The sequence below is a fragment of the Sciurus carolinensis genome, chromosome 1 (genome assembly GCF_902686445.1).
Source record: "Sciurus carolinensis chromosome 1, mSciCar1.2, whole genome shotgun sequence".
Taxonomy (NCBI): domain Eukaryota; kingdom Metazoa; phylum Chordata; class Mammalia; order Rodentia; family Sciuridae; genus Sciurus; species Sciurus carolinensis.
In genome coordinates, this window is record NC_062213.1 from 194,293,147 (window position 1) to 194,834,343 (window position 541,197).

General features: G+C 43.4%; 5 protein-coding genes, 1 long non-coding RNA gene, 2 other non-coding genes and 1 pseudogene across 64 annotated transcripts; 7 read left to right on the forward strand and 2 right to left on the reverse strand.

Moving 5' to 3' along the window:
* The first annotated feature begins 5,320 nt into the window (after positions 1 to 5,320).
* On the forward strand, positions 5,321 to 99,635 carry Ece1 (endothelin converting enzyme 1). 4 transcript variants are annotated; one of them, XM_047545602.1, is made up of 19 exons: positions 5,321 to 5,378; positions 47,713 to 47,799; positions 56,610 to 56,751; positions 61,774 to 61,986; positions 70,346 to 70,467; positions 71,524 to 71,670; positions 72,647 to 72,712; positions 73,579 to 73,770; positions 79,279 to 79,421; positions 80,926 to 81,040; positions 86,294 to 86,404; positions 88,012 to 88,110; positions 88,691 to 88,768; positions 90,137 to 90,240; positions 93,173 to 93,283; positions 93,872 to 93,939; positions 94,606 to 94,796; positions 96,245 to 96,340; positions 97,249 to 99,635. In XM_047545602.1, the coding sequence occupies exons 1-19, from the start codon at positions 5,376 to 5,378 to the stop codon at positions 97,423 to 97,425; spliced, it is 2,265 nt and encodes a 754-aa protein (XP_047401558.1). In that variant the 5' UTR covers positions 5,321 to 5,375; the 3' UTR covers positions 97,426 to 99,635. The 4 variants fall into 4 exon arrangements, with proteins under 4 accessions (XP_047401558.1, XP_047401550.1, XP_047401539.1 ...); XM_047545594.1 differs by lacking the exon at positions 5,321 to 5,378 and adding an exon at positions 38,974 to 39,000; XM_047545583.1 differs by lacking the exon at positions 5,321 to 5,378 and adding an exon at positions 47,473 to 47,594.
* Positions 99,636 to 128,268: 28,633 nt separating this feature from the next.
* Eif4g3 (eukaryotic translation initiation factor 4 gamma 3) lies at positions 128,269 to 422,476 on the forward strand. Of its 30 annotated transcripts, none has more exons than XM_047526748.1 (37): positions 128,270 to 128,615; positions 204,922 to 204,997; positions 231,097 to 231,225; positions 269,481 to 269,576; positions 271,079 to 271,192; positions 274,690 to 274,722; positions 286,017 to 286,037; positions 287,010 to 287,189; positions 287,779 to 287,893; positions 295,985 to 296,082; positions 297,947 to 298,069; positions 311,252 to 311,411; positions 316,937 to 317,776; positions 343,354 to 343,442; positions 348,659 to 348,902; positions 351,473 to 351,606; positions 353,303 to 353,422; positions 353,762 to 353,872; positions 359,559 to 359,729; positions 365,965 to 366,162; positions 381,945 to 382,091; positions 382,510 to 382,746; positions 384,306 to 384,410; positions 386,214 to 386,346; positions 387,011 to 387,105; positions 389,204 to 389,297; positions 390,874 to 390,991; positions 393,107 to 393,327; positions 394,711 to 394,829; positions 398,667 to 398,839; positions 404,600 to 404,725; positions 405,989 to 406,070; positions 408,014 to 408,112; positions 411,248 to 411,394; positions 415,375 to 415,456; positions 418,659 to 418,805; positions 421,846 to 422,476. In XM_047526748.1, exons 1-37 carry the CDS (start codon positions 128,401 to 128,403, stop codon positions 422,025 to 422,027), a joined length of 5,574 nt encoding a protein of 1,857 aa, XP_047382704.1. In that variant the 5' UTR covers positions 128,270 to 128,400; the 3' UTR covers positions 422,028 to 422,476. The 30 variants fall into 30 exon arrangements, with proteins under 30 accessions (XP_047382834.1, XP_047382883.1, XP_047382884.1 ...); XM_047526753.1 differs by having other exon boundaries at positions 394,714 to 394,829; XM_047526786.1 differs by having other exon boundaries at positions 311,303 to 311,411; positions 394,714 to 394,829.
* LOC124965802 (uncharacterized) lies at positions 192,245 to 257,800 on the reverse strand. Its single transcript, XR_007105232.1, has 3 exons — positions 257,688 to 257,800; positions 203,147 to 203,263; positions 192,245 to 192,935 (listed from the first exon to the last, which is right to left on the reverse strand). It is a non-coding gene; the product is annotated as an uncharacterized LOC124965802 (long non-coding RNA).
* Positions 241,556 to 241,658, forward strand: LOC124968479 (U6 spliceosomal RNA). The gene has a single exon (XR_007105739.1). It is a non-coding gene; the product is annotated as a U6 spliceosomal RNA (small nuclear RNA).
* On the forward strand, positions 367,621 to 368,493 carry LOC124965794 (40S ribosomal protein SA-like; annotated as a pseudogene).
* On the reverse strand, positions 368,774 to 368,880 carry LOC124968102 (U6 spliceosomal RNA). Its single transcript, XR_007105634.1, has one exon. It is a non-coding gene; the product is annotated as a U6 spliceosomal RNA (small nuclear RNA).
* A 14,673-nt stretch (positions 422,477 to 437,149) lies between the features above and the next one.
* On the forward strand, positions 437,150 to 475,796 carry Hp1bp3 (heterochromatin protein 1 binding protein 3). Of its 8 annotated transcripts, none has more exons than XM_047557625.1 (13): positions 437,151 to 437,306; positions 442,973 to 443,168; positions 443,602 to 443,701; positions 448,308 to 448,461; positions 450,146 to 450,305; positions 452,741 to 452,884; positions 454,587 to 454,667; positions 455,616 to 455,770; positions 462,904 to 462,994; positions 469,725 to 469,884; positions 471,469 to 471,580; positions 473,102 to 473,215; positions 474,032 to 475,796. In XM_047557625.1, exons 2-13 carry the CDS (start codon positions 443,073 to 443,075, stop codon positions 474,324 to 474,326), a joined length of 1,662 nt encoding a protein of 553 aa, XP_047413581.1. In that variant the 5' UTR covers positions 437,151 to 437,306; positions 442,973 to 443,072; the 3' UTR covers positions 474,327 to 475,796. The 8 variants fall into 8 exon arrangements, with proteins under 8 accessions (XP_047413643.1, XP_047413581.1, XP_047413605.1 ...); XM_047557649.1 differs by having other exon boundaries at positions 443,605 to 443,701; XM_047557633.1 differs by lacking the exon at positions 437,151 to 437,306 and adding an exon at positions 437,704 to 437,852.
* Positions 475,797 to 485,483: 9,687 nt separating this feature from the next.
* On the forward strand, positions 485,484 to 496,598 carry Sh2d5 (SH2 domain containing 5). Of its 7 annotated transcripts, none has more exons than XM_047566452.1 (11): positions 485,484 to 485,562; positions 488,526 to 488,753; positions 488,843 to 488,970; positions 489,262 to 489,342; positions 489,774 to 489,860; positions 490,942 to 491,088; positions 492,223 to 492,474; positions 492,620 to 492,794; positions 493,126 to 493,234; positions 494,045 to 494,204; positions 494,845 to 496,598. In XM_047566452.1, the coding sequence occupies exons 3-11, from the start codon at positions 488,884 to 488,886 to the stop codon at positions 495,046 to 495,048; spliced, it is 1,302 nt and encodes a 433-aa protein (XP_047422408.1). In that variant the 5' UTR covers positions 485,484 to 485,562; positions 488,526 to 488,753; positions 488,843 to 488,883; the 3' UTR covers positions 495,049 to 496,598. The 7 variants fall into 7 exon arrangements, with proteins under 7 accessions (XP_047422408.1, XP_047422436.1, XP_047422445.1 ...); XM_047566480.1 differs by having other exon boundaries at positions 489,774 to 489,848; XM_047566460.1 differs by having other exon boundaries at positions 485,509 to 485,562; positions 488,693 to 488,753.
* A 1,247-nt stretch (positions 496,599 to 497,845) lies between these two features.
* Kif17 (kinesin family member 17) lies at positions 497,846 to 540,023 on the forward strand. Of its 12 annotated transcripts, none has more exons than XM_047526315.1 (15): positions 497,846 to 498,251; positions 503,956 to 504,102; positions 504,827 to 504,928; positions 508,915 to 509,104; positions 511,253 to 511,705; positions 514,089 to 514,195; positions 516,934 to 517,081; positions 518,673 to 519,178; positions 520,017 to 520,097; positions 520,865 to 521,073; positions 522,941 to 523,172; positions 534,272 to 534,530; positions 535,540 to 535,610; positions 538,255 to 538,375; positions 539,209 to 540,022. In XM_047526315.1, the coding sequence occupies exons 1-15, from the start codon at positions 498,021 to 498,023 to the stop codon at positions 539,634 to 539,636; spliced, it is 3,285 nt and encodes a 1,094-aa protein (XP_047382271.1). In that variant the 5' UTR covers positions 497,846 to 498,020; the 3' UTR covers positions 539,637 to 540,022. The 12 variants fall into 12 exon arrangements, with proteins under 12 accessions (XP_047382271.1, XP_047382287.1, XP_047382279.1 ...); XM_047526331.1 differs by having other exon boundaries at positions 538,258 to 538,375; XM_047526323.1 differs by having other exon boundaries at positions 535,543 to 535,610.
* Positions 540,024 to 541,197: the final 1,174 nt, after the last annotated feature.

A 541,197-nucleotide genomic window follows, 5' to 3' on the forward strand; every position in this document is an offset into this window, starting at 1 on the left:
CATTATGAAATGTGTGTCATAACATGTCTTCCATTCACAAAAACGCAATGGTGCCTGCTCGGGGTTAAAGCAAACATTTCAAAACATTTCTTTAAAGAGAGATTGAAAGAAATCTCTCTAGCACCCGGACTGAATTGGTTGCTGAGATTAAAGGGAATATTTATCTAAGAGCTTCCTAGCAGCCAAGGCAAAAGGGGAAATAGAGTGGGTTATAGTAGCCTGGTCCTGGGTGAGTTGGTTCCTTGAAATAACCTGGCATTCTCCTGTGCCCATCCCAGCTAGGTCTGGGCATTTCTTCTGCTTAGCTGCTCCAGTCTGGCCGACTTCCTCCACCGGTTCCCTGGCTCTGGTCTGTCTGCAAAAGCAGCAGGTCTCCCCTCAGTGGAGGGGTTCGGACCCGGGCCACTTGGCTCCTCTCGGGGAAACTGCAGAGGGGATTCATAAACCAAAGGAGGAACCAGAATAGGAAAGTTTCCACAGGTCAGGGTCCAGCCTCCTGGGTCTGTGTGTCCAGGGAACTGAATGTAACCCTGTGCCCCACCACAGCGACCACAGTGACTCAAGTCCTACTCGATTCTTCAGAAAAAACCGCCTCGGAGTTCGAATCCTGTGCTACTGACCCCGGCCCATGAGACTTCCACTTCAGCTTCTTCTTGGCATAGAGAACGGTGGAAATGCCCGACACGAGGAGGCAAGGTGGGCTCCCTACAAAGGTGCGGTGAATCACCTTACAAAGACCCAGTATTTTAAAACAAACGTTTTCCAGAAGGTTATAATAGTAGACAAGGTGGCTCATCCCAGCTCCCCATTTGCCAACTGTGTGACTTTGAACAAATTGCTTTACATCTCTGAACCTCAGTTTCCTCATCTATAAAATAGGATAATAGTGGTACCCCCACCTTTAGACTATTGTAGAAGTAAATTAATTAGTACACAATATATCGTAGTACCTTCTTATGATGATGTAATCTCATTTTTTGGTTTATGAAAAAGTAGTCTTCTGGATAAAGCTGAGCCACCTGGAGTCCAGTCCCAGCCCGGCTCCTCCCTGGGGGTGGGGGGGGTGTCATTGAAAAACAATTTAAATATTTACCCAATTCTTTTGAGAATGTTAAATTGGATTTCATCCATAATTTCAATAAGTTTCCTGCTGGTTTCTCGCCCTCTTTGGCCCTTTGCCCACCTCACTCTTTCACCGCATTGCACCCCGCCCCAGCAGACCCCCAAGTCTGGGTCCGGATTCCCTCTGACGCCTCCAAAGCTCCGCCCCCTACTCCACCCCCTTCTCCTGCAGCTCGCTCCGCCCCCTCCCTCCACCCATCAGCAGAGCCACAGGATGGGGCTGGGCTGCGACTGCCTGGACCACCAAGTTTCCTTCCTTGGGGGAGGCAGGGAGGAAGAGAGGCTGGCAACGGGTTATTGATGGTTTCCCTCCCAAAACGGACAGACATCTGTTAATGCAGCTAAATGCACAGTCGCAGGGAGACGTTTGCAAGGTTAATACCCGAGGAGCGGGGCTGTGGGGGCGTCTCTCCCGCCGCGTTCATCTCTGCCCTGTTCACTTTACAGAGTACGCGTCTTTCCTTTTGTGGTGCAAGGGATGGAAGACAGGGCCTCTCGGCACCTCTCGCAGCTGGGCAAGCGTTCGACAAACACCCGGGCTGCACCCCCCAGCTGCCTATTTTTTTCAAAGTTAAGTAAGGAAATCAGGGCAGAGGGAGGAAACGTCATAGAAAGTAAGTCAAGTGCAGGGATGGAATAGCCTAAATCTATTCCACTGCGTCTGTATTTAAATCTTGTGACGCTCCCAGGATGGGCTCAGGATAGACTTGATAAATAACAGCTGTTCTTGGACTTCAGGAATCTCCATTCCTCCCTGAAATTCAACTGGCTAACGGAATCAGAGAAGTTGATGACCCACGGAGAAGCTAGAGGGAGGTCAGAAGGGACATCCCCGTCCCCAGGTTCACACTAGGTCCCAGGCAAGGGAAGGGGAGAGCATGGCCACCTCTGTGCAGGGTTGGGTGAGTCAAGGAAATGGCCTAATCGGGTCTGAGACGCTCTTCCTGACTTCTCCGACCAGAGGCCAGTCAGGTCTGAGCTGGTGCCCTCCCCTGCCAGTCTCTTAACGGGCTCCTCCTCATGTCTTCATGACTATGTCCTCTTAACCAGCCTAAGCTAGTTCTTGAAGAGTCCAGTGATTTCCCCAGGAGCCCATGACTGTAGTTTCAGTTTAGTTATGAAAACAAAACCAAATTAAAAATTAAAAACTTCTGAGTCTCATTCTGTCTGCAGGCCTTGGACTGCCCAGTTTGGCCAGGATCTATCTGACTTGGCACATGGTATCAGTTAAAAAAAAAATCAGCCAACCAAAAAGGATTTCTTGAGGACCCACTGTGTGCTAGATATTACCGAGCATCTATTCTGTACAAGATGACAGAGGCAGATCAGAGTTAGAAGAAGCCAATAACAGTTATCACCATGTATTGGCCATCTGTGAATTGTAAGCCTCTTCGCAAATTCTAGGCTATTCCTTTTAGATCCTGGCGAGTCCTAAGGCTGGGGTGGCTAGAAACTGCACTTACCACCAGATGCTAGCTACCTCACCTCTGAGAGGCTCGCCCTGTGTGGTCTGGCCAATCAGAACCCTTGGCTCCAGTGATTGACCAAAGAATTGACATATGTCTCAATGGGAGTCAATGAGACTCAGTTTGGGGAATGTAGTTGGAACTATCAGGAAAAATGAATACCTGCTTCAGTTAGAGGTGCTGAAACAGTAGGATGTGAGCCTCCTACTGCTGGCAGCCACTTTGTCATCATGAGGTGAGAACCTGCCAAAAACAGACCAGGAGAAAAGGAAGCAGTCCTGAGAGATGGAGAGAAGGGTACTGAATCCTAGTGGCATCATCTGCGCTCCTCCTGGAACCAGGCCTAAAGTTAGCTTTCCCCTGTACTTTGTCATTACATAGGCAAAAGAGTTCTTTCTTTTTGATTGGTCAGATTAAGTTAGCAGTCCTGCCAATTTGATCCCTAATGCTCTGATTGAGCAATTACTGTGACCAGCGACTTGAGCAAGCACCCCTTGACATCCCATCCCATCTCTAGGAGTCTAATCGGTTCTCCCAACACACAATCACATGTTTCTGTTAGTGCATGAGTGTCAGCAGAAGCAGGAGGCCAGCAGACGAGAATCCCTTCCGACTAGCCGTGCCCCCTTGAGCAAATCACTTTCCCTCTCTGAACACTGATTTTCCCACCTGCAATATGGACGTGGGTGGGCATGGGATATTATGGGAATCATAACATCTGTAATATAGAATTGTCAGAATCACTAAGAAAATTCTGCAAAGCACCTACCAAATACTAAATGTCTGGCACATAATATATGCTCAAACTTACTACAGTTGGTGTTCCCAGGGAGCTTCTGGGGAGGTGACCCCCAAGGAGATAAGACCAGGGCTGCCTCTCCCAGGGCAGCCTGGTGGATGGGAAAGACTTGGCTCAGTGATGGGAGGCTCAGTTCCGGTTCTGCTGCCAGCCCAGTGAGTGACTTGGGCAGGCTCTGCTTTTCTCCTTGCTCCCCACCTGCTGCATCCAACATGCCTCCTGACCCTCCTCCCTGTGTCCGTCCCTCTACAGTGAAGAAACTAAGAGCTGCCAAACAAAGCGGGGCAGTGCAGAGAGTTATTTCCACAGAGCCCCTCTCTGCCCGCCAGGTTCGCACACCGGCTGCCCAGGACTCTGTGCCTGGACCTTCTCTCCTACATTTGCCCAGCCTCACTCTGGGCTAGTTCCTGGACCAGGGTTCCCACCAACTGCTTCCACCGTTCCCTCCCAGAGTAGGTTCTCTTTGCTCCTGGAACCCCCTGCCATCCCCAGCCAATTCAACCCTTCCTGCCCTGGTCTTTCCTTCTGACCTCACAAACTCTCAGTCATGCTTCCAACCCCAAATCCCAATTCCTCCAGGATGACATCGTGTTTCATTAACATACTCATTATGCCAGCTCCACATTAGTTTCTTTTTCTCAGCACAATACGAATATAGCAGATCATAAAACAGACACGCTTTCACCACACACATCATGTTTTTCTCCCTCTGTCTCCCAAATTGGGTCACAGCGTTGTGCCAAATCCTAACCATGTTCCTTTCCTGTGTGCACATACACAAAAAACCCACAGGAATTTGCTCTCTTCTTGATTGTCAAAGAGACACAGTCTGCCGAGTGCACTGGTGCACACCTGTAATCCCAGTGACTCAGGAGGCTGAGGCAGGAGGACCTTGAGTTCAAAGACAGCCTCAGCAACTCAGCAAGACCCTGTCTCTAAATAAAATACAAAAAAGGACTGGAGATGTGGCTGAGTGGTTAAGTGCCCCTGGGTTCAATCCCTGGTACAGAGAGAGAGAGAGAGAGAGAGAGAGAGAGAGAGAGAGAGACAAAGTCTCTTTCCACCATACCCACATACATACACAACATAATGCAAATGTACAAACAAATTACACATCATAAAAATATACAGACATGCAGGTTTTGTTTTCCCTGCTTCACTGGCACCTACACAGTATACATGTAGAGACAGTTTCTCTGCTGAACTTACAAATGCACATGACTGGAGAGCCTGCACTCCTCTCTGCTTCCCTTCCACATCCACTTGTGCCTCTCTCAAGCTCACACACACACACACACACACACACACACACACACACACACGTGCAGTAACAATCCCCAAATATAGTCCTCTCTTTCCTTCACACATAAACACACAGGCATGCGGAATCCATCCCTTCCCCCTTTTCTGTCTCCTCCTCCTCTACACACACACACACACACACACACACACACACACGCAGCTGCAGCGCCCCGGGTCATACTCCAGTGCAGGCACCAGGCAGGAGACAAAGGTCGCCGAGACTCCCCGCGCCCCGCAGCGGACACCCCCAAGCCTCTCCCCGGCTTTGCCTGCCCTCAGAGCCAGTCTCGGCGGGTCTGGACTCTGCACCCCAAGACTCGAGCCCGCGCCGGGGCTCCGAGGTCCCCAGGCAGCCCGGGCCTCTAGCTCCCGGCGCGCCAAGGGTTAAGGGGCTCGCGCGGGGGGGCGGGGGCGGTCCGGCCTCCGCGCGTGATTGGCTGCGACGCCCGGGCCCGGGCCCTCGCGCCCCGCCATTGGCCCGCGGCCGGCCCCGCCTTCCTGGGGGTCGGCGCTGAGCCGCGCGCTCGCCCGCGGGGAGCCGAGCGCGCCGCCGGGGCCAGCCAGCCGAGCCGTCCGAGCTGCGCAGCGCCGGGAGCCGGAGCCGGAGCCAGAGCCGCGAGCCGGAGCCGCGAGCCGCGAGCTGCGAGCCGCGAGCCGGAGCCGGGCCGGAGCCGAGCACGCGAGCTATGGTGAGTGCGGTTCCCAGCCCGCGCGCTGTTCCGGTCCAGCCTCGACGGTCCCCGGCAGCCGCGCCGCGGATGGCACCCGGGCCCGCCCGACTCGCGGGGGCTGGGCGCCCGCCGCAGTGCAGCCCCCGCTCGGCCCTCAGAAGCGTGGAGTCGAGAGGCGCCCGGGAGGGCTCGGCTCGCCCCGCCGCCCTGCGCGGGCTTCCTCGCGCGAGGCCGGTCGCGCGGAGCTTGGTTCTGGGCAGCTGGCCCGGACCGGGGGGAGGACTCGCGCTGGCCGGTTCGGCTTGGAGACTGTTGGTGTCGTCTGGTTTGGGGCATCCGGAAGTCCTTTCACCCTGCATGGCGTGGAGACCCTTGGCCGGGTCGGGTTTGAGGGTGGTGATGGTTCCGAGACGTCAGAATCCAGCTGGACCTGAGTGTCCGGGAAAGCTGGGGCGTTCTGGGGCTCCACTTGGGAAGTGGTGTGTGACTGCGCCGTGAGCACCTGCAGGGCTAGGCTGGGACACTCTGGGACTACTGATCCCTGTGGCATGAGGGTTAGAGGCTGTCATAGACCAGGGGCACTCGGAGGCTCTACATCCAGAGATCTGGCTCCCTGGCATCTCCCAGTAACGAGTCTTCAGAGGAGGGGCCAAGTGCTGGCGGCATGGGCAGAGGCACCAGAGAATAGGGGGACCACGGGCAGATTTCATGGCGATCTCTGAAGCCCCATAGGGAAATCCATTTGGGCCCGGCTGGGTCTTGAACGTGGTCCAGAGGGAGTTGTCTCCCACCCAGAACCAAGGCCTTGGGTCACCTCTCCAGGGCCCGGGAATTTCCTCTCCAGCTTGCTGTAGAGGCCACCTGCTTCTCTTTGACCCTTTTCCAGTGGACAAGCTCCTCTGATTCTCTCTCCTACCAGTCAGGTTCTGTGCCCTGTGCAGTGGGTACAAGGCAGCAGGTAGCACAAGGAGACAGGGATGCAGCCACCTCTATTCCTCTTGTGATGCGGCTGCCAAGACTGAGGGGCACACTGGGAACAGCTGAAGACCCTTCAGTGACAACCCAGGACCACTCCCTGTTCTATTCAGCTCTGGAGACTCCTTACAAATTCCCTTTCTCTTTCAGTCACTTCTAGAATCTTCTTCCTTATGCACCAACTGGAAGCTTCCTCCTGTGTACCACCACCTACCTCTTTAGAGAACTGTGGCTTGATTCCACTCACAAAGACACCCAGACACCATCTTAGACTCAGCCTGCCTCCGATTTAAGAATCCCCACTGGAATGCTCTGCTTGGTCAGTTTCACTGTTAGGGGGTGCATTACCTGTGGACCAGCACTTGACTAAAAAATCTTAAAATATGAGTAATAAAAGAGGATAAGATTTTGAGATCATATCATCCATTGTGCCTCTAAGCCCACTCTGACCTAAGTTACGTAGAAGGAAATCTTTTTTCCTCCTTAAAAACCACCATAAAGAAGGAAGAGGGAGAGGTCCCCACCTTGCTTGGTGATACTTTCCAGAGCCTTATATCTGAGAAGCCCCCAACCCATCAGGAAGATTCCAGATTATGGCTTGGGTATCGAACAGGCTTGGGTTCAAGTTCCAGCTCCTCCACTTCCCCACAGGGACTTTGGTCAAGTTGCACCATCATCCCTTGGCTGCACTTGACTCATCAATGACATGAGATGATAAGTCTTATCTCCTAGGGATGGTGTGGAGATGGGTTGAGATAACCCAAGTGAGAGTGTTTTGCTTGGATTTAGTTTAGTTTCCTTTCTTTTACAACCTTGAGCTCAGTTTGGGAAGTTCTACCTAATATCTGACCTATTTGCTATCTGGAAGAAGGATTAATGTTTTTCATGATGTGAGGAGAAGAGGGCAGTGGTATGTAGAGAATACTTTGTGTGTCATCCAGCAGAGGTTTTTTTGAACACTTACTATATGCCAGACCTTGTTCAGGGGAAGAAGAAACTCTGAAATACTGCGTTAAGAGAGCTTCTCCCAGTCCTTAAATGTCTACCCTGGTCCTCAGGCTCTGTTGTGTGTCCTTAGGAGAGGTGGCACTATCACAGGAGGAGAGAGCTGACTTCTGGCTGGAGGGATGAGAGAAGGCATCACTGAGCAGGTGGCATGTGAATTGGAAAATACATCCCAGATAGGGAACCTGAGTGACGTAGGAGCTGAGTGACATGGGACTCAGAAAGGTCAGAATGGAGCTGGCCTGGCAGCTGCATGTGAGGGAGCCAGGCAGCGGGAGAGAAAGCAGGCAGAGGGACCTGTGGGAGCCAGAGCAGGGCTGGGCAGGCAGAGCTGAGGCTCCAGGTGGCTCGTGGAGCACCACGTGTGGGTGGGGTGGGGGCTGACATCAGACTTCCTTGGGCCCAGTCATTTTGGATTCCCCCAAACAGGGTTCCCTGCGCCATGGTTCGTGAGCTGGGGCAGTTCAGGACAGCCAGAGTGTTTACCCCTGGATCTCCCGCTCTGTGGGGTCCTTCCCCCCAGTGTGGCCGAGTTTCCCTGGGCCCTCCTTTGCCGACTGCGTGGGCTGTTTCCTGTTGTCCTGCCTGTCGCCTGCTCCCACCCAGGTCTCCAACCCCTTGGCAGGGAGTCAGCGCTGCTCTTAAACCCCTTGGTGACCGGCCGGGTGGGGGCTCGGGGTGGAGCGCTCACGTAGCAAGATGAGGCACTGGGTTCCATCCTCGGCTCCACCTAAAAATAAACAAAGGTATAAAAAAACAATAACGTTATTGAAAAAAAAACGCTGAGCGGACCGGCCCCGTCCCCACGCAGGCTGTGGGACAGGGCGCTGGGAAGACTCTCGCACCTCCTCCTTCGCTGTCCTCAAACCACCACCAGGCGCAGAGCAGCAGGAGGCTGCGGGGTCACAGTGCCAGAGCAGGCGCAGGCTCCGGCACGTTTGCAAGGCCAGCCAGGCGGTCGGCTCCAGGGAAGGAGCCCTGCCCCGCGTCCCCGCTCTGTCCCTATGGTGCCCCCCCTGCCAGGCCGGGTCCGGGCCTGGGCCACAGCTAGGAGCCGTCCAGCGGCTGAATTGAGGACGGGGTCCAAGGCCCACGTTCGCCTCCTGCCAGACCACCAACTTGCTGTGTGACTGTGGGTCGGCCGCTCTCCCTGTCTGTGCCCCCTTTCCTGCCAGGTGGAGCAAGTGTGCTCTGCTTCTCAGGTGCCACTGTGGGGACACTGCAAGCACCATGAAGAAAAGAGAGGGCAGCGTTATCGTTTGAAGGTGGGAGGCTGGCCTCGCACCAGGCCACGCCCGCGCCTGCCAGCCCCCTGGGCCGGGTGCCTTGAGCGTGGAGGGTGCCGGTCCCTGAGCAGCCAGCACCTGCCTGGTGACGGGGTCACTAACGCTGGATAAGCAGGGATGTCTCCGCCTTCCGTTAGGAGTAAACACGCGATTCCCGGCCAGAATCCGAGGGTCCGAGGACTGGTCTCCGGAGTCGGCGTGGCAGAGTGCACTGGTCTGAGCTGAGGTCCACCCTCTGGAGGTTACAGGGAGGGGGACCTGCAGCCAGTGGTGACCACTTTGTGCTTCTGCTCCGTGTCTTTCGCCTCGGTTGGCCAGGTAGGTGTCTGTGCCATGGCCAAGGTGCTGCGTTCGTTTACTCACCAAAAACAGGTGTGCCTGCCTGGGGCATCCGTGGTCAGCATGGAGTCGGCGTGGAGGGCGCTGTGGACTCTGCCACAGTCCGGTGGACAGGCAGACGTGGGCCGGAAATGACATGCCGGTGCCAGGGGAGCAGGAGGGTACCTGACCTGGGGATCAGAAAAGGCTTCCTGGACAGGACATTCGAGCTGTAGCCGAACAAGTGAAGGAGTGGGACCAGGAAGGCCATCCAGCAGAGGAATGAGCTGGCCAGGCGGTAGAGGAGGCTCCAGGGGCGGTCAGGCAGGGTCATGCTAGGGATTTGGGGCTCGATCCTATGGGCAGTGGGGAGCCACTCAGGAGTTTAGAGTGAGGGCATGACACGGGAGAAGACCACAGCGACTGCTTGATGGAGAATGGCAGGGGCAGTTAGGCTGCTGGAGTGGCCCCAGGAGGGACACGGGTGGTCAGAGCACCGTGCACTGCCCTGCACCCCCACCCCACCCCACCATGCTGCCTGGAGTGGGCTGTGAAGACAGGAGGAGCTGGGGTCCCCGCGGCCCCTTCCTGCGGGCATGGGCCTTCCTCCCCTCCTTTCAGCCAGATACCCACCGGGAACTGCAGCCGAGGGCAGGAGGCAGGTTCCCAACGGCCCTGGAATGACCTGGGGCGCCGCTGCAGGCATCCTGGAGAGGGAGAGGGGCGGCTGCGGCAGTGCTCCTGGGCGCCCGGTCAGCACTTCATCCATCCACAGATAGGCGTGCGGAGGCGCCTCCTGTCCTGACAGCGCGACGTCTGGCAGGCAGCGGAGAACACCACGCTGACTGGGAGCGGGGCCTGGGCTTCTGCCCGGTCTCAGGGCCCTGAGGGCAGGGCGGCTGGGCTAACTGCAGGCCTGGGTGGCCGCCGACAGGCCGAGGAATGGCTCCCCTCCTCCCCACAGGGCTCCTGGGGGTGGGTATAAAGAGAGGGGCAGATGTCTGGAGAGCATTCAGGAGATCCGCCCAGGGAGGGCAATGACATCAGGGCCCCAGAGGGAGCTGCACACAGTGCTTCTGCTAAAGGGTGCGTGGGAACCATGGGGTGCTTGCAGGTGGCAAGACTGAGGGGTGAAGTGGGCCCCTACGACCTGCCTGCCTGGCACTTGAATGTACTGTCTTTGCCGGGCATGGGGGTGCACTCTATGATCCCAGAGACTTGGGAGGCTGAGGCAGGAGGATTGCAAATTTGAGACCAGCCTCAGCAACTTAGCAAGGCACTCTCTCAAAATAAAAACAAAAAAGAGCTGGGATATAGATCAGTGGTGAAGTGGCCCTAGGTTTGATTCCCAAAACCTCAAAACAAACAAGCAACAGCATCTCCCTGATCTTCACACCAACCCCAGGCAGCAGGGCGATCCCTATTTTTGAGTTGTGAAAGCTGAGGCCCAGGGGTCACATAGGGAGCCAGGGGATGGAGCTAGGCAGCAGCTCTGGCTTCAAGCCCCCAGGGACAGGGACGGGGCTGTTGGGAGCTAACAGGACTGGATGCTGGCCAGGCTGAACTGCTGATTATTTATCTGTCACCTTTGTGCTTGTGACAGAAAGCCCTTTCCTCTCCATTCACTGACTGTTCTTGGAACCCGGTGGCACAGCTAGGACTCAAACTCAAGCCTGTGACCCCCATCCCAGACCCTCATGTCCCTGACCCCAGTACAGCCCCTCCCTGCCTGGCACTGCCCAGGGACCACAGCTGTGGATGGCCCAGGCTTTCTGACCACATGCCCCTGTGGGCAGGAGGCGCAGCCCCAGGCCCAAGAGCCTCCTCTCCCCCAAACTCCCCCCGCTCCTTGGCTGGGAGAAAGGAGGCTGCGGCCAGGAGGAGTCCAGTTACCGTGTAAACACAGTCATGTCAATATTTACCTCTGGCTGGAACCTGAGCTTCCCACCTCCCTGCCGCCCCACGGCCATCCAGGTGCACGTGGACGGCTCCTGGCTCAGGTCTGGCCGCTGAGAGCAAGACCAAGGTGGACACCTGCCTCCCAGCTCCAGCTGAGCCACTAGCCCATTATGTGGCCCTGAGCAAAGCCCTCTCCCTCCTTGGGCCTCGGTCTTCCCCTCTGTAAAACGACGTGGCTGGGACGGACCAATCCAAGGGCCGTTTTCAGCAGTGACGTGTGGGGTGACGAGCCCACTGGCTTGGTTCAGAGCACAGCCTTGAAGCCATGCAGACCTGAGCTGGCCTTCGCGCCCGCCGCTTGCCCCCAGCCTCGGTCTCCTCATCTGTGAGTGGGATCCTAGGGGCACCTGCTTTGGAGCTTGTGGGCAACTTGCTGGGCCTGGCAGGCTCTTGGCACAGGAGGGGAGTGGGACAAATGGTGGTGGTGGTGGTGGTTGTTCCAAATAAACATTTTACGATTCTCTGAATCCAGACGCCGGGTTGCGTCACTCAGAAATTGGAGCCAAGGGTGGGGCCTCTAACCTCAAGCCCGCCCACTACTCTGGGGCCACAGGCTGGGCTGGGGGATCCCAGGGTTGAGCACTGCCCCCCGCCCCAGCTGCCCAGGCTTTGGAGTTTCTTCCTGGGCCGAGGTCCAGGGCTGAAATGACCTCAGAGATGTGCCCTGAGAGGAGCGAGGGCGGGCGGAGGGAGCGGAGGGAGGAAGGACGCGTTTCCTAAGCTGCCCTTTCGCACAAGCTCCTGTTCCCAGCCCTGCAGAGGAGGGACTGGCAGCCCCGAGTGTGGCAGGGCAGGACAGGGACAGGGGACTGCCTGGTGGCGGGAGCGGGCCTTGGAGACCAGCGGGCCCAGATTCAAACCTGGCTGCATCACTTTTTGCTGTGTCACTTGGGACAGCGTGTCCCCTCTCTGAGCTGTTTTCCTCGTGTCTCATAAGGAGCGGTTGGAGCCCGTTCTGTGCAGTGGTTGGGAGCGCTGCCTGGGCAGGGCTTCCGAGGAGCTCGGCCGTTCTGCACACGCAGGTGCTCCCAGGCCATCTGCTGCTGTGACTGGCGGGACCGCGAGGCGCTGACACCCGTGCCGGCCTGGGCAGTCCCCCAGGGCCGAGTGTGCCTTTCCGCACACTGAGGCGTGGAGCACCAAGCTGGGGGCTCGTCCTGACAGCTCGACGCCTCCAGGCAGACACACCTGCACACCACCTGGATCAAAGCACAGGACATGTCCACAGTCCCCACGGGGCCCTTGGTCAGCTCCCTGCGCTTCCTGGCCCCTCTGCTGGCCTGGTTTTGAGCGTCGGCCTGGTCTGCATGCGCTCACTTGTGCCTGGTTTCCTTCGGCTTCAGCAGCGCTGTGTCTGGGGTCCATCCCATGGGGTCTGCTCCAGCCTCTGGTCTCTTTAGGCTGCGTTGTGTTGGGGGGATGGACGTGTCAGCGTCCACGGAGGGTTGATCCCAATTTGGGGCTCTGTGACCTTCTCCTGCGGTCTCTGTAGACCCAACACTCCCGTCTCGTGATGCATACTCAGGAGTGGGTCTGCAGGTGGGGCTACGTCTGACCTTGGCAGGAGCCGCCCATTTCCGGAGCAGGTGGGTCTCCTCTTTCCTCCTGCCAAGGCTCAGCGGTGTTTCAGAAGCAGGAGGGAATCTGAGGGCCTTCCCCGCCCCAGAGGCTCAGCTCCACTCCAGCCTTGGCCTGTCCCCACCCCTGGCAGCCCTGGGCTGCATCCTGCCCTGCGCTGAGCCTCTGCTTCACCTGGTGTCCTTCTGGGGTCCTGGCACTGGAGACCCCAGCCACTGGCTCTCCTGCTGTTCGGCTCTGTGGCCTTAGGCTGTCCTTCCCCTGCCCCATCTCAGTTTCTCCCACCGGGAGGCCGAGGGCCCCTGAGCTCGCTGGTGTCTGGTGGTCTCCCTCCTTGGCGTGCTGTTTGCCCCTGCCGGCTGTGCTCCTCCGTTGCAGGTCTGTGCCCCGCGGCCTGGTCAACGGCTGCACCCCTCTCTGTGCGGCGTTCCGGCCTGAGGAGGTGGCGCCTGCCCACATCTCTTCAGAGGGACCCCTGGGATAGGGGGGAGGTGCTCGCTTCTGGGTCCCCTCCCTGAGAGCATCGTCCTCCATCAGTCCCCCACGGGCAGGAGCCCTGGGTGTGGGACACCGCCCTGGGAGGCTCTCCAGAGACCACCTGGCCCCAGGCCCACTTGGGTCCAAAGCCTGCCACCCTCTTGACTGTACTTGGAGCAGTCCACGCCTCTGCTCTGAGACACACCGTCCCCTTCTACTGGGTGGTAAGGACCAAATGAGGTCCCGGCTCATTGCTGAGAGAAGCGAATGGGCAGCCGGGTCCCTGCCTTTAAGGAGCTGCATTCCAGGGGAGGAAGCAGGAGACCAAACAGCAAAATCAGCCAGCCAGTGGGTCACATGGGAGAGGAGAGAGGACATAGATGGGATGCTGTGGTGGAGGCGGCTCTGAAGACAGGGGCTGCTCTCCACGGTGCCAGGGCAGGAGCCAGCACCTCGGCCGAGAGCCCAGGGTCACAGGGAGTTCCCAGCAGGAAAACAGCAGGTGCAAAAGGCCTGAGGCAGGCCAGGAACGTGGGGTGTTGCGGGCGGCAAGAAGGCCCACGTGATGGGGCAGAGGCAGCGAGGGGAAAGGAGTGGGAGGAGGTGGGCGTGCAGGGCCCCGGCATGGAGGGCTTGCCCGGAATCGGGGGGTTGGCATTTCCTTCTGTGTGACGGGAAGTCCCTGGAGGGTGCCAGGGGAGTGACTCAGTTTGGAAGTTTCCGAAGCCCTGGCTGCTGTGTGGAGTGTGGACTGCAGGGGGCAGGAGCGAGGCAGGGAGGCCGGCGGGCGAGGGTGAGCCTGGCCTCCCACATGCACCTGTCCCAGGATCTGGGATTTTATCTACTCCAGGGACAGGCGTGAGGGGACAGGGCTTCCTTCCCAGAGGCTTCCAGATGTTCCCAGCAGCAGGACACAGTGGGCAGATGTTACCTCCAGAGCCAGACACACCTGTTGAAAAACCTCCACTTGAACTCGGGATTCTCTCAGAGTGACCGCAAGCCCACGGCCCCCAGGGACCTGGAGGGCATGGGGCCCGACCTGCCTCCCCTGCTTCTGCACTCCCTGCCTGCTGAGAGGTGAGGGAGAGGAAGTCATGGCTGCATGGTGGCCTGTCCCCTCTGCCCTCTGGGCTGCTGCTCCCACGGTCAGGTGCAAGGCAGTCCTGTGGTTCTGTGGTTCCTGGTGTCCTGGCCTGGTTTGACCAGAAAGCAGTACTTCATCTCTCCTTGCCCCTGGGTGTCCAGGGTGGTGACTCGGCATCCTGCTGGGCTCCTGAGAGCAGTGGGCGGGCAAGGGTGGCAGTCGCTACGAGAGCCCTCGGATCTGAGTAGAAGTGAGACTTCGGCATCATCCACACGAGCTTCCTCTTGGGGAGCCTGAGACTCTGCCTGAGGCCGCACAGCAGGTTAGACAGCCAGACAGACACAGGTTCTGGTCTCAGCTCTGCCACTTAGTTCCAGCTGGCTGAAAGAGGTGACCATCTCTGACCCTCGGTTTCCTCCTCTGTGGACCGGGATGAGGCTAAAGCCCTCCTTGCGGTGGCGCTGGGCTGAGCCGTTAGTGGTTCGTGTGGCGCTGAGAGGCTCGCAGGCTGGTTGTGCTGCAGGTGCAGAGAATACTAGGGAGGCTCTGTCACTGGAGCCTGGGAAGAGCGGGAGGGTGGCCGCATGCTCGCTGTCCAGTCCCAAGGAGTGCGGAGGTGAGAGTCCTGTCGCGGGCCGTCCGCTGCACCTTATTCCTCTGCTTCCCCGTTATAGGTGGCAGGCCCCTGATCGCCTCTGTGACCCCCGAGCACGCACACATGCTCACATGAGCTGTAGCCGTGTCCTCTGCACAGCGCAGACAGGCACTAACTGCCGCCCGGATAGGGACTGCGTGGCTCTCCACCTGCTGCATTGGTCCCTCCACAGGACCCCAGTGCCCGTGTGTGCTCAGGTGGTTAAGAGCAGGACCGCGGAGCGACCTGAACTTCTGCCCCCGGTCCCCACTTACCTGTTGTGAAGGACCTGTCAGCAGCAGGTGACTTTTCCTCTCTGAGCCTCGTCCCCATCCGTGGAGTGCAGATAGCACCTTCCCTGTGATCGCAAATCTTAAGTGAGAAAATACACCCGGACAGGCCTGGTGCACGTGGACTCAAAGAGGAGGGTGGTACCTGTGACAAGATCGGCTTCTGTCCCGGCCTCCCCGCCCATTCTTCTTTCTGCAGCTGCTCTCCCGAGCTTTCCGGACCCCTGACCCTCGTCCTGCGCGCACCGCCTGGCCCATCTTCTCTCGGGCCTCACCTGCTCCTTCTCATTCTCCCTGTGTGGACAGAGCAGGAGCCGGGGCTCCGGCCCAGCCAGCCCCGGTTTGAAACCCCACATCTGCTGCTACCAGAGTAGCCGTCAGCGAGTTGCTTGAGTCTTAGCCTCTGTTGCTGCATGAGCAAAATGGGATCGTACCAAACTCGGAGTTTTTAAATAAGTGATTGCGTTCTCGTAAAGTGCTAAGATCGGTGCCTGCCATACAGCAAGTGCCTAATAAATGTTAAGTGTTTTGCCACTAGGCAGTTTCCTGCTGGACAGAGCCCTGTGCCTTTTCATCTCCAATCCCAGCACCTGGGAGGGGTAGAGTCGGGAGGAATTTGACTCTCTAGGGATCTATCTGTCCAGGACTTGTGTTGTCCTGAGGACACAGGGACTTCAGCCCTGGGGTGCCTATGGCAACCGTGAGGCCACAGGGAGACAGCGGAGCATTTCCTGGTTTGTTTTGTAACTGTTCCCTGCCCCCCACCTGCACCTGGAGTAGACTTTGCATATAGCACCTGCTCAGATTGCCCCACAAACCCGGCAGGTAGCGGTTGTTTGTTGTCGTTCAGAAAGGCGACCCAGGACTCAGGTGAGCCACCTGTCCTCCTCACACCGCTAAGCAAGTGGAGGGACTGGATTTGCCCCTCCGTCCGTCTCACTCTAGGCCATGTGTTTTAAGCTACTGGAAGGAACACTGGGTTGCAGCAGGCCAAGCACCTGCGTGGAAACCCTGGGGCATGACGTCAGGACGCCCAGGACTTGCAGGGCAGTGGCGGCCAGCATGGTGCCTGGACCGCAGGTGCTCCAGCTGGAGGCTGTGGGACCACAGGGCACTGCTGACAGGTGGCTCCGCCTTCTTCCCGAGACTCTGCCTCAGCCCCTTAGGAGTGGGGTCCAGGATCTGTGTTCCAGAAGACCCCCTGATTCCAACACTGGTAGGCCCAGAGCACACGTTAAGTCCTAATTTATCATGGGCCCAACACTGTCCTGCACATTTTATTTTGTTGTTTTAGTCATCAGATCACCTCCGGGAGGGGGAAACTGGTGTGAAGGGAGGCAGGAAGTCCTTCGAGCACTTCCGCCAGTCACCTTGGAGACGTTCTTAACTAGTGTGTCTGAGGCATCTGTTTCATCTTCAAGCCAATCGGATGAGGAAACAGGCTCAGAGAGGTTGAGCAATTTGCCAAAGTCACACAGCTGTCTATAGTGGCAGAGCTGAGATTAGAACCTGGGTCCTCAGCTCCTGAGGCCTGTGTTCTTCTGTCACCCCCCTTTTGCATACCCCCTCACAGAGGACAGACTCCAGCTCTGCCAATCACTGCTGCAGGTGAGTATAGGACCACTAATGGTGACGAGAACCACCTCCTATTGAGACACCCTGGGTGTGAGCAAAGAGACGTGGTCTCAGTTGCACAGATCCCTCTTTATGACCAGCTGGTGTCAGAGGAGCTGTTTCAGGCAGAGAGCAGGGACAGGCAGGAGATCCCTGAGGAAGAAACACTGAAGGAAAGATCTGATGTGCTAATCAGGTAAAGAGATGGAGAGAAAGAATTCTAGGCTAAGGGAACGTGAGCACATGCAAAGGCCCTGAGGTGGCCAACCTATGTAGCATGTTCCACGGAGCTGGAGTAGAAGGCAAGGGGGAAGTGACCCAGGGAGAGGCTGAGGATTGGCCAGGGCTGGGCTCTGCAGGGGCATATAGACCAGGTGAGAGATTTGGACTTTGTCCCTAGGGTGTGCGTGTGGTGTTTTCAAACTAAACTTTATTTTTTAATTACTTTATTTTTAAAAGGCTTTATTTTCTTTAATTTTTCCTATACCAAAATATCCCTTTTAAATCCTCAAAGGAAGAAAAAGCCAAAACATAGCCAGTGGGTTGGAGGTTCTACCCAAATCCAGCAGGGGTGGGAGCAGGGAGTTAGCAGGGTCCCCTTTGCCTTTTATTAACTCATGCCAGTGCCCAGTGAGACCGGCTTGGGGAGGGGCAGGGGTGGACGCAGGATGGTGCTGACCTGGGAGAAGGACCTAGGTGGGGGGGGTGTGGCTTTGACAGGTGAGAGCCCAGCACCCAGGGGGGTTGTGTGAGCTGCTGGCTTCACCCAGCAGGAGCAGCAGGGCCCAGGTGCCAAGCTGGAGCCTCCTGCCTGGAGCCCAGGTCCCTGGCAGCAGCTGCTTCTGCAGGCCCTGCCCGGGCCTCTGGTGGCTGCATCTGCCCCTGCCTCCCCGCAGAGTCCGGCGGCTTCAAGGGCTGGGATGCGGGGAGGACAGCCCTCTGTCTTTGAAGCCGCTGGCGGGGGAGGGGCAGCGGGCTGACCTCCACATTCTTTCCGAGTGACCTCTGCGACCCTGGAGAGACCAGGGCCCTCGGGACCCTGCCCTCCCGGTCTTCGTCAGAGTTCCGCAGAAGTGGGGGTCGGGGCTGAGCAGCCCTGCCTGGGCTGGAACGGGCCTCCAGAGCTCTGCGGAGATGCCCCTGCTCGGAGAGAAAGGGGGCTCAGGGGCCAAAGCCTGGCCCGGCTGCAGGGCTGGACTCCTGCCTGACGGGAGAAGTAGGGAGGCTTCCTCCTCCAGGCCTCAGACGGGCTGCCGGCTGCCGCGAACCCCGAGGTGTCATTGAGGGAACGGGGCCTGGGGCCTCCCTCCTGGCCTCCAAGACAGCCACAGCTCCCCAGCCACCTGATCCGAGCCCCCGTTTTCTCAGGGTTCCATCTCTGTGAGGCTGGGGCTCCCTTTTCCTCGCTGGGCCTAGAGCCCCCTCTCTCTCCCCTCAGCCCTTTCTCCGTGGGAGTTGCCTCCAGGCCCTCAACCTGGGGCTCACTCCTCTCGGTGACTGGTCCCCAGCTTGCCCGGAGCCTAGGACCCTCTCGCCCGCCCCCACAACCTCCCAGGGTCGTGTGTCCCCCCAGCCCGACACACAGTGGGCATTCAGGACTGCGCCTGCTCCTGCCACCCCCTCTCTCTGCGCCATTTTCGGGGCTCCTCCTGAGCCTCCAGCCTCCCCCTCACAGGTGTTTTGGGTCTTTGCCGAGGAGTGGTGTGCACACGTGGCAACCGCGCCTGGTGGCCAAGGACACGGTGGAGGAAGGCTGAGCCGAGGGAGAGGGAGAAAACGGAGCCTCCAGGCGTGACCCCTGGTCCCCGTGCCTGGAGGACCGAGGGGTGGCCTGTCTATGACAAGCCGAAGAACGTGCGCTCCACCGCAGGGAACTCAGCTGCGGGGCCGCTGTCCTGGGGGCGCGCTCGGTCTGGGAAGGAGGTGGGTGGAGAAAGCCTCTGGCGGGCTCATGGAGGGGCAGTGGCGCCCGAGCCTCACTGAGGTCACGTGGCACTGCTACACCTCCCGCCTTCACCGCCTCCCTGAGCCGGGAGCAGGAGCTGGAGCCCATGAGCCTTACCGCTGAACTGGACCCTGTGCTGGGCAACGAGCACCCAGACTAGTCTCCTACCCAGGTTAGCGCTAAAGAGATGCGTTTTATTGTGTCCCCAGTTTTTCTTAGATAGGGGTCTTGCTATGTTGCCCAGGCTGGTCTTGAACTCATCGGCTGATGCGCTCCTCCTGCCCCAGCCTCCTGATAGCCGGGCTGAGGTGTGGTCATCGCACTTCACAGATGAGGAGCCCGAGGCTTGGCGAGCCGTGGGAGTGGCGCCCAGGCCCACAGGAGAGAGGTGGTGGAGCCAGGCTGCTTGCTGATTCCAGAGCCTTCTTTGCAGGCCCTGGGGAGCATCTGCCTTCAGGACTGAGGGTGCTCTGCCTGTAGCTCAGAAGGGCCTCAGGCAGCCGAGGGAGGGAGTGAACCAAAGAGGGAAGAGGGAGAGAAGGTCCCGCTGGAGCCCCAGCAGGGGGCGCTCCAGAGGGAGACTCGGTGCCCTTGGGAGGGGGCAGGCCTCCGGGAGCAGGTTCCCAGCTGATGGAGGTGGCACTGTCCTGCCCTGGGGCACTCATGCCCTTGATTGTGACTGTCACTTCTCTCCCCTGGGCCGGGGATGTCCCTGAGAATGGGGACCCTGGCTTGTCTCCCACTTGCACTGGGACAGGTGCTCAGGCAGGGGTGTGTTGGGCGCAGGTGGCTAGTCCTGTCCCTCTGGCCCTTAGGGACTTCAGTGTCAGCCAACCAAGAAACAGAGCTCAATACACAGAATTGCACCTTTCCGTCCGTCGCTGCATCTGGGGTGTAATGTCCCCTTTAAAGTGGACGCCAGAGCAAAGCGCGGTGCTCCCGGCCATCTCCACTCCCTCCGCGGGAGAGCCTGCTGAAGGAGAGTCCTTTTCCTTCTTTGGTGATGTGTGAGTTTCGTGTTGTCCCCAGGTGGCCGTGAGTCAGCCCTGAAGCTCATTCAGGAAAGTCCTGAGGAATTTTTCTTCTCCATCAGGTTTTATTCGAGCAGGCCGGGTGACACCCAGTGACGCACTCGAGGTTGGGTAAGGCGGGGCGGGCACCTCCCGGCCGCTTGTCTCTGCACCTCTGCCTCTTTGTCCCCTGCCTTCCTGAGGCCCGGGGCCATCTCAGCCAGAGCGGGAGGTGGTTTAGTGACCAGAGGCTCCTCCAGCGGGGCTCAGCCCCGCCCAGGTCCTCTCTGGGGAAAATGAGTCACTTCTCCAACCCTAGGATGTTTGTCCCTGTGTGGGAAGAGGGAGCCAGAAGGGTGGGGTAGAAACAGCCTCCCTCTGCCCCCAGAAACGTCCTCAGCTCTGAGGAGCACTGTGGCCTCCGCTGGAGGGACGGGCAGCCCGACCTGGGTAAGAGTGACCCCAGCTCTGGTGGTCATCAGGGTCGCCCTGGGCCCAGTGGCAGAGGGGTCCCTCTCAGTCCCCCAGGGATGACCTCTGCCCACCTAGAGCCCTCGGGGGTGGGCAGCTCTGCCGCATCCCTCGCCCTCTGAAACGCGTGGGGTTAGGAAGGTGCCTGAGTGGAGGCAGCAGGGTGCTCCTCCTTCCTGTCCCCTCTCTTCTCCTGAGTCCCATGGTGTTTTCAGCCGCCCGCTCCTGGGAGCCTGTGCCACCCAGTTGAATGGTCACAGGGATCTTGAGGATTTGGAAATCTGGCTTTAGTGAGGGAGGGAGACGTCGCGATGGGTTCGCTCAGTTAGTGACATGTGCCAAGCAGGGGGCGCTGGGCAGGGATGCTCCTCACTGCCCTCCCTGGGGAGAGGCTGGCCGGGTCAGCCAAGTGCCCTCCTGGATCCCCCAGTCGTTTTCTAGGTGGCTTGAAGGAAATCCGTTTCCCTCCTTGGGAGTCACGTCTGTAAGACGGAGCGCCAATCACCACAGCTGTGAAAAACATGACAAAAGACACCTGGAAGCACCGTCTGAGTGTCTCGGCCTTCCCTGACCGCCTAGTGGCCATCGCCCCACCTCTCTGCTTCCCTTGGTACCCGCCACAACGGAACCTGCTCCAAGGTGGACTTTTCTGTTGTCCGCTACTGGCATACCAGTTCCCCAGAGGCAAGGTCAGCTCTGTCCCTCTTGTGCCCACCCAGAACAGTGCTGGTGCCTAGTGTCGCACAGATACCTGTAAAAAGCTTAAGTGGGAACATGAAGGCATGCCACCAGGCCGCGTCCGCCCCGCCTCTCCAGCTGCCCCTCTGGACGCTCGGCCTCCCCCCACCGACTGCTGTCCAGCTCTTGAGGCCTCGTGCTTGGTTTTTATACCTGGGCTTTTCATAGAGGCTACAAGTCTGCCCTGCGGAAACGATGAACACTTTCAATCAAAAAGTGCTATTTTGGAGTCGAATTGGCACCGGTTTTAAGATAAACAGAAACGAGCCTTCGCCTCAGACTTGAACTGTATCCTTAGACCTGCCGGGCCGGCTCAGTCTCCCACATTCCCTGCTGCTCCCCGGGTAGCCCTGTGATGCCGGACCGCTGCCTCTGTCCTGCTCAAATCTGAGACACGCTAGCACCTGTTCTATGTCACTGGCCTTTACACTGACGTCCTTTTCCGGTGCCCGCGTCCCAGCCAGAATGACCTCTGCCTGTCCTGCCGTTCTAGCCTCTGCCAGTCCATGACAGTTTCTCAGACTTGTTTCTCGGGACCCCGGCAGTGTTGGGGGTGCTTCAGCGTGGGCCAGTCCTGCATCCCGTCTGCGGCCTCTTCCTGTCTTTCTTGAGGACCCTGGTGGCACGGTCCTTGAGGCCATTACCTCCTCCTCTGCCCTCAGCTTTGCTTTTCCCCTTTTCACTGACGAAGGCCACCTCTGTCCCCTCCTCTCCTGTCCCCACCTGCTGGTGGTCTGCCCCTGCCCCCTCCGTCCATGGCACACGGGCACAGTTGCTGGATGGAATTGAAGGTGTCACTGTCCTCCACCCCATTCTCGATGAATTCTGTGGATTCCACCTCCCACTTTGCTCCTCTGGCTCTGGCTGGCCTTGGCCAGGCACCTGCTCTCCGACTGAGGTCGACCTCCGCCTGCCCTCTGCCTTCCTCCTCCCTGCGGCTCAGCCACGACTCAGAAACTCAGGCCGAGCAGCGCGGAGCCTGCTTCAGACCCTTCTGTGGCTCCCCGTTACCCTGGGAGCCGGGCAGACTTCTTAGGGATCCTAGGCTGCTTCCTGCTGACCCCCGCCTGATCCTCCGGCCTCCCTCCGCAGCCCACAGGCCTGCGCGCCCTCCATGGCTTCTCTGCCCTCCCAGCCCTGGCCGTGCCCTCTTCCTCTCCTGCCCTTGGAGGTGCAGTCCACGAGCTTGGAGACCTTCTCTGGCTCGCTCTCCCGCGTCCCCGCAGGACCTCGGACAGTGACTGGTGCGCGGTCAGTGCTCAGTACTGACCTGCTGATCCTCTGAGGGCACATGGAGACAGGACGCAGGAGTTGCAGCGGTGACCAGTGTGGGCAGCTGGGCCCCGTGCAGCCCGTGTCTGTCACAGGAACTCAGGGAGCGTGAGCTTGCAGAGCTGACCTTAGGGAGGCGACTTGCTATATGCGATGCGAGAGGCCATGTGAACTAGGCGGGAGGGGACGAGCATTCTGGGTAGGCAGAGCAGCGTGTGCAAAGGCCCTGTGATCTAAGGCACTGTGAAAGACTTAAAGAAAAGAGTCGCTAGGACCCAGGGTCGGGAGGGTGGGGCAGGCTGTGAAAGGAGGCAGAACAGGTGACAGGGCCAAGCCGAGACCCCGTGGGCCGCTGTTGGGTTTTCTCTGTATCCTCCGAGCAGTAGCAGGCTTAAAGAGTGGGGGGGCATCGGGGGCAGTCGGAGGAGGATAGGGAGAGAGATGACCAGGATCCTTTCCCAGCCGAGGGACTGGGGACACGCCACTTAGCCTCCCTGTCTGTAAAATGGGGATAGAACCAGCCACTGACCAGCCACCGAGCTGGGCTGCCCGTGAGCAGGGTGGGACAGAGATGCGAGACATGGCCCTGTGGCTGACACTTGCCTTCCTCCCTCCCTCTGGGACCACTCCCCAGCCACAGCTGCCGAGAGTCACAGAGTCACCCGCAAGCCCCTGCTCCCGCCAAGGCCGTGCCAAGCACCGTGCACACATGAGCTCATCTGCTCCTTGCCGTGACCCCAGGAGATAGGGCGCTTCACTGTCCCCGCCTTTTATAGGAGGGAACAGAGGCTCAGAGAGCTTGAGTCACTTGCATGGGGCAGCGCCTGCCCCCTGCTGCGCCTTAGGTCTGCACTGGCGGCTCCTGCAGGGCCCTGCCCCGCCCCGCCCCCTTCTGGGAGCTTCCTGAGCTGCCTGTCCCTCCTGCCCGGGAGTCCCCTGTGCCATTCCCACAAGACTTCCCAGGGGGGTGGCGAGACCTTCGCTGTGTCTGTCCCCAGCCCCTTATCTGGCTTTCCCCAAGGCCTTTCTGGTTTGTGTTAGGGTTGTTTGTGTCCCTGTCTCACCTCTCCCAGGAGAGACTCCGGGCAGACTGGTGAGCCCGAGACTGGGAAATCAGTCAGACTGACTGGGTTTCAGTCCCCAGCTCTGGCGCCTGGCTGTGAGACCTGGGAAATGACTGGACCCCTGGAACGTCAGTCTCCTTCTCTGTAAAACAGGGATGATAGCACCTCCAGCCCAGGGCGACCATGAAGAGGAGGTGGACAGTGGCCTGGCAGGGGGTGGATGGAGAGTCAAAAGTGACCGCTTCCCCTTCTTCCAGGCCAGGAGGCCCCGCAGCAGGGGCAGCAGGGGCAGGGAAGAGAGCCCACGTGCAGGGCCTGGTCGGGCAGAGAGCCCCTGGTGCCAGTCGACGTGATGACGCGTGGAGAGCTCTTGGCAGTTTGGCCAAGGGTGCTCTATTTATCCCCTGGCGCGTACTGCGGTTTCACTGACTTCTTAGCCAAACTTTTTTATCACTCCTCAAACTGTAATGAAGATCTTTGAAGCTCATCTCTCCAGCACCTTCTGTGAGCCAGGACCGTCGTGCGTGCCTTCCCCAGGTTACCCTGTTTCATGCTCACAGTCCTCTGCGGGCTCGGCCCTGCAGGGTCCCCACTTCATCAAGGAGGAAGCCAGCCTGCGTGCAGTAGGAGACCTGTCCCTGCCCAGCGCTGCTGACTGCAGAGCCCCCTCTCCCCGCGCCCCTCCTCTGCAGCGGGTGGGGGACGGGTAGCGCTCTCAGGTAGCAGCCGGCAAGCGAACCCCAGCCTGAAGCCCAAACAGGGGGCCTGGACAGGAGGCAGCGCCACGGAGTGAGGGCGCCTGGGAGGTGAGCGTGCCTGCGTGGGAAGCTGGCGGCGGGAGCCGTGGGACCGCGTGTGTTTATTCAGCCTGTCCCAGGCAGGCAGGGGCCCTGACCAGTCAGTATAAACATCCGGACTGCTTGTCAGCCCAGCGGGGGCCTGAGACAGGCCAGGGGAGCAGCGGCCAGCGCCTCCCTGCGCCTGGCTCCGTGCCAGCGGTGCCCTGTAGGTGGGGGCGGCATGAGCCAGACTTCACTGAGCATCTGGCCATTGCAGGCCACGTCTTGTCACACCTTCACGACGGCCTGCGAGGTCTGGGTGACTTTTTACCCAGCCAAGGAGGAAGTGAGCCCGAGGAATTGCACAAACCCAACTCCATTCAAAGCCCACTAAGCGTGGGTTGCTGGGGGTCGTCTCAGCTGTGTTCTGTCGCTGTGATGAAATGCTTGAGACCAGGCAACTTATAAAGAAGGGAGATTATTTGGCTCATGGTCCTAGAGGCTGGAAGGCCCAAGACCCTGGCGCCGGCATCTGGTGAGGGCTTCCTCCGGATGATAACAGGGCGGAGGGTGTCGCATTTGAGAGGACAGGGGTGTGGTGGCCAGGTCCCCCCTCCTCCCCAGGATTGGGGCTCAAACCCGGATTTGATCTGAGTCTGGGGAGGGGAGGAAACCACTTACACACAACAGCCTTGTGCTGTGGGCACCTGGAAGGTGCCAGCTGATGTGACGTCACCGCGTGCCTCTGCCCTGTGGTCTATCCAGGCTGCTGGAGAGGGGCAGTTACGATGTTCTTGCTCACTGTAGGGTTACCTGCCCTGGGGCTTCCTTGTCCCTGGCCCCTGGTGACCTGGAGTTTCCAGGGGGATGTTATTTGAGGAGTAGAATTGGGCAAGGGCCCCACATTTTAGGACTGAAATAACTGGCCAAAAAATATTGGTGGGTTCCTGTTCTGCAAGTGAGAACCGCCCCCGGACAGGAATGTTCCTGTTTTGTTCACTGTTGTGAGCAGTGCCAAGAAGAGGGTCTGGCACATAGTAGGTGCACAGTAAGTCTCTGAGCAGTGCCAAGAAGAGGGTCTGGCACATAGTAGGTGCACAGTAAGTCTCTGTTCACTAAGCGAGTGGATGTTTGCCAGGTTCTAGGTGAAATTTTCATAATCTTATTGAGTCCTTTGTCAGGAGGAGTCCTTCCCACTTCAGAGGAGGGCTACATCACGTCCCAAGCTCCTGAAGCCAACCCCCAAATCGGTCGACGCTTTCCTGAGGTCGCCGTGTAAACAGGGTAGAGCACAGGGAAACAGGACCAGCCTCTAGATCTGAGGACCAGCGCCTGGGTGTGCGCACTTGGGGCTCTCGTGCGTGGCCTCCAGTGAGGTGGAGCCGGCTGGCTGGTCACCTCTTGACCAGGGTGCCTCGGGGGCTGGGGGTGTGGCATCTTGTCTCTGGAGCTAATCCGTGGGAAACTGCACAGCTCGGGGCTTTGCCAGGCTCAGGATTTAGATGCAGTTAGATGAGGGAGACGCCAGGCCTAACCAAGGCGTCCCTTGCTTGGGGACAGGAGCAGATCTGCGTTCAAACCACAGGCCTGCTGTTTACTAGCTGTGTGACTTGAGGCGAGCGTGAGGGTGGCCTCTCTGAGCCTCATCAGCTCCGTCGTGCAGTCGGGATGTTGCCTCTTTGAGAGGTATCGGCAGCTTCAGAACAAATGCGGGTACAGTCTTGGCACGGTGCCCGGCTGGTGGCGATTAAGGGCAAGGGAAGGATGACCCACTAGGTTCACACCAGGCATTATAGGTGCACACAGGTGGGTCAGTTTAGGACACAGGAGGGCTTCATAGACTGGGTTCTGAAGGGTGAACAGGAGTTCTCCAAGCCAAGGAGGAGACGGGTCTAACAACTCCTGTGCGTTCTTACGGCGCCGTTGCTCACACACACAGGCACACGTGCATTGCGTACCGTGGAGAGACACGGTCCTGTGAGGGTGTGAGGCCGTGTGCCGGGATTAGACAGTCAGTGGTGCCGGGTCAGAGGACCGTGCGAAAGCCCGTCAGCAGCTTCCTGGAGGGGAGGCGGGTGTGGGCGAGGAGGAGAGACTCCCTGACCCTTCGTTTCCTGGCTGGCCTGGGTCAGGATAGGCTGCCTATCCCGGTAGAGGCCTGGGGACAGACGCCCTGGGTGCTGTCGGGAGCCCTGCTGTGGTTCTGGCCAATTCCTCTCCTGGAAGAGAAGAAAACTTGTTCCTAATTGTTAATTGTGCAATTGCAGATTGGCTCCCGAGCTGTGCAAGCGGAGCCAAGCCCCAGAGGGGAAGGAGGAGCCGGGCTGGACGGCTGCAGAGCCAAGATTGCGGGGGCCCAAGAGGGGGCTTGGGAATGTCGCCATGTGAGTGTCCCAAGCAGGGACACCCACCTGACCTAGCCAGGCGTCCCTGACCAGGACTTCCACTCCACTCTGCTGGACTCCACAGGGCCTAAGAGTTAGGTGGACCTGGATCCAAATGTTATCTCACCCTCTCATCAGCTGTGTGGCCTCGGGCTGGTTACTTAACTTCTCTGTGCCTCTACTTGCACATCTCTTATACGTGGAGTCGTGGGGATGATTAAATTAGAAACACACCGTGCTTAGCAAAGGCCCAGAAAGGAGTCACAGCTCCAGAGGCAGTTTCACTGCGACTGCTATGCCGTCGTCATTACTGTTTACCAGCAGCAGCTGCATCGTCATCACTGCCGCTGTGTCCACAACCCAGGCCACTCTGTTGCTCAGGTGGAACCCAGGGTCATTCCAGCTGCCCGTGAGCCAGGACATCTGCATCCAGCATCACAGCTGGTTCCTAGGCAGTGCATCTCTCGGCAGGCAGGACTTGAATTCCTCGAGTGCCTTTTCCTGATTTCCTCCGTAATTCCTTCCAGGCCTAATGAAGTAGGTGTAAGTGCTCCCATTTTATAAATGAGGATACATGCTCAGAGAGGGGAGGCAACTTGCCCAGAGACACACAGCAATGACTTACAGGATTCAACCCAAGTTCCAAAACTTTTGCTCGTCCTACTCCAAGATTGGGGAAGCAACTTATTCCAGTGGAATCTGAGTCTAGTGTCCATCCTTCCATCCCCACCATCACGTCCTCCTGTCCCTGGCTTCCCCCAAGCCCCTCAGGTCTGCTCTGTTCCCGGGACCTCTTTGAGTTAGGACCACACGTGGGCCCTCCCGTCCTCTGGAGCTAGTACCACATCACTCCCCACTGTTGGCAGTAGTCAGTCTCCCTGCCCACCAGGCAGGTCCTCCTGGGTCTCCTGCGTGACCCCGGGAGCCTCACCTGTGAGGTGGGGGTTGTGGGAACCCGACGGGAAGCTGAGTGGGACTTCCTAGGGCTCGGCAGCGTCTGGCTTGGCCGAGGGTCCCTCTGCGTGGTGGGACTGCGTGGAGAGTGGTTCCCATGGGGCCTGGGCACTGTGGCAGGTGGGGACAAGCACGTGATGCTCAGGCAGGATTTCAGAGTGCGGGAGGGAGCGTTGGGGCCGGGGGGCAGAGCGAAGTGACAAACAGGCCTGGCTCTGCCACCTCGGGCCACTGGGGCAAGTCAGCGTCTGGGTTGCAGGTCCATCCTCTGCAGCCCGGGGCGGGGCCGGTCCTTCGCTCGCAGCCGTGTCCGCCTGGCCCCGGGTTGAGCCTCGCGCATCAGGGCTCGGGGAGGTGGGGGGTCGTCCTGACTGATGAAGGGGAGGCACAGAGCCAGGCTCCCCAAGTCCCACGGCAGCAGGAGGCAGAGCTGGCACTGGGCCCCGGGTCTGCCTCGCTGTCCTGCCCCTTGGTGATGTTTGGTGACGTGGTGACAGTATACGGAAAGCGCTGTCCCAGCCGGGTGCTCTCTTCTCACCCCGGAGCCCATGTGTGGCTGAGCCTGGGACACACGGAGGAGGGACTGACTCAGGCCAGAGGCGGCACCGGGGTCGGGACCCAACCACTGTCCCCGAGCACAGCCAACTCCCCCGCACCCCCATGCGCCCGTCCCCTCCTTCCATCCTCCAGCCGCCCGGGGTGGCAGCGGGTCTGGGCGAAGTGAGTTTTGAATGTTCGTCCAGCTTGCTCCGGGGCAGTGGTCAGGGCCAGCTCCTGCTTCCCACGAGGTGGGCAACAGTGTCCTTGTCAGCATGACTTTCAGGAGGGCTCTGAGGACACGGGGCTGGAAGGGCCGAGTGCGGGGACCCGCCGCACCGGAGCCTGGTCCTGCAAACCCCATGGCCCAGCAAAGACAGCCACCCGAGCTCAAGTACCTGGGCTGGTCCTGAGCCCCGCGGGGTCGCGGAGGGCTGTGCAGAGCGAGGCGGAAACACAGGCGGGAGGCCGGGGGACGCAGGCTGGGAACTGTGCCCCGTGTGGCATTAGCTGGGCTGCCATCATGGTATCTGGCCCCACCTCTGCTCCATGCAAGAACCCGCACGTGAACGAGGCCTGGCCCGTGGCTTCTCCCCGGGGAGAGAGGTGTCTTTCCCGTGCTCTCAGGGGGTGACGGTGGCCAAGCTCAGGGAAGCCAGCAAGGCGAGGGGAGGCCGCTGGGTCAGGAGGGGAGGCCAGCAACAGCATCGCCCGAACCCCTGGTGCCCGATCTGCCTCCTTTCAGACGGTGCAGGCCGAGGTGTTTGCTCTGTCATAAAATCCGCGCGAGCTGGGTTTCTGTCACTTATGCCTCTGAGGGTCCCTGGAGGAAGCTTCCAGAGGGAAAGGCGTCGGAAGTGAGCCTCGAGGAGTCCTCAGTGCGGACATCGGTGGCGAGGTTGTGCCAGGCAGCGGGAGCTGCGGGGAAGGACAGGACCCGACTGCAGGAGGGGAGGCAGGTGGCAACACCGGGCAGATCCTGGCGGGCTCGCATCACCAAGCGGAGCTCAGACGGTGACTCATCCATTCGCTCGCCCTCCAGCCTCCCGCCGGCCCCGCTGCGTGCCCAGTGCGACTCCAAACACTTCCTGGAGAACGGATTCTGTCCCCTCAGCAGCCAGCACGGTGGGGCCACCGATTCACCCCTTCACGGGGAGAAAGCAGGCAGCGGGAGTGAGGTGACTTGCTCGGGTCACACTGCTGGCATGACAGAGCCAGGCCTGAGCACCCTGCCACCCCGCTGGCGGTGTCTCCTGGCCCAGTGGGGACGAGGCTGCAGTGCCCGTGCCTGGGAGGTGCCCGCTTGGTGGGGAAGGGGGGACAGAGGCCCCAAGCTTCCCTCCGAGGCTGCGGTTCCCGCCCAGGCTAGTGAGGGGCAGGCGCCGGGCTCCTGCCAGCCACCGGCCGCTCGGCGCGCTGTGATAACCTCTGGAAACCTGAGTGGCGGGCTCGGCCACCGCTCAGCCCGAGGCGGGAGGCTGGTGGCTTCGGGAAGCTCTGGCCCTTTACCCAGGCGCTGCGAGTTTTCAGCTGGCGCTGGCCAGGAGGCCCCGGCGGGCAGCAAGGGGAGCGCCCTCCAGGCTGTGGCACTGCCAGGGGCGCCCGAGGGCCTTCGGCATCGCGGGGCGTGGCACCGCTGCGCTCGGGAGTTTCACCTTCTGGCTCACAGGGGTTGGCATGCGGGCCTGTTTACAAGGGAGGGGGCTGAGGCTCAGCCAGGGCAAGCGACTCTCTTGCCGTCACACAGCTGGCGTGCTGGGCCCTACATCAGGGCTCCGGGCGGCCTGAGGCCCTGCGTCGACTTCGTCTGATCCGAAGGGTTTCTGGAACAGGGGCCAGAGCCCCCTCAGGCCCGCTCCTTTCCACCAAATGCCCGTTTTCTTCTTCACCCAATTCCAGAGAAGGGCGATTTCCCCGGGGAGGGTCTCTTCCCCTCCTGGGGAGGCCCAGCAGCCCTGGGAGTCCTACTCAGGGGCCCAGCGGCCCAGGCCTGGCAGGATGTTTGAGAGAAGAGCCCAGCGAGTCTTGAGAGCCTGCGCAAGCGTTTGTTCAACTAAAGCTCCAGGAAGGAGCCGCCTGCTGGGGAGAAAGGGAATTTTAGGCTGAGCCGCCAAAGTCAGCCCTTTTCTGAGAGAAGAGCTGGAGGTGAGGGTTCTAGTGGACAGAACAGCGCAGGGAGGACAACCCCTCGGGTCCCCTCTCGCCCTGCGGAGCTGTCGCTTTTCTTTTCACTTAAATAAATCCTACAAGCCAGGCGCAGTGGCACACGCCTGTCATCCCAGCAGCTCTGGAGGCTGAGGCAGGAGGATCGCGAGTTCAAAGCCAGCCTCAGCAACGGTGAGGCGCTGAGCAACTCAGCGAGACCTTGTCTCCACACAAAATACAAAACAGGGCTGGGGACGTGGCTCAATGGCTGAGTGCCTCTGAGTTCAGTCCCCAGTGCCAAAAAAGAAAAAAAGTTTTTAAAAATAAATCCTACTCCTTTACACTGAAAAAAGAAAGAGAAGAGAGAAAGGAAACAGCATAAGGGAAGCCTGGAGGTGGGGAACAGGAGCCCTCTCTAAGAGGAGGCCACCTGTCCCCAGGTGGTGGGAGGAGCCCCGTGGTGCCTCCATGCCAACAGCAGGGCAGGCAGTTTTCTAGAGGAGACCCTGTTCTAGACCTTCCGAGGGCGTCCAGAGACATGTGACCCACAGCCCGACGAGGGGGAAAGTGAGCCAGGCTCTCTGTCCTGCCCCGGGTCTCTACCCAGCAAGGATGCTCAGGGTGTGGCCCAATCCCCAGTGGACTGGGCCTGGTTCCCTAGCAGGCGGGGCCAGACTCCCCGGTGGGTGGGGCCAGAGGCCCTGGTGGGCGGGGCCTCTCCGGTGCCTGGATGCCTGCCTGCCACAGGTGTTTATCCATCCCTTCCCATTTCTCCGCCAGGACCCAAGGGCCCAGGGGTACGTCCTGGTGTCTGCTCTCTTGGCCATGGAGGTGGAGCTTCCACTTCCAGTCCTAGGTTATTTTCCTCAGCTCCAGTCCTGGTGGGGGTCCGGGACCAGAATGGCTTCTGGGGTGCAAGGCCTGATTCCCTGAGCACGCCTGTGCTGCTGGCAACCCCACATCAGTGACTGTGACAAGAGTGTTCAGAACCTGCCTTTGTGCTGGGTGTGGTGGCGCACACCCGTAATCCCAGCAACTCAGGAGGCTGAGGCCGGAGGACGGCAAGTTCAGAGCAACCTCAGCAATTTAGGGAGGCCTTGAGCAACTTAGAGCAACCCTGTCTCAAAATAAGAAGGGCTGCGATGTGGCTCAGTGGGTAAGTGCCCCTGGGTTCAACCCTCAGTACCAAACAAACAACAATGCTGCCTTTGTGAAACGCGGGGCCCCAGCCCCTGTGCTGGCACTTTCCGCTGTGACATCTGACCCTCAGGTCCCCTGCAGGGAATCCACTGCTACCCCTGTGTAGAGAGAGGAAACTGAGGCGAGGCAGGAGGGCTTGCTCCGTCCCCGGCTCCTGAACGGCTGAGCCGGATGTGTCTGACTTCAAAACCTTGCCGCCCAGCACGCGGCTGTCCACCCCGCCCCTCAGAGCAAGTGCAGAGGGCAGCGCCCACCGTGGAAATGTCCCCGCCTGGGCAGCACCACGCAGCCGGGCTGGAGTCGCGTGCGCAGGGTACTGAGCAGGGGCCGCCCAGGCCCTGAGACACACACACACAGGACTCAGCAGGAAGGTAGATTCTGGGCACGGGGAGACCAGGGACCCCTCAGCTGGCCTGACATCGTGAGCCCAGGAATTAGCTCAGTGCTGGCCCTTAGCATTGGTGGTGGCCCGGTGTGCAGGGTTTCGGAAGGAGCCTGAGCCGGGCATGAGGGGGCCTGGCTTCCTTGGGGATGGGAGATTTCTTCTCTCAAGGCCTCAGTTAGTTCATCTGTAGAATGGCCCGGGCCTGGAGGGTCAGGGTCACCCACTCCAACAACCAGATTGCCCTGCCTTTTTTTTTTTTTTTTTTTTTTTTTGCAGGTTTTGGGTGACCCAGGGCCTCACATGCTAGGCAAGAGCACTATCAGTGAGCTGCAACCCTAACCCCTTTTAAAAATCTCTGTTTGGAGACAGGGTCTTGCTCAGTTGCCCAGGCTGGCTTCGAACTTGCGATTCTCTTGCCTCGGCCTCCCGAGTTGCGGGGGTTACCGGGGCCCACCACCTGCTCCTTAAACACCCTCGCGCTCCTGCCCCTGGGACTTTGCTTTTGCCAAGGGCTGGAAGTGCACTTCTCATGATGAACGCCTGGACATTCCTGCCTCAGTTCCTATGTCACCAGCTCACAGAGACTTTCCCTGACTCCTCTCAACGCCAGCCTGCTGTCCTTTCTTCTCAACACTGCCCGCTCCTCTCCACGGTCAGGCCGTGCCCCTGCTGTTAGGGTCAGGGACTCAAATTTCTGGGTTCAGATCTCAAACTCCACCACTGAGATCGAGGTGGTCTTTCCTGGATGATATAGGTAACCTTCCCGCGCCTCAACTTCTTCACCTACAAAACCAGATCAGTAAATACATATTTTTTTTAAGGATTAAATAAAAATACATTAAAAAGCACTTAGTATTTGGCATACAGTAAGCACTCGATAAATGTTAGATGCAATTATTATTACTCTTAGCAACATTGTTTATTGTCTCTCTGCTGTTACATAGTTCATGCTTCTGAGGGCCAGGACTTTGGTTCGATGTTGAATTCCTGCAGAGAGCTCGTTTCCTGGCACGTGACAGGTACACAGTGAATATTCATTGCATGAACTAATGAATAGACAGGTGTTGACACCCCGCCCCGCCCCCACCCGCTTCTAAGACGCTCTGCAGAGCTGGATGAGGGAGGGTGGGTGCTGGGAAGCAAAGCCAGCTCCTTCCTGGGACTGTCTAAGCCTCTCCGTTCCCAGTAGCCTGTGGAGAGTCCCTACTTCAGCCAGCCCAGGTAGTGGGGGTCCCTGCTCTTCAGGGATCAAGGTAGCTCCCTGTGCTGCCACCACAACCGCAGCAGTATGTGTGGGTGTCCGGGGCTGTTTTCCGGCTCAGACTCCAGCCGCCAGGCAGGGGAACTAACGTAGGTCTCCCTGTGCTCAGGAGCCTCCCTCCAAGCCCTCGGTGAGCCAGCCTCTCTACCCTTCACCCTCCTGCCCATTTTCAAGGCTGCTGTCTAGCAGGGCAGGTGCACCGGCCCCTGACACATCAGTTCCCCTGGGGGCTTTTTCTTGGTCCCTGGTGCTCTGAGTGCCCCTGAGAACACTGTGGATGGGCCCTGTCCTGATGGGACTTGTCACCTGTACAGAGGGACAAGTCTGCTGGAGGCCACAATCCCAGGCCAGAGCTGGGGTTCAGGCCTTTCTGTCTGCGTCTCCCTCCCTCATCCGTTCACCGAGCCCTGCTCTGAGCTGTAGCGGTCCTGGGGCCTGCCCTGTCGGAGACCCAGGAGGGAGCCCAACTTTGGAGACCATGTTCACCAGTGTTGTCCAGTAGAACTTTCCGTAACAATCTACGTGTTCTGTGTCTCTGCTGTTCAGTAGCCATGTGTAACTTGTGCAAATGAGGAATTTGACTTTTCGTTTTACTCCATTTAAATTAATGTGAGTAGCTACATGCAGCTAACAGATTCTGGGTTAGACCTCTTGGGTCTGTACAGTTCTTTGAAGATAAACTATTCCTGGCCCTAAACTCCCAGTGAGCAGGCACTGCTCAGAGAGCCGGGCTGGCTTCCCAGAGGCATCTTTAGTTATGTGTCCATCACAGCTGTCAGCATATTAAGCCCGGGTGGCATTTTCTTCACACCCAAAGGAGTCCGTCCCTATTTTTCTTGAAATATGAGACCCTCCTGAGCCGTCTTTCTCTTTCCACTTTTTCTTTCTTATGGAACTGTAACTTACACAGAGCAAAGCACACCGGCCAGAAGCTTTGACAAATGTAGACAACATGTAACTGACACCGGAGAGGGGACCAGTTGGCTCAGTGACAGTGGAAAGGGAATTGAGTCAAGTGAACACAAATATGCAGGGAAGGCTTTAACGGGCTTCAGCCAAGGGAGCAGCACCGATCAGGGGCCAGGCTGCCCCTGGACAGGGGAGAGGCGAGCTGGGCAGAAGCCTGCTGACTTCCCATTGGCCGGGCAGGGTTCCAAGAGACCGTGCTGCCTGAGACCCAGGTGACCCCGGGGTCGTCTTCAGCTCTCTGAGGAATGGCTGCTGCCCTTGGCCAATGCCACCATCCTATGCCAACATCCTGGCCTCGAGACTCCATCCAGGTCCTGTGATGGGCTTCAGGGCTTCGGCTGCTCAGGCTGCTGGAGCCACTGGAGAAGCACATGGTTGGGACAGACACCAGCTCCAGGGGGTAGCCCCAGCTCCAGGGGGTAGCCGCAGCTCCAGGGGTAGCCCCAGCTCCAGGGGTAGCCCCAGCTCCAGGGGTAGCCCCAGCTCCAGGGGGTAGCCCCAGCTCCAGGGGGTAGCCCCAGCTCCAGGGGTAGCCCCAGCTCTAGGGGGTAGCCCCAGCTCCAGGGGTAGCCCCAGCTCCAGGGGGTAGCCCCAGCTCCAGGGGTAGCCCCAGCTCCAGGGGGTAGCCGTCACATCTGCATGCAGAGCCCAGCAGGATCTGACCCGAAGGTTAAAGCAGCAAAGGGAACAGAGCCCCCTTCCGGTCAGACAGCAGCCGGCCCAAGTGCAGTCTCTGCACTTGGAACAAAAACAGGCTTTGGGTCCCTGGAGTGTAACCTAGGCAACTGTTAGCGTCATCACCCACATGTCAGAAGTGTCATCTCCAGCAGAGCTAGTTTTGGGGAACTAATAACGTATCGCCCAGCTGTGTGACCTCCAAAATCAGTGATTTTGAAGTTGACTAAGAATAAGTGAAGCATGGCCAAGCATGGTGGCACGCATCTGTCATCCCAGTGGCTCTGGAGGCTGAGGCAGGAGGATTGCGAGTTCAAAGCCTGCCTCAACAACAATGAGGCGCTAAACAACTCAGTGAGACCCTGTCTCTAAATAGAATACAAAATAGGGCTGGGGATGTGACTCAGTGGTTGAGTGCCCCTTAGTTCAATCCCCAGTATCAAAAAAAAAGAAAGAAAGAAAGAGCAAAGCTGGAGAGTTTATTTATCCCATTTCCTGCAAACATCCTGTTTCTGAGGTTTTAATCAGGGTCGTAGTGACGGCTCCATTGAGCACAAGGGTGGAGAAGCAGTGTCCCTGCTTCAAAGGGTAGGCACTTACTGTGCCCAGGGCCTTATTTAATTTTCTCAGCCTTTGTCCCACCACCACGGTCCCCTACTGTCTCATGATTGCAGTAGAATCCCGGCGGACGACATTTCCAGAACATTCCCATCCCCCAGCAAGTTCCCTTGTGCTCCCTTCCAGCCTCAGAGGCACCACTGTCCTGACATCTGTCACCACGGATTAGTCTGACCCATTTTGAAGTGTCCCATAAATCATTTTCCCTCTTCTGACTGAGACAGGTCTCCGAGAAATGTGTGTCTTCTCTCTGCTGCAAGTAACAGCGCTGGTGTGGTAAAAAGCGGGGCTGCCCTGGCCACACTGAGGAGCCTGGGGACTCGGCCCACCCCCGGGGGACGGCTACCCCTCAGCTGCAGCTGGCAGTTCCCACGTGAGGATGTGGGCCCAGCACTGCCAGCCTTTTTTGACTTGTTACTGGGTGTTTTTCTCCCCTTTTTTAAAGGAAAGTTGGAAATACTGATTTTCATGTAGAATCTCCAAAATGTTGGCATTTCAAAAACTTTTATGCATGTGTGGGCCAGACCTGGGCAGGGGACAGCCGCTCCATGAGCGTGGTCTTGGGGCAGTGTCTGGCAGTCACGGCTGAGACCTGTCCAGGTCTGCCTTTGCTTCAGGTCCTGTTCTGAGGGATCCCTTATGAAGTCGTCGAATCCTCAGAGCAGCGTGCTTATAAATCCATTTTACAGACGGCTGTAAACTGAGCCCTGGGGGATGAAGGGATTAGCTCAAGGTCACAGGCCGAGTTTTGCAGGGCTGGGCTTTGAACCGGATTGTCTGGGTTCCGCCCACTGCACATCCTCTTGGGAGAGCCAGGGCGGTGGGCGAGGCTGCGGGGGGTGCGGCCTTGGCAGCCCCCGAGGGCGCTACGTCCCTGCACATGCCAGCAGAGAGCCCCTGGGTGCCGCCCCAGGACTGCCCTGGCACTGGTGGTCTCCGAGTCCCGGCAGCTTGGCTGGCAGCTGGCAGAACCCTGACCGTTTCTAGTGCCAGGAGAGAAGCTGGTGGTGGAGTCGGGGGGACAGGCCTGGCTGACGCTCCAGGAGCCGCCGGACGGTCGGCTGGGGAGAAGCAGCAGGAACCTGCAGGGGGAGCCCAGCCAGGGGGCAGGAGGGGAGAGGAGGGCAGAAGAACGGGTCCAGGTCCAGGACCGGCTGCTGCCCCAGGTGCCAGTGGCTGGGCGTGCCTCTCCCTGGGGACCCGACCAGACAAGCCTGCTACCTGGAGGAGCGGAGGGAAGATAGGGAGCACTGGGCAGAGCAGCCAACTTTCCGTCATCGCCTCCCACCCCGAAGGGGCGGCGCCTGCACCGTCCTGACTCCCACGCTTGTGCCCTTCAGGTGCCATCTGGCCACATCCCCAGATCCGGGAGTTGGAGGGAAGAGGGTCTGTGTTCTCTCTGGAACCTGAAGGGGACGGCAGGGTGGGGCCAGCAGAGCACCCCTCCACCCGCTCCGGTCCTTATCCTACAGGCGAGTCCCTGAGCTGGTTTGCAGTAAGTGCTAAATACGTTTTTGCCATTGTTCTGGGTTTTCCCAGTTTGCACTTCACCCCCACATTCCAGATCTGTGCTGTTAGCACCACCCATGAGAGAGCTGAGGATCAGAGAGGTTGCCCAGGACACACAGCCAGAGAGGCATTGGCAGGACGAGTAGACTGGTGTGGTGCATATGGTGCACAATGAGGGACTCAGGTGGCACCAGAGGAGGCGAGAGGGGCAGGACTGGTCAAAGAGGGCCTCCCCGGGGAGATGACTGAGCCTCTCAGGCGGCCAGTTCCCCTGGAGCCGGCTGTGCTCTGGGCGAGAACCCCCAGCAGCTTGGGCGGTTCCCCGGGGCCTTCACAGGCCTTCCAGCAGCCTCGCCCCGGGGAGCCCTCCAGCCCGGCTGCTGACCCTGTGCTCTGTGGAGGGGCAGCCTGGTCACAGCACTGCCTCCCCTGCAGGGTGTGGCGAGAGCCTGCGTGCGGTCAGAGCCTCTGCGAAGTGGCCGCTGTTGAACTGGCGGGAGCTCGCCCGCACATTAGCTCAGGAGCCCCACTTCTCAGGTCGGGAGGAGACAGCCTCGTCAGCAGCTCTGTCACTGCACAAGGGCACCAGGGAGCCACCTGTTGTCCCCCAAACCAGAGCACAGCAAACTCGCTGAGCACTTACTGCGTACCAGGCACCATGCTGAGCCCTCCTGGGCCCGGCGACGGGACCGGCAGGTGGGGGGTTGAAGCAGCTCCGGTCTGCTCTTAGGAGGGAGAGCAGCCTTCCGTGTGCATCTGGGGTGGCCATCCATGGTCAGAGCCTTTTCCCACACTTGTGTCCATCTGTCCTGGTGACCCCCAAAGGAGGATGCTGTCACCTCTTCTCACAGTTGAGGAAAGTGAGGCCCAGAGAGGGGACACACCTGCTCCAGGCCACGTGGCTGGGCTGGGATGCAGACCCCCGGCCAGACTCCAAGTCCAGTGCTCTCAGCCTGCTCAGCCACCTCCGCGGAGGACAGCTGTCCGGCTTGAACACAGCAGCCAGCAGGCCTCAGGGAACCCCACCATGAGTGTAGCCCACCTGTCCCATGACCTGTGTGTCCTCCCTGCAATGACGAGCCCGTCCCCACCCTGGCTGAGACTTTCTGTGCCCACCCTGCCTGCAGTCTTGGAGCTTTAGAGCCATTAGTTCTGAGAAAGAGATTTTCAGACTCCATTTCTTGGATCCCTTGAGAGAACCAGGGTCAGGGTCAGGGTCAGGGTCAGGGTCAGGGTCAGGGCAGCTCTGCTTGTACCAAGTTGTTCTTTGTTTTTTGTTTTGGTACCAGGGACCAAACCCGGGGCGCTTCGCCACCGAGCCACATCCCCAGCCCTTTCTATTTTTTATTCAGAGACAGGGTCTTGCTGAGTTGCTGAGGCTGACTTTGAACTTGTGATCCTCCTGCCTCAGCCTCCCAAACTCCTGGGATGACAGGTGTGCCCCACTGCGTCCCTCCCGTGTTGAGTTTTTTTTTTTTTTTTTTTTTTTAATAAATGGCTCCATGGGATTAAAAATCTGTGTGTTTGTAAACCACTGTCCTGATCCAGCCACAACCTCCCCATTTCACAGATGAGAAAGCCCACAGCAAAGCCCATTCTTTCCCCTCAGTGTGATGATACTCAGGCATCCTTCTAAGTCTTTTTTGCTCTTTAACTCTTCCTGGCCCTGTGAGGAGACCCTGGTGTGAGGACTCCAGGCTCAGGTGTCCGAGGATTAGACTCCGGGGAGCCCTGCTCCGAAGCCCCGCTCTCGCCCACCCCAGGTTTTCCTTATATTCTAAAGGGGGAAGTCACGTACTGACCCCCAGGGGAAGGTGGCACCAGAAATGCACCCAGTGTATGGGTCTCCCGCCTCCCAGCCTCTTCCCAGTCGCTCCTGCTGCCGGAGACGTTGCCTGGGCTGGACAGGGAGACAGGCAAGCCTGGGTGAACCCTGGCTGTCACTCGCTGACCCTGTGACCTTGGATAAGTGACCTCTCTGAGCTTGTTTGCTCACCCTAGAAAAGGGGTAGTAGCGCCCACATCAGGAAGCCATCGTGAGAGGCGACAGGATCGTTCACATGAGTTGGTTGGCTTGGGGTTGATCAGTCGGGGGAGTCCCCAGGGCTTCCTGTCCCAGGTACTTCTCTGCTCAGCTACCACCCTCCCCCTTGGGTAGCACAAATACTAATTATAACCATTTCCATGAGCTGTTTCCTGGCTGAGCCTAATTACCAGCAGGTCAGTCATCACCATTATAAGTATCATTAAATGAGACGGATTAACTTTGTCCTGAGTTTTACAGGTTAGATCAGCGAGTTGTCCGGGCACACTTGGCTCCCCAGCTTGGGCCTCACTCAGCCTGCTGGTGCTGCCCAGGAGGGTGCGGGAGCTTGAGAAGGTGCCCCGGCATCTGCGGTGCCGCAGGGTCAGGGCCAGCTGTGGCTTCCTGGTCTGCCTGGAACTTGGTGCTCAGAGGAGACAACTAAGCCCTTGAACCCAGCTGGGAGGTGATGCCGGAAACGGTGAGGATGGAGCAGTGGGTGGAGGGAGGTGGCAGCCACCGTCTTATTTGTTATCACAGCAGAACAGCAGCTCGGGGGACAAACACCTGGGTTCAAATCCAGGCTTCGCTCTTTACTGATAAGTGACTCCGGGCAGGTCACGAAGCCCCTGCAGCCCAGGCGGTTCACACGGTGTGGGGAGGCCTCGCGCGCCCACGGGTGCCGAGCCCCGGTTCATGCCGGCAGGCTGTGCTCTTCTCAGGTGCTGCCTTCCCCCTGCAGAACACTGCCACACGCACCGAGGTGTGCTGAGGGCCATCTCTCTGATGGGCACAGGGCCGAGGACCTCGTGTCTTGCGTAGTTTACTGTGTACAAAGACCCCACAGGCGAGGCACCCTTGGTGCCCGTTAGGTAGGTGAGAAAGCCAAAGCACAGACGAACAATGGTGTGACTTTGTCAGGTCCCACGGTCCCACATGGAGGCCAGTCACTCCCTTGGGATGAGATGCTAGAAGCAAGCTTCTGGGGGGCATGGGGAAGGGTCCCCGTGCAGTCCCCAAAGGCCGCCTGGAGGAAGATGCATCTGAAGGGTCAACCAGGACAGGAGGCAGAGGGGACAAAGGTACGCAAGGCCTGTGAGCCAGGAGCTTGGCAGTTAGGGGTGTGACCAGTCCCAGTGCCAGGGGAGCAGATCCTGGGGTGGAGGGCGCCGAGAGCTGCGGCACCGTGGCCTCTACGCCAGCCCCGGGGAGTCAGAGCGTGAGGCGGAGAGTGGCTGAGCCACGTCAGCGCGTTTAGAAAGTTCCACCTGGGCCCCTCGGCAGGTGAGCGACCAGAGGGAGCTGTAGTTGGAGATCCAGGGGCCTGGATGCTGACCACGGGGCAGAGGTGGCAGCCGAAGGCGTCAGGTGGTGAGAGGGGTGGCCCACTGAGAGGGATGAGGCGTTGCCACCAGGCGTGGGGCTTGGGCATGGATGGCCTCCTCCCCGGGCACCGAGGCAGCCCTGGGCAGGGTGCCCCCAGGCCTGGCGGGCGAGCGTTCCTGGCTCCTGCGTGTGCGGGCAAGTCTCCCGCCAGCCCTGGGACTGTGGTCCGGACCAGGGCGACCAACTCACAGGCTAGAGGGCCGCCGCTTCTCAAAGTAAAGGGTGGAGCATTGAGCTGCCACGTACACTCCGCACCCTTGGCCTTCCCGTGGCCCCCAAGGCACCCTGCTCAGGCCTCCAGCTCCCTTTGACCCCTTGGAGGCACAAAGCAGGATCTCCCTTCTCCAATCCCACTAGCTACATCCCTCCCTTTGTCCCACAGCCTACTGGGGTGACCTGTGGCCTCCACAGGGGGTTGTCCAGAGAGCTGGCTCCGGGCAGAAGGCCCAGGAACAGGGGAAGATCCAGGCTTGCCTCCCAGAGCCACTCACTAGCCAGCACTACCCCTCAGCCTGGAGCCTCAGCCTCTGCATCTGTGAAATGGGGATTCAGGACTTATTCCACAAGGCGATCCCAAGGTGTGATTAAGACGAGGTTGTGAAAGAGCTGGCGGAGTCACGGACTGCTTTCTGTTCCGGGGAATTTGTTTTGTTAAGTAACCCTTTTAATTTTAGAACAGTTTTAGATAGAACTATGGGGAAGACAGCGAGGACAGTTCCCTGGGACACCACTCTCACTTCCTGTCACGTTAGCATCCTAAGCCACACTTGCCACAATTCACGAGCCACTACCGAGACGCTGTGACTCTCCGAAGTCCGGCTTCACTCACATCTCTCCAGGCGTGCCCGATGCCTTCTTCTCTTCCCTCCAGCAGACCACGTTACGTTCAGTCTTTGTGTGTCTTTAGGCTCCTTTTGACCGCGACAGTTTCTCAGACTTCCCTGGTTTTGGATGGCCTTACAGTCTTCTTGTTGTTGTTGTTCTTTGGTACCAGGGATTGAACTCGGTGGCACTCAACCACTGAGCCACATCCCCAGCTCTTTTTTGTATTTTATGTAGCGATGGGCTTAGCGCCTCGCCTTTGCTGAGGCTGGCTTTGGACTACTGACCCTCCTGCCTCGGCCTCCCAAGCTGCTGGCATTACAGGCATGTGCCACCACGCCCTGCTGCCCTTTCAGTTCTGAGGGTTGGACCAGTCAGTGTTCTGCTGAATGTTCCCAAAGTGGATTTTGTCTGGTGGTTCACAGTGAGACTCAGGTAACGTGCTTTTGGGAGGAGGACCACAGAGGTAAAGCACTCAAGGGCACATGCTACCCACTGATGACCCAGGTTCCACCCACGGCTGTGGCATCAGCCTCTGTCACCTGGGTACAGCAACAGGGTTAGAATGATGCCAAATGTTGGCTGGACCAAGGCCAAGACCGGAAAGTGTACGTGCGAGCAGGAGCCAGTGAGCAGGGTGGCGAGGAAGATGGAGGGAAGCGGGCCTGAGGTGAGGTCACTGAGACCCCAGAGGGAAGCAACATGGCTAAGGTCACATCCTGGGGCGGGGCCAGGTCTGCCTCTACCGTCTCTGGGCCAGATTCTCCCACTGTTAAATAAATGCCTTGAGGCTGCCTTTCCAGGGTGGTGTGTTAGGAGAAGCACCTTCCTGATACAGGTTCTTTCTAACTCGCTTTATTCCACCGGATTCATGGTTGGTTACAACTAAACTACATTCAATAAAAATGATATACTCTAGAAATAGACAATCAGGAATTAGAAAAATAGAGTGGAAAATGTAAAATGAAAGCTGAACATAAAGGTCAAAAAAGTACCAATAAGTGAGTTTCAGATTGACTGTGAGCATCCTGGCAGCCAGGGAAAAAGGGATAAAGGCTGACTCATATTACAAAAAGTAAAAGCTGGGTGTGGTGCACATCAGCAATCCCAGCAGCTCGGGAGGCTGAGGCAGGAGGATTGTGAGTTCCAAGCCAGCCTCAGCAATTTAGTGAGACCCTAATCAACTTAGTGAGACCCTCAAAATAAAATATAAAATGGACTGAGGATGTGCCTCAGTGGTTGACTGCCCCTAGGTTCAATCCCTGGTACCAAAAAAAAGTAAAGAAGCCATTTACTCCTGCAAGAATTTTGTTGTAAAATTTTAAAGAAATGAATTAGGGGCTGCGGGTGTGACTTAGTGGTAGAGTGCGTGCCTGGCATGCCCAAGGCCCTGTATTCCATCCACAGCACTGCAAAAAAATAAGAAAAAAGAAAGAAATTGATCACATGATAATTTCTCATGTAAAAGACACTGAGCAAGGTAATGGATAATGCAACAGTAATGTCAAAAGGTGTCCCCCTTGAGAGCGATGGCCATATTTTTACCGTCTAGCCTCTTACCCAAAGTCCTCCTATTTGACTCTGAGTTGAGCTTCATCAGACAGCAAAGTCCGTGTCTTCATGATTGAAATCACAGATGCCTACGCTCTAGTGAAACCTGGGGTACAAACCACCCAGTTCCCCAGGTAGCAGACTCTGCGCTGGGCGCTGGGATGAAGGTAGCGAGGTGAAACATTCTTGCCTGCCCCCTGGGGTCCTCTTGGTCACTGATGGATGCCCAGAGGCCTAAATATGATGCAGGTGTTGTGCGGGGCTGGCCAGAGGGAGGGCTTGTGGAGGGGGAGGCGGCAGGTCGGGGCGGGGTAGTTAGAGTAAGGAGGCAGAGTCCTGGACGGGGAGATGACAGCCACAGACCCCCAGGTGGGACTGAGTCCTGCTCAGAGCTGCCCCTCTGCTGGCAGCCAGGGCCTGGCAAGTATCAGGGCTGGGCAAACGGGGTTGAATGAGGCAAGATGTGCCGGTGATGAATGGGGCGACTGGGGTAGGTCTCTGAGTGCCAGTCCAAGGAGCGGGGGTTTGTTCTTCAGACAGCGGGGATCAGTCGCAGCCCCTGGAACCTCGTGTTTTATAAGGTAACGACAGCACAAATAGTAACAGCTAACGCTCAGTGGGCACGTCATCTGCATCGATTATCACAGCCGTCCCATGAGGGAGGGACTGTTTTGTTTTATTTACATATTTATTTAGGTGCTGGGAATCTAACCCAGGAGTGCTTTGCCACTGAGCCACATCCCCAGTCCTTTTTATTTTGAGACAGGGACTCGTTAAGTTGCTGACACTAGCCTTGAACTTGCAATCTTCCTGCCTCAGTCTTTGAGTCCTTGAGATTACAGGCATGCACCACCATGCTGGCTTATTTTTATTTGTTTGTTTATTTATTTAGCAGTCCTGGGGACTGAACCCATGGACGCTCTACTTGAGCTATATTCCCAGTTCCTTTTATTTATTTTTGACAGGGTCTTGCTAAGTTTCTCAGGCTGACCTAGAACCTGATATCCTAGAGGGAGGTGCTATTTTAATCTTCCCCCGTTTTACAGATGAGACAATTGAGGCACAGAGAGACCGAGTCACTTGCCCAAGGTCACACAGCTGGGAACTGGAGAGTAAGGCTCCAAACTGAGGTTTGGAATCAGGCCTTTTACCCACTGTGCCTGTTGAAAATAAGCATTTGGCTCACATGCAACATGTGTGTGCACTGGATGACACGTGATGGATTAACAGACCAGCTGATTACTGGCACCAGGAGCAGTAACTGATGGGCCCTTGGCCACAAGGGCGGCCTCCCTAAAGAGCTGAGCTTGGGAGTAGAATGTGACAACACTTGGGGCGCGCCAGCTGAGTCCCTGGCCTCAGAACCTCACTCGCGGGGCTGCTCTTGCCTCTGACACGTTCCAGGACTCCCTAAGATCCCCTGCCTCCGGCACTCCAACCACAGAGGCGTGGGAGTGACTAACGCTGTCCAGACAAATGGGCTGTGCCTGGGTGGCATCAGGCCACAAGGCCTTTGTGGTCAGAAACACGTGACCCAGGCCTCAGTCCCCACAGGCCGGGCTTCCGAACGGCGCCACGCACCCCCATCTGGTTACCATCGCTTTCCCTGTGTGGCCGGGACGCTGGGCACCCGGCATTCCGCGGGACTGGGGTTCTCATCGCCCCACTCCCAGCCTTGGCAAAGCCTTCTCCCGGACGCCAGGCCCTGAGTCAGCCCAGACTCAGGCTCCAGGCAGCTCCAGGCAGACCAGGGCGGGCACTCCCCACAAAGCCAAGGGTGTGGCACCTGCGACCGCAAATGAGGCAGTTAGGGAGAAGGAGCGCTGGCCATTGTGCCGCCCAGCACCTTGATCTTCCCGGGCACCCTGGCTCCGTGAGGTCCCCACCTGAAGACGCAGCCCGCCTTCCACAAAATGCATGGACCAGAGTCCGGCCCCAGGCCCCTCCCCAGGCCTGCCCGCCACCTTCTAGCTGTTGCCTTGGGCTTTGGAGGCTGCTTAGCGAGGTCAGCACCAGCAGGATTGGGAGGCAGGCTCAGAAGACCCTGGTCCTTGCTCTCCAGCTTGGTGACGGAAGGGGACAAGTGCTGCCTGCTCTCTGACTCAGTCTTTAAGTGAAGTGGAGGTGAGGAGCGAGGGCAGATGGGATACTTCGTGTTCAGTGCACACAGTAGGTGTTCATGGCCCATGGTGGCGGTCTGGTCTGAGCAGCCCCTCTCCCCTCCCCTTGCTGTATAATGAAAGTGAATCCGCTGAGGCCAAGCCTGAGGGGCTGTGGGGACTCAAGATGGGGAGGGAGTCCCCCATCGGGGGTGGGGCTGCCATTGCTGGGATGTCACTCACCCGCCCCCCTGTCTTGCTTCCCACCTCTGCTCTAACATCTGGAGGCTGCAGCCCCAGGTGAGGCCCTGGAGGCAACACCCAGCTTCCCGGGCCTCCTGTCCAGTGGGCGGTGTGCTCCTGGAAGACAGCGACGGGGGGCTGTGCAGGGACACAGCAGGCAGCAGGCCTGGGAGGGTGGTCCAGAAAGGGAGGTCCCTGCCACGAGCGCAGGAGAGGAGAGGGAGCCCTGGCCCAAGCACACCGAGTCCCGGCCCAGCCGCAGTTTCATTTTCCGCCCAAGGGGCCAAACTACCTGCTTCTGGGGAAGGTGGGAGGGCGAGAGGAGGGAACCCACAGATGGCTCACACCCAGGGGTGCCCAAGGGGATGTCAGGTGATTTAGCTTTTTGATCAAGGGCCTCTTGCTCTGGCAGTTGACACTTTACTAGCAGCCAAGCTAGGGAGACTGCCTGGGCCGGGCTGGCCTGGGAGTGACCGCCCACCTGCCCGCAGCAGAAAGAGGCAAACGCTGGGAAAAGGAAGCCTAGTTTGATCAAACTGGGGAGAAGGAACTAGATTGCTTCTCTGCAGGTCCCACGGAAGTGGTTACGGTTTACAGAAAACAAGAGCCAGATGTAAACGTGTGTAGATTCAGCAGGAGAACGTGCTGACGGCGCGGGCCGGGGAGGTGCTGGTTTTGATTCTGGGCATGAGGAAGTTCAGGAGCTGTCTCACTCCTGTTGCCAACGTAACCCAGCATCCCGGGGTAGAAAAATCACAGCTATGATCCAGAACTGGATGAAGCAGCCCTGGAGTCCTGCTCTCCTTGAGGGGGATAATGGGATGGATCTGTTCTACCAAGGGGGAGTGAGGCAGAAAGTTCACAAATTCAGATTCTCGCCGCTTACCCAGGACCTGTGCTTTTGTAATGCCTTTTGTACTTCAGCATTACAGAGACAGAAATCTTGAGAACATAAAGGCACCACCCCAAGCTCGCTCCACCATTCATTTTAACCCTTGCACCCCCTCCCTGGTTTGTTCTACCATTCATTTTAAGTAGGTGCTGTTTGTTGAGCACCTACTATATGACAGAGGCAAGGGATTTTTTTTTTTTTTTTTTTTTTTTTTTTTTTTTTGGACAAGCCAGGTGAGGTCCCAGCCCTGGTAAACCTTGTGATTCTGGGAAGGAGGAAAAGAGACAATAAAAACAACAAAATATGAATAGACTACAATAAATTCTATAAAGGAAAGTAAACAGGCTATTGTAATAGAGAATGTGCAGAGCTACTGAGTGTGATGGGGATATTGCGGGAGGGGGCATTTAAGCTAAAACCTGAAGCAGAAGCTGGCTGCTTCAGGAGAGAAGAAAGTTCCAGAGGAGGCAGCAGCAACTACAGAGACCTTGGGGAATCTGAAGAACTGAGTGAATGCCTGAGTGGGTGAAGAGCAGCCTGTGATAAGGGACAGGATCAGCCAGGGCTTGGGTCCTGATAAAGGTCAGAATGTCATTCCAGGGGTGGCTGAGGGCTTTTAAGCAAGGGGTGGCCAGATGAGAATTTTCACTTTGCAGGCTGGCTCTGCCTGCTCCAGGAGGCCATGAGGCAGCAGGGGTGGCAGCCAGGGCACTCTCGGGACCCACCCTGCTTGCTATCCCTGAGACCCGGGCCTTCATCTTCCCACTCCGATCCTGTGCATTCGAGCATCTGTGCGATTGTGAGACTCAACCAGGAATGAACAAAAATGCATTCTCCAAAACTGAAAAATGCTCAAGTTCAGGCATTCCACAGTTTGCTAGAAGTGGAGTGTCCTTTGGGACTCTGCTGGATTCAGCCTTTTTTGGATTCAGAGTGGAAGGGACAGTGCTGGAGCCCAGAGCTCCCAGCTGAACACCTGGCACCTGGGACAGTCCACTCTTCCAGTCTAGGGCACAGGAAAGGTGAGAGAAGGGTTCTGAGGGGATACCTGTGTGGAGCTCTGGGGTAGGACCCAAGAGTCACTTTCCTGGTTGGTTGGTTGGTTGGTTTGACAACTGATACACAGGAACTTGGTTTTGACCTGGTCTAAAGCAATGATGTTTTTGTTCATTTTGGGGGTGCTGGGGATGGAACTCAGGGGTGCTGCATGCTTTGGAGAACTGCCCACCCCTGAGCTACATCCCAGCACAGGGAGGGCAGCGACCTGAGAGAGTGGCAAGCACCGGATCACCCACATTTTAGCCACCCAAATGCACGTGGCTTTCTTCATTCTGTGTCAGGGCAGTTCCCTGGAATTTTCTGAAATTCATTCATGAACTCTGGCATTAAAATCCCTGAGCTAGCCAGGTGTGGTGGCAGAGCCTGTAAACCCCGCGACTGGGGAGGCTGTGGCAGGAGAATCGCGAGTTCAAAACCAGCCTCAGCAATTTAGCGAGTCCCTGAGCGACTCAGTGAGACCCTGTCTCTAAGTGAGACATAAAAAGGGCTGGGGATGTGACTTAGGGGTAAAGTGCCCAGTACTAGAAAAAGGGGAGAGGAAAAACCCCTCTGAGCTAGAGGAAAGGCAAGACCTGAGCGGGGGCGGGGGCGCCTGTCGTTTTCATCCCCCTCCCCTCCTCGCCCAGCCCCTGCCGAGTGCTTCTGGCTTGATGGGGACCCCGGACCCTCCCAGGGCCGGCAGCGGGGGAGCCTTTCTCCCTGCCAGGCCCCATACCGACTCTCGGCGCCTGGCACGGGCCTCACCACTGCGAGGCCTTCCTGCCCGCGGGGGTCTTGGGTCCCACGCTGGGCGGGCGGGGTCCCCGGCTCCTCCGGGCCCCAGGCCTGCTGCGCCCCGCGGACCAGACGGCGAGGAGCCGCGCCGCCCAGGCTCCGCCCGCGAAGGCGGTGCGTCGCCCGCCCTCCCCCATCCCGCGGCGGTGGCAGCGGCGGCGACAGCGGCGGGGACCCGGCACCGCGGGGCGCAGCATGCGGAGCGCATGGCCGCCGCGCCCGGTGGCCGCCGTGCTGTCGGCGCTGGGGGTGAGGCGGCGGGCGGCGGGCGGCTCGGGTGTCCGGCCGGGGCGGGGCGCGGCCGCTTCCCCATTCGGCGCGAGCCATGGAGGCGCTGAGGGAGTCCGTGCTGCATTTGGCCTTGCAGATGTCCACCTACAAGCGCGCCACGCTGGACGAGGAGGACCTGGTGGATTCGCTGTCCGAGGGCGACACGTACCCCAACGGCCTGCAGGTAGGAGCCGCCGGCCGGCTTGCGCGCCTGCGCCCGCTCTCCGCCCGCCAGGTCCCCTGCTGGCCGCGCTGCGCCTGGCCTGCCCGCCCGGATCCTCCCGCACACCTGCTCCGGCTATGCCCAGGTGGCAGAGTTGAGCACCCCTAGACCCCAGATGGCCCAGTTACCGTGCCACCGAAGAGGCAGCTGGCGGAGGCTAAAACTGCCCCGCAAGTCCCTGCATCCCACACTCGGTCCTGGGCAACCCACCCTATCTGGGAGACATTTCCCTTTCTTCCTGTCCCTCCCTGCCCCGGACCTGAATTTCCTGGGGGCAGAACTGGTTTTCTGTCCCTCTCTCCCTGCCCCTTTTCAGCCTCCGGGGAAGCTGGATTCCTCCCCTCCAGGGTCTGCCCTGTGGGAATCCGACCCTGGACTAGCCACCTCCAGTGAGCCAGACCGCTTTTTGCTGTCCTTGCCCTGTGCACCTGCCCTGGGACAGTTCTTGCCAGGTGGTCAGCCCTGGTAGGGTTTGTACCTGGGCAGGTGGGTGGGAACGAATTGGAAATATGAGGAGACCCAGGGTTGCCCTGTGATCTGGATCCTGAGAAACAGCCCAGAGAGGGCAAGAGTGGGACACCTCAGTCCAGGAGGACTTCTGGTAGGTAGATCAGGAGAGGGATCCAGGAGAGTCTTGGGGCTGCGTGGGGAGCGGACACCCAATCAGAACTCCTCCCAAGGGCAGGCTTGGGAAGAGTGGAAACAGGCAGCTGTAGCCAGACACACCCCTGAGAAGCTGGAGTTCAGATTGCAGTAAAGGGGAGCAGCATTGATCAAGTTCCTTCTCCAGGCAGCTTTGTTTTGTTTTTGTGGTGCTGGGAATTGAACCCAGGCCTTGGTACATGCTAGGCAAGTGCTGTGCCACTGAGCTACACCCAAGTCCTCCAGACTAGGTAAGTGGCCCAGGGATATCCAAACTCATATCCCAAGTGCTCTACCCGCTATGCTAAGGTAGCCCTAGGTACAGGCTCCTACCTTCAGGACCACCACCAGGAGCTATAGAGTCACTTCCCCCAACTCACAGGGAAACTGAGGCTGGGAGAGGCGATGAACCCCTCTTAGCTCAGTCACAGACCTAGAAGTCTGAGAGTGACAAATCAAACCCAACCTGTCTAGATCCTCTTCCCTGTGAACCTTAGGAGGCTGAATCCAGCCGGAAGTTATTTTTCTGTAGCAGTCATTTTCCCTTCACAAATCAAAACAGAATCTAATCAGCAATCTTTTTCCATCTCATCGTCCCCAGAAGGTTCTAAATATATCAGCGCAAAAGCGCCAGAATTCACAACAAAATAGCATGCTGTGTTGTTGTTCTGACGGCGGCCCGCTGGGTTGACAGCCTTCTTCAGATCAGCAGGTCCTTCGTCCAGGGGCACCCCTGGCAGAGCACAGGGAGCCCACTCTGAAGCCAGGGGCCCTCGTTTGAATTCTGACCACTGGTGAGCGTGGGTGGGGCTCAGCCTCCGCAGTCCCGTTCCCTCATCTGTAAGACAGGAGTAGAGAGCGTGGATGTCATGCATGCCACAGGGTTTGCTGGGAGTCTTGTTGTTTTTGTGACCTGTGAAGTCAGGGCCAGGGTGGCCATGGTACAGATGTCAAAGCTGAGCCCCAGAGACAAGTTGGGGACTTCCTGTGGCTACATTGCTGTCATGTGGGTCGGAGGTCAGTTTTGGTATCCCCATGCCGCACTGCCCAACTGGGTATATTTTCCACTTGCCATGCAGGGAAAAGCAAAAGGGTTAGCCCCAGCTGGGACATTTCTGTGGGTACCCCACTTGGCTTGCGTGGTGCCCAGGGCAAAAGTGAATTCTCCAGTGCCTGCATTTCTGAGTCAAGACCTGTCTACCTCAACTCACAAGGCAGAGTTGGGTTTCTGTTGTTCTCATTGTTTTTGTTTTTTGCAGTACTAGGGATTGAACCCAGGAACACTCTGCCATTGAGCAACACCCCCAGCCTCCACCCTTATTTTTTGGAGATAGGGTCTTGCCAAGTTGCTGAGGCTGGCCTCAAATTTTCTATCCTCCTGCCTCAGCCTTCCACGTCACTGGGATTACAGATAGGCACCAAATGCCCAGCTCAAGGCACACTTTTTTCTTATTAATTTAATGTTTTTAATCATTTGAAGGTCTTTCTCCTAAAAATCTTTTTTTCTTTTTTTTCTTTTTTTTTGGTGCTGGGGATTGAACCCAGGGCCTTGTGCTTGCAAGGCAAGCAGTCTACCAACTGAGCTATCTCCCCAGCCACTTCTCCTAAAAATCTTTACATGCTCATTTGTGGTAAAAAATAGAAATATAAAAAAAGATTTTAAAAGAAACATTGATCACACTGCTCACAGATAATGGATTCTAGTTTTTTTCCACGCACACCTGTGTGTTTAGTGCTAGGGATTGAACCTAGGACCTTGTGCATAATGCCAGACAGGTGCTCTTCCACTAAGCCTCAGGCTTGGCCCCATGTGTGTGTTTAAACATAATTGAGCTCACTCTAAATGTACAATGTTATATCCTGAATTTTGCATTCAGTGCCACTTCATAAGCATTTTCTATGTCAAAAGCTTCCAAAACATGCCACCATTAAAGATCATAGTACTCATGCATATTCTTTGTTCCATCTAATATAGCTGGACAATTAGGACAGTCACCATCACACTGTGGGTGACCCTTCTTTTAGCCTTTCAGATTATTGCATGGTCTGGTTACTTGAAATACAACTGCTTCCTCAATGTTAGCCATTTAAAGAAGGACCCTGACCCCCAAATCTTCCTCTCCTAATTGGCAACTATAAAAGTGAGCTCTTTGGCAGTTATGGTGGTACACATCTATCTTCCTAGCTACTCAGGAAGCTGAGGCAGGAGGAGGGCAAGTTCAAGGCCAGCCTCAGCAACTTAGAGACCTCAAAATAAAACATAAAATAAAAAATAAAAAGGGCTGCTGATAGCTCAGGGGTAGAGTGCCCCTGAGTTAAATCCCCAGTACCAAAAAACAACAATGAAGCCATTAACTCTAAGTCCAAAGTTATCAACATCAGTAGCTAATAAATGAAAATTTAAATTTTCATCTCTCAGCTACACTTGCCACTTTTATTGCTGGATGTGTTAACAAAGGGTTGAATTTAGCTGGAGGAAAGTTCTACGTATACCTCATTTGAAAGCAGTTTTCCTTTATCTCATTTTAGGCAAATTACTTACAATTCGCTAAAATTAGTTGTTGTGGACTTAGTCTGGATTTCTTTTTTTGTTTTCCTTTCTTTCTTTTTTTCTTTTTCTTTTGGGTCTTTTCTTTCTTGACGCTGGGGATCAAACCCAGGGATTTGTGCACGCAAGGCCAGTGCTTTACCACTGAGCTACATTTCAGCCTTTAAGTCACCTAGTGGTGACTTGGAGCCCTCGCTGTGTCTGTCCTGGCTGTGAGAACTGAAAGCAACTCACTCACGCAGCTTTATAAAATGGGTTAATAATAATCACACACCTGTAATCCCAGCGGCTCGGGAGGCCGAGACAGGAGGATCGTGAGTTCAAAGCCAGCCTCAGCAACAGCGAGGCTCTGAGCAGCTCAGTGAGACCCTGTCTCTAAATTTAAAAAATAAATAAATAAATAAGGCTGGGAATGTGGTTTGGTGTTTGAGTGCCCCTGAGTTCAATCTCCGGTACCCTCCCCCTAAAATGGGTTAATAATATTGCTAACTCACCTCCTAGAATATTCAGATGAGGCCACAGAGGTGACGACATCCTCTCCAGGGCTCAGAGTACAGAGCTGGCCACCAACAGAATTCTGGGGGAAACTCACCACTCATGCCCTCTCAGCCCTTATATAGCAGCTTTCCCCTCCAGGCCTCCGTCCTGCTAAAGCTGGCACCCGGTCTCCTTGTGCCTGTAGGCACAGCACTTTGGTGGCTTGAAGGAAAGTAGCCACAGTGACACCTACAGCCGCCTGGGAAGCAGCCAACCACAACTGTCTACCGAAACCTTTGAGCCTCATCCAGTGATTTCTCAGTCTTTTGTTTTTATTCTTTAGCAATACTGAGATATTTAAATTGATGGGGCAGTGATGTGGAGGGTGATTTTGGAGACAGACCCCTTCAGGACTTGAAAAAAACCTTCTCTGCTTACCAGGGGGTCCTTTTAACTCTCTCCACCAGTTACAGGATTAGACGCTTGACCTGAAGGTTCTAGAATCTGAGATAGTCCCACTTGGGACTTCATCCCAGCTTCCTCACTTTAGAGAGAGGAGACTGAGGCCCAGAGGCTGTCCAGGTGCTTGTGATGGACTGGTGATAAATATTGGGTCACAGAACTGAGTGCGAGGCTCACCTCGCCTCCCAGAGCCGCCATGAATATTCAGATGAGGCCACAGAGGTGCAGGCGCTCTCTGCGCAGACCTGGCCACTAACAGAATTCTGGGGGAAACTCAGCCTTTGACTTCTCGGGTTTTCAGTCTTTCTTCCCTGTGCCACAGAGATCTGGGCGTTCATTCTGGGAATCAGACAGCTAGGAAGCATTTCTCTAAACAACCAGACCGTGCAGTGTCCCCTCCCCTATCATGGGAAAATTTAAGCCATTGCTCAAGAAGATCAGGCTTGGGGACAGGGTGGTGGGGAGGGCTCAGGCAGATAGTGGAGGACAAGACATCATCGGTTTGCTCTGGGCTAACCCCAGTGGCCTCAGCAGGAAGTCCACCTCATGGAACTTTAACGAAAGAAACTTCCCCAAACTGACACCCTTGTGGAGGCCGGCCTCCCCCCTGCTAGGTCACGCTCTGTCTGTTCTGAAAGGCTGACTCTGGGCAGCCTGGTCCACTGCCAACCCTCATAGCAGCAGGGCTTCTGGGACCAGGAGGTGGGCTCCCCACCAGACCTTTGAAAATGGCTTTCTGTCTGCTCCATGTGGCTGTCAGGGGGACCTGGCAGTGGCTGGGGAAGAACCTCCCTTCCCTTGCCACCCCGCGAGGCTTAGCCAGGCTCCCCGCCCCTGCTGCTGCTGGCGAGTCTCCTGGCCCCAGGCGGTACCCCGTCCTCACCTGCAGAACTTGTTCTTGCTGTAAGCCGAGGTGGCTCGCACTTGGTCCTGTAACCCAATATTTATCCCCGGTTAGGGCTTTGTTTCTTGGCTGTGCAAACCCTGGGAACTCCTGGGCTGGGGCGGCTCGTTTCTCTCCCCCGCCCCACTCTGCTTCTCTGAATCTAGAGCGCCCTCCTTGGTCTTCCCCTCCCTCTTCACCGCTGTCTTTGGGGGGACACTCTTCTCTCTCCTCTTCCTTCTCTCTGTGCCTCACATGAGGATGAGTGGAGATGGGCCTGCCAGCCGGGTAGCGCCCGTGACTCCCCACTCCATCTTCCAGTCTTTGGCTCTGGACCTTGGCCGGTGTCTCCTTCCCAGCCACCTTTCCCAAGATGGAGTGGGCTGCCTGCCACTAATCCTCTGCCCTCCAAGTAGCCGCAGCCCGTCTCCCATGATTGATAGGCCCTCTTTCTAAAAGGAAAGTGAGAAACCGCTCGCTTCTCCCCTTCCCTGACCTCATCTCATGGGACGGTCCCCAGGGTCCTATGAAGCGGGCAGGGCAGGTATAGTGGGGGCTCAGAGAAAAGGGATGAGACTGAGCAGGTGGCCCTAGGGAGCAGAGTGGCTCCCTGACGCAGCCTCTGCCCCATCCATTGCACCCAGAAATCGGCCAGCCCCTCCTGGAGAGGCCGTCCATCCAAACCCAGTGCCACCAGATGACTCCCTGGCCCAGGGAGCTGCCTCTGGATTCTGCCCTCTGCGGTGAGCTGAGCAGAACCAGGAGACCGTGGCCTGGCAGCGGAGCCAAACCATGACACGGGTTGAAGATCTCTTTTCAGATCCCATTTGCGGTTCTTGCTTAGAACTATGAGTTTTTAATTCAATTCTGGCTTAATCATAATTTAATTTACAGCGGACACCATCTGTTTAGGTTCAACACTTAGCTTGACGTTGAACGATGACACTCAGCTTGACGCGGCTTCTCTGGCATGTAGCATGGCCGCCTTGGGATGGGGCACCAGTCGCGGAGAGAGGGGGTGCCTCATTGTCCTCGCTCCTCACTCTTCCCCTGCAGCCCCCGCTTCCTGGAGCTGGTGCTAGTACCTGCTCTTAGGAACGAGGCAGAGGCAAACCCTCTAGGACAGAACAGGGCGCAGGCTGCCCGGGACGGGTGCTTCCCGGATCCCTCGGTGCCCGTTCCCCCGTCTCCTGCCTTCCGCCTCCTCCCTCCTTCTCTCCCCTCCTCGGTACCTCTGCTCTGGCTGTCTCGCGTTCCCCTCACACAGCATTTCTGCATGTCCTGACATGGCCAGGGGGTCCTGCTTCTCCCCACACCTCAGGGCGTGTCCTCGAGCTTCCTAGAACTGGCTGCAGGCAGAGGGGAGCCTCCTAAACCCAGGTCTCCCTGCCTCTTGGCACCCTGTGAGCTGAGCCACAGTGTGGGGACAGGAGAGGCCACAAGGAGGAGGAGGAAGGCCACCACAAGTCCAGGGGCAAAAGGAGGGCCAGATAGGAAAGTGAGAAACCGCTCACTTCTCCCCTTCCCTGACCTCATCGCGAGCACAGGGCCCTGAGTTCGATCCCCAGTACCACAAAAAAAAAACCAGGGTTGCCTTACCACTGAACTACCCTTTTAGCCCTTTGTATTTTATTTTGAAACGGGGTCTCGCTAAGTTGCCCAGGCTGGCCTTGAACTTGCTATCCTCCTGCCTCAGCCTCCCACTTGCTGGGATTAGAGGGGTGACCACCATGCCCAGCTTAATGTAAAGTTTTAACTAATCAAAGTGGCTTGGTCAGAAATCTTGGCTCTCCCTACCCCTTTTTTTTTCTTTCTTTCTTTTTTTATTGGCCGGCGGTGCTGGAGATGGAACCCAGGGTCTCACGCCTGCTAGGCAAGCGCTCTGCCCACTGAACTCCTTTTTGTTATTATTTTTTTATAAATTTTTATAACTTTATTTATTTATTTGTTTATTTAATGTGTTGCTGAGCCTTGAACCCAGGGCCTCACATGTGCTAGGCAAGTGCTCTACCACTGAACCACAGCCCCAACCTGAGCCCTTTTTATTATTTTGAGACAGGATTTTACTAATGTGCCAGACTGACCTTGAACTTGGGCTCCTCCTGCCTCAGCCTCCCACCTAGCAGGGATTACAGGCTGCCACCACACCCAGCTTGCGTCTCCCTAAGGGATTCCAGCAGGCGGCCTGCTGCCTCCCTGTGCTGACCACAGTGCGAGCTTCCTGGGTGTTGGTGAGGGTCTATCAGTTCTCCAGTTCCTCTTCTCAGTTTCAGAGCACAGTTTTTCTTCCGCAGACAGTTCTGGGGTTCCCCTTTCTCTGGCGCAGCAGTTCGGACTCTCCTACCTGGACAATACCCAAGGTTGGCCACCGTGCCCTTCCCTCCAGTGCCCACCAGATCCCTCCCTCAGGGTCCTCGCCTGGCTCTAGGGACAGCCCCTCCTCAACAGTGTGGGGCCTTTGCCGTTGGAGTCTGGGTCTCCCTGAACCCCCTGGCCAGCTGCCATGGCCTCCTTAATGTCTCCCCGCTTCCCTTCCCCTCCCTGCCAAGCCTCACTCTTTCTCCCTTTGCCTCATGGTGTCTCTTCAGCCTCTGTGGAAGTCCGTGTCCTTTAGTTCACAGCGCCCCGTGAGATCTAGGCCTTGCCCCCCTCGCCAACTCCTGCTCACTCTCCAAGACCCAGCTCAGACATCACCCGCTCCAGGAAGCCTCCCCTGACTGCACCCCTGCCCGCCCCATCTTTTCTTGATCTGCCTGCCTGCTGGGCCAGAGCAGTGGAAAGCAGAACAGGCCACCTTCCCTTTGGCATTTCCACTGGGACCCAGAGTGGGCGCCCAGCTGGTTGTACCGGGAGGCCATGTCACCGCACCAGGCCCCACCTTCGGGAGACCCTTCCTGTCCTGTGGCCCCTGCTTTTGCAGGAAGTGCCTCTGAGAACAGCGGGGACCCAGAGCCGGCGTTGGGTGGGGGGCCTGGGCCGAGAGCTGCTGACGGTCTGTCGCCCGGAGCTGGAGGGCCGCCACGCCCTCTGCTTCCCTTCATTGTGCCTCCTTTCCTGTGAGCTGGGCCTGGGGCCGGGGACATTTCCCCCGCTTTGAGGACCTGCCTGAATGGAGCTTGTGTCTCCCCCAGCATCTCTGAAGACCCCCTTCTGGCCCCCTAGCGGACTCTGAAGTCTGCAGACTCGGGCTCAAATCCCAGCTCCCCTGTTGGCCTGGGCAATGGGAGGCGCAGGTCGCTCCAGCTGCACCCCAGCGTCCCCATTGGTAAAAAGAGGGCTAATAATGAGCTAAGGGTGTCCCTGCTTCTGGGAAGCACGAACCTCGGTCAGCCTTGTCCCCAGCTCTGTGGACAAGGGGGCTCTGAGGAGAGCCCAGCTGGACGCCCGCTGGATGCCTGCGAGTCCAAACATCCTGTTCTTTCTTGAACTCCTACTGGAGAAACAGGGAAAAGCTGTCCGGTTTTTTTTTTGTTTTTTTTTGTTTTTTTCCCGTGTGCTCATATCGAGTGACACGGAACACAAGCCAGGCTGGGTTGAGCTGCTGGCTCTCTGATGTTTGGGAGCAAATCCAAGCTCCTGACCAGGGTGGCGGTTCCTTTCCTGGATTAGGCTGATTCTGTGGGAACGGGACCACCCCTGAGTTAGGAGGGCAGCCTGATGCCTCCCCGGGGCCTGGGCCTGCCGTGGAGCCCCTTCCTCCTGGGCAAGGGGAGCCCTGGGCACACGTCCTCCCCACCCCTCCTGCCTCCTTCCCTGCAGGTGAACTTCCGCAGCCCCCGCAGCGGCCAGAGGTGCTGGGCAGCACGGACCTCGGTGGAGAAGCGGCTGGTGGTGCTGGTGGTACTTCTGGTGGCAGGACTGGTGGCCTCCCTGGCAGCACTGGGCATCCAGTACCGGACAAGTAGGTGCCTCTGGTTCATGGTGGGCGTGGCTCACTCCTGCCCTCGGCCCTGTCCACCTGTGCAAGGGCGGCTTCCTGCTCAAGCTGGGACTGGCTTCCAAGGCTGAGGAGGGGGCTGGGCCCGGTGGGCTCAGGGTGCTGAGGACAGACCGAGCCCAGGGAGGTGGGTGTGGGTGGTATGAAAGTCCTGGAGCCAGGACAGGAACTCACATCCTGGCCCAGCAACTTCTCAACCGTGTGACCCGGACAAGTCACCTAATTTCCCAGAGCCTTGGTCTCCTCTACTCTTAGCGGGTGAGCAGTGCGCAGTTTGGAGATGGCTCTGAGGATGCTTTCAGCTTAGTCTGGGCACTGTCGTTGTTAGGACGGGGGTGGTTAGACAGGCTGCCACTGCCTGCTGTCCTCAGTCCCAACAGAATAACAACAAAGGCTTCTGTTTACTGAACACCACCCATGTGCCAAACGCCTGCCATTTATAGCTGTCGTCGCCTGTCCTCCTCACGGCACCCCTGCGAGGTGTGGTGGCTTTGGTCCTTTTCCATGTGAGGAAATGGGCACTGAGGCCAGGTGACTTGCCCAAGCCTACATGGCCTGTGGGGGGTGGAGTGGCAGTTTGAGTGGAGAAGCTGGAACTTGCCCCCAGCTACTGGGCTCCTGAGGGCTCAAGCGCAGGCCGTGCCCACCTGCTTGGCACTCCAGAGCAATCAGTGCCCCAGTGCCTTTGCACAGCTCTGTAAGTACATCTGTCTGTCCCACCTCATGCTAAGGCCACGGGACCTCTCCATCCTATTGCCAGGAGTCCAAGGCTGGATCTCGTGTCTAGCTGTGTAGATCCAGCTGGTGCCTCTTTACTTAACCCTTATGCAGCCGAACGGGGCAGATCCAGGTTACAACCAAGGCCAGGGACCCACTGTCCTGCACCCTAACATCCACCTTTCTGTTGTTCCACCTGGCTGAGCCGCCACAGGGGGGTTTTCTCGGGGTTCCATCCACCAGCTTGGTTACTCACCCCCCTCAGAGAAATCATGGCTCTGCTGAGCCTTTGCTACTGTGAAGTTGCTGGCCTGTGCGGGTGGCCGTGCGGGACGGGATGGGGAAGGGCCTTGGGGGCCTGGGGAGAGGCAGGGACTTCACTGAGTCACCTCGCGTCCCTCGTGTGCGGGACACGTAGTCACTCGTTCATTCACAGACACGCAGTGGGTACTCACTCTGCCAGGCGCTGAACTGAGGACCTACACGGTGCTGAAGAAATAGTCACTTGATTATTTAACTGTTTAATGGTTTGTGGGCTTTTTACCAAATGCTCCTGGCTGAGCAGCTGCTTAGTGCACATTTGATTCATTAATTGCTGATCTCCAGACTTTTAACCATCTGTGCCTGGCACAGTGCCTGCATGCCTTCACTGTGCAGACAGCGAAGTGAAGGAATGAAAGTTTGAGAGACCCCACGCGTGCCTACTAGAAGCAAAAGTAGGCCCAAATCTCCACCATGTTGGCTTAGGAACCAAAGGTTGGAGTGAACCAGCGAGAGTAGGAGGATTAACCTGGGAACGGCCTTTCTCTGCCGAGTGTGTGTGTACCTGGCTGTGCAGGTGTGTGTGCGAGTGTGTGCGTGGACCTGCTCTGTCCACGGGGCACAAGATCATCCTCACCCTGCAGCTGCCTCCTTACCTCGTCCTACCAAAGTCAGTCCAGAACATCTGGCCAGTCAGTGTGGCGCCTGGCCAAACCCATCTGCTCTGCTCGTGGCCCAGGGCATGGGCAGTGGGGCAGATTCCTGCAGCCAGTGTTGCCTGAGACCACCCCTAGGAGTTCCCAAGAAGTCTCTTCACCCGGAACCGGAAGGGAACCCCCAGGGGACAGTGCCTCGCAGTCAGACCCAGAACACTTCTGCCAAGTGGGGCCCATAGGGGAGAATCCTGCTTCTGCCTCTGTCCCAGTCTCTCAGGACCTCAGATTTTCCCTGGCTTGGACCTGGGAGAGGAATGAGCCAGGCTGAGGATAAGTGACCCTGGGCCACCTGAGAAAGCAGTGGCCACCTCGGATGTTGACAGTAACCTTGTTACACAGCAGTAGGTGCTGACATTGGCCACGAATGAGCAAACATCAGGCCAGTCAAAGCAGATCCTGTGAGTGATGTCTGGCCAGTGAAGAACATTTCCATCTACCTTCCTGCTATGCCCTGCTTCCCAGAAACTTGCAGGTGCTTTGCAAACAGCAGCCGCAAAACAACAAATTCTCCCAGGAAATATTTCAAAGTGTCTCGGATGGCACTGTCCAGATGAGTGCATTAGACCTGGGCTGGTTCCTGCTCCTCAACTGATCACGCCTCCCGAAGGGAAGAAGTATGTGCCGTGCTGCAGGTGGTGACCAGGCGCTGGACAAGCCACTTCCATTTCGTCACTTGTTCATTCCACAGATGTGTATTGAACAGCTGCCAGATGCCAAGCAGGGTGACAGGAAGAGGACATGGAAGAGCAAAGGAGATCTCAGCTCGACCCTCAAGATGGCCATGACACAGCATAGTCCATGCTAAGGTGGCAGATACCCAGACGGCCAAGAGACCCAGAGAGGGGTCTGGAAAGGTTTCCCTAAGGAATAGAAGCCTTAGCTGAGCATGCCTGGAAACCATTAATTAACTAATCAAATATGCATTAAGCACCTGCTCGGCCAGGAGCATTTGTCTAAAGATCTTCAAATCAGTCAAGAGTTAGATAACCAAGCCCCAGCCTGAGCCCCAGCCTGAGCCCCAGCCTGCACCTAGCAGAGCCAGTGCCAGCTCAGGATGGCGGCCCACAAGACTGACATCTGGGTGCTGGTTTCTGCTTTCGTTTTAAAATCCTGAGCCCCTGAGAGTCTGTCTTCTGAGTATTTCCACCAGCCAAGATTTTGTCAAGCTTTACTTCCTGTGGTTGTGTGTATAAAAACAATAGGTATTCTTTTCCTTCCCCAAATATGAAGTTTTATCATAATAGTGAATAGGCCTTTTCAAACCACACAGTTCTCTTCCGCCTTCCCCTGTAAAGATTCCGGTCATCACCGTGGCTGGGGACACGGGCGTGCCACTCGGATCAAGACAGCTGATCTGGAAATGTCGACAATGGCAGCCTCAGCTCCTCTGCGTTCGTGCACACCGGCTCAGTCATTTTTAATTATTACGTCATTATCTCAAAGTAAAGCCACCCTGATTTTCTTGCTGTTGTGCGACTCCTCCGAGCCCTTCGTCCACCAGAAGGACTGGTGTTTGTGCACTGAGGTGGGTAAGCCCACGAGGGACCTGCTGGAGACCGTCAGCCCTGCCGTCCCCAAGTGAGCTGGAGCCTGCGTTCTTTCCTGTTCTCTGAAGATTAGCCGGGAACCTCAGACCCTACTAAGACCTGAGGGTGCTGAGCCCTGTGCACCCTGTGCAATGGAGTAGTCACGTGAGATCTTTCTGTCATCACTGTGGAATGGATCCTAGAGAGAAACCAAGGCTCCGAGTTTTTGTTTTTGTTTTTGTGTTTCGTCGACAGTGCTGGGGATTGAGCCCAGGGCCTTGATTGGCAGAGTGCGTACCACGGAGCCAGCCCCCAGCGCAGACTCAGAGGGGAGGTCTCTGCTCCGGACCCCACAGGTAGAAGCAGAAAGTTGAGATTTGAACCCAGGTCTACCAGTCTCCAAAGCTACCTGGCCTCGCTGCCTCCCCATGTGCTGTAGGAAATAATCTTGCCAGTTGGGCCATACCAGCCCTGCTGTGGCCACCAAGGAGGAGACAGGCAGCAGGAAAACGCAGCCTTGGAGCTGCTGGACCAGCACAGCCTGGGCTCAGCTCTGAGCTCTCCCATGCAGCAGGTGACCTCGATCCTGTCACTCTGTCAGCCTCAGTTTCCTCGGGGACCTCACACCTGCAGCTGATGCCAGAGTGCGGGTCAAAAGACACAGCGAGCACCTGCGAGGGCCTGTTCGGAACCTGTTCAGGACGCAATGCCTGCTGCGGCCCGGGTGGCCACTTCATCAGTCCTGCTGCCTCAGGGAGCCCCTGGGGACCTGCCACCTGGTCCCCTTGCAAGAGCTCTCCTGCCAACCGTGAGGCAGATCTGACCCCTGCTCATGCCTTTGGCAAACCAGTCTCTCAGGTTTTGTTTGTTTATTTTTTGTTTTAGGGTTTGGGTCCCCCTCCCCAAACTGGGACAGTTATTCCCCCAGGAATCCATGTTGTTCCCCCAGGAATGGCTTTTCCTGGCTCCTTTCCCGTCCCTGTGTCCTGGCACCCTATGTCCACATCACCCAGTTGGCTCCCAGTCAACGTTCAGTTTAGTTTTATAAATAAATGGCAGTTTCTCCTGGTGCGTTTGGGCTTTTCTTGTGTAATTGTGTATCCCCAGTGAAATGGTGGGCTCTCGAAGGGAGGGACCGTGCCTGCCCCCGTCCCCTCCCACTCCCCGTCACACACACACTCTCCTCAGCAAAGGGCCTCAGCATTTATTTTGTGGAGTAAGTGAGTGTGTGAATGAGGGAGTAAATTTGTCGAGCATCAGGGAATAAGAAGTCCGGGAATCTTCATGGAGGGAGGGGTTGACTAAGAGAAAAGCACCGCTGGAGCGCTGGCACATGCCTGTCATCCCAGGTACTTGGGAGGCTGAGGTAGGAGGATCGAACATTTGAGGGCAGCCTCTGCAACTTGGAAAAACTCTGTCTCAAAATAAAATAAAAAGGGCCGGAGATGTAGCTCAGTCATGACTCACCCCTGGGTTCAATCCCTCATGCTAAAAGAGAGAGAGAAGGAGAGAGGAGCACCTTGGTTCCAGGCACTTTTAGGCCACAGAAGGGGTTTTAGGCAATAGGCAGAGGTCTTCTTTTACAAGCCAGGAGATGATAAAGCTACTGAAACCCCTTCTCGTCTGGGGTCTAGTGACCTTCCAGTTTCAAGTCTGTTTGGTCAGGGCACAGGGGAGCTTGTGCTGGGACCCTAGGCCACCTATGCTGCCCTCCAGCTCCTTCTCCCTGCCTGCCCGTCACTGTCCCCTTTCCCGTACCCCTGCAGGAACGCCCCCCGTGTGCCTGAGCGAGGCCTGCGTCTCGGTGACCAGCTCCATCTTGAACTCCATGGACCCCACGGTGGACCCCTGCCAGGACTTCTTCAGCTATGCCTGCGGGGGCTGGATCAAAGCCAACCCCGTGCCTGACGGCCACTCCCGCTGGGGGACCTTCAGCAACCTCTGGGAACACAACCAAGCCATCATCAAGCACCTGCTGGGTAAGCACGAGGGGGAGACTAAGGGATGGGCCGCAGGGGGCCACCACTGCACCTGCCAGCCAGGCCTGGTCAGAGGGGCATGGAGCAGACAGGGCCGGCACCTCTGCCCTGCCACTCACTGTGGGCCTGCTGTGTAAGTTACTCATGTCTGGCCTCAGTTTCTTCATCTGTGTAATGGCATTAATAACATCCAAACTGTAGAGTTGTTCGGTTTTGTTTTGTTTGAGGTGCTGGGACTCAAACCCAGGGCCTTGCATCTGCTCGGCAGGTGCCACTGAGCTACACCCCCAGCCCTGAATTATTGTTTTCAAAACTTTGAAACAGGGTCTTGCTAAATGGGCCAGACTGGCTTCAAATTTGCAATCCTCCTGCCTCAGCTTCCAAAGTAGCTGAGATTACAGACACACACCACTGCGCTCAGCCCAGGCTGCAGGGCTTTGAGCACTACAGAACACACCTGTGACACATCAGCACCTGTGTGGCACACAGCTGGTAGCTCTGGTCATTTTATTTTGGGTCTTCAGAATGCAACATGGTCCTTGACTAGCACTGACTGAGTTTTGAAAGCCGTGACAAACAGAATCCAGGGCAGACTTTAAGCTGTCACAGCGAATCATCTGGGGCCTCACGGACTCTCCAAAGTACTTTTGACATTGGTGTTGATAGTTTTACCCTTGGATTAGAATCCCACCCCTGCCTTGTTTGCAGCTGTATTCCTGGTTACTGTTTGTGGGATTCCCAACTGCCCCGTGCAAGCTGCACTGTAGAGTCCTGACTTGAACCCTGGGGCAGTAGGGACCCTTTCCTGCTGCCCCCTGCCCTGTCCTGGGACCCTAATGCTGGGAGGAGCCAGATGATGAAAAAAAAAAAAAAACAACAACAACCAATTCAGCCCCCCAGACAGACCTTGATCTGGCAAATACTCACAAGTTCTTAAAAACCACTCAAGATACCCAGTAGCAGGTAAAATGGAAGAAGCCACCTGAAAGGGGACAAGTCTTAAAGGGACAGTAATCCTCTTATGAGACAGGAAGTGATTCTGACTTGACAATTATGAGTTCCAGGCAGCTGGCACTTTTCGTGAAGGTGGGCACGTGTAAGCAGGTGAAGGAGACCTTGCCTTCCTTTCCCGCCCCGAGCCTGGGGCGCGGCTGCCACTAGGTAAAACCCACCCGTCCTTTCTCCTTGACCCCAGCCGTTCCTGGGCAGGATGCCCTGCAGCACCCAGCACAGTGACAGCCTCCTGCTTGTCTCCCTGGAGATGGGATCAGGGTGGAACGAGGAGGTGGGGCTGAAGGAACTCACAGGCGGACACGGCAAAGCCCCAGCCTGAGGTGGCTCCCCCTGCCAGCGCCACCAGAGGCATCTTCCAGATCCGGGAGCTTCATCGGCAAGTGTGTCTGAGGTTTCAAGGCTACAGCTCAGGACTGTCCCTTCCCTAGCGCCTAAGGACACAGCCAGGGGCTTGGCAGGACCACCAGTGAGGCAGGGGATCATCCAGACCTGTGGCGAGACGGGCGAGCCGCTCTGCGACAGTCACAGGCCCTGGGTTCCAGTGCCACCTCCCACTGACCCTGAGGTCTGGGCAGTCACAGAGGCCTCTGGGATGGCAGCGTGCTCCTCCAAGCTGTGAACACTTACTGGGAGGATGTGTTTAAAGAGCTCTTCCTCAGTCTGGCGTGTTGTGGTGGCTGCTCTGTGTGGTGGCAGTACTGTTGTTATTCACCATGAACCTCTGCACAGTACTTCACAGAACTCTGCGATTCGTCATCCCATTTTATTCTGTAGGGTGGGAGCTGGGAAGGTGTTGTTCATCTCATTTGGTAGCTGAAGAAACTGAGGTTCAGAGAGTCTTCAAGACAGGCTAACAGTTGGCCTGATTAGCCTGGACTTGCCTGATTCCTGGTCATGTGCACTTTCCCCTGTCCCATGCCCTCTCCTCGGGTGTGAGGCACAGACATAGCTCCCCTCTCGCCGTGCTGGAGAGGGTCTGCAGGCAGCGCAGGACACTGAGGGCCTGAAGGAAAGTGGGAAGGGTCCTGGCCTTTGCTGAGTGTCTACTGTTTTGGGTTCTTTATAGCTACAGCCTCTTTAGTGCTCATTACAATGCCGGGACTTAGGAATTATCATTCCCATTTGATAGATAAGGAAACTGAGGCTCAGAAATCTTAGGTAATTTGGCAAGAACACACCTTCATTCCAGAATGGAGAGGGGCTCATGCTCTGGGGAGCAGATAGCACCGAGGGGTTGAGGAAGACAGACAGTTGGGCCCAGAACCACCCTTCCTGCTCTGTGCTCGAGGGTGCTGATCCCACTGGCCCTGGAGCTGATTCTTATTGGGAGGACCTTAGATCTGTGCCAAGATTGGATCCATCCTGTCCTGTCCCTTAAGGTGGCAGGGCTTATCAGGAGTGGCCGCCAGGCCTGGGCTGTGGCCTTATGTTCACCCTGTCCCTGAGGGTCCCGTGGTAGGTGGGAAGCATCATTGAGCTGGGCACAGAACAGCCAGCACCAGGCGATCGCGCCCTCGACCCAGGGCCCTGGTCTGATGGTGTCAGGAAGCGAACTAGAGAGGGGTGAAGTCTGGCGGCCCTGGCATGGAGCTCGGCTGCTGCCGGGTGACCTGGTCCTCCCCAGTGTTGTCCAGTCTCTGTGGCATGGAGAGGCCAGTGAGTACCAGGAGCAGTGAGGTCGCCTGATGCTGAAGGGCATGTGACAGTTCAGATGCTGCGCAGAACCTGGCGCCTCCTAAGCGCTCGGCAAGGCATGGGTGCCCGTCTTGGCAGCAGTGGGTTCCAACCGGACTTCACCCTGACGGGCTGTGTGACTGCAGAGGCCACCCGGCCTCAGGGCCTCAGCTCTTTACCCGTAAGGTGGACTCTGACTCACATCGTTACTGAGGATGCTCTAAGGAGGAGCAGAATCACTGCTTACCACATTGCTCACGGAAGCACCCATGTGGACCTAGTTACCGAGAAGGCGGTACAGGCGCATCTGTGACCCGAGTCTCTTGTGTTCTTTCCTTTTATTTTCATGGTACATTCAGGTAGGCACCAGTGTATTCCCATTTTACAGATGAGACAAAAGAAATGTGTTTCCCAGGAAAAGGTGGAGCTGGGATTCAGACACAGCTGTGGGGCCTCAAAACTTCTGTTCTTTGTCTCCTGGCTCCTCTTAAATCAGACTCACCGTGGACAGACCCCGAGTGACGCTGCTCAGGAGATTGGCTGAGAAACGGCTCCTGGCCTCCCAGCCTCCTAGCTTCCCGGGTCCCTTCTGCAGGGGCTGCTTGGCTGAGCTTTGCAGGCCGGGCAAGCCCTGGCCTAGGCCCAACTTAGTAGCTGGGGTCACCTTCATGTCATACTGACCAGGGACTTGGAAGGCACATCCTGGGGTCCCCTCCCCCTTCAGGTTAATCCTGGGAACTAGTCTAGAACAGCCCCCTCACCTGTGGGCCTGATACCTGGGGCTTTGAAACCTGGATGGACACTGGAACCAGAGAGAGTGCTCAGGGTCCTCTGAGGTTACCTGGATCACACTTCTTTCTTGATGGACAGAGGAAAAGGGACATTTTCAGTGCCAGTGAGGGCTACGTCCACTGGCCCAGTAGGACAGCTATCCATTTGCCAAGTGACCTTGAGCAAGCCGTGCATTTATTTGATGGGTGAATTCACCCCAGCCCCCTCAGGAAATCCAGAGACCTGAACGAGGCCAGGTGCCCCTGTGGTGTGTCCTTGCAGCCTGCTGGCTGGAGGCTGCGACCTCAGCTGTGCAGAGCACAGCTGCCTCACTGCGCGCTGCCATCCCCAGCTTGGGCTGGCCTGGTGGACTAGGGAGACGAGAGCAGGGCCTCACCAGGTGCAGTGGCACACGCCTGGAATCCCAGCCACCTGGGAAGCCAGAGCAGGAGGATCACAAGTTTGAGACCAGCCTCAGCAGCTTAGCAAGGCCCTAATCAAGTTAGTGAGACCTTGTCTCAAAATGAAAAGGGCGGGGAATGTGGCTCAGTGGTTAAGCGACCCTGGGTTCAGGCCCACGTCCTAAGAAAAAGAAAAGGTGTGGCCTCACATCATCAGGGGGAGACAGACGGCTGAGTCTGGCCCTTGCCCGAGGCTTTCCCGCTGTACTTGAATCCAGTTACTCTAGCATCCAGAGTCCCCCGCCCCAGCCCTAAACCTGCTTCCTCTGCTGTCTTCCAAGGGCTCTTGGGCCTGAGCTACACTTGCACTGTGGTGCCAGCAGGTTTACTTAACAATATCTGATACTATATATATATTTTTTTGCATAACAAAAAAAAAAAATTAATGCAAACTTGTAACAGATCAAGCAATCCCCGTACCATAAGGAAGTTAGCAGTCTCCGTTCTTTCTCCCCCAACACCAGTCTCCTGAAAAACACGCATATTCCAGCAGCACTGCCCACGTCAGTGATCTGGCAGTGTGGTTGGTTTGTACGTTTCCCGCGTTTGCCGCCTGCTCCACCCGTGGACAGGCTCTGCCTCTGACATGCTTGCTCTCTGGGAGGCACCTTCTGGAGATGGGGCCACTCTGGGGCCCCAAGGGGATGGAAATTGTTTGGCAACCTGCGACCAGACCACAGGGTTTCCAAGTGCCTGGACACTTCCTTCTTGGGGCCCCGCATTCCAGAAACTGCCCCAGTCACTTCCCCAAAGTTCTAGAGAGGAAAGACAGCATCCCATGTAATCGGCCGCTTCTTCCTCTGGGAGTTTTGATTGGAACACCTCCCACATCGCTCAGGAGCCAACAGGAGCCCCAGCAGGCAGAGCCCTGACCCAGGCGGGCCACGGGGCCAGGGGGCTGGGAATTCCATGGTCTCCCGGACTGCCTGACCAGGGGCATGCGGGGCCCCCACTCCACCATCAGGGCAGGACCTGTGTTTGTTTTAGATAAAAACCACAGACTCGGTTCCAACAGTCACGGGCCTTGGGAGCCCCATCCTGCTGGGGAAAGGGGGAGCAGATAAAGAAGGCGCCTTGTTTTGCAGGGGAAAAAATGGTAACCGGTGTCATTGCCATTCCTGATGCCTGCTGCAGGCCAGGCCCTGCACCGAAATCTCAGGGACATCCTGACAGGAATTGGGGCATTATCCTTGCGTTTCAGAGAAAGGGAGGAGATCTGGCCCGGGAGGGGAGGAGCCTGCCTGGGAGGGCGGAGCCAGCCAGCCACTTGCTGGAATTTGACCCCAGGTGTACTTAAGCCTCCTGGGAGCCAGCCACCCCTCTGTGTGGGTGTGGCCGTGTGTGCATCTTGCCCTAACAGTTCCCACAGTGGCTCTTACTAGTCTCACACCCAATTTATAGGGTGCGAGAGGTTGGGTAGCTTACTGGAGGTCGCAGGAGACAGTGGCTGAGGCCCAGGGCAGAGTTCCACCTGGATGTCTGGTAGAGACCCCCCAGGGCCTGAACCCGAACTTCAGACTGAACTTCACTTGCACTGCTTCCTCACCTCTCACTCGTTCCCCAGGCTCTATATCCTGCCTAGAGCAGCTCCCTGCCCAGGCGAGGCAGCTTGGCACCCTTCCTGACACTCACGTTCCAGGCGCTTCCTTCACCCTCTGCTGGCCCTCGCTCAAGCCCCCTTCTTCGCCCACCTGATCTGTTCCAGTGGCCTCCACCTGGCCTTGTCCCCTGAAGCCTGCTAGGTTGTAGCTGCCCTTGAGTGAGGAAGGAGAAGAGGTGGGAGAGTCCCGGGGGCTCCGGGAAGCAGAGGCAGGAAGAGGAACTTGAACTTCTACCAGGGCTCCTGCCCCAGCTGGAGTTGGCGAGGGACACCTGAAGGAGGCGTGAGCGCTGCACGCTTCCTGCAAATCTTGGTGGCACCGCCCCCTCCCCGCTTCTCCCCATGGGAGAACATGGCCACTGAGCTCCACTCTTAGGGCACTTGTTGCTGAAGGCCTGCTTTGTGACTGTTCGGGTTCTGGGGACACGGGATGACTAAGGCACGGTGTGGGGCGAGGCAGCCCATGCAGCCTCCTCCCGCTCCAGCAGGGCTTCCTCTGGCCGGCCGCCCAGGCCTCTCCCACCTCTTCTCTCAGGGCTTCCGGGACCTTCTCTTCACATACCCCCCGTGTGGCGTTAAACGCGCTGTGGCTTCAGTTGCTGCCAGCCTCGTGTGGACAGGTCTGTGCATCTCCACACCAGCCTGGCAGCCGTGGGAAGGCCAATGAGCATGACCCCAGGAAGGACAGAGGAGGCCGAGCCTGAAGGAGGGGCCCTTGACCTCCAGGTGCTGGGGAAAGAAGGGCCCGGCAGCCTCAAACTGGAACTTGGAACGCGCTGTGATCAGCACAGCCAGGCTGTTCCTAGTGAGCCTTCTTTGGGCCTCTTATCTGGGTGGCCTTGGGCTCTGGAGGAGGAGATACCAGGCCCTCTGAGCCAGTGCCGGGGCACTCCCCTAAGGATGGCCCTGGCACTTCAGGGTCATGGCTGGAGCCAGATGTGGGTGGTGAGACGCAGCTTCCGGGCCTGGCAAATGATGGCAGTCCTGCCTGCCCTTCCAAGCTAGCTTCTGGGAAGCTGGGAAGCCAAGCGTTGCCATAGAGACAAGCTGGGGGCCCTCCTTTGCCGCCCCCTTCCCCTTTCTCTCCAGGAGGTCTCACCGGGGCGTTTCCAGAGCCCAGCGGCAGCCTCTGATGGCCCTCCATAGCCCCTGCTCGATCAAGCCCCGAAACCTCTCTCACTCAGGGACTTCTCCTGCCTCCCGATCTGCCTTCCAACCCGTCCCCTTTCCTGGGCTGTCCCAGCTAGACTGGGACCTGATGCCCTCTGACCAGTGATAACCATGGTGCTATTTATAGCAAGAATTGAGGGGCAAGGAGCCCCTTGGGGTGAGGCCTGGAAAAGCTGATTAAAGACTGGTCAGGAAATGACTTGTGCCCCTGGCACCAAGTGGCCGCGACACACGCTTTCCTTTCCTTCCAACAGCATGCCCGTTCCTGCTTCCTTCCCTGGCCCCACGCTGTCCCCGCTCCACCCGGTGCCCTTTCCCCTCATTTCTGCCTGGCAAACGCCTCTCGTCTTTGAGACCCAGCTGCAACGGAGCATCCTCTGGAGCCCCCGCCCCTCCCGCCCTCCACACACAGCCGTGCTTTTCTGGATTCCAAAGCGTTTGCAGTGTTCAGAGCACTTTTGTGCCCTGTGACCTCTCCTTTGCATACCTGTGTCCCTGTTGGGCCGTAAGCTCCTTGGGGGCCGAGAGCAGGTCTTATTTTTGTCTGTGCCCAGACTGCTGAGAGCCTTCTGGAAGGAGCATCATGGGAGAGACTTTGGTGGGGGTGGGAAATAGACTGGGAAGGGCGGGAAGTTGAGTAGGGTTTTAACAGGGTCCCTGCTGAAGCCTCCTGGATTGAGGGTGTTGTCCAGAGCACCCACAGTGGCTGGCACAGAGCAAGCGTCTACCCTGCATCCTGCGGATGAATGGATGGGGTTCCACCAGAAAGGTGCTTGTGAGGAGGTGGGCTCAGGGAGATCTTTGAGAAAGCGAAGGGAGAGGTTTCAAGGTCAGAGCAGCTGATCTGAAAGGACAAGTGGCCAGCCCAGGGAGGGAGCAAGCCAGACAGATGGACACAGGGGCCTGGGAACCAGGTGTGGTCCAGAGTGGGACACTGAGACAGGCTCAAGCACAGAAGCCTCAGCACATAGTAGGTCCTGGGGACCCAAGGAGTCAACTTCACCAGGGATAGGTGGAGACCTACCATGCTGTGCACATGCAGGAGGGTGGCCTTCAGCAGGTGGCTCCGGACCAGGCACTGAGGGAGGAGGGGAGGGAGTCCCCTGGGTGTGTGGCGGGGGAGGCCTGAGAACCAAAGAGGATGAGGGGCTGCAGGCCTGGGCGAGGCAGGGACATGGAAAACAGCCCTTGGCGTCGCCTGCGAGTCTGGACTGCGCCCGGCCCCTGGGGAGGAAGCAGAAAGTCAGTTCGTGATGAATGCAGCCTTTCAGGCTTGGTCCAGCTCCCGTCTCTCTCACGAGCAAGGTCAGCTGGGATCTGAAAGCCGAGGCATGGCTCTGTCCCAGCACCAGGCAGGGGAGCTCACGCCACGTGTGGACTGGCAGGGGTACAGGCCGTCCTGCTGGGTGGGCCCTGGCTGCCACACCAGGGGCAGGTCCTCAGGCTCATCAGCACTCAGCACTTCTGTTCTCAGCCAGGATTGAGGGCACCTCCATGTGCCAGCTCTGCCACGGGCAGAGTACCTGCTGGGCTGGTTTCTCCCCACCTGACCGCAGCCGCCCTGACCGCATCGCAGTAGGCAACACTGAGGCTCCAAGAGGATCTCGCCTGGGGATCCCCAGCAGGCAAATGGGCGCTACTCAGTCTCTGCTCTCTCTTGTCCTTCCAGAAAATTCCACAGCCAGTGTGAGCGAGGCAGAGAGGAAGGCCCAAGTATACTACCGTGCGTGTATGAACGAAACCAGGATCGAGGAGCTCCGGGCCAAGCCCCTGATGGAGCTGATTGAGAGGGTGAGTCCCTGGGCATCCTCGAAGCCTCCTCCCGCCATGCCACCTGCCAACCGTGCCACCTGCAGCTCTCAGGCCCACTCGTGCCCAGCCACCCCTCCAGCCTCCGCACCCAGCTGGAGCACGCAGCTGTCTGTCTGCCACCGCGTGTTGGGGCTTCCTGAGCATGTGCACGCCGTCTCTGCCTGGGGGGGCCCGTCTGTGGTATTTTGCGGGGTTGTGTGTCAGCCTCCGTTGTGGACGTCTGTCTGTCTCTCAGTGCATCTGCGTGGGGCCTGGGGACCATATTCACAGGGAGTCTCTTCCTCCGCATGGCTGCTACCTTTTCCTCAGGAGTGGGTGTGAGTGTGTGGAGAGGTGTGTGTTGTTCCAGAAGGACCAGCGGGGAGCCTTTGGCCAGAAACAGCCCTCCCTGCTGGCTGGAGGCCTCACCTCGCCCCTGAGCCCAGGAGGAGTCTTCCTTCCTGGCCGGGCTGCCTCGCACAGACAGACGAGGCTATGGCTATTTTCTGGTCGCCCCTTACTTCCTTGAGGGCTCTCCATCCTAGCTTAGCCTGGGGAGGTATCACTGCAGGCAGGGGGACTGTCCTCCTCTTGGGCACAGGCCCTGTGTGCCAAGCCGGGGAGGACCAAAGAGATTTTTTTAAGTCCCACCTTGGAGAGAGTCTGAGGTAGACCATAGCTGATCTGCCGTTTCCAAAATATGGAGCCTTTTCCCCACAGTCACAATCAGATTCATGTCTTAATAGTAATTAGGTCCATGTGATTCGTTGTCCAAGAAATAAACTGCACGGGGCAAAGTCTCTTCCCATCCCCATGCCAGCAGCCTGGGAGAAGCTGCCATGGGATTCGTGGCTCACTCGTCAGGGATGAGTCTCTGCTCCCTCCGTGGGTCTCCAGGTCACAGGTCAGAAGCCCCCCCAGGAAGACCGTCCCTTTCGTTTGTCCTGGAGGCTCCCAGAGGTCAGGTGACTACTGGGGTCACAGAGCCAGTCAGCAGCAGAACCAGAAGTCGCACGCAGGTGTCCTTACCACCCTGTCTGCTCTGCCTCCCCCCAGCTCGGAGGCTGGAATATCACAAGTCCCTGGGCCAAGGACAACTTCCAGGACACCCTGCAGGTGGTCACTGCCCACTACCGCACCTCGCCCTTCTTCTCCGTCTACGTCAGTGCCGACTCCAAGAACTCCAACAGCAACGTGATCCAGGCGAGCAGCCCGAGCCCGGGCAGGGAGAGGGTGTGCCCTCCTCCTGCCCCGAGTCTAGCCAGTGCCGGTGGGGAGACCTGCCCTGGGGGGCGGCGGCTTCTGGTCCCAGGCAGCCCCCAGCAGGCTGCCCTGCTTGCTTGGTGGGCAACTCATTGTGGGCCACAGGAGTGATGTGTGACATCAACTCCTGGGCACAGTAGAAGCCTCCTCTTTCTCCCCTGCCTCAGCCTCTGGCCTTTGTGGTGCTGCTTGGAATGCTTTTAAATCCATCTCTCCTCCCAGAGCCTGCCCAAGGCTGAGGGTCAGCCCACCAGGGGAGCCCCCCAATTAGGGGTCATAAAGGCTTAGTTCCCAGCCCAGCCGTGCCACTCACTTACTGTGTGACCTTAGCAAGTGGCTCAACCTCTCTGGGCTGCATTTTCCTTTTTACCCTAATGAACTGTAATAACAGCTACCTGAGGTGTGTCGAGGTATGGCCAGAAGGTTCCAATGGTAGCTCTCAGGAACTGACCCCCTCTGCCTGCCCGGCACTCAGGAAGCCCTGTACCGACCCTCATTCCAGCTCTGATGGGTAGATGTTGTCTCCCTAACGTTCCAGGCAAGGAACCTGAGGATCAGAAAGGTCAAGTGACTTGACCAGCGTTACCCACCTGTGGTGGCCCCTAGCCACTTGGGAAGGGCTTAGTGAGGTGCAGCGTACTGCTGAGGCCAGGGGCTGTTTAAAGAGGGCGGAGGCTCTGCCCAGCCCTCCAGGAGGGCCCGGGTCCCTGCAGCTGCCCCCACGGGTGGGCAGGAATGTGTGTGTCTCATCGTTGAGCGAGCCCGTCTGTGACTTCAGCCAGCAGCTTGTGCTCCTGCTGGGACCTGAGCTGATCCTTGGTGCCAGGCGTGAGCCGTCCCAGGGCAGGCAGAGCCTGGGCAGGGGGCACACACACCTGCAGCGGGGATTCCTGCTCACACCTGCCTCCCTCTGCAGGTGGACCAGTCTGGCCTGGGCTTGCCCTCCAGAGACTACTACCTGAACAAGACGGAAAACGAGAAGGTGAGCCACCTCTGCGGACACTGCCCCCCCGTACCCCACAGCAGACCTGGGCAGATCTTAGAAGCTGGGGGAGCAACAGGCAGTCCCAGGCAGGGAGGGATGCCCCCGGCTGGCTAGGTCATATTCAGGCACTGTGGGCACAAGAGTAGCGGGTAGATGTCCTTCGTCCCCATTCTAGAGAGAGGCAGCAGTAGTGGGTCCCAGCATTTGTGGGTGTTGGACCTTTTATATACATCACCCCAGTTACTCGGCTTCTCTGAACATCATTTGCTTTGTGTGTCACATGGGTATTACTTTTACCTTGCCCTTTACGGAGAAGGAAATAAGGCTCAGAGACACCAAGTGACCTGTTCAAAGTCACTCAGCCTGTAAGTGGGGAGACCAAGATCCATAACCAGATCCACCTCCTCCAAAGCTCACAGCCTTCTCCTCCCCTGCCCGACCCTCCTGAGGCTCACTCGCCTGTCCACGGGGTCGGGTCCAGTAGGGGAGGCAGACATTACTTAACTGACCACCCAACTAGATGCCAACTGTACATTGTGATAAGGGAAGGAGGACCCGAGAAAGCACTCCAAACAGCTCCGGGGACATGGTGGCAGAGGGTGGTTCAGAAAAGGTGCATTCCCAGAACAGAAAGATGGCCGAGGAGGAGCCCTAAAGGACAGGGCCAGAGCAACAGGGACTAGCCCCGTGGGGACCTGTGTGTACAGGGGTCCTGTGAACGGAGACAGCCCCAAAGTCTTTCCCAAAGCCATTTTCCAGCGTGTTTCCTGGGTCCCATGCACAGGGCTGCGGCTGGGCCTGTCCCCCAGCCCACTGGGCAGCAGGGGGCAGCTGCTAACAATTTGGGGGTGCTGGGTCCCCAGGTGCTGACCGGATACCTGAACTACATGGTCCAGCTGGGGAAGCTGCTGGGCGGTGGGGACGAGGAGGCCATCCGACCCCAGATGCAGCAGATCCTGGACTTTGAGACGGCGCTGGCCAATATCACCATCCCCCAGGAGAAGCGCCGGGACGAGGAGCTCATTTACCACAAAGTGACGGCCGCCGAGCTGCAGGTACCGTGGGCGCCGGCTGCTGCGGAGGCAGGGCCAGCCACTGGCCTCAGCAGGGCTCTTCGCTGGGGGCTTGTACCCACTTCATCACATCCTTAAAGCCACCCTAGGAAGGAGGTTTTGATGCCCAGTTTACAGATAGAGAAACTGAGGCTCAGAGAAGCAAGATTACCTGCCGCGGCCACAGAGTGGAAAGTGACTCCAAAGCCTGGCTCGTGCCCTCCCTGGGCTGCCCTACTGTGCCAGCGTTTCCCCGGCAGCCCCCTGGCTGTGACTGTAAGAGCCCACGTGCGCGGAGCACTCCCAGGCCGCCTGGCGCCCAGCCCCTCGGGCCTGGTTCCGTAAGCACGCAGTCGGCGGAGGTGTGGATTCTGTCACTGCATCTCCCCTTTCTGAGCCAGGAGCTGAAGAGGCATGGTCAGGGCCTGGAGGCTCCTGAGGGCAGGGGTGCTGGCCTGGCTTACTGGAGCTCGCTGCTGGCTGTGGCCCTTGGCCATAACTGGGAGTCTAACTGGTGTGACTCACCAGAGCCTGCTGTCCTGCTGTCCCCTCGTAGGTCGACCTTGCCAAAGGCTGCCCCCTGGTGGCAGCTCTGGCCTGCAGGTTCCTTCCTTCTGGTCCATGTGCCGTTGCTGACCGGCTGGTCCTGGACCCCAGCAGTCTGGGAGGAATGAGCAGAGTGGCCCCCGCTGATCTCCCTGTTTCTTGCCCTCGGGCAGGAATGCCTGCCTGGGCCTCGCTGTTCTGGGGTGGACCCTGCTCCACCCTGGGTCCCGCTGACCGGTCTTCTCCCTGCTTCTCTCCCGTCCATTCCTCCTTCCCTTCAGGGAGAGCACCAGTTCCTGCCCTTTTTCCCTCCTCCGTCTGACAGGTGTATGGGGGGCCACCTTGGGCCTTGCTTTCCCAGACTTCTGGCTAGTGGGGGACACCCCCTGAGACACAGTCCCCGTCTCCTGCCTAGTACTGTGGGCAAAAGAAGCAGGGCCCTGAGGCCAGGTGGGAGGAGCTAGAGAAGCTGAGTCTGAGGAGGCAGCGTACCGCGCCCTGTGGGGACCTTTGTGTGCAGAGGCTTTGGGCTTTATTCCCGAAGTCACACTCCCATCGGGTTTCCTGGGTGAAGTGTGCAGCCAGCCCGCTGGCCCCAGGCACGGGGTGACAGTCGCCCAGCCCCACCTGGTCTAGTGGGCAGTGGTTGGGAGTGTCGCGTCCCCAGGTGCTGACCGGACACCTGAACTATGTGGTCCAGCTGCAGAGCTACTGGGCAGGGGGATGAGGGCACATCCAGGCGCAGATGCCGCGGATCCTAGACTCTGCGGCAGCACCTCGTCCTGAGGGCTGCGGGTGACGGAGTCTCCCAGGCGCAGTGTAACCCACACAGTGACCTGGGCTGAGGCAGGAGAGCCCAGCCTCCCGGTGGCACCAGCTGCCCCTCTCATCCCGGGAGGTTGGCGCCAGGGTGAGAGGTGCGAGTGGGTTGTCATGGAGATCAGCTGCCTGTGTCGGACGCCATCTGGCGCTGTTTTCCGCTCTGAGGCCGGAGGTGGAGGGAGGTGCTGTTTGACGTGCGAGGTGTCTTGCTGCAGATGCCGGGGCTCGGCCTGCCCCAGCGGTGGGCATCAGCCTGGCGTGGCCATCGGGCTCTGCCCTGGCAGCCTCTCCCGTTGCTTCTGCTCTCTTCCTACGTGGAAGAAGGGAAAGGTCATGCTTCAGCAGAGGCAGGCCACACGGTGCCTGCCCGAGCTTGGAGGACTACACCCGGAGCCGCGTGACTTGGCCAGGCAGGAAGCCACCCTGGAGCTTGGTTACCTTCCTGGTGAAAGGGCCTTTGCTCGTTTGCTCACACCTGCTCTGTGTCAGAACAGAGACAGATGGGACACAGGGACAGTGGCTCTTAACTGCAGGTCATGGAGTCTTTTGAGAATAGCTCAAAACCATGGAATGTCACCCAGGAGAAATGGGCTTGTGCGCATGAAAAAAGCATACCCGTCTCACATTTACAGAAGCCCCTGACTCCCCCGAGGCCTGGTGTAGGATCTACCTGGCCCACCCACCCTTCTAAGGAGATAAGATGAAGCAAAGGACGAGACTTTGTTTTGTAAACTGACATGCGCTGCAGAAAGGTAGCAGGTCACAGAAACCATTCTCAGTAACACGGTGCTTTGGTGATCAGTGACATTTCTCAGGTCCCCAGCACTAAATTAACTTGAATCATTCCACCCCAGACAGAGTATCTTTTTCTTTGGTAGCTAGAGATTTGGTTTCTTCTCATACTCTGGATCAATTCAGAGGCTTAACATGTGGTTCTAGGCTAGACCTGCTGGAGTACAGAATGGAGATCCAGGCTAGCCCCGAGTGGGGTGTGAGCTCAGAGCCCTGAGTCCGACTGCCTTCTGCTGCTCTTAGGGCGCCTTCACATTTTTTCCTAGGACCTCCCTCCTCAAAGGCTGTTTTGGCCAAAGTCCCATCTTTCACCATTTCTCCCACTAAAATAAAGCCCGAAAGCATCCTTCTCTTCTCTCCCACCCTTTAGGCCTGTTTGAGTTGGTTGGTTGGTGCCCAGCAGCGCTCCTTGGCTGTGGGCATGGAAAACAGAGCTCACTGGCTTGCCCCAGGGGATTTGAGTCAGGAGCAGAATGTCCTTGTCCATTAAAACTGCCACATCCATGGAGATGGATCTGGCCACTTGCGTTTAAGTTAGGAGTTCGCTAAGGCAACAGAGACTGAAGATGTGGAAGTCCTGTTAACACGCTCCTCTTTACCTCCAAGTCGTGAAAGTTGCCCTGCTCAGGACCCCTGCCGTCCCGAAGGAGCAGGTCTGTGATGAGCGTGTGGGGTGTCCCTTCCTGATGCCTCATCCTGCCCCAGAGATCCAGCCACCTGCAGCTCATGGAGCGCACGGGCCCTGTAAGCGCTGACCCTGGGCCCGCTGGCCCGCTCTCCCAGGGTCTTTGCCACCATGCCGTGACTCTAATTGTTGGACTCAATTTGAAGTCTCATAAGCACACCTCTGAATTCTGTGGCCACAGAAATGTAAAGGTTAGCCTGAGGGTCTGTCTCCTACCAGGGAGAGAGGAGGCTCAGGGCAACAGGGGAGGCCAGGCCGAGAGGCCACTCAGTCAGCTCTGGTCGGGGAGGATTGCTGACCCCATTTTAGAGGAAAGATAGCAAAGGCCCAGAGCTGATTCCTGCCAGGGACTCTGATCCAGGTCTGCTCACTCAGCTGGATGGCGGGGCTGTGCTGGCACCTGCTGGCACACTTCTCTTCCGAACCCTGGGGGTGGTTTGCAGCCAGTCTTGATAAGACTGTTCACCCAGGGATGACACGAATCAGCCCCCCTGAGAACAAGCCATTCACGCTGCTGCCTTTGGGAGCTGTCACCGCCCCAACCCCATCCCCAGCCTCACTTGTCCTTTGAGATCTTTGCTCCCTAATAGCTAAGATGCCCATTTAAACCCAGAGACACTGGCCTTGAGTGGACCCCAGTGGTAGAGCCTGCACAGGACCCTGAGTTTGATCCCCTAAAAAATATACCCAGAGACGAGTGCCCTCGGTTTTATTTAACTCACACGGTTACCCATGTAACCTCAGGAAAGTCACTTCCCTTATCAGCAAACTCAGCCTCTGTGAAGTGGGGGACTTGTGACTGCCTGTCCCAGCAGGCTGGGGTAGATCTTCTGTCACAGATTGATTCGCTTTATGGATGGATTTCCTGTGTGAAGGGAATGCATTTCTCACTTCCTTCATTTGTCTTATATTTTGCCCTTTCAAGAGGATAGAGAAGGGAGTTTGAAATCTACCCGAGCCAGGGCCACTTTTGGAAGATCTTGAGCAATGATCCTAATTGCTTGGATGGCCTGCTAAGTGCAGATGCCCATCCAAGTGATTGACAGGTACAGGCGTCTTTGCTAAAATACAAGATATGGAGCCTAAAGCCTCGTGTTCTATAAAACTGCACACTAAAAATAACTGGCCGCGTGGGGAATGCTGGCCAGAGCAGACTCCACATTGCGAGGGGCATGCGCCAGCACTGCAGCCCAAATCCTGTGTGTTCGCACTTAAGTGGGGCTGCTCGGGCAGGCGTCAGACTCAAGAGACAGAAGCAGAGCAGCGTGGTGGCTTTGTGGGGCCTGTGGGAGTTGGGAAGTTGACAGCACAGAGTTCCAGTCTTGCAAAATGCAGTCTGGATGAGCCACATCCCCAGCCCTTTTTATTTTGCATTTTGAGACAGGGTTATGGGGTTGCTTAAGCCGTCCTTGAATTTGTGATCCTCCTGCCTCAGCCTCCTGAGTTTCTGGGATTACAAATGTGCAATTTTGCCACAATTTATTTTTAAAAAGTTGTCGAGCCTTGTAATAAAAAGAAAAACAATATCTGGAACCTCGAGAGGGCTAGCTCCATGGCTGGAGGCTGCCACAGGGGTTGCTGGCTGTGGATGCGAAAGCATTGCTGGGAGACAGCTCTGAGCAGCAGGGTACCTTGCGGTAGGCCAAAGGCAAAGTGAGATCTGTTGGGAGCTGACAGTTATGAAAAGCTGAGGGTCTCTCTTTGGAAAGCCCTGGGTACAAGGGCTCATTTTCAGTCACCTTAAAACAAAGCCACTGTTAGGCATGGTGGCACATGCCATAATCCCAGAAGCTTGGGAGGCTGAGGCAGGAGGATTACAAATTTGAGGCCAGCCTCAGCAACTTAGCAAGGCCCTGTCTCAAAATAAAAAGTGCCGGGCATGTGACTCAGTAGTAAACTGCCCCTGAGTTCAGTCTCCCATGTCCCCCCGAAAACAAACAATCAAAAACAGAGCCACCAGCCTGGCACGTGTGTAGGCTGCATGCGGGCTTCTCCCTCCTTGCTGCAGGTCATCACTGACTTTGCTTCCGGCTCCACACCTAGGCAGCCTCACCTGTGGACCACACTGTTTACACCTGCAATGTTGACCTTCCTGAATGTCCGATCCTCTGGAGCAGACAGCTGCTACCGACACCCATGTTGTGTAGGACAGCACTGGCTCATGTGTGTGGCTTTCCCAGTTAGCAGATACACAGGTCCCATTGTCCTGATGACCCCTGTTTCACACATGAGGTGGGAAGGCATAGAAAGGCACATTAACTTATTAAAGGTTGCACAGCTTGTAAGCAAGGGAGCTAGAATAGGAGCCCAGTCCGGCTCCAGATTCTTAACTGTTAGAGGCCTGAGGTCCGGTGTCTTCCTCTAGAAATGGGGATAATTGTTGCCAATTGGGATAACACATGCGAATCCTTTACAGTGGCACGTGTCACGTTGGAAGGGCATGGCAGATGGTGGCGGCTGCTGTCACTGCTGCTGCAGCCTCCCTTACTCCGTCCCCATTCCGCTTCGGATGGGGTTGTGCTGTTGGGCTCCTGAGGACACCGCCCACAGCAGCGCCCACCGTCTGCCTCTGCCTGGCCCTCGCCTCGGTCACAGGGTGGAGGGCACCGGAGATGAGGCTGAGGGGATGCCGCCCTCCAGCGTCACGTTGTCCCCTTCCCTCGTAGACCTTGGCACCCGCCATCAACTGGCTGCCCTTCCTCAATGCCATCTTCCACCCTGTGGAGATCAACGAGACCGAGCCCGTCGTGGTCTACGACAAGGAGTACCTGCAGCAGGTCTCCGCGCTCATCAATGGCACTGACAGATGGTGAGGGGCGGGGTAGGGCGGGGCCAGGTGGGGCGGGGCGGGGCCAGGCCAGGTGGGGCGGGGCTTGGGCAGGGCAGGCCGGGGCCGGGGCCGGGGCGGGTCAGCCCGCGGGCAGAGATGCCAACCTGGCCCCGGTGGGCTTCCCGGAGGCAGTGCTATGTGCTGGCCCAAGGGCAGGTGCAAGTCCTGGCCGCCCGCAGACCAGCTCTGCAGCTGTGGGCCATCCCTTGTCCTCTTGGGGGTCTTATTGTCATCCATAAGATGAAGATGCAGATGGCACCTACCACACAGGGGTTCACGAGAGTCACACGAAATAATTCACATTGTAATTCAGCGCCTGGCACGTAACGGGACTCAGCAATGTCACTGTTACTTTTGGTTAATACTTGCCTTTTTTAAAATTTAAAGGCTTATAGAAATGTTAAAATATACAGAAAAATAGGGGAAAATGTAAAAGTATTCAAAATACTTCTCTTGATCACATGGGGCGGTGTTCATGTGTGTGCACATCAGGGACGGATGGAGTGAGGGGGGACGGAAGGAGTGAGGGAGGGAGGGTTCCTGCCCAGGGTTCTTTTTCCCATTATTTAGACTAGATGTGTAATTTACTTTTCCCTTGACTTTTTATTTTAGCAGCAGCAGTAGTAGTAGTGGTGGTGGTACTGAGGATTGAACCCAGGGGCACTTAACCACTGAGCCACTTCCCCAGACCTGTTTGTGTTTAACTCCAGACAGGTTCTCACTGAGTTGCTTAGGGTCTCATGAAGTTGCTGAGGCTGGCTTTGGACTTGAGATCCTCCCACCTCAGCCTACTGAGCCACTGCGATGACAGCCATGCGCCACCACGCCTGGCCCTCCCTTGACCTTTATCAGGAATGCTTTCCCATGCCATCCCAAGCCCTCTGTGAGGGTCATTTTCATAGTTGCATAGTACTCCATCAACTATACATCCAGTATCTGCCACCCCCACCCCTCTTGTCAAACAGGTAGGGTCATTCCAGTTGAGGAACATCTTTGTACTAAGGTAACATCTTTGAAACATGACTCAGCCACAGATAGTTTCCCTGTGCCCTGTGGGTGGGACAGTGGGAGCTGTCATTCATGGAAACCTGGCTGGCCAGAGCTTCCTTTCCTGCCTTTCCTTTTCTTAGGCCCCCACTTCCTGTCTGACCTTCCAGCATGGAAGGGCAGCCTCCTCCCCATTCTAGCCCTGTAGCATACACCATCAGGGCGAGTCTCTATGCAGCAGCTTCACAGCTTCCAGACACAAAGCAGCTAAGCAACAGCATTTATTGAGCACTGCTGGTATGCAAGGGATTACACTAGACACTGGGCGGGGGTTGGTTCTGTGGTGGGACACCCAGGCTTTACCTCAAAGAGCTTGTTCCACGTGCTTAGAAGGCAGTAACCTGGCACACTGGGTGGGCCAGGAAAGAGCCTGGGGTGAGGCTGCGATCTGGAGCCCCAGAGCATTTCTGAGCCCAGCGGGTCCCTCTCCCCCCAGCCTGCTGAACAACTACATGATCTGGAACCTGGTGCGGAAGACAAGTTCCTTCCTCGATCAGCGCTTTCAGGACGCCGATGAGAAGTTCATGGAAGTCATGTACGGGACCAAGAAGGTAAGCCTGTGACAGTGCATCCCGTGTTCTTGCTGAGCACCTACTGTGTGCTCTGCCCTGGGCTAGGGGCTGGTGAGACCACTGCACCCTCAGGGCTGTGGTATTAGGAGGGTGGAGTCTAGGAAGAGAATGAAGAGGTCCCAGGAGGGGTCCATCTAGAGTCATGGAAACACTGGAGGGGACTTAAAATCCACAGCTGTGGGCAGAAGCTTCTGGAAGAAGGTGGTTATGCCATGCCAAAGCAAAAGAGGAATCAACAACTAAGCTAGTTTACAGAGAAGGTAGTTTCTGTTCTCTCCTAACAGCTGCTTCTGGGTGGTGACGCGAGCGCTCCCCTTACCTAACTGTGACTCAGGCGGTTCTCACCACCCCTGTAGGCGGGGACTGTTTCTGCTTCTTCCCCAGAAGCATGAACACCTAGAACAGTGCTGGCTCACAAGTTTCCCTGTTTGCAGTCTGGGGACCCCAGTTCCGATCCAGGCCCCTGAGTTCTCTCAGGGAGCAGGAGTCCTGGACCCCAGACCCAGGAGGCTCCACCCACCTTAAGTGCCCCATAACCTTTGAGGGGCCTTCTTTAAGAGGCTTCCAGGCCCTTCCCTCCCCGCCCCCAAAGCTTGCTTCCGGTAGGAATTCTGATGCCAAGAATGCGGCTGTCACCCTCCCTATGCATCCAACAAATGGTTACTCACTGAACTGTCACGTGTGCCAGGCCCTGAGGCCAGTGTGGGAATACCAAGATTGTGGGATGGGTCTGTGCCCAAGGGCCCTGCCTGCTGGGAGATGCCCGGGATACAGAGCAGAGGAGGTCAGGGTTTCAAACCCAGCCATCCCCTGCCCCACCCAAGACAGTTAGCAGCCCCTGAGGGCCAGCAGGGCCCACCCCATGGATCTCCTCCCTTGCAACCTCCCAGAATCCAGCAGGATGGAGGGCGGGGGCCAGGTGGTGGGCGGGGCCAGACAAGGGTGGGCGGGGTGGGGCAGGAGGCGGGCTCTGCCTCCAGCCTACTGTTCATCCTGGGAACGACTCCTTTTCTCTCCCACCCTCTCTGGCAGGAAGGAGCCCAGGGAGGGGGCGGGGGCAGCAAGCCCTGCTTCTGCCCAGGGGACCTTCAAAGGGCACCACTGGACCTTGGCCCTGAGGGCCACCTGCCCTTGAGGGCCACCTGCCCTTGAGGGAAGGCCAGGGGAAGCGCTGGCTTGGCCTCCCTCCACCCACCCGCTCACCTGCTCCTATCTGGCACTGGTTCTGAGTCACAGATTTCCAAAACTGAATTCTGTCCCCAGCAGCCCTTGGCCTCCCAGGGACTTTACACAAGAAGGTCTGACCAGGTCCCACGATGGTGGTCCCAGAGGCACTGTGCATGGAGCACTCTCTGGCTACAGCTCATACCCTCCTGGGTCACAGATGAGAAAATTGAGGCACAGGGAGGTAAAGGAACTCTCTCAAGTCCCCCACCAAGGAAGCAGCCCAGCTTCCAGGGCCCCTAGCCACACCTTCTAGTACTTTCAGCTCCTTGCTGCTGCTGCTGCTGATAATAATAACCAAACACAGCCTGCATGGAGAGTTACGCTGGGTGGGTCTACCCCTGAGCTTCATCCCCAGCCCTTTTTATTTTATTTGAGACAGGATCTCCCTAAATTGCCCAAGCTGGCCTCGAAGTTCAATCCTCCTGCCTCAGCCTCCAGAGCACGGATATTTTCTTTTTATAGACATTATCCCACCAGCAACCTGCAACAGCTCTGCCTGTTAGCAACTGCTCTCATTTTTCAGATGAGCAAACCAAGGGGAAGGGACCTGTTGCAAGTTGCTCCTGAGTGAAGGAGCAGCGTGGCGCCTCTGAATCCACAGCCACACCCCTAGCTCTGCCGCCCTCGCAGCCTCAGCTCTGCAGGACAGGACTGAAGACATAATTTCCCCAGATGGCCAAGGGCTGGGTGAGGGTGGGAGGAACTGTTGTCATGTGAGAACGTTTCAGATTTACAAAGCGAAAGGTTCTGGAAATCGGATGCACGACAGTGCGAATGTACTCAATGCTGCTGAACCGCACACCTACAGGTGGTAAGACAGTAACTTTCACATTGTGTATATTTTACCACCATTAAAATTAGTTAATAGCTTGAGCTTCCCTCGGCCAGGTTCAAAGTGTTTTGTAGCTGGGCTCCTCTCAGCCACCTTCTGGCCCTTGTCTCTCTATTTGCCTTTGTCACACAAGGATGCAAATGGCTCCTGTGGCCAAAGTCCTGTGGTAGCCTGACTTGCCTCAGGGCAAGTAGGGTGCAGGGAGGCCTTGGCAGGACAGAGGCTCATGCGGGATGCCGCTGCTCATTTCTTAACGACTAGCCTCCTCACTCTTCCACAGTGGCTGCTTCTGGGCACAGACCAAGTCTGGTTTGCTGTGCAACCTTGGAGAATTTTTGTACCTCACTGAGCCTGCAGGGTAGGATAGCTCCTGTCCTTGTCTCACAGGTCCCTTGTGAATGGCCTCCCTCTGGGAAAACTCTTCTACTGTGTAAAGCAGCACAGTGACTGGGCCTTGCAGGGGTGGAGCTTGGCATAAGGAGACTGCATGGAAGTGTGGGTCAGATTTGAGTGTGAGGTGCTCTTCTTACCGCACAGCCCTGGGCGAGCCACCTACCTGGGGTAGGGACTCAGTGGAAGTGGGTAACTGATCCCTGCTCCCCTTACCCTCAGGCTGTGAAATGGGTTCCAAAGGCAACGCCTCTGCTGGCTGGGTGTCCTGTGTTCCCTGCTTACAACTCACCAGTTCTGGGGGGCACCAGGCAGCCGCGGCCCCTCCCCCGCTCCTTGCTGAGTGCTCCCCCTATTACAGTGAAGAGGCTAAAAGTCATACAGCCTGTCCAGGGGGCTGGTGGCCTCTCCTCCTCTGCCCAGAGGCGGCTCCCAGTCAGATGCACACTTCCCGACGCGTCAGGTGGGCCTGACCGTCTCCTTTCAGAGGTTTTTCTCATCATCCCAGAACATTTCAGGGCTTGTGACCTGTAGGCAGGCAGCGTGGCCTTCTTGAGGGAAGTCACTGGAGCCAGACTTTCTGGGTTCAGTCCCGCCTGGGCCACTTACTCCCTGAGTGATCCCTGTGGACAAGCAACCTAACCTCTCTGGGCCTCCGCCCTTTCTGTCCGTCTGCGGTTTCTGGGAGCATCCTGGGGTGGGGCCGGCACACCGCGGGCTGAGGCCATTACTGTGCATCTGTCTCTCCTGCGGGATGTCCTGGGCACTTCCGTAGAGTCCTCAAGGGCAGGCCCTCGGTTGATGCAGCTGCAGGTTCCTGAGACCTGGTGCAGCCCCAGAGCAGTGGAGCTGCTGGTGTGAGCACCTGGGCCCATCCAGAGCCACCGGAGACAAGAGGAGAGAATCTGCCACGGCCAGCCGCCACAGCCTCTGCCGAGCCTCCGTTAGCTGTGGGCTGCACAGTGACTGGCCGAGGGCAGGCAAGGGGGAGAGGGGAGCAGAAAGCAGCCATCAAAATGGACACACAGTGGGGACAGCTAAGTAGAACCCAGGGCTACACTTAGACCAGAGTGGCCCTCGCTTCTTTTTTACCTAGAAGAAAAATATTAAGTCATAATTTACATACAATGTACCTGGCCATGGTGGCTCTCTCCTGTAATTCCAGCAACTCAGAAGGCTGAAGTAGGTTCTCAAGGTCAATGCCAGCCTGGATGACTTAACAAGACCCTGTCTCAAAAGAAAAATTTGAGATATAGTTCAGTGATAGAATGCCTGCCTACCATGTGTGAAGCCCCGAGTTTAATCCCCGGCACTGAAAAACAAACTATTCACACACATATACACAGAGTATGGATTAAGGGTGCAGTTCGTTGGGGCTGGGGCTGGGGCTTGGTGGCAGAGTGCTCGCCTAGCGTGATCCTCAGCACCCCATAAAAATAAATAAAAATAAAAGGGGCTGGGGAGATAGCTCAGTCGGTAGAGTGCTTGCCTTGCAAGCACGAGGCCCTGGGTTTGGATCTCCAGCACCCAAAAATAAATAAATAAATAAAATAAAGTTGTCTACCTACAACTAAAAAAAAAAATTTTTTTTTAAAAGGATACAGTTCACTGATTTCTGACAAATGAAGTCTGCGTGTGGCCCCCACCCCAGTCAGGAGAGAGACCATGTCCATGACCCACTTGCCCAGCATCCTCCAGGCAGAAAGTTCCCTTGGCCCCCTTCCCTGTGCCTCCCCAGGCGTGCAGATGGACGTAGACAGACGCCTGCTGGCTCAGCTTGCGTCTGTGGAATTCTTCCACGTGTGGCATCTGGAGAGCTGGCTCCTCTGTGTTGCTGTATGACAACACCACATTTTGTTTATCCGTCTGTCTGCCGACAGGCATTTGGGTTGTTTGCAGTAGGGCTGGCGTGAATCAGGCAGGGTCAAGGACCCTGCAGCAGGACGGGTTTGCCTAGGCAGGGTCGGCACGCCTGGCCGGACACACTGTCCACAGAGGGATGGCCGGGCAGGGGGCCAGTGAGGCTGCAGCCCAAGGACCACTTCTGGTTCACACCGAGGTGTCCTGTGGGCTAGTGGTGCTTGTGGATGAGACTAAGCTAGAACCAACCCAAGCCCCGCACAGTGACACACACCTGTGATCCCAGCTGCTTGGGAGGCTGAGGCAGGAGAATCGCAAGTTCAAGGCCAGCCTGGGCAATGGGCGTTGGGAGACCCTGTCTCAAAATCAAATATAAGAAAAGAGGAGCTGGGGGCTGGGCCTGTAGCTCAGTGGTGAGGTGCCTGCCCAGCACACGCAAGGCCCTGAAGCCAACACTGAAATCCCGTGTCGCTGTGGCCATTCTCTTTCTAGGAGGCTGTGAGTGGGGTTGGCGCCCTGGCCTCCTGGGAAGGTTTCCCGAGGTTCTTTGCCTCCAGGGTTCCTGTGTCCTCCAGGAGGCAGGACAAGGTGGACGTCGGCAGGAGTACTGGATGGAGGGCCAGGCGTGTCCAAGTTCCCATCCCGGTGGCACCCCCTGCCTGTTGTCACCTGCTGGGGACCCTGGACCAGCGACCGCCCATGCTGAGTCTCTGCTTCCTCATTTGTGCAGTGGCCCCACCCCTGCCTGCTGGGAGCGTTCAGTGGCTCAGGAAACGTAGGGGTGACCACAGGGGGTGTCTGGCCTCTCTGTCCAGTGCCCTGGAGTTCTGGAGGGAAGCACAGGCCCCCAACCGTGCCACCTCCCAGGCAGGCTTTGGGAGGAGGGAGGCTGGGCCTGGTGACCTTCCACTTGTGTTTTCCAGACCTGCCTTCCTCGCTGGAAGTTCTGCGTGAGTGACACAGAGAACAACCTGGGCTTTGCCCTGGGCCCCATGTTTGTCAAAGCCACCTTCGCTGAGGACAGCAAGAGCATAGTAAGTACCTGGCCTGGGGGACAGAGAACTGGCATGGCGTCGGCTGGACCCTCCTGAGCCTGACAGCCCACCCTCTGCTCTGCTCTGGGCCTTTCCTGCCCAGACCGGAGGATCCTGGGTCTGTTTTAACTCAGGCCCGTTGTCTGTGTTGTCTGATTTGACCTTCCCAGTGACCCTACAAGGTGACTACAGCCTTCTGCGCCTCCTAGGGCTGGGAGGGACCCTCCAGATCATTTTTTTTTTTTATTTTTGTTGTTGATGGACTTTTATTTTATTAATTTATTTACATGTGGTGCTGAGAATCAAACCCAGTGCCTCACACATGCTAGGCAAGTGCTTTACCACTGAGCCACAGCCCAGCTCCTCCAGATAATGTTGACCTGGAAGTGACATTCTTCTTTCTCTGTGAGTGACAGCCAGAGGGCCATCCTGGCCAAGCCCTAGGGAGACAGCCAGCCGCCAGCTGAGATGCTGACTCCGTCACTGCTTGGCTGGGTGACTTGGGCAGTGTTCTCCCCTCACCTGGGACATGGAGCTGGGCTGTCCCTCCTGCGGGGCGTGTTAAGGGAGATGCTCCACGTGAAGAACACCTGGTGCGGGCTGGGGAGAAGCTCAGTTGGTAGACGCTTGTAAGCACGAGGCCCTGGGTTCAATCCCCAGCACCGGAAAAAAAGAACACCTGATGCAAAATAAGCTACAGTACATGGCAGCGATCGTGTTCCTGCCCCGGCGTGCGGTGGTGGTTGTTCCCGGCCTGGTGTGTGACAGCGGTGGGGTTCCTCCCATGGTGTGTGTCACTAGTTGTCACTTTCATACTTAGCATCTGCACTCGAGGGTCAACACCACCTCAACTCCGCCAGGTGGAATCTGCGTCCAGGTCCGCTGCCCTCGGCCCCACGGCTCTTGCCGTCGTGAAGCTCCGCCTGCTCCTTCCCTAGAATCTTCCATCTTCCGTCTTCGGCCTCCAGGTCTGCCCATTCATCGTCCCCCTCGCCAGCGGCCAGTCCTCCCCAGAGTGGTCGAGGCGTTTCTGACCCTGCTCCTCAGAATCAAGTTCTCCAGATTTTAACGCTGGAGTCCATCACAAGGAATCCTGCGATCCGCCGGGTCTGGGAGAGGCTCTGCATCCCAGCCTGCTCCCGAGGAAGCGCGGAGCACTGCGCCACGCTAAGGGCTCTGAAGAGGGCTGGGCTCTGGCTCAGTGGTGGAGCGCTTGCCTGGCATCTGTGAGGCCCAGGGTTCGATCGACCCTCAGCACCACATTAAAATAAAGAAAGAAAGAAAATAAAGGTCCATTGACAATTTAAAAAAAAAAACAGTCTTTTTAAATGCTCTGAAAGTCCAGCAGCGGCCTTCTCCAGCCTCCCCAAAGCATGGCCTAGCTTATTTAACCGCAGAGCCCCGTTTACGGAACACCAGTCTCATGCGACGTCTGTGTTAGGAACGTGGCCTGGGAGCTCGGCCGTGGCTGCCCTCAGCCCAGCTCTGCAGAACCTGAGCCTTGAGCCAAACCTAAGTTTGACCCCTGGCCCGGTGTCCTGCCTGGGGCACTGGTCGCATCCAGGGGCCAGTGCCCCACCTGATGGTACAGCATCTTGTCTCCGCAGGCCAGCGAGATAATCCTGGAGATCAAGAAGGCGTTTGAGGAGGGCCTGAGCACGCTGAGGTGGATGGACGAAGACACGCGGAGGTCAGCCAAGGAGAAGGTGAGGCGGCCCAGGAACTCGGTCGCCCAGGCTTCCTGCTGGGGCGAGAGCGCAGATAGAGGAGAGCGGGGTAGGAGAGACCAACCCGTCCCCTGGGCACGCAGGGATGCTGTCCTGCCTTGTGACCCGTCTAGCAGGCTGGGGGCGTCAGCCTGAGGCCCACAGTCACACGTCCCTAGGCAGAAGGTGCCGGCAGGAGAGCACACAGGAGAGAGGTAGACCCAGCCACGGTGGTGCCCACTGCCTCCCTTCGTAGCTAACCCAGTCCATGTGGTGGGCGGGGCCTCGGAACCTCACCTCCTGAGGGTCCCCCCAGTGCTGTTGTCCTGGGGCTCCAGTTTTCAATACTTGAACTTTGGGGACAGGTTCAGACTTCCCTTGGGAAGTAACATTTAATCAGAGACCCAAAAGATAAGAAGTTAGACAAGAGGGAATCTTTCCAAAAAAAGATGTGAAAGCCCTAAGCCAGGAGGAGCCTGGTCCCCACTTCCCTTGACCTGACCCTGAGCTCAGAGCCCACAGGGCTGGGGCCAGCTGGCCAGCATCACAGGTGCTCAGTTCCTGTGTCCCTCCTCTCCAGGCGGACGCCATCTACAACATGATAGGCTACCCCAACTTCATTATGGACCCCAAGGAGCTGGACAAAGTGTTCAACGACGTGAGTGGCTTCCACCCTGAGATCCCAGATGCCCTCTTGGGGAGGGGCCGAGGCGAGGCTGGGGGCCAATGGGTGCTGGAGGCAGCGTGGCTGTCATGGCATCTCTGGTGACGAGGTGGGGTTTAGGGGGCACAAAGGAGCCGTTCCCTGCTCTTCCATCTCCTGGGTCACTGGAACTATCATCGGACAGTGTCCAGCGGTCATTACCAGAACACATGCTGTGTATCGCACCGGAAATGGTTAGCTCCATGGGATGAGCAGAGTAATGGGGGAGTAGCTCAGCAGGAAAGCCCGAGCCTAGCATCACGATTCCAACCGGGTTCAATCCCAAGCAGTGCAAAAAGGAGTGGGGGAAAGGATCCTAGAAGGTGCAGGGAGAATGGGTGACCCTAAAATGTCACAGGTGGAATAAAGAGTGAGGCCCCTCACACCCGCTATTCCCACCACCAGGATCACCACCTGTCTCTGGGGTCCTTTTCCCACCTCCTCAGAGGAAACTTGGACCTCTGATTTTGACCTTGAAATGCTGGTGGGAAAGAGAAAGCATGGATGGATCCCAAATGCAGGTTTAAGCTTTGAGCACATCACTTCTTTAAGTGGATTGTGATTTTGCCTCAAATGATAATGTTTTATATCTTCTCATGAGTGAAGTTTGTGAAATTCAGGCATTTTTGAAATTACAATAACCTCTCATCATGGTTACATTTAAAACCTAAGAAAATTAAAATTACTTCTGAGAATATGAGACTCATTCTGCAGCCTTGTTCCTTGAAAATAATTTAAGATGGCCCAGGGTCATCATTATGCAAGATAGTCTCCTGGAGGTGGCTCAGGTAGGGCCCGCAGGATCAGGGCCTTGCCCCTGAGGGCCCCGTGTTTCACCAAAGCCCTTTGGCACAGCCATAAAGACCTGGAGTGGATCTGAAGAGAACTTTGCACCTGTCAGGAGCTTAGCGGGGGCCCAGTGGCGGGGGTATGCATGGTGAGGCCTGTCCCCTGATGTTTCAGAGACAGGTTTCAGCTCAGTCCATGAATCTGGGCTGTCCAGTATGGAAACCACTAGCCATGGGGCTATTTAGTTAATTAAAATGTAGCTACACTAGCACACCTGAGATGCTCAGGAGCCACCTGTCTCCAGAGTCCACCACATTGACCAGGGAGGTGTGAACACAGCATTGTCACAGTTCTGTTGCACAGTGATGGAGATACTTCTAGCCTAAGGCCCAGGAACCTCTGCAGGGACATCCTGCAGCACGGTGACACTGTCAGGCACCTGGAGCAGAGAGGGGATGTGGGCCCCAGCAGGTGAGAGGCCTGGTCTGAGCTTCCTCGGGGCGGGCTCCAATCCTGTCTCTGCTTTTTCTTTAGTACACTGCAGTTCCAGACCTCTACTTTGAGAACGCTGTGCGATTTTTCAACTTCTCGTGGAGGGTCACCGCTGACCAGCTCAGGAAAGCCCCCAACAGAGATCAGTGAGTCCCCCAGGCCCTGCCCGGAAGGCGCTGGCTCCCCCACCCCACCCCACCCCCCGGGATGCCCCCGCTGAGCTTGCCTTCCTCGCCCACTACCAGGTGCCACAGGCAGTTGTCTTGAAAGCCCTGAGGAGAGGATGTGGTTGTTCCTCAAATTAAGAAACCAAAAGCCAGAGTGGGGCCCCCCAAGGGGCCAGGGTGGGCCGAAGTCTGCGCACCGCAGTGCCCAGCCGGTTGGCAGAGTGAAGCTGGTCTCTGAGGCTGCGCGGGCCTGGCACTCCGTCCCCTCCTCATGGCTTCAGCATTCAGAGCCTTTGTTTCATTATCTGCAAAATGGGATAGAAGGGAACATGGCCATCCAGTGTAAGAACTTCCACGGAGGCCAGACCCCGAGAGGAGGCCCTCAGCAAGGGCTAGTGTCCCATGATTCCTCACAAACAGGAGCAGTGGTGTCTCAGGGTGCAGGGCTCCCAGAGTGAGGTCTGGGGAAGGTTCTAGAGGCTCCCTGAGGGAAGCACATCCGTCCACTGCAAATCCCACTGTGCATCAGTGTCTCCTAGGATGAGGGTGTAGCTCAGTGGTAGAGTACTTGCCTATGTGAGAGGCCCTGGGTTCTCTCTTCAGCACTGCCAAAAATGTGTGTGTGTATTGCCTCCTGAAATTTTTTTTGGAGGGGTTACTGGGGATTGAACCCAGGAGTATTTTTCCACTGAGCTACATTCCCACATTCCCTGTCCTTTTTATTTTTTATTTTGAGAAAAGGTTTGACTAAGTTGCTTACAGCCTCACTAGGTTGCTGAGGCTGTCGTTGAACATATGATCCTCCTGCCTCAGCCTCCCAAATTGGTGGGATTATAGCTGTGAACCATGGTACCTGGCTATAGTCTAACTTCTACCCCGGATCTTAAATCAGAATAATCTGGAGCAAAACCTATGTGTTTAAAATGGTCCTCCCAGGAAAGTCAGATGTAGTCAGCCCAGTACTAGCCCTCAGACTAAGCTCCTTCCATTCCTAAAACATTTTTCAGGTTAATCTTACCAAAAGGTGAGAGCAACTCCTCTTTGCCTCTGGCACCCTCTTGTGGTCAATGGAGGTGCAAACATCCGTCTCCTCCAAGTTTCCCGTCGTCAGTCAGGGTCCCCCTAAATACTCAGGAAGGTAGGTGGGCCTTCGCCTTCAGAATATGGCACAGACACCACTGCCAATTTACCTGAATTTTTAAATTTTAAATTAAAAATCTTCACTCTGGGAGGGCTGGGAGAGAGCTCAGTTGGTAGAGTGCTTGCCTCACAAGTACAAGGCCCTGGGTTCGATCCCCAGCACTGCACCAAAAAAAAAAAAAAAAAAAAAAAAAAACTTCACTCTGTCTTCTAGTCAGGCAGAGTGGTATGCATCTGCATCTGCAATCCAAGCTACTCAGGAAGCTAAGGCAGGAGGATCCCAAGTTTGAGGCCAGCCTGGGCAACTTAGTAAAGTAAAGAGAAGAGCTGGGAATGAAGCTCAGTGGTAGAGTACTCCTGGGTAGGAAGGAAGGAAAGATTAATACAGTGTGGAAAATCCGAAAACTTATTCATGAATTGTTCATACCCTGTACACTAAAATCATTGATCTGTCTTGCACTTTGGATCTTTTACACAAGCATGACTCCAACATCATGCATTAGTCTTTTGAAAATAGTGGTTTGCCAGGCGCCTGTAATCTCAGTGACTGGGGAGGCTGAGGCAAGAGGATCACAAATTCAAAGCCAGCCTCAGCAACTTGGCCAGGCCCTAAACAACTTAGCAAGACCTGTTGCTAAATAAAATTTTAAAAAGGGCTGGGGATGTGGCTCTGTGGTTACAGTACCAAAAAAGAAAGAAAGAAAGAAAAAGAAACAAAGGAAGAAAATAGTGGTTCACTAAGGTTTACAGATGTTCCACTCTCATGTACTACAGGGGGAAAAAAATCTACATTTGTTAATATCATAGCTAACCTCCCAAGAAGTCTTAAAGTACTGGGAAGCTGTTAAATTCAAGATAGTCAATACAAGTTTTCCAAAATTTTAATTTTTCTTTGAAACCTCAGTTCTTTTTGAAACCTCAGATTTTTGTCATTTGTCCCAAATGGGAGTGAATTATTTCCCCTGAGGTGCTAAGCTTCCTTTTTCATTTTTAAGAAAATGTCTGCCCAGTTAACTCAAGTCCAGAATTCCATGACTGGTCTGTCATCCTAAGAGAATGAACGATATTCCATAAAGAGATCTGAAGCACTATGTGGGTGCTTCCCAGTTGGTCACATGGGATATTAAAAACATTTGGGGTCTGGATTTAATGGAATTAATAATTAAGCTGCTTTTTCACGGGTGTTGTAAATGAAAATGACTTGCTGGCTTGTTTTTGCTGGAGTACCCGCGGGGGAAGAAGCGGGTGACCACTGGCTTCCTACTCGGGCTGCGGCACTGTTACCCACGGTTGCTTGGGTACCATCATGCAGGCACCAACACGTGGCTGAGGCAAAAAATGTCTTTTTTTTGGGGGGGGGGCGGTGCTGGGGATTGAACCCAGGGCCTTGTGCTTACAAGGCAAACACTCTACCAACCGAGCTATCTCCCCAGCCCCCATAATGTCTTAATGTTATAATGAAAATAGTTTTGGTGGGGACTGACCCCTACCTGTCCACAGACCACACTTCAGAACTGCAGCTGGACACACTTGAGCCTGAGTTAATACCGGCTCAGCATCCGGTGCTCCCTCTCGCTGTCTGTTAGACCCGGGTTGCACCCTGTGATGTGACCTCCCTGATTTATAGACATTCAGGCGTTTTCTAGTCCCTCCTCAAAACAGTGCCACCGTGTCCCGTGCTTGCCAGCACTTGGGCCTGGGGGCAGGAGAAGCTGCGTCTTCCAGCCCGCTGCCCCCTCGGTGCCTGGACTCTCATGCACCGTCATTGCAGGTGGAGCATGACCCCGCCCATGGTGAACGCTTACTACTCGCCCACCAAGAACGAGATTGTGTTTCCGGCTGGGATCCTGCAGGCGCCCTTCTACACCCGCTCCTCGCCCAAGTAGGCTCCTTCCGGTGCTGCCGCCCCTCTCTCCCTTGCCCCTCCGCCCGGCCAGTCTCCTGAGCCGTCTGGGCCCCAGTGGCGCTGACAGTCCAGGATGGCAACAGCGGTGCAGAGGGACGCCGCCCCTGCCCTCCTTCCCTCCAGGGGTCTCTTGGGCTGTCGTGGGGTCTGGAGCCCTCTGTGGGGAGACAGTGCTGCCAGCAGTGCTTTAGAGCAGCCGGGGGTGGGTGGGAGTCGGCGGGGCTGAGCGCGCGGTCCTAGAAGTGGGATCCGCAGCGTCCTGGGTTTGAATCCCAGGATGACTTGGGAAAGGTCATGGCCCGTTCCCAGGCTCGGTTTGCTCTAAGCCTAACCCTGAGACCACTGAAGAGGACAGCGTGGTTCTGTAGAGCCACCAGCGTGGTGCACAGCACCAGAGGGCACAGCTGGCTCCCATAGACTGCCGGCCTCCCACTGTCCCCAGGCCTGTGTCCCCACAGAGCCCTGAGAAACGGCTGCGTCTCGGGCCCAGGAAGTGAGGCCACAAAACGGGCCAGAGTCCGAGGCCCTGGGGAGGCCTTGCTCTCACTCCGTGTCTCCCTCCAGGGCCTTAAACTTTGGTGGCATTGGTGTCGTCGTGGGCCACGAGCTGACTCATGCTTTTGATGATCAAGGTACAGGTTCCTTGGGGTCCCCTTCAGACAGAGCCCATCAGCCTCCTAGCCCCACTGCCTCCGCTTCCTGGTCCTGCCGCTTCTGGGGGTTCTAGCTTTGGAGAGAAGGACCAGGGTTCAAATCCTGCCACCTGCCACCAAATGCGCTCACCTCGGCAAGTCACGCCATTCTCAAGGCTCCCTCTCCTTATCTGTAAAATGGGCACGACAGTTCCAGGTGGGGGCGGGGAGGACCGTGGGCAGCTGCGGGCAGCGCTGCGGCAGGCTGTTCGGTGCTCAGTGGGTTAAGCGTCAGAGGCCTTGAAGTCGCACCCTCCTCAAGACAGCCAGGGCCAGGTCTTCCTCACTGCCATCTGCTCGGGGCCCTCACAGCCGAAGGAAGTGGCGGAGACCCTGGAGGCTGGCCTGCCGTGTGATCCTGATCTGCCAGCTCCACTGGCCCCTTGCGGGCGTCCATTCCTCGGGCTCCGAGGCCCTGGCCGATGTTGGAAGTCAGCCCAGCTCAGCGCTTGCCCGGCCGCTTTCCTCCATCCTGTCCACTCGGTCTGGCCCGTCCTCTGGTCCTCCGTGGAGGCTGGAGGGTGGGGATGAGGCAGAGCAACCCACTTCTCGCTGGGAGGGGAAGGAGCGCAGGCCCCACCCTGCCACTTCGCCCTCCGGCCACAGGACGGGAGTATGACAAGGACGGGAACCTCCGGCCGTGGTGGAAGAACGCCTCGGTGGAGGCCTTCAGGCAGCGCGCCGAGTGCATGGTGGAGCAGTACGGCCGCTACAGCGTGAACGGGGAGCCCGTGAACGGCCGCCACACCCTCGGGGAGAACATCGCGGACAACGGGGGCCTCAAGGCGGCCTATCGGGTGCGTCTGCTCCCCATGCCCCTGCCTGTCTGGAGGCCTCATCAGCAGAGCAGTGCAGAGATGGATGGGGTGGGGAGGACGCCGAGGGCTGACCGTGAACACAGCACCTGGAGCCGGATGCCCAGGCTTTCTGCTCGGAGCCCGACCGCCTGGGAGACCCGGGAGAGGGCCAGGTGGGGCCCACCTGCAGAGCAGGCCCCTTCTTACCTTTGCAGGGGAAGCCTCTGCCACATGGGTATGGAGCCGGTTCTGGGTTCAGGTCCTGGTCTGGAGTAAGTTGCTAGCCTCCCAAGCCTGTTGGCTTAGCCGTAAGCACCTGACACCTGCACTGTCGGTGGCCAGGAAGGTGAAATCAAGTGACACAGGGCCTGGCCTGAGAAGTCCCCAGAAATGTCATCTGAGTTGGATGACATCAGAGGATCAGAGGATCAGAGGACAGAGGCAATGAGAGCAGAGAGGTCTGTCCATGATCAGTACAGAGGGGACACGGCCTGGCACATTCCCCAACAGGGAAGAGGGTGGGGGCAAGGGTCTCTGTCACTGAGAAAGGAGCCCGGTTCTATTCTGGGGACGTGGGAGCCACCACAGGGTCTCAAACAGGAGACGTGATCTGATTTGTTCTTTAAAGCAGGTCAGCACGCCTGTGGCCCACAGTCCCAATCCAGCTCCCAGTCCACCTTCACAGGTTTGGGGGGACGGGGCCACACCATGTCCTCAGGCTGCCTGTGGCTCCTTTTGCACTCTAAGAGCAGAGGATCGTCCCAACAGGGTCCAGCCGTAGCCCCAAAGCTGAGTTGGAAACATCTACTTGACCCTCACAGAGGAAGTCTGCCAATGCCTGCCCTGGAAGGCTCACTTAGGTCACTACTTGAGGAGGGGACTGAGGTTGTGTCCCTGGGTTCCTCTGAGTCAGGGAGACTCATTGGCAGCTGTCGCGAGGTTACCCAGGCGAGAGGCCGTATGGAACGAGGGAAGAGGAGGAGTGTCAGATTTGGGGTGTTGGCTTGCTGGAAGAGTCGGAGAGGAGCTCTGGGTTCGAGCCTGCATAACTAGAGGGTGGTGGTGCGTTTGGTGGGGGTACATGTGCGTGTGGGGGGGACATATTCCACTGGGCTGTGTTGAGTTGGAGGTGACCTTGGATGTTCAGTTAGCGCAGTTGAATATTCAAATCAGGGAAGAGACTGACGCCAAAGTGTACATGTGAGAGCCGTGAGCATTGAGGTGGCGCCAAAGTGTACATGTGAGGGCTGTGGGCATTGAGGTGGCACCAAAGTATACATTTGAGGGCCATGGGCATTGAGGTGGCATTGTGGGCCTTGGGGTCGAATGCACTCCCCTTCGGGTGAGAGCAAGGAAAGAAGAGAGCGGAGCTGAGGCCCTGACCCCCGAAACCAGCCTGCTCGCCCTGTGTCTCGGCCGCACTTGAGCCCTGCTTCCTCTCCTTGCAGGCCTACCAGAACTGGGTGAAGAAGAACGGCGCGGAGCAGACGCTGCCCACCCTGGGCCTCACCAATGACCAGCTCTTCTTCCTGGGGTTCGCACAGGTGAGTTCGTTAGGGGGAATTATGCCTGACAGAGGTACAGATCCCCGCAAATCAACAACTTCCGAACTCCTCAGACCCTCTTCAGGACATCATCCTGTGAGGAGGCGAGCTTCCTATCATTAGAGAAATCCAAGGAAGGGCCATAAATACTAGTAAAAGTATCCTATCTGGTGGAAGAGGTCCCTCCTGGTTCTGGGGTTCTAGAAACTTCTTAATCTCAAGATAGCCAGACCCAGTAATGCACGCCTAATAATTCCAGCTCCTCAGGAAGCTGAGGCAGGAGGATCACAAGTTCAAGACCAGCCTCAGCAACTTAGCAAGACCCTGTCTCAAAATCAAAAATAAAAAAGGGCTGGGGATGTAGCTCAGTGGTAGAGCACCTCTGGGTTCAATCCCAGAACTGGGGGAGAAAAAAAAATTAAGGTGTGCCAGGTTGGCACTTGATTTTTTTTTTTTTTTTTTTTTTTCTTTTCTTTTGCAGTCCTGGGGATTGATCCCAGGGCCTTGTGCTTTTAAGGCAAGCACTCTACCAACTGAGCTATCTCCCCAGCCCAAGGTTGGCACTTGAGTTGCCAGAGCTGCCAGGCCTTTAGACAGAGTGTCCTGCCCAGGAAATAAGAGATCTGGACTAAATCCAAGATTTGTAGAGTTTGGGCAAAACCCTCGTCCAGGTGAACCCTGGGTCATAGCATCAGAGACTGCTGTGGCTGAAGAGACACAGCTTGGTGACACCTGCATAGGAAGCGCAGGCACAGGGGGCACGGCAGCCCCATCCCATGGGCCTTCCTGACTCTTTGGGATCCGAGTGCCAGGCGAGAGCTCGTTCCACTAGTGTTGTGATAGGGTCCATCTGGCGTGACCTCAGGGCCCCGCAGTGACCCCAGCTTCTCCCCCTCGTTCCCTCAAAGGTCTGGTGCTCTGTCCGTACGCCCGAGAGCTCCCACGAAGGCCTCATCACCGACCCCCACAGCCCGTCCCGCTTCAGGGTCATCGGCTCCCTCTCCAATTCCAAAGAGTTCTCGGAACACTTCCACTGCCCACTTGGGTCACCCATGAACCCTCGTCACAAGTGTGAAGTCTGGTAAGGGGCGAAGCACAAAGAGCCAAGACAGAGGAGAGGAAGGGGCCGAGGACGGGCCCCCGGGAGGCTGCCAAGTCCACCCCTCCTTCCAGCCCTTGGCCACCCAGGGCCTCCTTCCCTGACCCGAGGGCTTGCCGGCGGCACTGAGCTGTGACAGAGGGCCTCTGCATACCCTAGAGTTCTCCCCTGTGCAGACCTGTCGTCCCGTGCACGATGCACCACCTCCAGCGGGCATTCGGGTATCGGGCTGGTGGCTCGCCAGGCCTGGGCCCCACACTGACTAGGGTGGAGGGACTCAGCCCTCACCCACACCCAGCACCAGATAGACCACGATGACCACTGTGTCAAATGCTTTAAAGATATATTTTTGGGGAAACTATTTTTTAAACATTGTGGAATACACTGGAATTCTTCAGGGAAAAATGCATTTAAAACACTTTCCCCCTCCCCCCCAGGAAAGGATTAGTATATTTATTATGTTGTTTTTCTAAATAACCTGTGGACAAAAGAAGCCCCACTGATCTTCCCCCTCAAGGCTGGGCTGAGGCAGGGACCCCTGCCAGGCCACTCAGCAAATCTCCCAAGTCCAGAGCTGCCTCGGCCCTTGGGGTGTATGACTGCCACCCCGGGTACTGCTGCCACAGTCACCTGCAGACGGGAACTGTGGGGGCCAGGCAGAGGGAGGAGCTGGCCAGAGGACCCAGCTCATGGCTGGCACCTCTCAGCTTGCCTGCCCCAGGCCCCAGAGTCCAAGCACGGAAACCCCAGCAAGGGAGATCCGATCCCCACTGTCACAGCAGGGGACGGTGGCCATGGCACAGTGAAGCCAGGTCCCAGCCCTCCAGCAGTCTGAGGGCACCCAAGCGCCTGGACCTGGGACACAGGAGCCCTCCAGCGCCAGATGCCCTCGGCTGCCCGGGGACGTTCTCTTCCGCTCCTCCTCTCTTGGTCACCCCATGGGACCTGTTGCCTTTCTGGAGCAATCCCCCCACTCAGCCATGTTGGGCTCTGCCTCGCTGGGTCCCTCTTCCCCAGGGGAAGGAGAAAAGAGAAACTGCTCTTGCCTCCTGCAGGGTCCAGATCCTCCCTCCGAGCTCCGTCCTCTGCCCCAGCCTGGTCTGGTTCCAGACCGGTTCTCTAGTGCCTTATTGGAGGCTGCGGCCCCGAGCCCCACTGGGGAGACAGCCCTGCCCCAGAGGCCCTTGGCCTCCTCAGTGGAGCCCCCAAGTGTCCTGACTGGAACCCAAGGCCATACCCCTGCTCCTGGTGCCCCCAGGAGCTCTGGCCTGCAGAGGAGTGGCTCTGGACAGAAGTCGGACACCGCTGCGCCCGCCCTAGGCTCCAGCCATGGCAGCCCCTGGTTGGGATCAGGATGGCACCTGCAGCTGGCCAGGCTCCTCTCCTTCTGGGTGCTGTTAGACAGGAGGCTAAGGGAAAGGTTCCCCAGCCCACTGGCTTGTGGAGTCAAGGGACCAAGAAGGTCGTCCCCTCCTGAGGCCATGCTTCCCCAACAGTGGATGCTCCAGCTGCACCTGATAGAGCTCCCTGCAGCCGCTGGGCAGCCCCTGTGACTAAGGCGGGCAGCCAGCCACCAGCCAGGCCTTGCCCCACAGCGAGCGCCCCTCAGGCAGGAAGCCAGACTCCTCCCTGTCCGAGAGGCACAGACAGCTCAGCCCTGCCTGTGCGCTCAGGTCAGCAGGAGGCTTGCAGGTGGGCTCCAGACGATGCCCCTTATTCCTCACAAACCAGTTCAAGGCCTGGTAGCTCTTTGGGAGAAAGAAAAGAAGGAACCAGGGAAGAAGCTAGAGCCAGCCAGCTGGGAGGTGGGCCTTTCCCATCCCCAGCTCCTGTCTGCGCCTCCTCTCCTCCACCACGCCTTCCCCGTGGAGGGCGCCGTCCTGGAGAGAGTCAGCACCACCAACCAGAAGCAGGTGTCTTCGGGCTGGCGTCTAGCCAGAGCGAATGTAGATGGCGCCCACTGTCAGGATGTGCTGGGGCAGGGGAGAAGCCCCACCCCCACTGCCCCTCCAGAGTGTCAAGGCCAAGGTGAGATGCGCAGCTGCACTCCAAGACCAAGGGAGCCGTCAGGCTTGCTTCTCTGTGGGTACCTGGGTGTGGGTTTGGAGCTGGGAATCTATTTTTTATATTATGTTTCGTGCTACTGTAGTTTTGGTGTGGCACTATTGTAATTAAAATAAAGTACTTGTATCGAGAGTCAAGTGTCTGAGTGTCCTTCCAGGGTGGTGTGCATCCTTTGGAGCCACGAGAAAGCCCCAACCAGCTCAGAGCTGCCCACCCTGGCCTCACCAGGAAGAGGCATTGGACCCTGAGGAATGGCCAGAGCTTACTCCTGCCTGTGCCCGCCTAGCCAGCGTTGGCTCTTGGCAGGCTGTGTGCACACCCCCTACTGGTGAAAATGATGCACGTCACCGCCCAATGGCCAATGTCGTATTTCCATTATCTTAGAGCAAAAGAGTTTCCAGATCTCAGATGCTTCTCAGGGCAGGCAGGAAATTCAGAGAGGTTCAGAAAAAGCCTGACTTTTATGTATGTTCTTCCCTCTGCCTGGAATGTTCTCTGACTTCTCTTGCTGGTAAACTCCTACCCATCCTCCAGTGCCCCACTCAGCATCACCTCTAGGAAACCCTTCCTAACCTCCAAGTCTGCATCAGGGGGCCCCTTGGCCTTCCCTCTCATCCCAGAGTGTATAGTTTGCTGGGGCTGTTGTAACGAAGTACCACAAACACGACAGATCAAGGCATCGTGGGGCTGGTTCCTCCTGAGGGCCGCAGGGGAGAACTTGCTGCATCCTCTCTCCTAGCTGCTGGTGGTCTCTGGCGATCTTTGGTGCTTCTGGGCTTGTAGAAGAATCACTCTATCTCTGCTCACTTTCAGATGGCCTTGTCCTTGCGTCTGTTTCCACATCTTCCTTTTTTATAAGGATATCAGTTATACTGGATCGGAACTCACCTTAATGGTCTCAACCAATTACATCTACAGTGACCTTATTTCCAAATAATGTCATGTCATGAGGTGCTGCAGGTTAGGACTTTGACACATGAATTTGAGGGTAGAGAGACACAATTCAACTCATAACACAGAGACCCGGATTCTCTAGGTAATGGAGGTACCCACAGCATTTCCACTGCCTGAAGCAGGGCCAGGCACATAGCAGGGCACAGTGACTGCTGGCTGGCTGGGAGGAAGACCACTGGATGGACAGGTGGCCATAAGTAATAGATGTTTGAGGACCATCCCAAATGCACCAACACTGGAGAGAACCAACTTGGTGGGCTGCAATGACCAAAGACTTCCTGGAGCAGAAAAATTCCAGAATTGCTTTAACTGAATGGGAGGGACTGGGATTCACATCCCTCATTGAACATAGTAATGGCTGGTGCAAACTCTCCCTTGGGACAAAATCCCTCCTCTTGACTCTGCCTGGCTTATTCTTAGAGTACCTGGAATCGAACCCAGGGGTTCTTTACCACTGAACTACATCCCCAGCTCTTTTTATTTTTTTATATTTTTATGACAGGGTCTCACTGTATTGCTGAGGGCCTCACTAAATTGCTGAGGTCAGCCTCAAACTGTCAATCCTCCTGCTTCAACCTCCCTAGTCACTAGGATTACAGACGTGGGCCACCAAGTCTGGCTTGATTCTACCTGGCTTTAAAAGGAATAGGTCATTTCTCTTGAACTCAGTTTCTCTAGCTATAAGATGGACAATTTACTCTCTCCTCTGTCCTGAGTAACCCTCAAATATGGGGAGACTGTGAGATGACAGAGCCAGTGATGTGCTTTCAGTGATGTGCTCTGAGCGCCGATTGTTCACACTAGGTGTGAACAGGCCTGCGAGGCCCATAGGCCCCAGCATCTCTCCCCTGTGCAGGGGGAGAGCCCCTCCCCTCCAACGTCGTCCTCAGGAGAGCATCCTGTTTGAAGACAGGGTCCCTCCCTGTCACTGGCCCCCCCCACACACACACTCGCCCCCTGGGACTTGTACCCCGCCCCCTTGGTCTCTGTTCTGTTCTGTTGGAGCGGTGCTGGGGATCTAACCCAGGCTTCGCTCCCAAGCCTCCACCACTGAGCCACATCCCGGGCCTCCAGCTTCTTTCTGGAACCCAAACAAGCCTAGCCCTTTCCGGCTCAGGCTCTTGGTCCCGTGGGTCCTTCAGGCTGGAAAGTTCTCTGCCCACGCACTACCCCTTGCCAAAGAGGATAAATGCGTGGATTCTGTTTGGCCCCTCTGCGAACCACGTGCTTCTTCGAGTCCAGTCATGAGCCGCGAGTTCGCCGCGGCCTCTCCTTGAACTCGCAGCAAGTTTGTGGGAATTTCTCAGGCCTGCTGCTCAGTGTTGGAGTCACGCGGGGACACTGGGTTACAGGGCAGGAAGTGGCTGAGCTGGATTCAGAACCCAGGCCACTCACAGGGAGCCGCATGGGAAAACGTGAGAAGCTGCTAGAAATAGAGAAGACCCCAGGAATGCCGCGTGTGCACGTGTGTGTGCATGGACGCGCGGGCTGGAGGGGCTGGCTGCTGCCCACCCTCCTCCCAAGAAGGGAGACCTAGTTTCTACCCACCCTACCCGCAGCCCTGGCCTGCAGATGCCCTCTCCCAGTGACCAAGGGCGGCTCCTTCCCCGGCCCCGCCCCTCGCCCCGCCCCTCCTCCTAGACCCTCGCCCAATCACGTTCCCATCCCAATCAGGGCTTGAAACCCCAACCTGGCCCTGCGGACTTCACCCAGCACACGAGCAAACACATGCAGGATGTAACTTGGGAACAGCTGGAAAATGTAAGCAATCTGTAATAATCGTGTCAGCAAAAGGGCCCCGCAGAGGCGCTCTGAACGAGGGGATTTAGCAAAAGTTTAAACTTTTAAAGAATCTGGCCCACTAATGAGCCCAGCCGGAATTGGGGAAGACCTCAGTAGAGAAACCCAAGAAACTTTAGCAAAGACCATCAGAGAAGCCCTGAGCGAATGCACCTGAACACCCCGCCCATGGAGGCAGGAAAGTCCAGTGTAATCATCGCTGCCAGCTCTCCCGAAAGTAATCTATAACTTCAGCGTACTCACAAAGTCCCAAGATAATTTTGCATAGAATTTGATAAGCTGATTCACATGAAAGAGAAAATGCACAATCGAGGCAATTTTGAAAAAAAAAAATGAAACAATGAAGGAGCTATATTCCATATGTAAATATTTATAAAGTAGTGGTTAATGAGAGCATGGTGCAGGTGTAGGAACAGATAGCAAACAACCCGAATAGATCAGAAGCCAGAAACAATCCTGCCAATATGCAGGAATTAGTATAAGATAAAGGAAGCACTTCAAATGGCTGGAGAAATGGACCATGTAATAAATGGTGTTGGGGGATCCATTTAAGAAAAAGTGAGTTTAGGTGGAATTCCCTCCTGCTATGTACATCGGTAAGTTCTCTATGCATTAGAGACCTAAACAGACAAAAATTATAAATGTATTAGATAATATACAACAATGTGTTTATAAATGTTGAATTGGCAAAGCCATCTTTCAAAAGACACAAAAAGTAAAACATAAAAGAAAAGACTAACACATTTGGCAATATCAAATTTAATTCTTTTGTAAAATGAGATACAATAGGGCAGGTGATGTAGCTCAGCAGTACAGCGCCTGCCTAGCAGACAGAAGGTGCTGGGTTCAATCCCCAGAATCACCAAAAAAGAAAGGAAAGGAGAAATTCAGAAATAAATGAGAAATAAGAAAAAACCCACCCTCTGACCATCATTTGCAAAGGAAGCCTCAAGATCGCAGCAGAGGGTGACTTGAACTGGGAATTCTACTCAAAGAAACGAGGCTAGGAGAGGGCAGATCACACCACCACAACACCACTGCAAATGGGGAGGTGGACAGGTAGAGTACTTGCCCACCATGCTGGAGAAATGCTCACAACCATGACAGTCCTCACTTTGGCAGCTGCTCCTGTGACCAGAGCTGGTCTGTTTTTTTTTTTTTTTTTTTTTTTTGGTGCTGGGGATTGAACCCAGGGCCTTGTGCTTACAAGGCAAGCACCCTACCAACTGAGCTATCTCCCCAGCCCCCAGAGCTGGTCTTTTTTGTTGCTGCTGCGCTGGGAATTGAACTCAGGGACACTCTACCACTAAGATACAACCCCAGGTCTTTTGCCCATTTTTATTATTTATTTTGAGACAGGATCTTTCCAAGTTGCAGAGGCTGACCTTGAACTTGCAATCCTCCCGAGTCTGGGATTATAGGTGTGGCCACCACAACCGGAAAGAGCTGGTCTTCGTAACTCCCTTCCTCCATTTCCCCATTTCGTATTTCCTTTGCGGTCACCAAAGGCTTTATCTGGTGTAACTCTCTGCCTCGTGGGATGACCCAAACCTTCATCCCTGGAAGTTCTGGGCCATTACAGGCCTGCCTGAATTGGGCTATATTGGTTTTCCATTGACTTTAGTCACAGGACCTGGGAATAAAAGATGCTGTAGCTGGATGCAGTGGCACACACCTGTAATCCCAGTGACTTGGGAGGTGGAGGCAGGAGGATCACAAGTTCAAGGCCAGTCTCAGCAATGTAGCAAGACTCCGTCTCAAAATAAAAATATAAAAAGGGCTGAGGATGTAGTTCAGTGGTAAGGTGTCCCGGGTTAAATCCCCAGTACCAAAAAACAAAAGAGATCGAGAGAGATGGAGAGAGAAAGAGAGAGAGAGAGACTAAGGAAACCTCTGTATTCTAGAAGTACTCTTCTCACCTCCACCGTGCGGTAAAAATACAGTTTCAACTTGGTCATCATAACCATAACCCAGCCAGCCCAGTACCCTCCTTTGCCTGTTAAGTGGGAGGCAATTAGAACCTAAAGTGGTGAGTGGTGGGTGGTGGGTGGCGGCCTCAGTTTCCAGTAGGATCATTGCTTTGGTGGCCTGGAGTTACGCTTCTGGCCAGCCCCAGCTGAGGACCCAGAACTGGAAACAGTTTTGCTAATGGATTGGAAGGCTGAGGTCACTCCTGTTTCTACCTGTGAAATATGGAGTATTTCCACCTGTCTTCTAGTCCCGTGAATTCTTGTAGGTCATGAGGTAAACAGGCCATAATGGACACTGGCATAGAGGACACTGCCCCAGCCCTGCAAGCTATTGCCACCAAGGTGGCACTGCCATTGAGTTTTAAATGCCATTCATTTGCTACTCCAGCAAGCCAGCTGCATCGGGGCAAGGGGAACTCCCGGTACACAGCCAGCATGGGCCAGGGAAAGTGTTCCTGTCGGAGGAAGGGACTGGCTGCAAATTAATTGCTAAGAAAGTTATTTGGGCGTGATGGGTTGAGCCATGCTAAGATCCGGCTCTAACAAAGATGGAAGAGCCCACCTGTCCTTTGTTTATAGCTGTACAGGTAAAAGGGGAACCAGGAGGAGCTCGCTTCTTCCGTGAGAAGAAAAAGGATGGGGTGGAGTTAAGGAAGCCATTTCACTCTGGTGGGTCACGTGGCACATCTAGGACATGCAAGTTCCTGTGGTGGGCCACTCTGCACAGGAACCATGTACTTCAGGCTATCTGAAACAAGCTCTCATGACCGTCAGTTCCTGAGAGCCAGATTTCCACGTTAATGGCTCACCAAGCCCGGTTTTATGTGCTGCTCATGGACAGCGCCCCACGGGGAACTTGGGGAGGCCAGTGAACTGCATGAGTACAGGCCATTGCCACGTCTCATTTGCTGTGTGGTGAGTTGCTTGACCAGCAATAACTCTATTAAGTCCATCAATGTTGTATCGATCAACTTTTCATCACTATAACAAAACACCTGATATGGCTACTTAGGAAGAAGAGGCTTGTTTAGTTCACAGTTTCGAGGGCATGGCGTTGGCATCAACTGGGTTCTGGTGAGGGCCCTCTCTGCTGTGTCACATCATGGCAGAGGACGAGTTAATTGCAGAGTTTATATCACAAAACAGGAAATCAGAGAGAGAGAGACTAGGGTCTCTTCCAAGGGCATGCCCACAGTGACCCAGGGACCTCCCTCTAGAAAGGTTCCACAGTACTTTCCAAGACTGTCACCCTGGGGACGAAGACTTTCATCACAGCAGACCCTTGGAGGACACTTAAACCACATCCAAACCATAGCAGATGCTCGAGTTTTGTCCACATCCTGCATGGGTGAGGGAAAGGGTTCCTGTCGGAGGGATGGACTGGCTATAAATTAATCACTAAGAAACTTATTTAATAGAAAAAAACACAGGAGACAATTATCTCTTCTGAATCAGGAGGCATGACAGATTGAGCCATGCTAATCTGGTTCTAATAATATGGAAGAGCCCACCTGTCCTTTATTTATAGTTGTACAAGTAAAAGGGGGACCAGGAGGAGCTGCTTCTGTGAGAAACCGGATGGGGTGGAGTTAAGGAAGCCATTTGCTTCAGTGGGTCACGTGACACATCCAGGACACACAAATTCCGGCAGTGAGCCACTCAACACAGGAACCGTATACTTCAGGCCATCTGAAACAATTTCTCATGATTGCCAGTTCCTGAAAGCCAGATTTCCACAGCTGATGGCTGGACCAAGCCTGATTTTGCTAGTCATAGACGGCTTCCCACAGCAGATGGTAATTTTGATCAAAATGTTATGTGCAGAAATGGCATGTTCCATGACAGATTCACAGCAAGTGTCTATTCCAGTAAAAACAATCTACTGCCCCTTCCACGATGGAAGAGACCAATGTAATCAACCTGCCTCCAGATAGCTCACTGATCTCTCCAGGGGACGGTGTCACATAGGAGACTGTGTTGGTCTCTACTGCTAGTGGGCTGGGCCCTCGGGTGCTGGCCTCCAGGTAGACCTTCTGAGTGAACGTCCACATTGCTGAGCCCAGGCTCCGTGGACACTGTTCATGAGCCCACTGGGCAATGACCTGAGGGGCTAGGGCAAGAGGCTGCCTGGAGCCCACATGAATATGAAGATCCTCCTCTGTTGAGGTCATCCTCTGGCCAGCTTTCACGTGGGATGCAAATACCTTCACACTCTGGCCCATTCACAGAGGGCTTAGAACCTCTTCTCTAGATCTCCTTGTCACCACTTTTGCAATCATGTGTTCTCTGAGTCCTTTACCTTCCAGCCAACCATTGGGCAGCTCATGAATCCATATAGACTGCTACCTCTGGTCATTTCACCTTCAGAGCAAAATGGACCATCAAGTGCACTGCTTCAGATCCACTGGGAGGGCGTCCCTTCACCACTGTCCTTCAGGGATGTCCCAGAAAGGGACTACAGTGTAATAGATGTCCACTTGTACGGAGCCAGCTATAAACCAGACCTGAGTCTTACCTTCCTTGGTCAAATGGTCCCAGGGAACTCGGGAGACCCTAAGTGGGGTGTGGAGAGAGAAGGTGATGAAGTAGGAGTGAGGGCTGTGGGTACGTGAGCTACTTTCTCATGCAGTCTACTGTGCCTTCAGGGCTTCCTCAGGTCCCGCCTTGACTATGCCACTTCCATTTGAAGAGTGCTCTTGGCTTGGTAGAGTTCAAGTCACATGGTAACTTGATGACCCATGGTCAAGCACCCAGTGGTAAAACGAAAGCTGCTTCTTGAAAGGACAGTAGTCGCTGGGCACAGTGGGACACACCTGTAAGCCCAGCAGCTCAGGAAACTGAGCAGGAGGACACAACTTCAAGACCAGCCTCAGAAACTTAAGGAGGCCCTGAGCAACTTAGCTTAATTTTTATCTTAAACTATAAAAAGGGGCTGAGGATGTAGCTCAGTGGTTAAACTCCCCTGGGTTGAATCCCCAGTACCAAAAAAAAAAAAAAAAAAACAAGGAGAGTAGTTACCCACAGAGGATGGTGGACTTTGCTCCCAGACCCTAAGGGTCTGTCTGTGATTCACCTGGAGGAGCTTACCTCTATCTGCCAGTGCTACTCCAAGTGGGTTGCTGGATCATCGGGTCCAAGTGGCCAGGCAGTGTGCAGTGCCTGGACCTGCTTCAGAGCCCTGTCTTGCTTTAGGCCGTACTCAGAACGAGCAGGGCCTGGTGATCCCAGTGACTCAGGAGGCTGAGGCAGGAAGATCACAAGTTCAGGGCCAGACTCAGCGATTTAGCAAGACCCTGTCTCAATATAAGAAATAAAAAGGGCTGGGGAAGTGGCTTGGTGGTAGACTGCCCCTGGGTTCCATCCCTGCCACCAAAATCACAAAACAAAAACAAAAAACAAAAGCCTAGCAGTTGTTCGGATCACCCAGTAAGTGGGCCAGAGCACGACAGCCCAATGAGGAATATGTTATCTTTCAAATCCAAGGGACCCACTGGGCCCTGTGCTGCTCTCCTGGATGTAAAGGGTGCCACAACTTATCCTGCACTTTAGAAAGGTACCTCAGCATGCCCCGCACGGCTGCACCCTTAGAAATTCCGCTGAGGCAGAAGGCTCTGAATTCTAGCTGGGTTTATTTTCTGCCCTCTGACATGCACATGGATCACCAAGTCAGCTAGTCGCTTCTACAGCATAATGGCATCCATGTGATGGCCCAAAGGGGTGTCTTGTGGAAGAGGAAGGTCATCAAGACCTCTGTGAACTAAAGTGGGACATGGGGCTACAGAGTTGATATGCTCCTGAGGCAGGACAGTGCAGGTGCTTTGCTGACCTTTCCAGATCTAAGAACACCACGTGTGTCCATCGGCCATGATGGACAGGGAAGGGGAGGAAAGGCCAGATCCAGATCAGTAGGGATTAAGGGTTGGAGTGTGTCACCTCATTGTGTGGAACGGAGGTCGAATGGTGGCTTAGGATGGGTGTGAGTGTGTCACAGCATGGTTTGGGACCATGGTACCAGGTACTGGAGGAAGTGCCAATTTGCTCGAGTAATGAGACGGTATCTAACGTTGATAATCCACTGCCATCCCTCGGGATCCAACTGCCTTCTGCACAGACCAAATAGTCAGATAGAATGGGATGTGGTGGGAATCCCCACTCCTGTGTCTTCCAAGTCCCTGGTGTGGCACTAATCCCTGAAATCCCTCTGGACATGCAGAGTACTTTTGGTTTACGAACTTTTTTTTGGCGAGAGTGCTGAGGATGAACCCAGGGCCTGTGCCTGACAGGCAAGCTCTCTAGGACCTGAGCTGTATCCCCAGCCCTGCTTTGTGCATGTTTAAGATAGAGGCGTTCTAGTGGCCTCCACTGGGCCTTTCCCACCAAATGGAAGGGAGTGGCCTTTCTACATCACAAGTCAGAAAACCGTGGCAGGGATTGTGTCAGTGGCTGAGCACATCCCTTCCGCCATGCATTCCAGGACTGGGGAAATCACCACAGGAGGATTTGAGCACCCACTGGGTTGCCACGAGTGAACGGAGCCCCGACTCCATCGTCACCTGACCTCCAGGAGCCCTTCCTTGGATGGTAGAGCACCATGACAGGATCTCCTGTCAGTCAGAGCTAGTTTCCAGCGATCCCTGGCAAGTCTGATCATTTCCTGCCCCCCCAGTCATAGGTCCCTTGGGGGAAACTGAAAGAAAGATGAACAGTATAAATGCCGGGCCACGTAGCAGAGTCCTTCCCCAGGGGGACCTACCCTCTCCTTCATGCAGGGGCTGCTGGGTCTCTGAGTCTGTAAACTGACTCGACTGGGAACTGACTCAGAGGCCATGGCTCTCTGTTTTGGTGGTTCAAGTTAGACCTCTGTTCACTGGGTCTAGAACTCTCCCGCATATAGATCAAGTAAGAATTTAGCCAGCTGCCCTCTGATTTTGAGGGAGGCTGCAGTCAGCTGGCCAATGCCGGGTCTCTGATGTCAAACCATTCTGATCTCTGCTGTCCGCTACAGTAACTGTGTGTCCCTTGTCTTTGGAAAGTCAAGTGCTACTACCTGACTTAGGCTAGCCCATGATTCCACAATCGTATCGGACTTAGGGATCTCAGCGCAGTGGGAAATACGGGAATTGCCACTGTAAGTTCTGAACTAAGGAGAAGAGCACAGAGCTCCTGGACAAGGCTGGTGGTCCTCCCAAAAATGTGTTCACCCCAGGGCTGGAAGATGTGTCCTCCGACCCTCCCGGTGGGTAAGCCAGGCTTCTATGACCAAGCCACTCTGCTCTTCCAACACTCAGCCTTTGGGTCCCTTCCTCTGCTGTATTCCCAGCACCAGACAAAAAGTTTGTTTTTGTTTTGAGTTGGGCGTGGTTGGAACACACCTGTCATCCCAGCTACTCAGGAGGCTGAGGAAGAAGGATCACAAGTTCAAGATCAGTTTAGGCAACTTAGGGAGACCCTGTCTCAAAATAAAATTTAAAAGAAAAAAAGGGCTAGGGATATAGCTCAGCGTAGAATGATTGCCTAGTATGTGCAAGGCTGTGGTTCAATAATAATGAATTTAAACTTGCCTTTTTTGTTTGTGTTATTTTAGCCATTTCTAGAAATCATTGTTTTGTTAGCTTCAAGAGCCTGTTGGCTATCATTCTTTCACCCAAGGAACTTCCTTTATGATTTCATATAGGGGGCTGGGGTTGTGGCTCAGTGGGAGAGCGCTTGTCTGGCACGTGTGAGGCCCTGGGTTCGATCCTCAGCACCACATAAAGATAAATAAATAAAACAAAGGTATTGTGTCCATCTGGAGTGGGTAACAGACCCAGGCCTGGATATAAAGTAAACTAAGCACGCTGTCTGTGAGTACCCAAGGGCTGGGGATGCAGCTTAGTTGGTAGAGTGTTTGCCTTGCAAGCACAAGGACCTGGGTTCGATCCCCAGCACCGCAAAAAAAAAAAAAAAAAAAAATTACAAATCCCCTTTTCCCAACAGCTGGTTTGGGGGAACCTAATTAGCTCCATTCACTCCAATCCTTTGGATTGTAAAGGACCTTCCCTAGGATCTAACCACGTTCCTTTGAAGTGTAAACGCCCCTGTGAAGGCTGGGGCCCAAGTTTAAATTCATTATCACTGAACCGCACACAGCCTTGGGCATACTAGGCAATCATTCTACGCTGAGTTATATCCCTAGACCTTTTTTTCCTTTAAATTTTATTTTGAGACAGAGTCTCCCTAAGTTGCCTAAACTGATCTTGAACTTGTTTGTTATATCTGCAATCCCACAGTGCTGGAGACTCGAACCCCGGCCTTGTGCCTGCGAGGCAGGGTCTCTACATGATGCACTATATCGTCAGCATGATCTTGAACTTGTGATCCTTCTTCCTCAGCCTCCTGAGTAGCTGGGGATTTATTTACCCAAGGCCGCGCGGGAGGAACCGGCTCCCTTACTGCACTCTGTGGACACACTTCCCGCTTGAAAACGCTTACACGCAGGTGTATAGGTTTGTTTTTTTTTTTTTAAACTTGTGCACAATTATGTATCGTTTTAGACTAGAAAATATGTGACACTAGGTAGCCTAGAAATGTTGTGAAAAACTGGTCAGGGACGCTCAGAATCTGGAGTGCTGATCCCTGGGTCTGCCTGCGTTAAATACAGTTTGGTCTCTCCCGCTCTTGAGTGCTGTTTGCAGCTCTTGCCTGATTCCCATAACACATCTACAACGAAAACAAAATTTTGAAAAAGATTTCATATAGCACAGGTTCGCTAGTAATGAATTCTCTCAGGTTTTGTTAATCTGAAGAAGTCTTTATTTGGTCACATTTTTAAAAATTTACTATGGTAAAATGGACTTTTTTTTTTTTTTTTTCTTTGGTACTGGGGATTGAACTCAGGGTCACTCAACCACTGAGCCACATCCCCAGCCCTGTTTTGTATTTTATTTAGCAACAGGGTCTCACTGAGTTACTTAGCACCTCACTTTTGCTGAGGCTGGCTTTGAACTCTGGATCCTCCTGCCTCAGCCTCCCACGCGCCTGGAATTAAAGTGCAAGGCGCCCACAAAATTTACTTTTTTGTATGTACAGTTTAATGAGTTTTGAGACACATATAGAATCACATAACAACAATCAGGATACAGAAAAATTGTGCTTTCATTTTTTAAAAGTCTTATTTTAAAATAACTATATTGTGCACGTACAAATGTGTAACAATGAATTCCTCTATTATGTATAATTATAACACACCAATAAACAAAATTTAAAAAATAAAATAATTATAGACTCACAGGAAGTTGCAAAAAATAGCATAAAGACTCCTATGTATACTTCGTCTGACATAAATATAGTGTGTCAAAACCCGATATCATCGCTGTCTGAAGCAGTAGACAGACATTATTCAGATGTCACTAGTTTTCATGTGCATTCTTTTTTAATAGCCTTGTAGTAAGGTTTTTGCAAAGTACCAGGGATTGAACCCAGGAGCACTTAACCCTGAGCCAACCCCCATCTCTTTTTTTATTTTTTATTTTGAGACAGGTTCTTACTAAGTTGCTTAGGGCCTCACTAAGTTGCTGAGGCTGACTTTGAACTTGTGATCCTCCTGCCTCAGCCTCCCTTGCCACTGGTATTACAGGCATTTGCCACAATGTCTGGCATCATAGGCGTTAGTTTTTTTTTTGTTTTGTTTTGTTTTGTTTTTTGTTTTTGTACCAGAGATTGGATTGAATCCAGGGGCAATTAGCCACTGAGTCACATCATCAGCCCTTTTTTGTATTTTTTTGTATTTTATTTAGAGACAGGGTCTCATTGATTTGCACAGGGCCTCGCTAAGTTGCCGAGGCTGGTTTTGAACTCACGATTCTCCCGTCTGAGCCTCCTGAACTGCTGGGATTGCAGTGTGCCTGGTTGTGGGTTCGTTTTTGTGTGAATGTGTGTGTGTGTATGTGGAGGTCTGTGCAATATTAAACCATGAATAGATTCATGTTACCAGTATCACTTTTGAAGATACTTTTGCTGCATATAGAATTCTGTGGTTGACAGGTTTTCTTAATTTTCTTCCTTTCCTTTCTTTTTTTTTTTTTTTTTTTTTTTTTTTTTTTTTTGCGGGGCTGGGGATCGAACCCAGGGCCTTGTGCTTGCGAGGCGAGCACTCCACCAACTGAGCTATCTCCCCAGCCCCTCCTTTTTATCATTATTTTTATTTTAGATACTGGAGATGATGAACCCAGATGTACTCTACCACTGACCTGCATCCCCAAACTTATGAATTTTTTTATTTTTATTTTTTAAAATATTTTTAGTTGTAGATGGACACGGTACCTTTATTTTGTTTATTCATTTGTATGTGGTGCTGAGAATTGAACCCAGTGCCTCACACGTGCCAGGCAAGCACTCTGCCACTGAGCTACATCCCCAGCTCCAGCATTTTTTTTATTTTGAGACAGAGCCTGGCTAAGTTGCTGAGGCTGGCCTTGAACTTGTGATCCTCCTGCCTCAACCTCCTGAGTCTCTGGGATTACCGGTGTGAATCATCACACCCAGCTAGGGTTGTCAGTTTCTTTGGCACTTTAAAGATGTCCATTCATTGTCTTCTACTTACCTAGAGTCTTTTAAGAAGTCAGGTATAAGTCCTGTCTTTGTTGTTCTGTATTTAATAATGTGCCTTTTTCCCCTTTAGCTGTTGTGATGGTTGATTTTATGTATCCACCTGATTGGGCCATGGCATGCTGATATTTGGTTAAACATTATTCTGTATGTATCCGTGAGGGTGTTTTTGGATGAGGTAAATGTTTAAGTGAGCAGACTGAGTAAAGCAAATGGCCTGCCTTAATGTGGGTGGGCCTCATCTAATCAGTTGAAGACCTAACAGAAATAGCACAGAAGGACTGACCGTTCCCTGAGACAGGGAGAATTCTTCCTACCTGACTGCCTTCAAAATGGGACATCAGGTTTATTTTGTTTTTGTCACTGGGATTGAACCCAGGAACATTTAACCACTGAGCCACATCCCCAACCCTTTTTATGTTTTTTTTTTTTTTTTTTTTTTTTTTTTTTTGCGGCATTGGGGATCGAACTCAGGGCCTTGTGCTTGCAAGGCAAGCACCCTACCAGCTGAGCTATCTCCCCAGCCCTTTATGTTTTATTTTGAGACAGGGTCTCACTAGGTTGCTTAGGGCCTCAATAAATTGCCAAGGCTGGCATTGAACTTGCAATCCTCTGGCCTCAACTTCCTAAATTGCCGTGATTACAGCCGTGGATCACAGTGCCCAGCCAGGCTGTTCTTAGCATCCTCCTGACTCAATCCCCCAAGTGCCTGGAACTACAGGCACGTGTCACCAAGCCCCACTCATTTAAATTTCTGCACCTGTAAGATGAAGTTCATAATGGCTATGTCAGGGCTGGGGAGATAGCTCAGTTGGTAGAGTGCTTACCTGGCAAGCACAAGGCCATGGGTTTGATCCCCAGCACTGCAAAAAAGAAAAAAAAAAAATAATGGCTATGTCATAGCTCACCTGAGGTACAGGTTATAAAGGGTTTTTTGTTGGGCATGGTGGCTCAGGCCTGTAATCCCAGTAACTCGGGAGGCTGAGGCAGAAGGATCACATGTTCAAGGCCAGCCTGAGCAATTTATAGAGACCCTGACTCAAAATAAAAAAGAGGGGGGTGCTGGGGATATAGGTCAGTGGTAGAGCACCCCTGGACTCATTCCCCAGTTACACACACACAAATAATTAAGAGTACTTTGTGGCATATAGTGCACAATAAATATTAGCTTTTTCCTTTGCTTTATTAATCCATTCATTCATTCAACAAATATTGAGACGCTCCCTGTCTAGGAATTGTGCTTGGTGCTGGGGATACAGCATTGGGTGAGATAGGGTTCTTGTCAGCTATCAATGAAGGCAGTCACTACACAACTAATTGCTTTCCAAGAGGACTCTGAAGCCAGCATTGCAGAGAAATATAAAAGTGCTTTCTTTGTTTTTTTTTTGTTTTTGGGTGCTGGGGATCGAACCCAGGGCCTTGTGCTTACAAGGCAAGCACTCTACCATCTGAGCTATCTCCCCAGCCCCCTAAAAGTGCTTTCTTGAGCTGGGGCTGTAGCTGGGGGCAGAGCACCTGCCTAGCAAGGGTCAGGCCCCAGGTTCAACATGGTGCATCTCTGAGCAGTCATTTTTTGATACCAGGGATTGAACTCAGGGCACCGGACCACATCCCCAGCCCTATTTTGTGTTTTATTTAGAGACAGGGTCTCACCGAGTTGCTTAGGGCCTCGCCGTTGCTGAGGCTGGCTTTGAACCCTGCCTCAGCCTCCGGAGCCACTGGGATGACAGGCCTGCGCCACGGCTCCCAGCTTGAGGCAGGCATCTTCCAGCTGAGTCTTTTCAGCTGACATGTAACAAGTGGGACTTTGCCAGGCCCAGGGCAGGAGATTTGTTGGGCGTAGGGAACAGTACGTGTAAAAGCTGACTGGGGACGTGGCTCGGACAGACGCCAGCAACTGGGAGAACATGAGGCTGGAAATCAGGGGGAGACAAAGGATGGAGGCAGGGAGAGAGAGGTGGTGACCGTCAGCTGTGTCCTTCGGTCATCAGGAGGATGGACTTCATCCTCAGAACTATGGCCCCCTGGGAGAGACAAGGAGGGAGGGGAGCAAATAACACAGTCCATTTGGGGATTTTTAAAGCTGGCTGGCTACGTAGAGAACAGACGGGCGGAGGGCTGGAGTGGAGGCAGGGAGGCCAGTCAGGAAGCCGAGGAAAAAGGGGAGCATGGCACCTCCAGGACAGCAAGGGGCCTACACCTGGATCTACGCACCATTTCTATTTCCTTCCAGAGAACCAGAGTAAACACCTGGTTCCAAAGAGGGCACCTAGTTCTGATGCAGTTTTAAGATCTTGCCACTAGGAGGCGCAAAACCCCAAAGAGACGCTTGGAATCCGCCCTGAGTCCTCCTTGTGGGGACTGAGGCTGGGGAGGCAAGGACAGCCAGAGAGGGTTCCCTTCCCTCTCTCTCCCAGTTAGTTGGCTGACCCCAGAAAGCAGGGAGGAAACTGGAAGGAATCCTGGACTTTGTGTCTGAAAATGTGAGTTCAAGCCCTTCGTCCACAGCTTCCTCTCTTGGGCAAATTATTTTACCTCTCTGGGCCCCCAACATCTGCAAGAATGCAGCTAACTATCCCTGGCCCAGACCCCCGTGGCACTCGATTTAAGGAGAAGTCCTGAACAGAGACGCTCAGGACTTGGTGTTTGAGGGTCCTCAGTTTAATGTCCCCCTTCAACCCTATACTGACTCTATAACAGATCAAATGAGATCACCTCTTAATAAGCAGTTTCCATCTCTGGTAGATGGGATTTTTTTTTTTTTTTTTTTTTTTTTTTTTGGTACCAGGGATTGAACCCAGGGGTGCTTTACCACTGAACTACATCCCCAGTTCTTTTTTTGTATTTTATTTAGAGACAGTGCCTCCCTAAGTTGCTGAGGCTGGTTTTGAACTCCTGATCCTCCTGCCTCAGTCTCCAGAGCTGCTGGGATTACAGGCGTGCACCCCTGCCCCTGGGTTAAGTGAGAATTTTAACATATCCCTTGCACGGGTGCAAATTTTAAATGAGATACTGTCTGCACATACTTAATGCAGGTGCTGGTACATAATAATTGTTCCATACATGTGTATTTTTATAGAAATTTAACTCACATTCATTAAGTACTTAAAGAATTTCTAGGACTTGGCCTCTGAGTAATTCTGTTGGGACTTGCAAGAAGAGTCCTTCTTTTCTGAGCCTCAGTTTCTCCAACAGAGATGGAATTGGACACTCAGTAGGAGCCTATCCTGCCCTATGTTCCAGGCTGCTGCTTCTCCCTCCTTCCTTCTTTTGCTTTTTTTTCCCCATTTCTCCATCATTTATTCATTCCTTCAACAATTATTTATTGACAATCTACTATACTCCAGGTGCAGGAACCAAAACAGACCCACATTAAACCTGGTGGACATCGTTGGCAGCCAGTCCACTGGAAGAACGTTTGTTCAAAAACCTTTGTTCTCTCCTCCAGCAATCAATCCTCGCAAGTTATTTCGTGTTTAGAATAGGAGAAAAATTGTGCCAAGAGTTTATTTCCGTGCATCTCTGTGTGGCTATGTACACACACAGGAGCGCACAGACTCATTTATATATAACATTTGCAGCGACGTTGTCATGGGAACCATTTTTTTTTTTGGTGTCTCTGGGCACGAGGGCTGCCTGCGAGTAGAGAAGCTTTTCTGGAACACCCCCTGCATGCACTTTTGTGTGGTGTGAGATCCTGCTGGGAGAGTGGCCTCTGGAGCCAGTGTGGGCCCCTTTGATCATCAGTGCCTGTCATCCTCATTGATCTTGTCCATATGAGTGAATCTGACCAGGGACCTGAATGTCTACCTCAGGGACTAGCGGTCAAGGTCCTCCGGGACATTTGCCGTGCATAGGTCAGAGTTTGAGTTTTTTTGTGTGTTTTGAAACCCCCGATTTGAGAATGTTGAAGGATTTGGGAAAGACTTGGATGGAAAGACAAAAAGCAGCCAGGGAGTGTATTTTCAGAAACGACAGCTGCAGCAGCCACTTTTGAACTCGGTGGGCAGTGCCAGAGTGGTGAAGGGGCACAGCGCCAGCCAGAAGGCGGGCAGGAACCACTCTCCCCTGAGCCTCCGCCCCAGGGTCTGGCTTCTTTGGGGGGCTCTGCACGTGTTATCCCCTGTAATCCTCAAGTCGACCCTGTGAGATGATATTGTCATTCTTAGTGGGAAGCTGGCATCTGGAGGAGCCAGAAAGTGGCCAAACAGACTCAGCCCAGGTTGGGTCTGGCTCCACAGTCCACTGTCCTGGGCCATTTTCTGTTGCAATAACTGAATGTCGCAGACTGGGTAATTTATAAGGAAAATAAATTTATTTCTTATAGATCCAGAGGTTGGGAAGTCCAAGAGCCTGGCACCAACTGGCATCTGGTGAGGCTTCCTGCTGCATGACAACATGGCGGAAGGTGTCCCACCGTGAGACAGCCAGCATGCTAGCTCCGGTCTCTTGTCCTCTTTTTATAAAGCCACCTCTGCCGTCATTGGAGCCTCACCCTCATGACCTCATCTAACCCTAATTACTTACAAGGTCCCCACCTCTAAATGACATTATCAGGATTTCTGGAGATCAAGTTTCCAGAACAATGGGGACTTATTTATACCATGGTACCCAGTACCCAGTACCCTGGGCCACTTTCTGCAACAGGGTTTCCCCTCACCTCCAGGCCAGAAGTGGGAGTGAGGGCCAGCATGGAATGGCAGTCCAGAGATTCGAGTCCTTGCAGACCTCAAGTCATTGTGGCAGGTCCAGTCACGGGACAGCGACGAGGCTGACCACACCAGGTCTAGGCAAGAGACTTGTCCAATAAAAGAGCTGGCTCGAGTTTTCCTTTCACAAGTGCTTACTACCTACCAGGCGCTCTTATGTATTTGGGTGCTGGGGATGGAATTCAGGGCCTCGTGGAGTCTGAGCACACCCCCCACTGACCTTCACCCCCAGCCGGTGCTTTTGCTTTATAAAGTCTTAGGAGGCCAAGGCTAGCACCGTCATTACCACGCTGCAGATGGAGACTCAAGTGCAGATCACCCAGCTGGGAGGCCGAGATGGGAACCCACGTAACCCGGCTCCAGGACCTGGGCTCTTCACCGCTACGCCCTTCTGACCCATGAGTGGAATTCCCGCAACGGGCCACAGAGCCTGTGGCCTTTCCCTCCCCAAAGAGCCTCACTGGATCAGAGATAACAAAGAGCTGAAGGGAGAGGGGGGATCCCCACTGATCGACAGTCTCCTACGTGTCCACACTGTGCTGGATCCTTCCACCTCGAAACTCTGTAGGAAGATTGGAACTATTTTCATGCCCTACGTACAGAGCAGCGGAATCGAAGCCCAGAGGGTGAAGCAATTCAATTAAGGTCTCAGAACTGGGATTTGAGCCAAGATCTATTGTTTTCCCAACCCCACGCCCCAAGCCACAGAAGTAGGACAGCACTGAGTCCTCCACCCACGTCTCTCAGCTACAGTGTCAGGGAGAAGGGCCCAGTTCCCCAAGAGCAGGAAAGGCCACTCAGAAACTCCTAGGTGGACAGGCATGGTGGTGCAGGCCTGTAATCCCAGCAGCTCAGGAGGCTGAGGCAGGAGGATGGGGAAGTCAAAGCCAGCCTCAGCAATCTTGGGGCGGGGGGGTCTAAGAAATTTAGCAAGACCTTGTCTCTAAATAAAAAATAAAAAGGGCTGTGGATGTGACACTCCAGGGTTTAATCCCTGGACCAAAACAAACAAAAAGAAACTCGGTGGCAGCGGGCTCCAACCTCCCCGACACATGGTGTCTCCTAATCTGCCAGAGTAGGGTTACATTCAAAGACTCGATCAACAGCCATTCCTTAACGGTTTATGGAGCATCTCCCGTGGGCCAGGCTCTGTGCTGGGCATACAGCAATGAAGGTGAAAGTCACAGTCCCTTCCTGTCCTTGAGAGAAGGACACAAAAGCCTCCTGAAATGGCCATGAAAATGAGAGAGTTTTTTTTTTTTTTTATATGTTCAAAAAGCAAGCTGTGACATTATCCCCAAGCAATTTAAAATCTAGCTTCACAGAAGAGATAAATATATTTTGTTTGATTTTGTGGGACTGGGTATTGAACCCAGGGCCTCACACACGCGAGGCAAGCATCCTGAACTGTCCCTCCTGCCCAGCATCCTGAACTGTCCCTCCTGCCCAAGATACATAAGCCTTGAATACTTACTATGTGCTAGATACTAGGCTACACAGGCTCCTTAAGATAGTGTGATTAAATCACAAGAGAATAATGTCCTACTGCAGGGGACAGGACCATGAATTCTGTCTAGCGGAGGAGGAAGGGAACCAAAGAAAGTGTCTCATAGCTGATACCTGAGCTGGGTTTTGAAGGACAGATGGAGCTTCCAGGCAACCCAGGAGCAGGAGATACCGCGGGTGTGTGCGGACCACTGTGTGGAGCGCCCTGGAGACGAGAAGGTGTGGGTGTTCAGGGGGAAGCGTGGGAACTGAGGTGCACGAGCACCAGATGTGATGGGCCGCAGGCGCCCAGCTGAGGAGCCTGGACTCTATCCAGTGCCCAGTCACCCTGCATGAAGGTGAGAACCCAGCTGCTTCTTCCACACCTCTATTCCAGGGCAAGAAAAGGCATATGACAAGGGTGGAGGGGAAAAAAGAGCTAATTGCCAAGTTTGGGAAAACAAAAAACGCTCATCTGCAGAATTCATCCTAAACCACGGCTATTTTCATTCTCACGCTGGTGGGAAAAGGCAGAGCCCAGCCACGCCGCGGTCTTCTTCCAGGTGTCTGCAGTGCTGGCTCCCACGGAGATCACAGGAGCCAGCCTGGGGCCTGGCGCCAGCTGTGGGCATCTGGAAATTCAGCTTCCTCCTCTAGTCACCAGATATGGGGTAAATCAGCGTCCAGGATTTTCCCAAGGCAGCGAGCTTGGCAGGATATTTAAATGGCCTCAGACTCAACAAGAGCCAGGGGAAGGTGACCACCCAGGGTAGAAGGATGTGGTTTCCAGACTCCAGGAGAGATGCGTGGGTGATTGAGGGAAGTCCCTTGGCTTGCGCAGGGCTAGAGGCACTAGCAGGTAGTAGAGGCCTTTCAATGGGAGGGTCCAATGGAGGTGCAGGCTGGTTTCAGTAATGGGGCAACTCAGTGGTTTGGGTGTGTTTGAGGGTCCTGTGAAATAAGCCTGGTTGCCTTGTCCCCAGGACCCAGTCAAGGGAGGAAGGTCTCTACTCTGGTTCATCTCTGACACAAAGGCACTATAAATACTCAAGAGCCCAGTTAAATGAATTAGCGCGGGCTGGGGAGATAGCTCAGTTGGTAGAGTGCTCACCTTGCAAGCACAAGGCCCTGGGTTCAATCCCCAGCACCACAAAAAAAAAAAAAAAAAAAAAAAAGAATTAATGCATGTCAAGAACTTTGTGTCATGCGGGCGGCATAGTGAGGCTCTGTAAGTGTTAGTCAGCACCCGGATGGTTGGTTTCTGCTTACGAGCTTATGTAATCCCAACAGCTCTAGAAGTAGAAATCAATCTTTTAAAAAATTGCTTTTTAGTTGAGGAAACTGAGGTACCTGGATCAAGAACACACAGAGCTGGCAGAGCTGGAAAGAATTTCTACAACTCAACACTCACAACAAAACAAAGAACCCAGCCGGGCAGGGGAGACTGAGGCAGAGGAATCGCGAGTTCAAAGCCAGCCTCAGCAATTTAGTGAGGCCTTAAGCAACTCAGCATCAAGACCCTGTCTCTAAATAAAATCCAAAAAAGGTTGGGGATGTGACTCAGTGGGTAAGCACCCCCTGGGTGGTTCCATTCCTGGTTAAAAAAAAAAAAATAAGGGAAATGCAAATCAAAATCAAAACCACAACAAGAAAGGATTTTATACCAATTAAGGAGAATGCCACAAAAATAAAAAAGAAAAGAAAAAAGAACCAGGGTTGAGAAGGCTGTGGAAGAACCGGAGTCCTTGTTCCTCGCTGATAGAGTGGACATAAGACAGGCAACCCGTGTGGAAAAATGTGCTCCTCAAATGGTGAACAGAGAATCGTGATGTGACCCAGCAGTTCCACCTCCAGGTACACATCCCAGAGATCTAGAAGCAGGAACCCAAACAGATGCCTTCAGACAGGTGCCTCTCTATTAGGAGCTGCATTACTTACAGAAGCCAAAGGTGGACACTCTGCAAACATCCAGGGAGGTATGAATGGACAAAGCAAATGTAAGCCAGCCCCGCCGTGGGACAGTTCTGTCCTAAAAAGTAATGAAATTCTGACCCAGGCCACAGGATGGATGCATCTTGAAATCATGGAGTCACCGAAGGCATGGAGTACCTTAAACAGTCAAGTGCACAGAAACAGAAAATAGCACAGCGGTCGAGAGGTACTGAGGGGAGGCCGAGGTGGTGGGCTGTTATTGAATGGGTACAGAGCTCCAGTTTGGGATGACAGAACATTCCGGAGATGGATAATGGTGACTGTTACAGAGCCATGTGAATGTGCTTAATGCCACCAAACTGTACAGTGTACAAAGTGGTAAATTTTATGTTCTGTATACTTTGTAACCATCACCACCACAACAAAGCGACAGAACTGAGGTCAAGACCTAGGTCCGGCCGTCCCCAGAGCCTCCGGGATGGTTCCCTAGATTCACTTTCCCTTTCCCAGGAAAAGAAAACTCAGTGGTAGAGCAGGCAACAGAAGCCTCGCAGGGAGGTGTCACAGGACTTTGCCTGGTGTCAATTATAATGGGAACGTTCCTTAACGTGTTCTGCAGAAGAATTACCCAGCGACCTCTTTCTCTTCCCCACCAGATGTGGCTTCCTGGGCTCCCGAGGGACCCACGCAGTGTCCAGCACACAGTTGTCTTGCAACAATGCTTCTCTGATGAATTCTGGAATTTGCTCCAGAGGCATGGAGGGGAGCGGCCGCCAGTGCTTCGAGTGGCAAAAGCCCTGTGGGGTGGCAGGCTACCATCAGATGGTGAGAGACACGTTGGCCTGGGAGCCAAGAGGGGTCTGAGTTTGTATCCTGGCTCTGCTGCTCACTTGCTATATAACCTTGAGGAAATGCTTTCCCATCTGCACCATCCCCAAACCAGGAGCTTGGGAAAGGTGCCCTGGAGAACATCTCAGCCCTGAAGAGACTCTATGGTAATAACTTCTTAAAACCTGTAGTAAAATAAACATAAAATCGACCGCCTTGGCCATTCCACAGTCTTACTTTTCCTGCGTCTTGCACCCTGAGGAAACTGAACTATTTGCAGCCGTAGAGGCTGGCAAGGGCTGCCGTCACCTCCGGGAGTAGCTGAGTACTGGAAGCCATTACACAGACTGTGGGCACAGTATGGGACAGTCAGCCTCAGGAGGGCTGAGAGTGACAGCAAATCAGAGAAGCTGCAACTGCCCAGAGGGAAGGAGCTAAGGTCTGTGGAGGTGCTTCCTGTAGCCTGGCTTTTGTTGATGGTCTCTGCAGACAAGCTCCTTTTATCATTAGAGACAGACCTCTTCCTCCTTCTTTGTTTATTTTTTGTACTAGGAATGGAACCCAGGCATACTTTACCACTGAGCTATATCCAAGCCCTTTTAATTTTTCCTTTGAGACAGGATCTCCCTAAGGCTGGTCTCCAATTTGTGATCCTCCTGCCTCAGGATCCTGAGTCCCTGGGATTACAGGCGTGCACCACCACACTGGGCAAGAGGCAGAACTCATGTCTTCATTTGGCAAATGACCCAGAGAAGTTAGGAAAATTGCTTCCCGTGGACCCACCAGTCTGTGAGGTTAGAGTTCAGATCTGTCTTAAAGTTTGTGACCACTGGGGCCTGGGTGGAGCTCAGTGATAAAGTGTGTGCTTCACAGGGCTTTGGGTCCAATCCCCAGCATGCACAGAAGGGAACCGCCACCTTCACATTCTACCCTGCTGCAGCCTCAGACACCTGGCGTAACTCTTTACTGGGACATTTGTGGTTCTCATGGGTATGCGCGCAGCATAGGAGGGGCAAATGTTTCCTTCCCCACTGGGGCTTCTTTCCTTCCATCCACATCCCTGAAGGTGGGAACCCTGACACTTTCCCCTTCGTTTGGCCTCCCATCTCTATGCCTTACTCTCAAGGTCTTAGATCTTGGGCTGCCAATGACTGTAAGGACTGTAAAGTGGAACACCTAATGATACACAAACCCTCTGTGACTAATAGAGATGACTTCTTTGAGAGTCTCCTCGGCTTAAGATGCAAACAGGTATGAATGAGATGTTCCCTGAGGGCACTGTGCCCAGGGACCTGGGTGAGGCAGGAGGCAGAACTAGACTCTTGATAGATATGGTAGGGGGTGAAAAGGCAGTCCATGTGCACTTTTTAAATGAGTCAGGTGCAGTGGCACACACCTGTAATTCCAGCAACTCAGGAGCCTGAGGCAGGAGGATTGCAAGTTTTTTTTTTTTTTTTTTTTTTTTTTTTTCGGTACTGGGGATCGAACTCAGGGACGTGTACTTGCGAGGCAAGCACTCTACCAGCTGAGCTATCTCCCCAGCCGCAGGATTGCAAGTTTGAGGCCAGCCTCAACAAGTTAGTGAGGCCCTGTCTCAAAATAAAAAATAAAAAGGGCTGGGGAATGCAGCTCAGTGGTTAAGCACTCCTGGGTTCAATCCCTGGTACCAAAAAATAAATAAATAAATAAATAAAAAAGGACTATGAAGATCTCTTTGATGATGATGATATCCAGCAAGACCTGTCCAGCTGCACCCATGGCTATCCATGGTGCCCCAATCTGTGCAGAGGACAGTGTCAGGTGGTTTCAGAGACTTGATGGAATCTAGAGGTTAGGACCTGGTCAATCGAGGGGAAAGCGAGGAGGGTGTCTGTACCACCTGATGGTGCTGCAGCCTGAAAACTCCAACCCATCAAAATAATTTGGAAAGTTTTTTTTTTTTTTTTTTCCCCCTTCATTTTTAAGTGAACTTTAAGGACTGAAATTACTAGGTCCACTGGTTCATAAAAATTACATTACTAAGATGAGTCTCATGGACTTCAGTGAAGACATTAGGACCAGGCACAGTGATATAGGCCTGTAATCTTAGGGGCTCAGGAAGCTGAGTTAGGAGAATCACAGGCCTTAGCAACTTAGTGAGGTCCTGTCTCAAAATAAAATATAAAGGAGCAGGTGTGGCAGCATATGCCCATAATCCCAGCAGCTTGGGAGGCTGAGACAGGAGGATTGTGAATTCAAAGCCAGTCTTGGCAATTTAGCAAGGCCCTAAGCAACTCAGTGAGACCCTGGCTCTAAACAAAATACAAAAAAGGGCTGGGGATGTGGCTCAGTGCTTGAGTGCCCCTGGGTTCAGAGAACCCAGTACAGAGAAAAAAAAAAAAAAAGACATTAGATATCTGGATGTGGTGGTGCATGCTTGTACTCTCAGCTATCTGAGCCCAACCTGGGCAAAATAGTTAAGATCCTGTCTCAAAAAAGGAAGAGGAGGAGGAGAAGGAGGAAAGGAAGCAGGAAGGAGAGGAGGAAAAGAAAAAGAAATTAAGGCTCTTCCCCACCTTAAGCCTGATCCCCAGTTCACTCAGAGAAACAGAGCAATGACCCCACATACTAACAAGTCACTGGGCCATGAGAAGATGTATAAGTTACCTTCATCTGTCTTGGGCTCTGGGACCAGCAGGTAGCTGGTCGCTCTAAGACCCAATACTCCTTTCCTTCTTTCTCGCTTTGCAGTGAGGCCTGCCCGGGCCCTGTTGCCTAGGACTTCCGCAGGATAACACCAAATCATCTGGCAATTCACTCAGCAAATTTCATATCCTATTTATTGAGTGCTAGATGTGAGGGATACTTTAAATGACTAAAAAATGACCCTGCATAAATGAATAATAGCTAAAATATGTAAAAATATGACTATGAGCCAGGGAATGGGCTTTGTTTCACTTCTCATGATAACTCCAGAAGATAGAATCTATTTCACAGATGAGAAAACCGAGGCTTGGAGAGGTTAAGAGTTTTCTCTAAGGTCACACAGCTAATAATTGGCAGGGCGGAGAATTACACTCAGAAGATTTGGTTCCAGTGGGATTGCCTGAGGGGTGAAAGCTTCCACTGCCCAGGGGGCCCTGGGAGCCCTGGGAGCCCTGGGAGCCCTGGGAGCCCCGACTGGCTCAGCCTGGGAGTAAGTAAAAGGCTGCCCGAAGCAAGTGATGCTTGAGCCAAGCTTCGCAGCAGCAACTAGCCAATTGGCTACGGGGACAGGGGATAGTTTGGAGGTACAGGTAATAGAAACAGTTAGCATTCAGGCCCCAGGGCAAGGATGACGGCATTGCGGCAAAAGATCAAGGTGGCTGCAGCTCTGGATTCCAGGGAGAAGGTAGCAGGCAGAAAGCAGGACCCAGATCCTCAAGGACCCTGCATTTAGACATAACCTGAAGTCAATGGGGAAGCCACACAGGGCTCTTAACAGGGGAGTTAACAAAATCAGCTTTTCTTTCTTTTTTGTGGTACAGGGGATCAAACCCAGGGCCTCACATATGCAAGGTGAGTTCTCTAAGTCCCCGGCCCTTTTTATTTTTAATTTTTTTTTTAGTTGTAGATGGACACAATACCTTTTTATTTTTATGTGGTGCTGGATTCTAACCCAGTGCCTCACATGCACTAGGCAAGCACTCTACCACTGAGTCACATCCCCAGTCCCATATTTTTCATTTTGAATTAGGGTCTTGCTCAGTTGCTCAGGTTGGCCTTCAACGTGAAATCCTCCTGCTTTGGTTTCCTGAATAGCTGGGACTACAGGCATGCACCATCTTGCCCAGCCAAAAGCAACTTTTCTTTTTGCCAGTGACTCTGGCTGTAGTGAAGAGATTGCTATATTGAAGGCAGTGTAGCAAAGCAGACCTGGAGTTGGTGCCTTGGGTTTGAACCTCAGCATTTCCACTTAAAAGTTACACATGTTGCCTTTTCACATCTTTGAATCTCAGTTTCTTTAATCAAAAATGAGAGGGGCTGGGGGTATAGCTCAGTTGGTAGAGTGCCTGCCTCGCAAGCACAAGGCCCTGGGTTCAATCCCCAGCACTGCAAAAAAAAAAAAAAAAAAAAAAGAGATATTCATCTTACAGGTTGTTAGGCGACTGCATTAACATAAGGAAAATGAGTGGGGATTGAACCCAGGGCCTTGTGTTTGTGAGGCAGGCACTCTACCAACTGAGCCATAACCCCAGCCCCAGAGTTGTACTTTGGCACATAGTAGGTACTCAATAAATATTAGCTGCTCTGTGGTAGTGGGGAAGTGTCCAGCCAGGGCCATGCTTTTGGCTGAGGGAGCTCCATCATTTTGACTTTGCTCCCTACAAGCTTCCCCCTTTGGTAGCCTGAGGCCAGAATCTTATCAGGGACTTTGACATTATTTTGCCCAAGGTCTATCTGTTTCAAAAGTGATAAATGTTCATGAAGTGCTTAGCAAAGACCAGGCACACACTAATTGCCTGATGCTTGTAGCTATTAAGTTAGGAAATGAAACTAGCTCAGAAAAGAATTAACAATTAAGCAATTATCAGTTTGTTGTCATCCTCGGGTAAATGAGAAGTCAAATCTTCTGCTGGGAACAGGTTTTGGTTGGGATAAAGAAGCCTGAGATCTCAGAACATGAAATGAGAATCTGGGGAACTTAAGGACCACTTGGGAATTTTTCAAGGCAAGCCTGGAGAGGTTGCAGAAATCTAATCCTAGATAACAAGGTGTTACAACTCCAAATGGTTGAGGAGTCCAGAGCAGGAAGTAGCTGCTACCTTCCGGTGTGAGGACGGGGAGGAGGTTTTCTTTTCTTGAGGGAACAGTGGAGCCCCAACCAACAGAGGTGGTGGGGGTTGTGGTATCTTGCTTTTCCAGATGTGCTTTTATCCCAGAGGGTGCATCTGGGGATCCCAGGGGTTGTCGTAAATTAAGCATCCATTACATGTAAAGCTCTCTCTCTATATAGAGTCAGGCAGTAGGGTTGCAGGATTCAGAATTGGGCTCTAACTTGACTGTCAACTACTGTCCACACGACCCTGCCAAGTCTCTTGTCATTTTGAGCCTCAGTATCCTCAGCTCTTTTGCTGTGATGGGATCGAGCCTCAGTTTCTCCACCTGCGTTTCACAGGACTGCATGAACTTAGTGAAGGCTCAGTGCCATGCCTGATGGCCACTGGACTACCCCGCCATCCTGAGGCTCCTTTTCACTCAATGCTACCGAATGCTCCAGATGAGGACCCTGCAAGGGGCAAGGTGTGCTGGGTGAGGGTGGAAGTGATCCTGATAGAGCCAGCTGGGGATTAAAAGATCTTATCAACAAGTGTTGTCCCAGCGTTGGACAGACTTGGGGAGCTGACCACGGGCTGCCGGCCAAGGGGCGCCGCAGTCCTGGGGTAGGCTTTCAGGAGGGTCCATCCAGAGCCCTGGGTGAAGGGTGCTGACTAGATAAGGAGGGTCAGATCAGTCCCCAGCCAACTTGGGAGGAGGCAAGGTTCATCCCCATCAAAGTGGAATTCCGATCCAGGCTTGACTGTCTCTGTCCCTTCCCGGCTGAGTGACCTTGGACCGGTCACTTTTCCTTCCCCGGCCTCCTCATTCCATTTCCCCCCCAGTGTGTGCCGACTGCGTGTCGACATAATGGATGTGAAATGCGTCGTCAAGGCCGCCGATTGGTATTTGTTATGCTAATAAGTGCCCGCGGCGGGCGGGTTCCTATCCTCCCGCTTTCGCTCTGGTTCAGCGGTTCTTCCCGCAGGAACCGGGGTTTATCGCCTCGCCGCCCCTGCGGGCAGGGCTCTGCGGACCGCAGGCTCCGAGGCCGTTACCATTGTTCTTCGAGGCTGGGCCGCAGGGGAGGGCTCTCGCAGGCCAGACCTCGCCTTTGGTCTCTCCCTCCGCCCCGCACTCGCGCGGCGGCGAGCCTGTGAAGCCCCCTCGCCGATCTTTCCCGAGGAAGGTAGTCAGCCCTAGACCGCTTCCGAACGGAGACCGAAGGCGCGCCCGAACGCTTCCGAAGAATCCCGACTGCTCTCTGTCTCCGGAAAGAGCCGAAGGTGCTTCCCATCCTCGGCCTACCGAGTCATTCCGAAAATACCCGAAGTTTTCCGAGCGGCCGTCCTGCCGGACTGCTGGAGGCGGCCGCAGCGCCATGTTGGATGCTCTGCTCGTTGAGTGAAGAAAATCCGCCGGCATCGCCTGAGCCCCGCTACCGAGAAGGGCGCCGCTTCCCCCGGGGAGGGGGATAAAGACCCCCCGCCGCCGGCCCATGAGGATATTGCCGTGAAAGGTCCGGTCTCTCCGCCTCCTGCCCCCGCCGGGTCCGGCCCCCCCCCTGGGGTCGCGTTGTCACGGAGACCGGCAGCCGGTGGTGCTGGCCCGCGGGGCGGCTGCTGCTGCCGGCGGCGGCGGCGGCGGCGGCGGCGGCGGCGGCGGCGGCGGCGGCGGCGGCGGAGGGCGTGTGTGACCGGCCCCGGCCCCCTCCTCCTCCTCCTCCCAGCCTCCCCCCGGCCCCCCGCTCCCGCCGCCTCCCCGGGTCAGCCCCCAACCCGCCCCCCCGCTGCCCCCGGCCCCTGCACCCCGGCGCGCCCGGTCCCGCTCTGGGGGGGTTGGTGGCTTCGCTTTGCCATGAGTTTACCGCAGAAACCGGCTCTGAAATCAGGCTCAGCGGCTGCAGCAGGAACCGGACCCGGCACCGGAGCGGCGGCGGCGGCGGCGGCAGCAGCGGTACCGCCTCCTCACCCGGCGGCGGCAGCAGCAGCGGCGGCGGCGGCGGCGGCGGCAGCAGCAGCGGCCCCTCCTCACCCGAACATCAGGGCCCTCCAGACCCAGGCGCCCCAACAGTATCCTTTTCACCTTCCTGCCGCCCCTTCGGCCCTCGTTGCCGCAGCCCGGGGGGACCCCGCAGTCCGGGGGGACCTTCCTGCCGGCCGCCACCCTCCAGCTAGGAAAGGGGCTGCCGCTGAAGCCCAGGCACCGGGCTTGGCCGGAGCTCTTGGGGTTCCCCGGCAGCAGCACTGCGGGGCGCACTGGGACCCTCCGCAGTACGGTGAAACTAGCTCCGCTCGGCCGTGCCTCTGCAGCCTTCCCTGGTGGAGCTGGGGAACCTCCTCTCCCGTCGCTTCCTCCTCTTCCTCCTGCAGCCCCCCTCCCCTGTATTGGGTAGAATTTGCCAGTGCCTGCGATCAACCCTGCAGGCAAGGATTTTCTGATTGTTGTGAGGATACACACCCTCCTACTCCTCCTCTCCCTTCAGCTCCCCCTGCAGCGGGCCTTGATGGGCTCCCCGAATCACTATTAATACATAATAAACTTTATTGGTAAATTTCCCGTTTGAAGCTGATCAGCTCGTTCCCGAGGTAAGTTGGGTTTTCAGTCTATAGTGAAACGTACAAAAAGCACTCCCTCTGGCTCATGTTTTTTAACGACTGGGGGAGTTGTGATGTGGTTTGTGGTAGAGCGCGATCTAAGGAGGAAATGTTACACCGGACGCTTCCCTGTCTTTGACCTTTTTAAAGGAAGAGGAAGTTAACTGACATTACCCATCACCCCCAAAAGTCTCACTTCTTGGAAGGCTGTGTTAGGACGGATATGTTTAAAGGGCTTTAATTTGCTTTTCCTAGGCCCGATGTCTGCAGGGTACCCGGGCTCCCGGAGGAAAGTCCAGTATTGAGACCCTCATGTTATTTGCTCCATTGTGGAATTTTGGACACCTTTGATTTGGAAAGACTTGGTGATAAGGTGTTCTAGTCAAAAACTAGCTGGTGAAGGTAGAATATTAAATTCATGAATTCCATGGAGGAATAGAAAGGTGTTACCTACGGAGAATAACATTTCATCATGCATCCCCCCTCTCATCCCTTGTATTCCTGTTAATCAATAATAATTGGATGTGTTTTGGGGTTTGTATTATGGTGAATTTGATTTTTAGAGATAGTAGGATGTTTGAGTAAATAACTGCCCCGAGCGCCACAGATTATTTCACAATCTAGTTTGATTCTTGTCTGTATCAATTACTTTGGGAAGGGAAAGGCATTTCCCAAAGTCATTTCAGGTCATTGGTTTTTGTCAAATGTCATTTTCTCTGTTCTTTAAATATTATTAGTCCACATTTTTCAATGCAGGCATTGTGGCGCAGAGGAAAGATAAGTTCCATTCCAGTGTGATGTGTGTACTGATTTCACAATGTTTTTATCCTGCATGATTCTGTTCAATTAAGAATTGTTCACCCATGAGAATGTTGAGTGTTGCTTCTGGAAAACCTGGTTAGTTTTGATCAGTATCCCTAATTATTTTACTGTAAGAGAGAAGGTTGATTGGCTTGCTTACTTCAAGGTGGAGGTCAGTGCTGGATTTCGTAGACATTTCTATCTTCCATTAATACTTTGTGAGTTTAAATTCCTTTCTAATTTCAGTTTTTTTTTTTTTTCTTTCCCCCTTGCTTGTCCATACCCTGGGGTAAGACTGGATGTTTCTGTATTGTCACCAAGTACTTTATTCATTACCTGCATCTTTGAGATGTTTTGGCAGTTAAACAGAAGGCAGGCCAGAGGATGTGTTATTGATGTACAAAGTAATAAGTTGGGACCGCATTGCTGAATATGACAGTGCTGGTGAGTTGGATAACCTCCTGGACACAGCTGTGATTTGAGTGTTTTAAGTGTGCTTTTTCTCAGTGCTTTTCAGGAAGAGAGGACTTCTGAAGCTCCAAGTTGGTTGTAACAGAAGTAGTTACTAGTTCTGCAACTTAATTTTCTTTTGAATAAAAGAAACAGTTGTTAAAGATAAATTTAAGTTGATATTTCCAGTGGAGATCATTTTTAAACTTATCTGTAGTATATTAGATACTTAGTTTTATGTAATTCAAGCTTTTATTTTGTCTCATTTCATTGAATCTAAAATTAATTTTAGACGTATTAATTTTTGATGTATTCTGCAACTCGTTACTGTCCCTTTGGTTTATGCACTGAAAGGTTACAATTGCTAAAATATAAACACATTATATAAATAGTAAATGAGTTAGAGGTTACAGATTTCATCAGAACACACCAGTGGAGAAATGGTATCAGCTGGTAAAGGGGAACTGGTTAAAAATGGATTGAAACAGAGGAATTCTGATTTTCTAACCTGAGGGAATGTGGGAATTTGTACTTAACACTGTGGTCATCATGTGATAAGTTGATAACATTGAAGCATCCAGGCTGGAGTGCAGAACTAGAGTTCTCTTTCCATAGCTTGAATAGATCCAGTTCCTCAAAATATATGGGTAGTTGTTCGCATCAAATTAATAAGTTCAGTTTTATTTTGAATACGTATATAAAAGATTCATATGGCAAGGTGTCCTTCATTTGTACTTAGTATTCAGGTAACAAATCAGAAATGAAGGGAAATGTTAGTAATAACAAATTTGATTGTAAACTGAAACCTGCTTAAGTAGGCATCAGTTTTGCATGACAGGACCCATAAAACTGTTTCAAGTAGAAATGACCTCTTTGACTGCAGAAGCAGAAGATGGGGCTTGGTAGGTGGTAGGGACTGGAAGAAGAAAAACCCTTTTAAGAAAAATGCTAAGAGCAAGGGAGAAATATGCTTAGAATTTTCATAACATAAACTGACATGGAATTTAGAGTTTTTATTAAATTGTCACTTCAAAATATTCACATTGAAGTCAGGTACAGTGGTACATGCCGTAATACCCGCTACTTAGAAGGCTGAGGCAAGATTGCAAGTTCAGGGCCAGCCTGGGCAATTTAGGGAGACTCTGTCTCAAAATTAAAAGGGTCAGGGATATACCTTAGTGGTAGAGTGCCTGCCTAGCATTTGTGAGACCTTGGGGATAAAACTGATAAAACCCTACCCTTAGGGTTTTATCCCTAGTACTGGGGGGGAAATTGTCTTGAGATCTGCTTACCCCAGCTTCCCATTAAGAGAGGTTGGGAGAGCTATGTTGAATGACTTAACCTTTTTTGGGGGGCAATTTAACAACTTCAACTTTTTTTTTTTGGGGGGGGGGGATGGAAGGCAACAGCCTAGCATGTGCTAGGCAAGTGCTCTACCTATGATCTACACCCCTGCCCTTTAAATTTTTTTTTTTTTTTTTTTTTTTTCATACTGGGGATTGAACTCAGGGGCACTTGACCACTGAGCCACATCCCTAGTCCTTTTTTTGTATTTTATTTAGAGGCAGGGTCTCACTGAGTTTCTTAGGCCCTCGTTAAACTTCTTGGTAAGTTGCTGAGGCTGGCTTTGAACTCACCATCCTCCTGCCTCAGCCTTCCAAGCCTCTGCACGCACCCAGCTTAATTTTGTTTTGAGGCAGTGTCTCCTAAGTTACCCAGACTGACCTCAAACTTGGGATCAATTTTGGAATTGAATTTGGCATCCTTCTGTTTCAGCCTCTGGAGTAGCTGGGATTATAGGTATGTACCATCACCCTTGGCTTCACTTTTACATTTTAATGAAAGCTGCTATGACCCTTTCCACAGAAAATTGTCCATATACAGAAAATCTGGCTTAGATTTTTTCAGGGCATTCTTGGGCCCCTATTAAAAGCCTAGTTCTTTAGATTGAAACTGGTCACCCTTCAGATAATCAAGATAAATGAGTTTGAATTCAGGTGTCCAAATAGTTCTTACTTAAACAGAACAATTTTATAGTCTGTTATGAATACAAAGTGTTCTATTTATATGAAAAGACTTCAGAGTGTAATTTCTCTCAGGGCTGTAGACATTTCTGGGGAGTCTAGTTACTGCTTTGGGGCTGCCGTATTGATTAAGAAAATCAGGCAGTGGGTTCTTTGCAGGAACTAAGTTTGGTAGAGATCTGTGTCAACCAGAAAATGACTTGTGTCCTCAGCTGTTTTGTGATAGATATATTATTATTATTTTGTACTGGGAATAGAACCCGTGGGCACTATATCACAAAGCTACATCCCAGTCCTTTTTATTTTGAAACAGGGTCTTGCTAAGTTGCTTAGGGTCTCACTGAGTTGCCAAAGCTGACCACAAACTTCTGATCCTCCTGCCTCAACCTCCTCAGTCACTGGGATTATAAGTGTGTGCCACCATGTCTGGCTGATAAGTATTGTTAAAAGCCAACATTCTGTTGTTTTTTGGTGTTATAGTTTTCCTTTTTTTCTCCTCCTCTGTTGATCTTAAAGACTGAAGCCAGTAATGTTTGCTGTCTTCTCTTTTTTGCCTCTTTGCCAAAGCTAGATCTAAATAATAAAAGCAGCAACAATAATAATATCCACTTGAGTGCCTGCTGTCTGGGAACCATACATGCATGATTTTATTTATTTCTCCAAGAATTCTAATAAGGTAGATACTGTTGCTGTTTAACAGATAAAGAAACTGAAGTGCAGGGTAGTTAGTAATGTTGCCAGGGTTATCTGCCTAGTAAAGGGTGGTCTGTGATTTGCACTGCCATGACTGACTCCAAACCCATAGTTGCCCTTTTTACTATGCTGTGCTATTTCTTATGCAACCCACGTGTGAGAATGAGAGGAAGAATACTCTCCTATATTTGAGAGCCAGGGGAAAGTCTATATACAGAAAAGAAGCTCTGTGGCGTAATCTAGAACATAGTGATACTGTACCATATTTAATTAGTTCATAGCCACATACTGTTAGACAAGTAGGTTATCTTCATTTCAGTGATCCTTTAAGCATAGGTTCTCTACATTTGATTCAATGCATGTTTCTCCCTGTTCAGAAGTCAAGAAGGCCTCCAGCAAAATAGAATTATAACTAGCAACCAGGCCCTTGAGCTTGCTGGGAGGCAGGTGCCCAACTACTGAGTCGCATCCATACCCCGCAAAAGGTCTGTCTTTTTTTTTTTATTTTGGGTGGTGGGGATCTAACTCAGGGCCTTGTGCTTTCAAAGCAAGCACTCTACCGACTGAGCTATTTCCCCAGCTCCAAAAGGTCTGTCTTCAAAAAAATGTTTGAAAATAATACTAAAACTCTGTCCATTTATCATTGTCAAATTAAGAGGACTGCCATTCGGATCATTTGTATTGGAGCTTTGGCATAAGTGGTAAAGTTTGCGAATTCATTTGTTTATTTATTAAGAGTACTTACTGTGTGCCAGACTAGGTTTGAGGTTGAGGACTCAAGAACTTGGTTACTCAGACAGGTAAACACACAGAATATCATGAGACAAGTACAGTGCTAACTGCTATGCATCTAGTCTGGGGAAGGAGGAATTAGGGCTTCCCAGAGGGAGTTGACATCTGAACTAAATTGGAAGGATGAGTGTTACCCGAGGCTTACCTAGCTTCTCTTCTGCCAGCCTACTTTACTAATTCCATTGCTGTTGCTGATGTAAGGAATTTTAATAAAATGCATTTCGGTCATGTTTCAGGTTTTTTTTTTTTTTTTCTTCTTTTTTATTTATTTGTTTGCTGAAGCCAAGAAGCTAAGGAAGGTGCCATAGAAAACAGTAGTAAAAACACAGTTATAGATTCAGAGCATCTTCTGCATGATTACCTGAGAAATTAATGTAGGAAGAGATACGTAACTGATCTTGGTTTTTCCTACTGTATTACATAATAACCCTGCCCTTTTGATATTAAATATTGGCTTAGAAATGGTACCTGCTAGCCGTAAATTAAAGATTTAGCTTGGTATATTCAGCAGTGCCCCTGATGTGGAGTAGAAAAATTTGCGTTTGAGTTTTTCTCTTCTATTTTAATAAACGTGTTGTACTGGAGTAGTTAAATTAACTGCTTATGGTGCCAAGTTTTCCCTTCTCTAAAATATAGGGGCAGAAGAATTGCAAGGTTGAGACCAACTTGGGCAACTTGTGAGGCCCTGTCTCAAAATTAAAAACTAAAAATAAAAAAAGTACTGGGAGCTGGGCATGGTGGCACATACTTGGAATCCCAGCAATTTAGAGACTGAGGCAGGAGGATTGATTGCAATTTGGAGGCCAGCCTCAGCAGTTTCTAGAGACCCTGTCTCAAAAATAAAAAGGTCTGGGGGGTTGGGGTTGTAACTTGGTGGTAGAGTGCTTGCCTAGCATGGGAGTCTCTGGTTTTGATCCTCGGCACCACATTAAAAAAAATAAATAAATAAAATAACGGTGTCCTGTCCATTTGCAACTAAAAGGAAAAAAAAAAAAAGTGGTCTGGGGAATGTAGCTCAGTTGTAAAGTACCTCTGGGTTCAGTCCCAAGATCCCCAGACCCTCCCCCCCCAAAATAAAAAAAAAAAAAGTAGACTCATTTATCCAGTGACCTCCTTAATTTATAATGGTTTGTGATTCTGAAGATTGTTTTGAGCATGATTTTGTTCTTCCAAGTTTAGGGGAAGGATTTATAGGTACCAATTAATGATATTTATCTGATGGACAGTGACATTTTTTCTAGGGCAGCTTATTGATATTTAAAGCATGCTAATATGGATCAGAGGTGAGACAACTTGCTCGTATAAGAAGCCTCTAGTTTTTGGCTTATTATTGGGTTTAACCTGAGATTAAAGTGCTCCTACCATGTTAGCCTTTAAGATTGTTTAGTCAGGGGCTGGGGTTGTAGCTCAGTGGTAGAATGCCTGCCTAGTGCGTGTGAGGCACTGGGTTCCATCCTCAGCACCATGTTAAATAAATGAACAAACAAACAAACAAACAAATAAATAAATAAAGGTATTGTGTACATCTACAACCAAAAAAATTAAAAATAAAGATTGTGTAGTCTGTTGTGGGATGGTTTGAGACTAAAGTTTCTCATTTAGTGTCTGGCTTACTCACTGTGATGATGCAATTGATTCATTATGAAGTATGAGGGAAAGTAAGTTCTGGAATAAACTCCTGTGATAAGACATAACCTATTTTTACTTTAAGAATAATACATTGAGGGGCTGGGGATATATCTCAGTTGGTAGAGTGCTTGCCTAGCATGCACAAGGCCCTGGGTTCAATTCCCAGCACCACAAAAAAACAAACAAACAAAAAAAAAAAACAAAAAAACATTGAGCTAAAATAATAGGAAACTATTTCCTGAATTTTAGCCAGGCATATGACTTCAAGTAGTGAATAAACTGCAGCTGAGATTTACATGGATGAAATATTGGGATCTCAAGCTACTTCTGAATTCTCAAAAGGCTTCTAGTTCCTTGGCTTGCTGCCAACCAGAAGGCGTTTTTCAGTCTCCTGTAGCTTCAGCTGAAATTCGAGATAGTTTAAGCTATTTTAAGTACATTTGAAATCTGTCAGGTTTATGACCTATTAGCTAGTAGTTGTTTTATCCCAGTGTATGCTGACTGACTCTTGTCAATAGAATGTAAACTCCATGAAAGCAGATTTTTGTCTCTTCTGTTCACTGTGGACTTGTCAGTACCTAGAATAGTGCTTGGCAGACAGTAGGCAATTGGTAAATATTTTTCACACGAAATGGTAAGTAAGTTTGGAGTCTGGGGATCAATTTCAGAAAAGTTTTAGGGCAAATATAGATGGCATCACAACTCAATTTTAGCATTCAAGAATGCCCTAAAATTGTTTTGCCCTGATATGTAATTGAATTGAAAATAGTTCTGTAATTTCCTTTGAGATAGGATATCATTGACCCAGTTTATAAAACTAAAATGACTGACTTATATTTGAAGCATTTTACTGAGGATTAGGGTTGGTATAAAGGCCAAAGAGGAGCATCTATAGTCAGATATTAGTATTAAAAAACTTGTGATTACATGAAACAGGAAATTTAAAAAATAGAGAAAAACTGGAAGTAAGAATCACCTATAATCTTTTTTTTTAATATTTTGTTTTAGTTGTAGGTGGACACATAACTTTTTTTTTTTTTTTTTTTTTTTTTTTTTTTTTGCGGTGCTGGGGATTGAACCCAGGGCCTTGTGCTTTCGTGGCAGGCACTCTACCAACTGAGCTAATTCCCCAGCCCAATACCTTTATTTTTTTAATTTTTATGTGGTGATGAGGATCAAACCTAGGACTTCACCCATGCTAGGTGAGCGCATTACCACTGAGCCACGACCTGAGCTGCAAATCACCTATAATCTAACAGTGGTGATCCTTCCCTCTTCTTTTTTTGTATGGATTTTATTTATTTTTGCTGGGTACTGAACCCAGGACCTTCTGCATACTGAACACATGCTCAGTTACTGAACTACACTTTTGCCTTTTGTGGATTTTAGTTCATTGAACTTAAATTTTGTCCTTTTTTGTAATGTAACTTAAGGTCAAATTCTGTATAGTTTGCATCTTTCTAAAGTTTCTCCCCCTCTCTCTCTTGTGGCGCTGGGGATTAAACTTGGGGCCTTGCATGTGCCAGGGAAGTTCTCTACCACTGAGCTACACCCAGCCTTTGCATCTTTCTTATTTTGTTACTTGACTCTCCATCAAAAAGTACTTAAGATTTTTTTTTAATTTGTGTATTATAATTATTCATTCATATGTGTGGGATTGATTGGAAATAGTCACAAAAAGTACTTCTTTAAAAATATTTTTTAGTTGTAGATGGACACAATATCTTTATTTTTTTATTTTTATGTGGTGCTGAGGATTGAACTCAGTGCTCACACATGCTAGGCAAGCACTCTACCACTGAGCTACAACCCCAGATCCCAGAAAGTACTTTTGAATAGTCAGTTTGGAATATTCTTGGGGAAATTCTTTTTTACCTTTGGTGTGTAGCTCAGAGGTTATGACTGCTCATTATAGAGAGGAGAGCTCAAATCTTTATCAGTAAGTGTAACATTTTTCAGTTATTGTGTCTAATAATTTATAATGCTAAAACTAATATGTAACATCACATTTCTGATTATTTACATTTCTTTATTCTTTTGTATCTTTTTTTTTTTTTTTGCGATGCTGGGAATTGAACCCAGGCCTTGTGCTTGACCGGCAAGCACTCTACAAACTGAGCTCTATCCCCAACCCCTTGAATACATTTTAATCCATATATGCAAACTATATTTTTATTTTTTAAAAAAGCTAGTGGCCAGAGTGGAATTTGTTAGGATTTGTATACATATGCAGTCTTCCCTCCCTTCTTCTTTCTCTCTCTTTCTTTGGTGGTACAGGAGTTTGGACCCAGGGGTGCTGTACCATTGAGCAGTGTCCCCAGCTCTTTTTATTTTTTGTTTTTGAGACAGGATCTCCCTCAGTTGCCCAGGCTGGCCTTGAACTTGCTATCCCCTGTCTCAGTCTCCTGACTTTTTTGGGGGTTACAGGCATCACCACCATGCCCAGTTTATTTCCTTGATTTTTTTACTTGGTTTTCAGGAGTCATTAGTATTATCTCAGAAGTGATTGAAAGAAGGAGGAAAAGACCATAAGGGATTTAGGTGGAGTTACGAAAACAGGATTGAAGTGGGGGAACAAACAGAATTTTGGAATGGCAAGAGAAGAAAAGTAAGAAGAAATGAAGAGTGAGTACAACCAGTTTTGAATCAGAATATAATATTTTTCATGGAGAATGGAGAGGGTTGAACCTTGAAGGTAGAAAAAAGGAATGTAAGAAAGGATAAATTGGATGACTCCTGACATTTTTTTTTTTTTTTTTTTTGCGGTGCTGGGGATCAAACCCAGGGCCTTGTGCTTGTGAGGCAAGCACTCTACCAACTGAACTATATCCCCAGCCCCCTGACTTTTTTTTTTAACTAGGCCCCAGGAAATAGTACATAACTATATAAGTTGTCCCCAGTTCTCCCTGCCCTAGGCAAGTACTAATCTACTTTCTGTCTCTTACATATAATAGTGTATAAGTATATAAACCTGAAACCCTAGGTTCAATATTTGGTGCTGCAACAAAAAATTTTTAAAACAAAACAAAAGAGAACTTGAATGGAGAAATCAATTTAAAAAAAAAAAAAAAAAAAAAAGGAGTTTAAGACCATAGGCAGGGTTTGGATGGGAAGTGGATGTGCATTATGAGCGGGTGACCAGTATGACAAAAATTTGTGCTTGAAACAAGCATGGTGTATGCCGTGTTCTCAGGTGCCTGATATTGGGCTTGGAGTAGAGGATTCTGGTGGTAGAATACACAAGATAATCTAGATTTTAGGGGTTTTGGGATGAATTTTAAGAAGTTACTTTTTATCTGTATGAATCTCCCCCCCGCATTTTTGGCATTAGGGAGTGAATCCAGGGTCTTGGGAATACAATATTTATGTTTGTATTGTTGAGTTATAAGACTTACTTCTGTATTCTGGGTATAGACCCTTTATCAGAATCAGGATTTTCAAGTGCTTTCCAAGAGTGGGTCTTTTCATTTTCTTGATGATGTCTCTTGAAGTGCAGGTTTTGTTTTTTGTTTTTGTTTTTGTTTGTGGTACTGTGGATTGAACTCAGGGCCTTGTACCTGCTATATCCCTAACCCTTGAAGTGCAAGTTTTTAATTATTTGTGTGTGTGTGTGTGTGTGTGTGTGTGTGTTACTGGGGATTGAACCCAGGGGTATTTTGCCACTGAGATTTGCCCTCCAGCCCTTTTTAAAATTTTGAGACAGTGAGACGGTATCTTGTTAAGTTGCCCAGGCTGGTCTTGAACTTTAACCACCCTCCTGCTTCAGTCTTTTGAGTAACTGGGATTGTGGCTTATACCAAAATTTTCAAAGATTTATTCCTATATTTTTTTCCTAAGAGTTTTATAATTTTAGGTATTTGACTCATTTAGGGTCTTCGACCCATTTCAAGTTATTTTTTGTGTATAATGTGAAGTGGAGGTCCAACTTTTGCATGCAGATATCCAGTTGTCTCAGTACTATTTCTTGAAAAGACAGTTCTTTTTCTAGTGAGTTTTCTTGGTAACTTGTTAAAAATCATTTGTATTTCTTTTCTCTATTCTTTTTTGGTACTGGGGATTGAACCCAGGACCTCGCACATGCTAGGCAAGCTCTGTACCTCTGAGCTACATCTCTAGCCCTGTATTTCTATTTTGTTGAGAAACGGACATGTTAAAACAGTATTTTTGAAACTTTGTTTTTGTGCAAGTTGAAATCAGGAGTGGGAAAGATTAGAAGAGTAGAGATGGCATCATAACTACATGTTAGAATTTTTTTTTTTTTTGTTTTTGTTTTTGTTTTTGTTTATTTGTTACTGGGTATTATTTCTGGGTTGCTTAACCATTAAGCCACATCCCAAGCTCTTTTTATTTTGTGACAGGGTCTTGCCGAGTTGCTTAGAGCCTCACTTGATCCTCCTGTCTCAGCCTTCTGAGCTGCTGGGATTACAGACATGTGCCACTGCTCCTGGCATATGTAAGGTTTTATAATCTGTTACACATTTAAAATTTACTGAGCTGTGCTGTTTATAAAATATGGCCTATTGAATAAATGAACTTTTACCATTTCTAACTCTCTTATAAGGCCTGAAAACAGAACAACTCAAAAGATTCTGACTTCTTTTATTCTTAAAGTAAATTCCTACTAGGCAAGGATAGACTTGTAAAAATATAGGCAATTGACTGTTTTACTCTTCTGGGGAGAATTTGGAATTGTGTGTGAAGTTATAGATTCTTGGGTTATTATATTTCTGTTAGTTCTGTCTTAAAGCATTTAAGTAATTTTAAATTTGATTTTTGATTCATAAGGTTATATCCTCAGGCTATTCTAATATTTACATTATTTCAAAGAAACAACAATGGGAAATAGTGTTAGCCTCTGCTGAACAGGATTCTTTTTTTAAAATTTTTTTAGTTGTTGATGGACCTTTATTTAATTCACTTATTTATATGTAGTGCTGAGAATCGAACCCAGAACTTTACACATTAGGCAAGCGCTCTACCACTGAGCCACAACCCCAGACCTGAACAGGATTCTTTGTGCTATTTAGAAAAAAAACTACATGAAAGGAGAGACATTTTATAACTTTTCAGGTCTAATAAAAACCACAGTTACTGGTTTTGGACAGACTTTTCCACTAGAAAAATAGAGGGACTTAAAATTGAAGTATTATAGTGAGGGAATGGATTACTGATTTGTAAGTTATACCTACTTTTTAAGTTCTGTAAATTATTGTGTGTGTCTCTAGGTTAGCTTTTACTAATAAATATTCAAAACTGGGTCATGGTGGTGAGTGCCTTTAATCTCAGTAACTTTTGGGAGGCTGAGGCAGTAGGATCCTGAGTTCAAAGCTAACTTCAGCAATTGAGCAAGGCTGAAAGTAACTTGGTGAGACTGTTTCAAAGTAAAATATAAAGGACTGGGGATGTGGCTCTGTATGTTCAATCCCTGCTACCAAAAAAAAAAAAAAGGGGGGGGGAATCAGAAGTAGGAAAGATTAGGAGAGTAGAGATGACATCACACCCACATTATATAGAATTTTAATGACCACTGATTAATATTGTTGAATCTTTGAGGCTAATATAGTCAGCTGATACTTGGAATATTACATTGTCAATCTTTTTCAGAAATACTAGAATTTGAAACCAGTCTATCTTCCTGAGGTAACTGCATTTCCAAAAGCAGATGGTAGAGTTCTTGACCTTAACATATACCTTTGCGTGTTGTGGTGACTGGGTGTGTGTACTTGAATTTTAGGCAAGGCAGTGAAAGCTAAATGCCTCTTTAGAAAGTCAGTGACTTACAGGGCTGGGGAGATAGCTCAGCTGGTAGAGTGCTTGCCTTGCAAGCATAATGCCCTTAGTTCGATCCCCAGCCCCGCAAAAAAAAAAAAAAAAAAAGAAGTCAGTGACTTCATTCCTGCCCTTCTTTTAAAAAATTATAATTAGGGATCCCAACATAAAAGTATGCATTAACTTATTTTCCCTTTGTGCGTAGTAGATACTTTTAGGACGTTAAAAAATGTGTTTGAAGAATGTTATCATGAATCAGGGGAGTTTCAGGATCCTCTGGTTCAACTTTCTGCCCCTTCATGCCTTTGCTCCAGAGGCTGAGGGAGGTAAGAGTGTTGTTTCTAAGCAAAACGTTTATGCCAACTCAGAGTGATTTGAGATCTTTAGTGACATTGACCACTGATCTAATAGGGTGACCATAGGTCTCTTTTTTCCCTGTGATGGCCCTGATTTGAATGGTAAATTATATGATTACCCCATCTAGTAAATATATCAGAGCTCAGAAAATTAGGAGTCTATGTGCTATTTCTAGATGTGTTACTGAAAATTTTGAGACAGCATTTTACATCTCTTTGTCTAACAATTTGTGTTTAATCCTTTCTAAGTTGTAAAGCTCTTGAACATTAGCATGTGACTCTAAATAGGAGCAAATTATTGTCAGCACCCTTTTAAAAAAGGAAAACTGTATTTTGAACTAATTTTTGACTTATAGAAATGTAGCCAAAGTGTAGTAGTGGTTTCTTTTTTTCCCTTTTCTACTCTCCCTACTGTTAATATCTTCCATACCATAGTACAGTTATCAAGAATAGGAGATAGCTGGGATTGGTGGCTCAGGCCTGGAATTCCAGTGGCTCAGGAAGCTGAGACAGGAGAATTTTGAATTCAAAGCTAGCCACAGCAGCGGTGAGGCGCTAAGCAACTCAGTGAGACCCTGTCTTTAAATAAAATGCAAAATAGGGCTGGGAACACGTGGCTAAATGATCCAGTGCCTCTGAGTTCAATACCCGGTAACCACCCTCTGCTCCCTTGCTCCCCCTCCCAAAAAAAGATCAGGACATTAACACTGGTACAATATTTATTTATTTTTTTAGATGTCCATGGACCTTTATTTTATTTATTTATTTTTATGTGGTACTGAGGATAGAACCCTAGGACCTCACACATGCCAGGCAAGCATTCTACCACTGAGCCACAACCCCAGCCCTAATACTGGTACAATCTTATTAACTAAACTGCATACCTTATTCAACTTTTACCAATTTTTCCACTATAACCTTTTTCTGTTTCAGAATCCTAATAGCATTTTAGTGTGCCCCCTCCCCCTTTCTCTCTTTCTCTTTTGTGGTCTTGGTGATTGAAACCAGTGCCTTTCATGTTGGGCAAGTGTACTCCCACTGAACTGTAGTCCCTGCCTGTTATTTCTCTTTAGTCTCTTCTAGTTTATAAATGTTCCTCAGTCTTATCTTTCATGATCTTGACACATTGTGTGTGTGTGTTAGTTACTGAGGTTGAACCCAGGATTTGGCACATGTTAAGCACGTTCTACCTCTGAGCTGCATCCCCAGTCCTGATCTTGATATTTACTTTTTTTTTTTTTTAAACATCTCCCCACCCCCATTCTCTATTCTGATCTTGATATTTGAAAAGATTACTGATCAGATATTTTATAGGATAGCCCTCAGTTTGAATTTGTTCGTTTTCTTATGAAAGGAATGAATGAGGTTATGTGTTCTTTTTTTTTTGCGGTGCTGGGGATCGAACTCAGGGCCTTATGCTTGCAAGGCAAGCACTCTACCAGCTGAGCTATCTCCCCAGCCCCTTATGTTCTTTCAAGAGGGTCGTAATATCAGTATGTGATGATTGGTTTATTAAGCTGGTGTCTGCTGGTCTTTATCCTGTAGATTTACTTTTTTTCCCTTCATAGTTCATAAGTAGCTTGTGGGAGATACTTCAAGACTACAAATAATGTTTCTTCTCCTGGTGGATCTTGCCTGCAGCATTTACATTTGGAATTGCCTAATTGTGACTTTCTCTTTTTCTTTCTGCATTTATTGATTGTAAATCTATGAGGAAGAACTTTTTCTTCTTTATTATTTATTTGTATCATCATGTACTCTTAGACATATATTTTATTCTATGACTTAGTCCAGAATTATCACTTTGTTTTGTTTTTCAAATTGTTCTGGCTTTGGCCTTCAGGGGTTTCTTCAGCTTAACTCCTGTGTTCTTTGAATAAGTCACCAACTTTTAAAAAAAATAATTTCTTTGCTTTCTGGTACACAGATAGTTCAACGTGACTTTGTATTTTCCCTGCCCCTGTCCAGGGATCAACCAGTTCTGTAAGTTACTCCCTCCCCCCAGGGTATTTTGTCACTGAGCTACATCCCTAGCCCTTTTTATTTTGCTTGTTTTTGTTTTTTTTTGTGGCCCCAGGGACTTAAACGTGTGAGGCAAGCACTCTACCAACTGAGCTATATCCCCAGCCCTTTTTATTTTGAGACAGGTTTTCATTAAGTTACTGAAGTGGCCCTCGAATTTGGGATCCTCCTTCCTCAGTTTCCCAAGTAGTTGGGTTTATAGGTGTGTACACTGGAGAAGGTGTCCTGGGTCACCTTCAATAATATGTATCATTATTACTGAGATGGCATGGCTTCTAGTCCCTCTTAGCAGACAGAGCTGGAAAATATGTACATGATACTAACTCATGTACATACGTTTTGTATTTCAGTATATCTATATATTGAAAAGCATGAATTTATACTGATGGTTTTCAATTCTGTAATGCCTCTTTGACTTTTTTTAACTTTCCCTTTTATCCATATTTGTTAACTTCTTTCTCCAACATTAAGAAACCTATTATTTAAATTCTAGTATACACATAAAATAGTTCCAGGATTTTTAACCCTATTCCTTGACTTTGGCTTTTGTTTATCTTATGTAAAACATTACTTCGGTTCTTAGAGTCAGAGTTATACAAAGAAAATATACTCAGCATTGTTACTCTATCCTATCCCTCCATTTCTACTTTCTTTCCCATCTGCTCTAGGTAACCAATCTCTTTAAAATTTTTGTTTTGTCCTTCCCTATATATATTTTTTCTTCATAAATGGGTAGATGCTTATGCATTTTCTTATATCTTATTTCTTACATGAAGATAGCATATTGCAGATAAGTTGAGGGCTTCCCCCCGCCCCCCTCCCAATTATATCCTGGGGGACTAGAGGGTATAACTCAGTGATAAAGCATGTGCAAGGTCCTGGGTTTGATGCCTAGCACCACAGGGAAAAAAGTACATACTAGAAATCAGTGTTTCAGTTCATAGAGACCTTCCCATTCTGTTTTATAGCTGCAGAGTATCACATTGTGTGGGTGTACCATAGTCTATTCAACCACCCATATTTGGCATTTAGGTTGTTTCAAATATTTTGCAGTTACAGGGATGTTGCAATGAGTAATCTTATGTTTAAGTGTTTTGTATTATTGGAGATTTCTCTTCAGATTAGGTCCCAAATATTATTTACAACTATCTCTTTCTGATACATTAAATAACTTTTTTCATTTTTAATTATTGAGTGTACCGTTTTTGCCTTGTTTGGGATGGGGGGTTTGATCCAACCCAGGACCTTGCATATGCTAGGCAAACTACAGCCCCAGTTGGTCTTGTTAACACATCATAGTTTACTCAGTAGTGTCCTGGTTACTGGATATTTGAATTGCTTTATTTTTTCATTACTTCACTGTAAGTATGTTGCTAAGCTTTGAGCATTAGATGGGAACTTGTATTAATTGAATTCTTATCCTGAAAATTCTGAGAGAATATAAAATAGCTTGTTTTGTTCTTTAAAGTGTTTTCCTTGGTTTGCATTCTCAAAATGAATTTAAAAACATGATATTGTTACAGCTCTTTTTATTTTTTTTGCATTAGGCAGCAAACACTCTACCACTGAGGATTTGGGTGGACTTGAAGTTAAGGGGAAGGACATCTATAGTTGAGGGAAGTGGTGTGAGCAAAGTCTTGGTCAGTAGTTCAGAAATGGTGCATGGTGTGTTTGTGCTAGTTAAAAGACCCATTTGGCAAAAATGAAAGCAGTGAATGTGTTTTGTGTGGGACAGTCATGGAGAACCTTCGGGTATCTCGCTGTATGATCTGTGCTTTCATCCCACAGCAAGGGGAGGTTTTTGAAGACCTTGTTATTAGAGGAAGGTGAAAAATTATGCTGGATGGATTGAGATAGGAAGTATGGATACTATAAGGTAGCCCTGAAGGTTTTCCGAGGTTGTGCTGATGTGCATCCAGACTAGAGGAAAATGAAATGGAAAGAATGATCATATCTTGAAGCTGTCATGAAGAAAGTAAGTTTAGGGACTTGAATATCCTTGATGAAGGGAAAGCATTAAAACTTACTCCAGGGTTTATTTTGTTTAGTTTTGAATGGGGATCAAACTCAGGGTCTTACTACATGCTAGAGGACATGGACTTGTGTCCCCACCTCTTTTTACAAGCTTTTTTTTTTTTTTTTTTTTTTTTGGTGGTGCTGGGACTTGGCAAGCACCCTACCAACTGAGCTATATCCTCAACCCCTTTAAAAACATTTTGAGAACAGGGTTTTTTGCTAATTGCTCAGGCTGATCTTGAACTCTTGGGTTCTTCCTGCCTCCTGAGTTGCTGGCTTTATAGGCAACTCTAATATTTTGAGACCGAAAAATGATGCTATCATTGATGGAGTAAGAAAGATATAGGATTTAATTTTGTACATCATTTTGAGAGTGGGCAAAAAAGTTCAGTTTAGGACAAGTTGGGTTTGAAATGAATGGAACACTGCATTTAACAAATGAAGATAACCGAAGATGTTTAAAATGGGGAGATGGAAGTCAGATGAGCAGAAAGAATTGGCAAAAATGTCTGTGATAATATAAGCAAAATGGATAGTGAAGAGAAAAGCAAAGGTTTTTAGTAATCTGCAGTGTCTGCTTATTTGAGGAAGCTACAGAAAGAGGAAGAAGGTGCTGAGAGGAAGTAGAGAACCAAGGAAACACAATCATTAAGCTTTCCAGAGTAGGTTCCTGCTGAGCTTTGTTTATGTAGTTGGAGAAGTGACATTTAATGCTTTTTTAAAAAAAATAATTTTTTAGTTGTAGATGGACACAGTACCTTTATTTTATTTTTATGTGATGCTGAGGGCCTCATGCATGCTAGGTGAGGGCTCTACCACTGAGCCACAACCCCAATCCTGACATTTATTACTTAAAAAGTATTTAAAACTCTTGAATTCTAAGTAAGTCATTGTTTTTATATTTAAGGAAGATTAAGGACTAAAGAGAATATTTTGCTGTTTCCTTACAAGTCTCAGTTTGGTCCTTAAAGCACTTGTTTCAATAGTTCATACTTTTTGCTTATTTTCTTCTATCATGTAGTTTATAATTAAAAACTTTGAAATTAATACTTTATACTTACTTATAGACTGCTATTGGGGTTCTGGACAGTAGCATGATAGTGTTACACTCTTAACATCCACCCCCTACTAACACTATGCTGTACTCCCAACACCATTAATTGATAAATTTTAAATAGAAGAAACTATTTTAGTTAACTGATCTTTGCCTCTTTTTTATGGATTGATGTATAATTTCTTAGACTTTTTTCCTTTTTCTTTTTGAGATAGTGGTCTTGCTTATGTTATCCAGGCTGGCTTGGAACTCCTGGATTCAAGTGATCTTTTTGCCTTAGCCTCCTGAGTAGCAGGGGCTATAGGTGTGTACCACTGTGCACATCTTAGGCTTTTTGAAATAGTGAAAATAACTTGTGAATGGTGAATTTGTGGGCCTAAGGTGTCTAGCTCAGACATTGGAAACTGATTTGTTAGTCATTTATTTGCACCAACGAGGAGGTGGTGGTTTGGCAGTCTGTTTTGTATGAAGTATAGGACAAAGCAGAGTTGGGATACTTTCTCCAAAGGTTCTAAAGAAAAATCTGCTTTCTTGCTTGTATATTCTCACTGAATCATTGAGTACATATTTACTGAGCACTAGAAGTACATCCTGGACTAAGCACGGAGGATGTAGAAATAGTGTATAGTCTCTACTTTCGAGAAACTCATAGTTCAGGAGGCAGGTAAGAAGGAAAACAGGAGTCCTTAAGCACAGGGCCTGTGGGAGCTCTGAGAAGCAGAGGTGAATGGGACAGGATTAGGAATGACAGGGTTCAGAAGCTTCTGGAGAAGGGAAGACCTGAATTGAATCTGGAAGGACGAATGAACCATAGGAAGAATAGCAGAGGGACAGAGTATTCTGGCCAGTAATCAGCATGTACAATCAGGATATTGAAAAATGACATTAATTATTGCTAGAGCTAGGGTTCGTAGGGGAGAAGTGGACAGAGGCCACAGGAAGGGCTTATAAGCCGTGCTAAAGAGTTTGTAATTTAACCAGATGTAAGTAGGGAGCCATTAGAACTATAAGGCAGAATGATAAGGGCAACTTGTGTTATAAGATCCCTTCTGAAGCTGACAAGGTGGTGCTCACCTATAATCTCAGCTCCAAGGGAGGCTGAGGCAGGAGGATCACAAATTTGAGACCAGCCTGGGCACCTTAGTGAGACCCTATCTCAAAATAAAAATGGTTGAGGATGTAGTTGAGAGGCAGAAAGCTCCTGGGTTCAATCCCAGTACTATAAAAATAAAAATAAATAAATAGGTTGAAAAACAAGAAGTTAGGCGCCGTGGTGCATGCCTGTAATCCTAGCAGCTCTGGAGACTGAGGCAGGAGGATTGTGAGTTCAAAACCAGCCTTAGCAATTTAGCAACTCAGCGAGACCCTGGCTCTAAATAAAATACAAAAAAGGGCTGGGATGTGGCTCAGTGGTAATGTGCCCTGTGGTTCAGTCCCTGGTACCAAAAAATACTCCAACAAAAACAAGAAGGAGGAGGTGGCTAAGAGGAGGAGGGGGTACCAGGGATACACAGAGGCATATGGCACTGGTGTATCATAGCTCCTTGTTAGTTCAGCTAGGAATTTGAAATATTAGGTTGATTTGACTGCTTTTTTCCTCTTAAGTTAGCATGTTGTTATATTGTCCAGGCTGGTCTTAAACTCTTGGTCTCAACTGATCCTTCTGCTTCTGTCCCAAGTAGCTGGGACTACCTGAGCATTCCACTGATTCTGGGTACCTTTGAAATAGACCAGGAAGTTGGTTGTGTTCGGGATGTAATGCCTAGATAAACCATTGGATATGAATGAGACCGGTAAGCAGTTAGGAGGAATATTTCAGTCCAGTCCTTTATTGATAAGGAATCAAAGCTTTGAAAAAAGCTGGGCATAACCCTAGTTTCTGGGAAGTCTGAGGCAGGAGGATCACAAGTTTGAGACCGTTTGGGAAACAGCTAGACCCTGTCTCAAAAAGGGCTGGGAATCTGGCTCAGTGGTATAGCACTTTGTGGTCCACGTGGGAGGCCCTTGGTTTGTTCCCCAGCACTGAAACCAAACCAAAACAACCCTCCAAAACTTTGAAAAAAATATTTGGAGAGAGGGGATCCTTCTTATGACATAAGAATTCTTAAAGATGAAACTTTCTGACTCTGAGAAATGAAACTGAGTTGAAAGTAACTCAAAACCACGACTAGAGATGTTTCCATCTGGTGTTTCAGGTTTTTGTGCTTTTATGGCTCTTAAGAAAAGATTGGCAGTTTATGTTTTGTCACTTTCTTCCCCACTCCCCCCAGTTCTTTGCTGTGCTTTAAGTAGCATTGTGTGATCTAAAAAAATTGCCTTTGACTTATTATTTTTATTATTTTGGTTATTGGTAGCACTTTTTTGTATGTGTCTGAGCCATGTATAACATTAGTAGTTATGTAGAGACCTAGGGTATTCCAATCAGGCACATTCCAAGTTATAAGAATAATTTTTGAGTGGTCCCTTATCTGCTTCCTGGTTCAGACATCTTCAGAAATGAACTAAATGCCATTTAACCAGTAACCCTGATTTTGCGGATAAAGACTTACATTAGTTCTGCTTTGAGAAACAAAGTTGTTCATTGTGCTTTAGGGGCTGCTAGATGAGTCTGATGCTTCTTAACCCTTAACTAAGAAAAATGCAGTTTGCTGACAATAGGTGGTTTTACAGGCCTGTGAAACTCAACAGCATGTTCAGCAGTGTAAACAATGGCAGCTGTCTTTTGCTGGCTTCTCTGTTGTTCAAAGTGTAATGAAACTGCTTCTCACAAATGGCTTCACCTGCTGACTCATCTTCCAGCCCCTAAACAACTGTAGTGCCCAGCATTATTTAATGCTAGGATTGAGAATAAAATGAACTAGAGTCTTAGAACATGAGGGTTGGTGGCTCTGGAACATTTTCTAACTCGGCCCTTGTTAGGTGGCTTCTACTATCAAAAAGAAACATTACTGTGGCAGATGCCACAGTTGATACTTAAAATAATTAGTGATACTGCTTTTTAGAGTGCCATTACAATCCTCTGAATAAGTGAAGACCATTTCTTTTCCTTTTTCTTTTGTGGGGCGTTGAACTCGGGGCTTCACACATGCTAGGCAAATGCACCACTGAGCTGCATTCCAGCCTTTCTCATGCATCGTGTGTGTGTGTGTGTGTGTGTGTGTGTGTGTGTGTGTGTGTATAAAATTTATTTATTTATTTAGTTGTATGTGGACACAGTACCTTTATTTTATTTTTGTGTGGTGCTGAGGATCTACCACTGAGCCACAACCCCAGCCCTGTTCCAGCCTTTTTTATTTTGAGACAGGGTCTCATTAAATTTCCCACACTGGCTTCAAACTTGTGATCCTCCTGCCTCAGTCTCCCAAGTATCTGGATTATAGGTGTGTGCCACCATATTCAAGGGAGGACTTTTTCCTCTCTAGGAATCCTTAGAGATGTAGAATTTTTTAGGCTTCCTTCAAAAATAATATGTTATTCAGAAAGTGGCTAAAACAAGTTGGTAAAGGAGAAGCACACATTTAATGTCTGCTGTATACTTTAGGAGGACTGGGGATTGATGTAAAAAGAGCAGCTTTTGTGCTTGAAAGTTTTTAATGTAATTAGTAAATGGGTTTGAGACAGGCATGTGGTGGCACATGCCTGTAATGACAGTGACTTAGGAGACTGAGGCAAGAAGATTGCAAGTTTGAGGCCAGACTCAGCAACTAAGCAGGACCCTGTCTCAAAAATAAAAAGGGCTGGGGATGTGGCTCAGTGGTCAGTGGTAAAATGTTGCTGGGTCCAATCCCCAGTACCACCAAAAAAAAAAAATTGAGAAAGAAGTGGGGAACATTGGAACATTTAGGAACTGGCTTACTAAAAAGTGTATAAACTGACCCACTGAGCTCTCAGACCAGTGATTTAGACTTTTTTTTTCCTGGTGGTTCTGGGGATTAAATCTAGGACCTTGCACATGCCAGACACCTTTCTACCCCAGCCCACAGTTTTGATTTTTTGGATGCAAAAATACAGATCATTTGCAGAAACGATATAGGGTCCAGGAATCTGCATTTTTAAATTAATAAACATCCCAGGAAGTAAATGTTCCATAGACAATACAGTGAAACCATTGACTTAAATTAGTGGTTCCCAATTTCTATTTTTTTTTTAAATTAATCTCAAGACTCCTTTACACTATTGAATATTGTTGAGGATCTCAGAGAGCTTTTTTTATGTGGAATATATGTGTCAGTATTTATTTACAGCATTAGATATTAAAACAATTGAAAATATTTACTTAATTTAAAAATAACAATGGTAGACCCATTAGATGTTAACAAACACCTTTTGTGAAAATGAAATAACTTTCATTTTCACAATAACTTTCTCAAATAGTGAAAAGAGTGACTTTGTTTTATATTTTTGCAAACCTTCTAGCTTAATAGAAGATAGATTGTCATCTATTTCTGCATTTATTTTATATATATTACACACATTTTTTTCCCCCCAGTACTGAGGTTTGAACCCAGGGGTCTTCTACCACTGAGCTATATCCCCAACCCTTTTTTTTTTCTAATTTTTTTTTGTTTTTGTTTTAGTTGTAGGTGGACACAGTGCCTTTATTTTATTTATATGTGGTACTGAGGATCGAACCCAGGGCCTCATGCATGCTAGGCGGGCGCTCTACCACTGAGCCACAACCCCAACCTCTCCCCATCCCTTTTTAATTTTTAGTTTTAGACAGGGTCTTACTGAGTTGCCTAGGCTGGCCTTGAACTTTTAATCCACCCACTTCAACCTCTTGAGTTTCTGAGATTACAGACCACACATGGCCTGCTATGTATTTTTGCTTGAAGAAACTCTGGTCTCATACAGATACATAACTGGAGGAGGAAAGAATATTTTACTATCCTCGGATAATTGTGGATATTCATTATACTACACCGAAACTTGACAAGTGGTAGTTATTAGTTTTGATTTGAAACCGTATCCATGAACTTTTCACATACTTAAATCTGTTTTGCATTTTGAATGGATCTTTTACCCATGCATTGTTTTTTAACATTAGACATAAGTTATTTGGAAGATGTTGGCTAAGTTATGCAACATTTCCAAATGTTGACATAGTTCATCATATAGTATTATCAAATTACATTAGTTAATATCAGTGGGGTCTCATAAGAAAAGTGTTTAGGAATCTGTGTAGGTCTTGGTGATAGATCCTGGCTCACTGTGACTTGATGAGTTTTGACCAGTAACTGAAGTTGTGTTAGGAACCATTCTGTTGATTGGAGGGAAATTTATTTCACTTTATAAAAGTAGAAAAGAAAGTAAAAAAATAAAAGATAGAAGCTTCATGTTGAAAACCCTGAAAATGGGGTATTTTATTATTCTGCTTCCTTTTCCCGGTGTTAGCAATTTTGATTAATTCTACCTAAGTAGTACAGAATCAGAAATAGTTGGCTTTTTCAAATACTTTTTTTAACATAAGTATCTATGATGGAATATGTAGGGGACTTTTGAGCTTGACTGATTTTTTTTTTTTTTTTTTTTTTTTTTTGTGGTGCTGGGGATTGAACTCAGGGCCTTGTGAATGGGAGGCAAGCATTCTACCAATTGAGCTAGATCCCCAGCCCCTTGAATGAATTTTCTATGTGCTTGATTTTCTTTTTTTTTTCCCCCAGAGGTAGCTAATGTTTTTAATTTTGCATATCTGTTTGGTGCTGGGAATGGAATCAAGAGCCTCAAGCATGCTAGGCAAGTGCTGTACCAGTGAGCTACGTCCTCAGTCCCTAGACTTTTTTTTAATATATATATATATTTATTCTTATTAGTTGTACATGACAGTGGAATGCATTTTGACACATCATACATAAATGGAGTATAACTTCTCATTCTTCTGGTTGTACATGATGTAGAGTTACACAGGTCATGAAATCATTTATATGCACATAGGGTAATACTGTTGGGTTCATTCTATCATCATTCCTACCCCCATACCAACCTCCCCTCCCCTCACTCCCCTCTGTCTAGTCCAAAATTAGATGCTTGATTTTCTGTCAGTTGTAGATCTGGGTGTTTATAGAACCTCTTCTGAGCTTAAAATTTCTCTGTCCTCTAGTCTGAAGGTGGAGCTCAGACTTAGTTGGATTCCTGGGTCAGTTTTACCTCTTGGAATTGCTTTCAGTTTCCCCTTAGCTACTGTCTTCTTTTGTCTGAATTTGGTCTGTTTTACTAAGCCAGTATCTAGACTGAGAGAGCATTTCTTTTCCTAAGTGGTGTAGGTGAGAAACTGATGTAGGATTGTTGCTTCGTTTACCTCTAGATAATTTAATAGAACTTGGACTGCTACATTAAAATTGTATTTTTATGTATTTATTTTGTGGTACTAGGGATGGAATCCAGGGCCTCATGCATGCCCTTTACCACGGCCAGCCTCAAATTTTGCTAATGTTCTAAGGGATTATTTTAACATATATTCAAGGATTACTTTGAAATCAGTTCTGTTTTTTTAAATACCATCTGACTTTACAGAATTGTACTTGAAAAAGATGTTCCAGTAAAATTCTGATTTATGTCACCTTTACAAGTAGCAAACTTTTAAAAGGGCTAGTAATAGTGCTTTGGGCAAATTATGAACTATTTTGCATCAAAACATATATAGAATATATAATCATTAGAAATATTTCAGAAACATTTACATGAAGAAAGGCCATGTTTGTAAGAGTCAGTTAAAAGTAGCATGTATGGCCAGGCTTGGTGGCACATACCTATAATAATTCCAGCACCTCGGGAGACTGAGGCAGAAGGATTGCAAGTTCAAGGCAGTCCTGGGCAATTTAGTGAGGCCCTAAGCAAAATATAAAGGACTGGAGATGTCGCTCAGTGGTAAAACACTCCTGGGCTCAATCACCAATACAAAAACAAAACAAAACATGTATGAGCAAATTTATTTAAAAAATACATAGAAAGGGGGCTGGGAGTATAGCTAAGTGGTAGAGCGCTTGCCTAACACAGGTGAGGCACTGGGTTTGATCCTTAGCACCACATAAAAATAAATAAATACAAAAGGTATTGTGTCATCTACAACTAAAAAATAAAAAATAAAAAAAAATATAGTAAGCCTGGTGCAGTGGTGCACACCTGTAGTCCCAGTCACTGGTGAGGTTGAGGCAGGAAGATCTCAAGTTCAAGGCCAGCACCAGCAATTCAGTGAGAGCTTGTCTCAAAATAAAGGGGAAAAAAAGTCTGGAAATGTGGCTCAGTGGTTAAGCACCCCTGGGTTCAATCTTCAGTACCTTCCCTCCCAAACATATATATTATATGTATATAAATAAAGTGTTTGATGATAACAGTTTGTATGATTATCAATTATCTGGTGGTTACTGATAAGATTAGGTAATTTTTATTTTCTTTTTGTAGTGCTATTTTGTTTAGGCATTACTTTTATAATCAGAACAATAAAGATACTTGGGTTTTTAAAAATATTGTTTCGTTGTAGATGGACACAATACCTTTATTTTATTTATTTATTTATTAATTATTGTTATGTGGTGCTGAGGATCAAACCCAGTGTCTCACATGTGCTAGGCAAGTGCTCTACCACTGAGCTATAGACCCAGGTACTTGGATTTTTAAAAATGAAGGTAGCTAAAATTTGCCTATCTGCAGGGACCTCATTTGCCAAACAGAATGAATTACATACATTGTTTTCAGAGAGCGAAGGAGATTTAAAAGGCGGATTTTTTTTCATCAGGGAAATAAGTGAGAAAAAGGTCTGTTTTTGTTTTTGTTAACTTAAGTAGAAACATAACTAGTTAAGTATTGTGTTCCTTAAGTATTATGATTAAGTTAATCTTTGTTTTACCATAATAACCAATAGTAGTGGTGATCTCATGTTGTCATGAACTGGATTTCCACAAATTTGCTTTCATGATATCATGACAGATAGTTTAAAGTGGTACTTTTAATATAGGCATCATTAAAAAAGACCTTATTTTTAATGATGTGGCAGATTAGTGCAGCATTTTTCATGATGCCGAATCCTTTATTTACTATGGAGTTTTGCTTTAAGGTCCTTTGCCATCTTGTCCTTGGTGTCCTGGCTCTCAGCTGGGGCTGCAGGAGGGCTGAGCCAAAAATGGCTGCTACTGCAGCAGGGGCGGGCGTAGTATAGTGCTTGGCCACTGTGGTTCCTGTGACGAAGCAGGAGTAGCCTGGGGAGAGCACCCTGGGTCAGGATTCTCTTACCCGATGTTGCCACAAGAATTGGGCTTTTCTTGTAGAAGAGTTTCTGTATTGCAGATGCTGCTGTTGGGAGGGATGCCACTCAGTATTGGGATTTACAGTCTCAGCAGGGGAACCACCCTTTCTCTGCAGCAGTAAGAAATCTTAGCAGATGCTGTCATTCCCTGAGCAGGATTGACCATTTTCAGAAAGCAGCGGGCTTACCTGTGTTTCTCAGTCGATGAAAGAGGATTGTCCAGAATGTTGCTGATTTCTGGCTTAGTGAGTGAATTTACTGAAATGCAAGTTATCATTGAGAGTTGGAGTGGGAGAATTAGAAGGGTCTTCCCCCAGGTGCAGCTTGGGTAAAGAATACTGTGCCACATAAAAAGTAAATAAGGTGAGAGAGATGTGGTTCGAGTGGAAAATTGAAGTTGCTGTGTGTGCTCTTCTGTCCACTTCTAGAGTGAATACACTGCCATTTGATGGGGTGTCTTTGTGCCTGAGTTCCTGTCCTTTTTGTCTGTGACTAGATGATAGACATAATGTAAGAAGACCAAGATCTGCTGCTTAGAAACCAGTAAGATATGATATATCTGGATGGGCAGTAACATACTACTTCATTTCTTTTTCAGTATGATGAAAAGACTTTACTGCTTCAAAACCAAAACCAAAACCAAAAAGGACCCCTTTCCCAGAAAAGCCATATGTAATGTGATCGTGGTAGAAAACACAGAAAAAAAAAAAATCCTTATTCATAACTCCACAACTCAATGATAACTATAAACATTTTGATAATTTTCTCCAAGAAATTATTTATACACGTGTTGGCATTTAGGTGTTTATGTTTATGTACAATATTTGAATAACTGAAAATAATTTTATAAATGTAACTATGTTTTTTCTGTTTTGATATGTTGATATATTTCAGTAAACATTAATTTTTTTTTTTTTTTTTTTTTTTTTGTAGTTGTAGATGGGCAGGATACCTTGCTTTGTTTATTTTTATGTGGTGCTAAGGATCAAACCCAGTGACTCACACATGCTAGGCAAGTGCTCTGCCACTGAGCTATAGCCCCAGCCCTCAGTAAACATTTCAAAGGCTTTTTTTTTGGTAGTGTGTATTGAACCCAGGGTCACTCTTCCACTGAACTACATCCCCAGCCTTCATTTTTCCTTTTTGAGACAGGGTGTTGTTACGATTCTGAGACTGATCTTAATCTTGAGATCCTTTTTCCTTAGCCTCTTGAGTAGCTGGGATTACAGGCATGTACCACCTAACCCAGCTGAGGGCTTCTTTTAATGACTTTATAATATTTAAGTGTATGAATGTACCGTAATATATTTAAAACATCCTTTATTGCTAGATTTTTAACAGTTTTGCTCTTAGGAATTCTGAGACTAACATCTTTGTTCATAATGGTTTTCCATATTTCAGATATTACATTAGTAAAAGTAAAAACTACTGGGTCAGCAGGTGTGAACATTTAGGAAAACTGACCCATATTGACAGATCTTTATTTTTTCCCTCCCCTCCCTGGTTCACTGGGATTGGAACCCAGGGCCTCACACTTGACAGGCAAGTTCTTGATCACTGTCTCACACCAGCAGCATGCAGACATGTATTTTTGCTTTATTGGTTTGTATCCTATGCCTGCTGTACTTTTACCAGCATTAACTTTTGTAGTTTTTCCTTTTTTTTTGGTGTTGTGAATCAAATCCAGGACCCCATACATGCCAGGCAAGCACTGCCATCACAGAGCTAGAGCTCTAATTAAGTTTTTGTTAATTTGATAGGTGAAAGTGATAACACTTTTAATTTCTATTTCTTTTCCTTTTTTTTTTTTGCTGTGCTAGGGATTTTGAACCCAGGACCTTGTCCATCCAGAGTACTTACTTTGCCACTGACCTACCCATCCCAGCCCTTGTATTTTTCTCCTCTTTCTCCTCCCCACCTCCTTTTTCTTTGTCATTTAAGGACTCATTTATTTTATTTTATTTTAAATATTTTTAGTTATAGATGGACACAATACCTTTATTTGTTTATTTTTTATGTGCTGAGGATCGAATCAGTGCCTCACACATGCTAGGCAAGCGCTCTACCACTGAGCCACAGCTCCAGCCGCAGGACTCATTTATTATAATCTGTTTTCTCATCAAAATTTGCCGTGTCCCTTTCTACAGTTAGGCCAAATTGAGTCTCAATTTCATTGTTGAACCTTTCTGTTACATAGCTACACCAAGGTGCTTTTATATCTTTAGTCTTGTTCTATTTCATATAAAAATGATTGAAGCAGGACTGGGGAGATTGCTCAGTTGGTAGAGTGCTTGCCTTGTAAGCACAAGGTCCTGGGTTCGATCCCCAGCACCAAAAAAAAAAAAAAAAAAAAAAAAGATTGAAGCAGATACTCTTAATTGTTATGGCAGAGGTGTTATCTCTAAAAGGTTACTTGTGGATTTTGGGGGTTAATTTTTGGAGCTCTATCTCAAATTAAGAATCATCTCTTTCTTCGTTTTGGGCAATAATGTGAATTGAACCCAGAGTCTCACCCATGTTAGGTAGGCACTTTAACACTGAACTATACCCCTGTTCTCTTTTAAATTTAATTTGGAGACAGGGTCTCCTTAAATCTCCCAGTCTGACCTTGAACTTGCAATCTGCCTGCCTCAACCTCTCAGGTAGGTAGGATTATAGGTGTGTGCCACTGTGCCCCACTCAGAATCATCTCTTAAAACATGAAATTGCTTTATTTTATTGTGTGTTTGCTATCTTAAAATATCTTGTATATTTAGTAAATGTTTGTTATAATAAATTTCATTTATATTGTGCTAAAAAAAGATGTATTTTATTGTACATTACAGAAATGCATTGGTAAGTGGAATTCCCTGTAGTTTTATTCTTTCTCAGTTAATGCTCTTTCTTCAGAATATTTTCTGTACCTATTTAACATTTCTAAATTTTAGCTAAAATTGAATTATCCACTTCAAAGTGTTTTTTCTTAAGGTGGTTTCACCTTATCTGTGGTTTTGTATTTTATGATTTCAGGTGCCTGTGGTATATAGTAGTTCAAAAATAGTAAATGGGGAAATTCCAGAAATACAAAATTCTTAAGTTTTAAATATTATTATAGTATGTTGTTACACTTGTTCAGTTTTATTAGTTATTATTAATATTTTATATGTTCAAAAAACATGTAGAGGGTTTGGTATACTATATGAAGTTTCAGGCATGCACTGGGTGTAGTGGAATCTATACCCTGAGGATAAGGGAATGCTACTATATAATTTTCTTAATGACCCTCTATGTTTATAGATTGTGTAATGTAGATTTTGTAACATAGTTTCCAATAGTAATATAGATCTATCCCCATTTTGGGGAAATGACTAGCATGCCTTAGTATTGATGCTCTTTATTTTTAATCAAGTCCTTGTATAATCCGGTTGGGTTTTCTGTTTTCTTCTGTTACAAATCATGTTTTTTTTGTTTTTTTTTTTGGTATTGGGGATTGAACCCTCGGGTGCCTTAGTCACTGAACCACATTCTCAGTCCTTTTTTTAAATTTTGAGACAGGGTCTTGCTAAAGTTGCTGAGGCTGGCCTTGAACTTCCTGCTGCAGTCTCCGGTATCACTGGGATTATAGGTGTGCACCACTGCACTCGTCCCCTAAGCACTTTCATGTGCATCCTTTTTGTACTTGAATAGATACTTCTGGGTATTAATTATAGAACTAGATCAAAAGATGTGAAGAAATAATATGTATGAAGTAGGCCACAGATTGTGAACATTAAATGTTATCTATTATGACTTTTCAGAGATTTGGTTACTGGTTCTATTTAGATTTTTGTTGTTTTCCTACTTACTTTTACTTTTTATTATTTTGCTTTATGTAATATGTTCTAACTAGCCTTTTTACATCTTTTTTTTCCTAACAAAATGGAGAAATATGATCTTAAAGTTTTCCATGGTGCTAATTAGAAATTTTAACTTCATTTTGTGTTTTATAGTGCTGGGGATTGAACCCAGGGCTTTGTGCATGCAGACAAGTGCTCTACCATTGAGCTATATCCATAGCCCTATAATTAGAAATGGAAAAAAACCCAAAAAAACAAAACTTTTTTTCTGTTCCTGTAGCATCTCTTTTCTCCAGGGTTGATTTCTCTTTTTCAGTCTTGATTTCTTTATTTGAAATAGAAAGTGTACTCTGTGGCATCTTTTTTTTGTTTGTTTTTTGCTACTGGGGATTCAATCCAAGGAGGATCTAAAGTGTGGTAGGAAACGGTACCAGTGAGCTATATCCGCAGCCCTCTGTAATATCTTAGTCATCGAATCACCATAATCTTTTTTTTTTTTTTTTTTGGTGCTGGGGATTGAACCCAGGGCCTTGTGCATGCAAGGCAAGCACTCTACCAACTGAGCTATCTCCCCAGCCCCGTCACCATAATCTAAATCATCTTTTTTTTTTCTTCTTGATAGGAAAATACAAACTTTTTTTAAATCTTTTTCCATACTCTTTTTAGTATGTAGAAATACACAAACACACACACATATGTTCAGACTATTTAAACACACACTCTTCCACTTGCCTTTTTATTCAGTGTGATGCACCCTATTCTATAGTATGGCTCACGGAGAGAAATGCCTAAGTGGTAAGAGCCCCCAGCCTTGAATCCCAGCACTCTACTTACATAATGGAAAGATTACTTTGCCAGTGTACGTGTGTGTGTGCACACATGAACACGTATACACACACACACACACACACACCCGTACTGGGGATTTAACCCAACTGAACCCAGTGATGCTGTATTGGAGAGTTACAGGGGTCTACTAAGTCATTGAGCCTCAGCCTCGCAAGTAGCTGGGGTTATAGGTGTGTGTCATGCTTTTGCACCCACCTGGGTTTTTTTTTTTTTTTTTGCGGTACTGGGGATCGAACTCTGGGCCTTGTGCTTGTGAGGCAAGCACTCTACCAGCTGAGCTATCTCCCCAGCCCCCACCTGGGTTTTTGTATTTTGAAAAATGTACATAATTTTTCCTAGGATTATTGTCTAAAAATATTTTTTGTAGTTGTAGGTGAATAGCGTGCCTTTATTTTATTTTATTTTATTTTTGTGCAGTGCTAATGATCAAACCCAGTTCCTCACCGTGTGCTAGGCAAGTGCTCTGCCACTGAGCTACAGCCCTAGCCCCTCCCTAGGATTACTTGAAGGTCAATATTAACTATGAAGTACTTGGCACAGTGACACACAGTATTCAGTTTAATAAATGTAAGCTATAATGATAAAATATAGCTATTCCTCCCATTTTGTGCTTTTTTTTTTTTTTTTTGTGCTGGTGATTGAACTTAGCGCCTTGCACATGCTGGGCAGGTACTGCCATCACTGAACCTTCACTCCCAATCCCATTTCTCATTTAAAAACGTACACATTCTATATATGGATTTCCCACATTTATTAACCATTCTCATGTGATGGGCAAGTAACTGTGCTTTAATAAAGCATCTTATTTTTCCCTTGGATACTTTTGCAATGATGGTTTTTATTTTAGTAATTTTAACAGCTTGTTTTTGGTCTTAGTTTTTTAGCTGAAGAACTTAATTGAAACATCAGTTTTTATAAAGTAGGGAAATAACTAACCACTTTCCATCCTAATCCTGGATATGTCTGCTTTGCTTTTCTCATATCCACTTTTATATAGTAGCATACAGTCACATTTTCATGTGGTAGTCTTTATGTCATCCATTGCTGAAAGCTGCTTGCTTCTATTTTTATCTTTTTATAGCTTGCTACATAAATAATTATGCCAGACTAGTAGCATCTCGAATTTTAGTGAAAGGAAGAAGGTTTTATTATTATTACACTGTCTTTAAAAAAAGTTTATTGCTATCTTTAGTTGGAAAATCAGTTTGATAATCATTTTGACTTTGTGTTAGTTATCCACAAATGTCTTGAAGATTCTATTTTCCTGAGAAAGGCACTTCTTGAGACAAGCTAGCATCCAACAAATTGGGAGAATGCTGTTAAGAATGTGATAAACCAAAGCAACCTGGAATCCTAATAAAAAGATATTGCCCCCTCCCCAAAAAAGAATGTAACACATATTTGCTCATTATTTTAGTCATTGAGTGAAGTCAGTTAACATATTCATTAGATTTGAGTGATCCAAATAAGTAATCTTTTCACTTTTATTTTTCGCAGTTGAAGAAAATGCTACCTTAGGATAATTTTAAGACTATTGTAAGGCTGAGGTAGGATTACTTAATTTCAAAAGCTTCTTGGAATCAGTTTTGCAGTTTAAAAACATCTTGAAAAATTATATACCTGAATCAGATTTTGGGTTTCACATTTACTAGAGTTAAGACATAGTCTAGAATATTACAGTGGTTACTTGGGAGTTAATTTAGACCATGCATGTTATATAAGAGATATTAAACTGGTATTTGCTTAGTTATTGGGACAGTACCTTTTCTGAGAGCTTCGAGTACCAGCATGATGTCTGTTGTTGGATTTAAAGTCTATTCCATATTAAGATTCTTGTCTTATAATGATCTAGAAATAAATTGGCTATTTCTCAGTGAATGTGTCCTTTAAGTTCCATTTCAAATCAGTTGATTTTGGGACCTGATAAAGTACAAACCAGGCATTTTGGTCTTGACTTCCTCTTAGAACTTGTAATTTTTTATTGCTGGTATCTAATTAGATTAACAAACTAGTGTGCACTGACAGCCTTTATCTGTTTTCTTTCCCATTATGAAGTCAACTCCTCTGCCCCCTTATTCCCTCTTTTATTGCTGAACTGGGGATCAAACCCAGGGCCTTTTACATGCCAGTAAACACTCTATTGCCGAGTTAATCCCCAGTCTGAAGTGAATTTAAAAAAAAATTTTTTTTTTTTAGTTGTAGATGGATACAATACCTTTATTTATTTTTGTGTGGTGCTGAGGATCAAACCCAGTGCCTTGCAGGTGCCAGGCAAGCACTCTACCATTGAGCTACAGCCCCATCCCTGAAGTGTGAACTTTTTAAATTCAGCAGTTTCTTGTGTATAGGGCTGTGTGTTCATAAGTAAAGCATAGTCCTGTCTCCTGTTATTGAGAATGGTTAGAAATACTGTAAGCCTACCTAGTATTTAAAAAAAAATTATGTGTGCTGCAGATGTCAATGTATTAGCCAGGTGTGGTGGCACAGGGGGTAATCCTACTTATTTGGGAGACAGAGGCAGGAGGTTCACAAATTGCAGGCAAGCCTCAGCAGCTTCATGAGACCCTGTCTCAAAATAAAAAACACAAAAGGACTGGGGTGTCAAGTAGCTCAGTAGTAAAGTGCTAGCACTTAAAAGTCCCTGGGTTCAGTCCCCAGTACTCGGGGAAGAAATAAAAAGGATTAACACATTCCTTAGTGTATAATGAAGATACTTCCTTATTTTAATCTGGATTCTTCCACTAGTTAGCATATTACCAAATCCTGAGCCATTTTAGCACTCAGAGGTGTCAGGGGTCCTAGCTTTGTTTTTTGAGCATGCCCTCTGTTTGCCAGGATTGTTTCAGGCCTAGATAATAAGTTCGCATTCCAGTTAGTGGGAACAGGGAGGATGAAAAGATACCCTCTGTTTTAGCGAGAACCTGCCAGAAAGGATTCATATGCTACTTACACTTTTTATCAAGAAAAGTTGGAGGGCAACTAGCAGGGTCTAGAATATAGGATTTTTATGAGGATACACCCAGTGGAATGTTTAACCCATAATAGGTGCTTAGTCAGTAGTAATTTATGTTTTACGAACGAGTTCTTTGTGTGTGTGTGTCTTCGCCTAGTTCTTTGCTTGACTATAGTTACTATGGAGCTTTAAGGAAAATTAGTGACAAATTTTTCTGTTTATTTATTTGGTACCAGGAATTGAACCCAGGGTCACTTAACAAATGAGCCACTCCCCTTCTTAATTTTTAATCCTCCCCTTTTAATTTTTAATTTTGAGAGAGGTCTTGATAAGTTGCTCAGGGCCTTGCTAAATTGCTGAGGCTGACTTTGAACTTGCTATCTTTCTGCCTCAGCTTCCAAAGCCGCTGAGTTTACAGGCGTGTGCTACCACACCCAGCTCAAATATATCTGTTTAGATGAACAGCTTTACTCTTGGGTAGATAAGAAACTCATATGAAACAGCAAAACACTAATTCATTAAACTAAAAGAAGTCTGTTGTATATTTGCTGCATGTTGAAAAGGGAAGATTGTGAATGAAGTAGGTTTCTTGAGATGCTGTCTGGGCTAAATGCTTCTTATACCAACCCACACACCCACATGGAAAAGAATTTTAAACAGTGTAATTGAGTCATAACCCAAATAATAGAATTATGTTTTAATAGTATCTTTATTCAACTTTATGGTACTCAGTAATTCACCAATAAAGTCTTTGTTAAATGTGTCAAAGAATATTGAAATCTCTAGTAATGAACTTAGACAGTGAAAGCATGTAGCATAAACTTTCTCAGGAGATTTTTTCAGCTACTTGCTTTCCCTACCCCCAAGTTCAGTAATGTAAAGTTATTATTTTACTAATGATCTGAATTTTTAAAAATGTAGAGTTTTTGAAATATGCTTTTCCAGTATTTAAAACATCTCTAGATATGCATATTGAAACGAATTATAGAAATGAACATGAAATGAGGTTTGGGAGGTAGGTTATTGGTAGACAACCTACTTAGCATGCTGGAGGCTCTGGGTTTGATTCCCATTACCACCAGAAAAACAGGTATAAAAGGTCTTGCTGAACCTATAGCATGTACTTCTAGTTTCAGCTGCTTTGCAGGGACTGAGACAGAAGAATCAAATGAGACCAGCCTGGGTGACATAGCCAGATCCTGTTTGTTAAAAAGAGAGAGAGAAATTAACATGATGCAAAATAAAACAGTACTGGCCACTGGTTCTCTTTTATACTGTCTTAAAAATTCTTATTTCATTTGGCATATTTCATTGAAAGAAGATTGAGCTCTAGGTTTGGTACGTTCTTTTGTGTGGATCAGATTTTAAAGCTTTCCTAAGCTTCAGATATAAGAAATAAGATATATAAAATTCTACAAAGGAGACATTTTGTGCTCTTTTAAAGACAAAATATAGCATTTACTTAAGAAATTGGTGCTCCAGGGCACCTGAAGCTGCATGCACACCATGTCAAGACAATACCTATTTATCAGTCTTTTCTCTGTTTAAAAATATCTTACGGTGACTGGGTTGCATGCCTGTAATCCCAGCGACTCTGGAGGCTGAGACAGGAGGGTCGCAAGTTGAAGACCAGCCTCGGCAATTTAGCGAGACCCTGTCTCAAAATGAAAAATAAAAAGGGTTGGGGATGTGACTCAGTAGTTAGCACTTCTAGGGTCAATTCACAGTACCCTTCTTCCCCCAAAAAAGTCATACTCCTACATTAGTGTGTATTCAAATAGTGAGTGACAGCAGTGATTTCATTCTTAGCAAAATGTTTCTCTCTCTTTAGTTCTACTTCCAGAGTTTATGTTCTAACCTTGCCATTGAAATTTTCCTTCTATTGTTAATAGTAAATATTTGTGTTTGCAGTTTTAGTCATGTATTTTGGGGACCTGAGAGCTATTCTGACTAATGGGATTAAATAGACTTTGACTAGTGGTGATAGATACATGATTATGTTATGGAAAGAGAAAATAAATTGCCAAACCAGCGCTTAAATAATAGGATTTGTGAGGCAAACTTGGCCTTTTGCTGATGTACATTATTCCCTTCTAAATGTAGGCTTTTTTTGTTATTTTTGGTAAGATTCCATAATCCTGTGGAAAAACACTAAACTTTTCCTGGCTTTCCTTGCACTCTGCCTTTCCCTTTACCTGCCTGATCTTGCTAACATCTGTTATTTTCTTTGGGATAATTTTACTTCCTTGTGCTTAGACTTTTCCTCTGTAAATTGATTAAACAGACTACATGAACTCCAAGGTTCTTTTTGACCTTATATTTTTAGTTTTTATTTTATTTGTTTTTTGTGGTACTGGGGATTGAACTTAGGAGTGTTCCACCACGATCTGTATCCCCCACTCTTTTTAATTTTTATTTTGAGACAGGGTCTCACTAAGTTACTGAGGCTGGCCTCAAATTTGTGATCCTCCTATCCCAGCCTCCTGAGTAATCATAGGTATGTGCCCCTGTGCCTGGCTGACTTTTATGTTTTTATTAGCTCATGATTAGGGCAGAAATACCCTGCCTCCCTTTCCCCATTGTTTAGGAATAAACATTGTTCCTTTTTGGTACTAACGATTTTGTCTAGGCACAATAGGAAAATATGTGGGTGGAAGGGAGTTAGTAACCAAACAGTTCTTAGCGATAACAAATTGTCAGAAAAAATTTAATGTCAGAAATTGTCTTTCAGATGAAACTTTTTAGTTAATTAAATTGCTTATTATTGGGAATTGAGCATATTTTAAGTATTTTTTTTTCCACTTTTTCTCTTAGAACAATCCTGTTAGAGAAAAATTATGAACTAGTTGGTCATTCAGCTACCTCCAGATCGGGAGGTAGTCCAGACCAGCACTGTCCAATGTAACTGTCTGTGAAGAAAAAAGCATTCTATAACTACACACTGTCCTATGTAGCAGCCACCTATCATTTGTGGTGGTAATCATTTTTGGTAAGTGTGATTAAGAAACTAGATGAAAATTTTTATTTTATTTTAGATATGGAGTCTCACTGTGTTGTCAAGACTGGGGTTGAACTCCCTGAGCTCAGGTGATCCTCTTGCCTTATCCTCCCAAGTAGTTGAGATTTAGTACAGACTGATAACACTGAACCCAGTTATAAATTTTATTTAATTAATTTAAATAACTACATGTAACTGATGGCTGCCATATTGGACAACATAGCTCTTTTATCCTGTTCAATTAGCAAATATTTCTTGAGCACTCAGCAGTATATCTAATCTTAGATGCCAGAGATAATTGGAGTTGTCAGTATGGTGAGGGAGATGGATGATTAAAGAGATACTTGCAATATAGTATGATAGTTAATGAAAGAAAAGCATAGGGCTCTATAGGAACATAGGTAGGGATTTGTACCTTATCCAAAACTGAGGGTAAGTCACATGGGCTGGATGGTTAGTCGGGGGTGGGGGGACTCTAAGTCAAAAGAAGCTTGGTATCAAAATACCCCCTTGTATTATATACACCTTGAGTCTTCATGTTTCCCTGTCACTAAAGGGTCTTACTCTGGTGCCCAGGCTGGCCTTCAGTTCCTGCTTAAGCAGTGCTTCTGCCTCAGCCTCCTGAGAAGCTGAGTGATGGTATTTTTCTGCTGTTTTTCTAAGGCCATATCTAACCTTCAAGTAGCATTTTGTTTTGTCAAGTAGTGGGTAAGGAGACTGACTGCGTTGCTTCTGTGACTTAGGGATACAGACTGCAGAGATCCTTGAGGTCCAATTGCCAGGGCTTTGGGATTTTACATATATAAGACTATTGAGTTGAAGAATAACATTTCTCCATAGCATCTTTAGGACTGACCTCTCTGTGGGTTCTGGAGATGAGGGAATGCTGAGTCAGATTCATTTATATAGTCCCTTTGGTTTCAATCTTTTCAGAACCTTTCAGCGATGTAAACCACTTTGATTTGGGAAGGAGCACGTAGGAGTTCTCTCTTTTTTACTTGGAGAGAATTTGTGCAGTTTTTGCTTTTGCTCTTGGTTCTTATTTTCCTTCCAGTAACTCTTAAGGTAGTTAGGTCATTGTGATTGCATGTACCTAATGAATTAATTTTCATAACTTCTCTCTTATCATCTAAGAGCAAGAGCTTTGACTTCTAGCTCCAGGGGGCAGATGTTACACCTATCCATCTGTAGATAATTTTAAATGGATTACATTAATCAGGAAGAATCTTGTTTTGGGTCGTTGTTGAGTTTATGTCTTTATATTTCTTGTACGAAGGGCTTGGGTTTTGAAGTGTGGTCTGATTTGGCGAATTGTGGTGCACTGGGCTGTTTGTAGTTTAATTCAGTGAAAAAGGAAAGGGAACCATTGTACTGCATTTTAATATAGAAAGTAGAGTTTTGTGGTTTTAATTTGTTAGGTTAATAAATGTCATTGTGATCCCATAAATATCTGCCCTAGGTAATTAGAATTCTGACAACATAAGTCTTTTTTTAAAAATATATTTTTAGATGTTGATAGACCTTTATTTTAATCATTTATTTATATGTGGTGCTGAGAATTGAACCCAGTGTTTCATGCATGCTAGGCAAGTGCTCTACCACTGAGCCACAATCCCAGTTCCAACGTAGGTCTTTTTTTAATGTTCAGTTTTTATTTTTTATTTATTTTTTTATTTTTATTTTTTGTGCGGTGCTGGGGATCGAACTCAGGGACTTGTGCTTGCAACGCAAGCACTCTACCGACTGAGCTATCTCCCCAACCCCATGTTCAGTTTTTAAAATGATTAAACTTGGATTTAGTTAGATTAATTTAATATTTAGTTTTGAAGTTTGAATCTAAGATTCACATTTAGCTAATAATACCTTTTGAATACTGAGATATATTATGAACAGTTTTAATTTTTTGTAGATAATGATGTTCATTAGAAATAGAGTGTGAACCACCCATACAATTTTAGATTTTCTTTTTCCTTATAATTATTATTATTATTTTGTTTGCAGTACTGGAATTGAACCCAGGAACCATCTATTACTGAGCTATATCCCCATCCTTTTTTATTTTGAGACAGGGTCTTACTAAATTGCCCAGGCTGACCTTGAACTTGTCATCTTACTGCCTCAGCCTCCTGAGTCACTGGGATTACAGGCATTTGCCACAACTCCTGGCTGAATTTTAGATTTTCTGGAAGCCACATTAAAAAGTAAAAAGAAAGCTGAGCATGTGGTACAGGCCTTAATCCCAGCAACTCAGGAAGCAGGAGGATCACAGGTTGGAAGCCAGTCTCAGCAATTTAGCAAGACTGTGACCAAACTAGCGAGACCCTGTCTCAAAATAAAAAAATAAAACAAAGGGCTGGGGATGTGGCTCAGTGGTTAAGCACCCTTGGGTTCTATCCTTTGTATCAAAAGTAATAATAAAAAGAAAGAAGGGAATTCAGTTTTACTTTTATTTAATTTTATATACCCAAAATGGATATCATCTTATCATTTCAAGATGTGATCATTATGAAACTCTTAGATGAGATTAGTGTATTTTAACATTCTTTGTAGTAGGTCTTCGCATTCCAATATAATTTGCATTTAGAGTACTTCTCACTGTGTATTGACTGAATGTCAGATATCAGCAGCCCCATGGTGGCTAGAGTCTTCCTGTTCAATGACATAGTTTTGTAGTATATTCAAGTAAATACTGCTTTCCTGTCTGCTTTCAGGGAGGACTGGAGCCAGCAGAATGGGGTAAGGGAAAGGATTTAAGAGAAGGAGCTACCTGGTGGGGAGTGCCTGTCAGTATGGTGGGTGACACTTGTTACTTCTTCGCACCTGAGTTGATTGTTCTGCTGTGGTTAACTTATTCAGGCACTGGGCACTGTATTGTGATTTTATATTTTATCTATTTTTTTTTCCATAAAATCAACTACTTAAGGCAGGAACTATGTTGTTTTTTTTCTGAGGACAAAGTAGACACTAATAAATAAATAAATGCCTATTAGAAGTATTTATCCTGTGAACAGGGAGTTTCACTGTTTATGAAGATTTTTGGTATGATTTATTACATTTCTGGGAACTGCATATGTTATGTCACCTATATTAGTGTTATATATGTATTCATTCCCAAGCTTATTCCACAACTTAGGAGCGGGGGACAGAGTCCATTTGTGAAGACTCTAGAGTGAGTAAATACTGACACAGTGTTGTATTTTTGCACTTTTATACTTTAGCTATTGCCAGGAATTACTAAAAATAGATGAAAATAATACTCTGTGCACTTTTTTTTTTTTTTTTTTGGGGTCTCATTTACCTTTAACAATGACGACTCGAATAGGCAGGTACTATAGACCTCATTGTGTAGATGATGAAAATGGGTTATAATCGCCACTGTTAAAAAGGCATTTGCATGTCATGAATGGAGTTAGTGCTTAGGTTTGGTTTATTTGTCCTTCTAGAATCTATGATTGATAGCATGATGACGATTAGCATGAAATTTCAAATTGTGTTTAGGGAGATGCAGAATTGATGGAAATTTTTTTTTTTTTTGGTACTGGGGATTGAATTCAGGGGCACTTGACCACTGAGCCCCATCCCCAGCCCTATTTTGTGTATTTTATTTAGAGACAGGGTCTCAGGTTGCTTAGCGCCTTGCTGTAGCTGAGACTGGCTTTGAACTCATGATTCTCCTGCCTCAGCCTCCTGGGCTGCTGGGATTACAGGTGTGCGCCACTGCAACTGGCTCATTTTCTTTTAATTGCTTCAGTGCTATAATATTTGAAGCTATAGATTGGATAAGAAGAATCAGAATTAACAGGAAGGTTTTTAGAAGGGTTTTGAATATTAAGGAAAATGTTTGGACTGCTCGGTATTTTAACCTTATTTCCAAGATAAAAACACTTTTTACTGTGTTTATTGAGTTAGTTTTGAAGAGAACTATTAATATTCAGTTTGGCATGGAGAACATTTAATGTTAGTGATTCTTATGTTGCCTTCCTTTTTCCTGCACATAAAATTCTAGGTTGACAGCTTTTTTTCTTTATTTTGAAGCAGTGGAAAAGGGGATTGTCTTATGGCTTGCTTAGTGTCTGACAATTCTTATCTTTGTACTTGGTATATGTAATACTTTCCCCTGGCTGCTTTGACTTTGATGTGTCAAGTCATGTTTGTTGGTTGGTTTTACATTTATCCTGCTTGGAATTTCTCTAAGCTTCTAGGATCCATGATTTGTTATCTTTCATTATTTCTGTTAAACTCCAGGCCACTATCTTTCCAGTATTTTTGTCCTAGCCTTTTTTTCCCTCCTCCTGGCAGCTCCAATTACATGCAGTTAGACCATTTGTTACTTTGCACTGCAAGTGGACTCCTTCTCTCTTCTTTTTTCTCTGTTTTCAGTTTGGATAATTTCTATTCATTTATTTTCGTGTATCTTTAGTTTCATTGATTCTTTCATTAACTGAGCTATTTACATTGTTTTTTTTTTATTATTTCTAGCCTTGGATTTAACTTTTACAAATATTTTCCATTTCCTTGATGAAATTACCCATCTGTTCATACATGTCGTTCACCATTTTCATGAAGTGCACGCCTGTAATGCCAGTGACTTCTGGAGGCTGAGGCAGGAGAATCGCAAGTTCAAGGCCTGTCTCAGCAATTTAATAAGACCCTGTCTCAAAAAAAAAAAAAAAAAGGGCTAGAAATGTAGCTCAGTGGTAAAGGATCCCTGGGTTCAATTCCCAGTACCCAAAAAAAGAAAAGAAAAAAAATTAAAATCCCTGTCTTTGTAAGTTCTAGCATATGGGTTATCCAGAGTCTAGTTGTATTGATTTTTTTTTTTTTTTTTTCCCTTTCAACTCAGGTTGTTCTCTTTTTGTCTTTTCTAAGTTTAGATTAAGTATTGAACATTGCATAGAAGAAATATAAACAGTATTGTGGGCTTAGATAAGGGCACAGTTCTTTTGGGTCTTTGGGGTATTAAGTCATGAGGTAGGCTAGTTTTGTGTTTTGTTATCATTACCTTTAGTATACCACAAGCTCTGGAATCTTACTGGTGGCTGCTTTACTCCAGTGATAGAATATTATTCGCTACTTTGTGCAAGGATCTTGGAGGAGGCAGTTTTCCTGATCCAGCCTCCATCTTCTTTCAGAAGTAGAGGCCTCAGAAACGTGGTTTTGTCAGTGTTCCCACTTTTCCTCCCTGTTGCAGCCAGTGGTTATCTTGTATTTGTGATTGTTCTTTGTTGGAAGTTTCCTACCCCTTTCCCAGTATAGGAGACTGTGTTTGTGGTATCAGTGCAGTTTCCTGCCTTAACAGGGGCAGAAGCGTTTATCTCCTTATCCTGGCAACAGAATTTTGCTGATGTCTTAGGGGAGAAAAGATTTGCTGCCTGTGGCCTGAAGGCTGTTACTTCATAGAAGAAAAGGAGCTGGGGAGCTAAAGGGGCCCTTGTGCCTTTTCCCAGCTATGGTGGATCACCCCTGCTCTCCTGTTCCATCCAGTGGGACTCTCTTCATTCTTCTGCTGTGAACCGCCTCCCCCCCCCCTCCAAAGGCCCTATTAAAGACCTCGCAAGTGAAGATTGATTCCTGATGTGTCTGGAGCACCTGTTGGTGGGAAACTGATAGCTCACACTTAGCTTTTAGGTATTTATTAAACTTGAAGCATATATTCTTATTTTGCTGTACTACCACTCTCTCTTTCTCATGATCTCTCATGTATGTTCTGTCTTATTGGGAGACCTTGTCCTCTTTGGAATTCAGTTCATTTGGTTTCCCTGCAACTTCAGCTCTCTGATGGACTGAAGAAAAGTTAGAATGTTTTAGGTTATGTGGCCTTTTCACCTTTTAAAGTAGGTTCTGATGTTCTTTGCAACTTTGTGTATCTTAAGCAGAAACAAATCTAGTAATAACCTTTAGAATTAATTAAATTGATCTCTGTCAAACTTTATTCCCAGGAGGACTCAAAAAGTTACAATAATTTCAAGAAGGATTGCAAAAATATTTGACATACTAGGTTAAAAAAATAAACTAGATTAGGAAATCAAGAGAAAAGGAAAGTAAGCATAGGGATTAAAACACAACCAGACAGCTTTTGGCACTCAGAGGACAGATAGATAGGGCCCTTGTGAGAGGTCTAGATTTCATGGATCTTTTCGTTTCTCCTTCATCTCCTTCCCCAAGACCCTCAATAAAATGGTTTCACCTCAAGTAAAAGAGAAACAACAATAAAAACCCAACCAGGTAGATCATGAGTATTCTATAGAAATGAATTCCAAAGACCTGAGATGGTTTCTTCATGTGGATTGAAGTTTTGGATCTGAACTTTTTTTTTTTTTTTTTTCAGTTCTTTTATTTTTATTTATTTATTTGTTTATTTATTTTAATTGTTCTTTTTATTCTTTTTTTATGTGGTGCTGGGATCTTTTTTTCTGTGGTGCCAGTACCTCACATGCCTTAGGCAAGCTCTCTACCACTGAGACACAGTCTTAGCCCAGGATCTGAATACTGTAATGATCAAAGCAAAGACAGTGTTCAGACTTTTAATATTAATAAATTCATTTTCATGAGTTCCACTTTTACTTTATTTTTTGGTGTCAGGGGTCTTATGCATATCAAGCATTCAACACTCTTAGCACCACCAACCCCCAAGAGTACATTTTAAATACAAAGGAAAGAATTTTTTTCACTTTAACTGTGGAAGATCTTGTGGAGTGCATTACGTGATGTGTAAGACATCTATCTTGAACATTGATACAAACATATGGTGTCTTTTTTCCAACAGCATGTGTTCTCTGTACCTATGTCATATTTTGGTCATTCTTTTAATATTTCATACTTTTTCATTGTTTTATCTGCTTGGTGATCTGTGGTAAGTGATCTTTGTTGTTATTGTAATTGTTTTGGGGTGTCACAAACTACCCGTATAAATGGTGAACTTAATTGGTAAGTGTGTGTGTTCTGACTGCTCCGTTGACCTGCTGTTCCCCATTCTCTCTCCCTCTTCAGCCCTCAGTTTTCCTTGAGACGCACGAATGTTGAAATTAGGCCAATTTATAATCCTGTGGTGACTTCTAAGTGTTGAGAAGAAGAACCCTTGATGTCTCAGGTTAAATCAAAAGCTAGAAGTAAGAAGCTCAGTGAGGAAGGCATGTTGTGTCTGGTGGTAGTGCAGTGGAAGACTGGCTGTAGTAGGGCAGATTGTTTTTGAAATAGTTGCTGTTTTGAAAATCCCATAGTCGCTCAAAACAGCCCCATTAACTTAATATTGCTAGGAGTCCAGGAGGCTTTATGCATAGGTAGGGTTAAAGAATTTATTCATTTGTTCATTTATTCAACACATGTTCATTGCATGCATGCTGTGTACCTGGTACTGCTTTTTTTTTTTTTTTTTTTAAGGTACTGGGGATTAAACCCAGAGGTGCTTTATCACTGGGCCCCATTTCCCAGCCCTTTTTAAATTTTTTGTTTTGAGACAGAGTCTCACTAAATTACTTAGGGTAAGTTTCCTTGGTAAGTTTCTGAACCTGATCTCGAACTTGTGATGCTCCTGCTTCAAACCTCCTGAGATGCTGGGATTACAGACGTATGCCACCATGCCTGGTCTGCGTGTTGTATTAAGAGCTAAGTATGTAAAATGATATACAAATGAACCCTTTTTTTACAAAACTCGTATTGGACTAGAAAGATAGTACCCAAACATACAGTGTCAGATGGGGTTAAGTGCTATGTGGAAAAATAATGCAGAGTGAGGCCACAGAGAATGATTGGAAGTTGGAGGGATTTGTTACTTTATGTAGTGTGATGAAGGAAGGCCAACCCCCACCCCCATCTCCATCCCAGTACTTGGGATTGACCCCAGGGGCACTTTACCATTGAGCTACATCCCCACATTCATTTATGCACAGTACTGGGGAATGAACCTGGGGCATTCCACCACTGTGCTAGATTCCCAGCCTTTTAAAATTTTTATTTTGAGACAGGTTCTCCTTAAGTTGCCCAGGCTGGCCTGGAACTTGCGATCCTGGTATCTCAGCCTCCCAAGTAGCTGGAATTACAGGTGTACCACTCTGCCCAGCATGAAGACTATTTAAAATTTTTTTTTTGTTTTTTTGTAGTTGTATATGGACAGCATGCCTTCAGTTAGTTTATTTTTATGTGATGCTAAGGATCGAACCCAGTGCCTCACACATGCTAGGCAAGTGCTCTACCACTGAGCTACAACTCCAGGCCTGAGGGCAATTTTTTAAAGAGGAAATTTCAGTGAGAAATGAAGGTGGTTGAGATTTGAGGGGATATGTAATTATCTGGTGTAGAATGTCTGAGTCAAAGGAAAGAGAAAATGAGTCTCTGAGGCTGTCCTGTGTACACAATATTTGATGCTGTGTAAGAAGGCCAGTTTAGGTCAGGATAAGGTCATGAAAGTAGTTGGGTAAGTTCATTTAGGTCCCTGTAGAAAATGATAAACCATTTTGGGTTTTATTCTGAGGTAGAAAATCATTGGAAGGTTTAGAGTGCAGAAATGATATTTATTTTATAAGGATACTCTGATTTCATGTATGCCTACTACTTAGATTCTGTGATATTTTATTAAACTGTTTTATCATGTATTGTTCTGTAAGTACTAGAAGACCCCATTTTCTTCCAAAATATTTGTTCATTTTTTTAAGATAACATTTAAAATTGTTCTTTTAGAACATTTTTCTTTGGTCGAGCATGGTGGCATACACTTAGAATCCCAACCATTTGGGAGGCTGAGTTAGGAGGATTACAAGTTTGAGACCAGCCTCAGCAATTTAGTGAGGCCCTAAGCCACTTGGAGAGACCTTGTCTTAAATAAAATTAAAAAAAAAAAAAAAAAAAAAAAAAAAAAAAGGCTGGTAATGTTGCTCAGTGTTTAATCACTCCTGGGTTCAATTAATACTCTGTACCACAAAAAAAAAAAAAAAAAAAAAAGTCCAAACTATTCCTTTTCATTTATTAGGCTATATTGATTGTGATTAAGTCTTTCGTCATTTTTAGTGGCGCTAAAAGCACCCATGACTGAGAAGGAAAGAGAGGGGAGCCCCACCCAGTGAGGCACAGTAGACTGAAATATAGAAGTGAGATTTCCAAGGGCAGACTCAGCTATATCATCAGTTGACCTCCAGCTGTCTCTCAATATTTTTGATACCTGGTGCCCTGTTTCTCTTTTCTTGACATGTTTGCTTATTTAAGTCTCTTAAGGTTCAGAATCAGTACTTTATATAAGTGCAGTAAAATATTGTGGTTGAATATGGACTCTGGAGTCAGAGTACCTAGTTTTAAATAACAGCCCTGGGATTTTTTGACTTTTCTTTTTTAGTTTTTTTGCCTTTTCTGGGCCTGTTTTTTCATTCTGAAATGGGGCTAAATCATAGAACTTTCTCTTGAGTTTGTTGTGAATGAATTGATGTGCATAGAACAGAAACAGGTATAGTAAGTATTGAGTAATGTTAGTTATTGTATTATATGGAATACATAACCATAGAACTCTGGTAAGGGCTTTTGTCATTGAAAAAGTGAGGTCATTGTTTCAACCGTGTTTTAAACACTGTTTCTAGGCTTTCCCTGTTTTTTGTTTCACAGTAACTTTGTCAGCAGTTGAATGATTTTGATGGAATGTGCTAACTCCTGGAAGGTCATCAGGATATGTGTAGTTCATTTTGTAAAAGTTTAAGTGTTAATATCACTCCGAAATTTGTCTCATACTGGATACAGAGGTAACTTGGACTTGGGTAACTAATGCACTTATATTTCTCTAAATATAAAGGATTATCTTAACTAAAAATACTGATTTAGTTTTCTCATATTAATCTGACCTCTGAAAATTGCTTAAATATGTTAGTATACTCTGATATACTAATATATTAACTTTAGAGCCTTTTTTCTTTTTTTTCCCCCTGTGCTGGGGATTGAACCCAGGGCTTAGTGCTTGCAAGGCAAGCACTCTAGCAGCTGAGCTATATCCCCAACCCTACTTTAGAGTTTTGATACCATTAAATAAACTTGCTAGTTAAATCTGTAATTATGGAAGTATTTATTTACTAAGAGCTAAGTTCTCTAGGGGTGAAGAACTGCCATGTCATGTTTTATTGTAAGGTGAAGGTGACTGTATTCTCTAGATGTTTTCTCTTTGGAAAGGCTCTTCCTATTATCCACATATACTCCATGTTTAAAACCCAGATTTGATCTTTTTGTATATTAGCATTGTAATAGTTACACAGTTATTGAGAATCAATGGCTCTTAGTGGATATATAGTTAAAATAATGTTTTGCCTCCCAGTTCATTTCATTGTAGTAGCTGATATTGTCTGTTCACGGTTTTTTGTTTGTTTGTTTGTTTGTTTGTTTTTTGTAATTTGGGGGCAGAGTCAGTTTGGGTGAGGATTTGTGAAATTTATTTCTTGAAACTTGGTGTTAAAGAAGGGTAATCAGAAAATATGATTGAAATGTTAAACTTATTTTCTTGATTAATAGTTGAGATAAGGAACATATTCTTTAGCATTTGTTTTTGCAAAAATGAAGACCTTTATTTGGCCAGTTTAAAATGGTTAGTTTTAATCTTACTCAGAAAATTATGCTATTTAAGTACTTAGAAATGTATTTCGTTCACAGGCCAAAAGAAATGCCCATTTATTTGTATGTTTCCTTTAAGAAAGATTGTATAGAAAAAATTTAAAACTAGCACCGGGTGGAATAATCTGAAAAGTTTTAAAATTTCTGAAGAATTCTGACTTATGCAAGTTTCTCCCAGCCCCCAGAAGGCTGCTGACTACTCCAGACAATCTGGCCTCTCTGCCTTTGTTCTTGCCTTGGGGAGTTGGCATTCTATAGGAGCAATTTGAAGCTTAGCCTTTAAATTTACATAATAAGAGTATCTGGTTCACAAGCTCTCCACCGAATAGTATTTCTGTGTTTTTCATGGGATCTATGTTACAGAATTTTGCAAGATTATAATCTGTGAGAACTTTTTCTGCAGATGTTTGTTTTCTGCTATTTAAAATGTTTCCTGGGACAATTTTAAGCATTTTTCTTCCTCTACCTTTTCATCATAGTACCAGCAAATTTTAAGCCAAGTTGTTGGCCTGAATGCTCTGATTTACTTCAGTATAGGTACTAAAGGCATTTCACTGTGTTGGCCAAGTTGACTTCAAACTCCTGATCCTCCTGCCTTTGATTACCAAGTAGCTGGAATGGTAGTTGTGTGCCACTGTACCCTACAGTTCCTTTCTTCTTGATTGTATCCCCTCCACCAGCATTTCTCAGTATTTAATCTTGTGTTATTTAAGCATATCCCTGTATCAGATAGATGTCTTAATAACCATTAAATACTTTGATAATTTGCCAGTAAGAGAATATGGAGAAGATAATAAAACATTTTCTAAGAGGAAAAGCAGGCTCCTTACACGAAACAGCGTTTTCCAGAGGGTTATTTATTTGTTTGTTTGTTTTTAGTACTGGGGATTGACTTCAGGGGCACTTTTTTTTTTTTTTTTTTCCACTGAACAACGTCCCCAGCCCTTTTAAAAAAAATATTTTTTATTTTTTTATTTTGATACTTGGTCTTGCTAAGTTTCTAAGGCTGCCCTTGAGCTTGCCACTGTGCCCTGCGAGTTTTCTTTTTAAATTGGAATTGGATTATGTTATTCATGTGGTACTCCTGTGTGACTTCCGTGTTTCCCACTGTGCAGTTTACCTTGATAACGTGATTTTGGCTTGCAAGTGTTCAGGCTCTGCAGTCTTCATGGTTCCAGTCTTGCCTGAGCCTGGACCTGTAACTGTGTGAAACAGCATTGCTCCTAGTCCAAGCACTTGCACATCATTCACATGTGTTATACAAACTGGCAGACTAAGCCCCCAACTGATGTGTTAAATGCACTGGAAAGAAGTTTTCACACATTTAAATTGTGTTATTTTCTTACTTGAGAGTACTCAATATTGTTGGCCTGGACTATAGTAATTGAATTACAGCTGAATCTGAATTAGCCCAAACTGAAAAAAATCTATTGTTTGATCTAGTAGGAAATTTGTTTTTCATTTGTGCTAACTGCTGAAAGTATAAAATATTAAGATGTGTGAAAGCATATTAAAAACGGAGACGTTTATTTAAAAAGCATTAGGTTTAAATTTATAACTAATTTTCTAATTAGTTCGTAATATGTTAAAAAAAAAAAAAAAGGTCATTCTTTTCTGTTCTCTAGTATGAATTAGTTGTTTAATATTTTGGTTTTCCAGTATATGAGAGGATAGAAATTATTAGACATCTTGTTTTTGTTTAGTAATATAATTTACTTTTTTTTTTTTTAAATGAAGGAGTTTTCCTATCTTGAAAAACGTTCATCTGAGGGTTAGTATGATAGGATTATACTGCAGTGGAAGTACATTATTAGGAAGGAGCTCATCTAAACTTTTGTCCTTTCAAATTGAAATACAGCAATGTTTAAGTTTTTTTTTTTTTTTCCATCTGCAAATTTATTGTTCACATATACGTGAATACACTCCAGGAGGGAAAATAGTGGATGGTGGCTTCATTGGAAGTGGAACTTAGATGACCTGAGTTTTTTCAATTTGAGCTCTGATTTTCATTAGCTGTGTGTCCTTGGGAGAGTTATCTAACCTTTATGTTCCTTAGCTTCCTAAAAGTGTGAAATGGGTTTAATAATAGAACCTACCTTACAGGTTTTTTTTTTTTTTTTTTGCTACAGGGATTGAACCCAGGAATGATTAAGTGCTGGGCTATATTCCTGTCCTTTTAATTTTGATATAGGGTCTTGTTAAGTTGCTTAGGGCCTTGCTAAATTGCTGATTCTGACCTCGAACTTGTGCTACCACCCTTGGCTACAAATTGCTTGAGTCTTTAAGTGACAGATGCATGCGCATGCTTTGCATGGAGCCCACCTTATGGGGAGTGATCAGTGAAGGTTTGCTATTGTTGCAGTGTTTGCTTTTAACCCCGGCCACCTTTCTAATGCTGTGCTAGATTGAGAGGCTCTTCTCCAAAGCAGCATTCTCTCCCTGTTTCTTCCATCATCCCCTTTTTCAGTGGAGCAGATTAAGGTAGAACAATTAGCCTTTGGTTTTTTATTTTTTATTTTTTTTGGTATAGGTATTGAACCCAGGGGCACTGAACCAGTGAGCCACATCCCCAGCCCTTTTTTATTTTGAGACAGGGTCTTGTTAAGTTACTTAGGGCCTTGCTAAGTTGCTAAGGCTGGTTTTGAACTTCAATTCTCCTACCTCATCCTCGCAAGCCACTGGGACTACAGGTTTGTGCCACCTTGCCTGGCTAGCCTTTGGTTTTTGTAGTATAGGTACATGTTCTTATTGGACTTCGAGGTTTAGTTTTCTTTTATTTATTTATATTTTTGGTACCAGGGGTTGAACCCAGAGGCGCTTTGCCACTGAACCACATCCCCAGCCTTTTTTATTTTTTATTTTGAGATGGGATCTTGCTAAGTTGCTTTAGGGCCTCATTAAGTTACTGAGGCTGGCCTCAAACTTGAGATCGTCCTGGGTTGCTGGTATTTCAAGCATGTACTGCCACACCTGGCTAGACTTCCAAAGCTTTAGAATGTGAAACCTTCAGGTTCTTTTACGGTGGATCTTAGCTACCACATATGTGTACATTAGCCATTCTCGACCACTATGAAAGAACCTGAGGGTTTCCCCTCCCATCTTTGAGGTTGTGGTAGGGAAGTGGAAAGGGAAAGTTTGCTAGGTGGTATTTTACTTTAGATCATGTGTTAGGCCTAATGCTGAGTTCATGTTTCTTAAGATTTAGCACATCACCAAAGTGTTAACAGGATGATGTGGTCTAATATTCTGTCTACAAAGATAATTTTTTGCAATTTTTTTTTTTCCCCCAGTGCTGGGGATTGAACCCAGGACCTTGTGCTTGTGAGGCGGGCACTCTACCAACTGAGCTGTCTCCCCAGCCCATGCATTTGTTTTCACATAGTGCAGCCATTTTAAATATACATACTAGGGAAATGATGCTGTCATTTTGACAAATTGTTTAATCTTTTAATCTTCACAATATTTCTCAATTTAGTCCATCTTCATTTCACCCATTTCCTTTTAGTTATATCTTATTAAGTTTGTTTTAGTCCAGTGATTGGATTGCTTCTTATAAGTAAACTTAGGTCTAATTATAAACTAACAATAGCACTCCAGGTCCCAATGAAAAAAATCAACAAATAAAAGTGTAAAACATTATGCATAGTCTTCAGTAAATATGTCCCAGAGATTTGAATCCAAGATACCAGTTTTTGTTTGTTTTTAAGAGCCAGGGCTCTCACTGTATTGCCCAGGCTGGCACCAAACGCGTGGGCTCAAGTGATCCTCCTTAAGTAAAAATGGAAATGCTGATTTGCTTTATATATATAGCATATAAATATGTGTGTGTGTGTTGTCTGTGGGGAATGAGGCAGGGGAGATAAGTCGTCATTACTGGAAATTTTTTTGAGTAAAAAGTAGATGTGTTAATTTGCTTTGTATATGAAACACACATGTGTGGAGTGGGAGTGGGGAGGGAGAATGGTCAGAGGAGCTGGGACTTCAGGCACACACACTGCCGCTGTTGAAGATGCCAGTTTTAAATGTGTACATGCACTGAAGAGAGGTAAAAAGACTATGGTACTGAACATGAACCTCAACAACTTGTATAACCCAACCTGAATTTCTGTACAAAAGCGAGAATGTGAACTTTAAAATCAGACTTGAGCTAGAATCCAAGGTCCACCACCAAGCTTTGTTTCCTAATCTGTAAAATTATATTCTTAAGCAGACTGGGCCAGGTGTGGGTCGCACACCTGTAATCCCAGCAGCTTGGGAGGCTGAGGCAGGAGGATTGTGAGTTTAAAGCCAGCCCCAGCAATTTGGCAAGGCCCTAAGCAACTCAGCAAGACCCTGTCTCAAAAAAAAAAAAAAAAAAAGAAGAAGTAGTGGCTTAGTGGTTAAGTGCCCCTGGTTCATTCCCTGGTACCAAAAAAAAAAACAACAACCCACTTTAGTGCATTTATTTTCTATTTTATAATAACTTTTATCTAGCAGTATTCATTATGTTTTTATAATTGTGAATAATCCATATTTCAGAAATTTCTTTCTCCTTTCTTAAACCTATAGTGATCTGACCTTTTAGATAATTTTAGGAAAGTCATGATCGCTAATTTTAGAAACAGTTTTTCAAAGTTGTTAAAAATGATACCATATGTATATGTGTAGAAAATTTCTGGAAACATGTGTAAGAAACTGGATAGTGATTACTTTCATGAGAATAAGATTGAATGATGGAAAGTACTTTCTACCTCACATCCTTCTCAACTGGTCCTTTCTACTTTATATCCTCTGTATTAAGTGGAGTTTTTCTTTAGTAGTAATCAATTGGTACTTAGGGTGTGGATGTAATTTTGTTTCTCCTATTTTCAAAGTATATAATAGTTATTTTTTATTTACCAAATAAAGATAGTTGACATTCTGTAATATATTACTTTATTCTCATTGCAGTAGTTTTATTTCACAAGTAGTATGGTTTCTAGAAGTCATTCCTTTGGGGTGAGTAGGAAATTTATCCATTTGTGAATCATGACCTAGTAAAAAAGTGAAGTTACAAACTGTACATAAAATTGACTTTTTATTCCTGTCATGAGAAAGGAAATTTAGCTTTGTGAACTTTGGCAAATTACTTAATTTGAGTCTTTTTAACCCTGTTCAGTTAATCAAACATTCATTTTATATGATTATCTTCCAGGACCTCTTCCAAATCTCTCATGTATAATTTCATTCCCATTTAGTAATTCTTAAGTGTTGTAGTAAAATTTGTAATTAACAAAAATCTTGCTAACCTTCTGAATAAGCATCAGTTAATAAAATGTATTTGCAATCTGATTTTTCTCATAAATGAATTTAAATATAGCTGTAAAAAAGTCAGCCATACACATACATAAAATTTTAGTCATAGAGTTAGAATTTGAAAAGAAAATTTCCAGTAATGACAGCATATTCTCTCTACATACACCCATGTGTATGTATGCACACTCATTTTACATGTGTTTTATATGTATAAAGCAAGTCACCATTTGTATTTTTACTCAATAACGGAGAAATGAACCTTGTTTTGTTTACAACTGCAAAGGAGATGATGCCTAATGCTTGCTAATTGTAGCTTCATATTTAATTGCACAATGACTTATCCATCAGATTTTGTTAAGCTATCTCAGCTCCTTCACTAACTTATTTTACTTGGTGAAGGTAAGACAATGAGGGAAATGTGATCCACACCCTGAAGGTTAACTGTGTTCACAGTATACCTACTGAGATGGGAGTTCTCAATAAAATGCTTAATAAAACATTGAACTGTAGATTTGTTAGAGAATCTTATTTGGTTTTGTGGCCTTTTGAAAAACACCTGAACAGAGAAATGAAATGGTTTTTTTAATTTTAATCTTTTCTGATGTCTTCTCAAACAAAATAGAGGGATTATCATTCCTGGAGTCTAAATTGGAAGACAAAAGACTACTTTGTAGATTTCTAAATGCACTAGATTGCAGGGATCAATGTGAAGTAGAAATGAATTCCTGGAATTTTGTTTAATAGTGAATATAATGTAGTGTAAGCAGGTACATGAGTCCTCCTTGCTGGTCTGTGTTAATAGACAAAGGCCCAGCAGTGGCATACTTGGAAAGCTTTTCTGTGTCTATGTGACCTTCATCCTTATTGTAGTCAGATAGCTGAGGAGATATCCCCCAAAGAAGCAGAACTCCCCATCCTCCCACTTCTTTTGCTTTTAAAAAAAAAAAAAAAAAATTATATACAGGGACACTGAAAGGCCTTGCATTGACCAGAAGGACAAAGAATGCTTTCATTGTCAGGGTTTAGCCCGAGCCGGTGTGCAGCCTGTTAGGCCTGCACTAACCCTTTTTCTCACCACCCCCAGTTTCATTGTTCATACTTGGTGCAGCAGCAACTGTATCATTTTGAGTGATTTCTTTCCTTATTTGAAAATAAACAGTAGGAAAAGAAAAATCCAATTTCTTGCAAAGAAAAATGGAATGCAAAGCTTTTTCTGTTATTAATTTGGATAAAGTAAATACCCTGTTAGATTAAGTGCTGCAGTGTAAGACTTGGTCTTGGTAAAATTTTCCTCAGTTGTTTTAAAATATATAATCAAAATAAACAGAGCTTGGGGTGTACCTCGGTGGCACAGTGCTTGCCTAGCACAAGGCCAGGCACTGGGTTCAAACCCCAACACCACGTTTGTGCGCACACACCCAAAGAAAAAAATTCTTTTTATATGATTGTATTTCATTCAACTTTTTGTTGTGCTTGATACTCATCTAATAAATATAAGAATCTTTCACCACATTATTTATTTGTTTCTAGTGCTGGGGATTGAACTTGGGGCGCTTTACCACTGAGTTACATCCCCAGTTCTTTTTATTTATTTATTTTTTTATTTTGAGACAGGGTCTCGCTAAGTTGCTCAGGGTCTTGCTAAGTTGGTGAGGCTGGCTTTGAACTTGGAATCCTCCAGCCTTAGCCTCCCGAACTGTTGGGATAATAGTCCGTGGTACCCAACTGTTGCCCTTGTCTTACACTTTTCTTATATAGAAGTAAACCATCAAGATGAAATATAAGAGAGAATATAGGAATTGCTCTTAGAGGTCTTTATATTAGCATTGGTTTATTGTGTGCCTACTGTATGCCAGATACTGAATTAAATGCTTTAAGTAAGTTATAAGTTTCATTTAAATTATACATCTGCTCATTTATTTATTATTTTTTTTTTTTGGGGGGGGGGTACCTGAGATTTAACCCAGGCACAGTTTACTACTGAACTGCATCCCCAGCCCTTTTAAAAAATATTTTATTTTGAGACAGGGTCTCACAAAGTTACTTAGGACCTTGCTAAATTGGTGAGGTTGGCTTTGAACTTGCAATTCTGTCTCAAGCCTCCTGAGCAGCTGAGATTACAGGCGTGTGCCTCTGCGCTTAGCTGTACATCAACTCTTTGAAGTAGATGGTGTTATTGTCCTGATTTCTAGTTTAAGAGGCACATGCTTATAGATGTTAAAAATAACCCTTCCTGGCAGTGGAAGAACTGGAGTGCTGAGATCAAATTTGTACTCTAGATAAGTGGTTGGAATAAACTACCTCCTGAGGTCAGTGTTACTAGAAGTGTTGTAGTAAACCTCTTTGGTACAGTATGAAATTGATTTGTTTCAGTTAAGTTCTGGGTTTCAAGTTGAAGTATATTCAAGTTCTTTGAAACTTACGTGTTGGCTGGGATTGTTAGTTCTAAACGGCTCGTGTGGAATGTGAGTGCTTGAACCCTGAGTTCTCAGACTTACTCCTGGCTTGGTCTAATTACTTCCGGCACCTGGTTGATACAGACTTCTCATAATGAGGAGTGTGGTGGGTTCTTAGCTACTGTAACCTACTGCTAGAGAAAAGGAAAAGAGGACTGGGAGAGAGGAAGGATAGGGGGTCTTCACTTTCCCAGTGATTTGAACTACTCTGATGAGTGAGAGGAGGGATGGGAAGGATCTGTAGTGTAAGATCCCAAGAATAAGGTGGAGAAGGAGAATTATGACCATGGGCAAAGGCCTGCATGGAATGACTGCAGAGAAAATTACTATTGTTTCTCTGCTGAGGTATAGCCACAATTGTTTATGTACATATATATTTTTTTAACTTTTTTTTTTTTTTCATTTTAATTTTGAGACAGGGTCACTAAGTTGCTAAGGCTGGCCTCAAACTTGGAATCCTCCTGCTTCAGCCTCTGTGAGATGCTGGGATCACTGGTGTGTGCCACTGCACCCTGCTGCCATTGCTACATTTATTTTAGAATTTTACTAAACATGAGCTAGTGAAATGTATTCCCGCATACATTTCAGTTAATTCTTTTTTTTTTTTTTTTCAGAAAGAACATTAATGAGTAATCATATTTAATTTGTTATATACACAGTGTTTCTCTGTCAGTGTGAATGAAAAGCCTTTTGGATTTTTCATGACCTCATTTAATGACCATTTCTGAGTTAATGTGGCATTGCTAGATTGATGGGGTGCCCTTACTTGCTTGGTGAAGTGTGCGTCTGGCCTCCCTACCTTGATTTACTGTACTTATAGGTACTTTATTTTACGTATTAAAGGAGTGTTGAAAATTTTGCTGCTGGCATCAGAGTCTTTTTTTCTTTTAATTTTTTTTTATAGTTGTAGATGGATAGCATGCCTTTGTTTATTTGTTTATGTGGTCCTAAGAATTGAACCCAGTGCCTCACACGTGCTAGGCAAGCGTTCTGCCACTGAGCTATAGCCCCACCCCCTGGCATCAGAGTCTTTACAAGAGTTTATGGATTTCTTAGGGCATCATGTCTGCATTGTTGAGAGAGTCAGAACTATTTTAGTAACTAAAGTGAGATGTTTGTTTTTCCATTTTCATTTTGTCGATATTTTCAGTATCAGTGTTGGGTAAAACTGCTGGCATCTTAGCTTAAATCCAGGTAGTACCAAGGTGGGCTAATAATGCTAATAATGATAGTGTTGTGTTCTCCATGAATGTGCATTCTCCAAAAAAAAAAGAAAAAAGCCAGTTTTTAGCTTTCACATCATGTTTGTGATGAAATAGCATGAACTATTCATTTAATTAAATCTTGAGCCTTGAGTACATATAATTTTCAGATATTCTGTGTGATAAAATGGGAAGAATGCACAAAGCACTTCTGTAACATAGTTGTCTGATGACAAAAACCACTTGTGTAAGTTAGTTGTATACTCAGCTATGGTCTTTTAAAATGTATCATTTTTTGCTTGAAAGAATGACTGTGGTTATTCATACTTGGATATTTTACAGATACAATATTGAAAATAGACGAATGTCCCTATCTCTTCAAGAACTATTGCCAATACTAAAATTATAACTTTCAAGCAAAAATTATAATATTGGGACAAAAATTTAGAATATTGGAAATTGATATCCACCTCCATGACCTCGAGAACTTCCCAGTATCTAACAGTCTTTTCTGATGAGAACAGTGGTGATATTAGCAGGTAGGACTTTTGAGATCAGAGATATCAGGAAAAGTCTGCATAACTTCAAGTACTGATTTTTACCGGATGATTAGTGTGATGCTACTAAATCTTGCATAGGTGAAAGATTCATTTAAAATGCAACATAGATGAATTGATTTCCGTGTAACAGTGTATGAAAAGTTTGTCAGTATGGTTTGGAACTAAATTGCTTTTAACCTTTAAAACCTACCACTTGTTGGCCTGGGATGTAGCTCAACTGTAGAGCACTTGTCTAACATGTGTGAGGCCTTGAGTTTGATCCCTAGCACTGCAAAAAACCAAAAACCAAATAAAAAGAATAAAATCACTTGCTGAGTTTTGGTGTAATATTGAAACAATGCATGATAATCAGGAAAGACTATTAAAGTGCTGCTCTCTTCTCCAGCTTACACATCTTTGTGAGATGAGATTTTTTTCATAGACTTAAAATATTGCAGTGTATTGAATGCAGAAACACATGAGAAGTCAGGTGATGGGCTGGGGTAGTGACTCAGTGGTAGAGCCTTGCTTGGCATGTGTGCCTCACAAACTGGGTTTGATTCTTAGCTCCACATATAAATTAATGAATTAAGTAAAGTTCCATTGATAACTACAAATAAAAATTAAAAGCAAAAAGAAAAACGGTTCCTTAAAAAAAAAAGGGAAGTCAGCTGACTTATAATCTTCCTTTCTCGACATTAAAGAAATTTACAAAAGTGTAAAATAGTGCCAAATCCCCTCCCCCACTTGACTCTTTTTCAAAATAATAATTGTTATTTGGGTTAAAATGTTTGTTTATTATTATAGGATAGGTTAATAGATACATAAGATTCTTCTTATTTTTAACTTCTAATGTAAATATGTACGCAAGTAACCCATTGAAGCAAAGGCTGTTTATGTCTCTCAATAATTTTAGTTGTGAAGGAGTTCTGAGACGACGCAGGTTAGAAACATTGAATTAGTCTATCTCATCAAGTGAAGCTGGTTCTCTCATCTTTCCCTAATGATGTTAGTATCATGCTTTGGTCACCTGGAACATATTAGTGATTTGAGTTATGCAGACCTTCCTTAACACATTTCTTAATTCTTGTTATTTTATAATGAGATATTTAAAAATTGTTTTCTTGTAACATATTAATACTTTAGTTGCTGTAATGATTTGTTAGGGAGTGTATCAAGCAATGACCTATGTTGTTTAATTTTCACTATAACCACAAGAGGTGTAAGAACTGTTGTTCTTTTTAAGTAGACAAGAAATTGAGGTACTGCAAATGACTTGCCCATGATTATTCCACTAGTAAGTGGTAGAGCTAGGATTTTAATCATCTTGATATCAGAGTTTACATTTTAAAAAATTTTTGTTTTATTTATTTTTTTGTTTTTGACTGTCCTGAGGATTGAACATAGCCTGAACTACATCTCCAACTCTTTATTTTACATTATTTTGTCTTTTTTAAGATGTTAATAGACCTTTATTTTATTCATTTATTTATATTTATATGTGGTGCTGAGAATTGAACCCACCTCCATGACCTTGAGAACTTCCCAGTACCTAACAGTCTTTTCTGATGAGAACAGTGGTGATATTAGCAGGTAGGACTTGCCAGGCAAGCATTCTACCACTGAGCCAAAACCTCAGCCCCTATTTTCTCTTGCCTTAATTTTGAAGCAAAGTCTTACCAGGTTCCCCGGACTGGTCTCAAACTTGTGATCCCCCTGCCTCAACCTCCAGAGTGGCAGGAATTACAGGTGTGCACCACCAGGCCACATTGTTAATCAGTCACACAAAATGTTTGTCTGCATGGCCTGTTATTTCTTAGGTTAATCATTTTTTTCCCCTTCCTTCCCTTTTTTTCCCTACCTCTTTTGGTGGTGGTTCTGTGGATGGAACACAGGGCCTCAGGCATGTGAGGCACATGCTTCACAACTGAGCTACATTCCCAACCTCTCTTCTTAGATTTAATAACAGTTGTACCTAAAGTAGCATTTACTTATAATATCTTTTATGTTCTGTCATCTCTTTTTCTTTGCATGCAAGGGTTCTTCCCTATGTTTTCCTTTTCTGAGTATAGCTTGGAGGTTAACAAAGGGGACAGGAAAAAGATCAGGTGAGCTGGGCACATACCTGTAATACCAGCTATTTGGGAGGTGGAGGCAGCAGGATCATAAATTTAAGGCCAACCGTGGCAACTTAGTGTGAGACTCTGTCTCAAAATAAAAAGTGCTAGGGATGTAGCTCAGTGAAGTATTTGCCTAGCATGCAAAAGGCCCTGTTCAATCCTCAACACTGCTTGTCCCGTCTCACCTCCAAAAAGTATTTCCCGAAAAATGACCCAGATGGATTCAGTATGTTTAAAAAAAAAAGTTTTAAAAATTGTAAGTTATATTCTTTGGAATTTTTCAGATCTGTTGCATGTAGACACTGGTTAACTGATTAGTTAAAGAAAGACAATTTAAAAATTAACTCTCTCATTGACTGTTTTGGCTCAGGCCTATAATCCCAGCAGCTTGGGAGACTGAGGCAGGAGGATCTCAAGTTCAAAGCCAGCCTCAGCAACTTAGCAGTCCCTAAGCAACTTAGTGAGATCCTGTCTTAAAATCAAAAATGAAAATGGACTGGGGATATGGCTCAGTGGTTAAATGTCCCTGATTAAATCCCTGGTAACCCCCTCCCCTGCAAAACAAACAAACAAACAAAAAAAACGAACAGAACAAAACAAAAAACCTCTCCGTCTGGGCTTGGTGGCATATAGCTCAGGAGACTGAGGCAGCAGAATTGAATGCTCAAGTTCAGTCTGAGCAACTCGGCAAACTCCTGTCTTAAAAATTAAAAAATATAAAAGACTGGGGATGTAGGGCAGTGGTAGAGTACCTGTGTTCAATTGCCAGTACCAAAATATATACACAAAATAAAAGATCCAGGTGAGTGTCTACCATATTCCAAGGAAGTATGCATCCTACCTAATCTTCATGATAATTCTGTGAGACAAATTATTTCCATTTTATGAAGAAACAGGTTTGGTGAAAGGTGAAGTGACCGCCAATTTAGGAAGTAAAGAGATCAAAATTAAAAGTTAGATCTTATTTTTCCCAAAAGCAAATACTTTCCATTCGTCTGTTATTTTCCAAGCAACATAGAGTCAGCAGTTCTTTTTCTGTCTAATTTGTTTTCCTTTTTTTTTTTCCCCTGTGTACTTTGAGGTTCCTTCCTTAACCTAGATCCTCTGAGTTGTCATGTCTTTTTTTTGCCTGATCTGTGGTGACTTCAGCTGGTGAGGCTGCCTAGGCAGGATTTTCACGGAGGATTTAGATGTTTGAGACAATGTCTGCACTCTGCTGGGAGATATTGGTCTGGCTTTGGTGCCACATCCTTTTTTTCCAGTTTTCACATGAGAGAGTGGTCCTTTGGGTCATTCAGACAATACTTATTTTGGCAGAGTAATACTTACCCTAAAAGCCTTTAGCAACATAAAAAGAGAAGCTGCTTTAGAAATAATGATGAAACAGTGCCTAAATAGTGTTCTCTCATCTAAGATACTATTTATTGAACACCTACTATGTACATACTATGTAAGTACCTTCTAGCTTCTGTATAATCATTTAATCTTTCCAATAATTCTTGGAGTCATTAATTTCTGTCTTTTATAATTAATAAATATAATAACTGAGACTAAGTGAAAAGGAAAATGTAATCTCTTGTTACAAACTAGGACAACCAGAAATCCAATCCAGGTAGTAGTTTGGAGTTGAAGGAATTAAAACTAGAAGAAGGGAAGATATTTCAGGTATTGGGAGTTGGAAGAGTAAACAAATAGGAAAGTTGCTGATATTTTTTTTATTTAGGAGATTTTTTACTTTTGGGAGTTCAGAAAGTGGGATCTCAAGTAGTCATGACAGTCGAATCACAGGGTTTGAATTTGGAGGTAATTTGCGGAGGAATTGTTCATTGATGACCACAGTGTTGTTCAGGAAGATTGGTCTAAGAATGTACAGTGTGAATTGAAGATGAAAAGATATCAATTGGGAAAATCCAGGCAACTATTACAAATAGAGGCCACAAGACAAGAAATGAAGATCTGAAAAGGAGTGGGAAAGGGAAGGTGAGGATGGCTTCTAGAAAAGTTGTAAAAGTGGTATAAGGAGGACATTGAATGAATTTTGGGGTTAAAAATTGTACACCAAGCAATTAGCTTGCGCATTATTTAGTAATTTGGTAGTTGCTGAAGTACACTGGAGGTGATGTAAGTGTACACACACACACACACACACACACACACACACACACTGTGTGTGTGTGTGTATATATATGTATTATGTACTTGACAATATATTCATACCTGTAATCTTGAGAACCAAAGAAATTAGTTTGTTTGAATCTCAAGACTCTTTCTGTCTCTAGCTTATGTTCTTGTACAATACTGTTCACCTATCCCTATATCTGTCTCTTGGCATGGCTGAATTTGTGTGAGTTAAATGCAGTAATGATGTGACTCTGTATGACCCACATGTATACATTGCACTTTGTATATACATAATCAGAAACTAGACAACCCTACTAATTTCCAGGTTATTAATTCTAAAAGGAAGGATTCTTTATTTATGTAAATGGGATTTACTTAACATTTGCATTAAAAATAATTTGTCACTTTTGCATAGTCTTTCTTGAGCCCGTTTTGTCTTCCTTCTAGTTTAGTCAAATAGTAACTACTCTAATGAACAGGTGTATTTGGGGCAGTTTCTACATCTTAAAGTAGCCACTTTATATTTCAGTAAGTGAAAATTAATATTTCTGTTAACTTTCTTTTCTTTCTTTTTAGGGGGGCATTATCAGGGATTGAACTCAGAGGAACTCAACCACTGAGCCACATCCCCAGCCCTGTTTTGTATTTATTTAGAGACAGGGTCTCTCTGAGTTGCTTAGTGCCTCACCATTGCTGAGGCTGGCTTTGAGCTTGAAATCCTCCTGCCTCAGCTTCCTGAGGCGCTGGGGTTACAGGTGTTTGCCACCACACCTGGCTGTTAACTTTTATCTTCAGTAGGCCTATGATAAACATCATTTAACTTAGCAACTTGTAATTATATGATAAAAAATTCATACTGTACAAGAGTGTATACAGTGAAAAGTGAATCTTAGTTCATTAGTTATCTTTCTCAGAGATAGTCATTGTTGTCAGTTTTTTACCTATTCTTTTTGAGATCTTATTGTAACATAAAACTTTATAAACATTTGAAATATACAAAACCGCCACGTTTATTGTAAATTTCTAGGTATAAAGCAGCTGTAGAAATTGTTCCTAGTTCTTCATAGCATACAGTGGTAAATTTTAATGGGCATTATAGATTTTAACCCTGGTTTTATGATTTCTATGCTGTTGTAACCTAGGTAAGCTGAGTTTCAACTTCTGCCTCTTTCTTTTTCTTTTTTCTTTCTTGGTACTGGGAATTGAACCCAGGAACTCACTCATGCTAGGAAAGGAAGCACTCTACCACTGAGTTATATCCCTAACCCTTTTTATTTTATTTTGAGATAGTTTGTTACTAGGTTGTACTATCTGACCTTGAATTTGTGATACTCCAGCCTTAACTTCCCAGGTAGCTGGGATTACAGAAATGTGCCATCATAACCTGGCTAGCTTTTGCCTTTTAACATTTTTTAAGACTTATCATGTATTCAGAATTTTAAGCAACTTTTTCTCTTTTAAAATAGGCAGAGAAACTGTATAAAACCTAATTAAACAGGCATAGGTAATAAATATTGTGCATCTACATTGCCTACATAAAATTTCTTTGAGTCAGAAGGATTGCAAGTTCATGGCTAGCCTTGACAACTTAGCTAATCCCTATATAAAAGTAAATTAAAAGGGCTGATTCTGTAGCTCAGTGATGGAGAATTTGCCTGTCATTTGCAAGGCCTTTGGTTCAGTCCCCAGGACTAAAAAACAAACAAAGGAAGGAAGGAAAGAGCAAGAGATATTTGATGTTTGATACTAGAATAAGAAAGTATCTTGAATGCTTACTTGCTTCAGTCATCAAGTTTGGTGAGAGGCCAGCTCTTCCTTTGCCTGAGTTTTACTGGAACCTTCATGTTAAAAGCAAAGGATACTGAGAGAGAGTCTGCAGAATCGAAGCAGCTTTCATGATTATGTGTTCATGACCCTATGGCATTGTTTGATTTGAAGCATTACAAACTTTAGGAAACATTTAGAATCTTCTTCTGGGATCAGTACTGGCGATTGAACTTTACTATGAGCTCCATCCTAGCCCTTTCATTTTTTATTTTGAGATAAGGTCTCAATAAGTTGCTTGAGGGCCTTGGTAAATTTTTGAGGGCCTTGAACTTGGGATCCTCCTGCCTCAGCCTCCTGAGCAGCCGGGATTACAGGTGTGTCACTGTGCCTGTAGAACTTTTATATGCCCCTCTGTGCTTGAATATTATATAACAAAATACATTAGAACTGAGGTTTTTTTTTTTTTTTTTTTTTTTTTTTTTTTAATGAAAATGTCTGATGTTTTTTGCTAAGGTGTGGTATTGTATTTGTGAGGATGAAGAAAAGTTAGATCATTTAAGTACCTGGATCATTATGTAGATACCCTTGAATTTATGTTTAGGATGCCTTCCTTAAAAGTGACATTTGGTTGTTTTAGCATTTTTAGATTCTTAAATTTGAACATATGACATTGATTATATTGTTCTCGAATTTATAGAAGAAAGTCATCTTGACTATATTCATTCTACATAAGAACATGATAATGCTGAAGCACTTTCTGTTCAGTGCTGTTTTTATTACGACATGCCTCCCTTTCAGAGTTTTTTGTTCAAAAGAAATGCAGCTGACTATTGTAAGAAAGAAAACATCTTTCTGGGAATTGGGTGTGTCTACAAAGAGAAAGAAAAACATGGGTTTCCCATATCTCAAAATTGCCAAATAAAATAACATTGACTTCATATGGACCTGTTTCCTAAGAAATTGTTTAAAGTTTCATTTGTGGGATTTTTTTTCCCCCTCAGTATGGACATTTTAATGGAAGATAGGCAGTAAACTATAAATGATGTAAAGTTTATATTCTCCTTGTTGATCCTATTTTAATCAAAAGGTAAAGTAGCCCAGTTTTTGGCTTGTGATTGGAATCGACTTCTGTTGTCATGTTTGTTCATTGTGCAGTGGAGGGCCTGCTGGGAGATGTACTTGCAGAATGCCTTTCAGCTGCTGTGGTCTGTGCGTTTACAAGTAGATGGAGCAATCTAAAATGTTTGGGTTCTTCTTTGATCTCATTAAGGATTGCTGTGGAAAGAAGAAAGAGGATTATGTTTTCCGAGTGGTCTTGGTTAGTATTTTGTATTGTTATTTCTGTTTATCAGATCATTGGTTTAAGGATGAAAAATTAGATTGAATCAAAAATTTTTTACTTGGGGTAGGAATCTTCAGAGAAAATTTTGCTAAGGAAAGGAATGTTGACTTTCCCATAATAATCCTTGCTAGCTAACCTGGTGGGAACAAGTATCTTCAATAAATAGATCTTTTGGCATAAGACAATTATGTGAATTATTTTGACTAATGACACTAGTTATTCAGATACACATAAGAAAAGCAGTTTTGTTCATCTGATGCCCCTCCCAGGTAAACTTCCAAGAGTTGAGCTCTGTTGCTGTTATTCTGCATCTCCTAAGCTGCTCACCTTGGGAAGAGCTGTTAAATCAGAATGGACACATTTCATACCAGAAGGAAATTCTTTCAAGAATTGAATATCTCTTTTAAGTTCACCATCCCATGGGTCAAAGATCAGTCTGTGTTTTTCATAATTTTGTCAATTCTGGAACAGACAGCACTTTTTTTTTTTTTTTTTTTTGCTTTTGTGTTTGTATGTTATGGTATGTGTCAGATACTTCCAAAGACTTACTTTGCTTACCACACCTTTCATTCAAGCTTTTCTAAGGTCTCAATTAGGAGAGCTCTTGGTGCTTTTAGGGAATTACTTAGCATCTAGGAGAGTTGTCTTAAAGGCCTTGCCCCCTGGATAGTCCAGAGAAAGGAAAAAAATCACGATCTTTTTGGAAGTGCTTTATATAATTAACATTATCACAAGCCTTATTTTGTTAAGTGATTCTGCATTCTCATAAACTGTTGTTGAGGAAACCAGTTTGAAGAGGTTAGTTACTTTCCCGGAATAATCTAGCTAGTAAATGATGGATCTGGTGTTCAGGTTTTGGGCTTTCCTAACTTTGAAGTTCATACCCTTCCTAGAGTGCCCTTGTTTGACAGTAGTTAGGAATGAACAACATAGTCTCCAAGTAAATCAAATAGTTCATTTTGTCCTAAAATATGTCTTATGTTTATATTCAGCGACATATCAAGGATTTTATTGCTTATGGTATTAAATTTTCATTGCCTGTTTAATAGGAGCCTGAAATTTCTTGTCCTGAACCCTTTTTCCTGGAAGATCACACTCTTAAGATTGACTCAAAAGTTAACTTGTATTGGCATGTTATATGAAAAAGCGTAATTTGAGAGAAAAAGTCCACTGTTTAGGTGTAGATTGTTTGCCAGTAGTAAGGAAGAAACAGAAATATGCACCAAACATAGTAGTAAATGATATTTTGAAAAAATTCTCTTAAATTTGCTGTATACAACTGCCGTAGGGCACACACCTAATTCTAGCTACTCAGAGAACTGAAGCAGGAGGATCACAAGTTTGAAGCCAATCTGGGCACCTTATTGAGATTCTGTCTGAAAATAAAATAAACTTTTTAGGACTTGGATGTAGCTCATTTCTTGCCCAACATGTGCAAAGCTCTGGGTTCATCAGGTGCACACCTGTAATCCCATCCTCTGGGGAATCTGAGGCAAGAGGTTTTTCAAGTTCAAAGCCAGCCTCAGCAATAGTGAGGCGCTAAGCAACTCAGCCAGACCCTGTCACTAAGTAAAATACAAAAAAGTTGTGGATCTGTGGCTCAGTGGTTAAGTGCCCCTAGGTTCAATACCCAGTGCCAAAAACAAAACAAAAAAACCCAAACAAAACAAAAAGCTCTGGGTTCAATACCTAGTACTCTAAGAAAAAAGTCTATTGAATTATTTCATTTGAAATAACTTGAAATAAGAACTCACTTCAGAGAATTGAGTAGATTTGAATATGAATTGATTTGCTTCATCAGCAAATATTCATTTTAAGAAATGAAAATAACATGGGTTATTATGGCTTTTGGTAACTTTACATTTTAAAAGTTTTACTTTAATATTTGTTATACTGTGTTAAAACGGGCCACACAATTTTTGTTTCAATGAGGTATTAATCCTTAAGGTTACAGTATTATGGGAACTGATACATACATATGCATGCTCTGCTCCTCACATCAAGTACTAGGAACTATGTAAATATTTCTCTTTTCACTCTGGTTATCGGGAAGCTCAGAGCCAAATTGATATTCAGTGTTTGCAATATCATGGAATTTTGTAGCCTACTGGTTATTTTTCTGTTTACTTATTTACTTTTATTGCAGTATTCTCTTATGTATGTCCTTTCTAAGTCACCTTAAATCTATTGTGGAAAAAAACCAAAGCATCAATAAAATAAAATAATGGAAAAATACTGCCCCCTTGAAAGAAACAAACAAAAAAGACAATAAAACCTTGTAGTTTTTTTAAAAAAAGATTAAAATTTTGTTTCTTTAACATACTGATGTGTTGTAGTTTAGGCTTCATTTTCAGAAATTAATAATAGAATGAAATATTCACCTTACTAGACTTTACAGTGTCCTACCTTGGAAAATTTTAATGAAATAATAAAATGACAGCCTCTTTTATCTGCCTTTTTTCCCACTCCACTCTAACAGTGACCAGCGAAATAGTATTTATTTGTGTTTACATATGTTAAGAGAAGTTTCTTGGTGTCTCTGTTTTATGTTTGAGTCAGGATCTTGCTAAGTTGCTTAGAGCCTTGCTAAATCGCTGAGACTGGCTTTGAACTCGTGATCCTCCTGCTTCAGCCTCTCTTGCTGCTGGGAATACAGGCATGTGCCACCGTGCCTGGCAAAAGTTTGTTGAATAACAGGTGGTTATGTTTTATTTAGGAGTGCATCTCCTTTACATGGTGCTTTATGTGATTAAATAATGAGAAGATCTTAGCCATGTTTTTATACTTACAGGGAAGAGTAGACATTTTCATATTTTGAGGTTTTTTTTTTTTTTTAAGATAGAAATGTCATGCTTTTGGTATTTGGTGTTTGGCCATGGTAGTGGTTTTGTTTTGGTTTGTTTTTTGCGTCATTCATTTGCCCTTTTTACCCAGCTTTAAGGATTGTGTTAGCTTCTTTACTCATATGCCTGCCTACTTTAGTAGTGACAGTGAACATTGATGCTTAACCTTAAACCTGAGAAACAAGTTACTTACTGAAGCTGTATATATCTGATTAAAATTGAGCATTAATTATTGTTATCTAATCTTTCTGTGACTGTATAGGAAAATAGGGATTAGTCTCCTTCTTTGAAAAAAAAGTTACAACTTATATGATGGCCATGACAATGCTTATGGTATCACTTGTTTCACTAACAAAAGTGTACATTTGATAAACCTATTAGCTATGTGACTGTGTTGTGAAGTGCTGTGCTCCGGAGGCCTAGAACTCATATCCAGCAAAACTTATCTGATAAAACTTCTAAGTGTAAATGCTAGGCCACTTTAAAAATTAATGTTTTAAAAATAACCATAATAGCTAACTTTTTTTTTTTTAACTGAACCCAGGAATTCTCTATCACTAAGCTACATCCATAGTCCTCTATATTTGTATTTTGAGACAGAGCCTCGTTAAGTCATTTTTCTATTTTCTTATTTGCTGGCCTGGAACTTGTGATGCCTCTGCCTCTGATTCTGAGTCAATGGGAATATAGGTGTGTGCCTCCACATCCAGCTGGTAGCTAACCTTTACTGAGGTTTATTATATACCAGGCACTGTTATATGCCTTAATATAGTGTTTTCATATTTTTTTAAATGCTGAGGATTTTTTTTAAACCAAGTCTGTTAGGGTATCATAGCTCGTATGGTCTGAAAATTTGTTCTCTTGTTTTCTGGAGGACCGACAGGTTAATTAGCCTTGTCTGGGTGTATCAGCTGTAGTATGAAGGGGGAGTGGTAAGGCCACAAGGCTGACTTCTCTGAATAGTGATGTGGTCCTTGGACACCCATCAACCAGTGTCTGGTGGTATTCCTCCTCCCTCAGTGGCCATTGCTGTGCAGAGTTCTTTGCTTTGCTGAGACTCCTTTGTCTCACTGTGGGGTCCTTTGCTTTCTTCCTTTCTAATGTGTGGGTTTTTTTTTTTTTTTTTAATTCTTTGTTAGCAGGGATTGAACCCAGGAGTATGCAACCACTGAGCCATAATCCCAGCATTTTTTTTTAAATATTTTTTTTAGATGTTGATAGGCCTTTATTTTATTCATTTATTTGTATGTGGTGCTGAGAGTTGAACCCAGTGCCTTGCAAGTACTGTACTATTGAGCCATAACCCTAGTCCCCCAGCATTAAAAAAAAAAATATTTTATTTGAGACAATGTCTCACTGAGTTACTTAGGGCCTGGCTAAATATTGCTGAGACTAGCTTCCAACCTGTGATCCTCCTGCATCATCCTCTGGAACTGCTGGTTTTATAGGTGTGTACCACGGCACATTTTAGGCATTTCAGTTGCTTTTCTGTTACTCAGTTTGTTGACTGGGGCCTACACTCAAGGCAAAGCCTATAGAAAAAAGGAGGACAAAAACAGATAAACGCCCCCTACCCCCCCAAAAAAAAAAAAATACACCGTCATTCCCCCTTGTGAGACATTGACCAACTTTGTTCCACAATCTGCCTTTTTGGTGTACTTTTCAGAGTCCCCATGCGTGTTATTCTGTATGTCTGGAGTTTTCAGTTGTGAGAAAAAGAAACTGTACTGGGCTTATTCAATATTAGCTAGGTCAAAAGCCTCCATTCTTTTTATTTATTTATTTATTTTTTTCTTTTGTAGTTGTACATGGAGAGCATGCCTTCATTTTATTTGCTTAGTTTTATGTGATGCTGAGGATTGAACCAGTGCCTCACACGTGAGAGTCAAGCACTCTGCCACTGAGTTACAGCCCCAACCCCAAAAGCGTTCATTCTTAAAATTTTCCTTTTGTTGTTTTTGGGCAGCTTAACCATATACAACTGGTGGCATTCTTTAGTTGCATTTTAGGCCTTAAAATTCAGTTATCACTTTAACTGGGCTTCATTTTCTATTATCTCAATTTTCTCAAGATTATTCTATTCCTTTATTTGTAATTTATGGCTTTATTTTCAAGTTTCAACCAAGTATTAATGATACCTTTTGGGTCAATGTAATAAATCATATTAGGTGAAATTTGCAACTTATTAGTTGGCTATACTCAAAGTGTGGTTTGTTTTATAGATTTCAAATGGGAGAGACTATTGGGAAACTTAGATTGGAAAATTAAGCATAGGATCAGATTCAAAATGAAATGTATCAAAATCAGCATGATGAAATTAAATAAGCACAGAATTGATCCCAGTGGTGTGGGAGGCTGAGGCAGAAGAATCACAAGTTAAAGCCAGCTTTAGCAATTTAGCAAGACTTCCCCCCTCAAAAAAGAAAATTTGAAGCATTTTTATAGCTGATGAATTAATTGTGATTCTTCATTTTGTAATTGTATATATTTATTGGGTACATTTAAAAAATTTTAGTATATGTACATGAGTAATGAATGATCAAATCAGAATTATTAGCAGTTTCGTAAGCATTTGTCATTTCTCTGTGTTGGGAACCTTTGAGCTTTTCTCTGCTCGTTCTTTTTTTTTTTTTTTTTTCCTGAACTGGGGATTGAACCCCTGGGGAACTTAACTACTGTGCCACATCCTCAGCCCTTTTTATTTTTTATTTTGAGACAGGATCTCCCTAAATTGTATAGGGCCTTGCTAAATTGCTGAGGCTGGCCTTGAACTTGTGATCCTTTTGCCTCAGCCTCCTGAGTCACAAGGATTACAGGCACATTGCACTGTGCCTGACCCTCTGCTCATTTTTTATGAAATGCTTAATAAACAGTTGTGAACTATAGTCACCCTTCTGTGCTGTAGAATATTAGAATTTATTCCTCCCATGTATTTTTGTACTTGTAAGCAGATACATGATTTGCAAGTATTTTTTCTTATGTGGGTTGTCTTTTCACTTTCTTGGTGTGATGTCTTTTGAAATACAAAGGTTTTTAATTTTGGTGAAGTACAGTTTCTCTATTTTTATTTTTTTGGTTGCTATTACTTTTTGTGTCATACCTAATTGGCAAATCCCAGGTAATGCAGATTTAGCCCTATGTTTACTTCAAGGAATGTATTGTTTTAGCCTCTTCATTTAGGTTTTAATCTATTTTAAGTTAATTTTTATACATTTTGTGAGTAGGTATCCAACAGCTTACTTTTTTTTTTTTTTTTTTTTTTTCTTTTTGGTACCAGGGATTGAACCCAGGGGCATTTAACCTCTCAACCGCAACCGCAGCCCTTTTTTATATTTTATTTAGAGATATTGTCTCACTGAGTTGCTAAGTGCCTTGCTAAGTTGTAAGGCTGGCTGCGAATTCAGGATCCTCCTGCCTGAGCCTCCAGAGCTGCTGGGATTACAGGTGTGTGCCACCCCACCTGCCTATTCTTCTCCAATCTCCCATCCTTTGTGATACTGAAGATTGAACCCAGGGGTGCTCTGCCATAAGGTACATCCTCAGGCCTTTGTATTTTTGAGACAGGGTTTTGCTAAATTGCCCAGGGTGACCTTGAGCAGTTGATCTCCTGCCTCAACCTCCAGAGTAGCTAGAACATGGGGCATGTGTTACCTTGTGTGGTTGGAGAAGGTAATTTTTAAATTGTCTTTCTATAACTAGTCAGTTAAGTTTCTGTGTCCAGCGGATGTGAAAAATTCCAAAGGGTGTGATTTAGGACCTCTTTTAAAAAATAACTTTATTTAATTTATTTATTTATTTTTCATTTGGTGCTGAGGATTGAACTCAGTGCCTCACACTTGTTAGGCAAGTGCTCTACCACTGAGCTACAACCCCAGTCCAATTTGGGACCTTTTAAAATATTTTTTAAACATCCTGAATTCGTCTGGATCCTTTTCTGTAAACAGAACTTTTTTTTTTGGAAGGTTCGGATTGAACCCATGGCCTTTTGCATGGTAGGCAGGCCTTTTGCATGGTAGGCAGGCCTTTTGCATGGTAGGCAAGCCTTTTACCTCTGAGCTACATTCCCAGCCCTTTGCGTTTTTTATATTGATCCAGGACCTTGCTAAATTGCCCGGGCTGGCCTTAAATTTGTAATCCCTTGCCTTAGCTTCCTTTCTAAGTAACTGAAATTGTAGGCAAGTTTTACTGTGCCTGGCTTAAACGCAGAATTCTCACAGACTTAAAAACATATGTACTTACGTTTTCAGTTTTGACTAGTACATTTCCTTTTTAAAGCTCAGTTAAAATTTCTTTGGTAGGGATAATTTTCAGAATATTCTGGTTTGTTGAAATTTTTCAAAGAGCTATCCCATTGGGTCAGTGCTAATATTAAAGGGCCTCTAGTGATTTCCAAAACTGTATTTTAAAAAGTGCTTCTTTTGACAAATCATGTGTGGTATCTCTGTGAAATAGGGTATAGTCTAAAAATTCTTCCATTATTCTCATGTATTATTTAAGTTACCTTCTTTGTTCATTGTCAAAACTGTGTAGAAACCAGGAGAAAGTAGAGAAGGCATGAGTTGCCTGATGTTACCATATTGGTCTAAAGCCCGAGTAAGAAATAGTACAGAAAAAGGCCTTCCCATTATTTGTTTTCATCTGCTGATGTCATGTCCTGTTTTCGTCTGTGAAGCAGTATTTGTGTGATAGCATTTATATTCTTGCTCTCTCCATGTGGAAATGATAACTTTTGACACTCTTACTTTAAGAATATTGCCTGTGCTGAGCACTGGGATAGTAGCTTTTCTTTTAGGGTAGTGGGGCAAGGTTTAGAAACATTCATTTGGGCATTGTAAATGGAACATTAATGTTTCAGCAAATGGAGGAAAGATTTCTGTTGACTTTTACTTGTTTCTAATTTGTGAAAATCTGCATCTTTTTCTTTTTCCACATTTTTAACAATTCATGCATTATAGTCGTAAATAATGTTGGTATTTGTTGTTACATATTCATACATGCACACAATATGACAATATAATTTGGTCACTGTCACTCCCCAGAAAAATCTGCCTTTTAAAGCGGTTCTAGTAGATAAGCCCAGTGCCAGTTGTGACTTCCACAGATCAGGAAGGTTCATCCTGAAGTTATCATTCATGAAGTTTCAGTAAACACCTGTGCTTAAAAGTTATTCACCTCTTCCTTCCTTCACGGTGTGAATAAAAAACATTCATATCATTGTGTGATCTCATGAATTGTTGGATTTCTCTGATTAAATATTCTCTCTCTTAGTTTTTCATTTGCTTGGTTAGCATTTAATTTAGAGTATATTTAGTGAGTACTTTAAAAATCATTTCATTTTACTTATTTTTGAAATTTGCCTTTTTTATTAGAGTTAAGAATTTGAAATAATTTACATTATTTTTTCTTAGTCTTTCTTCACTTAATTCATACCATCTGCACAATCTTGCTAATGATTTTGATTGAATTGTCTAATTACATTACATAAGTCAACAATTTGAGGTGTGCACTACTGCATTTTATTTTTTTTGTTGCTGGGGATCAAAGCCAGGGCTTCATGCATGCCAGGCTTTACCACTGAGCCACATCCCCTAGGACCCTACTGTATTTTGGTCATAGATCTTAAAAAATTCAGTGTGTTCTGGAGCGTTGTACATGCATGTTGCACTATTCTTAGGTCAAATCAGAATTTTAAGTAGTAATATGAAAAGCCGTTTGCTTGTTACCCTAAGTTCCAAGGGAAATAAGCTGCTGCCAGTGATTTATGCAGGAGATTCAGAGCTTGACAAGAATTGATAATATGCTCAATGGCAGGAGGAGTTAAGAGGAAGTCTGCTGTAGTGTAAGAGTTTGCCATGTGTTGTTTCTTTTTCCTTTCCTTCTCCCTCCATCCCTCTCATCCTTCCCCCCTTCCTTTTTTTTTTTTCTGTTTATTTTTATTTTTTTAATGGTGTGGGGGGATTGAACTCAGGGTGCTTTAGCACTGAGCTACCTCCCTAGCCCTTTTTATTTCAGGGTCTTGCTAAGTTGCTAAGGGTCTCACTACATTGCTGAGGCTGGCCTCAAATTTGTGATCCTCCCAGCCTCCTAAATTTATGGGATTATAGGCCTGCACTACCATGCCTGGCTCTTGTGTTTCTTTCAGGAGAAAAAATTTAGTAGTGTTGATCTCATACTGATTTATGTAGCCTTTTAAGTAGGGTAGTGGACCAAACAGCCTTCTAAATTGATAAAATCTCAAGTTAGGTTTTTTTTGTTGTTGTTGTTGAGATAATTTATATTCCATGTAATTTATACTTTTAAGAGTTTGATGTTTTTTACCATGTTTACAAAGTTGTACAACCATCACCATTGTAATTAAAGGACAAAATTGCTTCTATAAATTAAGTTCCTTTGGTTAAATTCATTATCTGTGTTGTAGTAATAACTGTTCCCCATTGGGCAGATGATTGAGCTTGAGGTAAGAATTCAGAACTTTTCAGAAGTTTTAGTGATGCTCCTTTGACACTTATAGGGTAGACTAATAATTTAGTTAATCTTTTTAAAAATTTTTTGTTTTGTTTTGTTTGGTACCTGGGATTGAACCCAGGGGCGCTTAGCCACTGAGCCACATCCCCAGTCTTTTTTTGTATTTTATTTTGAGACAGGATCTCACTAAGTTGCTGAGGCTGGCTTTGAAATCACAATCGTCCTGCCTCAGCCTCCTGAGCCACTGGGATTGTAGGTGTGTGCCACCAAGCCCGACTTTAGTTCATCTTTAGATGGGGCAAACGTATTTTGAAAAGGTTGTGATATTTTTCTATCTGGCTAAGAAGTTTTGTACCCTAGGATTGGTTGATGTAATAGGAAGAGCATACTTTATGGACTATGGGGAGCCATGCCTGGATATGTAATTTAGCCTTTTGAATTTGACAAGTTACTTCAGGGCATAATACTCAGTGGTTCAGTGCAGACAGTGTAGTTGGTTAGTCATACAGCTAGGCTTGAAACTCTGATCTCTTGATTTTTCTTTTTGTTATTTTTATTTAAATTAATTAATTTTTGGTACAAAAGATCTTTTAAGACAACTAATTTATCAGTCCACTATTTTCTCTGTTAATTTACAGGCAACAAAATAAATGAAGTCAAGGGGGAAGATTATTTGTTACTACATTGTTGGCCAAATAAAAGACTGTCACAGAAATCTTGTAATTATAGTAATCTCTTTAGCTGACAAAGCAACTAATAGGAATTGGGAGTCCTAACCTTTCCTTTGTACAGTTAAGGGAACTGGCTCAGCCTCTTGGGCATAGAAGATAACTTACTTGAGAACTTATTCTCCATTGTGAGAACTAGTCCTCACTGGAAAAAGCAACAGCGTTTGGTACTGCAGAAGGAAGAATGACCTTATTTTCCACCAGTCATGTGACGACACTGCAGAACTGTAATGCAAAGAAAATTTAATTTTAGCATAGGAGTAATCTTCATTCTGGAAGAACTAACCAACAAACGAATAAATACTAAGGACTTTTGTCCTAAAACTTCTTAGGTTTGTGCTTTGAACATTTTGTGTGTGTGTGGGGGGGGGGGGGTACGGTTTGAACGAGGTTGTTCCTGTAAGACATGTTTTAGCTTCGTCACTTCTCAGTGCAGCATTTTAAACCAGTTCTTTGTAGGGGGTGGTGACAAAGTGTTTAACTATTGTCTGAGGCTGGTAGTCTAAAACACTGTCTACAGAATGGTGCTGCCTCTTTGATAATTAAAACATAGGGTTTTTGTTGTTGTTGTTTAGTTCCCCTCTTTAACCTCAGTAAACTGTTGTGCTACTTGGATATAAAGAATTTTACTTCTATTAATTCTTTAAAAAAGAGAAAATTACTATTTGCAGCTTTTACTTTTTCTTCCAAGCCATCTCATTGAATAAGAAAGGGACATGCTGTAAGGAGCACTATTTTTTAAGATGAAGGAAAGAATCTTATTTTGGATTTACGACATTAAGAGTCATATTTTTGTGATTAAAAATCATTGAGAATTATCCACACTTTTGTTGGCACCATTGGATTTATTGTCATTTAAAAAAAAAATAAGTGTAAATCAACTCAAATAATTTGTATCCATTGTAGAAAAAAGAAATATAAGCCCAGAGGTAATTGTTATTGTTCTTTTTTTTTTTTTTTTTCTTCTTTTTTTTTTAGTACTGGAGATTGAACCTGGGGGCATTCAGCCACTGAACTACCATCTTTTGAGGTTTTATTTTGAGACAGGGTCTCATTAAATTGCTGTGGATGGCCTTGAACTTGTGATCCTCTTGCCTCAGCCTGCTGAGTCACGGGGATTTCAGGTGTGGGCCTTTGTGCCCCTGCAGCATTGGTTGTCATCCTTAAATGCTTTCTTCCGGGGCTGGGGATATAGCTCAGTTGGTAGAGTGCCTGCCTCGCAAGCACAAGGCCCTGGGTTCAATCCTCAGCACCACCAAAAAAAAAAAAAAAAAAAAAAATGCTTTCTTCCATTCCAAAATATTACCATACCAGGCAGAAGAGTACCTGCATCTTTTAATTTTGAAGTTGAGTACAATGATAATCTTTTGTCTTTAAACAGAATGGTCTGTTGATGTGCTAAAATGGGGAGTTGGTGGAGTCTGTGGGCAAAGTTGCAACTCAAATTAATAAGAGCAAAAACACAAGGAAACAATTGTATTTTCTTTCCAGTGTCCTTAGCAGAAAAGACTGGGCCTTCCTCAGCAATTTTCACTTGATTTAGTCTTATCTACCTGAATACATTCTGGTTATACTTCCTTCTTCTTTTTCCATAGAAAGTATAGGTGGTATCATGGACCTAAAGTTTGGAAAGTTTTATGATTGTATTTGTTTTGAGTTTCCATGGGATGTTTATCATAGGAACCACTTTTGAAGAGACAGATAATCACATTAGGAAATTTGAATTACTTTATTTTCCAGTTTCTGTGGAGGGAAAAAGTATATGACTCTACTGATTGGGTAAAAAAAAGCTTGGTTTTTGGCAGAATTTTATGGTGGTAATTTTTTCTTACTGACAAAGCACTTTATTTTTGAGTTCTCTTATCCTTAACTCACCCTTCTAGAATTCCTAGAGGACCTGTGCAACAGCCTCTTGAGGACCGAATCTTCACTCCTACTGTCTCAGCAGTCTACAGCACGGTGAGTGTAATATTGTGTGTCTGTGTTTGCACTTGAACCTTTGGTATTATAGAAAATGTTTGGTTGTTTGATATATGAGAGGTGTTGGGTGAAAGTTCAGTAACCTCTGATTAGAACTAGATGTACGTAATACAATAAGGTTTTTAGACCCTTTATTCATCTTAATCCAAGAAGTAGAGGTATAAAACAATCATATTAAGACAGATTGTCTTGTACACCTGCCCTTTTCTTTTTCCTTTCCATAAATATTAACTTTTGGCTTTGTATTAATCTTTTTTTTCTTTTTTTTAGAACTGGGAATTGGACCCAGGGTCACTTAACCACTGAGCCACACCCCCAGCCCGCTTTTGTATTTTATTAGAGACAGGGCCTCGCCAAATTGCTGAGGCTGGCTTTGAACTCCAATCTTTCTGCCTTAGCCTCCCGAGCTGCTGGAATTATAGGCGTGCACCACTGCACCTGGCTACTTTTGCTCTTTTTTTTTTTTTTTTTTTGCGGTGCTGGGGATCGAACCCAGGGCTTTGTGCTTGCAAGGCAAGCACTCTACCAACTGAGCTATCTCCCCAGCACTACTTTTGCTCTTTTTAACTTTATTTTTTTTTCTTGTACTTTTCCCCTCCTTGGTTACATATAAAATATGCAGGAAGATTAGAAAAGTGAACAATGGAGGAAATTTAAATTTTTTATATTAAATGATTTATTCAGATTAATAGATGAGGGAAATTTAAAGTTAGAGAATGAAGGTAATAAAATTAGAAGCACATTTTAAGTGTCTTATAGTGAACCTAAGGAAATTGAGGGAACTAGGAGAGTTAAACCTATCATTTTTAATATTTCAATTCTAGCTGAGTGTGATGGTGCACCCACATAAACCCAGGTACTGGGGAGCCTGAGGCAGGAGAATCATAAGTTTAAGACCAGTTTCTGCCATTTAGTGAGACCCTGTCTCATAATTAAAAAAAAAAAAAAAAAAAGGCTGAGAATATAACTAGGTGGTAAACAAACTCAGTCTGGTAAGGGTGATGAGTCCATAAATAATTGTAATCTCAAGGGACAAAATAGAGCAGTGATTGTTATATGTTTTAACTATGGATTACTTTTAGAATCTGAAAACAGGGCTGGGGACATAGCTCAGTTGGTGGAGTGCTTGCCTTACAAGCACAGGGCCCTGGGTTCAATCCCCAGTACTGCCCCCCCCAAAAAAAAAAAAAAATCTGAAAATAGTTGCAGTCTTTTCCCTTTAAGGTACTGGGACCAGGGCAACATCATGTTTGTCAGACATTCCTCCTAAAATATAATTATTTTTAAATTAAAAAAAGTACACCTTCATCATTGAAGTATTTTTAAGATTGGAATAAGTTAAAGAAAGAAAATAAAAAATTCTTGTACTCTTGAATGATTTCTAGAGACAACCACTATGACCATTTTGTTTTGGTATAGTTTCATTTGTCTTTTTTTCTGTGTGGTAAACTCAGTGTAAGATGTCTTATCCTAACTGGCCACTTCATTTTAGTTTTTCCTGTGTTGTTTCTTGGTTGTATATTATTTTATTGTAAGAATTTAATCCTGCTCTTTTGCGCAGGTTTCTAGAGCTTTTATTCTGTGTACCTGAGCCATGCTGGAGCCTACATTTTTGTGAGACAGACGGTAGTAAACAGACAACCTTTCTCCAACACTCTGTCGATCTGTGTGAGCTGCCTTCGTAAAAATGAGGCAGGATAGAGGGGTAGAAAATGTCTGAATAAGGGCTCTCCCAGCAAGGTCTATTTGAAAGGGCAGGAGTTGGGTATGGTGGTTCACACATCTAATCCTGTCTTCCCAAAGAAAAGTCTGGGGATGTACTCAATGGTAGGGCAGTCCCCAATACTGTCCACACTCAAATAAACAAAACAAATTATTTAAGGGCAGAGGTGTAGCTCAGTGGTAGAGTGCTTCTCTGGCATGGATGAGGTCCTGGGTTCAATCCCTGACCCCCCCGCCTCCCCCAAACAAACAAAGAAACAAACGCATTTAAGCAGAAACCTTAGAAGACTTATAGATAAAGCATTTATAATAGAATGACCAGCAAAGTACAGGCCCAGACATGGCAGTGGGCCTACTCTAATTTTGGAAACGCCAAGGGCGCCAGTGTGCTGGATGGAGAGAAGATAGAGTTGGGTCATGTGGGTACTGTAGGCCATGATGCAGGTTTTAGGTTTTAGTTCAGATGTAATGGAAAGTCAGTGGAGAATTAAGAGCAGTAGATCCGAGTTAGCTTTCAAACGGTCACTAACTACTACATAGAGAGTGACTATACTGAGGGCAGGTGGTAGTGGTGGAAGAAAGGGGTTTAGAGCAATAGATTGTTTCCAGTATTTGCTGTTGTGGAATAACTTTGTATCTAAAGCTTTTCTGTGTTTTGGGTGATTTTTGTAAAACAGCTTTTAGAAATATGATTATTGACTTAAAGAATAGGTATGTTATTAAGGTGCCTCATAAAGATGTATATAATACTGAAAATTCACTGCTTTGGTGAAGAGAGTATTAAAATTCTGTGAGTGACAGGACAATGCTTGCTGCATAGTTTATATGAAATATTTGAATCTTAAGTTTTCAAATTAGTTAATTTAGTGGTACTGGAGATTGAGGAGCGGGGGATTGCACATGGTGGACCAATGCTCTACCACTGAGTTACAGCCTCACTGCTTTTTAAATTTTTAGGCAGAATCTTACTAAGTTGCCAAGGCTGACCTCAAGTTTGGTGATCCTTATGCTTCAGCCTTCCAAGTAGTTGGGATTTCAGGCATGTATGTGACACCATGCCCTGCTTGAATTTAGTTTTTCAGTTAAGTCAAATTTGACTTTGGCTATTTATAGTGACTATAATATATGCAATAAAAATTAAGTTTCTTTTTCACTTTTGCAGTGTTGTACACATTATTATGAATAGATAAGAAAATATGTGCCTGGGTGCTTTGAAGTTCTTTGTGTTCCTTGTCTCAGCCCCAGAATTATGTATTGGTCATTATTCCTCTAGTATCTAGGTTCATTAGCATCACTGCTGTGTCACACATTAAAGACTAACCCTCAGTTCACCTTTTATTGCTATGGTGTATAGCACCCACATCTCACTTTCACTGACTTGGTTAAATTCCTTGAAAGGCAATAACACTCCTGGCCAGTCTTTAAAAAGTATATAAAGATTTTGCTTTTTTTGTTTGTTTTTATATGTCTATTTTTCTGTTATGTAGACTTCACATTTGGTATTAGTCATTTTAGATAGCTTTTCTGCTGTTAATCAGATAAATATCAAAAGTTTGAACTCACCTTTGGAATGCCTTCACGTTATATGCCTGGTTATTTTGCACTTACTTATTTTAACTTGGTATATACACATTTACCCTTGAGACATTTATCAGGAATGAGACGGAAGATTATTTTATTATATTTGAGTGATCATGTGAAGAAGAAAGGAATCAAGGAAAATATTTTTTAAAAACCTATTAAAAGCAGCATCCGTTACGGTATAGGAGAATTGAAAAAACTGGAGAGGCATGAACTAATTTTAAATATAGTAACTGTTAACTTTATCTTATTGTCATGCTTTTGTATTTGAACTATATAATTTTACCATGTTGTATAATTTTATCTTAATATATTTTATTTAGAGAATTAGATTTTATGACTATTAAGCTAGTATTAATATAAATTGTGGAGGTGAAACTTAATAAAATAATGATGTTTACATAGGAATTGGGAATCTGTATTCTGGGAGATTGGAAGTGTTGTCTTATTAACTTACTATGAAAAATCCTTATAAAATTTTGTTTAAGTTACTTCTCAATAAACAAATTGGTCTTTCATGCAGTAAAATTTCATGATCCTTAAGCCAGTTTATATTTTACATAAAGTGCTCTGGTTCTGTCATCCTGTAGCTGTTTGTAACCTGTTTAGAAAATCATGTTTTTAGGTCTTTTTCTAAGTCACTGGTGAGTATTGAGTAGGCCAATATGTGTTGTCAGTGGAGATCCCTCCACAGAGACAGAATTAAGCCTGAGTTGATCAATACTCTTTAGGCAGTGGTGTCCAGGGAGATATAAATCCACATAAGCATCCTGTCACCAGCACAGAATAACAATTTTTTTTTTAACACTGGTAAATATAGTAGTTGAATTGATGTTTTGCTTATTTATACTTTAAAAAAGACTTTCTAAAGGTATACTTGGTGTAAGCTGTACATATTTTGAATGCATGGTTTAGTAAGTTTTAATGTGTAAATACCTATGGAAATTATCAGTCAAGAAAATCTTTATAATCCTTCCTTCTCCCATTGATCTGCTATTTGTCATTATGAATTCAGGGATATTTAAAATTTTTTTTTTTTATAAATTGAATCATACAATATAGACCTCCCCCTGAGCATAATTTCAAGATTTATCTATGTTGTTTTGTGTTATCAGTAGTTTATTTTTGGAATAAAATGTAAAATAACCCTTAAGGTTGTTGTAATTGCATTTTCCCTATATATTTTTTTCTCTAACAATAGGGTTTTCACTAAGCATAGTTTAAATAATAATGATCGTACCATTTGGTAGTTTTTCCTTTTTAATATAATGTTGAGTTACAAATGATTTTCTAATCTATTCACCGTTTATGATCATAATTTGAACAGGTTAAGGAGGTATAGCATAATTTACATCACTGATAAATTGAAAAAGTATTTGGCTTAAAGACTTCCTCTTTATTTTCTGTTTTAAATAACATATGCATACATGTTCATACATGTACCTAATAGATACTTATGTATGTATGTGTTTGTAGTTTCTTTCTTCTTACTTAGGATTATTTCCATAAGTAATATTAATGCATTAAAATAGATACATTTTTAAATACTTCCTATTTCTGACATTGTGCAATTATGGTAACTTATTTTCTGCAAACAGTTTAGAAATGTATCCTTTACTATATCTTATCAACTTCAGATCTTCCCACTTTGAAACATCATTGATAATTTGGTAAAGGTCAAAAATGATACTGTACAATTCACAAAAGAGGAAATTACTAAGTAAATTGCAGGAGAATGTTTAACATTGATAAAACAATGATATTATACTTTGTTTATAAAATTAGTAAAGGTTTAATTAAGTACCCATTTGTCAATTCTGTAAGAATATAATAATTAGGAATATTTAAGGGACTATTCCCTTAATCTCTTAAAAAAATCCTTTTTCCTTTTAATATCTTTGAATTACTGGGTATGGAACGGGAATAAAATTTTCTTGCTCCCTGTGGCAAAAAAAGATTTTATTGTAAGAAAATTGTATGTATATAAATTGTTATTTTTGGCATTGTTTTCTAGTAGCATTTATGAATGATACTCGACAATATTTAGGAATTCAAATTTTTGTATTAAAATTCAGACAAAATGCAACAAAACTACATTTTGACATTTTCTTAATGTTAGACATTGCTATAATGTTTGACTTAGGATGCAGAGGAGTTCTATTTTAGTCAGCGTTTTTGTTTCTGTGACTAAAAGATCTGACCAGTACAGTTGTAGAGGAGGGAAAGTTTGAGGATTCAGGATTTCAGAGGTCTTAGTCCATAGAAGGTAGGCTGCATTCCTCAGGGCTCAAGGTGAGGCAGAATGTTATGGTGGGAGAGGGTGGCAAAGGGAAGCATCTCACATCATGGTGACAAGGAAGCAAAGAAAGAGACTCCACTCACCAGATACAAATATATACCTCCAAGCCAGGCCCTAAGTCCCACCTCTTCCAGCCACACCCTACTTCAGTTACCGCTCAGTTAATCCCATCAGGGGTTAATTCACTGATTGGGTTAAGACTCTTACAACCCCATTATTTCTCCTCTGAACCTTGCTGCATTCTCTCAGATATGAGTTTTCATGACATTTTCTCAGCAGCCCCAAATGTCAGTAAGCTACTGCTGAGAAACACAAATCTAGATTTTCCTTGTTAGGCAAAATGATTTAAGATTCATTGATACTAGTAATCATTATCCATTCAGTAGTTGTTGTATCCCCTCTCTGGTATTGTACTAGGTGCTATAGAACAACATTTATATGAAAGTGAGAAAGAACAAAAATTTTAGTTAAGTATTTATGATGGCAAAGAATTGTTAATTTTTTTTTTTAAAGCACTGGGAACAAAACCCAGGACCTTGGACGTGCTAGTCAAGTGCTCTACCACTAAATTACATCCACAGCTCTTTTTAAAATTTTTATTTTGAGACAGGGTTAGATTAAGTTGCTTATAGATTCTCCTGCCTCAGCATCCAGAGTAGCAGGGATTATAGATGAGCACCACTAAGCCTGCCTGTGGAACGTCTATTTTGACATGAGTGAAAAGGCAGAGAAGGTGGCATCTTAATTGATACTGAACTAAGAGCTGATGAGTCGAGGAAGAGCATAAAGTTTCCAAGTAAATATCTCAGAGGTCCCAAGACTTTCCAGTGGGAAGAGATCTGGTGCTTGGAGCTTAGTGCTCTTGAGACAAGTGGGGAACTGTGCTGTCCAGTAAGATACGTGTCTAGTGAGCGCAGGAGTACGACTAGTGTGGAGAAGTTGAATTTAAAATTTTGAATTTTATATAATATTCATTATTTTAAATGTAAATAGTTGGATATGGCTGCCACTTTGAAAATACAATTCTAGAAGCTGACAAAGTCTAGGTCACGACAGGTTCTCAGAAGGCATTTGGTTATCTGTGTCTGTGTGTTGGTATTTTAACCCAGGGCCTCATGCATGCTAGGTCCATGATCTGCCATTGGGCTCTATCCTGTGTTCCAGCCTTTGGATTTTATTTGATACCCAGAAGGAGCCATTGAAGGGTATCTAGTGTGGAAATGATATAAGATTTAAAATATGGATATATTCTGATATTCTATTAGCAGATGAACTGTAGTTTATAGTGTACATAAGGATCAGAATGTTAAGAATGACTAACTCACTCTGTAATCAGACCAGATGGATTCATATCCTGCTGCGTGTATTGTGGGACAAGTCACTTAACCTTTTGGCACCTCAGTTTTTTCCCCCATTAGTAGAATGGAGATGATAACATTTGTCTCCAAAGGTCATCATGAAGGCTAAGTGAGATAATTTTATTTAAAACTTCTAGAATCTGGCATGAAATTAACACCTAGATATTTAACAGCAGCTGCTGCCACAATCACTGTGCATACTTACAATATATAAGATTATCCAACTTCATTAAATTGAAACAGTAAACTCTTTCCTTTATGGGACTAATGAATGTATATTACAGAATATTGAAAAGATCAGGTGAGGGAGGACTTGCAGTATCATTAAATACTGTTAACACTTTTTCTTTTTGTTTTGGTACTGGAAATTTAATCCAAGGGTATTCTGTTAATGAGTTACACCCCTTTGTTATTTTTATTTTGAGACAGGGTCTAAGTTGCTTAGGCTGACCTTGAACTTGCCATACTCCTGCCTGTTGAGTTGCTGGGATTACGCATGTGTGTTACCACACCTGGCTTATATTTCTTTTTACTTAACCATTGCTTTGTTGCTAGACAGATTGCTTTATTGTTAACTATTCCATGATTTTTTAAAAGAAATAATTTTAATGTTATCTAGGTCTTATTACAGTTGTAGTTTATTGTGACATAATTTTCAGAAATTATTTCCCTCTCTTTGTCTTTGATTTACAGGGGGAAATAACATTTGAGAAATGGCTCCAGGTGCTTTTCAAATACCAAGTTTTATAGATGGTAGTAGAGGATGCAGTGGATATTTATGGAACCTTTGATGGAGTATCAGGACTCTGTTGGATTAAAGGGGTTAGCATGTTTCTTACATTAGATAATTTATTTATTTTGGCTATTAAATAAACCTATGATGAATTTTCAATTTTTTATATCATGAATTTCATTAGTATTAAAAATCCTCCAGTTAAACTTAAGAACCTAGTATGTGCAAGGTATGATGAGGTGATAGTGATTGCCAAATTATGCTGAGTCTCAAGAAATATAATGAAATGGAGTAAAATGAATTGATTAAACTCATCTCTCTCTCTTTTGTAGTACTGGGGATTGAACCCAGGGTCTCATGAATCCTAGGCAAACCAAGCTGCATCCTTACCTTTCCACCCCATTTTAATTTTGTTTCTAAAGTGCTGGGGATAGAACCCAGGTCGTCATGCATGCTAGGCAAGTACTTTTTCACTGATCCCCAGCCCCAGTCCCAGCCCCAGCCCCAGATCCAACCCCAACACTTTTGAAATTTTATTTTGAGACAGGCTAAGTTGCAAAGGCTGGCCTCAAACTTGTGATGCTCCTGGCTCAGCCTCCCACCTTGGTGGATTATAGGTGTGCCACCACAAATGGTTATGATTTTCTTCTGACACTTACAATAAAGGTTCAGTTCATTATCTGTCACTAGTATGAATTGTTGTGTCTTTATTGAATGTCAGTTTACCTTTGATATTTGAGCATTGCCCTCTCTTCAGTTTTTTGAGATGTTGGAATTTCTGTTGACATTTCTGAAATTTAGTAAAAAGGAATTTGTGTTTGTTTTTTATTTTATGGTTGTGAATATGTTTGATTTTCAACAGTAGTAGGAAATATAGTACTTTTTGTTTAAGAGTTAGCCTTTAAAAATTAATGGTTAAGCCAGATGTAGTGTTGCATACCTACAGTCCCAGTGGCTTGAGAGACTGAAGCAGGAGGATCACCAAGTTGAAAGCTAGCCTCAGCAATTTAGTGAGGCCCTACGCAACTTAGTGAGACCCTGTCTCAAAATTAAAAAATAAAAAGGACTGGGGATGTAGCTCAATGGTTAAGCGCCCCTGAGTTCAGGTTCAATCCCCTGTACCCAAAAATAGTTTAAAAAGAGTGCAGTTATATGGGATTGGGGTTGTGGCTCAGTGGTAGAGCGCTTACCCAGCACGCGTAAGGCAGTGAGTTCAATCCTTACACCACATAAAAATAAATAAATAAAATAAAGGCATTGTGTCCATCTGTAACTAAAAAAATTTAAAAAAAGAAAAAATACAGTTATATAGTTATATCATATTGAATGAAAAGAATGAAGTAGGTATGTGTGTGACTTGGAATGATCTCTGGTATGTTCATAAGTGATTGTCATAGAGTATTATTGTATCTTTGCATTTATTTATGAGTAAACATTTGTAAATATAAAAATGATTTGAAAGAATGTATATCATAATTTTTTGGGGGGGTATTGTACCCAGGGGCACTTTACCACTGAGCTACATCCCTAGTTCTTTTAATTTTGAGATAGGACCTCAGTCAGTTGCTGAGACTGACCTAGAATTTAGGATTTTCCCACTTTAGTCTTAAGTCACTCGTTTTATAGGTGTGCATCACAGTGCTCAGCAAATCAAACTATTTTCCTTGTTTTTTGTTTTGTTTTGTTTTGTACTGGGAATTGAACCCAGGGGTACTTTACCATTGGAGCTACATCCCTAGCCCCCTTTTAAAAAAATATTTTTAGTTATTGATGAACACAATACATTTATTTATTTATTTATTTATTTATTTATTTATTTATTTATTTATTTATTTATTTATAGCAGTGCCTCACATGTACTGGCAAACATTCTACCACTGAGCCATAGCCCTATCCCCCATCCCTACCCCTTCTTATTTTTTATTTTGAGGTAGGGTCTTGCTAAGTTGCCTAAACTGATCTTGCTCCTTCAACCCTCCTTCCTGCCTTGTACTCCAGAGTCGGAGTCCATGGGATTACAGGCATGTACCAGGTTACCCACATTCAGATTATTAATAGTACTATGCCATCAATAATAGAATGGAATGGAATTTCTACTTTCATTCCCTTTTTAAAAAGAAGAAACGTGTTTATATATTATTTTAGCAATTAAAAATCAAAAGTAATCTTTAAAGTCATTTTTCCTCCTCCTCTTAGTCTTAATGATCCAATGCGCAGATCAGTAGTAATTCTATCCTGATTGAATCAGTAGATTCACAGTGGCCTTAAATATTCCCCGAATCCCCCAAATAATATTGTATAAGCAGTAATAAATTGTGACTTCAGTTTTCCCATTGTGTTCCTGTATTATTTTTATCAAACTTTCAGTATGTTAGTCACGTAAAGTCTAAGCCTTGTATTAAATTCATCTTGGATTGAATTTTACAAAAGTTCCTAATGTATCCAAGATGGAGTATATTAATATCATTTCCTTATTCTTTCTGGTTATGCTTTTTACCTCTTCAGAAATTAAAAAAAAAAAAAAAAAAGGCTCATACCCTGTGTAGTGGTTCATACCTATAATCCCAGTGATTTAGGAGGCTGAGGCGGGAAGAGGATTTGCAAGATCAAGGCCAGCCTCAGTAGTTTAGCAAGTCCCTAAGGAACTTTGTGAGACCCTTTCTCAAAATAAAAAATTAAAAAGGGCTGAGAATGTAGCTCAGTGGTAAAGCACCCCTGGGTTCAATCCCCGGTACCAAAAATGAATGAAATATAATAAAAAAATAAAATAAATCTTATTCTTACCCTCTTCAGACAAATCTTCTAGTCTACACTCTCAAAATTCTTTTAGTATTTTTTTTTGACTCAGATGGACACAACACCTTTGTTTATTTTTATGTGGTGCTGAGGATGGAACCCAGTGCCTCACACATACTAGGCAGGTGCTTCACTGAGCTACAGCTCCAGTCCCCACTCAAATATTTATGGAGTTCAGATGCTGTTGCTTACTGCTATTTTTTTTTCCCTTAGCAAAAATATCTTGTTAATTAGACCCAATCTTTATTCTAGCATGTTTTTCTTTATTATTGGAGAACAGGTTTGCCTATCTGTTAAGGTAATTTGAAAAGTATTTGAAGTTACTTTTCTATATCCTTGTAAATACAGAACAACCGAAAATGTCTTTGGCATCATGGATGTTGCAGTAAATAATTCAGTAAAACGGTTATTGAATGATAGGTGTTTGCAGAATTTTGTGCCAGACTATACTAGAAAACAAGGGTGAAAACTATGGTTATTGTCTCTAAGAGTTCTCACTTTACCAGACAAGATGGGGCACATTGTTTTAATTAAGTACCTGTGGGAAAGAAAAGAGGTGACATTGATGATTATATAAATTTAAACCAGTATCTGTAAATAAGTAGTAAGGAACATTTATTTTTAGAGTTACCATGAATTCTCACTGGGCACCACCAGTACTTGGAGGAGGCTTGGTGATTTGACTCAGTGGTAGAGTGCTTGCCTAGAATGTGCAAGGCCCTAGGTTTAATCCCTAGCACAATTTATCCCCCCAATTCTTTTGTTTTAACCTGTCTTTCCATCTTGAAGTAACTTTTTAATTTAATTATTTTATTATTTGAGGATTGAGCCCAAGGCCATGCACATGGTAGGTAAACGCTCTACCACTGAGCCTTACTCTCAGTCCCTTGAAGTAGCTGTTTGAAAAGCATTTATATATGTGCAATTCAGTTATATCACGGTTATTCAAATTTCTGAATCTCTGTTTCTGTTCTTCTGTTATGCTGATTAATGACATTTATGAAAGTTAGAATTCCTTGTTAATATTTAAGGTGGACTTGCTCCTTTTACATGTTAAGTCAGGTATCTAATTAAAATGTTATTTGATATGTATTTACTTGATGTTTTTTTCTTCAAAAGAAGTGTTAACCTTGAAGATAAAAGGAAATATTCTGTTGTGAAATGTCAGTTATTAATGACTTTTGAATTTTTCAGATGAAAACAGTAGAAATAATAATCATGTTCCTTTTTGGAGAACTTTGAAAGCATATTTCTTTATATTATGGAATATTACCTTCAGTAATTTGATAAAATATTATGTGTATCATTGTTATAAACAAAACTGATACTGGAGCAATTTAAGCCAAAATTTAAGTTAAAGAATATTGGACTGTTATAACTAATTTTGTGATTATTCAAGTTGTAATTATTTTAGGAAAAAAATAATGACCATTTTTATCTCAAGGCATGCATTTATTGTGTGAAGTTGGTGATATGAATAGAGAGGTCATTTCTAACTAACACACCAGCATTTTTAGCTTTTGCTTTACACAATCCCTTTTACTGTTTCAAAGCACATCTGGTTAACTGCCAGTGACTCCTGTAGGCAAGTGATTGTGAAGGGTTACTGATTTGTCCATTGTACATTTTAACTGTGGTTCCATGGTGGTTTCTTTGCCCTACATCATGTGTAATGTTCATTAGTTCAGTAGAAAGGTATTTAATTTCTTTAGCTTCACAAACTCCAAACATCCTTTGAGTTTTCTGTGTTTTTTTTTTTTAGATTTATAAAATCAGTGGTATGATTTTTTGCTTTGTTCAATAAACATTTGTTCAGTAACTTTTTTTTTTTTTTTTTTGCAGTGCTGGGGATCGAACCCAGGGCTCTGTGCTTGCAAGGCAAGCACTTTACCAACTGAGCTATCTCCCCAGCCCGTTTAGTAACTTTTTTAAAAAAATTGGACAAATTAATTAGAAACATTTGTAAAGTATTTATCTCAAACTTGTTCAAAGGAAGAGACTTTGAAAGACCCAAGTTTTTTTTTTTTTTGGTCTTTGATTGAGGTATTTATAATGTGCATGTTTGACTACGAACAATGAATCCTGGCAATATATACAACTGTAATGCACCAGTAAAAAAATGTGTGTAAGGACTGGGGTTGTTGCTCAGTGGTAGAGTACTTGCCTGGCATATGTGAGCACTGGGTTCGATTCTCAGTACTGCATATAAATAAATAAATAAATAAATAAATAAATAAATATCCATTGACAACTAAAAAAGAAGTATGTAAAGTAAAAAGATATTTATAGAAAAGAAAAACAAAGAGGCTTAATGTTGAAATGTTTAACTGCATATGCCTAGATTCTGATAGCTATTTTATGTATGACTGTGCTTTGTGGAAGAAAAGTCATTACAGTCTGTCTGAAAATTGGTCATGCATTTTTATCAGACGTGCTAATTATTTTCTAGAGGAAGCTAGTAAATTATATCACACACGCACAAAAATGTGACCCAGATTGGAATTCGGACAGATTTCTTTCCTTTTGTTTATTATATGTTGGGTCAACTTCTATGAAAGAAAAAGTAGTAAAAAAGAGTGTTCTCTTACTTTGTATGCCAACACTGTAACAGGAAACATGAAATGTAGTTAGAAAAATTAGAAACTAGCTAAAAGAATGGGAGGATAGAAATTATTTAATCCTCTACTGGAAGTAAAAAAAAGCCAGAATAGTAACACTAAAGGCAAACTCTAATTTAGACAAAAGCAGGTACTGTTTATATCAGTGAACCAGAGTTCATGTGCTTTCCTTTAAGTCCCCCCAACCCCATTTTTGGAGTATGTACTCCCAAGACATTGTACAGGGGCAAAGGATAAAATGTGTCGTGTCCTCAGGTTGCTTATAACCAGTGGGAAAGTGGAAAGGGGATCAGTAGTTTTAAATATGGTGCGGTAAACACTGGCAGAGCTGGGCAGTGAATGTCTTGCAGTTCTTGTCCATGTGAAGCAGCAGTGTGAAACCCAGGAGACAGGCAGGAGACAGGGTGTTGAGAGATATATCTCATGAGGAGTGAGATTTGGTTGAGTTTCTAAGGATAAGGAGAAGTGTGCAGGTGAAAAAGGTACATTTTGTGAAGCTGGAGAACTAAGAAAAAAACAGAATGTTGGTTGTTGAGTTTTGAAGCCCACCAAGATTATTAGGAAGACTGAATTACAGGGATTAAATAAATAACAGCTTCAAATGGGCATGTTGGTAGTGACTGGAAGTCATACCTAGGTGCATTATAGCAAATGTGAATGCAGAAAAGCGTACAGATTTAAGAGCTTTATTGACACTTCATAAACCTTAAATATATTTTCCCATAAATGTTCATAATGCTCAGTTTGTGTGACCATGAAAATCTTTAGATTACATTCAGTGTACAGTGCTAAAGATGTTCATTCAAAATAATTATACAAGGAAAATAACTGTTTATGTAACAAGATTAAATTTCCAAGGATTTCAAAGTTTTGCTCTAACCCTAGTATAAAATATTCAGTAAGTGTGATTGGAATGTAGGGTGATTTTTTTTTTTTTTTTTGTACTGGGACTTGAACCCAGGGTACTTAGGTTGAGCTACATCTCCAGCCTCCCCTGCTAACCTTTTATTTTGAGACAGAAACTTGCTGCATTTTCTGGGCTGACCTTGAATTTGTGATCCTTCTGCCTCAGCCTCCTGAGTCTCAGGATTACATGCCCTACTGCATCTGGCTAAGAAAGTGATTTCTACTAAGAAGACAGAATCACATTTTAGAGATGAAAATGTTTATAAATGACATTGTCTCTTTGTACTGTCTCATGTAGTAATAATATAGCATAACAGTATGTATGTTCAGTAGTCTGGCTTCTGCTATTTTGTGTTGTTAACTCAGTGGACCACAGAAAGCAGACACAACATGCAGGTGCTGTGAATGCTACTGAAAATCTGTCACTGGTAGTGTTAATGTCAGTGTTCATTAAACCTTAGTTGTCAGCATTATCGAGTACATTTATTAAACTGTGTACAAATTGCTGGAACCTCACACACAGTAGGTTTAGGGGAGGAGTGCGGATTTTTATTTTCCACATGTTCCCAGGTGATGGTGATGCCTCTGGTCTCAGATCCCATCCTTTGAACCACTACTTTAGGGTTATTGGAGACTTTGCTCTCTCCTATACGGTCTGCGTAAATGAAAATTAGAGAAGGAATTATTTCAGTCCAAAGCTGTGCTTCATTTATATGCTTAATATTAGAATTTTAAAACAACAGTATAAATATTTGTAAAAACTAAATACAATAGCTACCATTTTTTGACTTTTTATATACCAGGCACTATGAACTATACTTTGACGTGTTAAGTAAGTTTGCATGATAGTCTTTTAGTTTTCTCTTTTACAGAAGAAATTAAATTCAAATAATTTGCTTATATACTTTCTGTATGCCAGAGCCAGAATTCAAACCTAGGTCTCTGACTCTGTGTATGTTCCTTATTTTATGTTTTTGTTTGGAAAGTGATGATCTGTGACTGAATCTCAGATTGGAAACGGTCATCACATGTCTTCTGTGAGTTGGGCTATTAAATATAGTGTGATTTTGATAATAATTTATGCTTTTTTATATTTGAATACTAGGCTTGTAGTTCTGAAATCTTGAAATTAAAAACAATTTATTTACTTTGGATAAGTTACATAACTGGTTCATTAGTAACTGAATGAAGAGCAGCAGAAAAATAAGTAAACCCTAAGTTTAAAAGAAATTAAGTTGTAAGATGTAAAATGAGTAATACCATTGCAGTCATCAAATATATACCAACAATCTGCCAACTCTCACTTTTGAACATGTAAAAGAGAAAGTGCTATCTCTGTTAAAAAGCCATCACCCATTAGAAAGCTCTCAAATGTTCCTCTTCTGTCCACAAGGACAGCATATAGACTACAAAATAGTCCTTAAAAAGTAGCATATTAATTTCTTATGGTCACAGAGTATTATTGTTTGTTATGGGTAATTTTACTGAGTGGTTTGGGCTTAGTAATTGATAATCTTATGACTCTCCAGTTTTTTCTTTAAAGTAGTTATCCCTAATTGATCAAGACTTAGTTGTTGAACTAGGAAAAGGCCTTTAGAATTGTAATTCAGTTCTCTGGGCTACTATTGACAATGAAAAAAATAAACTTCTGCTTGCTATCTTGTCTTCCTCTCAGTATTATAAGGCAGACCTGGCTGCCTGAGGTGTTTATGAAAGTCTTATACCTACATAGTCATATCATAGTGTGATTTTGTTGAATTAATAACAGTATGATATTTATACTTATATGTGTGAGTGGCCACTTGGCTGCAAGTACTGTAATAAGTATTCGTTAACTCCTATTCTTGTCCTTAAGGACTGCAAGGAGATAAATCATGAGACGCAGTGCTGCTTGCTTTGTGAGGTTTCTGAAGTGCCAGAGGATAGCACAACCTTGTCTTCCCCAGCTCCATCATTGACTTAAGTAGGATTTTATAAGTTAATCTGGAAATCTCATCAGCAGGTTCCAAATAGCAGTTTGTTCACTATAAAATTAACACGCGCCTGTTAGAAAATAGAAACCCAGAGGAGTATGACTGGAAAAACTGGCTCATTATCTTGCTAATGAAAGACTCATGCCATCCATTTTAACATGTTCTTTGCAGTTGTTTTGCTGTGCACTTTGAAAAAAAAGCTGTTTATATCAGAGTATTACAAATTCTCAACCTGCTTGCTTTACTTAAAATTATGCCATAAGTAACTTCTCATTCTAAAAAGTGTTTTCCTAAAATATTTATTTTTAGGATGTAGTTATTCCCTAATGGGTTATGTTTTTCTTACTGTTACAAATATAATATTCAAATGGCTGACTCATTGCTTTAACGTTTTTTGATTGAATAATATAGAGTAACAAAAATAATTCCAGAAATTAAATTGTAAAATAATGAAAGTCACCCTTTATCTTATTTTTCAGAGAAACGTGTATACTTTAGATTGAATTCTTCCATGTTTTATATTTTTGTAGACATATAAAATGTACACATGTGTAGCTTAACAAAGTCATGCTTAAAATACTGATTACATGTTGCATTTTATCTTAGCACATCATGTTTATATTGTTCTATGTCAGTGTGGAATTGTACATCATTTTAGTGGACCATGACTGTCATTAAGTGGAGAATTACATCATTAGATGATTCTTGGTTATATTGGGAAGAAAGCACTTTCAGGGTAGAAATGTTTATAACTAACTGTTCCTTTTATACTATGATTTATATAACTAGTCATCTGTTGGTGGATTTTATTTGTATCTTCTTGCTTTTATAGATAATGCTGTGATGAACATCCTTGCCTATAGATCTTTATTATCTAGATAATTTCTTTGTGATGCTCTTTAAATAGCTTTAGCATTTGCCCATCTATTCAATGAAAATGTTCCAAACATGGCATGCATGTGGTATTTAAGAAGCAAACAATATAAAAGGATTTCTAATGAAAAGAAACAACAGCCTCCCAAGTTTCTAGGATTATAGACATGTACCACCATACCCAGCCACCTTTTTATTCTTTTTCTTTTATTTTTTTATTTTTTCTTGTACTGGGGATTGAACTCGGGCACTCAACCACTGTGCTACTTATCCACATTCCCAGCCCTATTTTGTATATTATTTAGACAGGGTCTCACTGAGTTGCTTAGTGTTTTACCATTGCTGAGGCTGGCTTTGAACTCGTGATCCTCCTGCCTCAGCCCTCCCAAGCCACAGGATTTATAGGCCTGCACCACTGCACCTGGCTTACCTATTTATTCTTTCCCCTGCTGCTTTGGTGGTGCTAGGGGGTTGAACCCAGGGCCTTGTGCATGCGAGGCAAGCACTCTACCAACTGAGCTATATCCCCAACCCCCCTATTTATTCTCAATTCACACATGTGTATTCTAGAAATAGTCATTGATTATTACACATACAATATAAATTCATGTATCCCTTGCTTTCCAGTGCACATTAAACTATGCATTTAAGTATAATTAGCATGTTCTTATAAAAGTCTTAACATAATCTTTAATTGTGGGTGGATATATTAGTAGCTAATAGTTTTGTGTATCAAGCACTATATTGGGTACTCTCCAGAATTTATCTCTAATCTATCTTACATCCTTGTAAGATTTTTTTCTAAGGTAGGAAAGTAAAACTTCACATTACAGCTGGTAAATGATAGAGCTGAAATGTACTCTACTACTGAGCTATACCCCCCAGTCCTTTTTTATATATATATTTTTTATTTTATTTTATTTTATTGAGCTGAAATTAGGTCTTCCAGTTTTCACTGTAACATTTATGGGTAAATATCACCATATTTTCTCCTGTGGCATTTTCAGTACCTCACTTTCAACATATGGAATAAGAACAGGAAAAAGAAACAAAAAAGGAAATATTAACTAGAAACACTGCCTGTATTGTTTGCTGTTGTGTTAACAATGCAAGTGACCTGTATAGTCTGTATAGCTAGTTAGGTTAGGTTAAGTTAGTTGAGCAGAATGAAAGATGTCTAGGTTGTGTGTCTTTGCCTGAAGTCATGTATGACACTTCACAGGACTCCTGTCATTGTCTTTAGTATAATGCATTTGCAGGTAGAAATCATGCATCTTCTCTGATGTTCTTGATTAAAGTCATTGGTGTTTTTGAAATTGGTCTTTTTAAATTCATATAACCTCCTTGCTGCCCAGCTTGCTTTTCCAACTCTAGCTTCTGTATGTAGCTGTCTCATGTTTTGTTACGATATAACTAAAATATCTTCTAGAGTGCAGTGGCACACCACCTGTAATCCCAGTGACTCTGGAGGCTGAGGCAGTAGGATGGCAAGTTTGAGGCCAGCCTCAGCAACTTAGTGAGGCCCCAACTCAAAATAAAAAAAAATAATAATAATAAAAAGGGCTGGGGATATAGTTCAGTGCTAAGGTGCCCTTGGGTTAGTCTCCGTTACCACACAAAACAAAAACATACAGTTTACTCATTTAAATAAGTGTACAGTTCAGCAGATTTTAGTATATTCAGAGTTGTATAGCCAGTCAACAGCACAGTCAATTTTAGGACATTTCATTACCCTAAAAGAAATCTTGCATTCCTTGGTTCATCATTTTTCTACTCACAGTGGACAACCAGTTGGTCTGCTTGCTTTTTGTTTTTTTTTCCTTCAACTGACTTACCAAGCAATATATGGTCCAAGTCTGTCTACAGTCTCTTGAACCAGTCTTATTTCTTTCCACTTCATTCTCTCCTCAACCATTACTGTTTAGGATTCTGTCCCTAATTCTTGGTCTGAACTGAATGTTTTACTTCTTGCTGTGTATCTCAGATGCCACCATACCTTTCCAGATTTTCAGACTTACTTCCTTCTGGTTTGTTGCTATTCTTTAAATATACATCCTGTATCATTTATTACATAGTTTACTTCTTTATTCACCTGTGACTTCCTTTCTATTGAGAGCTCCTTAAGGACAAACACTTTAAAATCTTTGTTGCTGTAGGCCTTAATATAGTGTCCAGTAGAGCATTGGTGCTCACTAAATGTTGACTGACGCTGGACATGTGGAATGAATGTCCCTTCTAGCCTTTATATTCTGTCCTGACATCAGTAGAGTCATTAGCATGAATTTTTTGTTTTGTTTTGTTTCTCTACGATATGAAGTCTACATTGATCTTGGCACTGCTGAATTTGGGTTGATAATCATTTAGTCATCTCTTGTCCATCTTTTGGAATTCTGAGATTTTGATTTAATTTTAGTTTGGGCCATTACTGATTTATTCTCTGGCAGTCTTTTTTTCCAGAATTGTAAGCTAAGAAAGAAATCATGTTGATAAGGCATATGAGCGTAGCCTTGAGTGTGCCACAGTTATCACAGACCAAAGGAATTTCACTGTTGGTGTTTGCATTTTCTCTCTTATTTATAATTTTCAAACTTTTTCATGTTTTCATTTGCTAGTGGTGGTACTTAGGTCACATGCTGTCTAGAACTTTGATGAAGAACCTACCTTCTGAATTGATTTTTCTAGCCTTGACCTCTGAAGCTTAAATTCATAAATTCAACACCTACTTATTGCTTCCATTTGGATGTCTAATGGGCATTTAAACCTTTTCTCTTGATTACCTGCCTCTTAAATCTCTTCTGTCATCTCTATCTCACAATAATACTTCATCTAAAATATAGTATTTCAAGCTATGAACTTAAAAAACCATCCTGATTTTCATAGAGCTATCACTTTCAAATATACTACATGATATATTTAGTTTTTCTGTTGTGATTTTCTTCAGCTAGAATGCCAACTACATGAAGGCAGGGGTATCCCTTTAATTCACTGTTATATTCCACGAACCTCAATACCTGGCATAAAGTTGTTCTCAGTAAATATAGGCGAAATGAATGAACCAGTCAGTCCTGTTCCTTTCTCTTCTGCCCCTCCAGTCAAATCTGCAGCAACTACTTTTTGCTTTACCTCTACGTTGTAATCAAAATGAGTGCACTTATTTTCATCTTCATTATTACTACTGTGTTCTCAGCCACCATCAGTTATAGCTAACGTTATCTCTGTGACTTTTTAACTCCTCTCTCTGCTTCCATTCTTGCATTGTTCAGCTAACCAGCATAATCTTTGGAAAACATCAGATCTGGTTATGCTAACTGCTTAAAACTTCCATTTGGTTCTTATTCCACTTGGGGAAAAAAAAACCCAAAGTCTTTGCTTTCTTTAGGAAGCTCTTAAATAATACAGGCTCTGCTGCCATCTCTGTTTAGTCTCCTGAAGTACAGACTTCCCCTTTTACTGTAATGCTTGAGCACATGGATTTCCATTCTTTGACTTTATAAAGCCATCAGGTGTGGTCTGACTGTGTAGCTCAGTGGTAGAACACTTGTTTAGCATATGCGAGGCCCTGGGTTTCATCCCCAGTGCCCTCAAGTCTTTTACCTGTAAAATTTTCTCCCACTGGTATATTAATTTTCTATTTCCATCTAATAAATCATCATTAACTTAATCCTTTAAAACAATACCCATGTATTAGCTCACTATTTCTGTGGGGTCTGGGCACCACTTAGCAGAATTTTCTGCTCAGAAACTTACTAGGCTGAAATTAAGATTTGGCAAGGGCTGTAATCTCATTTTAGGCTTTGGGTTCACTTTCATAGTCATTAAGGTTGATTGAAGAATTCATTTCCTTGTGGTTGTACTACTTAGGTCCCCTACTGTCTTGCTGGCTCCGGTGGAAGTTGTCCTCAGCTTCTAAAGGCTTGCCCCTCTTAGGTCCTTGCTGTGTGACCCTTTTACAATATAGCAGTCTGCTTAGTCTTGGAGGCCTAGAGGAGAGCATTCTCTATATGATAGTCCAGTGTGTCTTTTAAGGAGCTCATCTGATAAATTGAGACCCACCCAGGATAATATCTCTTAATTACTTCAAAGAGAAATGATTAGTTCCCTAGGCACTGGAGTGATATCACATCAGTTTCTCTATTCTTCAGGGTAATTAATTATACCAGGTGTGTTTCTAGGGTGAGGAATATTGAGAACCATCTTAGAATTTTGTTTGCAACAGTTCATTCTCTCAGCCAAGGATTCATATATGGTGTACTCTTTGTTACTTTTTTTTAAGCTGGACAGGTTTGAAGGGCAGGTGTGTTTTCATACTTCTGCATTGTTAATGAATAAGGGACTTACATTAACAAAACTTACATTAACAAAAGAAAAAACAACTAATCTATTTCTTGTTTTTATTGACTAGTTTACTAAATATGAAAAGAAAAGCAGGCCTTATATTTGAATCTGGTACTGAGTCCATAATAGAACTTATATGGCATCTGTTTGCTTGAATATTATTATTCGAATCATATGCATTTTCCTTTTTTTGGGGGGGGCGGGCAGGTCGTGGGTACCAGGGATTGAACTCAGGGGAACTCGACCACTGAGCCACATCTCCAGCCCTGTTTTGTATTTTATTTAGAGACAGGGTCTCACTGAGGCTGATTTTGAACTTGTGATCCTTCTGCCTCAGTCTCCTGAGTTGCTGGGATTATAGGCATGCACCACTGTGTACAGCTTCCTTTTTTTGTTTAGATCAAAAAATACTTGACTATCTGGAATTTTCATGAAATTGAATCTAATAAGCATAACTAAGAGTAGAAAAAGGAGGGAGGTATTTTCTTTCTTTTCTTCTTTTCTTGGTGGCAAGTTAGGATTGGTGGTAATAATGTTGGAGATAATTTGAAAAGTGTAATAATACTAAATACACTTTCCTAGTAGCTACGGTAGTGGTCCTTTCAGTTGAGTAAACCAGATTTTATTTTTCAGTATTTATAGATTTTGAGAAATAATTTATCTCAAGGAAGAATTAGGACGTTATGAAAATCTAATGAGAGGGAAGACCCACCCTGCTGCTTGATGAGCAGAGTGTGGTGTTACAGGTACTGGGGTACTGAAAGGGACCACAGGCTGCTGAGGAGCAGCTGGGTGCCAGGAGGTCAGCAGCCCTCCTGTGTTTATTACTAGCAAGAACAGTGCCCCTTGCATGACAGGAGCAGCTCAGGTTTACAGTATTCGCAGTTGGCTAATTTTAAAATTGGAGCAGGCCTCAGGAAGGGCTGTAGTTAAATGGCTGCACTTAAGGCTAAATACCATATTCTGAAAATGGACCACTGAACTTTCTGTTTCTCACAGTTGAAATTAACCAAGTAAAATCTTTGGGATCTTTCCAGTCTTACCCAAATGAACAGTTGCAGCTGTTGGACTGTGTTTAGATGACCTTACTAAATAAACTTCATCTTGAGGGAAAAAAAGTAAGGGATGACTTCCCATGTGCCCTTTACCTTTACATGAATCATTTATTGTTTAAAAAAAAATAATAATTTTATTTGATAGGATTTTGGAGTTTTCTTTATCATTTTAGTAAAGATTTAATTACTATTTTTTTTTTAAGTACATTTTTTTTGGGGGGTGGGGATACCAGGGATTGAACCCAGGGGTGCTTAACCACTGAGTCACATTTTGAGACAGGGTCTTGCTAATTTGCTATAGGGCCTCTCTAAATTGCTGAGGCTGCTGGGATTACAGTTGCACACTACTGCCCCTGACTTTACATACCATTTTGTTGTTGTTAGATATATAATTAATACGTAATAAAACACTGTGACAGGTACGGTGATACATACCTATAATCCCTGCAACACTGGAGGTTGAGGCAGGAGGATGGCAAGTGAAGGTCAGCCTCAGTAACTTAACAAGAATGTAAACAATTTAGAGATAGCTGTCTCAAAAAATTTAAAAAGATCTGGGGATGTAGTTCAATGGTAAAGCACCCCTGGGTTCAATCCCTAGTCCCAAAGAAATAAACAATTTAAAATAAAAAAGTGAAACAGTGCTTTGTGTATAATATTTAACAATACATCTATGTTCAATCAATGCATATTTGTCTACAATCCAGTCACAAGTCTATACAAGAATACTTGCAGAAAATTTACAAGTGGCACCTGCCTGTAGTCCCAGTGACTTGGGTGGCTGAAGCAGGAAAATTGCAAATTGGAGACCAGCCTCAACAATTTAGCAAGGCCCTAAGAAATTTAGCCAGACCCTGTCTCAAAATAAAATATAAAACGGCTGGGAATATGGCTTAGTGTTTAAGTGCCCCTGGGTTCAGTCTCCCTGTATCAAGGAAAAGAAAAAATAAAAAGGACAAAAAACTTAGGCAAAAATCCTTTGAGTTGTTTTTTCTGGAAAATTTGGAAGATCGTGTCACTGTTTATCTGGAATCACTGCATGGCAGCATTCTGTTACAGCTGAGGACCTGCAAGTCTGCTGCTCGCTGGGGAAGGGGAATGGGTAGCCATTCTTTCTAGTTCTCCATGGGTCCTAATTCCTGTTTGTTTACACCTGACCAGTTTCCTCCATGTTTCCTGCATGGTATTTATTTCTATGACTCTGTAGTCAAGAAAGAATGATCATGTTCAGGGAACTTGTATTTTTTTCCTATATTGTAATTATTATTTGAAAATTGTAGTATATGTTTGATAATTCTTAATGGACCAGAATATTTGATGAACTTAGAAATGAGTTGGTGCTAGATAAATACACCTAACAACTAACCTTAGGTTGCACGATCTTTATGATTTTTACCTTAAGTAATTCAAAGGACCTTTAATTTATATCGGTCAACAACAACCAAATATCATTGATTTCATGGGAGATTGTTTTTAAGCCAATCCCAAAAACCCTAAGGCCAATTGTTCTCTCTGATATGTGGATGCTGACTCATAATGGGGGCAGGGAGGGAGGGAGAAGGGGCGGTTCACTGGATTGGACAGGGGGAGTGGAAGGAAAGGGGGAGGGTAGGAATGCAAAGACAGTAGAATGAATTGACTTTTCTATGTTCATATATGAATAACACTACCAGTGTAACTCCACATCATGTACAGCCACAAAAATGGGAAGTTATACTCTTTGTATATATGATATAATACATTGTACTGTCTTGTATAACTAAAAAATAATTTATAATTAAAAAAGAAATGTCTTAATCTATGGTCACAGGTTAGCCATTAGTTATGGCTCTTGACCTCGAAGTTTTAGATTCTAGCTTTCTAGTTCATTTCAGCTTCGAAGTTAGGTACCTGAACCTTAAAGTGTGTGTTTCTAGGATTTGATTACCAAGAACTGAGGAAATTCTGGGAAAATCTAATGTCATTTGGAGACTGCTTTCTTTTCTTCCTGAATAGAGGTTTGAATTTTTGGATAGAATTTAGAAGATCTAAGAACTGAGATGAAATTCTTTGAATTTTGAATGTAGACAACAGTTACAATAATGCATGAATAAAAATACATATTACTATAGTATGAATTTGTTTAATATTTTTGTATCACTGCAGTTGCTCCCTGATTTATGATGGGATTATATTCCCCAAAACCATCACAGGTTTGTAAATATTTAAGATGAAAGTGCATTAAGTAATCTAACGCACTGAACATCATAGCTTAGCATAACCTACCTTAAATGTACTTAGAATATTTACATTAGCCTGCAATTCTGCAAAACCATGTAAAAAAACTAACTTATAGTTGTATGTTGAATATCTCATTTTACTTATTGACTGTACTGAAAGTGATAACCATAGTTATTCAGGCATACTTTGGAACTCTTATAAAGTAAAAATTTGAAAGTCGAACCATTGCAAATTGAGGATTGTCTATGATTAGTTTTTGTTATAATCTCATACTTTTTTACTTTGCACATGTAGAAACATGACTATATTTTTTATTTTATACATTTAACAACATGATTGTAAAAAAAAATGTATTTTCTGCTAGATTGCCAAAAAGTTCATGGCCCTTCCTATTTAAGAACCATACTGTAGCTGGTGTGTCTTGGCACATGCCTATAATCCTCTCTACTCCAGAGGCAGAGGCAGGAGGATCACAAGTCTGAGGCCAACCTTGGCAATTTTGTGAGACTGTGCCTCAAAATTAAATTAAATGGGCTGCAATGTAGCTCAGTGGTAGAGAGTTTGCCTGGCATGTATGAGGCCCAGGTTCAATCCCCAGCACTGGGCAAGAAAAAAATGCTCCAAGGAGAAAGATTTTTTTCATATTAGAAGAGTACAAAGTTGCTTGGTATACATGGAGGTTTGCCAAAATGTCATTGTTAATCTAGGTTGCTGTGAGGGGGACAAGCCTTCTAAAATTGATTGCTGGTCTCTGGAAGTGCCCCTAGGGAAGTAGTTTCATATTGATCATCTCATGCCAGCAAGAAATGGAGGCAATTGTAATTTGGTTACATAAAAACATATGCTAATTTGTTTTTGTTGTATAACTTCATGACCATTGCATTATACTAGAAAATATATATGTGAAAAGAAATACTTGTAATGCATTAAGGTTTTTATATTATCTCCTTATAGAGCTTTTAAATATCATATAATATGTGTGTATGTATATCTGTGAGCACACATGTAAGCAGACATGCATATCTCTACATGTGTGCATGTATATGTATTTTTAGGTGTACGCTTTTAAAGCAAAAATAAAATGATACTTTGCAATAACTTGCCCCTTTTTCAGTTCAGTTTTATTGAAGTATTATTCATATAAAGTAAAATTTACCCTTTGGAGTTTTTTTTTTCCTGTGAATTTTAAGGAGCACATAATCATGTAGTTCTTATTAGTCAAGAAACAGAAAAAATTTTGTCACTTCTAAAAATCTCTTTGTGCTCTTTTTGTAACCCTCCCCTTCCTGGTAGTCATTTCTTTCTTAATGTTCCTTTTACAAAACGGCTACATGCATTCTTTTACTTAGTGTATTTTTCCTTAAACTTTTGGTTTTGAGATCATACTTTAGGAATCTTCTATCAAATTGATGGAAATATTCATGTGTATTTTTTTCTTAGAATTTTGATTTTTTCATTTTTGAAAATAAAAGACTATTCAGTTTTGTACTTGTTTTAGTGTAACTTGTGAACTGAAAAATCTAGTCGTTAAAAGATGAGTTAACTATTTTGCCTGTATTTATTAGGATTGGGTTACTAATATAATGTTATACTAAATTTTGACTTACAGGTAACACAAGTAGCAAGACAGCCGGGACCCCCTGCCCCTTCCCCTTACTCAGCACATGAAATAAACAAGGGGCATCCAAATCTTGCAGCAACGCCCCCGGGACATGCAGCGTCCCCTGGACTCTCTCAAGTAAGAAAAACAGTTTAAAAAAAAAAAAAAAAAAAAAAAAAAAAAAAAAAGGAATTTCCAGGTAAAACCAGCATTTCTGTTTTTTTTAAAGCAGACCTTAAAATGGACTTTAAAGTAGTATCAAAAAACATTATTCGAAGAGTAATTTCTCTTGGGTCTGTAGCCTCTTTAGACGCACCTCCCATAGTGTTGACTATTAAGTTTCATACATTTTAGTTTGTAGTGATTGAAAACTGCCAATCAATATTTAGTTTTCCTTTTTATTGTTTAAGAAATTAAGAATGTGATTCTAAAGTCCATTAAAAATATCGTTACAGACTGTAACATGGGTTTGCTTTTTAGTATTTAATTTGCTGTAGTCTTCCTACCTCGGTTTTTTTTTTTTTTTTTCTTCTTTTATCCTTAGTAATTAGTGGGAGTTTTTGTTTGTTGGTTTGGTTTTTGATTTTGCAGGTCGATAATTAGAATTTGTTAGGCTTAAGTTTTTGTTCATACATCCAGCAACTGGTTTAAGAAGCTGTTTCCCTGAATTCCTTTCATTTTAAGTTTTTCTGAAGATACTTTTTTGCTTGCACCACCCCTCCATCATATGCCTGTTTAGGTTTCCTTGCGATTAAGAATCACTTGTTATAAAGTCTCTTATTGGAATGTGAAGAGAGACAAACCAATAACCTTGACTTGTAGTGCTTGAGATTTGTCAGTATTTACATGTAAGAGCTGCTGTTTTTAATAATGAAAATTATTTTTGTGTCATTTTCAATTTTTGCTTTGATATTTTAGGCCTTTTAGAACTTTGGAATAGTAGGAGAGAATTGAAATTACTTAAAATAATTATAAAACTTGATGATTTTTAAGTTAGGGGCTTAAAGTAATGAAGGTTTAGATTATAGAATGTTTAGAAAGGAATTCTAACTTGCCAGACCATGATTGTTCTAGATCTCTTAAGTAATATATGAATGAATTTTCATGGACTTAGTGGTAGGCTTAAATTCAGCCTAAATCATTTCTGTGTAATTGTGAGTTTTAAATATTGAATGTATGACCAAAGGAATTCTTGGTTGTAAATGAGGTTCTCGTGTTGGTTTTTATATCACTGAATGTTAGCACCCAACCTGTAATTAAATTGTATTAGGCCTTAGTCTCATCAGGAAAGATAAACCTCATTTAAACAATTATATTTAATTTAAGTTGAATGTGAAAAGTTCAATATAAGAATTAGTTAACTAAAAATTGGAGTTTGGAGTAATGATGGATTGACTGAAAGGAAAGAACTCTCAAGAATAAAAGAATAAAGGATGTGTGGAGCACCTGCTTCTCTTAGGGCTAAGGTAGAATCTTCTTTTCTAATGCTGATACCAAAGCTGTTGGTCCTTCCTTTGGAAACTCCTAGGAATTTGCCCTATGGAAGGTTTGGAAAACTTCCTTGTTCACCACTAATAATCTGTAGCAAAGAGCTACTACAGTGTACACTGGATCAAGGCTTTTACAGCCTCTCTGTTCACCAGAGATAATTCAAGTAACTTGATTTGCTGGATCAAGAGTCCCAGTTGGCAAAACTGTGTTGCAACCTAGACTTGGTGCCTAAGTTTATTTTGTCCTCTTCCTTACTCAAAACTGGAAGTTGGTCAAGATAACAATGGCAAATATAGTGTACATTGTCTCCAAGATCCCCAGAGACTAAACCTTGTGCCTTTTTTTCCTTTTATGTTAGTTAATGTTAGGGTAAAGACTGTTCCTCTGACTCTAGACTAAGATCTGGACTCTTGGTAAGGGGCATGGTGTGTCTTGCTAAGTAGCATTGGTGCCATATCAGTGACATTTACTGGAAATCTAACCTCTGGAACTCACAAGAATTCTTCCCTCTATAGTGCTGAGGAAAAACTGTTTGCAGGGAGGTTTCTTAGAAGAGACTGTTTGCTTCAGACCTGCCAGAGAATACCAGGAATGGCTGTTGGCTGCTGAATACCACTGCCTGCTGTGCACTGCAACAGAAACCTGGCACTGAAGGGAAGCTGGTCATGGCAGAAGCTAAATTTTGGAGAAGCTATCTGGGCTGCAGGAATCCTTACTAAGTCCATGGGACCCAAGAAGCAAAACCCTTTCTTCCTGCAATATTGCTACAATGCCCTCTACTGACAAAAGTTTAACATTGTACCAGCTGGAATGTTGAAATATTTATAGAGCACAGATCCATTTTCACATCTCAGGCAAACAGGGTGAATTTTGAGCTGAGAGGCAAGCGACTGATAGTTGGCATATAAAGGAAAAGAGTTTTTCATTCTGAAATTCTTAACTATTTCAAGTTGTGATTTGACCTCAAACTCTCAGTTTTCTGGATGCCAGAAAACTTATACATGCAGTTTACATTAAAGAAAGGATGTTCTCTCAGAGGTCTCCATTGTTGAACCCACAAATACCATTCTGTATGCCATTTTATCAGCTACCTTTAGAAGCCAGAGCCCATGAGTATCAGAGAAAAGGCTACCAAATATTATTTTGTGTTCCTTTGTAGTCTTTTTCCTGCCAATTGCTTGATTTTATGAATGAACCTAATAATCACACATGGCTCACTGCCCTTTTATCCTGTTTCCTTTTAGCCAGAGGGAGGCTTATGTAAATCTGTCTGCCTCCTTAAAACAGTTTCTTAACATAATCGATAGGGTAAGGAAAGCTTCTTTTTTTTTTTTTTTTTTTTTTCCCTTCCCTTAAATTGGCTTCCTTGGAAAAATGGAAGCTTTTGTGGAAAACTCAGTGTCTTTAAGTTTAACAGTTGAAACAGCTGATAGATCATAATGAAAAACAGGACTTTCAAAACAGAGAAGACAGGATTCCAGGCTTGGAGTCAGACACTCTTTTTTTGGTTTTATGGTGTTGAATAAATTACATAGGGGAGAATTAGAATTCTACTGTTCTTTAAAAGGGTTGTTAGCATTGATTTCTATACAATTCTACCTCAGAAGAGAATACACTAAATGCAATAAGTGGCATTTTTTATTTTCATGACTGTTAGACTTGGTTCTCTTTAAGAAGTATATATGTGTGCAAATACTTTTTGTAGCCTTGTTTGCTAAGTCTTCTATTTCTTTATAGGATTAGTGTGAAACTTGGAAGCTGTCCCCAAGAGTTGGACCTGTCTTTGAAGTCTTTGCCTATTCCTGATATTAGGATAAAAGTAGGGGCAAGACTTGGTCATTTTCTGTTGGTAATAATGTGTTTTGTTATTGTGAACTAAACTGTTAGATACAAATCAACTGAGGAGAAAATCACAGAAACTAATTTTTAGCCACATGCTCTTCTTTGAAATGACATTCTCCTCTCTCTGTGAATTAAATCCTTCTATACAGAATAGCTACCTGAGGGCTGGAAACATAGCTTAGTGGTAGAGCTCTTGTCTATCATTCAGGAAACCCTAGAACTGTGAAAAACAAAACAAGCCAAACATCCCAGTAAAATGGCTACCTTGGTCTAATAGTCAATGGTTGACACTAAATTATTCTATTAGGGTCTAAGTGAAGGAGGCTAAGATAAGGAAAAGTGAATTACATAACTTCGAAACATAAAAGATGAAAATGTAGAAAATTATTCCCAACTTCCTTTTTACATCTTGGTGACAATCTGATACCTGCTTATTCCCCTCAAAATAGAATTTTACACATATACATGCATGCCACATGAAAGCACCTGCCAAGTTTTAAGGCTTTATGTGTGTTTTTCTTTGTTATTTGACGTGTCATTCATTCTAGCCCCATGCCCCTTAGAGATTTTATTTAATCAGAGTCAAACACATTAAATTTTTACAGGATAAAAATAGTTATAATGACATTTTTGAACCTGTAAAATGGTGAGACAATAGCATCTTTTTAGGTGTGGGTTCTTTTCAGAATCCCGAAAGAGCCGCACTTCAGCAGTCTAAATCCAGAATGTCCTTACTTTAGGATGGTAAAGAAATTAGCTGGTTACAGTGACACAAACCTGTAATTCCAGGGGCTTGCAGGAGGATTGTGAGTTCAGAGCCAACCTCAGCCACTTAGTGTGGCCCTAAGCAACTTCGTGAGAACCTGTGTCTAAATAAAATATAAGAGGGCTGGGAATGAGGGTCAGTGGTTAAGCACCCCTGGGATCAATCTCTGGTTATCCCCCCCACAAAAAAAAGGAATTTAAACTATTTTCGAGTGTAGATCTCAGGGGGTACCTTCTTGGAGAAGTACACTTTGCTGGGAGTAAGGAGTCCCAATCCTCCGAACATTATTTCAGACTTCAGCTTTGTGGAAGTTCCTATCAAGGCCCTGATTTCTTCTTTGTAAATAAGAGGTTTGTGCTAGATGTGTTAGGTGGAATTTGAATTCCCCTTAAGATTTCCAAGGATTTTGGAAACCGACTTCATTGTAATGAGTTGTTAGTGTGGAATTTTAAATTTGAGATTTAAAATTAACTGCACTGTGCATTGTTATGTTTCCTTTTTTTAAAATTTTTTTCTAGCTGTCGATAGAACCTTTATTTTATTCATTTATTTTTATGTGGTGCTGAGAATCAAATTCAGTGCCTCACATGTATTAGGCAAGTACTCTACCACTGAGCCACAACACCAGCCCTGTTATGTATCTTTAAAAAAATATCTATCAGAAGTTTATTCAAATTATTTAAATTACTCAGGTAGTTAAAGAGAAAGTTGAATCTACTTATTGTTTAATTGGTGATGCACATTTACTCTTACTTAGTTAATTTTCATAAGATTAACAGTTTCAAAACAGACTAAACTGTAACTGATTATCTGCTGATTCAACATCTAGTTTTTATTTTCTTTCTCTTGATATTCCAGACATTTGAGCTTTAGGAGTTAGGCTTGCAGGAATCAATGAGAACATGCTGAGAATAATGCCAGATAAGCTAGGCGCACACCCCCACCCTGTATTCTGAAAATTTCATTTGGTTTCTTTTTTTTTTTTTCCCTTGGAGATGAATTTAGTCATGTTATGTAGAGAACTGAGATGGTGAACATTGTATGATCCAATGATTAGAGTCAGCATTTTCTATGGAAGTGCTCAGCAAAGGATGTTTTCACCCAGGTATAGTCATGATATTTATTTATTTATTTTTTGCAGTGCTGAGGATTGAACCCAGGGCCTTGTACTTACAAGGCAAGCAAGCACTCTACTACCTGAGCTATATCCCCAGTCCCTATGATATTTATTTTAACACTATAGTTTTCATCATTAGTGGAGGATGAGTTTCAGACTTATGGTCCCTACAAAATCTTTCGCTTTTTCTAACTTTTTAGACTTCATTTTCATTTCAGGGTTCTTGTACTAAGAAAAAAGTCTCTGTGCAATTGGTCATTGACTATTTCAGCCTTGCAAACTTGCATTTTCTTTAATATTAAGGTGAAGTTTTATTTTACTTCATGTAAGTTTTTGTACTTTTTTTGTGATCTTATGTGACCTTTCCTTTCCTTTATTTTCTTGAAGAAAACTTTGCCTTTAGCAAACAACCTTGCTAACCAGTATATATAAGAGAAAACTTTGTTTTTATTTTTAACCACACTTTTGTTATGGAAGTAGATGAGTTTTGAATTTACTTCAAAAAAGAAAACAATGCAGAATTCATAGTTTTAATGTTCCTTTTTCCCATGTTGAAATGTATTATGGCCATCTAAGCCTTTGAGTTGAATGGTGTTTGGAAGCCATATTCAGAGCAGAATGGGATTTGGTGTGGACTTGGGCATCTGCACTACTGGCTGCATTGAGAGCTCTGTTAGTGCCTAATGCTGTTTGGTTGTTTTCAATTGATGATACATAAGTAGTGTTCTTAAAAATTTACTTCTTGTTGAGAATTTCTTCAACAAATATTATCAAAACACTTTATAAGTAAGCTTTGGACATGTCATTAATACAAAGTCAATTAGTTGTGAAGATGCATAAAATATCCAAATCATTTATTCTTGTGATATGCTAAAGAATTGTGGTAAACATTTCTAAGTGTTGAGGTTTATTTTAAAGTGGCAGCATTGGATCAGAGAATTTCAGTCCTCTTGTCATTTTTTGTTTTTATTAACAAAAACAGTTGCAAATGTATTTATAAAGTAGAACTTCATCAAATATTTTCCTGTTAGGTGTTTCATCTTTTATGCAGTCTTATGGCTTTCTTGAAATGTGCTTAGAGCAGTTTTTGTGTGCTATTTGATTATGTGTTTCTTTGTATTGCATGAAGCCTGAAAACAATTTCAGTGATTAAAATTTTTTTTCTTTGTTTTGTTTGAGTTAATGTAAGAATGATTAAGTACAATTATTATTCCAGTCACCTTAAACCACAAATTTGAGGTTCTGTTTGCTAAATCTACAAAGGTAGAATCTATATTTTAAAACATTTAAGTATTAATTCAACATTGTTTTTTAGAATGCTAAAGGACTTTATAAGAATAAAATTGTGATTTCATAAGTATTTTTTTGTAATTTGATGTAAGCCCAGTTTTTTATTGATGATTTTCATTTTCATCTAAATTCTGTCAGGGAGGATTTTGTCTGTCTCTTTTACATTTAAAGAACTTTCTTTGTGTATAATTAGAGATTCCTTTTGATTTCTCTTTCTATCATTATACTGTGAAAAACATCTCCCAGTATTCCCTTGCAAATTTACCTCTCTGGAAATTCACACTTACTGCTCCTAAATTGGAGGGGAAATTCACTGTAGTGCTGCCAGTTCCTTTTTTAAAATCTAGTTGTGGCATACAGCGTTGTTTGTTATGTTTTGAAAATGCTTTTTCAAATAGGCTAGAGAAATTAGCACATGCCAGTAAATTCTGGGATGGTAAATAGAGCAGGTCTTTTGTGTAGTGTTTGTCTGTTTTTTTGTGGTACTGGGAAACAAACCCTTGGCCTCACATATGCTAAGCAAATGCTTTACCACAGAAGCATACCCTCAGCCCCAGTACAGCTAAGTTTTTACATATAATTAGGAAATTGGGTAGTTAGACTATTCAGTTAAAAGTGCTTCTGACATTTCTCACAAATACGTATTTGTGTATGTATGTGATTTGAAGAACTATGGGGTTAGACCAGGACTCTGGGGGGACAGGTCAGTAGAAGGTGTAAGTAATATAAACATGTAGAATGGTGTCCTTAGTTTAAACAGGCAGATGGATATATATGCTTATCCAGATTATTGGGAGAAGGATAGTACGCAGTTTTTCAGAGACGTAGGAGATGGGAGAGGATAAGCTTCATACAAAATTATTTGTTTTATAAGAGATCAAATGAGAAAATTGTACACTACCTTCCTTACTACAGATATGGCATGTAAAAACTAGCTGTCTATAGAACTAAGAATTATGAATTTCAGTGAATCAGCATTAAATGAAAAGCAGAAAGCACACATCATCTTGGAGATGCATGGTAATTTTAAATTCTATCAACAACTAGTAGAGAGGGTTTAATTACATGTAAAGCAAGTAGAATCAATTAACTCTAAAAAACGAATACTGGAAGGGCTGGGGAGATAGCTCAGTTGGTAGAGTGCTTGCCTTGTAAGCATAAGGCCCTGGGTTCGATCCCCAGCACCCCCCCCAAAAAAAAAAAAAAAAAAAGAATACTGGAGACATAGGTGACGATTATGAGACTTTTATAATTTACCTTACAAACTAATACTTTTGTCCAAATGCATAGATTTCTTTCTTTCTTTTTTTTTTTTTCTTAGCTTTTTTTCCCTAGGCTGATAATTAGAAACAGGTAGGTTATATCTCTTTTTCCAAACTTTTTATCAGTTGTGATGGATAACCTTTTTTTCCCCTTCCTCTGTGAAGAATGATAACTCTAGGACTATCTGAATTCTGTCTCTCTTGTGTTTTCTTTTCTGTCTGCCTAGTAGTAGATTGTTGCATAGATTACCAATAGGTAGGTTAAAAGTTGAAGAAATGGCACCAACATTTTGTTGTATTTCATAGGTTAATAACCCCCTTTTTTATTCACTGCCAGTGATTATTTAGTGCTAGGGGTACTAGGGGTTGAACCCAGTTGCACTTAACCACCGAGCCATATCCTCCTGTTTTTAATTTTAAATTTCTGGTTGTTGTTTTTTTTTTTTTTTTTTTGGTAGGGAGAAGCTGGTCTCAAAGTTATGATCCTTCTGCCTCAGCTTCCTGAGCTGCTAGGATTATTGGCGTGCACTACTGCGCCCAGCCACTGCCAGTGATAATTTTTTTTCTCTCTTTTTGGATTCAACCCAGGGCCACTTAGCCACCAAGCCACAGTCTTAGCCCTTTTGTGTATTTTATTAGAGACAGAGTCTCACTAGTTGCTTAGGACCTCGTTAAGTTGCTGAGGCCGGCTTGAATTTGGGATTATCCTGCCTCAGCCTCCTGAGTGCCACCAGGCCTGGCCTACTGATTCTTAATTTTAGCAATATACAATATTACCTAAGACTTTATTAATCCAATCTTGTTATTCTTTATCACCTATAAAATTGCCTTTTGTGGGGCTGGCTCAGTTGGTAGAGTGCTTGCCTCGCATGCATAAGGCCCTGGGTTCAATCCCCAGCACCCCCAAAACCAAACCAAAACAAAACAAAATTAAAAACAACTAAATTTCCCATTGTCTTTTACAGTTCATTTTCAAATTTTGATCAGTTTATTAACGTTAACAATGTGACAGTCCAGTTAGTTGAGCAGGCAGTTATGGCAAGCAGTTGTCAAAAGTCTTGTTAGAAAAAAGTAAATTACGCTATTTCAAATTGAGAGGGTTTGATACATGCATTTTTAATATAAGCTGAATGATTGTATATAGGGATGCTGAAGTAATCTAGAAATTAATACCCATAGGAAGCAGGTGACGTTCATAGAGGTGAGGTAATGAAAAAGAAACTGGTGTTGCCATAACCTAGGAGTTTGGAGGGTGGACACTTTAGGACTCTTATTCTGCCCTCTTTTTTTTTTTTTTTTTTTTGGTTGGTGCTGGGGATTAGAACTCAGGACCTTATGCATGCACGGCAAGCACTCCACCCACTGAGCTATAGCTCCAGCCCAGGACTCTTATTTCTGACCTCTGTAAATGGAGTCACTGTAGGTTGATCCCTGAACATCAGAAACTCAGTAGACAAGAGAAAAAGATAAGGCTGATACTTTGTCTGCTGCTGCCATTTCTCAGTGGGTGTGAGGGGCTTGGACTGTGGGGTCTGAGTGGAACTTGTGTGTGTCACCATACTGACACTATAGGTGGGGTAGAGCTAAGAGTAGTGAAGTAACTGGGGCAAATTATAGTAAAAGGATATATAACTTTAGTTAATAGGAACCAGTAAAATCCCAGGGAATTTTTTTGTAAGTCAAGAAGGAGAAATACGTAGAAAATGTGATAGCAGAACTGTGAAACATGTTGGTGCAGGCAGTGGTAATAACAAAGTTAAATTCCTCAGGCAAATAGTTACTCAGATTGGTCCTAAACTAAAACCTAGGCATGTGCACTTAAACGTGACACAGAAAGATGGAAAACAAAAGTATGGAAACAACATCAACAGTACCGGTGCTAATAAAGTGAAAGTAGGTATAAGCCACCTACTAGGTCAAAGCAGAAACAAGGCCAAAAGCAGTATATGATAGAGAGTCCTTAGGCTAAAAAATGTAATTTCTGGAGATGTAAGCACCACAGACTTTTAATTACTTCACGATTGGTTTAGAAATATATGAAGCACAATACAAAGATATTACAATTGACAAATCCGTACTTTAAATGGGGGATAACATATCTGAGAATTGGACAGCTCAATAAATAAGCCTAGAGCAGAGACTGGCAAGTTATGTCCAAGTCTGTTCCTTTCTGTTTTTTTTTTTTTTGTAAATGAAGTTTTACCAGGATGCAGCTGTGCTCATTTGTTTGTGAATTCTACTTTTATGCTATGGTGACATAGGGGGAATAATTGCTAGAGATGTGTGGCTTGCAAAGCTTAAAATATTTAACGTTGTAACTACAGAAAAAATTTCCCAACCTCTGGCATATCAGTAAACCTTTTCTCTGTAAAGGGCCAGATATCAAATATTTTGGGTTTTGTAGTCTTCTTTAATTATGCAAACACCTTTCTTAGCTAGCTTTACAAAAATTTTGCAAAGGACAGTTTGCTGTCCTCTAATATAAATGATACAAATAGTAAACTCATTTCTCTCTCTCTCTCTCTCTCTCTCTCTCTCTGTGTGTGTATATATATATACATATATATATATATATTTGCATGAGGGGATCATATATATGAGAAATAGAAATTTTATGCACATTCAACTAAGATAAAAATAATTGTAGAAAATCAATCATTTGAACATCAAGATTAACACACTTTTAGAATGCAACGTTGTTTGCTTCTATAGCACACATACTAAAATTAGTAAAGCACAGAGAAAATTGGCATGACCACTGTGCAAGAATTTCACACAAATTTATGAAGTGTTCCATATTTTCTAAGTGAACCTCACTGTCTTGTTTAACTATAATGCACTAATAGAGACATGAACAATTATATGAAGAACTTTAAAAAAATTGAGGAGATTTGAGCATCATGATTAGCAAAGTTTTAATATTATTTGAGGAATTTTTTAAAATAAAATATAAAAGACTAGATAATTTAAGTGACACAATATATTGTTTTCAGTGACAGTACTCATTCAACTAATACAGTTGCTATTTTCTCCCAGTACTCATGGATATTTGCAAAATTTTAATCATTTGTTAGACTACAGAGACAAATGTTTAAATTCTGATCATATTTATATTTTTTCTGAATATACTTCTAACAGAATTAGAACAACAAAACAACAAAAGAATGCAATTTTATTTAGAAAATTAAATTAAATGAAGATAGGTGATCTTTACAAATGAATGGCAGACAATTTTTTTTTGCCTTTCTATTTTTGCAGTACTGTGCAGCAAACACAGGGCCTCACAAATGCTAGACAGTATTTTAACATGAAATTGTGTGATGCTAATAATGTGTTACTAAGACAAAAAAGTGTGTGTAGCCTTATAGGTGTCTTCAAAGATAAGAAAATTTTAAATGACTAAGCCAGTGATTTGAGTGGAGAACTATTTCACTGTAATGTAAGGATTGCAAATTTTTTCTAAGGTATACTCATGCTCGCCTTCTTATTCTGAGAGTTATTGATTGAAAATACTAACTATAAATGCCACAGTGATGTTTTAATATAAGGAATCAAGATTTTTGTAAATTTGGCAACTACCCTTAAAATATCTGCAACTTTGAACTGACCACGTAATGCTCTCTGTCATTTAGATTACAGCTAATTTGTTGGTGGTGTCAAAAATTTTATGTGCTTGTGAGAGGGAGAGATAAGAGAGTGTGGAGGGGTGTGGAGAGAGAAGTAGGGATATCACAAATGATTACTGATCTTGAGCATCTTTTCAGATGCTATTGATCATTGTTTTTGGACAAATGTTTATTCAGAGTCCTTTTCTGCCTGTTGCTGTGGCACAGGCCTGTGATCCCAGAGAATCCTGAGGCTGAGGCAGGAGGACTGTATGTTTGAAGCCAGCCTAGCAGTTTTAAGAAAAAAAAAAAATTTAAATTTAAATATTTTTTTAGATGTTGATGGACCTTTATTTTATTCATTTGTTTATATGCTGTGCTGAGGATTGAACCCAGTGCCTCACACATGCTAGACAAGCACTCTTACCACTGAGTTACAACCCCAGCCTCAGAAGTTTATACTTTGGGCTCTTATTTTTAGGTCTGTGATTCATTTTTACTGATATATTATTATTGTTTTTATTTGTTCTTTTAGATATACATTTTGTAATCCATTTTTGAGTTAAATTTTATATTTGGTGTAAAGTGAGAACCCAATCTTGTTTTTCCTGAATGTGAACACACACCCAGCCTTCCAGAACTATTTGTTAAAGGCTGTCTCCCTTCCCTATTAAGTAGTCTTGTTGAAAATTCTTTGACCATATCTGCAAAGGTTTATTTCTGGGTCCTCTGTTCTTTTCTAGTAGTCTATATATCTGTATTAATGCCAGTGCTGCCCTGATTTGATTGCCACAGTTTTGTACTGGTTGAGTATCCTTTACCTGAAATGTTTGGAACCAAACTTGTTTCAGATTTTGGAGTTTTTTCATGGAACATGGTATAGATTACTGAGTTTTTGGATTTTGGAACATTTTGTAGTATTACTGGTTGAGAATGTCTCATCTGAAAATCTGAACTCTGAAATGCTCTGAAGTCCACATTTTGAATTTTGGATCTATATAGAAAAAACAAATAGACTTGACTTCTTCCACTGTATTCTAGCAGCAAAGATCACTCCTGCCACCGCACGGGTGTTCTCCCACATCCACTAAGCACGCAGTCATTTCTGTGGCAGACACCACCCGGGTGTCCTGCACTTCTGGTCAGTTCTGTCATTTATCTGTGTGGAGAGAGCCTCAGCTATCACAGGTTGAGGGCACCGTCGCTGGACTGCTCCCACTGCAGTTCGAGTCTCAAGCTTGTGAACCCTGAAACTGGCAACAAATTGGGGTTCCTTGAATCCTCTCTTAAGGTTTGATAATTTGATACAGAGATTCAGACAGGACTCAGCGAGACATTATATTTAGATTTACCAGTTTTATTGTAAAGAATATTTTAAAGGATGCAAACAAGTAACCAGATGAAGAGAATACCATAAGGCAAGGTGTGGGTGGATCCCCAGTACAGAGGAGTCTATCTCCATGAGGTTTAGGTGAACCACCCTTTGGTTCACCTTCCTGTAAGCCTCCACATGTCTGACTGTCTAGAAATTCTCTGAACCATGTTGTTTTGTGTTTTATGGAAACTTCATTGTATAGGCTTGACTGAATCTGTGTTGAGATGGATTGGACGGAAAGGATATGCCTGTAATCCCAAACTACTCAGGAGGCTGCAACAAGAGGATTATGTGTGTGGGCTAGCTTGAGTGACTTGGTAAAACCCTGTCCTGAAAGGTAGGTCAGTGGTACATGTGAGGTGTCCTCAACACTACCAAAAAAAAAAATGATAATCTAATGCTAATAGACTGGATGGAGAAACCCAGAGCGAGGCCTGTCCAGTTCTTCTGTAGTCCTTCCTCCTTAGGGGGCAGAACCCTTTTCTATTATGAGGGTCTTAAATTCTATGAGACAAGGTAGGTCAGTCAGTAGCTGCAAGTAAGATGGGGCAAAAGAGAAGGGACTTGAGTTTCCCTCATCTGCCTTGGGGGAGAGAAACTCTAGTTTCTGTAGTTCGTCTTGGGAAGAAAAGGGTGGACAGAAGAAAAGACTCCTTGCTTTCTTAGCCTCACAGTGCCCAAACATTATTCTGGTCACATAGGAAATAATAAAGGCTGTGCAAGTAATGATTCCAGGAACCACAAATTGAACACCCCCCACCATATGTATATGTGTCACATTTATATACACACCCCCCACCATATGTATATATGTCAGGAGTATTTTGAACTTCAGATTTTTGGATTAGAGATACTCAACTGATAAGAAAATTTGAAATCAAAGATAGACCTTTAACATTGTCCTGCATTTTTAAGGTTATTTTAGCTCTTTGGGCTCCCTTGCGATTCCAAATGAATATTTGGATGAGTTTTTCTATTTCTGCAAAATTTCTTCTTCAAATTTTGATAGGAATCTACATGTATTTTAAGATGTATGTATCAGGAAGGGCACAGCGTTTTTTTCCCCCCTAATTAGATGGAGGAATCATTTGCTTAAAGGTAGAATTTTAAAATTTGACATAGGTACCTGTGAAAACCAGGAATGTTCTAGTTAATAACTCATTCAATAAATAGGTACTTATAACAATTTCCTTTGAAGTACTAGAACTAAGAACACATGAACACATCTTTTTTGTTCTTTGGTTTTCATTGGTTTTTGGAAACAGCACCTTTAAAATGTATTCTCCTTTGAGGTTTGATGAGTTTGCCCTAAAATGCATTTCAATTAAAAAGGATCTTGTACTACAAGATTAGAAGTGAAGTTCAGTGTCAGTGTGTGAAAGCTCCTAAGTGCTCTATATGGGAAATAAGTTTCCTTTCATTTGATCAAAGGAAATTGTGATTTGCATTGGGTAGAATTCTAGGTCCTTCTTCAGTTTGAAATGTCTACTTTGTTATCTTTATTATTTTCTCTGATCTTCTGTTAAATCTCAGATGCCCACTAGTTTGGTTTGTGGCATGCCATGTTCCTAGCCTTGGATACACATTTGCAGAGCACTGGGTTCCGATTTTCGGGTAAGGGGGGCATAGTGATTGTCCAAAGCAATTCAATTAGTTCTTTGCATGGAACATGGTGTATATTACTGATTTCAGTTTTTATATTTTTACATTTTATGCATATGGAGTTTTTATTCTTTTAGAAAACCAGTAGTAGGTTTAGAGAAAAATATTTGGGGTTACCAAGAGCATGGGTGATAGAAATCAATATGTGAGCAAGAGCTGCCATTTTGAGAAAGTCAGCGAAAAGTTCTAAGGTCTGCTAGAGGTTCATAAAGGGTGTGAAGTTCACACAGGGGGTTAGGTAAGTTGGACACAGAGGACTGACTTAGAAACCAGCTGGCTCATTTACAGTTATTAGTATATCAATTTAAATCAGTTTACTTTTCAAAATGGCCTTATTCTAGAATTCTGTTTTAATGATATTTTTTAGAGCTTGGTGATAGAGTGGTATGCCAAATGCAGCTGTCGAAGTGGGTGATGAATGATTTTAGAGTGCACCTCAATTTGTATAGTCATGCTCATTAAATATGTTTTTGAGGTAACAGTAAATAATTGAATGACCTTACTGTGAAATAAAGCACATACTGTGACTTAATGAGTGGTTGAGTTGCCTAAAACATTCATTAAAAAAATTTGCAAAGGCCACAATTAAGTAAGAGTAGTATTTGTGGTAGACAGCATTTTCAACATGGCCCTTCCTTTTAATTTTCTAGTAGTGATGTCCCTGATGCTGAACTGAGATTCCATTTAGAAATGAATAACCTCTCCACTGGAGCACTTTGAAGAGACCTGGAGTACTGCTCGGCAGTTAAACTGCGATAAAGTCCCCAGAAGATTTTCTTTCTATTGTCCAACTAAAAAGAATTGATCATATAGTCTTTCCATCTTCTCTTTGAGGTTGGGAACTCCACCCTCCCATCAAACTATAGATTCTACAAAGGAATTCTCAGTTTGCTGCAGTGTATTAAAGGCTGCATTACAGAATGAGAAGCTTCATTTTAAAAATAGAGACTGGGGCATGAATCCCAGTTCTACCATTTGATAATTGTGATCTAGGGTAAGTTGTCATTTGTTAAATAGAATAATATGTACCTCCAAGACTGATGTGAAAATGAAACCAGACATCAGATGCAAAGGCCCTGACAGATGCTGCAAACTCAATAAATGTTCGTGGCATTTCCATTGTTACAGTACGTTTTGTGTATTTATTTTATTTATTTTTTAAGTTTGGAATTGACTGGGGGTGTAGTTCAGTGGTAGAGCACTTGCAGAGCATGCCTGAGGCCCTGGAGTGGGGCAGTGGGGTTGGGGAGAAGAAAGCTTGGAATAATTTTATGGAATAGCTTCTTTTTCTGCTATGACATTGTTTAAATGTCTTGATTCTAGGACTTTTTCTGGGCTCTTAAATTTTATCAGTTAATGATACTTTCACCAGGCCTGATTAGTAGGCATTAGTATCATTAAATATATTGTTAAAAGCTTTTATTCCACATGTAACAAAATGAAATTAAATCCTTATCTCTCACCCTACACGACACTCAACTCAACGTGCATTAAAGACTTAGGCACTAGAACAGAGACCCTGTTCCTAATGGAAGAAAAAATAGGTCCAAATCTTCACCATGTTGGCATAGGATCTGACTTCCTTAACAAAACTGTGAAAGTGCAAGAAGTAAAATCAAGAATCAGTAAATGGGATGGATTCAAACTAAAAGCCTTCTTCTGAGCAAAGGAAACAATAACATGAAGAGTGAGCCTCAACAATAGGAGAAAATCTCTACCATATGCACCTCAGACAGAACATTGATCTCCAGGATATATAAAGAACTCAATAAACTTAACACCAAAAAAATCAAATAACCCAATCAATAAATGGACTGAGGAAATGAACAGACACATCATAGAAAAAGAAATAAAATGGATCAACAAATATATGAAAAAATGTACATCTTTAGCAATTAGAGAAATGCAAATCAAAACTATTCTTAAGATTTCATCTCACCCCAGTCAAAATGGCAATTATCAAGAATACACGCAATAGTAAATGTTGGTGTGGATGGGGGAAAAGGGGGAAAAGATACACTCATACATTGCTGGTGGGAATGCACATTGGTGCAACCATTATGGAAAATGGTATGGAGATTCCTCAGAAAAGTAGAAATGGAATGACCATTTGACCCACTCCTCAGTTTATACTACCAAGGACTTAAAATCAGCATATTACAGTGATGCAGCCACATCAATGTTTATAGCAGCTCAATTCACAATAGCTAAATTATGGAACCAACCTAGGTGCCCTTCACCAGATGAATGGATTAAAAAAATGTGATATATATACGGTGGAATATTACTCAGCCTTAAAAAATAATGAAATTGTGGCATTTACCTGTAAATGGATGGAGCTGGAGAATATCATGCTATGTGAAATAAGTAATCCCAAAAAACCAAAGGCCGAATGTTTTCTTTGATATGTGGATGCTAATTCACAATAAGGTGGGAGCAGTTGCTAGGGAAGAGTAGAGTTACTTTAGATTAGTTAGAGGGGAGTAAAGGGAAGGGGCCTGGGGGTAGAAGGGATAGTAGAATGAATCGATTATTACCCTATATACATATATAACTGCAGAACTGGAGGAATTCTACATCATGTACAACCAGAAGAATGAGAAATTATATTCCATTAATATGGGTTTGAACCAGTATCTCACACATGCTAGGCAGGCGCTGTACCACTGAGCCACAACCCCAGCCCCTAGGCTTTGATTTATAATGTAGGTATTTTTTAATTTATTAGATGAGCCATGTCATCAGGCATGAGCAGTTCTGCCAAAGATTAACTAGTAATAAGAAATGAGAATTTGTCTAAAGGAGAGTCACTATTTTTGATCTTTTCTGACTATAATTTTATTAGATATTTATTTATGATAATTTATAAGAATTTGGCACTTCAGGGAAACATTATATTCATAATGTTATTGATTATAGTAGAAAAGTTGAAAGTGACAAATAAGAAACTTATATAGATGTATTATGGTAAATAGGATTCATGTATTTTGGTATCTATTAAAACCTATTTTAAGCCCAGCACAGTGGCACTTGCCTATAATCCCGGTGACTTGGGAGACTGAGACAGGAGGATCATGAGTTCAAAGCTAGCCTTAGCAACTTAGCGAGGCCCTAAGCAACTCAATGAGTTCCTGTCTCTAAATAAAATACAAAAAAGGACTGGGGATGTGGTTCAGTTGGTTAAGTGCTCCCGAGTTCAATCCCCATTATCAACAAACAAACAAACACCCCACCTGTTTTAACCTGTTTTATTAGAATGTTTCCTTCCTCCTTATCAGGTTTTACTATTAAGACAAAATAACAAGATTCTTTTAGAAACCCAATCCTTCCACAGTTACTTGGGTGTTGAGTAACTCGTAGGGTGCATACTGTGTGGTAGGTACCAATGGGTTTATGTGGAAAAGGCTGCCCCACAAATTTTAAACAACACATTTATTTTCCTTATAAATACCAAATGTGTATTTAAATCTTTTATTTCTCTGAGAATTTTAAATATGCCTAAGTTTATGTGATGCTGTGTTCTAAGCTTGAGAACAAACAGTACTAGAATTAGGAAACTTGGTTCTGCATTTGCTTATGGAATCTCTCTGCTAATATCCTGTGACTGGGTTTTCTGGGAAGCCCACTTTTTCCTTAAATTGTGTCTCCTTTCCTCTGTCTTCTTACTCTTGGAAATTTCAATAACACTATTTTCCTTAAAATTCTTCCAAGTGGACATTCTTAGTTTTCTTTGACATTCTTTGTATCCTGGGAAGCAGGCTCACTGACCTTCCTCTCCAAGTCCTTGCCCCGTGTTCCTTCTGCAGCAAGAGCATACATATATTGCCTACTCCTTATTGCCATCATCTCTGAATTTCCTGGAAAGATTTCCCCTGTACATTCTGTGAGAATTTTGGTGTCTGGCTTACTTTTTTTTTTTGTACCGGGGATTGAACTCACAATTTTGTGCAATACTAAGAATGTACTTTGCCACTGAGCTACATCTTCAGTCCCTGGCTCACAATTTACATCTGCATTTTACTTTTCCTCCATCTGTCAGGAGGACTGCTAGCATTCATTGTTGTCCCATCCAGCCATTGCACGAGGGTTCCTGCATCCATCCTCCTTTCTCCCTCTTTACCTCTTCAGAGCATCCGCATATCTAGCAACCCATAGGGACACAGTTCAGTTCTGCACTGTTCAATGTGGTAGCCACAAGAGCCACCCAAAACTTTTTTGTACTTGAAACATAGCTAGCGTGAATTGAGACATGCTACATGTGTAAAATATACCAGTTGTCAAAGCATTGGTATGAGGAAAAAAGAATACAGAATCTCTCTTTTATATTAACTTCATGTTGAAAATTTGGATTTATGGAGTTAAACAATGTAACTGTTTAGTAAACAGTCACTAAAATTAGTCACATCTGTTTTTTTCCTTTTCTAATATGGTTGCCAGAAAACCTTAAATTACTTATGTGGCATATATTATATTTTTTACATTTCTGTTGTTGAGTACTGGCCTTGACTGGTTTCTATCTGATAATGTTCTGCTTTTGAGTTCTTGGAACCTGAAACTTCTCTGACCACAGCCTCCTATTCTGTCTCCCACATTCAGTCACACTGTTCTGGTTTTAGCTTATGCTTCCTTTACTTCTTTCAGAGCCTTTCTAGTCACAGTGTGGCTAGCCTTCACTTTCTGCCTTCACTTGGTTGGTTATTTCCCCTCCAGTAACCTCCCCCCCATTGATTGTGGTGCTATATGATTTTATCTTATTTTTTTTTACATTTTTTATTTATTTTATTTTTTATGTGTTCTCTACACATGACAGTAGAGTCTATTTTGACATATTTGTACAAATAGGGAGGGAGTCTGTCTTACTCTGATTAGTCGCAGTCTTGTGTATGTATACAATGTTGAGATTCACTGTGGTGTACTTGTTTCCCCTTGATGCTATCACCAGTCATTACCAAAGCTCCTCTTGCCTCAGTTTCTGTATCTTACCTATTCCCATCTCTGAATCAGTCCAACCTTATAGGTAGTTTCCGTTTATTCTAGCTCCCAGAAATTTAAATACCTGTACTGATGAAGTCTATTACAAATGTATGACTTATTAATGCGGCTGGACTTAGCTCTGCTAAGTTGTAGCTTAGGCATTTGTTAGCCGTTTGGCAGCCCTTTTAATAATTATGATTTGACTGAGTCATGCTGCTCTGCTTGCATCACCACTAGGCTGTGTACTGCATAGCTCCTGAAGTCTTCGTCTTGGGCAGCGTGCTTCATCTGTTCTAGTCTTCGCTCCCCTTGCCTCTCTTTCTCTCTTTTTTTCTTTTAAACTGTGAATTAAACCCAGTACCAGTACCACTGAGCTACATCCTTAACCCTTTTCATTTTTTAATTTGAGAACAAGGTCTTACTATGTTGCTTATGGCCTCGCTAAGTTACCGAAGGCTGGCTTTGAACTTGCCATCCTCTTGCCTTGGACTCCTGAATCACTGGGATTGTAGGCTTGTGCCACCATGCCCAGCTCCTTACTCTTTTATAAAAGATCACTTATTGTGGGCTGGGATGACTCAATAGTAGGGGACTTACCTAGCATGTATGAGGCACTGGGTTTGATTCTCAGCACCACATTTTAAAAAAAAGTTATTATGTCCATGTACAACTAAAAGAAATTACTTATTGCCTTGAAATTTATTACAAACACTTAAATTTTTAAAATGTATTATCAGGCTGGTGTTGTAGCTCAGTGATTGAGTGCTTGCCTAGCACATGTGAGGTCCTTGGTTTGATCCTCAGCACCACATAAAAATAAATAAAAAAATAAATAAAATAAAATTGTTATGTCCATCTACAACTAAAAATATGTATATATTTTTAAAAAGTATATAATTGCATAGTCAGTTTGAAAGAATAATAAATCAGCTGTTCACGTGGCCTTAGTAAAGAGGTTACCAGTATCTTTGAAGTCACTTTGTGTTCCTCCTTTATACCAATCCCCTTCTTTCTCCATAGAGATGATATTCTGAATTTTATGTGAATTAATATTTTGTCTTAGTCTTCCACCATTTTGTGTTGCTTCCCTATACCTTTATTGGTATCAGCATTATAGAGTTTTACATTTAGGATTAGCCATTATATGTGTGATGCTGGGAAAGTTATTGTGCCATCTCTGATCCTTTTTTCTGAATTTTTCCCCTCAAAATTTTTTATTGTGTTAAGGTACAAATACCATAAAGTTTGCCATCTTAACCGTACAGTAGAGGGGTACTAAATGCATTCATAACATTCACTGATCACCCCACCCATCACCAAAGCTCCTTTCAACTTTCAGAACTGAACTCTGTACCCATTAAAGCTGTGCTCACCTTCCCTCTCCCACCAGCCCCTGGTGACCACTACCCTATTGTTTCTGTGATTTTTGACTATTCTGAAGTATGTCATAGCAGTGGGATCATGGTACTTGTAATTTTGTGACTTTTTCAGTCAGTAGCATATCTTCAAGGTTCACCCATATTGTAGTTTATGTCAATTTCTTTCCTTTTTAAAATGAAATAATAGTCCATTGTGTGTATATTTTATTTATGCATTCATCTGTTGATGGACATTTGGGCTGCTCCCACATTTTAGCTGTTGTGAATAATGCTGATACAGACGTTGGATATGCAAATATCTCTTGATTTTAGGGTATATATACACAGAAGTGGAATTGCTGGATAGTATTTTAAAGCTTTTGAAGAAATACCATACTGTCTTTCACAGTATCATTTTACTTTACCAGAAACACTGCACAAACTCTACTTTGTCTACATACCCACCAGCACTTCTTTTTAAAGTTTTTTTCTTTTTTCAAATAGTATTCTTGTTGGGTGTATGTCAGTAGTATTGATTTGTAGCTCCTTTTTATTGATGTTGATCATCTTTTTATGTGCTTATTAGCTATTTGTGTATCTTCTTTAGAAAAGTGCCTGTTCTAGCTCTTTACCCTTCTTTCAAGTTTTGGCATTCTCTGCATTTTTATGATATTAACCTCCTTATCCGACATATGATTTTTAAATATTTTCTCTCCTTCTTTGGGTTGCCTTTTTGCTCCATGAATAATTTTTTTTTTTTTTTTTTGGTACTGGGGGTTGTACCCAGGGATGCTATACACTGAGCCACATCCCCAGGCCTTTACATTTTTCATTTTGAGACAGGGTCTCACTAAGTTGCTGAGGCTGGCCTTGAACTTGCGTTCTGCCTGCCCCCGCCTCCCCATTTGCTGGGATTACAGGTGTGCACCACTTGGCCTAGGTAATAATTTCTTTTGATGCACAATTTTTTAAAAAATTTCAAGATGTTCAGTTTGTCCATGTTTTTCTTGTTTGTTGCCTGTACCTTTGATGTTGTGTTTCAGAATTGCCAAATGCAATCTTGTGAAGCTTTTGCCTTCTGCTCATTTCTTTTTTTAAATTTAAATACTTTTGTCTCCTATGTTTTGGTCTTGGATCCATTTTGAGTTAATTTTCATGTGCCTTATCAGGTAAAGGTTCAATTTCATTCTTCTTGGGGGGCTTAGTGGTGGGAATTGAACCCAGGGCCTTCACATTCTAAGCACAAGCTGTACCACTGATCTAGTCTCAACCCCCAACTTTGTTCTTTTTATTGTGCATGTCTAGTTTCTCCCAGGACTATTTGTTGAAAATATTGTTCTTTCCCCTTTGAATAGTCTTAGGTACCATTTTGAAAGCCATTTGACCTTTATTTGAAGGTCGTTTCTGGGCAGTTCATTGTGGGTTTTGTTTTTTTTTTTTTTTTTTTTTTTTTTGGTCTGTTTGTCTTTATTCTAGTACCTCTCTGTTGTGATTTTCACAGATTTGTAATAAATTTCTAAATGGGCAATTATGAGGTATCCAACACTTTTGAGGTCCAATATCAATATTTGGATGGGTTTTTCTACTTATGGAAAATACAACATTGGGATTTTAATAGGGATTGCATTGGATGTATAGATTACTTTGGGTACTATTATATGTGTTTTTTTTTTTTTTCATAAGTATTTTAATAGGTTTCACTGTACAAGTCTTTTACTATTTAGTAATTTCCTAAATGTTTTATTTTTTGTTGCTGTTGTTAATATGAATGCTTTTGTATTTTTGTTTCCAGATAGTTGCAATTCTACATTGATTTTTATGCGTTGACTTTGTATCTTGTCCGTTTTCTTTTCTTTTTGAGATGGGTTCTTGCTTGTTTCCCAGATTGATCTTTTTTTTTATGGACCCAGGATTTAACCCAGAGGGTCTTAACCACTGAGTCACACATCCCCAGCCCTTTTTATTTTTTTGTTTTGAGACAGGGCCTTTGTAAGTTGCTATAGCCGACCTTGAATTTGTGATCGTCCTATCTCAGCCTCCCCAGTTGCTGGGATTACAGGCATGTGCCACCATGCCTGGCTCAATTTGGTTTTGAACTACTGGTCTCAAGCATTCCTTCTGCCTCAGCCATCCAAGTACAAGGACTATAGGGTGTGTCGCCTTGCCTGACTTGAATCCTGCTATTTTGCTGATGTCATAAAGTCTAACTCTGTGTGTGTGTATGTGTGAAATCCATAGTTTTTTTTGCCTGTTTGTTTGGTACCAAGGATTGAACCCAGGGTATTTCAACCACTGAACCATATCCCAAGCCCTTTTTTGTATTTTTTTTAGATACAGGATCTCACTAAGTTGCTGAGGCTGGCTTTGAATTTGTGATCCTCCTGCCTCAGCCTCCAAAGCTGCTGGGATTACAGGCATGTGCCATAGTGTCTGGCCTTAGGATTTTCTACATAGTGTGAAATCCACGAAGTTTTCTTCATGTAAAAATCGTCAGTAGTGCTGGGGCTGTAGCTCAGTGGTAGAGTGCTTGCCTCACATATGCGAGGCACTGGATTTGATACTCAGCACCACATAAAAGTAAATAAATAAAAAATAAAAAAAAATCACTCAGCCATCTTAAAAAAATATACCAGTAAAGAGAGATAATTTTTGGAAACCTTTCATTTTGATTTCTTTCCTATCTGCTCTGGCTAGAAATTTCCGTTGTTAATGTTGAATTAGAAGTGGTGAAAGGGGGCTTCCTTTTCTTGTTTCTACTCTTAAGGAAAAGCATTCAGTCTTTGTCTTTTGAGTAAGAAGTTTATAGTGGGCTTGTTATATGTGACTTTTATTATGTTGAGGTAGTTTCTTTCTACTTCTAGTTCATTGAGCATTTTATTTTTAATCATGAAAATGTCAAGTTTTGTCATACCTTTTCTATAGCACATTAAAATCATTTATACCATTATCCAAGTGGGATTTCTATCTGGAGTGCAAAAATGGTTCAACATTGAAAGTGATTCATGTAACCCATCATATTAACAGAACAAATGACAACATGGTGGTCATCTCAGTGGACACAAAACCATTTTACAAAGTCCTACATCCTTTGTGGTTAAAAACTCATTAGACTAGACATAGAAGGAAGCTACAACAATATAATAAAGCACAGTAAATATTATACTTGGTGAAAAACTGAAAGCTCTCCCTCTGAGATCAGGAACAAGATAACGGATATCTTCTTTTATCATTTGTTTCCTCATTTTTAAAATGGTTTAACTTACACAGGTTTTGTGTAATTAAAAAATTGATATGTTCCTGGCATGAATCAGACTCTCAATAAAGTGGATTTATCCTATCTTTTGAAACTCTCTTTCTTTCTGCTTTAAAGATTAATTTTTATTCTGGCTATCTCAAGAATTTTTTTTCAAATAATTTTGTTATTTGATCTTATCTAAGGTGATCTCTTCCACTTTCTTGGAAAAGGATTATTGGTTATGTGCCACTGATTCCTAAATCATTTCCTGTGGTTGACTGCTCCCAACATGTCTAATTTCTCTGAGAGTTAAAATTTGACACACTGTTAGTAAGATTATCACTTTTCTTTAAACCCAGAGCAGAGAAAGCAACTATTGTGAAGACCTTAAGAGAAAAGTAACTGGTATGTTTGAGGAGATAGTTAGACCAATGTAGCTGAATAGTAATAGAATCTTAAGTGTGGTTGAAAGGGACTTGAGATCTAGTTATTTTGCCTCAGCGTCCTTAGTCACCTAGTCCTCACAAGTTGGAACATCAACTTTCTACCCCTTCTAATTGCTATTCCAGTTTGACTATCTCCCAAATCCGCCCTCCTTATCCAGGTTCACTACAGTATGGGCTCTTGTTATCACGTCCCTGTACTTTGTTGTAGCTCTCTATCTTCTATTTGAACACCAATCTCTTCCCTAGGACTCCCTATTGTAATAGGTCTCTGTAGTAAACAAATCTGATATGATCATATTCATCATATCCTAAGATACCTTCATGGTAAAGTTCTTACTTAGTTGGCACATCATTTTCATCTGATTCCCCTTCTCTCACTCTGCCACATCCTCTTCTTTCCTCTGGTATTACTGACCTGTTAATGTTTCCAGCACACATGCCCTTTTTCTCAGGTCTTTGTGCTTCTGTTTATAATCTTTGTTTAGCTATGTGTGATGCCCTTTCCTTTCATGAATGACTGCAAGCCCACCATTCATTACTAGGTGTAAACTGTCATCTATGGGAGGTTTAGAGAAAATCTTCTCCCAGGAAGAAAAAATTAGTTTGTCCCCTAGTCCCCTATGCATCCTTTTTTTTTTTTTTTTTTTGCCCTGAGGATTGAACCCAGGGTTGTTTAACCACTGAGCCATATCACCTACCCTTTATATTTTTTATTTTGTAGCAGGGTCTCGATACATTGCTCAAACTGGCCTCAGAACTTGCCATCCTCCTTCCTCAGCCTCCTGATTGCTGGGATTATAGGTGTGCACCACCATGCCTGGCTCCCCTGTATATCTTGACATGTTATTCATATTCCTTTAACACTTTGGATGTTGTCTTACAGTTGTTTGGTGGATCGTAAATTCCTTATTTTCAGGAATCCTGTCTTTTTCAAGTATATTTCTGTGACTTCCTGTTGAGGCTGTAACCAAAGAAAACAAAAAACTAAAACCCCACAAACTGATTGCTTAAATCCTATGTAGTTCGAGGGTCTATATCATTCCAATTTGAGTGAAAAGGTTTTGTGTGCCTGATGTTTTTCAGTGATGCTATTACTATTTAGCGTCTTCTAAGGTAAAAAAATGTAAAGCAGTTTTGCTTTGAGACCTTATTAGTTGTCTTAAAAGTCTAGAACATTTACCATACTGTTCGGAGAGGTTTTAGAATGAAAACCTAAGGGATATATTGGCCGTGTCCAGAACAGACAAGCTATGTAGATAGTGGAGTGACACTGCATTCACCTCCAGCTCAGCTGAAGTGACTGTTTTCTTTGAAGTAGATGTGGCGTAATTGAAGATGAGATTTGCCAACCCTAATTCACCTCTTGTTTTTGCTTGTCTTTGTTTTTGTATTGTCAGGAACTTGGTGTGTTGTTGGTCAGGGTGGAGGGAGGTGGGGGGTAGAGTCATTGGATACCTAAACTAAGCTTTATTATAAACTGGTTGGTATTACTCAGGGCAAGTTTTCAGGAAACTGTAACTTATTGGTGGGAATGGCCAAGTGTTTTGAGACAGAAATTTCCACTGAGTTACCGGGAATAGGAAGTGAAGAGCCTGCTATGGGTAGGTGACTCAGCTGTTTTCTGAACCTGTCTCATGTGATTGAGTTTGTATGATCTCTGTTTATTCTTGGCAGAATAAGTATGATGGAGTTATGTTACACAGCAGGCAAAAGTTTATTTAACCAGCTCAGTGATGATCTAAATATAACTTGTGGGTATTTTGTTTGTTTTCCTTACTACATTTAGCATCACAATATAGAAAAAATCATAATGGAGACCTATCATTAAGTGCTTTCTCTTAAAAATAACTTTTGCTATATAGTCAGCCAGTACTATTTTACTGCTTTTAATGTAAAGGTGAAACATTTGATATTTAACTACAAACTAGGAAAAAGCAAGAAGATAGCCTTCTAATTATCCAGAAAAATAATTAAGCACCATTTCATTTTAGATTGTGTTTTAGGCACAGGGGTATTTTTAGGGCCATAATTGTGGTATTTATGTGCTGAAATTTTTATATAGGAACTCTTATTTTTGTGATGTTATAGTAAACTTTTTAAAAATGGAAATATTAGTGTTATAGTCATTTAAATTTATGTTAATATTAAATTATATAGTAATATTTTTATTTACTCACCTTGTACTGAAGGTCTGTGTCACCATGTCCTTTGAGTCTTCAGTATGTCGAAATGTGGTTATTATTATGCTGTGTACTTCTTTATATGCTTGACTTAGAAGGAGAGAACACTTGGAAGATTGAGCACACAAAATAAGCTGTTCACGTGGGAAGCAAAGTTAATGATTTATTATTTTTGGCATTTACGTGTTCTCACTCTTTGAGGTTCAATATATATACTGTATATACCCAAGTCTCAGATTTTTTTCTAAGGATAAAGGGAAACTGAATTCATTTCAAAGAAAAGAGCATTAGCATTCGGTTTACAGTAATGCCTAATGGAGTGGGAATATTGAATCAATGTAGTAGGTTACTGAGTTACATTGTGTGTGGTTCTTCATATTATATCTAAAGTGATTTTATGGTTGGCTGGGATTGTAGCTCAGTGGTATAGCGCTTGCCTAGCGTTTGATCCTTAGCACCACATAAAAATAAATAAATAAATAAATAAATAAATCAAATAAAGGTCCACTGACAACTAAAATTATTTAAAAAAAACCTTGTGTCACAGACTTGCACTGTATGTATTAATTTGTTCTATTCCATCTTTCATAAAAATGCTAATCAACCATGAATATTTTTCAGTATTACATTGTTAGAATATTCAATGAGATTTTTACAGTCACTAGGAATTTTGTAGTACCCCAGAATGTAATATCGGTATGCATGTCCTCTGATGTACTTTACCTAAGTGAGACTGAACTTGTCCATCCTGTGAAAGGCATTCCCAAAATTGTGCCGGTTTTATGTGGTCCTCTATCTGCCTTTTCCTTGTGGATCGACAGCAGATTGGTCATTGCTGTTAAGATTAAATGGTCCTAAAAACATTTCTGAAGAAAAATAAAAAAATGGTTTCAAATGAACTCTGTTAATCCACAAGGGTAAATTCTGATTTGGGACTAGAGGAAGTAGTTCCTCAATTCCTGTCTTACCGACAGTTGCAACAGTAGACATCTCACTGAACCTCCTTGTTGTCAATCAAAGACAGTGTTTTCCTCTTTGATGGAAGAATTACCTCGTTTCCTTTAATTATTCGTAGTGTTTCTTGATGATTATGTTTTTGTTTTTAAATAATACCTCTTAATTTGTGAGATGGGAAAATATGTGTTTTGCTTTGGTCTTTTTGACTTGGCAATAAAAGATAAAACCTTTTTTTCCTCTTTCACTGAAATATGCAGACTACTAAGTGGGTGGGTTTTTTTGTAACTGCTTACCAGTTTTGAGATCTTTGTGTTATATTGTTGCTTATCAAGTTGTCAGGGTTTAGCCAGCTCTTCTTTTATAGAGTATTGCTTAAAATTCAAGAAGGTAGGAGCAAGTATACATATGTATATAAGTATGTATAATTCTGACAGCCAGTTAGTTAAATTGAACAACTGCTGTTTTACTTTAAGATATGTTTTTAATTTTTAAATACATATAACATAAAATTTACCAAAATAAGCTTATTTTTTTTCCTTTTTCCTTTTTTTTTTTGAGGTGCTGGGGATCGAACCCAGGGCCTTGTGCTTGCAAGGCAAGCACTCTACCGACTGAGCTATCTCCCCAGCCCTTATTTTTTTTTTCTTTTGGTACTGCGGATCCAAGGGCATTCCATATGCTAACATGCACTCTCCCTCTGTACTACATCCCTGGCCCCTAAACCATTTCTGAGTGTATAGTTCAGTATTAAGTAAATGGAATCAAGTAGTATTCGTTTTTATGTAACTGACTTATTTCACTCTGCATAATGTCCTCAATGTTCATACATGTGCTGTAGTGCAGTGTCAGAATTTCCTTCCTTTTTAAGACTGAATAGTGTTCTTTTACACACAGACACACACATAGACACCCACTTTTGTTTACCTATTATTTGTCAGCAGACCCTTAGGTTACCTTTTGACTTGTGTGCATAATGTTGATATGGAATGAATGTAAATCATCTGCGAGGCTCTGCTTCATTTCTCTCTTATTGCCTTCCTTTGTGTTGAGTTGTTGTAGTGACGGACTTTAATTCCCTTTTCATTTCCTTTTATGTATATTCTATAGATTTTTTGTGTGATTACCATGGGAATTACATATAAAATCCCAGTGTTAAAACAGTATAAGATGATAACTTAAATTGCTTGCCAAAAGTCTTCTCCTTTATACTTTAGTCCCCTTTTCTTTATGCTTTTGGTATTACAAACTACATCTTCCTGTGTGTGTGTGTGTGTTTGTGTGTGTGTGTGTGAGATTGCGTGTGTGTGTCCATTAATATTAGATTAACACAGATATAATTATATATGTTTTCATTAACATTAATGTATGTATATATATTGGTACCAGGGATTGAACCCAGGGCTCTTAACCACTGAGCTGCATCCCCAGCCCTTTCTATTTTTTATTTGGAGACAGTCTTGCTAAGTTGCTGAGACTAGTCTCAAACTTGTAATCTTCCTACCTCAGCTCTCTGTCTGTGGGGTTATAAGCAGTGCTACTGTTCCTGGCAGATGTATACATTTTAATGCTTTTATCTTTTAAATCCTTCGGTTGATGAAACTGCTGGAATTTATTGATGATTCCTTGTATACCATTAGTCACTTACATTGCTACTTTCAAGATTCTTTGTCTTACTTTTCAGTTATAATGTACCTTTTAGTCTCTTTTTTTCACTTGCAAGTCATTGAACTTATTGCTTTTATATAGGCTTGTCTTTAGTCAAATCTGGAAAGTTTTAAGCCACTATTTTTTGAATTTAGTGTCTGACCCCTTTCTCTTTCTTCTTCTGTAATGTGAATATTTACTTGAAGGTCCACCATAAGTCCCATACGACTGTGTTCTCTTCTCTTAATTTTTTTTTTTTCAGACTTGATTATTTTAAGTAATTTCTTTTTAAGGGTGCTGATATTTTCTTCTGTTTACTTGACCAGCATTTGAACCTCTCTAATGATTTTTTTTTTTTCAATTCAGTTACTGTATTTTTCAGTTTTAGAATTTTTTTCTCTTTCCTCATAGTTTCTTTCCTGATAGTGAGATAGGGATTGAAGATAAGGAGAGAGAAATAGGGAATCTTAAGGGAAACACTTTCAAGCCATTGAAATACAGAATCAGGCCACTGAGATGCTGAAAACACAGTTGCAAACCTTGGCCCAAGCCCTTGTTTGGCCTGTGCCCTTGTAAAATGAGGGAAATATACAAGTGCAGGAAAACTGGTGGGAAATTGTGCAGTCCATCCTGGATCCACCTCTAGTCCAGCCCATGATACAGCTCTTCTATAAATATTGGACCCCTGGCCCTAGTCTGGACTGCTTCTCGTCTTAAGAAAGCCTCCTGCATTCTCCCTTGAATGAGTATCTACTTCCTAAATAAACCTCTGTCTCTGCCTCTGTCTGGCTTCTGCTGAAATTCTTTTCCACCACTTATGCCAAGAATCCCAAGGGTCCTGAGTTGAGTTGTCTCCTCTGAGAACCACTCAGACCCTTTTCCGGAGATGTCTCTTCTCCTGTGACAGTAGTTCTCATTTTGTATATATTTTTCCTGATTTCACTTAGTTTTTTGTCTGTGTCTTTTATTTGGCTTATTGAACATGTTTATTTACCTTGATATTTAAGACAGTTGTTTCAAAATCTTTGTGAAGTAATTCAAAAGTCTGTTTCTTTAGGGTTTTTGGAGATTTATTTTGTTCCTTTGGATGGGCCATGTTGCCCTGTTAGTTTTTAGACCTTATGATCTTTTGATAAAAATTACATACTTGAAGAGAGAGCCATCTCCTCCAGTCTTTACATGTCCATCTCTGTGCTGAGGCAGATTGGCTGTCATCAGCCTGGGGTTAAGGCTTAAGGTTGTAGATGTTTTCTGTGCATGCCTGTGAGTATAATTCCCCCCACTTCCATCTGTATTAAATGTCATGATTACCCTGTGAGTCTTCTTTTAGGCATTCTGTTGTATTCTTCTGCACTTTAATCTCTTGCTACAATGTAGGCACATGCCAGGTTTCTTCCACCCTTCCTGTTGCTTTCCAGTGTCTTGGAGCCTATTTACCTTTCAGTTAACCTCCAGCCTGATATCAAAACTATGCCTGTGTTCCCATCAGCACTCCAAATCAGTTCTGGTGTCAGCCCCTAGACAGACTGAATGTTGCTAAGAGGTCTGCTTCTTTCCTTTCATCATAGGGGAGGAGCTGGGAATTGAGTGGATTCCTCCTGACTTGTCTTTATAATTTAGTTATGTAGAGCTCAGGTGAACTGCTTTTAGGAAGTTACAGCGTAGATGGAAAATTATTACTGGGATCACAATACACTAATGTGTATACCTATGGAAATTTGGGAGAGTGAAAACAAACTGTCTTGCAGTCATCAGAAATGAGAAAATATCCACTTATGCCCTTTCTCTCTGACCTCTTTCTAACAATTTAAGGGTAGGTTTACAGAGTAAACCTTTCATATTTTAATAGCAAGAGGCAAAGGGAGGAACACTTTTAGTTCTAGTATTATTATAAGCTAGTATTCTTAAACTGTATGCTTTGAGGGTCCTTCCGTACTTTTAAAAGAAAAATTCTTTGGGGACTGAGTGGGAGAGTGCATGCCTAGTGTGCATCAGTCTCTTGGTTCAGTTCCTAACAGTGCAAAACCAAACCAAACCAAAAAACTCTTTGGAGTTCTCAGTATTTTTATGTGTTTTATATCTATTAATATTTACTACAGAAGTTAAAATTGAAGAAATTTTGCATACTTATTTAGTTCAAAATAAAAATAATCACCATAGTAGGTTAATTTAAATAACATTTTTATGGAAATATCTATCCAAACCAAATAAAATGATAAGAAGAATGGTATTGTTTACAATAATGCAGATTTTAAAAATATCTGGCTTAATAAAAATTATTTGGAATCTCATATCTTTTATTCTGCCTGATACACAGTGTGTTCTTTCTGTTGAAGTATATGGAGAAAATGCAGCCTAACATTCGTGTATTTTTGAGAAAAGCAGAAATGTTTAAGAAGGCTTTCTGAACTTTTGGCTGTTTGCTTTGATACTATACACTCAACAAGTCATCGATTCATAAAGATTAGTTGTAGTGTGGAAACTGAAACCTCATCAGTGAATTTTTGCTCCTTGTTACATTATAATCCATTGGTCTGTCTTGCACTTAAATGGATTATTGATCATGTATGATTTTGTAACATTATGTGTTGGTCATTTGGAAATATGGTTCACTGAATTAGGCATATCTTCCCTTATAAACCATTTTTTATTATATAGTATAAAATAACCACATTTTAATGCAATATAAAAATAATTGCATTATCATTTAAAAAGTCTTTATAGGAAAGATGGTCAGTCTCATGGTGGCAGACACATTTCCAAAAGTTAATTTTCACTTGAAAGTTTGAATTTTATCATTGGTAGTTACTTTCAATTTTCCTTGAAATAACAGGTTGCTTTATTCATTTATAAGAAAATAACTGCCACATATCAAAGTCTCCATGTGCAGGTAAAGTGATGTTTGAAAAAGCAGTTAGTTTGCCTTGTAACTCAAATGTTAGTACAAGCGCTTTTTCTTGGTGAAACTCTTCTTACCTCTGTGCTGCAGAATTGTTTTATGTCTTCTCATTTTTTCACTCAGTATACCAAAAAGACATGTACACAGCTTGCATGGCAGATGATTCTATTTATGTGTCTTTTTGTGCATGTGTGTGGTGCTGGGGATTGAACCCAGGGCCTGTGCTTGCAAGGCAAGCACTCTACCAACTGAGCTATATCCCCAGCCCTATTTGTATCATTTTTTAAATGAGCAAATTGTAGAGACCGAAAGCCAATTGATTGTCTGTGGGTATGGCATTGGCTTTAACAGGACAGAGTAGTATCATGGATCCTGTGAAGGAACTTCTCTGTATTTTGACTGTAATAATGATTACATGAATCTATACATGTGCTGAAATTGCGTAGAACTAAATACACTCTCAAATGTTGATAACTATAAACATCTAAAGTTGATGGATTGTATCAATGTCATTTTTTGGGCTGTCATCGCATACTAATATACGATATTGCTGTTAGTACAACTAGAAAAAGTATATGGATTCTCAGTTTTTTCTCAAGGTCCATATCTATAATTATCAAAATAAAAACTAGTAAGTTACTGTTGTGACATTCTTAAATACTGCATTTTTTTAATTTCTTCCTTTTTTAAAAAAATAAGAATGTAAAGTGATGGTGTTAGAGGTAAAGAATACAAAGAGTACCTTTGCCTTGATTTTTAACTAAGGTACCATCACCTTAACTTATTTTTCTGTGATTTGTGCAGATGTCACCAGAGGCAGATAACATCTTGGTATTAATATTATAAAAGTATTCTAACTCTCAGATCCTCTAAGAGGGTGACGTTTATGCCCAGGACTGCGGTGTGCACTTTTTTCCTTTTAATTTTTTACAAACTGCATTTTGATTCATTGTATAGAAATGGGGTACAACTTTTGAAAATCAGTGGCTTAAAGTTTCATTTGTATCTGGTTGGGGAAAAGAAGACTCATGCTTACATTTTTTTAAGAAGTTCACTGATAAGTATGTGTTTCTCTCTCCAATGTTTTATATTGTATTCCTGTTTGTTTGATATTACTGCATTTCTGTAAATGTGGAGTTGCCAAAGTTTGTAATGATAAATTGTAGACATCAGAAGAGTGAAACTTTTGTAAGTAACAGATTTTTATACCTGGCCAATATGTTTGCCACTGGTCATATGTGACTGTTTAAACTTTAAATGATTAAAGTATATTTAAATAAAATTTAAATTGAATGGTTATCAAATGTAATCAGAGTTTCTGTTTTGCAAGATGAAAAAGTTCTTGAGGTCTGCTTTGTAGCATGTATATAGTTAACACTACTGTACACTCAGTGGTTGATTATAAATTATATGTTGTGCTTTCTACCAACTAAACATTTTTATTTGAATAAAAATTTTTTAAATAAATTAATTTTGTCTATTGCATTGGTCATATTTCAAGTGGCTAACTGTGATGTACAGCTATCATTTTAGACAGTGTAGATATAGAACATTTGTAATCATTTTAGAAATTTCTTTCTGTATTGATTGGATAGAAGATGGCACTCAAAAGGGTGAAGGTGACTGTAAGCATGTGAATATCAGCACAAAGAATTGGTCCAGATGTTAATATGCTATCATTGTTTCTCTGTTTACATTTGTGTGTGCAACATGTGTTACTATTAAGAATGAATTAACTTGTATATGTGTGCATTTATATACATATTTAAACTTGTAAAGAAAAATTTTAAAGTTGAGGACTTATATAAAATAATAGTGTATTTTTAAAAAATTATTGGTGTGACTGTAGTCTTTTTTTTTTTTTTAAATTTAAAAACCATTCCCAGCTTGAGGATGATAGAAACAGATTTGCATGTAGTATCTTACATGCTTTCAAATTTTACATTCTAACACTCTAATCAATCTGGATTTTTTTTTTAATGATGAGTCAAGTTGGTTATCCACCTTTTCCTAAATGATGATCTAATTTTCCCAATATATTTTATTAATTTTCTTATATTCTTCCTGACTTGAAATGCCTGTTATATATTCTCTGCAATATGTAGGTTTGTTTTAACATTATCTCAGTATCATTCATTCCATACCATTAAATTAAAAAAAAAAATTTTGGTTGTAGATAGATGGACATAATGTCTTTATTTTATTTATTTATTTTTATGTGGTGCTGAGGATTGAACCCAGTGCCTCACACATGCTAGGCAAACGCTCTACCACTGAACTCTAACCCCAGCCCACCATTAAATTATTTTTGTTTCTTTTTTAATGACTGCAAGGACTACCTTCTCTCACTGGGTAAATACTTCTTATATCTATATCCATCTCTTTATTGATAACCTTCTCAGAAAAGTAAAAAACTGAAACAATCATATCTCAGGCCTCCCTTATGTTCAAAACCCACAGTATAGTGTGTTCTTTATGTTAGATTTCAGTAAATACTGTTTATTTCATTGTGATTTATGAGATGACTTTTTCGTTGTATTAAAAAATCATGTAGAACTTAGCAAAACACCAGATCTCCTAGTTTTGGGGTTTTCTTTGCATTGTAGTAATATGTGAAGGACAAGGATAATCTTCATTATAAAAATGATCACTTCTTTTGATTCTTAGGAAAGGAGAAACACATAATACAAAAGTACATAGAACAAAACTTACAAGTTGTATCCTATATCCCACTATGAACCTTCCATTCTTCTCAGGTAGCCATGCAGTTCGTTAAAAGTTTGTCACAGATTTTCCTTAGACATTATATCTTTAAATGTTTTTGTGTGTGTTATAAGTACATTTTTTTTTTTTAAAGAAACACATGGTCCTTTTTTATTTAAGGATTATACAATTTGCTTTTGTCAATGTAATAATATAATAGACATCTTCTCATGCTAATATGAATGGATTTACTTTGTTCTCTTAAGATTGCACTGTATTCTCTCATCATTTGGGCAAAGCCTAATTTCACCTGTCCTGTATATGGCAATTTAGAATGTTTCTGCTTTTTTAGGAGGGCACATTGTGAAGTTTCCATAGAATGAGTTCCTAGAAAAAGGAATTCCTAGAAAAAGGAATTAAAATTGAGTAACTGTTACATAATGGTTCTTTGAAAAGCTGGCAGCTTAATTTTTCAGTCAGATTTGGGCATATTCACACACATGTCCACTATTGAATTTAGTCTTTATGGCAGGATTTATTTAAAGAAAGAGTCTTAAAGCAAGCTGGATGCAGTTGCACACACCTGTAATTCCAGCAGCTTGTGAGGTTGAGGCAGGAGGAGCACAAGTTCAAGGCCAGCCTTGGCAATTGAGTGAGACCCTCAGCAACAATCAGTCCTAAAAAGGGTCTAGAGATGTATCTAAGCGGTAGTGTACCTTCCTAGTATGTGTGAGGCCCTGGGTTCCATCCCAAACAAAAAAAGAGCCTTAAAATGAAGAGAAATGATGTTTCATTTTTAAATTATATTTAAAGAACTTTGAAAAGTGCCTGAGTCATAGTAAGCTATGTTTTCTATTCCATTGATTTTTTATAGGTTTTAATCTATTGTCTTATACTGTGAAAATCGAATGTTTGTTTTTTTACTTATCTATATTTTGAACTCTTTATAATTAATATGTAGTGCTGTTTGCTCATTCTTACAGTGGAATTCTCCCTCAAATTTCTTGTTTTGGTTAACTTGTCCAAAGGAATGTTTTTTAAAAAGCTATTATAAACTTTAAGGTCATTAAGTTCTTACCTTGCATGAGAACTGTTTCATAAGGACTGTTGTGATTTGCTTGTCTTCCCTGGTATTTTTTTTTTTTTAATAATTTGTCAGTTTATATGCTGGCTAGTTCTTGTTTTTACTGTTGTATCCCCTCCGTGTACTGGGAATTGAACTCCAAGGTGCTCTACCACTGATCTGCATCCCTGCCCTTTCTGTTTTTTATTTTGATACATGTCTTACTAAGTTCCCCAGGCTGGCCTCAAACTTAGGATTCTCCTCCTTCCCTCAGTCACCTGCATTGCTGGGATTATAGATGTGCGTCACTGTGTCTGGCTTTTACGTTATTTTTCAACAAGGCATACTAATAAATTAAGGAAATTATTCTAGAATAAGTTTATCAGTGACCTTGATTAATCATGTCATTAAATACAAAGGAGAGTTAAAAGATATAGAGGCATCTTTTACCAATTGCACTGTTTGTAGCAACAATAGATACAGATCATAAACAGTCCTAAGAAATTTCTAAAGGCAGCCATAAGAATGGACAACTGACACAAATGGTATGCCTTTACGCCATGTACAAATAGAGAAACAACATGTAACCTATTTGTTTACAATAAAAAAAAAAAAAAAAAGGACAACTGGTCAGAGGGAGAACTGAGTAAGCTGTAGGCAAAATTTGTTTATGAGATGCCAGTGTTAAACACCCCAATATTGTCAATGACTTTTTTATGTATGGCTGTATTAGACATGATACTTTATATTTAGATGCAATTGTGTGCAGAGTTTAAGCCAGACCTTGGCATATATGCAATGGGAATATAACATAAGATGTATTTGGGGTTTTAGGATTTTTTTTTTTAATGTCTTTTTAGAATAGAATGCCCAAGCTACAGTAAAATACAATACTTTGCATTAGTAATAATCATTTGGGGAGCAGTGATGCAGTCTAAAGAAGGCACATTGGGAACAATCTTGACAGGGCACCAGCCACATGGTCAAGAAGAGTGTTGTTACTGAAAAAAGGAAGTTTGTATCTGGATGTTAATTCATGTACTCCTTTTTCCAGTTGGTTCTCTGTTGCATTTTTTTGTTCCAGTGTTGAAGATACTACTCAAATTTTAATGAGGTCAAATATGATCATCATGCATGTCTTCAGCATGTTCTATGAAAAACATTGGGTTACTTTTCTTTTGGTCTCTATGAGAGAGCAAAGTGTTCATTTTACTTTTGAAGTATAGAAAGAAATAGCATTTCTATTTTCATAAGTTGTATATTTCAGCATTATTGTATCTTGATAGCTAGAAGCTTATACTTCAAATAGCAATTAAATCTTAAGAAAGTATCTAGATATCCTAAGATCTAGGGGACTCATCACAAAGAAATGAGTTTCTGGACATTTGATGATTTCCTTTAATTTAGTGAAGAATGAAATTAATGTATTTTAAAATTATATCCAAATGCTGTTGTAGAATTTGAAGAAATACTTTTGTGATCTAAATCTGGCCAGAATTGATTTTTAAAAAATCTTTCATATACCACATTTCCCCCTAAGATGAATAGTCAAGATTTTCAGCATTTGACCATGACACATACTAAAAAACAATCTTTGGTGAGAAACGAAACTTAATAATCTTTTGATTCATATTTGATCCAATTAGGAAGTATTTAATACACAAGATACTGCCATGTTTTCCAGTTTGTGAACAGATTTAATATTAGCAACTACTTTAGTGAGTTCAGGTGGTGTTTCTTTTTGCATTCATAGGGAAAAACTTCATACCAGTCAGTGTTAAGTAGCCGTAAGTATGATCTGAATTGAAGTCTTCTGATTCTGTGTTCCATGAGCTTGGTAGCATTTTACTTTAAACTTGTTACAAGTTTTTTTTTTTTTTTTTTAATTCATTCTCAGTTTTCAGCCTGTAACATTTAGCATGGATTCATAACCAAAGCTTATATTCTTGTTTTCAGAAAAACCTATATAAATTAATGTGGGTATTAGCACTTAATCTAGCCTCTTATAAAGTTCTTACCCTTTGGTTTTTATGGGATCATGTAGAAGGATTAAGGTATAAGCCTTTGCAAGAGAACAGCAATTACAAAACAGTCAACTGTGTGAGCTGCTAGTTGTGGTTATGAGATGTCTTCCATGAGGGATACCTTTGTTTATAGATAATTTGGAAAGCATACCACAATGGTAACAAGTTACCACAGTTGACTTGGATTTTTGTCTGTGGCTTGGGCTTTCCATTTCAGAAACTGATGAACTTACGGTGGGTTTTCTTTCCACTCAGAGTTTCAAATAATTGTGCCTAGTCTTTGGGTTGCTGTAGATTTCTTATCAGGAGATTTATAGTAATTTGTAAAAAATGCCGCACTGATCCTTAGTTGTTCCATATTGTATAAAGATAAGATTTAAAATATAAAATTGTAAACCACATTAATAACCATTTTCATTAACTTTTTTTACAATCTTGAATTTGAGATTCTGTACCGTATGTTTTCAAAATATGATATTGTTCTTGCTGTTCTTTGACAGACCCCTTATCCCTCTGGACAGAATGCAGGTCCAACCACGTTGGTATACCCTCAAGCCCCTCAGACAATGAATTCACAGCCTCAAACCCGTTCTCCGGTAAGTAAACAAAAGCTTGTGCTGCATAATATTTTCCACCTCAATTTGTATGTGTAGTAGCTTGGGTTCTTTTGGCAAATATTTTTACCAGATTTTGGACATTGTTCCATTGATGATTTATTATTATTATGATGATGATGATGATGATGATTAGTGTTATTGGTTAGTATTGCATTTTCAGACCTTATGTATAGGAATAATTTGAATTTATTGACAAAAGAAGAGGTGGAGCTTTTTTACCTTTTTATTGCTTGTTTGTGATGATTCTTTAAAGTCTGGTTGCATTCAAGTTTACTTCATTTCAGCTGTTAATGTGTGAGTTGTACTGTTCAAAATTCAGAAGAGTAAATGTAAAATAATGTTTAAAGGTAAACTGAATTTTACTAAGTACACTTAAATTTTAGTGGTTTGGGAAATACAACTTCTGACTCATTGTCACTGGATCAGTTCTAATCATTTTACAGTGTGGACATGTGCATGACATATACCAGGGGTGTATTCATTTCTTCAAATAGTAAATAAATTGTCATACAGATGCAAATGCTATCATCCTCTTTGTTCATCCTTCACCTGAATTGCAACAAGTATTGCAAAGATTGAGAATTTACTCAAGGTTCATCCTTCTGTCTCACAAAAGTATACAGTGGCTTCAGCTGTCCATTCCTTAGAACATGGTTTCCTGCCCTGCATGATGAGCTTTGGCTAGAAGGTGTTTCTGTAACAGCTCTCATTGTATCTCACATCCCTCTTTGTACCTCAGCTCTGTGTATTCTTCTGAATACAGGAATCTTCTTTTTGTTCCCCACCTCTGCTTTTTTTGCCTGGAATACAGGAATACTTCATTGCATTAGCTCCTGTTCATTTGGTTTTATGCATGAATTTCAAATTGTTGAAATGTACCAAAGACTTAGTCAAAGAACTAGGATAGCATAGACTGCACCAAAATGTAATCTCTTTCTTAACCCTCTTCCTGTCTTTTCCCTGTGGCCCTCTTTTCCAATACCTATTCTTAGATTCTGGTTCTCCCCACTGGGTGGAGGAACCATTCTAAAGAGGTGGGACTTTTGTCCTTGTTGCCTGTTTGCTCGTCTCTCCCTCTCTCTCTCTCTCTCTCCTCTCTCTCTCTCTCTCTCTCTCTCTCTCCCCCTCCCTCCCCTCTCTCTCTCCTCTCTCTCTCTTTTTTTTTTCTTTTTTTCTTTTTTTGCTGAAACGGTCAACATGATGTCTGGTGCAAGTTTTGTTCTGAGAGTGGTTTGGGGATGTGGACACTTTTGACTGTTTGGAGTGGGCCTGAGGTCTCATCAAATCAATTTAGATAGGCCCTGGTTTTAATCATTAAGCATGGAACATTATGGTAAGCTCTGATTACAAAGAGTTCTATGGACCTCTTACCCTTCCCCCTTTTTCTAATTATTGGAAAATAAAAGAATTAAATTTACATGGTTAGAATTGGCGCAAAACCTGACTGAAGAGCTGCATCTCTAAACCAGTTTTTTTGACAGCCCAGCAGAACAGTGCCAATACATTGCACAGACAACTGGAAGAGGAGGAAGGTTTTGGAACAGACTCCCGTTTACAGGTCCTTGGCTGGAAGAGGCTGGATAAAATACTGCATTGTAAGCAATATAACAAACTGTACTTCTTGCAGGCAGTGGTGCCTCTGGCACTCATAATTTTTGACCACATCCACTTACTGGCTGATGAACACAAATGCATTGATTGCTTCCTCTCTGAAAGTCTAACCTAGCATGGCAGTTTTTGCCAGGCATAGTGGGGAAAAGAATAACAAATTGGGTGGGTCTTCTCTATTGGGAATTAGCTAGGAATAATTTGGGGTTTAGAGTTTTCTTTATTTTGAACTTGAAGTGGGACATTCCTTTCAGATAAATTTGAATTTAAAAGATAAATTTCAAGGCTTCTTTTCCCCTCCGTTCCATTTGATAATTGAATATCAAGGGGGAAATTACCTATAGTTGTCAGCCATTTTTCTGTGGTCATAAACTTCAGAGACTATCCTTTATGCAGTTTTTTGCCATCTGCTCTGCTAGTGACCATTACCACCCCATTACTAAAAACCACACATATAACATTCCATTACCTACCCCAAAACAAGTGCAAGACTAGCAGGACCTGAACTATTCTTGCTTATTGTTTTGGGTTTGATATTCTTTATTTTGTTTATGTTGGTGCTGGGAGGGTGAAGTTGGGGTATGAAATTTGGCAGTACTGCATTTTCTGTTTTACATCCCAAGTTGCCATAGTCTAGTCTCATTCATCTCACAGCTGTCCCAACTGGTAAGGAGAGAGGAGAGGTAAGGTGTTGCACTAAGGAAGGGTACTTCCCGTGGCTTTGTGAGCAGCTGAGGCTTACTCCATTCTATTTCTGCATTAATAGGCCATTGGCAATTACAGTTTAGGCTTTTCTGTTCTTCTCTGGACAGCTGCCTTTCCAATCCAGCTGGCTTCAAATGGCCTCACTTTCTCTGTCAGGTTATCTTCGTTTCTGTACTTCTATTTGATACTTAGTATCTTAGTTAAGTTCATAATGTGGGACATCTTATTAAAAATAACAAAAATACTAATAAGCTACCTATCTGTTCCATTTTCTTGTTGTTCTGGAACTCTTAAAGCAGTTTGTTTTTAAACAGCTTGTTAAAAATAGTGAAGCTATTGATATCTTAATTGGGAGAGAGGGAACAGTTTGGCTTTTGCAATAACCTGTAACCATTGGTTATTTTTATATCTTGTGTTGCCAAGCACCAAAGTTACATCAATGTTACATTGGGTAAACCAACTGTGCTCAGAAGGGTGAGTGAGTGGATGGGTGGGTGGCATTAACATTGATTCCAAGTTCACATAAGGCTGCTTTCCTTTATATCTACTGTCCTCACCATCTTAAAGACCCCTCTTTAAAAAAGAAAAGGAAAAAAAAAAAAAAAAGAAATGTTCTCTTTTTAATAAGAGCCAGCAGCGACTACAGTTTGTTCTGTTGCTTACAGCTACCCTCAGCATTGAGACTATTGTCATTTCAAATAAAAAACTCAATAGCCAATGGTGACTAGTGCAAAATAGACTAGGGTACTTTCCCAGGGTACGTTCCCACTACCTTAAGTTGTGGTTTTCTTTCTTTCTTTTTTTTTTTTTAAATATATATATGTGTGTGTGTGTGTGTGTGTGTGTGTGTGTGTAATTTTATAAGGTAGTTCTCTGCATAGAAAGTTCTCTATTGACTGGAACATTCCAAATATATAAAGTTTCAACTTTTATATTAGAGCTTTGGAAATGGGACCTTTCTGTGGAACAGTGAAAAGACAGGTACTGCTGTACTCAGGTTACTTTTTTAACATGACCCTTCTCTCCCATTTTCTTCAAAACACTCTGGTGAAGAAACATCTTGCTTCCACCCCCTCCTTTTATATCACATGGGTATTGCTTAGTCTTGAAATTTAATGTCCATAGTAGAGATATGATCTGTTTTCTTCTCATAATTGGAAAACTAAAAGTAAAAGGCATCAATTTCTTTGAAGAGGGCATTTTCCCCAGTAACCATAACTGCTGCTGATCATTATTCTGAAAAACTGTAATACAGTGATTAGCCAATTTTTATGACCCACCTGATACACCCCCTAAGCCATAAGTCATTTAAGAAACCTTTTATTACTTAAAAAAAAATAGTTGATACTTTAGCTTTTAAGGCAAATTCTTGACAGAATTGTCTTCAGCATCATCTGACATTTTGGCAATGTGGTCCAGTGCAATTTGTTGACCTTTTTTTGTGTGACACAGTGGTAGTTGGGAAAACAATTCTGAATCTTTTGCAAGATTCTGTTGCACATAATTTCAATTCTGAGCATGAAGGATTATTTCTTAATCTTCAGTCCGATTCATCTATAATAACAAATTCATGGAATGTTCTTTATAGGAAGTAAAACAACTGAAGAGATATATTTTAGCTCCTTAAATATATTAAATAAAAACCCTGTGTAGTTTATGCTCAAAACTGCTTTCTTAATACCTTCGTTATTAAAGAAGGGATTTAACATCACCATACCTAATGTGTTAGTACTATGTATAGTATACAACTGTACATGCCCCAGTGTTTTTCCTGTCCTTTTTAGTTAAAACAATAGAAACCAAATTTTGCTCTGATGAATTGTTTGATCTTAGAGTTTTGGCAATAGAAATTTTCATGAATGAGAAAGCTTTTCTTCCATTCTCAGTTAAAGGAAACTTTGGAATATATATTATGCACTTGAAGCACTGTATGATTTAGCTGAGGAGTTAGGTTTCCTTTTCCTTTTATTCTCATAGCAAATAGCAGCAGGTACATATATATAGTGTTTGCTGTTGACAACAGATAAGAGTGAAAGATTTGACTTTTTTAATTCTTTTTTTTTTTTTCCTTTCTCAAGCCTCTAAATAGTATCATTTTGATTAGTCATGTAAGAGACTGATGTGCTTTGACATGCCTGGTATTAACCTTTACTAGTTAATTACATTTTAAAAAATGTATTTTTTTCATAAAACTTTATGCTTTAACTTCAAGAAATAAAAGGAAAATATAGAAACTTCAAATTCATGTATAAGATTTCTTATTTACCTTAAGAAAATTTGCTAGCAGTCCTGTTACAGTCTTTATTTCCCGCCAGGCATTATAATGATCTCCTGGCTATTTCTTGTAATATAAAAGCATTTCTCATGTCATCTGGCTGTATCAGTTACATACAGCATACTGAGTTTCATGTTTGTCTTAATATAATCACTTAGTGTCTCAAACTTTCATCTGCCTGATTTTAGGCTTTATTTGTTTGCTTATTTGAAGTATTTCTATCAGAAAGCACTCTAGGTACCTAACAGCTTAGCTGTTTTTCTCCCAGCTGATAAATGACAAACTATCTTGGTAGTATTGTTAACCTGTTGAATCTTAGTACCTGTCTGTCACTGTCCTGCAGCAAAGCTTTGACTGTTCTGTGTTGTTGTTTTTTTTTTTTTTTTTTTTTTTTCCTTGTGGGTTTTTTTCTTTTGGCATATTGTGTGACATTTTGGTTTTTGTTGTGGTGTTTCTGACTCTTTGTGCCTTTCCTTTTGTGTTTGTTTTCCCTCCTTTTCTCAGTTTGCAGCGGGGCCTCGACCTGCCCATCATCAGGTACTGTACCCTCGCCCCTTCACTATCACCCTTAACTAATAGGCGGGAGCTTCAGTAGCTGCTGACTCTTAGAATGCTGCCACCCATGGAGCCCCCCCCAAATTACTCTTTTCAGGAGTAGTTTCTATCTGATACAGTTCACTTCTTATTGTCCTTTACTAATTCCACTGCATTTTGTTATTAACACACCCTTTTGCTTCTGTTCAACAGCAAATTTTTAAAATACTCTAATCTTTTTTTCTTTCCAAAAAAGATTGATTTGAATTTAGACAACCTTGAAAAATTTAGATATATTAAGACTTCACAAACTTTGTTGATCTCTATATTATTTAAATTTAACTGAATGGAGCAGGCAACATTCTAAGGGTTTTCTGTTAACATTCTGATGTAACTTGTTTTGATGTGTATTAAATAGCATTAGTATTTCTAAAACCACTATTAATATAATTACTAACTTAGATTTAATGACATTGATTAACAACAACATACATTCATTTGCTGTGTGAAATTATCTTTATTCTTAGTGTATATAGAAAATACATACTTTATTTTAATATTTTTAGCCTGCTGGTCTTTTTAAGTGAATTTATTATAGGAATTAAAATTTCAAAAATGTGCATGCCAATACTATGTTTTTTATCAGGAATTGAGTAAAAGTTGGCAGTATGGGAGAAACAAATACTCTCATGCATACCTTCCTCCTCCTCTATGGAGTGTTCTGAAACTTCTTTTCCTGGTGTCCTGGAAGAAGCCTAGGTTTAGACTCTGATAGATCTGGGTTTGTATTACCAGCTCTACTGTGTAACCAGTGTTTAAGCAAGTTTTTTTCTGAGCCTTAGTTTCCTCATCTGTAAAATATGAAAAAAAACAGGAATAATTCCTCTGTTAGAGATTATGTATGTAAAGTATCTTATACAAAGTAAGCAGTCAATAAGTGATAACTGGTTTTAGTAATTGTTTTTATGCAACATAGTACTGTCAGAAAAATATAAGGGAGATATTACCAGTATTTACTAGTGGTATCATATTTAGAACTTCTATTACTGACTAAATGGATATTATTTAATTGAAGACTTTCAGTACAAGGATATATTTCTTAAAATGTAGTCCTTCCAGTTTGGATAACACAATGACCTTCCACATTCTGAGGTGTTAAAAGTTCTTTACAGGAAAACTAACTTGTGACCTTCCACATTCTGAGGTGTTAAAAGTTCTTTACAGGAAAAACTAACTTAAAATGAAATGGATGGCTATTTGGATTTCATAAAGAAATGAAACAGGTAGTTTTTAGCCTTAAAAGATTATATCATGGGCTGAGGTTGTAGCTCATTGGTAGAGTACTTGTTTAAGCACGTGTGAGGCACTGGGTTCAATCCTCAGCACCACATAAAAATAAATAAAGATATTATGTCCATCTATAACTAAAAATATATTTTTTTTAAAAAAAAAGATAGTATTGTAAAGTGCTTTAAGAGTTTGATTTTGATCCAGGCATGGTGGTTTTCACCTGTAATCCCAGCAACTCAGAAAGTTGAGGCAAGAGGGTATTAAATTCAAAGCCAGCCTCAGAAATGTAGGAAGGCCCTAAGCAACTTAGCAAGACTCTGTCTCAAATTTTTTAAAAAAGGGCTGGAGATGTGACTCAGTGGTACCATGGATTGATCTCAGGGGTGCAGCCTTATCCCCATCTCTTCTTTATTTTTATTTTGAGACAGGGTCTCACTATGTTGCTAAGTTGGCCTTGAACTTGAGATCCTCTTACCTCAGCTTCCTGATGACTCCTCATTATTATCTGAGTGTTCCCACATAAGTTATTTACTGTGCACAGCTTCAGTTTTGTCATTGGTAAAATGGAGATAGTAAAACCATCTCAAGATTTATATAAAGAATCACTGAGATAATCCAAGTAAAATGATTAGGGGAGGGAGACTCCAGGACATACGATTACTACTACTACTACTGCTATTACTACTACTACTGAAAAAGATAGTCCCTTAGATAAAAAGCTGGAATTATAATTTTTAATGAAATTTAGGCCAGGCTATAGAGGCAAGGTTGAAATTTAATCCCTTCTCAAGCCAAATTCTCCTAAAAGAGAAACCAGGGAGATGTGCATTCAAGAACCAGAGTGAAAGAAACATTTAATTTGTGCATTAAGTGGCAAGAAGGAATTAGAAAAATTTTCCAAGCTTCTTGATGTAAGGCACTGTTTAGTGTCTTTGTTTCTGTGTTTGCTTTTTGTACTTTAGTTTCTCTCAAAAATAATTTCAGACATCTTAAGGCAAAGCATGAGTAGAAGGAATCAACATTACCCTTGGCCCCATTTCTTTCTGTGGATTTTCTGCAGTAGATTGTTGGAATGCTGGGTAGATTTTGAAACCAGAATCATATTACAAAATAACCTGGGCCCGTCTTCTTATAAGAGTAGTCAGTTTCTTAAAGATTGTTTATCAGTTTTTAAGTTCTTATTGAATGTGTAGAAACTTAGAGGCCTACTGTTTCTCTATTTGTGTTCAGTAGCAGTGGTCCTTAAATCAGGATGTTGTAAGCATTTATAAATAGTTGACTCTGAGAAATTCTGTTTTCTAAACTTTCTTCTGAGTATTAAAGGCATGTGATAACAGTTTCTCTTTCCTTTATTCCAACAATCCAGGAGAACTTTCGGAAATCTTTGTGGGGAAAAGATTTTTCACGTGTAATATGACTCAGGAAAGTGTTGGCAGGTTGGTCTTTAGTTATAGGATGATGCTTAGGAAATTACAGTTTGTTTTGATTATTAAAAATAGAAGTATATATGCATATTGTATTTATTATTTATTCATTAGCAGAAAAAATAATTACTTTCTGACAGTTTTTGGGGGTGAGATCCTGAGATGTGGCATAAATCCAGAGCATTATTTTTGAATATGAAAAATTTAGGTAGCTGGCAGCTTTTTCTCTGGCATTGTCCTTTTCTAAATACCAATTTAAATTTTTTCATTATACCACAGAGTAAGGAAGTCTGTACCCTTGGCTTTAACAGTAGTTATCTTGAAGAACTAGGGAAGAGAGAAAGGGGATGAAGTGACACACTGCCTCCCAGGAGGTATCTGAACTACTGTTGTATGTAGTACAGAGTAAGCTGTTAGGAAGAGTTTATTGTCCTGAGTGCATTGAAAGTGTGGTCCAGTTTGGTTTATGATGAAATAAGTATAGATTGACATTTTGGGTGGGATAACCAGTCATGCTCTGTACATTGCAGTTCAGTAGCAACCTTTGATTTCTAAATGCCAGTCAATTCTCCATTGACAAAGAAAGCCTCCATCTATTTGCATGTCCCCTTCATGGAGGTGATACCATTTTCCATTTTAGAATCACTGACTGAATCCATATGTCAGGGGATCTTTTCCTCTCATCTGAAGTCAGGTGGAGATCTAAGCCTTGAGAGTTCACCTGGAAAGAGGTGCTTGTAATACAAAGCAGGACACACAGACTTGCATAATGAAAACTATGCAGTAAGAAGCACACTTTTAAAAGTACAACATCTATATCCTGGGGTACTTTGGGTTTATTATAATTTAAAACTTCAAGAAGAATTGCAGTCATAAATGGTTTTTCCGCTAATGTCTTTTTGCTTTGACCTGATAGAATTAAATCAAGAATTGGAATTATCATTTAAAGTATTGAATAGATTTCTCATTTCTTTTTTATCAGTGGCTACCTTGTGATCACTTACATCTTTTTATATTTTGATCTTATTTTTTAAGAAAAAGAACTTGATTTTGGATGATTTTCTTATGATTGTTATTTGTAAAGTCCAAAGGCAAAGATAATAAAACTTTTTGTAGATGCTTAGTAATAATTTATTCTATAATCATTGCAAAGAAAAAATATTAACTTATTCAGGTTGACTATTTAAAAGTAATTGATTTGAAAGCACACCATTTCTAGTAATCTAGAACCTTTATGTGTTTTTTCTATGTAATATGAAGTCACCTGAAGTGAAACAAATTATAAGATTTTAAATGATCACACTTTTCTTAATAGAGCCAAGAAACTACTATACAATGTTTCTTTTTTTATCCCCCCCCACCAGGAATTGAACCTAGGAACACTCAACCAATGAGCCACATTCCTAACCCTTTTTATTTTTCATTTTGAGATAGGGTCACACAGAGTTGCTGAGGCGAACTTGAACTTGTGATCCTTCTGCCTCAGCCTCCTGAGTTGCTGGGATTATAGGTGTGCACCACCACACCCAGTCTGTAGTTCTTTTTGCTTCCCTGCAAATCAGGAATATCATACTCTATTTAGTATTATGTCCATCATTTTTTCCTGATACCATCAGTTTTGGACTTTTGCAGAGATACTTTAAATTATTAAATATTTTCTGGGTTTTTTTTTTTGTTGTTGTCGTTTGCATTTTATTTCCCGAAGAACTTTTGGAATTGTAGTTTTCTTCAAAGAAAAAAAAAAAGTGTTGAGTCATTTAATCTGTAAAGCACTCTTAACTTTTAAAAGTATGTTTACTTTTTTACACTGATATTTGAAAATCACAAGGTAGTTAGAGACTGAAAGAACTGAAAATTCATTCAGAATTAAAACATGCCACTGGTATGATTTAGATTCTGACTTGTGTTATTTATTTCGAGTGTTTGGTCATTGAAATTTGTGTGGTTGTGGTTTTAAAGTTACTACGTTCTTATCCTTATTTTACTTTTAGGTTTCACAATAGAGATCTGGTGTTGGTTATATACCACGACTAAGTCCTGTTTTCATTATGAGAAAGACCAGGGAATTGGTAATGTTCATGGAATCAAATAATTTTGCACCTTGCAGTGTTCAGAAATGCTGAATAATATGCCATAGTCCTAGCAGTTAAATTTTAGCATAAACAAACAACAAAATTCATAAATCTTGATAGGATGTGCCAGCAAGAAATACATTACTTGGTGACAAGTATTGAAACTGCGTTTTCTTCCTGTTGTAGTTTGTTTTGAGAAACAGAAACCTCCCCCCTCCCCAAGAATAACTTATGATTATATTTTTTCATTACAATCCCTAAAGATTTCTGTACTGAAAATGGTACTATTATATTCCTAGGTTGAGATAAATTTGTATTGCTTTAGGTAGTCTCATTGATTTTTGAAAGTGAAATAATTGAAGGCTTGTGACTTGCCTCTGGGGACCAGACCTGGCATTTCAGAGTTTAGTAGATGTGAATAGGACGACAGATCACATACCTAAACCGTCTTGTGACCAGAACTCGGAGCTTTATGAAGGATGGTGGTAAACACTTGTATCTGGGGTCTTGTTCACATGGAGTTGTAGAGTGGGGAGCATGAAGAGTGGAGAACCGTGCCTGTTGGGAGTCAGCAAAACAGTTAACCTCATGCGTCAATGCTGTTGAATTGCAAAATGGGTACAATATGCTCTTAAGTGATATAAATGATGTAATATAAAATGAAACAGCCCCTATTTTTTGTTGGTGTTTGGGGATTGAAGTGCATGGTCTGGCACATAGCAGAGCTAGGTCTGTTTCCTTTAGTAGTGAGTCAACTTTCCTTTTCCTTTCCCCAAACATGTTTTACCTAGGAATGACATGCGCTCCACTAGGATGCTCGCTTCCCAAACTCTTTCTTAAGATCTGATTGAATACCCCTTCTTCCTCATCAAATTCTTAGGAGGTTTTTTTTGTTTTTCTTTTTCCATCTGACAGAATCCTCCAGGGCAGCACTGCGTAATAGAGCTTTCTTTGATGATGGAATGTTCTGAATCTGCACTGTTTACTACTATAGCTATTGACCACATGTGCTTATTGAGTCACTCGAAGTGTGGGTAATGCAGATAAAGGACTGAATGTTTCATTTTAGTTTATCAAACATGGATAGTGACTACTGTATTGGAGAGCTCTACTATCAGCCTTCCATCTTCTGATTCTTGATGAAACCTAAATATAATATTGACCACATATAGACAGGGAAATACAGAAAAACTTTAGGCTGAATTTTTATCATAAATTGTGAATCAGGTTAATACCTGAGTGATATCCCATTATGTGGACTTTTTACTGCTTGTCCCTTTATAATTTGTCAGAGAATCTTAGCATGTCATTCAACAACATTTTAGCCTTTGAAAATAAATTCACCAAAAAAAAAATCATAATTGAAGATCCTACTGCTTGTCCTTCCAATACCTGGACTTGTATTCTGCATAAAGATAAGGATTTCAGGAAGCATAGTTTTGGTATTTTTATTGCTTTGCAAATTAATAAGTACTCAGAATCCCCCCTCCCCATGTGGAAAGAACTATTGTGATTGGGATTTTTCTAGTTGCTGAAAATGAGTAGGATTTTCAAAGAATTTCTGACTATATAATTAGAAATGTGTTTGTCTTTTGATTCTTTCAGTGAGCAGTCATGAAAAATGATGCATCATAATTACTAGCAACTTCTAAAAGCATTTATACCATTGTTATTGGTCAGGAAGCTTTGGATAGTGGGGTATATTATTGCATCTCTAGAAGAATTGTCTAAGAGGAAACATTTCTCTCTGGCTTTTGGAATGTTTCTGGGAAAGTAAGCAATTATGAGTACTCCACCTTTGGCCTCTGTTTTAAGTGTGTCCTAGCTCTTTGGATCTGCCCCCAGTAGTATATCAAATTAGTATTGTTGTTCTCCTTTGCCATTCTCCTGGCATAATGGTAAAGCATTAAAAGACAAGGAACTTAAGCACTTGAACTGAAGTTTAGGAGATGATTCTTTTCTTGCGCATGGTTCTCTGTTCTGATGGTCCTGTAGTTTGATATTGCATGATACAGTTATCTAAAAAAATCTGTATAGTATGAACTGATGGGTTAAATTTGCCAAATAAATGCTTCAAAGGAACAAATAGCAAGAAACTCTGTATGAGCTTCAAAACAAAACTAAGAGTAGAATGTGAAGAGCGTAGCTTATTGCCAAGTTATATATAAATATATATATTATATATATTATTCTAACTCAGTACTAGTCAGTAGCAAAATGTAATTGACAAAAGAGTTGCTGTGATTCTTGGTTTCTTTAATGAATTGTGTGGTAGTACTATGAGAAATACATAGCCCTTTGGTTCAGCAACAGATATTTTCCCTTCCCCGCCCCTAGCCCATTCCCGCCTAGCCATTCCTCTTGCCCTTTTTGGTGTTAGGGATTGAACTCAGAGTCTCTGGTATGCTAGAAAAGTCCTTTACTACTGAGCTTCAGCTCCAGTCTAGCAAATACTTTTTGAGTGAGTGCCAGGTGTGTTCTGGGCAGACCTCATCTGAGTATTATGTTTGTTGTCTATTTAGTGAGACTTTGATGAATGGATCTAAATTAAGAGAATAGAGCAAACTGGTCAGGGAACTCAAATTCCTTCTTGGCAGAGGAGGTATTACGTGAAAAGAAGGTGATCGACTTAGGAAGAAAATAGCGGCATGAAAGTCTACAGCAGTGACAGTCTTCAGCTGGCTTGGAGATGTGTCCCCTGTGGAGAAAAACTTAACTTCATTGTAATTTTAGGGTTAGACGTCAAGTGAGTGGGTGGATGATACAGACAGAAAAATCTGGAGCCAGTTGAAAGAAAGACCTTGGCAGCGTCTGTATTGCATTTAAGTATGAAATGGAGCTGTGATTCAAGTGACTTGAGTTTTATGATATGACCCCATTGCTGTTGTAAAGGACTTGGTAGCTTTAGGTAGATGATTAGACTAAATGGCCTTTGCCTTCCAGGAGTGTTTTTAAAAATATTTTTTTAGTTGTTGATGGATCTCTGTTTTATTTATTTATTTATATGTGGTACTGAGAATCAAACCCAGTGCCTCACACATGCTAGGCAAGTGTTCTGCCACTGAACCACAACCCCAGCCCCAGGAGTGTTTGACTCTTAAAATGATTCTTCATTCCATCAAAAAGAAAAAGAATTCAGAAGAATTGTAAGCAGTTGGAAAAACCCATCTGTATGTTCCTTTTAATGACCTGTGGTTTACTGCCATGCCCATCCATCTGAGAATCTGAATTTCTTGTCCCACTACTAAAGGTAGTCTTTATTTGCTGTTGAATATTTAGGAAGAGGTACAGAAATAAGAATCCAGTTCTTTTTATTTCTTTGAATTTCCTGCTGATACAGCTTTTCTAGACCTTTACATATTAAGATCTCTGCTGATATGTGTGTTTTCAACTTCACTTTTAGGAGAAAATAGCAAGCTCCAGATAAACCTAATCTTGTGGAAATGGGATGTAGTGAAGCTGAGCAAAAATAGACATGTGTGGGAAGGGAGGGTGAAAGTGTCGGGAAGTAATATTGGCCAAATTATATTGTATATAATTTGTATATAATTTATATTATGTATTAGGTGCATGTGCAAATATGTAACAAATCCCATCAGTATGTGCAACTGTAATGCACCAATAAAAAACGTGGAATAAATAGTTAAAAGAAAAAGATGTGAGCTGGTGATATAGCTCAATTGGCAGAGTGCTTGCCTTGCAAGCACAAGGCTCTGGGTTCAATCCGCAGCACCACAAAAAAAAAGAAAAAGATGTGTAAAAATGGTATACCAAGGATATAGAAATGTAAGAACAAGTTTCAATTACTTTAAAAGATATAGAGACTTTGACTCATCTAGATAGGAGAAAATTACTTTTCATGAATAGTAAACATGAGTTTTGTGAAGAAATGATTGTATCAGGTGTCAGTTATGATTGAGGGATGTGCCATCTCTTTAGTATAATTGGGTGAAGGTCCCATCCCTTTGTCATTGGTAGAGAAAAGATTTCTTTAGATTGACCACGCTCGTTTAAAATATGTTGGCATTCAAGTTCATGAGAAAGGTAGCTTTGTGTAATAGTTAAAACTACAGACCTTGGGCTGGGGTTGCAGTTCAGTGGTAGAGCGTTTGCCTAGCATGTGTGAGGCATGGGGTTCCATCCTCAGCACCATGTATAAATAAATAAATTAAATAAAGGTACATTGACAACTTAAAAAAATGTATTTAAAAAAAAAAAAAAAGGTACAGACCCAGAGGCTTGGGGTGTAGCTTGCTGCCAGAGCACTTCCCCTGCATGCACCAGTCCCTGGGTTCTATTCCCAGCTTCTAGAAAGTGTGTGTGTGGCGGGGTAACAGTACATACCTGGAACCTGACTGTTTTAAGTTGTAGATGGACAATAATTTAATATCTGTATCCCTCAATTTTCACATACATCTGATAGGTGTTAATAATACTACTTGCCTGTTAGATTTGCTGTGAGGATGTTAATATTTATGTAAAATGCTTGGGATGGTGCCTGGTAGATAGTAAGTACCATATGAAGTGTCACTGTTGTAACTTAAAGTGCCTATGTACATATCTACTTAGCTTCAAAGCTGAAATATTAGTGTATAAACATTATTTTATGTAAATATAACTACAAATTTTGTGTTTTATTGGCTTACCTGTATGTTAATATTAGGGGTATCATTAGAAATACTTTTTGTTTCAAAATCCCTGAAAAAATAGTTTTATACTTCTCTGAAACCCCCATGAATAAGATGTAACCTAGGTTGTTCAGTTTAAGAATTTCATTAGAAATTCTTTGCGAATAGTGGCAAGAAAAGTCCTCCCTAAATGTTAAAATTATGGGAAAATTTTGCCCATATCTATCTATCTTACTCTATTTGAGTGAATGTGTAAGTTTCTTCCTCTCCCTTGCCATCCCATAGCACCATGTCTCTTCAGGCAGTTATATGAGTGCCTTAACATAATTTGGTGGTAATACAACCAAAGTAGATTATCACCTTTCTGATATTCTTCTTGTTTTAACTGCCCCCTAGATTTGATGGAAAAGCATCTCATAGTATAAATCTTTTTAATCCACTGTCCATGATGTCTATAATAGTCAATAAGTTGAGCAGATGAAAGACTTTCCTCTGAGCCACATCCCCAGCCCTGTTTTGTGTTTTATTTAGAGACAGGGTCTCACTGAGTTGCTTAGCATCTCACTATTGCTGAGGCTGGCATTGAACTCCTGTCTCAGCCTCCCGAGCCGCTGGATTACAGGTGTGTGCCACTGCATCCCAGCTGAGGCCTGTAACATTTTTGTGGCACCTGATACATTACCCATGTTATCACAATGCTTAAGGTCACTCAGGAAAAGTATCAACAACTCACATACATGTATATATAATAGATTGCTTTGCTGTGTAATTTTTAAAGGCGTAGTCCAGCAGTGGGAGTCTTATTCCTTCAGTGTTCTGGTTTGAAGCCAACAGAAATTACTGTGCCTGTTACTGCAACTGTGTCAGTGGAGATAACTAGGGGTTGGTTCTGTAGTGTGGGCCTGTCCCAGGTTCCTGGGACATGAACTTGGTCTCTTGTGCTTTCTTTGCATCTCCATCAGCTGCTCCTTATGGCCTCCCCCATTTTCCCCATTCACTCCATTCTCCTGTTATATCTATTGCTTTTCTGACTTAACCTCTTTGGGGCTTTCTTTGCCTGGGGGTATGAAGGTTGAATGGGGATGAGCCTTGGGTACTAGATCACAGTTTTCCAACCTCAGCACAAGATGAACAGTTGTTTGTACTTTTGGGGTATCTTGATACTTAAGAGTAGGACAGAATAAGTTCTGAGTGGGCCCAGATGTCAAAGTTTGGCTTTATTTGGACCAGTTACAACACTCATGTGTGGAATTATGATGAAACAATTCAGGAGCTCTTGGATCTAGACAGCATTTAGCGATTATTATAGCTCTCCATTTTAGATATACAACTGGCCTAGTACATGTCTGATTGATAGTTGAAAAGAGCAAATTTATTTCATGCAGTCTGATATAAATTAAAATTTTTAGCTATTTAGTACATTTACAGACTCCTAAATAACAAATGGCACTTTTATTATTAAGTCTTACCTATATTCAAGATGGAGAGTAGATCATAGAAAAGCTTAATAATGCCAAATCATATAATGGATATCTATGAGCCTAAAATAGGGATCAGTAGTTCCAACTGTTCTTGTGTCACCAAGCAGACAGTTTTTTTTTTAAGATGATGAAACTTGTGACCACTTTTGGAGCTTTTTGTTGTTGTTACTGGATTTACTTACTTTCAATTAAATGTGTTGAAGCTTTCATTCCACATGTGCTTGAATTCTCAATTGGAGAATTGTCATTTCGATTTTTCTAGTCTTCTTTCTTCTCCTATGATTACTAAATAGAAAGATTTTTGTTGAGTTGCATGCAGTGTCTTACCCTTCCTACTGATCTGTAAGCTTTTCCATTGGCTTTCTTTCTGTTTCCTGCTGCTTTCTTGCTTCATAATTGAAGGGAGGATTCAGACCCATTCAGGTAACAAACTACTGGTTCTGCATGGCCTCTTAATTATTACTCTGTCCTCTTATTATTACAATGAGATTGGTTGTTTGCTGATGAATAAATACATTCATGTTGAAAATGTGCTATTGGTCTATAGTTTCACAGCTTTTAAGCTTGCAGTGGGAACCAGGTAGTGGTTTGAGTGCTGTTTGAGAGATTGGAGTTCTGCTCATTCTAGACCATTCCCAAGCCTGTCTAGATTTTCCACTTTGATTGCAAACTCTTCTAGAAAGCAAAATTGGGTTCAGGTTAGAATGGCAGTGTGCCACCTTTTTCAAAAGGAAGGCTTAATTCAGCATGTGACAACCTGTAGATCATTTTAATTTTCCTAGAGTGAACTGGGATGAAAATTTTTTAGAAATATAACTCTGAGGTAGAGCATTTGCCTACCTTGTATGAGGGCTTAAATTTGATTACAAGCACAATGGGGGGAGATAACTTGTGAAAAATTTTATCTTCAGAGAGATTTCTTATTGTTCTAAACATTTTATAAAAACTTGGGTGGTAGTTTTTTAGGGACTACTTTTAATTTTTAATGAGTTGATTATGAGACATCTATTATGAAAGAGTCAATGATTTTATACTACAGAAAACTTTTAGAGAAACATCAGCTACCCCTTTGGATATATTTATTTTAAAATTCATTATGTTTTTATATTGTATTTAAAAATTAATAATTATGGTGCAGGACATTCATTTTTAAACAGCTGAGGCTTAAAAGTTGAGACTACCCCATTGTTTTCAAATGCGTGAAGACATTGATCAGAACTTAATATGTGAAGTATGTTTTGTGAATTCATTCATTAGGCAGTTTATTCTCTTTTCATGTATATTATATTTCTAATTCAAGTCCATCAGATTATTATTAGTGGAAAAAAAGGAGAAAACTCAAGATAGTAAAATATATATTCCCCTTTGTTTAAAAATTTTTCCTCCCCTTCCCAGTTTTTCCAGAGGCCTCAAATTCAGCCTCCTCGAGCCACCATCCCAAACAGCAGTCCTTCCATTCGTCCTGGTGCACAGACGCCCACTGCAGTGTACCAGACCAATCAGCACATCATGATGGTTAACCATCTGCCTATGCCATACCCAGTACCCCAGGGTCCTCAGTACTGCATACCACAGGTAAAGTATCTCTCAGGCCCAGGAAGGCCATCAATAAAGTGGGAATTAACTCAGATTCTCATCAGAGGCTAGCAGGGAAGATGGGTGATATCACTGATTTTTGATAATGTGTGAATTTTCTTATTGGTTATAAAGGTCTAGCCATTTGGTCATTTTCCATAAAATTATAAAATATTTGAATATCTTTTTACCAGAACAAAACAAAATAAAATGGTGTGAATATGTGTGTTCTAAGATGATGGAGAAATATAGTGCCTAGCTTTCCTATTTCCCACCACCAGACTATTCTACTGTGGACTCAGTAATTGTGCTATTCCTTTGATGTCATTTATTATCACTGAAAGCTAACAACCAGAAATCATTTTATAGTGAGCTGATGGTTGCCTGTGTTGATTTGCTGTATAGTTTTACCTAAGACACACCTCCTCCTCCATCCTGGTTGCATCTGGATGGCAAGCATTTTGAATGTGTTAACCACCCACACCTTCACTTCATTTAAATGATCTCTCTCACACACAAAGAGTACTTTGTTTTTCCATAGTAAGCTGCCTTCATATTATGTATAAATGTCTTTATTTTTCTCTTCTAGTACCGTCATAGTGGCCCTCCTTATGTTGGGCCTCCACAACAATACCCAGTTCAGCCACCAGGGCCGGGTCCTTTTTATCCTGGACCAGGACCTGGGGACTTCCCTAATGCTTATGGTAAGTAGGAAAAAAATCAAGCAACTTCTGCTATTTGTTGTATTCATTTGTTACTTGGCAGGTAAATTTAGGTATTGAATGTTTTTTAATAAAATCTTGCTAAGTTCAGTCTTAAAAACTACTTTTTTAGAGAGTGGCTTACAGGGGAAGAGTATTATAGGAGTATATTTAGCTCATGACACCTTCTGAAGGAGCTGGTAATTCTGGTGGAATGAGCCCATGTGTCAGAGTCCTGACATGTTACCAACTCACTGTTACTAGATTTACTGATAGCATAAATCTCTTCTTTGATTTACTTTTCTCCAGGTATTTATACCCGCCTTATACATAGAGACTTTGATAATATCTCTCTTTCCCACTGGGATGTAATATCCACAAAGGCAGGGATTTGAGTTTGTTTTGTTCACTGTTATATCCCCAGCTCCTGCTACTGTGATTAGTAGGCACTTGGAGAGCGTACATGGAGGACTGAGTATAACTGAGTGAACTTGTGATTCTTTACCTGCAAAATTGTGATATGATCTATGTTATAGGGAAGGTTTGAGGATTAGTTCAAATGAAAATGCTTTGAAAAAATGTGTTTTTAATATAGAGAAATGCCAAACTTATGTATGGCATTTAAGCCAATACTGAACCAAGAAGTATTGAAAAGTACTTATATTTCTAACAGATTTTTACTGTATTTAATGCTTAATTTAATTCCACAGTATTGTAAGGAATACAATCAGTGGATACTAGAAAAATTAAGCTTGAACATTAATGAGCATTGATCCCCCCCCCCCAAATACAGCAAAGCAGACTTTACATTTTTAAGTAGCTTAAGATGGTAGTCTATCCATTACCCAATTTCCTTACATTGGGATTTAATGGCTTAGTTAAGAACCTTTATAGTAAAATTGATTTGTATTAGAACAGCCCAGGAAAGTTTTTCTTCAGTTTTGAGGTGAAATCAGCAAAGCAACCAAATATTACCTAACTTTGCTTCTTTTAGTTTTCCCTTGTTCAATATTGTCTTTTGAAACTGCCATTTCAAAATATGTATAACCTCATTAAATGCCTCAAATATTTGCTTATTTGAGATTTTCAGAACAATGTGTGTTTCATATATGTGAGGTTGGTTATTTTGTTTCTGTTTTTGTTTTGCTGGGGATCAAACCCAGAGCCTTGCATATGCTAAAAGTAAGTGCTCTTCCTCTGAGATACATTTCCAGCCCCATATACATAAATTTTAAAGTAAAATATTATGTGTCCAGTACTCAGTTTTTGAGATAAAATATTGTTGACTGTTGAAGTATTCCTTATGTATCCCTTGCACTGAGCTGTAAGAGATGTTTTCATGCAGTGTTTTGACCCTACAATGTATTGATTCTTATTCTGAAAATTTAAATTCAAGTAAAATTATTTGTAAGTATAATATCAGCTATCGTTTTCTAGTATTTTTAAATAGAAAAACCATAAAATGAGATTCTCAGAATGAACATGCTAACACTAAACAGTATTTCTCTTTTAGTAACATGTTACAAAGGGAGTGCAGTCTTCTAATTATAAAATTATTTTTAAAGATTTCTCAATAATTCTAATATGTTGTTTACTCACAGATTATGTAAATCACCTGTGGACTCAGAAAATCAAATTATTACTGCAAGTCTCTGCCTGTCTTCTTTATTGCATTTTATACAATGACTACAGTGTATAAACTATGGATGAGTTTACTAGTCATGAAATCATTTACAGATTTGATTACACAATATTTTACCATGTTTTTGCTTGTTTTATTTGTGTTAGATATGGATCGTTTTAATGAAAAAGCACTATGTTGAGATGCAGTTGTAGCTCAGGCATTACTGATGTCTGTTGCATTTGATATGAATTCTCTTTTCCCCAGTAAATTCTTATTCAGGTCCAACAACCATCTAATGTGTAATATAGCCTCTAGATTGAAATACTCTTGTCCTAGTTTTCTTAATGTTAGAAAGATGATCTTATACTAGTTTGTTTCAACCAAGTATGTTGGCCCCCACCTGTAATCCCAGTGACTCAGGAGTCAGAGGCAAGAGGATCACAAGGTTGAGACTAGCCTGGACAACTTAGTGAGAACCCTCCCTGTTTGAAAAAACTAAAAACTGCTCCTGGTTTCAACCCCCAGTACCTTTAAGGAAAAAAAAAAGAAAAGAAAGAAAGAAGAGGACTGGGATTGAGCTCAGTGGTAGAGTGTTTGCCTTGCACGTGTGAAGCACTGAGTTTGATCCTCAGCACCACATAAAAATAAATAAAATAAAGGTGTTGTACCCATGTACAACTAAAAACAATTCAGAAAAAAGAAAAGTTTATTTTACTATGAAAGTAACTAAGTTAATGATAAAAATTGAAATTATAGAGAATACATAAAGTAATAGCCAGTTTCTTTTCATTCCCATTTCCTGAAGAAGTAACATTTAACAGTTTGGTTTATGTTTTTCCATTTATCTCAAATAAATGGAAATATTAGATAGAACTATTTGTAATATTCTAAAACTTCCTCGAGGTTTACACATCCCTCCAGCTCAAAATATTCACAAACATTTCATTACCTAAAGGATTCTGTTTTTGGAATGAACCATAGTTTATTTGATTCTTTACTGATAAAAGTGTGAGTTATTTTCACCATTTGGTCAGATGTTTCAGCTTTTAAGTTAGGCAGTAGTTAAAATTCTTTTGCCATAATGAGAGGTTTTGGTGCAGTTGTTCCCATCAGTTATAGGTCCTTCAGCTGTAACATCTTAGGGCAGCTGTTCTGGTCTAACAGTTAGGAAGTCATGAATATTCCACTTCCTTTTCCCTCTTTTTGGAATCTCTTCTCTTGCTTTCTACTCCCAGCTCTTTGCTTTCATGGGTCACCCCTCCTGTCCTAATTTTTGGTGTAAATTAAAAGTGGATGTGGGAATGGGATCATAGTTGTGTGTTCTGATGTAGGACACCATCCTCTGGCAAAACCTATAAGGAACAAATCCTGAGACTTGTTTCTTTTTTCTGTGCTGCTGGAGTTTATGAATCAAATGGTCTTCTTTCCAGAGTTCTTTGGCTCTCATTTTTAGCTTCATATTACACTCTAGCGTAGTACCATTTTGTTCCCATATCTAGTTGAACTCTTGAATAATGATTCTCAGAGTATTTTTGCCTTCATTAATCTCTCTAGTCATGAGCTAGGTATGTTAAAATTCTTGCAGTATTTGTATAGTTTTAAAGAAAATGAACTAATGATAGTATTTGCTCAATGTAAACTTCTCAGATTTTCTCCTGTTGGTGTTTCTTAAACATTGTGACGCCTCTTATAGCATAAAAATACCTAATGGAGATTGAAATTATTTTTAGGCCTATACTAGGCAATTTTGGCCTAGCATTTAGATTTGTGGGCAAAAGGGGGATGGAATGGTTAATGGGTGGTAGTTACACTAATGTTGGCAAAGGGGGAACCAAAAAAAAGACAGAAAAATCAAGAATTTAGTATAGTTACAGTTCCTGTTCACTCTTGCTTCAGACCAGTATATCTCACTTTCTTCTGGTTTTACATGATTTCCCCCTCTCTGCCAACTTTTCCCTCTTTTCCTGAACGCTGGTGGGGTTTTGGTGTCTCATTACATTTCAAGAGTTCAGGAATTCATTGTTGCCACTGTGGTATTTGTAAGTGGGAAGCTTAGGCATCTCAAACTGAATTGATTTTAGTACTCCTGGAGAGGTAATTTCATATTGGGCAATGTGGTTATATACTGACTTGTTTTTCTGCATATATTGTGGGATAAGTTATTTTTCTGTGTCAACCTGGACATTGAACCACTATGTTTATCTTTGTTTCTATAGAAAAATTCAAAGTTCCAGATGTTTTTTAGAAGACCTGTAATGTGTAAAACATTGTGTTAGGTGTTTTGTGAAATACAAATAAGATATTTCCCTGTCTTTCTAGATCTTACCATACATTCGTTTGATATTTATGCTTGCGTTTTACCAATGAGAAGAAATCTAAACATTGGCTACACCAGTAGTTCCAGACCTTTTAATACTATAGGCAAGTAAAATGAATAAAAAATAAAATAAATGAGAAGACACAAGGACTTTTACATTTTTATTTTTGTCAATAAGATCTGTAAAGAAAATTGCCATTTACTGTCAGTATTACTTTATATAAGAGAGCTATTTTAACCACAAAAGAGTAGTACTGAAAATTTTTTTTCTTCTCTTCGTGGTGCCGGGATTGAACCTCAGGCCTCATGCATACTAGGCAAGCAGCTCTACCACAGAAATAAATACTCGGTCACTTTTTCATTTTTCATTTTGAGACAAGATCTGGCTTAGTTGTCTGGGCTGAGCTTCAACTTGTATTCTCCCCAGATTAGTGTCAACAACTGATCTTAGCTGATCCATGCTTCTGACCTGTGTGGCATTTTGGGGCCTTCAGTAATACTTTTTGTGGAAGCATTGAATAATTGGGATTACAGGTATGTGCCTCCAGGCCTGGTGGACTAAAATAATTAAAAAATAGGAATAGTTCTTTATAAAATTTGAAGTTGGGAAACCTATAAGAACATTTATGTGTATTTCATGGTTGTTATATAAATTTTGCCACATATCATTTATACCTTTTAGATAATCTGGGGCTCATGAGCCTCTGATGAAGAACTGAATCAGCAGTTTTTCTGAAAAGGACCCAATAGTAAATATCTCAGGCTTTGCAGGCAGTATGGTACCTGTTGTAACTATTCAAACTCTTTCCTTGTAATGTAAAAGCAACCTTAGAAGCCAGGTGTAGTGGTGGCACTTGCCTATAATCCCAGCTGTTTGGGAGACTGAAACATAAGGATTGCAAGATCAAGACAAGGGGCTACTTAGTGAGGTCCTGTCTCAAAGTAAAATAAAAAGGGCTGGGGAAGTAGCTTAGTGTGAGAGCACTTACGTAGCATGCATAAGGCCCTGGGTTTGATGCCTAGTGCCATGCAAAGTAAAGAAGAAGAAGAAGAAGAAGAAGAAGAAGAAGAAGAAGCCGTAGAAGGTGAATGGGAATGTCTACTCTATGGGAATGTCTTCCAGTACATGTTTGTTTGGTACCAGGGATTGAACCCAGGGGCACTTGACCACTGAGCCACATCCCCAGCCCTTTTTTGTATTTTATTTATAGACAGGTTCTTAGTGAGTTGCTTAGGGCCTTGCTGAGTTGCTGAGGCTGCCTTTGAACTCACAATCTTCCTGACTCACTGAAATCACAGGCAAGTTCCCCCATGCCCAGCCTCAGTACATCTTTATTTACAAAATAAATGATGTTAGAATGGTTTTGACCCTCAGACTATAGTTGACAGACCCCTGACCTAACCAAACCTTCTTCATCCCATGCATAGGGAACATGAGGTCCAGAGACATTAAATAAGTTTCTTCTCTGATAAATGGTATGCAAAAATCATTCACTCTGTGTGTGTGTGTGTGTGTGTGTGTGTTTTAGTGTTACTGGGGATGAAACCCAGGCCTTGCACGTGTCACATTTTTAGTAGAACAAAAAATATATTTAAATGTTCCTGACTATAGGAGAACATTTATAAAAGAAAATTGTTGTTTGGTGGGGTAGATTTCTTTTGCTGGTGCCCACATTTGAGAAAAAGACTTCAGCATCTTTTACTGATTGAGTTTAACCACATTGTATTGAGAATACCCTTTTCTATCAGATGTATTCTGCAGTTGTTCATTAGGTGTATGTGATATAACAGCCTACTTGCCAATTGTGTTCACTCAAAAATGCTTCATTAGAAGAATGTTATTATTATTTTTAAGAGGTAGTTTACCTTTGGGATCTTATTTCACTTAGCTTGAAAAATATGAGAAGGTGAACAGATTATGTTGCTTGTCTAGTTTCATTTGAAACCAATTTTAGGGGTTTTCTGTGTTTACTAGCTAATGATGTAATAGGGGACTATAAAATTATTAATTAAAGCTCTACTGTGAGTATAGTTTACTTACTGGTAGAAGATATCTGTTTTGAGTTTTTTTACTTTTTTATTTTTATTTGTTAGTTTACATTGAAATCCTAGTCTTGCCCTATGCCTACCTCTTTTCTAAATCTCATTCTCTAAACCTGATTCATATCTTTAGGGTCCTGGTACTACATATCTTATTGCTTCCAAGAAATTTTCACTCGAAGATTATTAGATAGTGATGAGGATGTTGATGATATAAATGATAGTGATAATAAGGTCAACATTATTGTTAGTAACACAGTTTCCCTGTACCTTCATACACATTTTTTCTTTTTGATATACATGCTCCTACAGTAGGCCAATCCTTTATGTGCATGTTAGGTCCCATCCTATACCCACCTAAAGCTGTCATTGTACCATTTCTCTTTTCCTCACAAATGGTATGTTTTTCATTCTAATATTTAAAAATTTTTTTTCTTTTGGATGCTTTATTCTTCTTTAGCGATGGCTCTTTTTCTCCATTTACCGTCCACAAGAAAACTTTCAAGAAGAACAGTTATCTGTCCTCACTGGCCTTGTTTTTGTTTTGTTTTGTTTTGTTTTGTTTTAATCACTTTGACTATTAACTGTACCCACATCAGACTGCACCCTGTCACCACTCTACCAGACTCCTTTTGTGGGGCTCATCTGTGATTTCTGCTTTTAACAAGTCTGGGCTGCACCATCGGGACTATTTGACACCATCGAACCCTCCCTCATTCTTGTTCAGTTTTCTTCACCTCAAACACTGTCTTGGTTTTCCCTTCCATTTCCTTTGCTGGTTTTCCTCCTTGTTTTCACCTCTAACAAAGATTTCATCTTTGGCTGCTACTGCTACTTTTAAAAAAAAAATCTATACTCATTTCCTAAACTATCCAGTGTCATGGTTTGAGTTATCTGATTCTGCCAGTTATAAAATGGTTAACTCCTAGCTCGTACCTGTCCTGAAGCTGTAGATTTGTGTCTCTTTCTGTTTACTTGGTATCTCCATTTGAAAGTTTAATAAACACCTGAAACTTGTCCAAAATTGAACTCCCTATTATTTTTTCTCCCTATTTTTTCTCATTTCCATAAAATAGTATCTCTGTTCTTTCACTTGCTCGGGCGCAAAAAACTTTAATCGTTGTTCCTGTGTCTTCATTCTCTCGCACCAGCATCCAGCTCTTCATCATATCTTTATACTCTATTTTTAAAATATGCAGTTTCTCCCCACTTCTAAGCACTCTTGTTTGATAGTAATTACAATGATCATGTATGTTTCGAATGTGAGGGAGTTCATGGGGAGTACAAAGGTGGGGGAAAGAAGATATTTTCAGGCAGATGGGCAGCATAGTCAGCATGAACAAAGTGAAGGAGATCGACTTTTTTCAGTTTGATTGAGATTGGTGTACTCAAAGGATGGAGTAGAAGTACGTTAGCATGAGGGCAGCAGGGTTCTGTAGTGGAGAACTTGTAGTTTGGAACTGACTAGCATGTGGACTCTGTCTTTTGGCTGTTTGTTCATTCCCCTCCCCATAAGCTTGAGGACATTTACCAGGTCGTAATCATGGCTCCATCAGTAAGAACCTCACCATCGCCTTCTCCCTCGGATGATTAAGATATTCCCCTTTTGCCCCTAACCAAACTCCCACACAGACTCACTTAAGCCCTTGTTTAGGAGTCACTCTTGCAGGTAGTGGACCAGCAGAAAATGGTGTTTCAAAAGTAGCATTATAAGCACAGTTTATGTTTTAGAATATATAAACTTTAGGAGGAGTTGTGTGTATAGTTTTCATATTATGTGTTTGTGAATGTTTCAAGATGTCTCTTTTGGGGGTAATTTCTTGACTACTGAAGTAGTGCTTGAGGGAAGAGATCATTAAGAAGAATGCTTAGTGGATGATGTTCATTTACTTTTTAAAAGGGATTGTGGGGACTGGGGAGATAGCTCAGTTGGTAGAGTGCTTGCCTTGCAAGCACAAGGCCCTGTGTTCGATCCCCAGCACCGCAAAAAAAAAAAAAAAAAAAAAAAAATTAAAGGGATTGTTTAGTGACACAGTGTCATTGATGGTCTTATAAAGTGTTTCACAAAATAACTGAATGCTTCTTTTTATTTTTTATTTTTTTATTTCTTTAGGAACGCCTTTTTACCCAAGTCAGCCAGTTTATCAGTCAGCACCTATCATAGTGCCTACACAGCAACAGCCCCCTCCAGCCAAAAGAGAGAAAAAGACTGTAAGATACCTTTATTTTTCTTATTTAAAATGGAAAATCTATTCACTTATCAAATAGTTTTACTAAATTCTTATCTCAGTTTACAAGAGTATGCCTTTTTTTTTGTTTTTTCCCTTCCCTCAAATCCCCACCATTCAACTCTACCTGGAGGATTATTTTTATCGACAGATAGTGAGAAGTTGTACCTAGTGTTTGCTTGATATCAGCTTTCACCATTCACCGGGCAAGGTGGGGTACATGAGAGCATAGACTCCAGCCACAGAACTGTGAGGGTTAGTGTGCTGAGGTGTCACTCAGTGGGAGGAATATCAGCTCACTTCTAGGATGCTGACCCTCCTTTACTATCAGCCCTAATCGGCTCCCCCTAACAGAAGGGAAAAGAAAAAACGAGCCAAAATATTAAAAACAACAACTTTTTAAAAAACATCTCTTTTGTGGAATAGACTTAAAAGCATAAATCAGTGTTTAGATGTTTTCTGACTTTTAAAAATAAGCGACTGGGGCTTTGTCTTTGTCTAATAAGGTGTGCCCAAGAGATTTAGAGTATAGTAACATAAAATGCAAATTGCAGAACATTTTGTCAGAGTGGCTTGTGATCTTTTTTAAAATGAATGACATTTATAATCAAGGGGAACTCTGACATTCATTCATTTATAATCAAGGGGGACTCGACGTTGATAAAATAGGTGGGAATGATGTTACAGCAATACTTGTGCACATGTCATAATAAATAGGATACACCAGTGTAGTGTGACGCTACAGTCAAGAAACTATGCTTTGGAATTGTGGAGTCAGCATGGTACAATTTGGGCTTGAACAATAATCTCATGATGCAGAAAAATGAATAATCGTGATAATGAAAATGGAAAGCAGTAATAATAAGATGTTATTGGAAAAGAAAGTAGTTTTAACTACTTCAAACTACAGTAGAAACAAGTTTTAATACCTGAAAAAGTAGCTGATGTAGAAATTTTACTTGAAGAATCACTCCCCTGTAAGTTCCACATCCAGATGATTCTGTTAGTGAATTCTGAGACATCTCCGAGAAGTTACCTAAATTAAACTATGCAGGTCATGAACAGCAGAGGGGGCCTTTGTACCAGCATGGATTGCCTCGACCCGGTATTCTGTCTTCATTATAGCACCTTCTCTACTGACATCTATAAGCATAGGCAGCCTTAAAAAATTAAAATGAGACCACACACTATTCTGCCTCTAGCGTTTTTTCACATAAACAGTGCATCGTTGTGATCATTCCATATCAGTATGGTAGGTTCTTTTTACTGATATTTCATTGTAAAGATGTAGGATAATTTTTTATCTATTCTGTTCTTGATTTGCCTTTTTGATGTTTCTGTGTCTTCTTTGGAAAAAATAATACTAAAGTGAGCCTACTTACAAAGTATGTAAAGTTATTTACTGGGTAAGTTCTATTCCTATATTGCAGGATGTGTACATTTTTCATTTTGTTAGAGAAACATTTGGGTATTTAAAACTTTATTTTACATAGTTATTTCTAAATATTAAAACTGTTTAATGGACTTTGTCTTACCATTAAGCATTGTAAATAAAATTAATTTGACAGTTTTGTTAAATGAGTAAATATTTTGCATTTTTGACCTAGAAAGTCAGCCAACTATGTTCCATTATGACTTATTATTTTAATTAGTTCTTCTCAGAGCTAATGATTTGAATTTTTTTGAACGGCCTTATTGGTTCTGTGATTGAAGTAACTTCAGATGTGATGATTATGAAATTTGATAGTTGACAGGTTTCTCTTTTTACACCTTTAACTCATTATATGCCTGTAAATCTGCTACATAGATACCCATCTGTTCACTTGCCATTTTATTTACTCTTGTAGATAAGAATTCGAGATCCAAACCAGGGAGGTAAAGACATAACAGAGGAGATTATGTCTGGAGGTGGAAGCAGAAATCCCACTCCACCTATAGGGAGACCCACATCCACACCCACTCCTCCTCAGGTAAGGCAGAGTGAGCCCTGATGGTAGGTGGTGTTTATTTGTTCACCAAATGCTATTGAACTCTTCTTTTATCTATAGCTACATTTTGTGCTTCCCATTTCCATCAGTTGTCTCATAGCCTCGAATATCTAAATGGTATTTAAGCAGACATATTGATTCTCTTTGCAAGTTGTTACAACTCCAGATTTTTGTTGGTAATATTTCTATGTATTATTGTCTTCACATTCAGAGCACAGCTGCTGCCACTCTTCCTAATGAACTATTGCATGATACCAAAAGGAGCTGCATTCCTATGGAAACCTCATCATTAAATGAGTATTTTATGTTTTCACTATGGAACCCGAGGAATTAAATGCTGCATACTATGTTAATGCAAACATTAAGGTTGAGAATTTAAACATTTTTACCAAACAGTGTTGTTGCTTAAGATGATTGCCTGTGTCATTCAGAGCTTAATAGGTTGTATAACAGATGTACTTCTCACCTTTGAAGAATACATAAATCAGCTTCTTGAATGGAAAGTGTTGCCTATAATTATTTATAAGGGTTATTTGTAAATTCTCTCAGGCACCATCCTGGTGATTGTGGTTATCGTGGTCTCCTAAGGATTCACTTTCTTATTTTTAGAAATCAAGACATTGTAGGAGGAGCTGGAATTTAGTAATTGCAAATTTGTAATAGAGAATGTCATTCCCCAAATCTGAGAAGGTTTTTAATTTCATTAGTGGGTCACTTTAAATTTTGATAAACTATTCAGAATTCATGATTTTCAAATCTTTAGAATTATCTAAAGTTTGAGCCCAGCATATAAAAACAGATAAAAGCAAAGTTATTAAGGCGTTATTAGGGAGCAACCTGCTTTTCCCTTTTATGGCTGATGAGAGTCCATAGAGTCTGGTTTATAGACAAGTGATACAGATTCTCTAATATAAGACATTTTAGAATAACAAACTGTTGTCTTGATTTTAGTAGTATAAGTTTAAAAATGTTCTTAAATATTGAGATCACAGATGTCAAAGTTTTTAAATCCCTTGAAAATGTGTGAATTTGAGTTGTCCTATAATTAGGTCCTTTGTTAATGATGTGTTTTTACTTGGAAATATTGATAGTTTCTGACTGATGATTATCTGTCTTCCATTATCCAGACGAGTATAATAGTGTCTGTCTAGATATGTGATATAAATATATATGTGATATAGTTATATAAATATATGTGATATAGTCATATAAATGACTGTTCTGGAATTCTATACCATCCCCCATTTTTCCCTCAGCAGTACTTCAAATCTGATTGACTAAGAAAGTTTGGAAGTAAGCATGAGACAGAATTTCCAAATTGAAATTATTTACTTAGGTGCTCTTAGGTGGCAGTATTCTATGGCAAAAATTTGTAATCAGGGCAGTCACAGTTTAGTCTGTATTTTCAAACATTAATTAAAATATACTGTCAAGAAGTATAGTTGACACCCTGTGTTGATAGTATTTAAATTCTCAACTTGAACATGCATTTATCTTTTTGCATTTAAATTCCTTATGAAGTACGGGTTTGTTTGTTTTCCTTTTATTCTTCCAAGCTTGATCCTATCCTCTTCTGATTATTCCTCTGTCCTTAGCTACAGAAATGCTTTACTTTCTCCAGGGACTGTGGGCCTAAACATGAGCATATGTGTATCAGTAATCATAAAGTACATTGAATGTTTACTTTTGACTTGAGAAAGGTCCTAGTCAATAATAGTGATATAGATAATTCTCTTTGAGAATTGTAGTATCTTCTATGAAACATAAGTTTAGTAGATGATTTGCATTTAAATCCACACTTTGTAAATCCATCATCTTTTCAAGTGCATGAAATTCATGTAAGTCAGGAATAGCTTTTTAACAGATATGTATTAGAAATATATTTTTTTCCTCTTAACAGCATAAGCACTATGATAACTGATAATGACCTCATTTTCTGGAAAATCATAGAAAGGGATACACATGGTGAGAGAGGGCAAACCTGGTTAAGGAAAATGGTCATTCCTTCCTGATTGTTATATTTTATAAAATTGTTGACCCATTGTTTCAAAAGAAACTAGAAATCCTTTGATATGTTTAACAAAAACATTGTATTGGCAACTAATTCCATTAACAAATAGCACAGTGACAGCCAAAGGAAACCAAATAGATTTAGCCTAAGGGGACTAATTTCAGCACAATGCCATAGCTCCTGAACCACATCACTGCTGAAAGGACAGCCCTCTGCATCAAAACTTAGTACTGAAAAGTACTTATAGTTTGCTTTCCTATCACAGGGTTAATCCCAGTCTCTTCAAGGGAGAAAGAGAACCTGTTACTACTACCTGACTGGTCTTCCTGTGCTTTCTGTACAGAGTTATGAAAACACAGAATAGACCAAGAGAGGCAGAATTACAGCACACACTCAAAAGTGTCCTATCACAGAGAGATCCATTAATGGTGTTACAGGTGGAATAGTGCAGAGGGTGGAGGGGAGAGAGGAGACACAGAGGCAGCTCTTTAAGCTCCCTTGCCTGGGTTTAGAGCATACTGACATAAAGGGGGGTGCACAGGGGGATGTTTGTTGAAGGGCATGGTGAGTTTGATTTCAGCAAGCTCCCAAGCTGTTGTGATATTATTAAGTTTGGGTGGAGCAGACACAAAGGAAAGTTTTAAGTAGGCAAAGCTGAAAGGGTGTGACTGGTTTCACATAACTTAGGTCTGACCTAAAGGTGGAAGCTGAGGCAGGAACTAAACACTTTCATGGTACAAGCTACGAGTTCGTTGGCAAACTGTGTTGGGTTTATGAGGAGAAAGGAAAGGACAAACACATTTTTTGCTGCTGCTGTTTTTGCCCTAAGAAGCAGCAGATGGAATTTGAAACTGTCCCTTCATAAATTTTAAATTTCTCCATGGGATAACTCTTAGAGATTTTTATATCTCAGCTGTGTATAAAATATGCTTATGTGTATACATGGACCCTTACAGATGATCCTAATGCATTGACATAGGTGTTATCAGGGAAAGGGAGAATACTTGGTGCTGGTCTCCACTCTGTCACTTATATTTATGACCTTTGATGAGAAGAGTAAACCCTTAAGCCCTAATTTTTTTCACATGTAAAATGAAAGATTTTGCTAAATAAGCTCATAGTTTCCTTTTATCTCTGGATAAAAGGGGAAAAATTGTTACTTTTTTTTTTTTTTTTTCAGCAACAAATCCCTCAGCTGTTGCTGAGGTCAACAAGGTACTAGGAGTATTCCTGTAGGAAGAAAAGTGCCAGCTTGCTGATAGTCTTTGGACTGTTAGGAATCAGTGGTATAGCAAAGTCATTAAATGTTTTTTTAATTAAGTTGACACTTTCTTTTTCCTATCTTCCTTTTTTCTTTTTCTTTCTCATCCTTCTTTTTTCTTTTTCATTTTATTATTTATTTATTTATTTATTTGTTTTCAGAATTTTCCTTGTAGTAAAATACAGTGATAACTTGGGGAGGGATCCTGTGCAGAGAAGAGGTTGAAAACTATTGATTGCTTTCATATCTTAGGAAATACAGCCTCTCCTGTCAGCACGTATTTGTAGTCTTCTGAAGAGCTGCTTTTACACTTGATCTCTGGAAATCTTAACCTCTGTGACCATTTGTTAATTAGTTCATTTCATGGTTCAGCAATATTAGTTTCTTAAAGATAGGTTGAAAGCATAGGTAAATAGTACTCATGTTATAAGTACATGTGTGCAGTAAGGAGGTGAGTTTCTGCATATAGAAGTTGAAGGTGATACAATATATAACAAGTCCAGTCTTAATTTTTAACATGCCATTCTGTCATCTCAGTCCTAAGCACTGGTGAATTAATACCATTCTCTTCCCTGAAACATATAGGTATGGTTTGTAGCATTGACTGCAATAGGATAATGGTTATTTTATTAAATCACGCTTTTCTTCATCTTTAGTAATTGAGCATTAATAACCTTCCTTGATTTAAAAATGGTACTTTTCATTAAAATGAAAACCTTATAAAGTTTATAGAATCAAAGCTGGGGTGAATTCTCTCAGTGTTTTACCTGTGATATCATGGTGAATACAGACCTTTGCTTGTTAAACTGGTTTGTAGTTTAAATGGAATTGTATGGTCAGTCAGTGTTTCCTACTTAGAGTTGTGGAACAGGGTCGTATATTTCATCAGGTTTGTTTCCCATAGGGTTTTTTTAAAAATGGTCCAGTTTTTTATTAAGATTCTCCAGTGGGAATTTGCTAAAGGAATTGGGAAATCAGAATTTGACTTAAGGTCACTTTTGAGATTCCTTATATTATTCTTTTGTTAGAGGTGCAAGTACATTTTTAAGTTTTTTTGGGCATCACAATAAAAATTCACTGCGAGACCATTAATCATACTGAAATTTATGTCTTCCCTCTTAAATGAACCATGTTTTCTCATAGTTGCTTAAAGTATTTGATAGTCTTTGCTTTTATTGTGATCTGACTTCACTTTGACGCTCTGTGTTGGAATCATTGTTGTCTGTGTAACAGTTCCTATTTATACTGCCCACTTTCAGCCACACATTAACCAGTGATTTGGAGACTCTCATCCTCCAGCAACTATGGTATTCACAGTTGTCAGGGATTATGAAAAGTCTTGTAAGGAATCCTAGGAATCTATCTGGTTCAGTCTTTCATCATTTAAAATATATTCTCAAGATAAAAACTTAATTTTTTAAATGTGTACAAATGATATTTTCATTGAAAAGAATAGTAAAGCTCTAAAGCAAATAGTAAAGAAGGAATTTGTCACCCTATATCCTATTACTGAGCATTAAGCTTTGTTAATTTGGGGGTACATTTCCTTCCAGGCATCTTTCAGTGCATATTATTTATTGGAGTTCATACAAGCCATTTTATAAGTAGCATTTTTCCAGTGATCATTCATAAATGCTCATATTTGATTATAGGTGTATGATAATTTTGTTTTTCCAGACCCGTATGTATAAGAAATTGTTAAAAATTTTAATAACTATCTGCCATTACTTTGTTTGGATGTACCATTGTTTAATTGATAGGGCTTCATATTGCTTCTTGTTTGTCACTAATATTAACAATACTGTGATAAACAATGTGTTCCTAGTTTTTGGTTGTTGTATTTCTTACCCTGTAGACATTTATTGGTTTATCTTTTAACAGTAGTGCAAAAGAATACTTCTTTGTCTAGTTTTGCTTCTCATGACAGATTAAAAATAATCCCAATTCATTTTTATTGATTTATGAAGATAAGTTTTTGATGTTTACTGGTTATTTGTGTGTGTATATGAAGGTATCTATTTCTTTGGTACACATTTCTTTTAGGTAATTTTTGTCTATCCAATTTGTAAGTATTCTATATGTTAAAGAAATTCCTTTGACATATGTGTATGATTTTTTTTTTTTTTGTGCCACTATAACAGAATATCATAGACTGGATAATTAATGAACAATAGAAGTTTGTTTCACTCATGGTTCTGGAGGTTGGGATGTCCAAGAACATGGCATTAGCCTTTGAATAGGGCCTTCCTGCTATGTCATGCCATGGCAGAAGGCAAGAGGGTGAGAAAGCAGAACAAGAAAGGGCGCGACTCACTCTTCCAGTGAGTCTGTTCTTGGGATAACCCACTCCTGCAGTGTCAAAAAATGCATTCCTGAGAGCAGAGCCCTCATGCTGCAGGCGCCTCTTGTTAGGCCCCGCCTCTGAACACTATTGCATTGGGAATTAAGTCTGCAACAGTGAACTTCACAGTGCACATTAAAAACTTAGCAATATGTTAACATTTTACTTGTTTAATAATTGTGTTTTAACTTTTGTTAATAGTACCTCAGTCACAGAAGTTTTTAAAGTGTTTGCATTCACAAATTTCCATATTCAGTTACTTATGTTTGGGGGCTTATAGTTTGAAAGACTTTCCCACCCTAGATGAAAAGTTTTGGTTATTTTACATTCACCTTATTTTTGATTAATACAGTTAATTTTGATATATACAATGAAGTATGGATTGTACAATGGCTTTTTTCTTATTTCAGTATTTATTGAATAGTTTGTCATTGCTCTTTATTTTGAGATGTTATTTTAATCATTTACTGAATTAATCATACATATCTGTTTATGGACTTTTCTTTTAATCTGTTTTAATTTAATTTCTGTACTGTCTTAAATACTGTATTATTCTGTTTTCTGCTACCAATAACACAGACAGGGTGAACCTGAAGAGAGGTTTATTTTGGCTCATGATTCTGGAGGTCCCAAGGTCGAGGGCTGCATCTGGTCTTGCGGGCAGAGACCTGAGGTGTGGTAAAAGGCATCACAAGGCAAGAGACAGGGAATGTGTGTGTGTGTCTGTGTCTCTTCTGGTCTCTCTCCCTTTCTTATATGGCCACCAGGATTCAGTCATGGAAACTTCATGCTAATGATCTTATTTCATCCTAATTGCCTCCCAGAGAACCCCTCCTGTACTTACCCTAATTGGAAAACATTTCCATCCTCTTCTAATACCTCACAGTGGGGTTTAAATTTCAACACATGAAACCCTGGGAAACACTCAAACCATAGCAAATCTATAGTTTATAACACATTTAAATGTATAGAGATTTAGAATTCCATGCATATTATTCTTGCTTCTATAGTTTTGATTGCTTGTTTGTTTCATTTCTCCCTTCCCCTTAGGTACCTTAAAATAATATTCTTACATATTTCTAGTTAACTCAAAACTTTTTAATCTTTCTGATACCATGGCACCTTTTTCTTGTCAAAAAGGACTATATATTGTTTTGTCAGGTCAGTGTTTAAAGGAAAACATTTCATCAATCCTTTTAGCCTGAGCAAACATTCTCTAGTTTGTTATATTGTCCTGTTATTATATGATTACCTTTTGCTTCACACAGTTAGGTCATCTGTTACTGTATAAAGGAATTTGAGTTTGTGACCCCTATGTTACAAACTACAGGTGTTTGGTATACTTACCTTGCTTTCCTGTTTTTGGTAAATTGTACTATAGCTACCCTAGTTGCTAGCAGTCTTCTTCTTGGGGGGAGGAGGTAGTAGAGGGGGTGATACTTGGGGAATGGACTTAGGGGAGCTCACTGAGCTATGTGCCCAGCCATTTTTCTTTTGAGTCAGGGTCTCGTTCAGTTGTTGAGGAACTCTTAAAAGAAAAACTTAAAAAAACTCTTAAAAGGAAAACTTAAAAGTTGCTGAATGTGACCTTGAACTTGACAGTCCTCCTGCCTTAGCCTCTGAGTTGCTTGAATTACAGGCAAGCACCATTGCGCCAGCCCTAGGAGTCAACTTTAAATCATCTTTCTCTCACACCCCACAACCATTGTTTCAGCAAGTTCTATCCACTTATTCTTACCCCGCTGCCACTGTTGTTGTCTGAACCACTTTGACCTCTCCCCTGTACCACAGGAACTTCCTTATCATCTCCTCTGTCTTGCCTCTTTTTGTCCATTCTTTCCACAACAGCCAGAGTGAGTGATCTTTTTAAAACACAGATCAGATCCCATTCCTTCCTATTTGAAAATTATCCAGCATCTCTCCACTGCTGATTCAAACATACAAAAGTTCATACCTGTACAGTTTTAGAGATCTGTACAAGATCATGTACCACATTGGCTACATCTCTATATGCTCTCACCTGTCTTCTCCACACTGCATCGCTGTTGAACTCACTGCCTGTCCACCTTCCCCAGCTTACTTCTGCCACAGGGCTTTTGCTCTTACTATTCTTCCATCTGGAATACAAACCTGCCTCTTTTCGGTGACTGTTCTTCAAGAAGGCTGTCTTTGACCGCCGTATAATGACATCCCCATACTCTTAATTTTATTCATAACATTAGCCTCTGCCCAACACATTATGTGCTTATTTTCTCATTTGTCTCCTGTCTCCATCATTAGAATGTTTGCTCCCCAGATACAAGAAGCACTTTATCTTTTTTAGCATAACTCTAGGCACTGAGCTTATGGTACTTATTAGCATCGATTTAAAATGTGTGAAACACTTTTCTATAGAGAGGACAAGATTTTCATTTCATACCTAACAATTAAGATCAATAGGTGAAAACACTTAAACAAACTTAAAATATTTAAAATTTTCTAAATGTGACATGAACTCCACCACTGGATATAGTGAGTTCATGTCACTCAAGATTTTCTAATAGAACTGGTAGTTTCCTTGGAAAAAGTGTAGAAATAAAAAACTAATCTTTGTGGTTGATGCCTATTCCAATTCTTACATTCTGTGACCCTGGCATGGTATTTATTGTGTCACTCACGATTACTATTACATTACTGCTGTGGTCATTGTTCAGCATGCATTATTACCCATTTGTTAATGTATTCATCATGTATCCGTATATTGCTAGGTATGATAACACTTTGGATCTTCAAGTTATATACCCAGTTTTCAACCTGATCTCTACACTCAGGTGGCTTCACAAGCATTTCATACACAAAGCTTGAATTCATGGTCTTCCTTACCCCTATCCCTTGACCCCATGTGTCACCTCCAGTGTTCCCTGTCTCAGTGACTAATACACTAGGTTTCTCAGAAACTAGAAACCTAATGTCTTTCTTTTTACTCCTCTGCTCATCATTGATTCCCCTCCATTCCATATCAATCACATAATTAGTTATGAACTCTTAACATTTTACCTCCTGTATTTCAATAAAAATTTTCACATTTACCTATCACCACCAAATTTTTTCCCCTTGGGCTGCTTCAGTAACCTTATAAATTGTATCCTTGGAACTATTCTACCTTCCCTCCAGTTCATCCCACATGAGTAGTCAGAATTAACTTTTAAAAACATAATTCTTATGTCACACTGCCACCTTAAAATCTGTGCCCAGGCCATGCACAGTGGTGCACACCTGTAATCCCAGAGGCTCAGAAGGCTGTGCCAGAAGGTTTGCAAGTTCAGAGCCAGCCTCAGCACCTTAGTGAAGCCCTAAGCAACTCAACAGAACCCTGTCTCTAAATAAAATATCAAGTAGGGACTGGGAATGTGACTCAGTGATTGGTCATCCCTGGGTTCAATGCCTGGAAATAAATAAATAAATAAATAACCTGTGCCTGGCTTAGAGTTGCTATGGAGATGAAAGACGGAAAACCTTGGTGTGACCTGTAAGACCCTATCTCTTCTGACTCCTGCTATCTTGTTTTATACCATGCTCACTAATCCCTCTGGTATTCTTCTTGCCTTCTCACTCAACTTTGTTGATCACATAATACTCTTCCTTTTAGAGACTTTGTATTGGCCTTTCCCTCTGCCTGAAATGCATCTTCCTACACTTCTTGCCACATGCCTCCCCTATGCCTGAATCCACATTGACTATTTAAAACTCATCCTAAATGCTGCAGACAGGTGCATTGGTGCACACCTGTAATCCCAGCTGCTAGGGAGGCTGAGGGAAACAGTTCAAAGCCAGCCTAGGCAACTTAGTGAGACCCTGCCCCAAAATACAAATTAAAAATAGCTGGGGCTATAGCTCAGTGGCAAGGTGCTGTGTACCACATTCAAGGCCCAGGATTTAATCCCACATAGCCCCCCCACACACACACACACAAATCCTTATACATATACAAAGTCAGGACTCAGGTTATGTGTTAGCTCTGTGTTCTTGCAGTGTTACTACTATTATAATTAAATGATTAATTTTGTGGTTTTCCCTTTAATATCTGTTCCCTTTGGTCCATGAAGCTAAAAATTTTGTCTGAGTCACGAGTAGATCCTCAGTGTATTCTTGTATGTGATATAGATTACCACGTGTTCTTACACATGGGAAGTACCAGGAGGAAACACCCATACTACACGCACCCCTGCGCAATGATTGAATGTGGGTGATTCTCTGCCACTTAGGAGAGAAGCATGTTTTGGTCCTTTTTTCTGTTGTCTCTAAGTATGTTGTTATTTTTCTTTTTGATCTTCAGCGGATGCTGTACTTGTTTTCTGCTTGTGTGTACTTTATACTTGTTTATCCTCTGGATTTATAGACATTAAATACATGAGGTATTTTATACAAGGATTATATTAAAGTTACTGAATGGTACTTTGTAAAAAAGTTATACCTTTAATTATAAAATATGAAACACTGAAGTAGCCTCTTAGATTAGCAATAAATTACATTAGCTTTTTTTATTTTGTAGCAATTTGTGGTCTCTGACTTTCTCTCATTGTATGTAAGTCAGCACATGTTTTCTGTAATATACCAGATAGTAAATATTTTAAGCATTGTAACCATATTGTCTCTTTCAGCACTACACTTCTGTGGCATTACAGCACAAAAGTAGCCATTCATAATATCTAAATGAATGAGCAAGTGTATTTTAACAAAATATTTATGAACACTGACTTTATATAATTTTCAAGTGTCAAGACATTGTTTTCCTCTTGCTTCCCCCTCACAATCCCAATGTTAAAAAATGTAGAAACTGCTTATCTTGTGGATAGTACAAAAACAGACATGTCACCTCCATAATTGCTGACTGTGTACTTGAATATCCTATCATCTACATAGTTAAAATAGAAAGCAATGGAAAGTGACCCTTTTCTGCAGAAACGGTGTGGGCTGCTATATAAAGAAGAATTAATTTAAAATTGTACAAAGAAGTATTTTAAGTAATAGTTGCAAATTTTGTTCATATTTTACCTAGTAGCTAAATATTGTGTTTTTAAAAAAGGAATGAATTCTTCCAGTATCTGGGCCCCAGCCTATCCATTGCCCTTGAGACCAGTGCTTTAATATATAAATCTTCATTAGAGTTGGTTCTCAGCTAGAATTTATAAAGGAAGTTCATTTCTTAGATACTGTTAGGAGTTGAATGATTTTGTTTTGTTACCGATTGCCCTTTAGGCATTAAAATTTTAGAAATTTTAATTCCCAGCAGTAATGAATGTGACTGAAATACAGTGGTTTTGGAATCCCTTGAATATATTCTCAACAGTGTAGCTTAATTTCTTTATGTCAATCAAGGTACTTATACCATAGTATGTGATATTTTCAGTTACAGTATTAAGGTGTTTCCTGATTTTTATGACTTATTAATTAGATAAAATAGTTGACTATATGTGGTTTGTAAATATAAGGACCGTTTATAGTTGAGTAACTTCATTAAGAGAGAATAGGTGAGATTTGAGGCTTAGCTAATATTTGAGATTTTCCTAAATTAAAATTAATCCAGAATAAGATTGTTTAATTATATGTTAACATGTTATCAGTTTCTAGGTAATGTCAGAGGTATAGAGAATGTTAAAGTTGGAAAAAGTTGAAGAAACTCTAGGATCTTTAATTTCTTTTCATTTTATAATTCAGGACACTTGAGTTAGTACTTCCCCAGAATGTTGCTGGATTTGGAGCTATTACTTAATGAACACATTTTCTCAGTCCTTTCTTATCACTCTTTATTATACATAAATCCTTCCAAGGACTTTGTTAATGTAAGAAAGTCTGGTAGTTATATCTTTTATATGATTCAAGCTATTTTATATTGAAAAGTTTCAGATCTATACAAATTTATAGGTATAAGTAGCATTTTATGGTTATGAACATTCATTTGATCTAAGGATGTCATTTTGTTGACTTACATTTTGGTTATTAATTTCCCAGGCAATTGGAGTAGTTAATATTTTCTTCTTTTTTTAGGTCATTGATGCAGTTTGCAAATCTTTCTTTCCTGGATAACTTTATTAACTGCTAAGTTCATGAACTGTTTCCCTTTTTTCCAGATCTGTTTTTAGCCATTAAAATTATATTTTCATTTTTAACTGTGAAACCTTCCTAATTTTTCATTGAAAATAAGGGTTCAGGGTATAGTGATCATCACAGTGCTATATTTATTCATTTCTCCAGGATTCAAAATAAAAGTGTAGTAACTATTCATTTCTTTACGGACGGAATACTCTTAGTAGTCTTCATTTAGAAGTAATTATGGAGTGTGAGCACTTTCTGGTCTAATGAATAGGCAAAACGATAGCATTTTTCTCTTTATTCGTAATTTATACAGTTCACATTCATAGTCAAATATGAATTACATGTTATACATTCTGAAAAAACATTGTTACTTAAATGGTATCTATCATGTGTACATTTCATTTATATTCCATTTGAAGAACTTTTAAGTGAGACTACAGACTTAAAAATGTATTTTTTTTAACTAATCTTCATTTTTTAAGTGGCCCCGTCTAACCAGATTCCCCACATCTTCATCTCCCTACCTCATTCTGTCCCCGCAAAAATCAATACAGAATTGGGCAGGGAGCTCTGCTCTGATAGCACCAGTAGAATTCAATGTAGATTGAACTACCAAAAATACTGACCTTAGATGTCCGAGGAGAGACACTGCTTCCTTTTGTGGCTTTGTGTAACCCTCAGATCCAGAAATACCTGACTGGAATGTGATGGAGAATGAATGTCCTTGTCCCTTCTTGTGTAATTCTGTTCCCTCTAAGTTGCACAATAGCTGTAATATTCTCAACCTACTTGCTTGGATTTTGATAGGCATCTTTCATTCCAGTACAATGGCCAAGTGATAATGAGTTTCCTCATAGTTCTGAAAAGCCACATATTTTAATTGGATTTCTGATTCTGAAGAGATACCATCCTTGACCCAGAACCTAAAAACATTTAAAGGAGAAAGTGCTTGTAGAAAGTTTTCCAATTTGCATTTCATCTTTATGATCACAAGGACATTAACAGAAATCTCTACTCTTCCATCAATAACTGGTTTTTAAACCCTTAATATTTTCATTTGTCCTACTTTAGGAAGATTAACTACTAGGTAGTGAAATTGACCAAATCCTTTTGGTCTTTGGGAGGATGGTAAATGATATTAGATGTTAGGTTGAAAAGTCAGCTTGTCCTTAGAAGGAACACTGGAGAATGAAATGTACTAATAATTGTTGTGCTGTCTTCTCTTGGTGTGGTTAATAGTAATCATCTTTTTTCCTTCCCCTTTCCCACTGCCTCTTTCCTTCTTCTCCCTGTCTTCTCATGTACTTTTCAAATTTATTAAATTGACCTATATATATTTTTTCCTTGCTTCCTTTGTTTTGTTTTGTTTTGTTTCTTTTTCTTTCCTTTTTTTTTTTTTTTTTTTTTTTTTTTTTTTTTTTAATTTTGTGATCTCCTGCTCTGTCTTCCCCACTTGCTTGGGTCCCATGTTGCTAGTTTTTATGTTCGCATGCTCATTATCACCCTTTTTTGTACTTCAAATCCCAGCAGCTGCCCAGCCAAGTCCCTGAGCACAGCCCTGTGGTTTATGGGACTGTGGACAACGCTCATCTTGCTGCCAGCACCCCTGTCACTGCAGCTAGCGACCAGAAGCAAGGTTTGTGTATGACTGTATTTCTCCCTCTTACCTAATAATCTCTTTTTTCTTAAGTACATTGCCCTTAGCATTCAAAAGTAAAACATTTGAGAACTGTTTCATCACTCACTTTTAAACAAAGCTTTGAGATGGAAAATGTTCTACTTTTGGGAAACTAAAGTAGGGATGATTAGTAAAAATTTTTTTCTACATTAATGCCTCACTGTCATGTATACATAAACACTAAAATGCCTCACACTTTAAAAAAAAAAAAGGTACAAGGGTGGGAGAATAAATCAAAGCATATATTATTTTATAAGAACAACACATATTTAATTGTACATTCAGCGTGTCCTTGTGTAACTTACTATTTCTACAAAAGATTTCTTGCAAGATTGGGCTATTAACTCTCACCCACATTAGAGAAAGCATTGTTCAAATCCTGGCTCCATTGGGCACTAGCTAATTGATCTTGATTGACATTACTTAACTTATGTATCTCAGTTTCTTATAGAATAGGTTGAAGGCATACCTCACAGAGTTTTTGAGGATATGCCTAGCATGAAAAGTGCTTAGTAAATTAACATGATTATTACTGATGTAGGAACCATAGAAAGGTCTTTCCCTCATTGACCTTGAACATGAAGTAGCATATGTTTAAGGAAAATCTCATGCCCAAAACTGAATATCAGAGTCTTTCTGCTTACTTGGATTTTAACCCTAACGTAGCTAAAATTGGGAACTGATTCTCAGAATGCAAAGGGAGAAGAAAGTAACTTTGGGCATGCTTTCTGACTTCATTCTGAGAATGGATGGAAATAATATATGTGTTACCTGCTTTCTTGGATTATAAATTCCTCTAAACCTTGATATGCTGTTGCTGGTTGTTATTAAATATACTTTCTAAAAATTACTCTTTAAAAACAATTCGAAATGGCCCATAAAATGGAGGCATTTAATATTAAAGGTTTTGGGCTAGACTGCAATTTATCATAGCTATAAACCTTCTGAAAGATGATGTTATAATACATAATTTCAGTGTTTTTTTACATTATGGAAATGTAATATGGTATTTTAAAATAAAGAAGGTTTTTTTCCCTCCTGAGTATAGAGAAGCTTAATATTTTTTATAAAAAGAGGTGAACATAGGCAAGTCCTACATTGTGTTTGTTGTTATAAAATAGTTTTAAATCAAAAGATAGGACATGAACCTTAATCTGTCATGCTTTTAAAATTTGCATTGACAAATACTTCTATAAGCTTTGTTCAGAGTTTAAAGGTAAATTTTTTTTAATATTAATGTCATCAGTCTTGTAGAAGTATAAATTTTAGGTATTGAGGAAGATCACTCTCTATCCCCCAATGATAAGGTGGTTTTAAGTCAAAATATGTAATGATTTCAAACTCTGTAAAGAATTTTTGTTTCAAAATTTTACTTCATTATACTTTTACAAAATTGTAATTATTTTGTTAGTAAGAATAACATACTGAATATTTCCTATGCAATGAGACTTTAAGATGTCTTCGCATACTTTATATATAGCTTTGCTAAGAAATGATGATGATACTGCTGATCTGCCTGAGGCAGTACCCTTTCTTTTACAGTTACTTTGTGGAAAACAATGCTAAGATTTTTAGATTATGGCATCCTTAGTTTTATCATATGTAGATCTAGATTTCCAGACAGGAAAATATAGAGTTCATGGATTTGTTCAGAATTGGGGGTGGGGTTGAAAATTTGAATAACAAAATCAGCATTTCAGGGTGACATTGTGTAGATGAGGGCAAATTAGAGAAAATGTTTCAGATTACCTCGAAATGAAAAACTTGTGTATTAAGTATGTTTGAAGGAACCTGTAGATAACCCTTTGCAACTACTTGTCATCTTCCTCATAGTACTAACTGTTCACCAGAAAACTCAGTAACTATTTCATAATTCTAGTCATAACCTGCTTCATAGTAGATTTTCACTTTTTATTTAATTTACTAATTTGTTATTTTTCTTATTTGGCAATGCTGGGGATCAAATCCAGGGTCTCACACATGCTAGGCAAGTGCTGTACCACTAAGTTACAGACCCAACTTTCACAGTTTTTAAACTATGTGTATAATTTTGATACTAATAGAAAGATTGTTTTTTAGAAAAATAAGCTTTTTTCTTTATACTTACATTTTAAACTTTTTCCTTGTTTAAGTGTATATTCCTTTTGAAATTAAATGAGTACAAGGATTGTTTTCAAAGCTTATTATTACCTCCCGCAAAACTTCTCTGTTCTACAGTTAGCAACAAAAGTCTCATTGAGTAAAGGGTTTGAACTAGTGAGCAGAATTTCATGTTAGCTCCCAAGACTCTTTCCTGCTTGATTTACCTAAATAATTAGATTTTCGTAAACTTTTTCCCCCAGATTAGAAGAACATGAGCTTTGAAGTTATTCTCAGGTTTGAGCGTTTGCTGGTTATGTGACCTTCACTTTCTTCATCTGTAAAATAAGAACATAATAGTTTCCCCACTGATGGTGTGGGATTTATAGAGAATAGTATATGTAATAGTATATGTAGGCAATTAATCTAGTTCCAGTCACATAGAAGTGCTTCATATATGTTAGGTGCCATTATTAATCTTCTGGTTTCTCAGTTTTTGACATGAACAGCTGGAATGGTTATAAAAAGACAAAGGTTCCTGAGAAATACATTGTTTCCCATTTGTTTACTATATTATGATGTCAAGGAAATGCCTCATATTGATATGTAGAGAAACCATTGAAAGAATTAAAATCTTTACCTGGTTGTTGATGGTGTACAAACACAGCTGAAATGATTGCTGTTTCCTAAGTGAGAAAATATCTTAAGTCTAATGTTTTGAGAGTATGGCATGGATAATTAATATAAAAAAGTGTTAGAGAGGGCCTGTAGTCTTAGTCTTAGTGCTTGTTGGAAGCACCTCCTGTATGATATTCCGTGAGTAGTATTCTGCTGTCATTCAACCACTCCCAGAAGTGTTGCTCAGCCTGGGCTCTGTTGGCCATTAGGACTCCTTATTCTTAGTCAAATGGGACTGTCCCTCAAATTGCAGGATGCTTAGCATTACTTTCTCTTTACTACTAAATGACATACGCACTGTTGGTTCCACCACCATGTAAGAATTAAAGGGAGCAGTTTTGTCTGTCTTAAAAATATCTTGCATTCATTATCTAAACTATGGTTAAATTAAATGAAAAAATCCCTACTCATTACCCAAAGACTAGTAATAAGTATTTTTTAAGTTACCAAATTGGGTTTTACTTCTACTTGCAGTTTTTTTGTCCTGTTTTTAAAACTTTTTTCAATTAAAAATAAGTATATAAACTTTCTATACAACGATTCTTTTCAAGCCCTGTTTTTTTAACTATTGAATAGTATGCCATTATATGCCTAGGCCATCATTTATTTAATAAATTGTTCATTGTTTGACATTTGGCTTATTCCCTCCACCCCTATTATGTGCTGCCTTAAATATTCTATAATCTAGGCTCACTCTTACATAATTGTTTCCTTAGGAAAAGACCTTAAAGATGGAATCCCTACCAATTCCTAAAGATGGCCAAACTCTTAATAGTAAAAGTTTTTACACATGCTTAAATTAAATATTTGTCATTTACATCTTCTGTGTTGTACTTTTCAGTTTTCTGTTTTTAAAGCTTCCGTTTTCGGTATTTAAAGAACGAGTTAAAGGAGTTGTATGTCAGAGAAGCTCTTGAAATAAACTTTGCTTCTTATTTTCTTAATACTAGATTTTTTTCTAGTATTACAGTTACAGTTACAGTTCTTTCAGTCCTAGATCTACTTTTGTTTTATTTATTTTTACTAGAAATTTTGTTTCCTAAAATTGAGCTTTGAATTGACATTCTTATTAGATTGTTAATGTGAGAAGTACTGTTTTCTTCTTTTCTTTTTAAATTTATTATATCTTGGTTTTTCAGCTATCATGAAGGGTGTTTTTCTAATATTTGTTTTGATTGTTGTTTCTTTGTGTGAGTGTGGTCATACCGGCCATAGAACCCAAGGCCTCATACATGCTAGGCAAGCGCTTCACCACTGAGCTAAACCCCCAGCTTCTGATCTGCTTTCATAGTAGTATCATATAATATCCGTGATCTGTGAGGCAATTACTGCAGTGAATTGGAAGTTATTTCCATCAGAGCTATTTCAACAAAGTTATGTTAGTCATGTGTATGGAACATATTTATATATACATTAAAAACATTATTTCTGAAATATTTTTTGTCTCTTTGCCTGGTAGCTTATGCAGAAGTATTTGACTGTGAGAGTCTATTGATCTTATTTCACCACTACAATAAAGTCCAATTTTAGAAGCCAATTTCTATCTCTATAAATTAAAGAGAATTCTGAGATATTAAGTAGTAGAAGTGAATGAATTAACCTTTAATAGCTTACTGATAATATTTAGTATCTATTTATCTGATTAACAGCATATTCTTTTTCACAGACTTAACTACAGTTTATTATAAAGACTCTGATGCATTAAGCATTGTAGAGGAAAAAAAAAAGAATCATAGAGGAGAAAATCTCTTCCAGTTTAGATTATCTTTCAGTAGTGCGTTAAACTTTTGTTGGCATTTGATAAACATATTCATTGAGTATCTTCTATTTTCAGTGGAGCCTCTTATAGTGCTAAGGAAGCACAAGACTGAAAACAATCTAAATCTTATTTGTTTTCATCCTCTCAGGAATGAATCACATATCATTTCACCTGGAATTTTGTTAAATTAGCATTTCTTTTATTTTTCAGTACCCTTACAGTTTCTCTTTTTTCCTTGATCTTATTCTCTCTTGGTCTATACACAGATGTATATTTTATATATTATTCCAAAATATTTCAGACATTGGAAAAGTATTTTTTTATTTATCCAAGCATTAACTTTGTTTTCTCCCTAAAGATTTATTTTACACATAAAGACACAAGGTACATTTCCACTTTTATACATTTATTTCTGGTTAGTTTGGGAGAAATAAAAGTTAATTTCTAAACTTTTTATGTTCATACTTAATTTCACTGGTAATAATACTATGATGCTTTGTCTTAAAACATAGTTTATTATCCAAGTCATATATTTTTTTAAAAATTCCCCCAAATGTTGAAATATATGGAAACATCAGTCTCTATAATAATTTCTGATTATTTGTCTTGTACTGTATGTCCACAGTAGTGTAAGCTTTGTGGAAAAGTTTTCCACAGGGAGCAAGATATGATAGAGATGCAGGTCTGCCTACCTTAAAGTATGGTTTAGCTTCATTCTTGGTGAACTTTTCCATTGTACTCTTGACACAATCTTATTTGGTGAGTTGATTCCTTCTCTTACTTCAAAATGAACTTTATATGTATTGGAGATCATGTAATAGTGGGTATAACTAGAAAAAAAAATGACAGTGTTTTTGAGGTGCCAGATGATTTGCTAAGACATGAAAAAAATTGACCTAAGATAATACAGTATAGTCTTTGGTTCAAAAATTGTTCTTAAAACTTTTTTATTTTTTTTCTTCTCCAGAAGAGAAGCCAAAACCAGAGCCAGTGTTAAAGTCTCCTTCCCCCATCCTTAGGCTAGTCCTTAGTGGGGAGAAGAAGGAACAAGCAGGCCAGACAGCAGAGACTACCACCATAGAATCCATACCAGAGCATCCTCTGCCTCCATCACCTACCACCGTTTCTTCAGTTGCTCGAAGTACAGTTGCTTCCCCCACTTCTGCTGTTCTTAGTAGCCAACCAATATTCACCACTGCTTTAGATGACAGATGTGAACTCCCTTCCTCAAAAGAAGATACAGTTCTCACTCCCAGCCCTGCATCTTGCACAGAAACATCAGACCCATCACCAACAGATGAAATTGACAGTAATATATGCAAGAAACCCTGTAGTGTAGTATCTAATGATATTCCACTGATTTCTAGTGCTAACCTAATTAATGAAATGAATGGAATTAGTGAAAAGTTACCAGCCACAGAGAGCATTGTGGAAATAGTAAAACAAGAAGTATTGCCATTGACTCTTGAATTGGAGATTCTGGAAAATCCCCCAGAAGAAATGAAAGTGGAGTGTATTCCAGCTCCCATCACCCCTTCCACAGTTCCTTCATTTTCTCCTGCTTCTCCAGCTCCTCCAGCTTCTCCCCCGCCCCCTCCTGTCATTGTTCCTGCTGCTGCCTCTGCTGTGACTACTCCGAGTGCTCCCACTGCAGGCCAGAGAGTCTTAGAAGAGGAAGAAGGTGTAAGAACTTGCCTTAGTGAAGATTCAAAAGAAATTCCAAACAAAGTAGAGGTAGAAGCAGATGGACAAACAGAAGAAATTACAGATTCTCAGAACTTAAATTCAAGAAAGAGTCCTACCCCAGGTAAGCTGTTCTACCATTAACAATCTTGTGCTTGCTGAACATGAAGAAGAGGCAGTGTTTGAGTTATTTTTTAATTGGCTGCTTTCCTTGACTTCCAGAAACATCGAATGAATGCTGAAATTCCTAGTCTGGTTTCTTCAGTGGTGTGTTTGTGTTTTAGTACAGCCTGCAAAAGAGTTACTTCCATTGTCTAAAAATGCAAATGAGAATTTCCAAATATACTAAATGCCTCCAAGGTATATGTCTCTATACACATTGGGTCATTTTTGTTTTTTATTTATTATACTTGGTTAATATGAATCATTTCTTCAGTGATTAATTTTGTTATTTGAGTGCTGGAAATCATTAAAAACCAGCACTGATAGTTCCTAATGCTTTTTAGAATTTAAATCTCAACCAATAAACCCCTAAGTTAAAGGAACTCCTCTATGCATGACCTCTTTTTTTTTTTTTTTTTTTTTTTTTTTTTTTTTTTTTATTTAACTCTTTTTTAGTGGTAGATGAACACATCTCTATTTTACGTACTTATTTTCGTGTGGTACTGAGGATCAAAACCAGTGCCTCACACAAGCTATGCAAGCATTCTGTCACTGAGCTACAACCCCAACCCCATACATGATCTCTTAAAATCTTAGGTTTAGGAAAACAGCTTTACCTTTGGAAAATGAAAGTGCACTATCTGATTAAATTGCAGATAAATGTAATGTTCTCCCACTTTTTCTTTTTTTAAAGTTTTATTTTTTATGTAATTAACATTTTCAGTTTTGTATTCTTCCCAATTCCACTTGTTTTTTAATGTAGCATCACCTAGAATCTTAGGAACTGTCCACTAAATTTAGATTCTTATCAATTTGTAAATCAAAAGTTTTAATAATATTAATCAAAAGTTAATCTGAGGCTCATAAGCTGGTAAGAAAGTCTTCCTCCCACCCCCTGGTATATTGGAGATTTAACTTTAAACAAGTCAACAAACCCATCTTCTTCAACATTATCATATGCTATATAATTTGCTCTCTGTATGCATAGTACTCTAATTACTTTGCTTAAGCAGATGGGGGCACATTGACAAATGAGTTCACTTCCTAGGTTGATATTAGATATGCATTGGATTTGATCACTAATGTTCTCAATATTTGTTTTTAATTGTGGAGTAGGTAGGCAAACTAGACAAACAAAAAGTCTGATCCCTACTTTTAAGATGTGACTTTCCTACCCAGCCTAGTTCTTTAGGCAGTTTGCTTGTCAGTGTCCATGGGAGGTGTCAGTCCCTTGGGACTGTAGAACGTCTAGTTCAATATAGTGAACTCCATGTGAACCAAGGCCCTGCACCTAAATTGTCTTTCTGCACATCTCTCACCTTCAGTTTCCTTTAAGAAGTTGATCACTTGGGTGGCCTGATACTAGAATACAATGCCCAGGGATAGGTGGACATGAGAACAATTTTAAGTCAAGTACTTGCCATCTCTCCATGCCATTACACATTTGTTTGAAAATGTAAATATTCTTGGAATTAGTAAGTGAAGAATAAATTTCCTCTTATGTTTAAATGTCTGTAGAACCAACTGTAAATCAGTCTCAAGAACCCAGGCAACTGTAGCTTTTTTTTTCCCCCTTATTCGTATTAGAGATTGAACCTGGGCTGCTTTACCACTGACCTACATCCCCATCCCTTTTTATTTTTTATTTCGAGACAGGATTTTGCTGCGTTGCCTAAGGCCTTACTGAATTGCTGAGGCTGTTCTCAAACTTGCAGTTCTCCTGCCTCAGCCTCCCAAATTGCTGGGATAACTGGTGTGCACCCCTGTGCCCATCTCAGTTTTAGGATTTTTGAAATTGTAAAGCCATGTAAACATTCCTGACCTGATCTTTTTTCTACAGAGTTTCATCATTTTGTGACAGAAGATAACCTCGCAAATTAAAATTACCTTCCATCTTTAAATATATCCACCTGAAGTGATTATATGCTAAATAACTACAATCTTGTTTGCACTTATTTATTGTAGCTTGTTTGAGAAATTTATAAATGATAACCACAGTTTGGTTTGGACATCAGGCGTTTTTGTGTGTGTGTGGTTTTTGGTTTTTGTTTGAGATAGCTTCTTGTTTGTTGCCCAGGGTGGGTCTTGAACTCCTGGACTCAAGTGATCATCGTGCCGTAGCCTCCCAAGTAGCTTAGGACTACAGGTGTGTGCCATTGCACCAGGTCTAGATATCACATTTGGGGTGCTGACTTTTCAGACTAGTCTCTGTCTAAAGATGAAGTGCTTCAAAGGTGGCTTGAGAAATCACTTGCTTTTAACAAGTATTATACATAAATAACTTGTATACAGATAAATTGTATAACTATTGATTCAGTACTATGTAGTATGTCTATACTAACTTCTGTGTATGTGTGTTATGTCAGACATATGTGGTCCTTTCTCTTACTTTTGCTGGAAAACATTTTCTTGCAATTATTGTGTATCATATTCCTGAGTGGATCAAAGTGCAGTGATTCTGGATGCTTAGGGATTGAAGAATGAGTCTGCATGAAATGAGAATTGTGTATATGTGCGTGTGTTCACTGTACTTGAGGCAAGCCTCAGAGGTTGGCTGAACTTTAGACTACGTATAATATTCAGTCATTTTAAGAATGCAGTGTGTTGTTGGGGTGTGGCTCAGTGGTAGAGCGCTTGCCTAGCATGTGTGAGGCAATGAGTTTGATCCTCAGCACTGCATAAAAATAAATAAATAAAATAAAGGTATTGTGTCCATCTAGAACTAAAAGTATTGGAATGTTTTTATGGTAAAACAGTTTTCATTTATCATCTCCAGGAATTCATTTTGGAGAATTTCAGGCATTTTTCTGTTTTTTAATATAGGACTTTTAAAATTCTTTTTATCTGTTATAAAACCAGTATTTTAAATTCTTTAGGCAAAGGGAGTTTTCTAATTTTTTGCTTTTATCTTGTTTTTTGGATCCTGTTCATAGTGCATTCTTTCTTCATATATTTTATAATTTGTTTTATGAGCATCAGGTAAATGTTCCTTGAATAGAGATTAAGGGCACGTTCTTCCGAAGTAGTTTTGTATTTATTTTATCTGCCACAAGTCTTTGGGTAGTATTAGTTGGAATTCAGTCTGGATTTACTATCCTAATTTATACCCCACACACAGTGTGACACAGGTGCTGATGTTTCAGGGTTAGGGTAGTCCTCTAGCTAGCTGAAACAACACTTTTTTTCTCCCTATATGGGTGTTTTTACCCCCTCTGGGTGTTGGAATATAACTCCTTGGCACGCTGCCCCACATCCCCAGACGTTTAGCCCAGCAGTAGCAACTGACCTGCTCCATGTGGTTGACTTCCAGGAGTTCACCTTACATTCTCACAAGCTCACCTAAGAGTGGAGGAGGGTTTCCAGATTCTGTAGGTCACAGGACAAGAGATTTATTTCTCAAATGAAGATATGCTTGTATGTTTTGGGAGTTGTTAATAAAGTACCAGTTCACATAGCCAATCAAGTTATTGTGCTCTCTTTTGAGTTCTTAAGTATAAAGGGAACATACTTTAATTCAGGGGAAAAAACTTAATATTACTTGTGTTATTCACAACTATGAGAGTGTTAAAAGTACTTTTAAAGAAAGAAAACACAGTAAGCATAAAACCAGAGAAAAAGTCCATCGATATGAAAAAAAATCTTATTTTAAAAATCTTGACCTGAAGATCAACAGCAGGAACGGGGAACTTTGAAATGTATTCTTACCTTTCCTCAACTTAATGTAACATTCTAAGCAGTATTTGAAATATCTCTGGGAAATTTAGTTGCTGGGTCCAAAAGGCGGCCACCAGTGGTTTGAGTGTCCTCCAGTGATCTTGACATACCTGTGCATCCTTACCCCTTGCCTTCCCTTGTTCCTCTACAGACATGTATCCTGGAACCTGAGTAACAGGACTTCTTATACATGACTGGTTCCCTGTCACCTGCTAAAACCAGCAGAGCAATCCTTAAAGCGAGGGCTCTTAACTCCCTTTTACATAGACTTGAGTCTGAGTGATCCTTTGAGACAAGATTTTCCCCACCTAATTTGAAAACTGATTCCTTCAGAGCTGCCTGTAAAGCACACTTCAGCAATACCATCCTTATTTTCTTGTTCTTCTTCATAGCAAAATCATAGATATTTCCTGGAAAACACTGTTGATGGGTCAGATTCTGTCCTTCAGGTACTGTAAACGGAGGCCCTGGCCATCACTTGCAGTTTCCCTTTGCCTCTTCATTTGGGATCCATCTCTTGACTCTTTACAGTAGTAGTATATGTGTTTGTAGCAGAAACTTCAAAGTTTGGTTCACTGGATATTAAGTAACATGTCCTTGAATAGACATAGTTTGTATAGAATTTAGGTCCCTTTCTCCCAGGCTTAGTATAACCTTTCTTCACTACAAAGAACCACCATACTTGTTTGCTTCCAGATAGGGTAAGCCAGACAGTCCAGAAGTGCTCCTGGAAAACCCTAGTCTTGCTAAAAACTTTTCCCTTCTTTCCTGTCCTTACACACACAAGCCTTGAAGATTGTTGCCTCAACCTTTACAAAGCAGTTCTCCTGATGTCCAGGTGCATTTTCTTTAATGTCTTTTCTCCATTTTATATTGTTCTATTAAGTACTTGGTAATTTAGTTGTTGTCACAATGAAGTCTTCTTATTTGTTGATATTTACAGAATCTTTCAGTATCTCAAGCATTATTCTTGTGAATTAATCAACTGTTCCTAGAATATAATTATTTTTGTTAAACTGATGATAAAATTAAGGCAAGGATTGACAAATCACTTTTCTCAGGTCACAGGAGAATCATAACCCTTTATCTCACTTTTCTATTTTTTCAGATGTGATTTCTACATTGATTCAAAGTTCCTTTATTTTTTATTTAGGATTTGGCAACTATACATTTGTGTATCTGTTGACCAAGAGTTAGAGGAAGATGTGAAAACCCACCTGTTTCAACCACAAGTGGTGACTGAGGGTCTGCTATATGTTTGTTTTGTTGAGCACCTCAATAGGTGAGGTTTGAGCAGAGCTACCCGTTTTATAAAATCTCTCATTTTTCTGTTCTTTTTGCCTTTGGAGAAACCTGTTTAGCAAAACTTCCACTGAATCAGTGCTGTACCTCCACCTCTATTTTTAATCTCCAGTAGGCAGAACACTTATGTTAAGTAGTATACTGCTAAGTAGGCTTTAAGTGGTATAAGCCACTAAAAATTCACACTTTGTCCCCAGCCATTTCTCTTATGGACTTCATGTTGTAAATCTTGTTCTCTGCCCACCCTTCCTCCCCTGCAGCACATGACCATGTCTCCTTAGTGCAGAACGTTGAGGACGCTGGGTTTGCCTTTTTCAACCTTCCGCCCTCAGTTACAAATCTATCTGTATCTGCATTTTTTTTTTTTAATGGTGATTTAACCCAAAGGCACTTTCCCACTGAGCCCATATCCCCAGTACTTTTTATGTTTTTTATTTTGTGACAGAGTCTCACTAAGTTGCCTAGGGCCCTTTGTTAAGTTGCTGAGACTGGCTTTGAATTTTCCATCCTCCTGCCTCAATCTCCCGAGTTGTTGGGAGTGGCTGGGATTCCAGGCATGCGCCACTGCTCCCGTCTACATCCAGATTTTTTTCAAGCTCTGCTAGTTGCCCCTTGCAGTCTTACCTATATTCAGTACTCCTCCATGGACTTTTTATTCTCTGTAAACACATGGAAGTATCTTTCATGCCAAAAACACTCCCTTATCCCATATACCCCTTAGCTACCATGTAAACTTAATTTTCCTCCTTTCATTCAGACTTCTTAAAAATAGTCTACCATTTCTTCTACAATAGACTACTTAACTGTTTGGCTAATAAAATCTGATTTATACTCCCATTATGCCACTGGAACTTCCCTCAGCAGGATTACCACTGGACATAGTTTGTCCTTTTTATCATTTAACATTATTGCTTCTCCTTTTTTTCAATTTAGGTTCATTGGCATAATTTATATGCAGTAAAATTCACCCTCATTATCATTTCTTTATGTGAGTTTTCACAGACACATGAAATCATATAATCACACGGTTCCATTGTCCACCCCAAAATCCTCTTATATTTGAATCATGTTTTTTTGTTTTTCTGCATATTTTTTAGATGATTTCATTACTCTCAGGCTAAATGACTTCCCCTAGTAAATGCTGAAGACTTCCAAAGTTTGATCTCCACCCTGACTTTTCCTTTTTCCAATTGTCTGCCAAATATCTCCACTTGGAAATCCGAGACTCATCAGTTCAACACATCCAGTACTAATCAGTGGTTCCCTTAAACATCTTCTTTTGTCTCAGTTTGTGGCACTGGATTAAATTAAACATGGCTGGTGGACCTCTCTCTTGAGTCCCTTTTGCTTCACCTTTTGAGTTTCCATTTGCTTCTTTCCCAAGGTCCCCTGATTTTATTTCATATGTCTGTAGACTTTGTTCCTCCTGTTTCACTGCCTAGACTTGCACTTCTCCCTGGGTGACTCTCATTTACCTAGCCCCAGCCTTGCCCACATTCAAATTCATTCTCCAGCAACCAACCAGAATGAGCTATTTAGAATACAGATCTGGGGACCATTCATTATTTGTTAATACTGCCTTCCACAGATTTCTTCGGATTTCCATATTCCATACATGTCATCTATGTGGTTTCTTAGTACCTAATACATTGTTTAAAAAGTAAAAATAGGGCTGGGGATATAACTCAGTTGGTAGAGTGCTTGCCTCACAAGCCCAAGGCCCTGGGTTGAATCCCCAGCACCGCAAAAAAAAAAAAAAAAGTAAAAATAGAGGAAATAGACTTGTAGCTCACTGATACAGTGATCCTGTGTATGAACTCTGGATTCAATCCCCAGCACAAAAATAACACCCCAAAGTTAACAACAGAAGTCATTACTTAACATGGTAACATTCAGCATTTGGTGAAATACTCAATGCTATATAAAAACTGTTAAGGCTTTTGTAACTTAAGCTAACATTAATAGTTGTCTTTTATTGATTAGTTATGTATTTGTTTAGAGCTGCTATAGTTTAATTATTTTTGTTATTCTCGTGTGTGTGTGTGTGTGTGTGTGTGTGTGTGTGTGTGGTGCTGGGGATTGAACCCAGGGCCTTGTGTATGCTACGCAAGCACTCTACCAACTGAGCTATATCCCCAACCCTTCATTATTATTTTTAACTTGTTACTCAAACAGAATTTGATTGGCATTTGAAATATATGAATCAGTTTATCTGGTTATAGAGGGAGAAACTGTATAAATTGTCAAATATTAAAGTGTACCTACCCGTCTGTTTTGAATGATTCCTAATATTCTTTAAGATTTTCAGTACTTTGTTTTTACATCATTTATTATTCTTCAGTGATACGATGTAGGAAGAATGGAAGTATTGCTCCAAAATAAATACTTTGTGTAATTTCTTGATACCATTTGTTCAGGTCCATTTTTCATAAAAGAAAAGTTAAAGTCTACTTGGTTGGATTTATAATTGATTACTTTCCCATTCAAAAAATATTTGAGCAACTACAGTTGGAATAAATAGATACAAACATTTACTTACTTGGATTTCAATAATAGACTCTAGGACTTGTTGAAAATTATACGTGTGGATGGATATATATGTTTAGGTACTAGGGATCGAACCTGCAACACTGCATGTGCTGATAATCATGTGCTCCACCACTGACCTTTACCTCCAATCCCTTTATTTATTTTTAAATGAATAATTACTCAGAATATTTTTTTTTGATTGCCTACTCTAATCCATATTTTGGGAACACATTAGGGAAGAATATCCAAATTAGGAACTATCGTAGAAAACCAAGAAATAGGGACAGCCTAACCATTGGATTTTATAATGTACTAAGAAAGTGTAATAAATCCTTGCTTAACAATTTTATTAGAAAATCTGGAACTAAGTTGCTTAATTGATTTCATTTGTTCTGGCAATGTTAATTTTACCCACTATGTGACATACCGTCGTCTTCTGACCTCTGGACGACAGACATAATTGAAGGAAAGTCTCCACCAGAAAGTCAGTGATTTTACATAGAGACATGTGTAAATATTATGGGTAAGATGAAGAGATGAGGGAGTGCTTCATTCATCAGAGCATGCTTTATTATTTGTAGTGATTCCCTTTATTTAAGGTTATGGAAAACGCTGCCCTTTGAGTACCACTGGCAGTGGAGGCTCACTGATGTTCACATGGGAGATTGGGGTTTTTTTGGTTTTTATTTTGTTTCCCCAACCAGGTTTACATACTCAAGGTAATGTGCTGTGGCCTTTATTCAGAGATGAAAAGCATTGAGAGACAGGTAGCTACTTGTATTGTAGTCTGTTCTCTAATTATAAATGTGTGCGATAGTGATTGACATTTCTGTCCCAAACTAGTTTTACCTTGAATTAAATTTCAATCTATTTTGACGATTGTGAAAGTGGCAACAAAGAGTTTGCAAAAATGTAGAAATGCCTAAGAGGCTGCAGAAAGAGCAGTAAAGTACACTGCAGAGGCCTAGAGTACATGCTGTCAGTCCTACTGGAGTCGTCTCAGGACTCACTGAGAATCGCATAACGGACTATTCTCTGCTAAGCTTTTTGGAACAAACACCTACTCAAAGTCACTTTTTCCCATTTCATCCTCCTAATGACTTCGACATACTGTGTCATAGGGGTAACAGGCAAACTGCGTTCTTCATGCACATCCTCAAGATTAAAACAAAAGACAACCAATACAGAAAAGAAGCCGAGATTCAGAGGAAAAAGTGCAGGAACAAGGTCAGGAAAAACAGGTATTGTGTTGGAAATACAAGGGTTTTGAAGTTACATTGTTATTTTAATTCCAACTCCATCCTTTACTCTCTCTGGAATGGGACAACTGAGTTAATCTCTCTGTGGTAAAGATCTCTAAAATCAGGATAATGTGTAACCTACCTAACAAAGAAATTTAACCAGTGTTATAGAGAAACATTACCCCTGGATTTAATCAGGTTTTCAGTGAGCATCTACTATGGACCAGACACAGTATCAGATGCTGTATTTATCGAGACCACCAATAAGATACAACCTTTATTCTCAAAGGGCTAAAACTCAAATAACATATATATTAATTTTTTTTAATTTCTTTTTTTTTTTTTTTTTTTTTTTAAATTGGTACTGGGGATTGAACCCAGGGGCTCTCAACCACTGAGCCACATCTCCAACCCTTTTTATTTTTTGAGACAGGGTCTCATTAATTTGCTTAGGACCTAGTTAAATTGCTGAGGCTGGTTTTGAACTTGAGATCCTCCTGTCTCAGCCTCCTGAGCTGCTGGGATTACAGGTATACACCTCTGTGCCCAACTCAAATAGTGTATTTTTAATTTGGATCTTTGTGTAGAGTAACAGTATATTAAAGGTTGGTATTAAAATTTATAGCTCCATAGAGCAGGGAATGGACCTGATGTTGATCCAAAGATTGAAGGTCAGGGTCTAACTGATATACCTTAGAGACCAGAGAAGCACAGGTCTTACAGAGATAGATTATGAGGCTAGTACTGTAGTGGTTTCATTTTCTTGTAAAATAATTCATTTCAGAATCTTTGAATTTGAAGAGGCATTTAGATGAGAATTCAGTTAGGTTGTTAGGTGAAGCAGGATAGAAGTCTTGATACTCTAAGAGAAGTTTGTTCAGTATCAAATGGAAACAGCAGGAGTTGGTGATGATAGAAATACGACTGAGGGACTTAAGGCTTGTGTTTGTATCAGAATACACCAAATGGTACAAGGAATTTGAGTATAATGATGAATAAGGCCATTGAAATTGTGATAAGTTGTTATCCTTTTCTATGCTGAGAAAAGTTCTGTCACCTGTCATTTATAAGCATCAGGAATTTGAAAAACAGATAGTGAAAACAAGAAAATGAAGAATGCCTGTGGCAGTTCAAGATCTCTCAGGGATGTCTGGAGGGTGGGGAAGGAAGAAGAAACAAACACTAGCAAATAGCTAGACGAAAACACCCCAAACCCATTAAAGCATGAAGAAAGGAGCACAGGGCAGGTGATATTTTCTTCCAGTGTCCATCCCATATGGGGCAGAGCCCAAACATCTGGGCAACCTGGGGCTTTTAGACTAAATACTTAAGAAAACATTATCTCCTCACCTGGCAGTATCAGAAATTGGACTTTAATGACAAAAACTTAGATCCACAGTAGTCTTTCTGTTAAGGATTTATGACTGTGGAATCACCAGCTCATTTCCCAGATTAGTTTAAGGACTGGTGTGTACATCCCTGTTGCAGATGTCTGACATGGCAATCCTGTTGAATCATCCATGGACCTAAGAATCATGGTTTGGAGACCAACAGCTGATGTTTGGGCATGATCCAGGGACTGAGATCAGCTTGTATAAGGAAACCTGCTGTTGAACTAGTGTACTACTTCAGCAGTCTACCCAGAAAGATAGTTTCCATGGACTTGCTTCTGCTTCCATTTTCTGACATGGCAGCAATAGCTTATTTACCTCAATTTCTCTACTGTCACAATATCTGAATTAAAAATATACTAACTTTTTAAATTCTATGTCAGAATTTAGTTAACTTTTCTTGGACTTTGCCTTTTCATTTATGAAAAACAGCATATAGCTTAGTCCTCTGCACAAAATACTTGATCAGTGGAAAAATTAGCAGATTATTTTCTCTTGATAAGTCTGATGCATTGCATTTAGGATTTCACATGAATTAATTTTTCTTATGAATGTTTAGATTACATAATACATTCTTAACATTTTCAAATTCACTCAAATAAATTACATATAAATTTTTATGCATATCTATTGTGTAAAATAATTAAACTGCTTGAATAAGTCACACACAGTCTGTTGGGAATCAGGCTATTTCTCAAAGACATTTTAACAAGAAATGCTTTGAAAATAGTACTGCCTTGAACTTGGTATACTCCCGCCTCAGGAAGGATTCCAGGTGTGCATCACCACACCTGGCTTACTTCTACCTTTTTGGAACTCAATCTGACCATATTTTTAATAAATACATATATAGAAAGAGAAAGAGTATGTGTTCATTTTTTTAACCTATTTTGGAAATAAAAGTTAACATTAGATATGTGTGTGTGTGTTTGTATGCGCATATAAACATATATGTACATATGAAAAACATCGAAACATAACCTCTTTCAAGAGGAATGGTGCATACATACTATAGAATATTGTGCAGTTTTATGACATAAATTCGTATAATAATAAAGATGGATTTTCTTAATAAATTTAACTGAAAACCTTTTGAAGAATAACATGTATAGCATGACCCATTTTTCTACTAAAATTTGTATATTTGGTTGTGATTATTTGTATGACCCATAAGCAAATCAAGAAAGTATGCTTAAAACCATTAACCTGCTGGGGCAAGATTTACCTATTTGTTTGCTGCGGTTGATAATTTTGTCATTTAAAAGAAGAAGAGGGGACTGGGAATATAACTCAGTTGGTAGAGTGCTTGCCTTGCAAGCACAAGGCCATGAGTTCAGTCCCCAGCACCACAAAACAGATAAAAGAAGAAGGGGTAGGAAATGTATCTATGTGGCAGAGCAGTTGACTCGCATGCCCATGGTCCTAGGTCCTACGCTGCAAAATATTAATAGAAGAAAATTTTAAAATAAAAGACAACTGTAATGAGGCAGGGAGGAAGAAAAAGAGAGAAAATACCCCTTGGTATCTCACCACTTGGATTTAAAGATATTTGACTTCACAAATTGAAAAATACTATCATGCAACTTTAAAGCATTTTTAAGATGCTAAGTATTCCTAATAACACTGTCATTTTGTGGAAGGTGCATACTAGGTATATGACTATGCTTGGGTTTTAATTAACACCTTCACTGAGATGTAATTGACATTTCGTTAACATACACATATTTAAAGCATTTTATTAGTTTTGATATTTGTATACTTTATATAAGCTGCCACTATCATCAAGGTAATATTTATTACCTCCAAAGATTCCCCTTGCCTGTTTATCCTTAATTCTATACCCAGGCAAGCACTGATCTGCTGTTTGTCATCGTAAATCGGATTGCATTTTTTAGAATGTCGTATGAATGTATCCATGTTGATTGGGTATTTTTAGTAGCCCTTTTCTAAAAGAATTGCTGAGTGTGGATTTCCTACTGTTTCTTCAGTGGGTACTTATTTTGGTTGTTTCAAATTTGGGGCCATTACAAATAAAGTTTCTGTAAACATCTGTGTGCAAGCATTTGTATGGATGAATGATATCATTTTCTTTGGGTAGATACCTACAGGTGAAATGGCTTGGTTACATATATACATTACATATAATTTTATTATATATGTGGGTATATATTTAATTTTTTCAGAAACTTCAATTTATTTTCCAAAGTACCTCTGCCAAGTTATATTCCTACCAACAGTGCACAAAAATTTTAGGTTATGCTTTTGCTGATGAATTTTCTTTCCCATACATATGTGAGTCTATTTCTGAATTCGCTCATCTTCCTCCACCCTTGATCTAGTTGTCTATTTTAATGACAACACCACACTGTTACGATTTAAGTCTTGAAGTCAGAAAGTACTAAGTTCTCCAACTACAATCCTATTTTTCAACTACAATCCTATTGTTCTGGGTCCTTTTCATTTTTTTCCCATATAATTTTGGAATCAGTTTTTTTCTGCATTTATTTTCTGCCCCCAAACCTGTTGGCATTTAATTGTTTTGCATTGACTCTATAGACAGAATTGATGTATTGCAATATTGAGTCTTCTGACCCATGAACATAGTTATTTTGCAATTTAAGTCTTTAGTTCTCTAGAAGTACCTCATGTACAGATCTTTTGTGTCTTTTGTCAAATTCTTTTGATGCTCTTATATGTTCTTATTTAAATTTTTGTTCTTCAGTAGTATGCGTGAAAATGCCATGTATAATAGTTTTTGTCAATCTCATTTTCTGCAAAGTTCACTTTATACTAGTTTAACTTTTTTGTAGATATTTCTTTGAATTTTTCTGTATAGATTATGTTTTATGTGAACAAATATAGTTTCCCTTCTTGTCTTACTAGATGAGCTTTTTATTTCTTTTTCTTTTTGATTTATTGCACTAACTAGAATCTCTAAATCAGTGCTGAGTGCAGTGTTAAAAGTAAACATTCTTATCTTGTTCCTGTATCAGGGAGAAAACACTAAGTTTGATGTTAGCTACAGGATTTTTATTTGTTCATTTGAGTAATGTCTCCTCCCTCCCTCTTCTCACCCTCTCTTTCTTCCTTATCTGTATTCGTGAGGACCATTGGCCTGCAGTATTCTCATAATCATCATAGTTAGGTCTGGTAGTGCTGACCTCCAAGGATGAGATAGATAACTTTTTTCCTCATATCTTTGATAGAATTCACTAGTGAAACCATGAGAAAAATGCAATTCATAATGAAGAAAAAATTAGTCAGTTGAAACTGATTTATAACTGAGATAGTTGGTAATTTTTTTTTTTTTTTTTTTTTGTGGTGCTGGGGATTGAACCCAGGGCCTCGTGCTTGCCTTGCAACTGAGCTATATCCCCAGCCCCTTGGTAAAATTAACAGACAGAACCATTAAGTGCTTTTGTAACTATTTCTTATATTTAAAAAGCAGAGATAGGAATTGACATAGTGGAAAACACAAAAGTTGGTAGAACCAGTAAACAGAAAACTAATAAATACATGGAAGACTTGAAGAGCATAATCAACCTGCCTCACCTAATTGTTGTTTTATTAAACACTTAAATAGCAAGTACAAATGGAAAATTTAACAAGATAGATCATACCGTGGTGCATAAAAGAAATCCTAATACATCTAAAAGGATTCAAATTGAAGCAAGCATATTCTCTAGCCACAGTGCAGTTAAATTGGAAGTCAGTGAGAAAAATATCTCTGGAAAATCCTCCAAATGCATGGAAAAACTAACAGCACACTTCTACATAACTTAAAAAGTCAAAAGTGCAACTGAACTGAATGAAAATGAAAACCCAACAGCAAAATTTGTGGAACATTCCTTATATTTACTGTCGTGACAAATCATTGTAAACTTAGTGACAACACAATTTGTTTTGGAGGTCAGAAGCACAGAATTGGTTTCACTGGGCAAAAATCAAGTTATCAACAGGTCTTTTCCCTCTGGAGGCGCTATTGAGAATCTGTTCCTTGTCTTTCCATTCTTTACAGGCTTCATGAATTCCTTGGCTAAGGTCCCTTCCTCCATCTTCAAAACCAATAGCATAGCATCTTCAAATCTTACTCCTATTCTCCCGCCTCTTCCTTTCACTTTTAATTTCATTGAATCCACTGATTTAATTCTTGATAATACTCTTTCCATCTAGTGATCCTTAATTTTACTACATCGGTGATCACTTTTGCCATGTAAGGTTACATATTTATGGGCAAGGGTTTAAGACATGGATATCTTTGGTATTCTACCACACTGCTAAGGCAGTATTTTGTTCAAAGTTTATACCACTAACTGCCGATATTAGAAAAAACAAAGTTTTTCGCCTGGTGATGTGGTGCACACCTGTAATCCCAACAGCTCAGGAGGCTGAGGCAGGAGGATCTTGAATTAAAAGCCAGCCTCAGCAACAGCAAGGCACTAAGCAACTCAGTGAGACGCTGTCTCTAAATAAAATACAAAATAGATCTGAGGATGTGACTCAGTAGTTGAGTGCCCCTGAGTTCAATCCCTGGTACCCCACCCCCAAGTTCTTATATTATTGACCTAATCTCCCACCTAATTAAAGTAAAAGAACAAATTTAACTCAAAGGAAATAGAAGAAAGGAAATAATTAAGGTAGGAAGTAAATGAAATAGAAAACGGGAAAAGCATGGGGAAATATTTATTAAGCTCTTCCTTATTGAGACTATCAATAAAATAAACTTAGATTTGACTTTGGTTTTGATGATGTTTTACTGTTTATGCCATAATTGAAAGATTTTAAAATTCTGTTACATATGTCTATCTTCGATTTGTTACTTATGTCCATTTTAAATCTAGACTTCTTATTTTATTATACTTTTTTGTTTCCAGGGCTGGACCTGGGAACTAGATTACACTATTCAAGCTTCTTGTGAAATGGTCATAGAACAGAAAGCCTATTTTTAACATGTAACTGGAAGCATAATTATAAAACAAACATACATTCAAATATCAACTCCTGAAAATATGTTGGAAATCACTGATGAACTCGCCCTCTAGCGTCTCTTTGGCTGGCATCTCGGTCACCCACCATTGTTACGTGTCGTATTGCCATCATGATTCTTTGCCAGTTCAGTTACATCTTCACTGTAAAACTTACCCTTCTCTTACCTGCTTTTCTTCTCTGTGCTGCACCAGTTTCCTAGATAAATCATGACATTTTTCTAGATTCCCATAAGAAGTTCTTAAGGGAGAAAAAAAAAATGGGTGATGGCAACAACAGAACCCACAGCCTATTGAAACTAGTTAGAGGGACAGATCTCTTCAATATGAGTCCAGATGATCAGAAAGCTGGGAGAAGAAAAAACAAAATAAAAATGTAGACAAAACATCAGAAATGAACGAGAAAGGGAGTAAAGCAAGGTGTTAAGGGTGGGAACTCTCAGAAGGTTCCATCAGTGGAACCTTCTGTTTATGTACCACCCTGTGACAATGCACGTATGCCCTTCTCTCATCAGCAGTAAAGTACAAGTCTTCATTTTAGAGGTTCTGGAGGTCGTCACTTTAGAGGTTCTGGAGAGTTTAATCTCAAATTTTAGAAGTGGGGAAGTCCTGGTGTCACCTAGCAGAATGGAGAGCTAGAAGACTGCTGACTCAGGGTCTCTTTCCACAAGCCCTTCAGCCAGTCTGACCAACTCAGGCACTTACAGGCCTTGCCATCTCTTGTTACTGGTTTGTTAGGAGGAAAATCTGCCAACCCCTCAAATCCTTCCCACAAATGAATAAAAGAAAAAACAAAACAATCCCCAATATAATTTTGGTACTGGGAATTGAATTCTAGAGCAAGCACTTCAGCACTGAGCTGTAACCACAATCCTTATCTTTTATACTGAGACAGGGTCTCAGGAAGTTGCTTAGATCCTCACTAAATTGCTGAGACTGGCCTCAAACATGTACTCTTCCTGCCTTAGCCTCCCAAATCACTGGGATTACAGTCACGCACCATTGTGCCTGGCAAACAGTTTTATTATTTAGTAAAAATTTTAAAAACTGCAATAAGCATCACAGGTATCCAACTAATTAAATTGCAGACTGAAGGAATCAATCCTTTTCTCCCTTTCTTCCCTTTTTTTTTTTCTTTGTTTGGACCGTGATTGAACCCAGGGGGCTCTATTACTGATCTACATCTCTAGCCCTTATTTATTTATTTATTTAGGATCTCACTAAATTGCGCTGGCCTCAAACTTGTCATCCTCCTGCCTCAGCCTCCTGAATCACTGGGTTTACAGGCATGCACCACTATACCCAATAGTGTTGTTGTTGTTGTTGTTGTTGTTGTTGTTGTTGTTATTTGATACCAGGGATTGAACCCAGGGGCATATAACCACTGAAAGATCCCCAGCCCTTTTTATTTTTTATTTTAAGATGATCTCACTAAGTTGCTGAGGCTTCCTACCTCAGCCTCAGCCTCCAGAGTCCCTGGGATTACAGGGTGTGGGCCACTGAGTCCAGCTGCAGTCTTTCATAGAACCAGGCAGATAATAATCCATCCTATATGTGTTTTTCACACAACAATGACTTGCCCTCCTTAATAGAACTTAGTTTCTCTTAAATTTTGGTAATTTTGATGATCATCTGTTATTTGCTTTCATCCAATTTAAAGAAAATTTATCATGTTTATAACAAGGTACTGGAGCCAGGTGCCTCGGCAAAACTCCCATGACGGGGAAATGAAACAATGTGTCTTTCAAAACATTTTAATTATGACAGGTTGGTTCCCAGGTTCTTAAGTATTCTTTAGTTATAATGTTGAAAGAGGCTTCTTTATCTTGCCCTTCTTTTTTTTTTTTTTTTTTTACTATTACTAGATTTTGAACTCAGGACCTTTCACATGCTAATAAACAAGTGCTGTTCCATTGATCTTTGTCCCCAGCCATTGTCTTCTTTAAGATTTACATATATATACACACATAAGTGTGCATATATATTAAAGTAACACCAGAATTACCATAAAGCTTATCAGGAAGGGGCTTATCAGAATTTAGCTCTATTATAAATTAAGTACTAGGGATGTAACTCAGTGCTAGTAGTGCACTTGCTTAGTAGACCCAAGGCCTTAGGTTCATTCACCAACTGACAAAAAATAACCTAAGTCAAAAATGTGTTGAACACAACTAACCCCCACTCTCATAGCTTATGTGGCATGTTCAGTACTTGCTCTCCTGGTGATAAATTGACTGAGGTCCATCTGCCCAGCATTGTGATACATTGCATCATGTATCATGCTTACCTGGGAAAATAGCAAAATTCAATATCTGGAGTACAATTTTTCCCAAATGCCTAGTGCTTTCATTTTGTAAAGTTGGAAAATCATAAGTCAATATAAAGTCAGAGATTGTCCACACGAGTTTTCTCTGGACAAAAATCTAAGTAAAAGTCAGAAGGAAAGGACTGTTTTTGTTTGTTTGTTTTTAGCACCAGGAAATAAAGAATTTTAAACTTATAACTTACTGGGGTACCTATCTGATTAATGAAAATGTAAAACAATGATCTAATAAAGAGAAGCAATATTAAATTTTCCATTAAGGTACCTTTATTAAAAACTGGTTTCAGATTTAATTACAGAGCTAATAGAATACCTTATTGTTAAAGTTACCTGTCACCAGATGCAGTGGCTCGTGCCTGTAATCCCACCAACTCGGTAGACTGAGTTAGGAGGATCGAAAGTTCAAGTCCAGCCTCAGCAATCAAGACCATAAGCTACTTAGTGAGACCCTGTCTCAAAGTAAAAAATCGAAAGGGCTTAGGATGTTGCCCAGTGGTTAAGCACTCCTGGGTTCAATTCTTGCCCCCCCCCCCCCAAGAACAGGTTAATAAAGGAAGGATAAGCCTAGCTAGCTAGCATAAGCAATAATGAAAGTTACCTGTCATGTTACTGCCTCTTTCATGTTCTTTTAATGTTTCCTTCCTTCCTTTTTTCATTATAAAACTAATATAGCTTGAGTATCTCTTATCTGAGCTTGAAGCCAAAAGTGTTTCCAGTTTGGCAGTTTTGGGCATTCCTCATCTGAAAATGGAAATGCTCCAAAATCCAAAACTTTTGAGTCTTATATTGGGACAGAAAACGTTTCAGATTTCAGAGTTTTGAATGAGGTTTGCACAACCTGTCCTAAGACCCCCATGAGTTCTCCATATCCTCAGGAAATAATAAAACACAGAATTATAATGTTCCCAGTAATATCAACATAGTTTTTTAAGAGTGCAATCTAGGCCTGGGATGTACCTCAGTGGTAGAGACTTACTTAGCATGCATGAGGTTATGGGTTTGATCCATAGCATTGCAAAAAGGACAAAAAAAGTAATCTAAAGTATTTTTATAAAGAACAGTGTGACCTAAAATCCAGAACAAAATGCTTCCACTTTAGTTATGCAAGGTCAAAAGGATTTGAGGGCTGGACTGTAGGTGAGTGGTAAAAAAATGCTTGTCTAGCATATATAAAGTCCTGGATCCAACCCCCAGTACTACACATACACACACACACACACACACACACACACACACAGTATTTGAAATAGCAAATGAAAATCAACTTAGAAACTTCTTTTTTCTCCCAGTTTTAAGTTATTGTTAAAACCCTGAAGGACAGAAAAAAGTCACCCATTATTCAAATAATGTAGTTGAGTATTAGTATTCACTGAAAGATCCTCAGCCCTTTTTATTTTTTATTTTGAGATGGTCTCACTTAGTTGCTGAGGCGTCCTGCCTCAGCCTCAGCCTCAGCCTCCAGAGTTGCTGGGATTACAGGTGTGTGCCTTTTGTTTCCTTCTTATCCTTACATTAATATTTATATGACTGTAAATGTAGCATAGGTATAATTTTATATTTTGCCCTTTTCCCTTTTTATCCTCCATCTAATCTATATCTTGTGTTCTATCTTCTGTGGTGTTGAGGATCAAACCCAGAACCTAGTGCATGGTAGGCAAATCATCTACCACTCAGTTATAAGATAACATTACGAACCTAAATATGCATGTAATTGTATTTTTTATAGTACAAAAAATAGACTATACACCAGAATATTCAAAATATCTCGAGATAAGATGTAATTTTTATAACCTTATATCTTATTCTTTATATCTTTTTTATACCTTATATATGTGATTAGAAAAAATAGATTAATCTAAATAAGGGGACCATTATGCCAATGATAGGAGGAATGTCTGTTGTCATTGTTCTTACTATGCAGCATTTCTGGCATCAGTATGAGTCAGGATTTTAGACCAAAACCCATGACTTAATTAATTATTTTTGGAGTTTCTCTTTTTTTTTTTTTTTTTTTTTGCGATGCTGGGGATCGAACCCAGGGCCTTGTGCTTGCAAGGCAAGCACTCTACTGACTGAGCTATCTCCCCAGCCCTGGAGTTTCTCTAGGAGATGATATTCCTATAAAGAAATATGAGAGACCTTGATCCAGGCCATGTTTTAACACAGAGCAGTTCCATGGGATGCATTATCTCTTTGTGCTTTTCACTTCTTTGTCTGTGAGGGCCACTCTTTTACAGAAAAATTTTCTCAGTACTCTGACTGACTTGGGCTTCAAGGAAAACTTTTTTTTTTTTTTTTTAAGTGCACATGGGTTTAATAAAAACCAGTAAGTGTATGGATCTCCTGCATCAGCCCTAACCCTTTTCTCCTACCCAGTGGTTTTCTCCTAGTTTGCACTGTGATATTTGTTAGCTCTTAATTTCCAGAAGTGGTAACTTGACTTCAGTTGAACGCATATGAAAAGGAAATGAAAAACCTCTTCCCTGGGGGCGATTTCCCAGACGTCTTACTATAACTGCACTGTGTTTTCCTTTTCAATCTTCAGATGGAATCATTTCTAGGTTTGATGTCACAGTTTTCTGGGGTCTTTGTCCATGCCTGGAGTGACAGAAACAGGAATATTCTGAACATGATGTAGTTTTTGACATAAATTCTAAAGGAATATTCTAAACTTGATATAGTTTTTGACATAAATTCTAAACCTCTGCAGAGAAAAACAGAAATAAATAAATAAAATCTTTCTAAAACCCAGTGATAGAACTCTGTGTCCCCAATATTTTTCTAAAAGTCTACATTAGTCATTTCATAAACAGAGCTCTGAGGACAAATGATTTTTTTCCAATAAAGTAAAAGCTTACAAAAATCTTAAAATTACAGTCTGACTTTTTGTTACATTTACAATATACACTTGTAATACCTCTTTCACATAGTGAGTCTACTATTTGTTCAGGCAGCAGATTTGAGTGCCACACTAGAATAAGTTAGGAAGGAAAGAGGGAATCTTTGGCACTATCTTGAGTCTAAGTTACCCATTCCAACTAATTTGGTATTAGTTGTCCTACAAAGCAGGCAGTTCATCTCTGTCTCTCTTTCTTATGACCCTCGAGCCCTTCATCTCTGCTTTATTCCCATCCCTTCCTCTTCAGTCCCCTTCCTCCAACCCACCAAATTTTACCTCCCCTCCCCATCAGTGAAGGTGGAATAGGGGCTGTATGTCATCATCTCACTAGGGATTAGTTCTCTGTTTGTGTTTAGTTTTTTAATGACTGTTTGTTGAATAGTTTTGTGTTCTTTTCTGTCCACCTCTTTTTTTCTAAATTTAAATTAATAATTTATGAGATTGATTCCCAAGTATTTTATTTTTTTCGATGCTATTGTGAATGGGGTAGTTTTCCTAATTTCTCTTTCTGAAGATTCATCACTTATGTATAAAAATGCATTGGATTTATGAGCATTGATCTTGTAACCTGCTACTTTACTGAATTCACTTATGAGTTCTAAAAGTTTTCTGGTGGAATTTCCAGGTTCCTCTAAATATATAATCATGTCATCAGCGAACAGGGATAGTTTGAGTTCTTCTTTTCCTATTCGTATCCCTTTAATTTCTTTGGTTTGTCTGATTGCTCTGGCTAGAGTCTCAAGGACGATGTTGAATAGAAGTGGTGAAAGAGGGCATCCCTGCCTTGTTCCAGTTTTTAGGGGGAACGCTTTCAGTTTTTCACCATTTAGAATGATATTAGCCATGGGCTTAGCGTAGATTGCCTTTATAATGTTTAGGAATGTTCCCACTACCCCAATTTTTTCTAGTGTTTTGAGCATGAAGGGATGCTGTATTTTATCGAATGCTTTTTCTGCATCTATTGAAATAATCATGTGATTCTTAACTTTAAGTCTGTTGATATGGTGAATGACATTTATTGATTTCCGAATGTTGAACCAACCTTGCATCCCTGGGATAAAACCCACTTGATCGTGGTGCACTATCTTTTTAATATATATTTGTATGCGATTAAGACCTCTACAATGAGAACTACAGAACACTAAAGAAAGAAATTCAAGAAAACCTTAGAAGATGGAAAGATCTCCCATGTTCCTGGATAGGCAGAATTAATATCGTCAAAATGGCTATACTACCTAAAGTGCTATACAGATTCAATGCAATTCCAATTAAAATCCCAATGATGTACCTTGCAGAAATAGAGCAAGCAATTATGAAATTCATCTGGAAGAATAAAAAACCTAGAATAGCTAAAGCAATCCTCAGTAGCAAGAGCGAAGCAGGGGGTATTGCAATACCAGATCTTCAACTCTACTACAAAGCAATAGTAACAAAAACGGCATGGTATTGGTACCAAAATAGACAGGTAGAACAATGGTACAGAATAGAGGACATGGACACAAACCCAAATAAATACAATTTTCTCATACTAGACAAAGGTTCCAACAATATGCAATGGAGAAAAGATAGCCTCTTCAACAAATGGTGCTGGGAAAACTGGAAAACCATATGCAATAGAATGAAATTAAACCCCCATCTCTCACCCTACACAAAACTCAACTCAAAATGGATCAAGGACCTTGGAATCAGACCAGAGACCCTGCATCTTATAGAAGAAAAAGTAGGTACAAATCTTCAACTTGTTGGCTTAGGATCAGACTTCCTTAACAGGACTCCCATAGCACAAGAAATAAAAGCAAGAATCAACAACTGGGATAGATTCAAACTAAAAAGCTTTCTCTCAGCAAAGGAAACTATCAGAAATGTGAAGAGAGAGCCTACAGAGTGGGAGAATATTTTTGCCAACCATACCTCAGATAGAGCGCTAATTTCCAGAATCTATAAAGAACTCAAAAAACTCTACACCAAGAATACAAATAATCCAATCAACAAATGGGCTAAGGAAATGAACAGACACTTCACAGAAGAAGATGTACAAGTAATCAACAGATATATGAAAAAATGTTCAACATCCCTAGTAATAAGAGAAATGCAAATCAAAACTACCCTAAGATTTCATCTCACCCCAATTAGAATGGCGATTATCAAGAACACAAGCAACAATAGGTGTTGGTGAGGATGTGGTGAAAAAGGAACACTCATACATTGCTGGTGGGGTTGCAAATTAGTGCAGCCACTCTGGAAAGCAGTGTGGAGATTCCTCAGAAAGCTTGGAATGGAAACACCATTTGACCCAGCTATCCCACTCCTTGGTCTATACCCAAAGGATTTAAAATCAGCATACTACAGAGATACAGCCACATCAATGTTCATTGCTGCTCAATTCACCATAGCCAGATTGTGGAACCAACCTAGATGCCCTTCAGTTGATGAATGGATAAAGAAACTGTGGCATATTTATACAATGGAATATTACTCCGCAATGAAGAATGATAAAATTATGGCATTTGTAGGCAAATGGTCGAAATTGGAGAATATCATGCTAAGTGAGATAAGCCAATCTCAAAAAACTAAAGGACGAATGATCTCGCTGATAAACGGATGAGGACATATAATGGGGGTGGGAGGGGTTAGCATTAGGTTTAGGGTTAGGTTTAGAGTTAGGCTAAGGAGAGCGGTAAGAATGAAGGAAAGAAGGACTGTATAAAGGGAAAAGGGTGGGAGGGGTGGGGGGGAAGGGAAAAAAAAGAAACATCATTACCCTATGTAAACGTAAAAAAATAAATAAAAAAAAATAAAAAAAAAATAAAAAAAAATAAAAATTTAATACATTAAACTTAAAAAAATAAATAAATAAAATCATATAATCCAGTGGTCTTAGAAATCAAAAAATAAAAAATAAAAAAAATAAATAAATTAATAATTTAGCCATTTGAACAAGGCACATACTAGTTCTGGCTGGTAAATGGTGATTTTTTTTTTTTTAAAGTTAACTCACTGAAGAAAAAAAAGGTAATGTTTTATATTTGATGTATACTTGCAAAGAAAGTTTCATATACATCTTACTTTGGTTTTTGATGTTTAGTGAATAGTACTTCTGAGTTTATATTTCATCCCAATGAATCCTGCATAAAATGGTCTTCCCCTTTTCCATGAGTAGAATTTAGAGCTGAATTCATACCAATATGAAATAAAATAACATTTAAAATCAATTGTCCAGATTGTCCAAACTCTGGAAGACATGGAAACAAAGTTAAAAGTGAAAACATTTTAGAGGATGCTTTTAAAACAGACTTTTTAAAAAATATATTTTGTTTTAGTTGTAGGTGGACACAATATCTTTATTTTATTTTTATGTGGTACTGAGGATTGAACCCAGGGCCTCAACATATGCTAGGCAAGTGCTCTACCACTGAGCCACAACCCCAGCCCTCAAGCTGGTGTTTATATATATATATATAAACATAAAACATGAACAGTGACATGAAGATCCTTATTCCATGGAAGACTGAGGGAGTAGTAATTTTAAACTCACCCGTAGGTTCCAAACTTTGAGAAGATGGTTCATTTTGAGTAGACCAAAGGAAGTATAACAGGTGGTCTAGTGTTGCTTTCTTGTTCATTGTGGTCCCTGAGACAACAGACTAGTTTGAGCTGTTATCAAAGGTTTATAGAATATTTTTATGATGATACAGTAATTTTGGGAAGAAGTAATGCATGTCTCCTTTCCTTGTTTGCCCAAACTGTATGTTCACACTCCCCTGTTCACCAAAAACGATTTGAGACTGTCCTGGAGTTTGAGTTTCTGTAGAGAATCAGATCAGTTGATGACCCTTCAGCTTTGGGTGTCTTCACTTGTGTTAGTGCCCATGTTAGTGCCGCAGTATTAAGTGCATGACCTTTCTTTGACTCTTCTCCCTGCCTGCCTTCCGTCTCCCTATGTTTTGTCCTGTAAGCTGCCTTTTGCAGGATTCTTTTACTATTTTCTACGTATCATCTGATGGTTAAATTATAGTTAAAATTTATATTCAGATATTGAATCGAGTCTATGGAATGTATATGCCAGGTGAATTTTTTAAAGGCCTGGGGTTGTGGCTCATTGCTAAAGCACTTGATTAGCATGCATAAGGCCCTAGGTTCTGTCCCCAGTATCATCTATCACCCCAAATCCTTTGTAAGTTTGGTCTTCCATGTAGAATTTCTAATACAATAGAATAATCCAATGAAAATGAACTCTATTCTTAATTTTTACCCCAGCAGTATGACGTAGACTAGGCCAGTGTAATCTGAGATTAAAACAGTGTTGTAGAAGTGCTTCCGTCTAGTGAAACCTCAATCAAAGTGGGTTTTTGTTGCCTAGAAAGATTTAAATGCCTGAACCTTGGACAAAATATTTTTTATAGCTTAAAGACTTGGGTTATCTAGTCTCATTAAAGCTATTTATTTATTTATTTATTTATTTTATTTTTTAGTTGTTGATGGACCTTTATTTTATACATTTATTTACCTGGGGTGCTGAGAATCAAACCCAGTGCCTCACACATGCCAGGCAAGTGCTCTGCCACTGAGCCACAACCTCAGCCCTCTAATGCTTGTTAGTTGAACTGTTCAGAGGCCTGAGACGTGTGACTTGCTTAGGACCACACAATTAGTTAAATAGAAGTTGATCCAAATCTAGAATTGGCTCACAAGTCATTTTTCTTTTGTAAATTCTTACTACATACAGGTTGAATATTCATTATTAGCAACGCTTAGAAAGTACAGATTTTTTTCAGATTTCAGAGTTTTTCTGATTGGAATATATTTACGTACACTTTATTGATTACACATTCTTACTCTGAAAACCCGAAATCCTCTGAATTTTAGAGTTTGGATTTTTATGTTAGGAATGTTCAACATCTGGATTATATGTCTAGGTGTGGCCTACCATGAAATAGGAGGAGACTGGGCCACTTGTTGGAAATCTTTGAAATTGTGCCTAAGACATTTTCCTTTACAATATCTCAGGCCCACAACTCCATAATTACTAACTTGATCATTTAACTATCTCTTTGGTACAGGTGAAGTTCTGCTGAATTTGAGTACAGGTATCATTTAAACCTAATTCCCTGTATGATTTTGCTTGATAAGTAATGGGCATGATCTTGTATTTCAGCTCAAACAGTTATGACTGCACCAAAGATGTGGAAGAAACCAAAAGATCGGACCCGAACCACTGATGAGGTGTTAGAGGCAGAATTGGAGGTAAGAGAGCAAATGTCTAGCTTATCTTTAGAGCATTGGTGCCATTTCATAAGACAGGTGTGAAGTTGTACTTCTTATGGTACCATTTCCCAAGCAAAACTTGATTTAGCTTTTTCAGAGATTAATTTTTTTAAATCCATTTACAGTAGCATTTAAAAAAGATTTTTAGTAACATGCTTAATTTCATTGAATTCTTGTCTTTTAAAATACATCTTCTAAAATGACCAACTTTTGATAAACCCTTCCCTTATCCCTAATCGAGCTTTTCTTTGTATTAACCTGATTGAAGACTAATCTGGTAAACAAAAATGGTTTTTAAACGAAGCCATTAACAGGGGTGGTAGAAATATCCAGTACAATTTAGGGACATTTATGTTGAATCTGTTGTCTTTGAATCTGGTATCCCAGTAACATAACTTTTTCTCATGTGGGTTGTCTTTCTTAAAATAAGCCTCACCAGATTTTGCTGTAGCTTAAAACATAACAAGTCTAAGAGCTGTTGCAAAGAAGAAACAAGAACAAATTCAGTCTTGAGGATTACTCTGACAACTTCCTAGTTCTAATCTCAACATCTTTAATGTTATACACTAAAGCTTATACATAAACAGTTTACATGTAGCTTTCTTCCTTTTTAAGCTATTCTTATCATGTACTTTTTCAAAGTAATTTTTACTTAAGAGTTAAAATGGTAATATTTAAAATATAGCAATTACTTGAAGGCAACTTTAGGTGCATGTACTTCACAAGACTTTTCTAGCTAGTTAAATTTTTATCTCTTCTTGCTGTTAACCAGGACCCTTTGTTTCTTCCGTTTTGTTATTGCTTTTACATGGTGCTCTGTTTATGTCACAGTTGTTCCCATAGTAACCACTAAAATGTTAAATTGGGGTTATCCTGATAAGAGTTGTCAGTAAATTATTAGAGGTGCATATATTTGCTGCACTCGTCTTGCAGCTGAGCAAGAAAATGATGCTCCTTCAGAGAATAAAATACTTTCTAGAGGCAGGGGAATCATATACATTAATGGTATGACTATTAATTCATAAACTGATTTCCCCTTAGATTAAGCTGGGGGTTTTGTTCATTTTCATACTTCGTATTCCTTTGCCCTATGCTATATTTTGCAGAATTGTTGAATATTAAATGAATGTGTCCCCACTCCCATGTCTTCAGATACTCAGGCTGTTCTTTAGCTTGGAAATATCAAACTTTTTCCATGAAGGCCTGGTTAGTGATTTCTGTCATAATTCCTCCACTCTGCTGCTTCAGTCCAAAAACAACTGCAGAAAATGTGCAAATGAATTAAATAGTATATTCTAGTAAAATTTTATTGGTGAACATTGAAATTTGAATTCCTCTGTCATTAATTTTTCCCCCACTATCCAAATGTCAAAACAATTCTTACCTATCATGCATTACAAAAGCAGGTGATAAACCAGAATTGGCCCATGGGCCATAGTTTGCCATAAATTTGCATTAACCTGTTATTCTTCAAACAAGAGAACTTGTATTTGTTTTTAAGCAGTCTCTTATTTTCTAACCTCATAGTTTAAAAGTAAAATTTTAAAAATATTCAGTCATTTGCAAATGTAGACTTCTTTCAGAAATCCTTGTCCTTTGCCTTTTGTAAAATAATAGCATTTGTTAGTTTAATATTGGATGCTTTGCCTTCAATTCCACTGAATAAGCTCTCCCTCTCTTACATTATTTTCTCAAAAAGAACGTGTTTCTGCCCGGCATGGTGGTAGATACCTGTTAACTCAGTGACTTGGGAGGCTCGTGCAAGAGGATCACAAGTTTAAGGCCACCTTCAATAATTTAGTGAGGCCCTAAGCAACTTAGTGAGACCCTGTCTCAAAATAAAAAGTAAAAGCAGAGCTGGAGATTTAACTCAGTGATAAAGTGCCTTTGTGTTCAGTCCCTAATACAAAATAATCATCATCTTCATAATCCTCATAATAATTTTGTTTCAAAGGGAATGATATTGACCAACTTATATTGTTATATGGTTTTTATGAACAAATATATAACAGAATCCCACTACTATGTATAATTATAATGCACCAATAAAAATGTGGAAAAAATTGTGTTTCGGTCACACCTATTTTAATTTATATATTGTATTGTTAAGTCATTACCAACATTTCAACAAGTTCCTTGGACCTTATAAAAACAACATGAAGGATGATGTGTTTTAAAATTGCTTGTTGGAGTCTGGGTATATAGCTTAGTGGTCAAGTACTTATCTAGCATGCTCAAGGTGTGTGGTGGTACTCGCCTGTATATCGCAACTTCTTGGGAGGCTGAGGTAGGAGGGACAGAAATCTGAGACTGTCCTTGACAACTTTTTAAGACCCTTTTTTCAAAAAATAAAAAGGGTTGGGTATAGAGATCAGTGGACAATCACCCCTGGGTTCAATCCTCAGTATCACAAATATAAATAAAATAATATTGCTGGGCCTGGCAGTATCACTTGGTACAGTGTTTGCCTTGAAAGCATAAGACCCTGGGTTCAATCCCCAGCACCGCAAAAAAATAAAAAAATAAAATAAAATAAAATTGCTGATGGAAGCTGTTAAAATTTGTTTAAAACTTTTGGGACTTTTGGTACATTAATCATGTACCTAGTTGTCAGTCTGATTTTCTTATGCTTTAAAAACCTCGCCGTGTTAAGAAACTTACTGTTTCAGTTAAGTAGATTGTGTTTCAAAAGGTTCCTGTATCTGGACGTGGTGGCCCTTACCTATAATCCCAGCCACTGGGAAGACTGAGGCAGGAGGATTGCAAGTTCAAGGCCAACCTCAGCAATTTAGCAAGACTGTGTCTCAAAATAAGAAATAAAAAGGGATGGGGGGATGTACCAAGTGGTAGAGTGCCCTGGTGTTCAATTCCCAGCGCCACACACACACACATTAAAACAGATTCTGGTAAGGGTTCACATTTGACCATTCAGCTAATGTTTGCCCATTTTTCTGAGTGAGCAATTTAGGAACTGTTACTGCACTTTCAGACTAGTGTGATAGGGTTTCATCTTGCTGAAGGAAAAATAATCTCATCATACACATTTAATTCTATTTTTGTTGATTCCCTTGACATATCCAAAATAACCATTTGCCTCAGACTCTGCATGCTTCTGTGTCCGCTAAAGTATAGTTTGTTACTCATGTGGGAAGTTTACTTATACTTCTTTTTTACACTTAGAAATTGAATCTCCAAGTAAATTCTGGTTTTGTGTGATGTATTGTCTGCTTTACATTTTAGGAACAGAAAAGAGGACAGTAAATGTTGTTCTTTCTAAAATACCATTTTTTTCACATTTTATAAGATTTGAAATTAAAATTTATATAATTGTATAAAGTAGATATCCTGTAGTATAGTGCCATTTACATATTAACACCTTAAATTTTCAAAGATCTAGTGGACACAGTGGTGTCCTCTGGTCCCAGCTACTCTGGATACTGAGGCCATTGCTTAGGAGCAGTGGGATTGTTGAGTCTGCCAGGAATTTGGGGCCCACTGGGGAAACATAGTGAGAACCTGTCTTGGGGGTTGAGGGGGGGGTTTTCTTGATGACTTGTTCTTAATTATAAAGTTGTATTTCTAGGTCATTATGGGTTCATGTAGACTACATTAGAGTACGAAATATTTAAAAATGGGGCTTCTAATCATGATTCAATTTTAGTAGACCTGTTATTCTCAAAGTTTAAAAGATGCCTCCTTTCTGCCACATTTTATAAAATCATTGACAAACATTTATTTTCTTGGAATTTTACATCTGTCTTTTTTTTAATACTTTTTGCATACTGTCTCTTCCCATGGTTGTGGTGTGTGTGTTTATGTATATTTGCATGGACTTTTCATTTGCATTATATAATCAGGTTTGAAAACAATGTTTCTACAAATAACATTTTAAAATTTAGTGTTTGCTTCATGAAGAAGAAAACTTCCTAGTGTTACATTTGTTATACTACTACTTTTATGTAACCAAGTAGGATTTTTCATTTGGACTTTTTTTTTTTTTAACAAAAAAGAAAACATGATTTCATAAATAGTTGGGACGACTCACCTGCTGACATTATAGGACGCTGCTTTACGTAACGCTCTGTTGAAGCAGCCCTAATTTTTGGCTCTTGATCTACTATGGAGTTACCAGTTGGAATTCCCCTTTCCTCAGTGCTAATTCCAGAGGGTTGTGTTCAGAGTGCCAATCTTCATGGAAAAAAAGTAGGTGAGAGTTTTGGTGGTTCATGAGGACCTTAGAAAGTCATTTTGTTTGATATTTGACACCAAAGTGGTAAAAAATGATATGAGGAATAATTTCAATTCTTTTTTTGCCTTTAAAAATGGATTTAGGGACTGGGGTTGTGGCTCAGTGGTAGAGCACGTGTGAGACCCTGGGTTAGATGTTGTGCATGGCATATAAATAAATGAATAAAATAAAGGTCCATCAGCACCTAAAAATGTATGTGTGTGTGTGTATACCTGTATGAAAAAAATGTAATTTCTGTGTTCTCTTGTGCTTTAGCCTAAAGCAGAAGAGCTTTCAGTTGACAGAGTGCTTGAATATATATATATATATATATATATACACACACTTATAAAAAAATAGATTTAGCACTTCAGAACCCAGATTTCTCTCTACAGAAGTGTGTTCTGAGCTTTTTTCCCCCTATGTTAGATCCTCAGAGAAGACCGTGAACCAATAAGGAAAATAGATTTTAACTAAAAGGTGTCCTCCTTAAGATGTGATTACCTTTTTAGGACTTAGGTACTTTAAACTGGACCCAAGCTCTCCATTTCACAGCCAGAGGACGACACAAAATACATTCCCCAGTGTCTCTTTTTATATTGGCTGCTGCATTTCAGTGGCATGAGGAAGAGTGCTTGTTTTAGATCTCTGACTAGGACTGTTTCATGCTCATCAGCTTCCAAGGATTAGCAGTTCTTTCTGTTTTAACCTTGATCCATTTGGATTTCCTTAATCATGAATTAAAGCGTTTCAGTAACCATTTGAATTGTCTGCTTTATCCCAGGTGATGAAATAATCAAAGTTTTATTTTTTTTAAAGTTACCATTCTAGTTGCAAATGCCGAACACAAACATTGTTATCTCGAAATGACATGCTTTTTTATGATTTTTGAGGGTGTATATGTAGGGCTATATGTATATTTACCTGTATGAAAAAAATGTAACTTCTGTGTTCACTTGTGCTTTAGCCTAAAGCTGAAGAGCTTTCAATTGACAGAGTACTTGAATCTGAACAAGAGAAAATGAGCCAAGGGCTTCATCTTGAGAAAGACCCCTCTGACCTAAAAAAAGTGAAAAGTTTAGAAGAAAATGGAGAAGAAACTGAGCCTTTGCGTAACGGTGCCGAGAGTATTTCTGAGGGTGAAGGGGGAGATGCTAATTCAGGCTCCACTGACAGTTCTGGTGATGGGATCACATTTCCATTTAAACCAGGTAAGCTTATCCCTCCCTGCCTTCCGGTGTGCCTCTTTCTTTCTCTCTTTTACTCTACTGCCTCCTCAGACCGTCACATTGGATGTAAGAGGCTCAAAACAGTGTAATACTTAAAGAATAGACTAGTGACTACAAATTGCAAGAGTTCTAGGACAGTGGAAGTGACATCTGATGCTGGTGCCCTAGGACTTTTACTGGCATTGGAAGTGCCTCTGGGAGAGGGAATTCGTCAATACCAGGCTTTGGAATTCAGTAAGAGAAATTTAATTTTATTTGTTTTCAGTCAAGGGGACATTATAGATATGACCATGTCCCTTGACATAGTCATTTCATAAACTTTGAATTTGTTTTGTTGACAGAAATCACTCTGTAGAACTAAACTCCGATGTAAATCATCCAGAAAATATGCCTAAATTATTGAATGCCTGCATTGTGGCAGGTGCACTGTGAAAAGTGTGGAAGGCACTGAAGGAGCCTTCATCCTACATCGGATGCATCAAGCCTCTGCTCTGGGCTGTGGGTGTAGCTCAGTGGTAGACCACTTACCCAGCATGCACCATGCCCTGAGTTTGACCCCCAGAGCCACAAAAACAAAGCAAAGCAAAGCACTTCTGTCCTCATACTCTGTAAACCGTGAGTGACTTTGAGATTTGTAGAGTTAATGTGGATATATGAGGAAAGGTGGTTCCTTTGATAGAAGTTGGAAAAGATGCAAAGTTTTTCTCATTCTGCCAATTATACAGCAAATTTTTGTGTGAGGTAGGACTTGAATGTAAATATACCAGCCTTCCCAAAAAAAAAAAAAAAAAAAAGTTTCATTATATATGTGTATATGTTTGTAACCTTAAATCTTTGAAAATCATTAACTAATGCTTAGGACCTTGATATACTGATTTTTTCGTTTCTTACCAGTAAACTCCCCTTAATGGATTTTATGAAATTATAAAGTTTTTTCTCCTATTTCATCCTACTTTTAGGAACTTAGTAGACTAAAATAATTTTTACACAGAATTTTTAATTTTTTTAACTGTAGGACCCACTGTTTCGAAACTGCTTTTCATGATCTAGGCTTGTACCAGATCACCAAGCACTTGTAGCCACCAATCCTTCTTTAGGAAATTGAGACAGTATCGCCATTTTTAGGATCGTATAAATTACACTTTTGTTTTACAGGGAAAGGTACACAGTTATGGGTCTAGCTGTAATTGACTGACTCTCGTACCCATATAATACAGTATCCAAAATCAATATTTGGATAAAAAGTAGTTTAAAATTTAGATCCTAGGGTAAATAGGATTTGGTGCAAAATATCTGCAAAGCCAGGCATGGTGATGTACGCTGGTAATCCCAGCAGCTTGTGGGGGTAGAGGCAGGAGGATCATGAGTTCAAAGCCAGCCTTAGCAACTTAGCAAGACCCTAAGCAGCTCAACAAGACCCTGTTTATGAATAACATTTTTAAAAAGAACTGGGGATGGAGTTCAATGGTTAAGCGCCACTGGGATCAATCCCCCAGAAAAAAGAAAATATCAAAAATATCTGCAAAATTCTCCCAAAGTATTCATGGGTCTATAACCTACACAGTAGTAACTAATGTAAAGAGAATCTGGTTTGCCATCATGAGGTGATCTGGAGTCTGATTTGAACAAGAGTTTTGCCAATTAAAAGAAAAAAACCATTGCTTGTTTTTATCATCAATAAAATTTTATATGGAATTTCTTTATGTAATAAGAATGGGGTTGAATGGTGATAACTGGTATGGTAGTATAGTATCAAAATAAGTGCTATGGGACTGGGGTTGTGGCTCAGTGGTAGAGCACTGGCCTAGCATGTGTGAGGCACTGGGTTCGATCCTCAGCACCACATACAAATAAATAAATAAAGGTTCATCAACAACTAATAAACATATTTTAAAAAAAAAGTAAGTGCTATGGCAAAAAACTAATTTAAAATTCATTTTAAAAAATTAGCTCAGAGTACTATTAGAGTGATATTTAGAGAAAGATACATATATTCTGTTTCCAGGTACTTTATTTTCCTCTCATTAAAGCATAGGCAAAGATGAAATCGCTACATTGAACTGCTTGATGGATAGGGTTGTGGCTCAGCGGTGGAGCACTTACCTAACACAGGAGGGGGAGGGGCCCTTGGTTCCACCCACTCCCACCCCAAAGCAAAAGCTGCTTAGATGGTTCGTTACTGTGCAGAAGTTATTTGGTTTTGTGTTTTGAGGTGCTTTCCTTTTTCTTTTCTTTAAAACATTTCCAAGTAAATAACCAAAGTACCTTTATTTTTCATGAATTTTGCCAAATTCCTTTTTCTGACATATCTACATGCTGTTACTTTACTTAATGAATATTATTACATGTCCCTGGTCAAAAGTTGGTTAGTATGGTTGTATTAAAGTAGTTTCTTATTGCTTCAGATGAATTTTTTATCCAAGGTATCCATGATCTTTTCTGACTGTAGTTTGGTGCTGCCTTTGGTTTTTGTTTCTTTGTTCATGAAGAGATAAATGTGGGAATCTGTTTGGTACAAACTGTCATCTGCCTACTTCCGTCCCTCTTTTTAGAATCCTGGAAACCTTCTGATACTGAGGGCAAGAAGCAATATGACAGGGAGTTTCTGCTGGACTTCCAGTTCATGCCAGCCTGTATACAGAAACCAGAGGGCCTGCCTCCCATCAGTGATGTGGTTCTTGACAAGGTAAGGTGCATGCTCTGAGAAAGCTAGGTCTTAGGTGGAACTGATTTTAACTATCCGTGCAAATACGTGAAGTTTAAGCAATTTTGGAAACTACTAAACCAAAGAGCTTTTGCATAATGGTGCCGAGAGTATATAAAAATATATAATGTTTAAGAATTAGAATTGCCCAAAACATTGTTGGATTTTAGGTTAGAGGCATGTTAGAACCTACATTTGAATGGCGATTTTTAAAAATTCATTAATTTGTCTGTTTATTATGGCTTTTTCCTAGTAATGTAAAAATTTTGTGTTCATTGGGGAAACATGACTAAATTGCTATAGAGCTCTTTCCCCGCTGTTCTAAAATTTTGTTATGTAATTCTGGCCACACTGAGAACAGTCAGAAATCTATAAAGGTACTTATTTGGAAGAGTAAACTTGGGGTGGGAGTCAGCACAATTCAAATAAGGTATAACTCAAAATTTTCCTAATAGTTACTTCAGTGATTAAAGCCTGCAATCCTGTGCAGATAGATAGGCATCCTTCCTAATTTTCTGTGTGAATCATGGATTAATGGATGTAAACAAAAATTAGTACAGTCAGTATTTGTTGTTTAGTTTAAAAGGAATAAAATCGGGTATATGTTCGCTTAATTAATTTCTTGTAAATCAAAGTTGAACCAGTGTTGCTAAAGAAGGTTGAGAAGAGTTTTTTTGTTTTTTTGTTTTTTTTTCATTTTGTTGTATTAAGGATCAAACCAGACCTCAAGCATGCTGGTCAAGGGCTTTACCACCAAACTGCAACCCCACCCTCTGAACTATGTTTGAAGAGAAACTTTTATCCCTCATTAAAATGCAGATGTTAACTATCTTATAGAATTGAGATACTCACTATGAAGATGTCCAGCAGTTGCTTATACTAATCTTATTTATATTATTTTTCTTTCCCATAGCAATAGTCTTATATCTCTTTCTATATCTAAGTCTCCTCTCTTAGGTGAACAATTGGTGGTACTACTTAAGGGCTACTTCATTATTTCGGAGTGCAAATGTTGTATTCATTTGCATCCTACCTGTCTTAACTAATTTATTTATCTCTGGCTTTGGCCATTTATTAAATGGTTTTTTCACTGAGCTACTTAGTTTTGCTGACTACAAAGTCACATTATATGCTTAATCAAAGTCAAATTTCTGAGTTTAACAAGACAAAGTGAAATTTTAAATGGGTTACACATGAAGTGTTTCTCCCTTGAGATTTTTTTCATCCACTCTCTATATATGCATTGCTAACCTTAAACTGACAGCATCAAAACCAAGATGTACTATAGCAAGATATCTAATAGGCAAGTGCTGTGACATCCTGGTAAATATCTTCTAAAAAAAAAAAAAAAAAAAAATTCCCAAAATTTGACCCTATTTCAGAAGATCTCCCAATAACTTGCTCGTCTCGTGCCCCTCTGTGGTTCTCTGCTGTCAGCTGATTGAGTGTAGCCTTTCCTTGGAAATGTAAGGCCTAATCAGTCCCAGGGCACAAGAAGACTGGTGTCCTATGGCTCTGAGGCTGTCCCAGGAGAAGATGCCATGCATCAGGTTGGATTTGTACTGGTTCAGAAGCCAGTGCTTATCATTTCCAATGATAACTTTTTAGTTTTTGTTAATTCTCCAGCATTGAATGCTCTGAAATGTGTGTTTTAAGCTTTGCTTTTTTTTTCATGCAGATCAACCAACCCAAATTGCCAATGCGAACTCTGGATCCTCGAATTTTACCTCGAGGACCAGATTTTACTCCGGCCTTTGCAGATTTTGGAAGGCAACCACCTGGTGGAAGAGGTGTACCTGTAAGTTCAAGTTCCCTACGATCAAATTAGTTAGAAAACTTTCATAAACTCCATGACATCTTGTCTAATGGCCAGACAGAGTGACTTTTAGTTGCCAATTCCTGTAATCAAGAAGAAGTAGATGAGGTGAAGACAATCCTCTCCACACAAATATTAAAGCAAATAAATATATTTGAATCATTTTTACTTGAAAGAAACTGGTCTGCATTAATTTGGTCTTGGTTTTGTTTTTGTGTTTGTTTGGTTCATATTTATTCTGTTGCAAGTCAAGTATCCTGGTATACTGCAGATCTCTGATGACATTCAGTAACATTCATCTCTTTGTCTTTGTTTCTACAGATTTGCAAAGTGCAGAGCAGGCATGGATTGCCAATTCTGGAACAGAGCAAAGCCCCAAGTTGCACTCCACTGGCGATTGCACACCCACCCCTGAAGAGCCTGCCTCTAGGGGTGCGCTGAATCATTTTTCTTTTTTAAATGATAGTCTATGGTGTTATAATATTTTCCATTTTGCTTTTCTTATTTACTTTAGGTTGTGAAGTCAAAATGTAAACAAATAACATCTATAAAAGACTAGTATTGGTAAACTGCAGATTGCCATTGCACCCCCAGGGGCAGGCTCTTCAGCGGTGGAAGTGGCATCACCAATGGACTTATGCTGGGGCGCTGCACTGTGCAGGATTCTGCAGACTCTGCCTACTCCATGCTTTGTAGATTTGCAGAAAGCATGAGGAAAGTTGCCAAGGACATGTCTATGTCATTTCCCTTAAGCTAGACTAGCAGAGTGTGCATTAGTCCAAAATCTGAAGGAACTCAGGATTTCTTGTGTATTTTGAAGGTCACCCTTTTAAGAGAACTTTATTCTGTGTTTGTAAAAACATGTTTACATAAGGTGACACTTTACTTCCTCATCACCTTTTTATTTCTGTAATGGCAACTTTTGAAACCTGCTTCAAAATAAGACTACACCATGTGAAAACAAATGTCACTTTGTATATATTTAAATTATTTATTTGTCTGCAAATAAATACCGATTCAAAGTACTTGAATGCCTATAGCATGTTGGAGGCTCTACAGAAAACTTCCCTGATCTGGAACATATAGTTTATTAAGCATCACCATCTTAAAGACCTCCATGTGTGTGAAAATCTGTTCACACACAGGTTCAAAATGTTACCTTTATCTATTTTTTATAAATATTAAAATTTTTCTACAACTTGAATTTCCTCATCAAAATGTCTTAGAAAGCAGTTTTCTAGAAACTATTTTATACCCTTTTTCCCCAGCATTATTTCCCTTCTTGATGATTCCAATTTATATTTACATTACCTTTTATTCTGGTTAGGGTTAATAACATTGTTTTGCTAACATTTGAAATAATGTTCCATGCCATCTTTGTTATTCTCTAAATAATAATATCTGTGGGTATTATGTATTGGTTTGTTCGTGTCACTCTCAGAAAGTACTTTCATTACTAGTTTGCTCTTCATTGTTTTTCTAATAATTAGTTACAGCACAATGGAAATATCATGAGTTGAGAATAAGCTATGTCTTTAAAATATTGAAAGTAGAAAATTAATTTTAAACTAACTGGGTCACACTTTGTGTTTGACCAGTCATCCATATTCCTACATAAGTCAGATAGATGAGTTATTCTAGTGCAAATGACTGGGAATAAGATATTTTCTAGAATTTCTAATGTCCCCCAAAAGATCATTCTCAGTAGTTTTATTACGTGTCAAAAGCTTGTTTTTATGGGATATCGGGATCTCTTGGTGGTGTTGATAATTCAAGCCTTAATACAGTATTTACACTTCTAGCCTTCCCCATAATATAGTTTGAGATGTTCACATCATAGGGCATAAGTGTCTTAATATATAAAGCAGCAAAAATAATGCTCTAAGGGGAAAAAAAATAAACAGTGACCCTGCTCTTTGTAGTTTCTGGTTCTCTACCTCTGTTATTTTCACCAGTTGTCCAAATTGACTTATGATTAATTACCATTCAGTCATATTAAAATCTGTAAGATATGTTCCGTAGAACTTCTATTATAAACATTCCTGCAAGAGACTTACTTGTTATAAAAGTTTTAATGCACAGTAATTGTTTTAAAATATTATGCAGATGTGCAGATTAATACAAATTTTCGTAAGTGTTCCTGGATGGACAGTAAAGTGCATATCTAAAACTTATAACCAAATTACTTGGCAGTTTTGTTATTTTAATAGTAATCTGTTTACAGATATCAGAAATGTCTTAAGAGGAACTATGGACCTAGTTTAGTAAATTGCCATTTGTATTTATTTTAACTACTCCTTTTTTTTTTTTTTTTTGGGGTGCTGCTGGGGATTGAACCCAGGGCCTTGTGCATGCTAGGCAATTGCTCTTACCAACTGAGCTATATTCCCAGCCCTCATTTTAACTACTCTTGAGATTAACTGATTGTTATAAAAAATTCTAGGAGCAAAGAAGTTCCTGAATTCATATAATCTCTCTTTAAAGGAATACCTGATTACCTGTCTTTAAAAATTGCTACAGTGAATGATTCTGTTTTCTTTGATTTTTAAGTAAGAAGAATTTGTAGTTATAGTCTCTAAAAGACATAGAAGCAATGCATATTAAATTCTAAAATTGATTTGTATAATTTCTTATTTAATACATTTTTAATTTTAAAATGAGTTAAAAAAAATTAAAAGTTGGGCTGGGGATATAGCTCAGTTGGTAGAGTGTTTGCCTCATAAACACAAGGCCCTGAGTTCAATCCCCAGTACCGCAAAAAAAAAAAAAAAAAAAAAAAAACTGTGACACTAAATTAGCCAATCCCAAATTTTGCTGCTTCACTTTAGTTCTGATATTTGTTGACTTGGAGACCAGTATGCACGAGTTTCTCTTCTAGTCCATCAGTCAGGATTGTCTGTCCTTCAGCCAGGAAGATCAGACATCATTTCTTTTTCTATGCCCCTTAACTCTTAGCATAGAGTCCCAGTTTTTTGTGCATATGTTTAATAATAAGTAATTCACCATATGGTGCTTCTTTTAAAGAATACTATAAATTTCATCACTTATATTGTTTTTTTCACACTCAAAAAGAGACAGAAGAGCTGGGGTTGTAGCTCAGTGATAGAGTGCTTGCCTAGCATGTGTGAGACTCTGGGTTCAATCCACAGCACCACATAAAAATAAATTTAAAAAATAAAGGTATTGTGTCTTTCTACAACTTGAAAAACAATTTTTTTAAAAAGAGACAAAATACTTAAGTCTACACGTCACTTTTTAAAAAAATTCCTTTTGGTTCTTTCTTATTGCCGATGATACCGTGTGTAGTTTGGTGAAGTTGTTTTTCAGGGATGGGGGTTGTTTTTGCAGTACTGGGGTATCAATCCCAGGGCCTTGTGCATGTTAGGTAAGCAATCAACTGTATCCTACCTGTCCTTACACAGTTTTTAAGGTCCTTTTACATACCTTGTATCCTCTGATCCTCAGAATAACTTTTGTCAGTAGAGCAGACCTTGTATTCATGAGACTTAAAATGCATCAATTAAGAAGCATGCTAACAATAACTTTGCTCATAAGTAGGAGATTTGGATTCATGAGTCCAGTTCTTCTATCTCCCAATTCCAGGTATTGGCATTCCAAACAGTGACTTTGTTCTCACTCTGTAAACATGAGAATGTTGGTTGGTGATTGATTAATTGTACATAAATAAGGATTTAAAAACATAGTAAATGTTTTTATACTGAAATTCAGTGTTCAAAATAGATAAATATTTGTGAACTATGTTTATCTAATACTAGTACAGCAATACAAATATCATTTCTGAATTTGTCTTGGGAGTTTGCGTGGTGGTAATAACTTTTATCTTGGACCAACAACTTACCAGTTAGCTTTTCAAACCTAATTTTACTTTGAAGCATTATTATTATTTAATATTTCTCAACTTCTATGTTGCCCATTTGTAATCCATACATATTTGTCTTGGGACAGGTAAAGGAATATAGCATAAATCATAAATCAGATTAAAATCTCAAGACACATTCATTGGTATTTGCAGTAAGTTTTGGAAATGTACATCTTACGACTATCTCTAAATATGCATACAGTGACTCTTACATGTTTTTAATGTAATTTCCTTTCATTACGCCCAGACACATTTATACTTGACAGATGTTTATGTGCATGTATGTAGATTAAATGTGTTATAATAGTTTACTTAAGCTTGAACTGTATTATCCTAGTATTAAAAAAGATATTAACCCACATAAGTCAACATTAGAGTAAAGGCCTGGATTATAAAAACCAGACAATATTTGGTTTACTGCAATTTTTTTAAAAGAATTATTTGATCTAGACTACCATATCAAAGTTTCAGTTACAAATAAAAGTTCTTGTAGTGGTACAATTAGGTTTAGCAACTGTTTCCTGTTCGTATTTTTTAGTCTTTACTGTCTTTCCATAATAGCATGTCTGATACCTCTTTGTTTATCTGATCAATTTTCTTCATGTTTACCAAAATTTATTAGATCATAGTATCATTTCTGTGTTCTTATCTGGATACATTTGACAAGATTGGTGTGAATTTCCCAGAAGTTCTAACTTTTGATTCTGATCATCTCTGATATTAGTATTTCTGATTAGTATAAGGGAATAATTTTGAGTGATTGATATGGAAAGGATTTTATCAACTTAGACCTCATACCACTTCTGTCCTAGATGCTATCTTTTTATATAAATCATGACACCGAAGTCTATACTTCATATGAAATCAAAAGGGCAACAAGTAAGATATGATACTGGTCTGTGTCTTGTATGAAGATTACTTTTCTTCCCTTGTAAAATCCAGTGTCAAATATTTGCTCAGCATTTAAAAATTATCAGAAAAAAATAAAGATCATCATTATATAACAAGAAGTCTGGGAGGTAGCAGGGCTTAGTATCAGCCCAATGTTGATTACTACTACTACTACTACTATTATTATTATTATTATTATTATTATTATTATTATGGTACTGGGGATTTAACCCAGGGGCACTTTTCCACTGATCTACATTTCCATCCTTTTTTTTTTTTTTAAGACAGAACCTTATGTAAGACTTGAGCTCGAGCTTTACTGATTAAGGCCTCACTAAATTGCTGAATCTGGCCTCAAAGTTGTGATCCTCATATCTCAACCTCCTAAACCACTGAGATTACAGGCATGTGCCACCACACCCAGCCCAATCTTTAATCTTGCAAATTGATTTTCAAACATTTAAGGTAGCTTTTGTTATGGATATTTAGATATTCAGAAGTATAACTTTTAAGTAAAAGTACTTAATTTGGTGACTGCTCTGATATATCAGCCTATATTGGTGTTCACAGGAGTAGGGTGGGAATCTGGCAGGAACAGGGAGCTAACAAACAAAGACATTTTTTTCAGGGAGTGATTTAGTTTGACTCTCACTGATCATAAGAAGGGCTTATTTTGGTATTTCTGACCCAGCAGATTTAAAGCTATTCAGTATGGTTAGCAATAGGGGGTGTCAGTGCTATAGAGAATTTTAGTGATGAAGTTGTATGTATTTGTATTTCGCTCTAAAAATGTAAAACCCAGTTTTTAAAGCGTATTTGTGACTGATGACTACTTCCTTTGAATTTTTTTTGATTATGGAAATTGGCTAGTCCAGTTCATATAACTTTAGAGGTTCAGTTAGAGATAGTCTTTTCTGCTAGGAACAAGTCTTTTTGTTTTGTTTTGTTATTGGGGACTTAACCCAGGGGCACTTCATTCCTAGCCCTTTATATTTTTTTTATTTGAGACAGGATCTCCCTAAATTACTTACGGTCTGAGTTGCTGAGGCTGACCTCAAACTTGCAGTCTTTTTGCCGTGACCTCCTGAGTTGCTGGAATTGCAGGAGTACGCCACCACACCCAACTGGGAGCCACACTCAACATGACTTTTTGTCCCATTTAGGACTTCAGTATCAAAAATTATAGAAGTGAAGGCCATTAGGTTCATGGTATTCTGTGTCCTCTAACTTCAGGGCCTAGTCTTTCCATGTTGAAGCGTTTGGTGTGAACATCAGGCTTTACTTGAACAGCACAGCAGACACAGTAAATTGTAAGTACTCTGAATAGATATAATATTCTTGTCCTAGTTATTGAACGTTGGGCCACGGAGGTCTCAACCTGGACAGAGAAGGGAGCCCAGGAAGATCATCACCGTTTCTGTAAAAGAAGATGTGCACTTAAAGAAGGCAGAGAATGCCTGGAAGCCCAGCCAAAAACGAGATAGCCAAGCTGAGGATCCTGAAAACATCAAAACCCAGGTGAGAACAGGAGCATATTATAACATTTTGGAATTATAACATTTTGATTTGTCTCAACATTTTGCCTTATTAGTATATAGAAATATCAGTTTAAGACTTTTTGTATTTTTCTTCCAGTAAAAGCATTATTCTCAAAGCCATCATGTATACTATTTTCTCTTGAAATTAGTTTATGTGCTTTTTCAAAACACCATGTCTGGAGGGCTCACATATGAAAGAGTTCTATCATTTAGGCCTTATATTGTTCGGGTCTCTTATCAGACCTTCTCTCTCTTCCTTCCTTCCTTCCTTCCTCCCTCCCTCCCTCCCTACCTTCCTTCTTTCCTTCCTCCCTCCCTCTTATTGTTTGTACAAGGGATTGAACCCTGGGGCACTTAACCTCTGAGCCACATTCCATATCCTAGCCCTTTTTTTATATTTTGAGACAAGGTTTTTACCCTGCTAAGTTTCTAATGTTGGCTTTGAACTTGTGATTCTCCTGTATCAGCCACCCAGATCGCTAGGATTACAGGTGTGCACCCTCTGAGGCCTTCATTTCTAAGAAGCTAAAATATAAAGATCTTATTTTGGGGTCTTTTAGAATAAAATAAAATTTTATACATCTTTTTGTTTATATTCTACTCTCAGAACTCATTAGGGTAAATTGAATGAATTTCTTTTTTAAGCCTCAAAATATTAATTTTTGCATATCAAGTTATAAAGCTTTATTCATATTTTGTACACACAGTGCCACTTACTAAACCTAGGTACCATCTACTGTCGCCTTTAGATGTTTTTGCTTCTAGGCATTCACACTGAATTCTCTCACAGATCACATATTAACTTTTCAGTCTGATTCCTTTATATCTATTTTTTCACCATTAGCAATTTTAGTGTAGTAGTTAAAAATTCCAGCTCTGGAGACAATCCTGACTCTGTTAGGCAGGTTCTTAATCTCAACTACAAAGTGAAGATACAAACAGTATGTACCTCATAGGACAGTGTGAAGGTGAAATGAAGTGATTTGAAGTATTTGGCCTGGTTCCTGAAGCCCAGACACATACGCAGTGTGTTGATGTTCCTTGGACATGTCTGATTCAGCACCAGCAGAAACTTCATACATAGCAGATAATCACTGAACATTTGTTAAATGTTTAAACCAACAAGAAATGTTGTTCATACAAAGCAAAGAGAAAAAATGATTAGATCCAAAAAAAAGCCAACCTGTTCAAACCTGTTTGACTGTTTGCCTTTGTTCATCTCTCAGTGATGTCACAAAGTTTGTCAAAAATCCCTAATTATGTCCTCCTTCATATTCATTAAAGTCAAGTCCTTTATTTTCTGTCTCCTGAACATATCTAAACCTTTAAATGAAAAAAAAGCTTCTATAGTCCATTTCTTCATTCTCCCTGAGAAATGCTTAACAGTAATGGGGGCCTAAATCTCTTCTGAAGACAGTTAAAAATTCCTACTAGATTTTCATCATTGTTTCGTTGTAGTAGGTAAGATATTTGTATTGATGCCTTATGTCATTAGATCATTACTAAACCTGTGGAGAAGAAACAGATGCTGTCCTTTTTTCCATAAGGAAACAAGTTGCCTAGAGTGTTGTGGTTATGGGAGAGTCCATTTCTTGTGACTTGTGATCTTTCTTTATTCTGTAACAGAGCCCCCCGTCCCCAATTAATGATCCTTATCTCAGAAACATATCTGATTATATTAACTCCAAGCCTATTGATCCAGTCTTCTTCTCTGCATATAGGTGTGCCCCAGGTTGCCTGTGGTTCTTGACATTATTTCTTTTCATTTTGTCAAAACAATGGTTTTCTTTTTGCCAATACCACCAGAAAACTCTCTCTTTTGTCGCTTCACTGTATACCTCATCTTCCTGTAGGGTCCATCATGTCCTCACAGCACTAAGAAATCCTCGCCTCAGACGGGTCTGCACTCTGCTGCTACACTGCTCTGGTGGTCTTTCTGCTGGCTTCCCTTGCTTCACCTCTCCTTTCTTTGTGATGCATAGATTCCAGTTGCTATTGACTGATTTGGCTACCTAAAACACTGATTTTTACCTTTTCTCTTCATTGAGCTTTTTCAATTTTTATTTTTTGGTACTGGGGAGTGAACTCAGGGGAGCTCTACCACTGATCTGCATCCCCAACCCTTTTATTTATATTTTTTATTTTCAGATAGGATCCCTCCAAGTTGCCATCGCTGTATTCAAACTTAGGACCCTCCTTCATCGCCTCCTAGGGAGCTGGGATTATAGGTGTTGCCACACCTGGCTTCATCTGTGCATTATAACCTAACATTCAAGAGTCATTTTCTCTCACTACTAATGAACACCAATCTTCTGATATTCCAGATTTTTCTTTCTGTCCCCAAAATAGGAATTCTTAAATAACAGTCCCTTCCTAAACAGGGCATGGTGGTACAACATGTAATCCCAGAGACTCAGTTGATTAAGGCAGGAGGATCACAAGTTCAAGGCCAGTCCAGACAGTTTTTGTGAGACCCTGTCTCAGAAAGAGTCAGGAGTTGGCTTAGTGATAGATGGCCTTGGGTTCAATCTCTAGTACCACTCACATACCAAAAAACCCCCCAAACCTCTGACATTTGATCATAGATGCTCATTATAAGTTCTTGCAGTAAAGCTGATATGTAGAGGGATTTAAAAGAAAAAGAAATGTCTTCCCAGGGCTGGAGATGTAGCTGAGTGGTAGAATGTTTGCCAGTCGCCCAGTACCAAACTCAAAGAAGCAAACAAGGAACAGTTCCTTCCTAAAATGTTTTCTTCTTCCTCAGATGTCGTCTCCCTTTTCTTTTCATGCAGCCAGCTTCTTCTGTCTTCCATAATCTGGCCCAGTTCTCCTTTCCTTTTGAGGTCATTTCCTGACCAGTTCAAAGCCTGTGGTCACTCCCTTTCCTGGTCCCTAGTTAATCCTAGCTACTTTGCTTGTGAGTATCTTGTCTTTCAGCCAGGTTTTGTTACATGGAAGGCTGTAACTGTGCTTTATATGTCATTTGTACCTCATGCAGAATTTCTTGAACATAAAGTAGATAATTACACATGAATGAATGATTTTCAATAAATACTTATTACCTGTTTATTATCCTTTTTCCTATGCTTACATTATTTTCTGAAAGTAGGAATAGTTGAAGCTTTTTTACTGACACAAAGGAGGTTTGATTTTTAAAACCTGAAAGAAGATACTATCTTGGTTGATATAAGCCTTTTCTCTCTCTCTCTCTCTCTCTCTCTTTTTTTTTTTTTTTTTTTTTTTTTTTGGTACTGGGGTTTGAACTCAGGGGCAGAGCAGAGGCACTTTACCACTGAGCTATATCCCCACTAAGTTGCTGAGGGCCTCATTAATTTGCTGAGACGGGCCTCAAACTTGTGATCCTCCTGCCTCAGCCTCCGGAGTCACTGGCATTACTGGCGTGTACCACTGTGCTCAACATTTATTTGTTTTTTAAATCCGTACTGACTTGTTGCTGGAAAATTTGACAGTATAATTTTTAAAATTTTTATTTATCTCCTGCCTAGAGAAAATGTTAACATATCTACACAAATTCTAAATATCCTTGTATTCATATATAAGTTTTTGACAGAAATAAAACATTTTATAAACTTTTTCATGTATTATATCATGGTTTCTTGCATTTTTACAACTTTTTTTTATTGCAATATTGATTGAAAGAAAAATTTCCTTTTGTGTACATTTCTGTAATTGTTGACAAACGCTAAGACCTCAATCAAAATATAAAACATTTTCGTTAGACCCCAGTAACGTTTCCATCAGCCCCAATACCCTCATGTTACCTCACACTTACCCTTTTTCTTCATGCTTACGTCTGATAATCACTAATCTGCTCTGTCTCTGTAATATTTCCTTGAATCATTTTAACCATGGCTTCCTGTAGTTAGCACATGCATTTTACATCTACCCATATTATTTTCACATATCATGAACTTTTTTTTTTTTAATTGTTGTCATTGTTTTCTTTTTAATTGTCAGTAGTGTTGGTTAGTTTTTCCATTTACGGGATGAACAGTTGTTGGGCAATGACCACTAAATTTGCTGTAAATGTTTACATGCAGGATTTGTGTGAGCATAAATCAGTTACTTTGGGATGAGTACCTAGCCATGGAATTGGTCAGTCTTTTGGTGGATATATGTTTAACCTTTTTGGAAAATGCTAGTAAAATTAAATGTTTTGCAAACTGGTTTTACTGTTTTGTGTTTCTGATGGCAAGGAATCCGGTTGTTCTTTATCTTCCCCACCATTTGCTTTTTCCTACTTTTTAAAGTTTAGTCATTCTAATAGACATGCTGTGGTATGTCTTTGTAGCGTTAATTTGCATTTTCCAAATAACTAATGACTTTGAACATCTTTTCATGTGCATCTTCTCTGGGAAAGTTTCTGTTGCTATCCTTTGCCATTTTTCATTGAGTGATGTATTTTCTTTCTTTCTTTTCTAATACCTTTTATTTTTTGCTTATTTTTTGTGGTGCCAAGAATCAAACCCAGTGCCTCACACATGCTAGGCAAGCGCTCTACCACTGAGCCACAACCCCAGCACCTGATTTTTTTCTTAATGTTGAGTTTTCAGAGTTCCCTACATATTCTGAGTTCTGTACATATTTACAGATGTTCTGTGATATTCTGTGCTTTATGTTTTTATTCTTATAATAGTGTCTTTCACAGAAAGTAGCTTTTCATTTTGATGATCTTCATTTTATCAACTTTACATTTGTGGATTGTGCTTTTGCTATCATATGTAGGAAATCTTTGCATGACACAAATGCAAAGTTTTTTTCCTATGTTGCTTCTACAAGTCTGTAATTTTAGTTTTTATATTTAGTTCCGTGATCCACTTTTACTTGAGTTTTGTAAAGGGTGCATGATATGGTTCTTTTACTTGATGTCATCTTTATTTCATTTTGAATGCCCAGTCATTCTATCACAGTTTGTTGAATAGACTGTCTTTTCACCAATGAATTTCCCTTTCATCTTTGTTGAAAATCAATTCATTATATATATGAGTCTGTTTCTCTATTCTTTGGTTCTTTTGAGCTGTATGTCTATCCTTTGGCCAGTACTACAGTTTTTATTTAGTCCTATACATAGTTAATATTGAAATCAGGTTGTATGAGTTCTCCAGTTTTTGTTTTTGTTTTTTTCCAAAATTACTCAGGCTTTTCTGTTTGGTCTCTTTCATCAATGATTTATTGTTTTCATCATATAGCTCCTGTGGATATTTTATTAGATTTTTATCAAGTGTGTTGGGGATTTTGGTGCTATGTTAAATGGTACTTCAACAAATTTTTATTTATTTGCACTTGATGGTGTATCCTATAATTGCTAGACTGACTTATTATAGTAGCTCTTTTTTTAGATTATTTATGATTTCTATGTAGACAATTACATCATCTCTGAAGTGTTTCTTCCTTTGTAATTTGTACACTTTATTTCTTTTTCTTTGTCTTATTGCACTAATTAGCACCTTCAGTATGATATTGAATAGGAATGGTAAGGACAGATATTTTTGCTTTGTTCCCAATCTTAGGGGAAAGATTTCAATCTTTTACCATTAAAGAGGGTTGTAGATCCCCTTTTTCTAGCTGAGGCAAGTTTCTTTTATTCCTAACTCCATGAATGTTTCTAAAATATCATTTTAAAAGACTCTTGCTTGGACTCAAAAGACTCATAATTTATATTATACTGTAACTTAGAAAAATTCCTATATTTGCACATTGAAGTTATTTTCTTTAAAGGATTATGATAGAAATTATTATATCTAAAATCTTTATCCCTAAATATGAATCAATTTCTAAAACTATAATTACACATCCACAGTTTCATAGCTTTTGTCACATATTGTCACATTGGCCTTAGAAATGTCCCAGAAAGGGCCGTCCACTGATAGAGTGTGCTTTTAGGATGCACGAGGCCCTGGGTTCAATCCCCAACATCACAAAGAAGAAAATATATATATCAGATGATGTCCCTGTCAACAACGTTTGAATACATTTATTTCTTAGAATTCTCATCATCAGTTAAACAGAAAGTTGGATACGTTATTTATAAATTGTTAAAATAGATGTATTTAATTATTTGTCTTACTAGTTCATAGTCCTTGTTAATAAATTTGAGAATTTGAACTTATAAGTTATATTTTTAAAATCCTTTCAGAACACATCATATTGTCATAATTAGGGTAATATTCTTTTCTTTTTTGTAAACCTTTTAGGAACTTTTTAGAAAAGTTCGAAGTATCTTAAATAAATTGACACCACAGATGTTCAACCAACTGATGAAGCAAGTGTCAGGACTTACCGTTGACACAGAGGAGCGGCTGAAAGGAGTCATTGACCTGGTCTTTGAGAAGGCTATTGATGAACCCAGTTTCTCTGTGGCTTATGCAAACATGTGTCGATGTCTAGTAACGGTAAGAAGAGAGGAAGGGGTAAAACCAGAAACCTCCAAGAGGTATATTCTCCCCTCACTACACATTCTTCCCAGAAATCTTAATGGGGGAATGTAAAGGGGAGAAGATATTTTTAGTACTCATTAATATAATGTCCTCATTGCATAAAAGATACTTATTTTATTAAAAATTATACTCACCTCTGGAGGGGACATGGAGAGCAGGCTGAAGTGGGCATGAGGGAGGCTGAGGAAGGGTTCAGTTAGCATGTGGAGCTGCTGTGGTGGAGCCCTTGCCTGGCTGTGGGAGCCCCTGGGCTCCATCTCCAGCGCCTCAAAAAGTGAGTATTGTGAAATTGTTGTAGGAACCAAGTTTCCCGGCGTTATCATCTTATATAGCAAATGCTTACTTTTACATTTTACGAAATTTGAAATGAAGTAAGTTGTTCGTTCTAATTGTAGCCTTTATGAAAACAGAAGGATGGTTCTCTTATGGTTAAAAGGTTCAAAACTGATGATTTCATCTTTTAGAAACAGATTTCTCTTTACATCATCCACAGCCATTTATTCTCCACATCCTGTCAAATCTAGGACAAAACAGGATGGGAGACCAGTTTCTGATTGGTGTCCATTTCTCCTCCTGTATTCTGCAATCATAAACTGCCTCATGCCACCTGTGTTTTCTCTTCCTTTTACTGTTACCAAGGTACTTGTATCAGAAATGCCTGTCCTTTAACATTGGGATTTTTCTAATTACCACAACTTATTATTGTCATACCTTACTTCTTAGAAACAAGCTGTGAAAATGCAAAAGTCTGTCTACCAATATTTTTGAGTACCTATTTCAAAGGTAGGTAAATCTGTTTGGACTTGGAAAAAGTAACATCATCTACCTTTAAGGAATTCAAAATCCATATTCAAAAAAGACTTTCTGAGGAAAAAAGCATGTTTGTGATGTTGTGGTGTGTGTGTTGCGTCAGATTGGACAATTTAGACAAAAAATAAATTGGAGAAAAAAGAAATCACTATTTTGGTGAAAAAATAAACTTTTATGAAGCAAATAGTATCTCATTGGTCCTGAGTTGGTGTGGGTAGAATAGGTAAAAGAAACAAGAATATGTTCTAGGAAGGTTCCTGTCAGAAGTAGCAAGCTTGATGTAATGTCTATAGTACTGACTTTAATTCTCACACTTCTAGGGTTAGAATTTAAACTTTAAAATTAAACTTTAAATTCCTACTCTGCCACTTGAAAACTTTTTAACCTTACTTAGTATTTTTGGTTTCAGTTCCTAACCCCAAAATAAATAAAGGAGAATAGTTACTCATCTCTTTAAGCCCCAGATTTTAATTCTTAAAACAATATTAATTCACACAATTTATGGTATTGTCAAGATAAAGTTAACCTTTCCGAGCTAGCCAGGGAGGGGTCTATACAGGGTTGTTCTTGATTCCCGTCGTAACTTAAAGGGAAACTGTCACAATGTCCAGAGCCCTTGATGTCCTGCAAATGAAGGAAGAGGTTGTCATCAAATTCCTTGCAGCAGGAACCCAGTTAGATGGCACCAACCTTGATTTCCAGATGGAACAATTTATCTACAAAAGGAAAAGTGATGGTGTATACATCATAAATCTGAAGAGAACCTGGGAGAAGCTTCTGCTGGCAGCTCGTGCCATTGTTGCCATCGAAAACCCTGCCAATGTTAGTGTCATATCCTCCAGGAATACTGGTCAGCGGTCTGTGCTGAAGTGTGCTGCCGCCACCAGAGCCACTCCTATTGCTGGCCGCTTCACTCCTGGAACCTTCGCTAACCGACCCAGGCAGCCTTCCGGGCGCCACGTCTTCTGGGGGTTACTGATCCCAGGGCTGACCACCGGCCTCTTACAGAAGCATCTTATGTCAATCTGCCTACCATTGCTTTGTGTAACACAGACTCTCCTCTGCGCTATGTGGACATTGCCATTCCATGCAACAATAAGAGGGCTCATTTTGTGGTTCTGATATGGATGCTGGTCCAAGAAGTTCTGCGCGTGTGTGGCACCATTTCCCATGAACATCCCTGGGAGGTCATGCCTGATGACAGAGATCCTGAAGAGATTGCAAAGGGAGAGCAGGCTGCTGCTGAAAAAGCTGTGACCAAGGAGGAATTTCAGGTTGGATGGACTGCTCCAGCTCCCGAGTTCACTGCTGCTCAACCTGAGGCTGCAGACTGGTCTGAGGTGTGCAGGTGCCCTCTATGCCTGTCCAGCAGTTCCCTGCTGAAGACTGGAGTGCCCAGCCAGCCACTGAAGACTGGTCTCAGCCCCCACTGCTCAGGCTACTGAGTGGGTAGGAACAACCACGGAGTGGACTTGAGCTGTTCTGCAGACACTTATTAAGCAAAATGGAAACAAGGTTATGGAAAATAAATATCAGATTCTTTTAAAAAAATAAAGTTAACTAAAATAAGTTAAGTGAGATTAACTATTTAATGCTAGAACCTTAGCTCAATTAACTAGATCAGTAGTCTTAATCAGGGCCTCTCCCCTACCCATACCTCCCCAATGCTAGGAATTAAAGCCAGGGCCTTGTGCATGTTAGGCAAGTGCTCTACCACTGAGCTACTCCCCCAGTCCCATTAAAGAGTACATTTTTTAAAAATATGGAATGCTTCACGAATTTGCGTGTCATTCTTGTGCAGGTGCCATGCTAATCTTCTCTGTATGGTTCCAATTTTAGTATATGTGCTGCCGAAGTGAGCACAAGAGTACATTTTTAAGAAAGACTTTCTTTAGATTTACAAAGCAAATTGATATAATGGATTAGGCTTTCCCAAGGTGCTCTATAAATAGGACATGCATGCACGTATATACATGAATGTATGCACAGGTGCTTCTTCCATCAAACCCTACCAAGGTAAACCATAAGGCTTACAAATAGTGATAATAAATCCTGCCTGTGGCGTTTGCCTCTGCTTATTCAATTAGAAATGACTGAAGATGCCTGCAGAATCCCTCTTTACAAACAGCAAAACATTTAACTAGAATTTAGTACTTCTGAGGGCGGGCCAAGATGGCGGACTAGAGGGCGGCTGCATTTCACGCTGCTCCAGGACGCAAGATTCAAAAGAGGAGATAGTGAGAGGCTTGGGACCAACTCAAAGCTGCCGGGTGAGTCTCTCCTGTTGGGGAGGCGTCCCGGATGGGGCGGTAGCCCCAGAACGCAGGGAATTTGTGAAGTGGAGTTGCTCGGTGAGACGCCCCTCCCCCCACTGGAGCGATAAACACGGACAACTGGGATCATCGTAGAGGAGGCGGCTCAGCATAGCGCTTGGACTCGAGCAGCCGCTGGGGCTCCGGGCGGCTGCCTGGGGAGGAGCTGCGTGGTGAGCTGTTTGGACCCAGAGTGACCGCTTCCGAACACCGGGGGGTTGCCCGGAGGAGGAGGAGAGGCCCGGCGGGTCGCTTGGGTCTAGGAGTGACTGCATCAGAGCCACGGGCGGTTGCCAGAGGAGGAGCTGCGTGGTGAGCTGTTTGAACTCAGAGTGGGCGCTCCTGAGCGCCGGGGGACTGCCCGGAGGAAGAGGAGGAGCACGGCGGGACGCTTGGTCTGGGAATGACTGCATCAGAACCACAGGCGGTTGCCAGAGGAGGAGTTGCGTGGTGAACTGTTTGAACTCAGAGCGAGCGCTCCTGAGTGCCGGGAGGTTGCCCGGAGGAGGAGGAGGAGCGCGGCGTGTTGTTTGACCTGGGAGTGACTGCATCAGAGCTGCGGGCGGTTGCCGGAGGAGGAGCTGCGTGACGAGCTGTTTGAACTCGGAGCAGCTGGTCCAGAACAGTGGTGGCCTGCCTGGAGGAGGAGAGCGGTGGGACGCTTAGTCTGTGAGTGACTGCATCAGAACCACAGGCGGTTGCCAGAGGAGGAGGCGAGTGGTGAGTTGATTGGACTAAAAGCAACCGCTCCGGAACACCGGTGGCCTGCCTGGAGAAGGAGCGTGGTGAGTCACCTGGTCTCGGAGCCACCGCTCCTGAACACCCGGGCGGCTACCCCAAGGAGGAGGAGGAGGAACAGGGCGGGTCACTTGGACTTGGAGTGACTGCCTAGGGCTACGGGTGGTTGGTGGGAGGAGGAGACCCAAAGTGAGTTGTTTGGACTCCTAGTGACTGCGTCGGAAACCGGGCGGCTGTCCGGAGGAGGAGGTGTGTGGCGGGTCTCTGTGTCTCGGAGCTATTGTACGGGGCTCCAGGTGGTGGCTCAGAGGAGGGGCTGCATAGCCAGGCGATTGGTGCAGAGCAGGGTCCCAGGAGCTAGGTGGCTTCTTGCTGGAAGAGCCGCACAGAGACACGCCTAGGGGCGGAGCGAAGTTTCCAGGGCGGCGGGCAGACTCTCTGGGAGAGGCAGCCTAAGGAGACTCGCCTGCGAAGGGTGAGGCTCCCAGGCCCAGGACGTAGGTCCGGGCCCCTGGGATCGTTGCAGAAGAAGACAGCCCAGCCCAGGGGGTAGTTGTAGATTGAGGGGAACCTCTAGGAGGGCAACTGACTAGCAAGACGTCCCCACCGAGTGACTCTTCCCGGCCAGGGGAGGTTTTCCCACAGGGACAGTAAAGTCAGAGACATAGGCACAAACAGGCCTTGCCTCAGCCCGCAGCCTACTTCCCCGTTGGATGACCATTGGTCAACAAGTGGAGACACCTCTGCCCACTAGCAGGGAATATACGCCACCTGAGGGTCACCACCCTAGAGAGGCAGCTTCTTCGTGGAGCTCTGCATTATCAACCTCCTCCAAGACTTCAGGCTACTGAAGGATAAGAGGGGATATACTAACAATCCTCAGGGACATTATAAGTTGATAGAGGAAATCTGCAATATCTTAATGACCCACTGATCCCTGAACAATATGAGAAAACAAGGGAAGAAAATGCCCCAAACAAATCTAGATGTTACATCAATAAAATCCAACGACAGCATGGCAGAAGAAATGACAGAAAGGGAGTTCAGAATGTACATAATTAAAATGATTAGGGAAACAAACGATGAGATGAAAGAGCAAATGCAGGCATTGAACGATCGCACCAATCGACAGTTAACAGAGCAAATTCAGGAAGCAAAAGATCATTTCAATAAAGAGTTAGAGATATTGAAAAAAAACCAAACAGAAATCCTTGAAATGAAGGAAACAATAAACCAAATTAAGAACTCCATAGAAAGCACAACCAATAGGATAGAACAGCTGGAAGACAGAACTTCAGATATTGAAGACAAAATATTTAACCTCGAAAACAAAGTTGAACAAACAGAGAAGATGGTGAGAAATCATGAACAGAATCTCCAAGAACTATGGGATATCATGAAAAGGCCAAATTTGAGAATTATTGGGATTGAGGAAGGCTTAGAGAAACAAACCAAAGGAATGAACAATCTATTTGAAGAAATAATATCAGAAAATTTCCCAAATCTGAAGAATGAAATGGAAAATCAAGTCCAAGAGGCTTATAGGACTCCAAATACACAAAATTACAACAGACCCACACCAAGGCACATTATAATGAAAATACCTAACATACAAAATAAAGACAGAATTTTAAAGGCTGTGAGAGAAAAGAACCAAATTACATTCAGGGGGAAGCCAATACGGATATCAGCAGATTTTTCAATCCAGACCCTAAAAGCTAGAAGGGCCTGGAACAACATTTTTCAAGCTCTGAAAGAAAATGGATGCCAACCAAGAATCTTATACCCAGCAAAACTTACCTTCAAATTTGATGATGAAATAAGATCATTCCATGATAAACAAAAGCTAAAAGAATTTACAAAAAGAAAGCCAGCATTACAGAACATTCTCAGCAAAATATTCCATGAGGAAGAGATAAAAAACAAAGAAGCAAATCAGCAAAGGGAGGAATTATCCTAAAGGAACTGTCAAATAAAGGAGGAACCAAGATGTGTCAAAAATTTTAAATATGAACCAAATGACTGGGAATACAAATCATATCTCAATAATAACCCTGAATGTTAATGGCCTGAATTCATCAATCAAAAGACATAGACTGGCAGATTGGATTAAAAAGAAAGATCCAACAATATGTTGCCTGCAAGAGACTCACCTCATAGAAAGAGATACCCATAGACTAAAGGTGAAAGGATGGGGAAAAACATACCATGCACATGGGCTCAGCAAAAAAGCTGGAGTATCCATCCTCATTTCAGATAAAGTGGACTTCAAGCCAATGTTAGTTAGAAGGGATAAAGAAGGACATTTCATACTGCTTAAGGGAAGCATAAATCAGCAAGATATAACAATCATAAACATCTATGCCCCAAACAGTGGCTCATCCATATATGTTAAACAAATCCTTCTCAATTTTAGAAACCAAATAGACCATAACACAATAATACTAGGTGATTTTAACACGCCTCTTTCACCACTGGACAGATCTTCCAAACAAATATTGAACAAAGAAACCATAGATCTCAATAACACAATCAATAATTTAGACTTAACAGACATTTATAGAATATACCATCCAACCAAGAGCGAATACACTTTCTTCTCAGCAGCACATGGATCCTTCTCTAAAATAGACCATATATTATGCCACAAAGCTAATGTCAGCAAATACAAGAAGATAGAGACACTACCTTGTATTCTATCAGATCATAATGGATTGAAGTTACAAATTAATGAAAGAGTAAAAAACAGAAACTACTCCAACACCTGGAGATTAAACAATATGCTATTATATGATGAATGGATAACAGAAGATATTAGGAAGGAAATTAAAAAATTCTTAGAGGTAAACGAGAACAAAGAAACAACATATCAAAATCTCTGGGACACTATGAAAGCGGTACTTAGAGGAAGATTTATTTCATGGAGCGCATTTAATAAAAGAAGTAAAACTCAAAAAATAAATGACCTAACACTACAGCTCAAAGCCCTAGAAAAAGAAGAACAGACCAACACCAAAAGTAGTAGAAGACAGGAAATAGTTAAACTCAGAGCTGAAATCAACGAAATTGAAACGAAAGAAACAATACAAAAAATTGACAAAATAAATAGTTGGTTCTTCGAAAAAATAAACAAAATTGATAAACCTTTAGCCACACTAACAAAGAGAAGACGAGAGAAAACCCAAATCACTAAAATTCGGAATGAACAAGGAAATATCACAACAGACACGACCGAAATACAAAACATAATTAGAAGCTATTTTGAAAATCTATACTCCAACAAAATAGAAAATTTCGAAGACATCAACAGGTTTCTAGAGACATATGAATTGCCTAAACTGAACGAGGAGGACATACACAATTTAAATAGACCAATTTCAAGTAATGAAATAGAAGAAGTCATCAAAAGCCTTCCAACAAAGAAAAGTCCAGGACCAGATGGGTTCTCAGCCGAGTTCTACAAAACTTTTAAAGAAGAACTCATTCCAATACTTCTCAAAGTATTCCAGAAAATAGAAGAGGAGGGAACTCTCCCAAACTCATTCTATGAAGCCAATATTACCCTGATTCCTAAACCAGACAGAGACACATCGAGGAAAGAAAATTTCAGACCAATATCCTTAATGAACATCGACGCAAAAATTCTCAACAAAATTTTAGCAAATCGCATACAAAAACATATTAAAAAGATAGTGCACCATGATCAAGTGGGTTTCATCCCAGGGATGCAAGGTTGGTTCAACATCAGGAAATCAATAAATGTCATTCACCATATCAATAGACTTAAAGTCAAGAATCACATGATTATTTCGATAGATGCAGAAAAAGCATTTGATAAAATACAGCACCCCTTCATGCTCAAAACACTAGAAAAAATAGGGATAGTGGGAACATTCCTTAACATTGTAAAGGCCATCTATGCTAAACCCATGGCTAATATCATTCTTAATGGTGAAAAACTGAAAGCATTCCCTCTAAAAACTGGAACAAGGCAGGGATGCCCTCTTTCACCACTTCTATTCAATATCGTCCTTGAAACTCTAGCCAGAGCAATTAGACAGACCAAAGAAATTAAAGGGATACGAATAGGAAAAGAAGAACTCAAACTATCCCTATTTGCTGATGATATGATTGTATACTTAGAGGAACCAGGAAATTCCACCAGAAAACTTTTAGATCTCATAAGTGAATTCAGTAAAGTAGCGGGATATAAGATCAATGCACATAAATCGAAGGCATTTTTATATATAAGCGATGAATCTTCAGAAAGAGAAATTAGGAAAACTACCCCATTCACAATAGCTTCGAAAAAAATAAAATACTTGGGAATCAATCTCACAAAAGAGGTGAAAGACCTCTACAATGAGAACTACAGAACACTAAAGAAAGAAATTCAAGAAAACCTTAGAAGATGGAAAGATCTCCCATGTTCTTGGATAGGAAGAATTAATATTGTCAAAATGGCCATACTACCAAAAGTGCTATACAGATTCAATGCAATTCCAATTAAAATCCCAATGATGTACCTTGCAGAAATAGAGCAAGCAATTATGAAATTCATCTGGAAGAATAAAAAACCCAGAATAGCTAAAGCAATCCTTGGCAGAAAGAGTGAAGCAGGGGGTATCGCAATACCAGATCTTCAACTCTACTACAAAGCAATAGTAACAAAAACGGCATGGTATTGGTACCAAAATAGAAAGGTGGATCAATGGTACAGAATAGAGGACACGGACACAAACCCAAATAAATACAATTTTCTCATACTAGACAAAGGGGCCAAAAATATGCAATGGAGAAAAGATAGCCTCTTCAACAAATGGTGCTGGGAGAATTGGAAATCCATATGCAACAGAATGAAACTAAACCCATATCTCTCACCATGCACAAAACTAAACTCAAAATGGATTAAGGATCTCGGAATCAGACCAGAGACCTTGCATCTTATAGAAGAAAAAGTAGGTCCAGAGCTTCAACATGTCGGCTTAGGACCAGACTTCCTCAACAGGACTCCCATAGCACAAGAAATAAAAGCAAGAATTAATAACTGGGATAGATTCAAACTAAAAAGCTTTCTCTCAGCAAAGGAAACTATCAGCAATGCAAAGAAAGAGCCTACAGAGTGGGAGAAAATCTTTGCCAATCATACTTCAGATAGAGCGCTAATCTCCAGAATCTATAAAGAACTCAAAAAACTCTACACCAAGAATGTAAATAATCCAATTGACAAATGGGCTAAGGAAATGAATAGACACTTCACAGAAGAAGATGTACAAGCAATCAACAAACATATGGAAAAATGTTCAACATCTCTAGTAATAAGAGAAATGCAAATCAAAACCACCCTAAGATTCCATCTCACCCCAATTAGAATGGCAATTATCAAGAATACAACCAACAACAGGTGTTGGCGAGGATGTGGGGAGAAAGGTACACTCTTACATTGCTGGTGGGGCTGCAAATTAGTGCAGCCACTCTGGAAAGCAGTGTGGAGATTCCTTAGAAAACTTGGAATGGAAACACCATTTGACCCAGCTATCCCACTCCTTGGCCTATACCCAAAGGACTTAAAATCAGCATATTACAGAGATACAGCCACATCAATGTTCATAGCTGCTCAGTTCACAATAGCCAGATTGTGGAACCAACCTAGATGTCCTTCAATTGATGAATGGATAAAGAAAATATGGTATATATATACAATGGAATATTACTCAGCCATAAAGAATGATAAAATTATGGCATTTGCAGGCAAATGGATGAAACTGGAGAATATCATGCTAAGTGAGATAAACCAATCTCAAAAAACCAAAGGAAGAATGATATCGCTAATAAGTGGATGATGACACATAATGGGGGTGGGAAGGGTTAGTGTTGGGGTTGGAGTTGGGTTTAGGGAGGGGGGCAGGAATGGAGGAAGGAAGGACTGTATAGATGGAGGGGAAGGGTGGGAGGGGTGGGGGGGAAGGGAAAAAATGGCAGAATGAATCAAACAACATTACCCTATGTAAATTTATGATTACACAAATGGTATGCCTTTACGCCATGTACAAATAGAGAAACAACATGTATCCCATTTGTTTACAATAAAAAGAAAAACAGAAAAAAAAAAAAAAAAAAAAAAGAATTTAGTACTTCTTTTAGGAGTAAAACACCTCAAATATGAACCAAATGGAGAAAAATGATCAAGAGAAATTTCCTGTATCTAAATACGTACTTAAATATAATTTCAATTGGATAATTGGAACTTCAGTTTGCTGTGCTTTTGGTTCAACCATAATTGAAATGAAAATCCCCATCTCAGAACCCCTCTTATAATATCGGCTCCCAAGGACAAAGACTTTTCTTTTGTAGTCACTGCTTAATTCCTCTTGCCTTGGATACTTCCTAGCACAAAATAGACCCTTGGAATATGTTGTGGGTGAGTGGTTAAGTGCTTGAATGAAAGAACCACCAACTGGAAGAAATTTCGTTCGTGCTGGTGACTATTTTTGTTACTTTCTGTCTCTATTGTGGCAGACGTGCTACCTCAGCTACCAAGGATGGCACTAAAGGTACTTTTTAAAGCATTCTGTGTCTGTTATGTGAGACCCAAAACTTGTAGTGTTGTTACATTAACTGGTTAAAAGCAAATTGTATGAAAAATGACAAAACTGAGAATGGGAAGATATTGAGCAAGGAAAACAGTTAAACCTCAAACATATTTAAAGCCTCAGGTGTCTGGGAGTGTAGCTCAGTGGTAGAGTGCACCCACCTAGCATGCACAAGGCCTTGAGCTCTATCCCCAGCACCAAATAGAAGAAAGAGAGAGAGACAAAGAGAGAGGAGTTGGGGGGGCGTGTAAAGAGAGAAGGCCAGCCAGTCAGCCTGGAATTACAGACTTGAAAAGCCAGCCAATGGCAAAGTACACTGCTGGAGTAACAGGAGGAAGAGTGACTGACCCAAATGAAGATCACAAATGCATTGAAGAAAAGGTGAATCAAAATTGACTTACCTTTCCATAACTGACCACCCCCTTTTGAATTGTGTGTGCATTGCTTACCACTATGTATCTCTTTGAGTGTATCTAATGGAGATAACTTTTTTGATACCTGTGTTCATAGTCTGAATAGTCTTACCTGTATTTGGCAGGTGACTTACTAAGGTTAAGAAATAGCCACTAATAGAGAATAATATGTTACCATGGGTTAGGGTTACATTTGAACAATGGCCTTATTGCTGTTCACATTTAAGAGTAAAATGTGCTATAGAAACGAGTTTTAGGGTTAGCACAGAAGTATCACTTGCTTTACCTCAGTCTGGCACATACTTTTACAGCACACTTATCATTAAGCCTTGAGTTACCACTAGCATCTTTATGTTCTAGACAGCAGTGAAAATAGTGAGCATGCTAAGCAAGGCCAAGGCCTGTCCCTCCATTTTCTATTTGACTATCCTAATTATAACACAAATGATAGCCTTTGATGATTCTCTGTCAGTTTGATCCTTTTGTGGGGGGTAAGGATTGTCAGCAGTACAAGTTCTGCTGGTGCCTTTGGGAGGTGACTAGGTTTAGATGAGGTCATGGAGTTAGAGCCCTTTAAGTTAGTTATAAGTTAGTGCTATTGTAACAGGAGGAGACCCCAGAATTGTTTCTCCTTTGTATGTGAAGGTACAGGGAGAAGTCAGCTGTTCAGGCCAGGAATGGGTCCTCACCATCTCTGCCCGCATCTTGATTTTTGACTTCTCAGCCTCCAGAACTGTGAGAAATAAATGTCTGTTGTTTAAGCCACCCAGGCTATGATATTTTTTATAGCAAACCAAGTAGACTAAAGCATTTGGTCTTCATGTTCTTCTCCAGGTAACCATCTCTTAATGATCCCCCCCCCCTTTTCTTTTTTACCATGAATCACTGTTCTCAGAGGTTATGCTCTCACTGACCCGATTTCCATTTTCCCACAGCCCAACCATCCCCAGAAGACATTAAGATCATGTTACAGAACAAGTCTCTTTAGAGAGCTGTGTAGCTAGTCACTCATTTAGCAATAGTTTTTTCAAACATGACCATTCTGCTGCTTAATTTGGTTTCAGTACTCTTGCATGACTGTGTCTAAAATGCTTATGCATAATCACATATGCTTTGTGTCCTGTACCTATGAAATTTCCCGTGACCATCTTTTGGGGATAGCAGATTATTCATTTCTCTTGCTTTTTCATTATTATCTCCTTATTGCTTAGTGAGTTACCTATTGCTTATATTCTTTCTTGGTAGCTCTGTTATTATAAAATAGATGACTCTTGATTTTTAATTATAGGTATGTCAGATACAGCTTCGGGTATTTAAATGTAGCTATATTAGTTGTTTATTCAACCCTTACCACATGCCAGCCAGTATTGTTTGCTTTACCTAGACTATTTAATCCTCCTAACAACCCTAACAGATAGATATTATCATTCCCATTTATGAGTGAAACAGATTAAGTGAAGTTAAATTACCTGGCCAAAGTCACATAACATTGCTAGGATTATGACTGTCTCCAGTCTCCTGTTTCAACAGCTATTTTATATTGTCCCTCCATGTACAACATCTTGGAGATGAAGGGACTGAGACTCAATGAAATAATTTATTCAAGTACCACAGTTGATTAGTTATAGAGCAGGGATTTAGACCCTGAATTAGGTGACTGAGAATCAAGTAGTCTTTCAGTTTCAGTGTTTTAAACCCTGTTACAGCTTATTTAACTGACTTATTAAAGTGTTTCCACAAAATCTGTTTTATTGGATGTTCAAAGCTGTTCTCCCTGTTGGACACAGGTACTATGCTTCCTTGTTTTAGAAGTTTAAACTGAAAGTTCTATTAAAAGAATTGCCTTTGTGTATATAGCAAGTAAGCAAATATTCTTAACCTAATTCTTTCAACATAGCTTCCCTCCTCCTAAGGGGTTAATGCATTGATAAGAGATCATTCTTCACTGTTAATTTAAAGCATAACTTTCATGACTTTTTGTATAGGAAAATTCTCCCTTGTCTGACTTTATTTCTAAACCATTTCTGTCATCCAAATCATCACAAGTTGTATTGTATCTTTCTGACTGATGGAGGGATCATTAACTCTGATCCTTCTCACCATATGGAGTGGCTTGGATTTTCTTTTTGTCCATATTTCTCCCACTTTCTGCATAGTAACTCCAAAATGCAGGAAGCATCTCATTTGGGTTGATAGATTGTGGCCAAGAGGATTTTTATCTGTCAGTTACATTCTTAATGTGCTTGATGCTGGTGATATGACAAGAAATTGGAGAGGCTGTTTTTTGTTATTGTTGTTTGTTTTTACTTGAGTTCCTATACAGCAGCAAACTGAATGTTAGTAGATTTTTAGAACCATTAGTTTGTTTTAGAACCTAAAGTCACATTGGTACTCTATTATATACCAGTCTTTATGGTACATCCCATTCTTCCCAGTATTTCTTAGTCAATGTATTATCATGTATTTTGGGTCCTGTATATTAGAAGATGGAGTCCACTTTTGGCTTTTGCTTTGGAAAACTCTTCCTTTCATATAGCATTTCTTGAAGGTTGATGAATTCCTGAGCCTGCTTGTGGGACTACAGAGTAAGCCTGTGAAATGACCTATACTTTCTTGTATTTGTTTGGCCTGAAATTTATATCATCTTTACTGTAGTTGTCTAAAAAATTATTTGATGTTGTTCCTCTCTTCCTAAGTTAATATTTCCTGTTAAAAGGAAATATGTAATGTAATACCTGGTGCCTCAGTTGATTAGAACTAGATGTGTTAAATAGTCTTCCATATGCCATGGGTAACATGTGGGAGGGTGCACCATCAGTTCTGGCACAGATACACTATAATAGCATCATGTCCTCCACTTTCGGGAAGTTTCTCTAGCTATTTAGCCTCAATCAGCAGCTATCCAAGTTCATTCTGATTGATAATATTAACTATTTTGTGAACAGAAATAGAGTGCCTCCTCTTTTTCATCATTTTCTCCCATGAAGCCTAGAGTAAAGAACATGTATTCATTTTAGGGCCAGGGGTCCTCTTTGTGATTCTAGAAAAGCCATTTTGACATGTTATACAACACCTGTTCAAAATGGTGCTGGTGGGGGTAGGTCATCTGTAAAATAAAATATAGAATCATTGCTATAATCTGATACATATACATATGTATTTTGTGTGTGTGTGTGTGTGTGTGTGTGTGTGTGTGTGTGTGTGTGTTTATGTGGTACTGGGAATTGAACCCCGAGGCACCTACCACTGAGCTATAGCCACAGCCCATTTTACTTTTTGTTTTTGAGACAGGGTTTCATTAAGTTACCCAGGCTGACCTCAAACTTGTGATCCTCCTGCCTCAGCTTCCAGATTAGCCAGGATTATAGTCATATACCACCACACCTGACTTTCTTTGTATTCTTAACACATTCATAAGATCATCTATTTGTTTGGCTACAAGCAACCTTGAGGATATGAGCGCTGCAGTTACTAGAAATCAGTTATTATTGAATGTGTTACATATTACCTCCAAATGGCCCATTTTCCCCTCTGGGTCTTTATATATGTCAAAAGAATATTTCTTTTTTTTTTTTTTTTTTTTTTAATTGTAAACAAATGGGATACATGTTGTTTCTCTGTTTGTACATGGCGTAAAGACATACCATTTGTGTAATCATAAATTTACATAGGGTAATGTTGTTTGATTCATTCTGTTATTTTTTCCCTTCCCCCCACCCCTCCCACCCCTCTTTTCCCTCTATACAGTCCTTCCTTCCTCCATTCTTGCCCCCCTCCCTAACCCTAACTCTAACCCTAACACTAACCCCTCCCACCCCCCATTATGTGTCATCATCTGCTTATTAGCGATATCATTTGGCCTTTGGTTTTTTGAGATTGGCTTATCTCACTTAGCATGATATTCTCCAATTTCATCCATTTGCCTGCAAATGCCATAATTTTATCAGTCTTTATGGCTGAGTAATATTCCATTGTATATATATACCACAGTTTCTTTATCCATTCATCAATTGAAGGACATCTAGGTTGGTTCCACAATCTGGCTGTTGTGAACTGAGCAGCTATGAACATTGATGTGGCTGTATCTCTGTAATATGCTGATTTTAAGTCCTTTGGGTATAGGCCAAGGAGTGGGATAGCTGGGTCAAATGGTGTTTCCATTCCAAGTTTTCTAAGGAGTCTCCACACTGCTTTCCAGAGTGGCTGCACTAATTTGCAGCCCCACCAGCAATGTATGAGTGTACCTTTCTCCCCATATCCTCGCCTAAAGAATATTTCTAATGCAACTGTTTGTTAGGCCAATTTTGGAGAAGTAGTGTATTCTTCTGGCACAAAAGAAGTAACTAGTTAACATACTACTGACGATCAGGGTGAGTGTTGGTATTAGTGTTAGGGCATTTCTCCTAAGAAAAGATATTTCAGACATTCACAAATTTCCTGTCTTCTACTTCTTTCTAGAATAATGATCTCGTCCATTCAAAAAACTCTCTTCTCTGGCCTTGAAATTCTCACCTATCTTATGTCATTTTTATTTCTTTAAGCAAAAATGCTTACAATGGTAATTTTTAAAATTAAAATAATAACCCTTCAGAGTTAAAAGTCTAATTAAGTATAAGATCATAACTAGTGATACATGAATTTATGTCAGCTGGAAGCATGGCCATATAAGATACAGTACCTTTGTATGAGAATCCATATATATAAGTTTCAAGCAGTCTTAACATTGCATCACAAAATGCCTGAAACCAAGTTGTATAAGTCTTATTAGAGTACTTACCTATGGTTCAGTCAGCATTATTTTGCACAATAAAGAAAAGGTGTCATTAATACCTTTAATCTTGCTGCTTTTGCATTTTCCTATCTGGATGCAGCTGAAAGTACCCATGGCAGACAAGCCTGGCAACACAGTAAATTTCCGGAAACTGCTACTGAACCGCTGCCAGAAGGAGTTTGAAAAGGATAAAGCAGATGATGACGTCTTTGAGAAGAAGCAGAAAGAACTGGAAGCTGCCAGTGCTGTAAGTACTTCCACAGGAAGACAATGCTTGTGCACTTTGAGTATTGTCAAGTAGAATTTTCTCCTTTCTGCCTTGAGAAGGGGACTGTAGAATTTTTTTTTTTCTTGCAGAAGTGTCATACTTATATTTAGGAGACTGCTTCATTCCTTTTAGTGTGAAGTATTAAAACAACTAAACCCTCGAAGCTAGTTTTAGTATTCATTCCAAGCCTGGACTTCAGAGAAGTCACTGAGTTCTAGAAATCTGAAATGGATGCAAACTTTTGGGGGTGGTCTGTTTCTGGAGGAGTAGGTCTGTAGTTAGTATATCATTTTCAAGGGCATCTCACCCCCAGAAAGAGCAAAGCCCATGAACCTTAATGTCTCTTGTACAGGCCAGTGTTCAATATCAGGATGCCGTTATTTTTCTTGTACAATAGCCAGAAGAGAAGACGAGGCTTCACGACGAACTGGAAGAAGCCAAGGACAAAGCCCGGCGAAGATCTATTGGTAACATCAAGTTTATTGGAGAACTCTTCAAACTCAAAATGCTGACTGAAGCCATTATGCATGACTGTGTGGTGAAACTGCTCAAGAACCACGATGAAGAATCCCTGGAGTGCCTGTGTCGCCTACTCACCACCATTGGCAAAGACCTGGACTTTGAGAAAGCGAAGGTAAAAATCCAGAAACTTGGAAGCCTTTGGTAGGGAGTCTTTGTCAGTTACAAAAAACTTAAGCTGTCACAGAAGTGTTGCATTTTGCCCCAACAGTCTTCTACATTTATTTTTCTTATTTTGTTTCTCTCATTGTCATTGATTAAATGACAGTGCTCTTTACCACATTTGCATGAGAGTCAGAGGTAAGGAGCATCCCAAATTATACAAAAGCCAGTTTGTAGAGTGTTCCTATTATTTGTCCCTTTCTTTTTTTTCCCTCTTCATGACCATTTCACTTGTTTCTTTGTATGGCAAGTTGTGAGCGTGGACAAGGGGAGAAAAGCTACCATGGGCCAGGCTGGACAGTGATGGTGAAATAAAGAAGTCCCAGTAGCTTGCTTAAGTCTGTGTTCTAATTGCTGACACAGTTATACAATCATAATATAAGATAACATTAAAAATACTGTAATTCAAACCTAACATTGTGCTGTCCAAATAAGGAAAGTGGAAATTAAAAATAGTTAAAAGAAAAAGTGTCAGAATTGGGCATGATGGTGCACATCTATAATCCCAGCAACTGAAGAGACTGAGGCAAGAGGATCACAAGTTCAAGGCCAGCCTGAGCAACTTAGTAAGGCCCTCAGCAACCCTGTGAGACACTGTCTCAAAACAAAAAATTGAAAGGGCTGGGGATGTAACTTAGTGATAAAGTGCCCCTGGGTTCAATCCCCACTACCAAAATAAATAATAATAATAATAATAATAATAATGTTATAAGTGCTTCATAACATCTGTGTCAGCTAGTTTTATGTGTAGCTATAACAGAACTTCCCTCCCCCAAATATTCGTCACTTATACAGGGTTGGGGTTTATTTCTCACTGAGGTAAACAAAGTTCAGAGGCACATTGTTCCAGCTTAACATCTTAGTAGCATTCCTAAGGCTTAACCCTGGTCCTCATTGTTCTCAGTAGAAAAGACAGGGAAAGTAGCAAAATACAATCACATCTCTCTTAAGGAAGGTTTCAGAGCTACAATATAACTTTTCATTTATATTCTGTCCTACAGTGAATCTCATTACCAAAGTCATCTGCTAGGAAGCTTAGAAAATGCAGTCTTTAGTTTGGTGGTCATATACTGAATTAAAAATGCTACCACTACAGGGTTGGGGATATAGCTCAGTTGGAAGATTGCTTGCCTCGCATGCACAAGGTCCTGGGTTCAGTCCCCAGCAACATGCACACACACATACTCTACCACTACTACTTCCAACATTACTTTTGGCTATATGCTATTATTCCTAGCTGCTATTCTGATTTTGGGAGGAGGGAACCGGGGATTGAACTCAGGGGCATTCAACCACTGAGCCACATCCCCAGCCCTATTTTTTGTGTTTTATTTAGAGACAGGATCTCACTGAGTTGCTTAGCTCCTTGCTTTTGCTGAGGATTGTCTTTGAACCCATGAACCACTAGGATTACAGGCATATGCCACGGCACCTGGCCTAATCTACATTTTAAATTAATATTTAACATTTGAATTTGTCGGCCAGGAATACTCATGATTTTGTCTCTTGCAGCCGCGTATGGACCAGTACTTTAATCAGATGGAGAAAATTGTGAAAGAAAGAAAAACCTCATCTAGGATTCGATTCATGCTTCAAGATGTGATAGACCTAAGGCTGGTAAGTAAGAGAAAAAAAATAAGTAAGCCTACCATTCCAGTCTCTTTGGGTTGAGTAAGGACGTCCTATTATTTACAAGTACAAAAATTTAAATGTATTTGCTTCAGGGCTCAGAACTTGATCATACTTCCATGAGAGAGTTACATGCCTATTACATGTTTCTTCTTACTCCAGTTATCACAAACTTTGCAGTTTTGAAATCGGCCATTCTAAATTCAAACTATGGTCAGTTGTAAGCTATAGTCTTTGTAAGCTAACTAATTAGAAAGTCTCATCTTCACAATGACACATTTTACTTCACGGAGCCTTACATTGTTAATCTCTGAGACTGAGAATGCTGCCTGCCTTCCTTTTTTGTCCTAAAGATTGAATGAGAACTCACAGATGTTGGTGTTTTCTTCTCTGCTGTTTTTCCTGTGGACCTTTCTGCTTTTTTCCCTCCTTTCGCACAGCAGCAGTTTTTATTACTGCCACCTCTTTTTCTTAGTTTAATTCTGATAGGGAATATGCTGCAACTGAAGATGAAGATAGGCACCACCTCTTCTCTGTCTTGTACTCAGGCCAGTTAGCACTCATGATGGTTGGTTCTTTGTTTTGCTAACTCCAGATGAGACCTTAGGATCCTTCTTATCACCAAAGTCATTCCCAGTTGATCAGAATTTGCATGCTACTAAACTGGTTCCCATCCCTGCCTTCAGATCACTTTTTTTTTTTTTTTTTGGCTGTACTGGGGATTGAACCCAGGACCTTGTTTCAGATCACTTTTAACAGTTGTGAGTCCTGCACCTGGGAATGGAAGGGAGGAGTGTAACTATACGGAGGCAGCTTTCATCTATAGAGGGGAAACCAGAGGGTGGCATTGTGTGCACTTAGTGTCAGTACCAGAATCACAGTGTTGAAGGAAAAAGCCTGCTAGTCATACTCGATTTCGAACCCCTCTGAAATGTGATGTGAACTGAGTAGCAAAATACCCAATTTTGTCAGTGCTAAGGAATCCTTCTTCTTTCTGCCTGATACCGCTGTTTACCAGTGACGAGTTCCTCTCCCTCTAATGTTGAAGTTTGAACACTAGAGAAGCACACCAAGGCAAGCGTATTAAGCAGGTTTTATTTAAAAGTAGTAATAATACAGACTTCTCCCGGAAGGGAGAAGGGGGCCATGGCTGATGTTCTAGAATCCCAAGAAGTGAGCATGCCCTACATCTTTTATAGGTTAAAGTCTCTTTGGTTCTCTAGTCCCCCCCCCCCCCCCCCCTTTACCTCTCCTTCCTGCCTATGTGACTAGGCCTGGTTTTGCAGGTGAGATGCATAAAGTGAGAAGCTAATGGGCAGGGGGAGGGCCAAAGTGATTCAACCAGACAAGGGCTCAGAGGGCATTAATTAGCAGTCCTTGATAAGGACAGGTAAATTTGGTAATCAATGGGCTCTGGAGATCCTTGACATTCCATTCTCCCAGGGGCAGTCTCCAACTTTCAGAGGCAGATGACTTTCATGGCCTCCGTTTCCTAGATTTGACCCCATCCCCTATTTCTAGAGTAACTGCCTATCTCTGATTCTGACTTCATGCCTGTGAATTATAGAAAATGACAAAATCTATTTGGGCCAGCTGACCAGGGTTGATTAAGAATTTAATTCTGTTGCTCTATTCTCCAGATTCCATTAGTGTCATATGTGAGATAGAAACTGCTATAATTTTAGATTTATAGGTAGCATATACTTTTCCTTCAGTGCATAGATTTTAAATATTTTTTGATTTTTTGATTTTCATTTATTTTACTAGTAACCTTATTTTCTACTTTTATAGTGTAATTGGGTATCTCGAAGAGCAGATCAAGGGCCTAAAACTATTGAACAGATTCACAAAGAGGCCAAAATAGAAGAACAAGAAGAGCAGAGGAAGGTCCAACAGCTCATGACCAAAGAGAAGAGAAGACCAGGTAAGGGTGGAAGGCCACTGGGCCTGGGAGAACCTGGGAACTTCAGGGGTAGATATGTAAGAATTCTTAATTCATGTGTGAAATGAGACCACTGAGAATAACCCAAAGAATGAGAGTGGCGATTGTTAAGTGAAGCATTTTCACCTGGAGATTAGTCGTTTCTTAAAAGCATAGAGTGACACACACCTGTAATCCCGGTGATTCAGAAGGCTGAGGCATGAAGATTGTTAAATTCAAGGCCAACCTCAGCAATTTAGTGAGGCCCTATAAAAATAAAAGGACTGGGGATGTGGCTCAATGGTTAAACACCCTGGGTTAAATCCCCAGTACCAAAAAGAAAAAAATTCCATCTAACTTTTCACAAAGTGTTCTAGTCATTAACTGCAAAGGCTAGATTTCGCCCTGCCTTGACCACACTGAGTATTCATTTATGTCATTTGGTTTTTTTATAGGTTAGTACTAGTTCATGGAAAGCCAATATAAGCAGAGGACTCTGCTTGATATTTTCATTCAGTGGGTATTAAAGAGATTATCACCAATACTTGAACAACTTCTTTTATCTTTTTCTTTGGTTTTGACTGCAGTGACCGAGTTGAAAATATTACTCACTCTTTCAAGTGACTTGGGACTAATATGAGACTGGCTCACTCTGTTTTCCCTGTAGGTGTCCAGAGAGTGGATGAAGGTGGGTGGAACACTGTACAGGGGGCCAAGAACAGTCGAGTACTAGACCCCTCAAAATTCCTGAAAATCACTAAGGTGAGTGTGACTTTTAAAATTGAATTTACAGCTGTCCCACTATGAGTCTCAGAAGTACTTGCTCATATAGAATAACCACATTGCATATTTTGTGGAGTGGTTGTTTTTGGACAGATATTTTTCTACAAGTTAGTACTGTTCAGTGCATTGTGCATACCTGTCTTAGCACTAGTTCATTTTATTTCTATGATTTTTTTAAAAGTTTTTTTAATATATATATTTTTTAGTTATTAGATGGGTATAATACCTCATTTTATTTTTTTATTTTTATTTGTGCTAAGGATCAAACCCAGTGCCTCACATGTGTTAGGCAAGTGCTCTGCCACTGAGCTATAACCCCAGCCCCTTCTATGAGTTTTCCAAAGAGGAAATACCTGGGTTAATTTTTACAGTTATGGGATGCTTAACATAAAAGTAGTGATCATAAAGATACTTCATTCTGAAGTATCTGATTTAGTCATTTCCAAGCTTTTATACAGTGTGTCCTTACTTAAGAAATAGTTACTTATTTTAATTTAACCAGGAAAGAAATTAATGGTTTTCCATATCCAAGGCCTAAAAGAATTCACAGAGGACCTACTAGAAATCATTGTGTAATAAGATTTAATATACTATACCTTCCTCTCTAAAACGTTTCTTTTAGCAGATATTTCCAGCAGTAGAAATTGATTAACTCTAAGTAGGGTGAAGAATTTAAGGGAATGTTAGATTTGGTAAAAATGGAAACTTGCACAGTCTAGATTCACAAATGATTCACAAGTCTCTTTAGACCCTTCCTTGTAATACATTTTCCATAGTTCTGATGATTGGCAACCTACCAGCAGAGTACTGCACAAAATCTAAAGCTAATGTGAAAACATCAAATAAAAAAAGATAACTAACAAAAAAATTAAAAGACTCAGAAAACTGGATAATAAAATATAAAATGAACTAAGTCATTTATATCTTCATGATTTTGTCAAAGCCTTGCTTCACATTAAAGTATTCCCCTTCAGGATTTGTCTTGCTGTAATTCACTATAACATATTTTCTAAGATTCTGTTACATTCTTGTAGTTGTTTAGGTCTCAAAGCAGGATTTCCACTGTTAAATACAACTTTATTCCATCCATTTCCAGCAAAAGACAATTTTAACAAAAGCCTTACATTTAAAGAATTGCATCTTTGACAATTCTATCAGTATTTAAAAATAATATTTTTGTTTTTAAATATTACCATTTTGTGCATGGACATGATAAAGAACAATGCTGGAATCAAACCTCCAGCATCCCTACTGTCCTATTTTGAAAAATAAGTCAATTGTGTATTCAGATAATATATTCAGATAGTTGTTCTGTAGATACTGTGAGTCAGTATCCTAGAAAAAGTTCAAAACCATTAAGCATATTTATTGTTAATTGGTAGAGATTTGTGTAAATGTAGGTCACATAGAAAGCAGCACATTAAGAGCTGTCACAATACAACAGTACCTTCATTAGAAAGACGTGTCGAACTTTTTTGTTACATGTGTTTATAATAATGTGCATGACAGCGTAATTCTGTTCACTTGCACCCAAGGTGCACTTGGCAAGTTAAACCTGAGAGATACCAGGAACCTTAACTTGCTGCTCTCACAATCCAACATTCCATTCTTCCCCTTTATTGAATACTCCATTCCTCCACCATCTCTCACCCAACATGAAATTTTTGTGTCTCTTGACTTGTTTTCCACAACAATGTAAAGAGATTGAGTTAATTTTGTAGTATTTGTGTATTTCCTTTTTTGTCTCCTTTTTAAATTCATGGGTATTATTATACAAGAGGAATCAATAGATGCTGCTAACATTTTGCAGATTAGCAAACCATCTTAAATAGAAGGACCTGAGTGCATTTTCCAAACCAGTGCCTTCCAACTGTGTTTTGTGGAAATGAGTCCAAAGAAGTGCTTTAGAGGCTTCAGGGATCCTACTTTAAATAAAACAGTTCCAGTTTCTGTTTCTTAAACTAGCATTTCAAACAAAATTTGTTGCTAAAATGGTTCTACTGAATTCAAGAAGAAAAAAGAAAATCTATTCTTCTAGAGTATTTCCTATAAATGACTGTGACCACTTATGTTATAGCCTACAATTGATGAGAAAATTCAACTGGTACCTAAAGCTCAGCTGGGCAGCTGGGGAAAAGGCAGCAGTGGTGGAGCAAAGGCAAGCGAGACAGGTATGTGAACTAGCCTTCTAGCCGCCTGCTAGCTTTTCCCTTGGGATGCTTTTCTACAGTCAGTCACTGCTTATGATTTTAGGAAAAGTTCTGTGAACTGGTGATGCCCCAGACTTTTTTTTTGATTGCCCTCTCTAGCATTAAACTGGTATTTCCTCCTTAGTGAGGATCTTTGGATATTTTTAAATTTTGGTAAAACTTTCTTAGTTCAGTTAGACAATTTTTTATTCATATACTTTTCTATTTTTAATAGACAGTAAATATACATATTTATGGGGTGCAGTGTGGCATTTCAGTACATGTATTTAATGTGTAATGATAAGATAGGGTAATTGGCATATTTATCAGTTCAGATGTGTATTTTTTTTATTGTGGGAACATTCAAAACACTTCTAGTAGCTGTTTGAAATGTTAATTAACCATTGTCAACCATAGTTTTTCTGTGGTGCTCTAGAATGTCAGTCTAGAATGTCCATCTACTGTGCTCTAGAATGCTCCTATCAGTTTAGCTGGGTGTTTAGGTTTTTCTTTTTTTTTCTTTTTTTTTGCAATGCTGGGGATTTGAACCCAGGGTAGCTGGGTGTTTAGGAACTGAATCTTTTTAGTTCCTTTGTTCTTGTTCACAAATTCAATCTAGTTACAGATATTACTGAGGCCCCAAATTTAAAGAGAAACTTATTATGTTGAAAAAGAGTGTCTTAATACCCAGAAATATTTAATTTAAAGGTGTTTAAAGTTTGAAAAAGGTTAAAATATTTTTAAAATTTCTATCAAAAATCAGATTTTGACAGCTCTGACCTTTGGATTGAAAATGTTTGGCCCATCACAAACATGACTGCTAGTTAAGGAAGTCCAAAGAAAAACTAAAATGTTAACCTCCTTCCCATATATTCCTTCTAAGAAATTTCATTATTTTTTTTTTCAAAACTTTTTAAATGTTATAATTCATTTAAACACACATGCATGATTTTACATAAATGGGGATCATAGCATTTATATTGGTTAACTTTGTTTAAGTGCAATGTTTTGGTTTGTATTTGCCTGCCTCCTTCTTCCTGTTTACCATAAGTATCCTTGTGCTCTACTGAGGATAATTTGCATGTTTTTAGAAGTGCAAGTGCTTGTAATGAACAAAGGTTTCTGAACTCCATTTTATATACAAATTAATTCCCTCCAGTGCTTTACTTCTCAGAGTAAATTTTTCAGGAGATTAGCATCACCTGAACTTGTTAGAAATTCCTGAGCTCATTCCACATATAGTGGTCCTTACCTGTAGCCACAGCTACTGGGGAGACTGAGGAGGAGAATCCCTTGTGCACAGGAGTTTGAGACTAGTCTGGATAACTAAAGGTTCATCTCTTTTTTTTTTTTTTTTTTTTTTTTTTTTTTGCGGTGATTTGAACCCAGGGCCTTGTGCTTGCAAGGCAAGCACTCTACCAACTGAGCTATATCCCCAGCCCGAGGTTCATCTCTTAAAATAGAAAGAAGTTCCTGGTCTCATCCTAGGGAGACAGGTTAATAAGTATTTGCGTTTTAGTCATGCTTGTATTTTTTTCTAAATCTTCAACTCCTATAGATGCCTTAAGGTCAAGTGCTTCCAGTTTAAACAGATTCTCTGCTCTGCAACCTCCAGCACCCTCAGGGTCCACATCAAACACATCTTTAGAGTTTGATTCCCGAAGGGCTTTAACCAGGTGAGAATTCCACTTTACATGTTTACTCTGCTTTACATGTTCTTCTTCCCCATACATCTGTCTGTCTGTCATATATATGTGAATTATGATGATGATCCTATGAATACCTTCGTGTCATACCTAAAATTGATTTCTTTTTTTAAATTTTCACAAGCACATCACATACCATGTATATATATATAGTATGTTTTTGTTTAGTTTTAATTTTTTAAATTCTTTTTAGTTGTAGATGGACACAATACCTTTATTTTATTTATTTAGTTTTTAATGTGGTGCTGAAGATTGAACCCAGTGCCTTACATGTGCCAGGGGAGCGCTCTACCACTGAGCTATACCCCAGCCCTGTTGTATATTTGTACAGGGGATTGAACCTAGGGGTGCTCAACCACTTTACCACATTCCCAGCCCTTTTTATTTTTTATTTTGAGACAGGGTCTCACTAAATAGCTGAGGCCATCCTTTAACTTGTGATCCTCCAACCTTAGCCTCCTGAGCCATTGGGATTATAGACCTGAGCCCCCACACACTATAATTTTAAAGTAGGAACATAATTGGGTATTAGGTTTGAGATGTGATGGGGCAGAAGGGTATAGGTTATCTGACAGATAACTAAGAATTTGCTTCTTAAGAAAGCCAGACCCACCCAAAGAGCACTGGAGGCCACATCTAGGGCTTGCCAAACTACTACTCCTGGATGCTGTAGAATAATGTAACATGACAGCCCACCCATGCGTTTCTGTTGCACTGTTCAAATTATGTGAGATTGTCCGTTAGCTTTCACTTGCCTGTCTGCATATTTTGCTATCTTCCTACTTCATTATTGTTGTTGGATTTACACAGCCAAGTATTCTGTTGGCTGGTTCACATAGGATGATTGAGGACCTATAGTATAGTGATTGAAGAGTAGAATTTTTGATATAAGCACTTTTAAAACTGAAGTTTTTTCAAACTTGCAATGCTTTTTTAGAAAAATTAATTACTCTACATTTGATTAGGCAAACTTTCTAACTATCTTACTCATTCCCTGGGCTTCTGAAACAAAGTATTCTTAGCACCTGCCAACATTTCAGTAGGACTCGAGTTGTCATCTGCTGTCAAGGCATTTTGTTGGCAGTTTCCTCTGTCATCAATTTTTTGATGGCTCTGCTTTTTAAGTACTTGTGTATGTTCTTTCACAGTGGTTAGATCTTTGTCCAGCTTCTGAGTCTCTCTTTTTTCCTTTCTAGTCTACTGCTTCTGAATTATCATGAACTGACGAACTGTTGTTGTCGCAGCTGATTAGAATTGTCTGAAAAATGTAAAAATAAAATAAAAAACTGAGTACAATTGTATACACTTGTAGTCCCAGTGCTCAGGAGGTGGGGCACACCTATAATCTTAGTAACTGGGGAGGCTCAGACAGGAGGATCATAAGTTTGAAGCCAGTCTCAGTGACTTAGTGAGACCCTTTCTGGAAAGAAACAGTAAGAAGTGTGGGGAATGTAACCCAGTGTTAAAGAACCCCTGGTTGAATCTCCAGTCCTCCTCCACTCCTCAAAACATAATCATCTTTTAAAAAAAAAAAAAAAGACTAGGGCAATATGCAGAGTCTGTCTTAAAATGAATAAAGTGTATGCCTTTGGCTATTCAAAACCTACTTCTGCTTGCTTCTTAAATGATCTCCACATATCAGGAGTTTCTGGAGAAATCAAGTATCATATAGTTTCTAAGACAGTGGTTCCATGTTTTTAAGGCATTTGTTTCCCTTTCATTCACTATTCTCATGCTTTTATCACTGTCTTTCTAAAAACAGCTTTAAAGACCAAAATAAGGAGTTACCAGTGGCATTTAAAGTTTTAAGTAGGCAGGGGTATAGTTCAGTGGTAGAGTATGTGCTTGGTATGTCAAGGCCCAGGGTTAAATTCCTGGCACCGAAAAGGAAAATTAAAAACTCTTAAGTAGTGTCCCTTTTACCATTTGAGGAAAGAACTTTAAAACATCTTAATAAACATTCCCTTTATGTCTCATGCATCTAGTTACCTGTGGAAAGTTGTTATCCATGCCTGCAGTGTTATTTGATAAGTTGGATATAAAGGAGTTAGGGTTGTCTTTAAAAGTGTTGTTTTGCCTTTTAAGTCGTGGAAGCATGGGCAGGGAGAAGAATGACAAGCCCCTTCCATCTGCAACAGCTCGTCCAAACACTTTCATGAGGGGCGGCAGCAGTAAAGACCTGTTAGACAATCAGTCGCAAGAAGAGCAGCGGAGGGAAATGCTGGAGACCGTGAAACAGCTAACGGGAGGCGTGGACCTGGAGAGGAGCAGCATCGAGGTCGATCGAAACAAAACTAGGGAGTCAGGTTAGAGACTTTCCAGGAAGGACATAGACAAAGATATAGCCTTAGATTTGGAAGGAAAACCACAAGGGAGGCTTTGTGCCTGAGCAGAGTTCAGAATCAGCCCACATGCCGATGCCTTGAAAACGGAAGAACCCCTCCATCATTTTGTGATGCCATTCTCCTTCCCTAGTTCACCTTTGCTGAGAAACCATCAGATTACCTTTTTTTTTTTCTATCAAACGTTATGATGGTAGGGTCCTCTTGCTGTATGTTAAGCAGTCTGAATTTCTCAGGAGTCCCTTCAGCACCCTACTGTGCATTGCTATTAGAGTGTCTTGACCATGTAACACCCTCAAGCATATAAAGATTTCACATCGTTGAACTACTGCAAGGAAAGGGAAGGGAAGATATCAGACTGTGCTTTGTTGCCTTCCTCTTCCCTGGTAACCTCTGAATTTGTATGTATTTAGCATGTGTATGCTTAAAGACTTGCTCAGGTGATGGTATAAACATCACTTCATGTATTTAAACTGTGTTTCAATTTTCTCATTTGTTAAATTGGGATAAGTGTATCTACCTTAACTCTATAGGGTTATTATGAAGATGAAATGAGAAATTAATACATATAAATACTTAGAACTACCTCATAATTGAAAGTTTTCAGAAGGTATTAGATGGCATGATGATGGTGATGGTAACAGTAATTAAAAATAGGTTAAAGAAAATTTTTGTCATTTTATAAATCTTACTCATAAAGTAACATTAGTTGTTTATACCATTAATATGGCTTTCAAATTTATTTGACTAAGTTGTTACTTGTAACTAGCCTAAATGGACTTCAGAGGCAAATTGAAATGTCTTCTTCCAGTTGAGAAAAGGCTTTAATTATGTAACTTTGGGGACATTTGACTTTCTTATCTTAGATACTTTGGGAACATAACAGGATAAGACATGAAAATATCTGTGTGCAGTGAATAATGTAATATAGCTGACCTGCACAAAAGATATAAACTGATAAAAAATGTTATGAAGGAATTTAGTTCTTTGAGAATACTTATTAACAAGGGAATGATCTAGAATCTGGGCAGAGGAATGTCAGAAGAGGCTTCCCTTATCTTAAGGACCAGTAGGAGTGAAACAGGAAAGGATAGATACGGGACAGACAGACAGTGGGAATACCCTGAGCAAAGTTGTAGGTGTATCGTGCACCTAAATCTTGTTGGTTATTGTTTTAGATTATGAAGTTACTTAGTGCATATCTATGCCAAAAGTTATATTGTATTGTCATACCTATAGCTATTAAATGACTCTACTGAAAAAACAATGTAACAGCACAGAAATAATATCACTTTAATATGGTAATTTTTGTCCTTTTTATTGTCTCACTTTTTAAAATCTCACTAGCAGTGAAACCAGACATTTCAACAGTGTCTGCCTCTGACAAGCCTGCATTGTCAGAAGAGGAGATGGAGAGGAAGTCCAAATCTATCATTGATGAATTTCTACATATTAACGATTTTAAGGTAAATGAGATTTAAACAAGAGAGAAAGAAAGAAGTAGGACAGAAAGCCCTTGACAAAGATGTTTAGTAACTTGGTCTAAATCAGGTGTTATATGACTGAAAAGACTTAGATTTAGTGATCTAAATTCTGCATGGTTGTGCTTAACTCTGATGCATTCTGCCAAGTATTGTCTTTCAAATTAATACTGTAGTTCAGGAAGTGGAGTGGTGGGAAGAGAAGACAATCCAGTCTAAACCAGGGAAAACCAAATTGACTTTGGTGTTAATGAGCCAAAACAACACACAATCATTACGAGGTATTTCTTATACCCAGTTGTACTGGCCATGGTCTTTTTAACATCATTCCCATGTTAACCTGAAGTATGGCTGGCATTATTTTTTCTTTGTTTCATAATTGAAAAACTGAAGCACAAAGGGGCAAGTGATGTTCCAGGGTCAGATGGCCTAAGTGAGACATTTAAAGACATGGTTTTGAATTTGTCCCTCTTTAACCCTTACCTTCCCTCTGTGTTCATTTTAAGATGGTAGAGAGCAAGATACATACTGCCTGGCATCATAACCCTACAGTCTATTGACAGAGACAGATGATGAAAGTTAACTCCACAAACAGTTATTTAAGTTTCAGGGTCTTAGGAGATCTTATAATGGACTCTAGTGTGATGTTCTGAGGTCAGAAAAGGCTTTTTTTTGTTGTTGTTAAAATTGTCTGTTAAAACATATGTCAGATGTATTAACTACTTTTACTTTGGCATTATCAAAAATACTAAAGATTCTTGAATTCTTGACAATATAGTCACTATCTGCTTTCTATGTACAAAAATCACCTCTGTTAGACAGGTTCTTCGGCACATGGTTTTAATCCCAGTGACTTGGCATGCTGAGACAAAAGGATTTCAAGTTCAAGGCCAGCCTCAGCAATTTAGCACGATCATGTCTCAAAATAAAACATGAAAAAGGGGCTGGGGATATGGCTCAGCACCCTCTGGTTCAGTCTCCAGTACCAAAAAAAAAATCAACAACAAAAATTCACCTTGGTTATTTACAACCCAGCCCAGAAGCAGGGGGAAGTTTTTGATGATGAGTAGGATTAGGGCTGTTTTGTAGAAACCCTTGGAAATGCGCAAAATAAGTGAAGATTACTAAAAAAGAGCTGAAGAACATACCTGACGTACTGTATTTTAACTGATTTCCTGGCAGAGGAGGAGTAATCTCGTAAGCCGGCAACACAGCTCTTTTTCTTGCATGAAAGAGAAAATTGAGGGGCTGGAGTTGTGGCTCAGTGGTAGAATGCTTGCCTAGAATGCTTAAGGCACTGGGTTCGATTCTTAGTACTGCATTTAAACAAATAAAGGTCCATTGACAACTAAAAAAATATTTTTAAAAACTTATGAAAAAAAATTGAACAGCTATAGAAGATGGTAAAGCCAGGTACAAAAAGGGAGAAAGCAGTGGAGCTTATCTTCAGACGTAATTTGATGGTTGTACAAAGTCAGCAAGTGACGAGCACTTTTAAAGATGACCCTGTGATGAACTGGGAGCACACACCTTGGGGACACTTGTGCGCAGCAGGAATGCCCTGTGCAGCATCACGAGCCCCAGCTAGGCCTGCAGTATGAAAGGGGCAGAGTTAGTTACAACTTCAGGATTTTATTTTGCAGAGTACTAGAGGCACTTGTACTGCCGAGTGGCTCTAAGGACCAGGTAATGATAGAGCACGTTCATTGAGGACTTACTTTGTGCCAGGTGCAGTTCCACATATTGTATATGTATCAGGCTAAGAATTATAGAGTACATCCTAAAAGGGGGGGTTTCCCCTAACATCATCTTAGGAAGTGCTGTTGTTATTAACATTAATATAAATTAATGTTTCTTGAACCCTTATTTTATGCCTAGCAGTGTGCCAAGTGCTTTCCTATACCTTTTTTTATATACATTCCTCTTAGTAACCTTATGATAGCAAGCATAGGCCAAAAGATCGTTCTACTCTTTAAGTCACCTATCAGTAAGAGACAGAGCCAGGAATCAAACCTTCATTTGTCAAGACTACTGCTACCTGGATGTAGCATAGTTTACGCAATGAGTAATGTAGTCTGCTTTCATGGCACTTACGTTCTAGTGCAGAGATACAAACAAGACTGACCCTAAAGATAGGTCAGAAATAAATGAGTCATAGCTACAAAAAAAAACAACGATGTTTTAGTATAGAGAAGTAATACTAGGTGTTATGATAGCCAGTGAGGGGACAATGAGAAGACTATAGGAGGTGTCATTTCCACTGAGAGCTGAGAAAAGAAGAAACAAACCATGAGAAAATAAAATAGCAGGGCAAGGTTGTACATTGCTGTGATGCAATTGGTTGACCCTTCATGGAGAAACAGTGACTCTTCCTGTTAGGGGACACACAGATTATTTATGGAAAATTAAATACTTGAATTTATTACACCTTTTCCTGAAAAGGAATTGCAGCAATATTGATGAGCTTAAAATGAGGCAAAAACCCACAAGGATAACGAGCACTTGAAATAGGCAGAAGCAGCGTGACAGCTGGCCTGCATGTGGCAGAAATACAGTATCATGAAAAGACAAAAAAGAGAAGGGGGCTGCTTTAGATTAGAAGAGTTTAAAGAGACATCATGGCATGGAACATTGGTTCTCAACAACAACAAAAAGCTATTTGGACATTTGGGGACAATTAAGGAAATTTGAACATGTGCTACATATCAGATGATGTTTTTATTGTCCTTGTATCAGTATTAAATTTTTTGGATATATGGAAAGAAAGACAACTTAACTGAATCTAAATCGAAGTGAGACACATAGTTTTACACTGGCTTACTCTTAACTTTTCTGTAGTTCTGAAATATTTCTAGGTAAGAAGTTAACAGGGGAGTTGTTAAGTGGCAGAAGGGAAAGAGAGCAGTCCTGCCAAGACACCCAGAGGAGCCTTACTTCCTTCCCTCTGCTGTCAGGTGACTACCCTTCCCACGTGTAGCTTCCAAGAACAGCTACTTCCTGCAGAGGTCAAGCCACAGGATTTGGGGCTAGTGTAGCAACAAAGCTGCTGTAGCTGAGGGCAGGAGGCTAGCACTGATGATCAGGCAACCTGGCTGTTGAGCTCTCGTTCCCCGGAGCCCAGATGTTAAGCTGTGCGGATCATTTTCATAGTGAGCTCCAGTTAACAAAGCCTCACACAGAAACATCCTCAGAGGACTTTAGCACTTAACCCTAACCGTATCACTTAAGGTTAGCATTCCTGAGGGAGACCTCTTTCATGGAGATGGTGAAGATCTCAACGTTCCCAGCCAAAGTATCCTGGGCTGCCAGGTTACTCATGGCATTGATTTCTGTGTCAGACATACCATTTTCCACTTTTTAAAATGATCAGAAAACAGGTAAACACTGTGTAGAAAAAATACATTTGGGCTCTGATCTTCTGATTGTTTTTTAAATAAAATTATTAACCTAAACATGTTAACCTTGTAAAGATATAGCACACACACACACACCCCTATACACCCTCACCCGCCAGGAGACAGGATCTCCCTGTATTGGCTAGACTGGCCTCAAACTCCTGGACTCAAGTGATTTTTCTGTTTCTGCCTCCTGAGGAGGCAAAAGATATACAGATGCATACCTTCATACCCAGCTTTCTTATCTAATATGACTAACTTGCCTCTATCAGCCTATGTTTTACTGAACTTCATTATGTTAAACGAGCAAAAACTTCAAAAACTGTCTTATTAACAGAACTTTCTACTGACTTTATCGTAAGCAAAAGATTTTAAGGTTATCCTGACACCAGATTTTGGAGCAAGCCTTTATTTGCTGTTTGAACAGGAAGCCATGCAGTGTGTGGAAGAGCTGAGTGCCCAGGGCCTGCTACATGTTTTCGTGAGAACGGGAGTGGAGTCCACCCTCGAGAGGAGCCAGATCACCAGGGATCACATGGGCCAATTGCTCTATCAGCTCGTACAGTCAGAAAAACTCAGCAAACAGGACTTTTTCAAAGGGTCAGTATCCTCCTCAAGAGTGGCATTCAGTAACTAGCCTTCTTTTTCCATAAATGAAAATCCTGTCCACTGTAGAGTGTTGAGCCAATGTAATATGTTAATTATACATTGCTTGATTTGATGCTGTTTTGTAGATTGTGCTTGGACATAAAGGTTATCCTCTGATTTTTCTGTATTTTATTGTTAGACCTGCATCATGATGTCAGTAATGAAGCTCATCTTAGCCTCAGGGAAACTCTGAGATCTTCATCATCTCATTTACATGTAAACCTGCATGTTCTTTGAAAGGGGAGAGTTTACTTTGTGAGAAAAATTCTGGAAAATTGACTTAAAGCCTTATCCTTTCAATGAACCATGGTTGTTTGGACCAGGAAGTGTTCTACTCCAGCCCCATAGCAGTGTAACTCCATTTTCTTAATGATTTTCACTATTCAGTTTGACTTCACTGTAATTCTTGCCGGTGACTGGTTGGTGAAGTTTGCTATCTTTAGCATTGTATCCCCATTTGATCAAGTTCTGGTATATTTATGGTGCACCTTCACCAATAAGTGCACAGATTAGGTTCTTTGTGGTTCAGCCACAGAATCTTACCCTGGCTGAGATTTTTAAATCAAAGTTTAAGCTGGACACATTCATGCACACCTGTAATCCCAGTGACTTGGGAGGCTGAGGCAGGAGGATTACAAGTTCAAAGCCAGCCTTGGCAACTTACCAAGACCCTGTCTCAAAATTTAAAATAAAAAGGACTGGGGATGTGACTCAGTGGTTAAGCACCCCTGGGTTCCATCCCTGGTATGTATGAATGAATGAATAAATTATGTATGTATGTATGGTAGAAAATTGCATATGATAAAAAAATTTATTTTTGATTATTGGTTACCAAATTTTGCACCAAATGTAAGCATGGAATCACATGCAATTCTAACAGATAACCAGGAACTAAGACCTGAGGTTTAGACATCAAACTCCAATCTACCATCTGATACTCACATGAGTGTATGCTCATTGAATTGATGGCAGTAAGAATTCCTTAGGAAGCTTCTTTTTTTTTTTTTTTTTTTTTTTTTAATCTTTTTTTAGTTATCAGTGAACTTTTTAATATTTTTATTTATTTACATGTGGTGCTGAGTATTGAACCCAGGGCCTCGCACATGCCAGGCAAGCACTCTACTACTGAGCCACAATTCACAATTCCAGCCCCCCTTACGAAGCTTTTTTGCCAAACTTATTATTCTAAATTGTATTCATATACCGTGAAATGCCTCCTTGTACCTTTTGGTGTCATTTCAGATATGATTAACCTCTTAGGATCTGACTATTAAATGCCATGTTGAATGTTCTTAGGAGTAATTATTCAGTTAATTTTGAAAAGAATGATGACATTGTTGTTCAGGTCCTAGAAAATTCATTATTACCCTAGGATCATTAAGAAGTTATCTTTCAGTAGTAAGCTGGATTTACCTAAATTAAGTGAATGGCTAGATTAAGGCCATTTGAACCAGTTTACTTATATTTTGGCAAAGCCAGGATGATTTCCCAGTTTTATAAGAGAAATCTATGCTTTACAGTAATAACAGCAAGTAAGAGCAAATGAAAGTACCTGCACTCTCACAATCAAACTGTAGTCTCTGACCCCCAACCAACCTGAAAAGTAGATTCAAGCTCCTACAGTCTGCAGTCATTGTATCTTTCTCTATTGCTTTGTAAGGATTTACTTTTGTTCCCAGACTGTTCTGGAAATGAAAATGCTAGATTATTGTTCACCATGTTCTGACTCTTCTGACAATAGTCAGAAGTTCCTTCGTATCTAAGAAGTATAGTCTATTTCAACTGGCCATAACTCTGAACTTGTGAGATACTAGTTTCTCAGTTGCATTCCCCTTTTTGTGATTTCCTCAGGGAATACTGTCATCAGACTTGGTGTTTACACTCTCATTAAGGGTGGTACTATTGCTGCTGCTTGGAAAAACTATCACAACTATGATATGATAATAATATCACAACTATTTACAGCATTTCTGTGTCTCAACAATTCATCATTTTGCATCATTGTTTCCTGCTGTATTTCAATGGTTCAGGCCTCACCTTTGATAATGTAGTTAGACCTAACCTGCCATCTTTAAACCAAGTCTTGTACAAGTTGTGGAGATATATTTGACAATACAGCACCTACCTTTTCCTAAGATGGAAACAAAGGGATAACCCTATGTCATTATCCATCAAGAACCTTCTTAAAAGATCAGAATTGCATAGTCCATACTGATCAGATAGGCCATTTCACTCCCAACACCTAGAAGATCTCTGCTCTTTCAGAGTATTGTTCAGGCGCACCAGAGATCAGCACCCTTAGGTGCTTCTGCTGCTGAGATGTCAATTTCTGAGTAGTCAGGGAAGCAGTTTCTGCCAGCTCTCCAAGCCAGGGATGACCCGGGAAGTATGGGAAAGCAGAAGACTTCCAGGTGTGTGGTCCCCTTGACCCAGCTGATAATCTCATCTCATATTATGTTTTCTTCAGAGCATGCACTACTGTAGTGTCCTGAAATGGAAGTTTCAAATAGGTTTTATAAGTAAATCTTAGATTCTTTGGAATTTTCCTAAAAGATGCCATACAACTGTAAGTATAGTAGATGCTGTATGTAAAACCTCCACAAAGAGTACTTCAAGCCATCCTTTGGGAATTTTCAGCACTTGAATCTAAACACTTCATGATACAAATTAGGAATATAGGTGGGTAGGTTACTGTACATTAGTATACATTACTCTGTAGGTAAATGCATTTCAAACTGTTGATATAGTCATTTTTTCATGATTTTAGAAAACTGCTATTTAAAAACTGTCTAGTAAGAATAGTTGAGGGCAGTTTCATTATCAGCCACAGAATTTGAATGACTTTGAAAGTATAATAAATAAATGAAAACCAAAGTAGTAAAACTTGGAGTTATGATAGCCACAAAATACATGCCCTGACAGCAAGCTTGATACCTCTTTCTTGACTACTTTCCTTTAACTCTTATTACCACATGAGAATTACACCTTGGAAAGAGAGCTTACAGTAGACATGTATTCTGAGTTTCAAATGCAGAATTGCTGAGATGCTATTTAACAGTGAGGACCCTTTTTGTTCATTATGAGTCATCTTTATTATAATCCTTTGAAGATATGACACTGGAATATAAGAAAGCTTTTCATCTTTTTTATTTATTTATTCTTTTTTATCTGTATTACATAATCTATTTTTTAAAATATTTTTTTAGTTGTAGATGGACACAATACGTTTATTTATTTATTTTATGTGGTGCTGAGGATCAAACCCAGTGCCTCACACATACTAGGCAGGTGCTCTACCACTGAGCTACAACCCCAGCCTAGCATTGGAATTTTGATAGGGATTGTATTGAATCTGTAGATAACTTTGGGTGGTTGGTCTGAATGTTTATCAGTTTTTAATCTTCTAATCCATGAATTTGAAATATCTTTCATTAGTGTTATAAAAGTTTTCCGTGTACAGATCTTTTACCTCCCTGGTTAAATTTACACCTAAATAATTTGGTTGTGTTGTTGCTATTATGAATGGGATTTTCTTTCTCTTTTGTTGTGCAGTACTGAGAATCAAACTCAGGGGTACTTCACTCAAGCTACCTCCCCACCCCTTTTTATTTTTCAAGACAGGGTTTCAGTCTATCCTCAAACTTGTGATTCTCCTTCCTCAGGCTCTTGAGTTGCTGGGATTACAGATGTGTACCACAACACCTGACTCTAAATGCAACTGTTTTCTTAATTTACTTTTTGGCAAGTTTGTTATCAGTTTATAGAAATGCAACTGATATTCATATGTGTAGTCTAGTGGATGTGCTGGCTACTGCATACCAAAAGATAAAGATGTGGTGTAGCTGCATTTCATTTCTTCAGCCCATAGAAGATATGTATTATGCAAGGTATAATTCTAGGCTATGTAGTGGTGCAGAGATAAAGATAATTACCTAGAGCATCTACATACCTAGCCTTTTGTTTTACAATCATGCAAAAGGATTTAGTGACTACAAATTTTAAAAAATAAGTCCCACAGCCTTGTTCTATGGAAAACTATGTTCAACCGAAAAATTGTTTCTTAACAGTATTATGTGTTTGACCACTAATTGTATTCTATTCACCATGGTGAACTCACTGATCAAGAAATAGAAAACTGTGGCACTGTAGTCCCAGTGACTAGGGAGACTGAAGCAAGAGAATCCCAAATTCAAGGCCAGCCTCAACAGCTTAGTGAGATCTTAAACAACTTAGTGAGACCCTGTCTCGAAATGAAGAATAAAAAGGGCTGGGGATGTGGTTCAGTGGTTGAGCACCCCTGGATTTAATCCCTAGTACCCAAAAAAAAAAAAAAAAATCAGTTGGGGGAGAGAGAGAAATAAAAAAATAAGGCAAGAATGTAAGTCTTATCTTTCACTTTTGGTATGAGATGATCATAATTGCTATACTGGTGAAAGGACAGAATGGCTGTACTTATCTCTCGGGTACATTAAATAGCTTAATCTATAACCCACAGAATTAATTGGCAGGATCAGGTGATTAACCCAGAAATCCTGGATTCCTGCCCAACAATGTTCCATCATTGGCACTCGAATAGCTGAAAAGTATGCCTGTAATGAGAACAGCCAGGTGTCTGCTGCACAGCAAGTAGATATCAAACAATTATAAACAGTGAGGTCAGTAAGTTGAAAGTAAGGATTCGTGAAACCCAGAGTTAGATAATGTGGCTGAGCTCCATACTGTTTTGAAATAGCAGCTCAAGAAATGTGACCCTGCCTTGTAATGGGAGCTCTTTTTAAGTGAAAAATTTTAATCCTATGTAGGCTTCTAAGCTGAGTGGCATATTCTGGCTAAAATCTAGAACTGCAGTGAAAAAGCACACACAAATTTAGAGTTTGGAAAAAATATGAATACAAGATAGTGCCAGCTCTTGACCTCTTCATTCATTCTTCCCATGTGCCATTCAGTCTTGTGCATGTCTCCTTCACCTCTGCTTTTGTACTTTTAAATATGTTCTGTATTCACCCACTTAACAAAGTCTTGAATTGTGTACACTTCTGAACAAATAGCTGATATTTTCAGCCCAAAGAAGGCTGCTTATGTATTGTATTTGACTTCCCTAAGTTTCATGTTTGATTCCCAATTATCTTACTTCACATTGGGTAATATTTATATTTTATATCATAAAAGCCTAAAACCATTAGCTTTTCTTTGTGGTGTAATAGTACTGATGATGATAATGTTAGTAACATCAGACTCTTTTCTATCCATCCAGATTTTCCATCACAAGGTCCTCCAGGGCAAGGACTTTAGTCTTTTTTTCTCTTTTGTGTTTAGCCTGCATTACAGTGTTTACTTGGTGCTTCTGAATGACTTGAAGGATAGAATTTTCAACTTTATAGTATGGGATTAAATTGGATAGCCCAGAACTTTACACAACTGTTTCATTATTAAAGTCTTTCAGATGTCATCTCCATACAGAAGTATTTTCTGGTTCCTGCTCTTGAGAGCATTAGCCCTGTCACAAGTTTCCTTTTGTCTCTTCTCTCTTTCTCCCACACACTAGTATAAGCTCTTTAAGAATGGCAATTTGTTTACTAGCCACTTTATGGCCAGACCAATGCCTGATAGCAGATGCTTGATATGTATTTGTTAAGTGACTGATTTTTGGTCTCTATTTAATTTGAACTTTTGAATTATATTTGTATTGAGTTTTTTCCTGTTCTTTTTCAGTTTTTTAGAAACCTTGGAATTGGCAGATGACATGGCCATTGATATTCCCCATATATGGTTATACCTTGCTGAACTGGTGACCCCCATGTTAAAAGAAGGTGGAATCTCTATGAGAGAAGTTATCATGTAAGTTATATTTGTTTCTTTTGATGTGTATAAAATTATACTGACACAAAACTCACCAGCCGCATTTCCAGCATTATCATCCCATTAGTGGCTCTGAAGCCTCTTAGACACAGCCTGTGGCTCTCTGCCTTCTGATTTTATTGTGAAGATGTTAGTGGTTTTGCACTGGAGACAGACTGAGGATGTGATAGTCCTATGCTCCATGAGGGCGTGGTGATTGTTGGTAGCACTCAGTCATGTACCTGGAAGACGCTCACTTCTAGAAGCTTGATGTTGATCTGGCTGTTGTGTCTATCATTCTTCAGTGCTATCAGAATTTATGTTTTCACATTGTAGGGTGTCAGACTGGTATATGCACAGTACATGTTCATGGCTACAATGAAAGTATTGCTATATTTGCCTGCGAGTGGGGAATGGATATTGCATTGTATAGACCAGTACTTCTTCAAAATACCAATATTTCCCCCAAAACTGTTCTCCGAGGTGCTGGGGATTCAAACCCTGGTCCGTGCGCACGCAAGGCAAGCGCTTTGCGACCTGAGCTATTTGCCCACTCCCTCCCCCAAAACTGTTGATATGTGAAAATCAAACTCTGCATACTGTTGTCTCTTCCTCCCCCTAACCCCCACCTTTTTTTTTTTTTTTTTGAGATGCACAAAGCATATTATGGCACACAGAGGATTATTGAGAATCCTATAATAAGACAATGAAAATGATTTAGCTTTAATTCAGCATTCCCTCACTTAGTCGATGAAAGTATCCTTTTCTTTGAGGAATCCTACTATCATTGCCATCCTGTGAAACACAGTTTGGGAAATACTGAGTCAGACTGAAAAAATTGGTCCCTTTCTGTTTCATCCATATTCTAAAGAAAAGCTTTCCTTTTTACAAACATTTTGTAACTAAGCTTCACAATTCCATTACCTAAGAAGGTACTTCTCTACTTTCTGCTTGAAGCAGAACTTAGTAAATAGATTACTAAGTGAGACTGATCTTTTTGTTGCTTCCTTCACTGAAGTGGCTAAAGAAAAAGACAAAACCCAGGATTTCTGACATCCCTATTCTGCTTCTCTAGGAAGCATAAGGTGGCCCTAAAGTCTCCAAAAGCCTTACACTGAGAAGGACTTAGAGCAGGTCCTAGAACTTTGACCTGTCAGCTGTTACTTAGGTTGCAAAGTGTCTGTCTGGCACACATTTTTGCATACTACTTTAGAACAGAGAATTTCTTTGGAGGTACTTAATCACTGCTCCTATCTTTTACAGAGAATTTAGCAAACCTTTACTTCCTGTTGGAAGAGCTGGGGTCTTGCTTTCTGAAATATTGCACCTTCTATGCAAACAAATGGTGAGTGTTCAACTGAGTGTCAGACTCAATAGCGTGTTAGAAAGGGCAGTGATCTTGATCATGAATTTCCTGTGAACACCTTAGGTCTCAGTGTACAAATAGTTCTATTTCCTTTCGGCCTTTGAAAAAAGTGAGGACTCTGCTTCAACCGCATTTCCTTCAGAGATGTATTGTCCTCCTATTTACTAATGTCTTGGGAAAGAGTTGTCTAATCTCAACTGGATTTGGTATGGTTCTAAAGAATCTCAAGATATATTTCATTTGTGGTTGGTAATTTTTCAATGAAAACTGCTCTGTTTTCAGAGTAAGATAGGACTCAAATGATTAATTTTGTTAACTTTTGGCTCATTTGGATGCAAGTCTGGTTAGAGTTGGTAAAAGGTCTGCAGGATGTGAGACACTCTTAAATTCACTTTAGTTAAATATGTGGTGCACAGTTATTCTCTGCATAGCTGTATGCTAGGCTCTCAGTCTACTAATATAAATAGAGAGGGAGGTGGACAAATCTAAACTGATCATTTCAGAAGCATGTGGAGGTGCCCTAGTAGAGGTCTGAGAGGTTGAAGATGGGGATGAAATGTCTAGGAAGAGAGATGTCAAAACAAAACAACTCACAAACGAACACCTGCAGTGATTTCTAATGTACTCGCACCCGAGCCAAAGATATTGGTATGTTTAATTACAAAGTATCCTAGACATTGAGTTTTTTTTTTTTTTTTTTAAGTCAATGTTCCTCTCTCCCCTTGAACCTGCATAAATTCTTCTGTACCCCATTTGTGTAGTAATTATCATAGACAGATGCACTAAATAGCCTGGCTCTGCTGATTATCTCTGTTAATAATATTCTTTGGTTAATGGCATTAAAATTTTTTATTTTACTGAACTCTAGTTTTTATGTTCATAATTCCCTCCTTGACTTTAGTCTTCATTTAAAACTCAAATTCTTCTTAACTTTTATTTTTATAAAAAGAAAGAAAATTCCTACTTCTAAATAAAACCAAATTTTCTTAGACTATAAACTTTGAGCCAGACAGCCTGATTTCAAAACCTGGCTGTATTAGGTTATCAGCTGGACCTTGGTCTCATTACTCTATCAAATAATTGATACATCTTCTTAGATGCCAGCTGTACCCTCAAAGCCTAGCATTTTCCTTTATCCTTGTCTTTGTTCAAGTGGTGGGCTTGCCCCTTCTCATGTTTTTCCAGCTGACAGCAGCTCTTCTCTGTTATTTCTTGGGTTCAGTCTTGTACCCTTGCCTGCAAAACACTTTTCACACTTAGTTCAGGAGCAACAGCTGCCTTAAGCATTCTTATACCAGGAAGTAGAAATGTGATCTGCTGTGGAGAGGGATTGCAGTGAGGCTTGTGAGTGGCTCTAAAAGCAGGCACATGTACAGAGCCATCTTTCCATCCAGAAAATAGACTGATAAATGTGTAAACTCATATGTATTGGACTCTTTGATCATGTTAATAAATCCCAAATACCAGTTTATTATTTCCCAGATAAGTCATCTGGTAAATAAATTATTGAATCTAAATAACTGTACTTCAGACACCTACCATTATGTTCATATACATGCAGACATCTTATTTTTGAAAGTCAAGAGCCCTAAGGAATTGATGTCATATTAATAAGAAAAGCTTTCATTTTTCACTTTTTTAAAGATCCTGGGGATTGAACCCAGGTTGTGCTCTACCACCGAGCTACATCCCCCAGCCCTTGTAAGTTTGATTGTGAGATAGGGTCTTTCCATGTTGCCAAGTTGACCTTGAACTTGAGATTCTCCTGCCTCAACCTCCCAAGTCACTAGGATTATACCCAAGCACCACCGTAGTTGGCTCATCTTTCACTCTTCAGGTTCTACATTCTTGACCTCAAGCAAGCTTTTTCTTCTTCTTCTTTCAGTGTAAAAATTAATGGATTGAATTTATCTCTCTCTTAGAGCCATAAGAAAGTGGGCGCCTTATGGAGGGAGGCTGATCTCAGCTGGAAGGACTTTTTACCAGAAGGGGAAGATGTACATAATTTTCTCTTGGAGCAGGTGAGTAAGAACAAGACTTATGTCTTCTTTTTATTTGTACCAGAGATTAAACCCGGGGCACTTAACCACTGAGCCATATTCCTAGCCCTTTTTATGTTTTATTTTGAGACAGGGTCTTCTTAAGTTGCCTTGGTAAGTTGCTGAGGCTGGCTTTTGAACTTGTGATCCTCCTGCCTCAGCTTCCTGAGCCACCAGGATTATAGGCATGTGCCACTGCATCAGGACTATCTTCCATTTGATAGCATGTGGCTGTTTCATAGAAGAAAGGAAGCTAATTTCATTAGTATTCTGGTATTAAGATTAGATCAAAACAATAATCTTAGTCAAGCTATCATTTTAAGGGCACACTCCAACTGTAGTCATTAGAGGAAAGACAAAAGGTAGGGAGAAAATTGAAAAGACAGCCACACTTAGAAAACAAAGTACATAGCCAGGTGCAGGGGCACACACCTAGAATCCAGCTATGCAGGAGGATCACAAGTTCAAGGCCAGCCTCATAACACATTGGTGAGGGCCTAAGCAACTTAGTGCGAACCTGTCTCAAAATACAAAATATAGAGAACTAGGGAGGTAGCTCAGTGGTAAAGCATCCCTGTTTTCAATCTCCAGTACCAAAAGAAAAGTCAAGCTACATGTCTCCAGTAACCTGAAATGAAATTGATAAGTAAACCAGTGTGATAGTACTCAGTAAACTCCAAGTGTGCTGAGCTCTGGGCCTGGAAAAGACACAGGCATCCTGAAGTTACTCTGTTGTAATGGGAACTGGAATGCCCCTTACAAGATAGAAGACTGGAGACAGGCTTACCAGCTGAAACTTCACAGATAAATAATTGCAAGGAAGTGGGTACAGTCATAGAACGAGAACCTTAAACTTCCTGCCTGCAGCCTTGGTAACTAGATCCAGAAATCTACAAGGCAGATGACCCTAGGACAAATGCAGTCTGGTTCTAAACAAGGAATTTGGGAGAAAGGGGAGTGGCCCAGATAGAGACAACTATAAAACTCTGTTAGACCATGGAAAATGACAGAAAGAAAACAAAACTGTCTCAAAATGGTCTTGCATATAAAAATAGTTGAATACCTGAGGAAGACTAAAGCTAAAAAAGGTAACAAATCAGCAGTAAGAAGAAGAAAAAAAAAATCACTGTAGGTAGAAAAAAAGAATAAGAAAGAAACCTGAAAATGACCTTAAATGAATTGAGCTGGGCACAGTGACACATACCTGCAGTACCAGCTACTCAGTAAGCTATGGCAGAAGGATCATTTAAGCCTAGGAGTTTGAGGTCAGCCTGGGCATCATAGCAAATCCTGTCTTAGGTTATAAAGCGCTGGGGATGTAGCCCAGTGATAGAGCACCCCTGGGTTCAATCCCTAGTTCAGAAAACAGTAAAAATCAGTGTATTGTTATTCTGGATGAAGACTGCCTACTAGGTTGCCATGGACTTTAGCTTTCATTTTGGTTGTGGAAATGATAAGTGGAGGAGCTGCTGCTGAGTAGTAGGAACCTGCGAAAAGCACAATTTCTGATGCATTATTGGCCTCCCAGAAAGTAGACAAGTTCTCTTTCAAGAGATAAAAAAAGAGGAGGGGGAGGGAAAAGCCAGAGATGAAACCTGAATTCTGAGCAGTAAGCACAAGTAAAAACACATTGCTTGAAGAACAAATGCCAGAGAGTGTGGTTCAGCTCAGCGTTATGCTGGCTCCCAGAAAGAGCAAGCCACAGTACTCTTGAGAGAAAACATCCTTAACATTGGTCTGCCCCACCCCCTACGCTTTTTATCCCCCTACAAATACATACCATCTAATACATTCCTTAACTCTTGTAGAGTTCATTTAGTGTACAGTGAAAGAAGTCACCGTGAATGAGAGCGAATAAACAAGCAGAAAATGATAGATTTGGACTCCAGATTTAGACTTGAGGTAACAGAATTATCTATCAGTCAGAGTTTAAAATATCCCTAAGTAAAAGGGAGGGAATCTCCAGAATGAACTGTCAAGAAGCCTCTAATCACAACAACTAAAGAGGTTTTAAAAAGTGAAGACAAAAATGAGCTGGGTGTTGTGGCACACTCCTGTAATCCCAGCAACAAGAGACCCTGATGCAAGAGGATTGCAAGTTCAAGGCCAGCCTCAGTAACGTAGGGAGACACTTAAAATTTAAAAATAAAAATAAAAAGGATGGGGATGGTGCTCCCCTGGTCCCCAGTACCACTGAAAACTGTATAGCATATTTCATTGCCTTCTTCCTTGAAAATCACTAATTTTCAATGGTTGGTGCTGGGAATTGAACCCAGGGATGCTTTACTGCTGAGCTACCTGAACCACAGCTCCAGCCTTTCTCCTTTCTTTCTTTCTTTGGAAACCTGGTCTCACTGAATTACTGAGGCTGGCCTTAAACTTGCAGTCCTCCTGCCTTAGTGTCCCACATGGCTGGTATTACAAGTGTGCAAGACCCCACCTGGCACCAAAAATTTTGATTGTGGACTTTTTGTTGTTGCTGTTAAAGAAACAGTGTCTCACAATGTTGCCTAGGCAGGCCCCAAACTCTGGTCCTCAAATAATCCTACTCCCTGAGCCTCCTGAGTAGCTGGGACTATGGTGTATACCACCAATGCCCAGTTTATAGATTGTTTTAAACAACCTAAGAGTTAAACAATATATAGGGTCATCTCCACACTTGGATTCAGAATGGTCTGGAAGTGTTTGAAGGATTTAAAAGCAAAACTATAGGGGTTGACAACAACTCTATAGTGATACCTGATATTAACCATAGGTTACAGAACGGGAGTTAAGTTATGCCCTTGCCTAGGACTCACACCCAGTTCTAAAGAGCTGTGTTACAACCCAGAGCAAGACTGAAGTTCATAATGATTTGGAGGTAAGCATGGCCTGGGAGGTATTATAGCTAGCTTGTTTGTTTTTTTAAAACAGAGAATCAGATGAAAGATATGAAAAATTAGAGAAATCTTCTGAAGGATAATAGAATGGTGGTCTTTGAAAACTAAGAATGTAAAATATCTTCTACTAATCATTTTGATCCCTGTAAAATAGAATTTATAGCTCATGACTTTGTTTTCTTCTAAGGATGATAATAATACTGTACTACATTAATATATTTAACATTTTATGTTTCAGAAGTTGGACTTTATAGAGTCTGACAGTTCCTGTTCCTCTGAAGCACTTTCAAAGAAAGAACTCTCTGCTGAAGAACTGTATCAGCGGCTTGAGAAACTCATTATTGAGGACAAAGCAAATGATGAACAGATCTTTGACTGGGTAGAGGTATAGAGACCATGTTACCCTCTCTGCCTTAGAGATAAGAAAGGTTCTTGTGGGACCCTCTCAGTCCACACCCCATATCCTTTCCCTTTGTGAGAGTTTTTGACCTTAATGAAGTTAGCTTTTAAGCTTATGTGTATGTGTATTTGAAACTGAAAGGCTGTTTTTCTGTTTTTATAAGATTTTAGTTTTTCAAAAAATCAGCATATGGGTCTCTCCCTAGTTTAGAATATACTCTATATTTTATCCTTCAAATAAAATATTTGAATAAAATATATTTTATCCTAGATAAAAGTAATAAGCATTATAGTTATTATGAAATATATTGACTTCATCTTTCATACTTAAGGTCTGAAAATTTTGCACTTTATCTTGAGTCGTAGAGTCTGTGTTGGTTGTATCTGTTTTTCATCTGTTCCTGTGTTCCTTTAAATAGTATTTTCTACTTATGAAAGTGTGTTTAATTTGTGCATATATTTCATGGAATTTTAGAAGATTCAAAGTTGAAAGTAAGCCAGAAAGGGCTAGTTCTCTCCCTCTTATATAAATCCTCTTGTGGCCCTTGTAATGGGATGGGTTGTGGCTTCTTTTGCGGGTAGGGGTACAGTGTCTTTACACACTTCCAGGCATTGAGAAATAATGGAGCATCTGATGATTTGAAATTTTTTACCTTTTTTTTTCCTCATGTCTACACAGGGTAATAAACCTATTGTCTGACCTTGGTGGGTAGCTTTTAAATTGTTGTAATAGCTATCACTGTATTTCTGTCTCTCTTTTTAGGTTCTTTTAATCTTTTCTGAAATTTTTACTTCCAGACTCTTGTCACATTACTCTTACCAGAAATGGCCTAGATTTCCAAAATCCTTCACAAAGTGACATGTATAAACTGAGCGTGACCACACGCAGTGGTCCAGCAGTGTCGCTCAGGTGGCACGTGGCAGGTTTAGTTTTGGACTCTGCTTCTGGCAGCCTCACCACACTGAACTCAGGCTGCTTTTCAGTCACCCAGTGCCTGTTCTCTCATCCTTGTAGTTCAGCCCTGTCTCTCCTGTTCTGGACGTACACATGTGGTTGCTGAATCAGAATGAAGGTTTTATTTTATTTTATTTTATTTTATTTTATTTTATTTTATTTTATTTTATTTTTGTGGTACTGGAGATCGAACTCAGGGCCTTGTGCTTGCGAGGCAAGCACTCTACCAGCTGAGCTATCTCCCCAGCCCCAGAATGAAGGTTTTAAAAGCTTATTTCTATTTGTTTACCTTCCTAGATACCTGTTTTTCAGTCCATGTGCATTTTGTATTCTGACTTGATCATAGAATTTGCTGGCCATCTTTTTTACTTCCTACATCCTTCTATTTCATTAATATGCCAACCTAGTCCTCATCTAAATTCTAAACAGAAGGTGTGAATGGGTAGGACCAAAAACAAAGCAACATACCTTCAGGGGCAGGCCCCATCCTTACCCTTGAGACACTTCGGCATGTTAACCTGTTCACCATTTCCCATATGTTACTCTGCTGTCTAGTTCTCTTTTTCACCTCACCCACAAGGGGATAGCTATCCTTACTTACATAACTTGTCAGATGCCGTCCTGAAGTCCAAACAAGTTGTGTCTATATCTGTTTTAACTCTACCATATATTAATTAATCAGAAAGACAAGGTTAGTTTAGCCTGGTTTGTTGTTCATGAGTTTTATTTCTCTTTAAATAACCATATTTTTTCTTAAAACTTGTTAAGCCATCATGACAATTTATTCTTGAATTCAGGATAGAGTCAGCACTAGGTTTTCTGGTATGTGCAGTGGCATGTACCAGAAGTCTTTTACTACCTTTACTTGTTTGGAAGTTGGTCATTGTCTGCATATTTAGCATCATTCTTTGTCTCCATGCTTTTTCACAGTTCATCAACATTTTGATGATTAGGTCTTGTATTTTCCCATGTATTACAAAATGATGCTATTTTTACCTCTTCATCTGTGTTGGGTTTCATTTTTTATATGAATATTCTTCTTAAAGAGAAGAGAAAGGGTAAATTTTACAGAATGTAAATCCTACCTAATAAAGGTAACCTTTTTAAAAAGGAAAGAAAATATAAAAACATAGTAATTGAACCCACACTACATAAAAATGTTTGTTACATTTTTCTATCCCTGCATTAGTGAATCTCTCTATCTCATTAGCAGATCTATCTTCCTTTTTTACTTTTTTACCTAATCTGTAGTCTTTACATTTTTCTTCAGGTCTCTTCTATTCTTTGATAAAAGAATTATAATGTTTGTCTCTTTCATAGGAGAAATATGCACTTTGATTTTTATAACAGAAAAAACAGTCAGATGGTTTGAAGGGTATTTATTATGTAATTACATTTAAGTAATTAGTTTATTTTTCTCTTAACTGTGCTTGAAATCTGATCCTTTGAGAATTTTAATTGATAATCAGCCCTTGAAATTGCTCTATCAAGCCAGGCACAGTGACCCACACCTGTAATCCCAGGGATTTGGGCCAGCCTAGGCAACTTGGCAAGACTCTGTCTCAAAATAAAAAATAAAAAAGGTTGGGGATGTAACAAAATGAGATTTCTCTGTCAAACTGTTTATTAAGTATTGTTTGGCAAAAAAGTAAGAGAACATTATTATTTTCTCATTTATTCTTCAAAAATAGTTGTTCAGACTTTGCAGAAATAACTCTGAGGTTGACCAACCTGGCTTCAACTCAAAGTATTTTTAAAGAGGTATAAACCAGCAACTGGCTGTAACACATAAATGGTCATGAAACCTACATGTGGCTCTTGACACTCTCCCCTGTCCTGCATCCCCTGCCCAGGTGCCAGTTCTGGTGCCACACGTTTCTGCTCTCAGGAAGACTGGTTGTGAAGCCTCTGGTGGAGCATAGTCCTCCATGGCTGCTGTGCTGCTGCCTAACTCAGGTCTTCCCTCTGCTGTGCTCCCAGGAGCCAGCATTTCCTCCCAGCTGATGATGGAGAGCTGCTAGTTCATCGGCTTCAGTTTTGAAATTCATCAGGCCTGGGTGTAGCTCAGTAGTAGAACACATACAAGTTTGAGACCTGGGCTCAATCCCTAATGCCAAAAAAATAAAATAAAATTCATCAACACTAAACTTGTCTCTAAATATCTTTGAAATTCTTAGCTTTCCAACCCAGAAGTTTATAATGACATCTTTAATTTTTCCTGGCTAGTCATTTTAAGCTTGACCCTTTCCGTGGCAAGTACCATGCACTGCTATTCAAAGAAGCTGAGACAAGCTTTAATTCTCTCACAGGCATAAGGAACATAAACACTGAAAAATATTTAAAATACCTGCCTGAAAAGATGTCTGCTTTTGTTCATCTTTTTCTTCTGCTTCACATTGGGTTTGCTTTTGTGTCTAACAGCAACCAGATAAATCAACTAAAGTTAAATTGGGAACCTTTTTACTCAACATTGCTATTTTTCTTGCCATCCTTAAAAAAGAATAACAATTTTCTTACCACTGGAAGGGTCTGTTTAAGGCAGTGCTTGAGATTAACCTCTAACTCACATTCAAGTGAAAGAGCCATGGTGGCATGTGCACACGCACTTGCACAGTGCTGAGGAAGCAGTCCACTGCGGGTGGGGTGTCCTGGCTCCTGGATTATAGACTGGGCTAGGTCATCTTACATGAATTATTTATTGAGGAATGATGTTTCTAATTGGCTTCAAATATACATGTATACGATGCTGTATAATTGGGTGAGCAGAAATAACTGTGATAAGCTCCCTAAAGCCTAAATATACTACTCCTTGGAATATTTTCACATAGAATAGGCAGTAGCCAAACTATTTTAAAATGAATCAAACATTTAATTTTTGCAAGAAAGTACAAAAATGTGACTCTGTCCTTAGTGCCAGGTTAGCCCTGGTTTGGGGATAATTTCTCTGGTGTGCAAGGGTACCTTTAACTGGTTTTTGTTTTACTTTGTTTTTTTGTTTGTTTAAACTTAAGGCTAATCTAGATGAAAACCAGATGAGTTCACCTACATTCCTTAGAGCTTTAATGACAGCCGTTTGTAAAGCAGCTATAATAGGTAAGTGACATTTCCAGTCTTGATTTTGTATTGTCTTCAAATCTTGTCCTGTATAGCTCAGTTTTTGTGCAAATGGGTGACATTTCTGTCTACCCTGCTTGACCATCTGAAATATAGGAACAAATAGTCGCTCTGCCTCCAGATAATCCAGATTTGAGCAGCTACTACACACCTTGTGTTCTGCAGTTCAATAAGTTGTTGCATGTTCCTGAGGGGGATGGTGTCCTTTATTGCATGTCACTCCCCCACCCCAGTCCCCGTGCTAAGGATGAAATCCAGGGCCTCACTCATGCTAGGCACCGACACTTCCACTGAGCTACACCCTAGCCCACATGTACCTTTTTCCTTACCTATTCACCTCCATTGTTCAACACCCACCTCCTTCCATTGAGTGTTATAATGAAGGAGTTCAGTATTCTTAACCTAATATCAATGGAGGGCTTTTCTCATCAGGGAAGTAAATGCCCCATATAAGGAAAGAAAATACCAACATTTTCTCCTGTTCTGTGTTTACTTAATTTTATGTGAATTGACATTTTTATTGCATATTTATGAATTACGTAGATGGGGTAAGATTAGAATTGGTAGGAACCCTAAATATTCCAAGTAGCACACAGTTTTTATCACTAATTACTGAGGACATCTACTTAGCTTTAGGTGGAAATCCACATTTCTGTCACTGAAGTAAGAAAAAAAAAATCCATCAGTACAAGAGTTGTCTCAGAATTTCAGGTCTTTGTCATTTCAAAAGAAAGCTTCTGGCCATGCCTGTTATCCCAGCAGCTAAGGAGACTGAGTCAGGAAGATCTAAAGTTCAAGGCCAGTTTCAACATCTTATCAAGGCCTTAAGCGTCTTATGGAGACCCTGTCTCTGAATGAAAAATAGAAAATGCTGGGGATGTAGTTCAGAAGAGAAGCATCCCTGAGTTCAACCCAGTACCAAAAAAAGGGAAAAAAAGAAACACTTCCTGCCACTTAATTTAGCTTCAGAATTTTCATTTAAGATTTTCTGTAGGGTGAATTGTTTTCAGTATGAGTTCTTCAAGGAGATAAGTAACATGCTATGTAGAAAGCATTCATAAAATTTTAAAAAATCATTTCTGATATCTGTGGAACCACAAGACTTCCACATTTTAAAAATCAAGGTTTAGGGCCTGGGATTGTAGCTCAGTGGTAGAGTGCTTGCCTAGCATGTGTGAGGCACTGGGTTCAATTCTTAGCACCACATACAAATAAATAAAATAATGGTTCATTGACAAACTAAAAAAATATTTTTAAAAATCAAGGTTTAGGCTGGGTGTGGCCTGTGCCCGTAATCCCAGCTACTCAGGAGACTGAAGCAGGAGGATCACAGGTTTGAGGCCAACCTTCTTAGAACTGGTGGTGCTGTGGAACCAGCCCAGTTCCTTGTAAGGACTCTAACCACTGAGCTGTACGCCAGACCTCCTAATTTCCTTTTATAGTGTTGCTTTTTTAAAAACTACTTACTTAAATTCCTACTTTATTTTATTTATTTTATTTTTTTAATTTTTTTTTTTTTTTTTTTTTTTTTTTTAAGGATTGAGTGTATAGTTCTGTGGTAGATCACTTGCCTAGCATGCTCAAGGCCCTGGATTTAAATCTCAGTACTGAGAGGGAGTGGAGAGTCAATCAAGGTTGAGAAGTGCAGAAGCTGCTTTTAAAAACCAAATTGGGGCTGAGTGCAATGGCGCTCACCTGTAATACCAGTGGCTTGGAAGACTGAGGCAGGAGGATCTCCAGTTCAAAGCCAGCCTCAGCAACTTAGCAAGGACCTAAGCAATTCAGTGAGACCCTGTCTCTAAATAAAATACAAAATAGGACTAGGGGTGCAGCTCAATGGTCGAGTGCCCCTGGGTTCAATCCCTGGTACCTCCCGCCCCCCAAAAAACACCACATTGGGACTGAGGATTTGCTCAAGTGTTGGCCACTTGCCTTGCATATGTGAGGCCCCAGGTTCAGTCCCCAACACCAAAAAAATCCCCCAAATCCTGAACTGTATCCCATGATAACTTCAGTAAAGAATAGAAAACCTCATGCTTCTTGGCATTGAGGATACTAGTCTTAGCCCCTTTTTATCCTGCTTTTATTTTAAAAGGCATAGATTGAGGGGTGTGTTTTTGTTTTTCTCTTCTACTGTCATAATAGTCCTTTTCCTCCTAGGAATAATAAAATGGTCCCAACTCCTGTATCCTTCTGCAAAGATTTGCATGAACGGCCACTTTAATTTCCTTCTGTTTTTTCTTTTGTATGTGTGTGCAGTGTGCTTTTGTGTGTAGTGCTGGGCAACTCTTGTGCGTGCTAGGCAAGCACCCTACCACTGAACTATATCCACAGCCTCCCCCCATTTCTTTTTTAAATGTTGCCTTTTTAAAGTACTCACTTGAATTCCTATTTTATTAATAATACCATTTTACTAACAAGTCATAATCACAAACTTTTATGGGGTACAGTGTGATGTTTTGATATGTTAACTTTCCACCAATGTGACAAAATAACCTTAAAAAAAAAAATCAACCTAAGAGGAAAGATTTATTTGCCTCCTGGTTGCAGAGTTCTTGTTTGTTTGTCTCCATTTGTTTGGACCTGAAATGAGGCACAGCATCCTGGTGGGGAGCACATGATGGAGCAAAGCTGCTCACTTTACGGTGGCAGAGAAAGGGAAGGATGTGGGCTCCCCATATACCCTTTAATGGTGTGTTCCTAATAGCATAACTTCCTTCCATCAAGTCCACCACCTCCCAGTAACCCTGCAGTCTGGCCACTGAGCCTTTAACATATGAGACTTTGGGGCCACTCCATATCCAAACTAGAACAGTTTGTCTATGGTGTGGATTGATTTAATCAAGCTAATTATCCATTTTGTATCTTTTTTATGATGAGATATTCGATTAACATCACTTTTGTAGGTGGTCATAAAACCACTGTCACTGTTTCATTATAATTAAAGATAAATAATTGGATGCACTACCCTTGAGGGAAACCAGAATTCAAAATGCATCTCTCCTCCATATTTTTTTTTATTTCTGAGAGATTATCCCATTAAAAATGTTAAAGCATTTGGATATCAGAATCTTGTCTTGGAGAGCCCCTTACCACCTCTTTCCATACAAAGTCCTTTGGGTACTGTGGTTCTGTGTGTTAACTCCTTAAATGTAATGCCTAGTTCCTCTATTACCTCTAGCTGACTGTTCTACCTTCAGAGTGGACACTGCTGTTATCAAGCAGAGAGTGCCGATCTTACTCAAGTACCTAGACTCAGATACAGAGAAGGAACTGCAAGCACTTTATGCACTACAAGCATCAATAGTAAAACTTGATCAACCTGCCAGTAAGTTTACCTCATGTTATTATAATTAACCAAACCAGTGGATGAGACTTATCTAGACCAAGACTTCAGAGGTGATTGAGGATTAGAAGATGGACAATAGAAGAATCACTAACTAGTAACAAAAACTCAGCCAACGTCTTTAACATATCTGATGTTGTTTATTTGTTTTATTTTTATTTTTGGAGACAGGGTCTCACTGTGTTATTCCTGGATTCAACCAATCCTCCTGCCTTGGCCTCCCAAGTAACTGCAACTTTAGGCACATGCCACTGCAATTGACTCCAAATTGAATTTCTTTAAGACTTATATGAGAAAATGTCGATAAGAGCTGGGCATAGTAGTGGATGCCTGTAACCCCAGTGGCTCAGGAGGCTGAGGCAGGAGGATCATAAATTCAGAGCCAGCCTCAGTGGCTTAGTAAGGTCCTAAGCAACTCAGCAAGACCCTGTCTCTAAATATATAAAAAAGGGCTAGGGATATGTCTCATGGTTAAGTGCCTCTGGGTTCCTTTTTTTTCCCCTAAATTTTGATTCATTGTACACAAATGGATTTCAGCTTTTCATTTTTCTGGTTGTACACAACATGGTCACACCATCCATGTAATAATACATGTACATAGGGTAACGATGTTTGTCACATTCCACCATCTTTTCTGCCCCCTGAATCTTGTTAACAAAATTTTTTTTTAAATACCGATAAGAAAACCAATTTATATTAGATATTTAATACTTAACTTTAGGCAGTTCTGAAAAAAGTTCTGCAGTGATCAAAATATTTCTGTACTATTCATTATGGTAACTATGCCATATGTGCCTGTCATGCATATATGTGAGGCTATGAAACAATTTTTCATTTTACTTAGTTTAAATAGCTACATGTGGCTAGTGGCTACCATATTGGGCAACTCGGGTCTAGTGCATGAAATTGGTTAATGGTCTCAAGGATAGTACTCTTCAGAATGCTCAGATAACCAGCAAAGACCACAGCATTTTTTTTTTTTTTTTTTTGTGGTGCTGGGAATTGAACCCGTGGCCTTGTGCTTACAAGGCAAGCACTTTACCAACTGAGCTATCTCCCCAGCCCGTGACCACAGCATATTTAACAAAGTATTTTAGAATAATTTTCAGTTAAGAGTTATTCATTCTTGGCTAACCAGACAAATAAGGTAACCCGAACACCCTAGTCTTAGTGATACTCGTAAATTAATGAATTCTGTTAAAATCTCTGAAGAGTCTATTAAAATTTGTGAAAGCTGATATACATGGTTGTTTTAGAGATGGCACTGAAATAGTTCTTAGGCACTTTCTTGTTGGGATTTTTGCAAAAGTTTCTCTTCTTTCCTGGTGCTGCTGATTTCTCTAGGAGATACAGGAACAGATTCAAACAAAATACCCTCAGAGTGTAAATGAAAAGCCATCTACGTCTGAATCAGAAAATCTAATATGATTTTGTTTTCCTTCTCTCAAGGTCTTTGAAAGGTCACTTAACATCCTAGCTTCCTTTTCTGTATTGTTATAGGAAGAGGATCTTACTTTTCAAATGAAATGTCAAGTGGTTAGATGAAATTGATGCTGTATCCTCAGCCAAATTAAAGTGTCTTCCATAATTATTAACTTTAATCATCCCTGGAGAGCTGTTTAGTTCTAGATTTACCAGCAACAGAATTGTGGCCACTAGTTCCCATTTCCCTACAGACCAGCCAGAGTTTTGGAAAAAGAAAAGTGATTTTAGTGTTAGCTTAACTAATATAATTACAAAGATAACTCTGAAGAAAAATTTTAATATTCCGTTCTTAACCTAATGTTTGTTGTTTATTCTGTTACCTCCTTCCATAGTTAATTTGAGTGATTAGAAAGCTGACAATAGGGCTGGGGAGATAGCTCAGTCGGTAGAGTGCTTGCCTTGTAAGCACAAGGCCCTGGGTTCGATCCCCAGCACCAAAAAAAAAAAAAAAAAAAAAGAAAGAAAGAAAGAAAGCTGACAATAAATGATTTTTTTTTTTTTTTTTTTTTTGCAGTGATGGGGATCAAACCCAGGGCCCTCTGTACCTGGCTAGACAAGCACTCTGCCATTGAGCTAACACCTCTAGCCCCAAGGATTTTTTTTTTTTTCTCAAGAATACATAAATATAATTTCTACTGGAGCTTAATGCCTCTACCAACTTTCTCTCTCTCTCTGTCTCTCTCTCTCTCTCTGGAGGGTACTAGGAATTGAACCCAGGGCACATCCCTAGCCCTTTTTAATTTTTATTTGGAGACAGGGTCTCACTACATTGCTGAGGCTGTCCTTGAACTTGTGATCCTCCTGCCTTAGCCTCCTGAGCCACTGGGATTACAAACCTGCACCACAATAAGTTTCCACTCTGTGAGCAATATAAAGAATTAAAATTACTCAGTTTGAACATTTTAAAACAACAAATAACTATTTTCACTGGATAAAATCCAAATGAGATAGCTTTTGCTCATGTTTTTCATATGAATGATCACTCTTTTCATTTTTAAAACATAACATTTGAAGGGGAAAAGCATATACCTTGCCTTTTTCCCCTAATATTTGTTAAAATTATATTGCAGACTTTCAAAAAATGAAAAAAACTATAAAGAAAAAAGTTAAAATAAAGAAAAAATTAAAAAAGAAAGTAATAAGTACTCATGTTTTATTTTTCTTCAGTGTGTTTAGACTGAGAACTTCATAAAATGAAACAGCTTTACCAATATAAGAAAATAATTCAAAAAATAAAATAATTAGGAATAAAAAATAATTTAGACTGCTTAAATGGCCTTTTCCTCCGTGTTGGATAAGGAGCAGTGTAGGTTTGGTGTTCTTTGTTGTTTGCGGTGCTGGGGCTGACCCTGAGCTCTTCGCCATTGAACTGCATCCCTAGCCCGGCTGTCCTGTTATACTGTCAACAGTGAGTCTGACTCTGACGAATGTCGTTGATGCTCTTTTCTGGGAGAATGAATATGCTTTCATTCATTCATTGCTTTTCCTCAGAACAACAGTGTTCCAAAACTCATGGCTTATTTTCAAACCCTTACAGATTTGCTACGAATGTTTTTTGATTGCCTGTATGACGAGGAGGTGATCTCTGAGGATGCCTTCTACAAATGGGAGAGCAGCAAGGACCCTGCAGAGCAGAATGGGAAGGGCGTGGCCCTGAAATCTGTCACTGCGTTTTTCACATGGCTGCGGGAAGCAGAAGAGGAGTCTGAGGATAACTAAAACTTCAAATACACAAACGAAACAAAAGAAACAATTTAAGTATTTTTTTAAAAAGTTTCACGTCTTCGCCAATCACAGTGCAGCAAGGCCAATTCTCGCAGAAATCCCCACGTGTGCACGAGTGGGAGAGGGGAAAGAGAAAAAAGGTGATCATGGAGGAAAAAGGTACTGGAAACAAGTAAACTTCCAACCTGAGGGCGGGAGCACTAAAACCAAAATACATGTATTATTTATAGAAAATATTTTCTGTTTTAATCTTTTCTTTTTAAACGAGGACTCATACTTAAAAAACACATTTAGCAAAAAAAAAAAAAAAAAAAAAAAAAAAAAGTTGAGACTTTTAATTTATTTTAAGGACTGCAAATGCCAGTGTGTAATTTTTTAATTTGCAGTTTCTGTAAACAACTTGTATAATAGAAAAGCAGAGAAATAAACGTCCCTTCCCTTCATACGCACCTCACGTTTGTTTTAAGGCATAGTAGTTAGTCCAGATTTGAGAAGGTTTGGGGTGAACAAGGTAAGAAAGATCTCTCTCTCTCTCTCTCTCTCTCTCTCTCTCTCTCTCTCTCTTCTTTTTTCTTTTTTTGGGGGGGCATCAAATCTTCCTGCCTGCCTCTCAGCTTGCTTCAGAAAATTTTAAAAAAATCACAATAGTAATCAAAACGTACATAACCTTGGAAGAGAAGGAAATGCTGTGGACCAGAGAACTCCAAGAATTGTTCAAAAACAAAAGTGCAACCCGGGAAAAAGTACTCTTAATACTTTTGAAATCTTTAGAGCAACTTTAAGGCTTGTAAATACATAGAACAAATATTTAAAAAAAGAAAAAAGAAATTGACTCAATACTATTTCTTTTCACTTTCAAAATATAAAGAACAAAATAAAGACAAACATTGCAAGTTTAAATGAAAGTAAAGCGACTTCTCCTTTTGACAGTAGTTGCGTGTGTGCCTGTCCCTGGGAGGGGCTACTTGATTCTTCATTGTCTAATCCAAATCATTCCTGAGGAGTGTGTGTGTGTTCGTGCATGTGCGGTCGTGTATATGTCTCTTTAGTCCACAAACAAAAGCTACTTTGTGGGTAGGGAGAGCATTTGTGCTGGGGTGGGAATGCTCTTCTGGGAGTTCGGGGAAAACTTAGCAACTCCAGCTAACATTTGGTGTAAAAGCAAACCCAAGGTGATTTTTAAAATGACAAGTGCCCCAATGTGTATCAGGGCACTAATTCACTTTGAGACTACCATACCACTGATTTTAAAATCTCCTGTCAGTTGCCTGGAATATTTAAGAAGTCCAAAGATGTCTTCTAAAGAATGGGGAGGGTGGAAAGCTAAGTTATGCTTTCTCATGGGGGTGGGTTTTAAAACCGTACTTATATCATGTGTCGAAGGTGACATTGCTCCCCAGCTCCATCTTCATCCAGGCTGTACTGGTGAGTGTAAAGCTAACTGTGGGCCCCTATTTATGTGGCCTATTTATGAAGAAAGGTTGCTTCCAAATATATATTCTTTGTATTTTGTATCTGGATAACCAAAGATTTCTCTCGGCTTCCATCTATAAAGAAACATCAGAGAAAGACTTGGCAAGACTTGTGAAACACAAGAACAAAATTTTCCATAGCAATAAAGGTTTTTCTTCAGTGTAGTTGAATACAATATGGAATCCTGCTGTAATAAGCCCACTGAGACCATTCCTGAGTGATGAAGAATGGAGTCTGAAAAGTCTCTTGGCAGACTGTGACAATCACTGTCATAAAAGATGAAGCCCTGGGCTGGGGAGATACCTCAGTTGGTAGAGTGCTTGCCTCGCCAGCACAAGGCCCTGGGTTCAATCCCAGCACTGCCAAAAAAAAACGGATGAAGCCTGGAAAGCTGTTTGGAATCTGGATGCAGGCTCCGCCTAGGAACCCTTATTTGGAAGGAGCAATCCAGGTCTAGGATATATTGAGTTTTAACTTCTTCCAGAATCAAAGTTCAGAGAGTTCTGATCTAGAAATCTCCTGAGTGCGGTGTGTTTTTTGAGTTTGACAGCACTCACTGGGGGTAGGGGTGGGGAGTTGGGGAAGGCAGCTATTGACTGCCCCTCCAGAGTGGTTGTCATTTGCAGGGTCTAACCAGGAAGGACTCTGAGGTAGTAGAGATGGCCTATTCATAATATTCAAGATCTGGACAAGTGTTAGAAGTGTAGGAAAGAGAGATGATTTTGAAAAAAAAAATCTTAAAGATATGAACATCCATTGTACAATAACAGTATTTGAAATCTCACCTGCAGCAGGTGGTGTGAGATTACAGAGGACTTTGGGCATCTTGTTGCTATATACAGGGAGTGCTTGATAAGATTATAAGTGGCCAAATATGGCAAAGTGAGATCTTTGCTCCCTACTGAGGCCTACTCAATTGCGAAGTATTGTCTAGAGTGTTCCCTCCTCTGTCTTCTTATTGGAAAGCAGGGTGAGGTGGGTTTTGTTTTAAAGAAGTAACAACATTGCCAGCATTATCAGCCTGCACTCCTTCAAGATGTAGCAAAAGTTCTTTTATGCAGGTACAGTACTCTTTAATTAATTGTCTATGCCTGAATTCAAGGCAGTTAACTTATGGCTACTCTAAATGAAAGTTTAGTCATTTCAGGGAAAGGAACATAATGCCAGTTTTCAAAACAAACTCATACATTTTTTAAAAAATATTTGTTTAATTATAGATGGATTCAATATCTTTATTTTTATATGGTGCTGATCCTCGAACCCAGCACCTCACACGTAGAGGTGGTAGAGGCAAGCACACTACCACTGAGCCACAACCCCAGCCCCTCAGCGTGCGTTCTTTCATAGACAATTAGTTAGCCACAGCTGCATCCTGTACTACTACTATTCAGCAGATACTTAGAGGGTAGAGGTTTAGCTTAGTGGTCAAACCCATACCTAGCATGGGTGAAGCCCTGGGTTCAATCCCTAGTTCTGCCTCAAAAAAAAAAAAAAAAAAAAAAAAAAAAGTACATCTACTGAGCGTGGAGGGTGTGGGGGTGCCCTCGCCCTCTGGTCTCCTGGAGTCATCTTTTAGGGAAACAGCGTGAGGCTGACGCGCTGCAGGATATCCCACCTCACCAAGCCTCTTTCCTTTTATTCTGGCGCATCTTTGATTTGCTTCTTGTCTTCATATTTCAGGATGCAACTAGGCCATTTGCAACAATAAAATCCAAAAACAGCTTTGAGCTACTGTCCAAGTTTACGTTTGGGGGTTTTTGACACATCCTTTTGTTTCAGATAATTTCATTCAAGTCAAAAGGATTTATGCTGGGGGCGGGAATAGGCTACTGGATCCAATTCTGTGTTTTCATTACTCAGGGTTTGTTCTTTAAGAAAAAAAAAGAAAAAAAATTGGAAGGACCCCGTTGCAGGCTTGGTCACTGTCAGCACCTCTTCCTGCACGCCCCATTTTGTGGGGCGTACGCTTCTGCATTGTTTTTGTTTGCATTTCCATTTGGCGTGACAAAACCTCCCTGTGAATTCACCCTATAGAGTGCACAGTTCAGTGGTTCTTAATATGTTCAGAGTGTGGGACCATCACCACTGTCTTAATTTCAGATCATTTTCACTTCAGAATTAAATCCCATACCCATTAGCACGCACTCCCCATTCCCCACTTTCCTCGGCCCCTGGGTACCACTGACCTACTTTTGTACCAGGCCTGACAGCAGGGGTTAGGCCCTAATTTTCCCATCTTTAAGTTTAAAATTTTTTTACCCCCAGTACTGGGGATCAAACCCAGGGCCCGTGCACATTAGACAAACACTCTTGATCACTTAGTTACACTTAAGTGTAACTTAAAAAAAAAAATACTAATACTTTTTTGATGGTCATACAAAAACCACAGTAAATAATGAAAAGAGTATGCAAAGCCATTAGCCTCTGTTTGCAATACAGAAAATAACATGTCAATTCTGGACCAAAATAATTTCACTGAAATACAAAAAGTGATATGAAAGAATTAAGAGATTTGTACTGCCTGCTTTTGGTGGTCAGCTACAACAAACCCAGCTAGTAGCTATTTTGGTCAGTGAGAGTAGGTTTTAATTTACAGATAAAGAATGTCTTTGGTAGCTTTTTAAAATAAACTCTAAGAACAGCTTGTGAATCATACAAAGAACAACTGTTTGAGACCAAGGTAGAAACCCATAGATTGTGTTAGCACCACCAGCAAGCACAGAGTCCTCTCACGCTTCTGCTCTCCTATTTTGTGTGGAATGCAGACCTCCCAGTGTTGTATGCTTCATTTACAGTTATTAAAATCAATCTCGCATACAGGGTTCCTATAGAGTAGTATTCAGCCCTGAAGAAGCACCACGCAGTTAGAGAGACTGGTACAATCCTGATCACAAGTTCCGAAGACAGAAGAGATCCCGTTTTGCCTTACCAGCTTTTTCCTGGTAGTCCTCTAACTTGTCCAGTATTTTCTAGGACCGTTCAGTGTAACTGTGGGCACTGTTCTCTCCCAGAGCTTGGGGAAGCTGATGAATAGGGGAGGCTGGAGCCACACCCCTGGGGCTGTTGCAGACAGTGCAAACATTTGTGTGAGCATCCAGAATCCAACCTCTGGGCCTCTTGTTTCCTCATGGGTTTGGTTTTATTTTGTTGATACTGGAGATTGAACCCAGGGCACTCTACCACCAAGCTACATCCCTAGCCCTATTGATTTTTTTTTATTTTGACGTAGCGTCTGGCTTAATTTCCTGGGCTGGTCTCTTGAGTTGCTTAGATTACCAAGCTTAACTTTTTTGGACATAACTTGACAATATGTTTACAACTATCCGCTAATGCTAAACAAGTGCCCTAAAATTTCCTTCTGTCATTCTGTGGACTGATGTATATGACCTGGGACGTTTGCCATCCGAGCACTGCCAACCAAAGTCTGGTCATTTCAGCCTTGTTTCCTGTTACTTGAGTAGGCCTTGGGTTCAGCGTAGCTTGGCAAATGGGTGTGATCGCGGTGTACTCAAGTGAAGGCGACTGGAGCCGGACGGACATCTTATTTGTCCTCCTTGAGGCACGCTTGCACCTAATGTCTGTTCAGAAACCTGAAGTGGCTCACTTGCCGTGAGAGAAAACTGCTCAGTAAAGCATGAGAATGTCTTGAAATGCTCTCCACCACAGCCCGGCCCCAGGTCCTGGACTTCCTGGGAGTGCTTCCTTCCTATTCAGGAAGCGTACGCAGAAGTCTAGGAAGAGATTCGTGACGTGCTCACTCGCTTCGAGTAGTACTCACAAGGGAGAAATGGTCATCTGTTCGTTTGGGGACTGAATACCCTCCCCTGCAGGGGGACAGGGTTGGACATCACTGTGTATAACCAATCATAAGGTGATTGATGTATCAAAGAAATAAGCTGCAGAGAATCCTGCGAGAGGCACTGTGTGGGTTTTGTTGTTTTTGCAATGCCAGAGATTGAGCCCAAGGCCTCACACATGCAAGGAAGTGCTCTACTACTGAGCTACATCTCCAGCCCCCATTTTTTTTTTAATTAATGTTTTATTTTGAAATTTGAGACTTGAGAAAAATTGGCGATTTTACGGACTACATATACTCCTCACCAAACAGCTTACGTTGCTGTAGGATACTTGTCAAAACCAAGAAGCCAGCCATGGTACATTGGAATTAGCTGAATTTTGGACTATTTGGGTTTGCACTGATGTGCCTGGCCCAGGATCCATCCAGGATAATACATTGCATTTAGTCATCAGTCATCTCCGCAGTGTCCTTGGCCTTTAATGGTTTTTGGTTTGGTTCAGTTTGGTTTGGTTAGTCTTTCCTAGCTTTTCATGACTTTGATGATTTTGAAGAGTAATGATGAGATGTTTTGTACAGTGTCCCTCAACTGGGCCTATCTAATGCTTTTCTCATGATTAAACTTGAGGTTATAGATTTGGGGTAAAGTATCCTATAAGGGAAGTGCCCTCCTCCTGTCACGGCAGCAGCTGCTTTATGCCCATCTGACATCACCCTCAGCTGCTGGTGTTAAGCTAGATCTCTTGGTTAGGGAGGTGCGTGCTGGGATTCTAAAGTTATTTCTGTTCTCCAGTCCTACTCTAGTTCTGACCAATCCCATCACCATGCCCAGCCAAACTTGGGAGGGAACTAGGAGTAGGAGGGAAATCAGCACCACTTCCTGGAGGAGGGAATATCTACTTAAGTTATTTGGAATTCTGCAAGAAATATTTCTCTCTTTTTTTTCCATTTGTTTTCTTTATTCAGCCATTCATATATATGTGTGGGTGAATATCTATATGTAGATACATCAGTATGGAGTCCTATATTCATTTTATACTTTGAATTATAATTTAATGCCACATTATTTCATTGCTCACATTGTTCCAGCTTTGACCATTGGGAGCTCCTTGAAATGGGCCCATGTGTTCCCTGGACATTCCCCACCCTTTTGTTTGTAGAGCACTTTAATCACAAGAAGACTTGGTTTGTTTTAGGAGAATAGTATTTAGAAATTAAGGTTTGTCTGGGCACTGGGGCGAGCTCATTGCTATTGGGGAACCTCACTATCTTGATCTGCAAACATTTTAAGCTTCTTTTTTTTTTTTAACTGAGTGATATCTTGCCAGATGAGTAAACCACTTCCACATGGATGGCAGAGAACACTGATTTCAGAAAACTGACTTTAGAAGACATTGGTTGGACTGAGGTTGTAGCTTGGCAGTAGAGTGTTTACATAGTGTGCACGAGAACCTGGGTTTAATTCCCAGTACCAGCCGGGATAGAGGGTGGGGTGGTTTTAGAAAACACACATGAATATATGATATTCTGGTACCCAAAACACTCAAGCCTGTAGATATTTCAATCATGTGTTTTTCATCTTACATAACAAGAAAAGTTTCCTGTCTTCCTCCATATGATTTCAGCAGGGCCGGTGGTGCTAAGAATTAAACCCAGGGCCTCCCATATACTAGTAAGCACAAACCACTGAGCTACCTCCCAGCCCAGCCCCCATAATTTGCTTTAACTCCCTTATCTAGTTAATATTGGTAGTCTGCTAAAATGCCATACAAGTCATGTGTGGTGGGGCACTCATGTAATCCCAGCAATGTGGGAGACTGAGGATTGTAAGTTCCAGACCAGCCTCAGCAACTTGAGTCCTTGTCTCAAAAAATAAAAAGGGCGGGGGATATGGCTCAGTGCTTATGCACCACTGGATTGATTCATTCCCCAGTACCAAAATAAAACAAAATAGAATACATATAGTACAGTATTCAGATATCACCTGAATAGCCAAAACTGGTGGTGCACATTTGTAGTCCCAACCACTCAGGAGACTGAGGCAGGAGGATCACTTGAGCCTAAGAGTTTGAGGTCAGCCTGGGCAACATGGTGAGACCCAGTCTCCCAATAGAAATGTAACATGGATGACTTAGTCAAGTAATAATGGAGATTGTGAAGTACTCGAAGTTAGCTGACAATAAAAGCATGGCATTTCAAGATCTGAGATGCATCCCGAGTTCTCCTTTCAGGTAAATGTATGGTCTTAAATGCCTTCATTTTAAAAAGCAGAGATGCCGGACATAGTGGAGCATGCCTGCAAGGTTCAGCTACTTGGGAGGCTGGGCAGGAGGACTGCAAGTTCAAGACCAGCCTGGGCAACTTAGCAAGACCTTGTCTCAAAAATTAAAGGAGCCGAAGATGCAGTTCATTGGCAGAACCATTGCATAGCACAACTGAGATTCTTGGTTCAATCCAAGAAACCTGAAAGACTTAAGTTAGGCCATAATTGGGAAGAAAATGTTACCGCGGTGGTTATCAAGAGTTCATAAAGGAAGAAATCATATACTGTAGTTGAAAGAGATCCAGACCAGAACTGGGCTCTATGGGGAGTACACGTTGTGTTCAAAGAATGAAGAAAGGGTGGCAGAATATGATGATAAAAGGTGCATGAATGTGCCTTATTACAAATCAATCCAGATGAACTTGACAAATGAGGGGAAATAACTTTTTGAAACTTACTGTCAGTCTGTAAAATGATTTTTTGGGTCAATGACTAACCACATAGGTAGTTCCATAAGATTAAATGGAGTTGAAAAATTCCTGTCACTTCATGTGTTTACTGTACATTTTCTCTTCTTATGTATAAATACACAGATATTTACCATGTGTTCCAGTTGCCCACAGCACAATGATGTGCTGTGTAGGTTTGTGTCCTAGGAGCAATAGGCTATGCCATATATTCTCAGTTTGCAGTAGGCTATCCCATCTAGGTTGGTATAAGCACACTACGTTTGTACAACCATGAAATCTCCTAGGGCATTTTTCAGAACACATCCCCCTCATAGGTGTCTGCATGATCATCCTCTCATTTAGAATTCATAGAGATCAATCTTGATTTAAAACAAAAATAGTTTTCAACAAGAAATCACAGTGCTTTTAAAAATCATTTCCAGTGCACAGATTTAGCCACACCGTGTGATGAGTAAGTGCAGGCTCTTTGGAATGTCAGGGTTAATCAAAGTATGGGTGTTGGACTAGCAGCATCAATATCACCTGTGAGCACATTTCAAGTGCAAATGCACAGACCTCAGATTACCAAAACAGACCATGAAGAGGGGAAGGAACCCAAGAAACTGCTTTTAGCCAGATCTTCAGGTGATTGCTTGGCGCATTGAAATTTTAAGAAGCACTGCCTACCAGTAGTTCACCTCCCTGCCACAGCTCATAAAGCTCTTCAAAAAGCTAATTAAAAGCAAGCATAAGGGCTGGGGATATAGCTCAGTTGGTAGAGTGCTTGCCTTGCAAGCACAAGGCCCTGGGTTCAATCCCCAGCACCGCAAAAAAAAAAAAAAAAAAAAAAAAAGCAAGCATAAGCCCTTCCTACAGCTCAGTCTCAATGAGAATATGTCTATCAAAACACTTTGTGTACTCAATCTGCGAAGTAAACGCAGGATGGCATCTAATTGGGTCTTTCCACCCTGCTCCAGACAGTAAGGCGATACTGCCTTTCACTAGGTGGGGGCCTGAGCGCTACAGAAAACTTGTACTTGGCAAGAACTGTGTGACCTGCACTTTGTTTTCTGGAAGGCAGTTCCCCTCCCTGCAGAATTCCTTTTCACCATCAGCAGTCTTTATTCCGCACTTGGGGAATATGATATAGTGGATATACTTTGAAGCAGTGGACTTGGAAAACTAGGGACAGTATATAGCCCTGCCAGATCGTTTCCACCTCGGTTTTTCATCTATTAAATAAGGATAACACAGTCGACCTCATAGTTCTGTCATGAGGATTCATTAAAGATCAGATAAAAGTGCCCAGCATTTCTGCCTAGAGTTCCTGGGCTCTGCTCACCCGTGCCGAGTGTTCTTTTCCTACCGCATTTCGCAATCTTGCTCACCTTTGGCCACACACAATCAGGTGACACTGTTCAGAAATGTAGGAGATCATGGTGGTTCGCCTCCCAAAATTTAATAGTTTATTATTTTTTTGGTATCATTTTCCATAGCATATGCTCTGAAATCATAAGCTTACATTCTGAACTGCTACCAGGTCTGGGAAACAGCAGCTTTTCCTGGGATTCAGTAATGCATTACAAAATCCTTTTCTCCCTCGCTTTTTTCCTTTTTTTTTACCCCCACAAGGATTTTAAGCTTTAGCTTAGTGTTGGGCTGGGTTTGTGGCTCAGTGGTAGAGCACTCACCTCACACGTGTGAGGCACTGGGTTCCACCCTCAGCACTACATAAAAATAAAAAAAAAAAAAGTGTCCATCTACAACTAAAAAAAAAAAAGCCTAATGTCATTGTCAAGAACTGCATTTTCAAGAATGTTCGTTCACATCCAGCTCTGGCCTTGACCCTAATGGAAGAGATGCCAACCACTTTGGGTAAAGGGATGGCTCTACCAAGCACACTCGCTGGCTGGTGAGACCAAGTTCCATTGTTTTCAAACCAGCATCATGGGTTCAACTAGCAAAATGTAAAGCAGAAACACAGAAAGTCCTATGTCGAAGTTCATTATTGGCTTTTTGATCAAAGCATCTGTTGGGAAGAGCAGGAGTATCACAGATAAAATGTGAATTTTCAGAGTTGAACTAACAGTCCCAAGAATTATGCTACTCTTCCCACAGTTTGGGTGATTGAAGGTTTCACTGTGATTTTGTAGCATGCGTTTGAAGACTAGTCAGAGTTGGTGTTTTCTAGTTTTTGAAAAATTCCATTTTCTCATCATCATACAGTTTCACTTTGTTTTATAAAAGGCAAGGTTTTTTTTCCATCACCATATTTTTTAATCTCTTTCTCTTCCCAGAAGGATCTAATTTCATAAATCTGATTTTTAAAATTCTGTCATTTCCAATCACAGATTTTTACTCATGTTTTCCTTTACTGAATTTTTTTTTTTATTGGAAGGGAATAATCTCCCACTTTAACCTTAAACTTTTTCAAATGTCCCCATATCTACAAAGAAAAGATGTTTTAGCCTGAAAATTTCAGTTTGCTGGGATTTTCCTGGCTTAAAAATGGAAAGTCCTGCCTTCCACGACCTGTCCAACCCTCCCACAGTGGATCAGCAGGGACAGCTGGTCACCTGGGTATCAGTAAGCGACCCTCACTTTCTGAACCCAGATAACCCATCATGGGCCTGATTGACCTTGACACCCTTAAAAGAAGATGAGCCTAGAAAACCACATGGTAGGAGTGGAGGAAGAGGGACAATACTGTTGGCACAGTCACTTCATGTTACACAGTTGGAACAAAACTGGACATGATCTGCTTTTTAGTAAATCTGGCAAATAGGGTCTCTTCCATCTGTGTAAAATGCAGTTGCTTGTGTCTGGCATTGTAAAGGGGGGAAGACCTATCAACGAAAGTCCCAGAACCTGATGAGAAGGCTGCGAAGCAAGGCCTGCTGTTTTCCCTGGAGTAGTGCCCCAGTTACCCTGGTCCTAGATTCTCTTCCCCACTGGAAGTTGCCTCTACTAACTTTTCAAGTGTTTTTGATCCCTCGAGGGCTGAATAGCAACTGCAAACTGAAGAACAAACTAGACAGTTCTTTCCAGGAAACTCTTGGCACGTTCAGAACTCAGGTAAGGGTTGTGGGAAGAAACTTGATTCCTGTTCGACAACAAAGGACTGCTGACACCTAGGACACAAGTTCTCAGATTGTGAATGGCAAAATTACTTTAGTGTTTTGCAAGACGCTTCTTCAAAATATAGGGATGTAGCTTAAGGGCAAATGTCATTTTGTAAAAACTTGCTGGATTTTTATGTACTGATTCATAGTCCTTTATTCAAAAAAATTGAGATCAGATATGTTTCCAAATTCAGAATTTCTCAAAGTCTAAAAAAAAGCTTCAAAATTGACTGCTGGGCTAATAGTTCAAACTATTGCCATCAGGGATGTCACCCAAACTATTGCCATCAGGGATGTCACCTATCTCTAAACCAGCATCTTAGCCTCCTTAAAACTACAAACAGTAAGAAAACTATGGACCAGGGAGTAATAGTAAACCTTTTTTATTAGCCTCCATTTTTTGGTAAGTAGTATGAATAGTTCATTCTCTTGCCATCTCTTACCAAACTGATGCTAATTTTGAGAGTCACTTCCAGTCTTTCTGCCTGGACTAGAAAAGTCAAGTAATTGCCAGCTCTATCAAGGCCATGCCCTCAAGAGATCCAAGCCCTCACCTGGGTTTTAATGACTTCTGCATGAAATTGGAACCCCTCAGCTACGGAATAAATATCAACTCTATCAGGAACAAGATATTTCTCTCCCCACCAGCCAGGGGCTGAGACATAGCTTAGTTGGTAGAGTGCTTGCCTCGCATGCATAAAGCCCTGGAATCTAATGAGAATTATTCTTCAAACCTCTCCTCATTGACACAAAGTGGAATATTAGTAAGACTAGTAGATACATCTTTCTTTTGTTGGGAGGATACCAGGGATTGAACTCAGGGGCTTACCCACTGAGGCACATCCCCAGTCTTTTTTGGATTTTTATTTAGAGGCAGGGTCTTGCTGAGCTGCTTAGTGCCTAAGTTGCTGGGGCTGGCTTTGGACTCACAATCCTGCTGTCCCAGCCTCCCAAGCCCCTGGGATTACAGGTGAGTGCCGCTGCATCTGGCAGTAGCTCTGTCTTCTGATGGCCAGCCTTGAGACTGTAGTGCAGTAGCTCTGGTCTTGAACGCTCTTAGAATCTACAGTTACTTCGGCTTTCTTCATCTTTATGCCTAACACTTCAAAATCACCTACTTTGCTCTTCTGTACAAAACAAGACCTTTTAGCCAAACAAACTTAAGTGTCCCTTATTCTTAAATTTGAGGAATAACACAAAACAATAAACTATCTATTCCCTTGACAACAGGCTGTGAAGTCTGTAAAGCTTGCTGGATGCTAAAGTTTAAACAGGGACTTGGCTTTTCAAAAAAGGGTTTTTTTTTTTGAAAGTTAGAAATGATAGTTAAAGGGACTGGGGTTGTAGCTCAGTGGCAGAGCCTAGCACATGTGAGGCACTGGATTCGATCCTCAGTCCCACATAAAATAAATAAATAGAGGTATTATGTCTACAACTAAAACAAATTTTAATAAAGAAAGAAATAATAGTTACACAGCAAGGACTTGGTAACACTTTCCTGTGGGAGTCGGGGGTACAGCTCCCAGAGTCAGACTCCCAGGGCGCTTATTCTTCCCATCTCTGTCAAGCGCAAAAACAGGTTAAAATATATCATTTTCTGTTACAGTAACAAGACGCCATAGAAGAGAACAAAGATTAAACCAAAGGAAAAAACATGAACATGGAACTAAAGGGATTCTTGGTATCAGTATGACTGGTATCTTTGAATAAGAGGGTCTTCCCTGGTGCCTGGTGCCACTCTTTGACAGAAATCTTCATAGATTCCACAAGCTGACCTGCTCCTGAACTTGCCGAGGTGGATGTTCCTGCCAGTGCAGAAAGTTAAACAAATGTTTGCCCTAAGAGCGCACAAAAATCATATCATTCTGTTACAAAATAATTGAATGAAATTGCCAAGCTCGTGAGACATGTGATGTTGGTGACACTCGAAAGCCGGAGGCAGGAGGATCTCAAGTTTGAGACCAGCCTCAGCAATGTAAACTTTTTAGAGAGAAAGGAGTCAATGTGGGGCAGTCTGTGACAACTGCAGGATTCTGCTCAGGGCCCCCATTCCAGGAAGTCCCTACCTAGGGAGGCCCAGAAGCACAAGGAAATACCGGATTTGTGAACTAGAAAAATAAGGTTAACCTGGTGCATGCCTGTAATCCCAGTGACCCAGGAGGCTGAGGCAGGAAAATCCCAAATTCAAAGTCAGCAACTTAGTGAGACCCTGTCTCAAAATAAAAAATAATAGGAGCTGGGAGTGTTGCTTGGGGGTTAAGTGCTCCTGGGTTCAAAACCAGTACCAAAAAACAAAAAACAACAACAAAAAAAACAAACCAAAAGAACCAGACTAAAGATGTTAGAGATGTAGCTCAGCAGTAGAATACCCCTGGGTTCAATCCCCAATACCACAAATATAAGTAGCCCAAGTGAGATGAGCTATAAAATCATACCCCACAGAGTATAAACCAAAACTGGATACTAAAAACTGGCTAGATGCTACATTTAGAGGAGGTGAACTACTCTAACCAATGATCATGTGCAAAAAACAAATTTCAGATCCCTTTATAAATAGAGAACTTAGAGTTTCAATTTTCTGCTAGTGGCAGCCTTAGTGCAGGTTTTTGCATGTGTGTGTTTGTGGAATAATTTTGTTTCACGGTTTTTCCTTCTGGGTGTGCACCTATTGTGAACAACAGCAAGATTTTTTTTTTTTTTAAATATTTAAGCAAAAATCTGGAAGAGGAAAAATCTACCAGTGTGCTTTTGAGTCAACTTAGGGTAAAGGAAGAAATGTAGGATGTTTATATGAATTCATAAAAACAGAATAAAGTCTTTAAAAAAGGGAGGCAAAGGACAGAAACATTAAAAAGGGATGTGAACAGATTTAAGAAATTACACAAAATGACCCATAATAGTCCTTCTTTTTCATTTTTTCGGTACTGAGGATCAAACTCAGGGGCACTTAACCATTGAGCCACATCCCCAGACCTTTTTTTGTAATTTTTTACAAAAGGTCTCGCTGAGTTGCTTAGGGTCTCGCTAAATTGCTGAGGCTGGCTTTGTACTCGCGAACCTCCTGCCTCAGCCTCCTGAGTCGCTGGGATTACCGGTAGGCATGCACGACTGCACCTGGCTGCTGGACCTTTTTAACAACTTGAATATGACAGCGGTGTAAGGGAGAATGGGTGCTGCCATCAGGACATCAATGACAATGGTCAACTAGAAACGAATCCTCGGTGGTACTGGTTAAATTTGAACTGAGGGAGCAGTGGATGGCTATGGCTGTGAAACTGATGAGACAGTTATAAGGCTAATGGCAGGGCCGGGGGACCTGCTAGTGCTATTTTATAACCAACCTTTAGACTGGCGCACGCATCTGAGTGCCTGTCAACTGCTGGGCGCTTGGGACAATCCCAGTTCACATTTCCCTAAATTCACTGCCTGCAACTCTCCCGGTCCCCTCAATAAACATCTGGCACCCTAAACATGAAATCCTTCCAAACTGGTTTTGAAGAATTACGCTTTTTCTATTACAGTGATAGGGACGGGAACTGCCTGAATATGCTGAAACCAACGTACACACGGCCCTCGAAGGGCACGCCCCGTCTTCCGATCGCTGGCTTCCTTTCTGGGAGCCCCGCGCCCACGTGCGCGGATTACGGAGCTCCGGAAGGCCGTCTCATAGATGAGAAAGGCAACTTTCAGTCCTTTGTCCCAAGTCACTCCACCGTCCTATCCTTTCTTGAGACTCGTTGGGGACAAAACTGAGGCACTGCATTTCTCCGCGCGGTCTTCGAAGGCGGTGGCAGCTCAGGTGGGAAGTGGGAGGTGTCGGCTCCTCTAAGGGCAGACGCACCGCCTAGCGGAAACCTGGGGAGGCCCAGAGACAGCTGGAGCGGAGAGAGGATGAGCACGGAAAGCGCCGCCGGGAGAGAGCCGCCCGCGCCCCCGTGCCGGAGCGCCCTCTCGCGCCCCCGCGCGCCCGGCCAGGGACGCACGTCCCGCGCGCTCCTTCCGTGCGCGGGGGGGCGGGGCGCGCGGACGCGCGCGCGCGAGTAGGGGGGCGGGGCAGCAGAGCTCGGCGGCTGGGCCTGGAGGACAGCGGCGGCGGAGGCGACGAGCGGCAGCGGGAGCGGCGCCGAGGGGCCGTGCGGGACGTGGGCGCCAGGAAGCGGGAGCGCAGAGGTAACGCAGGACGGAACAAGCGGGCGGGGAGTGAGCGCGGGCTCGCGGAGCCCCGAAGGCGAGTGGTGGAGGCCGCTCGCCCGGGGCGCCGATGCCGCTCCCCGAGTGGAGGGGGCGGGGCGCCCGAGTCTCGGGAGGAGGCGCCTTTTGTCTGCCTTCGGCGGCCGCTCCGCCCTCTCCCCTCCCCCCTGCGACCTAGCCCCCTGCCCCTCTCGCGGACGCCTCCTCCGGGGCCCTCTGGCGCGCGCGCTCCCGCCCTTGTTTTGTTTGGACTTGGGGGAGGAGGGGCAGCGTCTCCCTGGCCGTGCGCCCCCTGCGTCCCAGCGCGCTTGCGCCGGCGTGCGCCGCCCTGCCCGGATTGGCTACGGGCTCGCGCATGCTCCAAGGCCGCCGCGGCCTGTCGTCCGCCGCGCCCTCCCCTCACCCCATTCCCTCAGCGGTCTTCGGAGCCGGTTCGAAAGATGCCGGCGGCGGTGACTGGCTGCGGCGGGCCCGCCCCCCGGGTTCTCCGCCCCCGCCGCCGCCGCCATTACGGAGCTCCCAGCGGTGAGTGTGCGGAGGCGAGGCCCGCGCTCCGCCGCTTCTTGCGTGACCGGGACAGGCGCCGCCACGTCCCTGCGGAGCGGAGCCCGAGGTTGTCACCGCGCCGAGCCTCGGCGGTCGGCGTCCGCCGCCCCGAGCGCCCCTGCCCTCCTCGACCGGCTCTCTCCCAGCTGTTGCGTGTCCGCCACCGTGGCCCTGTAGCGCTGCCGCCCGCTGCCTCGCCCCTTTGTCTCGGCCGCTCTTGTTCGCGTCCCTTCGCTTTTCGTGGGCGCGCTGTCTGCTTCGCTGCTGCGGCTGCTGCTGCTGCTGCTGCTGCTGCTATGGCGGCCCTGCGCTTCCGTTTTCCCCGTGCCTCGCCTAGAACTTGTGGCCCCGCGCTGTAGGCGGCGTGTGTCAGTCGGAGCAGCGCTTCAGTGGGCTGTCGGAAGGCAGCACCGCCCGTCCGAGTGCCGTACCGCGGCGGGGCGGGAGGGTGAAGTGAGAGCGCTGGATCGGCTTGATCCCAACTTGACCACGCCTGTGGCCGAGGACGCTTCACCTTTTTGAGACAGAATTCTTTCCTGCGCAGCCAGAGAGGACTGCCCCCGTCTGCCCCTTCCGCATGTCAATTCTCCCTCGGTTGGTTGGTGTAGCTCCTGGCTGTTCATTGCATTGACAAGCGAGAGGCCACTAACATACGGCTGAGAAATTCACCGGACCTTTTGAGAAAGTTGTCTTGACTTAATAGTAGTGAAGTTAGACGTGACTGGTGTTATTTTGGAAGGTATTTTGGATTTTTTAAATCTGGCATAGGCATAAAACTTTTCAGCTTTTAAGAATTTTGCTGTTTCAGTGTAATTTGTTTGAAAGTAGAGGTGACATTTTAAAGATTGGGTTGTTCGGTTTGCTTTTTAAGTTTACTTGGAGGTCGAGGACTGGAAGATGGTGGAGGAAGTATACAGAATTCACATATAGATGAAAGTGTTAACTTTTTAACCATTTCGATTGTGATTATCTGGAGAGGAGGGACCATGTAATATCCTTGGCATCTGTGCCCAGGGTTCAAAGACATTAAGTACTAAATTACTTTAATATGAAAGTGAAAAAAGTTGTCAGCAAAGTACAGGGATTCATAATGTTACAGAACCCATTAAATTTGAGTGTAGTCAGAGTTTGGGTCGAGAGCAATTTGAAGTATTTAGTACATAAATAGTGATGTTAGAATGCATAGTGTAATACATATACTTTATGGTAATAAGTAATAGTATTTTCCCCAAAATGCATATTGTTGAAATATCTTGTTAAATGCCTATTAATTTTTTGATTGCTTTTTTTTAATGTGGAAGGAATCCATTACAAGTGAAATTTTGAAGTTTTTACTTCTGCAAGTTCTTTATTGCCTGCATTACAACTACTTAATTTGGGCATTTCCTTTGTCAAAAGCAAATCTTTGTATTGTTAATCTAACATTAAACTTATAAAACATAAAAAAAAACTTGAGGACCACATAAACCACAGGTAAACAAGGATTATTTGTTTGGGGAGCAGATAAGAACCCAAGTGAAAAGCGTATTTAAGTTTCACTTATTCATTCTTTAACAAATATTTGTTGAGGACATATTCCAAACCTGGTATGTTAGGCACTGAGTATGCAGCAGTGAACTGGCTAGGTAAGATCCCTGCCAGGGACTAGCATGGCAGAAGTACTGTAAAATATGTTTAGTTATGAGGTACATGGTGATGGTAAGGCAGGGTGAATTAATTAGCCATATAGTTCTCTTAGCTTTGTAATGAACAGTGAATTTATCAAATAATCATTAAAAGTATTATAAAGTATTACAGATTGAAGTTTTCATGTTCTATAACTTTAACAAGGGAATTCAGAGCTGAGGCAAAGGTTTTAGTTTTTTATTGTGAACCCAAAGGACTTTACTGCTGATCTACATCCCTAGTCCTTTTTTATTTTTTATTTCTTATTTTGAGACAGGTTTCACTAAGTTACTAAGGGTCTCACTAAGTGACTGAGGCTGGCCTTGAACTTGTGATCCTCACGCCTCCCTCCCAAGTCACCGGGATTACAGGCATGTCTCACCAAGCCCAGCTTTTTTGTTATGTTTTGTAGCCTGGGGATCAAACCCAGGGCAATTGTACCATTGAGGTACCTCTACCCAACCCTACATATCTTTGTATTTATCCCAAATAACTAGGTTTTAAAGTATTCTTCACATATGCTAGGTGTAGTAATAAGTACTATCAGATGTCATTTTTTTCCCCCCCAGTAAATATTTATGGAGCCCTTACTGTATTTTGGATGCTGTTGTAGGTGCAGCAGTGGTTTAAGTCCTAGTCCTTTTAGTGCTTGCATTCCATTAGAAGAGACTTAATAACAAGTAAATATATATTAACTTAAGGTGGTGTTAAATGCTATAAAGAAACCTGAAGAATAAGAAAGATTAGAGGGCTTTTTTTTTTTTTTTTTTTTTTTTTTTATAGTGGGGGAGGGTGCTGGGGATCGAACCCAGGGCCTTGCGCTTACAAGGCAAGCACTCTACCGACTGAGCTATCTCCCCACCCCCGATTAGAGGCTTTTTTAAGAGAGTAATATTGGGGCTGGGGAGATAGCTCAGTTGGTAAAGTGCATGCATTACAAGCACAAGGCCCTGGGTTCGATCCCCAGCACTCTCCAAAAAAAGGGGGGGTGTAATATTGAGCAGAAACCTGATTGAAGGATCCAAGAAAAGAGTGTTTAAGGAGAAGAGTAAGTACAGATACCCTGAAGCAGGAATGAGCAGAGCACATTTTGCAAGGGCCAAAAGAAGATCTGTGTCTTTGGAGCCAAGAAAGTAGAGTGATGGGTAGTGCAGTAGGAGATGAGATTACTTAGGCAAGAGGATGGCATTGGAAGGTTTTAAGCAGGAGGTTGTCAGAATCTGACTTATCACATTGCTGTGTCCTCCGTTCCTTTTTTTAACACTTATTTTACTTTACTTTATTTCACTTTTATTGGATACCTGGGATTGAACCCAGGACCTCACACAGCTGGGCAAGTGCTCTCCCACTGAGCTACATACCAGTCCTTAAATTTGGTTTTGAGACAGATTCTTGCCAAGTTTCCCACACTGGCCTGGAACTGTTGATCATCCTGTCTCCGCCTCTCAAGTAGCTGGGATTCCTGGTATACTCCCCCAGATCTGGCTGTTTGTTTTAATTTTGAGTAATTAAAAAAAATTTTTTTTTTGTAGTTGTGAATGGTCAGCATGTCTTTGTTTATTTTTATGTTTACGTGGTGCTGAGGATTGAACTCAGTGCTTCACATGTGCTAGGCAAGTGCTCTGCCACTGAGCTACAGCCCCAGCCCTAATTTTGAGTTTTCTGATAGCAGTTTTGACTTTTTTTTTCCTTTTCGTTATTTTTGTTTACAAAGAAAATTTATGTATGTGTGTGTGTCTGTCTATCTTTAATATCTGTGAATGGGGACTCCTGAAGGTTTTTATTGACTTTGTGGTAGCGTTTTCTACCTAGCTAGTGTTATTGTGGGTTAAGAAAGAAAAAAGAAAAATTCATTAGCAATATCACTTTACCAAGGATAACCCCATCATTATGTGTAGTGTTTGCATGTAAAAATATCAGATTTGCCTAGTTTTATTATTATTATTATCAAGAAAAGTACGTTACCATGTCAGTGCTAGTTGGATGAATCAGCAGGTTTATGTATTGAAATCATCTCAGGATAGATTTTTAATTTTCACAAACTTAAATAATACCCTTAAGCCATCTTGGCCTTCTTTTCACAGAAAAGAAGAAAACAACTATTTTCATGTTTGTATTTTCATGTAAGGTTTTAGAGTGAATTACAACATAAGCATTGATTGTAGTTTTTTAAAAAAATTTTTTTTTAGTTGTCAATGGATCTTTATTTTATTTATTTATATGTGGTGCTGAAAATCGAATGCAGTGCCTCACACATGCTAGGCAAGTGCTCTACCACCGAGCCACAACCCCAGCCCATGTATGTAGTTTTTGAAACAGTTCATTTTATACATTCAAGGCTGTTTATAATTCACTGTTGATAGTAAATTTTAGTGCATTAAATTCTCTTGAATTCTTCCAGCTGCCTTTCTTTGCAGCTGACGGTTCACAAGTATATTATTGCTCTCTGTGTTCTCATAAAAAGATTTTCTCTATAAATGTGAAACTGTTCTCTGAGGTTAGGTTTTTTTTTTTTTTTTTTTTTTCTTAACTTTATCCTAGTTTGTTGTAACTTGAAACTTACCTGACAAGTTGAAAGTTTTTTAATAGACAGGATTGGCACTTAAAAGTAGATGTTGAATGCTTAGTTTATCATTCCTCAACTTTTTGTTAGTTGTTCATGAGCACAGAGATCTAAACGCTCACATGATTATTTTCTTATTGAGAAGCTTTATTATAAAATACCAAGTCCCAATAGAGATTTTTGAGGGGGAGGAGATGTTAATGATCAGGTTAATTTGGGTGACAATATAGGTTTTATCTGTGAATAATTATGTTCTTCTGTATTCATTTGCTTACATTGAAAATGTATCAAATATGGTCTTAGAAGCATACATTTGTATCCTTAGGTCATAGTCTTAAATTTACTTCTTGAGTTTGAAGGTTCTTAGAATGTCATGTTCCTTGGTATTTTCTGCCCTTGTATGTTCCCTTAATAAAGGAAAAAAATGCTTCTTTAATGGAGATAGAGATAAGATTACAGTTAATTTTTCAGACCCCTTAAGAACATTAACAAAAGCCTTCTCTTTAGTTAACTGATCTTTGACTAAACATTATACTAAACCATTCCTTCGTCTCCTTATTCTGTCTTTCTAAATTCCTGATGGTAGCAGGAAGGGATGGGATTAGTTTCCTTATGAGCTTCCTTGTCCTTGTTGCTTTTGTTCATGTGGAAGGTGCAACAGCTGCTGTGGCTTATGCATTTGTCTTAGTTGCTGCTTTACATAGTCTATATTTTGACTGTGGTTTTATCTTTTTTAATAATAACTAAGTCATCTCTCGCTTAACTTTAAGTTTTATAGTTTTTCCCCCTCTTTGGATGTATATTAAATTTAGATGTTTTAGTTTAGTTTTGTTTTTGTTAATCTTCACACCAGGTCTTTTCTGTGCTTTAGGTTGACTCTTCACCACACTGAAACCTTTAGGAAAAATCCTTGTGGTTAACAGCAGAGGCTTCAGAGTGTAACCTGTACTCGGGCCTAGAAATTATTTTAAATGGCGACTGATACGTCTCAAGGTGAACTCGTCCATCCTAAGGCACTCCCACTTATAGTAGGAGCTCAGCTGATCCACGCGGACAAGTTAGGTGAGGTAGGGGCTGATGCATTCTTGAAGCTCACTCTTGGATCAATCCCTGACTTCAGGCCTTGCTGGGTTCTTCTTGGTACATGTTCCTTCCCCTGTTTTGGGGAGACTAGGTTGTGAATCTGAAAATCAAATAGATAAAAAATTCTTTTCATCTTCCCCTTTCCCTCAAATTCCTGAGAAAACCTCCAACTTCCTAAATTTATTTCAAATCAAGTATAATTGTTTCTATTTGAAGTTCTGTCTAAAATAAAATATTTTGAAGAGTATTTCTTAAAAATCGTGTCACTTCAAAAAACTTGTAGTAATAATTTACATCAGATCCTGGAGTCGACTTGAAGAATTCTCCTACATCTTTTGACATCCAGTTAGGCCCCTTGAGAAAGAGAGAAAAGAGAATATTTTATGCATGCTTGATTATGTCCAACTTTTTTCCTAGAAGGTAGAAGATAGCACCATGCCGATTCGTCGAGCTGTGAATTCTACCCGGGAAACTCCGCCCAAAAGCAAGCTTGCTGAAGGCGAGGAAGAAAAGCCAGGTAAAAAATAACAGTGGTACAACATAAAAAGGCAAAAGATTTTTCTCCAGTTTGGAATAGTCCATCAATTCCTTTGAACTTAATTGTTCTTTTTTGTGGCTTAAGTGTTTGTGGGAGGGGACATTCAAAGAGGGAAGCTATAGCTCTTTGTATGTTACTTCTAGATCATATGCGTAAGATTTTACCTTGTCTTTTTTTTTTTTTTGCGGTGCTAAGGATCGAACCCAGGGCCTTGCAAGGCAGGCACTCTACCAACTGAGCTATATCCCCAGCCCTTACCTTGTCTTGAAAGATTTTTGGAGGGTGAAACTGTAATGTTCTTGGAATTAAAAAGAGAAAAACAGGGAGAATAGGATCAGTTTAAGAGTTGCATCTGGACTTGTAGTGTCATGGAGGTAAGACTGTGGAGTCATGAAAGACTTGGGGCTTTCAGGGTGGAGAGTGGAAGATTTATCCAGAAATCATCAGAAGGCCTTAAGGGAAGCAAGTGGGTGATCAGAATATTGTGTTTAACTGGTATTGGTGGAGAAGAGATTGACCAGTCAGAGGTGGAAGCCTAACGAATGGAAAGAAAAGAAACTCATCAACCTGGAGTACTAGTGCTCTTTTATGGCATCATTAACCACTTCTTCTCCTTTTCCCTGCCTTTGTTTTTGTTTTGCTTTTGCAGTCCTAGGGGTTGAAACCAGAGGTGCTCCCCAACAGAGCTTTATCCCAGTCCTTTTAATTTTTTTATTTTGAGACAGGGTCTGAGTTGGTGAGACTGACCTCAGATTTGGTGATCCTCCTGCCTCAGCCTCCTAAGTATCTGGTATTACAGGTGTTAGTCACTGTCTTGCCCTTTCCTTTTTTCTTTCTTTCTTTTTTTTTTTTTTTCCTTGTCCTTCTTGTGACTTTTTTCTTTCTTTTTTTTATTTTTTATTTTTATTTATTTTTATTTTTATTTTTTTAGTTATTGATGGACACAATACCTTTATTTTATTTATTTTTAAATGGCGCTAAGGATCGAACCCAGTTCCTCACACATGCTAGGCGAGCACTGTACTCCTGAGCCACAACCCCAGCCTGTGACTTTGTTCTTTGCTCATTCTTTTCCTTTTTTCTTTCTCCTTTGCATTTTATCTCCAGTTTATCAGAGATGAGCACACTGTACTGTCCTTGTCAGACTTTTAGAACTAAATATTTGCTGACCAGCACAGATTAAGAAAGAAAAGACATGCACCATTATTGCATTTATCCCTTGATCCAACAGGGATTTGAGCCAGGATTTTGTTTCAGAAGCCTCAGTGGGGTGCTTTAAGCAATTTGGGCACCTTGACCTAACACAGGTAATATGGGAATCGGGGAATATTAAGAAAGTAATGGGTGCTCGTGAGTTCAGAATTGATAATCTGCCCAGACCTAGGATAAGCTACTAATCACTAATCCATGTCAGTTTTCAGGAACCATGGTGGAGGATTTAGATATATAAGCTATTAGAAGAGTCAGCCAAATATATATAAAATAATTATGTTGCTTCATAAGTTGTATATTAATTTTTCTCTCTCAATTATTTTGTTAAATAGAAATAATTAGACATCACTCATTTTAAATTGTATAGAGTCTACATTCCACATAGGCAGACACAGTAGTTGAAAACGGTGTTACATATATTACAAATTCAATATTTGTGGTGACTAAACCTTTATTAAGCAATCATAGGCATTCCTCAGAGGTGTTGCAGTTTCAGTTCATGACCACCATGACCGGCAAATATGATAAAGCGAGTCATACAGTTTTGGGGGGTTCCAAGTACATACAAAAGTTACATTTATACTATGCTTCAGTCTATTAAGCATGCAATAGAATTATGTCTAATAATCTGTGGAGTATTTTTAAATAAAATGGCTGTTCAAAATGCTTACAGTCATGTACTTTCAGGGACTTGTAATCTTTTTTGCTGCTGGAGGGTCTTGCCTCAGTGTTGATGACCTCTGACTAATCAGAATGGTGGTTGCTAAAGTTTGGGGTGGCTATGGCTTTCTTATAATAAGACAACAGTGAAATTTGACAAATTAATTAATTAATTTGCTTTCAGAGAAAAGTTTCTCTTAATAGCATTCAATGCTAATAGCATTTTCATTTTCAATAGAACTTCTTTCAAATAAAATTGGAGTCCTCTCAAACCCTGCTATTATCATTTAAGTTTCTGTAATATTCTAAATCTTTTGTTGTCATTTCAACAATGTTTGCAGCATCTTCACCTTGAGTAAATAATACCTTAAGAAGCCATTCCTCATCCATTCAGGTTTTTTCATGAGTTTGCAGCACTTCACCCACATCTTTAGACTCCACTTGTAATTTTAGTTCTCTTGTTGTTTCTATCACTTTTGCAATTACTTCCTCCACTGACATTTTGAACCCTGAAAACTTATCCATGAGGTTTGAAATCAACTTCTTAAACTCTTTTACTGTTGATATTTTGACTTCCTCCCCAAAATCACAAATGTTCTTACTGGAATCTAGAATGGTGAATCTTTTCCAAAAGTTTTTCTACTTATTCCGCACAGATCCATCAGAGAAATCACTATGATGGCAGTTATAGCCTTATAAAATATATTTCTTAAATAATAAGACTCAAAGGTTGAAATTGCTCCTTGATCTGTGAGCAAGAAGGCTGTTACATGTGTTCACTTGGGTAGCTGTTTTAATTTCCTTCAAGAGTTTTTCCTTTGCATTCATCATGTGGCTACCATTTGTTATGAGGTTTTAGCTTTTGGCTATTTCAACTTTCAGTATGCATACCTCATAAGCTTAATCATTTCTTGCTTTTGCTTGAAAGTGAGAAATATGCACTTCTTTTCACTTGAACACTTAGTGGTTATTTTAGGGATATTGACTGCCTAATTTCAATATTGTGTCTCTAGGAATAGGGAGGCCTGAGAAGGGAAAGATAGAAACAGTTGTTTCAGGAAAGTAGTTAGAACACACGCATTTATCAATTAAATTGACTGTCTTTTATCATGGTTTGTGGCAACCAGAACAATTACAGTAGTAGCATCAAAGATCACAGATCACTATAACAGATATACATAATATATAATAATTTTTTTAAAAAACTTAAAAAGCATATAATATTGGAAGAAATGGCATCAGTAGACTTAACGTAATTTAGGGCTATTATAAATCTTCAGTTTATTAAAAATGATAACAGTGTTATCTGCAAAGTGCAATAAAGTGAAACCCAAAAGAGAGATGCCTGGTTTTGTTTTGTTTTGGTGCTGGGGATTGAACTCAGGGTCTCATGCATGCAGAAAATAATGTAAAACTATTACAGGAAAATTCAATAAATGGTTCTTAGCATTTCATCTTTTTTAGAATAAGGCAATATATATAGAAGTATTTGCTTAACTTATAGTAAATTTTTACCTGTGCAGCCAAGTTAGGTTAAATTGTTGGGGTGAGGGGCATATATATCAAAAAATAATAAATCTTACTGTGGAGAACTTAAATACAGTTATTACCGGTATCTCCTCTGATACCATTGTTATAATGAAGGTCTACCCTTAATACTTGTGATCCTAAGACTATGGGAAAGAGTTGTAGAAGCATTATAGTAGAACAAAGAAGGATAGGAATCATTCATTTAGTTCAAGTATTTACCTGCTGATTCACCCTTAAGCAGTTTTTGTACTTCTCATAACTGTGAGGTAAGGATACTGAGACTTGGAGATGTTAAAGTACTTGCCCTAAGATTTTTGAACTGGAAGGTTCTACTAAAGACTGAACTTGATGTTGTGGGTGAGACAGATTGCTCATCTGCCTTGACCTCTTAGGAAGTTGTTTTGTTGAAATACTGTACCCATGTGTAATCTAATTCAAGTGGACTATGCTTTAGTATATTTATAAATGATAGATTCAGTTTCTGAAATTAAACTTCATTTGCAATAAAAAACCAAAAAGACTTGAACCTGAATTTAGTTGTATCTAAATCTAAAATCTCAGTTTTTCCTGAACCCATGTAGAAGGAGTTTGGACTAGATTAGGCTATGGAAGTCTAGGACGGGAATTGCAATTAATAATTCACCATCCTGAAATATGGTTTAGAATTTTAATTTGTAGAAGAACTATGAATTCCTTTACAATTTTGATTTTTGCAGTTTGGTTGTAAGAAAGAGGGGAGCCGGGATATATGGAAAAGACATACTAATATTTTTATTCTCTTTCTAAGATTTGCCTGTTAAAACAGACTAGTTTCTCAATTATGAGTATCATTAATATTGCAGAATAGAATAATCAAAAGATTTAGGGTACGTCTAATTTCCTGACCTTTTCTCACAAAATGGTCTGGGTAAATACTTGAATAGACAAGCCCTCATGACAGAATGAAAGCAGTCTGGCAGTGTAGTTCATTGGTTGAGCATCTACTTCGCAAGGGCAAGGCCCTAGGTTCAATCCCCAGCACTATTTGGTAGGGGGAGAAAGAAGAAAACTGCACTCAAAATCATTTCTTTTTATTTTAGAATTCACCTGCTAACTGGAACATTTGGCTGGTCTGTTTAATTTATTCTTTTATTGACTCAAGCTCTTGTCTACTCAATACAATTCTACTTACGTGATTTTTTAGAACCAGAAGTAAGTTCAGAGGAATCTGTCTCCACGGTAGAAGAACAAGAGAATGAAACTCCACCTGCTACATCTAGTGAGACAGAACAACCTAAAGGGGAACCTGAGAATGAAGAGAAGGAAGAAAATAAGACTTCTGAGGAAACCAAAAAGGAGTAAGGAGTTATCCCTTCTTTTTACTTAAAATTGATGATTACATAAAAGGACCAGAATTATTTCAGCATTGGTTTTTGCTAGATATTTGCTTTTGGGATTAACTTTTTAGAATTATTTGAAATAGTTTTATTACATAGTTATATGGCTTATTAGAGTATGTAGCAGTAAGCAGAACAATTTGAATAATCCAGAAGTCTTTACTCTTGGCTTTAGTAGTGTTTTCATGCTTAGAATTCATAATGGGAATGTCTGATATTTTAAACATTGACAAAATCTCAATAAAAAATGAAACAGCCATAAAAATCTGACCTGGAAGATATTTAATTGTTTAATTCCTACCTCTGTGCCAGGAGTGTATTGTTTCATGTGCTTCTATTATAGTAAACATCGGTCTGTGTCAAACCATTGCTAGAGTGATCTAAAACTGTGTATGTTTGATGACGTTTTCAATTGAAGATGACTTTAAGCATCTGAAAGCAAAATTTGCAATGGATGATTTGTATCAGTAGGAAATAATAGCAATTGTTTTTTAATTTTATTATTTTGTATTTTGCAGGATAGCTGGTAGTATTCATTCTTTCAGTTGACATTACTTAGTAGACTGTTAGATGTTACTTTTTAAATACAATAGTAATAACTATCCCTTCTAGGTGTGTGTAATCCTCAGGGAATTCTTTATCCTGTTTTCATGCTTTTAAGTAAGGTCTGTGGAACTTTCAGCAGCTATCCTGTATTTTAAAATGTTCTCTTAGGTGAATGAAGTACTATTGTTATTACTCAGAATAAAATTTACATAATGCGCTGGCCTCCAAATTTTTGTTGTTGTTGTTGTTGTTGTTGTTTTTTGCGGTGCTGGGGATTGAACCCAGGGCCTTGTGCTTGCAAGGCAGGCACTCTACCCACTGAGCTATATCCGCCCCCAGCCCCCAAAATTGTTTTGATAAATACAATCTCTAATTCTTACAATATCTTGTCTTGTATTGTTACTATATCATAGCTGAGGTAACTGAGCCATCACTTGCTAAGATCATTCTTTCCTCCATACCAAATTACATGTATTGCAGTGGTTAATAGTATGCATTTATTTTTAACCTACTGGTCCTTCATACCAGTGCTAACTTATGTGACTCCTCTTTTGCACCTAAGAAGAAACATGTTTAGTTCATTTATAGTGCCCAGTGTTTTTTAAAAAGTTATATTTTGTAAATTTTTTCTTACTATACATATCACCTTAGTGCATAAAAAAGTTAAAACATTACTTTTTATATCTCCCCAGTCTTTTCCCCTTTCTGACTATGATTGTCCATCAGTATCCAAGGAGAAATGTTTCCAGGGCCTGTACAGATACCAAAATCCTCAAATGTTCAAATCCCTTATGAAAAATGGCATAGTGTTTGCATGTAACTTAGGTATATCCTCCTACATACTTCAAATCATCTTTAAGATTATTTATAATACATAATACAGTGTAAATGTTTTGTAAACAGCTGCTCTGTATTGTTTGGGGATAATAACAAGGAAAAAATTGTATGCGTTCAGTACAGATGGAATTTTTTTTTTTTTCCAAATGTTTTCAATCCTTGGGTGCAGAACTCAAAAGTACAAAACCTACTGATGCAAAGTGCCAACTGTATCTCTTTATGGAGAGTTTATCTTGCATAATAACAGATTTTTGTTTTAAAGTGAGAAAGATCAGTCTAAAGAAAAGGAGAAGAAAGTGAAAAAAACGATACCTTCCTGGGCTACCCTTTCTGCCAGCCAGCTAGCCAGGGCCCAGAAGCAAACACCGATGGCTTCCTCCCCACGTCCCAAGATGGATGCAATCCTAACTGAAGCCATTAAGGTAAGTTTTTATTTAAAACAATCATCTTAGATTTATTCTATTCTATTCATCTTTTGCTTATTTGAAAATGGCATACTCTATCCATACATTAGTTTTGTTTCCTAAGGGAGACGATTAAAAAATGATATGAGGTATAAGTTTTTTGTGTAATCTCATTTTGTGAGCAGTGTCTTTTTAAAAATTCATATTTATTGTAACAAATATCTTTAAACTTCAGAATTTTTTTTTTACTCAGTTTATTAAGTTTAGTTTTTATTTGAAGGCTGAAAATGTTAATTCATCCAACAAACATACATGGATTATCGTCTCCGAGTCAAGCAATTCTGCCAGTGATACAGCATAGCCTTAGGTCAGGTCATTTCCCTTATAAAATCTAATTGTGAGTAAGGGAATAACTTTATGTGTGTGTGGAATTGGGTCTAAACCCAAGGCTTGGTGCATGTGAGGCAAAGTGCTCTACTACTGATCCATACCCCCAGCCCAACATTGTTTTAAAAATATATTGCTAGTCAGATATTTATTGCAATTATCTTTCACACTCTGAACTAAGATACCCTTTTACAAACCTACCACTTTGTTTCACCACCTAAGCATTCCAAAATATTGCAGAAATTATCCTCCTTATATAACTTTATGACTTTGCCTATAACTGATTGACTTTTCATTAGGTGTAACTTTCTTATTTTAATATTTTAATGATATTTTCTTATCTGATGCTGTACTGTGTAAATCTTTGTATAACTTTGTATTATTTCACATGATCAAGCCAAAAGAGGAATTAAAACATATCCCTCATTTCAGCGACCATGTTGCTAGAGTCTGGGTAACGATTGGGGAAAGAGGGATTCAGACCATTTTAACCAAGGAGCAGTCAGGTTGTCATCTGAGAATGAACTGAGAAAGGAGATCTTCAGACCTCTCCCTTCTTTCCTTTAAGGTTTCTTAGGCTTTCACCTCCTTAAGAAAACTTTCTTGAAACCAGACATAGTGGTGTCATCTTATTGTCCCACCTACCCTGAAGACCGAAGCAGGATTACTCAAGCCCAGGAGTGAGTTTGAGGCCATCCTGGGCAACATAGCAAGATACTCATACAAAAAAAGAGGGAGAAGCTTCCTTGGTCTAGAGAGCGTGACTGTAGTGAGATTTTTTATTCTTTGTGTAGCCTCCATCAGGAATTTTATTTCATGACCACTTAGCCTGGGTTTGAAGGAGCAGAGTTATAATGAGCATGAAGAAGGGACTAAAATATTAAAATAAAATTAGAACATTAAAATTTGACGTATACTGAATATGATTGTATTTGTATAAATTACATAATTATAATTTATATAGAGTATAATTCATATCACATGCAGTATAACAAGTCATGACTTTGGGCCACTGATACCATTTTCTGTATCAAACAGGAGTCCTGATATCTACTTCTCATTGTCAGTTTGCAGGAGCAAGGAATTGTTTGTTTTAGCATTAGAGTTCTTTTCTGCTTGAGTTTCTTTGTTTTGTGCTTTTTTACAAAATCAGTAGTAAATGTCAATAGGTTGTTAATAGTTGAGGCATTTACTTGCATTAGGTGACCTGTATCAAGACCGCTTGTTTTGTGTGGTACAATAATTTCTGTTCCTCTACCTGTGAGTTATTTTTCTTTGTTGTCAAAATACATTAAATAACATTCAACTAAGTCCTTAACCAGAAAATGAATAAATGCTAGGTTCAGCTTATGGGCAGTAAGAATAGAAAATTGGTGAACTTACCCATTAGGTAAATAACAGATGTTATTTCTCTGTGCTTCAAAATTTGAAGCATTCAGAGTAAATATTTGCTGCCTTTGTGACATAATGAGATACTTAAATCTTCTGTGGGCATTAGTCAAATGGAGTACAGGTAAAGATGGAAATGGAAGAAGCTGTTTCAGTTCTAGTAGAATACCTTCATTGTTACGTGTAACTCCCCTTAAAACTTTGCCATCTATACACCTGGTTTTAAGCCATTTTTCCAGATTATCTCTTTTCTGCTGACGTTCATAGAATGCCTGCAAAGGTATATTGGTTCTGATGTCTTATGTGTTTAACTCATTCCTAAAAATTGGCAAGACCTGCAATCCTATAAGCAATAAAATTGTTTGACTTTCCTCATTTTAATACTAAAGATCTATCTCAATATAAAACAGAATTAAAAGAGATTCTTTATTAATACAGACTGTTGTTCATATGTTTCTGAACAAGTTAAAGTTGTTGCAAAAATATTTTGTGTATTTTTCCGTAACCATTATGAACTGAAGTTATCTAAAGTACTATTCATTCTTCCCTACCTTACTTAACCATTTGTTATCAAGTTCCCTTCCAAAATAACTTATTTTGAAAGTATGTGTCAAGTTCTCTAATAAAAATAAACTAGTTTAAAGTAATGTATATGGTTTGATAAATCTGTTTTCTAGGCATGCTTCCAGAAGAGCGGTGCATCAGTGGTTGCTATTCGAAAATATATCATCCATAAGTATCCTTCTCTGGAGCTGGAGAGAAGGGGCTACCTCCTTAAACAAGCCCTGAAAAGAGAATTGAATAGAGGAGTCATCAAACAGGTATTACACAATTGTTGGAAATAAGATTTGGGGTGGAGTGTGACTCAGTGGTAGAGTGTATGCCTAGCTGGTATCAGGTAAACAAAGGAGGTAAGAATATTTTGTGTATCAGCTATGCTATGTTCATATTTGGTAACATTTAGGATCTTTATGTCTTTTTGTTAAAAATAAGTTGCATGAGGTTGATACTTAAGTTTAACCTAATTTTAGTATTTAAGATTAGGCTTGGAAAACACATTGCCAGTTGCTTTTATAATTAACTATTCTTCTGAAGAGCAGAAGGAATGAGGTAGTGTAATTCTTTCCCCCCTCAGTTTTACTTAATTGGATTATTTTGGGGGTTGCTCATACTAGGAATCACATAGCAATGAAATGAGAAGTAGGGTAAGGAAGCCTGTTATTGCAGTAACAAGAACTACAGTTGCTCTTACCTTAGGTGTGTTAGCTCTGAAACTTAATTTATTTGACTAGACTTTTTACTTATAAATTAAGCTTTATAAATATGTTCGCCATAACTGGTTAGTACTTAAAACTATTAATGACTCTTAGAAGGATCAGGGAAGCCTGAGTTGAGACCAATAGTGATTTCAGGTATAGTCCATATTATCTAGGACAGTTACTAAAGCATTGCTTAAAATTATAGCCATGATATATTGAGTGTCTCCTGTGTGTCAGGTGCTTATGGGATCATCAGTGAAGAAAACTTTTTTTTGTACTAGGGATTGAACCCAGGATCCCTTAACTACTGAGCCACATCCCCAACCCTATTTTGTATTTTATTTAGAGACAGAGTCTTGGTAAGTTGCTAGGGCCTCGCTAAGTTGCTGAGCCTAGCTTTGAATTTTTGATCTGCTGTTTCAGCCTCCCAATCTGCTGGGATTACAGGCATGTGCCACTGCACCCAGGGAAGAAAATTTATTCTTGCTGTGTGGCACTTAGAGTCTAACTTTCTCACAATAAGTAAAACTGCCAAGCACAGTGGAGCTAAGGTGTGGAAGATTTTGGTTATTGTGAATCATCTTTTAAGTTGTATGAAAGTGCTTTGTGTCATGTGTGATGAGACTTATACATACCATCATGTGCAATATTAACAGATTATTAACCTTTTGTATAAGGAATAATCTGCAATTAGTAAACCATGGTGAAGCATTGTAGCCTGAGACCGGTGTGTCTCAACTTCCCAAGGAGCTGTTTTCTTCCTAAACAGTGAGGGGTTTTCTCATTGACCCTAAGAGATTTTTGTTCCTTTCATGGAACATTTTTTGTTTTGTTTTTTAAAAGCTTATAGTAGACTATGTAACCTAGTTTCACAGTAGCATTCTTACCTGGCTTTGTATTTGTGGAAACAAAAGTTCAGAGGATTTTTTGTTGTTGTTGTTGTTGTTGTTGTTTTTTGGCTGTGCTGGGTATTGAACCCAGGGCCTCGTGCTTGCAAGGCAAGCATTCTACCAACTGAGCTATATCCCTAGCCCAAAAGTTCAGAGGATTGAGTGGGTTGTCCAATTTTGAATAGCTAGATGGTACCGTAGCTAAGATTCCATCCCAAGTTTTATGACTTCTCTTCTATTGTTCTTTTCTCACTAAAGAGTGAAGTAGCACTTCACCTTAGCTCTTGCAGCATGCTTTCTAATTCTCTTATTCTAATGCAAAGTTACAAATATGAATACTCGAATAATTTCAAATAAAAATTACTTTACTTCAGGTAAAAGGAAAAGGTGCATCTGGAAGTTTTGTTGTGGTCCAGAAATCAAGAAAAACACCTCAGAAATCCAGAAACACAAAGGTAAGTCAGTACCAGAGTTTGAGCACTGAAATTCTATTACTTCTCCTAAAAATAGCAACATATATCGAGTGTTTACTGTGTGTTGTTTTCGTGCTAAGACTACTAAGAGAGATGACGAGTAATTTACCCAGCTAGTAAATAGAATAACCAGGGGGCAAAACCTCCAGCCCAGTTAAGCCCATGGTCTTAAAGGCCTTACCTTGAATTACGGGTAGGTATATGAATTATATGCCCTTTCATGAGCTATCATTTAAGCTAGCGGAGGTATGGAGGTACATTTTTGCCTAAAACTAGATCTAAAAAGTAAACTCAGAGCCAGTTTTTCTTCCTTTTATAAATATTAACACTCCCCCAAGACACAGTAATTTCATTTATGTAAAGTATTTCTGCAATAATAAAGTGAAATACCTAATATTCCATCCATGTCAATATTTAGAATCATGAAAATTCCTCTGTACTTTTGTTTTCACAACTCTAAAGATTTTTCTTTTTTTAATAGAACTGACACTTTGAAAATGCAGGTAGTGTGCTTTCTGGCACAACACTTAACCCTTTGTTTTTGAAGGCTAATAATGAATTAAGACCTTTAGATAAAATCTATCTTTTCATTTTACTTTTAACCTCAATCTAAAGGTTTTCTGGAAGAAATTCCCCACATGAACTTAACACCAATGTGGTATGACTTACTTGAATGTGGGGGGAAAAGTGATAATTTTCTGTTTGCTAGTTGATTTGGCAGTCAACTGAGGAAAGCCCTTGAATTGTATATAGAAGTGTATGAACTCTGGGACTGGGAACGCAGTTGGTAGAATGCTTGCCTTAAATGCACAAGGCCCTGGGTTCAGTTCCTAGCACCACCAAAAAAAAAAAAAAAAAAAAAGAAGTGGTGTATGAACTCTGGAGGCTCTGTATTCTATAATGATCATAATTTTTGATATTGTATTTCAGAAGAGGAGCTCTGCAGTAGATCCAGAACCACAAGTAAAATTGGAGGATGTCCTCCCCCTGGCCTTTACTCGACTCTGTGAACCTAAAGAAGCTTCCTACAGTCTCATCAGGAAATATGTTTCTCAGTATTATCCTAAGCTTAGAGTGGACATCAGGTATTAGCCATTGACCTGAACTTTAAAATATGGTGTATTGTTCCCTTAGGCACTTTTTCATGAGAAAGGAGGCAGATTAAATATTCAGAAAGGATTACTTCTTAAAAAATTTTTTTTAAATTATTAGAGCTTTATAGTTAGTATTTGGGTTCATCCTGACAAACTCATACTTATGGAAATCAATTTCAGGAAGGATGAGTTACTTTTAGCTGAGTTGTGCAGGTTTATTTTTCTTTAGGGTTTCTCTTCCCCCCTCCTTTTGTTTTCCTTTTCCTATCACCATATGTAGTTTTTTGAAACCTAAGCCACATATTCTTCTTGTTCCAGGGATTTAACCCAGGGGTATTTAACCACTGAGCCACATCCCCAATCCTTTTTTGTATTTTATTTAGAGAAAGATCTCTCTGAGTTGCTTAGGACTTAGGGTCTCACTAAGTTGCTGAGGCTGCCTTTGAACTCGAGATCCTCCTATCTCAGCCTCCAGAACCACTGGTATTGCAGGCATAAGATCCTGATAAAGTAAAGATGTCCCTCCATATTTGTGGGGGATTGGTTTCAGGACACCCCCTGTAGACTGCTACTACAGTCTACAAATGCTGAAGTCTCTTAGGGAATGGTGTAGTATTTGCATTTAGCCACATGTATCCTTCTGCATACTTTAGATCATCTCTAGATTGTTTATAATACTGTTTTAGTCATCTATTTTGCTGCTATGACTAAATGATCTGACCAGCACAATTATAGAGAAGGAAAGGTTTATTTGCGGGCTCATGGTTTCAGAGGTCTTAGTCCATAGAAGTCTGGCTGCATTCCTCAGGACTTGAGGTGAGGCAGGACATTGTGGCAGAAGAGCATGGCAGAGGGAAGGAGCATGCATCATCAGGAAGCAGAGAGGTACCCTCCAGATACCAGATATATATCCCATAGCCACACCCCAATATATATTCCTCTAGCCATACCCTACTACTTCAGTTAATCCCATTAGGGATTAATTGACTGCTTGGGTTAACACTCTTACAACCAATCTTTTCTCCTCTGAACCTTCCTTCATGCTTCTCACATGTAAGCTTTTGGAGGACACCTCACATCCAAACCATAACATTCTGCCCCCGCCCCCAAAAACTCACACTTACCTGACAATGCAAAATATATTTAGTACATTTTCAAGAGTTCCTATAGTCTCAGTAGTTAGAATTTTGAGATTGCTCAAAGTTCAAGTTCACAGTCTTCTCTGAAACTCAGGCAATCTCATGATTGGACTTCTATAAAATTAAAAGCAATTTACAAATATCCAACATATAAAGGTACTGAGTAAACATTTCCACTTACAAAAATAGGGGCATAGAAGGGATAGGACCAAAGCAAGACCAAAATCCAGCTGGGCAGACATGTCCTGTAACTCCCAAGTCCAGCACCTGGGGCACATGGCATCTTGATATTCTCTCCAAATGGCATGTATAGCTCTGCCCCTGTGGCCTTGTTTGTTGCAGCCCAAGTGGCCTTTCTGTTGGCTTGTCTCTGCTCATTTCCTGCAGCTTTCCTAGGCTATGTCCCATGTTATTGGCATTTCTTAATCTTGGGGGTCTCCACTGCAGCTTCAGCTTCCTCCTTACATCTCCACACTTTGATTCTCAGGGGGTGCCTGCAAGGATTCCAACCCTGCTGTGCTTTGCCTGGCCTCCCAGGCCTTCCTTTGAAATCTTGGTGGAAGTCTCCATGACCCCATAACTCCAGCATCCTGCATTCCTGCAGAATCAGCACCACGTGGTTGACACCAAAGCCTGCTGCCCTCTCAAACAGTAGCCAAGCCTCCAGGCCCCTTGCTGCAGCAGCCTCTGAGGGTCTGGGTGGCTGAGCATGTTGAAAAACTTCCTAGGCCCCCATGTGAGGCACAGAGGGTGCCCAATTGGTCTCTTCTCAAGAGAATTTTTCACCTTTACTCCCTTGAGCTTGAGATAGGTCTGGTCTTGCCAGCTCCTGAGATGCCCTCAAGCTAGCTTTCTCATTGTCTCTGGACAGTCTTTTTTAGTGGCAGTAATGGTCAACAACTGCAACTTCCTTAACCCTAGTTTTACTTCGGCCTTTCAAGTTGACTTTTTCCAAATCTTTGCGCTATGCTTTTTGCTCCTGATTATCACAATAAATTTGGCTACAAGCCTCCAGCAGTATCCACGCCACTGCCTGAATGCTATGCTGCCTAGATATTTCTTCCACCAGATTAAGAAGTCAGTCGTTCTAAAATCAACCTCATAGAAAGTCTCAAGATGCGGACAAAATGCAAACAACTCAGCCAGAACATAACATGAATGACCTCTACTCCAACTTCCAACAGAGTTCTTTTCTGAATCCTCTTGAGCCCTGTCTTCACTGACCACAGTTCTATTGTCATTGTGGTCTTCTGAGCTCCCACCAGCATTGGCCATTAATTTCTGCTTACAGCAGCCTAAAGCATTTCTAGCTTGTACTGCTAAGCCTTTCAGAATTCCTCCCACCATTTCCAAGAAGCTCCAAAAGCTTCAGAACCACATGGTCAGGTTAGTCACAGCAACAACCTCACTTCTGGTACTAATTTCTGTTTTAGTCAGCTATTTTGCTGCTGTGACTAAATGATCTGACCAGCAGAATTACAGAGGAGGAAGGATTTATTTGGGGGCTCATGGTTTCAGAGGTCTTAGTCCATAGAAGGCTGGCTGCATTCCTCGGGGCTCGAGGTAAGGCAGAACATCATGGTGGGAGAGGGTGGCGAAGGGAAGTAGCAGGTATCATCAGGAAGCATAGAGAGAGAGAGAGACTCCACCCTCCAGATACCAAATGTCTATCGCATAGCCATGCCCCAATTCCAGTCTCCTCCAGCCACACCCTACCACTTAAATTGATCCCATTAGGGATTAATTGACTGCTGGGATTAAGACTCTTACAACCCAATCATTTCTTCTCTAAACCTTCCTGCATTGTCTCACGTGTGAGCTTTTAAAGGACACCTTACATCCAAACCATAACAAATACCTTATAAAATGTGAATGTTATGTAAATCATTTTTATACTGCATGGTTTAGGAAATAATGACAAGAAAAGTCTACACATTCAAAGACACTTTTCTTTTGACTGAATTTTTTCACTTTGTTTTTATGTGGTGCTAGGTAAGCGCTCTACCACTGAGCCACAGCCCTAACCCCCTGAGTATTCTAATCTGCTGTTGTTTAAAGCCCCTGTTGTAGAACCTGTGGTTAGACATGTAAAGACTATAACTCTTTACATGTCAGCTATATGTCCTCTTAGATATTCTTTTTTCATTTAGATTTATAACAGTGCATCAGAGAGTTCAGGCTTCAATAAAACTTAGCTCTAAGCTGGGCACGGTGGCTCACACCTGTAAGCCCAGCTACTCGATATGCTGTGACAGGAGGATCTCAAGTTCAAGGTCAGCCTCAACAACTCAGACCCTGTCTCAAAATAAAATATGGCTGGGGATATAACTTAGTGGTAGAGCACCCTGGGTTTAGTCCTCCCTTTTGCAAAAATAAAACTTAGCTCTATTCACAAGTAGCATATTTTCATTTAAACAACGTTGAAAGAATTTCGATACTTTATTTTCATCTGGAATGATCATTTAGATTACCACATTTGCTCAGTTGTGGAATCATGCAGACATTAATTTGTTTAAATTTGTAATTCCCAAAATGTGAGTTTTAAGTGTTATTTGTGGAAGATCTTTATTGCAGTGATCTTTGGAAGACTGGTTATTTAATTCAAGATTATTTTACTGAGTGTATATTGTCCTGATATAGGTTAGTACCAGTATTTACTTGCATTACTGAGGCATGCTGTTAGTCAGCCCAGAAGCCACATTTTCAGAAAATCCCTTATTGGTCTTGAGACTACCCAATTTAAGAGTTAGTGAAATAGTGCAAAAGAAAATGAAGTCATAAAGGTAGAAAATATGAAATTAGTAACCTGATATATTCATGCTCCTTTATGCCCTGAGTATGGGTAGGCAGACACAACTGTGGATCAGATATGCATTGTATAATCCATTTAAAGATGGAAACACATTTCACTTTTATTTCCCTTCATTCTGTATTTTTTGGTGACTGGAAACTATATCCTCCTCCAGTAATGTTTTTTGTTTCATTATTTTCCTTTCCTTTCCTAGGTTTCTACTCTATTTACATAAGAATTTATTTTGCTGTCAGTGTGATTGTAATCTTTTTGAAATGGTTTTTTGTTATCATCTTACATTGAAACAAATTTTGCCTGATAATAATGGGTTGTTGACTCAAAGATGCCAATGAACCTGAAGACCTTTATCCATGACTTCTCCCCTGTCCCTGCTCCCAGTACTGGGAATTGAATCTCGGGGCGCTTAATCACTAAGCAACATCCCTAGCCCTTTTTATTTTCTTTTTGAGACAGGGTCTTGCTAAGTTGTTGAGCTTGGCTTCAAACTTGTGATCTTCCTACCTCAGCCTCCCAGGTTCCTGAAATTACTGGCATGCGTCACCTCACTCAATATGAAAAACCCACTTTTGTCTCACTTCATCCCCGTGCATCACAGTCTCCTCCACATTGCAAATTTCTTAGGCCTTGCTGCCCTCTCACTAGCATTTAAAGTACTTGATATCTTACTATAGCCTTACTGTCCCCTTTTCAGCATTTTAAGGATTTTATTCGCCCTTTAATATAAATAACCCCCTACATTACACCTTAGTCCTCTTGTCTTTTCTGTCCATACCCATCAGTAATTGCTTCCATTTGCAAGCCTTCAAATACTACTTATACACACACATTAATTCACAAATTCTCCTTTCGAACTCCAGATTCCAAAGTACAGATACTTGTTCATTGTCACCACCAGGATCTTTAACTTCAGTATCCAGAACTGAACTTTTGATTATCTTCCCTGTCTCTAGCCAAAAAAACCCTGCGTCCTTCTGCATCACTTTATGTTAGTTAATAGCCACAGCATCTTTCCAGTTGCAGAAACTAGGAACTTTTTTGTTGTTGTTGGTCTGTTCTCCTTTTCACACACCGGTGTCATCTATAAGCAATTATTTGACTTTGTCTTTAAAATATATCAAAGCTGGGCATGGTGGCACATGCCTGTAATCCCTACAACTCAGGAGGCTGAGGCAGTAGAATCCCAAGTTTGAGACTGGCCTCAGCAACTTAAGCTCTAAGCAACTCAGCTAGACCCTGTCTTGCTGGAGATGAGGCTCTGGGGTTAAGTGCCCTGGGTTAAATCCTTAATACCAAAAATAAAATACATCACTGAACAGACTACTTGTCATCACCTCCACCATTGATCTCTTCCAGGCTACTACCATCTCTTATCTGTATTAGAACACATAACCTGCTGCTTTTTCCACAGGCTCCTTCAGTCTCTTCTTAACATCACAGCCAAAGTGAGACTTTAAAAATGTAAGGTCATGTTGCCTTTCTAACTCAAACCCTCCTTTGGCTTCCCAACCACTTCACAGTTAAAGCAATAGTCTTTTTTATTTTTTAATTTTAATCTTTTGTGTAAAAAAGGGAAAACTTAATGAATTTTTTCATCTAGTTATAATTTTAATCCTTTTCACATCCATGCCAAAAATTTGTAATTTGGTAGAAATGAAAGGAACATAAATTTCTCCGAAGGAATTTTTCATGCATTATATACACTTCATGACAAAGTTTCACTTTATCAGTGATCATAAGTTACCAGAAAATAAAAGGTTAAATTTGTACAGATATTGATCTTTATATCAGATACATACAGCAATGTAAACATCTTATGCGGTTTTCTTTGATCTCTGTCCTCAAAAGATTTGCCCAGGACAGATGCTTTTCTTTTGTATAAATGACTATGGATTTATTTAAAATATGAAAATCAAAGGAAGAAACCCGATTTAATCAGTGTTTTTAAAATTCCTTCCCAACATCAAAGGATCATTACCAAATATGTAGCACCATAATATAAATGTTGTTGGGAAAGGGTATTCACATCACACAAAATTAAGAATAATAACAATATAGCAAGTCTTTGAAACAACCCACAAGACATTTGCATGTCCATTGTTTCTCTGACCTCAACTACTGCTTTTTCCCCTTTCACTGACCTCACAGACTTTATATTTGCTATTTCCTTTGCCTCAAAGGTTTTCCCTCCTTAATCCACTTTGCAAATTGCTTTATTTCAGGTTTTTACTCAAAGATCATCAGCATAGACCTGTCTTGATACTTTATTATTTCCAGGTTGCAGACTGGTTCCTTCTCATTGTGCCATCATGTGGTGGAAAGAGCCTTTACTACTTTGTAAACATTTAAGTTTGACCATTTTCAAAATACACACAAAATACAGAACTGTCAGGCTAACAAAATGAATAATCCCTTAATATCTAATACCCAGTCCTTGTCAGATGTCCCCAGTTGTCTCCAATATGACCTTTTACAATTGTGCTGCCAAGTCTTTAGTCAGACATGTTCTACACATTGCATTTGAATCATATGACCAACCCAAACCTTTCTCCAACCCAAGCAACACAGCAAGACCCCATTTCTATTTTTTTTTTTAATTTTAATTTATTTTTATTGTAAACAAATGGGATACATGTTGTTTCTGTTTGTACATGGAGTAACAGCATACCATTTGCACAATCATACATTTACATAGGGTAATGATGATTGATTCATTCTGTTATTTTTTCCTTCCCCCCACCCCTCCCACCCCTCTTTTCCCTCTATACAGTCCCTCCTTCCTCCATTCTTGCCCCCCTCCCACCTCCCATTATGTGTCATCATTCACTTATCAGTGAGAGCAAGACCCCATTTCAAAAAAGATATCCGTCCTTTGCTTAATTGTTTAAGCACATCACTGTTGTGGACCAGTGGTAATAAGTGATGAGTTTTTGGAGTGCTCTAGCAGTTTGAAAATTTCTTCTATATGGTACCTGGTTCTTTATGTACAGGTAATGACTTGCTTATTTGCTTGGAGAAAAGTACAAAGGATGCCAGCAATTTGGTGTTCAATTTTTGTCCATTTTAACAAAGTACTGTATATAAGAAGAGTCAGAACTTTAGATCAGGAAATAACCCTTGATCTTTAAATTTTTCTTTCATTGATGTATTGATTACTTTTTTTTTTTTTTCTGCAGGCCTCAACTGTTGAAGAATGCTCTGCAGAGAGCAGTAGAGAGAGGACAGTTAGAACAAATAACTGGCAAAGGTGCTTCGGGGACATTCCAGGTTAGAAGCCAAAGAATTGGGTTTTGAGACCTCTTTAAATCTAAAAATTTATTGAGGAACCCAAAGAGTTATTTTATTTTGTTTTTTGATACTGGAGATTGAAACCAGGAGCATTTTGTCATTGAGCTACATTCCCCCGTCTTTATTTTTTAAAATTTTGAGACAGGGTCTCATGAAGTTGCTTAGAGCCTTGCTGAGTTGCTGAGACTGATCTTGAACTTCCCATCCTCCTGTCTCAGCCTTCCATGTTGCTGGGATTGCAAGCACGATCCACTGCACCCGGCTAGAGTTTTTGATGTGGGATGTACCAATAGCAGTATTTACTATATTAGAAATTAAAACAAGGAAATTTTAAAATATATATTAATTAATTTAAAAATAAGAGTAACAGGGTGTAGTGACTCATGCCTGTAATCCCAGTGATTTAGGAGTCTGAGTCAGGAGGATCAAAAATTGGAGGCCAACCTCTGCAATGTAATGCGACCCAGTCTCAAAATAAAAATGACAGTAGAGTGTAGTTTATTCCCCAGTACTGCAAAAAAAAGGAAAAAAAAAATGAGTGTACTCATCATATGTTAATGTCAGTAATACATTTTCCATGAAAAGTAACTATTTTTCCTCAAAACTTTTATTAATGAGAGAAACACTTTGTACATTTTTTGCAAATATCCTTAATATTTAGCTTTAATAGATAGCTGGTATCTGTTCCAGTGTATTTGAGGTCTGTGAAGAACATCCAGCCTCACACAGAAATACAGTTAGAAAAGGTGGAATATTAAGATAACTTTCAGAAAGTTGCAGATATTGATTGTTCTTTGATCTTACACCAAAAGTCTACAAATGATAGGTAGGTTGTTTTCTAGCTTTATTGAGGTATAATTTACTGTATACTCAATTTAAATTAAAATTTATAATTCAGGGACTGGGGTTGTGGCTCAGTGGTGCTTGCCTAGCATGTGTCAGGCACTGGTTTTGATTCTCAGTATCACATATAAATATATAAATAAAATAAAGGACCATCAACAACTAAAATAAATATTGAAAACATTTATGATTCAGTGACTTTTAATAAATTTACAGTTGTATTACTGTCACCGTTGAATTTGGGACATTTCCAGTGTCCATTTGTAGTTGCTTAACACTGCCACACCTAGCCTCAGGCATCCTGGTAGTCTACTTTCTCTGTAGGTTTGCCTTTTCCGCACACTTCATATAGATGTGAAATAATTACATGGCCTTTCGTGTGTAGCTTCTTTCACTGTGCACATTGTAGCACATAACCGCACTTTTTTATTACCAAATAGTACTCTGTTCTGTGATCTGTTATTTGTGTATCTGTTCATGAATTGATGGATATTTGGATTATTTCTACTTTTTACTTAAATTGTGAATTCTGCCTGTGAATGTTTATGTCCAAGTCTTTATACATACTCACTCTCCTCCCTCCCTTCCTTCTTTCCTTCATTCCTTGAACCCAGGAGCACTTTACCACAGAGCTATATCCCCAGCCTTTTTAATTTTGAAGAAGAGTCTCACTAAGTTGCTGAGGCTGGCCTCAAACTTGAATCCTCCTGCCTCAACCTCCCAAGCGCTAGGACTTCAGATGTCTTTTCATTTTGCTGAAGATAACATATCTAGGAATAGACTTGCTGGGCTACAGGGTAAATTTTTGTTTTCAGAAACTGGCAGTGTGACTGCACCATTTTCTATTCCCATTAGCATTGTATAAGGTTTCCAGTTTATGTGTATTCTTGCCATTAGCCATACTAGTGGATATGAAATGGTATCTGATTATAATTTTGATTGGCATTTCCCTAGTGATTATTAATGAACACTTACTGGCTATTTTCTTTGATGAATGTCTATTCAGATCTTTTTGCCCATTTTAAAAACAAGGTTATTTGTTACGAGAATTCTTTATTTTAGATAAAAGTCTCTTGTGAGGTATATGACTTGGAAATATTTTTTCCTCTTCTGTGACTTTATTAATTGCATCTTTGGAAGTTTAAATGTTTAATTTTGATGAAGTCTCATTTATCAATGTTTAAAATTGTTTATGCTATTGATCTGTTGTATCTGTTACTTGAGGTCACAAAATATTTATTCTTATGTTTTAGGAGTCTTATAACTTCCTTTATGAGTTTTATAGTTTTAGTCTTTAGATTTAGGTCCGTGATCCATATTGAGTTTTGGTTATAGTTTGAAATAAGGGTATAATTCATCTTCTTGCACGTTGATATCTAATTGTCCTAGCAGCATTGTAAAATACTGTCCCTTTCCTTGTTGAATTACCTTGACACCTTATCACAAATTGGTTGAACATAAATACAAGGTCAGTTCTGTTCTATTGAACAAAACTTTTTTTTTTTTTTTTTTAAACAGTGCTAGTAGTGAGTGAACCCAGGGCCTTACATAAACACGTTAGGCAAGCATTCTGTCACTGAGCCACATCCCCAGTCCTGCAAATCCTTCATGTTGGTACCATTGTCTGGATGACTGTAGCTTTATAGTGAATTTTGAAATTTGGAATTATAAATCCTCTTAAGAATGTTTTAAGGGACTGGGTTTGTGGCTTAGTGGTAGAGCACTTGACTAGCATGTGTGAGGCACTGGGTTCGATTCTCAGCACCGCATGTAAGTAAAAGTATAAAAATACAGGTTTATCAACATCTGAAAAAATATTTTAAAAAAATAAGAAAGTTTTGACTTCTAAGAAAAAAAAAAAAGCCAACTGAGATTTTGGTAAGAATTGTATTGAATCTAAGGATCTTTGGGGAGAATTGTTACCTTTACTTTTTGTCTAGTTTTCTAATCCATGAATCCTGAAGGTCTCTTCATTTTTGTAATTTCTCTCAGTAGCATTTTATAGTTCTTCAATCCACAGTCTTGAATTTATTTTGTTAAATTTATTCCTAAGTATTAATTCTTCATGCTATAAGGTATGAAAGGATTTTCTTGATTTCATTTTCAGATTGTTCTTGCTAGCCTATAGAAATACAGTTGGCTTATCTCGTGATCACGTATCCTGACCTTGATGAACTCGTTTACTCGTTCTAATAGGGTTTTGTTTATTTATTTGTTTTGGTGGATTCCTTAGAATTTCCTACATACAGGATAATGTTATCTGCAAAGACCATTTTACTTCTTCCTTTCCAATCTCGATGTCTTTTTAAAAAATTTTTTTGCATTGCAAAATAGCTTTCATTTATTTCATTTAAGTATTTGTGGATCTGGAATTCAGGAAAGGTTTAGGGGGGCAGCAAGGACAGCTAGAATGGAGGGTCCATTTGAAAGATGACTTCTCACATGTCTGGCATCTTGATACTCCTTGATCTCTGTCTTCCTCCCTCCCCTCCTCCCCTCCTTCCTTCCTTCCCTCCTTCCCTCCTTCCCTCCTTCCCTCCTCCCTCCCCCTTCCCACTCCCCCCTCCCCCCTCCCCCCTCTCCCCTCCCCCTCTTTCCCCATGGTGTCTGATCCTCTGAATCTCTCCATGTTGTTTGGGCTCCTTACCAGCAGACTGGTTGTAGGATCATGACTTTCTTTGCAAGAGGTGAAAACTGTAAATTCAGGAAAGAGGTTCTCTTGGAAGTAGCACAATACCACTCCTACCATATTCTTTTAAAGACTCACACAGCATATGCCCAGATTCAAGAGGGTGGAGGAATATATTCCGACTTTTGATACGGGGAGCTGGTGACAAGGTGCATTGCTAAAAAGCAGATGGAGTGAAAGAGAAATGTCGTGACCACCTTCAGAAAATACAGTCAGTCCCAGTACTGTAGTCATGTTAATCTTGATGTCTTTTTCTTCTTTTGCCTGTCTGATTCTTATAAATAGAATGTCCAGTGCCATGCTGGATAGAAGTGTGAGAGTAGACACCCTTGCCTTGCTGCCTTAGAAAGCATTTCGTCTTTCACCAGAAATCATCTGTAGGTTCTTCGCGCATGCCTACATCAGCTAAGGCAGTTCTGTTCTAGTTCATTGGGAATTTTTATCGTGAATGGACATTGGAGTTGGCAATGATGTGATTTGAGGTGATGTGATTTTTGTTCTTTATTCTGTTAATAGGGTCTGTTACATTGATTTTTGTGTTAATGCCTTAAAGATTAGCTGCCAGGACCTTTCTGTATTCTCTCATAAAATTCATTGTTCTGTCTGGATGTTTGAATGGTTTTTTTTTTTTTTTTTTTTTTTTTTTTTTGAAGCGCAAGGGAGTCTAACCGCGCCCCTTGCGCATGTTAGGCAAGCACTCTGCATCCCCAACCTTTTATATATTTTACTTAAAGACAGGGTCTCACCACATTGCTTAGAGCCTTGCTAAATTGCTCAGGCTGGCTTTGTGGTGCTGGGGATTAGAACCCAGGGCGTTGTGCATTTTAGGCAAGCACTCTATCAACTGAGCTACCCCAGCCCCTTGAATGGATTTTAACCAAGCATGTTAATGTAACAGCGCATTGATCATTTGGAAAATAATCGTTCACTGAGTTATGCAGATTGTTCACATGTTGACATTTCATGGTTTAATAACAAAAATCCACATCAACCATGGATCTCATAAGAACACATTATGAAGAAATCAAGCTCACCATGAGAGATGCAAGTTTTCCACAGTTCAGATTTTCTCTTGAAAGGTTGACTTTTACATTGGCAACAAATACTGTTGTGTAAAGTGACAGGTTCACTTAATTCATTTTCAAGATTATGACTATCTCACCCTAAAGTTTCAACAACCATAGTTTATCTCTCAGTTCCTTCCAGTAAAAAAGGGTATTCCATAAAAACATGACTGGTTCAGATGACAGCTCACTCACACAGGTACTTTTCCCTACAGTCACTGTCATACCTCCATGTGTAGCAGAGGTGCTTTATGTATTCTTCCCCTTCCCCTTTGCTCCTGTAAAATATTAAAAAGATGAGCACTTACGTGCTGAGATTTAAATAAAACAATTGTAACTACTTCATCAAGAGCATTCCTAAGTGAAACCAGTCTTTTTTATTTTTTTATTTTTTTATTTTAAACAAATCTATTAGGGTCTTTATTTTCTTTTTTTTTAATTTATTTTTATTGTAAACAAATGGGATACACGTTGTTTCTGTTTGTACATGGAGTAACAGCATACCATTTGCATATTCATACATTTACATAGAGTAATGATGTTTGATTCATTGTTATTTTTTCCTTCCCCCCACCCCTCCCACCCCTCTTTTCCCTCTATACAGTCCCTCCTTCCTCCATTCTTGCCCCCCTCCCAGCCCCCATTACGTGTCATCATCCGCTTATCAGTGAGATCATTCGTCTTGGATTTTTGAGATTGGCTTATCTCACTTAACATGATATTCTCCAATTTCATCCATTTGCCTGCAAATGCCATAATTTTATTATTCTTTATAGCTGAGTAATATTCCATTGTATATATATACCACAGTTTCTTTATCCATTCATCAATTGAAGGACATCTAGGTTGGTTCCACAGTCTGGCTATTGTGAATTAAGCAGCTATGAACATTGATGTGGCTGTATCTCTGTAGTATGCTGATTTTAAGTCCTTTGGGTATAGACTGAGGAGTGGGATAGCTGGGTCAAATGGTAGGTCCATTCCAAGTTTTCTAAGGAATCTCCACACTGCTTTCCAGAGTGGCTACACTAATTTGCAGTCCCACCAGCAATGTTTGAGTGTACCTTTTTCCCCACATCCTCTCCAACACCTACTGTTGCTTGTATTCTTGATAATCGCCATTCTAATTGGGGTGAGATGGAATCTTAGTGTAGTTTTGATTTGCATTTATCTTATTACTAAAGATGGTGAACATTTTTTCATATGTTTGTTGATTGCTTGTAGATCTTCTGTGAAGTGTCTGTTCATATCCTTAGCCCATTTGTTGATTGGGTTATTTGTATTCTTGGTGTAGAGTTTTTTGAGTTCTTTATATATTCTGGAGAAACCAGTCTTTTTGTTGTTGTTGTTCTTTTTGTTTTTGTTTTTGTAAACCATAAGTATGTGGCAGTGAAGATGACAGTAACTATTTGTACATTTTTCTCTCTCCACCTTGATTTGTGGTATGATGACAGCCCTTTTACTGACCACCAGTGCACATATCAACACCGTAAAAAAGGCAGATCACATGGAAATAGTGTTCAGGTCCTCTGAAAGGGTCTCAAGAACCTCTAAGGGTTTTGGGATCGCTCTTTAAGAACCAGTATTACAGAGCATTCATCATTATCTTCTTTTCCTGTTTTACTTATTAGTGCTAATATCATTCCTCAGTTTTTTTAGCCTTGAAAAATTGCTGTGTGATTTTCTGTTTATGATACTCTACATATGTATCAAAATTTTCTTCTGTTGTTTTCTTATAGGATTAAAAAGGCTGTTGATTATAACTACTTCTTTTTTTCAGATTCAGTAAAAAGACATTTTCTGTGGGGATAGCAAGTTAACTTACTTATTGGGTAGAGTTGTAGGTATCTTCTGGGTTAGGTTGGCAGTTGCTATTTTAGGGTGGATGGAGGGGTAGAATAAAGGAGAAAATATCCATAAGAGGGGTTGGAACTCCTCGGTTAGATTGAATACCTGGTAAATGGGAAGAGAAAGTCCCTAACCTGACAATTTATTGTAAAACATATCTGTGCTGATGCAGGAACTCCGACCCACCTGGTGCAGAGGAGTCTTGTCTTGACCTGCTTTGGGAGAGTGTTGTCTTGATGCTTTTCTCTTCCTCCTTGGAAAACAGCTGAAGAAATCAGGGGAGAAACCCCTGCTTGGTGGAAGCCTGATGGAATATGCAATCTTGTCTGCCATCGCTGCCATGAATGAGCCGAAGACCTGCTCCACTACTGCTCTGAAGAAGTATGTCCTGGAGAACCACCCAGGGACCAATTCTAACTATCAGAGTAAGAGTCAGAGTTGTGTGCATTTAACTGGGTTCAGGGGGGTTTGCTTGGGGCGTGGGAGGGACAAAACCTAGAGATGATGCCACTCGTGTCAGAGCATTAACTACTGACAGGAAAACCAAGGTGGAGCTTTTCAAATTATCATTTACAAAAAGAGAAAGAAATCATCAAGGCTTGTCCGTATTTCAAGTGGCTGATCAGAAGTTGATTTTACTTTGCCCTAAAGGTTTCTTGGATATTTATTTTTATTGTAATTTAGATAAATCTCTGTGTTCAAAACAACCTCTCAATTATTGTATACTTTTGCCTACTTCTGAATGTTTACCACAAAACATATAATTTCACCTTGAAATGAAGCCAGTGGAATACTTAACTGCTTAGAATATTTCTTACTGACTTAAGCCCTATAACAAAGTATTTTCTTTCAATAAAGTATATTTGCCCCAGGAGGAGGTGGTTTGAGATTAGATGCCTTAGTTTCTAGGAGATCTTTCACAGTGCTTTCACATACATCCAGTGTGAGATGTGATAACTTTTTAGTGAGCTGTTGGAATAGACACCAGGATGTAGGGTGAGAGTATGGAAATCAAGTAACAGAAAATACAAAACAGACTGCTACTTAAGTAAGAAGGTAATTTTGAAGTCTTAACATTGATTTAACGTATGCATTTAACATTATGAAGTGATGCTTTCTGATTTTTTCCTACCTACTTTGTAAATTGGTATTTTTATTTTTTCCCTACTGTACTTAAAATATATATCATGTTTGTGATTTTCCCTTTTGGCCAAGTGTGCTAAGAGAAGATGAATTTAACTATTAACCTTTTCAATTTCACTGATTTTGCAGCTATTTTTTGGACATTGAATTACGACGTTTGTTTTATTTTGTTTGGCAGTACTGGGGATTAAGCCCAGGGGGTGCTCTACCCACTGAGCTACATCCCTAGCCATTTTTATTTTTTTATTTTGAGACAGGGTCTTGCTAAATTGCTGAAACAGACCTTGAGCTTGAGATCGTCCTGCCTCAACCTCCCAAGTACTGGGACTACAGGCATGTGCCCCCACACCCGGCTTCATGATATGTTTTTGATATGTCTTTGTATAAAAGATGAGAATTGATGAGGCCTTCAGGATCCACAATATTGTTTTGTTACTGTTCTCAGACTTATGAGGACTTTGTTCAGTTCATTTTTATAGAAATTCTCCTAGATGATTATTGATACTTGCAGATTATATAATAGATGTTTGAATGAATGGAAATAATGAAATATTACATTTAGGTCTGCTCTTAACCATTTATGTGTTAGGAGTTACTTAACCAACCAGTCTAGGCTGTGAAATGAGGAATTTGACTCAGTGGTCTCCAATATCTCTTTTCATTATAATTTAACTTGCCAAATTTTGGGGCACTAAGTAAGTGATCAGTGAACTAATTTAATAGCTTTGATCACAAAGAATCACTCAGCACATGTCACCTACTATATGCATTGGGACATTGAATTGGTGGTCATCTAGTGGTGTTTGAGAGAATTACCAAATATGAGTAAATATATAACTTTCTTTATTCCTGAATTTTTTATTCAGTGCATTTACTGAAGAAAACTCTACAGAAATGTGAAAAGAATGGATGGATGGAGCAGATCTCTGGTAAAGGATTCAGTGGCACGTTCCAACTCTGTTTTCCATATTACCCCAGGTGAGCACTTAGCTGTTAATCTGAAGCATTGGTCATTGTGAATTTAATCAGATTCTGGTTATTGTTATACTTAACACACTGAACTGGAGACATTTGAAAATAAGACCTGCAGCAGTATTGTTTTGGAGCAGAATGGTTCTTATGCAACAGCAGCTTTGGCTATCCTCCTGGAGCTTATATTAATTATTATTATTGTTATATATTGTTATTGTTATTAAATGCATCAGATTCTTTGAGATCCTTGTATGTTTCCCCTGCCCCCCTCTTTTGTGGCACTAGAGATCAGACCCCAGGGTGCTGCACTACTGAGCTATACCCTCTAACCCTTTTTGAGATAGGATCTTGCTATGTTGCCCAAGCTGGCCTCAAACTTGGGATCCTCTTGCCTCAGCCTCCCAATTCACTGGGATTACAGGCATATACTACCACTCCCACCTTACTATAGCCTTCTGCTTTGATTTTTAATAAAGTACCCTGACAACAAACACTAAGATCCTAGTTTAGCAACACTCCAATGTAACTTTCTTATATTATTATTTGTGTACAAACATAAATGTTACTTGGTTGAATGCATGTTATTTGAATCTTAAGCATTAAATTTAATAAAGTCTTACATTCTAATTTAAGGATGTATTACTCAAATGACCATTGCTGGGGTCATAGCTCAGCAGTAGAGTGCTTGCCTAGCACCTGTGAGGCACTGGGTTTGATCTTCAGCACCACATAAAAATATATAAATAAAGGTATAAAAAAGAATGGATCAAAAGAGATAACATTTAGAAAATAAGATTCCTACCATTAAGGGCAAAAAAGGGGATCCTTGCTAAATTTCTCTAACCCTTTGGAGAGCCTTAGACTTTGAAGTCTTTTGCCATTATTGTGAAGGCAAAAGGTGTACACTGCTCTGCAGACCATTTACTGCTATGTAACCACCGTGGCTCATAGGGTGCTAGGCATCTCAGGAGCTTAATAATTGCGTACTAAAAAAATGAGTAAGGAACAGTTTTTTTTTTTTTTTTTTTTTTTAATTATTTATTTTTTGTATTATTGTACACAAATGGGAAGAAACAGTTTTAATAAATATTGGGAGGTAGAGAATAAGATATGGGCCGGTCTTTAAAGTTTGTCTTGACTCTGTGTGTTTAAAATAAGTTATGTCGTAATCTGATTTTTGTTCGTGCGTGGTACTAGGGATTGAACCCGGGGCCTCATGCATGTAGGCAAATACTGTTATAACTGAACAGTGTTCCCCAGCCCTTTCTCATTTTACGACAGGGTCTCGCTACTTTGCCCAGGCTGATCTTGAACTTAATGATCTTCATGTCTTAGTCTCCTGAGAAGCTAGGATTACAGGTGTGCACCACTGCTCCTGACTGTAACCTGAACATTTGTAACCTAACTTGACATTACTAAGGGAAGGGTGACAGAAGTGGGGAATATCCAGGGAAGAGCATCCACGTTCACATTATTTTTCTTGTCCTGAGACTTCCATTTTACCTTTTTTTTTTCCCCCCACCTTAGCCCAGGAGTTCTGTTTCCAAAGAAAGAGCCAGATGATTCTAAAGACGAGGATGAAGATGAAGATGAATCATCAGAAGACGACTCTGAGGATGAAGAGCCACCTCCTAAGAGAAGGTATGGATGTGTGAAAAACCCTTGTTATGTCAATGTAGTAGGTTTCCTAGAGCTGAAATGGTACTAATGGAGGGGGAAGACAGAGAAGTGTTTTAACCTGTCAGAATCCTTTTCAGGTTCTCAGTTTATCTTAAAATTTAGGGGTTCTGAATTTGAAGCAATGTGAACATGTAATGTGCTCTTTGGGCAAACCTATACATGGCCACAGTACAGTTATTGAAAGAAAAATATTTCTATATTTTTGTAGGAAAATGTCACGAAGTTTTGTGCTGATTTCCATGAAATGGTTGAATTTTTATTCGATTTTAATAAAGTCTCTAGTGAAAAATTAAGCCACTTGTGTTCCTTTTTTTTTTTTTTTTTTTTTTGTGGTGCTGGGAAGTGAACCCAGGGCCTTGTGCATGTGAGGCAAACACTCTACTCTTGACATTACTAAGGGAAGGGTGACAGAAGTGGGGAATATCCAGGGAAGAGCATCCAGGTTCACATTATTTTTCTTGTCCTGAGACTTCCATTTTTGAGCTATCTCCTCAGCCCTCCTATTCTTAACATAGGTGACTTGGATATTTTCTTTTTTTTTTTTTTTTAATTTTTAATTGTAAATGGACACAATACCTTTATTTTATTTATTCTATTTATTTATGTGGTGCTGGGGATTGAACCCAGTGCCCCAAGCATGCGAAGCAAGCGCTCTACCACTGAACCACAACCCCAGCCTGAGTTGGATGTTTTGTTTCTCTTTAGGCAGAGTATCTGGTTGTCCTGACAAAGTGAATCTTTCATGTACTTGACTGCCTTTACTCTTTGTTCTCCCAGGTTGCAGAAGAAAACCCCAGCCAAGTCCCCAGGGAAGGCTGCATCCATGAAGCAGAGAGGGTCCAAGCCTACACCTAAAGTTCCAGCTGCCCAGAGGGGAAAAGCTAGGCCCCTGCCCAAGAAAGCCCCTCCTAAAGCCAAAACTCCTGCCAAGAAAGCCAGACCCTCACCCTCAGTCATCAAGAAACCTAGTGGTAACCCCTCGAAGAAGCCTGCAACCAATTCAAGAAAGGAAGTGAAATCGCCAGGCAAGGGTAAATCCACCATGAAGAAGTCTTTCAAAGCAAAAAAGTAAATTTTATAGGAAAAAAGGGTATCATGATGAAATTGAGAATCTTATTTTATAAGGTCAGTGTGCATTTGTTTTAGTTTTGATGCTTATAAAATTACACTTTTTTCCTCCTGTATGAACATTGTGGGGAGGGAACATAATAAACCAATTTAGGCATTGTTAGCTTTAGGTGCTGTTCTTGGTGCCTGCCCCTTCCCTCAGTCATTTTAATTTCTGCAATAATCCTGAACTTGCCTAAACTATATAATCTATACTTGTCCTTTTTGCTTCCCTACCCCAACTCCTATTGTTATTTTTTCTTCCTCCCAGTTTTATCTAAACAGTTGCAAAGATTTTTATATTCGTAGAAAGCATCAAGAACAGGATGCTGGTCAGGTGCTGGAAGGAGAAAGGAGGCAGTGTAGCACTGACTTCATTGTAAAGCCTCCTACCTGGAGATGTCAACTATGGTTATGAAAATTAATTATTTATACAAATCACTCCACTAACCCTTTCTCTCCAACTATAAACACAGAGACAACTTAGCTTTGGAAATAAGCCCAAGAGTGTGAACTCATTAGAATCTGAAAATATATGACTTCTTTGGGCCACTTCTCACATTGATCGATTTCTAGGTGTTTTCCACTGGCCCAGAGAGCATTGCATTCTCTTAACAACAAGCACAAGTTCTCTGTACCACTTAGTTTTTGACTAAAGGAGAAGTATAGGAATATATTGAATTTAATTTCTGATGTCACCTGTGTTACCAAAAATTGAAATATATAAAATCTTGATCAAATGTTAAAATATATTTTTGAATATTTGGAGCATGAGTTGTCACTTCCTGTTTGCCTTTTTTATAAGGAAGCGTTGGAGAATTACAGCATTGCTAATGTAGAAATGTTAAGTGGAAAAACATACAATTTCCTCAAATAAACTAGGTTCCAGATTCATATGTGGGTATTTTCCCCCTCCTTTCTTTCCATAGCACTTTTGATATCAAGCAAGTGGCTTCCTTTTTGAGATATTAAAAAAGAAAAAAGAAAAAAAAGCAAATGAAGCCCTATTACCTAACCCTTTTTTATTTGTATTTGTTTTAGTGTTGTGAAGTTGTGTTAAATAGCACTAGCTTTCTACTTGAGAAATACCAATTTCTGGTTATCATTTATCTTCCCTGTGGCACTTGACATTTTAATTGTCTTAAACTTTTTGGTGTATATCTTCTGGCCCCTTGAGAGCTGACCAGAAGCAAAAGGTGTTTGTTTTATATTCATTCCACTTGCATTGTCTCCTGGGATCCCTTCTGCAGCTTAAGTATGGCTGGGAAATGGACTTGAGAAGATTGGCTTGAAACAGATCAGAATCATGTGTGATCCCATCATGCGTTCATTGGAATTTGTGTTGCATGTAAGGCAATCTTTCCTGTTGTAAATCTTCCTTTTTTTATGTACATATATTTTGAAAAATATGAATAAACATGAAATTTTAAAAGCTGCGGAACTGTAGCTTATATTTAAAAGTATCTACTATATCTTCAAAAGTAGCTAAGAGTTGCCCTTCCTTTGAGTCTTTTCTATGGCAATGACATTACCACTTTCTTTTTAAATACAAGTTCCAGTTTATTTGCTTTTGAATTCTTAAATTGATGATGTGATGTTTCTAGATATATTGACCCTGGTTATTAATGACTCAAAGGTTTTTAAAAATCACCTTTTAAAAAAATATTTTTAGTTGTAGATGAACACAGTTCCTTTATTTATTTTTGTGTAGTGCTTAGGATTGAACCCTGTGCCTCACATGTGCTAGGCAAGTGCTCTACCACTGAGCTACAACTCCATCCCCTAAAAATTACTTTGTATTAAGGACCATTTTCAGGCTCATAGAGTCCTGTCTTTCATATTGAATGTATGTTCAATGTTCAGATAAATCCTTGGACTGGGAAAAAATTATAGCACTGCAAAGGATAACAGGCAGTTCTGGAGTGTCAATTCTAGAAAGAAGCAGGCAAGTAATAGTTCTTAATAGTATTGGTTAGGTACCTGTGCTAACAATTTTCTGATTTTCTGAAATGAGAAGTTGGGGGATTTTAGGACTGGGTTGTGACTCAGTGGTAGAGTGCTTGCCTAACAGGTGTGAGGTACTGGGTTTGCTCCTCAGCACGACATATAAATAAATTGAAGGTATTGTGTCCTTCTACAACTAAAAATATTTTTAAAAGAAAAACAAAAATGTTGGAGGAGTTTGATTGATTTCTTTGTCAAGCTATTGCTTTTAAAAGGTTTACTGAATAATCAGGTGGTGATTGTGAGGCAGGGAAGCGCAGGATGAGAAGTTCAGGTCATTTGAGTCTCTTCCAGCTCCGACTTTCTGTTTACTTCAAAGTTCAAATAAGGACAGTTTCTTTAGCATTATGGAAGGGAAGAGACTGGACTTTTCAGTGAGATGCCCGCTGTCAAAGATCACCCTCCTAGGTTGAGATAAAGGAATGTTTTTCTCTTCAGGCATTCTAAAGGAGCAGAACACATAATTTTTACTTCTATGTTGTAGACAAAGGGAACAACAAACTGAAGAGGTAATCCCAGTGAGCTCTAGCATGACTCAGTGACTTCTGTACTCACTTGGTGGCTTAGTGAACTCCTAGGTGATGTTTCTTACACTCTGAAACTGCCTATGAGCTCATTTGATAAGTGAACCTCGGAAGGTGCTAAGAGAGGGATTGTTTGTTGACTCCTCAACCTAAAAAAGAAAGAAAAAAGGTACCATTGCTGATACACACGGAGACCTTGCTTTAGTAATAAGATAAAAGCATTCAAACAGATGAAACCTGATCCTGACAGCCACATGGACTTACTTAAAGGAAGCCTAGTCCTGTATAAATTTTAGAGAACAGATGTGTGTTTTAGTCTTGTTTATTGGGTATAATAGAAAAATTATATGAAAACGAGCTAAACAATAATCCAATAGCTTTACTATTTTTTCCATCATTCCTGTTTCCTCTAATTTTGCTCACCCTAGTCATGGTTTGCTTTTTGTTAAAACCTACAACAAAATTTATGAGATTATTCCTACTCAAACTGAGATTCTGTTGCCAGACTGATATGTCAGCAGAAAGAAGTTAAGCTATTCCCCTAGAAGTTTTTAAATTTCTCACAAAATCTTTAACTTCAATGACTTTTTTCCTGTTAGAGGTATTTCTACTTTTAAGGATTTAAATTTATCAGCTTCATTTTAACAAGTTGGGGTTTTTTTTGTTTTGTTTTGTTTTTGTTTTTTGGGGAGGTTGGTACTAGGGGGTTGAACTCTCAGGGGTACTTTTTGGGTACTGGGGATTGAACTCAGGGGCATTCAACCACTGAGCCACATCCCCAGCCCTATTTTGTATTTTATTTAGAGACAGGGTCTCACTGAGTTGCTTGGTGCCTCACTTTTGCTGAGGCTGGCTTTGAATTTGAGATCCTTTTGCCTCAGCCTCCCAAACTGCTGGGATTACAGGCATGTGCCACCGCGCCCCACTGGGGCACTTTTATTTTGAGACAGGGTCTCACTAAGTTGCTTGTCTGGCCTTGAACTTAATCCTCCTGTCTCAGCCTCCCAAGTTGCTGGCTTTACAGGTATGTGCCACCACACTCAGCTTACCCCTCACTGTCTTTTCACATTGTATATAAAAGCATAAATAACACTATAAAATCTTTGCTTAGCAAAGGGAACTTTGTAGTGCTGTGAGTATGTTTGATAAAGTATCATGAGTTTGACCAGTTACTCCAGGTATTAGTCAACTTTCCATTACTGTAACAAAATACCTGAGCTAATCTGCTGATAACAAGGAAAAGTTTATTTTGGCCCACAGTTTTGGAGGTTTCAGTTCATGGTTTATTGACCTGTTGCCTTTGGACCTGTGGCGGACAATACGTCATGAGAAGTGCAATGCCGAGGAAACTGTTCACCTTGTGGCATTCCGGAAAGAAAGAAAGAAAGAAGGAGCTGGAGTCCCATATCCCCTCAAGGACACACTCCCAGTGACCTAACTTCCTCCCACAGGCTCCACCTCCTAAAGGTTTTACCACCTCCCAACATTGCCACATGCTAATGACCAGAACTTTTACATGTAGAGGGCCAGGTCACTTGGCACTTGAGTGGTAATACTGATTTCTTCCAAATGTCACTACACGTGTTATCACATGTAGTCCAGGAAACACTATGTCATGTTCATAGTTTATTGTTTCCATTTTACAGAAGGAAAAACTGAGGCACTGTGAGGTTCTGTAACTTGCTCCAAATCACAGTAAGTGGTAAAGCCAGAATTAGAAACTAAGCACTCAAAACAGCCATCTTGATTGCCTCCTCTTGGCAATTCAAGCTTCTGAATTTTCACCTTGTCCTATCCCTCCAGTAACTCGGTATTCTATGCATAAAAGAGAGAGAACTTGTTTAATAAGAGCGCAGAGGACTGGGAAGCGAAATTAATTCACATTTGTTAATTCAGTTAAGCTTGAGAACTGTTCATATTAGACCTTATATTACAAAGAAATGTTTACTACTCAACACTAAGTTATTTTAGGACTCGTATAATGACTTGGTCATTCTCCGAGACTAGCCACAGGACACTGGTTTCCTCAGTTGCTTAGCCCAGGAGAGTACCGCAGCCTGTGAACTACAATGTCCATTAGAACTTCTTGGCTGAGTAAGCAGATGTCTTACTCATCATAAGCTGTGAACTTGTATTCCATGAAGCCACCACAGGTGGTTCCAGAATGGAAGCTTCTGTACAACTAATTCTGGCTCAGTAATCATGAGCTGGAACATTAGAAGCCCCAGCTCTTAGGCAAAGTGAAAGGGAAACCTCAGCCACCATGCTCTCCTGGTACCTGTTTTGATTTGCCTAAAACCTAAGAGAGTTTCACAACCTTATTCATCTGTTTCAGTATTCAAGAGTTTGCTTTTAACTAATGCTTGTGATAAGCTCATTCCCTTATGTTCTGTTTGTGTAATTAAAACTTGCCAATACATTTTATAGAATAAGAAATTTTCATTAATTCCAAATTGATCCTGGTTAGTATACTACTGAGTATCCAGCATGTGTAGCTGTGGTCCTGCACGGCGGTTCTTGGGGACTATGTCCTTGACCCCCCATTCAGTGTCCCTGAGCCTGTAAAGTAATGGGCTTTGAATCTACAATCCTTTACTTTTTCAGAATAACCACAGTGCTGGCGATATAGCCCATCACGTAGAGTGCCTCACTTGCATGCTGGAGGCCTGGGTTCGAGTCCCCAGCACTGTGGGATTGCGGAAATAACAAACAAGAATAACCACAGAGAAGCAACATGGGTGTGTCCAGTATCAAAGAAAAAACTGCATTGACTGCACTACAGTTACAGATGTGTTTCAGAACATTAGGAAAGAGTGTTTCGGGGAGTGTGGTGGTGGTGGTACTGGGGATGAAATCAGGCTCTTGTACGTGCTAAGCACTTTTTATCACTACATGCTCAGTACCAAGATGATTTTTTTTTTAATGAGCCCAAATATTCAATTTTATGAGGATTCGGTTTTGTTGTTTACCGTGAATTCTTATTGTTAGCTTCTAATCACATATGTCAAATTGACCCAGGTTAATTCTCAAGAATATTTGAAAGGAAGCACTAACTTTCAGAAGTAAGTAAATTTAGCTAACTTTCCCAAAATGGACAAATGCTAAGTCCTCAGTGGTTTTGGACACTAATAGGCTGGGCAGCAAAACCTGGCAGGACAATGCAGGAGCATCATACCATATGCCTGTCTGCTTGCCTTAGTGAGTTTTGCTTTTGATTTACAAAATCAAAATTTTGTAAATCCAGACACTTTACTACTTTTGTGTGTGTGTGTGTGTGTGTGTGTGTGTGTGTGAATCCAGGTACACGTTACCACTGAGCTACATCCCCATTCCCATTTCTTTTTTTTTTTTTTTTTTTAATTTTCAGTCAGGGTCTCGCTGAGTTGCCAAGGCTGATTTCAAACTTGAGATCCTTCTGTCTCTGCTTCCTGATTGACTGAGATTAGAGGCATGTACCACCAAGCCTGGAGAAATCATATTGTTAAGGAACTTACCTATTGGAAGATGAGCAAGAGAGGAAAAAGGAAGAAACCAACACAGGATTGAATTTAAAAATCCGGGGAGCAAGCTGGTGGTACATGCCTATAATCCCAGCAATGCAGGAGGTTGAGGCAGGAGGATTGCAAGTTTGAGGCAAGCCTCAGCAATTTGGCAAGGCCCTAAGCAGCTTAGCAAGACCCCGTCTCAAAAAAAAAGGGCTGGGAATGGGGCTCAGGGGTTGAGCACCCCTGGGTTCAATCACTAGTACCAAAAAAAAAAAAAACTCCAATTAGGTTATAATCAAAAAGTCTATATGTAGATATAGATAGATCTATAGATAACAGATCTCTGTGTGTGTACACGCATGCGCACACTTGTGCACATACTAGCAAGAATAGAGAAAAAGGGCAACTCTTCTGCACTACTGGTGGGATTGTAGATTAGTACAGCCACCATGGAAAACAGTACAGAGGCTCCTTAAAAACCTACATGTACCTGTAGTTTTAGCTACTCGGGAGGCTGAGGCATGAGGATCCCTTGAGCCCAGGAGTTCAAAGCCAGCTTGGGCAACATTGAGACCCAGTCTCAACAACAACAACAAAACCCTAGCTGGGCATGGCGGTACACGCCTGTAATCCCAGCAGTTTAGGAGGCCGAGGCACAAGAATTGAGGCCAGTCTGGGCAACCTAGTGAGACCCTGTCTTAAAATAAAAAGAACAAGGACTGGAGATGCAACTCAGTGGTAAAGCACCCCTGGGTTCAACCCCACCACAAAATCAAAAAACCCCTAAAAACTAAAAACTTCTATATGATCCAGTTGTCCAACTATTAGTAGTATGTGTCTAAAGGAAAGGAAATCAGGGTATCAGAGATATCTGCACTTCCATGTTTGTTGCAGCTTTATTCACAGTAGCCAAGGAGCCAACTGAGGTGTCCCTTGGCAGATAAGAAGAATGTGGTACATACACACTATACTAGTCATAAAAAAGAACAAGTCCTATCGTTTACAGCAACTTGGATAGAACTGGGGAACATTATGGAAGGTGAAATAAGACACAAGTGCTGTGTGTTCTCACATGTAGGTGCTTAAAAAACTTGATCTCATAGAAGTAGGCCAACAGATTGGGGAGGGTGGTTACTGGGGACAGAGATGCACTTAGAGGAATACACTGGGTATTCTACAGCACAGTAGGGTGACAATTAAAAATACTGTGCATTTCAAAATAGCTAGTGAAAGGATTTTGATTGTTCCCAGCATAAGGAAATGATACCTGTTGGGAGGTGGTACCTGTGCTAATGGTCCTGATTTGATAATTACACATTGTATACATGTATCAAAGTGTCACTTGTACCCCATGTGCAATTATTATGTGCCAATTAAAAGATAATGGGGCTGGGGATACGGCTCAGTTGGTAGAGTGCTTGCCTAGCATGCACAAAGCCCTGGGTTCAATTCCCAACACCAAAAAATAAATAAATAAATAATAATAATAATAATAATAATAATAATAAAGCCAGGGAGCCAGGAAGAGAAGACAGGTGGGCAAGAAACGTGAGTCCCTTCTCAGCTGTGGCCGACAGAGGCCTTGGCAGTCACCATTTGCCCCAGGGCCAAGTCTGGAGCCTGGGCTAGCTCTCTTGTCAGTGTGGATGTAGAGCAGGGTTTCACTGACAACCGAAGCTACTTGATGCACAGTTTGTTTTAGCGTCACCAACCTTGCTGGGTGTGGTGGTGCACACCTAGTAATGCCCACGCCTCTGGAGGCTGAGGCAGAACGATCGCAAGCTCCGGGCCAGCCTGGGCAACTTAGACTCCCAAAATAAAAAGTGGTGAGTGGCAGAGCTCCGCAAGTTTTCAATCCCCAGCAGTGGGACGAGAGAGGGAGGAGCAGAGAAGATGTGCCAGTATTAGCCACTGTATGAGTTTGTTTAGGCTGGCTTAACAAGTGGTAGAGGCTGGGGGACTGAACCAGTACTCATGGGCTCACAGTTCTGGAAATCAGAAGTCCAGAACAACAGGAGCCGCAGGGTTGGTTCCTCCTGAGCCCCTGAGGGGAGGGTCTGTTCAGGCCTCTCCCTTGGTTTGTAAATGGCCATTTTCTCCCATCTTCACATTGCCTTCCCTCTGTGCGGTCAATGTCCAAATCTCCTCTTATAAGGACACCAGTAATATCAAATTCAGACCCACACCCACGGCCTCATTTAATTCTCTCTTCAGAGACCTCCAATTAGGGTTACACTGCAAGGTACTGAGGGTTAGGACATCAACGTATGGATCTGGGGGAGAAGGGACACAATTCAACCCGTCATTTTAAAAATCGGTGTTCAGCATCACTTGTTTTAAAAGGGGCACAGTGCTGGGGTAAGTTGCAGGGATAACCATCAGGACACACCTAGGAGAATAGAATGGCTGTGCTCAAGGGGAAAGTCACTGTCATCAGGAGAAGGTGGCGGCAGCGTGCGCGGTCAAGAGCGGGTGTGCGGGACTTGCTCCGCGAGGCCCGCGCCATCTTGGCTGCAGGTCCCAGCCCTGCTGTGGGAGATCAGCTTCTCAGTGATGTGCCGCTGCTTCCCACTCACATGCGTCAGCTGGCAGCGCCAGTGCCAGATTCTGGGATTTGGGAGAGAAACCAAGACTGTGATAGCAAGCTCACACCTGTGAGTTTTAGTGATTGTCGTTGACTCATCAGGAAATACCACGACATGGCTTAACGTTTTGGGCAATCATGACTCCCACGGCACCCCACCCCACCGTCCCTGTTTTTATCATCCCCTTCCCTCCTTAATATGGGAAACTCCTTTGGGCTTCCTGCACAAGTGAGTCACTAAGCAGAGCCTGAATGGAAGATTAGGTGCATGTGCCCTGCTGGAGTGGGTCTAGGTTGCTTTGCCCAGGAGAGATGACTGACGTCGCTGAAGTTCAACTTCCACATGAACCTTTGAGCTTGTGCCTCTTGTGCCTCACCTGTTAGTAAGGTGATATGCATGGTAAAAGTTCACTGTTGGTTTTTGGTGAAATTGGGGGAATAGCTCAGATGAGCAGTTAAAATTTCTGTGATACATAAGTGAAAACGAAGTCATGAACTTCAGATGTATAACTGCATTTGGTTTGAAACATTGTATTCCTGAGTAGGGATGACCCTCTGGGGCAGTGAAGTAATTGAGTCAGTATCACATACTTTGCATTTATTCATCTATTGGTACCCAGGATTGAACCTAAGGGCACTTAACCACTGAGCCACAACCACAGCCCTTTATTGTATTTTATTTAGAGACAGGGTCTCACTGAGTTGCTGAGGCTGGCTTTGAATTCATGATCCTCCTACCTCAGTCTCCCGAGCCACTGGGATTACAGGCGTGTGCCACCGCACCCAGCTGCATTTATTTGCCCACATGGGACTTCTGTGATATTTTGTGTTCTGTTGTAAATTTTTTGTCATTGGGTCCTAGCACAGTGCCTGCCACTCCTTCTGAAAATGACTTAAAAGGCAAAATTCTCCCTCTGGGTTTAGCTCTTTCATCATCTGAATTTAATTCCTTGGGTTTTTATCATTTTGACCCAAAACAGATTACAGTCATTGTTTTTAAAATTGTGTGTATCCAAGTGAATTATATGTATCAGAAACTTGTTGGTGTCAGTATTTAATAACAGTGCCTTGTTTTGCTTTCTCTAAATAGTCTCAAAAAGAGGGACAATGGATTTAATAATTAGTGTGTCCTCTTAAATTTGACTTGCTTTTAAGAAAAAGTTGTAGAGATTTTTTTTTTAGAGGTAAAGAGAATTGGCCCTTTAATTTCTGTGTGTCTGAGTTTCACAAATTGGATTTTCTGAGACAAGACCAACCGATAAACAAACCCCCTTGTTCCTTCTTGGTCCTGGGCTGGAGGCTGTCAGCTGGCAGTGATGAGGCCGTTTCCCAGAGCACTTGACACATGGATTCAGTGAACACTTGCTGTTCAGTCACATACAAAAGAAACTCAAGAATAAACGCAAAGTCTAATATCTGCTGGTGTTTGCTGAGTGCTCCTCTTACCTCTGGGTCAGTGCTGTGCCAGGCTCTTTGCCCCCGTTAACTCCTCCAGATCCTCACAGGGCTGTGAGTCAGGCTGGTGACACCACTTTACAGATGAGGCCCCTGAGGATCAAAGTGATTAAGGTGTTTGCCCAAGGCCCCACTTCTAGGAAGAGGAAGTGCTTAGATGTGGGACCCACCTCTGACAATCACACCGCACTGCCGCCTCTGGAAGGGTTTCCAGGTGCCCCACCTAGACAAGGGGAATGCCCAGCATGGCCCGAGTGGCTCACACCTGCCTGGACTCTCCTGAGGTCCAACTTCTCAGCTCGGTCTCCTCTGGCAGGGCGCCTCTTTCCGAGGCTGGCAGCCTTTGCTCCCTCCTGGACCCTTCCGTGGTGTGGCGCGTGGGCAGTTTCTGGCGTTTTCTGCAGATTCCAGGTTTAATACACACTAAAGCCTTGACTGGCTTGGATTTGCTCTTTAATTTTCGGCACCTACCGCCCGCCTGGCTTGATGCGAACAAAAATGCTCGCCAGCTCAGTGCTGTGGCTGACACTGGCTGAATTCGCTTTCCCATTTTCCCAATCTAAGTGGATCTCCCTGTAATTCAAAGGACGGGGTCAGTCAATCCCGCCAGACGGGAAGAGGATGCGCGACACCGCCGCCCCGGCTGTCTTGGGGCTGAGGGAAGGTGAGACTGGTCCCCCTGCCCCAAAAGGCCAGGTCCAAACCACCATCGTTGAACGCAACTGTGAGCCAGGCTCTGTCCAGCGCTGAAGGGCTCTGGCCCAGGTGAGGGACGCGTTTGGACGACAAGCCTAGCCCCGGAAGAGGCGCCCTCGGCGAGCGCGGACAGCGCCCCCATCCCCCGGCCCTTTAAGGCGGAGCGCCCCAGCGCGGGTCGGCGTGGGCGGCGTCAGGGACCCTCGCGGCTTCTGATTGGTCGGCGCGGCCGAGCGGAGCGGCTTCGTAGGCGCCGATTGGTGGGCGAGGCCGGTGCCGCCGCCAGGTGATGCTGAGGGTCGGTTCCCGCGGCCACGTGGGTGGCGCGCGGCGCGGGGGTGGCGGGGGCGGGGCGGACCTGGGACTCGGTGGCGCCGGAGACGCGCTGGGCAGCGCTGAGGGGACCGCCGGCTGGAGCTGCGGGGACCCGGAACTCGAGGAGCTGCGGCCGCCGTGAGTGAGCGCCGAGAGCTGGGGGCGGGGCGGGCCCGGGGCGCAGAGGTGGGGAGGGTCTCGGAGCGCGAGGAGCACCCGGCGCCTCCCTCCGTCCTGCGTTTCCAGCACCTCCACCTGGCCTCGGGCTCCTCGGCCGGGGGACCCCCCTGCCCCGCCTGGGGACTGTGTGCCGAAAGCCTGGCGATGCTCCGCAGGAGCGACAGCAGCAACGCGGGTCACAGCCTACGCTGCGGAGCGCTCTGCCCCTCCAGGGGGCTAGCCCCGAGCCCCCAACAGCACTTTCCGCCCAGATGTCGTCTGCTGAGGGAGGCCGTGCTCGACCGCGCCGTATTAAATATTCCCAGCATCTCGTCTTCCTCGCGCCACTGAATCTTTTCTCGGAATCGCTCAGTCCCTCCCTGAATGTCGTCCCTTCACCCCAACTTGGTGCTTTGCGAGGACTGGGACTCTTGTCCTCCTTGCACATTGTAGGCGCTGGGAAATATTCTCAGGAGGAATAGATCAATGAACAACCCCAGGAGGGGTCCCCTATAATGATTCCCACTTCACAGCTGAGGAGCCAGAGGTTGAGAGACTAAGGGACTTTTCCAAGGTCATCTCAGCTGACCCTTTTAGACTCCACAAACCATGTCACTGATTGTGACAATACAGGGCAAGTGGCGTTGGCATCTGGGTGTTGGGGCGGTGGGAACCAGACGGTAGATTGGAGTCGTAGGGGCAAACTCAGGCCATCTGGCACAGGAGACAACCAGAGATGTTCCCCTGCCCCTGTGGCTGCTTCCTTGCCTCACTTACTGCTGGGCAAACAGGGACCCACCAAACTGCAGGGGGGACACCCTGCTTCTGTGGGTGAAGGTAGTCAATAGAAGGATGCCATGTCCTAGGGACAGAGTTTGCTTCCCATTGCCCACTTTTATGCTATGTGACCGTAGGCAAGTGACTTTGATTTCCTGGACAACCATTGGCTGAGCTCAGAGGTCCCAGTGCTTGACCACAAAGCAGGTCAGTCTGTACAGTTCCCTGTCCAGTTTGGAACAGGGCCACCTGGAAAACCTCAGAAGAGCAAAAGGAAAGCCCTAGACTCATTCCAAATATGTCTCTTTAGGAAGGTGGTGGCCCAGTGAGACGCCTGTATAAAACTTAATTCTGGTTCAAAGAGATAAGTGGGTATTTGTGCCTGTAGTGGGTGAGGTAGGTCCGTTTCCAGGGTTAGAATGAGACTCGTACCCTCCTGGTCCTCTGGGAACCCCCAGCTGAAATGCCCTGAGCTCCTGAGGCTAGGGAAGGAGGTGAGGAAGGGAGAAACTGTTTCCAAGGAAGCTAAGGACCAGAGGGACAGGTAGGGATGGGAGTTATGGTGGATGGGCTGGGCAGTGGAGAGCCTGTGGCCTGACCTCCCCACCCCTGCCACTGGGGACCCTGGGAACACTAGAAATTGCAACTCTGGATCTGGAGGGAGGAGGCCGTTTGCAGCCCTAGACAGAGCTAGCTGTCTGTGCGTGTGAGTGTGCTAACCCTTGTGGCTCCTCCTTACGCTTAGTGCCAGAGGGACCAAGTGGCAGGGGCAGGGTGTGGAGTGTGTGCTCGATCGCTCCCTCCCGCAGCTCTCCTTTGTCTCGTGGTTTTGTCTGTCTTCTCACCCCCTGTTCCCACTTCTGTTGCTGTGGCCTTTCCATCACCTGCACCCCTCCCCATGCTTATTATGTGATCCAGCCCCGTGATGTGATTATAAAGTTAAAAGGTGGCTTCACTGGAGCCTGTCATCTCCTTACCTGGAACAGGCGTCACGTGGCTTTAGAGCCAGTTGCACATCTAACTTTGCTTTATTTAAACATCAAAAGTACAGTAGAGAAAGGACGTGATGTGAAAAGTGATCTGGATTAGAAAGTAGAGGGTGTGACAGCCCAGAGGAGCAGGAGGGGGTGGTATGGAGGGACCTGGGAATGCTTCAAAGACACAACGTAGCCTTTCTTTTCCATCTCTTCCTGTGCTGGCTGCTCGTTGAAAGTAGTAGATGGCTGCTGCCATCTGCACACTAACCTGAGCATGGGGCTGAAGGTCATGGGCAGGTAGAGGAGGGGCTCTTGGCACGGAGCTTCTGTTCCACAGCACCCAAACCCTCCTCTCCAGTCACTTGCAAAGCTGGGTTCAGCACACCCAGGATACACCCCTCCCTGCCCAGGCCCTGTCTGATCTCTCCTGTCTCCTGGTGGGAGTCACAGCCCCCACACTGGTCTCTGTCTTGCCCTCACAGACCCCAGGGTCTACTGTCAGTGTGGCCCAGGCCAGAAGGCGACTGAAAGTTGTCAGCCCCTGCTGTCTTCTTAAGCTCCCTCCCACACAGCAAGCGTTGGAATTCCCATCCCTTGGGAGCAACGCTTGTTGAGCACTGGCTCCAAACCTGGCTGACTCAGTGCTTGATACCTGCCCAGCAGTCAGTTCTCATGGATTCCTTTCATCCCAAGTTTGCAGATGAGAGACGGAGGCTCAGGAGGTGAGGCAGCTTTCCCAAAGTCACACTAGATTGAACCTGGGGCTCTCTGACCCAAGTCAATAGTTACCAGTAGGCAAGTGAGAGAATTGGCCAGAAGTGGGGCCGGATGGGGGGCAGTGTCTGAGTTGTCCCCAAGAGAAGCTGGGAGAGCTGAGGTCTTGGCAGAGGCATCCGGTCGTTCTTTCTTGAAATCACTGGAGCACTGAGGCATTTATTCCGGTTATTGACACCAGCTGGGGTTCTGAGCTCTAATGGGAAACAGGTACTCGCCCTGGAGGGTAGTTTCATAAGGGAAGTTTACTCCTGTTGCCCACCAGTGGATCATGGCAGTGGGTCCCAGGAAGGACCAGAACCTGGGAAGGGCAGGGGGTAATGCGCCTCAGCCTGTGGACAATTGTCCACCTTCTCCATGTCCTGACTCAGCTTGAGTGCCTTGCCTGATTGGGTTCTGGGTTTGTGATCTCAGTGTGGCCAGGTGCTTTGGGAAGGGCCTGGAATCAGGCTGGCCACACGAGCCATGGCTTGTGAAGCAGGTCCCCAGCTCTGACCACCCCCGTGGGATTCTCGTGCCTGGAGCAGGCCCCTGAGGAAGTCGGCCCCATGAAGGCAGACGGGCTTCATCATTCTTTCCAGGGCTGTGTTCCCAGGGCCCAGGACATCGGCACACAGCAAGAACTCAGCAAGGATCTGTGGGGTAAATGAGTGAAGGGGGCGCTCGGGGCTTCTGATGGGGGCACTTGCCTTACCTGCTTGGAAACCAACTTTCTGCCCTGCCCTTTGCAGCTTTCTCTCCTTGAAGCTTGAAGCTGGGCACCCTGGGGGCCATGCAGAGGGCCGGAGCAGGGGGCCGGAGGGCCTCCGACTGCGGGCCTGCCCCCTACCGACCCAGGTGCATCACCAAGTTTGCCCAGGTGGGTGGGGTGCCCTTCCAGGTGTGCCCTGGTGAGGAGTCATTGGGGGTAGGCCCTAGGGGTGGGGAGCTTGGGGTCAAGGACCTGACCCGGGCTTTGCATTGCGTGTGCACACACAGGAGGTGGGGCCTCAGATGACCTGTGTGACCTGACCCAGGCCACCAAGGGTGTCCCTGCCCTCAGCTTGCCCCGCAGAGCAGTGTGCTGAGGGAGGGGGGACTCAGAGGATGGTGGTCAGGAGCTGTGGGCCTGACTCCCTGCCTTGCCTCCTCCCGCCCCCTCACCGAACAGTACGTGGGCTCCTTCCCTGTGGATGACCTAGACACCCAGGACAGCGTGTGGCTGGTGCAGCAGTGGCTGTGGGCCCTGAAGGTGAGGGAGACGGGGGCAAGGGCCACAGTCCCGGGATGCCAGGCTGTGAACGAGCCCTGAGACCAGATCCAGCCCCTCCCACATCACCAAGATGGGCATATGAAGCCCAGGCAGGGGCGGGATGAAAGGCACTGGAGAGGGGACCCAGTGGCTACCCATGCCAGGCCCCCGCAGCCCCATCCCTCATGCTCAGGGACTTCATCCACCTGGGACCTGTGCCCCACAGCTGGAGGCCACAGCCCAGAGACAGGGAGGTGGTCATGATGTGGCCATCTGTGGCCCTGCTCTTCTGCCAGGACCCATCTACACTTCCCTTGCTTCTGGGGTGTCCACTGCCCAGGGTGCTCCCCCTGAGCAGGCCTTGGTGGGTGGGACTGAGCAGGGCTGGCCTTGGAGGTGACGGCTTCCCCCACCAACACTCTTCCACCCAGGACTGTCCCCGTCGCCGCGCTGTCATCCTGAAGTTCAGCCTTCAGGGCCTCAAGGTCTACAGCGGGGAAGGAGAGGTAGGAGCCCAGGTGGGTGCGGGTGAGAACTCAATAGGAACAGTGGTCTCCTCCCTGCCCTGGCCTCATCTCAGCCCTGGAGAGTCCCTCTGGGGCCCCTTGTGTTCCTGTTTGCTCTGCCTTTGAGCAGTTTTTCTTTTTTGTTTTTGGTACCCGGGATTGAACCCAGGGTGCTTAACCACTGAGCCACATCCACAGCCCTTTTTATTCTGCACTAGGATTCCACTAAGTCATTTAGGGCCTGGCTGAGTTACTGAGGCTGCCCTTGAATTGAAACCCTCCTGCCTCAGCCTCCCAAGCCCCTGGGATTACAGGAGTGCGCCACCACGCCCAACTGAGCATTCTTCCATCAAGGACTAGTCCCCAAGGCCAAGCTCTGGCAAGTTTCTCACCCCTGGCCCTCCAAAACCTCCTTTGGGGGCCACTTTTGGCCTGAGCAGGGACATTATCCCATGAGGTTTTGGTAGGTATGCTGCCCAGTATTGGCTGGTGGGCTGTGGACAGCCTCAGCTGGAGCTGCCGGGAGCCCCTGCTTGGGCACCTGTGCCCCAGAACCATACCCCAGAGCTGTATCCCTTTCACCTAAGGTTGTGATGACCATGGAGTCCCAGAGCCAGGCCTTGCAGGCTCCTGGGGTTAGGTCCTGTGTCACTTTGTCACTTGCATGGCGTCACCGTACCCAGCAGCTCCATCAGAGAGGCCCTAGGGTTCTCCCACAGACACGTCACAACAGGACATGGCCAGAGGACTGTGCTCATGGAGAACCAGCAGCAGAGCCAGGATTCAGACTGTCTTCTGACCGAGCTGGCCACCACTGCCTTTTTCTGTGTTCATGGCAGCAGATCACTGCTTTGTTTCTCAGTTACGTGAAATAGGGGTGATCCCAACCTGCAGGCCACAGCTGGGAACAAGCCCAGTAGCCACGTGAGGGGGCTGTGGGGCGGCCCGCAAGAAGCAAGGGCCTGTGCCCCAGGAGCAGGTGGCCCTGCACTGGGTGTGCAGACTGAGTGTAGATGGTGCGGGGGGCCCTCAGGGCTGGTCACTGCTGCCCAGGTGGGTCTCATGAGGCCCGGTACCCACTCTGCCTGCCCAGGTGCTCCTGATGGCCCATGCCCTAAGGCGCATCCTCTACTCCACCTGGTGTCCTGCCAATTGCCAGTTTTCCTTCATTGCCCGGAACCCACGCAGCCCCCCCAGCAAACTCTTCTGCCACCTCTTTGTGGGCAGCCAGCCTGGAGAGGTATCTGGGGCCCAGGCTGGGGCGGGGACACCACTGAGGCTTGAGTGGGTTGTGCTAAACATCAGGGCAGGTTCCAGGGACAAAGGCCTTTTGGGATTGAGTGGGCTGACCTGAGCCCCCTCCAGGTACCCTTCCGCCCTTACCACACTGGCTCTGCCCACTGAAGATCCCCCAAGGCAAGGCAGTGGCCTCGACATTTCCTGGGGCCCAGAGCAGGAACTGGACATGCCCTTGGAGATGGGAGGTCGTGGCCAGACCCTTGCTCAGGCTGTCCTCCCTGGCTGAAGGCCTGCCTGTCCCTTCTCACTCCGCCCACCTCCACTCCTCTGCCTGGCTCCTGTGGAGTCCTGCGACAGGACCACACTCCAGCTTCAGTCTGTCACTAACTATAGACACTTGAGTTCTTTGAGAGAGGTGCCTCGGTCCAGGTCTTACTGTCCCAATGCATGGCCCTGGGCGGGTGGTGGGGTGAGCGAGCTCTCGGCAGGTAATCTGGGAAGTCAAAGCCAGTGTGGCCGTCATGTGACAGAGCCAAGACAGCCGGTTTGGGTCCATCCAGCAGAACTTGGCTGTCACTGCTGAACATCAAGCCCTGTGCTGAATCCTGGGGTGACGCGTAGCTGAAGCTCACAGTCCCGGCTTGCTGGGTCTGGCTGCTGTGAACGCGGGTGGGATGCGGGAGCCTGTACTGGGGGTTTTCTGTGCTCCACTTCGCTAAGTCCCCAGAGGAGCGCAGGAGGTGGGGATGAGGAAACTGAGGCACAAGGGAGCCCTGCCCTGCCCTGCCCTGCCCTGCCTGGGGTCACGGAGCTCCAGGCTTGAATGGAAACCCAGGCTCTAACCTCAGGGCTGGGGCTCTTGGCTGCGGCTCTTGAGAGGGGCGGGGGCAGTTACATGAAGGGACGGTAAGCCTGGGGGAGGCACGTGTAGCCCAAGTCATTCCCGCCCTCGTGGCTGACGCCTTGCACACGTGGTGCCTGCATTTGTTAAAGGATGAAGACAGTTGGTAGGGGAGGCTACTCGGTGGTGAGGTTTTCAGAGATAGGTGCTTTCCTGGAGGAACAGCGAGGGGCGCCCTAGCCAGGGACTGCAGGCCCCTGTGTGGCTGGTGCCTGAGGCCCTCCCCCTCCTCAGGTCCAGATCCTGCACCTGCTGCTCTGCCGCTCCTTCCAGCTTGCTTACCTCCTGCAGCACCCTGAGGAGAGGGCGCAGCCTGAGCCCTGCCCTGGGCCTGCAGGGGACCTGTCCCCGAAGCCACTCTCCAGCCCCGGGGGCCCCCCAGCTCTGGTGCGGGAGCCCTTCAGCCGTGATCAGCTTTCACAGAACGTCCATGCCCTGGTCTCCTTCCGGCGCCTGCCGGCAGAGGGGCCAGTGGGTGGCGGTGGGGTATGCAGCCCCCAGCCCAGGAGTGGAGGGAGCGGGGCAGGGATCTGGACAAGGGCTGCGGGTGGTGTTGGGTGAGGGGTGGTCTGCCTGACCAGCATGGCTGGGCCTGAGTCTGTCTGCCCATGGGCCCGTCTTGGTGCCCTAGAAGGAGCTGCCAGAGTCAGAAGGCCGTGGGGGTGCCCGCCATGCCCGCCTGGGGAATCCCTACTGCTCGCCCACGCTGGTGCGCAAGAAGGCCATTCGCAGCAAGGTGATCCGCTCCGGGGCCTACCGAGCCTGCACCTACGAGACGCAGCTGCAGCTGTCGGCTCGGGAGGCCTGTGAGTTGTGGGATGCCCCGGCCCTGTGCACCAGGGCTGGCAGAGGAGTGCCTGCATGCTCCTGGGGGGCTGTGGCTGCAACCCGTGGAGGCCTGGGGTGTGAGTGTGTGCGCATGGGCAGCTGGGCTTGTGTGGGTGGTTTGAACTTTAGCTGGGAGTGGGTGTGAGTGGGGCTGCTGTGTGTCACGAGTCTGCAGGGGCTGGATGTGCATCTGTTGGAGTGGGAGGGTGCCTGGGGTGGGGACAAAGGGAAGAGGGCCTGTAGTGGTGGGGCAGGCTGAACATGGCAAGTCTGGTCACTCTCCTTTTGACCCCTGGGTGGTCTCCATAGTTCCTGCTGCATGGGAGGCATGGCCCCGCAGTCCTGGTGGTCCCTCGTGCCTGGTGGAGAGTGAGGGCAGCCTGACAGAGAACATCTGGGCCTTTGCTGGCATCTCCAGGTAGGAGGGAACTGGCCTGGCCTAATGCCCAGCTCCTGGGGTTGGGCAGAGAACTAGTAGGGGGCTTCTGCAGGACCACGACATGAGTGCACCCTGTGTGTAGGCAGAGTGACCTGGCCTTGGCGACCTCAGGCCCATCATAGGCCAGCTTCTTCCTAGAAGTCAACTTTTTTTTTTTTTTTTGTACCAGGGAATGAACTCAGGGGCACATCCCCAGCCCTGTTTTGCATTGTATTTAGAAACAGGGTCTCACTGAATTGCTTAGCGCCTTGCTGTTGCTGAGGCTGGCTTTGAACTCACATCCCCCTGCCTGAGCCTCCTGAGCTGCTGGGATTGCAGGCATGTCCACTAGAAGTTAGCTCTTTAAACCTGTCTCCTGATGGGGTCTCAGAGGACCCCTGGGGAATCTTTTGAGCGCCTGAGAGCTCATTCTCATTGAATAGCAACTCTGGCCAGGTACTGTTGTGGGTTTTTTTGTTCTGTTTTGCTGGGGGATGGTGCTGGAGATTGAGCTCAGAGATGCCTTACCACTGAGTGACATCCACGGTCCCCACCTCTCTTTTTTGGGGACAGGGTTTCACTTAGTTGCTGAGACTGGCCTCAATCTTGTGATCCTTCTGCCTTAGCCTCCAAGTAGCTGGATCACAGGCCTGCACCAAGCAGCCCAGCTGGGCACTGTGTGTTTGAGGCATTTATTTACTCCTCAGGCTGCCTCTGTGCTGTCAGAGTTATGTCCTCACCCAGAGCAGCAGCCTGGGGCTGAGTCCAGAGCAGGGCGTCTAACCTCAGCCTCTCGCTTCTGCACCCCAGGCCCTGTGCTCTGGCCCTGCTGCGAAGAGATGTGCTCGGGGCCTTCCTGTTGTGGCCTGAGTCAGGTACCAGTGGCCAGTGGTGCCTGTCTGTGAGGACACAGTGCGGGGTGGTGCCCCATCAGGTCTTCCGGAACCACCTGGGCCGCTACTGCCTAGAGGTAGGAAGGAGGGCCCTGGCACTGTCCCATTTTTGACTCTGCTTCTTGCTGTGATGCCCCACCTTGTCCTAATTGGTGACCTCCTGAGTCTGCCTCAACTTACCCTGCTGACTCTCTGGCCCTGCCCCTAATCCCACTTTCTATCCTACTTCCTCTGCCCTGCTCTTTCCTCATAGGCCCTGCTGGCGCTGCCTCTAAGGCTCTAGGACAAGGGACATGTCAGGTCACTGAAGGTCCCACTCTCCATTGGGTGTTTTGGAGGGTCTTCTAGTAGAGTGGGACCTGGGTGAGGCCTCACATGTCTGTAGGGATCCTGGCTTTTAAAAGTCTCGCTTTCCCACAGCATAGCCCATCTTTAGCAGAGGAAGGAACTGACTCAGAGAGGGCGGGGCCTTGCCTGCACTCACGCGGGTTTCTGGGATGGGGAGCGAGGCTTTTCACACGTGTGCCTTTACTTGCAAGCTGCATGCCTCAGTCCTGCCCAGGTGGGAAGAGAGGAAGTGGGGTCTGGCCCTGCCATGGCCCTATAACTACAAGCCCTCGTTTCCTGCTCTCTAAAGTGGGCAGGGTCCTTGGAGGGGCGGGGTGCCTGGCGTGAGCATGGGGAAGGGGACTGGCACTGAGGACCCTTCCTCCGCAGCACCTGCCTGCAGAGTTCCCCAGCCTGGAGGCCCTGGTGGAGAGCTACGCTGGGACTGAGCGCAGCCTCTTCTGTCCCCTCGATGTGGGCCGCCTGAACCCCACCTACGAGGAGCAGGACAGTGGGCCTGAGGGCAGGCCCCCACGGACTCTCCGGCCCCTGGGCCATGCCAAGTCTGAGGCTGAACTTCAGGGCCTGGGCTAGGCCCTGCTCCAGGCCCCGCTTACCCGGCCCCTAGGCCTTCATAGCTGCTGTGCTCTCCCTGCTCCCCACTGGCCACCATTCCATCTTGTCTCTGCACCTGGACCAGTTTTCCATTCCTCACTGCTTGTGGGAGGGGAGCTCTGAGATTGGAGATTTTCAGTGGCTTCTCATAGGCCATGTGGTCCTATGAGGTTCCAGGCGGGTGCCAGGCCCTCCATCGCTTCTGGGTGGCTTTGGGGCTCGCCTCCAGGCTTCCACTCTGCTCCTGGCACGGAGCTTTCTGAGGGTTAGGGGGCTTGCTCAGCAGTGGAGGTGCAGCCCTTTCCTAAGGGGCCAAGTCTCTGGAGAGCCCCTGACAGGAGCCAGACACTGAGGGCATGTGAGCATGCCGGCCCCAGCTCAGCTCTGCCGGCCGGCAGCCAGCTGCCTGCCCCACTCACTCTGCAGACACCAGTCAGTTTGGCGACTGCCTTGGGAAGCCACTGATGTTGGCGTTTCCTTTAATGTAGTGCTGACCACGGCTGTCAGGGGCTACCCTTCTCACCACGCCAGCCCCTCTGGGGATGGGCAGAACAGAATTATCCACAGGCAGAAGTGAGGCCAGAGGAGGCCTGGCCTCAGCTGGCAGTGGGAGATACAGAAACCATCCTGGTGGAAGGCAGCGGCCCTGCTGGTGACCAGCGAATCCAGGGATCCCCTTCCTAAGTAAGCTCGCAGACAACTATGAATCTGCCCAATGAAGTGATAGGGCAAGTTCCTTCTGGATGAACTTCTGTCCTGAGGCAGAAGCCCAGTCATGAGTTGGGGGACCACCTTCTTCCCCATCCGGGGGTGGCATGTACCTGTTGGGTGCCGTGGGTCACAGACTTCTGACTCCCTGAAGAAGAGGGCAGTGCCAGCCGGCTAGAAAGGAGGAGGCAGCCCTGGGAGGGAGGAGGGGGCCTCCTGGAGGATCAGGCCTGTGGCGTCCTCATCCAGCCCCCGACCAGGACACAATCTTGTCGCTCTTTCAAGTCAAGTGACGTGTCCCATTTCAAGGGATAGAAGGAACTGTCCTCAGGGATTCTTCCCTGGAAATGTCTCTGACTTTATCCAAATGTAGGTGGGAAGTTGGGACAGCCATTCCCCCTGGAACTCACCCGCTGCCTGGGCAGAGCACTGGCCGGCAGTGGGAGACCCCAGCTCGTTCCCCGTCAGGGAGAAGAGTTCAGTGACATCTTCTGCCTTGGACAACAGCGTGGAAGATGTGCACTTAAGTAAACCAGGGATTGGCCCAGACTTGGGCTGTGGCTCATCTCTGGGAGGGCTGGGTCTTGTGTGAATTACCTCTGGGGACAAGAGATCGGGGGATGTTCAGCACACTGAAGGGACAAGCCTTCCCCCAAGCTCTTTAACATCCATCCAAACAGCATTTATTGGTGACATGATACCAACAGGGCAACGTTTTTGGCCCACGTGTGCAGGTTCCCCACATCTTGATTATAGACCACAATTTTGTCTTTGTTCCAACCAGCGCCACCTGGGGAGTCCAGCTTTCCTTACCGTGTGGACTTTGAAACAAATAAAAATAATTTCTTCGGATGGTCTGGTACTTTTCTTTGGAGGCATGGTCTTCATCTACTTCACCTGTATCGTTTTTGCCAGACATACACTCAGCTGATGCCTAGTGGTGAGCCAGGCAGAGCTTTTGTTCTCAAGGGCTCAGAGTGTCCAGAAGGAACATATGTAGGGAGATTTAACCAAATTACGGCCCTCTTCTGCCTTAAACCACCTTAAGGAAAAAGATTCAGCACCTTGTGCTCCGGCAACTTGTCACAGGACATTTGCACAGCCCAGATAGGTCTCATTGACCCCCTCCCTCTGCCTCACTCAGCTCCTCAGCTGTCATAGTTCAGCCCCAGTCAGTCTTGGGATACCTGACTGGACTTCCTAGACCAAAGTTCCCTTTTTACTTGTTCCCCCTGCCCCCTTCCCCCTGTGCTGGGGCTTTTGGCATGCTAGGCAAGTGCTCTACTGTTCAGGGACATCCTCAGCCAGAGGATCCCTTGTTAGTTGCCGCACAGAACTGGTTCTGTAGTTTGTAGTTCCTTTCATTGATGGGATTTTGTGGGGGTTTTGTTTTCAATGTCAGTCTCCCCTGCCAGACTGTGGCCTGCACGAAGGCTGTCTCCCCAGCATGTGACAGCTGAACCTCTGGCTGGGGGAAGTTGTGCTGAGCCAGGACTGCTAGGGCCAGGTTGCATTTGCAGCCAGAAGATTTGACTCAAGTTTCTGTGTTTGTTTTAAAATCTTGAGATTACGAAAGAACAGGTGGCATCAGAGAAAGCCGCACAGAAGGCTGCGGGCTCTGGACGGCCTTCCCCCGAGTCCACACAAGGGGAGGATTAAGGACTCCTCGATCGCCGAAGCCTGCGTGAGGCCTTGCCCTCGCGGGCTCTCCGCCCCGAGGTGCGGTCCAGCGCGGGCTTCCCGCTCGAGCTGGACCCTCTCCGCGCTGGGCCCGTGAGGACGGGAGCAGGGGGCCGACAGTGGCGCTGCCGCAGGCAGCCTCGCGGCCGGCCTGCAGCCCGGCGCTCCGGCGGGGAGAGGCGCCGGGGTTTGCGGAGCCGCCCTGTGACGCCACGGGCGTTGCCCGGCAACGGCGAACGCCGCGAAGGCGCGCGCGCGAGCAGGCGGCTGGGGCGGCTCCGGGCCCGGGTCCTGCGGCAGAGCCCGCAGCGCGGAACTCGCACGTCCCCCGCCCGGGCCCGGCCTCAGGGACGGGCGAGCCCGGGCGCGGGAGGAGGCGGCGGCCCCGGCTCGGGTCCTGCCACTCCCCCGCGGCCCCTCTCCTCCTCCTCGCGGGGCGCGCCGCCGGGCCCCGCCCCCCGCCGCGGCCCCGCCCCCGCCGCCGGGCCCCGCCCCCCGCTGCCGGCCCCGCCCCCGGCCGCGCGGCCTCCTGCCGGGACCCCGGCGGCCCCGGCCGCGGCGCCATGGCCTCCGAGTCGGTGAAGGTGGTGGTGCGCTGCCGCCCCATGAACCAGCGCGAGCGGGAGCTGAACTGCCAGCCCGTGGTGACGGTGGACTGCGCGCGCGGCCAGTGCTTCATCCAGAACCCGGGCGCCGCCGACGAGCCCCCCAAGCAGTTCACCTTCGACGGCGCCTACCACATGGACCACGTCACCGAGCAGATCTACAACGAGATCGCCTACCCGCTGGTGGAGGTGAGGGCGTCCTGCAGGCCGCCTTCCAGACCGGCGGTCCGGTCGGGGCCACCCGGGGGCCTGAAGGGTCCGCGGGCCCTGCCCCAGGCCGGGCGAGAAGGCCTTTGGGAGGGGGAGCAGGTGGACTCAACAGGTTGGTCTGCAGGCTTTCCTCCAGGCCGGCGACAGCTGGAACCTGCTTACCTACAGTGGCCGTCCAGGTCTGCTCTGAACCCAACGCCAAAGCTGGCCTGGACCCTGTCCTTTCCAGTGCCTTTCCTGAAGAACTCCAACCCCCAGGACCCGCTTGTCCTCCATCATCATCCCAGACATCCACCCCAACCATGGCCTGCACTTGGTCCCCTTTGAACCTTCCTCCGTGGCACCCTGATCCTCCCCCTGGGCCAGCACCTCTTAGTGTGGAAGGGTCTCTGGGCCCTGCTTCTGCTGAAGGCTGCAGGCTGGGCTTGTCCTGGCGGAAACCCTGTACCTGTACTCCAGTGGGTGTCCTCTGCCTCAGCATTTCAGGACAAAGCCAGTTCCTGGCTTTACAGGGCTTTTACCCTCGATGGTGGTGCGTTTGTGCTCCATAACAGGGAAGCACTCACATTCACACTTGGGGAGACTGAGGCCCAGAGGGAGGAAACTTGCCCAAACTTCCACACGAGTTTCTGGCAGAGATGGGGCAGGATGACGGACACCTCCTGTCTCCTGGCCAAGGGTTCTTTTCTTTCCATCGGCATCTCCACACCACTCAGTGAATTGTTAATCCAGTGACTTGTCATGGGCTGTTCCATAAAAAAGGAACAGTTGGGGTGATGCTGTATGTGCCCTCTGTGACTTATAGCTGTGTGGGCATGGTGGGCTAGCTGAGGCCCCAGGAAGTCCAGCTGTGGAGAAACTTCAGCTTACTTAACCCAGTGTTTCCAAAACAGATTTGGCATGGACACTTTCTGTTTTGACTGGCACGCCAGCTAACATCCTAAGAGCACCTGCTTTGGCTGCTCCCATCTCTTTTGCCAGGAACCAGTTAAAAACCTGTAGAGGATTGATGTGTCCTGAAGCCCAGAGCTCCTGGGTGGCCAGGACACAGGAGCAGAGACAACACCCAGAGTATGAGGGGCACTTCTCACAGGGGATGCTCCTGGACTCTAGGGATAGCCTGGTTATCCATTTGCTGGCCTACCTTCCTAGGCTCAAAGGGCCATGAGGGGTCATCTGATCCAACTCTCCTCTTACTGAATCCATGAATGTTCACCAAGTGGATACCAGCCCTCGCCTGCAGTGAGTGCAGTCATTTCCCAAAGCTCCCTGTTTCACCTGGGTTTTAGGGTCCCGAAAAACTCTTCTTCATACTGAGTCAAAGCCCTCCCTGAAGCTTTCAGGGATCCTGTCCTGGCTGTGTCCCAGGGATCCCCAAACACCTCTGCTCTGTCTGCCCAGGGGTGGCCCCTTGGAGATTTGAAGATCATGTTCCCTCTTGGTGGTGCCTCCTCCAGGGTTTTCAGCCTTGCTCTTGGGCTGGACTCCTGGTCCCTGCTCATGCTGGAATCATGCTCTGAGCAAGCCTCTCTGTCAGGTCCCCAGGAAGTCCCAGCTTGGAGAGGAAAACACTAAGGACAGGGCGATGGGCTTGTCAGAGCCCTTCTCCAGCTCTTTCTTCTCCTGAGTTCTGCAGTGCCGCCATGCTTCTGGACATGCCACAGAGCCTCAGACTCTGTTCATTTGTTCATTCATTCATTCATTCACTTATTTATTTAGCTAACTAAGCAACTAAATCACATCTCCATACTAGGCCCTATTCTAGGCATGGGGAGTGCATGTATTGGAGTATAGACTCTACCCTCAGCAAGTTCAAGGTCAGGGGGAAGAGCCCCTAAGCTATTAGTTCAAGGTGATGAACTAGAGGGAACTGTGTCCACATGAGGACATTTGAGGGGATGGTGGGGAGAGTGGGGGAGGGGAGGTCTCAGCTGAGATCTGAGAATGAGAAGAGTCAGCCAGGCAGGGAAGTGGAAGAAAGGGCCCTATGGGTGGAGACCAGCTTGTAGCATTTGATCTTCACAGGAAGAGCTGGTGTTATTCCTGATGAAGAAACAGGCCTGGAGAGTCATGGAACAAGTTAGGGACAGTCCGATTCCCAGTACCCAGGTCCCATGCTCCATCTGCTGCCTTCTATTAAAGGAGAAGCACGCAGATCATCTGCAAAACACACACAGGTCACGTTCCCGGTTGACTCTGAACCAGAAGCAGGTGCAACATTAGGACCTAGGGCCAGGTGCAGTATCTGGGGACTCTGACCCTGCTCTGAGGGCTCTTTGGCTGGTGACTAGGCCCCAGGGCAACCCCCAGGGAGCCTTCTGTCCAGTCCTGCCACACAAAGCCCCCAGCACTTCTGACTGCCATTTTCTGAGCTTTTCTCCCCCACCCCTTAAAGCCAGACACCAATCCCCAACTTTTGTCCCTGGGTGACTTTTTCAACTCTCTTGGGTGCTATCTTCTCCACACCACCCCTGGTGACTCAGGATGCCCTCAGTTGCTCTCCTTCCTCCCATCCTGCCTGTGGCCTGGTTGGGGACCCTTCTTAGCCTGCAGCTCTGCCACCTTTTCCTGCCCCTTCACACCCTGGCCTCAGAGTCACCTCTGCTGACTCATCCCTAGTCCATGCAAAGGGCCGCATACCAGGCTTCTGCCGCATCCAGGCTGAAGAGGGTAGCCCTGGTTTCCAGAGACAACAGTGCAGTAGAAGTCATAGAATTGGTCCCTGGGACATTTGGAGGAAGCAGAAAGGGGGTGTGGGGCAGCGTAGGACATGTTTTAATTTTAATTTCAATAGTAAACATGTAATCTCCAATGCAATGTCATGGGAATTATTGCTGAGGATGATACCAGGTTAAAGAGAGTCCGTTTCTGGGCTGGGGTTGCAGCTCAGCGGTAAACCACGCGTGAGGCCCTGGATTCCATCCCCAGCACACCCAAGAGGTGTCCAGTAACTGCTGATTTCATGAAAACCCTTTAGTGAATAGTAACACAGGTGACGTGGCAGAGCTGGGGTGGCTGTGCAGAGTGGCAAGTGTTTGCGACTTGTTCCCTGTTGTGTGCTCTTTTTTGAGGATCTGGGGTATCAGTTGTTAGGTGGGACTTTTTCAAAAACTTTGTTTTGCCTTGGAAATAATCTAAAATTGTTTTCTACAGAGAGCGTTGTCCTATAGACTTTTCTGGGATGATTAAAATGTTCTGTGCCCACCATCCATATGGGGCAAATGGCACTTGGAATGAGGCTAGTGCTACTGAGGAGCTAAATTTTAATTTTATTTAATTTTAATTAAGTTAAATTTTAATAGCCATATGTGACTGGGGGCTACCATACTGGATGGTACAGTTGACAGTGCTTTCCAAGGCAAATATCCTGTGAGCTACATACATAATTCAAGCTTCTCTAGTGGCCACATTTTAACAATAAAAGGAGACAGTTAAAACTAATTTTAAGACTATAGTTAACCCAAGCTGGGTGGGTGGCACATGCCTGTAATCCCAGCAACTTGGGAGGCTGAGGCAGGAGGATCGCAAATTCAAGGCCAGCTTCAGCAACTGAGCAAGGCTCTAAGCAAGTTAATGAGACGCTGTCTCAAAATAAAAAAAATAAAAAGGGCTGGGGATGTGACACAGTGGTTAAACACCCCTGGGTTCAATCCCTGGTCCTGGGGATAAAAAAGAAAAGAATATAGGTAACCCAATAAATCAAAATACCATTTTAGGAAAAAATATAATAAATATCATCTTTATAAAAGAATATTAATGAGATATTTTACATTTTCTTTCATACTAAATCTTCAAAATCCATATGTATTTTGTGCTCCTGGCACGTCTCAGTTTCAATCATTAAACTGAAATGAAGCAAAAAATAAAGTTGTGATTAATGGAAGAATATTTTGTATTGCTTCCGTCTTTTGTTGTTGTTTGATTGTTGTTTTTGGTTCCTGGGGACCGAATCTACTGGTGCTGTGCCACTGAGTTTCATCCATAGCCCTTTTTTTTTCTTTTTATTTTGAGACAGGGTCTTGCTAAGTTTCTGAGGCCGGCTTTGAACTTGCGGTCCTCCTGAGTCACTGGGATCACAGGCCTGCACCACTGCACTCCCTGCTGCTTTTGTTTTTAAATTTAAATTGATTAAAGTTTAAAAGGCTGAGATGTAGCCCAGTGGTAGAGCACTTCCCCGCATGTCTGAGGCCCAGGCTTGCTCCTTAGTACCACAAAAAAGTGTTTTTAGTTAAAATAAATTCAGTTCCTCATTTGCACCAGGCACATGTCCAGTGCAGCTAGCAGCTACCCCAGTGCACGGAGTATTTCTTTTCTTTTTAAAATTTATTTTGGGTTGGTGTGATGGCGCACCATGTAATGCCAGTGGCTTGGAAGACTGAGGCAGGAGGATTGCAAGTTCAAAGCCAGCCTTAGTAATTTAGTGAGGCCCTAAGCCATTTAGCAAGACTCTTCTCAAACTAAAACATTAAAAGGACTGGGGATGTGGCTCAGTGGTTAAGTGCCCCTGGGTTCCATCACCAGTACCAAAAAAATGTTTTTATTGGTGCACGATAATTGTGCATAATAGTGGGATTCATTATGCGTATTCGTCCTTGCATATCGTATTTCTTTTCACATAAGCTTCGTTCCTGGTTGGGTCACATTGGTACTGTGGAGCCACTCCATGTATTTCCAGGGGCTTCATGCCCCTCTCTCTCCTGGCACATGGCTCGAGAAGCCCAGCCACAGGCCACAGGTGATTGCTCCTGCCTGTCCCCACTTTTGACGGGTGGAAGGGTTCATGTGTGAAACCCACCGCACTGAAGAGCTGCAAGAACCCACACTGTGGTCATGGTTTCCTTGGGCAAGGGAGGAGAGCGCCTTCATTCACTCTACCCTGTAAAAGTGGGACCTGGGAATGGCAGCTTCCTGCCTCTTGTCCCAGCAGCCCTGGAGGTGCTCACTGAGCTCTGATGTGGTCCACGCACAGATCCTTCAGTGGAACCAGGTGTAGGTGCCCTGCAGGCCATTGAGCCCTGGGAGCTGTTCTTGGGGCCCTCCTTCTGACACAGGCTCCTCTCCCACCACCATGGTAAGTTCTGGAATTTGTGAGCTCATGAGCTCAGTGAAGGCAGAGACAGTCATTGTTGACCGCTCTTCCCCAGCTAGAGCACGGTGCCTGGCACAGAGGAGACAGCCAGTACATCGATCGCGTGAATGGCTGTGCAGTGAGTGAAGAAGGACTTAGAAACCCGACCCAACCTTCTTCCCAGCCTCATCTCCAGCTGCCCATCCCCGGCTCCAGTATCCTGTGTCTTTGCTCCAGCTGTCCCCTCAGCCTGGAGTGCCTTCTGTCACTTGTCAAAATCTAAGCTACCTTTAAGCTCCCCCACCCAGTTTGACCTCACTTTGCTGCCCGGAAGCCTTGCCTGGTTCTCCCCATGGCCTGTTTCACTCCTTGGCCCTCTCTCTCTCCTGGCCCGTACCTCTGTGGCCTGGCGTCAGCCATGTTCTTGCCCCCGTGGAACCGTCTCCTACCCACCTAGACCATGAACTACCACAGAGTTGTGCCTTGGGCATCTCCACTGCTCACTCAGGGCCTTGGTGGTGGGATGCCCAGGGATTTTGCCTGGGTCTGTGGGTTTGTGACCACCCACCTGGGCCTAGTCATCTGAGTGCCTGGTTTTGGTTTCCTCCCACGCAGGGAGTCACCGAGGGCTACAATGGCACCATCTTTGCCTATGGCCAGACGGGCAGCGGGAAGTCCTTCACCATGCAGGGCCTGCCAGACCCACCGTCCCAGAGAGGCATCATCCCCAGGGCCTTTGAGCATGTGTTTGAGAGTGTTCAGGTATGGGCCTCTCAGAGGGAGGGGGCAGGGCTAGTGCCCCAGGTGGCCCCCAGGGTGTTTCTGACCTGCGCCATGGACTTTGGGATGCAGTCAGAGCCCAGCCTGGACTTGGCACAGGTTGGTGGTGGCAGACGTTGGTTTCTTAAAACCCGGTGGAAGGAAAACTTAATCTGAGAAAATTCTGCCAGTCCCATGTTTTTCTCCTGCCGTTTTTGGATCTTAGCTCTCACTAACATTTCACGTGGCTGTGGAGATGAGGCACCGAGGCAGAGGTGGTTGTAGGAATTATGGCTCCCTTTAGATTAAGCAGTTGCCACGGACCAAGAAAACCCCCTCGTGGAATGATCTCATTGGACCCTGGTCTGACCATCACTCATTGTGGTGGCCGCCAGGGACACCAAGGGCCTGGGTGCTGGCTAGAGATCAACCCAGAACCAGTGCTTGCTCCAGACCTTACCTGTGACCTCGGTTTCTCTGCCTGAGTAGTGGGCAGCCCTCTTTTCTTCCCTACAAGGCTTGTCGACAGTGTTTTGCAGCGTGGCGAGGCCTGAGGGTACTTTCTAGATGGGGGGTTTCCCAGGAGGACAGGCAGAGCTGGGTTGGCACGGGGACTCGTGTCATGCAAACCTGCATCGCCATCCTCCTGTGATGTGCTGGCTGTGGAGGCCCAGGCCTGGCAGCAGGCGGGTTTGGCCTCAGCTGTCTCTGTGTCTACCCACCGCAGTGTGCAGAGAACACCAAGTTTCTGGTCCGGGCCTCTTACCTGGAGATCTACAATGAAGATGTCCGTGACCTGCTGGGGGCTGACACCAAGCAGAGGCTGGAGGTGGGTACAGACCCAGCGCGGGCTGGCAGGGCTCCCTTAGAAATGCAGGGAGCGCAGTGGGGACTCTCAGACCTCGGAAGAGTCCATGCTGCTTCCCCCACCGCATGAGGGTGATCATCCTGGGCAATGCCATGTCTCTGTGTTGAATCAGGTGGAGTGTTTGTTGTTGTTGTTTTGTGGTGCTGGGCATTGAACCCAGGCCTTGTGCATGTGAGGCAAGCACTCTACCAACTGAGCTATAGCTCCAGCCCCAGACGGAGTTTTGTGATAGATTTTTACCTGAAAAAGGGGTTCTACTTGTAAAAAATAATTATGAAAATCTCTAAGGGCCCTTCATGCTAAAAGAGAAAGTAGGGTCCCATTTAATACCTGTGGCACCTGCTGGGTAGAGGGTCTCATCTCCAGTTTACCACTGTGGAGGGAGGGTTAGAAAGGGTCATGAATGCAGGGTGCAGTGGCTCACGCCTGTCACCCCAGGGACTCTGGAGGAGTGGGCACTGAGGCAGGAGGCAAGTTCAAGGCCAGCCTTGGCAACTTAGCAAGGCCCTGACTCAAAAAACAAATATTTGTGGGGTGTAGTTCAGTGGTCGAGTGCGCCTGGGCTCAATACCCAGTACTACCAGGAAAGGAAGAATAAAAGAGAAAAAGGGAGATTAACTTGTCTCAGGTAAACACTGCAGCAAGAGGCCGACCCTAGACTGTCTGATCCAAGGTCCTGGGTCTCAAACATGCCATTTTGCTGCTGATGGGCTCAGGTTCTGAGGCTTTGTTCCCTTTGAAAGGGGACTCAGAACGGGCCTGGGAAGGATCACTGAGTGGTGAAGAGGGCAGTGGGGGCGAGCCGCCTGGCCTGCTAGGTGCTCAGCATGAGCCATTTCCTCGATAAGGACTGAGAAAGAGCGGTGAATGTGATGGGGTGCCCAGTGGAGCCCCCCAGGGGCAGTGTCAGGACAGAGCCGCGGCTTGCAGCCGAGAAGGCAAGGGTTGGCAGGTCAGTGACGCCTGTGCGCATTTCATAAATTGTCCCCGGTCTCCTAAAAGACGAGACCCAGGATGAACGAATGTCATTTCACAGCAGTGGGGAGCAGAGTTAGATGTTCCGGGGTTCCATCCAGATAGGCAGAACCAGGCTGGCTCTTTAGGGAGCCGGGGTCAAGACACCTGCAGGACAGGGCGGCCAGTGAGTGACCAGGCTGGACTGTTCTGGGCATCGTGACCTTCCCCCTGGTGAGAGGCACTGCTACATCTCCTGTCAGAGGCTCTGTGTGTGCCGGGTGGGTCTGGCCTGGTCCTAGGAGGAGAGGCCAGTGGGGGATGTGACCCAGGTGTGCAGCCAGAACACCGGTGGGCCATCTTCCTACCCCTCTAGCTCTGCTGCTTCTGTCTGACCAACCCCCTCACGGGCCAGTAAGAAGCCAGCGGTTTCAGTTCAAGGAGGGAGGGACAGTCATCCGTTGATTCATTCATTCGTCAGAGGCCCACTGGGAAGGCCTGCAGGTGCCAGGTGCGGGCTGCTTGCTGCAGCGGGGTGAGCCCGTCTCGCCTCCCAGTCTCCATCCAGCCCAGGAGCCCAGCCCCTCCTGCTGGCTCACCCCCATGTGGCAGTGCGCGCCCTCTCCGGGCAGGAGCCTCGGCCGCCCACCCGGAGTCCTTGTGCCCTCTTCTCTTCTGGCACAGCTGAGTCAGAGCTCAGCCTCCAGACAGGGAAGCAGGGCGAGGCGGGCAGGCGTGTTGCTCCCGCTGGCAGCTCCCAGTTACCTAGGAGGTGTGCCTGCTGCCGCCGGGACCAGGCCTCCCAGGCTGCCAGGGGCAGATGAACCCGCCCCCCCTGGGGTGCCAGGCCTCTAACAGAAGCCTCCTGCAGCCTCGGGGGGAACTGTCCTCACCCGTTAGAATGGATGAGGAGACTCAGGCCTAATGCACCTACATATGACCTGCCAAGGGCGCCCCTTGGAAGAGTGGAGCTGGGTTTGAACTCAGCTCAAGCACAAGCCCTTAGCCTGTGCGCAACACAAGACCTGATCAGTTTTATGAGTGGAGGTCATTAGATCAGCAAAGGCCAGCAGGACGTTTGGGGAAGCCGTCAGGCCCCCTCCCCTGAGCCCCCGCAAACACCATCATGGAACCCAGCCCAGTGGTGTGCGGTGGAGCTGCCGTCTCCCTGCCCGTGTGCAGGCAGAGCCTACGGGCCTGCCCCCTCCCCACGGACCTGGGACTGGACCCTGGTCTCCTCCCTTTCTCTCCATTCCTGTCTCATCCCAGCTGGTTCATCCCAGCTGGTTGCCATGGTGACTTTGCTCTGAGCAATTCCTAAAAAGGGGGCCAGCAGCTGGTGGCTGCCACTCAGTGCCCCCCGCAGGGCAGGGTGTTGGGGATGGGCAGGGGCAGGAGGAGTGGGGAGGACCCCCGGGGGCAAGACAAGGTGAGGGGCGAGACTTCCTGGGCCTCACACAGTGGAAGCCCCCTTCCATGAAGGGTTGTCCCTGGGTTGCTCAGGCCCAATACAGCGTCCTTGTCCTCTTATGTCCTGCATCCATTGAGCCCTGCTAAGTACCTGCAGCGTTTGTTTTAGACCTGTTCCCTCCTTGGTCCTCAGAACAGTGGCAGAAGTAGGATTCATCATGGCCACCTCAGACAAGGGACTTGGGCCAGAGAGGCAAATGGATTTCCCACCCAGCAATTGATTGACCAGGCTTTCTGTCGGAGTTTGGCTAAATAAGGAACTGGCTAGGTTCTTCCTGAAGCCAGGCGACTGGCCTCTCCTTGGACTCACTGTGAACCACGTGGGGCTCTGGATTCTGGAGGTGCGGCAGGATCCAGACAGGCCTCCAATACTGCCACAGCACCCCTGGCTCCTGTCCAGCCATTCTGTTTGCAGGGACTCCTGCTTCTGGCCTTTGTGCTTCTTCTTGCCACCACCTCCTAGGTCAGGGTCAGCCCTTTGTCACTTCGTGCTCTTTTACCCTGTCTCTAGAGGCTTCCATCACCTGTGATACCACTAATAGCTGTGTGGCCTTCAACAAGTTGCTTAACCTCTCTGTGCCTCGGTTGCTTATCTGTTGCATGGAGCGTAGCCCTTCAGGCTGGGTCTGGCTGCTTTTGCACTTCACACCTGAGCAGACAGGGTCAGCCTGTGCTTCCCCATACACACAGCAGGGGCCACAGCCCACCAGGGACCCTTGAAGCTGCCCAGAGCAATGCATCTGAGCCTCAGTGTCTCCAAGCAGCAGGGCCATTTGGCTGGCAAACGCCTGTTGTCCTAATTCATTCTGCTCTTGCCAGAGTGGTTTTGTTTCCTCTCACACTTGAAAAATATTGCATTTCACAGCTCTGTGTCAGCACAAAACAACTCGCTGCCTGCAGACTAGCAGACAGCTCTCAGTGTGCTACCTGGTCCCTGCTACTGCAGTGAGGCCAGGCCCGTTTGATCCTTGCAAGTTCTGGGCTGCAAATGACCTTCACCTGCCACCTTCAAGGGCCTGGGGCCATCCCCATTGCCCTGGAAGGACTGCAGAGAGGCAACAGGAGCCTCATGGACAGGATGGAGACAGACAGAGCTCTCGGGTGACTACAGAATCAGCCCCCAGGAGCTGAAGCTCCCAATCTGAAAACCACCTTCTCGGTCGCAGTGACAGCCCAGGCCTCAGCTGCTTTTCATGGGCACTTCCCCCACACTGGGCACGACGCCGAGCACTGTGCCTTACTTTACTGGATCTTTACCATGTTCCCTGTGGCATAAGTATCTCATACCCATTTCACAGATGTGGAAACAGGTTCAGGTTAGGTCACTGGCCCAAGGCCTCACAACGAGGAAGGCAGGGCAGGTTCGCTGCCTGACTCCACCTGTGGTGAGCCCCTTGCCTGTCACAGGGCGCTGCAGGAGAGCCAGGTGGTGTGGATTGGCCCTTCTCTCAGGTCCCTTGGGGCTCTCTGTTCCCACTCGCGAAGGCAGGAGGCCCTGGCCTCACCTGTTCCTCCTGCTACAGCTGAAGGAGCACCCGGAGAAGGGCGTGTACGTGAAGGGGCTGTCGCTGCACACGGTGCACAGCGTGGCCCAGTGCGAGCGCATCATGGAGACGGGCTGGAAGAACCGCTCAGTGGGCTACACCCTGATGAACAAGGACTCCTCCCGCTCCCACTCCATCTTCACCATCAGCATCGAGATCTACGCCGTGGGTACGTGGTGGGCCGCGGGGAGGGTGGGCGCGGCCACAGAGCCACGTTCCTGCTCCTGCCCCTCCTGCCAGCCACGGCACCTCCCTCAGGAGCCGCCAGGGGAAACTGGGAGGAGAGGCCACGAGGACAAGGCTTCCTGCCGGGCCGCTGCTTCCTGGATAAGCAAGACCCTGGGCTGCCTCAGCCCCCTGAGTGCCGGCAGGTTCTTCTTCTTCTTTTAGTGGTGCTGGGATCGAACCCCTGCTCCCTCCCCAGCCCTTTCTATTTTTTATTTTGAGACAGCCTCTCAAATTTGCAGAGGCTGGCCTCAAACTTGCACTCCTCCTGCCTCGGGCATGCACCACGGCACCCAGCTCGGTTCTTTTCTCTCTGAAATGTTTAGACGTGGCTGAAATCTTCTGCTCGGTGTGGTTCTTTCTTGGCGGCCACGTCCCAGCTGCCACTGAGCATTTGCCTGCCTGTATCACCACGTCTTCGTGGTGGCGCGTGGTGGCCAGAGGACAGTCCGTTGCTCGTGCCCTCTTTTAACCCACCCTCAACAGGGGCAGAAGTCGTTCTGGTTTTTCAGTGCTGTGAATAATTCTGGGATGAGCGTCTTTGTGCCCAAAGCCTTTTCTGCCTGGGAGCCATTTCCTCCCGTTAGACTCCCTGGACTAGACTTTGGAAACCAAGGGAACAAACAGGTTCCAGGCTCCTGGTGCATTTGGTACATTCTGCAAAGAGCTTTCCGAACGAGTGGTACTGAGTCCCCCTTTTTTTTGTGTGTGTGTGTATGTGTGATGCTGGGGACTGAACCCAGGGGTGCTCTACACCCTCAGCCCTGGTTCTACTCCGTTTTGAGACAGAGTCTCACTAAGTTGTCCAGGCTGACCTCGAGCGTGCCGTCCTCCGGCCTCAGCCTCCTGTGTGGCTGGGACCGTAGATGCGCACCCCCAGCTCATCCCCTCCTTTTTTTTCCTTTTAAACCTGAAGAACCAAGCCCCTTGCGTGTCCACCCTATTGGGTACCAGCCAGACTGTTATTGCTGTGCCCGTGGACATGACTCAGGACCAGTCTGACAAAAGCCAGTGGGAAATAGGGAGGAAGCACCTGGCCCCATCTACTGCCCCCCACGTTCCGAGTGTGGGCCCGGTGCACAGATAAGTCAGAAACAAACCATTTTGACCGCCCGTTCTCTTGGAGAGTTTGTGGTGTCTCGTGACCGTGACCAAGAACCATCAGTAGCAATAAGCAGCAAGCTGGCATTGCCAGGGCTCTGGCCATGAGCCAGGGGCACCGGGGTTCTGCACGCGTGCGCCCTGAGGGACCCCACCCGGGTCAGGAGAGTTCAGCCCCTTGCACAGGGGAAGGGCCGAGGCTTCCAGTCAAGGGCGAAGTTATTTCCGGAGTTTCATAGCCACCAAGGGATAGGATCAGGATGTGACCCTCCAGGTCTGTCTTCAAAACCAAGCCCGGTGCTTCCAGCCAATGCCTGGCTCTCCTGTCACCCTTGACATCCAGGGTCTGCTCTGCTGGCACCGCCCAGCCCTGCAGAACCGGAGGAGTAAACCCCTGAAGCCGGTCCAGGGTAGACCCTGCAAGAATGTGCTACCAGTCTACTCCAGTAGGAAGCCATTGCTAGTCTCACTTCATGGATGTGAGAAATTGAGACTCAGAGAGGTACATGGTCTGCTGATGTCACACAGCAAGGAGGAGGCAGGACTTCACTGGGAAGCAGGTCTAAGGGTTTCCAAAGCTGTTTTTTTGTGTGAAAGAACACAACTCCCTGGTGATCCAGTCACATCTTCCCATCCTTTGCCTTTGACCTCACAGGAAGTCTGTAGGAACTGATGCAGTGGCCACAAGGAATCCTGTTGTCCTCAGAGAACAGTCTGTCCCTTCCAGACTGTTTCCTGGAGACAGACAGCCCTCGGTTCTGATCTTGGCCCCACCTTTTGGCAGCTGTGTGACTGTGGGCAAGTTACATGCCCTTTCTGAGTCTCAGTTTCCTTATCTGTAAGATGGGCACAATGGTCGCACCTCCTTTGTGTGGCTCCTGTTTGACTGAGATGAGGCCTTCAGGGGCTGGTCGGCCCTCGGGGCCTGGTGGCAAGCTGTCGTCATCGCCACGGGCTCACCAGGGTTCCCGCTCCTGCCTGGTGTCTGCAGATGAGCGGGGCAAGGACCACCTCCGCGCTGGCAAGCTGAACCTGGTGGACCTGGCGGGCAGCGAGCGGCAGTCCAAGACAGGGGCCACCGGGGAGCGACTCAAGGAGGCCACCAAGATCAACCTGTCACTGTCCGCCCTGGGCAATGTCATCTCGGCCCTGGTGGACGGGCGCTGCAAGCACATCCCCTACCGCGACTCCAAGCTGACCCGGCTGCTGCAGGACTCGCTGGGCGGCAACACCAAGACGCTGATGGTGGCCTGCCTGTCCCCCGCGGACAACAATTACGACGAGACCCTCAGCACACTGCGCTACGCCAACCGAGCCAAGAACATCAAGAACAAGCCGCGCATCAACGAGGACCCCAAGGACGCCCTCCTGCGGGAGTACCAGGAGGAGATCAAGCGGCTGAAGGCCATCCTGGCGCAGCAGATGAGCCCCAGCAGCCTGTCAGGTGGGCCGGAGGGGCGCGGGAGGGGCATCCTGGGGGCTTCCCACCCAAGAGCTGGGCGCAGTGACCCAGCTCCGCTTCCACTGGGACACGGCCTTGAACACTCGGGGCAAGCCAGGGACGTGGCCTCTGCTGCCCAGGAAGAGACCAGTCTGCCTGACCTGTCCATCAGCCACAGGCTCTGGCCGCCCACTCCCTGCCTCTGGGCTCATCTGTCACCTGTCTGCCCACCGTCTCTGGCAGCGTCGTGAGCGCAGCAGCTGAGTGACTCACTTCCCCACGTCCCACCCTGCTCCTAATTAGGCACCTTGTGGTTGCGGCTTTCACGCCCAGGCACGCTGTCATCTGGCAGGTGGAATCCTGCCAGGACGGGGCCTGCGTGTGTGGACCGGAGGACTCTGGGATTGCCTTGATCTCAGTCTCCCGGGAAGCAGCACAAGAGCGCCTGGGCTCGTCAGCTGTGGCCGCCATCCCGCCCACCTTCCTCTGCCATCCATGCGCAGCACCCTCCCTCCGCCCACTCACCCGCCCATCACCCGTCCACCCAGTTACCCCTCCTCTCCCCTTTCATCGCCTCCCGCCTCCCCACCCTTCCGCTATCTGCCCCGCCTGCGCACCTTCTCTCCACGCCCCCGTCCTCTGATCCCTCCACGCAGCCACCCATTCCCACGCCAGCCCCCGGCCGCCGTCCACAGACCCACTCTCCACCTTTCCTCCCACTCAGCTGCCCATCCACCCAGCCTTCCTTGAGCATCACCTCTGTGCGGGGCCCCGTGTGGGGTGCTGGGGATACAGCGATGACCCAGACCAGGGACTCATGGGGCACCTGGTCTCCTGGGCTGAGGGCACTCCGGAGACCCTCACACGAGCAAGACAGACTCTAGGGCAGAAAGGAGCCCAGGGCCAGGTCTGTCTGGGGGTGGCACGTGGCCAGTCAGAGAAGGCTTCACAGAGGAGGCGGTGGCTGAGCCCAGTCCCGGAGGGTGAGAGTGGCCAACGTGTGCCACGTCACGCGGAAGGCCAAGGGCACTGGGGCGGCCACGGACACTGCTGCAGGCTGTCTGTGGGGAGGCGGGGGGATGGTCAGGCAGAGGTTGGCCCTGAACCCCGCGAGGAGGGACTCGACTTCAGCAATCTGCCCTTCTCCCCTAACCCTGCTCCCCAGCCTGACCCTGCGCCCCCTCAAGATCAGTTAGTGGAAGGCAGAGACAGGTATGGCGAGAGGCGCCCGAGGGGAGCCGGGGAGCCTCTGCCAGTGGGTCCCCAAGCCCAGCCGCTAACATGGGACTGCCTCCCAGTGGCAGCCTGCAGCCTTCCAGGGTAGGGGCTGCTTCTGGGTTAGGAGCCTGGCGCCAGCAGACAGCAGTGAAGGGCGACCCTGGGGATAGAGCAGAGAGGGCGCCATCAGCCGCCGGCTCACTCCTGCCAGGGACGTGGCTTAGCCCCCAGCCTCCATCTCCTCCTCTGTAGAGTGGCGGCGGCAGCAACACTGGCTTGTTTTTGGCAGGGGTGGTGGGAGTCGCCTGAGAGCCCTTAGGGACACACAGAGAGCGGCCGCCCAGGCCTGGGAGTTGAGCCTCCAGCCGGGCTGTGGGCCTCCAGGCCCCGCCAGCCTCCGCAGCACAACGCTCGCCCTCACCGGGGCCTCTCAGCCTGGCTCCTGGCATGTTTCTCTTTCCCTTTTAGCAAAATGTGAACCGTGATCTGCGTTTGCTGGTTCCGGCTCTCCCTTCCACTCCATAGTGTCCTTCCTTCAGGGAGCGTCCTTGTCCTCTCCCTCCATGCTCAGCCCTCAGCTCCTCTGGCGTTTCTTTGGGGGATTCCACAACCTGGCAGCGGGTGGCTTAGGCCCGACTGGTGGGAGCACTTCTGCCTGGCTTGGGCACTGGGGCCATCCTCGTTGTGAGTTGGGGTCTGGCCTCGCTCCCTCCGGCCTTCGCTCTCCCCGCCACCCTGGGCTGCCCCGGCCTTGAGCTCACCCTCACGGCTGCCTGGGAAGCCCTTCCCCGGCTCTGCCTGCCTCGCCTTTCTTCCTCACACCTCCGCTTTCATCTCCCTCCTCTAGGAGGATGCAGAGCGCAGCCTTCCTCCTGGCCCCTGCTTCCTACCTGCTCCCCAACTCGAGTTGCTTTGTCCACAACTCCTCGAAACAGGCGACACCTTTGGCTTGTTGCTGTTTTTGCCTTTGTGCCCCCGCGGAAAGCTCAGCGTGGCTGTGGAGTTTTGTGCTGCGCCCCCAGTGTCTGGCTGCTCCGTGTAGATTTGTTGGATGGCCGACAACATGTTACAGAGATGCGTCTTTTCCAGATGGCCGCGTCAACGGCTTCTGCTGAGTCCTGCACACGGCCGCCCCGCTCACGGCTCCTCACCCGTGTTTCTCTCCTAGCCCTGCTGTCCAGCCAGGCGCCCCCAAAGCCTGTCCAGGAGGACAAGCCATTGCCCGCCCCTGTGATCCAACATGACTCGGAGGCTGAGAAGCAGCTAATTCGGGAGGTGAGGCCTGGTTATGGGGGGAGCAGGCAGCAGGCCCCTCAGGAAAGGGAGGCCTGCTGCTGCCTTAGGCCACAGAGGCCCAGCTCCCGCAGGACAGCACCCCACCGCACCTTCCCGTGGGGCTGGGACCACAGTCTTCCCCTTGTACCCGAGAAAGCTGGGACTCAAAGAGTTGGCACGCCTTGCCCAAGGTCACAGCTAGGAAGAGTCTGAGCCAGAATTTGAACCCGGGTTCCTGGCTCCTGCCTGCAGCCCAGGACCTGTGAGGGGATGGCAGAGGGTATGAGGGAGGGAATGGCCTGGTCAAAGGGAAGGGGCCAGGGGCAGGAGTCCCTTTTAGCAACTGCCAGCCAGCTGGGGGTCACCTGCCTGGTAGCCCATTTGACCAGTGTGCAGTACAGTGTTGGCCTCCGAGAAAAAGCTGCTGTCTGGGGACACCTGGGTCTCCCGGCCTCACTGGGAACCAGGAGGGCACGTGATACCAGTTTCCAGTTACAGAACTGATTGGCGGAGGGAGGGCTGAGCCTCCCAGCTTAGGCTAGGTCCCTGCTCCCTGCTGAGCCTGTGGTGGAGTTTGACATTTGACTGTTCCTTTAAGGAAGTGGCTTTTTCTGACAGCGAACCTACTGCCAGGCAGGGCCAACTCCACAGAGGTTGTGTCCTGGCTGTTTCTGCACCTGGGCCCCTGCCACTCAACTATGACCTCAGCTGGGGTCAGCCCTCAGGCCCCTGGACTGCCTGTGCCAGCTGCGGGGCCTGGTGCCCAGCCTGTGGGGACTTGGTAAGGCCTGGGGCCTGTCTTGTGGGCTGGAGGTCCTGGCGCCCGGCTGCTCAGCTGGTGTTTCCTCCTGCTGGTCGGGGGCAGGTCTGGTGTCAGGTCTGTCTGGAGCCCTAGCCTGCCTCCTGGGGAGGGGGCCTTTGGGGATGGTGGAGCACAAGCCCACAGAAGTGTGAGAAGTCAGGGTCCAGGGAGGGCGTGGAATCCCAGCAACTGGTGGGCTTTGGTCAGATCCAGGGGGGACCGTGGGGGTGTCTTGGACAGGAGCTGGGATGGCCTCTTCCCCAAGGCAGCCTGGTTGGGCAGGCACCACTGCCCCCTAGTGGTCACAGGGGTAAGGACACTTCCTGGCAAACCACTGTGAGCTGAGATGGGAGATAGGAAGCTCCCTGTGGTCCCTGGGGATGGGCGTGCCTCCCTGGCGCCCTCAGCCAGTATCCACTAGAGTGCTGTGCTGGCCCTGCTGATGCCCAGACTCCCTCGCTAACCTTGGAGTTCCTGCTTTGAGCCTCGCTTGGAGGGGTTGAGGATGCTCAGGCAAGAGAGCCCTCTGTGTGGTGGAGGGGCTCCGAGGTGTGACTAGGCGACTGTCTCCAGCCCATACCATGAGATTCCCAACTAGAAGATTCTCAGGCACCGTCAGCCTTTCATTCCACAAGTCCAGTCCTGCAGGCGCTGTGGCCTTGGTCTGGTTGCTTGAGCTCTCTGGGCTGTTTGCCCGTGGTGACTCGTCAGTCCTGCAGCTCTCTCTCGTGCTTGCTGCTGGACCTGAGTGTGCTGACTCGGGTAGCCTGCCAGGCCGGAGCTGGGGGCTGCCTTGCTCTCAGGCCCCGTTCAGTCTTCTCCAAGCACGCGCTGAGCGCCGTGGCTGGAGGGGCTCGGGGGCCCAGGGAGGTTGTGCTTCAGACATCCAAAGGGGGGAGCCATCTGGTTCAGAGCGTGGCAGGCAGTTGCTCTGCCCAGAGGTCCTGACTGCCACAGAGGGAGCTCGGCAGCCTGGGGGGACAGGTGGGTGCAGAGCCCGTGACTCCGGTGTGCGCTCAGCGTTCTGAAGACAGACGAGGAGGGTGAGGACCAGGGCAGGTGCTCAGCCACTTAGAGGCCCCCACGATTCAGGGCCCCACGTTTAGCAGCGGCGGGGGAGGCGCCGCTGCGTGTTTCCAGGCAGGCTCTGCACTTACCGGGGTCAGGCCTCAGGAATGAGGGATGCTGGGCTGGGGTTCTCCAGGAGTGGAGGAGGGAGGTGGCCTGCGGGTCCCAGGCTCTCAGAGCTGCCCGGTAGGTGGCAGATCCTCCCCAGGCCTCAGTGACTGTGTGTATTCCCTGAAGCACTAGTGCACCTGAGGCCGTGCTGAGGAGTGTCGGGGGGCAGTGCACATCCGGGGGAGCTAAGAAGACGGAGGTGGCAAAGTGGCAGAGTCTTCCAGGAGGGTGCTGGGGATGCAATCTGATGCTGAGGCCTGGGGAGGACCTTGCAAGGAGCAAGGAGAAAGGCCCCGAGGCTGGGGTGGCAAGTTACTGGTCACCCCCAGTGTGGCAAAAATGAAGAGTGATTGGGCTGGGGTGTGGCTCGGCGGTACAGCACCCCTGGGTTCAGTCCCCAGTACAGGGGCTAAAAGTCTCTTACCAGCTCTATGTCTTAGAAACGTTTTCTATTCTGTGACTTTCTTGTTAGTAAGTCAAGGTTGAAAGGTTAAAAAGAGAGCCCATTTCCGGGCTGGGGTGCAGCTGGGTGCTGGAGCTCTGCCAAGCACGTGAGGTGCCCTGGGTTCCATCCCGGCACCTCAGGAGGGGGAAGGCACAGGCACGTTCAGAGGCGCTCGCCAGCCAGCTGCACGGGGGCCTTAATGTTCTTCTTTTGATCACTTGTATTTCCTGTGTCATCTGAGTAACCACAAGGGCTACTGAGAGCCAGGGGTGAACGGTGGTGACCTGCTGCCCCGCCCCCATGTGCCCCCAGGAGTACGAGGAGCGCCTGGCCCGGCTGAAGGCTGACTACGAGGCCGAGCAGGAGTCCCGGGCCCGGCTGGAGGAGGACATCACTGCCATGCGCAACTCCTATGACATGAAGCTGTCCACGCTGGAGGAGAACCTGCGGAAGGAGACAGGTGGGCGCGGCCCCTCCGCCCTTCCTCCCCCTTTAGAACCGACATCCACGGCTGCGCTCCTCGCGGGCAGGTTCGGTTCCGTTTAACCTCGCGCTAGTCCAACAGGGTGGGTCCCACAATTACCCTCATTTTGTAGATGAGGAAACCGTGACAGAAGGGAAGTAACCTGTCTCACCTGGTAAAGTGGAGCCAGGACTTGAACCCAGGCCGTCTGACCCCAGAGCCAGCATCCTCACAGTGAAGTCGGGTCCTGGTGGCTTGGCCACAGGCTCAGGGCTGACTTAGAGGTGTGCGATATCACCCTTGTTTGGGAATGGAGTCCTGCCCCAAGTTCTGTGGATTCTGTGTCTCCTCTCACTTTTGAGCCTATTGCCAAAGCAGCCACATCCCCAAGGATCTGGTCATTGGCAACAACGCCAGCTTGCGTGGAAGTGTCTGTCTGCGTTTTGATGTCCTAGGGTACTCCCTCACGGCTTGTCATTTAAACGCCCAGGCTGCCAGGTGGCCAGGACTGGCGAGTGCTGACCCAGGACTGCGAAAGCTAGTCTCCTGCGAGACCCAGCTCTGGGCCTTTCCTGTGCACCAGTACCGTGTGGGTGCTGTCGCCCCCTCCTCAGACCTACCCCGACCCAGTAAGCCCCCCGAATCCTCACAGGCTGGGAACCCCAGGCTCAGGGTCAGGCCCCTCAGCCAGGGAGAGCACGTCATGTTTCAGCAAGACAATCAGGGTCAGAGGTGGTGCTACTCACCTGTGATCCCAGCCACTCAGAGGCTGAGGCAGGAGGATCACAAGTTTGAGGCCAACCTCAGCAATTTAGCGAGACCCTGACTCAAAATGAAATGAAAAGGGCTGGAGGTGTGGCTGCATGGCAGGGTGCTTGCTCTTCATGTCTAAGGTCCTGAAAGTCCATTCTTAGTACTTAGGTTCCCCTCTTAGGGAACCTAGAATATAAGCAGTAGATAAATGGGTGGGATGTTACGGTGCCGTCTGAATCCCGAGTCGGGTTGTTTGAGCTCTGTCCATGCTCAGAGGGAGACACAGAAAAAGGGGGAAGGGGCGGCTTCTAGCATTTTCTGCCCTTCACAGTGTTCCTTCCAGTTTGAATATTGGGCCTCCGAGGATCCTTATTGGCTTCCATAGCTCATACGTGTCCAGTGCTCATTTATCTTCCGTGGACCAGCACCTGGAGCTGTGCACTCGACGGGGGCACCTTGGGGTGCTGGGTGTGAACTCTGCGGCTCGGGAGCTCAGCCTCGGGGGAGAGGGGGACGCGTGGGGCAACCTGCGAAGTGGAGGAGCAGCCCCAAGACAGGGCGGGCAGTCCAAGAACAGAGAGGGCAGTCCAAGAACAGAGAGGGCATGGTGCTGGTCAGCAAAGCTTTCTGGAGGAGGAGGAAGGAGGCCGGGTTTGAATCATGACGGAGAGAGGATGTGGGGCAGGGCTGGACTGGCTGGAACTGGACTCCGGGGGCTGGGGAGGCTCTGAACCTTCAGCTGACCTCCTGGAAACAGGGGCATGGGGCCACCTTCCAGGGAGCGAACCCTGCTCCTCACACTGTGGAAAGCTGCAGGAAGCTCTCCTTTTTGCAGAGGCTGTCCTGAAAGCGGAAGTCCTCTACAAGGCCGAGGTCATGTCCAGGGCCGAGTTTGCCAGCACGTCTGAGTACGCCGCAGCCTTCCAGTACGAGACGGCTGCAAGGCCCGTGGTCTTCTCCATGCCGGACGGTGACCAGGTCTCCAGGGTGAGGCCCTCCGAGTCCCAGGTTTCTTGCAGGTCGGAGTCCTCCCTGCTCGACTCGTCCACGCCCGAGGCCTTCGCAGGCACCGAGGAGTTCTCCCCCGGGGAGTTCTCTGTGCCCGAGGAGGAGCCCAGGGACAAGTACCTCCTGGAGGAGTACCTTGGCCCGGGGACGGCGGGGCCCCCGCTGGAGGACGAGAGGTCTGTCCAGGAGGAGGAGCTGTCCCTGCTGCCGCTGCAGTTGTTACCAAGCCTGCAGGACCCGTTCGCCGAGGTGGAGCTCAAGCTGGCCAGACTGTCCTCCACCGTGGCCAGGATAGACATACCCCAGCCAGGCGCACCCCAGGTCCCTGAGCAGGTAACCGATGTCATGCATGAGGCCCAAAAAATTCAGCAGGCAGAGCTGGCTGACTCTGCTGCTCTGGCAGCGCCTCCACCGTGGCTCCAGCGTTGGTGGCTGGCTAGGGGCACTGGGGTCTGGAGGGAGCCCTGTCTCAGGCTCCGTAAGCCAGTAGGAAGGTTGGAATGGAGATGCAGGTTATCCCAGGTGGATGCCTGTTCTGGTGGGGAGGGTGCTGGCCAGGGACCTTGCTGAGGTGGGCCTGAGAGAGCTGGGTGGCCTGGTCCACCCTCGTGTGCTCTCAGGCTCAGGGTAGCAAGCTGGGAGGGGGAAGGTGGACCCCTGGGGCCCAGGCCCTGCTCTCCCCTTCCTGCCTCTCTGTCAAGGTCCTCTCCCCTCTCAACCCTCTTTTTATGTTTTGAAAAAATGTTCTTCTTAGTTCCTGCTGTGTCCTCTGCTTCCCCGTGTCCTCTGCTTCCCCGTGTCCTCTGCTTCCCCGTGTCCTCTGCTTCCCTTTCTTGAGAGAGAGAGAGCCCAGGGGAATGAACTCAGGCCCCAATCCCAGCCCCACCACTCCCTCAGTGGTGTGACCTTGGACATTCGCCTCTCTGGACCTCAGATTCCTCCTCTAGGACGTGGGGTGCTGGTGTGTGTGTGGCGTGAGATAACGGAGGGCACGTGCCCGTCTCCCCTGCTCTCCCCTTGGCCCCTCAGGGCCCTTCCCACAGCAGGCAGGCAGAGGTGGCCGCGGGAGGGTGAGCAGCTCTGAGGAGCGCAGCAGAGGTCAGGGACGCTGGGGAGTAGAGGGTGATTCTGGCCCAAACCACCCTCTTCCGCTGCCCCTCTCTCCCTGGAGTGCCCCTCCCTGACAGAACTGCCAGAGCCCAGTGACACCAGTTCAGAAGCAGAGTTGGCCAGCGACCTTCCGCTCAGGACCGTGAGTACCTCCCTGGCCCTCTGTTCGACTTTCTGTGAAGCTCAGGCGTGTCTTCGCCCTCCCTGGGCCCTGGTCTCCTCCACGAGACGGGGACAACCGTTCCGCCCTCCCGAGGCCAAGCAGTATCCAAATCAGAGAGAGCACCACACTATTTTTGGTCGATGCGAATGAGACTTTCAAACTTCCTTAGCTTCTTTGTGTGCACTGGGTCTGGGCTGGTGGCCCTGAGGCACTGAGGCATTCCACAGGAAGCTGTGAAGTTTCTGGTCAGGAAAGGGACGTGTCCAGTTTCTATTTTTTAGAAATTGCCCTGATTACCATTTAGAGACTAAATGGGGCAGGGGAGAGAGATAGCTGGGAGACTGTTTTGGGGATGCCGATGGAAACAGTGTCAGTAAAAATTCATTTTGGTGCAATTTTCTTATAACTGGGTACAGGTTGAGTATCCCTGATCAGAAATGCTTAGGACCAGAAGTGTTTCAGGTTTTGCAGTTTTTTGGATTTGGGGGTGTTTCCATGAACTTTAACAGTTGGGCATCCCTTATTTGAAAACCAAAACCTACAGTGTTCTGCTATCTGAACCTTTGAGCGCTGTGAAGCTAAAACATTTTAGATTTCGCAGCATTTGGGGGTTTGATTTTGGATTAGGGATGCTCTGAGCCGGAGGGGATCTGCCAGGCCCCGCAGGTGCGATGTCCCCTTTGGGAGCCTGCCACCTTACCTCTAGGGCAGCCTTCCCACCCCATCTTGGTTTTTCCCGTGCTCAGGAGGTGGACCTCGTCCCGGAAGTCGCTGAGGAGGTGGAATCCACAGCAGAGACTGGCTCGTGGATGGAGGCTGAGGCCGAGCTGGCCCAGGGGACCCAACCTCAGCCCCTTCTGTCTGTGGGGAGCTTGAGGAAGGACGTGGGTGTGGAGGTGGCCATGCTGACGGAGGAGCTGCTGCCCGTTGTGGACCAGCAGAAGGTGCTGGCCCGGTGAGCACTGTCGCGTGGGCGGGGCCCCATGGAGGGTGGGAGGAGTGGTGGCTGGTCTGGGATGGGTGGGGGGTGCCCGAGAGCTCTATCCCTGTCCCCACTGAGCCTGCTCCCCACTCTTCTCCAGCGGGCTGAGGCGCCAAGGTGTGGGGGTGCCGCAGCCAGTTGGGCAGACAGGCCTCCACTCTGAGCTACGTGGGCCGCCACCAGGTTCTGATCAGGCACCTGCTGGGCAGCAGCTGTGGGGGGGGGAGTGAAGGGGCTGTGGCTGACCCGGCCTCCCCAGAGCTTGTCCTTTGGGCCCCAGGAATCCCACAGCAAGGCAGGCTCTCCCCGGGTCCAGCTGAGCCCCCGTTCCTCTGGTTGGCCTCCAGTGCTCTCTCTGATGTGGGACTCACCTATCTGGGCATGAGCTACCCCAGGGCCCCTGGCATCTCCTGGGGAGCTGGGCTTTCCCCACTTGCTGCGTGGCTTCGTCAGAGTCCCTGTCCTGAGCCCGCTGCTCTCTCCTGCTGATGGAAATGACATTAGCCCAGCTCCATGCCAGTAGGCCAGGCTCAGCCTCCTCCGGATGCCAGCACCACAGTTCGAATAGGATCTGAGCTCTGGGCGCCAGGAGGTGCAGATGAGTGGGGTGCTGCCTTGGCCTGCAAGGGCCTCTCCGTTCAGGGGGCGCCAGTTATCCAGGCGTGGAGGCCTGTGCGTGCATCGGGGCAGTGGGAGCTAATGTGTCCGCAGCCCCTCTGCTCGGGCTCCTGTGCTGCCCGCTCTGCCACCCTAGGCCGACGTTCAGCCTCCCTGGGCCTGGGCTTCTCCTCTGCAGAATGGGCGTTCTCGCCAGGGGCAACTCGAGGCCCAGGCGGCTCCTGGCGCTCATTGCGGCTGTCCTCACTGTGGGTTGGAGCGAAGGTCAGGGGAGGCTTCACAGAGGGGGACTCCCGAGCAGGGCGTGCCAGTCACCTGCATCTGCAGAGGTGTGGGCTGGGAAACCGCCTGTGCTTGGAGCACGCTGGAGTGGGCTCAGGGCTTTGGGGTGCAGAGGGCGATGAGAAAGAGGGGCCCCAGTGGCCCCAGGTGCGTGGTTCTTCATCCTCGTGGAGTCCCAGAAGGACTTTCAACAGAACAGGGGCTTGGACACGGCCCCCTTCTGCCCTGGCTGCTGTGAGCACCTTCCTCCCCATCCTTGAGCCCCAGGGCTCCCCTTCTAGAAACCCTCCGATGCCGCCGATCCTGGGCCTTTCACCCCTTTGGAAGAGGCAGGGCCTGGGACGTTTCTGCAGTGCTGAGTCAGACAGTGAGGGGCGTCCCAGAAGCCCTCCTCTGGAGTTATTTAACATTTGTCCTTTTTTTCTCTTGGCACCAGAGGTTGAGACAGGGTCTCACTAAGTTGCTCAGGGCCTTGCTAATTTGCCGAGGCTGGTCTGGAAGCTGTGAGCCTCCTGCCTCAGCCTTCTGAGTTGCTGGGATTACAGGCGTGCGCCACTGTGCTGGGCAAGACTCTAAGTAACATTTTGGGTAGGAATGTGTTTTAAGAACTCATGTCCCTGCCTGAGTAAACAGGGTGCCCGATGCACTGGGCGTTCCTGCACCCCAGGGTGTGTGTCCCTGTGCTGCATCAAGGGGGGGAGCTGGGCAACCACTGAGGCCAGAGGAAGGTTCTCGCCCCTCCTGTGGCCAAGTGCACGGGCTTGAAGTTTGGTGGGCGTGGGAGGAGCTCGGTTTGCCTGAGCAATGGTGTCTCTGCGCCCCGCTGGCTCTCTGGGCCTTGGGGCGCGGGGCAGACCTGGCGGGTCGGGCTCTGGCAGAGCCGCCCGGCGAGGCTCGGCAGGGCAGACACTGCCATGTCGCTTTCTCCCCTCGCTGGCAGCCTGCAGTTGCTGGAGCAGCAGGTGGTGGGCGGGGAGCAGGCCAAGAACAAGGACCTGAAGGAGAAGCACCGGCGGCGGAAGCGGTACGCGGACGAGCGCAAAAAGCAGCTGGTGGCGGCGCTGCAGAACTCGGACGAGGACAGCGGGGACTGGGTGCTGCTCAACGTCTACGACTCCATCCAGGAGGAAGTGAGGGCCAAGAGCAAGCTGCTGGAGAAGATGCAGAGGAAGGTGAGGCCGGGAGGTCCGCGGGCGGGCAGCAGTCTGCGTGACACTGTGACACAGCGCCTGCTCTGCGCCCCAGCCGGCTGGGGGGCTGGCAGCCCAGCGGGCACAGTGGAGGGGTTCCCAGCTGTCCTGCCCGGTGTGCGAGAGCGTGTGTAGGAAGCAGCACTGCCCGCGGGAGGACGGGCGGAGGACATCGGAGCCGAGGCGCCTGGCTCCTTCTTTCTCCTTGTTGGTTTTGCAGCGCCGAGGGTGGCCCCGGGGCTCTGCCACTGAGCCGCACCCACAGCCCGTTTTTATGTTTCATTGAATTAATTAATTTAGAATTTTTTTTAGTTGTCAACGGACATTGAGTTATTCCTTCATTTACATGCGGTGCTGAGAATTGAACTCAGTGCCTCACACTTGCTAGGCAGGTGTCCTACCACTGAGCTACGACCCCAGCCCTGTTTTATTTTATTTTTTAAAATAGTTACAGATGGACACAATGCCTTTATTTTATTTATTTAATCATTTATTTTTGTGTGGTGCTGAGGATCGAACCCCGTGCCTCACTTGTGCTAGGCGAGTGCTCTGCCACTGAGCCACAACCCCAGTCCTTGTTTTATTTTGAGACAGGGTCTTGCTATGTCCTTAGGGCCTCGCCAGGTTGTCAAGGCTGGCCTCCAACTTGCAATCCTCTTGCCTCAGCCTCCTGAGTAGCAGGCACTACAGGTGTGCGCCACCACACCTGGCTCAGGTTTATGGAGGGTGAAGTGCACAGCACAAATGTTGGTTCCACAAAGTGAGTGTCCCCATGAAACCAGCCTCTGAGGAGGAAGTTGACCACTAACAACTCCAGATGTACCCCAGGTGGTCACAGCAGGGGACAGAAGTGTTCTCATGAAGGGGGGGGACCTAGAAGATAAGGGAGCCAGCCTGTGGGGTCCTGGGGGCGGAGTGTTCCAGGCAGAGGGAGGCAGGAGGCCAGGGCAGTGAGAAGGGCACAGCGGGCAGCTGCCCCTGGCTGTCACTCACACGTCCTCCCCCGGGCGCCTGTGCAGAGGCTGATGTCTCCCTCCTCTAGCCTCTTGGTTTCTGATATTTCTTTGGCTGTTTTCATCTTTTCTCAATATGCCTCTGTTAGCAGTTTCCTTTCGATTTGTTCTCCCTGGCATACCTTGTAATTGGTTCCGCCTGAGATTTTTCCTTTCCTGAGGTTCAGTTAGTGTCCCATGTCACATCTTCTGGACTTTAGGCGTCCTCTTCTGTTTTAAGTTTTTCAGTTTCTAATTTGAAGCTTGCATACCGGTGGGTGCCTGGCCGAGCGGATTGTGCTCCACTTGGGTGGGATCTGCCTGTCTTCCCTTCGCGGTGCTGGGGTGGAGCCCAGGACCTGGTGCCAGGCCCTCCTCTGCACCGAGCCAGGCCCCAGCCTGTGTGTTTGGTTCTTGTGCCGTGTGGAGAATTTCCTTCGGCAGAAATGCTTGTGTTTTCATTTCTGATTCTTAGAGCAGCTTCACTTGGACACCTCTGTTCTTTTCTCTTATTTTTCTGGACTGTTGGTAACAGGTGAAGGTGGAGGTGAAGGTCTGGGGCAGCCAGCGCGGTTCCTTCCTTCAGCGGCTGCTGTTTTGAAATGCGCTCTGACAGTAACTCAGGAGGCTGAGGCAGGAGGATCACAAGTTCTTGGCTAGCCTCCCCAACTGAGCAAGGTCCTCAGGAACTTAGCAAGACCTGTTGGCAAAGTAAAAGATGAAAAGGCCGGGAGGTGGCCCAGTGGTCAGTGCCTCAGGGCTCAGTCCCCACTCCCAAAGCACCACAAGAACCAAGAACAGAGCTCCGATTCTTCTCCTGCTTTAACAGGTTCCTGCACATTTAGTCGCTTAAAGCAACGCTAGTCAAGCCTGTCCCCGTTCCGTGGGTCAGAGCCCGGGGTCAGCAGGCCGGTTCCCCCGAGGATGGAGCCTAGTGCCTCGCCGGGTGCTCCACCACTGAGCCCCAGCCCGGCCGCTCTGCTACTTCAGTGTCGCTGGCCCCGCCTTAGATGGCGGTCAGCTCGGTTTCGTCTTGACCGCAGTCCTGGAGCACGGCCGCCCCACCACCCGCTTCTCACTCAGCCCGGTATTCACAGACCACACCAGGCACCCAACACCGGGTTGGTTGGTTTTGCCCAACTTGAAACTAATTGAAGGGTTCGGAGCACGTTTAAGGAAGGCCAGGCTAAACTGGGGTGTTTGGCAGGTTGGGTGTATGGCCGCGTTGTGGACTTGATGTTTTCAGTTTATGATGAGTTCATAGAGGACACGACACCATCTTAGACCATGGAGCACTATGGAGCAATATGTGTGTATATGTGTCTACACACTTTCCCTCTCCCTCCTCAGGTGAATGCAGCTACAGTGCACACCTCTGCTTAGCTTTTTTCATGTAACAGTAAATCCTGAAGATAGCTTCATAGGAGTATGTAGAGCTACTAGTCCTCATTCATTTTTTATAGCTATGTAGTACTCCATTGCGAGGTTGTATCATTATTTACTTAAGCAGTCCTCTCTTGATGGACGTAGAGGTTGTTTCCTTTTGCTCTGAGAGAGTGCTGTAGTGAACAGCCTGTGCATACTACTTGTGTATTTCTTGTAGGTTTCTTTGGAATTGTTTCCTTCAACTGGGCGGGCTTGGGCAAAGAGTAAATGCCCGTGTGATTTTGCTAAGTCTTGCCAACTTCCCCTCCAGAGGGATTTATCCTTTTCCATCTCTACTGACATGTGACAAGGTGTTTTCTCATAGCCTGGTCTACAGATGAACTTGAAAAACTTGTGTTAGAGGAGAAATAATACCTCCCTATAGTTATAATTTACATTTTTCTTATTATGACCATATGACCATATTTTTTTAGAGGCATTTTCAGTTTTCTTCCCTCTGAACCATGTTTATGTATTTTTCCTCTTTTTCTGTTCAGGTAGTTGGACTTTTTAATTTACTTATATAAGCTCTTTTTTTTTTTTTTTTTTTTTTTGGGTGCTGGGGATCGAACCCAGGGCATTGTGCTTACAAGGCAAGCACTCTACCAACTGAGCTATCTCCCCAGCCCCTATATAAGCTCTTTACATATTAGGAATCTTAACTCCTGCTCTGTGATACAAGTATGAATATTTCTTCCCAATTTTTAACTTGTCTTTTACTACAATTTATGATATTTTGCCATATAATTTTGCTGAATTGATCAACTTTTTGGTGCATATAGATTGTTGAGTTCTAGTTGAGAAAGTTCAGCTCACGTTTTCTTCCAACACAGGGTTTCCTTGTGTTACATTTAAACCTCTGATCCACTGGGAACCTATCCTGGCACGTGTGTGGGGAGCTGACGTGAGATTATCTTTTCCACACGGCAATCAGCATACCCCAGCAGTTTTCAAAAATCATTGATTCTCCACTGACTTCAGGGACTGTCTTATTTCTATATTGAATTTCCGGGTGCATTTAGATCTGCTTCTGGATTTTCTGCTCATTCTCTTGCTTTTTTTTTTTTTTTTTGGTGGTGGTGCTGGGGATCTCTTTCTCTTTCTATTCACAACAAAGCATTGGCCACATTTGTTTAAAACATGAATTTACAGTGTGCTTGTATATTCACATAGAGCTAGCACTCATTTTTCCAGGTTTTTCTTGGATATTTTTTCCTGTTTGAGAGACATTTGATGAATGGATTAAAAAAAAAATTCAGGTAGCTCGAAACAGAAATTCAGATAGGAAGGAAGGCTTGGCTGTTGGAGGGGGTCACGCTGTTTATAAGTGAGCCCGGAAGTGTTGATCCCTTTACAAGATGGATTTCCCTGGCCAGGAGCAGGGCTTATCTTCCTATTAGTTCAAATCAATTTTTGTTGTCACCCATGTCTTCATTTAGATGTTGGACATACCTAATTTTATTAAAATATCTACGTTTTTTTTTTTTTTTCGCTTTCTTACATGGAGTCTCCTCTCTATATGCACATGCACACGTATATATAAAAATATGTATACGTGTGTGTGTGTGTGTGTTTTCAGTTTTAGGGACTGAACCCAGGGGCCCTCTACCACTGAACGACATCGCCAGACCTTTTCAGTTTTGATTTTGAGACAGTCTTGCTAAGTTGCTGAGACTGACCTGGAACTTGAAAGCATCCTTCCTCAGCCTCCCAAGTTTCTGGGATTACAGGCATGCACCTTCATGCTGGTCCAATATATCATAAAACTAGGCTTAATTTGCAAAATGAAGGTTTTTGGTTTAAAAAGATATTTTTAACATTGTTGTGAAATAAAAGGCAACACTTCTTGACTCATCCCGCAGGGCCAGTATTACTTTGATACCAAAACCAGACTAAGATATAAGAATACTATGGGGAATATTTTTTATGACTACAGTTGTAATGTGCTCCACAAAATCCTAGAAAATCAGTTCCAACAAGATAGAAAAAGGATTATGCGCTTTGCTGAAGTGGGACTTATCCCAGGAATGCAAGGCTGGTTAGCATCCCCCAAATCAATTCATGTAACACATCAATAGAATGTGCTTGGCCTAGAAGGTATAATGGGTTCAATCCCCCATATTAAAAAAAGAAAGAAAGAAAAAGAATAAATGACAAATATCACAAGATCAAGATCATCTTGATAAATTTGGAAAAAAGCATTTGATAGAATTCAATACTTGTCATGATAAAAATGATAAGCCAACTAGGAATGGAAGGGAACCATTTCAACCTGATGAAGGAGATTTATGAAAAACCCTAGCTTCATGTATTTAGTGGCAGATGACCAAATGCTTTGCCCTAAAGTCAGGAACAAGAAAAGGAGGTTTGCTTTCCACATTCCCATTGGACATTGGGCTGGAGGTTCTAGCTAGGGCAAATGGCAAGAAAATAAGATAAAAGTCATCCAGACTGAAGAAGGGGCTAAAACTCTATCTGCAGATGACATGATCTCATATATGGAACATCCCAAGGAATTCACTTAAAAAAACACACACACAATTGGAATCACACTTAAAATCCCAACTACTTGGGAGGCTGAGGCAGAAGGATTGCAAGTTCAAGGACGGGTTGGGTAATTTAGTGAGACCCTCTCTCAAATTAAAATATAAAAAGGGTGGGGATGTAGCTCAGTGGTAAGCACCCTGGATTCAATCCCCAATACTGCAACAACAACAACAGAAACCCAAAACCAATTAGAATCAATCAATGAGCTCTTCAAGGTTGCAGGATACAAGGTCAGTAAACAAAAATCAATTGTGTTTCTTTTAAACTTGCAATGAACAATCTGCAAATAAAGTGAACAATTCCACTCACATCAAAAATAATAAAATAGGAATGAATTTAACAAAAGAAGTGCCCAGTTTACATTCTGAAAAATTTAAAACATTGTTGAAAGAAATTAAGACCTAAAGAAACAAGAGCCGTGTGGTGTTCATCAAGTGGAGGACTTAGTCCTGGTGAAAGGCAGTACTCGAAGCCATCAGCAGGTCACCTGAATGAGACTGTGTCTCAGGACAAAAAGGGCTGGAGATGTGACTCAGTGTGGTTCAGTCCTTGGTGCAAAAAAAAAAAAAAAAAAAGGAAGAAGACTTTGTGCTTCAAAGGACCCTGTCAAGAAAGAGAAAGTCAGTTCAGAGAATGAGAGAAAATATTTGCAAACCATATATCTGGTAAGGCCCTGTATCTGTGATATAAAGAACCCTTACGACTCAGTGATTAAAAAAAAATTTAAGGATGGACAAAAGATATGAATGGATATTTCTCCAAAGAAGACACATGAATAGCCAACAGGCACATGAAAAGACGTTCTGCGGCATTGGCTATCTGGAAAATGCCAATCAAAACCACAGTGAGTGCCCACCTGACGACTGTTTTAGCTGTAACGAGGAAGACGGAAAACACACGTTGGCAAGAATGTGGAGAAATTGGAGCCTCATACTCTGCTGATGGACGTGTGGCACGGTGCGGCTGCTGTGGAAAACACATCATCAACCTCCAACCGGTTAAGCATGGTGTGACCACGTGACCCAGCAGTTAGGCTCAAGAGATAGGAAACTACATCCACTTAAAGGCTGGTGCATTTGGCCGGCTCAGTGGTGCACTCCTGTAATCCAGCATCTCAGGGGACTGAGGCAGGAGGATCGCAAGTTCAAAAAGCCAGCCCCAGCAACTTAGCAAGATCCTGTCCCATAAAAAACAGAAAGAGCTGGGGAGGTAGCTCGGTGGTGAAGCACCCTTGGGTTCAAAAACAAAAGCAAAGGGCTGGGGAGATAGCTCAGTCGGTAGAGTGCTTGCCTTGCAAGCACAAGGCCCTGGGTTCGATCCCCAGCACCTCCAAAAAAAAAAAAAAAAAAAGCAAAAAAGCTCATACACTTGATCTGAGGGGGTAGCTCAGTGGTAGAGCCCTTGTCTGCATGCATAAGGCCCTGGGCTTGCTCGCCAGGACTGAAAAAGAAATTGCACACTAATGTTTATAACAGCATTATTCATAACCCTGAAGTCTGGAGACACAGTGTGGTACAGCCATATAATGGAATATATTTGGTGATAGAAAGATAGATGGATGACCTTTGGAAACAGGATGCTAAGAGAAGAAACCAGACAGAAGAGCGTCCATTTATATGAAAGTCCAGAAGAGGCCAAGCTATGCGGGCAGATAGACTAGGTTAGACTGCGGAGCGCTGGAGGTTGGGGGGGATTGGGGAGGACCGCAGATGGACCTGGGGTGGCTTTTCGGGTGATGAAAATGTTCTAAAATTGATTGTAATGGGGCTGGGACACAGCTCAGTTGGTAGAGTCCTTGCTTCGCATGCACAAGGCCCTGGGATCAGTCCTCAGCAGTGCGCGTGCGTACACACACACACACACACACACACACACACACACAATCTCACACAGATTGTAATGATGGATGAACAACTTACTAGAAGCGTCAGAACCACTGAGTCGCCCACCTTACATTCTTTCCTTTACGAGTCCTCACCGTGTCGCCTTGACCTCTTCATCCTCCCCAGCCTTCTGAGTCGTGGAGACTATAGGCATGTGTCCCAACACCTGGTGTGAACTGTACACTTATTAAGTGTGTGGATTGTATGACTCGTGGATTATATCTCAATAAAGCAGTTATAGAAATGATCGAGGCTGGGCATAGTGCCACACACCTGTATTCCCGGCTACTAAGGAGGCTGAGGCAGGAGGATTGTTTGAACCCAGGAGTTCAAGGCCAGTCAGGCCAATATAGCGAGAATCCATCTTACAAAGAAATCATTGTGAATGATCATAGATGTACAAGAAAATATGATGGTGTCGCCCATGCACACCCTGTATGTACCATCCAGCTTAGAAAGCAGGGGCCACCGACTTAGTGACTATCCCTGCCTCTTGTGTCCTGCCAAGTGTCCTCTGGGCTGACTGGGAGATGACAATCCCCATGAATTTGTGACATTGTTCTTTTTATTTTGTAACCTCTCTCTCTATTAGTGCATTATAGTTGTGCATAATGGTGGGATTGTCACGTATTTGTGTACGCACGCGATACAACAATATGGTTTGGCCAATATCCCTGCCAGCACCTCCCCTCCTGCCCCTCCTCCCACCCCTGGTCCCCCTTCCTCTATTCTGCTGAGCACCCTTTGCTTTTCACGTGATTACCCCCACCTTTCTTTTCCTTTTTCCTCTCTAGCTTCCACACATGAGAGAAAACATATGACCTTGACCTTCTGTGTCTGACTTATTTCACGAAACGTGATGTTTTCTAGTTCCATCATTTTCCTGCAAATGACATAATCTCATTTTTCTTGATGGCTGAGTAAAACAGGCCACATTTTCTCCATTCATGATGGACACCTGGCTGCTTCATGGTTTGGCTGTTGTGAATTGTGCTGCTGTAAGCACGGGTGGGCGTGGATCACCGCGGTGCGATGCCTTTGATTCTTCAGGAGAAATCCCAAGCAGCGGGGCAGCTGGGTCCCAGGGTGGTTCCCTGCCCAGTCTTCTGAGGAGTCTCCATGTCCATAGTGATTGCACTAACTTACAGTCCCACCAACAGTATAAAAGTGTCCCTTTTTCTCCACATCCTCCTCAGCATTTATTATTATTTGTGATCTTGATGGTTCTCAGTGTGGTATTGATTTGCATTTCTCTATTTACTAATCATGTTGAACTTTTTTCATATCTTTGTTGGCCATTTTTATATTTTCTTTTGAGAAGTGTCTGTTTAACTCATTTGCCCATTGATTAATTGAGTGGTTTTTTTTTTTTTTTTTTTTGGTGTAAAGTTTTCTTGAGTTCTTTTTTGTGGTACTGGGGATTGAACTCAGGGCCTTGTGCTTTTGAGGCAAGCACTCTACCAGCTGAGCTATCTCCCCAGTCCGAGTTCTTTATATATTTGAGATATTAATCCTCCAACAGAAGAGTAGCTAGCAACAATTTCCTCCCAAAGATTTTCTCTCTTCATATTCTTAATTGTTCCCTTTGCTGTGCAGAAGCTTTTTGATTCGATGCCTTCCCATTTATTAACTCTTGGCATTATTTCCTGAGCTTTGGGGTCTCATTGGGAAAGTTGTTGCCTGTGCCTCTACACTGGAGTGTTGACCCCACATTTTCTTCCAGGAGTTGCATAGTTTCTGATCTAATTTCTAGGTCTTTGATCTATTTTGAGTTGACTTTCGTGCAGGGTGAGTGATAAGGGTTTAAGCCGGGTGAGGTGGCGCACACCTGTAATCCCAGAGACTCTGGTGGTTGAGGCAAGAGGATCACAAGTTCAAAGCCAGCCTCAGAAACTTAGTGAGGACTTAGGCCCTAATCAACTTAGGGAGACCATGTCTCAAAATAAAAAGACCTGGGCATGTGGTTCAGTGGTTAAGTGCCCATAAGTTCAATTCCTGGTAACACCCACCGCCAGCCCTGAAAAAAAGATATAAAGTTCTATTCTCATTCTTCTACATACCAGTTTCCCTAGAACCTTTGTTAAAGAGTATGTCTTTTCTCCAAAGTATGCTTTTGACACCTTTGTCAAGGATCAGAGGACTGTGTGGGTTCATGTCTGTCTCTATTCTGTACCATTGGTCTGTGTGTCTGTTTCATGCAGTGCCATGCAGTTTTCGTTACCATAGCTCTGTAGTATAATTTGAAATCAGGTATTGTGATGTCTCCAGCATTGCTTTTTTGGCTTAGAATTGCTTTAGTTATTCTGGGTCTTTTATTAAAGGATTGTTTTTTTTCTAGTTTTCTGAAGAATATCATTGGCATTTTGATGGGGATTGCACTGAATCCGTATGTTGTTTTTGGTAGTATGGCCATTTTAGCAATATTCTGCCTATCCATGAACATGGGAAGTCTTTCCATCTTCTGAGGTCTTCTTCAATTTCTTTCTTCAGTGTTCTATAGTTTCATTGTAGAGGTCTTTTAACTCCTTGGTTAGATTTATTCCTAGGGTTTTTTAAATAAATAAATATAAATATATGTATATATAGTTAGTTAGTTAGTTGTAGGTGGACATAGTACCTTTATTTTATTTATATGTGGTGCTGAGGATTGAACCCAGTGCCTCACATATTCTAGGCAAGTGCTCTACCACCGAGCCACAACCCAAGGCCCCATTCCTAGGGTTTTTGTTGTTGTTTTTGTTTTGTTTTTTTTTTTTTTGTTTTTTTTTTTTTGGGTGCTGGGGATCAAACCCAGGGCCTTGTGCTTGCACGGCAAGCACTCTACCGACTGAGCTATCTCCTCAGCCCTGTTGTTGTTGTTGTTGTTGTTTTTGAGGCTATTATGAATGGGCTTGTTTCCTGGTTTCTTTCTCAGCAGATTCATTGTTGGTATATAAGAAAGCTATTGATTCTTGTATGTTGATTTTGTAACCTGCTACATTGCTGAATTTGTTTGTTAGCTCTAGCAGGATTTGGGTGGAGTTTTTTGGATCTTCTAGGTATAGGATCATATCATCTGCAAACAGTGATAATTCGACTTCATTCCTGTTTTTATTCCTTTTGTTTCCTTCTCGTGCCTAATTGCTCTGGCTAGAATTTCTAGCACTATGTTAAATAGGAGTGGTGAGAGTGGACATCCTTGTCTTATTCCAAATTTTAAAGGAAATGCTTTCGATTTTTCCTCATTTGCTGTAAGATTGGCTTTGGGTTTTTCATATATAGCCTTTATGATGTTGAGGTGGGTTTCTTCTGTCCCTAAGTTTCTTCAGTGTTTTTATTATGAATACATATGCTGAATTTTGTCACAGGCTTTCTGTGCATCGATTGAGAAGACTAAGTGGTGTTTGTCCTTGATCCTCTTACATGATGAAGTACACGTATTGATTTGCGGATGTTAAACCATCCTTGCATCTCTGGGATAAAAGCAACTTGGTCCTGCTACGCAGTCTTCTTAACATGTTGTTGAATATGACTCGCTAATATTTTATTAGGGATTTTTGCAGCTCAGTCCTCAGGGATTTGGCCCAGGGCTTCCTTTCCTTGGTGTCCACAAGGTTGTTCTTTACAAATCACACCGTACCTGCTCCTCAAGGAGTAGACTGCACCAGGGGTCTCGGGCTCAGGCAGAGCGGGCAGCATTGGCATTACGGTCACCTGGCTTAGGAGGGAAGGGAGGGCCCGTCTGGGAGGGGGCCAAACCATCTGGAGTGCATCCCCAAATTAAGGTGCCGTGTTTGTCACACCGTGACAGAGTTGTAGGCCTTGGAGAGAAGGGCTGTGGGGTCTGAGGGTGCTGCCATCCCCCCTTAGCAGAGTCACTCGGGTGACTCTGAGGCCTGCTAGGGTTTTGGTGACTGTGGTGTTGCACGTGGATGCTTCTAGAAGGCTCTGTCAGGAAGTGACGGGTGTGGAGTAGTGCCCAAGCTGGCAGCGGGGTTGAGGGTCAGCTTTCTGCAGGACCGTGGACACACTAGGTGCTCATTACATGCTGGCTGGAGAGGTAGGAGGGGCGTGAATGGATGGGTGGAGGATCAGCGGGCGTCAGGAGGGCGGGTGGGCGGAGGGCGGCGCAGCCGAGGGGTGGTGGCCCAGTGGGCTGGTGGACAGTGGGTGCGGCGCTGGTAGGTCTGGACAGGGCAGCCAGTCGTGGCTGGGCATCTTCACCGGCTCACGCTCTTGTCCCCCTGGCTTTCAGCTCCGGGCAGCAGAGGTGGAGATCAAAGACCTGCAGTCCGAGTTCCAGCTGGAGAAGATCGATTACCTGGCCACCATCCGGCGGCAGGAGCGCGACTCCATGCTCTTCCAGCAGCTCCTGGAGCAGGTGCAACCCCTGATCCGCAGGGACTGCAACTACAGCAACCTTGAGAGGATCCGCCGTGAGTCGTGCTGGGACGAGGACAGCGGCTTCTGGAAGATCCCGGAGCCCGTCATCATCAAAACCAGCCTTCCAGTAGGTCAGGAGCTCGGCCGCCCCGGGGCCTCCCTGCCTCCTTCACAGCCTGGCCTCTCCCTGCAGTCTGCGGGTGCCGCAGACGCGGAAGCCGGGCCTCCCACATGCCGGGCCTCCAGGAGGAGGCCTGCTCTGGAGGCAGACGGGCCTGGGGTGGGATTCTGGCCGCACCATTCCCTGTGTGGCACCTTGGGGGCTCAGTGTGCTCGTGTGTGACGTGGGATGGATAATAGCACCTTCCTTAAAGTCGCTGTGAGGCTCGCGGCGTGCTCAGGCATGCGGACGTCTCAGAGCACTGCCTGGTGCAGCGTGCGTGGTCCTCGTCACCATTGCCTTTGTCACTTGTCATCATTGCCTTTGTCACTTGTCATCATTGCCTTTGTCATCATGTCACGCTCCGTCCCTGAAGCAGCCCTGCCAAGGGTGCTGGTCATGACGCCTGCACACACTCAAGGAAACCAGTCTCACAGGGTGCGAGTGACAAAACTAGCAGTGAGCCACAGGGCCACGCGCGGAAGCCAGCAGTTCAGGGTTCAGGCCTGGTTCAGCCCCTGCTTTGGTGGCTGACCTCCTGTGTGACTTTAGGGAGATCACTCACTGTCCTTCTCGAGGCTTCTTGACAAAGAAGGGGTTGGCGAGATCATCTCAAGGACCCATCCTCTCTGAGGAGTCAGGGTGAAGTCAGGCTTGCTCTCCCTCCACACTCAGACATGGGAGTCAGCAGCTCCCTGGCCAGGGTTGGTTCGGGGCCTCGCCTTCCTGTTGGAACCTCAGCTGGCCCCATTTCCCATGGTCTCTGGGCGGCAGCCATTCTCTCCCTTGCCCCACCCACCCGCTGTCCTGCCTGGATGTGAGAGAGTGGCTTTCCTGGTATCTGAGCTCTCCCAAGGACGTCCCCTGGCTGGGGCTGGGAAGTGGCTTCTGGCCAAGCCAGGCTGACCCCACCTCTGGGACAGCACGGCAGCCCACCTGTCCCCCCACCTTCCAGCTCTTCAGCTCTTGTTTTCTCATAGCAGTTCCAACTGGGCCACAGAACAAGGCAGCCCGCAAGAGCTCTGCAGCAGAGAACGGGGAGCCCAACACGGTAAGGCCCGTGGGAGCCGGCAGGGTGGGACGGGGTCTCTGTGGCCACTGGGAAGGGGGCTGCTTTCATCTTGCCTAAGGATTGAAGCAAGGGCTGAGCCTGGATCTTTTCTGTCACTCCACTGGCACCTGGACTTTGGTCCCCTCTGGCCCTCAGTCGGGCACATCTGCTCCGGAGGACCAGAGGAAAGGTCCTGGATGCAGCCTGTCCCACTGGTGACCAACAGAGGCATCAGCCCCAAACCTAGAGGACAAATGGCACCGTCTTATTCCCTGGATCCCCGCTGGTCACCTGGGACCCAAAGGGTCCTCAGAGTGTCCCTGAGACAGTGGTTGGGATTCTAAAGTCATTGAATTTCACAGCTCCCATGTTTGTAGTGCAGTAGTGATGTGTATTCTGAAAGCAGGGGTCACAGTCCTTTTTTGAAAAGGACCAGAAAGTAAATGCTTTAGGCTTTGTTGACCACGGGGTGTCTGTCACAGCTACTTGACTCTGTCACCAGAGCACAAACCCAGAAATAGATGGTACAAAATGAGTGCTGTGTTCTAATAAAACTTTATTTACAAAAACAGTCTGTGGGCCAGATTTGCCCATTGGCTCTAATTTGCTGATCCTTGCCTTTAGTCATTATGAATAAACCACACAGGTCATACATTTTCAGTTCGTAGGGCCTCTCACAGTTAGTGAAGTCCAGCCAAGTCACAGCACCCCCTTTCCCTCCCCCTCCCCACCTTGACCCCCTCCCTCTGCTTTACTGGGCTTCCTTCTATCAATACTCTTGTTTAGTGAATGCATTGTGTTGTGCATAGCAGTGGTGTGCATTGTGGTCCCTGTACATGGAAATGACCTAATTTGGTCAGCTTTGTTCCCCAGCACCTCCCCCACCCTCCCTGCCCCCTCCCTCCCAATCCCCTTTATTCTCTGGGTCTCCCTGCTAACTATAGTGATGCATGCATGTCAGTTTTTTAGAGCAGTGCAGTTTAAAACAGTCATGTCAGCCTAGATGTCCATCAACAGATGAATACATTTTAAAAATACAACGTATAGAGCTGGTGTTGTAGCTCAGTGGTGGAGTGTTTGTCTCACACGTAGGAGGCGCTGGGCTCAATCATCAGCGGTACGTTAAAAAATGAAAGAAAGAAAATAAAGGTATTGTGTCCATCTACAACTAAAAAAAAAAAATATATATATATATATATATATATATATATATTTAAAAAAATAGTGTGTGTGCACAATGGCGTTTTACTAGCCACAAAGAGCGCACCGCACCGCTTACTCCAGCAGACGGATGAGCTGGAGGACGTGATGCCAAAGGAAACGGACCCAGGCAGGAAGTCAGGGGTCAGGTGTTTTCCGTCAGGTGGGAACTGTCAACATTGATCCCTGGGATTCTCAAAGCAGAACCTCAGAATTTGAGTTCAGTTCACACCCGGGGACTTTGCGTGATGTGCTGGGTCTCGGTGTTGGGGAGATGACCTGTGCTTGTCCCAAGGCATTCACGGTCTCACTGAGGAGCAGCATTCCCGTGCTTGAATCCCAAGCCCTGCGGCCTTCCTCTAAGCTGTCATCTTGAATCTCTCTCCTAAGGGAGCGTTCTCAGCCTGGGACCACAAAAGGGGCATGTCAAAGCACTTGTAGTTCCAAGTGACATATCAGTCACAAGCAGCCAGGGTGGGGGTGCACATCTATGATCCAAGCGACTGGGAGGCCGAGGCAGGAGGATCACAAGTTTGGGGCCAGCCTCAGCAACTTTGCAAGAACCTATCTTAAAAAAATAAAGAGGGCTGGGGATGTGGCTCAGAGGAGAACCCTCCTGGCTTCAATCCCAGTACCACCACCACCAGCAAGCAAAATAAGAAGTTTACTGGTTCATACAAGTGGACTAATTTCAGACTTGACTGGATCTAGGGGCCCAAACTGTGGGGGTTTTGTCTTTCTTTACCTTTTGTTTGGCTCCCTTGGGACGCGTTGTCCACAGGGTGGGAAAGATGACCTGCAGACGGCTATGATCCAAAAGGAAGAGTGAACTGGTCCCTTAAAACCTTTTACCAAAGCTGGTGAAAGGTCTCATTAGCTCTGCCCAGGTCGTGGCCCATTCTTGGACGGATCACTGTGTTCAGGACGACAGTGCTGTGCATTGGCCCCGTGTGGGTCCCGTGTCTGGCCCTGGGGCACAGGGCACCGCGGTGATCACCCTACTGGGAACGTGGTGAGAGAATGGTTCCCTGAAGGGAGAGAGTCAGTCTGTGACAGCAGCGAGAAGGGTCCATTCTGGGTGATGGAAGGGTCAGGATGCCAGTCACAGAGGTCATAGGGTAGCTGCGGCTGAGTAGTGTTTCCTGTGCTGAGGTTCAGGTCTGTGTCACCCTGGCCCTGTTGGAGCTGGCAGGAGGCAACAAGGTACGTCCCATCTCACGGGAGGGGAGGCAGGAGTAGGCTGGCTGGAGACCGAGTGCCTGATGGCGAGCTGCCTGGGCTCCTGGCCGGCTCCAGGGCTGTGGCAGGGTGTGCGCGGCGGTCCCTGCAGCCCCCAGGGCAGCCCCACCCACCAGGCCTCTGGAGGCTGCCGAGCCCCAGGCAAGGGGCCCAGATCAGCACTGGCAGACCAGGGGCCTTGACCCAGGAGGACCTGACATCTCAGCAGGAGGAAGACCGCTACAAGCTGATGCTCAGTCGGAGTGACAGTGAAAATATTGCCAGTAACTACTTCCGTTCCAAGCGGGCCAGCCAGATCCTCAGCGCGGATCCCATGAAGAGCCTCAGTGAGTGTCCTGCGCACCTGCGTCCCCTCCCCGCAGCTGGGCGAGGCATGGGGGTGGTCCAGGAGTTGGATGGACCTGGGTTCAAACCCCTTTCCCTCCGTGAGCCTCAGGTTTTTCAGCTGTAAAATGGGAGGAGTAGATGAGCTGAGGTGGGGGAACAGCCGGCCCGGTCTGGCACATAGTAGGTGCTTGGGGAGAGGGACTGTGTTCGGCTGGTGTCTCCCCTGCCACACAGGGGGCCCTGGCTTGGTCAGGTCTTCTTGGTTACTCCCCGGCTTCCTCACGCCGGTGTGGCGGCTTTCCCCAAATGAGGATGACGGACCCTCTGTAGGACCACCACATGGGCGCTGGTGGGGTGACGGGCGTGTCCCCCGTGCAGCGTAAATCAGCTCTACACCAAGGTTGTTTGAGAGACAGAACGATTAGACTGAGGAACAGGGTGGAAGGGGGCGGACAGGAAGGAAATGAGGATCAGCGGAGTCCTTGGCATCATGCCCATGTTGCAGATGAGGAAACTGAGGCTCTGAGAGGTGGCAGCTTGCCTGAGGCTGCACAGCTGGGCCGAGGGGGGCTGGGCTTGGACCCAGCTCGGCTGGTCTGAGGCTTCAGAGCCCCAACCCAGCCGCGGATGAAGTGCTGAGACTCCACTAGAGCAGCCTCAGGGGGTCCAGGCTGCGAGCCAGGGCCCTCGGCTGGGGAGCCCTCCTGCGCCCCGCACCCGCGAGTTCCCGCCACCCCCGGCTCACGGCCCTGCCCTCTCCGCAGCGCACCACAGCTCCCCGCCAGGCCTCGGCTCCCCGCTCAGCAACAGCCCTGCCATCCCGCCCACCCAGGTCCCCGAAATGCCGCAGCCCCGGCCCTTCCGCCTGGAGTCCCTCGACATCCCCTTCACCAAAGCCAAGCGGAAGAAAAGCAAAAGCAACTTCGGCAGCGAGCCTCTGTGAGGGCAGCCGCCCGCTGCCACTGCCCGAAGGCTCCTGGAACGCAGGGCGGCCCGCCCAGGCCTCCTCCCGCCTCCCCCAGTGACCCGGGAAGGCCCGTTCCCTCCCTGTTAGCCACCAACACTGGGCCATGGCCCTGGGGGACTGCCGTCTTCCCTGCTCCGGGGAGGCGGGCTCCGGATCCCTGCGACAAGCGTGTTCTGCCCTCCTCCTGCCGGGGAGCCGGCCACTGGCGCCTACAGTGCTGGCCTTTGCCGTCATGGCCCCGGAAGCTTCGGACCTGCCTTGGCACCTTCACCAGCAGCCCAGCGTGTGAATGAAGCGCGGCATCTTGGTGACTGAAATTTGTGCCTCCGGGTGACTTGCCCCCTTCCGGAGGGAAGCCCTGTCCTGCAGGAGGGCACAGGAGTCCAGAGGGCCCTTCCCCCGAGCCGTGGCCGTGGCCCAGAGAAGGCTGCTTCTCCTTAGGCTGCCAATAAACTGCCTTTAGACTGAGTTCCCGCCCTGCCTCTCTGACCGCATCCCGGGCCCCTCTGCGGCCAGGGCAGCCGATCGAACAGGTGCTCGCTGCCTGGGGCTTCCAGAGCCAGCAGCCTCTGGGGTCCCTGCAGTTCCCTGCACTGGCAAACACACGAGAGTGTTTTTTCTTTGGAGAGTGTCTGAGCCTTCAGAGGATCTGACACCCAGGAAACAGAGCCCTCCTCTGGAACTGTGAATAGGACCATGTCTCACCGAGGCGGGGAAGGACCCGGCTTGGATGGTCCCCAGGGGCTGGGCTGGAGCTTGGTTGCCCTGTTGGTGCCCTCCTAGGGGATCCCTCGGACACAGCCCCCTCTGCCCATCATGCCCCAGGCCGGGCCATGGGACCACCGTCCGAGGGAGGAGGCCTGTGACCTAGGCCTTCTCTGTGACTGACTCCCCCTTGGGTGACTGAGGGCTTGATAATGTAGTGTGGCAAGTGCCAAGCACAGTGGCTGCGCCCTGTGGGCCCTTCCTGCTGTTTTGTCCTTGTTACTGTGGGGGCCCCACCAGCTGCTCCCTGGGCCAAGGAGCTCGCTCTGGAGAAGCTGGGGTGGGCGCTTAGTGGGCCTGCGACTGCACTACCCACAGGTCAGAGGCCTTTCTGAAGGGAGCGGGTTGGGCGGGGCGGGTCCCTCCTGTAAGGGATGCAGAAGGCCCTGGAGGTTCAAGGTGGGTCCTTTGGAGGGGACTCCTGGTGGCACCGGGTGGCAACACTCAGCCGAGCAGGGACCAGAGGGATGAGCTGAGAGATGCGGTCAGGTGCGGAGCTGAGCGTGAAGGAGGCCTGTGGGTGTCCTGAGCTGCGGCAGCAGTCGCCTGGGGAGGGCAGTTGGCAGGAGGAGGGGCCTGCCTGGGGTGGAACCAGCAGGGGTGGAGAGCAGGTGCAGCTAGGGGAAGCGTGGAGGCAAGTTTTGATTTTTGTCCCCATTCTGGGGTTGGAAAGTGTCAGAAAATAACTGCTCCCTTCTCCCTCTATAATTACCTTCACCACCAGTCCCAGATTTGTGGTGGCCCCAAAGAAGAGTTGAAGTTTTGGAGTGGCTTGGGGTAGCTTCTATTCAGACTCTAGGTGGGACTGAGGCAGGGAGTCTGAGGTGGGCCAGGTGGCCCCTACATTAACCCAGAAGCAGGGAGCCAGCATCGTCGATGGGTGTTCAGCCCAGCCCTGTGCTTTAGTCCAAGACCCAGAAAGGAAGAGATAATTAAATGGCTGTTCCAGATACAAGTAGGAGAGCTGGACCTCGTCACTCTCCTTATTACAGCTAAGGAAACTGCTGGAGAGAGGTGTGATACCCAGGGAACAGGGAGAAAGAATCCAGCTGATTCCAAAGCTAGAGGGTCTTTTTGTTTTTGTTGTAA

Excerpts from the sequence above, each read along its gene's own strand:
- Ece1 (XM_047545583.1), top strand. The coding sequence starts at position 47,541 with ATGCGGAGCGCATGGCCGCCGCGCCCGGTGGCCGCCGTGCTGTCGGCG. Across the intron at positions 86,405-88,011 it reads CTGAGGACAGCAAGAGCATA|GCCAGCGAGATAATCCTGGA; the intron begins GTAAGTACCTGG and ends TTGTCTCCGCAG. Across the intron at positions 88,769-90,136 it reads TGGACAAAGTGTTCAACGAC|TACACTGCAGTTCCAGACCT; the intron begins GTGAGTGGCTTC and ends CTTTTTCTTTAG.
- Eif4g3 (XM_047526748.1), top strand. The coding sequence starts at position 128,401 with ATGAGTTTACCGCAGAAACCGGCTCTGAAATCAGGCTCAGCGGCTGCA. Across the intron at positions 382,747-384,305 it reads TGGACTTTGAGAAAGCGAAG|CCGCGTATGGACCAGTACTT; the intron begins GTAAAAATCCAG and ends TGTCTCTTGCAG. Across the intron at positions 406,071-408,013 it reads ACCTTCTATGCAAACAAATG|AGCCATAAGAAAGTGGGCGC; the intron begins GTGAGTGTTCAA and ends TCTCTCTCTTAG.
- Hp1bp3 (XM_047557625.1), top strand. The coding sequence starts at position 443,073 with ATGGCGACTGATACGTCTCAAGGTGAACTCGTCCATCCTAAGGCACTC. Across the intron at positions 455,771-462,903 it reads AAGCTTAGAGTGGACATCAG|GCCTCAACTGTTGAAGAATG; the intron begins GTATTAGCCATT and ends TTTTTTCTGCAG. Across the intron at positions 462,995-469,724 it reads GTGCTTCGGGGACATTCCAG|CTGAAGAAATCAGGGGAGAA; the intron begins GTTAGAAGCCAA and ends CTTGGAAAACAG.
- Sh2d5 (XM_047566452.1), top strand. The coding sequence starts at position 488,884 with ATGCAGAGGGCCGGAGCAGGGGGCCGGAGGGCCTCCGACTGCGGGCCT. Across the intron at positions 492,475-492,619 it reads GGCCAGTGGGTGGCGGTGGG|AAGGAGCTGCCAGAGTCAGA; the intron begins GTATGCAGCCCC and ends TTGGTGCCCTAG. Across the intron at positions 492,795-493,125 it reads GCTGTCGGCTCGGGAGGCCT|TTCCTGCTGCATGGGAGGCA; the intron begins GTGAGTTGTGGG and ends TGGTCTCCATAG.
- Kif17 (XM_047526315.1), top strand. The coding sequence starts at position 498,021 with ATGGCCTCCGAGTCGGTGAAGGTGGTGGTGCGCTGCCGCCCCATGAAC. Across the intron at positions 523,173-534,271 it reads TGGAGAAGATGCAGAGGAAG|CTCCGGGCAGCAGAGGTGGA; the intron begins GTGAGGCCGGGA and ends CCTGGCTTTCAG. Across the intron at positions 534,531-535,539 it reads CAAAACCAGCCTTCCAGTAG|CAGTTCCAACTGGGCCACAG; the intron begins GTCAGGAGCTCG and ends GTTTTCTCATAG.